Raw genomic sequence first — 485991 nt, 5'->3', positions numbered from 1 at the left:
AGCAGCATGCAGACGTCTCCAGCAGAGTCATCCAGCTGGAAGAAGCTCTCACTGCTGAGAAGTCAAGAGCATCACGAGCTGAGACCTGCTTGGCCCAGGAGATGGAGGAGAGCTCTAGAATAAAGTCTGCTCTGGTGAAAACCCAGGAAGAACTTGATGAGCAGAAACACCAATGGGAGCAGCATAGGAACCTTCGCCTGGTTAAGAGGGAACAAACTAAAACCTCCACAGAAAGATCCGTGATGGAGTCTGAGAGAGAACTAGAAGACCAGAAGCAGCAGCAAGATGAAAAGTCAGAGGTTCTAGAAGCAATATCCTCTCTGAAGAAGTATCAAGAAGAGAAAAAACGAGAAAGAAAAAGCTTCAGTGAGAGCATACTGAGAAGAGTTCAGAACCTAGAAGCTCTGATGTTAATCGAAGAACAAGACTAAAAGACGTCTGTGAGCCAAAAATCCCTCGGTGCTGGACGCTGAATTTCTGGCATAAAAACCTACCCTTATTATTTTATATTAGCCTTAAATATGCTTACTTTCTCCCTCTATCCCTGTCCTTTCACCCCCACTGAACATGATTTGACTGAAAAGAAGTCACCAAGACATCTAAATTGATTTTAAGATCTCTGTCATTGTTTATACTTTCAGAAAATAAATACCTAATTATACCTTCAGGGGTAAAATGGGTTGTTACTGGTGTGGTGCCTGTTCCCTTAACAGTGCAGTTTTTACCTTATTAAGACCAGACGGCCCCCAGAGGAACAGTATTGGTCTTTATGAGGTATAAACTGTGCTGGGTTTTTTAAGGGTTTTACCCTAGTGATAATCCTTTGTACCCTTAATGGTATAATTAAGTATTCATTCCCTGAAAGTTTAGCTGTATAGTTCAACAGAAATTTTACAGCCACACAATGACAGAGATGATTGTAGCTGAGAAACAGCCAGAGTCATAAAAAAAAAAAAAAAATTCAACCAAACATCAGTGGGTCTTACTCCTTTACCCTAACTCCTTAACCACACCTCTTTTTTCACTTTCCTCCTTTCCTATCCCCTCTAAAAAAAAAATAAATAAAAACAAAACAAAACAAACAAAAAAAACAGACATTAAATAAAAAAACAACCTAAAACAAAAAACTATGGTTTATGTTCAGTCCTGCTTATTTAAACAGTTTAAACAATGAAACAAAACAAACAAACAAAAAACCCAAAGAACAAAAAACAAATAAAAGACAAATAAAAACAAACAAAAAAACAAAAAACAAACAAAAGACCAAACAAAACCATCATCTGAGGTCTGTTCCAGAAAGCAGGTTCAACAAAATCTAATCAAAAACTCTGAGCTTTAAGTCAGATCAGCTGATTTTAGCTACTTTATGGATCACAATAAAAAAATCACCATCAGTCGGGCTCCGATCCTTGGGGTCTGTTCCAGAAAGCAGCTTGTGTAAAAACTCTGATTGTGTCAACCTCAAATTTAAGGAAACTGAGTTTTACTCCTGAGTCTGTTACCATGGTAACTGACTTTATGAAGTAAACCTGCTCAAAACTCTCTAGTCATGCATATCCAACGTCACACACGGTGGACGTTTAGTGGCATCACAGTAGGTTTTGTGCTTTGCATTGCAACACTGTTTTTATTTATTTAGTTTTTATGTAAATGGGACCTTTCTTTATAACGTTGGCAACACAGAACAATCTGGAAAGACAAAGGTGTGTGAAGTCATGAGAAAAGTCAACACATGTCTCAAATCGCAATTCCATAAAATAATCTAGTGTAGAGCTCCTCTGTTGGCCTCTCTGGATCCCAGCAGTACAGCTCAGGTAATGGTAACGGTATTGGTGGGTAACAAAGACAGTATGAAGTCACTTGGGGTCTCATCCTAAACACAAAGACAAGCCCACTGATTACCTCTGAATGCCAAAAATAAGTTTTTTTTGTTTGTTTGTTTGTTTTTTTTTTAACTAAAGCTGCATCTTTCTTGTCAGATACTCAACTCACCCCATATGAAGTAGTGAGCAGAGTTTTCTGGTTTAAAAAGTTTCAAACTATAGTTCAGATATTGATAAAAACAAAAATAAAAAGTTTGGGAAACACTGCCATGAAGTGATGCAATAGGTCTCAGAAACAATATGAATCTAATATGAAACATTAGGTGTTAAAGGTTTAAATCCTGCTTTCTGGTGTTGGTACATACCTGTACGTATGTGAGACCCAGTTCCAGGGGCGCTGCCAGGGATTTTGGGCCCCATGAAAAGAAACTGAAAGGCCCCAAACCCCCTCTGGAAAATTTTGATACAGTAATACATATAATTACCAATTTTAATTATATTTGGATCATCATATATACATTTGTGGAAAACATGACAGGCTACTAGGTGAAGCACTAAAAATACAATGAAGTTCATTACGATTCAGTTATTTACTACAAGACATATACTTTATATTCCAAAACCCATCTCGCAACATGGCTCAGTAGTTAGAGTGGTCGTCCCCTTGCAACCAAGGGTTGCCAGTTCAATCCCGGCCCATAGAGCTCATGTTGAGGTGTCTCTGAGCAAGACACTGAACCTGTCATTGCTCCTGCTGGATCATGGTTGAAAGCCTTGCATGGCAGCTTCTGCCATCAGTATTGTGAGCATTATCATTTAACATTATTACTGAACAAGAGGCAACAAAAAATTAATTAATAAAAAATAAATAAATAAAATCAGAAGCAAATGGTAAAATAAATTAGGTAGGCTCAGAAACAAAAAATAGCAGGACCTCAAATGGTTTATTGTATTATATAAACTGAATATAATAAGGTCACAAGCAAACCCCTGTGGAGATTTACAGCCAAACAATGGCTGGGAGCCGTCTTTAAAATTAAATAATCACATTTTAAAAGGTAGAATTTTGTGTAATAAGATATCAAGGAGTGGTAAAGGTACACTAATGCTGAGTCAAGCTCTTCCCATTCACAATCACTGTCCTTGGGGCGGCAGTGGCTCAGGCGGTAGAGCAGGTCATCCAATGATCGGAAGGTTGGCGGTTCGATTCAAGCAGTCATCTGTCGTTGTGTCCTTGGGAAGACACTTAACCCTCCTTGCCTCCAGTGTTGGCATAGCTGGTGTATGAATGTGTGGATGAATGTTTGGTGATGGTTGGAGAGGCCGTAGGCGCAGACTGGCAGCCACGTTTCCGTCAGCTTGCCCCAGGGCAGCTGTGGCTACACACGTAGCTTACCATCACCAGGTATGAGTGAGGAGTGGATGAATAATGGATTCACAATGTAAAGCGCTTTGGGTGCCTTGAAAAGCGCTATATAAATCTAATCCATTATTATTGCTCAGCCTTTTTCACCAAGAGCCCAACGTGAAGCTTTCTCTTTGGCAAGATCACTTATCAAGTCCTTGAAGTCCAGCTTTCTATTCAATCCAGCTATCTCCAATGATGTAATGTCATTTGTAATAGCATCACAACCATTATTTCTGGTGGCCTCCCACTATTTTGCTTTCAGGGATTTCACCAACAATGTCAAGGGAAATTGATTTGACTACCAATCTTCCACGTCACTGTCTGTCTAATGTAGCAACACATGCAAGTTTCATATCTGTAGATTTACAGGCGAAGCATTAGATTAGTGGGGGAAACATATGTTATGTGTTTGCTGCTAGTTAATCTTCTGATATGATTTTTTTTTTGCAGAGCAGCTTGCTAATCATTTTCTTGCATTGATAATTTGACTAAAACAACAGTAAAATCTAGTTTTCTTCAGAAATATGAGCTAACATAGGGAGCAAAGTGAGCTAGCTTATATGGACAAAGTTTAGAAGCGACTGCTGATGTTCCACAACTTTCCATCAGACAAACTAACTGACCCACCTTGCCTCTGACAGAACTGGGTCATGTACTGTCGACCCCTATGTTATCTCTCCAGTCTCAGCTTTTTTTCTTTTCTTTTTAAACTTACCGATTTTTGAGACATCCTGCCATCTTACCATCCACTCGCTGTCTGTCTGTATCACTGCTACGATGGAGTGGGTGGACTGAACCATTTAAGGGAAATGTAGAAGGTGGGTGGGTGTTCAGAAATGTTTCCAAAACAAAGAAACTTAGTGATACCAATGCATTGTAACTAAACGTTTGCGTGATTGTAAGTTCTCTTCCTGCTCTCGACGAAGGATGACGCTTTTTTGTGTGTCGAGCTGTGAACAATCAGACTATGGCGTTGCAGGAGCTAAATCGTAAACTGGATGCTAATGTAGCTCAGAATGGCAAGCTGTTTGCTGTTCCGGAGCTCATACGCGGGGTGGACACCAAGTTGGAGAAGTTGTCGGCTCAGCTGGGTGTAAACTGACCCAGTTTCGGACGAGTGACGTCGCCAGTGGGACCACTGAGAGACTCAAGGCAGACGAAACAAGTTCTGGTCTGAAATGAAAACAAATGCTGTTATCTTAATCTGGCTCCCTGTACTGGCCTTGGATGGCTGGTTATCAAGTTCTCCTGGATTGTTATGTAGATGGATGCTCTGCCCCCCCTATCTTCACCCCCTCCCATCTTCTTGGGCTGTGGACCTTTTCTGGATCAGCTCCCAAGGTCGCCTCGCTATCATCTGGTGCTAGAGACTGGAGAAAGGAACTGGGAGAAAGTTTACAGGCTCACTTACTTATACACTTAGTTACGCACACATGCACGCACACAATCAAGCACACTCACATACACTACTACAGACACACCTCCCCCATGACTTCACTGTTTTGGTTGGTACCTTCCTCCCCTCCCTTCACTCCCGGGTGGCAGGTTGATTGGGTGTGCTCATGTTCAGCGGCGCCCACACTTGGCTGCGATGGGAGACCCCTCTCTTTGCTACCATGTGTTTTTCTTATGTTGAGAATGTCTGAATTATGTGCTTTTATGTACTGAGGTGTGTGTGTGTGTGTGTGTTTTTTTTTATATCTCAACATTGGGCCTCTCCAGGCCATGGGTAGAGATGCCTTTTTCCCCCCCTACCCATTCCCTCCCTTATGTTATCTTTTCCATCTGAGAAAATGGCGCGCTGCTCGGCAGCTGCTGCCTCAGTCTGCCTGATCCTGTTTATGTTTATATGTTGTTGTTGTCTACTCTTGGAAGGGTTTGTACTGGAACTAAATTGCCGTTCAGGGATAAATAAAGTTGTTTGAATTGAATTGAATTGAATTGAATTGAATTGAATTTAACTGAATTGAATTGAATTGAAGTTTATAATTGAGTATTAGATCATTTTGTTTGTATTACAACTGCATTGAGGGCCCTTCTGGGCCCCTGTCAATCATGGGCACCTAGAATCCTTCTCCTTTATCCCCCCCTTTTCAGCACCCCAGTGAATGGGTGAATGTGATGTATAATGTAAAGCGCTTTGGGTAAAAATATATATTTATATTTTAGTCTGAGCTCTGTATTTGATGGTTCTCTGAAAGTTTTTTTTTCCTGCCAGTTGCAGAAAAGGCCATTTCACCTGTAGTGCACCATAAAATTCAACTAGTTGCGGTAATTTTTAAATGTCTCTGTGGGCCTGGCAGCCTTCATTGAGCAGCAACAGAAAATGCAACTTAAAGCCAAAAATTGAACAAGGACAAACTGCACTGAGGAGATGTAGCCTCCTCTGTGTCTATACCACCTGCTCTACCAGGTCAACTAAATGTAGGCCTGCAGCTGTGATACTTGCATGGCAAGACCTGACTGAATCCCAAAGTTCGGGATTCAGTACGACAATCTATGCAGTGCAGCCTAAAGGGTGGAGTTTGACACACCGCAATCTGTTGATCGGATGTTGATACTCTGCCTCTTAGGTAAAGTTGCGGATGGATGTGGGAACACAATGAGATGACAGTTTACAAACCATATCTGCGCCCTAAGCTTCCCTTTCCGACATGTGTCTGTTAGTGGAAATGAGGCCTACTAAGCAGGACACCGTTAGAGCTCATTCTGCTGAACTTCCAACAGTGTGTAACTGACTGGCCTGCCTGGAGTTCTCATCTGAAAATGCACGTTGCATCAAGAGTAGAAGAATCAAACAATGATGCTCTGCTGAGCAGCTGAAATCTTGGAATCCGCAGGAATGAACACAGATTCCTCTGGAAAAAAACAGCACCATTCAGGTCATTAAAAGGAAGACTAGTTCATATTTTTTTATTTTCGTGTGCTGCTGATATCAAATTTAAAATTTGAATGTGCTTTCTATGTTAAATAACTAAAGTTCGGCTAGTTGCTCTGTGAGTGATCGGGTTTGGGAGTAGATTTACTTCAGTTATTGGAGAGGTGGTCAGAGCTGTAAGAAAGAGGGATTACTACTTTTGCTTGATATGTGCATGCATTGAAAGTGGATGAATAGGTTCCAGAACTGAGAAACAGTCACTCATCATGGAACAGGTGGTTTTGATCCTGCATAAGCAGGAAGCTTTATGTTAGATTACAGAATGAAAGTTTCATTTATTTGAGAGCAGTTCACAGTTTCTCTCTGCAGCAAACTCTTTGACTCACCTCCATTTCTCTAAATGGAAAAATTCAAATCTGCTGAAGTCTGAATGGAATTCACACCTCTGGAGTGAGTAAATGACACAAATCTAAGGTGTCATTACTGACTGGAAATCAGCAGAAGAAGTCCACACAGACCTTGGTATGGAACAAGGTTCTTCTTTTCTTCTTCTGCATTTTTATGCCTAACTGGCAAGTTGGATAACAATAAAGGACCGCTATGACAGACTATTCTGGGTCAACTTCAGCCCCGTTCCCCAGGTGTGATTCAGGGTCTTCATCTGTTTGAAATGTAGACAGCTTGATAAGATCCCTTTCTGTAATCTGCCAGCATTCAAATCTGTATAGTAAGGTCGTCTTAGGGCTGTAGTGTCTTGGTCTCCAAACATTTATTTACATTTTTAAAGCATTTCAAGCCATATTCAGTCTTTTCTTGACCATGTCTGACTGCACTGCAGAGATTGGTGAATTCCTCTGTTGTTGGTAGGCTTTCACCATTGACTTGTATAGGAGTCATGCAAAAAACAGAAGATCAGCACAGAGGCATCAGATGGACCCTCTTTTACACCCGAGAAGATCTTGACTTTGCAGATAATTAAGCATGTGCAGGTGAAAATATCACCCCTCAGCAACTTTGCAGACCATGTGGGCCTGAGGATCAGCCAGAACAAAACAAAAGTTAACGTGAACAAAGACGACAACATGGTTTGAACATAGGAAAGTAGAAAATTAAAATGACATATTTACTGCCCCCCCCCTTGATCCTGAACTCTGTTAAGCAGGTATTGAAAATGAAAGGATGGAAAGATGGATAAATGTATTTTAATATGTAAGAAAAACAGAAGTTCAGTTTGGATTTATAGTATTAAGGTTTTAACCATTTTACTTTAGTTGGCAGCCTTGGTCTGCTCCAACTGTCCCTGAGTTCCCAACACACCCCCCTGTCTCCTACTCAATCTTACCCTAACATACAAACAGGTAAAACAAACAAACTAACAAACAAACAAACAAACAAAAAACAAACAAAAACAAAAGTTCTCAACAAGCTTCTTGCTGATGCAGAATAAAAAAAAGATGAGACTGTGGAGGTGCAGGGAGAAGCAAAGTGAAGTTTAGTAGTAAGGAGAAGGAACTGTTACTGTCTGAATCTGTGATAGCAGTGGAAGATCTGCCCATTACCCCCCCGCCTGTCACCCCCACCAAGAAAAAGCTTTCAGTTTGATTCTGTATAAACAATCTACTTCCAAACCCGATCACTCACAGAGCACCTAGCCTTACTTTAGTTATTTTACATAGAAAGCACATTCAAATTTTAAATTTGAATCAGCAGCACACGAAAATAAAAACAAAATATGAACTAGTCTTCCTTTTAATGACCTGAATGGTGCTGTTGTTTCAGAGGAATCTGTGTTCATTCCTGTGGAATCCAAGATTTCAGCTGCTCAACAGAGCATAGTTGTTTGATTCTTCTACTCTTGATGCAACGTACATTTTCAGATGAGAACTCCTGGCAGGCCAGTCAGTTACACACTGCTTAGTAGGCCTCATTTCCACTAACAGACGCAGGTCGGGAAGGGAAGATTAGGGCACAGATATGGTGGGTTTGGGGTTTTTTTTGAGTTCTGTCTTTTATTTTGTAGTATTCCTCTTGTGTGTTTTGTTTTTGCTTCTTCAGAAGTAACACCTTGTTTGAATTGGCTGGCTCCCGTCACCTGTTTCTTGTGTCCTCAGTGTATTTGTACTCCTGGTTTTCAGTTTTCTACCTGTCAGATCATCCATTGTGTGTTTCCAGTGTTTAATTTTTGTTAAACTTTGTTCCTACACCCATCTGCTTGCTGCCTCTTCGCCCTGCTATTGGGTCCTCACATCTGCTGTTGTAACCTCTGAAGTTTGCTAGTGCCACCTCATCATAGACGACAATAACACATCCTACAGAGAGGAGGTGGAGCAGCTGGTTGGCTGCTGCGGTCAGAACAATCTGATCCTGAATGTCAACAAGATTGTCATTGTCGAATTCAAGCGAAGCCACCCCAACCATGCCCCACTTCTGATCAACAACATGGCCTTGGAGGTGGTCAGTAGTACCAAAGTGTCAGTTTTGATGTTGGCTGACATTAGCCACTGTCGAGGCAACTGCTACAGTAACACATGGACTGGGAATACTGCTAGCCAGTTTGATATATTTCCATCAAAGTCAGCTAGCTCCCATTTAACATCTGATGTACTATTCTGTAATAGACACAAAGGACGTATTTATGAGACACACTGTACAATATAGAGATACATGAGATGAAGCATAAGAGATGTTTTGTCTGGCTGCTTGTAAAACCCAGGTTAAAGCCTTTTGTGGGTGGTGCAGATTCGTTGGAAGTACTCCCACCCTCAGTATACAGACAGGGAGTGGAGGATTTGTGCACTGGGATTTGAGCAGGTGATAAGGAAATACAGTAAAGGTGGAAATTTCCAAAAAAAGGAGGTATTAGGAGGATAGTTTCAAGATTTTTGTCTGTGCACGACAAACATTAAAGTTATAGTCCACCCTCAAATGTGTTTTTGAGCTGTAAGCAACACAGTATTATTAATTGTGATGAAAACCACATATACTATTGATAAAATTAGTAATTTTTTCATTTCCTTAAAAAATTAGATTTTGTGGGTCAAAAATGGCTCGGGGCCACCTTGTTCATGTGTAACTGAGGAGATTCTGAAGGGGAAAAGTCTTCCACCTCAAAGACCGCTCTGTGGCGTAGGTGCTTTGTGAATCTCGCTTTCCATCTTGCTAGTGGCTGGTGAGCTACTGTCTGTCAATCATTTCTGCCTGTGTATCCCGACCTGTCCACTCTCCACCTCCTGAGCAACACAAATGTCGCACCCCAACCGTTGCAGTTTCTGGCATTTTTCAAAATTTGGCAGTGGGTGCAGTTACGCAAAAAGTAGGGGGTGTAGTTACATTTCAACTCAGCACTTTCTTCAACTCCTGAGCTCATTTTAAAAATCTCCCTACAGCAAACTGTACAGATTCCTGCTGTAACATCTGCAGAGCTCCAACAGCAAGATCATATCTCATGTCCCGTACTTTGGTTAATGTCTATGCCCTTCTCTTCTAAGAACTGATCATTAGACATTAAAAGCAGCTTATGAGTTCATTACAGGCAAAATTATCATGATGTAATAATCTTCTGGGCAATTTGCGCATTGTCAAAAAGCTCGAGGCTGTGAAGACCTTGTGAAGCGACTGTGTGGGAAACACCATCACAGCAAAGTCATTTCAGATCCATAATGTATTATGCGTTGAAATATTGTATGTAGCTCTCAAATGCAATAATAATAAAGCACAACACTGCACTCAATGAAAAGCAAGGACTCCAGGTCACAGAGAAATACCCAGAGAACCATAAACCACTAGTATACTTGGTCAAAAACATTCTAGGTATAATTATTCACACAGCAAGCAAACTATGTGGTTTAATTGCATTCATGCTGGTGTGCATAATGTCCATTAAATGACTTAAAAGAGAGAAATCACTATCAGCTCCACAAGCATGCTACATAATCACTAACAGCATATTAAAGAGCCCCAGATGGACATATTTTATACAGAGTAACATCCTGTGTATCAGGACAGTATGAAAAATACATAAATTGTGTCTAATGAAAAATGTATAGCAGATATGTTTGCAATGGTTCTGTCAGTGTGTTAGACTTCAAACTCTAAAAAGGAGGTAAAAGAACTCATAAACCAACGCTACTGACACTTGTTTATAAGAGTACTATCACAATATTTAATCTTTTATTTGCACTGGGTGTGACATTCCTAATTAAAACTGCTGTAGCTTTTCTACAGCAGAGAATGAACCGTTGTATTTATTCAGGCATACTGCTAAAGTTTAAAAAGTAATATACTTATTGAAAAATGGAAAAATGTCCTGCACAAAACCAAAAGCACAAAGAAAAAGAACAGATAGATAAGACCTTTATTTGTCCCGAGTGGGGAAATTCAAGTTTAACAGCAGCAAGATAGAAAAGATCCAAAATAAAGCCACAAAAATATGAAATACAGCAAAAATGATAAAGCTATATACATGAAAGAGAAAAATGATAAATAAATAAAAATACAAATTTGTCTGAGAAGAAAAGAAATCCTCAAAAATGAATATGTATGGGTTATAAATAAGAGAGGACGCTATTAATATTGTCTACAATAACTTATTAATGACGAACAAACTGGGCTTTATAAATTGATGAAAGTTGTTTATTGTTTTACTGCAAGCCATTGCTACAAATATTTAGTCTTAACTGACCTTCCCTTGGGTAAACATCAGATGTCCAAGGGTCAGTAAATGCAGCATGTAATGTACTTCTATATGTTGTTCTGCGTCATCTCTATCATGTTCTATATCATAGTGCCAAATTCATACATCACCATCCCATCAACCATCTACAAATTATCACATGGCGATAATATCAGTCAAAAAACCACCAGATGTTAACAAATTAAGTTAAACAGCTCATATTGATGAAGAACACAGGTGTCATTTGTGCCCCCATTTTCCTGGTCGGTGTTCCTGCCTGGCCTCCCTTAGAAACCAGCTTAGACATTGTCCAGTCAAACCAGTTCTGCATCAGGTACAGAGGAACGAGGATACCATGGCAAAAAATGGGTTACTTGAACATAAAATAGATGCCACTGGACACGACATGCGAACATTGCACTGTTGGAAAGCTACTACCCTAGCAACCTTGTTGAGCAGAGCTACCTGAAGAGAATGTGGGATATATGGATACTTGGATACCTGCATTCTAGTCGGAAACTACATGTGGCCTAGGGCCAAATTTTTTTCTGACCAGCTGATTGGTGGGCCAAAATGATATACTGTATATGTAAATGTATATTTACAAATGTAAAAAATTGATTTAGTGTTTATTAGGAATAAAATGATCCTCTGTCTGTACCATACTGAATCTATTTTTTTAAGCTGGTTTATTATTTGGCTTTATATAAAACCTCCTTCACAGGGAGAGAGAGAATACAAAATAACTGTGATGTTATTGGGATGTTGTGGAAATTCTTTATATTGTGTTGAGCCATTTTGAACCACATCATTAATCGTATCAAACTGAATCACATTCCTTATATGCATGAAAAGCACTTTATAAATAAAATTTTATTTGCTATTTAATTTGATTTTATAAAATCAAATCATTGTCAAATCATTAATGAATCGCATCGGGAACAGGGCTGAATCGGATGGTATCGTATCAGCAGTTAATGTATCGTATTGCTGACAGCGTATTGAGATACGTATCGAATCGGCTTCATTGGTGGAGATTCACATCCCTACAGGTTAGTTTATTCACTTCTAAGCATTTAATGGAAGATTTTTTTTGCAGCTTTACAAAATATCACGCCAGATTTACCTATGAACAAAAATTTAACTGTTGATGCTCGGGCAACAGATTAAACATGTTCTGGAAACATGAAAGATGTTTATTCCTCCACATGGAGCACAAAAGCTTTGATTTATGTTTGCTCTTTGCTCTCAGAAGTAAAATATTTCCAGGGTTGATTATTTTCCCCTCCCAGTTAAGCTTCACCTGAGAGCTCTTTGCAAGCATTGAACATTCTGCTTGGAGACATAACTCAAAGATTTATATTTCCAAACAGAAAGAACTAAACAGAGACCTTGATCCAGCAGCAAGGATAAACACATGGGGGGGCGGATGAGAATCAAGTGTGGATTTTTTCTAGGAGGGAAAACATGTTGAAGCGTTCACTTTTCCCTTCATCCGTTCTCTCCAGCTCTCCCAGTCCTGCTTCTATCGGAATGTTGCTTATTTGCCTTCCTTTTTCCTCCCTCTCCTTCTTCCTGCATTCAGATGCTCTCCTAACTTCTATCTCATACCAATATCCACATCTCCCCTCCTTTCTTCTTTCTATGGATAATTCATCAGTTTTCCTCGTAGCTGCTGTCTGCTTGCCTGCCTATTGTGATTTCCACTGGGACTCTTTCAGGGACCATTCCCACCTCAAGCGGGAATTAGAGCCATAGCTACAGAGGGAAATTAATCACAGCCATCTTATTCCAACCAGCATACACAAACACACATACTGAGGAGACACTTAACTACACTTTTTCCATATGCACTCACTTTTTAACCTTTTTTTACTTTAAATTTTCCAGACATCCATACATGCAGATGTTTTAATGTGTGTGTGTGTGTTTTTTTAACAGACTTGATGTTAGAAAGCAAACACACATGTACACGCTACAACAGCTTCTCTTTGATCGGTTTTTGTCCCTCGTGGCTCGGCAGTATACCTGTACTGCAGTAACCACAACGGTTTTGCAGCATATGAATAAACAGAAAGTACTGCAATATATAAAAGAGTATGAATAAAAACACAGATTAAACACATGCATACATACATCCAGACCAAAGAAAAGATGCCACCCATAACATACTGCCTTCAGAGATTTTATAGCAGAACATTTCTGCCCCAAGAAGAAGATTAGATTGTTGGACAGTCAATAATGCGTTTGTCGTCAGTGTGATGATGTGAAGAAGAGGAGACTGAATACAGAAAGGAAAGATGGCGCAGAAAACGATGAGGAGGATTTCAGACTTTCCTCACAGCTGCACAAAGCAGAGGCAAAGTTTAGAGTAAGTCTGTGAACAGGGAGAAAACCTGGTATTGATCAGTGATGCAGTGGCTCCCAGAGGAAGCGCCACAGGAGGGACTGAACAGTGAATATCACACCAAAAAGTGCTTGTTTTTGTGAGTTTAAATACTTAAAAGAGATCGTGGAAGAACCATCAGACCTCACAACTACTCTCCTGATTTCCTGTTAGAAATTTGGTCCCTATTCTAATTTAACACATATGAGTTTGAACACATTTATTTGTTCAAAATGGGTAAAAAAAAAAAAAAAAAAAAAAGAGTAAATGTGTTCAAATAAAATACTCAACCAATTGTTGAGTGAAGAAGTGTGTTGTCTGAGGCAGAGTGGTAAGATGAGAATAGACCCACGAAGGGATGAGACTGGACATACTGAAAGAGCTTATGGGAGACATATGCATCACATAACACCAACAGTCCATGGCTAGTGGATCTAAGAGCTGACAACCACAATCTCCCAGGATAAGAATCAGTAACCAGAAGATGTGGGAATGATGAGGGAAAGTGAAGGCAAAAGTGAAGCATTTGAGTCCATGACCTCCAATCTGGGACAATGGCTCACAAGGATCCCTGGAACCTCATCAGAGACCTCGGTCTAGCAGAACACAGCTCTAGGAACAGCTAAGATGTGTGGAACCCTCAAGCTCTCAGGCCTCTGGTAGGGGACCCAAGCCCGAAGGCCCTCTATTGCCTTTCGGCTGCCTCAAGGCATCAAAACTAAATTGGCATAAGGAAATAAACACTTTTTTTCCCATCGGATTAAGGAAAAATTAAATCCTGAAAATGGCTGTAGAGAAGAAAGTCATCACAAAAGAAACAGCAGGGTTGGTAACTGGCAACTGAAATCTCATGTTAAACCTTGTACCTGCTGCCGCCTGTTGATATGGACAGTGACATGATAACTGGACTGACAATGTAAGACAGTGGTTCACAGCTACTGATGTGGGTATCTTATCTGGTGATCTCAAGGTTTTTCTGTTTTTCATATTAGTTAGAGATCAGTATATTAATGTAAACTATGCTTCATCTAAAAGTTTATTTATGCTTCCTTTACATATGTAAATAGGTACATCTGTTTCAAAAGTTAATACCCTCACACTGTCCTTTATTTTATCATGGTTGTTGCAGATTTCAGAGTTCACCTTAAAAACACAAGTTTCAGACATTAGCAAACATGATGATGTGGGAGGAAACTGATGCTGCAACTGTCTGCAAACTGCCTGAGTTCCCACTAACTCATCTATTTGAATTCATCACATGCTTTCATCACATCAAACTTCCTGATTCCTTGCACTTCAGTCAATGTGCACGTCCTTTGGAGAAGCTAATTCACCCACTTGGATACATGCAGGTTAAAAAAGGAGTCAGTTACAGAAGAGTAAAAAAACTTATAGGAATGAAGCATCTTCATATAAAAAAGTGCACTAATTTTCACTACAGATGATTTTATTCTGAGCAGAAATACTTCATGAGTGGTGGATTCAGTGGTATCCCATTTTTCAGAGACGATAAAGGCTTGATGGGACCATGCAGAGAGTGAAGAGCAGAATCAGCCCCCCTTCAGAGCAGCTTGATGGAGCGGATAGAGCTCAATTGATTAGAGTCAATTAGAGAAAAGGTCAGGTCACAGCTGAGGCAATAAGGCTACTGTAACTGGGACTACTACACCAGAGACACACATTTACACACAAGACTGCATATAACGCGAGCAAACTTGGGTAAACCAACACACAGGAGGGTAGATCCATCGGAGACTGGTGAACCAAACTTCCATGTCCGTGCTGATCTTGTCAAGCTGAGAAAACCAACAGACACACAAACACACACTCTCACCTCCTACTGCTTATCTGATTGCTGCTCTGAATGCTGGATCAATCCTCTTCATGTATAATAAGCCTTGCAGGCAGTTTACTATTTTATTAGCTCAACTTGACACTAAATATGCTTGTCCGTGAGTTTGTGTGTTTCTGCACGTCTGGAAAACGCCTTGAATTACATGAGGTTACCGATGCTGTCGCTCAAGGACTCGCTGACACATACACACAAAGTGAAGCCTTCATCTTTTATTTTTTCAACTATTATTATACACAAACCATTTCTTAGCAAAAATCCCTTGACACCTGCTTTCTCTCCTCCCTTTCTTCTTATTTATTTTATTCCCATTCATTAGTGCAACCTTCACCCGCTTTGCTTTCCATCGCTTCTCCTTCATATTCCCTCCTCTTTTGAAAGCATTTTAAAATCTTTTCTTCAACTCCTTATCTTTATCTTCCCATTTTTGTCAATTTCCATCTGCTCAGTGCACATTTACGTCAAATCAGCCAAGAGGAATGGAAAACGGGCAGATGATAGAGGTAGTTTCTCTTTAACAGCTTCTTCTCCTGATATCTGCACCTGCTGAATTTCTTGTTCTGAATAAAAATCGTACCTGAAGAGCAGTGCTAGTAAGTAATTGATGCTATTGTACACTGTAAAAAATGTAATATTCTGTTAGTTGGGGCACCAGAAAAATCATGAAGATCCAGTAGAATACCACATTGTAAATACACATCTTATGCCTTTTCTTTTACATGAAGTGTTGTTTTATTTTGGCTTTTTAATAAAAAAAAATAAAAAAAAGACTATAGCATGTATAATAACAAATTAAAAATGAATACTTTAAAAAAAAAAAAAAAAAAAAAAAAAGAAAAAATACAAAAATACAAAAACTAAGTCTAAGAATGACAGAAATGCTATTATGTACATGCAATTTTTTTAAGATCCTTATAGTCAGTATGCAATGTATAAATTATATAACACCAATATAAGACATTTTATCTAAAACATACCTTATTATTCCGAGTTAGGAAATATTTCTGTTGTCAGGTATTCCACAATCCAGGACACAAGAGAACCATCCACCTGCATCACTGCCAGCTTCTCACCCAGGAGGGCCGGCCTGATGGTATTGATTGCACTGGAAAAGTAAAAAAAAAAAAACAACAAAACACTGGAATAGAGTTAAACTGATCACTTTGTGTAAATCCTAGTTTTCTGTATGTCTGAGTTTCCTGGTGTGGTGAGGTGGAATATTCTGGTCTCAGGAACAAAGGCAAGGATGGCCATTTTTATCCTTTGTTAACATTGTACTGACGCCAAAACATTATGAGATCATTTAACGGACAACGTAACTCTATCAGTTTATAAATGACACACAGTCTTCGGGGAGTTTTCTCCATTCAAGCACTAATGTTGGGCAATTATTAAATATGTCATGAACACTAATAGAGCTTTGTGTAATTAAATAGTTTTAATTTAACTCCAAGATATGCATCAAATCTATAAATATAACACAAAATGATGGCAGGTTTTGACTTATTAAGGTAATTAGTTTGCTTCTCAGTTTACACAATCAGCAGCCTGGAGCTTGTTGGTGAGGTTTGCTTTTCTCTGTGCCAAAAGCTTTCACAGCCATTGAACTGCTGACTCTTCATTTATTACAGATTAACGTGTGTTTTGTTCACACCATTAAAATACAAACAGATATTTTACATTGAGACCTTTAAGTCACATCCCCAGACAAATGTCAACATTCTAGATTTCTCTTTGAGTTTTTCTCTCATGCATCACCTGATTAACCAAATTATTTCAAATGACTGAGGGTGCCCAAACATTTAGCTGATACGTACTGCCCTGCTTCCCTTGTGTTCTGTGTCAGATTGATGTTTTTGTTGCAGTCAGACCAGCCACTCTCCTCTTCTTTTCTATATATGCTCTTAGATTTTCAGGCTTTATTCCATGTTTTTAATTTTTGAACTCTACTTGGAATTTGGCTCGCGCCTTCCCTTTACTTCTTCAGTTGTTCCTGTTTTCATATGTATGACCATGTGCCGGGAATTAAAGATTCAACATTTTTTGGGGATTTTCATCCAGAAGCTGGAATTTGCTCCAGCCTTCCCTTTGCCAGTTTACTCTTTTCAGAGCAGTTTCTCTCAATTTTCTTTCTTTATTTATATGTTTTTTTATACATACATAAAGGATTTTTTCATATTTTTACTGTTGCAATTTAGAAGAGTGAATATTCACTGTCTTGTTTAAATTATTTCACAACAGTCTGACTTCATAGTCCAAAAGAAAAAGATCATAACACATTTTACAGACCAGTTAGAGAAAGAGATTTTTGCAGGTCTGAGATGAAAACCACATGGATAAATAACATGCCAATCAAGCCTTCACATAAGCAAAATAGTATCACAATAAAAACACCAGAATCCACTTAAAACATTAGGCTGCATCTTATATTTGGAAAATTAGAATTAGTTTTGTTTACAGTAAAACTAATCTAACCCAAAATAAATATTTTCTAATTTTCATTTAAAAGTGTTTTTAAAGTGTTGCCTGACTGAGTGCTTGAATTAGAGAAATGTCACTGAACAACACAATCCACAAGAAGTGGATGCACAAATGCTGATTCATGAGATGCATATATTAAAAGTCTTTAAAAAATATGAATATAAGCAATAAATATGTGTGACTTAGAGGAAGACTCATTAAACAAAAAACGTTAAAAAAAGCATCAAAGCTGCTCCACAGTAAAACAGGTGCAAGCTGCTGGTAACATGATCTTAGCCAAGCAAGCTAGCAGTGACCAGCTCCGGAAGAATCCAGAAGAAGGATGAGAGACAAAATGTTTTTAAGAAACAAAAAGAAAACCAGTTTCTTTTGATTCAAAATGTCAGGATTACCATGAGCTGGGTTACTAAGACTCTACACTAACATACTTCTGGCTCAAGCTGATGACATTCTGGCTTTTAATTATGCATGTTTAAAATAGCCTTTTGTGTATCGCATTTGTTTGAAACATTGTGTATATCTTAGAAAACTGATGCGATGCATTTACTAAATGCAGTATATGAGGCAATGATGACAGCACAGAGACCAGTTTGACCAGATGTAAGGTCATGGGGTCAAAAGCAGTAAAAATGAATGTTTTAAGACGAGACGTGGTGTGTTTGGTTTAGGGGCCTTACGGTACCTGCTGCTGTCCTTTTTCTTCTACCTTGACCTCAGAATAAACCAAATGCTAACCTCCGTTATTGACAACATGACTAACGTGTTGATTACACCCGACAAATTATCCATTCATCTGAGTTTGAGTTCACTAATGCGCCCCCTAGTGGAATCATCTAGTAACACGTACATGAGCAAGTATGTGAAAAATTACACTCATGACAGCGTCAGTTGCATACGCGAATGTAAAATTAAAAAGCAGGTTTTTCAGAATTAGACTGGACTAGATTGTTATTCAGGCTTGTTCACTTTACAGAGAGAGCAAAATTCTGCAACAGAGGCTCCAGATCAGTGCATAAATAAAACAGAAAGAAAAGATAATTCAATAAAATCTAAAATGTATAAAGCTAGAATAGGTTATAAAATGTTACTAAAAATCTGACATAGCAGCAAAGGAGCACCATACAATGTGAGCAGAATCTGAAAAAATGTATGCTGTATTTCCAGTGTTAAAGAACTGACATTAAACAAAGGTATTTAAATTACAGCTCTCGAGGAGCACAGTCCTTCCCTTCTGGGATTTCCTTTTAACACATCTCCTGATGGCTTTTTTTTTTTTTTTTTTTTAAACTGTGAAGTCATAAAATAATTACAAGATTGAGCAGAACAAAGTGCACATCATTTACTTCACAGTGCATGAATGAGAGCATCTTAACTTCTTTTACACCTTCACAGATAAATGCAAAGACGATGTTCTGCAGTTCCTCGATGGCCTTTGTTGTGTGGTTCTGAGCGTATATTTGACTGCAGCTGAGTTAGAAACATTTGCACCTTAAGGTCAAAATGAATAAATAACAAATTTTGACACAAATTTCCACCCGCAGTTTTCAGAGTAGAAATCTGAGAAAAACCTTTTCTATAATTGAGGCCAGTGGAGCTGCAGATTTACCGCTCACTGGAAACACAGAAGAAACTCAGGGAAGGAAAATGACCTTTGAAGCGGACTGCTGAGCCTGAAACATTACAGTAACACCTTCACGCTGAGAGCTGAGAGAAGATGCTCTGTTTGGGTCTGCAGGATATTTCTGCTACCGTTCTGGACTATTCAAGTGTGTGTTTACACATGCTTGTGCACCTACTGTGTAAATTTGAGGAGCTGTGGGACCTCGTCTTCACTCTGTAAAAATGCTGCTTGTATTTTCTGAGGCATCCGGCAGTAATGAAATATTCATCTTGAAAAAAAGCAAACATCCAAATAACTAGAAGCAGCTCCTGCATCACATACAGGACATGCTTTCACCTGAGACTCACTCACACTATGTTGTGTTGTTGGGTGAAAAAAAACAAACATTTATCTGTATCTTCTCCCATTCTATCTGGTCAGTTCATTGCTTCAATCGGGACTAAAATATTTCTATAACTAAGCAGTTACCTTGACACTTTGTACAAGAAGGCAAGCACTGTTTTTTTGTTTGTTTTTTTCCATCTTTAAGCTGTTCCCAATGAATAGAGAACAGAAACACAAGAGTTGTTAGAAAATATATTGGCCACCACAAAGCTCCTGTCAGAGATTTCAGGGTCACTGTATGTTTTTAAATTGCTTTCCTCTGGAAAATCCAGACAATGGCTAAGGCCATGTGATGTATTGTTGTTGTAGTTTCTGAAATGCAAAAGTCCAGGAGAAAAGAAGAGTTATCACTTACTCCTCCCTATTACCATGTACAAATATGTATAATACTTATTTCCAAAGTATTACAGAATTACAGCATGCAAACGTCCAAAGTCAGATTAAAATGGTTACGCTAATTAACTGTAGATGGTGGTCTAGCATGATCGCCTTAGGAAGAATTAACATGAGCAAGCAGTTGGACTCTCTTGAGAGTATCTAAACACTTTTCTTAAATAACCTTTTTTTATTTTCTTAGAATGAGACATTTATATCTACTTGCCGTGGGTTTACATGTCATATTTGTGCCACCATTTTTACTATGATGTTACTGAACGGACAAACAGCTGTGTAAGAAGTGAGAGCCCTCTGAGCTTTAAATGGAAGTCCCAGGTTTGTTTGATAGGTGCTAGAGCCCCGTTTGGGATAATTAACACCTTAAAAGGGCCATAGAAGAATACAGTACACACGTACTGTACTAGATCCGCTCACAGATAAAAACATGTTTATGTCTGAAGAATTTTGGCCACTGATGGCCACTGTCCATTTTTGTCCGGTTTATGGCATTTAAAGCAATTTCTATGCCCATCTTTACCACTAGATGTCAGTAATTTTTACACATTGTACCTTTTTATGTCCATCTGTGGTAACGAAGGAGGTGCAAACGTTTGATCTATCCCTGAGAAATTGGTATGATTATCTCTGACATAGTCTCACTAGCTTAATGCGACAAAAAATCAACATGTCGGAGAAAGGTGAGCAGACACATAAACACATTTTACATTTGATGTACAAAAACACAGCATGCTTATTGTTTATTGTGGAGAAAGTATTATTGTGAAAACACATCTGAAACAACATTTACACACCGGCCATCCTCAAATCCATGCAAAGAAAACGTTATGCAAGAAGACAATATACTTAATAATGCAACAACTGTCAATATAACTAATGAGAGAAGTGAATGAGCCTTTAAACTCAGGTGGAAATTAACAAATGATTGGTACATTATTATAAGCAAAAGTTTATGTTATGATTTATTATTATTATTATTCATGTCACAGATAAAGAATATGTCAGATGAAAATAGTGGACAAGTGAGTGCAGTCCAAGTTAATAGATGCATCGTCTCACCTAGGTGTAAATATTGACTTTAGAAAAGTAATGCAATACCCTACAATTCATATTTTTAGTAGACTAAATTTACAAATTGTCATTCTATTTATTCTACTCTGTGATGACTGAGCTTCAATATCAAAGATTCACAACAACTTTATTGATCTCAAAAGGGCAATTCATTTTTAGTTAATCCACATCTCATCAAAAATCAGTCATCAGAACAAGCAACAAAGGACTATGTCAGCACTAGCAGTCCAAACAGACAAAAGATCAGAAGAGCAGAATTAGATTAAATCAAAATTGCCTATTTAAAAAAAATAAATATATAAAAAAAATCCAAAAATAATAATAATAAAAAAAAAATGGATAAACGTCTATTTCTGATTCTATCTCTGAGGGAGACCCTAGTCGCACTGCAGACTAAACTAATTTCAGATGAGGTATATCCTTGATCATGTTCTTTCAGTCACTACTCACAGCAATGACCAAAGGCTTTGTTATAGTAGAAACATAGATCCATCAGCAAACCTAAAGCTTTGCCTTTTGGTTAAACTTCTTCTCCACCATGACAAACTGATGCAGAGTCCTCCAGTCGATCTCCTGCTCCATTCTTCTCACATGATGATTGTCAGATTAGCTCAAATCACTTAGGGCAAGATCTCATTCCAGACCCAGGGCATTCTGCTGGGATGGAAATTCTTAATTAAACAACGAATCAGCAGGAAAACAGAGTGCCATAGAGTCTGTAGGAGTTGTTTATAATTCATTCTACCTCCAATTGCATTTTTACTCTGTTCAGGCCTCATGCTGGCATCTCATTAGTCAATCCAAAAGAGTTTTAAGTATAGGTTGTGCATTCATGAAAACAGTTAGAAATAGTCTAAACCAACACGGTGCTGCCACGGTGTGGCTCTACCACGGTGCATGTGAGACGCCCCCTTACAACACTATGTTCTTAGACTTTCAGCTGTTTCTGGCTGTGAACAGCTCCAGTGAGAGTTGAAGATCACAGCCAGTTGAAGCAAACAGGAGCACATCCTCTGCAAAAAGAGACCTAATCCTAAATCCACTGAATTGAACCCCCTTTACACCCATTCTGGACTCTGTGTCTTCTTCACCTCAGCTTGTATGCTGGAATGGAAGTTTTGAAGGAGAGATGCTTTAGGTTCACACTGATGTTCATGGTGACTAAAGTTTCTCATTAACATAACCCATTCAGCTTCTTTTTAAACGTCTTAACCCGGTTTGCTCAGTGTGGATTTAAAGTTAAAAAGCAGGATGCATCATTTAGAAGTTTTTTCTTTTGTAAGCTGAGTGTGTTTAAGCTTTTATTCAACAGAATGCAACAGAGATGTAACCTCTGGTTACCCCCGACTTTATAGGTGTACTCAGATTATTTCATGTTCTCTACTTATTCAGACCTGATGCTCTTGGCATTAATGGATTAGAATAAATTTTAATTTTTAATGGTTGCAAAATGATATCTGTACATTTAGATGTTTGAATAAGCCAGATATGCTATCTTACATATGGTTAATTCAGATTTGTGTTTTATACCCAAAGAAAACTGTCTGTGTCAAAATTGCAGTATTTTTATTATTTAAGAAATACCTTCTACTGTAACAGAATTTTAGCTTTTTTTTTTCAGTCAAAAAGAAATTGTGAAGGAATGCTCAGTAACTAACCTGTACAGGTACTATATAAATTCATTTTAGAAAAAGACTACTAGAGCTCAACCAAACTGATCCTGTTTAATTTTGTGCGACTTACGTCATCAAGGGAACATCTGCAGCAGACAAAAGCCTAATGTACTAAAATACTGTCAGTAAAAATGTAACTATACTTTGTAAAGATGAGTGGGACTGAGTTTCAACCAGCCGAAGACGATGCCTCCAGAGGCAGAGGAGGAGAGGGGACACACACCTGTGGTTGTGGCAGCGGCTGCTTTCTTGCTGGGTCTCGTCAAATTGCTGGAATCAGCCAAGCTGCTGGAAGTGGTTGATTCTTGCTGCACGACACCTGACACACGTTCCTTTCTTCATGCTTTTGTTTAACTATTTTTTTCTTTTGTCCATTGTCAAAAGATGTCAGCCTACCTCTACTTCACCAAAGCGAGCCAATGAATTTTCCCCAAATATAGCAATAACGTACAGAACATAATGGACCCTTCATGTTATCATGAGATTTGATAATTCTATGCATATATAGATTTAATATACAGAGACACATACACACACAACTTCCATAGAAAAAAAAAAAAGACTTTTCTTAAAGCCAAAAGAGTACAAACAGGAACGGATTCTAATTATGCTGATATAATCACAATCCTGAAAACCTGTATTTCCATTCTGATCCCTCTCATCACCAGCATCATCAATACCTCCCTTTTTTCTGGCTCTGTCCCTTCTCCACTTAAACTTGTCACCTCCTCTGAAAAAACCTGGCCCCAATCCCGACAATCTGGACAAATACAGACCCATCTCAAATCTTCCATTACTCTCAAAAATCTTGGAATGCTTTGTCATAACTCAACTGCAGCATCATCTTCACTCTTCTCAGCTCTTCAAAACATTTTAGTGTGTATTCCGTTCTCATCACCACTGATCTCCTCCTTGCCACTGACGCTGGATCAATTTCCATCCTTCTCCTCAAAGACCTTTCTGCTGCATTTGACACCCTTGTTTACACCATCCCTCTCCACTATTTGCAATCAATTGGCATCTCTGCCACAACACTCATCTGGTTCATCACCTACCTCTCCAATCATCATTTTGTCACAGTCAACAACTTCAAGTTCTCCGTCAACCACGGTGTTCCCTTGGGTTAGGTGCTCGGCCTCCTCTTTCTTACATGCTTCCCTTGGTCGTATAATTTGTCATCATGAACTCCATTTTCACGGTTATGCTGATAATACCCAACTTTACATTTCCATTAAATCCATTACCTCTGTCGTCTGCTTCACCATCAAGAATTGTCTCTCTGACATAAAAACCTGGATGGACAATAACTTCTTAAAACGCAACAGCAATAAGACAGAGCTCCACATTACCGGACCCAAATCTCTTCTCCCCTCTGTACAGAACTTAACTCTCCTCATTGATGATCACATTGTCACCCCCTTCCCTTCTGTACGTAACCTTGGGATTATAATGGACTCCATCCTCTCATATCAAACACACATCAATTAAAACATCCTTCTTTCACCTCCGTAACATTGCCTGCCTCCGTTCCTCCCAGTTTACAGCTGAAATACTCATCCACGCCTTCATCGCTTCCAGACTTGATTATTGCAGTAGCCTTCTTTGTGGACTTCCCTCCACTCTTATTCAAAAATTTCAATACATTCAGAACTCCCTTGCCCGCCTGCTCACAGGCACCCGCTGCAGAGAACAATCACCCCCATTCCCCAACAACTCTACTGGCTCCCTGTTCATACTGTATCGAGTACTAAATCCTCCTCCTCACCTACAAGTCCCGCCATAAGCTGGTCCTTGCTGATGTTCTACAACAACACCGTCCCATCCGGCGCTTCTGCAGTGCAACACCACACTTCTCAAATCTATCACCCTCACCAAGCATCAGACCTTGGGGGATCCAAACGCAGGACTAAGAGGCAGGAGGCACACGGGTGTAGGAATAAAGTTTTAATGACAAGAACTGATGGCCTTACAGAGATAAAAACTGGGTGATTATGACAATGATCTGGCAATGACTAAAGGAAAACCCAGAGCATATATACAGGGGCTGATTACGAGACAAAAAGCAGGTGTGACAATTAATGACTGGAAACCGGGAACAGGAAGCAAAGCAGACAGAAAAACAAAAGGGAAATTACTTTACAAAGAAAAACAGGGCATGTACCTTGTTCATTCTCTAGAAGCCTGATAGAGCTACTCATCTTTGTCAGACCCCTCTCCCCCCAAAAATGGCTAAATAAAAAGTGAACTTTGAAAACAAAGAATATGTTTGCGGATGTGAAGGACAAAGCTGTGTGTTTGTGTGGAGACTGTGTGGCTGTAATGAAAGAAAAAAACGTAAGAAGACACTTTGAAACAAAGCACTACGACAGATTCAAGCACTGGACACAGGAAACAAAGGCTCCCAAAGTAGAACAGTTAACATTTTAGGCGCCAGAGTTTTTAAAGTTTTTTGGGAAGCTAAGTTAGAAAAAATTTTGAAAATGAAGAGTTCATGATGGCAGTAAAATCACTCATCTAATTTCATAGCATCACAGGTTGGCAGCTTTATAAGGCTACGTTCAGACTGCAGGCTGAAGTGACCCGAATCAGATGATTTTTGCTCCTATGTGACCTGTGTTTGATCTTATCATAGTCCTAAATCCGATACGTGTGTGATCTTTTGCCATGCGACTTCAGTCTGAACAGCCAGGTCACATTATTCTAACCTACAAGTCATTGATACACATTGATCACACTGATAAAAAGAAGTGTTTATATAGCCACTCCTGGCTGCAACTCTGTACCCACACGTTTCTCTGTAGAAACGTTACTGGCTCTGCTCCAGAAATGCCATGGCCAAAAATCTGGCTCTCCTCCTTTGTAATCGCCTCCTTAAAATGATGCCATTGAAAATGTGCGGGCTGCGGTTGGACAATAACTTTAAAAGTGCAACATACGCTCCGTTGTTACCGTCCATGTTTACTTTCTCAAACACAAAGACGTCACATGGCACTCACAGTCACTTCATTGTGTCTTCTACGCATGCAGGACACTTTTGGTGCGCATAAGGTTCATACAGGAGATCACATAAAAGTCGTATTTAATTGGAAATGTGAATGGACTCAAAAAAATCGGATTTCACAAAAAAAAAAAATCCTAATTAAGCATTATGCCCTGCAGTCTGAACGTGTCACGGTCAGGGCTAGGACCCAAGGAAGAGAGCACACGAGAAGCTTTAGTGAGTGATTTATTATGAATCAATGATGATTGGTTGCTGATTCCAGAAAGGGTCAGGGCGAGGAGCAGGCTGGCAGGCGAGGCGAGGAGCGGGCAGACAGGATCTCACGGGTGAGGTAAATCTCCAGGACAGGGAGCTTGGAAGAGAACGATAGACAGGTTAGAACGCTAATAAGACAACTCAGATTTAGACGTGTGCACGGCTGGTTACCACAAGAAGTAGTACGATCCAGCGAAGACCAGGGATCATCCAGGAGTCTTTATACAGCTGACTGACGACTCAGATTCTCCTCAGCTGCCCTGCCTTAATCCACAAATCCACCTCTCATCCTTACAAGGAAAAGGAGGGGAGGAAGCCCCAATGTGTGTAGACTCATGACAGAACATAGCCTTAGATTCTATAACTTTCACTGTAAATGATGACTGTTTCACACACACACACTCACACACACACACATATATATATATATATATATATATATATTAGTGCTGGGCACGTTAACGCGTTAATTGCGCGTTAACGCAACGCTTAATTAACGCAAAGCTTAATTAACGCAACGCTTAATTAACGCCGTTAATTTTTTTAATCTCGCGTTTTTTTTTTTGCTGGCCGCTGGCTTTGATGACAGAAACATGGCGTCCATGTCTCCCTTCCCTGCTGCAGCGGTGCGTCTGACGTGATCGGGAGAGAGCGGGTTTATTAAAATAAAGAGATGTTTTCTGTCTGGAACAGGAAGAAGAAAAAAAGAACCGACTTTTCTCTTTGTCAAAATACATGCAGATGGACAGAACATAGTGATTTTTGGACTCGAAACTTTTTTATTATTATTTTTTTAATAAATGCGGTTTTAATTTATGCAAGACAGCAAAGGTAAGACATGCTTTCTGACTTTTACAAACGTGAAGCATAAATCGGGTCTTCTTCTGCCTCTGGTTCGGTGAATCTTGGTCATAGTGAGATGAAACTTCCAGCTGTGGAATCTGTGAGATGTAAGCTTTCAGTAGAGGAGCCGTTTCAATTCAATTCAAGTATTTATTGTCATTGTCACAGAAGAACAACGAAATTACGTTTGGAGCATCCACATGCATAGTTTATAAAGTGAAATACCTAAGTAACCCCTAAAAACCCTAGTGTAAACATTTAGCACAGTATGACATCAGTACAGTAACAGTATTGGCAGCAGCATAAGGGCATGTTGTTGATAAAGTGCATTTGAGAGCAGGGACATTCAGACAGATACATGAGAATAGTGACATTATGCAGCAATGCAAAACCAGTTCAATGCTATTGATGGTGGGTGTGGTTATTGTCCATGAGAGGGGGGCAGAAAGGGGAGGGGGGCAGTGTTCAGTAGTCTCACAGCCTGAGGATACAGGCTGTTGGCCAGTCTGGATGTTCTGGCCTTTATGGCCCTGTACCTTCTCCCTGAGGGCAGCAGGTGGAAAAGGTGATGAGCAGGGTGGTGCTGGTCCCGCAGGATGTTACGCGCTCTTCCCAAACAGCGAGTGGGATAGATGGTGCTGATCTCTGGGAGTTTATTCGTGTTCATGCTGTGGGGTGGACACGGGGATTTGTGTTTACGTATTTTTCGGACTTTGTGTAGCTGCTCTTTAAATAATTTGTTGTCTTAACTGTGTGTGTTGGTGATAGAAATGGTTTTACTGAGCTGGTAGCTGAGATTCTGGACTTTCTGTGGATACCACACATGTTTATGGTTACATCTACAGACCTGCCGCTACACCCGGAAACGAGATGTTAACCCTTAACTCCCGGTAGCGGAGGCTGAAAATGAAAGTTTAGAGAAATTATTGGCCAGAAACCTGGATAATGAAGCAGTGAAGGTGCATGGATGGAAGTTATCGTGCATATTGTGAATATTTCTCTCTCCTCACCATCTAGAAGCTGTGAGATTCTAATCCTGCTTTCTGTCTGTTCACCTGATGCTGATATTCATCACATATTGTTCCTTCTGTGTTTAGAAGGAAGCAGCCTCACAGCTTTAAATTCATCCTGCTGACTTTTTACCTTTTAGTTAGTAAATCCTGAACAATTCATCCTTCGTTGTCATAAATATTTGATTTTATAAATATATATGAAAAAATATTTTATCTGAAAATTGCTGCTAAACCTGTTTATGTGTTTAGTGCAGGGGTCTGCAGCCTTTCCAATCCAAAGAGCCATTTTTCCCTCAGCCAGCTAAATAAAACTACTTTAGAGACGCAAATGTTATGAGACTTTTCAAAAAGGCAACTTAATATATATTTTTAATGAAGAGCCACCATAGGATATTTGTTATTTTTGAAGAACCACATTTTTATTTCCATTTTTAAGGTTTTAAAATAAAGTAAAACATAAAACCTTTATAAAAAGAGGATAGACAGACTTTCTGCTAAGGAATGTAGATATTTGTGGAAAATGATGTAAAAGAAAGGAAAAAAAGCTCTGTGGTTTCCAACCTAATGACAAGAAAGATAGATTTAAAAAAAAACATTTTAGCCACTTATTTAGAGGCTGCACATGAATTAGAACGTATGCATATTTATTTTAAGGTATATGACCCTCCTATGTACGGTGGCTGAGAAGTGCAAAACACGACAAATTAAAAAACACAACAACAAATTAAAAAATACGACAAATTAAAAGACACAACGACAAATTAAAAAACACAACGATAAATTAAAAAATACGACAAATTAAAAAACACAACGACAAATTAAAAGACACGTTTCAAAAACAAATGTATATTTTAAAAAACAAATTTAAATATTAGGAAACTATTTTAATCTGTGTATCATTCGTTCTTTCTATTTTCAGTTGTCAATCAAAAATAAAAAAATGAAAACATTACGGATTATTTTGTTTTTCGTTTTTAAATCTAACACAAAAAAAAACGAAAAATTGCATGGTTTTTAATATTTAAATTTTAGACTCGGATCAAAAATATGAAATGAAAAAACTGGCCACAGGACTGAATTTGATTTTAAAATTTAATTTGTCCGTTTACGTGAACCGGAAATGGCTTTGTGCGCGGCAGTTTGGTTGGGTAAAGTAGGCTACCATGGCGACACTGGAACAACATACTGCTTTGATCAAGGATTTGTTCAACCACGGCTTGACATACGCCGAAATTTCACGCACGTTGCAGCAGATGGGTATCCTGCAATGCTCGGAAATGAGCGTCAGAAGATTCTGTGCTCGGCATGATCTGAGAAGAAAAAGACATGTCAGACGCAGAGCTGGAGAGCGCTTTAGTCCAGTCTATATATGAGGTGAGTTTTCATTCAGATTTACACATTGTATTGCAAACCTATCATATATAGCAAACACTAACAGTAAATGTGTAATCTCGTGACAGACGGGACCATCATATGGCCGGAAGTTCATGACCGGCTATCTGTCAACACTGGGGCTGCACGCGGGAGAATGTTGGGTTGGAAGAACCCTAAGAGAGCTCCACCAGCCATACCATGAATTCCGGCGTCAGGTGATGCTTTTGCTTTGAAAAGTGCTAATTAAGCAGAAATATGATAACCGCATGGATACCTCTCACATGTGGGACTAAATTAACAGCTGATAAAACGGACCAACAACATTACTCCTGAAATTGTTATTGTGATTGTGTCAATTATTTCTTTTTTCCCCCCAGGGTGCTCGTAATTTAAACTCCCTACTATGCTGAATATGTGGGTCATAAACTTCACTTAGACCAAAATGAAAAGCTTGGAATGTTTGGTGTTACTCATGTTTTGGCTGTTGATGGCTACAGCAGCAAAATTGTAGGATATTCGACCATGCCAGTGAAAAACAACCTTGTGATTTATGAGGATGTATACAGGTGAATATTTTCACAACTGCCATTATCATTGTTGTAACTTTTCTGCATTATCCTTTAAATATTTACTCTCACTGAATTAGCTACATTCAGTGCAGTCATGTAAACATTATTTTATTCCAGATCTGCAGTCGTGAACCATGGCATGTGGGACCAACTCCGGGTTGATCATGGCAAGGAGTTTTACCTGTGTCTTTACATGCAGGAGAGTGCTGTCAAGATACAGACACAATGTCAGCAGGCCACCATACCTCCAAACCACATCAACAAGGGTGAAGGCTGTGTAAAAGATAATATGAATGAGTGCTTCATTTACCGTCACCTTTAGTGTCTGGCCTGGAAAAACATCTACAAAAACTCCTTCATCCTCTGTGCAATAACCAGCCTGAATAGTATAAAATGAACAATTGCTTCTTTTAACAGAGACCCTGCTCCTCCTTTTTAGGATGGTTGTACCTAAATGTTGTTTTTAATGTTTGTTTTTAGTGTTTTTTATACAACCCTGTCAAAGATTAATTCCTTTCACTTGTGCCAGACAATAAAGTTTATCTTATCTTATACATCTTTAATATTAATTGATGCAGATTGTAGACATGAACTGTATATACTGTACATAATCACCAGTGTACATCCATTCAGTATTTATTTACACTATTTGTTTAGATTACAGCTTAGCAGCTGATTTCTACTTTTTACTTTTCATGTTTTTGCTTGGTGGTTTTGTGTTCATACTTATTTCTACATACTTTTTGTATAATCTCATCTATCTCTTGACTTGATTTGTTAGCCTTACTGTCTATGTTATTAGGTAGTTTTACATCAAAAGTAATATAAAAATGGAGGCAAATCCTTGCATGTGTGGCACATACTTAGAATATTAAGATGATTAAAATTAAAAAAAAGTCAATAATGTATTGTTACATTTTCTATTTTTAATTTCCCTTTCACCTTAAAATGTCTTTTGAACTTGTGATCAATAGAACCTTCGAGTGGAGAGGTTGTGGCCAGAGGTGAACAATCGTGTGAACTATCCACTAAAACAGGCGCTGGTGCAGCTGCTGGACCAAGAGGTTGTGAACATGGAGGATAGCCTCACTAGATTCTGCATCTCAAATCTGACATGTCACGTAAGCCAAATTGGACTTGGCAGAGTGGTGAGTTCGTGGAATGCACACAAGATCCCAGGTATGTTTAACTGATTATAACACTTAAGAAATATTGATTTTCTTTTTTTTTCCAATCCATCCAACCTAACCAGTACTGTATTGCTTTGGTTCCATGTCTTGGGTCGTGGAATACCTAATGAATTGGCAGGTGGCTGCCCAGCTAAAGTCTCAGAAGAGCTGCTGCCATTTGCTGCTCTTGTGGCAAACTTGTATGAGCAAGACTTGGGATCCTCACTGACTTGGGAGGCTACTTTTGGAACTGATCCATTTTCGTCTGAAGAGGGGAGATGCCATGCAGAACAGAGCTTTGCAGAGAACTACCCTGACCTCTCTCTTTTCTTTAATCATGTAGTAAACAACAATGATACTCCTTTCCAAGATTTAATCTGCCTAATGAATGTGACAGCAAGATATGTCTGAAAAAAACTGCTTAAGTTGTAATTTCTCACGTGTTCTTGAGTAACTGCATAAGCAGACCATGGGCTGTTACTTACATATTGAAAAACCTGGATGTAGTTATTAATATGTTACAAACATGCCATGGCCCTAAGTTGTCAGTTGAATAATTTGGCAAATAAAGTTGCATTTTTCTAACTGTTTTATTTAACCCTTCTTGGCTTACAAAGGCATAGAAAATATTACAAAAGCTTTATACGTTTTATGTTGACTTTAAATTAGTCTGAAGTTTGACACTCAGCTGGAACACAAAGCATAGCAACACAACTTACTGAGTCTTAACTGTATAAATTTCACCAATGTTTCTGGATAAACTCTAAGAAAATTAACAACGTATATATTAACATTTCCTTCATTAACATGGCGAGATGAGTTGCGCCTATAGAAGACAAAACTTTTTTTATTTATCCTTGCAGACAATACAGGTGAACGCATCTTTCACAGCAGCTGTTTCAGCCTCTGTCAAGGACACTGTTGTTCTTCTGTTGCAACTTGCCAGGTTTGTCAGCTCTTTGATTGTAGCTGACACCTCCCGAAGACCCTCTGCTGCCAGGACCACCTCTTCAATTGTATCAAACACTGTATCCAGGCCATTATCATCTCGCCAACTGAAAAAACAGACAAAATATACATGTTATAACCTACTTTGTTTCAACAAAATCCTGTAGCCAGTTGTCCTGGTGCCTGTCATATTTCAAAACTTCTACATGCAACTACTCCACCATTGCAACTTCCACTGGTCTGTCAAACTAATTCATACACAATGATTAATAAAAGTCTATCCATTAATGTAGTCATAGTGAGCCTAACTCATGTAATGGAAATTCCAGAGACTTAAATGGCCTATATTGGTAAAAATTCTCACAAAGACAGTCCTCTTCACTTGTTGATTGAAGAAAATATCCATACAAATATACCATTATGATGATTGACATAATAATTGCTAATCAAGTTTACATACCTCAGTCTCCTCTTTTTGCTTCCTTGTAACTGCTGCAAATCTCTTTCCTTCACAGCACAAACCTTCCTTGCATTTTGCTTCCAAAACACAGATCCTGAGAAGAAAATAGTTTATTTAGAAGTACACAGTATACAGTTTTTCAGAAAAAGTTGCAGTTTTGTTAAAACCAGAGGGTTATAAATATTCATTATTATTTATTAATTCACCTCTGGTTCCCTCTGTGTCCAAGATCTGGTTTCCCTGGCCATCGGTAAGGATGAACGAGTCCTCTTGTTCTAGGGCATCATTTACCTTACTTGTGATTCCCATGACGTTAGCCTCAAATTCTGAGAATCGAACTGTCAGGGTTTTGCTTGTTTCCAATCTGCCATCCACAAGATCAGCAATGAAGATGGTCCTGAAGACAAAAATAATTTTGAAATCCGTTCTTGTAATACAGCCAGAACATATCAACTTCACAGCAATTGTGACAACAGACAGACATATAAGCCTGATGTGTTAAAGTATTTGTTCACCTTTTAAATGTCTTAGCCATGGGTGCTCTTGGAGAGGGCCTTGCAGTTGAAGCTGAGGTATGACCTGAGACCGTAGCAGCACTTGCTGGTTGGCGGAAGGAGAAGTGGGCAGAGAATGGTCCCCCACATCGTCATTCTCTCCATGCACTTCATAATGTCCCCTTACTGTAAGGTCAACAGTTCTGAATTGACGCCGATTTCCAGGGAATATGGCCATATTGTTATCATCGGGGATGTAGACGCTGGAGTTTTGTACCTTTGAAAAAGTAGAGCGAGAGGTTCATGCAAAATGTATGCTAGGTTACGTTTTGTGGTTAAAACTAGAGTACAATTTCACAGAAAAGGTTCTTTGTGAAAATATATACCTGGAAAATCCTGCATATTTTTTCGGTAGTCATGTCCTCCTCCTTTAGGGTAAGTTCGCTCCCCGAAACAACACATAACTCTCCATTACCTCCATGGCTGATTGGGCTGATGGGTCCTGGCTGCTAGTCAGATCGATAGGTTGTTTTGGCTAGCAATGTTTGCTAATGTACATATCAAAGCTTCTGGGGCACGTAACCCCACAAATTAAATTTTAAAATCAAATCCAGTCCTGTGGCCCGGTTTTTCATTTCGTATTTTTGATCTGAGTCTAAATTTTGAATTTTTAACGCAATGATGACCTAAACTTGTAGTGCAAACAAAACATTTTGTAGTCCACCTGCACGCGGGAAGTCGGCGGCTTTGAAATAGAGATGGGATTTATGGCTCTTTGAAGGGAGCTGGATCCTGAGGAGCCGTTCCTTTCAAAGAGCCATTCAAAAGACTGGCTCGTTCTCACAATATCTTACAAAATTTCACAATATATAAGAATGACAATCAAGATATGTACCTATATAAAATCTACTATACAACATTAAATAATTATAGGAAAATATAGATAAAAAAGGATAAACCTGAACAGTCAGTGCAAATTCTTGTAAATGTTTTGGATAGAACTCACAGTATTTGTTTCCAAACAATACTCTCTGCCCATAAATGCTTCACATTAATGGAGCGTGTTGGACATCAGACTTCTATGGTGTCAAATGTTATTTATTTTATTTTCATTTTACTCAACTGTACTACTTCTTATTTACTTATTTATTCATTTATTTTTTCATTCAGTCATTTTTAGCTGGAAGGGGGGGTGGGGGTGGGGGGTTGGGCTTGGCATGTGTGTGTGTATACGTGTGTGCATGTGACTGTGTGAAAGATTTCATTGAGTGTTTTTATTCTTATGTTTTTAATCATGTAAAGAACTTTGTGTTGCCTATGGCATGAAAAGTGCTTTATAAAAAAAAGTTTGATTTGATTTGATGAAGGCAGTGTCAAAAATTTGTATATTAAAAAGAATGGCTCACAAATGAACGGCTCACAGCTGTGAATCGGTTCCCATCGTTCATTTAAAATAGTCGTTCAAAAATTCGATTCGTTCATGAACGTCACATCTCTACTTTGAAGACAAAAACACGGAACGTCTTTACAAAAGCTTTTGCTAACTAAACAATGTTTTGCCCGTTTTGTGGAACAAACTTAGGCCAATTTACACCTTTTTGTTCTTCCTGTGGACGGTCTCTGGAGCTTTTACGGGACACAGACCAGACGGAAGAACCAGATATCTTGCAACAATGCATTCAATATTTCAATGAAGGTCACTGATACAGTGTAATCTTGGACATGATATCAAGTTTATATGGTGTAAAAATGAGTTTGAGGACTCTTAAAAGTAAACTCAATAATGCTGGGCTGTACCGAAGAAAGCTTTATAGCTCCAGAACCACCATAATTAATGCAATCAGATTGGAACTTCGTGGACCTGGGCAGCTGTTTGGGTATGTGGCAGGCACTTAAACAAAAGCATCATCTCCGAGTGAAGAGAGATGATGTAATGAATTTACTCCGGGAGCTTAATCCTCGAGGATGCGAGAGAAGAGCAAGCAGACGATTCATTAGGAGAACCTATCATTCGCTGGGACCCAACTATATGTGGCATGTCGATGGTTATGACAAACTTAAACCATTCGGTTTGGCCATTTCAGGGTGCATAGATGGATTTTCATGTAAAGTTCTGTGGCTCAAATGTGGACCAACAAATGATGATCCAACAATTATTGCTCAAAACGTCTTGACATGTGTGCGGAACCTTAGTGTTGTTCCCATGAGGCTGAGAACTGATTGTGGCACGGAAAATGGCATAATGGCTGCCGTTCAGTGTACACTACGCCATCATCACAATGACCACTACAGTGGAGCGTTCAGCCACATCTTTGGTTCATCCACCACTAATCAGCGAATTGAGTCCTGGTGGTCCATATATAGAAAGGGAAGGTAAATATAACTAAATATATCATTTTATTTGATTGATTTGTATAAAATATTTATAATCTTCAAAGAATGTATCGATTTTATAGGGCTCAGTTTTGGATGGAGCTATTTGCAAATCTCAGAGATGTTGGACACTTTAACGGGAGTCATGAGCATCAGTATCTGTTGAGATTTTGCTTTGGCGATATTGTTCAGAATGACGTAGATGAGTGTGTGAGACTGTGGAACAGTCACCAGATCCGTCCTTCTAGAACAGTTTCATGTCCAGGAGGAGTGCCCAATGAACTGTACCATTTACCTCACAGGTAAAGGGATTTTTTTTACACACACACACACACACACACACACACACACATATATCTATATATATATATATACTGTTGTGTCTTCCATTTCCTTCAGGTATGGCTCCAGGGATTGTGGATTCCGCATTCAACAAGCTGAGCTGGATGCTTTCCCAGAGTCCAGGTTGTCACTTCCTCCATGTGGGAACCCAAACACACAAGAATACCTGAACTTTGTTATGGAACATAACAATTTACAAAAACCAGACAACTGGGAGTCTGCTGCAGAGCGTTACATAAAGCTAAAAGAAATTGCCCAGTTCTAAATCAGGGTGAATTATTTATTTCACCAACAACTAAGTGCCTGTCATTGGTTGGTTTTTATGATCTTGAAGTGCTGGAAAGCTAAATATTGTCCACAGTTTTACTACTTGTATTAGCATTTTAGTACTGTATAGTCAAATAACTCTGCTGCCTGTTTACCTACAGAAGTGGGGACACATCAACAAATGTTACATGCCCAAACATTTTGAATAATAAAACTACTAAAAATAAAAAGTATTGCACAGTATTGTGTTTATTGATATTTTTTAAGGTTAGAACACATTTCTCCTTCAGAGACTTACTTTTTAACAACGCTGTCAAAATGTTTATATCTAAAATATCAACATGGTCATGAAAGTTATTTTAACTAACTTTAGAACAGAGTGACAAAACACAGTACCTCAGATAGGTATCATTTAAATTGTGAACTATTTGACCAACTTAAATAACAATGAGGTCTCATAGAAAAACCAAAATAAAGAGCAGTCCTACTTGACTGTCAAGGTGACCTCTTAAAACTGAAATCCTTTCCCCATCTATGTCCCATTCAAAACATCTATAAAATTCAAGTCAAAAATAATTTGGCATCTGTTTTAGAACAACAAACCTAACAAGTCTACCCAGACAAGAACTCTAGAGTCATCTGGTCACATTGCTTAGAAACAACCAAACCCTGGAGAATTCTGAATTCCAAAGTCCATCTGTGATTTAAACACAGGGTATGAGTCAATCAGTGGTAATTTCAGTGTGTTGAGACATGTATTTGCCATTGGGAATAAAGGGTCATGCAGGAACTGTAGCTTTGGCAGTGGGTCCAATCCAGAAGGGGGAAGTGATGTCCGCCCAGTTGCAAACATCAAAACATCCTCCACAGACACAGCAGCCTGGCTGGATACAATTTCACAATGTCTTGTCACAAGTAGTTCTAAAAATAAGGATTGACAAACCTTCACAGTCAAGGAGATAGTCTGCCCAGAATTCCACAGTTTGACTCTCCAGAAGCCTCCTGTTACTCCCAGATGAACTGAAGTCAGGTTTGAAAAGCCTCTCTAGGTCAAGCGCTGTGAGCTTCTTTTCAATGTGACACAAGACTGGGGACAACAAAGTGGGTTGTTGCTGTGGTGCTTCTAAAAAATGAAGTGCTGAAAGACCATCTTTAAACCTAAAAATGAACACAACATTACATAATTTCCTGTTCACTAGTGTATTAATACATGCACAAACACATGGCCTTGTGGAATGTGAACTCAGATGATCAATTTTTGTTGTTCCAACTTACTAAAATCTATGCTATTATACTCTATTCTCAAATTGTTCACAAACATAGCATTATTTGGAATATAGTCTTACCTATGAAGTACCGATGAGTTGCGGTCAATGATATACCACCTGAGGTAGTCGGAAACAATGTCTTTCTTCTCTTCAACAGTGGACACATGTCTCAGACAACCTGCTCTCTGTAGCAGAGTGCTGTGTTTCATGACACATTCACGCAGGACGTCCACTGAAGTAGCATTCTCAATCTGAAAAACAAAAAAATGGACATGAATACTGTAAAAGTATGATGGATCTCCTTGCCTATTTTTCATTCCATGACAGAGAAGGTGTAAACTTATCAAGTTTAAGCTAACGTACAATCAGTAATAAAGGAAGTGTACACTCCTGAAAAATAAGTTAATGCAATAATTCTGTTCCATAACACTGGAACCCTGTGCTGACCTTACCTCTTGTAAGACTTTCCCTATGTCTTCATCAGTTACTGAAGCAACTGTTGCTTTAAATGAAGCCTGACCTGCAAGATAATGGACCAGGTCTTCTGACCGGAAATGAGGTCCTGGACCTCCATGCACAACAGATACTGCAATCATCTTTCCTGCCATGTAGTATTGATCCTCCCTAACAGCTGTAAATAAATACATAATGAAAAACAAAGCATATATTATGATAGCTTTAACACACATTTGACCCTATGTATATCATTTGCATTGTAGACCAAGAACCGAAGTCCTTCTGGTCCATCAAAAATGGGACGGTCTTTCAGACTCAAAAACTCTCGTTTTGGGCCACCTGCATCCAGTCCTTCTTCCAATAACTGTCATTTATCACTTATCTATAAGGAGTGTTGACTCGATGATACAGTGGATCAAGATCCTCTGTATCTGATATTACAATCTGGAAAAAATAAATGATTTAATGAAAATTTAATAAAATAATTATTTAATTAATTCATTAAATAAATAAATAGATAAAACTACAATGATGGCAAAAAAAGTTTAACATAGAATGCATGAATACCTGTCCTGGGTGTATTGTCGATGAATGTCCTGGGGCGTCTCTGAAATATGGTGAAATTGGTGAAATTATATCTTTGAAGATACAGGGTATAACAGGGTTAACATTTTTATTTCAGGGGGAGATAAAGAATAATAAAAATCATTATTAAAAATGGCATATAAGTTTCTTAAACTAAATGTTTATCACAGAAAATGCACTGGGTTTTGGTTCAAAAACCTGAGAAGAAAAGCAAATGGTCCTCAACATGTGAAAAGCTTTAATGCTTCTACACCTCATCAGCTGTGAAAATGTAATTTGTGTCTGAAATTAATAATATAAATGTATGATAATCAAAATAGTCACTTATGCATATTCCAAAAGAATTACCAAAACACAGATTTAATACTAAATAGGATTACAAATTAACATACCACAGTGTCAGCCTGGTTGAACTCAGCTGTGCTTCATGATGTGATGACAATTTCAGAATCCAAGTCTGAGGTATTATCCACTGTAGTAGGAGCAGAAAAAAAAATAACACAGTGTATTTTCGATATATATATATATATATATATATATATATAGATATATACATACACACACACACACACACACACACATATATATATATATATATATATATGAGAGAGAGAGAGAGAGAGACAGAGAGAGTAAAAATTTCAGATAGTGACATCCACAGACCTCCTTTATAGTCATTCTCTGGGCAAATGAAAAAAGTGATCCTGGAGTAGGTCTTTCCAATTTCCTTTTTATAGTCTGCCAGTCTGAATGGCCTTTCTGTCCCAGGCACATTCACCACCTCAGAATAATCTGGATACAAAAGGACGTATGGCCCCTCACCAAAGTCCTTGTTAAATGTTCTCATTTTCTGTACAGCCTGTTTCAGGAGATCCTGTGCTGTTATTTCTGGGTTTGTATGTAAAAGGGAGTGTTCTCCCTCTTAGAGGCTTTAAGTCAGTTCCATGTCTCAACATCAATCCTATGTTTATCTGGTAACAAATAAGAACAAAAAGAAAGTCCACGTTAAAATGTAATAATTTTAAGGGACCCTTAAGTCAGAACGCGAGTGACTGTATTTCTCTGTTAACCCTCCGTTTTATTGATACTCAGTGCCATCAAACCTGTCTTAGATTATTCTACAGAGTCTACAGAATCTGAAAAATATAATTTATGATTTGTGAAACCTTCTCTGATTTATGAAAATGCAATAAAGGCAGATTTCACTCATTTTGCTGCCGTTTTTACACACTATACCTGGTCCAGATGTTATAATATCACACTGAGTCAGGTCAAACCTGTGTTAGATTATTCTACAGAGCCTACTGAATCTGAAAAACATAGTTTGTGATTTGTGAAACCTTTTTCTGATTTGTGAAAATGCAATAAAGGCAAATTTCACTCATTTTGCTGCCGTTTTTACACACTATACCTGGTCCAGATGTTATAATATCACACTGAGTCAGGTCAAACCTGTGCTAGATTATTCTACAGAGCCTACTGAATCTGAAAAACATAGTTTGTGATTTGTGAAACCTTTTTCTGATTTGTGAAAATGCAATAAAGGCAAATTTCACACATTTTGCTGCCGTTTTTACACACTATACCTGGTCCAGATGTTATAATATCACACTGAGTCAGGTCAAACCTGTGCTAGATTATTCTACAGAGCCTACTGAATCTGAAAAACATAGTTTGTGATTTGTGAAACGTTTCTCTGATTTGTGAAAATGCAATAAAGGCAGATTTAATCTAAGACAGGTTTGACCTGACTCAGTGTGATATTATAACATCTGGACCAGGTATAGTGTGTAAAAACGGCAGAAAAATGAGTGGGAGGACACCGGAGAGCCCACGCATACACGGGGAGAACATGCAAACTCCACACAGAAAGGCCACTGCCCTCAAGGTTTGAATCCCCCCCCCCAGCCGAGATTCAAACCGGCGACCTTCTTGCTGTGAGGCTGCGGTGCTAACCACCACACCACCGTGCAGCCCCTCATTTGTGAGCCATTCTTTTTAATATACAAATTCATCAAATCAAATCAAACTTTATTTATAAAGCGCTTTTCATGCCATAGGCAACACAAAGTTCTTTACATGATTAAAAACATAAGAATAAAAACACTCAATGAAATCTTTCACACAGTCACACGCACACACGTATACACACACACACGCCAATCCCAACCCCCCACCCCCACCCCCCTTCCAGCTAAAAATGACTGAATGAATAAATAAATGAATAAATAAGTAAATAAGAAGTAGTATAGTTAAGTAAAATGAAAATAAAAAAAATAACATGTGACATCATAGAAGTCTGATGTCCAACACACTCCATTCATGTGAAGCATTTATGGGCAGAGAGTATTGTTTGGAAACAAATACTGTGAGTTCTATCCAAAACATTTACTAGAATTTGCACTGACTGTTCAGGTTTATCCTTTTTTATCTATATTTTCCTATAATTATTTAATGTTGTATAGTAGATTTTATATAGGTACATATCTTGATTGTTTGTCATTCTCATATATTATATATATATTATATGTATATTCTTTTATCCCCCGGGCAAGGGAAAACTTGGTCCTTGTTTTTTCATCATCATAAGGGTCGTCTGAGCCACGCTTCATCTGGTCCCTCCCCTAGACACCTGTTTGCCATGGGTGACCCTACCAGGGGCATGCGCCCCCGACAACATAGCTGCTATAGGATCGTCAGGACACACAAACCCCTCCACCATGATAAGGTGGCGGCTCATGGAGGAGTAAAATTGTTTCCTAATATGTAAATTTGTTTTTTAAAATATACATTTGTTTTTTAATTTTTTGTTGTGTTTTTTAATTTTTCGTTGTTTCTTAATTTATCGTTGTGTTTTTTAATTTATCGTTGTTTTTTAATTTGTTGTGTTTTTTAATTTATTGTGTTTTTTAATTTTTCGTTGTGTTTTTTAATTTTTCGTTGTGTTTTTTAATTTTTTGTTGTTTTTTAATTTATTGTGTTTTAAAATTTTTCGTTGTTTTTTAATTTATCGTTGTGTTTTTTAATTTGTTGTGTTTTTTAATTTGTCGTTGTGTTTTTTAATTTATCGTTGTGTTTTTTAATTTGTCGTTGTGTTTTTTAATTTATCGTTGTGATTTTTAATTTGTTGTGTTTTTTAATTTATTGTGTTTTTTAATTTTTCGTTGTGTTTTTTAATTTATTGTTGTGTTTTTTAATTTTTCGTTGTTTTTTAATTTATCGTTGTGTTTTTTAATTTGTTGTTGTGTTTTTTAATTTTTCGTTGTGTTTTTTAATTTATCGTTGTGTTTTTTAATTTTTCATTGTGTTTTTTTTCATTTTTCTTTGTGTTTTTTAATTTATCGTTGTGTTTTTTAATTTATTGTGTTTTTTAATTTTTTGTTTTTTAATTTATTGTGTTTTAAAATTTTTCGTTGTTTTTTAATTTATCGTTGTGTTTTTTAATTTGTTGTTGTGTTTTTTAATTTGTCGTTGTGTTTTTTAATTTATCGTTGTGTTTTTTAATTTGTCGTTGTGTTTTTTAATTTATCGTTGTGATTTTTAATTTGTTGTGTTTTTTAATTTATTGTGTTTTTTAATTTTTCGTTGTGTTTTTTAATTTGTCGTTGTGTTTTTTAATTTATCGTTGCGTTTTTTAATTTATTGTTGTGTTTTTTAATTTATTGTGTTTTTTAATTTTTCGTTGTGTTTTTTAATTTATTGTGTTTTTTAATTTTTCGTTGTTTTTTAATTTATCGTTGTGTTATTTAATTTGTTGTTGTGTTTTTTAATTTTTCGTTGTGTTTTTTAATTTATCGTTGTGATTTTAAATTTTTCATTGTGTTTTTTTCATTTTTCTTTGTGTTTTTTAATTTATCGTTGTTTTTTAATTTATTGTGTTTTTTAATTTTTTGTTGTGTTTTTTAATTTATTGTTGTGTTTTTTAATTTTTCGTTGTTTTTTAATTTATCGTTGTTTTTTAATTTGTTGTGTTTTTTAATTTTTCGTTGTGTTTTTTAATTTATCGTTGTGTTTTTTAATTTTTCATTGTGTTTTTTTCATTTTTCTTTGTGTTTTTTAATTTATCGTTGTGTTTTTTAATTTTTCGTTGTGTTTTTTAATTTGTTGTTGTGTTTTTTTAATTTTTCGTTGTGTTTTTTAATTTATCGTTGTGTTTTCTAATTTGTTGTTGTGTTTTTTAATTTGTCGTTGTGTTTTGCACTTCTCAGCTACCGTACCGATGTGCTGCCTAATAGCAGCGCCGCTAGCCATATTTTAGTAATATTTTACATTCAAGAACTTTTAAGGGGTTAATGAAGTGTGTACTGGCTGGAAAACAACAGAGCCTCAAACCGTGTTTTTTTTTTTTTTGCTTTTTTTTTTTTCAATTAATTAATTTATTTATTTTTATTAATTAATTAATTAATTTATTTACCGGAGTTCCCGGTCCGTGTTCAGCGTCCACTGAAGTAATTTTAAAGGTTTAAGTGATTCAACGTCCTGTGTTGTTGCTATGGGAAATTCTTGTTGACTAGGTAGGCTGTCCCATTTATCAAGATAAGCCAGGCTTTCTATTAATCCAGCTTCGCGCAATACCTCCCAGAACTCATCCCTTGTCTCTTGTGTGCAGCAGTAATCAACTGGATCTGGATTTATATATAAACTTATCATTGTCCACTAAGGGAAAACAAACAAATAAATAAATAAACGAATGGATTGATTGATTGATTGATTGATTGATGGATGGACTGATGGGAAAAACTGACTTGAGTGATTGAACAAATCTTTACACTGGGTAGAGTGAGAAATCTTGGCCTCTCACCTGCCAAAGCATGAGCAACAGCAGGGTTGTTTTTCTTTATACACGTGATTTTTGAAAGTCTCCATAATGATAATGTCGCATATGGGCTGGTCACAATTCAACACAATGACTGTAATTACACATGGACAGGACAAGCGTTGGAAAAGTTCCTTGCAGATAATCTTGTCAAGCTTTACAAACTTTTTTGGTGAAACTTCAAAATCTTTTGACTGTAGTTCAGCCATCATTTTATCAAACAGCCGTTTATGGAGGACTTCCAAGATTTCTGAGGTGCATTTTACTCTGGCTTTTCTGAAGATATGTGAAATAAGTTTGTCAAGAGTAATGTCCACTAACAGTCTGCAAGTTTCTTCTCTGTCTCTCCGCTGCTCTTCTTCACGGTCACCAGAATTTAAGGGAGTATTTGCGCTTTTACTCGTCTTATTGATTGTGAATTCTGACTTGGAAAACTGGTCCTGGGTCACAAAATCATCATTACATCTGCAGGCCTTTTTGGTTTTTTTAAACATCAGTGAGAGCCTTCTGAAGATGGAGGGCTTCTTCAACATGTGCTTTCTAAAAGAATATGCAATTAGTTCATCTGTGAGTGGCCTCTCTGAGCCCTTAAATACCTCCATAATGAGTTGTGAAAAGGACATACTTTTGCAAATGTCCCTGTAAATGTGCTCTTCAAGCTTCTCAAACCTCTCTTGAGGGACACTGAAATCTAGATTCTCAGCTTCAGTCCAAATTCTCTTAAACAAACGGCTTTTTAGGGTTTGAAAGTTTTGCTGAGAGCATAACGTCTTTGCTTTTCTAAATACAAGGGAAATAAGATCATCCACAAGTTTTTCCACCAACACTTTGCACTGTTTTTCTTTTTTAAGTTGGATCTCGTCGTATTTTGCATTCGACTCTGGTGTAGCCACAGACTCCCTTACCTCGGTGGTTAATTCAGATGACTTGTCACGTTTCATGGAGTCTACGGAAGCCAGCTGTGATCCTTGTACATCTCGGATCATGTCCAGAACAAAGGAAGTCCCCTCTTTCAAAATAACCTGAGTTTCCACCTGGGGAATATCTCTTTCTAGTTCAAACACTTCTCTGGAGTCCTCCGGCACTGTGTTGCATGACGACATTCCCTTATCCCTCTTTCCTGCTCTTGGTGGAGATCTTGATGGTATAATTACTAGAGGAACAGGCTCTTCCAGACCTGTAGTAACAGAAACATCTTTTGGCAGTAAGGCAGGTTCTTGTGCCATCTCTGTTGTTGATATATCTGCAGATAAAACAAATTCCTCACTTTTCTGGTAAACCATTTCTTGTTGCTCCATCTTCTGGTCATCTTCACCAACCGAAGCTGGTTCTTGGATGTTTTCATCTGTAGGGAAATCTTCTAGTTTTTCCTCCTGGTGTTCTGAGTATTCCTGCACTTTGCATCGCTGGAGAATTCCCTTGATATTTTTCTCTTCAGCTTTGTGTTCAAGGACTGTAATAACTGGAATTTCTTCTGCCTGTAGAGAGGAGGCAGGTTCTTGTGCCATCTCTGTTGTGGATATATCTGCAGATAAAACAAATTCCTCACTTTTCTGGTAAACTATTTCTTGTTGCTCCATCTTCTGGACATCTTCACCAACTGAAGCTGGTTCTTGGATGTTTTCATCTGTAGGGAAATCCTCTAGTTTTTCCTCCTGGTGTTCTGAGTATTCCTGCACTTTGCATCGCCGGAGAATTCCCTTGATCTTTTTCTCTTTAGCTTTGTGTTCAAGGACTGTAATAACTGGAATTTCTTCTGCCTGTAGAGAGGAGGCAGGTCCTTGGTCCACCTCCATTTTTAATATATCTGCAGATTCAGTTAATTCCTTACTTTTCTGGTCAGTTGTCTTTTCTTTGTCCATTTCTTGGCTGTCATCTTCAGAACAAAATTGTTGAATGTCGTCCTCCGTTATTGTGGACTCTGCATTATCCTCCATTTGTTTTCCACTTGTTTCCCTTCGAATGTAACTGTGTTTGCACATGCTGATAAAGTAACTATTCAAAATTGTGCATGTCTTATTAATTCTTGCATTGAATAATTTGGTCAAATGTTTCGAAGTACGGGCTGATTTGAACTCTAAGACCTCTGTAAAAATCTGTGGTATAGTGTTGTAGACGGGGATTAAATGTCCCACCATGGAAGCCGTACATACAATATTAAGCTTCTCCTGGATTACTATCATAATGATTGATAGCATTTCTGCAAAAAAATTTTGCACAATATTTCTGGTTTCTTCATCCAGGTTACCGGACCACAAATTTCTCCACTGGCTCTCTGTAATCCCAGAAAAATGGGATTCGACCAGTGATTGAATCATGCTCATTAAATCTATTTCTAGTGTCTCATCGGTCTCAAAACGGCTCATTTTTTCCATGGCAAATGTTTTTTCTGAAGTGTTATAATTAAAAGTGCGTGTAAAACTTACTTGGTGTGTTTCTGACACTGAAGAACTTCTCAGATATAAATCTCTGCCTTAGATGATCTCTCAGTGTTGATAAGCCCCGCCTTCAGAATAATATTGCTTTGTGATGTCATCACATCAAAGGAATCCCATGTTCTAAGAGGTCAGCCCTGCTTGGTTACTGTTTCCATGGAACCGATACATTCTTGGCTGTGTCTTAATGTGCACTCCCTACTAGAGTGCCTCTAGAGAGAGAGTGGCGCCATCTCCGTTCACTGCAATGGTTCAGTTTTTTCACAGCAATGGCGGCGTATGGAGCCCCTCAAAAGTTCCCAGAAGTTAGCAAAAGCTAAGCGACGGTCAATGTATTTCAATGGAGCAGATTGTCGGAGCTACACTTCTTCAAGGTAAGATGTTTTAATAGTCATATTTCCATATCAGTTGTGCATCGAAATCAACTTGACAGGAGTAATTAAATATGTCGACGGATTGTCCCAGTCTAGATTAATATATTTAGAGATTATAAACCGATAAAAGTTTATGCTAGCACACTCATAGCAACAGATGTCATGGTTGCTGCTCTGCTGGGCCTCCAGTCCCTCATCATGCTCATCTGCTCCACCTGTGGCAATCCTGATTGCTCACTCTCTTCACCTGCTCCCCTCCCTACTTAAGCTCACTCCAGTCCTTGCTTCCCTGCCAGATGGTCAGCATTGTTTTGCCTTGTTGATGTCCAGCGTTTACTCTTGTTTTCTGATTCCTGTGTTTGACCTAGTTACGGCCCTTGGACTTCTCTTGCCTCATCCCCTGTCGGACTGCTCCTGCCTTGTGATCTCCTGGATTTTGACCTGTTTTGGAACGACCACGGATATTCGCCTGCCCCAGCTAAGTAGTCTGCCTGCTACCCCTGTTTATGACTCTTGGCTTCTTAAATCTCTGCTCGTTTGGATTGCGGATCATACTGACTGTTTCTGGAGCCCTTTCAGGATATTATTCCCTGCTCTACCTGAGGAAGGCGCCACCGCTTCCTACTGGACCAAACCCTGCTCATCTCCTCCATTACCTGGACTGAATAAATTACTTTCTTGGAATCTATCACTGTGTGTGTGGCTGAATTTCCGGGTCCTCAGGGAGACACCATTACAGCAGATGCCACAGGCTGATTAATGTAAATTCTGTTCGTCAATATAAATTGATCCAACGCCGTTGATAGCGAGGTTAATGTGTAAGGAGAGCGATTGTAGTTACATTTTTATTTAATTTTAATGTATTTATAAGGCTGTGGAATTATGGACAAAGATATGAAGATGAATACACAGTATTAGATAGCACAATACTCTTAGTATATATGTTTACAATCTTTGCAACTATAAAACCTAACCTGTTAAATGTAACAAACATGTTAACCTTAAGAACTTAACAAAATATACAAAATAAGTGGCTGATTGTACTTGAATGCATTTGCTGCACTAGACAGCACTCAGCACTCAGTGTGCAGGATGAGAGCAGAGAAGCAGAGAGATGCTTAAGGGAAGTATATCACTCTTCCCTCGTGCAGCATTGTCCTGAAGAACTTTCAGCAGTTCTGGGGTTGCCTGACGTTAACTGGGATACTGTTCTTCTTCACCTTCCTGGTTTGGCCACTTTTAAGTGTTGTTTCCTGTCTTTTTTTTCTACATTCTGCCACCTCAACCATATAAATCTCCCTGTGATGTGTTCTCTGTGTTTAATTTAAAAATATTAAACTTCCCAATGATATGGTCTTTGAAAATGTGTAAATGCATTGTTTTAATATGATTACCTCACATATTTTTTTGTTTTCACAGTCCCTGATGGTGGTCAAATGTATCCTGCTGACTTTGGCCATCCATATTTTCCTTCTGTCCCTGTCTTTGGGGAAGCCATACATACGCACGCCTTTCTCTGAGCAATTGGAGCATCCCCATGCAGCACAGCATACCATGGTGAAGACTGGATTCAAGGATAGCAGAGAAAAGAAATGGCTAAACATGCTGATCTAGTCGAGTTTTATTGTAAAGGAATTCTTTTAGGTATTAAATGCAATTGGAAAACAAAGGGTGTTTGTCTGATTTATTATGTATATATAGGGAGTAAGTCTTGGGATAGTTAACAAATAGTGATAGAAAGCCATGTATTTTCCATGAATTGAAATCAAAATTTTATTTATTTGCCATGGATTTTCTGTAATAACACATTATATTGTGAGTCCAGACTTGTGTAGTTATCAGTCTGCCTCAGTCAAAATAAGTCTTAAGACTTAAAAGCAATTCACACAAGTAGATACTAATAAGTAAGAATAGATAACCCATTTATTTGAAATGAATTGGGATCTAAATTTTATTTATTGGATATAGATTTCCTGTAAGAACAGTTATCATTATGCTGTGAGCCTAGATTTATTGTGTAGTCACTTGGTAAATCATTGTCGTCACCTGTTGGGATGCCTCAGTCAAGTCTGAAAGATAAAGTTAAAAAAACAGAAAATATTACGATTTACATTGCTGTTGATGTCATACAGGTTTAGTTAACTTAACATGATTCATATCAATGAACACAACTATAAAAATATTGCAAAGCAAAGCCTTCATTGATCATTATTTACCGATTATCGTAGTTTTCTTATTATTTTGTATTGGCCACCAAGCACTTCCTGGAACTTTTGGAGGCTACATGGACCACGTGATCAGCAAGCGTTTTGAGCTTCCGGTGGCGCCACTCTCTCTCTAGAGGCACTCTACTCCCTACATAGTGCCCTATATAGGGGCCACGCCATTTTGTAGGAGTGTCCGAATGCCCAGAGAGAAGAAAGTAGGGCACTCAAAATTACCCACAATGCATCTTGAAAAGTAAACCCTTTATAAACAGAGGATAGACAGACTTTCTTCTAAGGGATGTAGATATTTGTGGAAAATTATGTAAAGTAAAAGAAAAAAAGTCCCTGTTTTCCAACCTAATGACAAGAAAGATAGATTTAAAAAATATTTTAGCCAAATATTTAGAGGTACTGTGGAAAGTCTAGAGAGCCACTTGCAGTTCCAGAGTTGCAAGTTGGAGAACCCTGATGTAGTGTTTGTAAACCAAATTTATATATATATATATATATATATATATATATATATATAATATATATATATATATATATATATGTATATGTTTGTGTGTGTGTGTGTCAAGCTCCCCTAATTTTTAAATTGTACATGAATTACAGAATTTGAAGGACCCTCCGAATCCACCATTCAAATCTGCACATTATTTATACTCAAACCAAAGATGCTGGTAATGCATCTTTGGTGGCCTCTTTTCTCCCAGAATTCATTGCGCACAAGACGGCAAATCAGCAACCGAGCTCAGAAGAGTATGTATTAAGTTTAAATAAAGTTTTATTTTTAAAAAAGTATGCTTTTTTTTTAATTTAACTACACTTTAATATAAACATTACAAACCAAGTACATTTAAAGCATGTTTGTTAAATGGTTACATTAAAATTTGGTAATATTTTACATTCAAGAACTTTAAAGGGGTTTAAACTGTCGGAGTTGCCGGTCCGTCTTCAGCGTCCATAATTTTAGAGGTTTAAGTGATTCAGCGTCCTGTGTTGTTGCTATGGGAAATTCTTGTTGACTAGGTAGGCTGTCCCATTTCATGAACGTTAAGACATTTGAGTCAGCTGACAGTCTTCCCAGGAGTGGACGTCCCAGCAAGTTCAGCCCAAGGTCAGACCGTGCAGTATTCAAAGAAGCCACAAAATTCCCAAGAAAAAGTCGGACCAAATAAGTCCTGTTTGGAAGGATTGCAGGAGAAAGTCTCTTCTCTCTAAAAAGCACGGCTTAGGTTTGCAAAGCTCCATCTGCGGAAACCCCTAGACTTCTGGAACATTGTCCTTTGCACAAAACAAACAAACAAACAAAAAAAAAAGTTAAGACGCTTGATCAGAATCCGCATTTTTAGAGAAAACCAAACACAGCATATCAACACAAACACCTCATACCACCTGTCAAGCACGGTGGCAGAGGGCTGATGATCTGGGCAGCCTCAGGACCTGGACAAATATTCCACCGTCAAAATAGGCCACCTGTCCGACAGCTAAAACTCAGCTGAAATTGCCTCATGCAACAGGAAAACGATCGCAAATAAAGCTGCTGTTCTACATCAGAAAGATTAAAAAAGAAAATATTTAGTTTTGCAAAGCTCCAGTTCAGACATCAGCCTAATTGAAATTCTGTGGTGGGACCTTCAGAGAGCTGCACAGAAACCCCTCCTGCAAACATCAATGAACTGAAGCACTGGAAAGACGAGTGGAGCAAAATTGTAAGATTGATAACATCATGCAAATGTTATTTATTCATCTGAGGATTTTTATTTTCTTTCTGTTTACCTAAGATTATTATTATTTTTTTAAAGATTATTATGGCCTTCTACATTTAACCTAAGAATAGGAAGAAAAAGATGTAATTGTATAAATATGTTCTTGAAATTCCTGAAAGCTTTGGAGAAATTTTTACTGCACAAAAACTTAGTGAAGCCAGAATTTAAGCATTGCTTGCTTAGAGGCACCTCATTTTTCTCCTTGGTCAATAATGTTGTATTTTTTTCTAATATTTTTGTTGTGCTTCTTCAATATTTCTGTAAAAAATAAACATCCAGGTTTGACCTTGTGGGGAAGAGCTCTGCACCCAAAAGATCAACAGAGTAAATCAGCTCGCACTCCAGCTTAGATTACCACATCTCATCATCCATTAAAAGGCAGCTTAGTACACACACATGTTCTGCTTCTACTAAAAAATCTATGAGGTAAAAATCATTGTTTGTTCTTTTGTTTCTTACACACAGAAACATTTTAACATGGAAACGTAAAATGAACACATTCAATTTGTCAGTCAGCACCAGTTTAATGATTTTCTACAAAGGTAGCAAAACTTACTACACATGGATAATTTATGGAACAGAGTACAGAAATATTCCTGTAAGGGGAGCAGACTGGTGGGATATACAGCACAAAGAATGGAAGGCGGGGAAAAAAAGGAGAAAGCTGGAAACAAGCAGACTAAAGACAACCAAGGACAAAAACAGAACTTCTTCACAAAGCTTTCTGTGGGAGCAGAAAATGCTGTGCCTGCATGATTTGAAAAGACTGTTGGCTGCAATGGTGTACTATATATATATACATATATATATATATATATATATATATATATATATATATATATAATTTGTTATTATTATTGTCCACAATAAATCATAGCTACATGATCAGCAGGTGAACTGCTTTCATCCCAGCAATAAACCTTTTATCCACAATCCCGGACATTTTTGTATCTCTGTTCTGTTTGACTAAATAAGCAAAAAACATATTGTTTTTTTTTTCTTGTTTTTTTTTATTCACACAATGATTCTCAAGCTGGGATGTATGTGTCATATACTTTTATATTACTTTTAGTTCTGCTTATCTGCAGAGCGGGTCAGCATACTATCACAAACACACACACACACACGAGGGGAGAGGATGAGACATTTTGTATGGATAGCTCTGGAGAACAGCATAATTCATAACAATTAAATTGAAACACACATTTATCAACAACAAAATGTGACCATTTGTCAAAAAAACCAAAAAACAAAAAACCAAAAAACATTTAAAGAGATGACAAATTAAAATTTCCAGTTATTTTTCATCCTTCCATTATATATATATATATATATATATATATATATATATATATATATATATACTGTCTGTTTAAAATAATACAGTATCTCTGCTTGGCCTGTTCATTAGTGCTCCCATGATGGATTTATACCACACATCTGGCCAAACGCATCCATGTTCATATAATCATGCACATACATTTTTTTTTTAATTGTTGTTTGTTTGTTTGTTTTAGCCATTGGCAACCAGAAGGGGAGGTAGGGAACTTCAGAAATTATAGAAAAACAATCAATTCAATAAAGTTTTGATTTTATTAGCTGCGATATTATGTTTATTACCAACAAGGTGTCAATATTTACTTTTCACAATAACAACAATAATATATTGTAGTAACACCCCTCTTTATCCATATTAATCCTTACCCCATCATATTGTGTGCATAGCCCAGAGTATTAATCTGAAAAAAAGACAAATGGTCACAGTTTACAATCATATTGCAGAAATGCAAATGAAAGTATGAATAATTTTTATTTAAAGTAATAACAGTTTATGTTATTTGAGTTGTTCAGTAAATAATCATTATGCAGCAGTCCTTGAGTTAATTATTGGGAAGTCTTACCTGTCAGATTGTTCTAAATTTATTCTTGCCTCTTTTTTATTTGTACACATGTTATTGTGTACAGTGTTTTGTATTTACAGGGTACCATCTGAATGTAGAGTTGATAGTTCAGTGTCCAGCCCATAAATATATTGCCTGAGCTGTCCTCAGACAAAATGCTGCACCCACAAGTTGCTACGGATGTTGTTGAGCCAGAAGCTGAACTACACCGTTGGTGTGCGAGTGTGTAAATGAGTAACATGCTGTAAAGTGGATTACTTAATCATTTTCTAGATCATAGACTCAGATTCATTTTTTGGTTTGTTAAAAAAAAAAAAAAGCAGGGATAAGTAGCTTCTACAATATTGACATCTGACCAGCAGTCAAATTATCAAAATGTTTCTTTTTTATGTAAAACACACACACACACACAAACAGCAAGTCTTTATGCTTATGTTGCCATAACTAATGTATTTGTAATTTTTGGATTAAAAGAAACTTGGTGGGCTTAAATATCAGGTAAACTTTCTTCTTCACAGCTGAAGCTCAGCAGAGAGGGACACGCTTATGAATATGCAGGCTTGTAACCATGGCAACTTCTACAGAAAAGTACAAATGGACAATTTAAATTTATAAAGCATTTAGAAAAAAAACTGCCATGAGATAAACTCTGTGAATTACACAGTATGATATCATGGGAAGAGGAATAATTGTATTTGAGAAGTAAAACAGAAAATGTTTATTTAAAAGTACCACTTGCAAGTCATATATGACATTATCTATATACATATGAAACTACTATATACATTAATATTGATAGATGTGTAGAATGTACAATATAAACATGAATGTGGATACACTCCTATTTACTAATAAATTAATCATTATAAGTTATTTTCTTCCTGAAACACAGTGTCTATGATGCACACAGGTCGCTACCAGACTTAACTTGTACTTTCCAAAGTTTTCAGCCTCTTGTGATTTCCTTTTTGTCTTATCAGCAATTTAAACCAGAGGCTTCGGGTTTGAACTGTAAGCATGAAAATAGTCCTGTGCTTGCAGACATTTGCTGAAGGAGAGCCTATAAATCTGGCGAGGCTGTTCTATATTATCCTCTGGCAAAATGTCCTGCAAAGTACCTCCCAAAGCGGGTTTGTTCACATTTACAATTACAGAATTTGGTGAACAGATTATTCTAGGTCATTTCCAAAGCACATTTGTCCAATTAATGTGAATACTAGGGGTCCATAGATCATGCAAACTTTTTTCTCTCTACCACTGATGAATTCTTTGGATAAATTAGGAGAGCTGTATTTAATATTACTCTCTAATAAGTGTTGGGTTGGAGGATGAAAGCTGTGTTTTGGAAGGTATGGAGACAGGAAGAAAAGACTGGTCCAGCTCCAAATATTCATCTTCCAAACCTCTAAAGCTCATAATTTAGTGTAAAGTACCTAATTTGATTACAGTTTACAAGTCATTCAAGTCTGAAAAGAAAAACAAGTGTTGTGGGACTCTGCTCTCATTAACTCCTGTAACCAATGTTGAGGCCCTGCAAGAGGCTTTGCAAACAACAGAGCATTGTTAAGAAGATTAGCTTAGAGAGGACTGTCAGCCTGTATGCTGTGTTTTACTAAATGACTCAAGAGGGAGCACAGGTGACTTTTTCTCTAAAGCACCAAACTTGAGGAATTTTTTTATGAAGCAAAATGAGCCAAAGAAATAAAAACTTGAATGCAATTTCATCTTTACTATTTTGAGTCCTGATAGCCAGATAAGTATCAGGACCAATTTTTTAATTGGTGAAATCCTTAGATCCAAGAAGCTCAGATGCTGACTCTTTAAAACAAGTCAAACTGGTATTTTCAGCCATTAATTAAAATAAGAAACATCTGCAGTCACAGAAAGAAGAAGAAGAAAAAAACAGCTTCTGCAGAATAATCCTAACCACTGACAGCATTTGGTTTTTGGCTAAATTCTCAGTTTTTAATGGAGAAAAGTGTGTTAATTCTCCTTAATTGATAGAATTAATTAATAATGGAGTGTGTCACATTGAGCAAACAAGGAGGACAAATATGAGCTGGAGTGAAAGAAGAAGAGAAAAATCATCCCTTCACGCTGGAGAAATGACATCAAAAGCTGTTTCTTCTGCAAATGTCTTTCAGTGTTACATTTTTGTTCTTTGCTAATTTCTTGGCACACACAAGCATGAGGGTAAACCAGCATCATTGGCGTTCATGCCCACTCAGAATCGCGCTCTATTTTCCTCTGGAGTCAGGTTGGAAGGGCTGAAGGGCTGAAGGAGCCACAGGTTGCAGACTTCTTACTTAAAGTTAAGACTTAACCCTTTAAAACCTGCATCCTCCAATTGGGGAGCAGATGGACAAACTATCAAAATGGTCATGTGGGAGACCTCACCTGAACTATCTGTACTAAAACCTCTCTAATCTGTCCAGTTTCACTTTATTAGAGTTGACTTTTGAATAGATAATGTTAACATAGTTTTCATATGGCAACATCATTCTAAAGAAATATTCATGTTTATCCTAAATTTTTTCTTTTAGATGAGGCTAAATATTTTTGTATTTGTGCTATGTGCCATCTTTATTACTTATCACCTGAAACACTTGTACTGGTGTTTCTACATTTAAACAAATCTTCAAAATATGCAGAGATATACTCAATTCATTATGGGAATCCAAGTTTTGAGCAGAGACCTTCAGGGCAATCGTTCATCCAGGGTATTTATTTAACATGTTTTCATGTAATGTTCATTAACAATCACTATCCCTTTTAAATAAACTATAAACTAAGTACTGGCCCATATGTGGACCACCTCTGGCAAACCAGGTCTGGGCCACCAACGCGTATCATTCTTGGTGGTATGTGGGCAAAGTGTAAGTGCATTGTGTGGGTCAGAACAGGGCCAGACCAGTTTTACTATGTGGGATTTAGAGAAAATCTTCAGGACATGTTTAGAAAAGCAAAAGCAGATGGATAAGCCATTGAAAAATTAGTCATTGAGTTGACGGTTTAACATTCATTTTCTACAGAGATTTTGGTAGATGTTGAGCTTGCAGTGGATTTGAAAGGCTACATTAGAAGTCAGTGTTTGTTTACAGCATGTCCGGAGTGGCTGATGAGGCTCCCTGCTTATTTATAATGTAGACTGCTTTGTGCCAACACCAGTGCGTCATGTATTTGGACACATACTATATTCTCCAGCAAGTGGAAAGCAACATTGTGAATTCTTTGGAGGAGTTAAATATATCTGGACCAGATATTGAGCTTCAGCGTGATGCCTCTAAAAGATTTTAGAGCTGCAGTGCTCGTATGAAAAATCAAAGCCTCCAATTCTTCAAAAATATCTCTTAGTAAAAGAAATACTTTGAGAAATTGAGGCTCATCAGAAACTAATTTAAACATCAATGGAGTTCATATCCTCCAGCCTTTAAATGATGTCAAACCTTTAATTCATACTGATGAGTCTAAGCAAATAACTTAGCAAATATAGTTGTAGTGCTCTTATATTGTTCCCTCAGCTGCCTGGTTTTTTATCTCAGCTAAATTCTATTAATTATAAGAGTAATAATAGTAAAGAAAACACACACACTTAGTTCAATGTCCTATCAAGAGGACAAAGTGCTTTGCAGTCAAGATGACAAACTGAGTGGCTGTGTTGTCTGCATTAAGAAGATCACAGTAGAGATGGACAAGAAGGATTTACAGTGTTTTGCTAGCGTTTTGGGCCAGATGCATCGCCCGGGTCTTTGTTGGATTTGTTCCTATTTCTGCAGGACATCACTTTTAGGTCCTGTTAATATATTCATAGTATTTAGTTCTTACACTTATTCTTTTGTCCTCCACATGTCCAGTTTCCTCAAATGTTTTATGGACATCATGTTGAGTTATGCCAAGTTATCAGCCAATAGTTCTTTAGGAATCACCTTGTTGCAGCTAAAATACTATTTTTCAGTCAGTCAAACTGTGTTTTTTTTTTTGTTTGTTTGTTTGTTTTTTTGCTGTTTTCATAGAAGAAATGGGAACAGATTATGTGTCTTTGTTATGTGTTGACACAACACTGGTTCATTCTTTAATGCAATTGTACAATATAATTATTTTTCAATGTACAACACATTTATTTCTATGGCTGGAAAGAAAGAAAGAAAGAAAGAAAGAAAGAAAGAAAGAAAGAAAGAAAGAAAGAAAGAAAGAAAGAAAGAAAGAGAAAGAAAGAAAGAAAGAAAGAAAGAAAGAAAGAAATGCTCGAATGATTCATAAGTCAATTTTAGGTGGTTTTAATGCCAAAGTCCATGAAAAGATTTTAAGTTTAAAAAGCTGTAAAGCTTTATCTCAAAACCAAATTTTTCTTTTAACTCGGAGAAAAATTGTTCTCCCTGGAAGCTGAAAAAGACTAAATGTGGCTCAAGAATTTTGCACAGCACTGCAATTTCAATCCTGACACATAAAAAGGCAAACAAAAAGTGCTGCAGAAAAAGTAATAATCTTTCTTCCTTTATACAGTTGTGGCCATTGGTTCAGAGGCAGAATATACTGTCCCACTGATGGGACAGTAAAGTATGTTATATATATTGGGACTGTGTTATTCTGTCTCTTTCTCCTGGTGTCCTTTCTGTCCAATCTAACACATTTGTTAGCAATGAGGTGTTGTAAAGTCTCAAATGCAGTGCTGGAAAATAATTCCCCACTCCACTCTGTTCAATAATGTTACATTTACACTGCAGTGTTATTGGGAAGCGCTCTGAAATCGGATTTATCCAAACCACATAACTTCTCATAACGCAGATTTCATGTTTTTTTTTTTTTCTTTTTTTTTGTTTGGATTCAGAACACCTTTGTGCAATAAAATCTCATTTGAGCTTTTATTCCCATAAAACAATGCTGGTTTATGATGATTAAGCTCACTGTACTGTACTCTCAGGTTTACACATCCAGTCTGGGCTTCTTGTTCAACCTAGCATTTGTGATTTACTCAGATTTAGCCTCCAGTTACAACATCTTATCTGAGCTCCTTGGAGATACCTCTCAGATTGCTGCTCCTTAGCGAGCCAGCCATTGAGGCTTCTAATTGCTAATTCTGTCAGTTTAATTAAAGTTCAAAACAGCAGCAGCCTCTTTAAACCATCCAAGCATATCTCTGGGTGAAGTCCCTTACGTAGAACAAAAAATTTTCTCTGCTTGGGTCTTAAATTTGCCTGAGTGTTTTCTATCAATTAGTTTCTATGGCTACTGGGTGTATCGTATGCATTTCAAACCAGGGTCAAAATGTAAAAAGTAAGAGGTTTATTTCTCTGGAGCATCGGTGTGACACAAAAAGAAAAGATTGTAAGACATCTAAAATATCTCCCTGTCAAATTAAGCTCCCATAATACTTTTAACCTGCCACTGGCTCCATCAACTCAGCTCAGCTTTTATTTATTTCCAATTCTTTTAGAGTCAGTGCTTCTACACATCTGAACATGACACTCTAAAATGAAGCTTTCTTTCATTCATCCTTTGCATAGAAGAAAAACTAAACCTATAACCTAAAGCTCTCTGTATAAATGCCACTCACTTCTAGACAAGTGGATTTAATCCCCAACTAGGCGAAACAGTGTTTGCTCTATAAGTGTGATCATCTTTCGATCTTACTCTAATCTCATAGTGTCTAGGATCCTGGGCCAGATGGAAATAACTGTTACCTGCAGCCACATAGAATAAGAAGCAGCTTCAGCAGATCTGCAGAGCCAAACTATCGCGCTTGAGGCATAAAATGCACTTGCAATGCAACTGAGTTGTGATTCTGACTGGAGAAAATATCGGTCCCATACTGCAAGACTACAATGCAAGATGCCAAGCAGGAACCTCAGAGGGGTTAGTACCTGAACAGGTACCAAATAAAAACAACTCCAATACAAAATTACATTAAAGTCATCTCAGTGCTAATGTTGCTGCAGAAAATCATTGCTTTCTTGGAAAATAAGAAATACATAGCAAGTATTTGTAAAGAAATAATAGAAAAAATAGTGGCATGGGGCCATGTGTTATGTGGAGGAATTTATGGTTACATATTGCATGTTTATGGATAAATATGATTTTATTTTATTTTATTATAATGTCAATATGAGCTTTAATAAAGAAACAGAGGTTTGCATAACTGAAATGTACCTACAAAACAAAAAACTCAGATGGCACACCATTTAACAACACCTTTACATTGTTGTTGTTCCCCCAAAACTACAAATCTCATAAAAAATAGGAAACTAGGAAGTCTGCCAACTCTATTGTAATCCCAGGGGCATACAGTACATCCTAATGAAAAACCGCAGAATATTAAAGAAGAAGAAGGTCTGTCCCAGTGATGTTTTGCAGTCTCTTGTGAATAATCACAATTAATTAATTTCTAAGAAAAAAGGGGATCTACAAGTGGTGGTTTTAGAGGAGTGTGGCTAGGCTCACCTAGAACCTTGACTGGGGCAGTACCATAAACAGCATCGCTAGCAATTATGTGGTACTAACTACAAAGAAAAACAAAAAAAATATTAACAAAGAAAAGAGAAAAAGTTAGCTAATGTAATTGGAATAAAATTGGAATAAAATTACTTGGTTACGTTTAGGACAGATCAGAGTTGCATTTATGAGCTCGGTATGTGAGATCAAGTGATCTTGTGGATTAAATGGCAAATAGCAAATAACTGAGTACTACCCAGCAGACCCTCCACTTTCAGCATTCTGTTAACGCTTAACTGAATTAAATGCATTTGTAAAGAAAATAAGTGAACTTGTTCGGATTATGTGAAGTGCTGTAACAGTCACTGCCTACATTTTCACCAGCGCGACACTGATGTCACACTACATTTACTACCATGCGTTTCTCACAACATAACACACCGACAACGAAACGGCAGTACAGTCCTGCTCTGAAATGGCAAGTAGAGGTGAAAGGAGAAATTCCTTGTGTGCTTTAACTCGTCTGCAGAAGATTCTGACAGTGAAATTTTCAATGTAAGTTATGTTCGCCTTGGGGCCAGGCAGGAGCACTGACCAGGAAAAGGGAGGGGGGGCACAAATTAGACCTTTTTTAGGTCTAGATTTTATGAGAAGTTGAACTGATTATTACAACTAAAGTGGTCATCTAATGTAAAAAAAAAAGTAAAGAAAAACTTGTAAAACAAACAACCAATGATCTATTTTATCAACAGCTGTTTACTTTGGGTGATGCTGCTGTAGGTCTTTTATCAGTGCTGCACAAACACTCACACTTCAATGTTAAAAAGAAATTGTGTGTATTGCCATATCATCAGTTTTATCTTCATCACTACTCTCTGTTTAACTTCAGTCGCCACATCTATTGATTTTATGGCCGATATTATCACAATGGAGACCGTTGGTGAGATGATTCTGTATGAATTCTGCATTATGATCTAGAACATGGTAGAGATGATGCAGAACAACAAATAGAATTACATTACATGTTGCATTTACTGACCCTTGGACATTCTGGTTGGGTTTTGTTCCATCAATGTTCTTTTTATTCTCAAATCCATCCATAGAGTCAGCAGGCTCATCTTTTCCATCTTGCCTCTAGACAATACATCCACCTCCATGACAAACATTAATTGCGTTAATAAAAATAATAACACAAGTAATTACATAAATTAGTTATCGCCGTTAATGCATTGTTTTTGACAGCCCTATATATATATATATATATATATATATATATATATATATATATATATATATATATATTGGCCTTTCGAATAGTGGCCTTTCTGTGAGGAGCTTGCATGTTCTCCCCGTGTGTGTGTGGGTTCTCTCACTGGTTCTCAGCCTGTTCAGGGTTTACCCTACCTCTGGGATAGAACTTAGAACAAGTTCAAAATTGAAACATGAACTAATATTTTTAAACTAAATGAACTGAACTTTGAACTAGCTCATGAGAAACATGAACTTGCACAACACTGTTTCCCAGTGAATAGGAAAAAATAGTTTTGGATTTTTATCTGTGCAGCTGGAGTAAAATGGTTGCACAACAGAGTAGAGAAGTGCTGAGCAGAGCCTGCTCCATATGTGAATAAAAACAGTTTGTTATACAGTGGGGGGAATTTTTTTCTTCTTATTTTAGATGCAGTTAAGGTGGCATACGATTATCCCACACAGTACACACTGGAAACCAAAATATATGCTTCATGATGTAAATGTGGCACACTTAAAATTGCAGAAGTCCTTGCTCAGGGTTGATTGTTACAGCAAAGGGTCCTGTCAAAACAGCTGAACCCTGATCATTATGAATACATCAAATGTTTGATATATATTGATAATATTGATAACCAGAGTTTAATTTCAGAAGCTTATGATCACAGGGGTTGTTTTTTTTAAAACTCGCTGCAAAGTATTAATAAGTCACAGGAAATTGCTGAGCATCAGACTCCATTTGTTAATGAATCTTAATAGGTCATGCAACTTGATTCAAAGGTCAGTTAGGATTGTAAACCTTCAGGGCCCACTGATGTTCAAATCCAGAAGTTGAAATGAGCTAACTTTTGTAATTCAACTGAAGTTTATGATCACATATTGTTACAATACCATCTCAGCTAGGGAAAAGGGGATGGCACCAATAAAGATTGAAGATGATTGTTTTCACCCCTTTTCCCTAGCTGAGCTGGGGTTGTAACAGTGATGGGGGCTCGTCCAGGATCCAGACAGCCGGCCAAACACCTGGTTGCAAACAAATGCAAAAATCTGGTGGGTTTATGACCGATATTATCACCATACATAAACACATGTCAGGTTCTGGGGCCAGAACACATAAAATTTTAGGACCTTTTTTTATAGTACAATCAGCACTGAAAAAAAAATCTAGTCTCCATTACTGCACAATACAAATGTTTGTTGGGGCTTTGGCCATAGATGGATTAAAAATGCATGCTAGAACTGTACCATCTTTGCATTTTCCATCCATTTTTATCCCCAATTATTCCAAAACAGGGTCACAGGAAACTGGAGCCTATCCCAGCAGCTGTTACAGTTTGTACATTTGGCTATCTAAACTGTCACACTGATGAAAGTAAAACCAGGTGAGATAAAGTGGAACCTAGAATTAAACTAACTTTGTTGATTTAAAAAAGTGCAACAAAACATCAGATCTGGGGGATGAGATAAATGTTTCAAAATCATACAGAAAATAAGAAAATGATCTAATTTTCTTATTCACACACTGTGTTTCATTTGAATTTTATCAAGTGTCCTTTCAGCCACGTCACCTTGCTCATTGCATCCTCTTTGGCAGAGAGGCTTTAGAATCTCTTAACTGGACCATCAGGTTCAGCAGTTGTTCATCTTTGTGAACGAATGTAAAAGATGTTGCTGACATTGTGCTTTTGTTAATATTTTCTTATGTCAATTTATTTTAAAGCTGAAAATGACTATTTCAAGATTACCAGTGTTCAAAGACTGTAAGTAAAGTAAAACAAAAAAAAAAATGAATCATCAAACTACAGATGTAACACAGCACTAAGTCAACTAGCAAAGAAGAATTTCTTGATATGAAACCTTTAAGTGGATCTTTAGGTTTTGGCTTGTCATTATTTTTTTTCCTTTGTCATACAGTCAGGAAGATGGACTCCTGATGCATTGTCGCATGCAAGCTCATAATTACAAGATTCAGGAGGATATGGGATACAGACAAAACACACAGGACTCCTGTGTCCATCTCTTAAAATATGTGTATGTTTGCAGTTTTGGTTTTCTCAAAGTTATGTGTCTTTGAATGTTGAGTGAGTTTTCAACAGAGAAACTAATTAAAAGTCAGAGAATATGTATGAAACAGCGCAGTAGATTAGAGATATGATATCAAAGCGACTTTCGGGCCTTTGAGCATGCAGATAGAAATTTTCAACCTCTGGCAGAGCAGAGGAAGAAGCAGTGGAAAGTATGGACTCATGAAAAAAAAAATACACAAAGTTTATAACTATTTACACTAGTCCCATTTCTTCAGGGTTACTATATCCAAACCAACAGTAGCAGCAGAGAAGACAGCAGAACAAGAAGGTGGAGGCAGCCTGCCAGATGATCGGTGTGCCCTCTTAGAGACTCCTGGTTGATTTCCTCCTTGTTCATGGACCCGTCGGGGGAGATGGAGCCAGCCGGATGGCTGTTGCGGTTGGAGCACATGTCATAAAGATTTCCAGAGAACTGCATCTTCTTGGATTCCTGCCGGAGAGACTCCCAGATGGCCGCCGCTTCCTCTGGACAGCCGGCCATGGCCACATTAGCACAGTCGTGGAACTCATCCCAAGACCTGCGAACACAAAGGACAGGAAGAAGCTTGACACCTGAAGATGTGACACCTAAAATCATTTTGTCATGGAGGGTTTTACTTCCAGCTTTGACCCTATTACAGTTTAATAAAGTAGGTGGAGATGATTTGAGCTTTGTGACATTGTGCATTATCCTGCTGGAAGTAGCCATCAGGAGATGCTACACTGTGGACATAAAGGGATGGACATGGTCAGCAACAATACTCAGGTAGGTTGTGGTGGTTAAACCAGGCCATGTTGGTACTAAGTGGCCCAAGGTGGGCCAAGTAAATGTCTCCCACACCATTACACCACCAGCGTCGATACAAGGCAGGATGGATCTATGTGAAAATCCCAATAAGATCAGCAGTTTCTGAAATACTGAGATGAACAACCATCCGTCATTCAAATCCACCTCAATCTTCTTTTTTCCTCCTTCTGATGCTCAGTTTGAACTTCAGCAAGTCGTCTTCACCATGTCTGCATGACCAAATGCATAAAGCAGCTGCTATGCGATTTACTGATATGATTTGTATTGGCAAACAGTTGAACTTGTGGACCTGATAAAGTGGGCAGTGAGCACAATAACATGGTTCAAATCACAGAAACAATTCAAGATATTATAATTTTTGCAGAAATATTACTAGCCTCATCATTGATGAGTTTGCTACTCATGGTGACTTTGCCCATTTTTGACACGTCCACATGGATGAGGGAGCACCACCTTTTGCTCAACCCCTCTAAGATGGACTTATTGGTCATTGCAGCCAATCAGTTCATCCAACACAACAGCAAAAAGTCAATCATGCTTTAAGTGAAAGTAACCAAAGCTACCAATGTCCATGATGAATAAGACTGGTGTGTGTGTGAATGATTTAACCGAGGCAGATCTAAAGAGTCAGTTTGAAAATAGCTGATGAAGATGCAGCGACAGTGAAGCATTAGCCCTTTCTCAGAGTAAATCAAGCTCCATCTGTTTGTTTGCTCTCTTGACTTTTGTTAGTTGCCAAGAGATTATCTGCTGATCTTTGCTGTTTCGAGAGCAAAGGTTGACCTAGAATTAAACTGAAACATGGAAAGGCCTACATTAGTTCAGAAAGTGGCCCCAACTCTTTGTTGAATCATTGCTGTATTGTATTAATGAAGAGTATAGACAATGAAATAACTTTAGATGAGGCAAATATAGAAAAAAGGGCCCAAATTGTGAGCGTGCGAGAGGATATGCAAAGTTTTTATTCCACTGAACTTAAAGCTCTACATCTACAACTGAGTCTGATTTTAATTAGCTGCTAATTCTTCCTCTCAGCCCAAATGTGTTGGATAAACTGTCTCTAAGAGGAGTTAATGAGACAGCGGGCTGAGGGAAAAAGCAGTAGCAAATATATCTGTTCACAATCTGACACTGAAATACTCAGTTATAAAGTTTTTATAATTAAAAGTAGTAACAGACCATGCAGTGTTTCAAATCTCATAGCTGCACATTCAGCTGTTATATTGCAGTGACAACAAACATATATGCTCTTCTGCATCAATTTAAATTGGAAATACGGTTTATAAATGATCATAGAAGCAGCAAATTTAAGCAGCAGAACATCCTTGAGAGCAGGTCGCCACATATTAGCTTAACTTAAAAACACTGTAATAGGATAAACACAGTAAAGACTGTTGTTTGCAACAGTTTTCTTTCTTCAAGGGACAAAAACTCAGACCATCAAAGTGATTTCACTGGACAGAACATGGACAGATTGTCCTAACAAACTGACTCTTCTGCACAAAAACATTGTAATTGTTAAAGTCAAACATATCAAATGTGCACTGATCTGAATGTATTGATAAGGTGCGTATATATATATCTTCATTGAAGACGGGCATTTTAGGGGATTTTTGAAGTCAACTAGTCAGATCAGTAAAATCAATTAGTCATGATGTCATCATGATGTCATCCATAATGAAATCAAAAATATTTTATGTTAGAAATTGTAAAATGTTTGTGAAATGCTATTTGTTTGTGCTCCACACATGAGCATTTTTTAATTTTGTTTGTTTTGTTTTAAAATATGTTGTGGGCTCTAATGTCCTACAAAAGGTGGATAAGAGAGTGGGTCAGGGAAATGCCAGGACTGCACCTGAGTTGGCTGTATCATGACGCTGCAGCCTGGAGTGGCTGCTGTGCAAGGCGAGCTAAACACCATGCCCATTCAGTAGCATTCAGCTACAACAAAACCAGATAATTTCAGCCGTCATTCTGTTTGGTCTTTTTGCTCCTGAAGCAAAACATGTATGTAATAGTTTAGTAACCTTGCTGCTCTGGTCGTTGCCTCCTCTATTAGTGAAAACTCTGACAGAAACAGCTGTTAAACTGCTTTTGCCTCCAGACTGAGGTTGGGAGGTGGAGGTGACGTGATTCTTCCTGGCATGAAGCTGCAGCTAGCTTTGGGGTACACTTCCTTCAGTTTACCCAGCAGCGGTGAAGCAGACACGGGGCACCACCTTCTTCATTTAAACTGGCCTATCAGAGCAGACCTCCAGAAAATGTGTTAACAAGATTATTGGCAAAAACATAATGATGTCAAAATTATTCTAAGTCAGTTCATAGGCTCATGGATGAACAATTTGTACATATAAACAATGTATTTGACTCCACAAGGGACACACTCATGAAGTAAATGTTTTACAAAATATATTTAACCCTTAAAACCTGAGGTCCCCCCAAAGGGGAATATTGAGAACAGATGGTATGTCTATTTTAGAGACATTGTCTGAACTGTACTCTCTGTACTGCTCATTTAGTTCTCCTTGTCTTTATCAGAGTTGCCCTTTGCAGAGATAATGTTCACATATTGTTCTATGATCTGATAGAAGTCTAGAACTACAGCTGAATCATTTCAAGCAGATATTCATATTCATCCTCAAAGTCTTTGGTTTTGTTTTGTTGTTTTTATGTGAGTCTACATTTGTGCTATTTGCCATCTTAATTTATTCTCCACAAGTAACACATATACTGATAATTAAACACCTTAACAAATTTCACAAATTTTTCATTTACTGTGACTCCAAAAGTATTCAAATAAACCCTGTGATTGCATAGATATACACATTTCATTATGTGCTGCAAATTTCTAATAGATGCCTTAAAAATAGGCACAGAGCTTAAAGGGTTGAAGTATGACTGCATTACTTTCCCACTTTAAAACTGTATGCCTCTAACTGGTTTTGGTGGCACAGTGACATTAATTATGAACATTCCTGTTGTTGACCTGCAGCGTCCCGAGGCTGAGAAACTCCACTTCACATGGCAGCAGCATTTCGCTTGTCACGTGATAGCAACTGGATATCAACACAGAAGCCATTTTAAGTGCACAATGTGACTTATTCAGCAAAGAAACCAGGAGGACATTATCGAGAAAGTGAGGAAAAGAAACAGAAACAAAGGGACAGAACGAGAGACAAGTCAACATGAGACTGACTTTTGCTGGCTGGACAGGGATCAGCTAGTCGGGTCCAGAGAAAAAGTCCAGTAATCTAGTTTTAAATTATCATAAAAACTTTTGTTTAACACAATTCAGGCTCTAAAAACCCAACATCGGATTTTAGGTAGTTTGAAATAAAATTAAGGAAAATAAAATTGAATGACTTGAGCTTAATATTCACCTTTTTAGTATGAGCATTTGTTTTTAAACATTTTCACCCCTAATGTTTGTCAGGAAACCCCACTTTCATTTTTGAGTTAAAAAACATCCAAACTACATCTGCCTTGTTCCAGGTTATTTTAACTCTACACTCGTCACACAACAGAGCAAACTATTTATTTATTTATTTATTTATTTTTGTGGCTTGGTGGGAATTTCTAAAAAACATAACCAAATCCTCACTTTTTCCATGTAAGTTTACACCCCTCTGGAACAACCCTGACATCTTGCAAAACAAAAAGCTTATCAATTTCACTCAATGGAAAAATAAAGGAATAAAACAGAACATATAATAGAAAATGGAAACTTCTTCTCATTTAATATTCTCACTTCACAATATGGAATCAGTAGCAAATTTTTTTTAGAATATCACCAGCTTAAATCTATTATTTGTAAAAAAAAAAAATACCATTAATCAATTAAACTTACAGCTACCTATTAGGGTGGTAGAATCCATGAATCTCAATGCCCCAGAGCTATTATCAAAAACATAGAGACTAAACTAGAAGACTCAATCTGTCTTCAAACTTCAAAATGGGAGGCTGACTTATCCAGTAACTTTAATAAAGATAAATGGTCACAAATATGTTTAAACACCTTTAAAATGACTAAGAATTCAAATACAATTCAAAATACTGCATAGAACTCATTATACAGGACAAAAGATGTTCAGGATGGGTCTGTCACAATCAAACATCTGCCCACACTGCAATGAAAACACACCTGACAACTAGCTCCATGCCTTGTGGTCCTGCACACCTGTCCACAGGTTCTGGCTTCAGGTATGTGTGGACATGTCAACATGGTTTAAATGTAATATTCCTGCAAACCCCGCACTGTGTCTACTAGATGACTTGGGTGACATTAATATGGCAATTAACTCTGCACACATGATAGGCACAGCATTGTGCATCGCAAAGAAAACTATCCTTGTGAACTGGAAAACCAAAAATAATCTGTATATTCAGCAGTTTAGGAATCTCTTAGTAGACCACATCAGTAGTGAGGACTGTGACCTCGTTGCTTTGGGGGTTGGAAAATGGCCAGGAGTGACTGGTGGTTGTGGGTTTTTTGTGGTTTCCTGTGGTGAGGGACCGGGCTGCTCGCCTCGTGGCGGGGGGTTAGGCCACTGGTGGCGCCTGGGTCGGTGGGCGTCGGTCCTGGGCCGGGCGGCCGGGGACTCTGGGCTCTGGTGCCTGGGGGTGGTTCCCCTCCCTCTGAGGTGGAGGGGTCCGTATGTGCCGGGGGTCTAGGCCTGCCCGGATGTGCTGCCATGGTGTGGGTTGGTGCATGCCCTGGTGTCTGGTTGCCACCCTGGGGCCCAGGGTATGACCCGGGGGCAGGAGGGGTGTAGGGGTTTGAAGGAGGGCTGAGTGGGATTCGGGGGATTATAAGGGGAGGTGCTGGGGTGTGAGACAGGGATGCTTGTATGTTGTGTGTGTGTCTATGCTTTGGATGATGTTTGTGTGGGTGCGGGGGTATGTTTGTGTGTGTGTGTATGCATGTGCTAGGATGAGTGAGAGTGTGTAAGATCATAGGTGAGTAGGTGGGGAGGGGAGGGATGACATGACCCTGTGGGGGGGCCTGGGAGTGGTGCGCTGTGGATCTGGGCTCTCCCGCTGTTCTCCTTCCGCTCCTCTCCTTCCCTCTTGGGTGTCTGGTGGGTGGGTGTCTTCTGGGGTAGGTGGCAGCTCGTTGGCTGCAGTCGCTGCGTGGCCTGGTCGTGGTGGGCGGCTACCTCTGGCCTGTCTGATGAGGGGCTGGGGGGTGGGGGGGGGAGTGAGAGTGGGAGGGATGTATGCTGTGTGGGTGTTTATATTGTGTGAGGAGGCATGTATGTGTTAGGATGAGGGGGAGTGTGCAAGGATATAAGTGTGTGCATGTGTTTGGGGCGGGGTTAAGTGCACTTGTGGGGGGGGGGGGCCTGGGGGGGGGCTGGGGGTTGTGTGCCGTGGGTCTGGTCTCTGCCGCTGTCCCCATTCTCTCATTCCCCGTGGGGGGGTGGGTACCTTCCGGGCTCGGTGGCGGCTCATTGGCTGCAGTCCCTGCATGGCCCGGTCGTGGGGGGCGGCCTCTCCTGGCCTGTCTTGCCCTGGAGGACCTCCTGGGGAGCGCGAGTGCCTAATGCCACGAGAGGCTCAACATCCAGAGGGAAGTTTGCTTCCCTCTGGACTTACATCCCCGGACCCCTCTTATTTCCCGCTCTCTCTGTCTCACACACCCACACACATGTGGGGAGTTGGGAGGCATGCACGTCATGCGGGGTGGAGCGGAGGGGGCCATTCAGTGGTCTCCTTGGATGGACTCCATGGCGACTCGCCTCTCAGTTTTAATTGCACCTAGACATCAAAACACAAGAAACACAACACACAAACAACACCTGGGGGGCATGTCATGCGGTGCATGTTGGGGGGGCTACGGCTCTCGGCTCATTGCGGTCACTGCCCCTCAATTTTAATTGCAAACAACACACTACATAAACAGTCAGGAGTGGGGAGGGAGAGGGTATTGGGGACCTCTCACACCCCTGTTCCCCCTGGGTGTGGCCGGGGGCAATTGGGGGGAGGTGGTTGCCCCAGGGGCCGGGTCCCGGGGTGTCTGCGCTGGTGTGCTCTATGGGTACTGGGTCGAGGTGCCAGGGGGTGGGGGGGGGCTTGGGGCTTGCTGCCCTCTGGTCCGCCTGGGGTGTCCCCCATGGGGCATGGTGGGTGGGTTATGTGTGACGTGACTGTGTGATGGTGAGTGCTTGTGGGTACGGCACAGGGGAGGGTGTGAGTGTTGGGTTGCAGATTGGAGTAGGTGGGGGGTGGGGGTTGATGGCGCCCTGGTTTCCGGGGTGTGTGCTGGCCTACGCAGGGTGGTTGTCTGGGGGGGGCGTGGTCCTCCTAGGCATGGTGTGGGCCCTCTGCCTTTGGGGGGTGGGGGGGCCGCCTCTGGCCTCCTGGGGCCCTGGGCCCTTCGTTTGGGCTGCCCTGGGTGGCCGGTCCCTGATGGGGCCAGCGGCTGCCGATCTTGGCCCACTGGAACCTGTGCCCCAAGACCGAGGGGGCTCTTGCTGGGGCTCTCCTCTGCCGCCCTTCGGGTGGAGCTGGAGTCGTCTTCGTGGTGGGGTGGCTTGGGTTAGTGCTCCGGGGCTGCTGCTGAGGGCCCGGGTCTCTGGGCTGCCCTGGTCTGCGTGGTCGCATTTGCACAATCTCACTCACCACTCTTCATCACTGATCACTCCTTATTCCTCATGCATGCTGACACAGTCACTGAGTTGTCCAGTGGGTTTATATACTAAGAGATTATTCTTTTTTTTATTTTTCCTGTGAGTTAGTATCTGGTCGTTGTTATGCTACTTTCATGGTATGTCTTTTTGATTTGGTTATTATTTAAAAACTCTTTATGACTAGCAGCTCTGTTTTTTTTTTTTTTGTTTGTTTGTTTTTTTTTGTGTGTGTTTTTTTTTTGTTTTTGTAAAAGTTGTAGGAAATTTTCTGGTGTGTTCATGTACAAGTGTAACAGTTTGTTGTCTGGTGATGGTGTGGATTAAAGGGTCATTTCCTTCTGTCTGTGATGTTTTTTTCTCCTTTTCCTTTTGCATCTTTTTGCTATTTTCCATCTTTTTCTGTCCCCTCCAGTCAGGTCCAGCAAGATTACATAGATTCCGTGATTCAAAGTAAATAAATAAATAAATGAATCAGATTATCAAGAGGAGCCTTACCCATAGCAAATTTGTTCGGCACCATACAGCAACCAGATTATCATTTTGCTTTCTATGATGCCGGACAGGACAGGTAAAAAAAAAAAACAGAAAAAAAAGAGTAAACTATATTTAACCTGGAGTTCAGTGAGGACAGAACCAGTGGTTTAACATGGTGAGCGGCAAAAAAGTATAAAAAAAAGAGCTGATTTTATTTCTTATTTAATTGTTCTGTCTGTACCCAAATCTGAATAACTGTCCTATAAATGTTTTATATATATCTTTTATAAGCACAAAACAGATCATACTGCTTTGCCTCTACGAGCTGCAATTTCATTTCACTGATACTTAAAAGAATCAAATTTAGACAACTCTAAAATGGTCGGCTATGACGATGCAACTTTAAGCACCCTGATGTCCCATTTATGCTCCCTTACGTACGTAAATAGGGTTGTCCTTTTTAAAATGTCGTCATATGTCGCCGTTCTCATACTTTGATGCGTCCATTGTTATTAAGTCAAGTCCTCCACTAGCGGGCAGTGCTGAGTTCAGAGTTAACGCCTGTGATCCGACATCAGTTTCAGATCCCGGTTGGCGCCGGTGATGCATGGTGTTACCCAAGATGCCCTAGACCCTCAAGCATTAACAAGCCTTAAAATAGTGGTTGAAGTTACTGTTTTTGTTTGGAAGAGAGTCATGTTTGATCGCACAGAGAACCTGTGGTGTCCTGACAGCTTGTATCATTAAATCTCATGAAGCGTGGCTGTAAATTTAAAGTGAATCTTTAAGTCTTTCCAGTATCTTTTCTTAACAGTACTGGCTGAGATTCAAACACACACACACACATAAATTCCTCTGACAAACTTGAGTGAACATCTGCCGCCTTTGCTATGACTGACAAACATTTTCTTTGAACCCATCTATGCACATACCAGTGCTCCCACATGCACATCTTTATGAAATTGACAGCAGCCAGCAGACTTTGCTTCCCTTTGTGAATGCGTGTGTTTGTGTGTGTGTTGGCTTTTGTCCAGGTCTTAAACACTCCAGTGGTTCACCTTCGACACGAGTGACTGCAGGAGGCGAGCAACTGTTTACCTGCTGCAGGAGGAGCAGATGACGGAGGAGAGGTTATGGGAGGAGGAGGGGTGGCAGCATCTGGTTATTACCTTCATGTGTGTTCGTGTATAGAACTGTGTGTCTAAGACAGTGTTTCCCAACCTGGGGTCCCTGCTTTAACTGCTCAGAGCCGGCCACAGTGCAGATTCTTCCTTTGTTTTTCTTAAAAAAAAAAAAAAAAGTAAAAAGTAATTACTTTAACTTTGGTTTTATCAAAGCAAAGGAGTCAGTCAGAATGCATCATTAATGGGAAGCAGCTTATGAAAGCATTAAACCAAGCATGGGTTCAACACAGGCTGGGGGGGGGGGGGGGGGTCCCACAGCTTTTCGGTAGTTGCATAAAAAGGGGCCTCAGGGAAAATAGGTCGGGAGCCACTTGGCTAGGAGAGGCCCAAAGGATGACGAAGTCAGAAAGAGGCAGTGAGGGCATGGCATGAAGGATAGATTTGGTGTGTGTGTTTGCAGGTCTGGGTTTGTGTGTCTCCCTGGTGTGTGGGTGGGTGGACGTAGGTGTGCACGTCTCTGCAAACAGACACAGGTGGTGCAGAGACAGCAGAAACAGTGAGGACACTGACAGACAAGCAGCTGTTTTCACAGCGATAAAACCTCCAGAGAAAACATCTGCTCTGCTGCTGACATCTCCAAATCTTCTAAATACCAACTCTGAGCATAATTTCTCTTTGTTTGGTTTTGTTTTTTTCTTTTTTTTTTCTTTTTCGGTGGCGATTTCGCAGGTTTGTGCCACAGTATAAAATTGCTAAAGTGGAAGACAATACGAAGCACATTCAGCTGCATGATGCCGTTTCAGGAATTTGCAGATAATTCAAAGTCAGAAATGAGAAAAGGTAATATTTAAGGGCGGAAACAACGACAATGTTCACTAAGTTTTGAATCACATGGAGACAGTCCCTGGAAGACTTGATTCATTTGAGAGAAATGGATTCAAGCAGAGTTTTTAAACCCTGGATATCAGGGCTCCCAGAAAACTCAGGACAAAAACAAACTGGAGAAGAACTTTTACCCACAAGATGACGGCACTGATTATTATTCATAGCCATATTTTATTTTACAACTTACTGACTACCTCGTTGGCACCTTGTTGTACCTGTGCACTCAGCATCCATCTTGCAAGTACCTGGTTGGACCATTTTTTCCTTCAGAACTACCTTAATTCTTGGTGTCATAGATTCAACAAGGTGCTGGAAACATTCCTCAGAGATTTTGCTCCATATTAACATGATAGCATCACACAGTTGCTGCAGATTTTTCGGCTGCATCCATGATGAAAATCTCCTGTTCCTCTAAGAACTAGGAATCTAGGATAGAATTTAAAATTCTTCTCCACACATATAAAGCTCTCCATGACAGACCCCTCTCTTATGGAACCAGCTCCTAGTTTGGGTTTGGGAGGCGGACACCCTCTCTACCTTTAAGATCAGGCTTAAAACCTTCCTTTTTGATAAATCATAGTAATGCTGCCATATCCTTAGACTGCAGAGGGACATCCTATGATGCACTGAGCATTTTACTTCCCTTGTCATCTCTCTGCTCTTTATTTCCTGTGTATAAAGTTATGACATTGTTGGTGTTATTAACTTGTATTTCTCTTCTCTCTCAGCAGAAGGTTATGACGCTGATTAGGCTGATTTGTGTTGACATGCAGTTGAACAGAAGTACCTTATAAAGTGGCAACTTTGCTGTTAATCTGTACATAGTTTTAGTATGTTTAAGTATTTCTTGTAACATGTGCTGAAAACACAGAGATTCTATATTTCGCAGTATTCTGCCACAATGACAATAAAGTTTTAAGTAGGTTTTAATTGATCTTTGTTCTGCTCCTTTTTCTTTTTACTACAGCTTCATCTTCAACTGGAACCTTCTAACCTGAGCTCTTTCCTAATCTTAAAATCTTGACCTTCAACTCCTCTTTGTGTATTTTTTTTCAGTGGCAGGATGTCCAACCTCTTTGTCCTACTGAACTCTTTTTCCCCACACCTACTGTTTGAGTTCAAGTATTTAAACTGATCCACCTCCTCCTCTGCTATTTGGATCCTCGTTCTTTCTCCCGTCCTTCCATTCATCCATGCAAAAGTATTATGTCCTACGCCCTCAAACTTTGACTCCTTCTCTCCAAACGCCTGTGCCACAAGATATTTAGTCCTGTTTTTACACAAATCATGACCTAACTAGACAAAAAATACCTACAGTTTCAGTATTTTTTGAAGATTGAAAACCTTTCTAAGTGGAAACAGAAAACCTGGAGGTAAAAAAAAAAAAAAAAATCTCCAGCAGTCTGTTTTTGTTCAGGTTTCCTGCACAGAGAGCTAAGAAAATGATTCCATCTAAATATTTAGAGTGTAAAAGATTAAAAATAAGACGGCTCTGTTGCAGCGTGAACTAAAAGAATCAGAGGAATACAGAGAATTCAGGTATTCTGAGAGCTTGACAAAACTTTCATATTAACCCAACGCACCTCAGCTGTTGCCTTCATCAGAATGACAGGACTGACGTACTTCAACAAGGCTCACCTTGTTGAACATTTTTAAAAATCTGTTTTTTCACTTGTAGAACACTTGATCTATATTTTGCAACAGCAGAACCAAAGCAGTAAAGATTTAAGCGTTTAAATGTCAGTTTTAAAATGTGTAATATGTCCAGGTCATGAGGCATTGGTGAGCAGAAGTCTTATAATTTATTATTGCACATTTTAAAAATTTATAGCTATTTTAGTATATGAAAATAGGGGGGAATTTGTTGCCTTAAATCACTCATTAAATCTTTGTGATAACCAGTGAGAGATGCCAAACTTGGAAATATTATCGTCTCTTTGTCTGGCAGCAGTTTCAATCCTAACTGCTGCTTCCCAAAAGAGCTGTGGATCTGAAAGGAACTTTAAACTGATGCAGAAACAGAAAAAGAGAGCGCTGCAGAAGCATGAATGGCCTTATCCAAATCTGCAGAGAATAGAGGAATAAAAGCAAATAGAGAAGCAACAGAGAGAAAAAATCTCAACCTTGTAAGGAGTTTTCTGTTAACACCAGATTTAGAAATAGGTAGACTCCTGCTTTTGTTTGTGTGACCGTAACCAAGGAAACAAAAGACACACTTTTACCTTGCTCCTGTTTTCACTTTACAAATATTTCAACTTAATAGGCTGAAAGAAGAGTTTTCTCAGTGTTAAGCCATGACTACATCCTGTCATGTCAGCATGACCTTAAGTTTCAATGAGAGTTTTCTAAAACTATTTTTTTTTTTTGTTTTATTTTCATCCTTCAAAAGCACAAAGTTGCTCTTCAATCCTCTGCAGCAATATTGTTTAGTTGGCCTGAAGCTGCTTCACTAAGTATTTACAGTCACGTGAAATAGAAAGTACACTCGCTTCCACTTCTAAGGTTTTACAAACTAGATAAAAGAAATCACATTGTCCTTAACAGGTTTTAGAGTTTACGTAACAACAGGTGACATAAAACACTTAAACAAAAACTAAACCAAACGGCAAAATTAGTGTTTATATAACTTGAGGTAATAGTTTTCTGATGGAAATTAGCAGTCTCTCCCACTGTAGTAGAGGAATTTTATGGAGGAACAAGAGATTGTCTTGTTATTTGTGTAGCCAGGTGGTAAATTATTAATATAATCTGTCACTTGGGCATAGGATGTGCCCCGTAGAGGCCTTTATAAATTGCTATAGTGTTATTTTATTGTGCGAAGTTTGTGGTTTGTGATTTGTTTTCTGCTTTTGGGCCTTCTTCCTGTTTGACATCCAACATGGCTGGAGACACGGGGGAGTGCTAATTAAGTCCATCTCAAGGTGAAATAGCGACTGATCTCTGGGAGAAGGTAAATATATACAGCTTGTTGAAATGTAAACTAGGAGTTGCATTTAAGATGTTTCTGTCTGCATTTTAATGAGATGTGTAGCCTGCATGTGGTGCAGAGTGGAGACTGCCATGTTCCTTCATAAAAAACAGCAAGAACCTCTGTGTCTTTAACTTCCAGTGTCTGATGTGTTGAAAATAACTGCTGTGACATGTGAGTGTATAAAAAGTAATACATTCAACATCTCTGCCAGCTGATGGGCTTTGGATTAATTGTGACTAATGGTTTTCTTTTATATGCTTCTTTGTGAATGACCACAGCCCACTGGCGTATTTTATTGGGTTTAATTGTTATTACTTTTATTGTTTTGTATTAAACTGCTGTAAAAGAGCCCCGGTAATTGTGTGCTGTGAGGTAACTCATTTCCCAGGCTACGTTTGTTTAGATGCAGCTTTGCAAACTGAAGCTGTGCTGCCAGCCTGTGCTGTGAAGCCTGCTTGTTCAGTGTTTTTCTAATTGTTCTGTCATAAACTTTAACATTTAAAGTAACGCTTTCTTTTCTCTTGTAAATCCTGTTTTTTTTTTTCTTTTTTTTCCTGAGCATGGACTCTTGGTAGTGTAATATCAAATGTGCGTATTCATTTTTGCAAACTGCTTTAATACATAACATGTGGTGTGAAAGGTAATAGTGGATTGTGCACAAATGTCTCACATTTCATATCATTTCCTTGATTTTATTCTGTACTGTTGGTGTTGCAGTTTCCAGTTTTTCCAGATTTTGTGCAGACAGGAGGATCAGAGCTGCTGTGGAGGTAGAAACATTTTCCCGCCAAGTTTGGTTTGTATAAATTCCAAAAGTTGACTATAACTGGCGTACACCGGTCACTGTTCCTACACCAGTTTCATAAATGAGGCTCCAGGTGAATATTTTATCACGTCCAGATAGAAAGAGGGAATAATAACAAAAACTCACATAGTGTTAAGGCGTTTATGTTTTCCTTTTATCTAAACCTTTTTTTTTTTCGGCTTCTGGAAAAGGTTACTGTTTAATTCTTTTGAGCCAAGTTCCTCAGCATGTTTAGCCTCAAATATTTCCTTTTCACCTCACCAACTCTGGATCCACAGTGAATTATGGCAGCTGCATAATGCCTATTGTGAATATGAGGAATAAAAGCAGTGCTGCACCCTTGGGACTACTCTGACAATGGTGCAGCCTTGGCCTAGATGCAAATCATAGCCTCTTATTCAGCGTGCATGTATGTGCGTGTGTGTGTGTATAAAAGCGGTTTGAGTGTGGATGTGCTTCTTCAGATGGGAGCTGGTTCCTCATTAGGTGGCTCTGATAGAAGTGCTAAAGCCATGTTCCTGAGAGGAGAGGAGGAGGGAAGAAAAACAGAGTAGAGAGATGGAGGGAGGGAGGTGAAAAAGGACAAGAAGGAATGAGGGAATGGGAAGAATAAGAGTAGAATGGTGTTGAAGACACAGTGCGTGTATGTGGACATGATACACACACCAATTTTGTGCATGTGAGCTCCTATATGCCTGCATTAGGCAACACTCACACTAAGGTGGCTGGGTTGCAGGATTAGTAGTTTAATTGGTACCTCAAGGAATAGAAAAGACTTAACAACAGTGGCATGGTATGAGGATTGGGCTGTGGGGCCATGGTGACACAGACAATCACACTTACACAAGTTGTTATTGTGAGGAAATTATCCAGAACCAGTTCCTTACCTTCCATTTACACAGACGTCACCACTCAACCAAACTCTGTTTCTAAATTTGTGACATTTTAGATACACATACACAGCAAAACAAAAAAAAACAAAAACAAAACAAAACTGACGTATTATCCAGGAACAAAAATTATCCAGAGAAGACATGAATTGAAGGTGGGAAAGAGAGGATAAAGGCAGGAAGAGAAGACACACAGGGAACAGAGCTCGCTGTAAGGTACAAAACACAGCTCTGAGTAAAGTCATGTCAGCTGCTCTGTGAGGATGTGTTCATGGTGCTGCAATACTTTAGCAGAACAGATTACCAGATGTTTGTAAAACTTCAAAAATTACACCACATTTTAATGTCAGAATTGACATCTATAAAGATCACTTTGCTGAATGTAAACAGTTTAAAAAAAAAAGGTTAAGATGAATTATTAAAATGTCAAGTACACTCACCCTCCACTTTATTATATGCATCTGTTCAATTGTTTGTTAACATAGCAGCTGAACAAATATAGCTGATCAGACAGTCACGTGGCAGCAACTCAATGCATTTAGACAATGTTCATACTGCAGGTCTTAATGCTAAAACCTGATTTTTTGCAGATTTATTTATTTATTTTATTTTATTTTATTTTATTTTATTTTTTTGCATGGTTGTTCATGTCATTTAAATATGACCTTCACCACACTGCAGTGTGAACTGTATACGGCCCAAAGGTGTACCCTGAAGTGCAGGTCCTTGCAAAAAATTGAACCATAAAAAGTTTTTTGATTAAAATGATAACATTCATCATGTAAAAACATTAACGTTGCCTATAATCTCATAATTTCTGTGCAACTAAAACAGGTAAAAAATTATCACGTTAACATTTTTTCTAAATGCATGATGAATCTGTAACAGATGTCAAGTCACAACATTTATACCAAAATTATTCATTATCTACTTTCAGTAGGCAAAAAACTTTATCAGTCTCTGACTGATTATTTTAAATATAAACTTTTGCTTCTTTAGATTTTCTGTATGCACTAAATTCATTACAGTGGAAATAAACTATTATCTATCAAAAGGGCAAAAACACTCATATTCCAGGGGCCTTTGTGGTTCACTTACTGTATATGTTGCTAACAATGTCAAAATCAAGGCTACGTCCCTGAGCTCATAACAATTCCACAAGGAGGAAATAATCAGGATCCTTTGAGCAAAATGGACATCATACTGCACTCCATAAAAGTGGACCTTGACTGGAAAAAGAAAAGCATCAGTTTGAGGCTGCTGGAGGAAACAAATTCTGTTTGCATAGAAATACTAAAATATGTGTATAACTATTTTACATTTTGATTGATGGTTCAACCTTTAATGACTAGTGTATCATATTTAATACACAGTTTTTAAAGCCCCATTTCCACCAATGGGTGTGAGTCGGGTCAGAGAGGGGTGGTTCGGGATGCATACTTTTGCATTTCCACATGAGAAAACTGGGAAGGGTACACTAATATCTGACCTGACCTCCCTGCTGTTTGAGATCCTTCCACTGAGGTACCAACGGAAGTACTACCTAATAGATCCAACCCAAAAGGGTGGAGCTTGACACACTGCAACCTGTTGATTGGTTGAAAAAAAAGTTACCTCCCATGCAACCTGGCATAAAAACAAAGCAGGAATGACTCCTTGTTCAGAGCAACAGATTTTCTTTTTGTTGATTAAATCTCCATTTAAAATGGTGTTACGAAGCACCACCAAAAAGAAAGAGCACAAACTGTTTGATGACCACCACCAATATTTAGGTAAGGTTACGGTTGGCTGTGGCAACGCAACGAGATTACAGTTTACAAGCCATATCCTTACCCTAACCGTCCTGAACCAACCCAAACCATTGGTGGAAACGAGGCTGTAAGACCAATTGCATCACTTTATGGAAAAAACTTTGCTCAAAACCAATGTGACACTTGCCTTCTGCCTCCCAGTAGTTCTATCATCACAAAGTTGGATCTCTAACTTTTTGTAAGAAGTGTATATTCAAATTAATACATTTTTTTATTACTATTATTTTTTTAGATTTAGTTAAAATAATGACATTGGAGATATATATATATATATATATATATATATATATATATATATATATATATATAGGTTTGGTTTTTAAAGGGTTAAAGTAATGTTTTGACATTATGTGTCACAATGACGTTCATTATGTACCTTCATGGAGCCGTCATTTCCCAGCAACATCCTGAAGCTGAGAAACTGCACCTTTACAGCAGCATTTCACTGTGCACATAATGTCACAGGATATCAGCACTGGTCGTTTTGAATGTAGACTGTGGCTGATTCATCCCAAGAGGACATAATCAGAGGAAGGGAACAGAAGAAAGAGAGAAAGGGACAGAGCAAGAGATCAGCATCAGAGTGAATTTTACTGACTGAAGAGAGCTCAGAGAAGAGACAGGATGCAAGATGGATGCTGAATTAGGGCTCATTTATGTGCTATTCTCTCAGTTTCAAACCTCACTGCATTCATACTTCCATGCGCCGTTTACGTTGGCATGGTTGTTTGTCAAAGTTCAAAATTCACCTCTGAGATCCAACATCAGTTTCAGACAATAACAAACATGGTGACAGTGGAGGAGATCCCTATAATGTACATTTTAACAAAGACATACAGTAGGAGGAGGCCTCACAGCAGACAGCGTTTGACCAATAAATACATTTTCCTCTTCTTTGTTCCATCAACAATACTGTTCAGCACTGCCCCTACAGCTTCCAGTGGTACTGCTCTTTTTGCTGCATTGGATGCCCTGGAAACTAAGCAAATTATGCACATAAAAGGACTCAGAAAATGGATGGAAGGTTCTGTATATGTCTTTAGTGTGGAGTATAAATGGGCCTTTAGCAATTGTTAAGGGGTACCTCACTGAGAAAATCTGCCGAAGTTCAGTTTTGTCTCTTGAAGGTGATAATATATTGCTTTAACACAGGAGGTGAGCCAGAAAACATGGAAAAACATGCCATAGGTTCTTTAAAAATCCTCCTAAAGTTCCAGAATATGAACCAGATATTGATGCTTAAAGAAACAAGGATCTCTTTTAGTTAATCATTAAGATATTCCAGTCCTAGTTTAATGTAGAGGACGGTCAAGAATGTCTATCAAACATATAGAAGAAAAGATTAGGTGAATTACAAACTGCAGTAAAGCCTGAGATGTGTTATATAACAAGAAAAGGTTTGTATATACATATGTTTTGCCACATATATACATACTCAAAATAACTAATTAGCTTTTCCTTAGGGACTATATTGCCATGCTTTGTAGATCTCAATGAACATGCATCAGGCAGAAGGGGAAGACCCTCAGTGGAGTGAATTTTTCAGAGAAACACACTGTGAGCCGAGCGACATCACCTCCCTGTGAACTATATAAGCATAAGCTGTACGAATGGAACTTGCGTGGTGTAACGAGTGCTATTTAGTTTGCAAAGCCTCATTTATAATGTAGAAAGAAAAGACCACTGCTCACATTTACTGTTATAGTTCATTAACCTGTCAGGTCTGCAGAGCTACAGCTTTATCAGAGGGTAACAGCTCTCTTTGACCTCTTTTAAGCTTCTTTTAGTAGTTTCTAAATGTCTTAATGGTCTTGGGCCTTCGTATTTATCTGACCGGGTTTTAAATCATGAGCCCCAGCAGACCCTGAGGTCCTCTTCAAACAGGCTTTTTAAATGGTCCTAAAGTGAGAACTTAGGGTGAGGCCTCCTTCCATCGCTATGGCCCTCGTTTGTGGAACAGCCAGAGAACCTCAGGCCTGCAGAGACTGTTGATGTTTTTTAGCTTAGCTTATCACTGAACTGTTATTTCATTATTCTATTTGATTTTATTTAACTTATTTTTTTATAATTTTTATTCACTTACCTATTTAATTAATTATTTATGTGCTTATTTATTGTACCTATACAGACAGACAGGCAGATAGATAGATAGATAGATAGATAGATAGATAGATAGATAGATAGATAGATAGATAGATAGATAGATAGATAGATAGATAGATAGATTTTTAGGTTTATTTGTACTTTGTTTTTATTTTATTTTAAATCTTTCTTTTACTCCAGTGTTTTCCTCATGGGGACCCTCCATACCGTGGGCTAACCTGCTCAGTCTGCAGAGTCGTTGTCATGTGGATCGCCCTTGTCTAGGTGGCTGGGGGTCCTGCAGGGCAGCCCTATGGCTGTGGTGTGGACCACTGCCTGTTTTGATCTGAGTGGCCTCTGTGGTCTTCGGTGGGGTGGCTCCCAGTGTAGACAGACGGCAGCATCATGCCAGATGTTTAATTTTCTGTAATTATTCAGTTAAGAGACGTGTGTGTGTGTGTGTGTGTGTGTGTGTGTGTGTGTGTGTGTGTGTGTGTGTGTGTGTGTGTGTGTGTGTGTGAGTGAGAGAGAGAGAGAGGGATTGGTGTGTGTTTAAATAGTTCGTTTTTATACTTTTTAATATGCAAACACATGTTTTTATTGTATAAACCACTTTGTATTGCTCTTGTATGAAAAGTGCTTTATAAAATAAAAAAATGGAATTCAGTTTTTGGTTGGTCCCTGCTGCATAGACGTACACTCACGGGTGATAATCCCAGGAGCTGACTATTATTATTTGGGTGGAAATTACCGCTGACAGAAACAGACCTTTAAATTCTGAGAATGTTCTCATTCTGCCTGGTTGAGGGGACATCTCTGAAAGATGGATGGCAAAGGTGTGTATAAATAGAGTGGTGAGTGGAGATGATCAAGCACGAGGGGCAAATGATTGATGGGTGCAGAATATAAAGAAGTGAAATGAGGAAAGCAGGAAAAGATGGAAGAGGAACGGAAAGTGCATATTTAATCAGTGTCATCAGGCCTTAAGCCAAAACTGGAAGTCGAACTGGGTGGAAGATGCAATTCTGTTAATCACTAAAATTCAACTGAACTAAAGGGGGAAAAAAATTAGACCTTGTACATACTGATTTTTTCAGATAGACTTTTTGTTAGTGAGAAAAACAAAGAAAAAAATTTGCATTTGTTTGCATGATGGATATTTGTATTAGAAGCCACTATGATCTATGAAATTTGTTTTTCCCTCATAGATGAGGGAAAACTGTCAGCCTGTCCTCTTTATATAGGTACTATTGTTGGCAACACAATTCTTCATGTTTACAAGGCTACACGTTACCAGAATTGTAAATCTGTTCAGTTATTTTTCCACTTAAATCTGCTCCATTTCTATCCATCCTGAAAGAGTGATCTCAGCTGCCAGTTGATCTGTGGACAGCTATTTATAATATCAAGTAAAAGAAATAAAGATTAACTACCTCCTCAAGACTTGATGTTAGTTTTTTATCTTGAGCCAGTCTAGCTGTTGAACAAAGAGATGTTTAGAGTTTTTCACCTTTACTCAGTTAAAACTAGTTATGCCAAAATGTAGAGTTCTCCATCACAACTGCAAGTACATTTAAAATTCAAGAGTGTAATCAGGTAAATTTTCTAGTAGCTTTAAAGATACAAAATTGTGATGGGTGGAGCTATTTTTGACTTTTCAAAACACAATTTGATCCATTGGTTTCCCAAAAAGTGGCACAAATTTTACAAATCTGAATAGTTGGAGACTTTTTCTTTTTTTAAATGAAAGCTTTACATTTTTTGGCACTGAAGCCAGAATGAAGCAAATTCACAGATTTGCAAAGAAATGTGTTTGAGAATAGTTTCTTTAAAGGTGTATAAAGACTGGGAACTACTGTATAACAGCAAAATATAGAATTTTTGTCATTGATTTTCTATTCAGGATTTGTAGGACTGGTCAGAAATCAGAGCTCTATGACAAATACAAGCAAAAGTCAGCCATGCTGAAAAAAAATAAAATAAATAATAAAAATATTAGAGTTTATTTTTCTGTTATTGCAGTTTTTTCCTGTTTTTCTTTTAAATGTGGGGAAATACTAATGAGATTACAGAAAGAGCAAATTTACATGTCTAATGTAAAATAAAACAGAAATCCTGCAACTTAAATAAAAAATTTAATTTCCATTTTTTAAAAAAAGAATTGTAATGCCATTTCACACAAGACTAGACCACATGTGCAAAATCATGTCCCCATGGGTGGTCATTTTCTGCACATTAATCAAAAATTATTTTCCATTTCAGCTTGCAAAAAAAAAAAAAATAAAAATAATAATAATAATGATAATAATAATAAATAAAGTGCCCATATATTAGAGTTTTTTTTCAAGGTGATGTGTATTACACAGCTACTCATTAGGTCATCTGTTGTCCTGGATGGAGTTATGATATGTTATGATATGATAACAACTAGCTCCTCTTGGATGGTGATCTATGCAGATACTTGCTCTGCCATTCATTGGCAAGGAGATGATGGTGTTAGCGTTGGAGAGGCTAACAACAAGCTCCTCTAGACTGGTGACCAACATAAATCCTTACTCTGCCATTCATTAGCAAGTAGACTGAGCCATAAATGCCAAAGTAATATGTATGTTTTAAACAAAATAATGAACAAGATAAATGTTAGACTGATTTGCCTCCTTCACTGTTTTCATTTTCATTATGAAAATGAAAAGATTCTGTCACATTTTGTTAGTGAGTAATTCGCTGTCCTGTGGTGCTAGACTGTCAGAAAGCAGATGGAGCACAGAAGGAATTCTCTGATGAAAGAAAGTTTAATTTGTAATGGTGAAGGAAGAAATTAAAGCCATAGTAACTGTTTTGATATTGGTTTTCTAGTCCCAGCATCTCTCAGAAGGAATTTACTGCAGAGGATATATCTGTGCATAAATCTCGTCTCACATCAGCTTTGGCATTTTTCCAGTATTTTTCTTTTTCCACAGAGAAATCCAGGTTGCACTCAATCTTTGCTCATTGTCTGACGGATACCATTTGTTTTCCATCAACGCTTTGTTTTCCTTCAGAGTATATTTTACCATTTTGTGGCTAATGTATAGATTCAGGGTTTAATATAGATGAATACTATTCAAAGCTGCAAAGTAAATATTTAGGAACGATCTAGTTTTAGACTGAAAAGTTTCAGTGTCCCTTTAACTTCTGCATAGACATTTCCTTGTAATAAACTATTTTATCATTTATGCATGGTTATGCAAGCATCAGTCAAGGTTTAATACTAGGTAGTGATTTGAGTCAGTCATTCTAAATTTAATGAATCAACCAGTTACCCAAATTTGCACAAACCAAATTTCTTGTAAACCCATGCACCAGATTACCAGATATGAAACTGTTGAATTTGCGATGCACCCTATAGTTGGAGCAAAATGTGCTTATTATAGGTCACCTCCAAGTAGACAAATGATTTAAAACTCATTCAAACTGGCTTCTGAATCTGAACAGAAAGACATATTGAAATGTCCTTTATAATTTAGATCAGCTAGCTCCAGAGGATGCAAAAATAAACACATCTTTTTTTCTTTGAAAAAAAAAGATATATGTAAAAGTTCTAATTTAATTTATTTTTCTTAAGTAAAAAACTGGAAGCAGACCATTTAAAAGAATAATTTACCATCTGTTTCAATGCAAATATAATGAATGACTATATGATAATAATAACAGATAAAACACATTTCCTCTAACAGTTGACATAAAGAAGTCAGTGCTCTGAATCTGCTCCGTCTGCAGTGTTGTCTGCTTCACTTTCATCCATGCTGCTAGTTGCTGGCTCTTCTTATGACAGATGTTACAGCCAACCTCCCTCTTGTCTGTTTAGTTAAATAACATCTGCGACATCTGTCGTGTGATACACTGAAGGATGTCAATTTCCAAATATTATCATTCCATTTATGACGGCTTTAAATTAAAGCCTTTAATTTATATTACTGTTGCACCGGGATGCAAATCAAATAACTGATTAATTATCAAATACATAAGAAATTAATAAACAATTTAAAAACTGCAAGAAGTTGTACTTAGAGATATCTGATTTTAAATTTAGCAGGTAAAAGTATGTCATCATCAAGTGCAAATAGTTAGAGCCAAAAAGTATTTGTAGACTGTTACACAAGCTTTTGTCTCTATATGACCTTGAGGGAATTATGTGACAACTGGTAAAAGTTTACACAAGTACAACTGAGACAAGAAGTCAGAGAATTCAAAAACTTAAATGATGAAAGATTTTTTAAAATTTGATTTCTGTGGGGGGAACCATAGCATGAAATTTTATCACTCTAGATCTTTCAGTTTTTGGTGCAAAAAACACCCTTAGGACTTAAAAAAAATGATGAGGATCATTCCTAAGCACCAAAGCTCCTGCAGCTACAACATGGGCACTAAATAATAGCTATGCTATCTGCAAAGTTAAATTAAACCCTGTGAGGTCGGAATATCTTGCTCTAGGTGAATTCCTCTGATTTTACAAATAAGGATAACGTAACATGACACAAGAATGACAATTTCATTACTAAGATGTGTTACATCAGTCACATCAGTTTGGTATATGCAAAAGGATAGAAATGTTGCCTCTTTCTCTCACAGCTTTAGTGAATAACAAAGATACCATAAACTGAACTGAGGGAAGGTTAGGATAAAACCTAACTTGATACACATGAAGTACTTAGGATAGCACTTAGGATATCATTGACTGTAATGTGTAAATATTTGACCTTTTTCTCTAATGTGTCCCAACTTAGGAGACTTATAACATGAAAACACAAGAGGTGCAGCAGCTTGTGTCAAACACACTGTGGAGGAAGATCACAATCAAAGTGGTCTCATTTAGTGGCTAATAACACTGAAAAGCTGAATTTAAAATTTACAGTAAATGTAATGTCTCCTAGTGTGACTACACACAGCTCGTCTACACTAGTACGTTTTATTTAAAACTACTGCAAACCTCTTTACTGTTAGTTATTACTCTTTTCTGTATATATTTTATTATAATATAAAAATATTCAAAAGGTTATTTGAGAGACATAGCTGCATATAAAGAGGCCATGAGGAATCAAAGAGCAAAGACTTCAATCTGTGGTATTGTTTCAGTGTTCATCATCAATGTCAGTTATTGATATCAGATGACAGAATGACTTTGGAAGGAGGAGGAAGGAGGAATTGTAAAATGCTCATTTAGACTTTTCTTTGTACACTTATATCCAGAGTTCTGAACCCAACGTCCCAAAGTAACTGGATATTCATAAATACTCAACTAACTGATTTTTGGGTATGAATGCTGAAAGTATTTGCTGCTGTGTACAAGTATGACCAACCTGCAGATGGAGTGTATCTCATGTGTATCCTCATCCTTGCGGGCTGTGTCTGTCAGACTGTCGCCCAGAGCCATCAGGCAGTGAGCGAAACCTTTGTAGATGGAGTGGCACCTTCTGGGTGACGCTGCAGCAACAGGACATGGGCTCAACACTGCAGAACAACACAAAAATACACAGATTAGGTTACACACGGCAGCCTGAGGAGACAGCTAGTTTTGTTTCTCTCTGTAAAACGCAAAGAGTGGATTCACCCTAGGAAAGAAGAACTGGGTGTCAGTTCGATTGGGTGGAAAATGCCAAGAAATTTTATACCTTCCTTTGGGTTTTTCACACTACACTTTACTCAAGCTGAAAATTCGCCTCAACAATGTCACAAAGTCACAACAGCTACTCATTAGGGGGCAATATTCCCCGAAATGTCCACTGACAAACAAGAAAGAAAAATAAAATGTGGCTCATCGATTGGCCAGGAGAAAAAATGGCTTATTCACCACAAGTCAGCAAAAGATCAATAATAAATTCATGCTGGCTTAGGGTCTGTTTTTACTTTGGTGTTCAAAACTAATGTGGCTAACAACAGATTCTGTCCAGTACGAGCAGAAGGAGAGGCAGCAAGATATCCAACATGTTGCTCTACATCACGTCCTTTCTTTGGTTCAATGGATGGTTCGTTTGTTTTCACACTACCAGTGAACCTCACCAGAGTTGACATGCAAGCAGACCAGAGTTTGCTTCAATGGTTCGCACCAGAGTGCGAATGAGCATCCACACTGCTTCAAACTAATAGTACTATCCGTGGAAGTGGACCAGGATTCATTTAAAGTGGTCCAAACAGTACCAGTGTGAATGTGGTTGAAAACTGTTTAACAAGTTTTTTTAAAAAGCAGAGAGTGGCCCTATGGAGCCCCTCTGGAGATATAAGAGTGAAAAAAATAATTTTTCCATTAGGAGCCCACGACTTAATTATTTCTTTCCCACATGATAGCATGGCCATGACTTGGTAATACATGACTTCAGAGTTGCAGGATACTAATGGGTTGACAACTTGCCCAATGTCTACATATTATCTTTGTTTCTGACTGTGAACCTGAAGCCTCCCAATTAATGGTCTTGTGCTAATTATGACTTGCCTAATCACACAAGGTGGCAGGATTGTAGCAGACAGTCTTGTCCTTGAATATATTTTTTGTATGAGTGGTGAGAGTGTTGCCTGTTTTTGTAGGATTTGAGGTATTTTCTTTTGGAACTAATCAAGCTGTGGATCCATTGTTTAATGGCTTACCTGCTGTCCGGTCTTAGTTTGTTGTGTTTGTAGAAAACTATCTAGTTAGGTGAAGCAGTAAGCTGTTACATCATTATGATCCATCCTCAAAATTATTCATGTTACATGAGTGCTACAGGCATAAATTCCTATGCATAACTAACATATGGCCACAATTTTTTTTTTTATCTTATTCCCATGTTTTAGTTATCCAAGGCCATGACTTGGCTACGTATTAATATATTTTCTATCACCAGCTCTTTATGAATTATTTTGTTTAATTGATCTGTAAGGTCACCTATTTGTAAGGTGCATGAAGTGGTAAAAAGTCAGAAGAGATCAGAACTAATCTGTGGACTGAAATATAACTACTAAATGCAGTTCTTATTATTGTCAAAAATGTCAGTTTTTGAAAATCATTTTTTCAGCTCTACTCCGTGTTGCTATCGGCTACTTTAACTTCAGCCACTGCAACTTCTTCCACCCTTTGCTTTTGCAAATATACATCCATAACAGAGCATCATTACATGAATTTAGCCAAAATCAGAGGTGCTACACAAACTGTTGAACCACTATATAATGGATTTATTGGTCTGGCAAAAGCCTTTGACTCCATGGACCATAATATCTTGCTGGGCAGGCTCAAAGCCTTTGAGTTACTTGGCATAGTTTAAGAGTTATTGCTCTGGCCATGTACAATCAATGAGAGTGGACTGGTCCTGTTCAAGGGTGTTCCTCATGGATCCCTACTTGGTCCAGCCTTTTTCAAAGTTTACTTTAATGATATCACTCATACTGCAGGTAATTTTAAAATTCATCTGTATGCAGATGATGCCATTTTGTACACCTCCAGTCCTTTCTTGATCACTACCCTGTTTTTTTTTTTATACAAATTGACCACAGATTGATTGCTCTCACAAAATAAACTCTGTAGATGGTTCAGAAATTGAATTCATTAACACCTAAAAACACCTGAGTATCTGGCTTAACTGTTCCCTCTCCTGTGATGTACACATCAACACCTTCTACACATTTCAAAGTTAAATCCAGATAGGTATTTTTACTGTAATTATTTATCTGTCACCCACTCTGCAAGGCAGTTGCGGGTTAAAATGTCAGTCCTTCCCACTTGTCATTATCGTGACATTATCTGTAGAACTGCTCATATGAGTTTTCTCCATAAACTAGACCTACCATACTGCCTTCCACTTGGTCACTAACACTCCTTTTATCACTCATCACTGCGATCTGTATTCTCTTGTCAACTGGCCATCAATTTATTTAATCAGTTTATTTATAAAACCTTAATTGGCAAAAGCCCTGCTTACCTCAGCCCCTTACTCATTATCCATAGCAGTGACTAAGTTATGCTTGAGTAGCTAGAATAACTTCTTCATCCCATAAGCCTGCACAGCTTTGGTCATTTCTTTTTCCAATTTGCAGCTTTAAATGACTGGAACCAGTTACACCAGAAACTAAAACACAGCTCCTTCACTCTGTTTTCCTCTGTTGTTAACTTGTTGCAATAAATTGTCTGTGATCGCTGCCCCTGCTACTAATTGCTTCCTAGACTTTTTGAAATCTTTGTTTTATTGTATTTTATGTTTCACTTTTGATGACATTGTGTACATTCTAAAAATAAATAAGACAAAGAGAATTTATCGTCATTTGTAAACTTAAAACTTCATTTTGTTGGTGACAGTCACTGTAGCAGCAACAGCAGTAATAAGATTGTAAACTTGTGTCATTGCTCTATATGGATGCCAGCATATGTTTTACTGTTGCCTCTGGCCCAGGTTGCCATTATAGATGAGCCCTGGTTCACAGTTGAGATTCTGGTCAAATAAAGTTCAAATAAAAATACATAAACATTTAATATATTTTCTTTAGACTGGGCTGATACAGCAGTTGAACTGGTAGCCAGAAATTTTCCAAGAGACCCTTTTCATAAACATGGTGACTCGTTCCAAAGCTAATATGAAAATATTGATTGATGAATGTGTAGCCTTTTAACCCCACATGCACAAACTGCAGAAAACCAGAAAAAACATACAACCAGCAGCAGCAACAACAGGTCTGTCATGTGACAAGCTACTGAAAAACCTTGTCAACCATCAGCAGGAATTTTCAGGACACTTTCTGACAGATAACAAGCTGAAGATGTTTTTAATGTCACCTGTAAGTAGACAGATGGATTGAGTTAGGATGTGACAAGCATGACAGAGGAGGAATATGACTTTTTATTGTGGAAACACTGTTAAATAACAGGTGTCAGAGAATAATATAGGTTACATTTATTTTTTTTAAATAAATAACATTTCTTAATTTTCTTTTACGTGTCAATTTAATGCATGACATTGACATGACACGCAGTCATAAGAGATGTATGATATACCAGCATTATATACATATATTAAATATACATATATTTATCATAATTATTATGAATAAGGGATAAAAAGGATTAATCCCAACTCAAACCTTTTTGTACTTGCATAAAAGGAAAAACAAAGATATGCCTTACATCTGCTCCTGACTTTAACTTATGTGGGAAGAATTGTGCAAATTTTAAAAAATATGTTGCTTCTTTACTTGTTATGCATATATATATATATATATATATATATATATATATATATATATACACCAGCAGCAGTACAACACCAACAGTAAAGCAGGACAAGCAGAAGACACAATATATACAGGTACAAAGCAAAATAGAGGCAAATAGAATGCAATAAATAACAATAAGATAAGTTAAATAAAACAATATAAACAAGCATTGCACACAGTAGAGGTGGTACAGATTCCCAGTTCACTATTGCATGTATAAGTTATATATATATATATATATATATATATATATAATTGTTTTTTATTATTGTTGTTTATTCTTTGCTTCCAAAGATTGTTCAGCACTTTGGTCAGCTTTTGGTTTTTAATAAATGTGCTACACAAATAAATTAAATTTGATATCTTTCGCTTTCTACAACTCATTGGGATTGTGGTTAAATGACACATTTTTGCATGTAAAATATTAATGTTTGGGCTTTTTTGTAATTTGTGCATGCGTACCTTTATTTGTATGTGTAATTTCTATATATTTGTGTGTGTATTTGAACATAGGTTTGCAAGTACCTGAAGTCATGCACAAAATGGTTTACAGGGTTTACAAATCATGTATTACATATACAACCACCCAAAGTTACAAACAAATTAATTTAAAAAGTTCACACACACCATGTATTACACACTCACAATGATATTTAGTCCATTTTATCTCCATAACTTCTTTATTGATGATAAAGATGTCTAAAAAAGAATGCAAATCAGCATAAACAGGGACTGCTTTCTAATTTTACCAAAGTGAAAAAGAGTAAGACAAGAGAACACTGAAACATTGTTGTTATGGTTGTTCAGTATTTTTATTAAAAAAACATCAATAAAAACAATTTAAAGAAAAATGTTTGACTAAATTCATTCAGTTGAACTTTAATCTGGATCATTTTCCCTGAAAAAAAAAGGTCTGTGTAAATCCTGATTGACTTGTCATGTTGGGACTCTACCAGCCACATCGGCTAGTAATTAAAAAAAGAAGGTCTCTAAGGAAAACTGATTCTACATAGAGACCTGGTTGTGTCACTCATAGAACAAATGTAGGTCCTGACTTCACATTTCACAAAGGAGCTGCAATTGGATGTGCCATCCAACCACTCCTCCTTCCTCCATATGTGGACTGTGTGGCTTCTTAAATGACCAATTTGACAACGTCTGGTGTGGAAGCAGTTGTCGGGGCATGTTCCCTCATATCTTTTGTAGGGCAGAAATTTAACAGGATGTAATTATGAGACTAAAAGGGGAAAATAACTATGTCTGATATAACTGTTTCAGTTGGAGGACGTGTTGAACCCAAGTGTTCTGCATGTTGTTTTCCTGCTTTATTTGAAGAATTGTGTTTGTACATCTGTGTTTTGTCTCCTGCCTTCCAGTTGTCTTCCACACCTGTGTTTAGTACCTGCTCATTGTTCAGCCTTTGTTTGCTTTATTGGATAATCTGGCCTTCCAAATAGTGTCAAAACATTTTCAATTGCTGGTTTTATTAGTTCTCAAAAATACTGTTCCTTGCCGTGTCTGTTTGGTGATAATGGTGATCCAGGGTGGAAATGTGGAGGCTTTACTAAACAGTGAAGAACTATAGGATGTTACAATCAACTTCATAAGGTCTGTGTCAGAAGGTGAGGCTTCCATTAAATTTACAAGATCACTGAAATCTTAATCTTTGGGTGCTTTTTAATACATGGACACAACATATTCTTATTATATTTAGACATCCATTGTGATTTTACACTTAAAATTAGAAGTAAACTTATTATAAACTTTACATCTAACGTTATCTTACAGTAACAGATGGAAATTAGCTAATAGCTAAAAATGTGTGTACTATTCCTATTTAAATAAATAAGATTAATAAGAAGAACAAGGATGAGCACAACTTTTTTGATGGCTTGGAAGGAAATAAGGACCCCTTTGAAACAGAAGACAGTTAATTAATCATCCCTTAACTTTCATAAAGATGCATCCCAGCTTCTGATAATATGGGATGGGGGAGATGTTGCACAGATGAAAGAGAGAGAGGTGATCAATAAATAAATCATCAGACTGTCTGACGTGTGTCTGGAAAAAACTACATCAATTGTCACTTCACACCACATCTGAGAGGTGACGGGCTGAAACGGAAACACAAATGTGTGACTGACAGGAACTCTGAATTATTTTTGTCTGTAGTGTTTTCCTACCTTCACCCTCTCTCTCCTCACTAGTGATGGAAAGACTAGAAGCTGCTGGAAAAAGTTTTGGCAACTTATTTATTTTACCATCTGTTGCTTATTTCCGTCTTTATTAGAATTAAGCTCTTTATTCTTTCATCTCGAAGCTCCTGTCTCTGGTAAACAATGAGAACCAGTGACAAGCGCTTGTTGAATTATAATTTCTGAATAGTAATCACTGGACATACTTGGGAGAGAAAGAAGGACAAAGCGTAGGACTTACTCTGATCTCTTCACGGTAATCTTTTGTTGTGCTGGTGTTCACATGTGTGATTTATATTAGTTGAAAGTAAATTATTCCACAGGGTAAATGTGTATAAACGTGTCATTTCACCACAGAAGTCAAAATTCTGCCATAAGAAGTAAAAATAAGCTTTGCACCTGTATCAATGAGGGTCATAAAAAAAAAATTGCTTAGAGGACACAGAGAACAAACCATGTACGCTAAAGTACATAGATTTACAAAAATCTTTGCAGGACATCAGAAGGACAGAGAGAAGTGAGCAACCATTAAGGGTGAGGCAAAAGACTAAAAAGCTGAGGTCATGAACGCACACACTGACCACTTATTAGGTAACATCCAATCACATGGCAGCAACTTAATACATCTACTCATGTAGACATGGTGAAGACGACCTGCTGAAGTTCAAACTGAGCATCAGAATGAGGAAGAAAGGGCATTTAAGTGATTTTGAACGTGCCATGGTTGTTGGTCTCAGTATTTCACAAACTACTGATCTCCTGGGATTTTCACACAGAACCATCTATAGGGTTTAAAGAGAATGGTCTGAAGAAGGGAAAATATCCAGTGAGCAGCAGTTGTCTGGACCAGATTGTCTGGCCGATGTCAGAATAGAATGAAAGAATGAGGGCTTCAGCAGCAGAAGACCACACTGGGTGCCTCCTGTCAGCTAAGAACAGGAATCTGGGGCTACAATAGAAGATGGAGAAACGTTGCTGGTCTGAAGAGTCTCCATTTCAGCTCCACATTCAGATGCTAGGCTCAGAATTTGGTGAAAACATCATGAAAACATGGATCCATCTGGCTTTGTGTCAATGTTTCAGGCTGCTGGTGTAATGGTGTGGGGGATACCTCAGGTGCTGGGTTGGTCTATCAGGATTTGCCTTGGATTGGTTCTCTTCGTACCTGACAGATTGTTTTTTTGTTGTTACTTCTAAGTACAGATCTGCCCCTTATTCAGTCCATTTTGGTGTACCACAAGATTCTGTCTCTGCTGTTTTTATTGTGTTTGCTTCCTCTTAGGCACATTCTATCAACCTTTGAGGCATCTCTTATCACTGCTATGCAGAAGATTTTCAGTTGTACAACTCATTCCACCCAAATGAAATGTCTAAACTCCATAGTTTAAGTGCCTAGACTCTGTTAAACCATAAATGGCAGACAGTTTTCTTCAATTAAATTGAGACCAAACTGAAATAATTATCTTTGCACCAGAAAAATGCAGGTCTGGGATAAAGGAAACACTTAGACCTCTTGGTTCTTTGGCTAAATTCTCTGTTAGGAATCTTGACATAACCCTTGATTCTGGTTTTACTTTGGATGCACATGTCAAGTTTCTAGTTCATTTGTGTTTTTATCATCTGAGAAATATTGCCAGGCTAAGCTCCATTGTGTCATATCCTGAAATGGAACTCATTATTCATGCTTTTATTTCATCACAGTTGGATTATTGCAATGGACTGTACACCTGTTTTAGCGAAACCTCTTTAGAACGGTTACAAGTTGTTCAACATGCTGCTGCTGACAAAAAAGTTTTCTCATGTGACTCCAAACTTGACGCAACTGCATTGGCTTCCGGTTTATTTCAGAGTGCAATTCAAGATTGTTTTACTGTCCTGTAGATCTCTTCACGGACAGACACCAGCCTATATTAGAGGGCTTTTGAAGCCTTATCTCCCTGAGGTCTTGTGACCAGGGCCTGCTGATGGTGCCCCACACAATGTTAAAAAACTAAAGGAGACAGAGCTTTCTGTCCAATGCCATCCAGAATCTGGAACTCTCTTTCTTTGGACTTGAGATTGGTGGACTCTGTGGCTGCTTTTAAAGGTCAGTTAAAAACACATATTTTAAATCTTCTTATTATTCATTTTAGATTGTTTTTTACATTGTTGACTCTTGTTAAGTGCTTTGTGATTTTATATCTTGACAGGTGCTTTATAAATAAAGTTTTACTTACTTACTTAGTACCAACGTGGCCTGGTTGAACCACTACAACCTACCTGAGTATTGCTGCTGACCATATCCATCCCTTTATGACCACAGTGTAGTATCTTCTGATGCTACTTCCAGCAGGATAATGCACCATGTCACAAAGGTCATCATGGATGCAGCTGACAAATCTGCAGCAACTATGTGATGCTGTCATGTCAATATGGAGCTAAATCTCTGAGGAATATTTCCAACAACTTGTTAAGTCTATGACGCCAAGAATTAAGGCAGTTCTGGGGGAAAAAGTGGTCCAACCTGGTACTAACAGGGTGGATCTAATAATGTGGCCTGTGAGTTCACTCTTTATATAACCGTGTCAAGATGGAGGGCACAGAACAGCTGTTTAATAAACTAAAGACCAATTTTGTGAACAGCTAACACGATAATAAGTGGACTTAACTAAGAGAAAACAGGCTATTTATTCATAAAACTAAAACAAACTGCCACAGTCCCTAGGATTTAAATATTTAGACCTAGCTCTTTTTTAAAAGAACAGAAAAAACAGGGTTTGTGAAAAGCATATTTTACATTTAAATACATTTTAAATAGGCCAAACAAACCAAAAGTTTTCCACATTGTGTTTGAGAAATTTCCATTTCTGTGTTTTCTAGTCCTGATGTTTGATGTTTAAATCTCTTCATATGACCTGTCTTGTTCAATTTGTTCCCCAATCACCAGTATCTGGCACTTGCCCAGTGAAACACTTTTTGGCAGTACTTGTGATGAATGGCAGGCACAACCTGATCAGGTCACTGAAGCTGACAAGTCATAGAAAACTGGGCTTTTCAGGCTTTTCATCAGGGAAAATTGACACCAATCGGCCATAAATGAATGATTGCTAACCTATAAATTGAATTACAATAGTTATCTTTCTACAGTAGAACATGGCTGCTGGTGGGATATATGAAGTATGCTGTCCTTGAAGTTGATGAATAATGGGCAAACTTAAAGATTTAAGAGACTTTGACAAGGACCACATATTGATTTCTATACACCTGCAGCCGTAGTGTGCTCCTGGTCTGCACGGATCAGGATCTGTAAAAATCCTAGGAAGGAAACTGGTGTACCAGCTTTCTTTTGGTCAGAATTTTGGTCTTTTTTAAACAAAAGGATTTTATTTTCCTTTTTTGTTAGATCAGTATTAAGTACAGCCGTTTAAAAGAAAATATAAAACGACTGACTTTAACAAAACAATTATTTCATCGTGAGCCCAGAAGTACTTAGTTGTTATTCTGGGCTTCATCAGGATCCACAAAACTCACCAACACTCTCCTCTAAGCTTCTGTTTTTCTTGCTTTTCCACTCTTATTCACCCCACTAACATTTAATAGAAGAGTATGGCATCAAACATAGATTTGTCTTCAGAGGTCTAGTTTGGACATGACATTTAAAGTTCATGTCTGGGAAGTAAATGTTTAGTAGAAGTGAACATAAAAATGAAAAACAACAGCAAAAACTCTTTACTGGTGACACAAAAAGCCGAGACAATACTACTACAGAGTTTATCCCATCCCAGAGGAACTTTATGACAGGCAGTTCTCCTGAAGAGAGAGAGCGATCGTTGTAGAACTGGTTGTAAGGGATATTTCACAGAGGTAAGATGGTCCTCTTCAAAGGTGTGACAGGCACAGATGCATCATGTCATGATTAGTGTACTCAGCGGAGGAGATAACACTCCTAAAGTGTGTGACTGTCGCGGAGGAGGCTTGTCGTGATGGATAAAAGTCAGAGTGGAGCCACGGCTGGAGCCTGGCAGGTGAACAGGAGACACTAATTGGGTCAGACACTGCATCACCACAACTCCTCCCCACATCCTCAGAGACCTGCTGTTTAATATTTAATAATACAGAACTTCTCCCACTAAAGTTCTCTCTTTGTGTGTGTGTGTGTTGTCTTCTAAGAATACTATTGATTTCAGGGTGGGCTGTTTGTGGAGCTCGAAGATTATTGGTTTCACTCATCTACATGAAGTTTTAATGAGGACCTGATGTAGAAAAGCTGCTGGAGAAGCAGAATAGTTCGAGATTCAGAGTTGGCGTAACAACAGAGCTGGTGGAGAGGGAAATGAGAAAGGAAAGCTGTAATTTCTATTTAAAAAGTATGTTTGTCCACATCTAAAGATAAAGTAGTGATGAGTCAGCAACTTATCATGTCAGCTTCCAACTGACATGAATGAATGAAATGAATGAATGAATGAAAAATACTTTATTAATCCCAAAGGGAAATTCAATATTGTAGTAGTAGTAATTTTTTAGTAAAACAATCACATTAATTAATTAAGGGCTTTGTTCTTCAGCCTGATAGCTGCTGGAAGGAAGGATCTTCTGTATCTCTCTGTCTTGCATCGGACTTGAACAAGCCTCCCATTGAACACACTCTGTTGTTTCGTCACGGCGTTGTGTAGAGGGTGTGAAGGATCTTCCATTATCTTCGTCAGCTTGTACAGAATTCTTTTTTTGATGATCAACTCCAGCGGCTCCAGAGTTACTCCAAGCACAGAACCGGCTTTCTTGATCAGTTTGTTAATTCTTTTCAAGTCTCTGGTTCTGATGCCGGTGCCCCAGCAGATTGCTGCAAAGCTGATTGCACTTTCAACAACAGACCTGTAGAACATTTGCAACATTTTGGTGCAGACGTTAAAAGATCTCAGCTTCCTTAAGAAGTAGAGTCTGCTCTGACCTTTCTTGTAAATGTACTCAGTGTTGCTTTTCCACTCAAGTCTGTTGTCCAGCTGAACTCCAAGGTACTTGTATTCCTCCACCACCTCCACCTCCTCTCCCATGATGGAAACACTTCTATGTGTGTTCTTGTTCCTCCTGAAGTCAACAATCATCTCCTTTGTTTTCTTGGTATTCAAGATGAGATGATTGTCAACGCACCATTTCACAAACTGACCGACCAGTTCTCTGTACTCTGCTTCTTGTCCATCACTGATACACCCAACAACTGCTGAGTCATCAGAGTATTTCTGCAGATGACAGAACTCAGAGTTGTACTGGAAGTCTGAGGTGTACAGCGTAAATAGAAATGGTGAAAGTACAGTCCCTTGTGGTGTTCCAGTGCAGCTGACCACCATCTCAGACACACAACCTTTCAGTCTCACAAACTGTGGTCTGTTTGTGAGGTAGTCGTAAATCCAGGTGGTTGTGGAGGGATCCACCTGGAATTTCTGCAGCTTCTCACACAGCAGAGCAGGCTGAATCGTATTAAAAGCACTTGAGAAATCAAAGAACATGACCCTCAAAGTGCTGCCTGACTGGTCCAGATGAGAGTGGGCTCTCTGAAGCAGGTATATGATGGCATCTTCAACCCCAAGCCCATTACGGTATGCAAACTGTAATGGGTCCTGAAAGGTGTTCACCTGCTTGCTGAGGTGAGCCAGTAAGAGTCTCTCCAGGACTTTCATGACGTGAGATGTCAGGGCGACTGGTCTGTAGTCTTTAGGTTCAGCTGGTTGTGGTTTTTTAGGCACTGGAACAAGGCAGGATGTTTTCCACAGCACTGGGATTCTTCTCTGGCTCAGGCTGGTGTTGAACAGGTGCTGGAGAATCGGACATAGCTGTTTTGAGCAGGTCTTGAGAACTCTGGGACTGACACCATCTGGACCTGCAGCCTTGTTCTGGTTCAGTTTCACCAGTTGTTGCATGACTTGGTTACAGGAGACAGACAGAGTGGAGGTGGAGGCAGAGGAGGTTTCAGGAAGTCCTGATGTGGAGGGAGATGAGGTTGTGTCCAGGTCCTTGACTGAGCTGCAGGGTGACAGAGTGGAGGTGTGACAGGAAAGCTGTGGGCTCATGGAGGGTGTGTGGCTAGTTGGGGTTGAAGCAGGAGGTGAGCTAAACCTATTGAAGAACATGTTCAGTTCATTCGCTCTGTCCAGACCTCCATCGGTCTGATCCTCCTTTATCCCGAAGCCAGTGATCTTCTTCATTCCTGACCACACATCCCTCACATTGTTTTTCTGAAGCTTACTTTCCAACTTCTTCCTGTAGTCCTCCTTGCACTTCTTCATTTGTGTTTTAAGTTGTTTTTGTGTGGACTTCAATAACTCCCTGTCTCCATCCCTAAAAGCTTTCTTTTTGATGTTCAGCAGCTTTTTCAGGTCACTGGTGATCCAGGGTTTGTTATTGGGGAAGCACCTCACTGTTCTTGTTGGAACTGTGCTGTCCACACAGAAGTTAATATAATCTGTCACACACTCAGTCAAGGCATTGATGTCATCTCCATGAGGTTCACATAGGACGTTCCAGTCTGTAGCCTCGAAGCATCCTCTCAGAGCATCTTCAGCTTCATTAGACCAGGTTCTAATAGCCTTTCTAATGACTGGTTGTTGCTGAACGATGGGCTTGTAGGAGGAGGAGAGAAGAACTAGGTTATGGTCTGATCTTCCTAAAGGTGGCAGGGCAAAGGAGCTGTATGCATTTTTAATATTTGCATAAAATAAGTCCAACGTTTTGTTTTCTCTGGTGGAGCAGCTGACAAACTGTTGGAAAGTTGGTAGAGTTGCAGAGAGGGAGATGTTGTTAAAATCTCCAGAGATCGCCACAAATGCGTTTGGATGTTGTGTTTGAAGCCTGGCCACTACAGAGTTAATGACATCACAGGCTGCGTCTGGAGCGGTACCAGGTAATATATATACCGCTACCAGAATAACGCATGTGAACTCTCTGGGTAAATAATACGGGCGGAGACTCACAGCTAGCAGTTCAATGTCTCTATTGCAGATCTTCTCTTTAACAGTGACATGTTCAGGATGACACCAGCGCTGGTTTACCAGCACCGCAATTCCACCTCCCTTCAGCTTCCCGCTGAGTTGTTTATTGCGGTCTGCACGGACCGTCCTGAAGCCGTGTACAGACGCATTACAGTCTGGGATGTGTTCATGCAGCCATGTCTCGGTGAAGCACATAATACTGCACTCTCTGTATTCTTTAAGAGACCTGGTTAGCACCTGGAGTTCATCAATTTTGTTAACTAGCGATCTTACGTTTCCCATAACAACCGTTGGAAGAAACGGTTTGAATCGCCACCGTTTTTCTCTCTGCCTCGCTCCTGCCCTGCATCCTCTTCTCTTTCTTTTCAACTCCGTTGGGATTTGAAGTGTTGTTTCACTGATAATCTTGAGTTTGGAGAGTTTTATCAGTTGATCCCGATGGTAAACAAGTCTCGTTGCCATGGAGACTCACAATAACAAGTCTTGCAAAAAAGAAAAAATATTCAGAAAAATCTCCCGTATAGCACAGCCTCTGACCAGCGCGAAAAAATCTACCCGAACAGACACAGATTGACAGCTGATGTCTTAAAAAAGACGGCTATATTGCAAAAAATCACAAAAAAAAAAAATCATGATAAATACTAAAACATTAACGCATTAAGCATGAACATTTTTCTGACCCTAACCATGAATTCTTAACTCTTAGCATGAAGCATTTACAAGTGAGAGGAAATCAGGAAAATGAAAGCACTGTAGAAAACAACACATGAGATTTATGATGGTTAACTCAGATGTCGTGTAATTGTTTGAAACATCAGTTCAGCACATCCTCAGAACTTCATTCAATGTTCACGCAAGATGTAATATGGAGGTGACAAATGTGACAAAAAGGCCCTAAGAGATCATCCAAACTAAGGGTCCCTGCCCCCATGGGAGTCCCAGGATGATTTCAGACAGTTGCCAGATCCCTAAAAAATAAATAAATAAATAATTATAGATATATATATATATATATATATATATATATATATATATATATACATAGCCTACATATACCAAATAAACTGGCAATTTTTATAATGCCTGTCAAATTTAACATGTTAACGAAAACCGATTAATCTGGGAAATGAACAAGTTAATTTCATCTAATGGGTTAATGCAAAAAAGAACAAAGTTATTACTCATGTCATCTTAAAAATCCAAATTTGACATTATCTTGGCTAGAGAAGCTGATTGTTGGGCATGTAGGTTCTTTGTTACAGTTGTTCTACAAGAGTTAAGTGATTTAAGGAGGAGAGTTTTAGCTAAAAAAAATGCACCATGAGCCTTAGATAGATAGGTCTACATCTTTATAAATATAGAGAACTGAGGGGCTTTAAATAAATAGGAGCTTTCTTTTAGAGTGCATTTAAGTGCTTTAGAAGAGAAGAATTTTGTTATTGGTGAGATATTTAGTAGAATAGTTAAAGAATAGAATAACTGAATGAATACATATATTTGAAAATGATGAATAAATAAGAACTTTTATTTAGGAGGATATCTATAGGACCTAGGTCTGACAAGCATGAACAGACCTGGAGGTGTGTGTGTGTGTGTGTGTGTGTGTGTATGTTAGTGCGTGTCAGAGAGTGAGAGATTGTCTGCCTGTTTGAGAGGGATTAAAGGGTGTTGGAAACTGTGGAGTCCCTGCCTCTGCTGTAAGAGACAGTGGAGTTCTACTGATTTTTTTTCATTTTCAAAGCAAGGGGGGTCTCCTTTACAGGATGCCCATAGCCTTTGTTCTACCAAAGGAGGGGAAGTTTTATGTCTTCCTTGTCAATGTTTAAGAAGAAAGTGTCACTGCTTCTCCATTTGTCTCTGTCCCTTCAGGAAAATAGATTCTTGTTTTTGGTTCATTTTAAGAGCTTTGGAGAGAAGTTGCCTGTATGCACATCCAAATTTCTTTTACAATTCACTGAAGGTGTAGAGATTTATAGCCAGAGGAAGAAGAAAAGTGTGTGAAAAGGAGATACAGTGCAGAGATTAGAAAGGACCTGCCTGTGAAGCACAGAAAAGTTCAAGGTGTTAAATTTGTTTTGGTAAGGATTTGTGATGTAGTCCAGTGATAGAAAAGAAAATGAACAGAGAGAGTAGATGGAAAGATGGAATGAGGCTTTAAAATAATTTAGGGGAGTATGTAAGTCAGGGACGAAGGAAGGTGACTGTTGCTGAAAGCTGAGTCTATCCCCATTGACCAACGTTGTCATTGTGGATTTCTTCAATTTTGGAATTCCATTTAGTAACCCAGGTTCGACTGACTTTCAAACAGCAGCAAAAATGAAAGAAAAACAAAAGGAAAAGAAGAGAGATTCTTGGATAAGGAGTTATCTGGCTGATGATGAAGACTTAGTGAATCCATCATGTATTAAACTCTTTGTTTTGTTTGTTTATTCTGATGAGTGAGAGCCGATGAAGGAGGAGACAAGAGAAAGCTGAACAAGGTTCGCTGATGGATCCTTCATCTGTCCACGCATCATGTCAGCTGAGGCTCCTCTGATGAGAAAACACAGCAGCTGGATCAAGTCTGATCAAGACTAGTAAGATTTTATCCACAATTTCTTTCAACCTGCTTTTAGAGATTAAAGAACATATAGTCAGTTACACATAGTGTGGTTGATACACATGTAGTGTTCTCACATGCAGACATCTGGTTTATTTAATAACATATAGCTGTTCATATATAGAGCATATATAAATGAGAGATGATGCATACACTTAGTAAGACAGAAACCTTGGCTAATGACCATTAAGTGCATTTTTTTTAGTCATAAGAGTGATTTTGATGTGATGAATTATTAACAGAGTTAAATGGTTTACTGAACTATTTTGCATGAAGTATATTGTGTATGAATCATAACATGGTGATTTTTGTTTTACGAGAGTTTAATTTCTTTTGAGGTGACAAAAAAAAAAAGAACAGAAAAGAGACTGATGGTAACAATACAGCATTTTATAGACAACTTTTCAATAGATTTATTTTGAATTATAAGAGAAAATTAGAGGACATAATACCAGAGAAAGACATTATAACCTCAAAGATGAGCATGTCTGTTGATCTAGTCCAGAAGAATGAGTTTCTAATTAAAGACATTGTGAAGATTTCTGTGAAAGAGCAGATGCTGGCTGGACTGGTCAGTAGAAGCGATCAGTAGAGTAAGTGACGCTAATGCTGTAGGTGACGTAGTTCCGGGGGAGACGGCAGATTCAAACTAGGCGCGCCCAAACATTTCTACTTTCATTCGATTGTATTTTGTGCCAACTTAATCAAAATATTCTTTAAAGTAGGACTATAGTGTCTTTAAAAGGTACACTCTGGAGCACAGCGGGGAGGATTTGGCCAGCCTGACAGATTTTATAGATCGTTGTTACGACAGAATCGTCATGGGGAAACCGAACAACACGTCCACCCCCTCCACCTCATCTAAGTCCAAGAGACAGCGAAATGAGGATTCACCTGGAGCTATTTCACCACCGGGGAACGACTCAACAGATGTTCTGATCTCTATAGATAAGAAACTCAGTAGTTTTGATGCGCGTTTGAGTCTGGTAGAAATTCTCCACAAGGACTTCCAGGTGCTACGTGAATCATTAGAATTCAGCCAGAAGCAGGTGGAAAGTCTGGCTGCAGAAAATGCCGGTCTCAGAGAGACGGTAAAATCCCTCACCGAGGGCTTGACCCGTCTCTCAGATGAAAATAAGAAGATTAAGGAAACGGTGATCGATCTGCAGGCGCGGAGCATGAGAGAGAACCTGGTATTTGCAGGGATTCCAGAGCAGACGGAGGAGGACCCCGAGACCACGGTGAAAAACTTCATCAAAACCCACCTGAAGCTCCCGGAGGAAACGGTGAAAAACATCTCCTTTGACAGAGTCCATCGGCTCGGCGGGAGGAAACCCGGGTCCAGCAGACCAAGACCCATAGTAGCGAAGTTCGTCAGCTTCAAACAGAAGGAGCAGGTGAAGAACCAGGGCCGCGAACTGAAGGGGACCAACTTCGGAGTAAACGACCAATATCCGAGAGAGATTCTGGACCGACGGAGAGTCCTGTTTCCCATCAGGAGAAAATCGATCGCCAATGGCGCTCGCGCTGTCATCGCGGTGGATAAACTGTTTATTAATGGACAACTGTACCGCGACCCGGACATCACTCCGTGGCTCTTCTGATCCCAGGTGCTGTAAGTCAATCTCTCCAAATGATCACTCTTAACTCGCCATTATAGATCACTGACAGTAGAACACACTGCTCGTCTCATCACAGCCTCTACACCTAGATAGATGTATTTTTTTCTGTTTTACCACTCTTCTCACTTTTCACTTTTCACTATCTTTCTATTTCACGTCTTCACTGTTAATTGTAATCCAGCTCGTAATATCAGCAGCGCACGCAACACCGTCAGGACGCACAGCCGCACCGCACCATACATGATACATATAAACACTCGCGTTTTATGTATGAGAGAACACGCATTAAGGTAGACTACATATACGGACATTTAACATACGGACAAACGCGCGCAATCAGGCTGCATGCAAACACGCGCGAACACGCAAGAGGGGCGCACAAAGACACACGCGTCAGTAACACGCATGAAGCATTAAACCGTTCACAATAACCATGTTAAAAATCGTCTGTTGGAATGTACATGGAGCCGGTTCCAGGGAGAAGAGGTTGAAGATCTTTAATAAATTACAGGAGCTGCAGGCTGACATTGTCTTACTACAAGAGACTCATTTAACAAACTCAACCATAGACCTTCTTCAAACAGCTCAGTTTCCTCATGTTTACTCAGCTTGTTATAATTCTAGGCAGAGAGGAGTAGCTACTCTTATTAATAAGAGACTAAATTTTGACATAGATAGCACAGTAGTGGATCCGGAAGGCAGATTTCTGATAACTTCATTATCTATTTGTAATATCAAATTATGTATTACCAATGTGTACGGCCCCAATGCAGATGATCCCTCCTTTTTCCACTCCCTGTTTGCTACACTCCAGAATTATTCAGATAACAGAATAGTGCTAGCTGGTGATTTTAATGTAGTCTTGACTGAACAAGATCGCTGCAGCACATCAGGCAGTCATCGAGTCTGGCAGTCGTCAGAAACTATCAAACAGTACATGAAGGATTTTGGTCTTTGCGATGCTTGGCGCTCTCACCATCCTAAACTAAGAGAATACACCTTCTTCTCTTCAGTTCACCACTCCTTCTCTAGAATAGATTATATTTTAAATAGTAACTCACTAATGGGCGACATTTCAGAGACTCAGATACATCCAATCAGCATCAGCGATCACGCACCAGTTTCATTCAGTCTGAGAAACAAAAATAATAAACCGATTGGTAAAAGCTGGAGATTTAACACCTCTTTATTGAAAGATCCTGAGTTTATTGATTATTTTAAAAAAGAATGGTCAATTTATATAGAAAAAAATGACATGCCTGAAACTTCAGCGTGTCTTCTTTGGGAAGCAGGAAAAGCAGTAATGCGAGGGAAAATAATTTCCTCCTCCTCACATAAGAAGAAGAAGGAAACAGCAAGAGTTTTAGAATTAGAACTCAGGATTAAATCATTGGAGGAGGCTTACCGCATTTCCCCCGAAGAGCACACAATGAATAATATAAGGAAAACTAAATTGCAGCTTAAAGAAATTATAGATAAAAAAACACAGTTTTTAGTGCAAAGACTTCGCTTGGAGAACTTTGAACATAGTAACAAATCTGGAAAGTTTTTAGCAAATCAACTAAAAACAAACAAGGAGAAAACAACAATCTCCTCTGTTAAAGATCAAGACGGAAACATCAGCCATGACCCAGACAAGATAAATGACACGTTTAGAAGCTTCTATAAAACATTATATGAATCACAGATTAATCCAACAGATGAACATATTGAACAATTTTTAAACAACATTAATCTACCAAAACTAAAAAATGAAAATAAAATAAATTTAGATGCACCTATTACTGTAGATGAACTCCACGAAGCTCTCCAACATATGCCCAACAATAAAGCCCCGGGTCCAGATGGTTACTCAGCAGAATCTTACAAGGAATTCTGGACAACGCTAGCTCCTACATTTTATAATATGTTGTTAGAAATACAGGAAAAACAAAAAATACCGCAAAATATGAACTTAGCTAATATAACACTATTGCTAAAACCAGGCAAAGACCCCACACTTCCATCCAGTTACCGTCCCATATCTTTAATAAATGTAGACCTGAAAATAATTAGTAAAGCTCTTGCCAGAAGGATAGAAAAAATAACCCCTCTTATAATACATCCGGACCAGACAGGTTTTATAAAAGGTCGACATTCATCTACTAACACGCGTAGACTAATTAACCTCATAGATTACTCTACTTTACATAATCTAGAATCCACAATCATTTCTCTAGATGCAGAAAAAGCCTTCGACAGGGTAAACTGGAAGTTTCTATTTGCAACACTAGACAAATTTGGGTTTGGATCTGCTTTCATAGAGTGGATTAAAATATTATATAATAACCCAAATGCATGTGTGAAAACCAACGATCAAACTTCTCCAAGCTTCCGCTTACAGAGAGGCACCAGACAGGGCTGTCCACTCTCCCCCTCACTTTTTGCCATTTTCATAGAGCCGTTAGCAGCTGCTATTAGACAAAATATAGAAATTAAAGGAATCCAGGGCAAAAATAAAGAACATAAAATAAGTCTTTATGCAGATGATGTATTACTCTTCCTTCAGAACTCACAAACATCACTCTCTGAGACAATCACAGTTATTAATAAGTTCTCATCAATATCTGATTATTCTATTAACTGGTCTAAGACTACAGCCATGTCCATCAACTGTGACCTACAAAACATCCCTAATATCAAAATACAGACAGGAAACATTAGATATTTAGGTATAAATATTTCCCCCAGATTATCAGATTTAACAAAATTAAACTATGTTCAGCTACTAAAAACAATAGAAGATGATCTCTTACGGTGGAGGCGCTTACCCATCTCACTAATGGGGAGAGTTGCCACCATTAAGATGATGATTCTACCTAAAGTTAATTATTTATTTTCAATGATACCCACTAAACCCTCCACCAGTTGGTTTAAATCTCTGGACTCTTTCATATCCAAGTTTCTTTGGAAAAACAAGCCGTCACATATTAGTCTTAAAACCTTACAGCAGACTAAAGATAGAGGAGGACTGGATCTACCAAACTTTAATCACTACTTTATAGCTAACAGGCTGCAGTACATCTCAAAGTGGCTCAAACCCAGTTATCTGGATGAGCCGTGGTTAGATGTGGAGCAGGCTTTGTGTGAGGACTTAGTCATCTCTGACCTGCCGTTCATCAGCTCAACCATTAAACCATATAAGTGCTTTAAAAGCCTTAACATCCGTTTTTCCTTAATGGCTTGGTGGGAATTCTGTAAGATAACCAGATCTTCCCTCTTTCCATGTAGACTTACACCCATCTGGAACAACCCTGACATCCTGCAGAACAAAAAGAGGATAAACTTCACTCAATGGAAGACTAAAGGAATACAACAGTTAGGTCAGATAATAGAAAATGGAAACTTTGTATCTTTCAACACAATTGTCTCACAGTATGGAATCAACAGCAATAAATTCTTAGAGTACCACCAACTAAAATCAATTATATGTAAGAAGTATACCCCTGTACAGTTAGACTTGCAGCTTCCTGTCAGAATAGCAGAATTCTTGAATCTTAATACTCCAAAATTATTATCAAAAATATATAGATTACTTGCAAAGCTAGAAGACAGGATATCTCTCCCAACTTCAAAATGGGAAGATGATTTATCTAATAACTTTGATCAGAAAAGATGGTCACAAATATGTTTAAACACGTTTAAAATGACTCAGAATTCAAATATACAACTAATACAATTCAAAATTCTCCATAGAACTCATTATACAGGACACAGGATGTTCAGGATGGGCCTTTCACCATCAGATATCTGCCCACACTGCTCTGAGAACACTTCTGATAGCTACATCCATGCGCTGTGGTCCTGCACACCTGTCCAAAGGTTCTGGATTAAGGTGTGTGAAGATCTCTCAAAATGGTTTAAAACCAGTTTTTCTGCAAACCCCACACTTTGCCTACTGGGCGACCTGGGTGACACTAACATAGGAATACACTCCATAAACTTGGTCCTCGCAGTCTTATGCATCGCAAAGAAAACTATTCTTGTGAACTGGAAAGATAAGAATAATTGTCTATCCAGCAGTTTAGAAATCTCCTGTTAGATCACATCAGCATTGAGACAATGTCTGCCTCCTCCAGGAACCAATCAGATGACTTTCATTCCCTCTGGTCCCCTGTGACTGGCTACATCACCTAATGTAGGTGGAGGATTGCGGCTTCGCTTGGATGGGGGTGGATATGGGTGGGGGGTCCCTGGTGGCTTCGGGTCTCCGGTTGTCTCCTGGGTGGGGATCTCGGCTGCTCCGCTGCTGGGTCGGCTGGGGGTTCCGGTCTGGGCGGGCGGCATTGGGTGGGCCCCGGGGTATGGCTGCCTCGTGGCGGTGGGGGGTGGCTGCCGGGGTGCCTGGGTCGGTGTCCGTCGGCCCCTGGCCGGGTGGCCGGTCGGGCCCGGGGTGGGCCGGGTGGGGGCCCCGGGCTCTGGGGTGTCGGGTCTCCCCCCTCTCCTGGGGGTGGGGGGTCTGCCGCTGCTGGGGGGGGCTGGGCCCGTCCGGATGTGCCGTGCCGGGGGTTGGTCCGTGCCCTGGTGCTTGGTCGCAGCCCCGGAACCTGGGTGGGGGTGTGTTTGTATATAGGTGGGTGTGTGTGTGTGTGTGTGTCCGTAGGTATGCTGGTGTGCGGGTGTGTGTGTGGAGGTCTATGTGGGATGTGTGTGTGGGGGTGTGTGAAGGTGTGTATATATGAGTGTGTGCACGTGGAGGTCGAGGTGTGTGTGGAGGAGTGAAGGAGTGGGTGGAGGCGTGAGTATGTATGGAGGTGCTTGTGTGTATATGCGGGTATGTATGTGAGTGCGTGTGTAGTGGTGTATGTGTATGGAGGGGTATGAGAGTGTGTGTGTATGTGGGCACCGGTGTGTGTGTTTATAGGTATGTGCGTGAAGTGTGTGTGTGGAGGTATGTGCACGTATTGAGGTGTTGGTGTATAGAGGTGTGTGAGAGGGTGTGTGAGTGGCTGGGGGAAAAAAAAAAAAAAAAAAGAGAGTGTGTGTGCGTTTGCAGGGGGTTAGGACGTGTCCTCTGGGGGGCGCCCTGGCCGGGTGTTGGGGGCGTGGGCCTGGGGTTCCCTTCCTTTGCCTCGCCCCCCTCCCACTCAGAAAGAGGAAAGTGGCCCCTTGGGCTGGTGGCTGGCCCCTGGGGGGGTTCGTGGCGTGCCTGGGTTGGGGTGCCTGCTCCGGGCCTGTGACGCCCTTCGGGGCCGGCGGGGGACGGGGGCGCCCTAAGCCACTGGCGGGTCGTCTTCCAGGGGGGAGGCTTACTCCACTCTGGACCTACATCTCCTGACCCCTCCCCTCCCCCACTCTTCACTACATACACAGGTAGGGCTGTGGGAGGTGTGCTTGTTGCGCTGGGCGGGGCAGGGGGGTCATCATAATGGCCCCGTTGCTTCGCTGAGCGGCAGCATGCCTCCCAGCTTTTAATTCCACTTAGTCACTGAGCACAAATAACATTTGCAACATACAAACACGTTTTGGGGGGTGGAACATGCGAGGTCAGGTGGGTGGGACTGCTCAGGTGGCCCCGCCCCCTCCTCAATGCAGTTACTGCCCCCCAATTTTAACCCTCTTTTTTTAATTGCAAACAGCACATAATATATTCCAGCACTAGTGGGGGAGGGAGGGGGGATGGGGTCTTCAAGCGCCCCTGTCTCCATGGATGGCCCGGGGGCGGGGCGGGCCGGGTGGCATGTCGCGTTGGCCCGGGGCGTAGGCGGGCTGTCCCGGGGGGTTTTGGCTGCTGGCCCTGGGGGGAAGATGCTGTTTTGGGGGTGGGGAGTGGGGGGCGGGGGCGGGGTGGGGGGGTGGGGGCCTGGCTCGTGTCTCCTCGCCTCCTGGCTGGGGCTGTCCCCCCGCGGCGTGGGGTGGCGGGAGGATGGTGGTGGGGGGATGGTGTTTGTGTGTGTGTGTTGGGGGGGGGTGGGGGGGGGGGGGGGAGTGGTGTGGGTGTGGGGGGATGGGTGGTGGAGGGATGGTGTGTGGGAGGGTGGGGTGTGTGGAGGTGGATGCGTGGTGTGTGGGAGGGGGGGTGGTGTGGGTGTGGGAGGATGAATGGTGGAGGGATGATGTATGTGTGGGAGGATGGGGTATGTGTGGGAGAATGTATGGTGCAGGGATGGGGGAGTGTGTGGGAGGATGGATGGTGGAAGGATGGTGTGTGTGCGGGAGGATGGATGGTGTATGGGAGGGAGGATGGTGTGTGTGTGGGGGAGTGGTGTATGTTTGGGAGAGTGGGTGATGGAGGGGTGGTGTGTGTGTGTGGGAGGATGGGGTACGTGAAGGTGGATGTTTGGTGTAGGAGAGGGAGGACGGTGTATGTGTAGGAGAATGATGTATGTGTGGGAGGATGGGTAGTGGAAGGATGGTGTGTGTGTGTGTGTGTGGGAGGTGTGAAGGTGGATGAATGGTGTATGAGAGGGAGGATGGTGTATGTGTGGGAGGATGAGTGGTGGAGGGATGATGTGTGTGTGGGAGGATGAGGTAGGTGTGGGAGAGTGTATGGTGGAAGGATGGTGAGTGTGTGGGAGGAAGGATGGTGTGTGTGTGGAAGGATGGATGGTGGAAGGATGGTGTGTGTGTGTGGGAGGACAGAGTATGTGAGGGTTGAATGGTGTATGCGTGGGAGGATGAATGGAGGAGTGGAAGGAGAGTGTGTGTGTTTGTGTGTGTGTGTGTTGGTCTGGGGGGGGGCAGGACTGGTTCTCGGGGTGTGCGGCTGGGCGCTGGGGTGTGGGGCTGGCCTCTGGTGGTGGCCGTCTGGGCGGGCCGGGTCCCCCCGGGTGGCGTGCTGGCCCTCGGCCTGTGGGGGGGGGGGTGTCCCTGCGCTCCTGGGCCCGGGCCCTCTGCCCCGTCTGTCCCGGGCGGCCGGTGCTCGGGGGGGTCGGGGACTGCTGGCCTCGGCCCGCCGGGGCCGGTGCCCTGTGTCCGCGGGGCGGCTCCTGCTGGGGTCTCCTGCTGCTGCCTTCCTGGGCGGGCGAGTGGTCGTCTCTGTGGACCGGTCGGGATCTGTTGCCTGCGGGGGGGCTGGTGGCCTGGGTCTCGGGACCGCTGGCCTGACTCTGGCCTCTGTTCAAGTGAGGTGGCATCTGCATGATCACTCTGCATGGTCACTCCTTCCTGAACGTCTCCACACAGTCTTTGCGTCGCCGTGTGGCCGAGTTCTCCAACACATCCACACAGGTTTCTCTGCGCGTGTTCTTGAATACAGCAGTTTCACTTATATCTATTATCATATTTTTTTTTATTTTTTTTATTATTTCTGTTCTTATTATTATTATTACTCTTACTCTTATTATTATTATTGTTACTATTATCAACTAGTTGTGTAATGACCTACTGGCTAGGATGATCTTAGCTATATATGTTGTAAGTAGTATGGATTACATGGTCTTCTGTATGATGTTTCAAGTCCCCACCCGCACTCCCCACACCCTTTCTGTCCCTCTCTCTCCCCTCCCTCTTCTTTCTACTTTCTTTTCTCTCTCTCTCTCTCTCTGTCCCCTCCGGTCGAGTCCAGCATTAAGAGTCTGATTTAATAAAGTTTTTCATGTCATCAAGAGGGACTTTATACATGTAGTATAAATCCCTGCTTGATAGAGTAAAATTGCCCAGCACCAGACGGCAGTCAGACAATCATTCTGTTTGCAACGATGCTGGACAAGACAGGTTTAAAAAAAAAAAAAAAAAAAAAAAGAAGCGATCAGTAGAAATGATCGATTTGATGCAGAAGCGCGAGTGGTCACCTACATCGCAAAGCAGAGACAAAGAGGAGCACGATGATGAGCGGAGAATGGACATCGTGGTTCTTCAGCTGTTGACCAGGATGGATAAGCAGAGAGACTGTGCATATACGATGACACGTGTGGAGATGAAACGGAGGAAACCTGAAGAGACTGATTGGAATGACCTGGTCGAGGCCAGAGAAGGAGATGACCACTCATCAGATGAATGCTGGCCACAGGAGAAAAGAGGAGCTAGGAGATGACAGCTCTGAGAACTCTGACAGTGAGAGAGAGTGAAAGTTCCTGCATCAGAGAACTTTTCCAACAACGTCCAGCAGAGGTGCAAAGGAAACAGCTGAGCAGCTCTGAGAGAGGAGAGAGCACATCCTAGATGCTCTTCAGAAAGCATCTGTGAATGACTGGGAGCTGTTTGCTGCAAACAAAGACAGGAAAGATCTGAGAGAGACATTTTACAGCTGATGTAAACTCTGATAATATTCTGAGGGAGTCACTAAAAGAAGAAGTGAGAGCTTATGTGTCAGGAGCACATATAGTGTGGAGAGACGTCACAGGAAATTATGCTGACTTGAAGGAGGAGTGATCTATCGTGTATGTGCAGAGATCCAGTGGGTTCAGAGGAGCAGGACCAAGAGAGAGTTTCTACAGACCACATAGCACATTCAAGTGGAGATGTTGAAGATGAAAGACTCTTAATATGATACAACTGAAGGACAATAAGTAAAAGAGGAGACAAAGGTCATCTCCAGACTTAAAGAGAGTGAAGTCTGAATAAACTAAAGAGAGACTTTGAAACTTTTTTTCGTTGTCGATCCTTCTACCTTACTTCAAGTTAAATTGGTACGACACTGCCACTAGGGGTTAGGCCAAAATTATACTATAGACAGAAGTTTTTGACAGCAAAGGCAACAAAGTTTCTACTATTGGTTTAAAAACACTGACTCACCCAATATTTTTTAACCTTTTTAAACTAGAAAAAACAAACAAAAAAAAAAAAAAACACATGCTTATCAACACTCTATGTGGTGCTCACTGCACCCATCTGTTGGTCACCAAAAAATAGTTCCTGTACACAAATATGGAAATAAATAAGTTTATACAAGTTGTGTCCAAAAATGCTCAAATCTTCTTTTGAATCACCCTCTCTCAGCAAACACCTGGACATTTATAAAGTCCTATTGTGCATATAGCAACATATATAGATTGGAATTATGTTCACTTGGGTCCATATAGTGAGTAAATGCAAATTAACAGCATGCAAGGTTTCCCATGGTGCTCTAATTAGAATTTCTTCACTTCTGTGAAAGAGGTCCTCTTCAGGAAAGTGCTGTATGATTATCTCCACAAGCCGCTATTCAAGCTGAAATGAGTCTGGCTGATGCAGCTGGGAAATCAAGGCAGGGAGGCACATCTGTTCATCTGGCAGGAATTTGCTGTTTTGAGCTTGGTTTGGTTCTATTTGCAGGGCCTGATGGAAATTTTTCCACCACACACAGAGGTCACCAGGGGTTTTAACTCAGATGGTTTAGTGTTTTAACATTGCGGCCTTACTGCAGGATGAACACCTGAGTCCACCCAATAGCCCATGTGTATGCCTGCAAACTGACAGGCTATGGTTTGTATGGGGTTTTAATACTTTTGATTACATAAAAACAAGAAAGTCGGGAGCTAAACATCCCTGCCCCAAGGTGATGCTTCAGGAAATTAAAAAGCAACTAAATTGTTCTCATGCTGAGGGTGTTAAATGCTGCTGTTTGTCCCCCAACAGGACAGGAAATGCAACAAGTATACTTTTGTAGTTCATCTAAACATGAGCAAAAAGTTTCTTTTACTTTGATTTTTCACTTAGTTTTGCTCACTGTCTGAAGTTTAGGTAACTGAATTATTTGCTTAAGTTTAGGCAGTAAAAGTACTATGTTAGGTTAGGTTGAAGAAAAGATTGTGATTAGGATTAAATGGTGCTGCTTCATGACTTTGCTACAGAGCTTTGGTTAACAATGATTACAAGTTGAAAGACAAGTCAGGTGAGTTGGAGCAGGGAAACATCAAAAACCTTAGGACTGTGGCCCTTTTGGGACTAAGTTGCTCTAGGATCAACTTTTATTTCGATCCTTTAAACAAAATCCAGCCCTTTTTAATGGATCATCACTTGCATAACCAATGGATGCAACAATTTAAAAAATGCCCCTTTAAAGATTGTTATTAACTGCAGAACATCAATAAATCCACTACGGTGCACAATATTTGTGTCAAACGGTAGGAAACAGGGTTTAGAGAAACTATTAGAGTATGTGAATGATGCTTGGGTCACGGACACCATCTAATATGATATATTTGGCTTTATAAAGTTATGTAGAAACTGACATACAATCCATTAAAATATGTACATATCCAGAATATCTCCATTCACTCATCTTTAATAAATAATCACCTTTTTCAACCATCTCTTTTAAACAAAGGATTCAGCATGAAAAGGGTATAGAAAGTATTAAGGATATTTATACTGATAACACATTTGCTAGCTTTGAGCAATGACATTTGGTCAATCTACAGTGCCTTGCAAAAGTATTCACCCCCTTGGCCTTTTATCAAATTTGTTACATTGCAACCTCTAATTTAAATATTTTTCACAAATCAGAATTTTATTTGATGGATCTGCACAAAATAGCCCAAGTTTTGAAGTGAAATGAGAAATATAAATACAAAAAACACATTTCAAAAATAAAAAACTGAAAATCGCCATGTGCATATGTATTCACCCCCTTTGTTATGAAGGCCCTAAAATGCTCTGGTCCAACCAATTACGTTCAGAAGTCACACTATGAGTGAAACAAAGTTCACCTGTGTCCAATCTAAGTGTCACATGATCTATCAGTATATATACACCTCTTCTGAAAGGTCTCAGAGGCTGCAACATCTAATGAAGGGGCGCCGCTAACCAAACACCACTATGAAGACCAAAGAACTCTCCAAACAAGTCAGAGACAAAGTTGTTGAGAAGTACAAGTCTGGGTTAGGTTATAAAAAAATATCTAAATCTTTGATGATCCCCAGGAGCACCATAAAATCATCATCAAATGGAAAGAACATGGCACCACAACAAACCTGCCAAGAGAGGGCCGCCCACCAAAACTGACAGACCGGGCAAGGAGGGCATTAATCAGAGAGGCAGCCCAGAGACCGAAGGTAACCCTGGAGAGGCTGCAGAGTTCCACAGCAGAGGCTGGAGTATCTGTCCATAGGACCACAATCAGCCCTACACTCCACAGAGCTGGGCTTTATGGAAGGGTGGTCAGAAGAAAGCCATTACTTTCTGCTAAAAATAAGAAGGCACGTTTTGACTTTGCACAAAGGCACGTGGGAGATTGTCAAAATGTATGGAGAAAGGTGCTCTGGTCAGATGAGACTAAAATTGAGCTTTTTGGCCATCAAGGAAAACGGTATGTCTGGCGCACACCCAACACATCCCATCACCCCAAGAACACCACCCCCACAGTGAAACATGGTGGTGGCAGCATCATGCTGTGGGGATGTTTTTCAGCAGCAGGCACTGGGAAACTGGTCCGAGTCGAGGGAAAGATGGATGGTGCTAAATACAGAAGTATTCTTGAGCAAAACCTCTACCAATCTGTCAGTGATCTGAGACTAGGACGGAGGTTCACCTTCCAGCAGGACAATGACCCCAAGCATACTGCTAAAGCAGTGGCTTAAGGAGAAAAATGTAAATGTGTTGGAATGGCCTAGTCAAAGTCCAGACTTCAATCCAATTGAGAATCTGTGGTCAGACTTAAAGATTGCTGTTCATAAGCGCAAACCATCAAACCTGAAGGAGCTGGAGCAGTTTTCCCTTGAAGAATGGGCAAAAATCCCGGTGGCAAGATGTGGTAAACTCGAAGAGACTTATCAAAAACGACTTGCAGCTGTGATCGCCGCAAAAGGTGGCTCTACAAAGTACTGACATTGGGGGGGTGAATACTTATGCACATGGCAATTTTCAGTTTTTTATTTTTGAAATGTGTTTTTTGTATTTATATTTCTCATTTCACTTCAAAACTTGGGACTATTTTGTGCAGATCCATCAAATAAAATTCTGATTTGTAAAAAATATTCAAATTAGAGGTTGCAATGTAACAAATTTGGTAAAAGGCCAAGGGGGTGAATACTTTTGCAAGGCACTGTAGAACTCAATTCTTTCCCTATCTGCAGATTAGAGACTTTGTTCAGAAGAAATTTTATTAACTTCCCAGCTCTTTTTCCACCAACCACTCTGGACTCTTTGCTGTATGTCAATTTGTTAAGTAAGGCAGGATGTCTATGATTTAATCTAACAGATAAGTATAATGCCTCCACACCTTACATCAGAGAACAGTGGGAGGTTGATTTAAGGTTTTCAATCTCAGATGAGGTATGGGAGGCAGCCTTCTTGAAAGTTCACTACTCTTCCATATGTGCAAGACATAGACTGTTACAGTTCAAAGTGCTACGTCACCTTCACTCCTCTAATGCTAAACTGGCTAGGTTATTCCTAAATTTGAGTCCTATTTTTGATAGGTGTAAGAAAATTCTTCTGGCTCTGTCCCGACTGTTAACCTGCTCAAACAGACTTTATCTTTCCCACTCAGTTACAGAAGGTCGTCCCCATCACTTTTCTGTGAGCCAGAAAATTAATTATGTTCAAATGTAAAGATGCAACCCCTCTATCACGTTAACATTGGATGAAGAATATGATGCAAAAGCTAAAATTGGGGAAAAAATGCAATGTACAACAAAAGGCCTGGGACCAAGTTATGTGACTAACTTACCTGGACTGGAACAGAGATTTATGATATCATTAGAGCCTGTTCTGTGTTAGTATCATACTGTGATGAGGCTCAACATTTTTTTCCTCTATAAAGCATTCATAGAAGTCATTATGCTCATTTACAACGAGTACAAAAGATTACTTTGGTATCAGTCTATATGTTCTTTCTTTCTTTTTAATTTTTAAACCAATTTTCTACATTGTATGCCTTTAAGTGCCACCTAAGGTTACAAGGTTGGAAGTATGAATCAAGAATCAAAAGTACGTCCCGATTCAGGCAGTTTAAGAGCAAATAAAGTTCAAGGACCAAATCTCAGGTCAAAAGACCAACCATTTATCTGCTTTCTGATGTCTGACCTCGAGTTCTGCATAGTCAATGCTGGGACAGCTCTATTCCCTTTTAGATGGATGAGCAGGTTAAAAAAATAAATCATTGAGTGAGTGCGAGACATCACCAAGTCTGAATTTAAATATTCCTGGCCCACTGAGAATTATTAAAGATCTTGCAGGACTTTCCCATTAAGGATCTGCCAAGGTTAGTACAGATATGACCTCACTAGCCTGAATTTGAATCAACTTCTTTAAACCTTAAACGCACAGGTTTGAAGTCTTTAATTAAAATATCAGTTTTCAAATTTCACTGTATAACATAAACTTGTGCAAAAAATACATCAGTAGTTGATGGATATTTGTGTGTGTGTGTGTGTGTGTGTGTGGAAATATTTGTCTACATTTGTATGTGGAAGTACATTACAAAAAAAGAAGCATTTTAAACTAAAAATAGTTATGCAATAAGAACTCAAATCCCAGGGGACGCTACAGTGCTGAAAAGAGATCAATAAAAAAACAGCTGATCATCTACTTCAGGGTTGTTCAATCCGGTTCTACGAGAGCCGTAACCCTCCAGGTTTTCCATGTATCCCTGCTCCAACACACCTGACTCAAATTAATGAGTCATTGTACAGAAATTGACAGGCTCAGATCCATTTAATTTGATTCAGGTGTGTTGAAGCAGAAAAACACTGAAAGCCTGATGGATTGCAGTTCTCATAGAACCAGACTGAGTAACCCTGAACTACTTCCACCTTCCGCGATTAATATTTGATGTCTGGACTAAAACTTAGGCAAGAGAGACAGAGAGCAGTCAGAAAGGAGAGTGAGGGAAATCTTGAGGCTTTACAGACTCAATTTTTATTGGAAAAAAATAAAGTGGATCAACAGAAATGAAGAAATGTAGAAAAGCATTTTTCTGAGGGGCTGATAAATTGCTCTGATTAATAGCATTTGTTTGGCAAAAGTATTTAAGAGTGTTGATGTCAGGAAACATTTACTTGTTTATTTGAAGAGGACAAAGCAGATTAAAAAAATGATACAAAAGAACACTAAATATGTCAGATTTAGCCAAAGGGCTGATCATCTGCTGTCCCTGGCCAGATCTTACGAACACACCCAATAAGGAAAAACAGAAAGAGAAATTTTTGAAAAAAAAATTATCCATCAGTCTAAAAATATTAAGCAAGGGGATAAACCTGATCATTGGGCCTCATTCACCCTCGTATAAATCTTCTTAAATTTGCTCTAAAGTTGTACTTTAGAAGTGTTAAATGAGAATTCTCCGTCATGATCATGGACATACTTGTAAACCACAAAATTGTTGGTTTCTTTCCTCATAGATAATAATAAGGTAAATGGCACTCTTCATTCATCACATTCACTCAGAATGTTTCCAGGTTATTATTATATCTGTTGATGTTTGGTTTAGTGTAATATTATCATAAAATTAAACAGAAACATTTAATGGATCATTTTGCAGCTCTGATTCATGGTTATAACATGAAACTACTGAGAGCTATGTGCCCCACTAAAGTACTAGTGTTTGTGTGGGAGTAGCCATATAAACTATCTTATTTAGAGCAGTGGTTCTTTTAAGCCCTTCCATGTTTGCCACCCATTCACACAACTAAACCAGTAGGAACACTTGGTAACGGCTACTTCAACATCTGTGACATTTTTCCTTTAGTATTTATATAAAAAAAATAATAATGATTGCTGCCTTTAGCTTTTATATCTCTGTAGTCGGGGATAATATATCAAGTTTAACACTTATGACGGCCTGAAATTTGCTCCACAGTAAGGCAAATTTCTTATATCAGTCATATTTTGTCCTGATGGATCATTTTTTGAGGATATAAACAATGAACTATATGGCCATTTGAACTGGAGAACCTGTTGATTACTGTCAATCCATTCAGCCATGTCTGTTAAAGCTGAGGAACATACAGCTGGATGCTGAGAACATGAGAACTAGTGGCATGTTTTACGTGGAAAAAAATGTGAGAGGCATTTTAAACCATTAGCTAAACGTATGTTGTTTATCTGATAAGTCAGACAAATGAAAGCTCACATTCCTGAGCGATTATGTTTTTCAGTAGATTGCAATAGTTGCAAAACATTCTATACCTTAAGTAAGTAATCAGAAATATGACAACTACATCAGGGATGCATATATCACTGGTGTCTGCTGGCAAGCATCTGAGTTACCAGAGCAGCATCTCGCTAGATCATGTTACAGGACAATCTAGTTTCTTGGAGATCTTTTCTATATTTTATTTAGCAATGAGTATCAGTGGCTCTCACAAGTGAACTATCATGTGCATACATTTCTGGATTCTGCCTGTAATGGTTCTAAACCTGACTAGACTTCACTTTCACTCCATACAGCAGACCGGAAACGCATTAAATGCAGGAAATTGTTAAGGTTATTGTATCTTGAACTCCAGCAAACTCATTTATTTTTAACTTGAACAGCTTGTACGATGAGCAATAACTACATTTTGTGTTTTTAAAGAGAAGAGAACGGGAATGGTATGGAGCATATATATATATATATATATATATATATATATATATATATATATATATATATATAAAGCTTGTTCAATAAAATATAAGAAAGGATTGCACAGTGGTACTGTGCCAATGAAAGATTAAATACATTTGGTGATGTCTGCAGTGTGTTCACGTTGTTCAGAGATTCCAGTTGTTTTTGATTTGCTCTCTCCCACCTAAAGAAAAATATAAGAAAACTTGGGCTTGACCAGTACAACAGTGTGTAATGAAAAGAGAATACATTATGCCGTATGTGTAAATATATCTGACAGAATGAAGCCACTTGGATTTTTCATCTTAAACACTAAGAAAAGCCCGTTGATTAACTCAGAAATAAACTACTCAACTGTCGTGAATAGCAGTTGTTTTACTAAAGAAGCATGTGCAGTTTTCCGGTCTAAAAATCCTCACACTACAGCAGGTGAATTACTTCATCCCTCCACCACTGATACAGTTCTGTATACCAGAACTAACTTAACTAGATACCAGACTAGATACCAGACTATTTCTCTGACAAACAATACTATTTCGCAGCACATTTCTTCAAATGTTTTATTCTAAGTATTGGGGTACGTGTGGTAGTGGGATGGGGGGGGGGGGGGCGTGACATGATTGTTGTCTGTGAAAAGGGGGTCCTGCAGAAAACGTTTGGAAACCACTGAGCTAATGTGATCCAGATTTGAGAAGCTCGGAACAAGAACATTAACCAATAACACGTATTTGAAGTGGAATATGACACCTCTGCTGCAGGCTCTAGTGGACCTGGATTTTTCTTTTTTTTTAAACCATGGAGGATCTTACAAACCAAACTGGGCTCTTACACGCTTACACACACACACACACACCCACCCACACACACCCACACACACCCACACACATATATATACACATATATATATATATATATATAAATATATATATATATGGCTTAGGACTTTTGCACAGAACTGCGTATCAGCTACTGGCTTCTTTTGTGATTATTCATGAAGACTTTGGTAGTCCTTACTTCAAGAACTGCAATGAATCACAATTTTTAACAGGATGACATTAAACATGAAGAATGTGGTGAGAAGTGGTGTCACAGCAAATCAAACACACTTCAGGGTACATGTCTGCATCACTGCAGCAAAGTGAGAAGTTAAACCACCGGAGGTCAACCAATACAAGGATTTTTGATCAAAACGTTTCTCTGTTGCTGAAAATGATGCCATTAAATAGGCTTGAAGGAGGCTGTGTCTATTTTTGTGATCTGAAAAGTGATCAAAGCGAAGCTTTCTGCCTGGACAGACCAAAAGCCTGAAAGTCCAAATTGTATTTTTGATTTTTTTTTTTTTTTTTTAATGAAACTAAGTGATCAAACAAACAGCAGCATGTTGTGTTTTACACCAGAATAAGCAGCACAATCCACCCATCAACCAGAAAATCAGAACCTAAAAAACCCAACCAAAGAAGAGTGTGCTGCTTTGCTTTAATGCTGCTATCACAGAAGCGGAAATAAGACTTGCCAAGGACACAGATATGACCCCATACCATCACAGAACTGGACTTTTGGACTTTGGATGCTCCTTTTTACTCTTTGCTTTGTTTCTTTCAACAAAGATCTGGGATACTGATTGGTCTGACCATAATCCATGTTTCCACTGTGCAAATGGTTTATCTCAGATGCCTCCATGCCCAGAGAACTTGACACCATCTCTGGACAAGCTTATCCTGTAGCATCCTAACTTGCCCAGGTGGTTTTATGAGCTGGTTTTTAATAAGGGCCATCTGAGAGATCATGGATGTCTACTTTAGGCTCTCTTGTCTTTTACACCAATCTCAAACTCCGATCCTCAAGGGCCACCGTCCTTCAGATTTTAGATATTTCCCTGTTCCAAAAAATCTGATTCAGATTCAGATGATCCAACAGCTTGTTGTCAAGTTCTGCACAATGACCCATTCATTTCATCCAGGTGTTGAAGCAGGGAAACATCTAAAACCTGCAGCACAGTGGAACTTAAGGGCCAAGGTTTTGAAATCCATGTTATGCTGAATACCTCAAGATTGTTTGAAGGGCTTGGTGATATTATGTGATGTAGATGGAGAAAATATGCAACTCCTTTCCAATATTACTTTGAAAAACTTACTCTCTTACATTTGCCATTTGACAAACCAGAAATCTACCAATCATCTTTACCTTAAAAGTTACAGCCTCTCCTGGATACTACTTTTGTAAAAAGCCATGATAACATCTATTAAATCTGTTAAATTAACAGCCACAGTGTGTGACAATTACTGACATCTAGTGGTGAAGATGGGCATAGCAAGCTGTGAATGGACGGTGGCCATTTGTGGCCAAACTTTTAAGCCGTTACTTATCCCAAAAGGTGCTCTAGTACCTATCAAACAAGATTCAAAGTAAACTTTATTGTCCCTGAGGAGCCATTTTTATATAAGCAGCAGGCCAACACAAAAACACACCAAACCACTAAATATAGGCGCATTCCGACAGAGAAGTTCTAAGAACGCAGTTCTAATAACTGTCCTAGTTCTAAGAACGGCTCTTCTCCAGGGGAACTGTTTCATGTTGCAGTCGCACATGAGTTGGGGGCGGGAGCAGGGCCGATGTGACGCATACGTCTGCGACAGTGACCTGTGACTTTAGCGCCACATAACAACAAAACAACCCGGTAAGCATAACATAATAACACGGCAAGCTAATATGGAGAACGAAGAGATCGTAGTGTTCATGCTCTGCTTGATGGAGATGTTACTGATGGACGATACAACCAGCCGTCGAGGCTGGAAGGCTCCTGAAAGTCAGAACATGAAGAATCCAGCGACAGGAGATACGCCTCAGACAAAGGAGACGACGTGTAAGTTTAACTTATTAAACATGCGCCGATTGTATACGTGTCTTATGAGTAAACATTTCAGACGGTTTTCTACAGGGTGTGCAGAATTATTAGGCAAGTTGTATTTTTGAGGATTAATTTTATTATAGAACAACAACTATGTTCGCAATGAACACAAGAGACTCATAAATATCAAAGCTGAATATGTTTGGAAGTTGGAGTGGGGCTTTTTTAGTTTTAGTATCTTAGGAGGATATCTGTGTGTGCAGGTGACTATTACTGTGCATAATTATTAGGCAACTTAACAAAAACCAAATATATACCCATTTCACTTATTTATTTTCACCAGGGAAACCAATATAACAACTCAAAATTTACAAATATACATTTCTGGCATTCAAAAACAAAACAAAAACAAATCAGTGACCAATATAACCACCTTTCTTTGCGAGGACACTCAAAAGCCTGTCATCCATAGATTCTGTCAGTGTCTTGATCTGTTCACGATCATCATTGCGTGCAGCAGCAACCACAGCCTCCCAGACACTGTTCAGAGAGGTGTACTGTTTTCCCTCCCTGTAGATCTCACATTTGATGAGGGACCACAGGTTCTCTATGGGGTTAAGATCAGGTGAACAAGGAGGCCATGTCATTATTTTTTCTTCTTTTAGACCTTTTCTGGCCAGCCATGCAGTGGAGTACTTGGATGCATGTGATGGAGCATTGTCCTGCATGAAAATCATGTTTTTCTGGAACGATGCTGACTTCTTCCTGTACCACTGCTTGAAGAAGGTGTCTTCCAGAAACTGGCAGTAGGACTGGGAGTTGAGCTTGACTCCATCCTCAACCTGAAAAGGTCCCACAAGCTCCTGTTTGATGATACCAGCCCATACCAGTATCCCACCTCCACCTTGCTGGCGTCTGAGTCGGAGTGGAGCTCTCTGCCCTGTACTGATCCAGCCACGGGCCCATCCATCTGGCCCATCAAGACTCACTCTCATTTCATCAGTCCATAAAACCTTAGAAAAATCAGTCTTATGATATTTCTTGGCCCAGTCTTGACGTTTTATCTTGTGTGTCTTGTTCAGTGGTGGTCGTTTTTCAGCCTTCCTTACCTTGGCCATGTCCCTGAGTATTGCACACCTTGTGCTTCTTGGCACTCCAGTGATGTTGCAGCTCTGAAATATGGCAAAACTGGTGGCCAATGGCATCTTGGCAGCTTCACGCTTGATTTTCCTCAGTTCATGGGCAGTTATTTTGCGCCTTGTTTTTTCAACATGCTTCTTGTGACCCTGTTGACTATTTTGAATGAAACGCTTGATTGTTCGATGATCACGCCTCAAAAGCTTGGCAATTTTAAGAGTGCTGCATCCCTCTGCAAGACATCTCACTATTTTTGACATTTCAGCGTCCTTCAAATCTCTCTTCTGACCCATTTTGCCAAAGGAATGGAAGTTGCCTAATAATTATGCACACCTGATATAGGGTGTTGATGCCATTAGACCACACCCCTTCTCATTACAGAGATGCACATCACCTGATATGCTTAATTGGTAGTAGGCTTTCAAGCCTGTACCAGTTGGAGTAGAACAACATGCATAAAGAGGATGATGTGATCAAAATACTCATTTGCCTAATAATTCTGCACAAGCTGTACTGTCTGTGTTGAGCAGATTACAATAAGTAAATATTTCAGACGGCGGGTTTATTGTAACTTGTGTTCTGCGTTTCAGACGTTGCTGCAGCTCATTGAACACTCCTCACTGTCCGGCTGGTGCGGAGCAAAGCTGATAACTAGTGGGAAAAGGTTGTTCTCAATTTTACTGATGAGCAGTGGATAGAGAATTTCTGTATGTCCAGGGAGACATTTCAATACATCTGTGGCCGCCTGAAGCTGCACTGGAGAGGATGGACACAACCACCTGCTGCAGATACTGAAGGAGCTGGAGAACAGCCTGGATGCTTTACCTCCTGCCTTCCAGCTAATCACAACACACCTCTTCATAATAAGCATCATGTTCTGGAAGTTCGACAGACAGAACATACATGTATACATGATGTACACATTTAAAGAGAAAATGTTCCATAGAAAATGCATCATTTCACTTTTTTTTTCATTTTTTTTTTTTTTTTTTGTGTTATGTGCAAAATAAAGATCTCATCATCTGCTATAAAGCTTTGTGTGTTTTATGGAATCATCAGTAGAAAGGTGAAGGAGTAATCCGTCACTGAAGGGTTGGTTGTGACTGACTTATGGTTTAGAATTATGGGGACATAGTCACACAGATTTAGCGTAGATGAAGGTAAAAATATAAAAAGGGTGGTGAAATGTTTACAGGTGTGTAATTTGTGTTCACAAGTATTTGATGCCAGATCTTATTTAATAATGATAAACTTCGTTCTGTGATGTGGAGCATATTATAAAGTTGATAAACTAATGTAATTTACACCCAGGGATAAGACTTAAAATGTAGCGACCAAAGATGGATTATTTAATATTTTATAGCTGTGGTAAGTTAATAACTACTCAATATTTTTATTAGCTAATATTTTATAGATGTGGTCAAAGCACATCTAACAGACACAAACTGAATACTTCAGACTCTTTACAAAGTCATTCATTTTTTTATAGTGAATACAGCAGAGCAAAAATAACGTACACATGCGTGTATATACTCTGCGTATCACACTGGCTTTTCCTGCCGCACGCAGGAGTCATTTGCTGCGGCTTTGCCCGAGTAGACATGTCGGTAGTACAAGCTGTCGAATTTACTGTTTTTTCGGTTCGTCCCACTTCGGTTGTCGTGGTCCTTAATTTATTTGTAGTCTTGTGTGAGTTTTCTACGTGCGCTGCTTCGCGTTATCCCGCGTTATCCCGCATTATCCCGCGTTCTCTGACTGAGAGCTGATCGTCAGGAATATTTTTATATTTCGCTGCGAACCTTCAAAACCTCTCTGAAAATCCTCTGTGGAGTAGACGCTCAGAAGAGCTTCGACCTCCTCGTCGGTCCATTTATCACTTGCTCTGTTGTTGTTGTTGTCAGTATGTGCGGGGACACAAAATGCAGAAATCTGGCAAGGGGTATAGCTACCAGTCATGAAACACCTACGTCATGAGGGTTCTTATAGAACCCCGTTTAGACCCTGCCTCGGAGCAGGAGCTAAAATGGTTATAGGAACTGAGGGCTTTGGTCCCTAGTTCCTATATGTAGGAACGTGCGAAAAAACGGCCTGGTTCCTGAAAAGGTTATAGGAACTGCAAAAGGTTCCTACAGTCGGAAAGAGCCTTATGTCCTACACACATAAAAAGAAAAACATTCTCAAATACAACAAATATTGATGAGAGATGACAACAGGTTACCAGAAAGCATTTACAATCCTTATGGAGGCTGGAACAAAAGGAACATTTTGTTCTACATCTGGGCACTAAATATCTTTGCCCAGATGGCAGCAGCGTATACACTGCATGCAGAGGGTGGCTCAGGTCAGACACAATGTCTTCTACAGTTTTTTTTTTCTGGCTCTGTCTCTTTATGACGCTTGCAAGTCGTTCAGATTTGTGCCAGCAGCCTTCGTACACCACCTCACTGTGTTCCAGCCTCCTCTTATTCTTCAAGGTGAGTGATTCAAACCAGCAGACAGAGAAGGTGAAAAGTGATTCAATGAAACGAGAATGAAACTCTTGATTAAACAATATTGCGAGTTCATACAAAAAACTTTTCTTATTTGGGACTGGAAATTAATAGAATTTAAGTTAACTGACAAAAAAATAAATAAAACTTGACATTGTTAAGCCTTTGATGCTCCTCCAACTCTGCCAGCGTTGAACAGTAAAGGTGCAGCGTGTAACAAAAGTTCTGTAACAGAAAAAAATGTATATATTAATAAAAACTGTGTTTCTATTAGTATCTCATCACTTTACTGTTGTGTTTTTATTCTCTTAGAATGAGCCATTTATATTTACTTGACGTGGGTCCACGTACATTTTTACATCAGTGTCTCTGAATGACAAGCAACTCTGAGTATGAAGTGAGAATTGTCTGAGCTTTAAAGCTGCAGTACAAGCTTTGTTTGATAAATGCTAGCAGAGCGTGTGAGATAAGTAACACCGTACAAAGTACACATGTACACAATGTTTAAGTAGTTACCTGTAGGGCAGTCATTGCCGCACCTGAGGCCAAGGGATCCATATGGGCCTAATATTAATTCATAAAGGTTTTGCAGTTGTAAATGAATGTTTGCAAATAATTTCAGAGTTTGCTTCTGTAAATCAAGCTTGTCAAAAAAAAAGTTTGTGGAATTAAAAGAAAAGTTATTTTGCAAAAATCCTGTTCACAGATGCAAAACACAAAACTGTGACTGAAATTGCAGTTGTGAATTTTGTCGATATCTTTACACTTCTATCTGACTGGATGGTGACAAATTAAACTGTCCAATCAGAGAGTAAACAGTTTCCCATCGTTCCACACGACTGCATGCTCTTAAAGGGGCAAAGATCAATTTTAAAGACTGGTGATTGGTCCGACCAGATTGGTTTATTAAATTACACTGCGTGCAACAATTTCAGATGAACAGTTCATAATATAATCTGTTCATGTGTGGATGTTGGTGACATCATCAGAGGTGCCAGCATCACAAAGGCCAGGGGTGCCCAGCTTCGGTCCTCAAGGGCTACAATCCTGCAGGTTTTTGATGTGTCCCTGCTTCTCAACCACCTGACTCAAATTGATGAGTCATTATGCAAAACTTAATAGGCTGTTGGATCCATTTAATTTGAGTCAGGTGTGTTGCAGCAGGAAACACTGGAAAATCTGCAGGGCAGCGGCCCTCGAGGACCGACTTTGGACACCCCTGGTTTAGGCAAAGAAACAATTTTTGTAAAAAAAAAAAGACTCAGGCCATTATTTTAGGAAGGTGGCGATTAGTAACTTGTGTCTTTGTCCATGTTGAAACTCTACTCTCCTTTAAGTGCCTGCAGCGGTGCCAGAGGTCAGGAAGCTGTCTGCTTTCTGATTGGATAGTTTGCATACAGTTTTGTGCTTTGCACCTGTGAACAGGGTTTTTTTCAAAAGAACTTTTTTTTCCCCACAAATACAAATCTTTTTCACAACCATGCAAACCCTTTTCTACACATTTGCAAACTTGTATTTTTCAGGCAGATTGTTTTTACAGGGTGACAAGCTTGATTTACAGATGCTAACTCTGTAATTATGTGCAAACATTCATTTACAACTGCAAAATCATTATGACTTAAAATTGAGCCCATAGATCCACTCACAGATAAAAAAACAAGTTTATGTCTGGAAGAATTTTGTCCCTTCATGGCCACCGTGCAATCACAGCGGCGCTTGGCATTTGAATTTATTTATATGCCCGTCTTCACCACTGGATGTCAGTAATTCTTACACATGGGACCTGAAAGCATTGAATTCATATTTTTGCCCCCACTTCGTTGCTTTAATTTTAAAGAAGCGTGCTATTTGGGGCAGCGTGAACCCAGTAACCCCCCACCCCACTGCCCTGCTCTCTAAAGTCGATGTCTTTAGAGAACAGAATGCAGATGGGGTCTGGAGTCCATTGTATGAAGACACATGCATACACACACACACACCTACACACTCACAAAGTACTGATCTATTCATGAGTCTGGCTGTACAGGGGCTGGCACAATCACTGCTGACTGGACTGAAATGCTGCTGATGCCTGCTGCTCACCTCACCTGACAAACACACGCACGCACACACACACACACACACCCAGACACACACACACACACACACAGCATCTCTGGGGAGCGCATTCACATTGATTAGACCTGCAGCTATTTTTCTTCAGGTGTCAATCCATCCCTGAATGATGCACATGGCTCCTCATGACCCCATCCACCACCTTTCTCTCCCTCACACAAACACCATCATACAGCAAGTGTTTTTAATGCGACACTATGGTAACTCTCACTATGGAAACTTTGGCCTCTGACGTATTTTCTCGTGACAACATGTGTGAAAAAACTAATAGTGCTCCTCAGGCTGAGAGGCCTCATCGCGTGAGGAGCAATGTCCCATTGAGACTGTGGAGTGTTTACATCTAGACCCTGTGTATGTATGCGTACAGCATATAAAACATATTCCATTCTTGTCCAAGTATGTATGCATCTGTGTTCTTGAGAAAAGAAGTGAATAACACCTTGTAATTAGAGCAGGCCAGGTCCGGTGACTCCTCGGTGAGACTGGACAACCAGCTCTACAGTAGATTTCCATTAACACCTCTGTGTGTGCTTTCCCTGTGCCTGGGATCCCAGAATGGAGTGTAAATGAAAGACAGAGCTGAAAAAACTGAAAGGAAAGGTAAAGAAAAGAAGGTGTCAAATCAGCAGGTCCTTTATTAGTGAATGGCTCCAGGTGACTGACTTAAAGGAGAGTCTAACCTGCGAGAAGAGAATAAAGTACACAGAGAGCCTTTGTGGGCAACTTCAGAGCTTGTTAACATGAAAAGATGGCAAGAAAGAGATGGAGATGGGGTGAGAGAGGTTTGGTTTTGGTAAACTTAATTTTTTTAGTCGTTTGAAGCCTCTTTCTGAAGTGTTGAAGTTTCTCCCACGCAGGACTCCTTCCCTCCTCCTCAGATGACAACTGTTTAAATTAAGGCTCATGTTTTATCCACACAGAAATGTTTCACAGAGTTAAAAGTAATGTGTTATTCATACAAACTCTGCCAACCCCAACAGATCCACGTTGATGTCAGAGAGGCAGAAAAAAACACTTTGCTGTTAAAGAAATTCAACTCCTGGAAGTTTTTCTACTATTAGTTACTTCTCTCTTTTATGCTTTAACTATATATGTTAACATTTTATCTCTACAGAGAGATTAGCACATTAACAACCTCCCAATACAGATGCACAACTCCCACAATGCATTGGGGATATTCTTTAATAAGGCTTAATAGTGTAGGAAAATATGTGTATGGGAATCAAAACATCACTAAATTATTAAGTGATTTGTGACCTCAAGAAATACTTTTTCAACAGCATTCCGATCTTATTTCCTAGTTTCATATCATAATTGAGCTTCGCTGCAGTTGTTACAACATGCACAAAGTTGTTCATCTCAAAATGCACAAAAAAACCTCAAAGGTCTTTAGAGTAGACAGTCAAACCCAAAGTGAGGCAAACTGTGCTGAAACCACACAGCTGCCCTGAATCATTGTCAGGCTGCTCCTAAATAGGGCTGATGAGCCAGGACCAGCTAGGGAGGAAGAGCAAGCAGCCAATCCTGGTTCGGGGATGTCACAGCGAGCCTAACACAGGCAAGGAACAGCCCAGCAAGGCGCAAGGGGGGTCCAGACAGCTGTCTAATCGCCTAGGCAGGATCACACTGAGTAACTTATCCAGAGGCCCATGAGACACAAACCCGTAAAAGGGTTGGTCTCAGCTTACACAGGTTACATGACATGTTAGAACAAAACATAATTAACAATATGCAAATAATGCAAGTTGCCTACAATTTCATGATCTGGACAAGCATCAGCTATCAAGTTGGCTGCATCTCTTTTGTGTCAAATCTCCAAGTTGAATTACGAGTAATACCCAATGCATGAGCTCTGATTGCGATTGTACATACAACAAAAGAACATGAGAGGGTTGTGATCAGTGTATACGATATTTGGCAGAGGGAGAGCGAGTCACAAAGCCAGTGTCTCTTTCTCGATGGTGGAATAATTGAGCTGGTGCTGGTTGAATTTACATGAGAAGTTACAAACGGGGTGAGCAGGACCACCATCACCCTCCTGTATCAAGACAGCACCAGCACCAACAGCATTAGCATCAACTTCTAGTTTGAATTGTCTCGCAAAGTTAGAAGCAGCAAGGATGAGTAGGTTGTACAACAAGAATTTCACATTCTTGAATGTGTGTTGACATTCTGGAGACCATGAAAAGACTGGCTTTAAACTGAGAAGTTGGGTTAACGGGTTCAAAATGATGGAGAAATTACAGCTAATTATGTAACACCACCTATTTTTCTTAAATATTAATGACATTCTCAGAAAATTTTTTTTTATAAAACACTGGGTGCATTTACTTGACAGTCAAAATCAGTTATCTGAGAGTAATCAGATTACTGTTATAATCTGATTTAACACATCTACATGCATTCCTGAAATTTCATAACAATCCAGTTTCCCCTGATTCACAGCCAGAAATGCTGTGATGAAAAATACCCACTCAGGACAGAAAAAGTTAAACTTTTTAAATGTCCTGATGAAACCGTTTCATTCAGCGGAGTCTCTAAAAATTCCTAAAGTTCTGATCTCAGATAACGTGTTAATGTTAATAAAACCTACAAAGAATACTGGATCCATTTTAAACTGGAATACAACTCAGAAATTCCTGCAATGACACAGATTCCTTTTCCTCTTACTTGGGTTGCTGAATGAGCCGTCTGTCAAACGCCCTCCGTCCAATACAATAATCATCACCAGGGTGCGCTTGTTTTACTTGACACAGTGACTCCAGACGAGTTAATTTTTTTTTTTTTTTTTTTTTGCACTGAAGTTTGCTTATTATAATCTATTTTTTTCCTCTTTACTTTTAAAAGTAGACACTGTCAGTAATGGTATAATAAAAGCTGTCAAAAATAGCGTGTTGATGGTGGTAACGATGTAATTAATTGTGTTAATATTTTTAACACAAGCGCGACATGACAAGCCCAATACATCCATCTTTTCTCTGTTATGACGGACAGATCCAAATCTGAGAATTAAAGAACATTGATGGAACAACACATGGGAGGATGATGATGTTTTAACACCCATACTTTTCGCATTGAGAGGGTTCCACACCTGCACTTTTACCACTTTTTTTTTTTTTTTTCACTTTTTCTGTGTTTTGTACAAACGTGGCTGGTCTAGTGGCTCTCTGGTTGTCTCTGCATCTGTGCAGCAGCTTCCTCCTTTCCTGTCCTGTTGTCCCATGAATCGTAACGGCTGTCGGAGATCAGCTGATCTGCTTCTCTGTCTCACTCTCTATTGTTGCATTTGTTTGTCGTTCAGCTGAGAAGGAGGAAACGAGCGGTTCATGGTTCACACTGACACATATTTTTACCCCAAAGTATTGATTTTGGCAGGACCTTCTCCAACAAAGTAGTTGACAGGTGGTAGAAAGGATTTAAACTTAAGCTAATCAGGGGCGGGTCTAGAAAGGTTTTGATGGGGGGTCCATGCAGGCAGGGGTACTGACCAGGAAAAGGGGACATAAATTAGACCTTTTAGGTTATGAAATATTTAACTGATTATTACAACTAAAGTTATCAGCCAATGATAAATACATTTTTTTTAATATATACATATATAAAGCTGTTTACTTTGGATGATGGTTCAGTAGGAATTTTATCATTGCTGCACAAACACTTACTTCAATGATAAAAAGAAAAACATGTTTTTAGCTGGATCATCAGTTTTAAAATTTTCTTTATCAATATTGGCCGAACAATGCAGAACAACATATAGAAGTACATTACATGCTGAATTTACTGACCCTTGGACATCTGATGTTTACCCAATTGAAGGTCAGTTAACATTAAATATTTGCTAGCATTGGTTGTCAATACAATACAATAAAATTTTGACAGCCCTAATTATAACTCACTGAACCTCTGGTGAATCCATGTGATCAGCTACTACCTCAACCAAGATGACTTTGTGAGAGCACATAAAGTGGAGATAATAAAGAGCTACATCAGAACGGCTGACTATGTATTTGATTTTGTTTAACAATCTCTACAAGATGTGACATTAAAGCAGATCCTAAAAGGAATAATAGGGTTAAAATGTTGGAAACACTAGTTAGTTTCCTGTTATATATTTTGTGAGAGAAAAACATATTTTGAAATGTTTTTAGTTGACAAAGTGTAACAAGGCTGACATCATGGTATTGCATCTCAGTTACTCAACACTGAGTAGTACTGTAGTGTGAGAATTTTCTACATATTTAACAAACCTATAGGAATGATGATCAGCTCCTTAAGCATGCTAATTTATTGTAGGTTCATCTAAAGTACCATAAAAGCAGAATATTTATGTCTAGGTTTATGATTTCCTTAGATTTATACTTGGCTTTATACAGCTGGTTTTTAAATGAGTACTTTTACTGTGAGTTAGCAAGTCACTGTTTTTCTTTCACTGAAATAAACACTCACATGCATGTATCAAAAGAAAAGCATAATAAAAACACACTTACTTCAGATTGCTGGTTTTGGGTTATCCATATGATGATCCAAGGTAAGTACAGATTTTCTAAGCACTGCATCAATTAAAACAAGCGCACCCTGAACAAGGCAGAGATGATTTACATTTATCTAGTATTTTATTGGCTCATCTGGTATCATCTGATGGCCCTGACACGTCACAGCCTCACAGCATGATGGCCAAAAGGACAGATTACAGTCATTACAAATCAGATTTTTTTTAAAGTGTGAACAGTCTGTGGCTGTGAAGCAACATGCATGTGCAGAGGAACACGGCATCATGCAGTACATCATATTTACTAAATTAAATATGGATGCTGCACGTTTGTGTATTATTTTGGAAGTATTTGCACAGCCGGAACTGACAAAACTTTCCTTCACATTGACATTGACTAGATGCATCAACATTTTTTTCCACGTTTCCCTTCCACCGGTGCAGAATTGTGACGTTTGTCTCATGTTTGGGATGCCAAAGTCGCATGACATGCGGCATGACCGCTCACACTGAGGTCGTTTAAAAACAATTATAAAAACCATCATTCTGTGCCATTCAGACCGTCATTAAGAAGTTTGATAAAGTCAAATAATCTGACGTGAGCTGCAGTGTGAAATTGAGAGCGTTCTGAGGACTGTTTACTGCTAGTTGGAACCTAGATGTTTTGTTTTTATTTATTTTTTTTATTTTAGTTACATATTTAGAAATTATTGTAAGTAAATGAGATGTTTTACTCAGAGAAGAACTGAAAGTTTACTTCTGCATCATCACTTCTCGTTCACCTTACTTTTCGTTACCACAGTTCCATTTTATTCTTTTTCCCTTCTTCAACCACAATGCAGCTGAATTCCAAAAACAAGCTGAAGAGAGCAGCAAGCTGCTGGATCAGTAGAGTGGAGCAAACCGCACAGCAGGGTGCACGTTGTCGCTGCACAACTGTGGCGCACACGTAGCAGTTCACTATATCTACGTGCAGCTTGAAACACACATCAAGAGTGCAGCAGACAGACGCTTCAGATCCACTTTGCATAAAACATCTCCGAATGCTGAATGCTAGCAAGACACAACGACATATGTTAGTAGCAATTTACACTACAAGCAAAGCTGAGAGGCGATAATTACTGTTCACTGTGGATCTGCTAAGTTGTGGAGCAGAGAGTGAGCAGCTCAGAAGAAACTTCTGCTCGTCCTCACAGGATGGTTGCTGACACAGATCAATGTTTCTATTGTCTTCATGCTCACAGGTTTATACAGTGTGCCTGGTAAAGTAAATATACCTCAATTTTCAGTATTTTATGAAGCAACCTTCCCTGCAAACAATATTAAATAAACTAAAAGAAGGGTGTGTGTTTTCAACATGGCCATTCACACTTGGTTTAAGTTATTGACTGTGGTATGTTTGCCATGATGGACCGCGTGCCTGTGCAGCTCTTTTACACCACTTCTTTTTTATTTTTCATATATTTTTTTAACTTTGTTTAGAATCTGACTGAATCTTTCTGGAACTGGATCAACTCCAAAAGCTCAGTATTCATAACAATCCTATCATTTTGTATTAATTTTATATTCAGAAATGGTTAACAGTTCTCATCATATATGTGGAAACCTTTTTGCCCACCACAATGGACATATTTAGCCTAAATTTTGAACTTTAAACTTGTTTCAGTTTCAGTGGCAACAGTAGTTGTTGGGTCCAGCAAGTAATGCTTATTTAACACAATGTGTTTCACCTTTCCTACATGCAGCAGACTTTATTATTAAAATGGAAGATGTGATTGTGAGAATTGCGGTCTATGCGCCAGCAGAGCTTCATGTGTACTGACGTCCAGGCTGAGTTGCCTCAGGCAAGGCGTTAGCTTACAGCTGCTCCAGTGAAGCTGCCCTTTGGCCAACTGTGAACCAGTGTGAATATGACCAAGGAAGCTTTGCTGTCTTCTTCTGAATCAGTAAAGGTTTCAGGAGTTTAAACTGGACTTTTATGATGAGATCAACATGCACTCACCAGCCACTTTATCAGGTCCACCTTGCTAGTACCAGGTTGGACCTTTTTTTCCTTCAGAACTGCCTTAATTCGTTGTGTCAAGTATAGCGATTTTGCTCCATGTTGACATGACAGCATCACACAGTTGCTGCACATCCATGATGAGAATCTCTCGTTCCACCACATCCCAAAGCTGCTCTGTTGGATTGAGATCTGGTGACTGTGGAGGCCGTTGGAGTCCAGTGAACTCATTGTCATGTTCAAAAAGTAGTTCGAGATGATCTGAGCTTTGTGACATGGTGCATTATCCTGCTGGAAGTACACTGTGGCCATAAAGGGATGGACATGGTCAGCAACAATACTCAGGTAGGCTGTGGTGGTTAAACCAGGCCACGTTGGTATTAAGGGACCCAAAGTTTGCCAAGAAAAAATTCCCCACACCATTACACCAGCAGCAGGCTGAAGCGTTGACAAAAGGCAGGATGGATTCATGCTCTCATGATGTTTCCACCAAATTCTGAGCCTAGCATCTGGATGTGGAGCTGAAATGGAGACTCATCAGACCAGCAACGTTTCTCCATCTTCTATTGTCCAGTGTTGGTGAGTCTGTGTGAATTGTAGCCTCAGCAGGAGGCACCGGTGTGGTCTTCTGCTGCTGTAGCCCATCTGCTTCAAGGTTGGACTGCAGACCTTGGTTGGAACCAGTGCTTACTGGACTTCATGTTGACTTTCGATCATCTCCAACCAGTCTGCCCATTCTCCTCTGACCTCTGACATCAACAAGACACTGCTGCTCACTGGATATCTTCTCTTTTTCTTCCATCCTGTCTGACACCTACAACCTTTTGTTGCATGCCCATATTCTGATGGCACATTTAAAGTCACTTAAATCCCTTCTACCTCATTCTGATGCTCAGTTTGACGTTCATCAAGTCATTGTAACCATATCTACATGACTAAACTGAGTTAATTGAGCTGCTACTGTGTGATTGGCGATTTACTATTTCTGCTAAGCAACTGAACGTGTGTACCTAATAAACTGGCTAGTGAGTGTATGTGTGTTGCTGTAGCTTTAATATCTATGGTTCTTAAACAAACAGGTCAGCAGTACATATTTTTATGAGGGAGTTTATTTAACAATTTTCTACTTAGATTTTATGTTGCATTGCTCCAAATTCAAATCTTCACGTCACCTAACAAGCTGCTGCAAGCTCAAACATACACAAACAAAAACATATTCAGAAATAGATTCCTTTTGTGTAGGTTGCAGCACATGGAGTCTGAGTTCTCGCTATAATCTAAAGTGTTTTGCATTAGTAATTTATTTAGATTGTCTCAGACATGCAGCCTGTCACTGAGAAAACCTCTGAAAAGTTGTTTGTTAAAATCAGACGAAAGTATCAAGAATACATTGTCACGCTTTTATTCCAACCAGAGTTTGACAGCAAACCGCAAATAAGCAACAAGCCCTCAGGAAGCAAACATTTGTCTCATTCGCATCTCAGCAAATCTGAATCTGTCAACAATGCGAAAGATCTTTTGTGTGGTGTAAACAAATGCTTTTTTTAGATTAATGAAAGGATTCAGGATTGTTTATGCTTCATTGAAGGAAAAATGAAAAGATTGAGAAAACAAACAGACTTAACAGATTTTAGATGAGGGAATCACTGAATAAATTAAATTTAAAAAGGAAATTATAATTGGCCGGTATATAGCAACCGGTAAAATAATTATCATAATAATCAAACTTGTCACTTTTTAAATCCAAATATGGCATCCACGTTAATCATATAGATCACCGAGTTTTTTACTTTAAAGGGGAAGGGGGTGTGTTTGCAATGACAGCTTTCATTATTAATGAAACGTGTCATAGGAGCTGCTCCTCAGGAACGGGACCGAGGTTACGTGGGAAAAAAAACGGAGGATGCATTGTCCTTTGATGGCGTCAGCATCGTCATCTGGCCAATCACAGTCACAACAATGGCATCAACTATATTTGGAGGTAATTTGAGCGCCCCAATCTGTTTCTCTAACGTCACCTTTTCTGACATGGTACACTTTATAATATAAAGTTTCTTCTGCTTGTTAGCGTGTCAGCTAACATCAGTGACTAGCATGTTAACATTTGCCTACAATGTCACTCAGTTCTAAGCGAATCATTTTCGGGAGGCTATCTCCACCGCTTCCATAGTGATATTTGATTTTAACCTCTTGACACAAATTTGTGAAAAACCACTTCTGGCCTGTGTTCATTTTATTTCTTTTTATCCAACTTTACTAATTTATTGTATTTAGTTATTTTAGTGCTGGGCAACAATTAAAAGTTTTAATCGTGATTACTTACATGAAATGTTTGTGATTAATCACATTGTTGCACACAAAATGTTCTTTTTCTTTAAAAGTACTGCTATATTAAGAAAATGCAGTAACTTTTTGTTTACAAACTCAACAAATAAACAGCTTTCAGCAGTTTACTCTGCTGTTGGATGAAAATGTTAGGATTTACTCTTAAAAGGTAACAATCCAGCAGGATGAGTGTCCGAGCTTTATGAAGCTGCCTTCCTTCTAAACAGAGATGTTGTGGTCCGTGTTCCTGCTCTGGTGTGTGGCTGTGGTGGGCGAGCCTGTTTCCCCCGACAACCAGAATCTTCACCTCCACCTCATTCGCAATCAGCTGCACTACTTAGACCGGTACGGCCTTCCAGTCATCACCAGGCTTGTTGGTTCACTCAGTGGTAACAGCACTTGGCCATTTCTGCATTTTTCCGTCACTTAGACTCAGCTCCGTGTCCGAGCTTGGATCACACAACAAGAGGGAACAATATGTGATGAAGTTCCAGCCATCAGGTGAACAAACAAAAGGATTAGAATCTCAGAGCTTCTAGACAGCGAGGAGAGAAAATCTTCACAAAATGCATAATAACTTCCATCCTACACCTTTAGTGGTTATTATCCAGATTTATTGCCTATAAATTATCTAACTTTGCATTCTCAGACTATTTAAGTTAACTGGACACAGCTTTAATTTGACAACTAAAGACGTTTTGTCGAAATTTACTGTTCTTTATTTTCAGCTTTGACACCCAGGAAGTCAACAGCAGGACAGACGGAGCTGCTCTGAGCTAAATTAGCTTCTGTATTATCTGCACTACTTACCACTGTCTTGGTCTCTGTTTTTTTGCTCTTTTTCTTCTAATTCTTTTTGTGAGAAAATCTTTCTGCATTTTTATAAACCCGCTCTCTCTCCTGTTTGTTTACATTAGACGCACTTAGGGCTGCCACTAACGATTATTTTTAAATCAATTAATCTATCAACTAATTTATCGATTAATCGACTAATCTAAACGATTAATTTTCCACACAAAAAAACAAGACATTTAATTTTGTTCATTTTATTTAACACATGTTAAATGTTAAAACTGGAACAAATGGGTTTTCACATTAAACAATTGCAACACTTTGGAGTGCATTGGAATCAAGTGCAAGTTCTCTTAGAAATGTGTAAACAGATTTAAAGAAACTTCAGCATGAGGAAAAAGTGCACAACAGTGCAACATATTTAGAGTGCAAAGGACAACAGTGTCCAACTCATGCTCCAAATCACATAATTCATCACCATACCTCTTCTCCATCATGCTGGTGAAGCATGTTCTTTTAGGGAGAATGTAGCCAGGTTGGAATGTGTTAACCATAGCACGGAAGCCCTCGTCTTCTACTATTGAAAGCGGCCTCATGTCTTTTATGATCATCTTCAGGACACTATCAGTTAGCACTGTAGCCAACTGTGGTGAGCAGTACTTTTGTTGGAGGAAGGTTGTTACATGGCTTTGCCTAAAACTGAGAGAAAGAGGAAAAAAAAATTACTTAACATGTAATTTTTAAAAATTGTTTTAATTATTATTATTCAATCAACCATTCAAAAATCGACTCTTTTCATTGTATACATAAATTTGTTAATTGTATGCAATATGAATTTCGATTATTTAAATGTTATTCCTTGTGCTATTTATGCTGTTATTAACATAATGAAATGTCTTTAGAACAGGCAGTAGTAACATAACCAGAGACACTGGGCTCGTCAATCCTATGCAGTAACACACAGCTACAACGTCAATCTAACGTGATCATAGATTCTAGCCTAAATGTTTTCTACATGTATTCACTTGAAAAGCCAGCAGACAGAGAACAGCTTCTTGCCGCCTAAAGGATAGCAGATTTAACTAGTAAAGGTGAGTCAAAACACTTACGTTGACTTTGCTTTTTCAGGCGGCTCATCATCCAGGGTAGCTCCCGTGTGTCTCCTCTTCAGGTGCTCGAGCATTGCGGTTGTACTGCTGTGGTATGCTAGCGACACCTTACAGAGAGTGCAAACCACTTTTTTATCATCACCTAACCTGAAATACTGCCACACTTTAGAACTCTTCGGTCTTTGAAAACATTTACTAGCGCACTCGTTTGATGCAGAACATGACTCATCTCCTCTAGCCGCCATGAGTTTGAAAACTGAATGAGATGAGAAGCTTTGACCGGGGCTGAGTGAAGCTGTCGTCACACGAGTTGCGCGTACTAGTGGTGCGGAGGGAAACAGCTGTTGCCTTAGTCAAAGCGTTTATTAAGAAAGCACAGTAAAATAAAATTAAATGACGCGTCGATTACAAATATTAATGTCGACAAATTTTTAGCGTCGACGTCGTCGATTACGTCGAATAATCGTGGCAGCCCTAGACGCACTGCTACAGAAGAGGTGGATGCAGGTCTCCTTCAGGGAGTTCTGTGGTCAAAGGACTTAAAGTTGATCGGCCCTCGGACAAGCCCTTCTGGCTCGGGGAACCAAGCATTTGTCTGTTGGCAAGCGGTGCCTCTGCATGAAGTTTCTCTCTGTGTTCAGAGCCAGTGAGCAAGAACTTTGAAAAATAAATAAAACCAAACTGTGTTAACATGCAATAAAATAATTAAGGACATTAATTAATGTGTTAACACGATAATGTATTACCTGGCCAGCCCTAATTTATTTGCTTTTATTTACTTATATTTATTAATCTATTATTTATTTATTAATTGTAATTAATTGGTTTAATATTACATTGCACTTTATTTTATTCCAGTATTTTTCTTTGTGTTCTTTCCCAGATTTCTTTCCTGTTTCCATTTTGTTTTTATATAATTGCAAAATCAATTCAGGCGTTAAGGTTTTAATTCGTGTTATTGTTGATAAGAAAGAGGGAAACGATAACCAACAGTGTCTGGTTTAATGAGCAATTGTAATACTGGGTGATGCAGTTGTTGTTAGCCTTAAAATTTTATATAAGAAGGATTTATTTATGTAGTGCGGCATCATTCAGGGCTGAGGTGCAAATGGACCTGGTTAAAGATTGAGGTAAAGACTGAGTTTAAGGGGGTTGAACACAGCTTCCTGCTGTCACTATATTTTAAAAGATCACCAAAGCGAAGTTTTCAGGAAGCTATTGTTAACACATATAAAATAATAAATACACAATAAATGTGCTCTTTAATCTGAAGCAATTTTTTTTTTTTTTTTTTTTGTTCTCTTAATTAACTTGCTTAATTAACATCTTAAAATCACAAAATATTTCTGAGCGGGGATGCTCAGACCCCCCAAAGGAGTTTATTTTGTAAGCTTTTTCACACTTTATGAGTTTGGCAAGGCAATTTATTTGTATAGCACATATTTGTACAGCACATTTCATGTACAAGACAATTCAAAGTGCTTCACATAAAACAAAAGCATTACAGATATTAAGAAAGGGTTTGCAGGTATGAATACAGTTATCATGTTCTTTAGCATTCCTAGAGGTTAAAAGAACAGCTCCACAACTGATCAATACAGATGCTCACAGATTTCCTTAATTTTAATGATCAGGAATGGGTTATTTTTAGTACCACAATTAAAAAAAAAGCTTGGGTATTTTAAGTAATATCATAATTTTATCATTACAATATGTTCCAATAACTTTAGTCACATTATGAACTATTATGTTTGCCATGTAATTGTGTTTGAATTCTTACCAGAAGTTTCCTTCAGACTCTGGATGCTGTAGGGTTGCCTCTGGCCTGGCAGACTGGAGTGCCAATCTAGTCCCCTCTTCAAAAACAGGGAACAGAGGGTGTGCTCCAGCTACAAGGGGATAAACTCCTCAGCCTCCCTTAAGGTCTATTCAGGGGTCCTGGAGAGGAGGGTCCATCGTATAATCAAAACCCTGGATTGAGGAGGAACACTTTGGTTTTCGTCCCGGTCAGGAAACAGTGGACCAGCTCTTGGAGGGGGCATGGGAGTTTGCACAACCAGTCTACATATGTTCTGTGGACTTGGAGAAGGTGGAGAAGACCGTGTCCCCTAGGGACTCCTGTGGGGGGTGTTCTGAGAGTATGGAGTGCCGGACCTCCTTATATGAGCTTTCCAGTCCCTGTACGACCAGTGCCAGATGTTGGTCCGCATTGCCAGCAATAAGTCGGATTTGTTTCCAGTGAGGTTTGGACTCCGCCAAGGCTGCCCTTTGTCAACAATTCTGTTCATAACTTTTATGGACATAATTACTTGGTGCAGCCGAGGTGTTGAGGGGATCCGGTTTGGTGGCCTCAGGATTGGGGCTCTGCTTTTTGCAGATGATGTGGTTCTGTGAGATGAGGCGAATTGGTGTGGCATCTGCAGTGATGCAGACTCTGCATCGGTCTGTTGCGGTGACGAAGGAGCCAAGCCAAAGGGCAAATGTCTCAATTTAACCAAGCTATCTATGTTCCTACCCTCACCTGTGGTCATGAGCTGTGGGTAGTGACCAAAAGAATGAGATCATGAATACAAGCAGCTGAAATGAGTTTCCTCCCTTAGGGATAGGGTGAGAAGCTCTGTAATCTGGGAGGGGATCAGAGTAGAGTCGTTACTCCTCCGCATCAAGAGGAGCAATATGAGGTTGCTCGGGCATCTGGTCAGGATGCCCCCAAGACACCTCCTTGGTGAGGTGTTCAGGCACGTCCCACTGGGAGGAGACCCCGGAGAAGACCCAGGACACGCTGGAGGGATTATATCTCTTAGCTGGCCTGGAAGCAACTTAGAATCCCCTGGACGAGCTGGCAAATGTGGCCAGGGAGAGGGAAGTCTGGGCTTCCCTACTTAGGCAACTGCCCCTGTAACCTGACCCTGGATAAGCAGCAAAAAAATGGATGGAAGGATCCAACAGGAAGTCCTTATCAATCATAAATTCATGTAGGGCAGTGAGGCCCATTTGACTTTCTCTCAGCTAATTCTGGTTCAAGTGCTGTTATAATCAATAAGTGAAAAATCCCTCCTTTCTGTGCTTCACTTGAAATAATATTAGTGCTGTAAACAGCAGAAAGAATGACTTCCTCACAGTTTGCCTGATGCTGTGTTTATCCAAACAAGCCATTAGCACAACTGTGTAAAAGTTATTGCACTTGCAGACAGATCCAGCTCTGACCTTAATACGTGCTGCGCATTCGTTGGCAGGAGCGAGATGTTTAATACAAACTAGGCGGAACTTTCCCTCTAAAGCAGAGATGAGATTAAATGAGTCTCAGGCTTTTGGCGCAGGGCTTTTAGCTCTGATAAGGCTTCTGATCAGTGACTAAATTGGCTTTAATAGCAGGGAGGTCTGAGCATGAGTGGATGGTGTATGTGTGTGTGTGTGTGTGTGTGTGTGCGTGCGTGTGTGTGTGTGTGTGTGTGTGTGTGTGTGTGTGTGTGTGTGTGTGTGTGTGTGTGTGCAATGGTTTGATATAAATTGGTAAAATTGTAGCTTGTAGCTGTATTTCTCATCTTTCTACCTTGTATTTTAGGGCTCATGGAGGATTAGTAACCCATCACGTTTGTAATCATGCTTTTTAAATTTAAGCACATTCCTGAATACTTTTAAACTTTCTTATGGCCGTTTTATATGGCGACGTCTGCTGTAACCGGTCAAGGACAGCTCTGGCCTGTTGCTCTGGGATACTCCCTCATCCCAGTCTGTTGTTAGTCAAGTTACCATCCCTTCCAGACATTTGTTCTCACACCATGCATGAGACCATGGCAGCACTATAGCTTCTTCATCAACAGGCTGCTGAGCCCTAAAATGTGTGAAGGAGCATCATCACAGGTCATTCCTTCCCCCCAACAGACCATATAAACTAGCAAATACAATTAAAACACACATAACGAACTTCTACTGCTCTGCATCCCATTATGCAATATCTATACATCATTATGCAATTAAGTGCAGTACTGTTTTTTTGTTGTTGTTGTTTTTTTCCTACATAATGCCATCAAACACTTCTCTATATTTAAGTAAGTTTGTTTTAGTAGTTTTCTTCCTAAGTATGTTTCTTAAGGATGCCCATGTGAATCCCTGAAGCACATGGTTTACAGAGCAGCATCTCTGGTTAGACTTCCAGAATGAAAAACAGACAGTTAAAACTTTAGTACAAAGTACATAGTTTCAGCACAGGGTGGGGCAGGGGGTCCATGATTTTTAGTATATGCATGAAGGGAGTCTCTGAGGAAAATAAGTTGGGAACCACTGGTTTATAGGATTGGATTTAAGTCTGAAGAAATATATAGGTATTTTAACTTTTTTTTTATTTAACAAACAGGGGGCATCAGTAGTATGTGGAAGAATCATACCCAGCTACAACAGTCTGGTTCCGCCTCCTCATGCTGGTCACCAGCTTGGTCACACACGGCTGTGGGATGGCAGCCCATTTGTCAGCCAGCATCTGTCACAAGTCAGCCAATGTGCTTGTGTTGGTCACTCGAACAGCACGCCCAAGCCAAACGCACAAGTGTTCATCCTCTCCTCTCCCAAATTCTGGATGTAATCTCTGATAAACCCAGCTCTGTGGTGGACAGCGTTGTCATCTTGGAGGAAGGAGTTCAGTCCCAGACTGAGGGGATAGCGGATTACAACTGGTTGCTTGATATTTGTCTGCACTCAGATTGCCTCCAGTGATGACAAGCCTTGTTTCTCCACTACGGGAGATGCCACCCCACACGATCGAACTGCCCCCACCAAAACTGTTACCCCACCGGTGCAGAAATCAGCGTAATGTTGACGGAGAAGATGCGGAAAGTTTTTTATAAGTGCAACCCACATACTCAGCTCTGCTGCTCATCCCACAAATGTAGTTTTCTTGCACCATTTAAAAGGGTTGTCTTTCCAACATTATAAAAGTTTGTTGCCATTTTTCTTTCTTTCTTTAATTTGATTTTCTCTTAACAAAGAAAAACCAAAGAAACATATGCACTTCTAAATGCTCTGCAACTGTAATGGAACAGTTAGAAAAATCTAAAATATTTTCTAGATTTTATATATTTATTTAAGATTAAACAAAAACCAAACTTTTTTTGCAGAATTTTTTTGTGTTCTTATATTAATTTTTTTTATATTTTAATGCTTTTGCCTAATTAATTCTTACTCTTCATTGATTTTCTGTATTTTTCTCTGCTGCTGCTGCACTAATTAAGGATTATTCTCTTCTATTTCTGCATGAACTTGTTTTGAAGGTAAAAATAAAAAAAACAACATCACGGAGTTAATGAAATATTAGAAACATTGCAGGTTACTGGACTGACTGCGGGTGAATAAATATTCATTGGACGACTTTACATTTGAGGACACAGCTGGAGTTAATCCTAAGAAGAGCGAGAACACAAAGGCCACAGTCATCCTACGTGGAATTACGCCCATTTCTCCTCCTTCTCATCCTGGGATAGTTAAATCTTTTACACATGATAATGAGCCAGAGCGATATCCCGCTCTACTATCAGGGCAAACATAAATTGCTGATTCAGACGGTTTTATGTTGAGCTGTATAATAAGATGATGAAATACAACAGTGACCTGCAGATTAAGTCATTTTCCATGAAATTCAAATGAAATAGCCAAGGATGTTGGGCTAAAGTTAAAGCAAGAAGATTTAAGAAAGACATATAAAATAGCATCTTTAATGGGTAATAAATGTTGCTATGGTTACAGCATTCACTGGTTACACTGGACACACCATGCCAGCAGTACATCTGTTCCCACTTGTATGCAACTGTAATTGTTTCCCTTTGCTCCACAGAAACATTTTCCTACAGAAATCAATTAAGCTCCACATCAGGTACAAACTCTGACCTGCTACATCTCCACTGCAGAGCTGATGAAGGATTTACCTTCTTCTAAAATTAGTACACACACACACACACACACACACAGGTATGTTGCAATTTATGCCAAATCTCTTCTGTTGCAAGCTGCTCAGAAAGAATCTCCTTTAAAAATCCTCCCAGTACTCAGCAGACGGACTTGACCAACCAGCACATCACCCTGCATCCCATCCTGTATTCAGACACACAGAGGGTAATCTCTTCCATCCACAGGGTCGAGGTAATGAGGCCCGCTCTGACAGGTTTAGCTCATTTAACTAATCAGCTGCCTGCCACCATCCGTCGTTTCCAGAACACAGGACTGGTTTGTCTTCATCGCTGTGGTTTGTCCCGATCCACTTCATGGAGCTTAGATTAGTTCAGTTCACCTTTATTTGTATAGCAAGAAAGTTTCCTTCATTTCATTCAAGACATTTTTACAGACACAATCCAATTCAATCTAAGTCTTTGTTTTCCAAATAATCCAATTAAAACAAATCATTATATGATCTACATTAGTCCAATTTAAAGGGAGCACAAATGAGCCTTGAGAGCTAGCTATTTCTGGAAAAAAGGAGAAGAAAGCATTTAAAGTGTGGTACACATTCAGTGTGTTACATTTTAGTTTCTTTATAACATGTTAGTTTAAACAGTTTTTTTTTTTTTTTTTTATCAGTTCTCAGTTCAGAACTTTGGCAAATCTGAAATCTAAACCATTAGGGTCTCCTGGCTGGCCAGATACTTACTGTCCGAAATGGTAGAACTTCAACCACCACTTTAAACTGGCACTAAATACTTAGAATAAAAAGTTTTCTTGTAAAGAGTGAAGGTGACATGCAACAGCGCAGATGTTGAAAAGGGCTATACAGCGGTTCAGCAATGAGGTTAAAGCTCTGTGATTACTGAGGAAAAGTTAATGATTTGGTACGGCAGTTCTCACGGTACAGCATGCAAGCTGAGACTAAACACCACAGATTAGTTTCAGGAAGAGCTGGCATTCCACTAGAGGTTAGAGGACAATGCAGTTCATGAAAAAACAAAGTTACAGGAAGATGTGGACAGTCTGTCGACTGATGTTTCTGCAGAGAACTGAATCAAAATCAAATTAAATCAAACTTTATTTATAAAGCCCTTTTCATACCAAAGGCAATACAAAGTGCTTTACCAGATTAAAAAAAAATTGAGCACAATTCAATTCATGCATATTAAAAACAAAATAGGCCTTTACACATCAAAATTGAATTACCTAAAAATTAATTAGTTTGGTTAACATAAATTCTTTTTGCCCAGTTAATGTGGCTCAGTTTTGGTGATCTGATCGGTGATCACTTTAAGATGTGGCACGAAAAAAGCTGTTAAATATATATATATATATCAGATACTATCCGACTCTATCTGCATACCCTACTGTCCAAATAGAGAAGAACAACATCAAAGCCAAAAACAATTGTATTTATCCATACAGAGAATAATTCAGTTTGACAGTTCTCAGTTCATACAACAATAACAGCCTTTAAAACTAATAATTAAGAATATAAATGTATGTATGAATTTATTATTACTGCACAACAATTACATCAGCAATCATTGGCAGTGAAATTCTTAGATCCCAGGCTCTCCTAAAAATACTAAAAAAAATATAAACCACAATAAAAATAGTCAAACACAAAAAGCAAGAATACTACAAATAAATTAAACCGAAAAAATATATAAAAAGCAATAAGAAGATGCTTTTATTTAAAGGTGGTGTTGCTGCTGACAGCATTTAGAAGTCTTATGGCCTGCGGTGTGAAGCTGTCCCTGAGCCTGGTGGTACGGCTTGAATGCTGCGACTCGGTTGGACAGAACACTGTTGAATGGTCCACGTCACTGGTCCGTGACACTTCAATTTCTGTCTATAGGAATGCAGCAGATTTCCCAAAAGGAGAGCGAGGGAGGGCCTTATACGTGTTTGCGTAAGGGGTGTAAACATGATCGAGTGTGTTCTTGCCACATAGAACAGCTGATGTGTTGGTGGTATCATGGCAGGACTTTCCTCTGGTTGGCGCTGTTAAAATCCCTGACTACAATAAACGCAGCCTCCGGCCATGAAGTCTCCATGGCCTCTTCCATGGCCTTGTTGGTATCAGACATAGACTACTGTCATGACAACCGATGTGAACTCACACGGAAAATAATAAGGCCGGCATCTGATCATGAGGTGCTCCAGGTCCGGAGTACATCCCGTAAAAATAATTCCCACATCTGAGCACCATTTGTTGTTCAGCATGAAACAGACACCACCTCCCTTACTCTTTCCTAAATGTATACTCCGAATATAAAAACATACAACAAACAAATAAAGTGTCAGTACAGAAGTGCTGTGCGACAGCTTGGTCATGTAAACCAGCAGCTGAAAATCTCAATGATAAAAATTATTTATTTCCATCTGAAGCATTTAATATTCTGACTGCAGTACTGACAAAGGAGTTTGAGTATCAGTTAGTTTTCCAACACGGGGCAAGATAAGACACAAGATAGAATTATTGTCATTATCATTTCCATAAAATATACACACATGGGAATGAGATGTTATTCCCAACCAGCTGTGCAGTGCATAAACAAACCGTTTTCAAATCAATTTGCACAGTTTACAAGTCTGTGGTTGTAGACTGCAGCTAGAGGACAATAATAATCCATCTCTGGATATGAATATCTGAGATTTCAGCTGGAGGTGAGCTTTTTAGTACACAGTTATTACATCCAAAGTGAAGTTGAGCTGTACCATGCAGAAGAAAACAGCATTAGTTTTAATGATCTATATATAATTTGATGCAAAAACACATAAACTTAAAAACATGTATGCTATATTAGATATTAAAATACACAGGTTAAAGTAATGTAGTTTTTCATTTTTGCTATATTACAAGCCAGGTAAGGTAAGCCGGTTTCAGTCAGACAGCAACACAGCAGCAGGAACGACGTCCCTGCCAACAATAAACCATCCCCAAAAATCAAAGAATGTTTGGCCCAAACTGGGCCAACTTCAGCAGTTTTGTCTGGCCTGCGTTCGGCCTTAAATAACAGCATAGACCAGAGGTGATTATGACCTAAATGCCAAAACCTATCCAGACACAGCAGATCTCCAGTTTTTCCTTTAAACACTCTCTACCCTATTCAAAGCCAGGCTATAAGATCTGGGCCACGTCTGGCTAACATCTACATGCTATAACAAAGCTGGGTCCAACTCATGACCTTTGGGCCATGTATGTAACGCTTGCCAGTGCTGTGAATAACTGAACCATGAAGGTAAAAGTTAGCTGAGATTGACCATCAGTCATTTCCAGAACACAAAAACAGGACAGTAATGTGATCTCGTGATCATGCAAATAAATTGCACAACTCTTTAGGTAAACTTTGTTATTTTACATGTATTTGAAGCCTTTACCGAGTTATTTTATGCTTTAAAATTACTCTAAATGAATAAGAGAAGGGAAGAAGTACAGCCAAACTTGCACAAAATGATGCATAGTTAAGTCACAGCATGACTCAGCATGTTACAACATGACTCCACTGCACATCGAGCACAATGACACATGAAAGAATGAATTACTCTGTCATGACACAGGACACAACATGTTATTCAGACATAATTTTATTAGATGAGGCTGTGAGGTTTACCTCACTAAGGTCAACTGGGAATTAAAGGTTTATGAAAAATTAATAATATCCAAGACGTAGTTACTGAGACAGCATTAACATTTATTTAAAAGTACATGCAAAACAAAATCTATAAATTACAATCTGAAGCTGGATCTGGGTGGGCAATGGGGGTACTATAGGCTGATGCTCAAATGTGAAACAAGCTATTACACAATTATCTGAACTGCTTACAAGTATTACACTGCCAATACTGCAGAGGCTGGGAAATATTAATGGAGCTGTAGGAAACCATTATCAGGGTACAGTGTGTGCTGAACTCATATTTAGGCTAAAACCACTAATTTATGTGATTTTAATCAGCGTGTTAAGACTGTCTGTTATGTTCATAGAAATCCCTCCGTACTGACTCCATGCATTAATTTTAAATGCTGGAGCTTCACAAAGTGTCTCCTGATGACATCACAGACAGGGTTTCTGGTCCCCTTCACACAGAGCAGTTAACGAATCTCCTGGTCTCTGAGCTGTTAGCGCTGCACCATGATGCATTAGTGCTGCAGCGTCTTCCAAAACTCTACTTTTACTCTCAGTTCAGCAGGCAGATCTGCGGGGCTGAAGTCATGTCCATCCTCTGTTCCAAGATGCTGCAGGGAGGCCGCCAATGTGAAACGACTGCAGCACAGGGCTGTGGTGTTGGGTATACTGTGTCTCCACCAGGTGATACAGTATACGTCTGTGGCATTTAGATCAATAAGTGAGTGCAAATAGCCTGAGCAAGAGCTGAAAGTAAAAACCTTTTTTTTTTTTTTTTACAGCATCTCTTCTCATGTCTTCTTCCTTTTCTTCACACAGAACTTTATGTTCAGTTATATCTTTACTAATTCATGTCCTTGGTTACAGTTTTATCTGTTCTTTAATTTATGTTATTCTAAATACAACAACAGCCTGCACTGTATACTTCACTAACCATCACCAGATGAAGTCCCAATTTGGTGAAGGATTTACAGGGAAACAGAAGTGCAATAAGGCTCACCCTTGGCTTTAAGTTGCTGGTGCATAGCCAATTACACTGACTGAACGCCAAACCTATCCTGCCTCCTGACAAACAAAGGTCCAGAGTGTGATTAAGGTGGGTTGAAGCCCAGACTGGCCGGCACCACTGCTAACAAAGCTGGACGGATCACAGGGAATTTGAAATGAACGGCGACCAATACGGCTGGATTTTGGCAAAGCGACTGTCTCAATCAGCTACTTGGATGGATAACCAGCGAACAAGGAGGTCAGATCCAAAACTGATTAAATTAGCAGTTGGTGCGTATGGACAAGTGGGATAATTTATACCCTTTCTACATGTGGTAGAAGCATTTCATTAAACAACTTACTCCTCTGTCTGTTTCTTCAGTGTTTGGTGCCATCAAATACTCAATCTAGGCACTCAATTATGTCCAAATCCGGTCCTTGAGGGCCACTATCTTGCAGTTTTAGATGATACACACAAAATCTGATTAATTAATTCTCTCAAGTTAAACACCTGTTAAATGAAACAATCCTTTTAGCCATGTGATCGTAAGCAAAGAAACAGATCAGTGGATCGGATTTGGACAACCCTGCTCGATGAATTTACTGCTACACATATTATACCTAAATAATATGGATCACAATTTACTGTTCACTGGTTCTGCCATATTTACATTGCTGTGCTGAGATTTGGGGAAATAATTATAAAAACTTCATCGCACTCACTTATTCTGCAGAAAGAGCAATTAAAAGTAATAACTAGGTCATACAGATCCACTTTTTATACAGTCAAAACTGACATTTTATCTTACCAAACAGCAATCATTATGTATAAGGGAAAAAAACAGACAATTACTGGAAAATATTCAATACTTATTCAGGAATTGGGAGGGAGGTTATCAGTTAAGAGGGGAACATAAATTCAAAATCTTAAATATGCGAACTGAAAGGTTCTTGTGTTTCTGTTACCGGTGTCAAGCTGTGGAACAACTTCAGTGAAGTACTCAGGAAAGTCCAAATGTAAAAGTTCAATTTGTTTTTAATGTTGGTCTATGGTTTTAATGTTTTTATTGTTCTATTTTATCTTACTTTATATTTTATCAGCCATGTTGTTTTTAAGGTGCTTTATGAATAACGATGGTATGGTTCAAGAAAATGTACAAAACCTGTTCTTTAGTGTTGAAGTTCTCGATAAGGATTTTGGTGATTACTTTTCTTTACTCCTTAAATGCTATGACACAGAGAGGTGGAGAAGCCTGTGTGTATGTGTACAAATGTATATGTGTGTAAGGAAGAACAGCTAACAAGCTATGCTTCTTCTCACTCCTTTTTGAATATGTCAACTATTTTCTTTTTTCTGTGTTTTTATTTTTGTATCCTTAAATTCATTCTGTATTATGATGGGCAAAGAACTTGTTAAGTAGTAATCATGAAGCCTAGTACTATCTGCATATTCAGAATAAACAATAATAAAATAAATTAAAATAATCATCATTAAATATAACTGAGCTAAAAACAACACTGATAATTTGACCTGTTCTAGTTGTTCTAGCCTTTTGTTCTACTATTAAACTATAAAATGACTGTATGCATTATTTAAGATACAGACAGATCGTACACAAATGCATTTCCATCCAGGGAAATGTGATTCTTCAATAAGGTGAAAGACTGTGTTGTTTTGCAAGGCTTTGAAATAACTGATGCTTTTATGACGTCTTCTTCAGATTTTCTTTCTTCAGTTGCCACTAAGTAGCTTGCAGAAGTGCTCAAGAACATGGCGCAGCCTTACCAGTCCAAATTTTTATAGCCTCATACTCCATCAGTGTCAGCTGTGGCTGTTTAAAAGCAGCACTACTGAATTTTGGCAGAGTTTTCCCACTGTGGTGCTCCCTGGAGAAAGTTAATTCAGCATCAGACTTGCACCCTGTCTCTTCTCTGAGCTCTCTCCAGCCAGTAAGTCAGTTAGATGCTGACTCATCTTATCACTTATTCTGTCACTTTCTCTCTCTCTCTTTTTTCCTCAGCTCCTCTGATAATGTCCTTTTCAAATCATCAAATCAAACTTTATATATAAAGCCCCTTTTGTTCAAAAATGCTTTGCATAATAAAAATATTTTATATACAATATATAAGACCTGCACAAGCTCAAATATAAAACATCAATGTTCAATAACACACACCTGATCATGCTCTCTCTGGCACACACATCATCACACTCAAACCCACATTGCACTCATATACAGCCACCAACCCTCCCCCCCACATCTATGCAGAAACATTAACTTTGAAACATCAACATAAAAACATAACAGATGAACATCTGGCTTGACACTGAGGTGAGGAAACTATATCTTGGGGATGCATCCACACCAGGAGCTTCCTCACCAAAGACCACAGAGGGCGTTACCACAGGAAACCACCCAGATCAAGGCAGACCAGGACTCCTGACTAGTTCCCTCTCCATGGAAAGCATGGCCAGCGCATTTCGTAGGAATGTCTTGATTCTTTTTAAGGTTGAGAAACACCTCTCTCCTTCAGCTGTTATCATGGTGTTCGGTTATCAGGGTGTTGAACCGAGCCACAGTCTCAGAAAACATGTCCTGGAGGTTGTATCTCAGCAGACCCTGATACAATGCTAGAGCACCACAGCAGCCTCTAAACTCAGGATTCTCATAAATAAGAGACAGTTCTGTCTTGAGCTTTTGCTCGATCAACACAGTGTCGTCACAGTGGCATTCAGGGCCTCAGTGGCAAATGTGCAGCAATGCTGCTCAAACATTTGGGCTTCTAGCAGTGTGGCACTCACAAGGTGGTCGGTGAAAGAGGAGCTCTCTGGTGTGAGTCAGGATTGTGTCACAGACTTCTTTACAGTGTCTCTGCTTCTCCTCTTCTCACAAGGCTCTCCTTGGTTTTGTGGCTCCTGTAGGGTCTTTTTGCTTCTGTTGCGAGGAATCTCTCTGGGCAGACAAACAATTTCTATTAGTACAGGTACATCTAAATATCAAAGTATATGGTATCAGAAATAAAAAAAAATGTAGCTGTATTTTCTTTACAATAAAGTTATTTTTCAACGATACATTAAATTGTATTATTTTATATTGTAATATATTTATCGTTATGACAAAGTTTTCTGTTGAGAAGAATTATGATCTAGTCTTACCTTATTGCCTGCACACTGCTTGTGGAGCTCTGGAGGATGTTTGATGAAGACTGCATCAATGTCCTTCTGCAGTTTCTGGTACAACATGTCAACTTGAGGCATGATTTTGTGGAAGAGCTGCAGAAAAACTGGAAATCCTCATTCTGCAGCATCCTCAGGAAGCCAGATGCCTCCCTCAGTGTGTTGCTGTCCAAAGAACCAGAGGCCCTGATGGTCTCAAAACACTGCATGAGTTCATCTAGGTTCTCATACACAGTATAGACAGTTCTACTGTTGAAGTTCCATCTTGTGGCCGAAGCTCTTAGTAACCATTTTTGCAACAATCTGGTCAAGGACACTTATGCATTTGGGTGAGCGGTTAAAAAATTACTTCCCAGAACAGAAAAAAAAAAAAGTCAGCCTGCTTTCCTCTCATCACAGGAGCCACTGCTATGAGTTTCTCCTTGTCACCACCAAAAAACATTTTGTTCAGACAGTACACCGGTAATGATATTTAAAGTGGCATCTGCAACAGGAATAAACTCAAAAAAAGCGTTCTTGCACCATTTGCTGCACATCGACGTACCTCTCCATGAGCACCAGCTGTGTCTGTGTTGAAAAGTCGGTGGATTCATCAGCTTGGAGGCTACAAACTTAGCAGACTTGACCTCTTCTGTAACGCAGCTCCTAGTGACAGCTTGCATGCACTCCAGAAGCTTGTTTTATTCATTTCATTTAGATGTAAATATCGACTTCAGACATTCAAGATAAAGTTTAATATAATAATAATGCATTACCTTTATACTTTTTAAATTCATACTGAAAAAAGCAGAAACAAATTACCTGTAATGTTTGACAGCAGTTCTTTGGATGTTTTTATTTTTGTCCTCAATGACTTAGGAGGGTAATGAATTAAACTAATAATGAGAATTTACTTTGGAAATAAAGACAATGGCATTGGCAAAAGTCAAAAATTGTTTTTAGGGTGGCTGAGACCGTGTGTGTTTAGGTGGACTACAAAGAATTTGTGCTTAGGGCACCCAAATGGCTAGCAGCGGCCCTGACTAAATCTAATGTAAATTTAGCCGACTATATACTTGTTTTTAGCTAAATAAAACTCCCATGATTCAGATGACTAAATTATGACTAAAATAAATTTATTATCACAATTAAATGCTGGTATCTTGTGCAGTTTCTACAGCCACAGCTAAGAAAGTATTTTACTACCAGCCATTTTAGATTTGATGCCTGTGACAGAAAAATCCCACCTGCCTGAACAGGAATAAAAACTGGCTAACAATTTATCATCACTGGGGTTTTCAAGTCTTTCTCCATGCGTTTTAATACCACAGACAGAGCTGCATGAACCAGCTAAATAAAGTTGTGCAAAACACACCAGGCATTTCTGGAAATGCCGGGTAACATCGATGAATATGTATCAGGCTGAGCCTGAACCGTGGCAGCACATGTGTAAAGTGAAGCCCTCCAGAGACCGACTGTGAAGGGTACAACCTCACTCTAACACAAGACGATCTAACGGAGGCAATCCTCTGAGTTGGAGCGACTGATGCACTTATCTGAGAAACGGAAAGAAGAGGCAGAAAAAAATTCTGAGATGGGGCAGACAAATGGGACGAAAGTTAAAGGAGGCTCTAGGGAAAGCTGGGGCAGTGGAATGAGGAAAAAAAGAAAATAAAGGAAGCTGGTTGGAAGAGAGGTGGTGAAGAAGAGGGCACCTTGAGGAGGAGAAAGAAAGGGAATTAATGATAGTGGTGGGTGGGAAAATGCAGCCACGTGAGTCAGATGTAAAATTCCTGCCTGAAATATGGCAAATGGAGTTTCAGCTCTGACGAAAAGGAAAGAGAGAATAAGGAGGAAAAAGATGGACAGAAAGCAACAAGTATGAGACTGAGACAAAGAAGTTCTGCTGCGCTAAATATCTGTCAGTTCGCCAGTAAAACAAAGAAGGCAACGATGTGTGGATATGATTGTTCTTGGTGATTTCCCAAATGGTTTCACACACTATTGTAAGTGTTGACAGCAGCATACACACAAACACACATCCACACACACACACACACTCCTGCCTCAGAGTAACAGTGATTAAAAAGACTTCAGATGAAATGCCGTTCATTCAGGAATGTGTGTGTGCAAAGTGGTGGGAGATCCCCCAGGCATTAAAAAGCTAAATGCATCTCAAACACACACATTTCCCATGTCCTTAGAAGGTACAGGATCTAATCATTTTGGCAAAAAGCTTTTAACGTCTCCACCAGTGTTTTATTCAACAGACCGGCTCCCATCGCTCCCCGTGCTCGTCAGGACACAGCCCAACAATATGACAAATGTTATCGGCGTGGAGACGAAGAGAGTCAGAGGGTAATCGTAGACTATAAATTATGTGTTAATTCATGTTCTCACCCTCTTCAGTTTTAGATGAAACTGCCAGGGCATTGTTTTAATGTGCAGAGTTAGCTTAGCAACTAATTTGCATCTGTTGTGCCTTTTCATAATCAAAGGAACTTTAAAATCTTCAGCAAAATATTCCAGCGATTTAGGTTGGCTTTCCTGATGACAACAATAATTCTCCTGGATAACATGAGAAATAAAACACAATATGGTTATAAAAAGAAGCTAAACACCTATTCTAAGCTAATGTCAATGCTAAAAATAATAATTTGGCTGTTAGTAGATTGTTTCTGTATGAGAGGTACATTGTTTAAAAAAATGAAATAAAATCTTTCTTTAATGATCCACATTGGAGGGGGAGAGAAAGGACCTAAATGCAGAAACACAAGAAATAGGTGGTCGTAGTAACTCGGATTTTATTGAAACGCCAAAGTTTGCAAAAACAAAGACAAACAAAACTCAAGATAACAGATGGACTGACCGAAACTAAACAGAAGCCCCAAACAAAGAGCTGGAAGCGAACAAAGGAAACCAGACAGATTATATACAGAGGGACTGAAGACAAACGAGAAGCAGGTGTGGTAATCAGCATCTAAGAATCAGGTGTAACTGAGGAGCAGAAAGTAAATACACATTACACCAGGGGAAACTAAAGGAAACTTATTTACAATATAAGACAGAAAGCATGAGTGACAAGTCACTTCAGCTCAGCTTTAATTGTGTAGCGTCAAATCACACCAAAGTCCTCTCAAAGTACTTTTAAAGATAGAGTTAAATTCAACCCAAGTCATTGTAGTACATTATATCAGTGGTTCCCAACTCATTCAACCCATCCTGTGCTGAAACCATGCTTTGTTTTATGCTGTTGTAAAATTCCTATAGTAATTCATGCATTTGAGTAAATTTTTTAAGGTGCTAAATATTAGTTGCAGCGTTGACTATTTACATATTTGTGCTAAAAAGTAACCTACGGGTTTAGCTCTTCCTGTTTGCATTCTAAAACAAGTGACAGTTTGCTGAATCTGACTCTGTAGGTGTGTCCCAATTCAGGGTCTGCACACTTCGAAGTGCAGATTCGTCGGCTACATTATATTTTCCAGACTATCCTGATGGCGTCTCCGTGTGAACTATAAGATGACCGGATGGCTTCTTCTCCCCCACATGGTGGGGAGAAAGGAAGAGTCGATCATGTCGATCATGTCTTTAATTTGGTTTGCCCATTGCGGTTAGATCTTTGAGATAAGATTTTCCACCTTTTCTCTAAGATTTTATCCTTCTTGTTCTTTGAGGCCCCACAGCCTCAGGTTCCATCTACGTATATCTCTCTTGATCCCAAGTCTTTCTTTTAGGTCGGTGTTTTCTTTTTTGACAGTGATGAACTCCTGCTCGAGGCTTTCCATTTCAGACTTGCATTCAGCAAAGTGATCCAGATTTTTGATCACAGTTAAAACAGCAGGTAAGAGACCTCAGTTTCAGTCACCTGTTTTTAGCTTCGTTAGGGTTGTATTCATCCGCCCTTGCAGCACCTGCCCTGCTAATCTCCTCCTCATCCTCATCATAATTTAATTATATACTGTGTTATGGTCGACTTTCATTTGTTTAAGGAGGCTTGTGGTGTTGATACAACACCTCTATGTCTTCTCACACGCATCATACATCACACCATTGCTGTTCAGCTCCACACGTGCTGCTGCGCCCCTACACTGGGCCATTTTACATATGACTTCAGCAGGCAGAAGAAAAAATAGTTCTTGCCAACTGGGTATATTTTAGAGAAGATCCTGATATTATAGTTACTTTCCACTGTATTCCAGTTTGTGATAGACTGCATTTTTACCCCAACTCAGTAAAATATTGATATTCTAACATGAAAATTTATTGTAAAAACATAAAAAGCTGGTATCGGTGATATCAATATTTTGGTATCAATCTGCACATCACTAGAATAAAGTGCTGCTCAACAAGTAATCCATCTGCATCTTGTTGTTTATCCCGCTAGAGAGTGAACTACCCACCACATATTGAACTTCACATTTTGCTTTCTATAGTGAGATTCTCACAATAAATACTGTATTCTGGCCGAGTCCTGTCCTTCCATGACAACAAAGTAAAACATGAAGCCTTACTTTAAAAAATAAATAAATAAATAATATATATATATATATATATGGACAAAACATCTGTTCTGTGGTGTTTCTCAGACATGTTTCATTAATTAAATGTTGCAGGGAAAAATCAAGGTTACCAGGATGGAGATGACGCGCTCCACTGCTGTAGCTCCACCTGGTCAGTGACCTCACTAAACCCCAGTACATGGACGAAAATTGATTGGATGCACAAATTATAGCCTTATAAGTGTTAATTTTTTTTTAATATATATATATATATATATTTTGTTTTTATTTTTATTTTTGACTAAGGATACGTGTGTTAAAATATTGTATAGCAGATTTTGATGTCCCAAAATGCCAGTTTTATGTGAACAAAATGTCCACATGACTAAAAAAAACTTGACTGGACACATTTCATCTTGTCTCTGTGTGGACATTTTTAATCACAATGGTTCTGAATGGTCAAAACCTCAGGGAACCCCTGTTCTCTTTGGGGGACCTCCTGGGTGGGGGGGTCACCGGGCCCCGGGTTGGGAACCACTGCATTATATGATGCACATTACTCCTGTTTATAATAATAGTGTTCATATAATGAAACCAACAGTCTGCATCAAATCTTCTCTTAGATTCAGTTCCCCATCCTGGGCTTTCACAGGGTGACAGTACATGTCCACACCGTGCATGCACAGAAAACTCAACCCGTACTTAAAGACGTCTTAAACTGAAAACCAAAGAACAGAACAGAGGTAATAACACAGAAATCTGCAGGGCAACGACAGCTCCAGGAACGTGCAGAATGGATGTCAGTGCTCACTCTCAAACGGAGTCAGAAGTAGTTATAAGGTCGGAGACATATATAGTGTTGCTTTAAAACTTTTAAAACTCAGCCTTTTCCCATTTCAATCATTTTCTAAACCTACTTTTGTTAAGGTTATGGGAGGTGCTGGAGCTTATCCCACACCTCAGAGGTGTGGGATAAGCTGGGATGTCCATCACAAAGACAGGCAACTCACTACTAGAATCAGGTGAGAATCAACAGTCAACCAAATACACACGCTTTTGGACAGTAAAAGAAAGCCGGAGAACCCGGAAAGAACCCAGACATGCATGCATAGGGGAGAATGTGCAAACCCAACAAAGACAAGCACCAAACGGTTTGTAGTTGTGCATCTACAATCCAGGGACTGTCACTTTTCCGCTGGGATTTTCTACCTTTGTTGTCTCAGTGCTAATCGTTTACATCCTGTAAATATGTTGTGTATGTTCAGAGTTTACAGGTGCACTCCCGACTGGAAATCTCCTTTTTGAACAATCATACTTGTATCTGGTGATTGTCTAGACAAGTGTAGACAATCTAACATGGATCTGAGTGGAATCACCACTTGTTTTCTCTTCATACTTATACACACCAGGATAAATTACCTTGTTTATAATCTACTGTCTGGGGCCTTTTCAGATTCTTCTCAAAGCTTATGCAGATTCAGCCTCGCTCTAAAAATAATTATCACAGTTTCTCTCAAAATTATGCACAGTCACAAGTGTGTACATGTGTACTTCATAAGTGCCCATGCAGCATTACGGAGGTGCTACACGCGGGAATACACCTCATTATGTAACAGTCTATCAGAGAGCACTGAAACGGCACAAATGCTACGACTACACTGCACAGAGGGAAACTTCATGTGTCACAACAGAGAGCAGATTTAGTTTGAGAGGAAGTTTTGCAAACCTGCTTTTCACACTGAAAGAGAACACAGGGATTCTTTGCAGAAACAAATACTGAAACACAAATCTGTAACATAACTGAAAACATGAGTGAACATGCTGTCGTGTTGTGCCTGTGAAGTCGCTTCACTTTGATGGCTTTGTGAATTCAAACCGAACAGACGCAGTTCTTTTATCAACTCATCTGTTAGAACAAATGTCGGGTTTTCTGATGAGATTCGAGCATGCTCAGGCCATAGGTACAACATCCTGAGGGGATGATTTGGAGTTGGTGAGGATTTTATCACGTAGCTCAGAATTAGGGCAAATTGTGGTGTAATTTTCCTCCACAAACTAACTGCAGGAACATTATGACCGTGTTCTCTATCAGCAGTCTCTATTTGTAGCAGAAATTCAGCCAACTTAACTCCAGCGTTAGACAGATAATTATTGCTCTGTATGATTTTTTACATGACATTTTATTAAATATGAGGTACTTTATCAGCATGTCCTGCTACTCAAACAATTACATACACTCAGAAATGACTTCTTAGAGTGAGTTTAAGAACCACAGGATGCAGCAATGCAGTGTAACTGATGAATCTACAGCCTTCATTTCAAATAAGTTGGAGTCCAAATCTAATCAGCTCATATTTTATTCCCTATAGGATAAGATGTTGAAACTGAGACATTTTACCATTTCAAGGAAAGTATGAGCTCATTTTGAATCTGATGGCAGCAACACATCTGTAAAAAGTTAGAACAGCAGCAACAAAAGGCTAGAAATGTAGACTGCAAAGACTTTGAAGATCTCACCATCTACAGCATCATCAAAGGATTAATAGAATAAGAAGGAATCTCTTGTGGATACCATAGGCGTGCAACCTCTTTATTCCTCCTAGAAAACTGCACTAATCGAGTGACGCTTTCTTCTCCCCTTCCCACAGCGGCGTGTTGAGGATATCCAGCCGACAGGGTGATGACCACAGACCCAGCTGGTCGAACTGGATTGTCTCCACTGAGGAACATTAGGAGCACACTGGGACACTTTCTGGATGCTTGCTAGTTTCAGATCAAGAACAGGGTTTTTTTTAGTATTTTAGTTCCCTGCCTCCACTTCTTTGGAATTGGTTTTCTTTTTAAAGAGAAACAATTTTATTATTAAAATTGTAAACCCCGCTCTGGGTACTCTCCTCCTTCGACAGTGGAAATCCTTTTTTGCTGGTAATTAGAAGAACCCTCACACTATTGTGTGACACTTGCTGCTTTGGACCCGCCCTCCTCCTTGGGGATTGGTCGCCAGCTGTTCTGGACCTGTGGTGACTGGCCAGTCAGGACAACTCGTCACCTTCATATATGGACTGTCATCACTGGAGGCAGCTGTGTAGTTTGAGACACCGCTCGCCACTTGGGACTGAACTCTTAGCTGTATTGCTGTGTGCTACACTGTGTGGGTCTTTGTTGGTTGTTGTAGATCACATATGTCAAACTGGTCCAGCAAAGGGCCGTGTGGCTGCAGGTTTTTGTTCCAACCAAGCAGCAGCACACCAGATTTGACTGATTCAATCAACTGATCTCAGTCTTCAGACAGCTGATTGGTCAAACTGTGTGCTCTTGGCTGGCTGGAACAAAAACCTGCAGCCACACGGCCCTTTGCTGGACCAGTTTGACATGCCTGTTCTAGATCATAATTCAGAATTCATATATCAACCGTCTCCATGGTGATAATTTCTATCCTATAACCAGCAGATGTGACGACTGAAGTTAAAGTGAGTTTTAGTGCAGCAGTGGTAAAATTCCTACAGCAGCATCACCCAAAGTAAACACCTGCTGATAAAATAGATCATTGACTGTTTGTTTTACTAGTTTTTCTTCACTTGTTTCACTTCTTTCCTGGTGAGTGCTCCTGCCTAGCCCCCCATCAGAACTTTTCTAGACCCGCCCCTGCGTAGCTGACACATTAACCCTGTCTACCACCACCCAGCTACTGTTTTAGAGAAGGTCCTGCCAAAAACAATACTTTGGGGTAAATATGTGACTGTATGAACCATGATCCGCTAGTTTCCTCCTCCTCAGCTGAACAAATGCAACGAGAGAAAAGCAGTTAGGATTCACGGAACAGGGAGGAAGCAGCTGCTGCACAAACAGATGACCAGAGACCCTCTAGAGCAGACACATTGGTGCAAAACGCAGGATAAGTATAAAAAAGGATGCAGGAAAAGCGCGGGTGTGTAATCCTCTCACCAGGAAGAGAGGGTGTTAAAACACTCTCATTCTCCACAGAGACGATGTCCATGGGTTGCTCCATTAACGCTGAGTTTATTCTCAATTCCATCCATAGATCCACCTGGCTGATCTTCTCCATCGTTCTTTTCCACGTCCCGCCGTCATAACAGAGAAATGACGGATGTATAGGGCTTGTCATGCCGTGCATGGGTTCATTGCGTTTTTAACATAATTAATTACATAAATTAAATAAATAAAATTCAGAGTTTTCTTCAGAAATATGAACTAATATGGGGAGCAAAGTGAGCTAGCTTATATGAACAAAGTTTAGAAGAGACAACAAGCTGATGTTCCACAACTTTCCATCAGACGAACTAACTGACCCTGGTGATGTTAGTCTGACACAAAAGCCCCAAAGCCTGCATCGAGTAAAGGGGGCGTGTCCAAATGAAGCCTGAAGCAAAGTCCGTATTACTTTCCTTAACATCATGTGACCAAAGACAAATGAGGCCCCGTTTTCCCTGATTCATGCGAGTGTCTCGTGTGATTCGGGCTGCTGAAAATGCAAGAAATGCTCTGCGTAATTCCAGGTGACAGTGAGGTGATAAAACACATGCAGCACTGATGAAAGCAAAAGACATCAGCAGTTTGGGAATAATTTCATATGATACATTTCAATAAGATAAGATTTAACTTTAAACTGCTGAAATGAAAGAAAGAAAGAAAGAAAGAGATAGATAGATAGATAGATAGATAGATAGATAGATAGATAGATAGATAGATAGATAGATAGATAGATAGATAGATAGATAGATAGACAGATATTACTTTATTAATATATTTTAATATATGTATAGATTTACAGTACAGTTGCATCATTGTGTTTACATTCCCACCAATATGTAGTTTACATATTGACAGGTGGACCAGCAGATGTCAGCACTACTAAATCAGCTGTTAAATTGGGCCTCCAGTAATGACACTTTTGGTGATGCAATTGGCCATAAAGACTCAACACATTCACGGGGCTTCATTAAACCATCACTAACTGACCCACCACACCTCTGAAAGAACTGGGTGAGGTACTGTCGACCCCTCTGTTCTCTCTCCAGTCTCAGCTTTTTTTCCTTTCTTTGTAAACTTCCCGATTTTTGACCCATCCTACCATCTTAGCATCCACTCGCTGTCTGTCTGTCTGTAGCGCTGAGCTCCGCAGCTGATGGTGCAGAACCATTTAAGGGAAATATAGAGGAGGGGTGGGCGTTCAGAAATATTTCCTAAACAAAGAAACTTAATGATACCAATGCAGTGTAACTAAAATGTTTGCATGAATGTAAGTTTATCATTTGAGTATCAGATAATTTTGTCAGTATTACAACGTGTCAGTCATGAGACGCTAGAATCCTTCTGCTTTACGCACTGTCAGTAACATTTTATCCTCAGTAACGGTAACGGCGTTGTAACAATGAAAAGAGTAATTAGTTAGATTACCTGTTACTGAAGAAAGTAATGTTGTTAGTAATGCGGTTTATTTTAACGCTGTTACTCTCATGACCATGTCCACTACTTTAAGTTGTGATCCACTCACAATTTCTTTGTTCCCTTCACAAGCAGCAGTTTATTTGAAAATGGTTTTCAACAGTTTTTCAGCTTTCTGAAGGTCTTTTGAAAGTTTTTTCTACTTTCTCTAATTTTCAGTCCAGTCCATGTGCCTGACCATTTTCAGAGGGATGTGTTTGTATTTGTTAAGCCACTTAACACTGACCTTTGAATCATTCAAGCACAAAAAGGCCCCTGACTCTAAAGGTTGAACCAGTGTCATGTTGACACATAACAGACAATTTAGCAGAGAACTCATTAAACTGGATCTTTAAACCCTTTGTTACCAGCAGCCTGTTAGAAAGAATTCTTTCCTAATTATTTAGTTGTAAAAATGTCAGCTATCACAGTTGCTAAAATTGTATTTTAGCAACAACATGGTGATTCTGAAAAGGCTGTTAGCTGAAAACTTGGCATATCTCAGCATTGTGTGCAGAAACTGGATAAGTAAAGGGCAAAAGAGAGTCAGGACTAAAGAACAATTCACACCAGAAGTACAAGATCTGAACGTGATGTCACAAAATAGGAACAAATCCAGCAGACCTGACACAGGGTCTCATCTCATCAGAAATGGTCTCCATGGAAGGATGGTGGGAAGCCGTTCTTGAGGAAGGGAAACAGGGAGACAAGGCTGAGGTATGCCACAGGACACAAGAACTGGACTGAAGATCAGTGGCAACAGGTCTGACGGAGGGATGGCTCCTCCCTAGGGCCTGGACCTCAACATTACTGATGCAGTGTGGGATCATCTGGACAGAGAAGCATCCTCAAGAGCACAAAAGGAGTTTTGGGATCTATATATCATGATTCTTTTAAAAACTACCAGATGTTCCAGATAAACCTCTGAGCTGTCCAAGATTTTTGACAATAATCTGACATTTTCTCAGCCAAGCGTGATCATTCCTGGACAACATTTTCCTAAACGGACGTGTTGCTCTGTCACTCGTCTGCTCCGTGTCGGGATGTTTTGTGTTCTTACATGTTGGTGTTGCCTTGTTCTCGAGGGACAACTTAATCTAGGATCGCTCTCCCATCTTCTTTTTAAGTAATTACTTTACCTCAACTCCATTCATCCTGTCATTTTCTCAGTTTTTGTTTCTCCTTGCCACTCTGTCCCTCATCTCTTGTTCTCCTCACTGGTATTTTTAAAAAGATGTCTTCACTGTAATTCCCTCTCAGCTGCCCTCTTTCCCTCCTCCTGCCTTTACATGCCATTTTCCCACCGCTGCTTTATTGCTTTACATAACACAGGCTAACTAAACTGTTTTTTACTCATAAATCTTTCATACGACTCAGTTGTGAGCTCTGCTTAACAAGCTTTTAGGCTGAATAATGCACCAACCGGTGGCCGATGTCCTAACTTGCAGCTTGGTGAACACTGGTTGTGCATGGATATCAGATTCCCTTTTGGTTGGATCAGTTTATTCAAGGATGTTTGTAGTTGCTCTTTTCATCCACCTGCTGCAGGCACTGCAGCGGACCACTCTGTTCCCCTGGAGGGAGGTGGCAGGGTCAGGTGCTTTTCACAAGGCTAAATGATTTGGAAAACTCAACAGGAAGCATAGCGAGCCACTGTGTCCCCGTGCTGTGGCTTCTATTCAGTTTAATAGGGAACCAGCATTTATCCAGCATGTCAGTTTATTGTAAATTAACAGTCATTAGATGTAGGTGGTGGCTGTAATGACTCCAAGCTTGCATCAATAAGCAGAGGAGGTTAGAAAGTTACAGATTTTTTTTTTTATGTCACATCATACATTAACTGTAATAACAGAATTGCTAAAATATCAGTTGTATTATCGCCTGCTTGGATTTTACAGAAGGGTCCAGAGGATTTGAGACTGAATTAAAAATTAAGGCAGTCTCAAAAATTATCCTCCTTTTTTTTGTTTTACACATCTATTTGACACACAGATATAGTTCCTCATCAGGTCGTGCATTTGGCCACCTGAAGTCCAGTAGTGCTGTTTTAGTTTCTATCAACTTCTCCTGAAGTTTATGAAATCATCATGAAATGATCATCACTGATTTGTGTCCTGAGACAAAGTGAGGGTGCAGCAGGGCTGACTCACTTAGCAATTAACACTCATACATCACTAGGCAAAAGTGTTGAGACCAAAGTCATCCGGTGACTCCAGTGACTTCTGATCTACTTTGCTGGTGATTATTTAATCATTTGAGTCTAACAACCAACCAAAACACTTGTTTCATGGTTTTGAGCCACCCATCATTTCTTGGCTTGAAGCACATATAGGCTTTATATGCTCAGAAGACGGATATGCAGACAGATGTACAGTTTCTTCCTGCGTCAGTTAAGCACGCAATTTGTTCTGTTTTCAGGGCGCTTAGCCATACATCACTTGAAGCAGAAAAAGGGGCAATACCACCGGAAATCACAGGGGCAGTGCTGAGCAGAATAGCTGACATGTGACTGGCGAAAGAAACAAACCAGAGAAGAAGATCAGGAAGGGAACAAAAAAGCAGAAGAAGAATAAGGACAAGGAGAACTGTTGAAACAGTGCCAGCATGTCAGGGTTCCTACAGCTTAAAGCAAGTTAAATTTAAGACTTTTTAAGACTTTTTTAATGCCATTTGAAAATAAATTTAAGACAAACTTCCCAATTAACAAAAGTGGGGGAAAAAAACATCACATCAATTACAAGTGGTTAGGGACAATTTCACCAAAGTGTTTATTTTAACATAAAACATAAAACCGTCTTGTCGGAACCGCATGCAAACGAGTAGGTAATGTCGGAGTCTGGGAACATTGCACAAAATAAGTCTCCAACTCCCTCATTAGACTTAAATGATTGGTGTTTTGTCTCTGTGTTTAGAGACCACAGTACCTCTGCTTTCAGTGTAGGCGTACACCCGAACATTGTCCTGAGATGTGGTGCTGCTGTCCCGGTTGTTGATATCGGTAGTGCGAGTGGAGGCATGGTGGAGACGAGAGGAGAACAGAACTGGGAAATACCTGGCGTATGCAGTTGGCAGCGCGATTTTGACGCTTTGTGTTTCGCGCTGTGCATGTGAGACTCCACTGCCTTGACTCCCATCGTGCCGAGTTTGAAACATTTTTTTGCACAAAATACACCGTGCCTTGTACACATTGCCTGGTACCGCTTTCAGCCATGAAGAAAAATCTTGGTCGGACAGCCAATTTTCGTTGAATTTACACTTTCCCATGATGTAGTTCAAAGTTGCTACATGAACAACGTGCGTCTGCTCTTAGAGTTAGAGACGGCTGCAACCACGTCACTGTTTTGTTGGTTCCGCTATCATGTTCGCATCATCAGAGACATTCGGTAAATTTAAAATAAAATTAATGTTACGATTTATTTTTAGATTTGAGACTAATTTCAATTATAAAATCCTACTAATTATGTGTAAACTTTTTTAAGACTTTTGAAAGACATTTTAATGCTAATTAAGACCTTATTTTTAGATTGATGAATTCAATGCCTTTTAAGACTTTTTAAGGATCCGCGGGAACCCTGCATGTGTAGGGTGTGTGTTGGGTGGTTGAAAACAACTTTCCAGCGGTGCATTACCACCGCTAACCAGGATCTGAACTGACATCACCTCACAGGAGGGACCTCTGAACTCAGCACTGCCCACTACTGGAGGAATTGACTTAACAACCATGGCAATGCAAAAGACACATGGAAGTATGATGACGGTGACAAAAGACGTTTGAAACGGACGTCGCTATTTACGTACATAAGGGAGCATAAATGGGCCTTTATAGGTGCAGTGATCTACTGAAACCTGTACTCATATATGAAAATACAGCATTTATAAAGATAAAAATGGTGCTGAGAATACTACTTTATGTTAAATTGTCTTACCATTTTCATATATGCAAATAAAGGCCTCTAGTTGAATGTTATGTGTTGACACAGCACTGGTTCACCCCTTTGAGTTAGGAGCCTTTTAAATGCTTGAATAGTTCATAGGTCAGAGTGCAGTGGTTTAAAAAACAAAAACTTTAATCTAAAAATGAAAAATGTACACGAAGTGGACTAAAAATGAGCGAAAAAGCCGCCAATATCCAAAGAAAGACTGAACGACCTGGCTCATATCCTCCTCATTTGCAACCTACTTGTCTTCTGCAACGACACAACAAAGCAGCACAAACAACATCACACAGCTTTTTATGCCACTGTGTTTTCGTTTGATTTGTCGATATGATTCAGACAATATTTCCTAGGAACTGACAATATTCAGGGATCTTTTTGATAAATTTGGAGCATTTAATACCACGATTAACTGTGAAATCAAGTTATCGTAAGATCCTTAAAAAGGATGGTTTCTAATCATTCATGTGAAACATTACAATACTAATATACAATACTAATATAATATAACTAGTCTTTTCATGACATAACATTGGACGGTTCTTCTTGTCTAGCATGGTCATATCTCCTTTGAAAGAAAACAGACCCCTCCACCACTTTTCTTGAGTTTGATTAAACTGAAATGAAACAGAAATCAAAAGGCTGAAAGGTGAGAAATGACTCTGTAAAACTATCTGTCAGCATTATGACTAATTCTTTTATAAAACTGTTATACTGGTTGTGTTATTTCTATTCCTCCCTCCCTGTGTTTGTAAAGTTAGAGGAAATGAACCATGCAGCCGCATTGATCCAGCGGCTTGCACATACACGCATGTGCAGAGAAAACGCAATCACCCGCATACACACACACACATACACACACACCTCTGCCTTGTGAAGAAGACAAAGTGGGAGCAATATTGTGGTGGACGGAACCACTGACCCTCTTGTTGAGTTAATGAGCTTTTATTGACTCCAGCACCTGAAGCTGCTGCTGTAACTTATCACTGTTAGCACCTCACTCCCTGGACACACAACACACAGGGGGGTGGACACACATGCACACAAATACACACATATAATATGTTTGCGTGCACAAAGATCTGTGACGATGCAGGAAAATGCACAAACCTTCAGCTTACAAAGTCTCCAGGGATTTAGAAACACGAAAACGCAAACAAAAATCTCAGAGTTCAACAAACTGACTGAGTAGTTGTTTGTTTTTTTGCTTTATTTTTCCTGTTGATTGGGTTTATGATAGTTTTGCACAATGAAAAAAGGAGAAATATCTTATTAATAATAATAAAATGACTGTTTTACAAAACATATTTTAACTATCATTACTATTCCGTTTACAAACAGGGAGAAGTGACCAAACTAAGAAAAAGAAGGACAATTTAAATAAAATAAGCTCTAATATGCACATCCGGAAATCTAATCTTCCACTTTCTTTTCTAGGGGCTGCACAGACTGCAATGATGTTGGTAAAGAACATTATCTTCGGCACACGTGTGTGTAAATTACAGCACAAGAATCTAAACATTATTATAAACCACATTCATCAACTCGAAGTAGAAAATGAGCTCCGTTTGTGTGTGAGATCATGTTTCGTGTTAACCTGAGGCTGCGTTTAAGTGTGTGCATTTCCATCTACATTTACATTTCAGAGCACTCGGTGATTAGGAGAGAACCTTTGGCTGTGCCCACTTATTAATGCACTTATATATCGCTGTGTTTATGGGAGTGTGTATGAATATGAACATTAGGGGAATAAAAGTGTGCTGCATTCACAGATTAGTGCATAACAGTTTGAGGAACCAATTCTCATTTGAACGTCTCTTATAGATTTGTTACCACGCCGCATCCAAAATATTGACTCTCCCCATCTTCAAATCCAGACTCAAGACTAATCTGTTTAAGTTTGCCTTCTGACCCTAAGTCCATCTACACTGTCCTCCATATATTTTATGCTGATTTTATTCATTGTTGTTTTATCTTCTTATTGTACAGTATCCCTGAGTTTTTTTTAAATGTGCATTTAAATAAAATGTATTATTATTATTGTTATTATTATTATTATTATTATTATTATTACTTGAGATTATGCACGGTGTCCTTTGGCATTATTTTTGTGTGATGTGTGGTTTTATGGACACCCAACAAAGACGTAATATAGCTGAAACAGATGTTTTGAGTTTGGAGCTAAATGTTCTCTGTTAGTGATGTGTTACCATAGTAACCAGGAAAATGGTTGCTATGGTAACATGCCAACACTAATGCTTTAGTCACTGCGTTGCTTTATGTTGTTGTTTTGTTTTCCTTTTTGCAGTAAAGGCAAAAGTTTTCTCAGACTATACTTGTCTGCATTTCTGTGGTGTTTTAAATCTCAAAAATTAGAACAAAGATTGGAGGAGGAGAATCTATCATAAAACGGAGAATTTTAATCCAAGCTGTGATGTTTTACTAAATCTAACCAAGTGTTGTTTTTTTAAACCCTTTTTATGCATGAATTAAAAAACATAAACAATGCCATATTTTTTCACCACATATTTCACTTCTAAAGACATATGCAGTGATGCTTTTTTATTATCAATCTTAATTTACTTTTTATTCTTTTTAGTTGTTTTTATTCTATAAAAATATAGCCATAACATTTTTCCTGTTTATCAGTGAGACAAACTCACTCCTCACTATATTACGTTACCTTTTTGTCCAGGGGTCAAAAGGACAGTAACACAGAAACGGCCGGACCAAGGGTAAATAAAATACAATAATGTTTATTAACAGAAACGGGTTCCAAAACACGAACAACCCTTAACCGGCAAATATAACAATGAAACAAACAAATCAAACTAAAAGTGTCCCTTTCGGGTTTTTAACAATTACCTTTAACACTACTAATTACCAAAAGAAACCAACCAAACCAAAAATGTCCCCAAAACGGGCTACACGCTCACAGGCGGACTATTTAACAAACAAAATAAACACACACTCTCAGGCGGACTTCTATCAAAACAAAACCAAACCCCTAATAAACTAAACACAAAACCTCCTTCTTTCAGGCAGGGACGGTATTTAATCTCTCCTAAATGACAGTGTGTTAAATGACTCACTAATATTCACTGAAAGTGCTTATTTAAAAATATATCATCCTCACCCTTCCATAATACTAGAAAAAAGCTTTTAATTAGGTGTCTACTGTAGTGGCTGCTATGTATGAAAGTTAAAATATCCTCTCCTATTGCAAGCTTTTACTGTATAAGCAGTTTTCAGTGTTGTGTCAACTCTCAGCCTTACACCTCAATGAAAAAAAAACACAACTTTTTAATTAACTGGAACAAAGTTAATAAGCAGATGTGATTTTCAGAGATAAAACTAGAGAGCCCATCAAGACTCCCTCCCTGACCAGCAGCAGGTTTTTAGTCGATTTATTTTAATGGAAAAAATCAAAAAGAAGCACAGAATGGCTTTGTTCCCCCTTACATTAGTCTCTAAAAAAAGAATTAAAGACCGAATTTACAAAAAAGTTTAACACAGTATTTTTTATTTTTATTTTATCCAGACACTTACAGGTGCATTCACACCCGAACAGTCCGGGGGACTCCGTTCGATTGGTCAGGGGAAATCCGAATAAAATTGAACCTTCATTTTAATTGGTTTGCTTTCACACTGCATTTTACTCAAGGCAAGGCAAGTTTATTGGCGTAGCACAATTCAATGACGCAGGGATTCAAAGTGCTTACAGAAAATAGGAAGCATAATTTAACATTAATAACAAAAGAGGAAGGAAAAGGAAAGAACATTGAATAAAAATAGTATTAAAACATGATTTAAAAATTATGTTTAAAAGCAAATTTAAAAATGCAAGCTTAAAAGAAACTGATGAAGTTTTGGACCAATGCGAAACTAGTGAAATGCAGCAGAGAACAGGTGGGTCTTTAACCTGGATTTAAATAAACTGAGTGTTTCAGCTGATCTGAGGCTTTTTGGGAGTTTGTTCCAGACATGTGGAGCATAGAAGCTGAAGGCAGCTTCTCCATGTCTGGTTCAGACTCTGGGAACTGATAAGAAACTGGATCCAGATGACCTGAGGGTTCTGGTAGGTTCATACTGGGAGGTCACTGATGTATTTTGGTCCTAAACCATTCAAAGCTTTATAGACCAGCAGCAGAACTTTAAAGTCTATCCTCAGACAGGCAGCTAGTGTAAAGACCTCAGAGCTGGACTGATCTGGTCCACTTTCTTGGTCTTAGTGAGGACTCGAGCAGCAGAGTTCTGAATCAGCTGCAGGTGCCTAATTGATTTTTTAGGTAGAACCTGTAGAAACACTTAAAATAATCAAGCCGACTGAAGATGAAAGCATAGACTAGTTTTTCCAAGCTGACCAAACTGCCTGGATAACATCACCCAGTAACTATCCTGGTGTGAATGTGCTCTATGAGTTCACTTTTCTGGTCCACACCAGGGAGCGAATGAGTGTTCACACTACTTCAAACTGTGCTGTCCATGGAAGTGGACTATGGTTGGTTTCAAGTGGAACAAACTGTGTCAGTGTGAATACACCCTGAACTCAACTTCTCCATATCACCACACCGGGAAAACAAAACAGTTTGCTCAAAGCCTCTTGCTGTTTCAGTGGCATGTTCTTTGGAGTTCACAACATTTTTTGTTTGTTTGTTAGTAGTAGTAGCAGCCACTCCATGTAGAGAGGCAACAGCTCCACAGTGCAGCCAGGCACAGATTCGAGTCCTGGCCTGTGGCTCTTTGCTGCAGGTCATTCGCCGCTCTCTCTAACCCCCTTTCCTCTCCTGCTACTGTCAAATAAAAGGCCACTAGAACCCAAAAAACCTGAAAAAAAAAACAAAAAACAAAAGTACTACTATAACCTTGAAAATATGCATTTCTGACTTGTTTTGATGGCACAGTGACATTTATTATGTACATTCCTGGAGCCTTCCCCAGCAGCATCCCACGGCTTAACAACCACAGTTCACATCATTTTCTTCCATATGGCATCACACACCAGCAACTGGATATCAAGTCACTGGCTATTTTGAACTCACACCGTAGCTGATTCATCAAAAAAAGGCAAGGGGACATTATCAGAGAAAAAGAGGAAAAGAAAGACAGAAAGTGAAAGAGACTGACTTTTACTGGCTGGAGAGAGCTTAGCGAAGAGACGGGATACAAGATGGATTAGTCGTCGTTAGAGGGTGACTCCCTGAGAAAATCTGCCAAGTTCAGTAGTGCTTCCTTTAAAAGTTTTCCCTTTAGTCCTGGACCATTTGTGCTTATAAACATAAAAATGAACTGTTAAATGCTTTTGGGCTGAATTTTGATAAGTATTTCCTCTTCCATGCCAACAGAGTTGCTTTGCTTGAACATTTTTAATTGGTTTTAATAAATGTACAGTTTGTTTGCGCTTCAGCCAACTGTGTTGTTAAGTGCCATATAAATAAAGTGGAGTTGGAGCGACTCTGTGCAGTAAAACCAGAACAAGGACATTTAATATGCAAGCTGTTATTTTCCAAACTCTAAATGTAGTTTTTTCATTTTTTTTTTATTTATTCTCTTCTTACTACTTTAACTATGAATTATTTGAACTATATAAATCAGCATCTGTCCCAAAAATGACAAGTTATTTTAAAGTGCTGATGACTCATCCTGTAGTCAGGGGTGTGTAGTGTGTCCAATTAAAAAACAGTCAAATTTAACATGGAACAGGGTTAATATGGACTGGTGGCCAGAGCCAGTCAGAGGACTTTTTAAGGGAGGCGGGGGGGCAACATTTCAGACAAAATATGGTGAAAAAAGTAATGAGCTAAACTCTGGTCTCCTGGCTGACAGTCATCACTCCAAAAATAAGTAAATAAATAAATAAATGCATGCAAGACATGAATGAATAAATTATGTTTTGTTAGTTTCAGGAACTGGGCGTGACACTGGTTGGGCTCAAAGAACTCTTCTTTCAGCAGCATTAGTCACCATTAACTGAAAACCCACATTTCATGTGCTGCTTTACATTAAAAATGCTCTGGCAGCTGAAACTCTGCCAATGTTTGCTGTTCATTTCCAGTCAGGAACCTGCACTGCACGCTGCCCCACTATCCACACCCAGCTCAGACACTCGGGACAATCAGCACTAACGCTAATCAAACAAATGTCTTGTCGACAACGCAATGAGCGTTCACGGGAAACGTACTGTTCTGCTTCAAAGAAGTGAGGATGTCTACAAGTCACACAGAAGATGAAGGACAGCTACATAAATTGAACTGAGGGGTTTTTCTGTAGCATTTTTCATCTATGAAATATGAAAGAAAGGTGAAGAAGCAAAGCTTTTTAACTTTATGTTATGGAAAGGTCACAAGTTATTAAACTAGAAGAACCAAGGAACAATATACTATATTTCTAAATGCCTGCATGGTTTGATTCGCTTGTAAACAACTCAAGCAGACAGTTGCATCTTCCTCAACCTTCACCCTTTAGTTTGATTTTCTCATTGGCTTTCTGCTGGCTTCCCTCCGTCTGTGTCGGGTTCATCAGGAATGTATGGTTTCCTGAAAAAGTCTGGTCTGCAGTCGATTCTTTGCTTTCTCCATCACAAAGCCTCAAAGCCCTCGGCTATGCAGACATACCCGGTCACCCCACAAACACACAAGCATCCATGCATACAAGCACACACACACAAGTACACCTACGTGGGCTGCTGCATCCCTGCATATATGTTCATCCAAGGAGGCATGGACATCTTTTATTAATGTTTGAGTCACTTCAGATACTTAGCTTTTGTACATTTTTCTAACCAGGTTCCCCCCTCATCTGTAGCAGTACACAGACAAAGAAGATGCACAAAGAAAAAGACTTTTTTGAAGAGTTGGGATGCGTTGACTTTCTTTGCACCCAAGCTGAAGTGCAGGAAAGAGATATGTTCCATTAAGGTGTTTTTATTATTATTAGTGTGTGTGTGTGTGTGTGTGTGTGTGTGTGTGTGTGTGTGTGTGTGTGTGTGTGTGTGTGTGTGTGTGTGTGTGTGTAAAACATAAAAGTGTGAACAGATCTTCGATGCTGTTTTGTTTTCATTCAAGGTTAGGCTGCATGTGTCGTGATTCCGACTCGGATGAGCCACGACAGGAGATCCAGCTTCGGTACAAGACGTGAATTTGCAACTTTCAAAGCCTATAAAAGGAAGTTCAGATGCTTGCACTCAATGAAGAGATATTACATACATTTCTGTATATTTGGACCAAACACAAGTAATAAAAAATAACCCGATGTATATCGGAGGGTTATTACTAAGGAAACAAAGACAAAATTTAATCTCAGATTTAAAGAAAGATTTCTTAAAATAATAAAGAAAAAGAACTTAAATGACAGTACAGGACGTATATCAGTAGTCTCTTTTAGAAGAGCCGAAGTAGACAATTATTTAGCAAAACATCTCAAACATTTCCAAATCTGGTGCTTTTGCAACACTGAGGACAGGAAGATTACTCCGATGTTCGTCTTTGCTCTTAGATTTATCTAAAAAAAAAATCAAATACAATTCCAGTATCTTTATTACAGGATTTGAATCATATTTAGTTTTATCATAATTACTGATTAAATCAATTGGGTACATTTGTAAAGGTTCAAATATCTTACACTTACATGTTAGCTTTACAAAAAAAAGAATAAAAAGGAAATTCATAACCTCAAAAATGTGGTTTATTTGAGCGACTGAGTGGATTAACTGGAACTTAAATGAACTTGATAAATGTGAGTTGGCTGTAAGTAAATGATGTTGTGAAAGAAACTTGCTGCAATAAACTAAATTCAAGGAGATGTTTCACAAAATCTTAGTTTTTTTTTACTTTCAATGCATATGATTTCATCAAATGCTCTTCCACTTGTTTTTGATTTGTACCATTACTTTTGCAGCCTTTTGTTGCTCTTGTTCCAACTTTTTACACGTGTTGCTGCTATCAAATTGAAAATGAGCTCATATTTTTCATGAAATGGTAAAATGTCTCAGTTTCAACATCAATTTCTTGTTTATGTTCTATTGGGAATAAAATGTGGGTTAATGAGATCTGTAAATCACTGCATTCTGTTTGTACTAACATTTTACACAGCATCCCAACTTTTTGGGATGTGGCTGTAAATAAAACTTAGCCAAGAGTTATCAATAGGTCCTCAAGACTGAAAGATATTTTTGCAATTAATTACCTACCGTCATCATAACAGACCATCATTCAGAGTTTTTTTTATGTATATTTAATCAAAAATCTATTTTAAGTCCACGTTTTTAAAGAACAAGGTGTCCAACATGATGGGGGACTCTAAAGGAGCTCAACATCCTGCTCAATGTGCACTACAAGCTGCAGTCGCCTCAACGGGAGCTTGTCTGTCCAGCAGGGATCAGATGAACGTTTTCAGCCTAAAGATGCTACATAATTAGCCCATTTATTTCACTAACAGGCTTTATCACATTTATTCCCATTCAGAGGGATGCCTGATTACATTTTGACCAAAGACGACGTCACTGGCAGCTACGTGTCTGTTTACTCTCCGAACTTCATATGAAAGTCTTCCTCAGAACCTGTGTGGAAAATACATTTCCAGCCTATTTGTTCTGCAGGTTTGCTGCATTAACTGTGTCTCCTTTTCCATTTCTGTCTCTTTGCTTCTCCTTCTGTTGGCTTTTAGTCAAAGTTTCCAGAGTTTGAAAGCTTTTGCAGGACCTCTTTTGTTGGCTACAGATCATATTAAATTGAATTGTCTGGAGGCTGCGGTCAGTGATCCATGATGGTCGGCCGTCTTTCTGGCAGCTTTGATAAATACAGGTCCTGATCTCTCTGACTCTCTCCTCCTCCATTTTTCCACCATTCTGCTTCCTTCAAAGTGAAAGCCAACTCTGCTCTTCATCCCTGCAGACCTGCATCTCTGAGTGCAGTTCTGTTGCCATCCCTGTGGGGCCTAGTTTCATTCTAACTCACTCAACCTCGTTCAAAGGGCTCTTAACGGTGGTGGCACCTTACAGATAAAGACACAACTAAATTTTGTTTGGAGCCAGTACGAGAGTTATGTTTCACTATGCAGCGATGCAGAACTAATGTTTACAGAGCTATGTTGTAAGAATGGCATGTTCCCATTAAGAGTGAGCGCTTACTGACAGACACACACAGTCAGACAGAGACACACAGAGATTCTTATTACTGTCTCAACATTAAATGAGTCTCATTCACCAGAGAAAAATTTGGGTTTTTGAGTCTTTTGAGTCACTAAGTCAGTCATCCAGAGTGCACATAATTACACACACACACACCTGCTCCTAGTCAAACCACTGATTTGAAACTGGAAAAAAATCATTTTCATAATGGAAAAAGAGTGATAGAGCAACTCTCAAATGGGGAAATATTTATTTTTTCCTACTAACTCAGACATAATGAAATTAAATATTAATGCAACCAAACAAAATTATGATTAATGACGCTTCAATAGTCCAACCTTGTTCAAAACAAAGCCTATTGACAGAAAAATTGCAAATAACCTATATATATATATATACATATCCCTCATAATATCCCTATAATATCACTATATGGTAAAAATCTATTTCATAATCAATAACAATGTAATTAACGTTAATTGCAGCAGCAAGAAGTAGCGAGTCAGACACCAGAGTTATAGTTAAACTTCAGAATAGACAAACAAGACGTAAAGAATGGATTTCTTTGTTCAGAGACTATCGGAGCAGAGAAGCAGACTTTTGGCTCAGGTGAGGGAGAGGCTCTCCTGGCGGCTGCCGCTGAAAGCTGGAAGTGAATGAGAGATCCCTCATGGTGTGAGTCAAGCCAGGCTACTTTCAGGAGCTAAAAGACCAGATGGAAGGACGAGGAAAAATGACTGGTTCGGTTGTTGCTAAATGCACGTGTGGGGGCAGTGTTTCACCCACCTGGTATGGCAGCCATCCAACAGACAGAGGCTACAGCTCTTCGACACAACAAGGCCATGTTTGAATCCCGGCCTGGAGCTTTTGCTGCATGTCACCCTTTCTCTCTCTCTGACCCCCTCTACTGTCAACCTACTGTACAATAAAGGCCGCAAGAGCCCCCCCCATCTCTAGTCAGGAACCTGTTTAAGCGCTTTCAGGTATCACTCATACACAGGATTAGTATTCTCTTACATAACGTGAACTATTCGTTACTCTCAGGCTTAATGGTTCATTCTTCTAGAAAATAACTTGTAAAAAAATGAGGGTTCTGAGTGTGGTCCTTAAAAACGTACAGTGTGTAAGAATTACTGACATCTAGTGGTAAAATTATTTTAGACAAACATCGTTTCATCTGTGAGTGGATCCAGTGGCCTCAGGTGCAGCGACGACTGGTAACTACAATCACATTGTGTACATGTGTGCTGTCTTCTTCTATGGTCCTTTTAAGATGTTACTTGTCCCAAACGGGGCTCTAGCACCTATCAAACAAAGCCGGTGCTGCAGTTTTAAAGATCACAGCACACACAGAGCTGTTTTTCCATTCAGACACAACTCTTCATAGTAAAAATATTGGCGGAAATATGGCAGCTTCATGTATGTGGACTCATGGCAAATCTAAGAGAATAAAAACAAATTATTTTAGTAAAGTGATTAGATACCAGTAGAAACACCATTTTTAATGATCATCACAAATGCCACGTCAGACAACGCTGTAGCATAAAATTCAAGTATTTTCCTTTAGAAACGTTGAAGGAAAAAGACGACAATGAAATATAAAGAAAGGTGCAGCACCGCCAGAGTTAAATAACATGACTTTGTAAAGCAAAAAGTGATTCCTGCTAAAATTGCTGCAGGTTCTGGATTGAGCCATTTCTGTCCCTCTGTGTTGTTGCACTGTAAAGTTTTTCTCCGTGTGATTGTCGGGTTAGACGTGCAGCGGTTATGTTCACGCCCTCCTCGTGACCTCTGATTAAAACTACAGCAGCTACATGCCCATACAGACATGACCGCACAGTGAATTCAATTAGAGAGATTACAAGTTACTTCTTCGTGCAGTGAATATGTGGATAAAGCTTTTAAACTGTTCTCATGTTTGTGGCAATGAATATTCATGATCTGGCTGGTTTGGGGCAAAAAAGGACGAGAGAGAGTCCTTGCTTGACTACTGCTGTGTTAGTCCGTATTTTCTGGAGGAACTCACTCAGAAAAAGCTGGTTTTAAAGGTCCAAACCAAAGTCTGGCAGCCCTCAATCAAACCTCCACTCTTTCGTTACACTTACAAACCAATAATCGACCTTAAAGAGATCATGAAGAAGATAAATGTTTGCCTGTGTGGGATTTAAGTGGTTGTGAAACATTTCAATGTGTGCGGCCACTAACATTAAAGTAGGTTGAAGTGTAAAGGAAAATGAGAGACAGAGATGAGGAGAAGATGAAAAGGAGGATGAAGATGCTGCGTAACAGAGTCTGAGAGCTGACTGTGGGGTGATGCCAGCCACCATGTAATTAGAAAATATGGCACCAATGAAACATATTAAACTCTGCTTATATGTACCACCTGAACGTGACCCAATAACTTGGCTGGAAGATTTGTTCCTTTCCAAAGCAGATTTACAATTTTATTTACGAGTACAAAACATTAAGCATCAGTGAGGAATCTGCATACTGATGGTGAGAGGCCCATATGCTCCCTTACGTATGTAAATAGGGATGTCCAAAAATCTAGTGTGAAATGATTGACACTACACGCACTAAATGGACTAAACAGAAGGGGAAGGACTTTCGACCAGTTTTCCAGAGCTGAATAATGGCAGCCAGTGATATGGGTATGGGTATGGGTGCAGGCAGAGGCTGTTTTGTACAGATGTAAGTATGAAGTTATTCGATCATAATGCTAATGTAAACGGCAGCATGCTACCTATCTCTTCTATCCCTGATGACAGTTATGGATCTGATCATTTGTTGGAGGCTGCGATTATACTGATTCAGCCTCCAAGCACACATAAATATTAGCAGTTTTTTAGCCGGTTTCGCAGACGTAGATAGGCTACAAGTGCTAGAAATGATTAATGCTTTAGGTTCTGTATGTTTATTCATCGTTGTTGAACCTCCAGATTAAGCACTGCGGTGTCTGTGGCCTAAACAAAATGGTCCTTGATCTGAAAACTGATTTGGAAACAACGCCAGTTAGAGAACCGGCCCGTTTCGTTGGTACTGCTGAGTAAGCCGTAGTTGCAAAGGTTTACAAGATAATACGCTTAGAAAACCTCAAGAAAACTGTTTTATCATTCAGGTGAAAAGTCACACATGTCCTAGTCCTGATGAGGCCATACAGTATCCCACCATAAAGTTACACAAATAGCCACATTTCAGAGAAACCCCTTTACACACATATGATAACATATATCTGCTGGCATGTTTCCTTTAATGGAAGTAGCATGGAAGCAAAATATGAAAAATCCTAAAAAGAAATGTATTAACTTGATATGAAGGCCAATACAAGACATGTGTTTACTTTATGACATTATGACAAAATCACAAAATAGTCTAATTTACTCTAAATGGCCTTTTTTTCAGTTCTTCAGACCAATGTTATATTTAGATTGCAGACTCTTTATCTAATGTGATGTACAAAGTACCCATAAAGTACATATAAACATAAATAATGTTTGTTTTCATATGAACTGCCAATGTGCGTTGACCGTAGGTCGCTGTGGCCATCAAACCACCGAACCAGAAGTGGCACTGAGGCATTTATGTGGCCTGAGGCTAGGACGCTGCTGTGGAGAAGAGAAGGAGGCAAGAGAGAAATGTTTTTAATAAAAGGTTTCAATAAAAGGTTTTCTGCATCCCTGTGTTAAAGCCTTTTTCTTACTCCATTTCATATTTTGTACCATGATTTCTAGTATAACCGGTTTCCTGTTGCCAGATGTGAACTGTATCAGTGTAAACACCAATGAGAACAGATGTATAAAATGTAAAGTACTTTAATTCAGTGAAGATATCTTTGCATATTTAAAAGCTGTTTTACAAGTGTTTTAAATTGCACTTTATACTAATAGGTATGGGGTAGACATGCAAAGACACATGAACGTTTGTGCTGATGGTGCTTCGGGGCGGCGTGGCTCAGCAAGGTAGAGCGGTCGTCTTGTAGCCCAAGGATTGCTGGTTCGATCCTCGGCCAAGTCGAGTTCATGTCGAGGTGTCCTTGGGCAAGACACCGAACCCCTAATTGCTCCTGATGGGTCGTGGTTGAGCGCCTTGCATGGCAGCTTCCGCCATCAGTGTGTGAATGGTGTGTGTGAATGTGATGTATAATGTAAAGCGCTTGGGTATCATCCCAGGTACAGTAAAGCGCTATATAAATACAGACCATTTACCATTTAAATTGTTATCAACTGATGTAGACTAATACAGTGTAAGCCACAGCACTTTGTTGCACAAATGAGGCTTTTTAAAGGCATTTAATAGCAAACAGTATGATGACATGGAAAAATGGAATGGAATTATTTTGGATTTGGATTTTGGAAAAACTTAGTCGGATGGATTTTCCCTGAAAAGGTATTAACGGAGCAGTGCTGCCATTAGGCAGCATGTAGGAGGGTCATATACCTTAAAATAAGTTAAAAAGTATACGTTCTAACTCATGTCCAGCCAATAAGAGGATGATCCTGTGTCAGCGTTGGATGCAACATAGTTCACAGGTGGGGTTAAGTAACGAGTAAACAAAAGTAAAATCAAGAGTTGGAAATTCATTCTGTAAATTAAAATGGGCAGAAGAATAGCCGTCAAATGCTGCACAGATAAGCGTCACTACCAGTAAGTGCAAAACGTCAGTGTTCCATTTGGTCAGCACAGAACCACGATAGTGTGCACCACAGAGGAAAGTGCTTAGTGCTTAGTACACACTACGCACTGCATTCTGGTGCACTCATGTAAGTGCGCTGATTGAGACACATCCCTTGTCTAGGGCAGTCGTTTATAAAGTGTAACTCCACCCCCTACTTTTTGCATAACTCCACCCACTACCAAATTTTGAAAAATGCCAGAAACTGCAAGGGCTGGGATGCAAGATGTGGGGTGATCAGGGAGTGGAGAGTGGGCGGGTCGCGAATACACAGGCAGAAATGATTGACAGACAGCAGCTCAGCTCACTGGCAAGATGGAAAGCAAGATTCATAAAGCACCTACACCACAGAGCAGTTTTTGAGGTGGAAGACTTTTTCCCCTCCTGAACCTCCTGAGGTAAACAAGAACAAGGTGACCCTGAACCAAACCAGGCTGAGCCGTTAGCGCTGTCAGCAGCTCTAGCAGCTCTGCAAAGCTGTGGAGATACACACAGGTTGTGGCAGCTGCAGGAAGTGATGCTGGAAGTTGCTGCTGCTACGATTTGAGCTGCTGTCTGTCGCCAGATGAGGATCAATAGATAAAGAATAAAGTCCGGTGTCACTTTTACACCCCTCAAAAGCACAAATCCGTCCCATTGCAGAAATATTTCATCAAAAACTCTGTGAAAGAATAGAAGTCTGAAACTAGCAAATCTGCACCATATAAGTTCACATCTGTTCATATGCATTGGTGGGCGCGGTTTTATATGCCTGCAAGGCGAGGACCCGCCTATTTGCATCTGGAGGGAGGAGCTGTGAGGTATTTAAAAATTTCTTGTGACGCAGAGAAGCACCAGGTACGGCTCTACGTCATGAAAAACTAAACCTGGTTTTACCCTGTTGGGGGCGTTATGAACCACTTTTTACCCACAAATTCCCAACTTTTAAGAAATGAAAAAAAGTATAAATTTTATCAACAGTATAGGTGGTTTTTCATCACAATTAAGTAATACTGTGTTGTTTACAGCTCAAAAAACACATTCAGGGTGCACTACTACCCCTTTAACCGTTTTTACGCTGGGAACCAGCTTTTCCAGTACAAAATAGTCTGGGGCTCATTCACATGTAAGGCTGTTTTGGTTTAATTTATCTCAAGCTTAGTTTAATTTGTATTCAATAACTAAACCAAATTCACTTACAGTTTGACAGCTAGAACCTTGTGAAATATGACATGATAAAAACAGAACAAAACGAAAAAAAAAAAAAACACACATACATACAATGAGATAATCGCAAAAACATTTATATATCACATGTATGTGAAACTGCACATACAACAAGACACCCGACAGGATAATGATTCGTGGAACAAAATCAGGTGCCTACAAAAACAAATTTAACGCTCAAGTCAGACTTATAAACAAAAAACTTTTACCAAATATGAGATCTCAACAGCAATTAAATAAAAAATAATGCGGGGACTTCAAAAAGATGGAAATTTGATCAATAAAATTATGTGATGATGAAAAGAAATGCATTCAAAATAAAAGGTTCAAATAAAATAAACTGTAAATTTATAATTTATTCATGTATATGAATGAATGATTTATAGATTCTGTATTGTGTGTATGAGTAAGTTTTATATATTTAGTTTTGTATCATTGTATTTTGATGTAGTGTAGAAAGGCCCAACCAATGACAGGAGTCAGGAATTAGCTATAAACTGTTTGCAAAAATAAAAATTGTATATATATATATACATATATATATATATATATGTATATATATATGTATACAAAATACAAAAATTAAAAAAAATATTTCATAGAATTTAAAAGTTACCAGGTTTGCTAGACATGTCAGACATTTTCTGCATCTGTAGCTCATTTTCTTTTTGTTTGTTAAAAATTCCACCAGCTTTATCACGAACCGTAACAGCATTTATGTTTTTCACAACATATTTTCTGCGTTTGTCCAATTTTTCATCGGTTGTGAGAGGATGAGGAAGTCAGAAGCTTCTTTTTGATTTAAGCCACAGGATTCTAATCAAAAGCTTAATCAATATTTGTGAACCCCCAAAGAAAAGGACCAAACAAGAGGAAAAAAGGAGATGATTAAAAAAAAAAAAAAAGAAGAGTAACAGGGCAGAGATGAGCAAGTTTGAAAATAACGACAGAGAAATTCAAGACAAGGAAGGAAAAAGAGGGAAATGAAGTAAGGGTGAGACGTTTAAAACCTGTTTAAAGGAGGGATCTGTAGCTTTATGGGATTGCTGTAGTAAAATACTAAACGTCGACTTACTGGGGGGGCTTTCCTGGGAACAGCAAACGTAATCGTCCCCTCATCCATGACTGCTTTTAATGGAATTATTGGGGTTCTGATGACGCACAGTCGACCTGCATTCCGGGGAAACTCGTCCCTCCATCACTATGACATTTATATTTCTAACATTGACAGATAAAAAAAAATGAACCTCTAACAATTCTGGCTTTATAATATTCAAAATGAACAAAATTATTCATCTTCTAATTGAGATGTGTAAAATCCAGTGCATCAAAATCCAAAATGTAAGTCTAACAAAACTTACAGGTGTTTAGGTTGGAAAAATATGAAACCATGCTTACGGGAAAGATGACATTTAAGCTGCAATATTAAATTATGTTGATGGTACGTTGAAACGAGTGAGTTCAGCCCAGAGTTACACAGCCACAAAGCCAGGAACCTTCACAGCCATCAGGTAGGCAGGGTGGGATGTTCAGGCAACCAACTCCAGGAAATAATGTTGCGCAATAACAAATTTTTACTTGAGACCCAGACACAGAACAGCAGAGTATAGAATATATGTGCTCAAACCAATGGGTTATACCGTATGGAGGAACACAACTGCTATTATTTTTTGTATAAATTATACAAAAAAGATTTTTAACTTTTTAAAATTTCTTTCAAATTATTATAATACTTTTAAACTACTTTTTTCTAAGTCATGTATTACCTGTGGCCTGCCCAGTGTTGACTGACCAATAGGTGAGGAGCTGCCCCAGAACCCCCCACCTTATTTACATAATTAGGCAGAAATGTAAAAAGGAAACACAAATAATGCAAGATTAGAAATAACAGGGAGGTAAATATGATTATGAATACAAAAGTGTCTATATGTTCACATGAAATAAATGTTGGACATAATAACAAAAACAGAAAATAAATTTGGTGACAGAAAAATGTGAAAGGAAAAAACAGACAATACAGAATAAAATACAAAATAAAATAAATAAGAAACTAAATTTAAAAAGCACAAGTTAAATATATAAATAAAGACATAAAAATTAAAATGGCAAAAGTAAAATAATTGGTGTATTCATACAAAGTCAAATTTAAAAAAAATTAAATATAATTTAAAGGCAAATGTATTAGTTTGGTTTATTGAACTATTTTTATATTGCTATATTTTTTATGACTGCTTCGGCCTCATACAAAACTTAAGCTGTTGGAGATTAAGCTCAAATAAGTCAGGTGTTTTGCAGCAGGGAAACCACTAAAACCTGTGGGATAGCGGCCCCTCAAGATCAGGAGTTAGTGATTCCTGGTATAAAACGGACTGGATTGGATCATCATTATAGTCACACACTGGTTTGTGAACAGCTGTACCATATCACCCTTTCTTCTGCCAAAATAAATCAACATATGAGCTTTTCTGCAGCAACAAAGGCAAGTGAGAAGGTAATACAACTACCTGAGGAAACACTGGAGAGTTTTGTCCTGGTTGATGCAAAGATGCTTTTTTGGCTTTTTCTCCCAACTAAAACCAAAAACCGGCCTTTTAGACCCAATTCTCAGATCATTTTTAAACACATTTTATGGTTTCTTTGAGTGTGAGCTTTTAGACATAGTAAATAACTCTCTTCAGACGGGTGTCTTCCCATCTGCCTGTAAAACGGCGGTGATGAAGCCCCTTCTGAAGAAGAGTAATTTAGACCCAAACATTCTTGATAACTACCAACCTGTATCCAACTTACTGTTTTTAAGTAAAATCATAGAAAATCAAGTTGTTTTTATGCACTTACACAAGTTTTTGAATAAACACAATATTTTATAAAAATATAATCTTGTTTTAGGACAAACCCCAATACCAAGACGGCCTTTTTAAAAATTGATAACGACCTCAGGTGTAGTTTGGACTCACAGAAACTTTCAGTTCTGGTTCTACTGGATCTTAGTGCTGTCTTTGATACAGTAGATCAGCAGATTTTATTAGACAGACTCAGATGTCTGGTGGGCCTCTTGGGTACTGTACTTAACTGGTTTTACTCTTATCTCACAGATTGAAAATCCTTGTGTATGGATACATGCTCCTCAGGAATTCATGAAATAAAATGTGGAGTTCCCCAAGGATCAATTTTAAGCCCAATTCTTTTTAATCTGTATGTTGCCTCTTGGGGAAGTCATCAGGAGACACGGCATTGATTTTCACAGCTATGCTGATGACACACAGCTTTATATCGCTGATGACCTGGAGCCAGTTAACGTCCTTTTAAACTGTCTTTTAGATATTAAGACATGGATGGCAGAGAACGTCTTACAGCTTAACCAGGACAAAATTGAAGTTTTAATTATCTGTCCTGATGACAAGAGAGAGATCATTTACTAAAACTACATAATTTCAATCCCTTTAAGTGTATGAAAAACCTATGTGTCCTTTTCGACTCTGAGCTGGATTTTATAGTTGTTTATTAATGTCCTAATGGTCTTGGGCCTTCTTTTTTATCTGCCCTACCTTTAAATTATGAGCCCTGAGGTCCTCTGGTACTGGCCTTTTGCTTGTTCCTAAGCCAGGACTAGGCCTCTTTCCACCACTACAGCCCTTGTCTATGAAACAGCCCATCAGGAAACCTCAGTGCTGCAGACTGTTGATGTTTTCTAAAAAGAGTCTCAAGACCTACCTTTTCAATTTATTTTAAATTAAATTGATATTTTACCTTGTTTAGGCTACTTTATTTTATTATTTTAGTATTTTTATTTTATTTTACTTACATGTACTTATTTTTTTAAAAATCCCTGTTTGTAATTATCTGGGCTGTCCCTGTAGAGGCAGCCTCTGTGGTCATGGTGGCTCCTGGTGTGGATGGGTCCCCAAGATATCGTCACATTAGTGTCAACCGAGATTATATTCTTATTATGCTAAGAGATATGTGTGTGTGTGCGTGTGTGTGTGTGTGTGTGTGTGTGTGTGTGTGTGTGTGTGTGTGTGTGTGTGTGTGTGTGTGTGTGAGAGAAGAGAGAGAGAAAGAGAGAGAAAGAGAGAGAGGGAAAGAGAGAGAAAAAGTAGGTGTGGATTTTTTTTATTCTTTTTATTATTTTTTATATTCTTTTTATTTGTAAACATTGTTTTGTATTAATTTTATTATGTAAAGCACTTTGTGCTACTTATGTATAAAAAGTGCTTTATAAATAAAATTTGATTTGATTGGATAATTTGCCAGTGTGTTCTCTTAAGACTGGAAATTTGGAGGCAATCTATCTATTCTTTTTCTGTGCACCAAACCTGCACCAAAGCATCTTCATAACTCTCACCTGCAGTGGGTGGAGGGAATCACAGAGCACCCATGATCGTCATAAACTTTGCAGCCCTTTTTGAGCACTGCATGCTCAGGTTGGCTCCTCTCCCTTGTCCCTGGATGTTTTTAAAAGTGAAATATTAGATTTAAAAGTGTGATTCTTGCTGCTTTCAGCAGTATTGCAGCTGTGCCTCTCTCATGAAGCGGATAGTATCAGAAATACATTTTAAAATTCTTTCCTTTAAATGTTTCCCTAATTCATAGGACCTAATGCCTTAGAGTAGATGGGGATGAATGAAACAGTGATATGATGATCTGAAGCTAAGCTATTGTGGGTCAGGAGCATAAAACATGGGGCTGAGGAACATTAGTTGTAACTTATAGCTGTAGTCCATCTTCAGGGTCCTGTGAAGATGCATCTTTAGTGCAATTAACAGATAAAACATTTGCTGTTATTTATTTTTGATCCCATCCTCCCTTCTTCTTTGTCCATACTTGTATAAACGCATCAACCTCTTGATGCAGCCCAAGGAGGAGCATCAGAGCTTGAAATACGCAGCAATCCAGCGAAGCTGCTACTCAAAACCTCTTTTTCTGTGTCTGCATTTGTGCATCAAAGCTCACCTTTTTTTCTGAGGAATATTTTAGTATATATGTTGTGAAATCCTCCCTAAAGATACCAAGCATGGAGACTCTTAGAAGATTTTCTACACTGGTGTGTCACAAACTGGAAGGATTTTTTGTTATTGATATTAACCTGTTTTATATTTAATGCTGTGAGCTGCAGAAGCTTTCAGTGCACAGATGATGAAGTTTATAATAGCCGGTTATTTGAAATATTTTAAATTAGCTGAAGGACACAACAACTTTATTTTTAAAAAAGAAAACAGATAAATAAATTAATCTGCTGCATTCAGGTCATCTTTTTAAAAAGATGTTACACCCTTTTAACAGCTCCACAGCTGCCAGGAGAAACCGAGCCTTGGTTTCTGAGGGAGAGAGGCACATCCTTTTGTGTCCATCAACAACGCGTCTCCTAAATCTGCAGCAGATACAGACTGTTAACAGTTCAGGGTTAAAAATGTTCTGTTTGACTTATTTTTTAACATTATTTGATGGAAACAAAAGAAAAGTTTCATATAAAAGTGTTGAACAGGCAGCAGAAGTGTTTTGTGGTCTGGTTCGTATGCAGGGTACAGACGAGTCTCCGGAGACTCCGCCGAGCAAAGGAGGGGGACAGATGTGATTCATTCATCATTTATTTCCATCGGCAGGACTTTTTTTTCTCCTTCCCTTTTTATCCCACTGTGTCTTTCTCCCATGGGACCCCCACCTCCTCATTTCTCTGACATCACAAGCAGGAGATCACAATGATCAATGAGGATGATGATGATGATAAGAGTTTAAAAAACAAAAGCAGGTGGACCGATGGACGCTGAATTATAGATGCTAAAAAATGTTTTGTGAAGTGAAAAGAAGTGGCGTTTCAACTCATCAAACGAACGGCCAAAAAAGCAAAAAGAAAGAAACGCTTAGTGCTGACATCACCACATAAGATTGCCCTTACATAACTGAGATGACATTAGGGCTGGGCGATTAATCGATAAAATCAATAAAACGAGTTTTCCATTACTGGAGATTTATTTTTATGAAAATCAGGATTTTTTTCCATAGTTAGTTAGCAGCAGACTTAGCCCTCCCTCCACACCAGAACGGTGTTTGTCTGACAGATTTTTAGTGAAGCGACCCTTCACTCATGCCTGGGATTTAGCTGTGCGTATAACTGCAGTGACTAATATACCAGTGCAACATACCGTTAAACTTAAGAATAGATAGAAGATCTAAAGTATACATCATAAATTACCAAAACGAAAAACATCTTTAACTTTTAATTCTTCTCAGAGCCCATAAAGGCTGGGGCCGGCCCTCGGTTGGTCCAACCACAGCTTGGTTAGACCTGTCTTCCTCCCAGCTTTGACCTTCACCAGTATGTGAACAGGTCTACAGAAGGTACCATAGTCCCAAAGTCACACACTGTCTTTACCCACCTGCAGCACAAATGGAACTATGCAAGACTTCATAGATGGTAGTTCAGCCTTTAACACCATCATTCCTGACTTGCTGGTCGTCAAACTGCTGGACTTTGTCTTTCACTCAATGGCCCTGTTCCTGGATGAAGGACTTCCTGACAAATGACTTTGACTTCAGAGAAAAGGTCCTGAAGCTGACTGGACACCCAAGATCGACCTCAGATGACTGACAGATCACCAGAGGAGGAGGACAGAAAAGTTGCTCCAGACTAGCCTGAAACACCAGTATTACTACCCCAGTTTGAAATAAATTTTAAAGTAGTTTCCTAACTAGTCATCCTTTAGAAATATTTACATGTGCACATTTCTAAAAGAGATTCTGTCCCAGAGCAAGTACAATTCCTAATGTTATGTAAGACTGTTAACCTCTTAAGCCCGACGGACCCACCGGTGGGTCCAACAGGTGTAAACACAAGTTCATGTGTGTAAAAAAGTTACTTTAGTGATGTAAGGATATTTTATTTATAATGTGTCTCAAAGAAGAATACCTAATGCCACTAAATCAACTCTCCAAGTGCATTTAGTCAACAAAGTATTTGTTTAATAACAACTTTAAAATACATATGCCACAAACAACAGCGCCACCATAACAAGTAACACCCCAAACAAAATGCAACACAACGCGTGATCCGTTCACTCCACCCCAACATATTGGGTATCAAATGAAACTAGAAAAGCTGCACTTTCATATGATACCAAGCTTAAAAAGATATTCGCCAAGCACCTCACGTCAGTCTCAAAACAAACACAAAGCTAACCTTTGAATATCACAGCTAGCTTTATCAGATAGCATGTTTATCACCAAATACACCAAATCCCAAAGCTATTCTCACAAACAGCCACATTTTTTGTTTCCTTACCTTTTGTGGTCATTTTGTGGCATTAAAGTAGCTACAGCATAAAATTGAGAGTAAAAAATAGTCTAGAATCAGATTTATTTTGTACAGGAAGATGGAAAAATGAAGAGAAAAGGAAAAGAGTCACATTATTGGGCTTCTTAGTCCCCAAAGGAAAAACTAAACGTGACATAAACAGCTTTGTTTCTGCTGCCATTATTGAATTAAACTAACTGAAGCATTAGTTTCTACATATATTTATATTTGACTAATTACAGGTTTTATCAATTTATCAATTTCCTTTTTATGTATTTATTTAAGTTTTAGATATTTTTTATTATTTTATACAGAGGTTGTTTTATGTATTTTAATTGGAGAAGTTGTGAGTACTTTTCTGTTTCTCATTATTTCCTTTTTTTAGGTTCATTGTTGTTTTTTTGCTGCATCTATTTTTTAATGTTTGTATGTATGAATGAATGAATATCATGTCAAAGCAAAACAAATTTACCAAATGGTAGAAATAAACAAACCTGAACCTGATTTCCAACTTTTGTAAATTTGTAATTTCCACATCATTGCATCCCAGTCCCACTAAAGGAATTAAAACTCATTTACTAAAGCAATTCTCAGGAATTAATTCAACCCATCGTCTTTCTTTTAGTTTCAATGATGTAACACAATGCAAAATACTTTTAAATGGAACTGATGGAATGGACAGTAAATGTGATAATAAGCATATTTATCAGATCTTTCCATTCAGATAAATAATTGCACCTATGGGGGAAATTCTGTTGGGAATTTTTTATTTGGAACATTGTTTGACAAAAAGCCTCATAAATATTATTTTACAGATAAAATAAAGGAGTTTCCCTTCAAAATTGTTCATGAAATATATCTTGTAAATGTCATTGTAGCCAAATATAAAATACTCTGTGTGTCTTGGGCAGGACTTTCTGGTACTGCAATTAATTGAGTCCCATTTAAAAGTCAGGGACTACTTTGAGTCTGTAAGTAATTATAAATCTGAGCTAAGTTAAATATCCTGTGGAGTTCCCCAAGGCTCCATCCTGGGGCCACGGATGTTCAACATCGACATGCTCCCACTCGCTCATATTATGAAAAACAACTAAATATGTTACCACAGTTATGCTGATGACACACAAATCTACATAACCATCTCACAAGGAGACTATAGTCTAATCCTAATGCAGCAATTAGAAGGTGAGAGGCAGGGTACATCCTGGACAGGTTGCCAGTCCATCACATGGCCAACGCACAGAGACAAACATTTACTTCTAGGAAGAATTTAGAGTGAACAATTAACCTAAGAGTCATGTCTTTGGACAGTGGGTGGAGGCCAGAGTACCTGTAGAGAACACATGGGGAGAACATGCAAACTCCACACAGAAAGGCCACTGTTTGAACCTCGCCCCCAGCCAAGGCTTGAACCAGTGACCTTCTTGCTCTAAGGTTGCATTACTAACTACCACACCACTGTGCAGCCTCACGGTAATTAACTGCATCAGTCAAATTAAAGACTGGATGTGTCAGAACTTCATTCAGTTAAATGAAGACAAAACTGAAATAATAGCTTTTGGAGCCAAGGAAACAGCAGAAAAAAAGATTAAAAGTCAGTACTCAAACATCTGAGTTCAAAACTAACAAGAAAGCCAGAAATTTGGGTCTAGTCATGGACTCAGATCTGAACTTAGCAGTTACATTAAGAGATTTGTGAAGTCAGGCTTTAATTACTTAAAGAAGATAGTAAGGATTAAAGGACTGATGACTCAGCAGGATTTAGAAAAACTGGTCAATGCATTTATCTTTAGTAGACTGGACTACTGTAATGTTGTCCTCACAGGTCTCCCTAAAAAAGCCATCAGACAGCTGCAGTTAGTCCAGAACGCTGCTGCTCGAGTCCTCACTAAGACCAAGAAGTGGATCATATAACTCCAGTTCTCAGATCTTTACACTGGCTTCCTGTCTGTCAAAGAACTGATGTCAAAATCCTGCTTTTAGTTTACAAAGCACTAAATGGTTTAGGACCAAAATACATTCATGATCTTCAGGTTCGTTATGAACCAACCAGATCCCTCAGGTCATCAGGGTCAGGTCTACTTTCTGTTCCCAGAGTCAGAACTAAACATAGAGGCAGCTTTCAGTTTTTATGCTCCTCACATGTGGAACAAACTCCCAGAAAACTGCAGGTCTGCTGAAATTCAGCTCTAGGTAAATTTAACAAAGTTGAGGCTCAATTTGTTTTTGTAATACTCATTTTGCCCACAAGACGGCAATGTGAGTCAGCGACTGAAGTAGTAAGTCCAAGTTTTGGAATCTCTCACTTCAACACATTCTGGGTATGATTCAAAGTACTTACACTTAAAATTCCTCCATGTTCTTTGAAGGAAAGTTGTATAAAATGTGTGTCAGTCATTTATGCGACTGTGCTGTCTTTTCTTTTTCTATGGACTGGAAATATGTAGATACAGAAGGCGTGTCAGAAAAAAAAAAACTGTTTTACCAACTGCAGGTGTAATCTGTGGCATATTCACGTATCTATCTTATTTGTAACACAATCGGAGCTTAATTAAATATAATTTCAAGTTGCACTGTGGGGAATTTACGATTTGCTGCTCATTTCTAGCGATTTTGGTTTTGACAGTTATCTTTCTGAACAGCATAGATGCATCTAAAATTAGCTTAAAGATCTCACTGTCTTAAAACTACAACATGAAAATAAATAGTTGGACAGAATAACCGCCAGTTTATAATCTAACGCTGCAGATGTTATTAGACAAGCACAAAAATCTGTGAATAACTGGTGCTTTAGTGTCTATCAGATCTGGAGACACTTTCTGGAAAACTGCATCCTGCGTTACGGACCAGTATCCACCTCTGAGAACAAAAACTCACAAAGCAACACCCATCCACATCCACAACCTCTGAGCTGTTTTATCTTTTTTAAACCGTATCAGACGGAATCGCTCCCGCAGCTGCAGCGCGCGATCCGCTGGATGAAGCACAAGCACAAAGACCCCTCCACCCACCCCCACCTCAACTTGCTGGGCGCAGAGACGCGGGACAGACAGTCCGAACGTCCCGGCACAACTGAACCGGATCAGCACCAAGAAGTCCAGATCGGACTCGTCCGGTTGCGCGCTACAACTCGCCGCTCAGAACTCCTCCACACATCCTCCTCTGCTGCAGCGGGAAGTTACGCACTCTCCAGGCACACAAGCTCAAACAGATACGCATAATTATTTTTCGGTACTCACTGAGAAGCAGAGCAACAGGCAAGAAGAGGAGGCACGCGCAGTTCATCAGAGACGCCATGCTGACCCGACACTTCGCCCTTGGAGCTCACAAGTTTCAGGTTTGATGCAGAACTCCAAAGTTTGTTGTTGAAAAGATGTAAAAATGCAGTCCGACGTGGCGCTCCCTGCTGCTGGTCAAAGTCTTCTGCAGTCCTCTTTACAGCGCTGCGCGCACTATGAGAGCATCCACCGCGCGCTCATCCGCTCCGCTGAAGGGGAGGGCGCGTCCGTGCAGAGGAGGAAGAGGAAGAGGAGGAAGATCTACAGCAGAGTCCCCCTGATGAGCTGCATCTGAATGGACCGATGCTCTGCATTCAAAATTCGTCTCAAGTCAAAGCACAGAATTAGTATCGTCACTCTGATTTGTGCGGTATATTTTATGTCATTAACTCGAGAGGTTTCTAACATGAGATTCATTCAACTCCAGAGACCCAAAACAAATGACGAGGAGGGAAGATAAGTTGTTTATTTCACAGATACAGTCTTGTGAAAAAAAAGGCAAGTGTTAAAGTTATTGCACACTGCATTTTAAAAATCCGAATTTGGCATTATCTAGGCGAGAGAAGCTGATTTTGGGCAAGTAGGTGCTTGAATCTTACTTGGATCATAAAGAAAATCATTGGTATCACACATCACTACAGACCAGACCAAAGTAAAGATATTTGATCAGAATCCACAGCAGCATGTTTGAAAAAAACCAAACACCTCATACCAACTGTCCAGCATGGTGGTGGAGGGATGATGATTTGGGCTTGTTCTGTAGGTACGAGACCTGGACACTTTGTAGTCCATAAAGTCCACTACATAGCAAAGTATTCTAGAGTCAAGTGTTAGTCCACGTGTCTGATAGCTGAAGCTTGGCTGAAACTGTCTCATGCAATAGGACGATGATCCCAAACAATGAGGAAAATGTCTCCGGTAAAAACAAGACTGCCAAACACTGAAGAACATAATTATCATCAACAACAAAAATGTTTTAATCAGGTGAGAAAGTTCTTATACAGACAACTGATGGCTCAGACATGCAGCTTCTCAATATTTAAGTCAGAGAATTTATGGCAAATGTTGGTCTATGTTAAAGGTCACAAGTTATGATTTATCCAGGTTCCTGCAAGGATTCATCCCTCCATCAGGATTTTTGGTCCAGTTTTGTGCCGTGGCATAGCTCAACCTTTTCTCATTTCCCTTCCTTATGAATGGCTTCTTGACAGCCATCCTTCTATAGTGACCATTTCAGATGAGGCTTCGGCCAACAGTAGGTGGAGCAACTGAAGGTCCAGGTGCATCTCGCTGGTCCAGTGTCAGGTGTTTGCTGGATTTGTTCATATTTCTTCAGGACATCGGTTTCATATTCTGCTGTAGGTAGTTTTTTAGACCGTATCCTTCTCTTTTGTCCTCCGCTTGTCCAGTTTCCTCAAATGTTTTAAGGAGAAACTTAATACCATGCTAAGACATGCCAAGTTTTTAGCTAATAGCCATGTAGGAATCAGCTTTATTCTCCAAAAACTGGATTCTGTCTGCCAAATGGAGTTATCAAAGGCCCTAACAGCTAAATCTTCCATCAAGCAAAAGCACTTAGAAACTATGTGACACACCGTTGCCCAAACCTTTGAGACTTCCTACTTAAAAAATGTCACAAATCCTCTTCATAGTAAACCATTTTCAAGTCATTCAAGACTTTTTTTTAGATAACATTGAGCAAACAATGCTGACTTTTTAAATTATTGCTCAGAGGTCATTGACTCCAAAGGGTAAGAACTGATTCGTGTCCACCAATCAGAAGGTCCTGATTTGATCTGCAGACGCTTCACGTGTTAAAAAGGTCCTTGAGCGCGACACCAAAGATCATATTACTCCTGATGTGCTCGTCAATAAGTGAAATAAATAATTTAGCCATTCTGAGCCTCTGAAAATGAATAAAGGAAATACAGCAAAGAGAAACATGGATCATGACTGAATCTGTGAGAGATCAACGAAATCTTTATTCTTGCCTTCTTGTATTAAAAGCACACAAATCCTCACATAATGGGTTTAATCTTTTATTCCAAAATGTTGAAGATAAAATAAACTGTAAAAGGTACAACATAATCTTCCAAGCAGAGGGAATGAACACAATGGAAAGAGAGAAAAAACATAACGTCAACACAAGCCTCATTAAGCATCAAAGCGGCCTGCGGCCGAGAGGCCGAACTGCTAGTAGTCAAAACAGTTTCTCTCTTTCTCAAACACCCAAGTAAAACCGTTCAAACCGACCAGTCAAATGTTTGTCAACAAAACATACAGGTTCTCCTCTGCCGCTCCGTTTCATGGTTTCAATGACGTAAAACTAAATGGAGCTGCTGTGGATTCACGCGTGAGCCTTACAAGTTGTCAAAAAAAAAAACCAACAAAAACAAAACAGATAAAACACAGTAAGGCACTTACTAGACAAAATCCAACAGATTTTTAAACACAGCTCAGATGAACTGAATTTTTATTTTACAATGAGCGAACGAGTGCGGCCACCCTGTGATTAAACAAACGTGTGTGAACGGGCTTTACACAAACTATCGTACACTTTGAAAAGCAAACGAAACCGCGTTTATCACCTAAAAGGCGGCAGGTTTCTCATTGTTTGGTAAAACATACAGCAACAAGCAGGAATGATTTGTGAAGCCAAAAACCTAAATGCAAAGCAGAGCGAGTATGTTTGACTAAGTGCTGCCTCCTAGAGCCTAAGAGAAGTAACTGCACGTCAAAGTTCACAAACATTTACTGTATCCTGGAAAATCCTGCTAAAATAACCTCAGTAACAATCATGTAGGAAGTGTTCTTATTAAGCTACTTAAACAAGTATACATGGCCTACGAATACTAAATGTTTATATAAAAAAAAGAAGAAGAAAATACTGGAGTCTGATCGATTAAAGGTCAAAGCTGTACACATGGACGGCTGAGATGTTGGCCTCCAAATATTTCAGATTTTAAAGGTTGAATTCTGATTAGCTTAATCAATAATGCTCTGATCTAGTCTTTCATCACATCAACAAGTTTTTTAATCCTTCTGAAACCTTCACTAGAATCCTGAAACAAGGCCAGAAAAAGAAATTATGTTTATGATTATTAACAAATTCTCTCATCTTTGATTCTTTTGAAAAAGTTGCTGTGGCAAGAATGTTGCCTCCAGCCCATTAAGAAATAACAGAGGAAAATATGCCGCCATCATATTGGAGCTTACATACTTTTGGTTGCCAGGATAAGATTTTTAAGAAAACTTCAATAAGCAAAAAAATGAGTAAAGAATGCTGGTCTGCCTTGAAGAACTAAAGAAAAAGTCTGAAACCTGCTGTTTAATGTAAAGGCCTGAAAAACAAGGTGACATTTCCACCTGGGACGTGTTTTCTTCAGAGTCCCCGCCTGCATCACGTGAGCACAGCAGAACCAGTGAAGGAGCAGCTACGTTCGGCTGGACATTCTTTCAGTCTAGTCCTGCAAATGAAGATGACATCAACAGGAGTGTCGGCTTTTCTGTAGAAACAAACAGAACGTCTCCTGGAGCCCAATAACAGCCGAAATGAAGGTCTCAGTCTCTACAGCAAACTTAAATTGACAATCGTTCTGTCCAGACCATCACCGTCCAAGCAGGAAAAAATTGAGTAACAAAAAGAAAAAGTCCATTTATTAACCTCAGTGGTGCAAGAAGGAAAGATGGGAGGAAAAACGGCTGGATGTTGGGTTTAAAAGTCTGGTTGAAGCAGATGGAGGCGGTCCCTGATGCTTCATCCTCTGAAACATTTGTAGAGAAACATGATTGGCATCCAGGTGGCAAACAAATGACTAGTGGTTGACGAGTCCCTGCAGCATCATGACCAGGCGCCGAGCCCTCTTGCTGAGCGAGCTGTGGGGGTCCTGCTGAAGGAAGGTGATGAGCCTCGGCCGGACCTGAGTCAACACGGAGGCCATGTGGTCTCTGGTCAGGGGGTCGCTGTGGTCCAGGTTCATCACTGCATCCTCCAGATAGCTAGAGAGAGAGAGAGAGAGAGAGAGAGAGAGAGAGAGAGAGAGAGAAAGAGAGAGAGAGAGACATCACTGTAGGTTTTTTACCAGAGTTCACAGATCCTAGCTAGTTAGCTGCAAAACATCCCTTTCTGACATGGATCATCCATACCCGTAAAATAAGTACTTATGTCATCATATTTACAACACATCGGGAAGTAAATCTGCAGCTTTTGTCCATGTCTGAGTGGCTGACTGCTCATATATTATTATTCCTCTAAAATTGATTGCATAGGAATAATAGACAACAAACATAAATAAACACATTCTTTGGTAATATATGTAAACAAAATGACATTTGATCTTTTAAATGATTAAATTATATAAATATTATGTATATTAAAATTAGTTTTAATAATGAAATAAATTGTCATTAATGAACATTAATCACAATGTTTTTTCATAGAAATAAAAATTATTTAAAATTAAACAGAAACAATTGTGAATAATATTTATGTATTATTCAATAAGAATGATAATAATAATAATAATAATAATAATAATAATAGTAAGAACTAGGGGAGTAAAATGCTTAAAATTTTTAATCAGAATTATCACAGCTTACAAATTAATCATGATTAATCACCCCTCGCCACTTTGCCTGAAATTTGCTTGTTTTTATTTCAAGCCAGTACAGTAAAATGACCTTCCGTTGGGTGAACATCAGATGTCCAAGGGTCAGTAAATGCAGCATGTAATGTATTTCTCATGTTGTGCTGCATCATCTCTACCATGTTCTAGATCATAATGCAGAATTCATACAGCATCATCCCACCAACTGTCTACACATGATCACATGATCATATCCGTCATAAAACCACCACATGTTGACAAAGTTAAACAGCTGATATTGATTATCTGGCTAAAAACACAAAGGTCTCATTTATGCCCCTTTTCCTGGTCAGAGCTCCTGCCTGGCCCCCCTTCAAAACTTTTCTAGACCCGCCCCTGCACAGCTGAAGTTTAAATCCTTTCTACCACCTGTCAGCTACGGTGTTCGAGAAGGGTCCTGATAAAAACAATACAAGTCTGGTCTGAACCATGAACTGCCAGATTCCTCCTTCTCACCTGAGCTATAATCAAACGCTAAAAGAGAGACGGTACAAGCGACAGGAAAGCTGATCAGCTGATCACCATCAGTCGTCATGATTCACGGAACAACAGAAGACGGAGTGGAAGAGCAGTCGTCAACCTCCATGGGGCGACACCCATGAGTTGTTCCATCAATGTTGTTTTTATTCTCAAATTCATCCATAGAGCTTTCTGGCTCTATGGATGAATTTTGAGGGAGTTTACAAAAAGAAAAAAAAAGAGTAGATGGGATACAAAGAAAAAAGAGAAAGGAACATAAGGAGAAGACTTCTGACGAGACACATCCGCACTTCTACCGAATAAATTATCAAACAAGAGCAAGGACACGGGAAGAACAAAGATGGAGATAATCTAAAAACTGGGAGACTATTCATGGGTTCATGTTAACTCTCTGGACAGACCAGCAGCAGGCTTGGCAGGGTCAGTACTGTTTAGCTGTTTAGATGGTGAATAATGGACGTTTCTCTGGCTTTTTTGAAGTAGGAAGGACACTTTCTATGACACAAGAGTTTATAACACATGTAGTTCTCTAAAGATGTTGATTCGGAGCTCTATGAACTTGTGAGGGTAAAAATCTGCATGTAAACATTTATTTTGTGCTAAATGAATGATGTGCATGCATAAAGTTATTTTACATTAATTGAATGTGATATTTGTGCCAAACACACGGTTGTAAGTATCCACACAAACTCACACATTGTTGCATTTGCTTGTAAATCATGTAACACAGAGCAGCAGGAGGATCAGACACAGGTGTCAGCTCAGGTCGCTCTGCATCGCTGTGATGACGACAGCCTTACGTCAGTTTTGCACTCTGTCCCTCACATATCAAAGATGTGCACATGCACACACACCCCTTTGCCTTTTTTATCCTCCTCTTTCAGAGGATACAACAAGAATATAAAAAAAAGAGTGCTCACAGACAAAAACAAACAGGGATGTATTTCCAAGTTTCAGTGGTGGTAAAAGATAACATCAACTTCTCGTGTCAAGAAGAAAAAGGTGGAGTGTTCTCTCTAGGTCAGGAAGGAGGTCCTGACCCAAGTGGAGGAGTTCAAGTGTCTCTGGGTCTTGTTCATGAGTGAGGGAAGGATGAAGCGGGAGGTCAGGCTAGACAGGCTCAGGCATCTGGTAAGAATGACTCCTGGACACCTCCTCAGGAAGGTTTTCTGGGCATGTATCACTGGGAGGTAAGACCCAGGATGCACTGGAGAGACCATGTCTCTCAGCTGGCCTGAAACACCTCAGGATTTCCTTGAAGAAGTGGCCGGAAAGAGGGAAGTCTGGATCTCTCTGCTTTGCATTCCTGCAAACTGACCCCAAATAAGCAGTGGGTGGGTGGGTGGAACATCCCAATGTTGTACTTTTTCATCTCATGAGAGTAAATATTAACTTTAGTTGGTCAAATCTAACAGAACAATTCAGACTACACTAACAGAACATACTGTAAGATACACAGTGGTGCATTTAACCGCTGGACCTTTATTTACTCCTCATTTAAAGAGAGGAAGGTATTTGAGAGCAAATCTGAGAATGTTTTAGTACTAAAGGACATGCTTTGGTCACCAGGTTAAATTGGTTTGCAGACTTGACTACAAACTTTAAACATGAGACTCATGAACACAGTGGCGTAAGGCTGGGAGACATGTCGAAAAAATCAAGTCTGATTATTTTGCACCAAATCTGATTTTCTCCCATAACACGAACAATTGAAATGATTCAAAACAAGTTTTGCTGTCATTCAGATTTTGAAACTTGAAGTGAAACTAAACATAAACATTAATAAATGCTTGTAAAGCAAAAAGCCAGCGCTGCCATTGCAAACAACAACGTAAATATTAACTCTTCCACAAAAAGTCTGGTTGCACTGTCCCAACTATCTGGGAGCTGAGAATAAATCTTACAATACGCTTCACTGACACGGCGTAACTTCAGACCAATTTAAAACATAAAAGTAATACAAAAAAAAAAAAAAGTCTTATTTGGAGCATTTTTACAAAATACTTTTAAAACATAACTGACAAATTTATGCATTAAAAAATAATAATTTTCACCTTTTGAACTGGTATGATGAAAATAAAAAAGTTTCATTATATTTAAGGTGTTTTATATAAAAAAAAGAACTTGTAAGGTGAACAAAACTGGGCTTTTCCATCATATAAAAGGCACAGTATCTTTAGTTTTAAGCAACATGACAGCATCCACCAGGCCTCTTCCTCCTCAGTGAAAATGACTCCTCTATTGTTGGTTCCATGCTAGCTGGTGTTGGTGGGCTGCTGCTGTCTTCTTGGAGGGAGCAGCTTTTCTCACTGTGGTCATGTGCACTGTGAAATTTGGTTATGTTTTGTGTGCTTCTGTGTTATAAAGGCACGGGGAGGGCTATATATGATGGGCATTTGTGGTGCACGTTAAACGGAGAGAAAAAAAAAATCCAAATTTTCATAAAAACAAATCAAATGACAAATTCTAACATATTGATAAATTTGTCCATCCCTACAATCGTGTTACAGAACAGAAACTGATGTGCAGGGCATCTCCATACAGGATCTATCACTAATAAATGTGCCAGTGGGTCTGCAGAAGGCACGGAAACAAATTTAATGCATCCCACCACAACGTGAAGGACTATCTGTCATTAACCAACTTCATGGGTCACATTTAGTCCAGGTTGTTCACAGAAACACGTCTCAAGAGAACTTTACACAGACATCATCTTCAGAGTGCTTATTTATAAACTGGAAACAACGGAAACGTTTTTCTCTGATTACTCAGACAATAACTGCAGCCACTTACAAAAAGCAACGACTATCTCAGTCTCCTTACCTGATTTTGAGCTCAGACCGGGTAGTGAGGTTGGAGGAAAGCTGCTGGATGAGCGAAAGCAGCACGGGCTGGCTGAGAGGACACGGGTGCTGACCGAACACCTGCTGCGAGTCGATGGTCTCGCACACATACAAGACCAGGTTGAGATCTGTTGCTGACAGCGCCTGTGGAGGAAGCAGAGGAGGTTTTATTCTGATCACACCTCTGAATCCTAAAGTTCATGGAAAGATCTTCCATAAGAATGTGGTATACCACGAAAAAAACTGGTTTAAGGTTAAACATTTATTCAGACCACAATACTAATAATCCACAAACGTGGCAGAGAGACGGATTTTAATAAAGTCCATCAGGCTGTTCAAGTTGTCAGTATGGATACCAAACATGGAGGACTATTGAGGAAAATGGATGAAAAAGTGGTGGAAATGTGTGGTTGATTACAACTCTGAGCAGGTTAGGAAACAAAACAACATGGGAGAAAACATAATGTATATCTACAGCACAAACACTTCACTGGTGGGACTGAAACATTTGCACTGTAATGGTTTTCTGGACCTTTTAGCCTCGGTGGACCTGCAGTATACAAAGGAATCCGAGTGTGACTGCAGCCGGTGAGTTGTGTGTCAGTGCCTGCATTCATTAGCAGTTAGAAAACAGAGGAAGCTGCAGCGAGGCGTTTGCACCTGCTTGCAAACCTGTGTGTTACCTGCTGGAAAGCCTGGTTGAGTTGGCCCTGCTGGAGGAGCTGCAGGATGCTAGCCTGCTGCGTCTGGTAGTCGAGGTGTGCTGTGGGGACGGGTGTTCCTGCCGCCGACCGCATCGCCTGCATGATGCTGGAGGTGACCACGGCCTGCTGCTCCTTCATCGCCAGACTCACTTCCCCTTTGACGATCCGCTGCACATGACTAAGAATGGACTCCTGCAGACTGAAGCCGAGCAGGGCAGGAAGTTATCCTTCAGATTTTATTCATTTCCTTCAGTGTGTCGAGTCTAATAAAAGGTGGTTCATGTTAAATTTCTTTATTTGATTATAATCTGATTTCTGTGTTCACAAAGTTTATTTGATGTACTGAAACACGGCAGCTCTGTAAAGACTGACACGGACATTTTCAAGATTTGAAACTTTTAGTTGGTCGGCCATTTCCTCTCTGCTCCGCCCCAACGATCCATAAACTCTGGAGGCCATGAAATTAATTGCACGGGGAACAAGAGACCTGATCCAGTTCATATTCTTACATTAGCCTCACGATTAAGCTTTAGTTGTTTTTACTCTCCAATCCATTACGCACCTGCTCAAAGGGCAGTGAATGAAGTCTGTGCAGGTGGCACAGACTTCTGCTGATATGCACAGCTGATACTCAAACTGTCCATGAGAGAAAAGAATGATGATCGATGCTTCAAGATAAATCCGTCAAGAACAGGACTGCTTACAAAAACAGCATAAAAAATCTGGCACCCATGAGCCCTATCACATTTATAACCAACAATTTCTGAGTAAAATTGTAAAATAGTACAAGACTGCTTGGAGTTTTAAGAGCTAAAGTGTGCACAAATTTAATTTACTTGGGCTGCACTAAACAAATCCCTCAGGTAAGATTAAATACGTTCAACTACAGTAGGATCATATGTCTAAAGTCTGTGAAAGAAGTTGACTGATAAACACAGAGGAAAAGAAAAGGACACATTAACATTTCAGTTTCACAAACCAGAACAATCAATGAGGGACGGCTCGGATACATACTTTCCCACCATCATCTGCATCTGGTGCTGGACCTCAGCCCGGACGGTAGCTGTGATGTTGTTGGCCAGCTGATCGGTGGAGCTTTGGAAGCTGTCGATCATCTGCTGGAGCTGCCCTATCATCGGGTCCCGTGTCTCCTGTTCTCTCTGCTTCCTGCTCTTCATGTGAGTCTCGAGCTGCTGGATGTCTGCGGAGATGAAAGTCAAAGGGAAAAATCTCACCGTCTTCTCACACAAACTCAGTCAAAGCTCCTCTGAGTATTGTTTTTCCACAGTAACATGGAGCGAAATGACTCAGCATGATGTTGAAGTGAGCTACACTTGTCGTTTTGGTCAATAAAAAGCATTTTATACAACAGCCTGGTAAATAACCAAATAGTAGAAGCACTGCAAGGTTGACACATAGTAAACTTGTGTTCCAACATAATACATCAATAGGAGAAAATTATGGTTTTACTAGCTTTGTTGATGGCTTAAAAAAGCAGCTACTTCCAGGATATATATTTTTAATTGTATACAACTTGGAAAGAATAAGCCATTTGCCAGTAATAAATGCAGAAATAGTAAGAAGCTAATGGTTCTTCGTGCCTTTTAGGCTTGTAAACAAAATATTGCACAAGCAGATGTTAATAAATGAGAGCATGAAGGGGTAATATACAATCCCTATATAATTTCCCTACTGTATGCTGTGCTTAAGCAGTAGCAGCTCAGACCAAAGCAAACAGCCAAAACCCAAAGTGGAACCTAAGGTGCAGCCTTTATAACAGCTCATGAATCTCTCTACAACTACAACATGACATCTCATAAAACCCCTCTGGTAGTTTAACGGAAAAATGTAGTTTATTTAGTGAAAGAGAAAACAGACTTGCACACCAACACTTATTGCCTGACTGTATGTGACATACGATAAGAAAGAAAAACTGGAAGTTCTGGTAGGATCACTAAAATGCTAACATGCACTCACTGGTGACTTCATCAGCCCACCCCTTCAATTGCTTGTTAACACAAACATCGAATCTGCCAATCAACTCATTCAGTCATGTAGACATGGTGAAGACAACTTCATGAAGCTTAAACTGAGCATCAGAATGAGGAAGAAAGGAGATATAAGCAACTTTGAATGTAACATGGTTGTTGGTCTAAGTGTTTCACAAACTGCTGATCTACTGGGATTTTACATACGACCATCTCTAGGGTTCATAGAGAATGGTCTGAAAAAGAGAAAATATCCAGTGAGCAGCAGTTGTCTGGAGCAAAATGTCTTGTTGATGTCAGAGGTCAGAGCAGAATGGGCAGACTGGTTGGAGATGATAGAAAGACAACAGGAAGTCAAATAAGCACTGGTTCCAACCAAGGTCTGCAGAACAGCATCTCTGAACACACACCACCTCCAACCTTTTAGTAGATGGGCTACAGCAGCAGAAGACCACATCGGATGCCTCCTGTCAGCGAAGAACAGGAAACTGAGGCTACAATTCACACAGACCTCACAAAAACTGGACAATAGAAGATGGAGAAATGTTGCTGGTCTGATGAGTCTCCATTTCAGCTCCACATTCAGATGGTAGCTCAGAATTTAGTGGAAACATCATGAAAACATGGATCCATCCTGCCTTGGATCAATGCTTCAGGCTGCTGCTGGTGTAATGGTGGGGGGGGGTATCTTAGTACCAATGTGACCCAGTTTAACCACCAGCCTACCTGAGTATTGTTGACCATGTCCATCCCTTTATGGCCACAGTGTAGCATCTTCTGATAATGCACCATGTCACAAAGCTCAGATCATCTCCACCTGCATTACACGACAATAACTGTGTCCAAATTCGGGGTCAACACACTTCAGAGTGCACAGACTACGTAGGTTACGGAGTGTCCTACATAGTCTGCGCACTCTGAAACCATTACATTTGTAAACTGAGACAGCCAACCTAGCCGACGAGGATTTCCTAGTGCAGCATTGTAGAACACTGACAGAAAACTAAATGCTAATGTTAATCATGTTATTATTAACAATGGTAAATTAATCATTAAATTAATTAATAAGAATTGTGATATAAAAATAAATTATATGAAATTAAATACTATAGAATGTTGTAATTATAATAATTTCTAACAATTTTACTATATTAAATTTAATTTCAGTATAATTATAGTATAATATTATTATATTAATTTACTATTAATTGACATGAGTTCACTGTCCTCCAAGTCCCAGCTCTCAGTCCAATAGAGCACCACTGGAGGTGTTCTGAGAGAAAAAAATAAGGTCCAACACGGTACTAGGAAGGTGGATGTAAGTGTAGCTAATGAGTGAATGTCTGCAGTGAAATAAGCTCAAAAGATTTTCTATTTCATCTTTAAATAACCACCTTTTTATTGTATTTCACAGTAAAAGCACAGCATCTAATATTACCGTGTTTGTATCATACGTCAAAGTGGTATCAGTGCTGGTACAAGAGCGAGTTCTAAGCTGGGTCTATAAATAACCAGCAGGGAACTGGTCTGATTTTCCAGAGCGTCACAACAGAGACATGATCTGGCATCACTTTAAATGCATCTTTCTATACTTGTTGGAACCTCTTACTAGTAAATGCAGATCTTCTGTAAAAGACCACAGTACAGTTTCTCATTTTCCCTTCGGAGTGATGCTTTAATAGGGTTATAAATGCTGCGTTTGTGAACACTTCCTGCAACCATTTCCATATACTAGATGGTGATAAATGCTGCTGATAAAGGGATCTTAAAATTCAAGCTGGGCCTACAAAAACAAGCATGTGATGTCAAAACACGTGACAGTATTATAAACATGGTGGTGTTAACATGAGGGTCAACTACCCTTTTCAGAAAGCCTAACAAATCACCTTTTGGACTCTTTCTTTTATTATAAAGCTTAGGACAAAAACAAACCCAGATCAGTGCCTTGCAGTTACATCCATGATTTAAATGTTAATAGACGCTCACAGAAATCCAGTTGGGCAAATACAAGAAGTGACATCTCTGTGCGTTTAACCAATAAATATGCAAATGATCATGAAAACTGATCATGATCATCATCAATACCCGCCATCAACGGATTTTGAAGTAATCATGATGGGTATAGTAGCTACATGACTGTGCAAATGCTAATGCAGCAGTTTCAGTCATTAAACTCTGATCATGAATTAAGTTTAAACAGAAACCTGAGACCACTGAGGCTTCTTCATTTACTGCAGGCTTGCTGCAGCTTAGCAGCTTTAGAGAATGAGTTGCCAGCAAATCAACACAGTCTGAAAAGGCATCGACACAGAAGCTGCACAATCTTTAAACTATTTTACAGGTAACGAATAAGAAGAAGAGAACATGATCAGAAGGACATCTTGTGAGCCACTTGAACTTGAAACTAAATATTTGATCTGAGCAGGCTTGGGTACGTTCACATGGCAGGTCAGATGTTTTGCTGAGAGCTGTTATTTTTTTGTGTGTGTGGTTGTTCACGTCATAACTTAACAAGACCCGACTCCCGTGTGAACATCTACAACCAGCATGTGCAGGAGACGTGAGGGCACACGCAGAACACTTTGTTTACAGAGGTAAAAATCGATGCTACACGTTAGCAGGCGTGTATAAACTTTAAAGTTGGTGTGCAATCGGAGTCGATAAAATTCTAATTTGTCGGTTTGTCCATTGTTTACATTGGATATTGCTGCGTCCCTCCTCCAATGAAGAATTGTGACATCTACCTTCATTTCAATACAAGCCAGATGAAATGGTACATGAAGGTTCAGACTGAGGTTGCTTGGGAAAAACATGGATGTTTATCTAATTTAAGACCACATACAGAAGTGGTCTGGGTCAGATTAAAATAAATAAATAAAAAAACAGATATGGATCACATATGGGCATAAAAGTCATATGTGCCTGCAGTGTGAGCGAAGCCAAAGCATCTTTGAAGCCTCATTTATAGCTCTTAGTCGTATAGACGTAGTGCTTGTTGATGCGAAGCAACATGAAGCAATACCAACAGAAACCACAGGGGCAGTGTTGTGCAGAATAGCTCACGTACGACCTACAAAATAAACAAAGAATAAGAAGAAGCTGCTTTACATTCTATAGCACGCCATCTACAGCACTACAACAGACCTGCTAGCTAACGTATTTCCAAACAATAACGCCAACTTAAAGCACGTATGGGAGAATGAGGGCAGTGACACGGATCTAACTATTTACACACTTAAAGGGAGCATAGAAAAGGTTTTGTTGTAGTCTTCAGGATCAGTTCTCCAGACTTCTAGACTTTCCAAAGCTCTTCTTTGGATGCTTCTGGCTTTTGTTCCATTCTCTGTCCAGATGATCCCACACTGCTTCAATCATGTTGAGGTCTGGGCTTGTTTTGTCACTCAGGTTTCAGCAGACAGTAGATTAATCAACTAAAGGTCCAGATCCATCTCTCTTCTTTACTGGATTTGTTCCTATTTATTAAGGACATCACTTTCAGATCCTGATTATCTCCTGTGGATAGATTTTTAGGCCTGACACTTCGTTTGTCCTCCACTTGTCCTCAAATGCTTTAAGGACACACTGCACATCATGCTGAGACAGACCAAGTTTTCAGCTAACAGGTCTTCGGGAATCACCTTGTTGCTGCTTTTTTCTTTTATTTGGCTATTCAACAGGCTGGTAGTAACCACGTGTCTAAAACTGTTTCTTTGCTAAGCTGTTTGTTATGTGTAAACCTAAGATTGGTTCACTAAGTACATCCTAAATGGTTGAATGACTCAGAGCTGAGCGTTAAGGGGCTTAAGTACAACAAAAATGGTCAGGATGATCATGGACAAGGACTGGACTGAAAATGAGTGAAAAAGCAGCCAATGCAGAAGAAAAAAATCCTAAAGAGCTATTGCTCAAGACCACTTTAAAAGATTAAAATAAACTAAACCCATTTAAAGAAAGAAGTGGGGGCACAGGACTTTTGCACAGTACAATACATATGTGGGCTTTTATTAACAAGACTTACATTCTAGCGTGCCTTGTTTGAAGCTGTCGTTGATTTGCTGAAACATGGATTGGCAGCCTCTTTCAAAGATAGGCAGCACGATGCTCTGGAAAGTGTCTTTATAGGCTGCATGGATGGGTCCCTGAATGGCTTCAGCCGCTGCTCGACCGATGGCATCTGTTGTGTTCTGAGGGACAGGAAGCAGAGACAAATTCATGTGAGATACGTATAGAAAAGCTTAACGGCTGTACTTCTTTCATTAGTTAAAGAAAAACAGATAAATAAATAAAAACCTTGGATTTGACCACTTTTATCATGTTGTCTTTCAGGGTGACCTCCACAGCAGTCAGTTTAGCAGCGATTGTGTTATTCAGCTGACCCGTCACCGGCTCCAGACTCTTGGAAATGGCTAGAGAAGGAGAAGAATTAGCAAGAGAGATTAGCTAGAAGTCTTCAATGATTAGGGGAGTGAGGCTGGAGGGTGAAAAAGAAACTCAACATCTTCAAGTTAGGGGGCAGGAGGGGCGAGGCACAGAAACATCTCTCCAGAGGCTGCCCGGCTTTAGCGTCTCAGTCCCAACTCACCTCAGTGGTCGGTGCTATATTTAACTTTTCTCACACCTGGATGATCTTTAGCATTAAATAATAATTTATTGATGCACAGTCTGCTGGACGCTCACTCACTGCATGTTTAAAAGCAGCAAAACAAAAGTATAAGATGCCAAACAGATGTCAAATTATGTAATAAGAAAAATATTAAACTTTTCTGTTATAAATTATTTTTATGCTTTATTTGCTCAGAATAACAACCTAAACTACAGAATAAACTGAAACAAAGACAGCACTGAGTGATGAGACTAAATAATGAAATTAAATTTTTTGTTCTTCCTGAGTATGGACACAAACTTCACGTTTTCAATCCGAAGACGTGCACGACTAATCACACTAAGAGACTTAAAAATGGAGATGTCCAACATTTGACAGATGCTGTGAGAGGATGCATTTAAAGCCGTTTCCTCCTTTATTTTGATGTGGACAGCAGCGGAGCAGATATACACACGAGAGAAAAACAACTTTCCCCAGAGTGACTTTACATTTAAATAAAAAGAAACAGAAGTGTTTCTTTTTATGCATAATTGTGAGGCTTGGGAACAAAACAAAACCAAAAGAATAATAAACTTAGATTTATTAAGAGTTCAGCTGTATTAAAATAAGAGAATTTAAAAGATATTAGGTGCTGTCACTGGTCGACAGCATTCAGTGTGCAAATACTTCACACATAACAGTGCTATCAGCAATACTATATATTAAATAATCCTTAAAAAAATACTAAAGATATTTTTTTCTGAAAATACATAATTTAATAAATAAAATATAATTTAAAATAAGTTAGAAAAAAATTAAAGTACCTAAAACAAAAGCTGTAACCCAGCACTCCAGAGAGGGAGAAGTGTTTACACAACCATGTATAAAATATCTAAAGGGTGAAATGACTCAATACCACCATCATCTGGAGGGAAGAGAGGACACCAGAAAAAAATGCCTGGTGTGTTCATCTGGTCCAGGAGTGCCCAAGTCCGGTCCTCGAGATCTACCATCCTGCAACTTTTAGATGCAACCCTTCTTCAACACACTTGAATCAAATGACTGGCTCGTTACCAGGCCTCTGCAGAGCTGAATGACATGCAGATGACATTTGATTCAAGCGTGTTGGAGAAGGGTTACATCTAAAAGTTGCAGGATGGTAGATCTCGAGGACCGAACTTGGGCACCCCTGATCTGGTCAATAAAATGGTTTTTACTGAAAAGTCTTTAATATTTGGGAAATTAGACTGGAAATCAGCCACACATCCAACACCAAGAGTGGGAAATCCTTACGAGGTTACGCTGACCGGAATACGGGGAAAGGGGTTTGTGGAAGTGGGAATCTGGGACCATTTCACCTCTAATTAATACCGTGACTGTGAGACTATAGATGGACGATAATGTTGAGGTACTTCTTTCATAACTTTATAGTTCTTATTCAGTTTTGCTGCTTACTAAACTTACATCTCTGAATGTATTGTTTCTGTTTCCTCTTCAGCCTCTCCAACCAGGACTACTTACACTTTTAATGATCTGACCTTCTCTTATATCTCATGTATGCTCTACCACATGAACTGTTTTTACTAAATAAAAAATGAAATGGTGGGCACATCAGAGCTGTGAAACCCAGAACCTGTAAGCGTAACAGACTGATAATCACATCACACCATATAAATAATACAAGTTTTTTTCCAGTTCGATACGTGAGGCCAAAACTGATCAGCAGATTTACTGCACATATAAATCAGAAACCAGTTGTGAATTTCACACATCACTTTCTTTGCTCTGTGTGTGTGTTTGTTCTTACTTTGTGGGACCGTTTTCTTCATCTCCTCTCGCAGCACTTTGTCCATCCTGTTGGTGAGCGCTGCGCTGAGAGCGTGGCTGAGCTGCTGGCTGAGCTGCTCCTGAAGCTGCTGGTGGCAGTTCTGGCTTTCGGCCAGGACTCGTTCTAGTCTGCGGTCTGAGGTCGTAACAAGTCAAGGCTCCAAAGAACACAGTGAGGAAGCTCACCATTATTATGGCTAAAATTTATTTATCTTGGTTTCATGTGAGGTAATACAACGGAAGGATACGCTCTTGTTCCTGATGTTTAATCAGGACGTGCTCAACCTGAGCCATAATGGCGCTGGGCATGGTCTCAGTCAGCCCCCACAGTTCAGTTAACTCCCTCTGCTGGGCGCGCAGCAGCATCAGCAGCTCGTCCTGTGAATCTGCGCTGAACTGCTGAACAGATGGAAAGAAAACTTACAGCAACAGAGACAATGAGAACAAAACAGAAAAATACTCCTGAAATAATATGACAGTTAAATATCTACAGGAAAATAAATGAAGTTGCACTCCTGCTGTACAAACATTAAAGCCCGACCGATATTGATTTTTTGAGGTTGATGCCGATATGTTAACAGATTAATCAGCTGATTAATGAAAAATACATGTATGAATAAAATAACTTACATTTTTTTATTTTAAATTTGCATTGTGAGGTCTTTCTATGAAGCATGCATTAATATAGCTACCAGTGGTACTGATGAATTTATATATATATATATATATATATATATATATTTTAACACTATGTTTAAACCTGCATTGCAGCAAGACGAATGATGGTCTGTGTTGTGCCAAAAAAATTTGAGGCTTTATTGGTATAAGGTTCCAGTTGACAATGTGATATATATAATTCATTTTTTTTTAATCCTATTTATTTTGAATTACAGAATTTTCATAATATTGCTGGAGCTGACTGAAGAGGACAGAAAAAAGGAGAATAGTGATCAGAAGTAAAAAAAAAAAAAAAGAGAGAGAGAAATAAAATAAAGGAGACAGATACAACAGATCCAACCTAACTGCACACAACCAACTACTACACCTGTACAGAAACACAACAGATAACTTCCTACAGCTTTTACAAGACAGCAAAGCTGACAATCATCAGGACTTCCTAAGATAAAAAACAAAAAACAAAACAACAGCCAAAGTACCATAAACACAAAAACATTTATACACTAAAAGTGTATAAACCCACTAGACAACTCCATGACTGTGTCAGCATGCAGAGGATGAGGAATGAGGAGTGAGCAGAGATGAGTGCTACTGTGCAAATGTGACCACGCCTCCACGGAGGCTAGAGGCAGGCCCAGAGACCCGGGGTGTCAGCAGCAATCCTGCAGCACAAACCCAAGCCACCCCACCATGAAGACCACCCCAGACCCACCCAGAGGTTAGAAGAAGACCCTGGCCAGAGCCCCCCGCGGTCAGGGGCAAGATCAGCAACCGCCAACACTGCCATGCACCGGCCATCCAGGGCCCTGAGCCCCAAGAGCCCAGAAGCGCTCTAAAAACCAGAGATGGTTTTCTCAGATGTCAAAACATGTCATCTTTAACAGAGTTGCATTTTAAATATATTATGGTCACAAATAGTCTGGCACTTATGTTCCTCCACAACAACACACACAGTAAGTTGTTACAGCCCGAGTCACCATCTGGTATTTTCTGTGAAACTAAGAGTGACAGGACGTCATGATTTTTTTGGCTGTTGTACGTTGTAAGCCATAATCAAAATTATAACTAATAAATGCTTGAAATAGCTCACTTTGCATATGATGAGTCTATATAATTTATTACTTTCCCCTTGTAAGTTGAATTACTGAAATAAATTAAGTTTTGCACGATAATCTATTTTTTTTAGTCTCACCTGTATACCAGGACATAGAAACTGGAGCAGATGAAGGAATTCAGCCATCATCATTTTTAACATTTATACCAATGTGCTTTTCTTTCCGTGACATTTCAAAATATTCTTGGTGCTGAAACACAATTTTACATAGTCCTAAGGAGAGGACATGCTGGGAGAAGAAAGACCTTCCAGCGGCATTAAGGGTGCCCCAACTGATTGGCTGATTTTCATCCTTTATAACTTGACCAGTGGTCACTAAAAAGTCTGATCAGAGGGACTTTTTGTTTATTTTATTTAGCTTGTCTTTTAGGAAACTGCACCACCAACAAGTCTGTGTGCAACCATAAATTTGATAAATATTTCTAAACAAGTTCTGGCTCGTCTAAAAAGAACAATGGACAATGTAATGGAGTCTAATTTCTCGACAGTTGTAGCTGTATACGTAAGACACCGATAATATAGACACAGCTCTCACTTTTCTCTCACAAATTAAAAACACAACTCATCAAAATCCCTGAATCAGTCAAACGTGGTGCAATCAAAGGATAACAGGAGACAGCACACAGCAGCAGTACTCGAGTGAAACAGTGAAACCGTTTTAGGACTAATTTAAGTTACATTAAATGATGTTGTTAGCTGAGTAAACTGTTCTGTAAGCTGTTTTCAGTTAAGACCAACCTTTATTTAGGAGTGATATGATGGACATTTTGCCTAGTGACACATCAGCAGCTCTCAAATCACGGCTTATTCGTCTTTGTAAGTAGAATAATAATATTATACTCATTTAAAAAGGTTATATTAAAAATCAAATACACCATGTGATCAGAATCAGCTGATCCAGCTTCAGGTATTGGTGACCGTCCCAAAAAAATCCGATCTCAGCACCCTGAGCTGATATTCAGTTTGAGTTCAAAACAAATCTTTCAAAGATAAAAAAAACAAAACAACAAAAAAAAAAAAAAACAAACCAAACACTTGAGTGTTTATTAAAATATTTGGGCAGTAAATTCACACAAAGACAAAGTAAAAAAGACGGACTGATACTTTTTAGAAATCCTACCTGACCAGGATCCATCTGTCTGGACTGAGACGACTCGCTGCAGACAGAAGAAGTTACAAGTTATTAAAGCTAATAATAAAGTGGTGCATTCAACTGTAATACTCAGATCAAGCAAATAATTTGTACTTATTGTGTATAATAGAATTTCATGGTATTTTGTACTATTTTATATAGACTAGCTTGATTATTACAGGAACTTATATCAACTCCAAGAGGCTACAATATCTAATGTTTGGCCTAAACTGCGGTTTTATAATTACATTACGATGAAATGGGTTGGGATGACCGAGGAGATGTTCAATACTTTGTCAGATTTGCTCTCCTGCTTCTTTGTGGGAGAATAAAATGCATGAATAGTTTCTTTTTTTTTTTTTTTTTTTTTTTTAAATCAAGCGTGGTAAAAAAAAAATCTTAAAATACACCAAGCCGCTTCACTTATCACTCCATAAATGATCAACTGGAAAAATACAAGTTTTCTCAGACTAGTTAGCCACCTAACTCCATCGCTAGTTGTAGAGACATCAACACTGCAGATATTTAACACTATGCATAAACATGAAAAACTGGAAAACAGAAACATTTTCATTGAGCTAGATTTCACGTCATGTCTCTGAATTACGATTTTTCTCTGAAATCTCATTAAAACGCACCCGTCGTCCTTCCTGATCTTCCTCTTTACTTTAGGCGAGCCTCGTGGGGACATCTTCCAGTCCTTAACTGGTATTCTGTGAGAAGAGCGAGAGCCACAGTTTCCAGAAGATGACGCCAGACTGGCCACCTCGTCATCAGGATCACTAAATTAAACACAAAGACATCAACTTTAAACTGCTGTAGCCTCGGCACAGTGGATGCTCAGAAGTTCACCAAACTGACTGATCTCAGCAGCCTGGAATGAGAAAATTCAGAGGAAGAGATGGTTTGTGTTACCTCTGCTCAGCGCCGCCGTCCTGACTGTCGTTCTGCGTGAGATGATAGGAGCGCCGGTGATAAGATGAGCTCAAGTGCCTTTCCTTCGACTCTTCTCTTGAACTGCAGCACAAACACGTCAAGTCAATCACAACAGCAATTAAACGCACAGGACAACACTTCAGATAATGAAGCTTAAAAAAAACATTTAATATTTTTCTGTGCTGATTTATTGATATGACAACTAAATCAAAATAACTAAATATGTACTAAACCTTGTGCAACAATTTTCCCACTGCATGCTCTTTACTGTGTTTATCACAGAATAAAAGCTAATTCAAGGTTTCCACAAACACATGCTCATGCGGTCACGTTGACTCCATGTGACCACATGTCGCCCACAAGGAAATTGCTGTAATCCAAGTCCAGGGTGGCCTCTTACATTTGGACCATTTCTGGCCCATGTAACACTTGCAGGTGCCATAACTGAGCTGTAAGTGCCAAAGTATCCTAGCTTAGACCTAAATGTGTCTGATATCTGGGAAACAACTCACAGCTGCAGCCCAAAAAAAAAGGACAATACTTCATCAGATTCCTTTGAACAACAGATCATATGTCAGTTTAACCTGACCTGGTCAGATTGCTGTCTCAAAAGTAGTTTTCTCACATGAAAACTGAATATTTTCAAGAGAAAGTTCGGGAATTTTGGTGCAGTCGTCCTCCAGCTGCTCTTTACACAATCATACCACAGCTGGAGGTTTTCTGCTTGAGATGGGAACTTTTTCTTTTAATTACTACTTTTGTAACTCATCTTTATTTCCTTCTAAAGGCATAACTTTCCTTCTTAATATATTTTAAGCAGGATAATTACATAACAGATTAATCTCTAATAAAACTATAGTATAATGTATTGGCCTTAAAAATCGATTCACTTGCAAAAGAAGCTTTCAAAAAATCTTTCACAGGGAGATGTTTTTAATTATATGTGAGATTACTGACCACTCTCCAAGCCCATTGTCTCTGAGACTGTTCCTGGTTTCCCTGGTGATGTCTGGTGCAGCCGGCCAAGCTGTGTGGCTAACGTTGCCATCCGAGGAGCTTCCTCCTACCCCGGGGTTTTCCTGGGATAATGCGTTCTCAAGTAGAGATGGGGTGCTGCTTAGTCTGGACTCAGAGTCTGCTGAACCTACTGGCACGTCTGCTCCTCCAAGTTCAAGAGGCAACAAGCTGTGAGAGGAAATGGGATTGTGTGGGTCATCTTAAAGTCTGAAACGTGGAAAATGTGCCAGGAAATAACCACAAAAATAAAATAGAAAAATTAATAAAATAGAAAAAAAAAAGATGAAAGTGTGGCGTTAATTACGAGTGATTAAAAAAATAAGTTTAGTCTATGACATGAAACAATTGACACTGATGCTTTGTCTTTATTTTCTTGTACCTGTTGCTGTTGGCTGTGCGTGGTGAGGTCAGCAGGTGCAGAGCAGAGGCAGCAGAAGCCATACTGTCCGTCTGCAGGGCAGACAGAGGTAAGGACTCCAGGTTTGACACAAGTCCACGCTGCAGCTGCAGCGTCTGCGATGCAATCTCTGGCATGTCCTGAGACATGGCCGTGGAGGCTGAGGAGATGACATCAGGGGAACGGGCCCTAGTTGGAGAGGCCAGAGGTGGCAGCAGGGGAGAATCCAGGACCTGAGGGTTGTCGAGTGCCAGAGGACCACCAGGGGATGCCAAAGCCTGGAGAAGGAGACAAGGAGCGTACTGAAAGAGGTCACTATAAAGATGAGACGGGAAGTTGGAAGTGTCTCGGCTCTTACCGGTAGGTTTTCTAGTCCAGACAGCAGCACAGCAGAAGCAGTCCTTGGACTGCTGGTGGAGGTAGAAAGACCCAGACTGCTGCCACTGTTGTCTCCTCTGCTGGGACTCTGGCTGACATCATCCATCGCTCTGTATAGACGAAGAAAGACATGCATGTCTACATGTACATCCACAAACAAAAAACAACAGTCTGATTCACAGCTCAGATTCACAGTTTAAAGTAGATGTTTACTTTTTATTGCAAATAAAAACAAATCACTTCTATCCAAGTGGCGTTGCTACTTTTAGAAATATATGGTCTTTATGAAATGCATCTATTTCATAAACGAGAGGAACCACAGGTATTTTTGGTACATCACTGCACATAAAACACTGCATTTATAAGTTCTTGTCCAACTCTATTGTTGGGCAAGTTCAGTTACAGCCTAGTTCAAGGATCACCAACTCCGGACCTCTTGGGCCAGGGTCCTGCAGGTTTTAGATGTTTCCCTGCTGAGACATACCTGACTTAAATGACATGGTTCTCCAACAGCTTGTTGTCAAGCACCTGCACAAGCCTCTTTATGACCCATTGATTTAGAAATCATCTGGATAATAGATTTATTCTTTTTGTATAACTGGGTAAAGACTGTGTACAGCTTGAGGATCACCATCTTGTGATCTGCTGGTACTTTCTAATTAATGGGTCACAACTGTAATGGTCTGCAGGAAACTTTTGATTTAAAACAAATCTAGATTATCATAAAAATGTTTTTTGTTTTTAGTGTTTCTACATCTGTCCCTCAGTCCTGGGCTACGACAGGAGTGTCCAAAGTCGGTCCTCGAGGGCCGCTGTCCTGCAGATTTTCAGTGTTTCCTGCTTCAACACACCTGACTCAAATTAAAGAGATCCAACAGCCTATTAAGTTTTGCACAATGACTCAGTAATTTGAGTCAGGTGGTTTTGGGGTAGGGACACATAGAAAACCTGCAGGATTGTGGCCCTCGAGGATCGGAGCTGGACACCCCTGGGCTACGTCGAAGAAAATATACAAGTTTAGCAAAATACGTTAAGTCGCTTTTAAGAAGCAAAAGTATCGCTTACTCCATAAGGCTCAGGGACATCTATAAACTTACTTTCTGAATATAACACTGGCTGGATATTTCAGGCAAACTTTCCAGGAATGGGAATGCACTTTAGTTTTTTTGTCCACCTACTTCCTACAAAATCCAAATAATTTCAGGCATCAGATTTGAAAGGTACATCCTAAAGTGTTACCGTTATTTGATGGACATGTTATATTTATTATTGGGCTTAAATGTCATTTCCCTGCTCTGTGGCCCTGCTAATATGCTGTTTAAACCACATGGAGACTTCACTTTCTCAGTACACCACCGACAAAGCAACGGTGAAGGCACACACTGATGTTTTAAACCAGTGTGGATATTCTAACATCAAATTTGAATAGAATCTGGAGTAAAATCTTATTTGAACTATTAAATATAAACAATTTATTAAACAAGCGGAAATAAGTTATTGACCCAGAAGTCAGATATATTTACATCTTTAATGTTGAAAATTGATATATGAAAAGAGATTTAAGTAATTTAACTGTGAAATGGAATAAAAATCAAGATAGCAGAGAATTTCCACTTACTTTTGTTTAAACTTGTCCTGTCCAGCACTGTAGGAGAATAATGGTCTGGTTTTATGGGTTTAAGGCTCCTTTTGATAATCTCGTTTTATATATATAATTTTATTTCTTTTCAGAATCTTGCTGGACCTAACTGGAGGGGATAATAATAACACTGATAATCTCATTTTTTATTTCTATATTTATTCAAATATGCTATTTTATCTTATTTATTTGGATTTATGGAATTTATGGAATCTTCCTGGACCGGACAGCACAAAAAAAGTAAAAAGGAAAGTAGAAAAAAAAGCAAGAGGAGATAAAGATACTGTGGATAGAAGCAAGAAGCCTTCAATCCCACCTACCACCAGACAACCAACAACTTACACAACACTTACTTTTTCCAGCTGCAGTTTTATGTATCAAAAATGCAAATTAACTGGAAATTTTAAAACCTATAAATACTAGGCACATTACTATCTTATCCCTGTAATCCACTCAGAAAAGCTCACCTGTTAGTCGAGTCAGAGTTGCTGCTGATGCCCGTCACGACGGTCAGACTGCTGGCGCTGCTGCCAGGAGATGCCGGTACCTAAACGGAGACAAAAACACGACACACAGGGAGTAAACCAAAGATCTGGAAAATCATCTATAAGCTCTCAAACTGAACAAAAAGGGACACACAACATCCAGTTACTGATGAATTACACTTACAAAAAAGTTAGAGAAACCTTGGAATTTTTTTAAAAGGACAGACATCATCATGAAATACATATAAAAATAAAGCTGCAGACTAAAAATAACTTCACTTTGTATAGGCTGCCCATTAACGGTGTAATGGGCTCCTGTCTGTTTTGTGTTGCTACTGGCACTCAATAAATATGTGGGAGGAAGTGTTATTCATTGGCAAGATGTTGCTAGGAGACAAACAATAACATGCATGGTGCACAGTGTTCGTTTCCTGAAGCTTGAAAAAATAAAAATAATAAAATCTGTACCGAAGTGCTTGGTGTCATGAAGGCATCTGGAGTCATCAGTTTGGGCATCGACCCACCATCGTTGCCCGAGTTTGCCAGGAAGTCGGAAGGAGCAGGAAGTGATGGGATCTTTCTCAGGTCAGTCTGGGAGCCACTTCCAGATTCCTTATCAGAGCTCTGGTCGGTGAGATGGTCTGAAAAACCTGCTGAAAAAAAAAATATAAAAAGCACATTTTATACAGCATACACTCTTCAATGACACCAGCCAGATTACAGCAGCGACTTGCCTGCATTCGTTGACTAGTGTGGCTCCCCTTATCTTAACCAAAACCAAAGAACTGATTACTAATTTTAGAGGTTTAGATTGAACATTAAGTCGGCAGGAATCATGGTGAAAAGATTCAAATTGTCCAGAACTGCAGGTACTTGGGAACAGTCTTTTAAGAATTTAAGAAGAACACAAACCGTATTATCAAGCGAGTTCACCAGAGTGCATCTGTTAATGAGGCTCAACATGTCTGAGATCTATATAACCTCTACCAGTACAAATTACTGGTGCGCAGTGGGAAGACCTGAGCTCTCTATAATAGTCCAGAAGGCTAATATCATTATTAGCCTACCAGACCAGGTACTGGTGAGGGAATTCTCCTTTGTGCCCTCTGGCCGACATTATTATGCTCCTGCTTGAAGAAGATAAAGATTTTAATTCCTCCAGCTATCAAGCTACTGAACACTTTCTGCTTTTAAGTCCCTACTTCTATTAAGCTCGTTGTTTTTATTGTTTCATTGTGCAGCACTTTGGGAAATCTCAGGTTGTAGTAAATGTGCTATGTAAATAAAATTGACATTGTGGAAACGTTCTCAATGAACCATCTGATCAGTTCGTCAACATGCTCGCTCGACTTGCTGCAGCGTTAAAAATGTGCCACAATTCCAACCATGACAGGCTTGGACAAAATTTATTTTCTACATAGAAAGCACTCTAAAATTATTTTCACCATGTTAACTGACATATGCGGAAACTGGCTAGGCTAGCTGCAGCAGGACATACATTGAAAAAGAGAGATCCCCAACTGCTAGCCCTGCAAAATTAAACAAAGATTAACAATTTTACCGATAGAGAACGCGCACAGACCTCCTCAACACACAGAATTATGGAAGTATTCACCATTTTGGATGTATCCGTGGTCTGTTTACATCGGTTCAGCAGTGGCTCTCGTCTTTTAAATCTCTGTATTATTTAGAATTCCTGACGAGTATTTAATCTTATAATTTTTTTCCTGATCATGTACTTGGCTGCAGCAGCAGCTTCATGATCAGCGGGCAAAAAGGAAATTAACCAGTTGATATTCATCATTTGTTTCTGTGCAGTGAATACATTGGATAAACGCATCCCAATGGACTTCTGCAGAAACTTTTCCAGGTGATGAGCTTCAGGCTGACCGAGGTTTGGATATAAAGGGCAGTTTGGGCTTCATGTTAGGAGAAGTATAGATGGCTGCATTAACAAAGTGTCAGCTATGAACAGGATGATGAGAGAACAGGTGAGGTGGTACACCTGAGAATTCATGTAGAAAGAGTTAGTGGCTGCAGATGCAATGAGTATGTGATTCTAAATGAAACGATACAGATCTGGATGAAACTCCCATGTGCAGATGAGAAGATCTCTTTCCTCCACCAGGCTGTGATGGTTTGTTCTATAATTATGAGTCCCAGTGTTGTTCTGCTGGACATTCAGTCACAACATTCAGGACTGTTCACTCTTTCGGATGGTTCAGAGTGATCTGCCATCAGTTCCACTTTTTTTGTTTATTTTATTGTTCTTGTAATAAATAACTTCCTCATTTTTTATTGCTTTATATTTTTACACCTTTATCTTAAATAGGATGTCTTAAATGAAAACTGAATATTTATATGTCTTTCCCTTTTATAAAACCCAGAATATATTTATTTATCAGAAATGAATCTACAAAGATAAACAGTTTATTTGATTTTAGAATCAAAACATCACAATCGCTGTTTATTAACATACAAGTGATCAGTGTGATGCTTTGTAAACTAAAAGGTTTTAATCCATCTGTTTGTAAAATGGACATTTAATGATCGGTAGTCTCACTGTCTCAATCTCACCGATGTTTGAGACTGAAAAAGGTAACAAAGCGTCTGAACCTGAACTTCCTTCATTGCTCAGCAGATTGTACTGATCCAAGTTATTACAAGTTGATACGAGTTACGTGGCATCACGTGCACGTTCTCTCTGTCAGTCAACATGGTGAAAATAATGTGACAGCCCTTCCTATACAATAAATAAAGGGTTCATGGGGAACGCTGGGTTAGTTTCGGTTAATTTTTGTGTCTTACCCCTTTGTGTTTTTCTGTGGGCTGATCAGTTAATAATCAAGTTCCCCTTTGTCTCATTTTGTTAGGTCAGTATGTTTAAGTTAGTCTTGTTTTTGTTACCAGTAATTTGGAGCAGAGTTTTGTTACTCTGACCTCTTATAGGCCCATTTTGTGTTGTTTTTATAAATTGAATTATGATTATTTTTGGGTTAAACCTGTGCCTTTCACTGCTGTCATAAATCAATATCCATGATTTACGTTTAAAACTTTCTGCCAGGCTTTAAAATGACTGGACAGACCACTGAAGTGAGACGATGAAATTATGAAATGTGATGAAGTAACATCAGTGCTCTGCAGTGATTTAAGTCATTGTTTCGCCCAGGGTATGTGGTACCACTTACAATGGGGGCCAAATGAGTTTCTGAACTTTGCACAAAAAAGCTTAAAAAACACACAGAAGATAAACAAAAACCTAAAAGAAACCAAACGAAAGAAAGAAGCCTTAGTTGATTAACCTTTGGATTAAACTTCTTACATCCCTTGCTACACGCTACCAACTTACTAAAACCATCTTGAGAATCGGAGTGGGGGAGAAAGTCGGCTGAGTTGGAATACACACTGGGCTGAAACCAGATCTGGACATCCTGTAAACTCCTGAAAATGCAGACATAAAGAAAAACTGAATAAATATACCTCTAATCAACTTTGTACATCACGCAAAGTACAAACATGAGCAGTTTTCACGCATGAAGAACCGAGGATTAGACCCAGGCATTCTGGGTGCTCTAACTCATTTACTTTTGTCCAACTCTCTGTTCCTCGGGTTCGGATAGAAGTGGGAGAAAAGCGTTCCGTCTTGCTGCCTGGAAAACCCTCCATGCTGAACTGAAACTCTTGAATTCTGTTTCGCTCGCTGTGTTTGTTTCTGTCTTTAATGATGGACAACAAGAATCAACTGGACAGTGACATGTTTTTAAATTAAATTAAATAAATTGTTACTGTGACTTTTAACTAATGAACTTTAATTACCAATCTGTTTGCACTTTTGGGATTATTATTTGCCTAACCACTATAAGTGGCTTTGGAGAAACGCGTCTGTTAAATGACTAATGTAATAATGTCATGTAAACTTTATAGCAGAAATGTTGAAATGAGCTTTTTAAATGTGAGAAATGAACAAAAAAAAACACTTAAATAGCTTTCCATAACTTACATCAGCATGTTTACTTTTTAAAGCTACAGTTACTGTAGGTTTATGGGTAATCCGCAAAGCAAGACACTGCATTGTCTCACACACACACACACACACACACACACACACACACAAAACAAAACACACATTGGCACCTCAACCCTTTAAGTCAAATTATTAGGAAAATAAATAAATAAAAAAACATTAAGTTTACTTCAGTCCACTCAAAGCAAAATAAGCTTTAAATATTTACTGGGAGAAAACTTACTTTGTGTGAACACAGTAGAGTTTAATTTGGATCCCAGATTTGGATTCTGTGGGTCCTTGAGTGCTTTCTAGAGGGGAAAAAAAACACACACACACAAAAAAGTTCCATTATGAACAATGAGTCTCTACAATCAGTGTCTACTTTTGAAATGAAGGCTGAGAACAAAAGACATCCCAGTGTTGGTGCACATGAGCACCTGTTGTCATGCTCTCACTCTCCTCCTCTGCAGGGAGGACCTCGGTGTGTCGCAGTCGGCTGTGGGTGACGTCCCGGACCCCAAAGCTGAGCACAGGGTGGGTGAGCAGGAACTCTGACACAGCTGTGAAAGTCGCCTTCCCCTTCACCAGGTCCTGATGCAGCTCCATCACGTAGAGAACCTGGAACAGGGTGACATGTGAAAGGTATGAAGCCAGGTGAAGTTAAAGAAATCTGGTTGGTCCAGAAAGAAAAGAATTAATAATGATACACAACTTTCAATTTCAATGAATTTCAACAAGGGATACAAATAAATCTAAACAGGCTTTCTAATGCAAAAATAAGCACTGATTTAAAGACTCATTCTGTGATAAGTCCAACTTTACTTTAATTGGTATATCAGCCTTTTTACCTTCAGATTATAAATGTAAAATTACTGAATTTACACCTAAAAACTGATTAGTGAACATCTTAAATCCATACTGACTGCCCAAACATTTCCTGTGAATATATTTTTTAAAAAGCATACAGCTGAAAACATTGTGCTAACCTTCCTCTGAACGTCGGTCAGGATCAAATACTCAGCAGAAAGATCCAGGCTGGCCTTTAGACTTGGCAGAGCTGATGAATTGAACGGATCTGGCGAGAATCTGTGAGAAGAAAAAGCTCCATAATTAGCATTTTGTAACATGTTCTTGCAAAGCAATCTAGATTAAAGGTATGACTGTTACACATCATCCATAATCATCCCCGAATCTCCTCACTTGAGAGCTAAATATAACACATATACTGATCTGAACACTTGTTTAAAGAAGGCTTTCCAAAAAGGAGCTATTTGTTATTAGACTATATCACATAACATCAGTAACTAGGACTGGGAATATTTAAAAGTCAAAATAAAGACACAAAAGAATCACCTGATCGTCTGTAAACAGGTCCAGGAAACGGTGCACCACAGCTTCAACTCCTGGTTCTGATTCGCTCCCGTTATCAGAAATCGCCAGAAAGGAACCCTACAAGCAGCAGCAACAAGGTAGAAGGAAGGATAAGACTGATGACAAGGACCAAGCAGCATCCTTCAGATGGAAGTAAATACTGTATGAACACGAGTACTGACTCTGGGTCCTGTCTCTTGTGGTTATCACAGAAAAGGAGGCAGGACAGGGGACGTCCTCCATGAGGCTGCAATTCATGCAGGCATCTAAAGAAGAGCGTAAAGGGGAATAAAAAAAAAAAAAACACAATAAAAATAATTTAAGACAGGACAATGAATAAATATTAAAGTATATTAGTAATCAAACAACTTTCTACTCGCTTACCTGGGCTTATCTTGTCCACCTTCTATGTATATCTGCCAGAACTTGATGTATCCATCATGACTGGCGGTGGCCAACACCGTCCCATCGGGAGACAACGCACCTTCACTCACTCGCTGGAAAAGGCCATAAATAATCAATAGTCATTAATGTGATGGATCTACATAAATGAAGCTGAAGGGAGGATCTCTGTGACACCTCAAGGATTTGTGACCAATCCTGCTTTAGAATTAGGTTATAAACACCCACTTTATTACCATAAACAAATAAATTTACAAATACACAAATAAATGTAAAGAAACAAAGATTGAATGTAAAATTTATAAATGTAGAAATATTTCAGTTTAAAAAATATCCAAATTTACTAAAAAGGCAAAAGCTAGAAATTATTCATTAATTTTTTTATTTCATTATATATTTATTTTGGGTCCTCCATTCTCAACTGCCAACCTAAAGTTCAGGTAAATAACGTGGCGTGTAAATCTAATCGAGAAATATCAAATCTAATTTATCTGCACAGAGTATAGTGTTCCAAATTATTCTACATGTTGGATTTGAGTTAATTAAATGTTTGGGTTTAGCTTTTTCCTTTAAATATTTAACTTGGGCTGCATCTCCTGTCTGTTTAGATCACTGGTAATCTCATACAGGCTTGATAATTAGTTTTCCTGGTCAGTGTAATTAAAGGGAAACTACTTAAGGAGGTTGTTCCACATTTTTAAGGACTTAAGTGTTTCCATGCAGTCTGGGGAAGAGAAGGATGTTTCTGCAAATGCCTTGTGAAAGGAACGAAAACACTGGATATCATATGGTTAAAAATTAATGTGTGATTCAGTAACCAATCAGTTCCTTCAGATAAAGGCAGATTAAGGGAAATCTACATCAGGAAAATGCATCGTATTTAAAGAGCAGCTGTTAAAAAGCCACTGATGAGCAGGTACTTCTGGCTGCTGGTGAATATCCGTGAAGGATATTCCAGAGGCTGCAGCTGTACATAAAGCTGTATTTGGACCATTAGCACACACACACAAAAAAAAACGTTTGAAAATGAGTCTTTATGTATTTCTGAGCTCACTACAAACTGATGAATGCTGTGCTACGGTTTGGTGAATGGCCGCCATGTCCCAACAAGGCTGCGGCATCACTAAGGTGGTGGCGGAGTCGTGGTGTTTGGGTGGAGTAATGGGAACTGAGATGGCAGGCCCCTTTAGGGACCCAAAGTGCAACAACTTCTGCCATGTATCTGTACTTAACTGACCATTTCCTGCCATGGTATGAAAGAAAGAATCCTACAAGTAAACATTTTCAGTTCTTTACAACCTATTTAATATTTTAAATCTGTTGTACAGAATAACTGGGAAGCCTGTATTCTAAGTGATTCAACGTTTTCATCATTGGTAGTTTTGTTCAGTAAAGCCCTGATTATATAATCTAATAGCTTTTGATGACTAAAACATTACTTTCAGTGTCAGTGGCATTGATTATCCAGGCCCTAGATAATCCCTAGAGCGAAAATGACAAACAACCAGCATATGCAGAATAATCTGGAACACTGTATACAATGCTGAGGTGGGCCACTGGGACTCAAGTGATGCAGTTTTTTTCCAAGGTCCAAGTCATTTTTAGTTATATAGCACATTTAAAAAACAACCAAAGTGCTTCATATAAAATCAAACTATACTGGGCAACAGCATTCTCAAATAACTATAAGAAAAATAATTAAAATTTCAAAACATTGAGTACAAAGAGCCACATGTTAACTCGAACTGAAAGCCAATTAAAGACTTGTCTATTTTTTTAAAAGCTCTAAAACAAAGTTGAGACTAATCTGACTGCTTCTATTTAAATAGTCATTTAAATGAACTGTTAACAAGTGAATCATAATTAGACTCGTAAATTAATGAAATAAAAACAACTCAGCTAGCTCCTCTAAATCATGATATGCATTCATATCTGATATGGATCACACCTGCACTATCACAAGTCAACATGTCTGCCAGTGAAGAAGCACAGCAGCTTTACCTGAGTATGGCCCTTGACTGCGATGAGTCCATCTTTGAGTTCTGTGGCATCAACGGGCCAGCTGCTGTTGGACGCTCGCAAAATTTCAAGGTCCCAAACCTCAGCCTAGAAGAGAGGAGGACAATGAAAGCTTACAGGTCAAAGTTCACCTCTGTTGGTACACCAGGGACTCAAACCTGGGTTCTCCAGACCCAAGCCCACCACTGTAACCACTAGGCAAGCAGTATACTCTATGTTTTCTATACTCTATAGAGTTTTCATTATTCATAGGCTATCATGTTGTTATGTTGTTACTGGTCCAGCCCACTTGAGATCATCTTGTGCAGTATGTGGCCCCTGACTTAAAACGTAGGTTGACAATCCTGGTTTAGGGGGTACTTGGTTGAAAAATCATTCTGCAGGGGGTACAATGTTTAAAAAAAAAAAAAAAAAAAGACATTTGAAACCTGCCACTTCCTGCTTTTTCTTCTGTTGCAAAAATGTGTCCTAGAACACAGTTTTAGTGTTAGTTGAGTGGATTTTCCACATTTTCTGGGACAGTGTAAAACATAGATACCCTGTCTTCATGTAGAAGAGCCAAAGTCTGGCTGACGTCATCCTGGTTCTCCTCACTGTCATCCAGGATGAACGGGCACCAGATAAGCCGGCGATGGGAGTTCAGCGGAGTGTCTTCCGGTCGTTGGATGTGAACCACAATCTGATCTCTGCAAGATATCAGGTTGAGGAAAACCCGGAGAAGAAAAAACTCTTCCTGAAGGATCTGCGTCTGTTTCTCCCATAATAATCGTGGGAGTGAGGAACAAAGGTTTATGTAAAAATCTGAGTGATTATCTACATCAGGAAGCATACAGAGATACTAAGGGTAAAAACTGTTATATCCATTCTCCACACACACAGACCTGAACATCCTCCCACACACTCGCTTTCTGCTTCCGCTACATATCAGGATACAGTATCTTGCCGCCGGTGAAGGTGAGCTGCCAGACCATCAGGTTTCCTGCTTCATCTACACAACCCAAGAGCGAGGAGTTGAGATGGGCAAAAGCCAGATCTGTGACGGCCCCGGTGAATCCCTTCAGGAGGGAGCGCTCGTTAAAATCCAAACTCAGGACCCGAATCATTGCATGGTTGTTGGTTCCTGAAGGAAAAATGTTTATAATAAAGATAAGTATTCAACAACCAGTAAACTGATAGAAAAGTTCTTCATGTAAATATCACATCAACAAAATAAAGTCTTAACAATTTAAGTGTTTCTCAGAATATAGAAAAAAATGAATACAAGAGGCAAAGGACACATTTCTGTGATTTGTTTAATCCTTATGCAATTACATCTTCTCATCTCTTCTGTTCTCCTCTTTTACTCCGTTACCTTCCAGGCAGATCTGAGGCTAACTTCTGAAATATTGCTTCATATAAAAAGCACCACCAGGTTTGGAACAAATGAACTCGGTTTCTCCATTTTTTTAATTCACATTTAGGAAATAAATAAATAAATAAATAAATAATAAAAACTTTAGAAATCTAAGAACAAAAAATGCAAAAAGACTTACACTAATGTTTATACACTTGACGTTTTTTGCATGTCCTGAAGAAGACCTAATGCAGATTTGTGGGAATGAAACTCCTTAACGTTTTTTTTTGGGTTAAGGCTACATTCACTTACCATGAACAGTCTCACACCTTACAGTAACACTACCCAGACAATTTTACTTTTAGTTAATTTTACTATTAACTAAAATAGTTAATGAAAAGTATTTAATTGACTTTAAAGGTGCTACTGCAGCTGTGTTACTTTAAATTCTAAAAATGAAGTCACTATGGGCCCTGTGGTGGACCTGACAGCAGCTGGGATAGGTCTACCCAGCAACCCTTCATTGGATTAGGCAGTTATAGAGAAATGGATAGATTAGATTAGATTAGATTAGATTAGATTAGATTAGATTAGACTTTATTATCTCACAGTGGAGAAATTCACTTGTTACAGCAGCTCTTGTTATAGAATAAAGTACAGAGAGGCAAAATAAGGTGAACATGCATCACAGCAAGAAAGTGCAATAGAAATTATTTACAAGTCTAAGAAAAGCAAAAATATGTACCGTTATAATATAAAGATATATATATATATATATACATATATACATACATATATATATATACATACATATATATATATACATACATATATATACATACATACACACATACATACATACATACATACATACACACATACATTATATATATATATATATATATATATACATATATATATATATACATACACACACACACACTACATCCATACATAAAATAAAATAAAATATAACAACAACCTCACAGACTATATACATATTTACATGGTGATGGTGGGATATGAAGAATATCATGACATTGATAATGGGGGGTATTGCACAGTAAAATATAAATAAATACTACACAGTATTATGACTATACAGACAAGTTGTACAGTCTGACAGCAGTGGGAATGAAGGACCTGCGGTAGCGCTCCTTCCTACACTGAGGGTGTCTCAGTCTGCTGCTGAAGGAGCTGCTCAGCCCCCCCACAGTCTGGTGCAGCGGGTGAGAGGTGTTGTCCATGATGGATGTGAGCTTGGCCAACATCCTCCTCTCACCCACCTCCTCCACAGAGTCCAGCGGGCAGCCCAGGACAGAGCTGGCCCTCCTGACCAGCTTGTTCAGTCTCTTCCTGTCCCGGTCGGTGCTGCTCGCTCCCCAGCAGACAACGGCGTAGAGGACAGCAGAGGCTACCACAGAGTCATAAAATGTCCTTAGCAGAGGCCTGCATACTCCAAAGGACCTCAGTCTCCTCAGGAGGTGGAGGCGACTCTGGCCCTTCTTGTACAAGGCGTCTGTGTGGTGTGACCAGTCCAGTTTATTGTTGAGGTGAACACCCAGGTACTTGAAACTGTCCACCCGGTCAATCTCCTTCCCCTGGATGTTCACCGGTGTGTGGGGTAGTGTCCTTCTCCGGAAGTCAATCACCATCTCCATGGTCTTACTGGTGTTTAAGCACAGGTGGTTGCGCTCACACCAGTCCACAAAGTCCCTGATGACTGACCGGTACTCCAGCTCGTTCCCCTCAGACACACAGCCCACAATGGCTGAGTCGTCAGAGAACTTCTGGAGATGACAGCTGCTGGTGTTATAGGTGAAGTCCGAGGTGTAAAGGGTGAAGAGGAACGGTGAGAGCACTGTTCCCTGAGGGGCCCCCGTGCTGCAGACTACCACCTCAGACACACAGTTCTGCAGACGCACGTACTGTGGCCGGTTGGTGAGGTAGTCGATGGTCCACGCGGCTAGCTTTCCATCCACACCAGCTCCTTCCAGCTTCCCCCGCAGCAGCACCGGCTGGATGGTGTTAAACGCACTGGAGAAGTCAAAAAACATGACTCTCACGACGCTCCCAGCGGTCTCCAGGTGAGCCAGCGCCCTGTGCAGTAGGTAGATGACAGCATCATCCACCCCGATGTTTGGCCTGTAGGCAAACTGCAGCGGGTCCATCGCGGTGCACACCACGGAGCGGAGGTGACCGAGGATGAGCCTCTCCATGGTCTTCATCAGGTGGGAGGTCAAGGCGACGGGTCTGTAATGGTTCGGTTCCTTCGCGTGTGATATCTTAGGAACCGGAACCACACAGGAGGTCTTCCACAGGACAGGGACCTTCTCCAGGCTGAGGCTCAGGTTAAAGATGTACCTGAGCACCTCACAGAGCTGGTCTGAACAGGTCCTGAGCAGCCTGGGGCTGATGCCGTCGGGTCCTGCAGCTTTCCTGTTCTTCAGCCGCCTCAGTTCTCTCCTCACCTGGGCCGATGTAAAGGAGAGGGGGGAGGTGGAGGGCAGTGGGGGGCTGGTGGTCGAGTCCATTGGTGTGGAGTGGAGATGGGGGGTAGGTGAAAGTGGAGGTGAAGATGAAGGTGGTCGGGGGAAGGTGATGGTAGACGCTGGACTGGGGATGTGTGAAGAGGGGGGAGGGGGGGCAGGGAGAGTGGGGTTTGAATCAAATCTGTTAAAAAACAGATTTAAATCATTGGCCCAGCGCTGGTCTCCATCAGCTGTCCCTCTGGCACCACTCTGTCCAAATCCAGAGATCTCCTTCAGCCCTCTCCACACGTCCCGTGTGTTCTTCTGCTCCAGCTGCTCCTCCAGCTTCTTCCTGTAGCTGTCCTTGGCTCGCCTGATCTTGTACTGGAGTTCATGCTGAACTCTCCTCTGCTCCTCTCTGTCCCCTGAAATGAAAGCCCTCTTTTTCTGGTTCAGCAGGACTTTAAGCTCAGGGGTCACCCAGGGTTTGTTGTTGGAGAAACACCGCACCCTCCGGGTTGGCACAGTGTTCTCCACACAGAAGCTGATGTAGTCCGTGATGCAGTGGGTCAGGCCATCAATATCCTCTCCATGAGAGCTGCAGAGTGTCTCCCAGTCTGTGGATTGGAAACAGTCTCTCAGTCTCTCATTGGCCTCATCGGTCCACACTTTCACAGACTTCTTCTGTGCCAGCTGTCTTCTCACCCTGGGTGTGTATTCAGGGAGCAGATGTACGAGGTTGTGATCAGAGCGTCCAAGCGGGGGGAGGGGGGCGGAGGTGTATGCGTCCTTCACATTAGCATACAGTAAGTCCAGCGTCTTGTTCTCCCTGGTGTGGCACTTCACGTACTGGACGAAAGTAGGGAGAGTGGCAGAGAGCGAGGTGTGATTGAAATCCCCGCTGATCAGCAGGAGGGACTGCGGGTGGCGAGTCTGCATCCGAGTCACTGCGCTGTGGAGCAGCTCACAAGCAGCTGCTGCATCAGCCGAGGGAGGGATGTACACATTAAACAGTATAACGTGTGAAAACTCCCTCGGGAGGTAATACGGCCGCATACCCACAGTGAGTAACTCAATGTCCCTGGTGCAGAGCTGTTCCTTTACACAGACGTGCGCCGGGTTGCACCATCTCTCGTTGACATACACCGCGAGTCCCCCGCCTTTCCTCTTACCACTCTCCGCCGCACTCCTGTCCGCGCGCGAAAGTTTAAATCCATCCAGGGAAACCACAGAGTCCGGAATAAGTCCATTCAGCCACGTCTCCGTTAGACACATGAGGCTACATTCCCTGAACTCCCGCTGTAGCCGGGTCAGCGCCGTGAGCTCCTCGGTCTTGTTAGAGAGGGAACGAACGTTTCCCATAATCACGGAGGGTAAATATGGCCTGTACCTCCGTTTCCTCTCCTGGAGCTTTCTTCCTGCTCTGCAGCCTCTTCTTTTTCTCCGTATCTCCGCGGGAATCTCCGGCTTCTCCGCGTAGAGAAGAGCAGTGCCGCTCAGAGCTAACAGCTGGTCCCTGGTGTAAACAATGGAGCCGTGGCTGAAACCAAAGGTGTCCCCCGCCGAAGTTTGGAAAAGTGCCAAAAGAAGCAGAAATCCAAATAGAAAAACAATAAAAGTAGGTTTCCCATGTGCAGAATTGCACCTGGTACTGACTACTGTAAAGGAAAAAAGAAAACCACGTCTAAGAACCATATAAAACACTAAAAAAAGGAATAGAGAAGGCAGAGCCGCCGTAGCACGCAGCTGCTCGCACAGCGCCATGTTTTCTATTTCTATAGGTGGATAGGATTCAGTATATATTAAAAACATACAGATATCCTGTCTGTGTTAATGATAGTTGTTGATTTATGATATCCGCTGTTGGTTATTTACTGGCTGGTAATTCTCAGAGTCTCACCTCTGATGGCGTAGGCCAGGAAGGAGTTGGACACAGCTATCAGCCTCCCATAATAATACTTGTGCTCCCAGTCGTACTTGGCAACGGGCTGAATCTTAACCTGAATGAAAAATTAATTCAGTATTAGAAAAAAATGCATGAATATTCTCTCAAAAAGTGTGTACTGATTGTTTCTTATTGTGAAGCTTTGAACTTCAGAGCCAAAATAATGGCATAGAACAGTTTTTTTCTACACATAAACTTCCATTACTCTCTTTTAGAATGTTGTTTACCTAATTGATCAAATCTCTGAAATACACAGCAGTTTTTTGTCAGAAACTAAACTAATCGCACGCTGCTGAGACAGCATAATTAAGGTTTTGACCTACCCAAAAATAACAGCAACTTTTTCATCTTTACAAGATTCTGATTAACGCTTCTCACCACTGGCTCTTTTTACCATCTGATTATTTGATTTCCTACCTTGTTGCTGCCTCGTGCCTTGCTGTTGATGCTAGAGTCTTGACTTGCCACAATCTCCACATTGTTTGAGGTGATGGGGATGCAGGTGGACCCATCGTCACCAGACAGGCAGCTGAAAATGCGACATCAATTTCAGGGGTGCTCCAAGTCGGTCCTCGAGGGCCGCTGTCCTGCAGATTTTCCAATGTTTCCTGCTTCAACACACCTGACTCAAATTAAATGGATCCAACAGCCTATTAAGTTTTGCATAATAACTCATTAATTTGAGTCAGGTGGTTTTGGAGCAGGGTCACATCAAAAACCTACAGGATTGTGGCCCTTGAGGACCGGAGCTGGGCACCCCTGATTTAGATACAAAGCAAAGATTGTTAAATGACTTTCAGCACACACTCACATCATCTGACTCTCCTGAGCACTGCTAATGTCTGTGGAGATGGGTCTGGTTGATTCAGACATGGTTGACCGATCAGTGCTTCCTAGCAGACCTACTCCCAGTAAACCATTCAGCTCTCCATTGAAAGATGGCTTCCTCTGATCATCCCTTGACTGTGCATCTGGGGGAAAAAAACAAGCAAAAAAAAAACATTGAAAGCAAAGAATCTGAGCAACAGAAACAACTGGAAAGCCTGCAAAAAGAACTCTGTAGAACTGGGAGTGAAACACTGCCCTCTATACCAAGTTAATCACTGTGAGTCAATCATAATGATTCAGTAACTCACATTTCAGTGTTTTCTAACATCACAATACGAATCAAGAGCCAGTCAAATATGAGCCAATATCACAGCTGACATAATCTCTATTCCATTCATATCAAATTACAAAATGCAACTAAAATATAAAAATAGAACTTTATTGCTGAGCTCAGACATTTAAATGAAAAACAACCTGTTCTTGAACTGAAATAGACTAACACACTGTGTATAATGAGCTTTAAAATGTTCACACCATGTAGAAGAAAACTGAAAGAATACATTTCTATTTATAGACATTAAAGCAGGATATAGTGTAAACCAGGGGTAGCCAACGTCGGTCCTCGAGGGCACCAATCCGGCAGGTTTTCCAGATTTCTGTGCTCCAACACACCTGACTTAAACTAACGAGTCATTGTGGAGATCCTTATAGGCTGTTGGATCCATTTAATTTGAGTCAGGTGTGCTGGAGCAGGGAAATCTGGAAAACCTGCCAGATTGGTGCTCTCGAGGACCGACGTTGGCTACCCCTGGCGTAAACCTTACTCCTATTTGGAGCCCGATCCCAAATGTTTTAGAAGCTAGTTAAAACAACCAAGTTAGTTCCATCTGACTTTATTGTAGCTACACACCACCTTTGGATATTGATGCAGATCGATGTACTATTATATTGTACAGACCTTTACTGCATGCCAGTTCCCTGCACCCTTTCCCCTTATTTGCCCATCTGTACCGTAACAGCAAAAGGCTAGTTTTCTCTAAAAGTAAAATGTTCAGTGTATTTTTCTTGATAACTGAGGCTTACAACTGGAATTATTATTAACTAAATTTTATCTATACTCCTGTGAACGGTGTATAAAATTCAGTTGCCTTCTCCTTCACTACTAAACAGAACTTCCAGGGATTTACATTACAAGTAAATCCAAGGCAAATTAATTCTGATCATTTAGTTGCATTTTTGTTCAAACTATCCAATGATTTTCAGATATGTATTACTACACAAAATGTTCCTTTTGAATACCCTCCAACATGCATTTAAGGAGAGAAAATGGAATCTAAAAATGTGTTTATTACACATTGTCTCTAGCAAAGAGCAGTCAATAAACCACTCACTTCGCTTTTAATTAAAAACACTTTGTCTAATAATAATAATAATAATACCTGTGGTCATTTTTTGCTTATCAATTCCACTGCCTCACTTTGTACCAGCTAGTTAACAGTCCATCATTTCTAGACCTCTGTAATCCGAACAAAGTTATATTTATCCATAAAGACGGGGGGTTTAACGTCTGCTGTGTGACAGGACAACATCAGTAGTGTATTCAAATGACAGTAAGTAATCAAAATAATAATAATAATTCTGAAAGTCAGGTCACATAAAATGTTTCAAAGCAAGCAGTAAAGAGGGTCATCTAGTTCAGACCAACTTCTTGTACAACACATGTGAACAACTTCCAAAAGAGACAGTTCAGCAGGGAAGCTATTTTAGTATTGAACCGGGAGATAAATCCTCATCAAAGGGCTTAAAAATCAAAGGGCTCATAAACTTAACAAAAATATCATTTACAAAACAAGACGAAAAACAATGTAACAGCTCCTAAGTTACGTGAGCTATTATTCATATACTAATGAAAAAAAGACCATATATTTGTGCAACAGTAACAAGCCTAGGAGGTAAGAGTGGAATATTTCCCAGTTTTGTTTTACTGGAAATAATGCGAGAACTTATCCACATCGGATGTTATTCCTGTTTGTGAGAGAACTGCCACTTTCACTAACATTCAGTTAGGGACTTTTTCACCTTTGGAAATGAAATAATCCTGCCTTTTCTTTCGTTCCTTGTGCATTTTTTTTTTCCAAACCTCAATAAACCACATAAGGGACCACAAATGAGTATCACTGAAAAGTTGACCCACACAAAGCAGCTTGAAAACCTGCCTGATGTGTCGGATCCAATCCAACAACTTAGAAAGCATTACACAAAGCGTTCTTCATAACATTTGGAAGTATGTAGTTTACCATTTTTATTATTATTATTATTTTGATCTTACTGGGCTGAAATGATCTTTGAGCAATGTTTTCAATAGTTACAGCCAGAAAGAATGCTTTACTTTCAGCTTTATTAACATTGTTCTTATAGACACAGACTTGAGATTTAAGATATTTTGTATATATTGGAAGTTTTGCACCTGAGGGCGATAGTTTATCTACAGGATGATATATATTTGGAAAAGGTCCAGAAATCCTGACAGCTTGGGGGTATTTTTTTTTTCTATTACATTTTGAATTTCCACTAGGTGTCTGATCCTTTTATGAAAACTATCAATCGTAAGCTAACGCAATTTTTTTAAAAAAAGGCATGAATTGATTAGTGAAAGTTTATCATAATATGGAGGACATGGCATTAATGTCTCAAATCAATTTCTTGCTCATAAAAATTCTCTCATTTTCAAATAGAACATACGCCACTGCTTCCAACAAAAAGGATACTAAACCTTAGCATAGCACACGAGTTTTCCAATACACTTTCCCCAAACTGGTCAAAGTAACTGCTACATGACTTGAATCTGCAAGTATTGACACCTGAAAGAGCCAATAACAGGTATGAAGAGAGATATTCAGAGTAGCCAAAAGCACCGTCCTTCTGCGCAGTTTGTGTGGAAACAAACTAATTACTGAACAGGTGGAACGATTTCAACAAACGTGGGGATTTAATAATACCAAAAGCTACCATTATGAGCTCTAGAAGACATACGTTTAATAAATAATTTAAAATAAACTCAATTTCATCCTACTTTTCAACCGTTTAGCAGCAGGCGACACAGCTTTTCTAAACCAGAAAATAGACTGAGACATTAGCTAGCTCGTAACCCTGCTAACATCGAGGACAACGCAGTCAGACCGAAAGTAAATTCATTCGTTCATTTAAGTAAGTGTGGATACAAGCAGAATGTTTTACTGACATTTAAACTGTTCCTCAACGCGAGGTCTTTCATAAACAGTTTGTACAACTGCTATTGGGCTAGCTTTGTGGCGTTACACTCGGCATACCGCAGCATTGGGTTATCAATGTAGCCAGCTAACTCCCATTAGCATTCGCAGGCCTAAACCAGCGCACCCGCTTTTTATTCCCGATCCCACTTACCGGTGCTGTTCCCAGGACGGTCGAGTTTGAGGATGTCCCGAAGGTGCTGAGTCGCCCCCTCAATATCAATATTAGAACTGGATGCCATGGGTGAGGGAAAGGGGAGACTGGGTTAGTTTAGAGGAAGAAAACAAGTTTTGTTTGATTAGATGCTGTCAGTTTTCACCCAGAGCAACCGTCTAAACTTCCGTTTAGTCCGCGCCGCAAGATCCGGCTTGTGACTGTGTCAGGTCATTGGTTCCTACCTCAAACTATACTGATGTTCAGTCACCATAATTTCATATCTGTAACAACTTAATGTTAAATTTGTTTGTTTTTAATCTTTTTAAGATATTTAGATTGTATTCTTCGCTGCCGCCATGATGGTCCCCCTAACCCTGCCTGTAACTAGCTCCGACAAAAATAAACAGTACAGCATGTGTACTACATTTGTATTAGCATGTGTCCCTTTGGTGGAACATTTTATTACTGCTGTTTTTAAGTACAAATATACCGAAGACCTCCCCTTTGTAACATGAATGGGACATTTCATGTGAATTATTATAATTTAAATAAAGATTTTTCCCCCAAAATCACCAATGATTACAACCAGAAAGGAAACAACCTTTAGATAAGAGTATGACATGTTGTATGATTATGCAATCCTTGAGAAAATTAAGTTTGATTTGAACACAATGCCTTGTGTAAAAAGAAAAAGTTTAAACCCTATCAAACCTAAAAGGCACCAGCGTTCTCTCATATTGTGTCAAGACCAGCAAATATCATGACCACATAAAATTTCTCAAACCATACTGCAAATGTATTCGTGTTGCAACTGGAAGCAAATCCTTTTAAGTCTCACAAATAGATTCTCTATGAGGCCCCCTGGTGACACTGAATCAAAGCCTTCAACTCTTTGCATTTGAACTTCTTCTCTGACATCTCTGATGTATTTCTGCGCTGAAGATCTCTTATGTGAAAGTATTTCTCAAGCAAATAAAGGTTATCTTAAATAATAACATTTACTGTAATTAAATTCTTTAATGGTCACTTTAGTTTAACCAAACTAATGAAAATGTAAAACATGTAACTTTTTCATATTTTAGGATATGTTACAGTTTTGGTTTAATACATGTATTTAAGAGCCCCATCTAAAAAAAATATTTAAAAAAAGCTTAATCAAAACACCTATAAAGCCCATTTTCTACGCATAAAAACAACTTAATGAGGGTGTCCACTGAAAAAGTTTAATCAAAGTCTTGAACGTTAACCCTCCTGACTGGTTTCTGCCTCATGCCTTCCAGTGGTTGAATTTGTGAATCACAAACCAAATTTAATAAGCATGAAGTCTGCGAGCAAAACTCAACAAAGTGATGCAAGATCTCTGGAGACGAAGGAGTGGTAATGAACACAAATCCTACTGCTGCTTCTAAAATATTTACTGGAAAGGCCCTCTGGTTTATAGTTTTAAGACAGCTTTCAAAGACAGCCTATGTTGCCTTTTAACCCCCCCGACTTGTTAGCTCTCGAGTCGTGAAACCTGCTAATTAAACTTTATCCCAAACATTAAATATGTACATCTGACTGTGCCAAACTCACTTGGACATGGACTTCTACAACCTACAAAACAAAATCACCTCATTTTATAATTATAATAAAGAAACTAACTGAAACTGCTTATTTTCCACATTTGGCTGAAGAATGGCCTGAAGCCAAGCCAAAGACCAAAGCCAGAATGTTTGTAACAAGCAAAAACCTCACATCAGCCAGAAAATGATATGGAGAGACAACACCGTTAAGAAAAAAGTCCAGGTTTTATTGTGTATCGTGGCTGTAGTCCATGTTAACTGCCAGACATGAGTGAAAGGAAAAAAAAAAAAAAGAAAAGCAGGATCAGAGAACATACATTAAGGGCAACCTTGTCTTGAATAAACTTTTGGTTTGCAAGAGCAAAACCTGGGAAAATTAATGAATGATGGCCAAGTTAACTGTGTAGAGGAGGATAAAACTCAATTCAACAAACTAAGCTAAGTAAACACGAGCGGCATCTAAAAAAAATTATAACAGAGTAAAGTCTGAACTGAAGAAGCCAACTCTGAACTTGAACATGGATGTACAAACCAGTCAACGACAGTGCTAACAGAACTGGGTTGACAGCAGTGGAGTCAATAATAGAGCAGAATGGGTTAGAATAAAGAGCGGAGAGCAAAACATGAGTTAATGGCATCAATCAGCTGTTTGTCCTTCTGGTGGCTTGAGTGTAGATATTGTAATGAGGGTCTCCCAGCGTCATGCAGGTCAGCAGAGTGGCAGACAGGGGCGTCCGATTGGTCAGCCGGCTCTCAGCAAAGAAAACGCATCGCAGTTCTACTAGCTGGGCTGGTTGGAAACCCCACCTGGACGAGGTTCAGTGATTGACATCTAGAATCCGGCATTTGCTTGTTTGTCAAACAGGCATAAATGAAATGGCAGGAGGGGGGGATGAGTGTTCCCCTCTTCTCTCTATCAACTCCTCCCTCCCCACCCTCCAGACTTCATCTCACAGTGCCCTTCATTGTGGCCGCCCCTGCCCGCCTGCATGGAGAGTCAGGTTAACCAAAGTTGTGAATGGCCAGCCTGAACATGTCATTGGTGCACACCCATGCATCGTTAATGTTCTTCAGGATGAAACTCTGATGGAAACCCATGATCGGGTCTTCATCTGCCTGCAGAGACACAAACAAGACACAGAAAAGCATCAGAGAAAAAGTATTCTGCATATCCATCCTCATCTGGTTTAACAGAGGTGGGATTACTGGGGGGTGGGAGGTCAGGCTTGGAGTTTTGCATTTAAGTGGACGTTCAGGAGGAAATACAAGGCCACCAACCACACTAGGTATTACAGATGTTGGAGAAAGGGATGCGGTAGGATGAATGTGACCCTGATTTTTATTAAAGAAGCAATGATTAAGGAACCTACCTTTAGCTGTCCTACGACCATACTCAAGATGCAGCTGTCTGGAGTTGGCTGGTGGTCCTGCGCTGTTATACTATGCGCTATTTTTGTGAAGGGGAGACTCTGGGACACACAGATACACAAGATAGAAAAGGAGGATTAACTCGGGTATGAGACATTGACCTCAGATTCATCTAAATCATCCCAAACAAAGCTCACTAAAATTTGAGAAATCATGTTTTAAAGATTAAGTCTTCGTTCATCTCTTGAAGTTTCTTCCAACCAGACTTTCTTGTAATCTTTTAACATGGTCTTGAGCAGTAGCTCTCCAGGCTTTCTGAGTTGGCTCCCCCCCTCTTTTTACAAGGCACAAGCCTTCAAATAAAAAAAATAAAATAAAAACACCCATCTTCCTGAAGGTCCTCCTGATGATGTTCTGCTTTGTTTTCTTAAAGAGGCAGTAACACGTTTTATGTTAAATTTCTTTACAAGTGAAGCAGATGGTTGTCTGGTTTGTTTCAGTTGCTTTCTGTCTGGTGTATCTTTGCTTCCTTTATCTTCTCATCACGCTCTCCCTTCTGTTGTTTCTCCTTGGGAGGTCCAGCATCAACATGTAACTTTGTAATGACCAAAATGAATAACAATGCTGCCATGTTGTGTTAGGCATAACAGCATTTCATACCATGGAACATAGCCACCAAAAAGTGGAGAAAATTTGACAATAGTCATGTCACTTGTTTCATAAAAAAAACTGACATTTTGACCAGGTGTATGCACTTTTTTTCTACTATACAAGCATAAAAAGACTCACTAGAAATCAGTGTTGTATCGACACATAATGGACATTTTAGCCTATTTAAAAGAGACAATTTTAAATTTTATTTCCAGCCACTTTGTCACCAGCAGTCTGTCACAAAGATTCAGCGTTTGGTTCCATTTCTTTAGCTGCATAGACAAAAACAGCCAAACAGTTTGGCAGACATAAAACTAGCAATTCTTCATAATATCTAAACAAATTTGGGGTTGCTTAAGACTTTAGAAATGTACAGTACAAAAAAATAGTCAAAAAGCAGCATCTATAAAGATCCCAAAAAGACACTGGTCTCATGCTGAAATGCTCTGTAGAAGTAAATGTAATGTGTCCAAAAGGTTTGAGGAGCTATAGGATTGTAAAACTTTGGATACTTCAGTGCATCCTATGGAGTCACAGCATAACTACTAGAGTATCCTGGCTTCTTGTCTTCAAGTGTACAGAAACTACACGTCGCCGATGTTAAACAATAAATTACCATGAAAACTCACAGTGAGTTTCTCGACAATTGCTATTTTTCCTTGGTACGGCTGTCCTTCCCAAGTAAGGCATGATGTATCGATCTGTGTTGGGTGACAGACAAAAAAGAAAAGCGAGTTTCAATGAATGATCTTCAGATGACAACCGCATCACATGGCTTAACTAAGTCTAGCCTGTGTAGTGTTCATTTGAGATGGATGTGAAAATTAAATAAACAAATTTACAATCCACGTGAGACGGTTTAAAGCAAAGTGTTGTTATGGTACAAACTGCAGATAAAACACTCTGTGGCTGAACAATCTGATGAAACCTTTTAAACAAAGATTGCAAACATAGCAGGAAATAAACTCATGTCATTCCTTTGCTCAATAACAATTCCTGAGCTGAATTCTATATCAACTGCCCATGAAAAAAGCCCATTAAATATGAAAAAAGGCTGAAAGTTTTTGCTTGATAAAGTACTATAAAATCATGTGATTATATTTCTGTCACTTATCTTAGAGGTCTCCACCCCTGGTCCTAAAGGCCCACTATCCTGCACGTCTTAGATGTCTCCCTGCTGCAACACACCTGATTCAAATTAATGGCTCATTAGCAGACTGGTGCAGAAATTGTCAGAGAGCTGTTTAATTTGAATCAGGTGTGTTGCAGCAGGGAGACATCTAAGACCTGCAGGATAGTGGGCCTTGAGGCCCAGGGGTGATAACCTCTGACTGAAGTGACAAACTGCGTCACTTTGAACATCTTTGCCAGCTCAACAATAGCATTTTCTACTCAGCTTTTTTTTCTTTTTTTTAAGCTAGGAAATTAACCATAACACATAAAAAATGAAGATCAACATTTTTAACATCTGTACCAACATTCCTACAGAAACTCTGACATTTATGTGGTAAGCAAATTCTGTATAGAAAGTCATGAGCATGAGAAACTGTCATGAGCACTACACTAATGATTAAAAAGACTCATTTTATACCAGGAAAATGTTTGTTCAAGTCTTGCTGTTGAGACAGTAATATGGGGAGGAAAAAAAGGAGCAGAGTTACACCCACATATATAGATCCCAGTTGTGATCTATCAGAGTCAAACATCTGGTAATAGTGCTGCACGAAGCTGGATCCTATCTGCTCCCACAGAGGCTGGTCCACCATCCTGAATCACCCTGCAACACACACTGGAAGGGAGGGACATGTGTGGGTCAGACAAATGATGGGAGCCAGAAAACAAAATAACATATTGGAAAACAAAAATCAATAACACAGCAGCCTCTTTTTTGTCATCTATCGAAGATTTCACGTCCCTATTACACCTAAAATATGAATGCTGGTTATAGGGGCGGATAGAAGTCCAAACTGAAACTGAATGCCAAGGAAAGCGAAGTCACATCCTCCACACACCAGGGTTTATTTTATTTAATTTTTTATTTAATTTTAACTAGTCAGAAAATGTCACCATGTCATCAGAAAATAAAATGAAGCTGGCCTCTTTTCTTTTTCACAATTTCAAGATTAGATTATTTTTATTATTATTATTGTCTGATTATTTGTTTTGTTTACTGTGCTATAATTTGTTTGTTTTTTGTGTGATATGGATCCCCCTAGGTCTGAAATAAAGAATAAGTCTTAACTGAGTTCTGATTTTTTTTTTTTTTTTTAAGTTTTAGTATTTTAGATTTAACTTGTGAGCTGGTAAGAATTCACAATGTATCATCTGTATAATAACGGCTGAAAACCCGAGAAAAATTGCAAGGTTTTTAATTCAATACAAAAAACAATCTTTAACTAAATGCCACTTTACCCCTCTTTACTTCCCATCTGTGTAACCAGGAAATTCTTTATACAACAGCTGGTTTAGGATTAACCAGGAATGTCAAACTTTTCCTGAAACTGTTTACATTTAAAAAGAAGTATTATGGTGCATTTAATTCAACAAAGAAACAAGTTTGTGCATCATGAACCAATACTCCCACTTGCAAATAGCTAAATTTGTCTGACTGATGACATCCACTCTTTAATCAGGTAGGCAGTCACACATATGCTCAGACTGTAGAACCAGACTCATCCCTTCCCTGCTGGGAACCAGTGTTTTAAGTTTTGAGCTAATCTGCTTATTAAAACACTTGAAACTTGGCTTGCAAATAATCAAACAAGTTCTCCCATTGGCCATATACCCTACTGAAATATGTATTATGGAAGCCAGCTTGACATAAATCCCTTAGTTTGAGATGCACTTGATTTCTTAGACTCCAACAACTGTGCACACTCAGTGCATAAACATTAAGAAAATCTGCTGAGAATAAAAGATCTAAAGATAGTTTCTACTTTCAAATAAAGATTTATGTCATTAGTATTTAACCTAGTATAGATAAAATCGCTTTTGTTATAATCAGAGGAGGGCAGAGTAGTCGATAAATGTACTTCAGTAATAATAGCATTACTAATTTATTATAACGAATGCTTAACACATATTTGAAAGAAGAAAAAAAACACAAAAAAGAATTATTGTTTATAATAACGTCCTCTCTACAGAAAGAAAAACAGACACGAAAGCCTGGACTAAAATGAATGTGGCCTGTTGGGATTCTGCTGAGCACCCTGTCACCCTCGCTGGGGCGACATTGACAGCACAGGTCACGTGCTCCTTCATAACGTTTACACGGATGTTACTGAAACAATCTGAGCGCGCTAAATATTAGCAGTTAACCTAGGATGACAAACTGCGATTACAAACGGATCATGAGTACATTACATCGGAACAAACGGAATAAAGGGCAGAGGAGAGAGAGCAAAACAAACTACTAAGGTCTATAGATGGTAATGCTCTTCTTGTTTAGCTAGTTGGCTAAGTAGCCGCTGCTAGCTTCAGAGCTGGTTTGTTTGCTAACCCTAGCTTGTCTTCCCGCCAGCTAATGTTAATAGTCAGAGAAATAGTTTTCGCAGGCGTTGGCAGGCCAACTGTCTGGTATCAGCCTTGTCACCGGTTGCTAAAAATACACTGTCTCCTGTTAGAGCTTATGCCTCCTTTGGGCCCGCGCGCACAGCCCTGGAACCCCTGAGCAGCTACCCCACCTAGGCGTGCCCGACATTAGCCCAAAAACAGGAGGAGAGCAGTCAATTTAAGTACTAATACGTTGTGAAGTTTCTTTAAATGTCAAACTAAACAAGTGTTTTTTTGTTTTCGTACATCTTTCCATTCACTACTTCTTTCGACAGCTCTCTTTAGACAAGTAATGTAAACTTACCTCTTGCTAACGCCGAGGCCGGCTGCACGATTGCACGGTGCAATGTCTTCTCCGCTACGTGGGCACGCACGCAAAAGACGTAACTGGCCCAATGGATTGTGGGAGTTGTAGTCTTCAAATATATATTTATTATATTTTAAGTCATTCTAAAAAAATGAATTAACCTTTTTACTTATGCATATATTAAAATTTCTTTAATGCATTTGAAACATGCGTAGCATCTGTTATTTATGACGGGAAGACATGGATCTGGCTGGATGTATGGATCGATTTGAGGGTGTGACACCCATGATGAGGATGTTTTAACACCCACACTTATCCTGATGAGAGTTCAACACCAACACTTTAACTGCATTAAAAAAAAACTTTTTACATAGATTTGCACAAACATCACTGTTTTGTTCCTCTCTGTGTCTGCCCAGCGTGGCAGCTTTCCCTCCCTCATCATCTGATCGGCTTTTCTGTCGCCAGTACTGTCGCTCTTGTTGTGTTTGTTTATGGTTCAGCTGAAAAAGAGGGAATTAGCAGTTCATGGTTCATACCAGCACATATTTACCCCAAAGTATTGTTTTTGGATGTGCTAGCTAAAGTAGGCAACATTAGCAGTCTTGTGTCAATCAGATCCATCTCACAGAAGCTGAAGAATGAAAAGTGTTGATAACTGTGGCCAGTTACTGTTTGCCTTTATTTCACATAACTTTTCAGTTTTGATGGTTTGCAAGTGACACAGCTGTAAAATCTGGTAGTCATTAGACAGCCATGCACACATTTATGAAGATAGATCAGGTTCAGATTTCTAGTGAGAGTGAAACAGCAATCGGAAGCAAGGGGATGTCTTCACTAAAACATTGTTGCTGTGCAGATGTGCAAGACACAGGGCGATTATAGAGGCCATGAATGTGGTGAAAGAAATTATGAACAGGTTATGATATATTTCATTGCAGGACCGTTCTCTAACAAAGTAGCTGACAAGTGGTAGAAAGGACTGATTCGTCAGCTATGCAGTGGCGGGTCTAGAAAAGTTTTAACTGGGACCAGGCAGGGGCACTGATCAGGCAAAGCGTGGCTCAAATTACTTTTTTTTTTTAAGGTCTTGATTTTATGTAATACTAAACTTGTTATTACAACTAAAGTGATCTTCTAAAGTGAAGGTCAGTTAACACTACATATTTTTAAGTGCTGGCTCTTTCTGTTTATTTCATACAGTAAAACTGGCATATTTCAGGCATATGCATGCGAATGGTGACTAACCATGATTAACTCATTTGTAAGCTGTGATTACTTTAGAAATCCTTACAGGCTACGTATTATCCAGGCTGTGTAGAAGCAAGCTGATTTACTGTAGGACAATATTTCAGAGATGATCTACCTGTTCAGTTCGTGTTTTACTTTGATCCTGAACCAGTAGAGACTTGGATTAAGGAAGTGTCCAAAGTGTGTGTGAACTGTAGCTTACACTTAATAAAAATGTGTATCAACAGTTTGTGGATTAAATAATTTTAACAAAAATTGATGAAAACTGATGGTACAGTAGGCACTGGATGTTAGCACTGTATTTAAGTTTAGTACAGACTTATACAACCACAAATAAAATGAATAATATCTGAATTACAAGTATAAATTGTGATTTATTTGTATTTTGATAAGCTGCATCAGATATGATGGTTTTAACTGGTTTGTCAACATGGTTTATGTTAATTTGCATCAGGATCTAAAAATAGTTTTGACTTACTTGGCAAGATATTCAGTTTCCTTTGCTACTGAGAAATCTGCTGTGACCCTAAAACCATTGAGCTGGACGAACATTTTCCTGCACATTCATATGAATCTGCTTAAAAAAAGGTCTAATTAGAGTTACATTAAACAACATGAGTTATAATAAAAATGAGTTCCCATTTCATATTTCTGAACCTTCTAAAAATTTAACTAGCAATACAGGCTGTTATCACCACTTAAAAAGATGGTTTTGTGCTTCACTAAGTGGCTGCCATCTTAGTATGGAATCTAAAACCTTTGGGGTTATTTAAGATAGACTTTTTTCTGTACAGACATTATAAATACCACATGTGGCATTTTCACCAACTGAAGAGGAAAGGTTTTAGAGTGACTACAGATGTAAAGACATCCCTCAAATTTTCTATGCAAGACTGACTCTTCTCTTTGCCTCATGGTGGAATCTGAGAGAGGATATCATCATCACTGCGTTCTGCTTCAGTATCAGCCTCAGTCACATGTACGTCTGTTTCTTCATCTGACTTTGCAGCCTCAGGGTCATCCCTCTGCCTACACACACAAATGTGAAACAAGACACAGAAAAACAGATCACATACAAAGTGTGAAACGTTTATCTGAAGTGAAGGTCTCATAAAAAGATGCTTGAGTGTATATTTATATCACCTAAACTCCTGGACAGGTAGGGCGGTGCTCTCTTTAGCTTTAACGTGGACCTGCTCTTCTGGCTGGTCGGACTGGATCTGGTGTTGCCCTTCAGGTCCACCCTCCCCTGTCTGAAAACAGCAAACTACTTTTTAAAGCTCCAACATTTGTTTTTTAATAAAAGTTGGCACCTTCACATCTGTGTGAAGTTGTTTTAAACATAATGAATGAGCAATTTGTCTATAAACAACCAAACGGAAGCTAAAATGCTACAAAAATTTCTCCAGATCATGGCAGATATCATACATGAACGCTAGTGGAGACATATGTCTTGGTCTCCATGCTGCCTTTTTTGTAGATCTCCAGCAGGGTGTGATATTCACTCTTCATCAGATCAAAGTCACCCTGCAGCATCTTCAACTGGACAACAAATAAAAACATAATCATGATAAAAGATTCAGGATTTCAGTCATCACCTGCACATGTCCAATATTGTATGATGTGTCTGTCTGAGATACCTGCAGCAGGGTCTGTTTGTGGTTTTGTTCCAGGATGTCCCAGTTGCGTCGGGGAACGACATCCCAGTACTCCGCCTTTAACTTGTTGAGTTGCTCCTGGGTTTTAGTCAGGTCTTCTCGACACACTTTGAGAGCAAGCTGCAGTTCTACAGAGTCCTTAGAATATTCTGTGAAACAAACAAACAAGCAGAACACGTGTACTTCTTAACATTTCCACACACACATCCGTTATATTTGCTCTGTTCTGTGTCCTGTGATGTTACAGAGTGAGAGGCTAAGTACATCCTTAACAAGTTGTGAGTCCATCACAGGTATATGTAAGGACAGTTGAGAACTACCAGGCTCAGAGGCATCTTTTAGGAATTTGGTAAAGCCTGTGTGCTGACGTTTTATGCTGCAGGCCTGCTGGCTGCTTCTTATTTTATAGAATTAGGTTTTACAAATCTTATTAAAATGTGTTTATTGAAGCACACATTGCAAAGTTATAAGGTATACTTTTGAAAACGGATCAACTTTTTGCCAATATTACGAATGACTTTAGCTAATTTGACTATTCTCCAAGTAAAATTATGAGTCTGTAAGGAGGGCAACAAATAGTTAATTGTTTTATTTTCTTATCTGCATGTTGTTATTCATCAGTCTTTAAATGTAAGATACTGTTTAAGAAAACCTCATAATTCATTTTAAAGCCCAAGGTGATTCCTTTAAATGGCTTGTTTTGCACGACCAACTAAACTTTTTAAACACGTGAACATGAAAATCCTAGAATGAGCAAACTCAGTCATCAATGTGATGGTGGAGGAATTATTCCCTTTAAACTGCAGAACAGGACCTATAGAACAGGTCTGGCAGCCCATATGTTCAGTGTTAAATACTGGAGGAATGCATGATAAGGAAATTGTGCAAGCTAGACAAGAAGTACAAGGTATGCGGCGTGCACAGTAAAAGCCAAGCCAAGCAATGAACCTTGAGAAAAAGGGAAAGCCGGGAGAGCTGCGAGGGCTGCCTGCAGGTAGAGCCGCAGGCCACAAGAGCTGCTGGCTGCTTGAACCCAGAGAGCCAGCCAACTAGCAAGTGGGGCATTTCTAATATTGTAGAGAGTGACAGAGGGTGAATAAATTACCATTCTGATATTTCCATTTGCATGCAACCTTTTATAATTTAGCTTCCTCTTCTGGAGAATCTCTCTCTGGTTGAAACATGTATAGCTGAATTAGCCTAATATTATACATGCTAAGAGTATACCATAAACAACGTAAACATAGTGAGTGCCATCTGCTAGCTGGTGGAAATGTTAGCAGGATCACATTGAGAAATACAGATGGGCTTTCTGAGGATCTAATCAAATATAATGAAATCAAGTAGTATTCCAATTTGAAATTGTTAAAGTTTTTTATTATTTTCTGTCAATCAGCTGATTGTATAATGACCTCACAGTGGCAGCTCTACCTGTGTTTTCATCTGCAGGGTGCTCCCTCGTCTCAGAGTCTTTCAGCAGGTCATTGAGCTGCCAAATCAGCAACTTACGGGCATCACACTCCTTCCGGTACTGCAGATACTGGTTGGCCAGCTCTGACTGCAGATGGTCCACCTTCACAGGAATGACAGACATGTTTTGGATGAAGCAATTTTTGACACGAAATAACCTTTTTTTTGTGTACCTGCACAGTAACATTTATAAATAAACACTAGTCACCACACCATGTCATAAGTACACATGTAGTACCACTGTCTGCATGGCCTTTTCTTTCTCCTTCATGGCTTCAATGTCTTTTTGCAGCTGCTGCTTCTCTCTTGTCAAGTTGTCAATCTCAGCCTGCACCTCTTTTCTCTGCATTTGAAACTTCCTGTCACATTCCTCGCTCATAAGCCTCAGGTGGGACCGCAATGGCTCCAGCTCTCGGATTTGATCCTGCTGATGCGCTGATCAGAAGAACAGTGAATGACAAAAAAAGTGTTGAAATAATTTATCAGTCAATTGCTTGATGGATAGAAACACGAAAAGTCATGATGTTAACCATTAAGGATGCTAATGACTAACAGATGCACTGAAAAAATATGACTAATCAGGAAACATGCTGATAAAAAGCATCAAGATAATTTCATATTTCTTAGAACAGGGGTGTCAAACATATGGCCCAGAAGCCAAAACTTTTGGCCTACATGATGAATTTGAATTCCTAATTTGTCCATGTGAGATTACTTTTTTGTTTAAATATTAAACATTTACAAGGCAAGGGTAGAACTTTTTTATATTTCTTCAAAGAGCTCAGTTCAGTTTGTATTATGTGGTGAGTCCATTCAAATGTGCACATATGTACAGCATGGTCTGTGGGTTTCGATTGAGTTCTTGTGGATTTCTGTTGTCCTTGTTGTGTATGGTCTTGTCTAATGTTTTATAAGATTCCACCCCTTGTATGTTGTGTCTTCATTACTTCCTGTTACTACACACCTGTCTTTATTCATGATTGCTACACCTGCTCCTCATTTAGTTAATTTTCTCCAGTGTCATCCTTGTGTACCTTAGTCTTCTTTTGGTTTTTCGTTTTACAGTCGTGGGTTACTTTTTAGTTATTCTGTCTTTATTAAGCCTTTTTTTGTTTGTTTGTTTGTTTTTTTTATTAAACAATCTTTATTCACCTGCCTCTCCACCCTGTGTTTGAGTCCTGCTTCCACACCCCCATTCTGACAGTAGGATCTGGCCAACAATGGACCCAGTGGATGAACAAATAACTGCTGGAGTTCATTTTCTGAGAGGCAGCCAAAACCTTCCAGAAAAAGACTGACCATGAACAGCATCGAAGAGTCTGCAGGAGTCTGCAGGAAAACAACCTCGTACATCTGCTCCCTGAATACACACCCAGGGTGAGAAGACAGCTGGCACAGGAGAAGTCTGTGAAAGTGTGGACAGATGAGGCCAATGAGAGACTGAGAGACTGTTTCCCAACCACAGACTGGGAGACACTCTGCAGCTCTCATGGACAGGATATTGATGGCCTGACCCACTGCATCACGGCCTACATCAACTTCTGTGTGGAGAACACTGTGCCAACCCGGAGGGTGCGGTGTTTCTCCAACAACAAACCCTGGGTGACCCCTGAGCTTAAAGTCCTGCTGAATCAGAAGAAGAGGACTTTCATTTCAGGGGACAGAGAGGAGCAGAGGAGAGTTCAGCATGAACTCTATCGTATAAGATAGCTGTCAAAAAGACGTATGCATGATTCTAAGATTTGTAGTCGTATTTTTGTGTTAATAAAAGTTTTGTACACAAATCAAGGCTGTCATATATGTGCGTCTGGTCAATTTTGTGGATTAGGAGTTGTTTTATGTGAGTATGAATCTTAAAGCTGTGAGTGCAAAATCTTGTGAATACAACTCCAATTTCTACGAAGACAAAGTCTCCTATTCTGTGTGGACACGAATTCACGTTTTTGGGTACGAGTAGAAAAGTATTCAGATGACGTCACAAGGGAGGAGTAATCGATCTGCCGATTGTACAAAACACAACAAGCTCCAATTTCAAAGATGGCTGAAGAAATTGCAGCGGGAGGAGCTACCGGCTCAAGTGAAGCATCACAGGTAAGATGTTCAAGCGGTCTTTATTTATATATTAAAGAAAAACATACTATTTTCAATAATATTCTTTGATTTAAAGACGTACTGCTATAGTTTGCCATGTCGGGTAGTGCTAGCATTAGAAGCTGGCTTGTGCTATTAGCATTGATGTAGCGTGGAAACTATAAAATGTTTATTCTTAGACAATGTCGATTGAAATGCGACTTTTATGGATTTATTAATTACGCTATTTAGTCGATCAGTCTGTCCTCGCCAATCCTCTTTTCCATTTACCCCACTCCCTTCGCCCGCCGAAGCTGAGGATAAATCAATCCATGTACCGGTGAATAACCGTATTTATTATATATGTCATGATATGCATATTTATGTAATCTTCTCTGCCATAAACACGATATTGCGGGGGTTGCGGGGGCGTTTGAGTGACGTGACCTGGGACGCCGATGGAGTGAAGAGACTTAATTCCTCCCAGTAGAAAGTTGCAATGGATTTCTTTAACCATCACTATTACTCTGAAGTTGGTTAAGTACCGCGTAAAACCTCATAGGGCAAATATCTGGCATATTTCCTCCCTGAGCATCATCTTTGTCATCTGATCAATCAGCGGAGCACCGTTGCTAGGGACGCCAATGCCCCTAGCAACGGTGCTCCGCTGGTTGAGGAATTAAGTCTTTTCACTCCATCGGCGTCCCAGGTCACGTCACTCAAACGCCCCCGCAACCCCCGCAATATCGTGTTTATGGCAGAGAAGATTACATAAATATGCATATCATGACATATATAATAAATACGGTTATTCACCGGTACATGGATTGATTTATCCTCAGCTTCGGCGGGCGAAGGGAGTGGGGTAAATGGAAAAGAGGATTGGCGAGGACAGACTGATCGACTAAATAGCGTAATTAATAAATCCATAAAAGTCGCATTTCAATCGACATTGTCTAAGAATAAACATTTTATAGTTTCCACGCTACATCAATGCTAATAGCACAAGCCAGCTTCTAATGCTAGCACTACCCGACATGGCAAACTATAGCAGTACGTCTTTAAATCAAAGAATATTATTGAAAATAGTATGTTTTTCTTTAATATATAAATAAAGACCGCTTGAACATCTTACCTGTGATGCTTCACTTGAGCCGGTAGCTCCTCCCGCTGCAATTTCTTCAGCCATCTTTGAAATTGGAGATTGTTGTGTTTTGTACAATCGGCAGATCGATTACTCCTCCCTTGTGACTTCATCTGAATACTTTTCTACTCGTACCCAAAAACGTGAATTCGTGTCCACACAGAATAGGAGACTTTGTCTTCGTAGAAATTGGAGTTGTATTCACAAGATTTTGCACTCACAGCTTTAAGATTCATACTCACATAAAACAACTCCTAATCCACAAAATTGACCAGACGCACATATATGACAGCCTTGATTTGTGCACAAAACTTTTATTAACACAAAAATACGACTACAAATCTTAGAATCATGCATACGTCTTTTTGACAGCTATCTTATACGATAGAACTCCAGTACAAGATCAGGCGGGCCAAGGACAGCTACAGGAAGAAGCTGGAGGAGCGGCTGGAGCAGAATAACACGCAGGACGTGTGGAGAGGGCTGAAGGAGATCTCTGGATTTGGACAGAGTGGTGCCAGAGGGACAGCTGATGGAGACCAGCACAAGGCCAATGATTTAAATCTGTTTTGTAACAGATTTGATTCTAACCCCACTCCCTCCTCTTCACACATCCTCAGTCTACATCCCCTTCCCCCGACCACCTTCATCTTCACCTTCACTTTCACCAACCCCCGATCTCCACTCCACACCAATGGACTCCACCACCAGCCCCCCACTGCCCTCCACCTCCCCCTCTCCCTTACATCGGCCCAGGTGAGGAAAGAACTGGGGCGGCTGAAGAACAGGAAAGCTGCAGGACCAGATGGCATCAGCCCCAGGCTGCTCAGGACCTGTGCAGACCAGCTCTGTGAGGTGCTCAGGTACATCTTTAACCTGAGCCTCAGCTCAGGTTCCGGTTTCTAAGGTATCACACGCGAAGGAGCCGAACCATTACAGACCCGTCGCCTTGACCTCCCACCTGATGAAGGACACTACCCCACACACCGGTGAACATCCAGGGGAAGGACATTGACCTGGTGGACAGTTTCAAGTACCTGGGTGTTCACCTCAACAGTAAACTGGACTGGTCACACCACACAGACGCCTTGTACAAGAAGGGCCAGAGTCTCCTCCACCTCCTGAGGAGACTGAGATCCTTTGGAGTATGCAGGCCTCTGCTAAGGACATTTTATGACTCTGTGGTAGCCTCTGCTGTCCTCTACGCTGTTGTCTGCTGGGGAGCGAGCAGCACTGACCAGGACAGGAAGAGACTGAACAAGCTGGTCAGGAGGGACAGCTCTGTCCTGGGCTGCCCGCTGGACTCTGTGGAGGAGGTGGGTGAGAGGAGGATGTTGGCCAAGCTCACATTCATCATGGACAACACCTCTCACCCGCTGCACCAGACTGTGGAGGGGCTGAGCAGCTCCTTCAGCAGCAGACTGAGACACCCTCAGTGTATGAAGGAGCGACTGCAGGTCCTTCATTCCCACTGCTGTCAGACTGTACAACTTATCTGTATAGTCATAATATTGTGTAATATTTATTTATATTTTACTGTGCAATACCCCCCATCATCAATATCATCATATTCTTCATATCCCACCATCACCATGTAAATATGTATATAGTCTGTCAATTATATATATGTATATATTATATATATATATATATATATATATATATATTATATTTATAATGCTACATAGTTTGTTTTTCTTAGACTTCTTTTCTTGTAAATAATTTATATTGCACCATCTTGTTGTGATGCATGTTCACCTTATTCTGTCTACTTTCTGCACTTTATTCTGTAATAAGAGCTGCTGTAACGAGTGAATTTCTCCACTGTGAGATTAATGAAGTCCAACCTAATCTAATCTAAAACACATGGAGCCCAGAGACACTGCTCTGCTGTCCTTGGCCATAGAGAGCCAGATCTGGTGGAGGAGAGGAGAGGCAGCCAGTCTGGGCAACCTGGGCTATTTGGACACCTCCACCTGAAAAGCTGACTCTTCAGTCCCCACACGGACAGCTGTGGTTTTCAGAAATAGGCAAGGCTCTAGAAAACCTTGTCTTGCTCCTCCAGCGGCCCCAGCCTCTGCCTCTTCTCATCTGTTTCCTGAACTTTTATCAAAACCCACAGACCATGACACTTGGAGTTTCCCAAAGTATGACAGAAGTAGGGCCTTCAGCTTTCAGACTTCTCTATTGTGAAATCAGCTACCAGTTTTCGTTCAGGAGGCAAACACCTTCTTTATGTGCAAGAGAATAAAATAAACACTTCTTTTATGTTGTTGTGCACATTTACTTCATGATTGCATGTCATTAATTTGTCTCTTTTCTGCAGTTTTTTTCTTTTTAATCTGTTAATGGTCCTTTTTTCTCTCTCTCTCTCTCTTCTGGTCACTCCATCTTAACCATTTGAGGCAGAAAGCCGTTCTGGTTCTGGTGATGCCCCCACTTTTACAAAGTTCTGCTCAAAGTAAACAATTAGTGCTCTTCTCTATGCAAAATGCCCTGAGATTATTTGAATTCACACTGCGTGAATAACACATTTTTCTCCCTCAAAACAGTCTGACTTAACTTTTTTGAGGTATTCACACAAATCTGAGCTAACCACCAGTAAAAAGTTCAGCTAAGGTGAGTCTCTTCCAGAACCAGATATATGAGTGGCATTTATCTCCTTTTAAACATTTAAGAAATATCAGAATCTGAGGTTGAGAACTGCATTCATTGTCTGGTTGGATGTGAAGCTGTAACGTTATTGGTCAGATAGTTATAGTTATATAACTATAACTATAGTTATAGTTGAACTATGACATTTTTTTCCTCTAAATGCCCTTTATGTCCTCTCCAGGCCCTTTTATTATAAACAAAGCATTTTATTTATTTAAGTTAAAGCTGCAAGGAAAAAATGTCTCGTCCTTTTGAATCAAGGGCACCATTCCAGTTAAGTCTTTACATAATCTCATAATCGTTAGTTTTCCTAATGAATATATTTCATGTTTACTCATGAGGAAGCCTTCCTTGTATAATGTCGTTCCACAAGTTAAGAGGTGTCATAAAATCCGCAAAGTCTTTTTTCTTTCTATGCTGGTTGAAGTGGATAACTGGCTGGAATGGGGAATATTCTTACTGTGCTTGTCTTGTTTGTTTTTAATAGACAAATATTTTTTTTTAATTAAAAAAGGAAGAAAATAAGCATATTTCAGTATATAATGCAATATTCCTAAAAAATAACTGTGCAAAATGTACTTTCTACATTGATGTTCACAAATCAATGCACAATTTGTTTAGGGTAAAATACATTCATGACTGGGACTTTTTAAGGAACAGTTGTAGGTTCGTGATGGCCTCAAATGCCTGAATGCAAAGACAGAAAGTGGAAGTTCTATTTACTTGTATAAATGCAGTACAGTCCAAACACTTGTTTTATGCTGCGATGACGTGACTCTTTGTTTAAACTATTTTTCCTTATCACTGTATTCATACTTGTGTGTGTTTGTGTGTGTGTGTGTATATATAGATATTTGAAGTAGTGGAATTCCTAAAGTATGACTATGATCAGTCCTGATAGTTTACTTGTAAATTTACTAACCTAAAGTGTTTTCATATTCTTTTTTGATGGCAGAAAGAAGGGGTTGGTAGGTTCTGCATGCACTCATGAAACAGCTGAAAACGTTGCCGTAGACCTGTGGGCAAAGGCGATGAAGATTTGTAAGAATACAGACTTTGACAAGACAATGTGTGTACATTTCCTCTGATTTTATCATCAACACAAACACTGCACCTGTAGTTTCAGTTCCTGAAACTTTGGTTCATGTGGGCTGATATCATGAAGCTCCTTCTTAACGTAGCTTTCTAGCTCCATCAGGAATTGAGGTTTTCTCCCTGAGCCTGTGTACATGTAACTGCTTCCAGTCCAGCACAACTACAGGTTTAAAACACACGGACATGTACCAACACAATGCGGTGATACTGACTTAGCTGTGACAGTGGGGGAGGGGAGATAATGGCAGTGATGGATGAAGTACTTGTATCTCTAACAATGATAAAAGTACCAAATATACTGGAAAAATATTTGTGCTGTCCTGTAAAAATGGCAAACTGCCATGTAATTTCTTTAAGTAGTCTTTAGGAATAGTTCTCTAGGCTTCTTGAAGGACTTTCCAAAGCTGTCCTTTAGTTTTTGTTCTGGTCTGCCAAGATGAACCCACACTCTGTGTCAGGTCTTTGCTGTAGTTGTTCCTATTTTTTAAAGTATTGACACGTCTTCTTTTGTCCTCCATTTGTCCAGTTTCAAAATGTTTTAAGGACACACTGCACATTCCCTGAGATATGCCAAGTTTTCAGCTTATTTCTCTATAGGAATCATCTTGTTGGTGCAAAAATACTATTTCATGTCTGTCAGACTACAGCATTTCATATTATGGCATCAATTTTTAAATGCAATTAAAGAAATGGAAATAAATTATACTTTTCCTGAGGCTGCTACTAACAAAATTCCTTAATGTGATTTAAAATGCATTCTTTATTAAGTTGCTTGTTATTTGTAGGCACAACACTGGCTCATCATTTGAGTTCTGAACTATTTTAATGTTTTTAATGATTAATATGTCAGTATAAAGTAATATAACAAACATAAATACCTTCCTCTGAAACTTGTAAGGTACAAGGACTGTAAAAGAATGATCAATGACCAATGTTCAAGGAAAAACAAATATTTTTAGAAAACCTGAAGAACTATTACTCAAGACCACTTTAAACACTACAAAGAAAGTATGGTTCATTGAAAACAGAACAAAAAATAATGAGGGTAGTTCATTATTTTTACAGGACAATGTAAAATTATAGTTATGGACTTAAAGTCAGCTTTGTGTAAATTATTCTCTTACTGGCTGAACCAACCTGCATGTAGTTTACTTACCTTTCTGGTTAAACAGGTCTGGGCAGAAGTGGCTCTTTTATGTCCTTCCTTGGTAATCTGGACAGAGTATTTTTGCAGACTGTGGTTATGTGTATGTCTGGACAAAATAAAAAAGAAAAAACATTATGCGTGTAGGCACTTACAAGACAAGATTCGTCGTCAGAATGTTTTTGTTTTTGTGACTCTGTTAAAGGTGGAAATTTTACATCTCTGTGTGGAAACATCTCTTGAGATTGTATGGAAACAAAGTAATAGCACAGTAAACTTTTACTCTTTTAATATTGTTGCGTTTGCTCTGCCAAGCTCAAGGTTGTATCACAGAGAACAGTGTTGTAGAATGGTTGCCATAGTGACGAGTCCGGGCCCAAGCAAGACCCTACAAAGTAGTCCACGGCGCGCCTTACCGATTGTAACCTTTAAAATATAATAATAATAATAATAATAATAATTATTATTATTATTATTGTTATTATTATTATTATTATTATTATTATTATTATTGTTGTTGTTGTTATTATTATTATTGTTAATTAATTATTAATAATTAATTAATAATATTATTATTATTGTCCCTTAAACACCAGCCCACCAAATGACATCCATAAAAATGAAATCTTTGTGTCTGGTCTTTTATTTTCTGACTAGGTAAAACATTATATTTTTTATTTCGCCCAAAACGTACTTGGTTGTAAATACTTGAGATTATTTTCCATCCATAAAATATCCTGGTTCATATAGTTCAGTTCCTAGCTTCCTTTCAGAGCAGAAAGCGCCGAACTAGAGTGGCAGAAGTGGAGCTATGTAGTCGTTTCCAGATATTTTAGCATAAAAGCGAACGCACAGCTGAACTACAGTACCCACACGGCACTGTTTCAGCCTACAGTACATTCTGCTGCTTATCCGGGGATGTCACAACGCTGCTATTTTCTCCCCTCAGTCCCTCTCACTCTCAGCCTACAGCTTCATCGGACTAACACCGGGCTTTGGACTGAAAGAAACCGACAATAAGACAAAACAGAGGCCGAAAATGGCAGAGCTTGTTGCGGGAAGCCTGCCGTTAGGGGATCCTGCTTTTAATTACCAGGAACACGAGCTGAGCGAACGGCTGAAACGGCTCTACCCGGCTGTAAACGAGGAAGAGACCCCGTTACCCCGTTCTTGGAGCCCCAAGGATAAATACAGCTACATCGGGCTGTCACAGAACAACCTGCGGGTCCATTACAAAGGTTAGAGAGCTGCTTCATCCCTGATGGGTCACAGTGACAGAGAGGTCTCAGCTCAAATCTGTCAGTGTTGTTGCCGGGGGGGTCACACACGTACATACACACTCACATATTTATACACACGCATACACACTGTATGCGATTATGTTGACTGTGTATGTGTGTGTACAGCCTGGTAAATCTAGTCTGAGCTGCCTCTCCTGTCCTTGCTTTGTTCATGAATAAGCAGAGGAATGCCCAAATGGGTGACAGTGAACTCGCTAACCCTGACAGTTGGTCTTATAACCAGCAAACTGAAATTCCCCTTTAACAACATGGTATTCTTTGTTTATTTTTGTTTGTATGCTTGCCTTTTTCAGTAAGGTGACTGTATTTGACGTTCTCCATAGTTAGTATTGGAAAGGGCAGAAGCAGAAACGCATAGACAAGGGACTGACGATAAGCTAACTAATGGTATTTAACAAACAGTACTCTGCTAACGCAACGCAGACTCTCAGGCAAATATAGCAGTAGTTTACTAGCCTTTTGGCTAGCTAGCTAACGTAGCTAACCGCTCTTCCTCTTGGCTAATGTTATATTGAGAACAGTAGGCTACAAGATGGACATAAGCCAAACTTGTTGTTAACCTTTAACAATGCAGGGCCGAATGTCAATGCTGTTTAGTATTTCACCACACCAAGCGACAAAATTAGACAAAAAATGGCTTTGTTGTGTTTTCTCGCGTGATTTCATTTGCTGTGTTCTAGACGTCTTTTCCAGAAATAATTTTTTTACTCAGCCTAGAACCAACCGGCCCAACTCCATTTAGATCTGGGTGTGCGTAACAACAGCCGCAGATCCAGTCTCCAGCTGTTACACAGGAGGCCTCTGAGCATTACATCAGGCCACATTTTTTTAAAATAAATCTGGGGTATCGACACAGCCTGGCATTTTAACAATAACATCAACTACACGGTACAGTTAGTCCCTCATTCATGGCTTGAAGCTGTCAACAGGGCTTTTAGCCATCACAATATGTCCACCTTCTAAATCAAAACAAGGTGACATCTGTGTGTTCAGTTATGTCTCGGCTTGAAAATTGTCCATTGGACAGCCCCTCCAGTTGCTGGAAAGCCAGAATCTTAGGCTGTAAATAAAATAAACATAAAGGACACTTTGGGCTTGTTAGCTGTTTGCATTTGTGCAAAGGTTGAGAAGATATGTACAGACTGTGTACCCCATTTTAAAAGGGTTATCTGCTAAATATCAGCTCAGCTGTAGTCAGCCAGGCAAGGCCAAGTATTTGTTTAAATCAAGAGCTTGAACCCACTGATCATTTAATGAATAATTAATCACCTCACTGCTGATGATCTGGATCGAGGCCCACATTCAGTTTAATTGTGGTCACTTTTTATGAATGTGGATTTCTTTATATAAAGAGACAAAATGCAGTAAGCAATTGTTTAATTTCACCGTTTATTGTAATGAATGTTTTTTGTCATTGTATTCTATCCAGAATTGTCCGTGCACATGCCACAGCTGTGGTGCTGGCACACAGGGGTCTTTTAGCTAAAGATAAATCATGCCATTTCATGTTGAGGTTATTTAGGACATTGAGTCTTTATGTCTGTAAAGACTGCAGAGATTAAGTGACACTGCACAATTGTTGAAGGGTGACACATAAATAGGTCTATTCCGGAGTGCGCAGGATATTTTTTCTCCTCCTGGTTGTTCCAGCTCCTGCTCTGTTACCTCACCCTTGTGGTTTGGATGCTATTTTGACCAGTGTGCCAATTTTCTCTGTTCAAGGCCACACAGTCTCCACCTAGACCTAATGTGCACCAGCAGACACAGATTTATCTGGCCTGTCTTAGCAGCAACATGGATACATAGACAAGCATGACTTTACTCCAAATAACACTGCAAGTGGCTGATGTTGTATTTATTTATTTAAAACAATATGCCTCTGAGGTTCGTAAAAAATGTAGTATCTGGATTTAACACTGATTTAAAATAAAATTGCTGGACACATTAGAGTTTTTGTACATATCCAAGTTGTGGCACAATCTAATATGTTATTTTTGGTCTTTGAAGTTCTGAAAATTATCCTAATATGATTAATATGACTTCACCCTCAGTAGCAGCCAAACTATTAAATAACTTAATTTGGAAAAATGCAGAATATAATTAGGTTGTTCATATATTTCTGCCTTGTTGTTCTGAACTGTGCATTTTGTATCATTCAACTATTTTAGCCTGATTTAGAAATATTGAATGGCTTGTATATTAGTAAGCAATATTTTTTTATTTTAATTTTTAATAAAACCTTTTTTATTCATACTTTCATTACATTTTTACTATTTAATATTTTAACAACTTAGCACCTGAATTAATTTACATTTATATGAAAACAAATAAATACAGTAAAAAAATGAAACATTAAATAAAACAATAGCAACAAATAATAAATAAATACATTAATTAATAATGTAAAATAAACATTGAAATAATATATTAAATCAATAAAAATAAATTTTAAAAGTGCCAGAAAGCACAAAGGTTCTGAGACGCGAGAACAAAGTTGGTGTCAGAACCAGAGCCAGAGCTGTGTCTGTGTGAAGGCCTTGTTGGAGTCGGCTCATTCGTGAACGACACCTCTCTACTTTTTACCCTTATCAGACTCACGGGCAGTCATCGCTTCTGATGTCTTTCCTCCTTGGCATTGTGTTAAAACTTTTATCTTGCTTCTAATAGGGCTCCACAAACTTTTAAAATGCATAATGTAATTAGCTTTTCACACACTGTTTCTGCATTTAACTTAGTTTTTGTAAGTTCAGAAATGATGTAGTAGAGTATGTTCAGTTGTTTATCTTAGCTCATATTTGCTCAATTCTGAGAGCTGCTAAGTAAGGTATGACATATTTATTATGTCCTGATATGTCTTAGATGTATCTACACTTTTATATCTTATTTAATGTTTTAGGATATGTATATCAGTGATGTTGCTAGACACGCGTCCTGTGTTCCTGACACATTAAAATCTGAAAGGATGCAGTAAACTCACCATCAATCGTCTCGGGGACGCACTTCATTTTTCTCATTAAAAGAAAAAAAAAAATCTACATTGTGAACAAAAACTAGTGTTTAAAATTACAGTAATTAGCAAAAGTAACGTAAGTGTTTCCTCTACGTTGACTCAGCCGCCACAGCTATATTGTTAATGCCATGCCTTCAAAATGCTGATAATTAAATAGGTTCACGTGAACATTGCGCGTGTGTGTGAAATGAGCGAGTAAATTAGTACCTGCGAGTGAAAATGCTCATTGCTGGAGGCATTTCTGGACTGCGAGGAAATAATACAGTATTTATAAGCAGAGAATCACCCTCATGACGGCCTTTCAGTCCATTTTGTCCACTTATGTAGATCCATATCCTCACGGCAGTGACCAGCACACTCTGTTCTGTCACTGTCTTTATGCTCACTTATGTATGTAAATAGCTATGTCAGTTTCAAACGTTGTCATACGTCGCAGTCCTCATACTTTCATGCATGTTTTGGGTTGCCATGGTTGTTAAGTCAGTTCCTCCTCTAGTGGGCAGTGCTAAGTTCAGAGGTCACTCCCGCGAGCCGATGTTAGTTTCAGGCACCGTTTGGCAGCAGGAAATCATCGCTAGAAACTGCCCAGCAGATCCTAAACATTTGCATATAGTCTTTCTACAACAGCTCGTGCAATGTCTACATTTGTTGTGCTCAACTTCATTCTTCTTCCATCCCACCCCCCTTCCTGTTCATGTTCTTCTTCTCTGGTTTGGTTCTTTTCCTGGTTGCATGTTAGCTATTCTGCTCAGCACTGCCCCCATGATTTCTGGTGGCGTTGCTCCGTCTTCTGCGTCAAGCGACGGGTAGCTAAGCTCCCTGAAAATGGACCAAATTATGCAGAAGACGAACAGTTTTGTATTATATAATTTGGTATGTCTTCTGACGTGTCTTATACTTATTAGTTGGTTTCTGGTGGACAACAGAGCTAATGTTAGAAAGAACTTCTCTAAAGTGTTGTCAACACATGTAAATAAATGAACAACGCTGAGATTTTCCATCTCTGTAAAGGGCGATTCAGCTGAATCTTTGGGAACGTAGACCACATTAGACCAGCTCCTGGTAAAAAATAAAACCACTACAGCCCAAGGGTTAGGTGCAGAACAACCTGACACAGGTGAGGTAGAGAAAGCAGGAGAGTCGAGTGGAGGAGCAGGGCAGGCAGTGGCATAGGAGACAATGATATAAAATATCCATTTAGTTGGATTTATCCTCGTTGGGACTGCAGAAATCACTTTTTGGGAAATGACATTCATTGCAGTAAGTGACAAGATGCTGTCTCATCATCTTTTAGTAACTTTTGTCTTTATCACAGACATTAAATACATCCGAAGCTTCGTCCCTTTGTAGTAAGACTGAGAAAAAAGTAAGTTTGCTTTCTGGAGCTTGTCCTTATTGTTTATAAAAATATCTGCTTGTTCCATAGAGCTGACGGATTCCTAAACCAATAGTATGATGACGATGCTGTTTGGTTCATGGTTTGGTTGTCTGCAGATGTGTTAAATAAAAATATTTAACATCCATTTGAACCTTTTTAAACCCATCAGTTTATCTTTCTGGCTATCAAACTTATAAACAGTCAGAGCTCCGATAAGACTTGAGTTTTCTAGTTGCTCGACACCATAGTGCAGTCGGACATTGTTTCTCTGGAGTCACGCCAAAACATTGAAAACAAATTGATGAATAAATCATGCAGAAGGGTAAATATTGGACTTAGAATCATCATGTGGCTGAAGACACAACTTTAAAAGTAGGTTAGTGTCTGCTATAAGAAATGCTAGCATATGTGTCATAAGAACTTTATAACACACGGTGGTTAATTTCATATTAGTCTGATAGTCATTTTCATGTTAGTCTGACATGAAAATGTAATATTGATCTTATTCAAACCACATTACAGTCACCAGTCAAAAGCTTCAGGGTGACATAGATCACTGCCTGGATAAGTAAACGAAAATGCATAATTTGCAAAAGTGTAACATGCTAATTTAACCAAATTTTGACAAAAGACTTGACATGAGTGTAAATTCTGAATTTATCATCTGTAGAGGAAATCTGGTGCCAAGGATGAAGACAAAGGTTTTGGTCCTGTTATACAAGCATTTAATTCCTCACAGTATCAGGCCCATTGGTCCCCAAATCTGCCCATTCAGCGCACCTTGGACAGGTTCAACTCTATTCATCACAGCAGTGCTCTAATAGTCAATCAGTAGCTACATCAAGATACAGTAATTTAGGTGCTGCTTGGCATTAGAAACCTTTCCTTTGTGTTTATTAGAATTGCAGTCACCAGATTTTTAGCACTTTCTTTTGAAATAGATCAACTAAATTCATGTGAGTTGAATTGTTGTATGTTATAATTGGTGTTTTGATCCAGGCCACCCACTGGACAACTCAGTGATTGTGTCAGCATGCAGAGTATGAGGAATGAGGACTGATCAGAGATGAAAGTGATCGTGTAAATGTGACCACGCCTCCACGGAGGCTAGAGGCAGACCAGGGCAGCCCAGAGACCCAGGGATCAGCGGCAATCCCGAAGCACGGACCCAAGCCACCACACCACAAAGACTAGCCGACCCACCCCGAGGGTGGCAGAGGAAGGCCCCGGCCAGAAGCCCCCTTGGTCAAGGGGCACAGACCCCGGCAGGCCAAGATCGGCAGCTGTCGACCCCACCAGGCACTGGGTGGCCAGAGCGAAGGGCCCCAAACCTCAAGCAACATCTGTCCACAGGGCAGAGTTTCTCCGTTTTTTGCAGAGTTTCTTTGACGGTTTGCTTCAGTTCCAGTAAATTTTTCTTAATTTAGAACAACAATGGCGCTCGACATGGTAGAGTGTCTACAAGAGACTGTGGAAGTAGACAAAGAAATTATCCATCTGTTGAACATTTTATAGCACAAACAAATGAGAAGAAGAAGAAGGAGACATCGTTCCGCAGTCGTTCAACAAGAAGATCCAAAAAACACATAATCACAAACTGACCAATCACAATGGATTACTTCCACGTCGCCACATTAGCGTAAATGGACTGCACGTCTGGTTGGGAAGGGGGCGTGTCAAGCCCCTGCAGACCAACCTATGGCAGTGTCGGCGTACTCGACCTGAAGCAGACGCCGTCCCTTTAAAGCGCAACGTGATGTGTCACATCGATGTCTTTTGTGATGGATAGTTTTGCTGTTCAAACATAATCGACCCAGCATGACGTCCATGGCTTTCAGTTGTCCATGTGCAATAGTCACAGTCTGTAGAAGAAACAGCATTTAATTCCAGATATATCTTATTTATTTTCACTATTGTAGCTTTTATTTATGACCCAAACAAACAGGAGCTATTCTGCTGAAGGACAACTGGAAGTCAGTGGTAGCTGGATGTTTTAAATTCTCTACTCAGGTTGAAAAGAAATTTTCAAAACAATTTTTATAACAGCCTCCCACGTCCAGGTAGAAGTCCTGTAGCCTTTTCCATCTGAGAAATCCAAAGTTAATATGGAGCATTTATTTATTTTTTACACAGGCGAGGAGATTTAGTTGGAATGAGACTTTTTAGTTACTTTACTTTGTTGTTATACAAGTAAATCTTTTTGGTATGAAAATATAGAAAAAAATAAAACTAATAGACATATAAGGAAGGTTTAGGTGATTTTACACATAATAGTGCTGGGAAATTGAGTTATGCATAATAATCATAAAACCGTGATTATTTCTTTGACAATAATCGTGTCAAGAAAATCTGTAATCGTGACATCCCTAGTCTGAATTTAAGTGCAAATGTTTTGTTCAATTTCCAAATGTTTAGTCCAATTTCAGCTTAGTGACTGAGAAAAATGTCAGCTGTTATGTAATAAATGGGCAACTATCAGGAGAGACAAAAAGCGATAATCATTCAGTCTGAACATGATCGTCTCTGTAAGAAGGACTTGAGATTAAAGTGAAAGCACTTGTGGGCCTTTGGGAAATTTTTATGTCTGCTGTATCTTCAGAGTTTGTTTTGTTTTTTATATTGATGATGTATTTCCTGTTGATCTATATTATATGTAACTCACTGTATGTTTTCTTTTGAAGATGTACAACCTTATGAATTAAATGTGCCATATAAATAAATGTGCAGGGGTTTCTGTCCTGGAAAGCAACTTCTCTGTCAGTGATGGAGCAAAAGTAGCTTTAAGCCTAATTTATGCTCCAAGCTAAGTATGCATACATATATAGGCAGAGCTACCAGTGCATATTTGGGTCTGTTTTCACAGAACTTGTGGATCCATAACCCAGACTTGGCAAACAGAGCAGTACCAACAGAAACTGTGGGGGGAGTGTTGCACAGTATAGCTGACAGGCAACCAGTGAAAAGAACGAAGAAGAAGAAGAAGCTGTGATTAATATAATGGCGGCACAGACCATCTTCATCTATTGTGCTACTATTATGTCTCTTTCTCAGAATGTACATTGTCACGATCATTTACACCTTACTCTTGTTTGCAATTGTCTGAAACTGATATAGGAACTCAGAAGTGAGCTCTGAGCTCTGCACTCGAGTGGAGTGGTTCCCAACCTGGGGTCCCTGACCTCACTAAGAGGGTCCCCAAAGAGCGCAGGGGGTCCATGAGGCTTAGACTGTACAGAGCCTGTGTGATTGTTGAAATTACTGTAAGGACATGTCCACACAGAGATGAGTTGAAGTGTATCTGCTTCAGTTTTTTATCTTTTGGACATTTTTCTTTCACATGAAATAGTCATTTTTGGAGCCTGAATTTTTTTTTTTTTTTTTTTGGACACCACTTTGGTAGTTGCATGAAGGGGTTCCTGTTTTTACTACTATTTATGAACATAAATGGAGCAGAAATTAGATTTAATTTAAAAGTTGAAATTTTAGTGTCACCAAACTTTTGCCTCGTTTGGCTCTAGGTTTGTTCCTCACAATATTTAAATCGGTTTCTTTCCTGGCAACAGAGGGCACTTTGGCAAAGTGGCTCCACCTACCAATATCTTGTATTTATCTTGCATCTTGGAATCTGCAGTTTAAACTAAGCTTATTTAAGAGACATTCCTCATTCCTATAGCTTGATTGTTGTCATTCAGTGATCAGGGGCCTCATTTATCAAACTGTGCGTAGCAAAGCAAACTAAGCAAACTACAGATGGCGTCTGCAGCGCAAAAAGGAAATGCTGCACACTTCAACTTTCAGATTTATAAAAGCGTGCGCACGCACGTCCTACACCTGTTTCTGTTTATAAATCAGAATCAACTCTAAAGCAGGTGCACGTGAGGGAACGCCTTCCCACGGCCACATGGTGGCTATAAATGGTCAGGTGGACGCCTGTGATACTTATAAATCACATTATTTGCGTGATGGCTCAGGAGGGAAAAGAAGGAAAACAGTGGAATTTTTCGGGGTGTGAGACTGAGCTCCTGATGGACCATGTTGACAAACGTAAAAATGTTTAATTGGTGGGCACGACGTGGGCATTTCTTGTGTCAGAAAGGCAGAATAGTGGCAGCAGGTGGCAGATGCTGTCATCGCAGTATTAGAACCCAAGACATGAGGAACATGAGGCCGGATATCTCAGCCGGTCGAGCATCCGTCTGCCATGCGGGACCCGTAGTACAAATCCCACAGTGGTGGGATTTTGGAGACTTTGGAGAAAAGCGTCTGTTAAATGACAGCAAGGGTACTGCTAATTTAGTAATTTGTTTTAATTTATTAAATAAATATGTACAGATACATCTGAGACTAGTAGCAGTTTAGTATTAAATAATATTTCTTTCTAGTTGCTGGGTGTTCCAGCTGGGTGGGCGGTGCAGAGGGACACAATACCGCTATTAACCAGGTGGACAAGGAGTTGTGGGGAAAAAAAGACTGTCTAAACAGACAATAAAAATAAAAATTAAAAGAAAATGAAAAAGCATCAGTAAGAATAAATATATAAATAAAAGGAAATCCACCTCTTGTGTGTTTCATTAGCGTTGCATCACTTCTAGACCTCCAGCCTCCGGTCTGGGTCCCGTTCTGCTGGAATGAAGGACCAAAGCTTTTCACACGGACTGCTACATGCTGGCAGCAGACTGTCCACCTTATTTAGCTGAATGCATTTTAAAACAAGTACGTTTTGTTTCACAATGACAGAACATATTTTAGTGGTTGAGGTTCTTATTGATATCATGTATCCATGTATTGTGGATAGATTCTGGTCAGACCTGGTTTTAGATATCATTTGTGTCTTTATGGGCTCAGTTTTTAAGATGTGGTGACATTTTAACTGTATAAACTGCAAACTGCAACTAACTGAATAGTCACCAGCTCACCCTTCCCTTCTAAGCATGTAGGAGGAATTATGGTGGCCCAGGAAAAGACAGAAATATTGCTGGAGCATCAGAATGCTGACTGTCCATTTTTAGGCTATTTATAGTAACATAAAGGTGGAGGAAGACGGGGCAAAGAGGGGGACTTATAAACATATAAACGTCCATATGCATGGGTTTTAATACACTTCAGGGACAATCATGTTTTATTGGGGGAATAATCAAGTGCATCAAAATGCAGACGTGGAAGATCTGAATCAGTTAACAGATGTCAGAATACAATAATCTACAAGTTAACTGGTTTGGAAATGTTGATGGAACACAAAAGGAAGAACTTGAAAAAGCAGAACCGAAGTGATTGGACAGCCTATAAGTGTCTCACAAGCATTTTGGCTTCCATAAAACTAGAATAAAACATTTTGTTAATGTATCAAATGTATTGAGAAAAGATGAAAAACACTGTTGTCGCTGCCGCCAACCAGAGGACCATCAAGCAAGCGACGTCAAAGTTTGATCCCAACCAGCCAATTATAAACCAGTACAACTTCTATTTAAATGGTTTTCCATCTATATTTAGTCCTAGTAGCAGGGCTTTTCTGCTATGTTGCACACTTTGGAATGGAGATGAAAGCTCTCTAAAGCCTGGTACACACATAGCGATTTTTGGGCTGATTTTGCCTCTTCCCGACCTCGAATGGCAAACACCCGATCATAGTGAGATTTCCCTGTCCAGTTATCACTTGGTCTGAGGTTTGTTATGAGCTGATTGTCCCAATAATCCGCTCCAAAACGGGTCGTAGCCGACAATTGGGAATATTGAACATGTTCAACATGCTTCTTCTTCTTCGTTTTTGCCCGTTGTTGCTATGGTTCTTCTTTTGAGTTTCGATGTTTGTCCGGCTCGGAGGACTAGATTGTAGATAAGTTGCAGCATCGTTATGTGTGTGTTGTTCTGTGATTAGATTATCGGCACACACCACACACATGTTTAAAACTGTTTAATGCCTGATTTTTTATCTTCATGTGTGAGGTCTCGAACCGATAAAAAATCTCATAAGATTAAAAAAAATCGTTATGTGTGTACCAGGCTTAAGATATTTTATTGAATCACAATGTTATATCACCATCACTGTACGTTTCATTAAATGATTGGCAGCTAGCATCTCATGTACTCTGAGCAATTTTATTGTTAATTGCACAAACCGTAAAATTAAGATTTTTATTAATGATTCAGAATTTGCTGACACCTGTATTAGTTAGTGTAAGTATTGTGCTACACTGCTCTTCTCCATTTTAGTGGCAAATGTAACCTTCAAGCTAAGTGGCCACTCCTTTTCTATTTGTCATTTTAATGAAGTATACTGTTCTAAATACTTTACCTTTTTAAATGGTAAGTAGTCGACACAGTAGCCGTATTTACATGAAGCACTTTTGATAAGATCAAAGATCCAAATCAGAATAAATTCAGCATGTAAACACCTCAGCTTATCTGATCAACCTCAGTCAGAATTTACAGTCAGATCAGGAGGGGTGGTTTAAACCTTTTCACGATTAGGTCGGCAATAAAAAAATAACCATGTATCCACACACTGATCTTTTCTGTGGTGTTTGTTGTCTCTGCACATGGTTGAGCCACGTGGGGGTTAGGTGAAGTCATGAGTTTCAGGGTACACTTGAAAAATGGCATCAGCAAAACAGAAGTGGACCGTGGCGGATACATTTCTGTTGGAAACTGAAAGAGTTAATTAAGGATCGACAGTCAAAAGCCCCAAAATGAAAAATAAATCTTCTTTATCTCCCTCTGAATTGGTATGCATAGTGCATGTCAAAAGTGGTACAGTTGTATTGAATCACCTAAACATACACAGATGTAAGAAAATGGAATAAATCAGATATACAGGTCTACAAAAACAAAGACATTGCACACATCTCGGTGTGTTAATCCAATTTCTTATAATTGGATGACTGCCATCTGATAAAATATATCAGATTATGCGGTCTACATGCATTCTCTGGTAACTGCAAAAATCAGATAATTCGATTTTTGGTGTGCATGTAAACGAGTTCAGTGTTTTCTTTACCCACAGCTCCTTAGTCTATACATTTTCATGTTATTGACATGGTTACTCCACCTGCTAGCTTTGGAGTCTTTTCATTTAGGTTTGTAAATATGTTGCCCTGCAACATATGTGTTTATATATTTTTTAACAAATGTAAACATATGTAATCTAAAGCCTCTTCAGATATTTGCTGAATCTGAGTTTGTTGGAGATGATATTGAGGCTTTTTTTGCTAAACACAAATTGTTTTGGATTTTCTCCCATATATATCCCAAATGGGAGATGTAAATATATTTTTACACCTTGTAATAATGGTCAGAAAGCTGTGACCTGAATGCACCATTGACATTAAGGTGTTGTAGTTTAGCCTAATTTCATTTAGGTAGGACAAACAAGAAGCTGAAAAACATACAATGTGGCTGCCAACAAGGCCGGCTTTACGCAGGGGCAAGAGGGGGCAGTGCCCCCTCAAACAAACATTCTGCCCCCTCAATCAAATGCGCCGAAATGGGCAAATCTCTCCAAACGCTCTCTCCCCTCTGTACTGAACTCTGTGTGTCGGAGCTTCACAGGATCCATTGTACTGTCTTCAACAAGTCCTTCCCACCACCACAGAAAACAACCAATCAGTGTTTAGTATGCAAATGAGTTGACATACAGCCTGATCTTGCGGTGTCATATTTCTCCCCCTCGTAGAGAGAGCGGCTGCTGAGCTCCAGCGGTAAAACTTATAGAGTAAAGCTCTGTTAAATGTGTTGTAGCGATACTGAATAAATACTTATAATAACAGACGTATTTATTGCATCTATTCTGTCAACTGGGGTTTGTTTCTGTTCTATTTAAACGTGTCTACGCCTGTTAGTAGGAGCAGTGATCAATCACGCACGGGCCATAGATGTGACTGCCTCCTCGGTACAATACAGACTGAGGGAAAACGAGCTGCGCATATGAGACCCCTCAAGCTCCGCCCAGCCTTTAGTTCAGCATGCTAGTTTGAAGAAAAAAATAACAGAAAGTTTCACTCTACATTCCCGCTGCTTTCAGCAGTTCAGCTCAGAGCTTCATGTATGCCTCAGCTTAAACAGACGACAATGTGCATTTCCGATCTTGGAGAGTTGTAGTTAGAAAAAAAAAAAACTCCGGCCACAAAACCCACTTTGGAAAGTTTCATTCAGTCCTCCTGCATGATGCATCCATTTTTTAGAGCTTTTAAAAAAGGTAGTGCTGATTCTTTAATCATTATGGTCTATATACAGACAGAAACAAACACACAGATAGTTGAGTTTATTGTTATTAGTTTCAAATTTATTCAAAATGCTTAGACATCTAATGGCTGTCCAATAGGGCAATTGTTATTTTGTTGGTTGTTAAAGCTTTGATAATGGATCATTCTTTTCTTTTTTCTTACTTCATTTTGTTATTGATATTTTCTGTTCCCCCCCTGAGGGATTGCCACCTTATTGTGGTCAGGGGGTTTGCGTGCCTCAGTGACTCTAAGAGCTATACCAGCAGGAGCTTTGGTTTCAGGTGGGACACCCAAGCTGGACAGGTCTTAGAGTAGAGGCCTGACAAAGTGCAATCCATTTCTTTGAAGTTGGACTCCACTAACAGCACAGTTCCGTTAAAGAAACACTTAAAAAACAACAACAAGAAAATGCTGAAGTATGTACTCATAGTGCCCCCTTCAAATTTATGCCTGCCCCCTCATGTATGCATTCCTAGAACCGGCCCTGGCTGCCAAATGTATGTGTGGACACAAACAGCTGCATATACTCTTGTTTTTCAGCAGTGGCTTGGAGGCTAGGGAAGCAGTTTTTGACCTGAAGGTCATTGGTTTGCTTCCCTGACCAACAATGAATGATCAGCTGGCTCACTATGTCCCCATCACCATGAAAAGCCTCCCAGCAAGCCTTAACACCTCCCCAACAGCTACCCAGTTACTCCAGTAGCTATAGTTTCTCCAGTTGTATGCTATTTTTTTCCAGTGTGTATTCTTAAATTGCTCATTGATTGTAGTGTGTGTTTAGAAGTGTGTATTAAATGTATATATCGAAATGTTGTATGATTCACTCCTCTGCTGCCGAGGCTGTTGACTGAACAAAACAGAGGGCAACATGTTGCTGTGAGCTTTGTTGTCATTGCTGTTATTGAACTGATAGATTTTGCTCTTTCGCCCTGGTAATGGTCAAAGATAGAGCCTGGGGTGGGATCACTGATATGGTTGTAGGCATTTAAGGTCTTACAGTTATGATGGTTAAGAAGAGCAGGAGTTTAACCTTTTGATCTTTGACATGTGGGGGAGAAGCCGGCTGTCATGTGGCAGGTTGTGACACTTCCAGCGCTCTTTCTTAAAGGGCTGGTTTGTCTTAATCAATCTACACAACAACATGGTGAGATTTTTACTTAACATGAAGGGTTAATAGCTCTGTGACTGTTACAGCTGTGGTTACTCACGTGTTATTACACAAATTCTTAATGAGACCTTTGAAATTGTAATTAGACATACTTTAATTTATGCTGCTGCAAAGAGATGTGTTGGCTTTGTGAGGATTAGAAATAGAAATTCTGGATCAGAATATCACAACAAATGCACAACTTGAACATGCCCAGGCATGTTGGCCACATGCACACACATGTAATGACACAGTTCTGTACCACAGTAGATTAATGGGGTCACAGAACATGCAGAAGTAAGAGTTAACATATGTCATGATCAAAAGTTTGATTTCCTGATCCAGTTACATTTTTCTCCATATATATGTATATATTGATGGACTAACATAGGTGCATATTTGATGTAGTGCTAGTGCACTGCAAATCCAGATTTTTCAACATCACATTCAGAAGCTAAGAAATCACTGCCAGCATGAATGATAGATTTTCTGAATTGCAGAATCTCAAGGTTAATTATAGAGGAGAACACTGCTTGGTTTCAGTCAGCAGTATATTTGATTGTAGCTGCGTGTCCCGTGTGACAGCGACTGAGGCTGCCATGTTCATGTGTCTCTCGTGAGCACAAAATACAGCAACAGCCTCAAGGTGTCTGCTGACAACCAGCTGCTACGTTTAAAGTTACAGCCTGTCTGTGTTTGGTACATGCACAGGATTAACAGCGGCTTGCTATGTGTCACAACAGGTGAGCGCAGTCACTGGAGTAATGGCATGTTACAGAAAGGGATGCACATGCTTAATGTGGAGGCTAGATTGCCATTATACAACACTCTACTGAACACAGTTTCCCTCATAACCCAGGGGATTGCATAAGCAGCCATCTGAATATAGAGTGACACACAGTAATGTCTGTTGTGCTTGAATCTTATTGGTCTAGACACAATACATGAGCTTTGTGACCCTGCTGTTGACATCTTTACAGTAGAGAGTGTAGGAGTCTCTTACTGTTTGATTTTGTTTTCAACCTGCTGAAAGATAAAGTTCAGCAGGTTGAAAACATGGTTCCTCAAATGAGCTTTTACTGCCAATATGTTTAAGAAGAGCAGATTTTTACACACCACGTGCATCTTTTCTAGTTTTTGAAAATGATTTGAGATGACGAGTATATATGCTCAACGCGTCTGCATGTGGGTCGTGGCAGGATAAATCAGTAGCAACGATGTGTCGTTTGTGAACGAGCCGGCTGTAAGAGCCGATTCTTTGTAGTGAACAAGTAGACTTCTATCGGGCAACCGAATCTTCCAAAGGGGCGGGACTTTATTTTACCTTTTTTCTTTCCCTCTGGGGTTAATTATTTTTCATTAAGATTTTGATTTTTCTTCATTTTCTTTGTTTCTTGTGGTTCTTTGTTCACTTGTTTTAAAGGTTTAGTTAAAATATGAAATAGTAACTAAAAAAAAAAAAATTACGATAAACAAAACAAAATAAAAAAAGGTTTTATTAAAACACAAAATTAAGTCATTTACCAACTTACAAACTTTTCATTTTTGCTAAAATGGGCAAGAACAGAAGCTTTGAGCCAGAAGAGGCGAATCTTTGAGAAGAGCTGGACTTCCCATCACCACTCATTAGACGTACACAATTGCACAGATGTTGCGTTTAATCTGAATTAAACATGAAAAGTTTGAAAATTTGGTCATTGATTGGGTTTATTATATGTTAAAATTTATAATAAAAATGTTTCAAACTGTAGTTTAATGTAATTGTTAAGCAGTAATCACTGACAACTGGAGTAACTGGGAGTTTTTATTGCTGCTGGTTTCTGGGTAAGTTAAATACAAAACGGATGGAAGAAATTAGTCAAAGGGAAAGGTAAAACCAGATGCTAGCCCAGAGTAGATGTGGTTGATTTTCCCTGGTTAACACTAAAAATTATGATTATCTTAATTCTGTGGTTTTAAAAAGCATCCCTATATAAATTAGTAAAGCCTCGTTTGCCATTCACCTATGTACCCATGAGTAAATTTATTTAATAATTTGTAAGAAAAATTAAACATCATTAGAAGATATTAATCAAATGGCAAAACTATTGCAATTTACAACCATTACTACACTGGTAAAATAATCCAAAACAAAAATTTACAAAAATAATAAACTTACAGTGTGTATGTCTTTATAGATCTCCAATATGACAATTTAAGTTTCACAACAATAAATATATTTACATGAAAAAATTATGACAAAATAAAAAATAGAACAAAGTAGATTTTTCACAGTACTTATAGTAAAAAGAGAGAAGTAATGGTAAAACAATGTATAATATGGTAGACGATGCAAATAAAAGTAATTATGTGTGACTGTGTTAAAAAGATAATGTTTTTTTGCATTGTAAAAACATTACAGCCTCGCCATTTAATTTTTTCTTCTTCACTGATTTCGAACAGTTTATTATTATTAAAAAAAACAAAAACAGAGCTGTGCAGATTTATTACAAAGGATGAAAAATGATGATGAATGAAATGATCAGTTACTTGTTGTAAATTTAAGTTTCGTGCAGGCTTCACTACTGTTATTGCATAAAGGTTTATATCAAACTGAACGGTTCGTTTCAGGGTCAACCTCAACTTTCAGTCAGAAGACCTGACATCAGCGTTGACATCTGAAAGCACTCTTTCCATCAGAAAGTTTACTTACTTATAATTTCTGTTTTCTTTGTTTGATTATAAGTTAACCTTTGTGGTTTGCTGCAGTTTACTACCCTTTCAGGGCATTAGAGGACAAAAAGGTCCTCCTCAGAACACTGCTTTTAAAACATTACAGACTAATATTCTTTCCACTTTTTATTCCTCAAATCACTCAAAATGAATTCCCAAAATCTGTAATTATTTAGATTATTTTAACCCTTTAAATGTCAGTTTGATCACATGTTAAATTTTTTTAGGGAAAAAAAAAGCCAAAAGAAAAAAAAAAACCCATTATTTTCCATATAAGCTTTTAGGTTGTTGGGTTTTTATTTAAAAATCACTCTTGAATGTTCTAAAGAATGTTAACCAAATTTTATTTGATGCAATGGTTTTGTTTTATTTTTTTTTCAGTCAGATTCATAATTTTATTCCCATTCTGGTCATCAGAGGCTCATTCACCTTCAGTCCTAATGAAAATGCCAAATATGTAATTATTCAAATTATTTTTAGCCTTTAAATAACAATTTAATTACATGATGTCACAGTTTATATTTAAAAAGAAAAAAGACCATGTTGTTTTTTATTCTGTTCCCATTCCTGACATGATAGTAAATTTTCTTGTGTCCTGTTTACTTTTTAAGAAAAATTTCAGTTAGAATTTTTAAGTTTTTTAAGGGAAACACTTTCTTCCAAAAAAAAAAAAAAAAAAAAAAAACACAACAACAAAAATAAAAAAACATGTAATATGGGGTAACACAACCAAAATGATGGCCAAAAAAAAAAGGAAAAAATGACCTGAAAGGACAACTTAGGCTGCTGGTCTGACATAAACTGCTGCTTCTTTGCTCTTCATGATCCTTGTAAATGATTTTCTTGACAGTAGTCTTGGGGCCGTGGTACACTAAGCCAGGGTTGGCCAACGTCAGTCCTCAAGATCCACAATCCTGCAGGTTTTCCATGCATCCCTGTACCAACACACCTGACTCACCTGACAGCCTATAAGGATCTGCACAATGACTTATTAGTTTAAGTCACGTGTGTCGGTGCAGGGATGCATGGAAAACCTGCAGGATTGTGGCTCTCGAGGACCGACGTTGGCCACCCCTGCACTAAGCGAACAATCAGCTATAAGGCGTGTCTGGAGCATCGGTGAACGTCTGTCTTTGTGTAACACCGTCAGCGCTGTCGAACTCTCTCAGCATTTTTTTTCTTTATCTCCGTCAGTGAGAAGACTCAGTCTAATTGGCTGTTCAATACAGCGAATCAGTTTATAACAACAGAAGCGGCCATGATAACAGAAAGCAAGCAGCTAGCCTAACACACCACAACCTCTTCTTATTTGTCTTCTTCAACTTTCCAAAATAAGTTAGACTTTTTACACCATCAGGGTCATGTAGAACGAAGAAACTGATAATCAGAATTTTTTAACAGGCTTTGTTTAGCATTACAAAAAATAAACAAAACACAGACACAAACTAGAAATCTGCAGTAGGAAGTCTTTCTGGTTCTTGTTTTGGTTCATAAGAGCCATTAGAGACTGTTAGGATTTTATCCAGAAAACTTAACCCTTTAATGCCTTACGTTTCATATTTGATACAGTTTCTAAGACCTGTAGAGAATGTGCATGCGACGTCACCGTGGGTATTGCTGCCATTTTGGGAGCGCTCGGGTACTGTTTCCATCAACACTCTGGTTTCTTACTAGTAACCTTGTTAAAAACATATGTAAAACACTCCGATAAGAAACGTCCTCAGCGCCAGTTACTAATAACTTAGATCATTTCAATCTACTGAACAATGAGTGAAGGTTTAGATGCGTACCCACCAGATTCAGTCTCAGACGTTGGTGTTCACCTGGTGTTTGGTGAAAGTTCCTGCACCCGCCATGAATCTGAAGACTACCAATCATTAATGTTCATGCAGACATTTTACAAACGAATGGATTTAAACGTGCGTGTCTACAAACTTTCAGCTGAACCTACACAATCATACCGAAAATATATGTATGTTTGATTTTCTAATATTTTGATTTGAAATCAAATGAATCATCCGTTCATCGGTGTGGATTCATATCTGATAAATGAATATATTCAGGAAAAGACAGATGTCTAAATAAACAGAATTAATTAATTTAATTCATCTTGTTGAAGCAAAAGAAGCAGTGAAAATAGGAAAGCAAAGGGTGGGTGAAATGCTGGTCAGAAATTCTGAATAAGACAGAGATTAAAAAGACGAGAGCCACTGCTGAACCGATGTAAACAGACCGTGGGTACAACCAAAATGGCAAATTATTCCCACAAACATCGAAGGGAATTCTCTATTAAAGCTTTTTATAGCAAAGGTTTTGTTCAAAACTACAATAAATAATAAGACATTACAGATGGTAATTCATCTGTGCATTTTTTTCTTTTACACTGTCAAAGAGCCTAATAACAATTTTAAAAACACATTATTTTATTATTGATTATACTTATTTCTTGGGTGAAGCTTTAAAGGGTTGATATGCCACTTACAAAGAAGATCTTCCTACATTTCATCCTAATCTAGAAACCATGTTTTTAATCTTGTGGATTTAGAGATGTGATGAATGCAGGGGTGTTATTTTGTCTTTTTTGTGACTCGTCTATTCACAAAGCTCACGTCTGGAAAATACTCAGCACTGACTTGGTGTTGTTATAAACATGTGTTATATGACTAGACAGCTCAGGGAGTTTCAGTAAAGCTTAGTTAGTCTAAAAATTCTTAATTTTATGGCTAAATGATATGGAGTTATACAGTAAACATGTTTGCTTATTGCACATACATTTATGTTTTTCCAGGCCATGGAAAGAACCACAAGGACGCAGCATCAGTGCGAGCCACACACCCAATCCCTGCTGCCTGTGGGATCTACTACTTTGAAGTGAAGATCGTCAGTAAAGGTCGAGATGGGTAAGCAGAGACAACTCTGTTAAGCTTCAGAGCCTCTGTCCAAAGCGACCATAGCTGCTCCTTTACCTCTCGCTCCAAACCAAGTTGTCTTTCCCACTTACGTGACAACAGTTTGGAAACTAAAAGTAGACTGGTTAGTGGAGGTATACAAACGGTGAGGCTCTCATTGTAGCTGTTGATAACCAGGTCACATGGTTCATTAACTGTAGTGTGTACATCTCAGATTCATGATCAGGTCAATGAATCACTGCATTGCATTGCCTGGTTTCTGATAAAAGTTATCGAAGTACAATGTTTGCGTCACACTTGGCTTTATGTTTTCACACACTGATTTCTAGGTAGCTACATTTTGCATGTGCAGACTAACAGGTCTGCTAACAACAACCGTCCTGGTTTAGTTTCTGAACATTAACTATCAGATTTTACAGTCTGAAGTGAACGCAGCTGTTTCTGTAGCGGTTTGAGCATTTTTTAACCTAATTCAGGAATATTCTCCTCACTTTGAGTCAGCATAAAAAATACGAACATTACAACCCCAAAATGGCAACTTTAGTAATAATCCCCTCCTTATCGAATCTGATTCTGAAGACAGTTTTAAATGATGCTACACAGAAGTACCGCTCTCATGTGTTGGATTAGTTCTGATATATTGCTTTCCCCTCTGTTCAGTTTTCTTGCTTTTTGATCAAACTGTTCATCATCCTCCCAAATAAAAGTTTCCACTTACATAACATACTTTTATCACCCCCCAGTTCCAGCTGAGCAGCTCCACAATCAAACTGTGGTGTTAAAGACGTTTAGTAGAGGAAGCATCTTCATGTTTAACTGCTTCCTTCCAAACCAACTGAACTTTATTATTTCTGTATAGAACCAGTGAAACATAAGAAGTCAGCAACGCCATCTCAAATGTATGTTTTTGTTGCAGCTTAAGCATTTAACAAAGGGTGTAAGATGTAAAATTCTTTCCTGTCATTCTAACAGGGAGGATAGAAGCCATATGTCAGGAAGTACTGCATGAGTCATGCCTTCACATTCCACTGTATTAACATATAGTCTGTGTGTACTCTGTGTACAAATTATACTGCTGGAGTTACAGTGAAAACAAACCAAAGATTACAGTGACTGTAAGAAGTAAAGCAAAAATAAATCTCCAAATTTATCTAGGCTTCAGCTCAGACCAGAGGGATTGGTTTGAACTTAAACACTTGATTGGTTCACTTTGATTTAACCAATGTTTTTAAAACTCTAAACTGGAGCTTGAGCATTAATTTTGGCACTTTTCCTAACAAATGTTACAAATTACTCAACATAGCAGGAGCTGAAACTGAAATCAAACAAAACAACTTATATAATATAGTAAAATTTTAGGTCAGCTTTCTAGTCCATAAAAAACATAAAATAAAAAAAAGTAGAAAAAAATCTGTAAGTAACAGTAATACTGAAAAGTAATAATAATTGTGAATAAACTTTGTCCAAAAATATTAGTTCATTTTATAATAACTGTTTGAATATGACAATTCATAAAAAATAACTGCCTAGAGAAGGAAAACCATCCTGAGCATGCATGGGCGATGGGCAACAGTGGAAAGGAAATTAACAGAATTAAATGCACCCTAATAAAATGAATAAATAGATGATAACAATGAATGAATGTCCTCGGGCTGTCCAGGAGACATTGGACACATGTTCATTCACAGTGTCCACTTTAAAATGATTAGTCCCAGTGATGAAGTGGTTTGTTTTTAGATGCAGCAGTCCTTAGAGTGAGTTATGTTTTTTTCTTGGCTGAACACCAGACACTCATCATGACCAGATGTCTTCTTTTCCTTTGTCTCACCTTCTCTTTAATCAACATTCTCCCCTACTTCCTTTCTTTTCTTATAACTAGCCTCATTCTTCACACTGTCTAAACACAGCCATATTTTAGTTTTTTCCTTCTACACATCACTTCATTCAAATTTCCCTCCTCCTTTAGCTGCACTTTGTTCAGGCAGCAGCTCATAAACACTCAGCCAATAGATGGATGAAATAGTGTTTAGGGAAAAGTACTTTTAGCACTTTCAGGATAAATAGCTGAAAAGATTAGTTTCATTCATCATTTGCCAAACTGGGCCAAAAGTTTTTTTTTAATTCAACAAAAAATTTACTTCAACTTGCATTTGGTGGATTGGCAGGCGTTAATTTAGAGCTCTGACCAAAATAGTTTGTTTTGGATGAATTGTTAGGTCTTTGTACAGATGTTCATGCTCTTAAAAATGATCAAACCTGTTGATTTCACTACATTTAATTTGTGAATTTTCTGCTTTTCCATTTTAGGATATTCTAGTGACATGATTACTTTAGAAATGATGCCTAAATCAATAATAGGAATAACAATAAGAAAACTTTTATCAGTCCTTCAGTGGGGAAATTGCATTGTTGCAACAGTATAGGTACAGTAAGCAGTAGCACACAGGAGATATCAAACATGAACACAAGAGTACAAAAGAATGTATCAGAGACAGCAGAAGTATACTATAATAAATATGTACAGTATATGGTCAGACAGAGTATGCATGGTACATAAATATGAACATAAATAGCAGAAGAGAATTGAAATGGCTGCATTGAAAAAATTATTGGACATATTAATACAAATATTGCACAGGTTTCGAGAAGATGACTATAGAGAGATTGCACAGGTGTAATAGGATCCGTTCCAGGAAAGACCTGCAGTATCGCTCCTTCTCACAGCGAGCATGGATCAGTCTGTCACTGAAGCTGCTCTCCAGACAGGTGTGGCTCATGGTCCAGCATGAATTGCAGTTTTTCCAGGACCCCTTTTGTCAACTACCTCCCGCACTGAGTCCAGAGAACAGCCCAGGACTAAGCTGGACTTCCTGATGACTTTGTCCAGCTTCTTCCTCTCCCTCTTTGTGATGCTGCTGCTTCAGCAGACCACACCGTACAGAAAGGCTGATGCCGCCACAGACTTATAGAAGATCTTCACTTTAAAAGACTGCAGTCCCCTCAGAAGATAGACCTGATCTGACCCTTCCTGTACTGTGTGTCTGTGTTGTGAGTCCAGTCCAGTTTATAGCTAAGATAAACACCCAGGTACTTATAAGAGTCCTCTCTCTCAATGTCCATTCCCTGGATGTTTGCCCGTGAGGGGAAGGCAGACCGGCGTCTGCAAAAATCCACCACCATCTCCTTTGATTTTTCCTGTGTTGATCAGGAGGTGGTTTTGCTGACACCAGTCCACAGAGGTCTGCGTCAGTCCTCTGTACTCGACATCATCGTCCTCAGTGATCCGACGGACAATCGCAGTCATCGCTGCCCGTGTTGTGTCTGAAGTCTGTAATGCAGACATTCATGTCTGATCTGCCCCTTGAAATTAAATTGAATCCCAAAATTAAGTCCTGTTTGGGCTGTCAGTGTTTAGCTCAAAGATCTGCCGTGCTCATCAGCTGCTGACCTGTTTACACACTCTAATCTTGTTTTTCAAAGGCAGGCTGAATAATGAAATTATCAAAGAAATGTTCGACTGTTCTGTTTTTTCAACATCAGTGTTCTAGTACTAACTTATTTGGCAATAACAAGAAATCCTATTTAATTCTCAGCCTTACCTGCTGTGACTGTCTATCCTTTCCTGACCTTACACTGCAGATTCTTTGAGTTAGAGAGCTATAACTTGTGAATAAACCTATTCACGTGGCTTAGATCTGATATTTATAACTGTATGTAAGTGATGACCAGATGCACTCAACTGCAATATTCATGACTCCTACTGAGCAAAAAAGGTTTTGTGGTGCTTTTTTTTTGCTGTGAAAGTGCCAACAGTTTATCCTTTAAGAACAATTTTCAGATGCCACGGCTGAACGCTGAGCTTCCATACTCGCTGCCACGTTTGATGTTTGAAAGCAGCTCACTCAACAGTGACTAGATGTGATATGAGAGGAGTTCAAAGACGTTATGTTTAAAGTTATTTCTCCCAGACGCTCATCAAAACACAAGCTTTATCTGAATTTTTTAAGAGCTGTAATGATAAAATGCAGTCAGAAGTTGGTCTGAATGTCGAATTTCTTCTCTTGCTGCTTGCAGGTACATGGGCATCGGTCTGTCTGCCCAGGGAGTCAACATGAACAGACTGCCTGGTGAGTATCCAGAATAAAATCACTGTAACATGACCAAAAGGAGGATGAACTTGAAATTTCAGGATGCAACGGTGGGGTGTTTGAAGAAGAGCACTCAGTAAAATAAGGGGGTAAATAAGGATTCTGAAGGTTACTAATCATGAATGCTATATTTCACAATGCCAGTGTCTAACAATAACATTGGCTTCCTGGACTGGAGCCAGAATTTCAACCACTTAGCCGGCGGTTCGGACCGGTGCTTTGGCAGGCTGGCAAGGAAAACATCCTGTTACCTAATTCTTTTGTTCCATTTTGGGTTCAAACAGTACAGTTAAGTAGCTCTAAACCGGCAATTCAGAACTTCCACCTGAAATCTTCTAACTACGGTTTCAGTTCTGTGAATTCATCAGCTCAGGTTACATTCAAGTATTGATGGAGTTGTGTGTACTTTAGCCTGGGCTTCACAGAGAACAGGGAGGTTTCTTATCAAGACTGTAAACACTAGAAAACATGTTTCTTAATAGCTTTTAGTCATTGTTTTCACTTGCAGTAGATATTTTTAGAGCTGAAGTGGCAGAGGAAATGGTGTGAATCCAATATTCTGCATAAAGGTAAATAAAGGGAATGAAGAAGAAACTTGTTATGTGGATAAATGAAGCTAATGAGATGTGCTGACGTTTATGAAGTTTGGAGATGAAAGCAGGAGGGGAAGGGAACGTGTGGCGTTTCTGTAATAATTGGATGTTGTTAGTGGATTTGACAATCTGACAGCAGCAGAGAGAACATGTTGGGACATGTCGCATGGATCACTGACAGATGATGTGGACTTGAGCTTATGGTGTGGCCTCATACTAATCGGATTTAAGACAAACACGGCTTCTCATTTTAGTCTGAGCAATTGCTCAGTTTGTATTTTAAAGAGAAATTATTTTATGGCCTGAGTCTTAGTCCTTTTATACTTCTTAGTTTTAGTGTATTTCCTGCTTCTCAACTCCAGCAATTTCATTTCTCAGCTTATGAAAGAAATGAGCATCAGTGTAAAGTTTTATTTTGTTTGAATTATAAAAGACTAATTTATTTTCAAGAAATAAAAATACAAATTTCCTGACCTAAAGGCTGAGGGAAATAACATTTTATACAATGTAAAGCAGGAACTTTCTCAAAAATCCATCAAACTGCAGTTTTAAAATATAACTTTATTTATACAAATGGTAGGCACATGAACCAATCCTTGAAAATTTATGAAATATCTACATATTAAGGCAAATAACATAAACTGCATAACTGTATGCATCATAGTCACTGAAGGTCACAAACTTTTAACATTTCATAGATCTATTTTCTGTTAGTTTAGATTTTCTGTCTGCAGATGTGTCCGTGCACTTACAAATTTCAAGCGGATGAAAGGTTTTTAAATTCCTCTCAGCTCAAAATTGATGCTGTGTAATTTCCAAAAGTTATTTTTTTAAAAATAAAAAAAAGAAAAAGAAAAAAAAGTGATAAACCAGGTTTTTAATTTCTACAAATGTCGAGGAACTAAGATCGTAATAATTTCACCTGTTGTTTGCGACTTGTGTTTCAAAGTCCTGGCAAGATTTAGAAAAATGAACTTGTTAAGTACAGACTGTTTAGCTTGTCAGTTCCTCCCCAGAAAGTTCCTGAGAACTTCTGAAGAGGGACCTGTTCAGGGGTGGGGGTTTTTCTGCCAGGAACTTAAAGTTGGCACCTAGTTCCACATCAGCCAACTTCAGAAGTATTTTTATTTCTGACATTATCTTTTGAACGGATGATGTTAAAATCTGCAGTTTTTTTAGAAAGCAGACCTCCTTGACTTTAGGTCTGGCCTCAGGTCCTTCAACCGTTTACAGGATTATTTGGAACTTTTAGCACATCATAATAATCTAAGTTGGTCACATGTAAGGGGAAAAAAAACAAAAGAAAAAAACAACATCATATTATAACAATATGATGTGATACACACACACGCACACACACACACACACACACACATATATATATCCATCCATCCATCCATCCATCCATTATCTTGACCGCTTATTCCATTACGGGTCGCGGGTGAGCTGGAGCCTATCCCAGCATTTTAACAGGTGAGAGGCAGGGTACACCCTGGACAGGTCACCAGTCTGTCGCAGGGCCAACACAGATAGACAAACCACCATTCACACACACACTCTCTCCTAGGGAGAATTTAGAATAACCAATTAACCTATCATGCATGTCTTTGGACGGTGGGAGGAAGCCGGAGAACCCAGAGGGAACCCATGCATACACGGGGAGAACATGCAAACTCCACACAGAAAGGCCACCGCCCTCAAGGTTCGAACCTCCCCCAGCCAAGATTCGAACCAGTGACCTTCTTGCTGTGAGGCTATGGTTCTAACCACCACTGTGCAGCCATATATATATATATATATATATATATATATATATATATATATATATATATATATATATATATATATATATATATATATATATATGAACAACAACAACTAAACCAAACTAAAACCAAAAAGGAGACCAGAGACCACGGCAGAAATTAAAACATATTTTTTTAATAAACTGAATGGCAGAAATTTTAACTCAATCTTTTTAGTTTGGAAACAATATAAAATAACAATAATAACAATAATAATATTAATAATGTTATTTGTAATAATAATATTGGTAATAAAAATATTAATAATATTCATATTTAATATTAAAATAACTCTGTTATTCCCTCTTATTACAGCTAATTCTCTGGGAAAAACAAAGTCAACAGCGAAAATTAGCTAACCAGGTCTGAAAATGAGGTAAATACCACTTCTGATAAACAACAGCACATTACTTTTTACACCATGTGATTATGTAACCCAAACTTAGCTAAAATACCAGTCTCCTACACCCTTTTGAAGGAGTATTGATATGCTCTTTCTTCAGCTCATTAAGGTTTGCAGCTTTGATTCTTGCACAGCTCTCTGATGGTCTCACCACGACTGGCTCATGTAAACACTTTGATTCTTTTCTATTTTAGTGATTTTCCTGTAAATCTGCTGCTGTGTTTGTTTAGGATAATTATCCTGTTGCAAAGGCAGTTTCAGACAGTTTAGCTGTCAGACAGAGGGACTCACATTTGACTCAGAAAACACTGATATCCACAGGAGTTCATGGTTCACTCAGTAGCTGTGTTTCCATTATGTTTTTTTTTTTTATAATAAAGGTGATGTTTCTAAAACTTCAACAAGTACAATTGTGATTTGCAGGTGTTTCCATTGAATGGTGTTTAGCGTATAAGGCATAATTCTTGTAAAATCCACTTGGAAGAGGAAGGAGATTTCTAATTCCTTGTAAAACTCTGCATTTCATTGTTTGTTGCTATCAAGGATGGCTGTTATGTTTTTCTCTTTAATTATTTATAAAAAGATTTCTGTCTCCCCCTCTGTCCATACTATGTCAAGTCTGTGACATGTAAATGTGAAAAACGTGTTTCCATTACACTTTTACGATATACTTCTATATTGTCATGTCTGAAAAATCACCTCATGAGAGCATAAAAACTTTTTAGCAATATCTGCGTTTTTCTTTTATAATTGTAGGTATTTCCATTACCAGTTTTTTATTGTGATATTTAGGTTATGTGCAATCCTAGGGGTAATGGAAACGCAGCTACTGAGTGCAAGCTGTCCAGGTCCAAATCATCAGCCCTCCACCACCGTGCTTGACAGTTGTAATGAGGTGTTTGTGCTGCTGTGCATTCTGTCCAAACATCTCCACTTTGGTCTGGTCTGTCCAAAGGATATTGATCTTGTAGTTGTAGGTGAAGCTTTGCAAACCTAAGCCGTGCTGCCATGATCTTTGTAGAGAGAAAAGACTTTCTCCTGAAACCCTTCAACACAAGCCATACTTGTTTAGTCTTTTCTATTTGAACTGTGATGAACTTTAACATTTACCATGATATTTACCAACAACTGCTTCTCTACGATCAATGTCAGTGTGTTTCCTCCTTGGTGTTGTGTTAACACACACACGAATCCTGCAGAGCAGCAGACTGACAGAACTTCTGCTTTTATGGAGGTCACACTGACGATACTCAATCAATCGAGGATGTTTGATCAGCAGCACCTGAGGATTCATGTTCGCAGTCTGCACAAGAAAAAAGAACAACAAAGAAAGATTAAAGATGCATCATTGCCACGACATCACTGTGGATGTTTTTATGTAAACCTTTGGCGGGAACTGTTACCTGAATTATTTTTAGACTTAAGCTTTAAAGTGCTGGAGTTGCTAAAGTCTCACACGAGCAGATTTTTGTAAGGGGGAGGCGACATTTTGCAAATAAAATCAAAGCAAAAACATCCAAATAAAAATAAAACCAGACCATTTTTCCCAGAACAAAATGTAAATTTAACTGTTGGAATCACATTTACAGAGATGTTTCTTTTTTCTTTCATTTTCACACCAATGGTGTTTATATCAATTATGTGGCTACTGTAAAGGTTTTATTAGAAAACTATCCTTTGTCTGCTGATACACAAACATTTATTGTGCACTTGACTTTTTTCTGTAAAAGTGCAGATGCAGACTGTCACACAAAAATGTTTGACTCACTTTCTTAAATGAAAAAAGAAAGTTTTTATTCTTACTTTCTGTCTTTGCTTCATATTTGTACTCTTCTGCTTCCATCCTCACACACACAATGGCATGTGTGAATGGCTCAGTGATCTTTGATGACATAGGAGGAAAAGTAGAAGCCATTTAGCTGTCGATAGTCTGACTGAAGCCCCCCCTTGTCTGTCCAGCTAATCAGACCACTCCTCTGCTTTGACCAATCGCGTCCCGGTGCTTCGAGGTCTGTCCGGGGCCATTTGACCTGCATATCAACTGGTCAAGATCTGCGCGGTGGCAGAGGTTTGTGGAATGCTGTGGATGCCAGGGACGGGCAGTTCACTGTGGTCTAGATCAACACGCACACACTGATCATCCCTTCTCTTTTCTTCTTCATTGATAAACACCAAAAGTCACACAAAGGCTGGAACAGCGGCGCAGCAGCCCGTGTGTTTCCAAACCTGGTCGCACTTCGGTTATGAAAATATGTTGAGTTGCTAGGATTCCACCACAGATGGTCTGCTGTCCTGGCTGACAGATTGCTGTTGATTGCCTTAACTCTGACTAACTCTGTGTGTTTGTGTGCCAGTGTGTGTTTGTCCCAAACTCTGCAGATTTTTGCGCGTGTCCCAGGCTGACTGATTGCATTTCTGAGTGTGTCCATCCCAGCTCATCTGGGCATCTGTGTTTGTGCACACTTTTATAGCAGGGTGTGCATATACTGTATGTGCTGGTGAATGTTATAATGTTCTGGAGCTGCCGTTTATGGTGCATTATATAAAGATGGACAAAATATTTTAAACTTCCTTCAGTGTAATGCAGCACGGTTAAATGTCACCACCATCTACAGCCTCTGTTTGATTCAACTCTTCTTCAACATAAAACCGACCTTCATGAAGAGATGATTTATTGCAGGTCTGATGTGCTAAACTGTCCTAGTTTTAAACTGCTGACTGTGTTCAGACTATGTTGTATTTCTCCAAACTGTGTTCATTTAGCTTGGAGAAATACCAACAAAGCCATCTAAAAATGTTTTATCACAAGCAAAAGTCCTGAGTAACAAATCCTACTTGAGCTCAAACCAACATACCATTAAAAAGAAAAAAAAAACAAAACAAAAGAAGCATTTAGTGTTGATTTTTACAGTGCAGTCTTTTTATTTCAAACTTTTTTTTTTTTGGTAGGGGGTGACCTGATGGCTGAGTTGTTAGGATATGTACGGCATGCTTGAAAACACTCTGAGTGACTCTTGACCAACCAGATCTTTGTTTTTTTTTCCTTGTTCTCTCAACTATAAGTTTTCCTCATCTCTACATAATTTATCCACTTGAAGGCAAAGTGAAGCAATAACCAATATTAACCTTAAATGATTGCAACACTTGTCAAATTTCAGATGTGCAAGTTCTTAAAAGCATATTGAGACTCTTAAAGAGCACACTGAAACCTTGCTGAACCAGTCTTTAAACCTAGTGGAGGTACCTTCATAACAGCACAAGGGATGTAAATACTGGATAAACAAGATATTTTTTAATGCTTTATGTTGGGGATACAACATTGAGGAATATGCACGAGATTATTTACCAGAACAGGATTGTTTTAATGTTGCTAGGTATCCGTCCCTGACGCATTCAAATCTGAAAGGATGCAGTAAGCTCAGTATCAGTTTTCCCATGAAAAAGGATGCATTTGAACAACAACTCGTGTTTAAGATCACAGTAACTAGCAAAAGACGCTTTGTTGTCAGCAGACCAGTCAAGCGCAATGTCAACCCTCTGCACATCTAAAGGACACAGATGTGACAGATGCTAGTTTAGCCGTTACCACAGCAACTAGCAAGTCACCGCAGATTTTATTTCAACAAGATACGAACTTCATAGTGAGTACACTCGTGTTTCTACTCCTTGATGATGAGCATGTTGATGTTTGAACCTTTAGGGGATGTGCTGTAATGAAATAAATTAAGCATTCTCTGGTGGCATAGATGAGAAATACTTTGAATGGCAGTCGCCATTTTGTTATGCTAATAACAGCTTTTATTTCTTGACCCTGTCATGGGGATATTTTTATGTTTATGTTTTAAAATCAGCACTTTTATTGATAATTTATTTTGTTACTACATGTTTTCATTTGAGTTTTAGTAATTTATGTTGTGACAAAAATACTATTCTATTTGATTTTTGTATGTCATGCCACTCTGACAGTTGTTTTGTAATAAAGTTTTCAGATTTGGAATTTTATTTGTTTAATTTCATATATACATGAATATATACGTTAATTATAACCATGTCATGTGATACCACCATTACAGGAGTTTAACACTACAATTTAAGATATAGAGAATATAAGAAATAGAAATGAGTAAATTAGGGACCCACTGAATTTCCCAGGGACCCACTCAGATTGCCACCTGGGGGTCTCGGTGACTCACATTGAAAACCTATCAACATCACTGACATATGCAAGGGCATTGATAGACACTCGTTGGCCACTTCATCATGTAAACTTTGCTAGTAAGCTGCTGGGGGGCTACAACTTAAAAAAACTGGTCATCATAGACCTCCAGACCTCCGGATGGCTCCAGAGCCGCACCATAACAGCTCAGATACACTTGGCACAAGAGGAAGAAAAGATTCTGCAACTTTGGAGATAAACCACGATGTATTTTGGAAGCCATTGCATCTTAATCTTCCTCCACTACACCTTCAAGGTAATGGAGCAACAGCAGGGCTATCATTAATAATGATCCAGCTGAAACAAAAATGTTCCTCAACCAAAACTATTAATGATGTGCTTCATTTTCACCACGTCAGAAGAAGAGAGTAATCGTATAAGATTGCTATGCAGGTGGTTTCTGTTGAAACCTCTTCCTTCACTATTTGTGCCAGTGGTGGGCTGTTAACAGGAGGTGTTCCAGATGAAGATGAGGGCAACCCTGCTTCGTCTGGGGAAGCATCGAGTGGGGTTCTTTCTGTGAATGTTTTCTATACATGTTACAGCTTGCACCGCATTGCATGTCAGAAGCATGTCAGAAGCATCCCAGAAGCGCCTTGTCATGGCTCTCCGCTAAATATATGCACTGAGTCTATTTTTGACACGTGTCCAGAATGCATCAAACTCAGTCGTTCAGACAGGAAATCAGACACGGGAGCAGTGTAAAAGGGTCCTTTAATTTTCAAAATAAAAGCCCCCATGCAGATTTCCTCTTGCTGAACCATGTAAACATTGTCATTAATTGGTCAGGAGGTATCAGTGTTCTTTTTTTTTTGTTTGTTTGTTTTTTCTTTTTTGTCATGGATGATGAGACGTTTATCCTGGAAGTGGAGAATCACAGATCTCCAATTGTCCTGTGATTTTGTGATCTCACAATCACGGATCCAGCTAAGTGAACTGCACTCATGGGCGCTCCGCACCTGATATGCTCCCGGTGTGGATTGACCCACCACAGAGGTTGGAACGAAACCACGGCGCAGCCAGAAAGGGGCACACACGCACCCAGTGTAAATTAGGCGTAAGAGGCCCAAAGTGTACCAAAATGAGACCAGCCAACGTTTATTCATCTTCTATTGTCCAGTGTTGGTGAGTCTGTGTGAATTGTAGCCTCAGTTTCCTGTTCTTAGCTGTCAGGAGGCACCTGGTGTGGTCTTCTGCTGCTGTAGCCCACCTGCTTCAAGGTTGGACGTGTTGTGTTTTCAGAGATGCTATTATGCATACCTTGGTTGGAACCAGTGCCTACTGGACTTCCTGTTGTCTTTTTATCATCTCCAACCAGTCTGCCCATTCTCCTCTGACATCAACAAGACATTCTGGTCTAGACAAACGCTGCTCACTGGATATTTTCTCTCTTTCAGACCGTTCTCTGGAAACCCTAGAGATGGTTGTGTGTGAAAATCCCAGTAAATAGATGCCACGTTCAAAGTCACTTAAACCCCCTTTCTTCCTCATTCTGATGCTCAGTTTGATCTTCAGCAAGCTGTGTTGACCATGTCTAAATGACTAAATGTATTGAGTTGCTGCCACCTGATTGGCTGATTAGCTGTTTGCGTCAACAAGCAATTGAACTGGTGGAGCTGATAAAGTGGTTGGTGAGTTTCTAATAATAAAAAAAAAGTTTTACTTCAAGTTTAATGCTGTAGTTTGTTAATTCCTCTGGAATTAAGCTGTGAATATGCTTCACACATTAGTTGTGGAAAAATTAGTTCATCAACAGCATCAAAACCATTTATACCAGTGCTCAGAATGGACTGGGTTTGCTGCAGTTTTCTTCCTAGACAGTATGTGTCACCACTGAGCACATGAAACAAAAACCCTGCAGGAATAGAACCAGGACTTGGACCTAAAATAGCTTTAATTTTTAATCATTTTTTAACTTAATTTGATTCATTTGACACATTCACGATCATTTTGCTTTCTCTGCTTTTAGTGGATTGTACCTTCGCCTGTAGAGAAGGACCTGCTCCCACACCTTTAGCTTTTCCAGATTGTTCCGAACACGTCATTTGCACCGCATCTGACAGGTTGATGCACAACCACAAACAGGGAGGTTCACACAAACTCCTCAATTACTCAATACTGAGACTGCATGCCACTCCCCAGCAACAAACTATGTTCTGTAAATAAATATTGAAAAATTCCACTTATGCTTCCTCATACTTAATTTGACATGAGAGAAATTAGAACTTCTGAGTTTCTTTCATCTGTTTCAATGAAATAACAGTTAAAAAATGGCTTGTTTTTTTGTTGAACATCACACCTCCTGCGTTGTTACTGTTGTTGAAAGGAAATATCAGAGCATGATGGATTTTAATTTAAATCATACCAGTATGTGCTGTTTAAAAGAGACTTTAATGGATTAGTCTCTCTTGGACATGTGAGATAAATTAATTTAAAAGTGGTATAACATGGAGTTACTTGATTAAAGCATATGAAAAACACTTTGCAATACTTGTGGGTCCTGTTCGGTACACTGTTCTCCACTGCTGACCTCTGTGTCTGATCCTGCTGTGGAGGCTTGCCCATTTCATTAGCATGTTGGAGCAGTGAGCCTGGCTTTAGAGGCAATATCCCTGTCAGCAGATTAATCTAATACCTTTCCACACACATACTCACAAACACACACAACCATATACACATATGCACAGAAGAACACATGGAGAAATGGAGGACAATATGTGCTCAAGCTGAAAGAAATACACCATTGCACACAGGATATAAACACACAAACACATACTTTCAGCTTAGGTTAATACTTTTTCTGTCATGCTCACAGATCCACATATGCACATGTACAAGCACACATCTAATATCTCTGCTGTCCCACGACCTACTTTCCCTTAACCCTGCTTTGCTTTTTGGCAACAACACACATGCTGCACATGAGGAGGAACGCTGTCAGGGTGACCCGAAGCCTAACGCTGCCGCTTTGGGTTCTGTCCAGCTTGTGCCGCGTAGAAAAAGGAATTCCTGCAAAACTCGGTTGGAGCAGAAAGTCTCATCCGGATGAGTTACAGGGAAGGTCTGATGACGGAAAATTTAATGGCTGGCCTCACGGTGCAGATGAATCCTATTTCAAACAAAGTCCTGATGTGAATGTTTTTAAATGACAGATTTGATTCATTCGACATGTTTTGCTTTACATCAAGCAACTGGTTTGGGTTGAAAAGAGTCAAATCTATATTGTTGTCTCATAGAAGGTCTGAGGTTGTATTTTAGGTGTGTGTATGTGTTAAGCTGCAGGCATCTGTATCAACTCAATATTAGTGTCAGTGCGTTTGTCATGAACAGGCAGATTACTGTAAGGACTGAACTACACCCTCTTGAAGAGTGGCATATAAATATATGAAGGTTATTTTAGGTCAGACTGGGCTGTATGTCGCCTTCATTGTTCATCTTCATATTGCTCTGCTCTATGTCTGAAGCTATTTTCTCTCTTTTTTTTCCTCCTTGACATTTGAAATAAATATTTGTGTTTTAATGGCAATATCACTTTTTTGTTTAGCAATATTAAAAAATTGTTCTTGTGCCTAAAGTGTTCTGTAAATTTAGTGATAATGAGCATAAATACATAAAACTAGATGCTAAAACAAACAATGTAAGTGTAGCATATTGGTTTTCCTTTCTTGTTAAACACTTATTTTATATCCCTCAGAGATCTCAGATTGACAGTGAAGACAAGAAAAACGGTGCAAACCCAAACAGAAAAAAACAGACAAGCAGCTGCCACATCTGTTAAAAAAATCTTACATCTTAGGATGGTCTCTGTAATCAAACATGTCAAACAGCTGCATAAGTGTCCATGTTCTTAAGGACATCATCTGCTGTAGGTAATAAGTCCTGACTATTTTGTCCTGTTCTTGTCCAGTTTTAAGGGCACACTGCACACCATGCTGAGAGACTCCAGGTTCGTTGTCTTCAAAGTTGTCTTTGTTTAGACCAGATCATTGGGTGGTTCCCACTGTCGCCATCTTGGCAGCATGACACATTTGTCGTGATTCCCGGAAATTTCAAAAATGGGCAAAGAGGTGGAGCTGAGAGGGGGACTGTGAAGGTGGGGGTGGATGATTGACACCCATCAAACTCCAAGCTGCCTGTAGCTAAGTGCTAACCGAGCTAATGATAGCTAACTAGCTAACGGAGGTAGGCAGGCTAAAGCTAAGGCACGCTGCTAGCCGGTTTAAAACTGCGGTTGTGCTGCACTCTCCCTTCTTGCTGTGGATATTGGATACCTGTCAATCAAAAGGACACACCGCTAATTATGCCGAAATTCAAGATTAAATAACGGGGGAGTTAATAAAAAAATTTACCCCCCTCACAGTTGTCATGAAGGTAAACTTGACCTATTAATCCTAAAATGGATTTTTGTACCAGGCTTTAAACAAGTTTATTTCTGCTGTGAAGTTGTTCTTTTTAACATGGGAGTCTTTGGGGATTGACTCTGTTTTGGAGCCAACACCTAGCTGATGAGGGGTGAACTGCAATTTGTTGCACTTCACAGAGGCTTCACACTTCACCGCCGGAGGTTGCCGCTTGGTTTAGACTCAACACTAGCTACATTTACATGGACAAGTATTTCTTCTTTCCCCCTGAAATATATTTGATCAGAGATCCCAGCTGACATGATTTCATGGATGCTGGATAAAGTAATGCCATCATGTGTGTTCATATGATATAAAGATTTGACAAGATTGTCAAACTGTGGACATGTACAATGTGTACTAATTTAGAAGAAGATTTTCTTTTTTTTTTATTCTGAACCCTTTGACCATCGAGATGCTCCATTGTCTGTAACTCCTTTAGAGTTTCCAACAAAAGCGTTGCATCTGCCACAGTCCAATTCTCTTCTGCTGCCATTTTTCAAGTCCATGTGGTTCAAGCATGTGCAGAAAGAGTATATCAGAATCAGTGTATACTGGTACTAGCGTTGTTTTTCCTGCTGATCAAACTACCCCGTTCAATCAGATAGAAAATTCTTTCCTACTGAGGCCGATCGGATTAGCTGAGGCCTTTACATGATGCATTTTTTCTTTGATTGGACATTCGATTACATCAGAAGTGTTTCATGTAAACACAGCTAATGTCATGTTCAAGAAAGCAATTGAAGATGATTTGAGCTTTGTGACATGGCGCATTATCCTGCTATTATTGGGTCAAAAGTGCTCTGCGTAAACACAGCTACTGGTTCATCCTCTGAATGTTAACTCAGGCCATTTTAATGTTTGAATGATTCATAGTTTGGTCAGTCGTAAGTGACTCAGCAGACAAAATAGATGCAAGGACGGGGCAAAGAATGGGTGAAAAAGCAGAAAATGTCCAAACAAAATGTTTTAAATACCTGGAGAACTAATGCTCAAGATCACCTTTAAAGGAAGTTTGGCTACTTGGAAGCAACATATAGAGACATGAGGAGTGTACTTTACTGTGTATGTGCAGATTTACCCAGAGACGGTAAGAAATGAACAGTGTTACTGTACAAATAACTCACATGCATCACGCGCAGCAGAAGGAAGAAGAATTGAGTTAATGTAATAAGTGCATCATGACATCCTCCTCTCTGCCTCTGGAGCTTTTTTCTCTCCTGGTTCTTCCTCCTGAGCTGCTGCTCCTGTCAGCAGTGACTCACCGGTTTCTTTACTCAGACAAAGTCCCCCTGCTGGACGTGCAGGACACTGCAGCACCCTGACAGATAAAGACACAACTGTGTGTGTGTGTGTGAATCATGAGTCGCTCTGCAGGCAGCGTATATGACAAAGTCTGAGTCGTATGAGTCAATGAACAACTGTCTCCCACTTTGTCACAGAGGGAATAATTCACATGGGGGTCAATTGTGAAAATACAAAAAAATAAAAAAAAATAAAAAAAAATTAATCCCACCTTCTTTCTATTTAGGATGGGACAAGCACTCATATGGTTACCATGGAGATGATGGCCACTCCTTCTGCTCCTCTGGGACTGGCCAACCTTATGGTCCGACCTTCACCACTGGCGATGTGATTGGCTGCTGCGTCAACCTCATCAACAATACTTGCTTTTACACCAAAAATGGCATAAGTTTAGGTGGGTCATTGTCGGCTTAGATGGTGTTTTTCATCAGGTGTGAATGCAATTCTAACTCTGTGGTCTTTATTTCCTCAGGTGTTGCCTTCACAGACCTCCCTGTAAGTATTAATAACACATTCAAATTATACTGGTGACATTGTTTTTAAAATGATCAGCCATGATTTCCTTCAACAAATGCAAGATATTTTCCTACACCTCAGGCTGATGATGCTGTGTAAAGTCACATGGTTGCCCATTTAATTGTCATTTATGTAGGCAGCTGAGTTGGAAACCTTTTTCTTCTTTTGTGGGGGTGTCCAGTGGCAGCTGTAACTGGAAAAGTGTCCAGAGAAATCAGTTTAAGAATAGACCAGAAACTCTGAGGGTCCTTATTTGGCTGCTAAACCGTCAAAGCTGTTTTAGCTGCGTGTTCATTTTATTCCTTATTGAAGGTGTCAAACACAAAGTCCTGCCAGATATTTTAATGTAAAGACAAGTTGGCCCGGTTAAGGTGTCTGAGTTGTAGGTATTTTGTTCCTATTAAATAAAAGAAAGAAAGTAAGGTTATATGTTGTTAATTTAACTTTGGCTTCATTGAAAGACAGAACTCAGCCAGTATACAGGATTTATGGTAAGAATCTCGCCGATGAAAGCATAAAACCAAGTATGGTTTCAGCCTGGGGTGGGGCAGGGGGTCCACAGCTTTTTTAGTATTGCATGAAGGGGGTCCTCACAGAAAACAGGATGGGAACCACTGATGTAAACCACCAGTGCTACATACATCACCACTCCAGCATCATAGCTGTGGGTTTTCATCTTTCCAGTGTGTTGAAACGCTACAGAGCAGACACAGCAGGGGCTTCGGCTTGTTGTGTCAGACCCTGAAGTTCTGTTGTTTTTACAAGAAACATCAAACAGAAATCCATGTTTTTTTTCTGGAATGTAAACAACTTGCAGTTCTTGTGTCTTTTCATAACAAAAGTTGAAGAAGTTTTCCTCAAGATGCCATCTTATTTTAATCACAGAGATGTCTCTGATAGGTCTTCTAACAGCTCCCTGTATTGTTTTCATGTGTCAGCTTTGTAAGCTGCAGGTAGTTGACAAACCTTGTGCCATCGTGAACAACCACGATGAAACCTGATCTGATAAAGACATGTAAATGTTCATGATGTTTTTCAATCCGACAGCCTAACTTGTATCCCACCGTGGGGCTTCAGACGCCCGGTGAGATTGTAGACGCAAACTTTGGCCAGCAGCCGTTTGTCTTTGACATCGAAGATTACATGAGCGAATGGCGGGCCAAGATACACGGCATGATCGCACGTTTCCCCATCGGAGAGCGGCTGGGCGAGTGGCAGGCCGTCCTGCAGAAGTAAGACCACATGCTCACTCACACTTTTACAAAGCAAAATAAAGAGACATAACAGCTATGTCTTTTTTCATTATTATTGTTATAATTATGATGAAAAGGATGATAATGATGGGGACAATAACTTATTATCATTATTATTATTATTATTATTATTATATAGGTATATGAAGCACCTCTACACAAACACACGTTTCTTTCATTCAGCAGTTTCATTATTTTGTAATCAGAATTTAATCATTCGGTTTAACTTTTTTTTTTTGATAACTGGACACTGCACAACTGCACTGTGTATCCATACATAGTATAAACTGTACATAATACACTCTGTAATATCTTCTTTTTATTTTTTTTTCCCCCTCGCCTTTTCTTTTTTTAATCCCACATTCACCATCCTGCCACTTTAAATTATGTTAAGCCACCGCTTGATTCCTGTTAAATAATGTTGGGAAAAACCTTCAGTTGAAAAGTTATTAGAAATTAGACTTGAAATCTTCCTAAATTTTTACTTTTTTTTTCAGAAAGGTTCCTTTTAAAAGTTTCATAAAGATGCCAAACAGGCTGAATGTTTTTGAACTTTTACATGTATTTCTGTGTATATACTTCAAACTGCAGCTGCACTGATTTCATGTTTTCCTCTAAATATCCGTCCTGTTTAAAAATCTGAAGTGAAGTTTGCTGTGATCCAGTATGTAATCTTATATACTAACAGAATGTGTATTTTTTGTTTTTCTAATATCCATATAATGGAAAACAAGTGTGTGTAAAGTGGCAAACAAGCTATTGTTTTGTATCTAGTATGGTGTCCAGCTACCTGGTGCACCATGGCTACTGTGCCACTGCGACAGCCTTTGCCAGAGCCACAGAAACCATGATCCAAGAGGACCAGATGTCTATAAAGAACAGACAAAGTGAGCAGACAATCTAAAGATGTTCATACTAGATAACTGTGGCTGCTTGTTGGTTTCTCTCCGCTGATAAGCCGTAAACGGCCTCCTGTTTTTGTTTAACAGGAATACAGAAGCTGGTGTTGGCAGGACGAGTGGGTGAAGCCATAGAAGCCACTCAGCAGCTTTATCCAGGGCTGTTAGAGCGCAACCCAAACCTACTATTCATGCTGAAGTACGTCAGTATGTTGGGATTTATCTGTGAAAGTTGACAGGAGCTTCTTAAGTGGAATCTTCCCAGTAACACCAGTGCTCTTTGGCCTTCAGATGTCGTCAGTTTGTGGAGATGGTGAATGGTACAGACAGCGAGGTTCGCTGTTTGACCGTCCGTTCCCCAAAGTCCCAGGACAGTTACCCTGGCTCACCCAGCCTCAGCCCCCGCCACGCCACCAGCAACACACGCCTGCACAGTGGAGGTACACCACACACACACACAAACGCAGAAACACACTGACAAAAATGACACTTAAAGAAATGAGATCTATTTCCTTCTGTGTTCATCAGGAGCAGACAGCCCCACCTGCAGTAATGGTGTGACCCCCCCTAGTAAGTCAAAGAGCCACAGCGGCAGTATCAAATACCCCAGCGCATCCTCCTCCGCCTCCGCCTCCTCCTCCACCTCCTCCTCCCCTTCTTCTATCAACTACTCAGAGTCCAACTCCTCCGACTCCACCAAGAGTCAGCCGCACAGCGCCAACAGCACCCAGGAAACCAGGTAGGAATCCCACCAGCCGCCATCGCCACTGCTGAGCGCAGACTTAATGAGGCCTGTGCTTTCTGTGCAGTAAACCCAGAGCTGCTGCTGCTGCTGCTGGCAGATGCATGGAGATAAATGAGGCCAGACGTCATATTAAACATGCATTAAGGAGTCATCTTTGTTAGCAAACAAAACAATTACTGTTCCAAGAGCAGCAACAGGATATTTGCTCAGGTGCTGCAGCTGAAGCACACGTGGAAAAGTAGCTGTGTGGTGGCCAAAAAAAAGCTGTGCACAGGCTAATACAAAGACTCCACCGCGATTTAAGAAAACCCTTCATCAGTTTGTGAACACCTGGGTGGTAATGCATCCTGAAACACAAAGCAAAGGCTACGTCAGACGTAGAGATGAAGCTAAGCAGCGTTGTTACACAGGCCATTAGAACCAATTATTTGAATTAGTGGGATAGCAAACCGTATTGATAATAAAAAGGCTGTATTTAATTAATAAAGCCTGTTTAAATAAAAGAAAATAAAACATTTGGGTTCATTTTCCTGCTACACTAATGAGAAGTTTGAAAAACAAACACCTACACTGTGTTCCAAGTGATTCTGAATGGTTGACAAGAAGGTTGCGTTTTTTTTCAATTAGTTAGTTTTGTTCATTAAAATCCAGTCTAATATAATTTTTGACAATTAAAGATTCATATTCATTCACATTGGACCAGACAGTGTGAGTTAATGAACAAATGCCAAATTATATTTTGAGGCTAGTGTCCATCCGATGTTAAAACAGAAAACACAGAAGTACAGTAGGTAAAATAATAATAGCAATCGATAAAATCAACAATGAAATATAAAAAGAAATATTAATACATTAATTGTTTAGGAGAAATAAGAAAAACAGCATATTCAGCATCATTTGGAGCACTGTTTGTGTCCTTGTTGTGTTTCTGTATTTTTAGGTATTCTGAATGTTGGCTGCAGGAATGCTTTTATGTTGATGTGTCTGTGTGCTACAGTAAAGCAAAACTCATCATGATTCAGTTCTTTAGGAAAGATGTGAGCGAAATGAGACACTAAGCCGTCAATGAGGTTGTGTTCCTCTCATAAAGTCAATTTTTAGTTATCTGATGTAGCTTCAAGTGGAAGGTTGGTTTCACCAGCTGAAAAAAAACAGTGGATCTATCCTGGTTGTTTCCAGTGGTGCTCCATGATGCTAGTGATCCGGTTTGATACCCTGCTGGTTATACTGGAGCCACACATTCAAAAGAAGAAAAACCATTGTTTTTCACAATGCAGTTAAAGTGTGTGCTGGAAAAACAGAGACTCTTTTATTAGTGTGTACAAAAGCTTTGAGCGATCAAACAACTGTAGAACAAAGAGGATCTGACTGATGTGACTTTTCTATAATATTTATTTTAACATGATATAAACCTTAAGTCTTTGGGTTTCTACGTGTTCATGCTGAGTGTTTGTGTGACAGTGACAGTGAGATGGAGATCGAAGCTGAGCACTACACCAACGGTGTTGTTGAAGGCTCCTCCGCGCGGATCATGAACGGCACGTACAAACACGAAGAGATCCTTCAGCCCGATGATAACAGCATCGGTAACGGGGTCACAGGTGCACAAAACACACTTAGCTTTCAGTGTTTTTAGTTGCTTCTTGGTTTTTTTATATTTCACATTTACTCATTATGTTTGTTGGTGTACCTCGTTTCCTTCTTTTTGTGCGTCATCTACAGAGGAGAGATGCAGTAACAGTCGGCAGCTTTGCGGTGGGAACCAGGCAGCCACGGAGAGGATGATACAGTTTGGACGGGAGCTGCAGGCGCTCAACGAACAGCTGTGCCGCGAGTATGGCAAGAACGCCACGCACAAGAAGATGCTGCAGGTACGCACACGCCTTCAGGTCTCAGTTTTCTGTGTACACCAAAGCAAAGCACCAAAGCTCTGCTATAGGATGCAGAGCTTTCTGTGCTTGCACCATAAATGGTTGGGAACAACTGCAGTTTCAGTTAAGTTTGTTAAAATGAAAGCCATGTCCACACAGAGATGAGTGGAGGTGTATCCACTTCAGATTTTTATCTGTTGGACATTTCGTCCACATGGTGACGTCATGTGTGGGAGCCATAGACTGTATGTAAAAGATGGACGGAGCCTCCGTGACGTCACCTGTAGGTGAAGCTTGTTGGGTGTTCCCACCGTCGCCATCTTGGTAGCCTCACGCGTGTCGTCATTCCCGGAAAATCCAAAAATGGGCAAAGAGGTGGAGCTGAGAGGGGGACTGTAAAGGTGGGGGTAGATGATTGACAACCATCAAACTCCGAGCTGCCTGTAGCTAAGAGCTAACCCCGAGCAACGGTAGCTAACCAGCTAACGGTGGTAGGCAGGCTAAAGCCAAGGTTGTGCTGCACTCTCTCTTCTTGCCCCGGATATTGGATACCTGTCAATCAAAAGAATGCGCCCCTAATGCCGAATTTCAAGATTAAATAACTTCCAAATGGATAAGTTAGAAAACAATTCACGCCCCTCACAGTTGTCATGAAGATAAACATGACCTATAAATCCTAAAATGGATTTTTGTACCAGGCTTTAAACATATTTATTTCTGCTGTGAAGTTGCTCTTTTTAACATGGGAGTTTTTGGGGATTTGCTCTGTTTTGGAGGCAGCCCCTAACGGATGAGGGGTGAACTGTAATTTGTTGCACTTCACAGAGGCTTCATGTTTTACAAGCGGAGGTTGCTGCTTGGTGGGAGCCAAAAAAATGCTAATTGTTTCAAATCAAAGTGGATAAATTGGACACAATTTCCCATTAAATCTAATGGGAAAGTGTGTCCTGGTAGTGACACACTTTTGATTGGTAGTGTATGTTTATAGTTCCCTAAACTTTTATTAAAGGACAGTAAAAGACTCGGCCAGAATGCATCAGTTGTGGCGAGAAGCTAGCCAATGAAAGCATGACGCCAAGCATGGCTTCAGTTCAGAGCAACTGGGGGGTCCACACCTTTTTGGTAGTTGTATGAAGGGGGTCCTCAAGGAAAATAGTTTGAGAACCACTGCTTTAGAGCCACTGTTCTGCAGGATTTAGATGTTTTTCCTGCTTCAAGCCACCTCAAATTAGATTCAAGATTCAAAGTGTTTATTGTCATTTGCCCAGTTAGGAAACAAGTTTCCCTGAACAATGAAATTCTTACTTTGCGGTCCACACTGAATGCCATAAAAGATTAGAAAAGAGAAGAAAACAACTTTAAAAACTAGATAGAAGATAAATATAAAGATAAAAAAAACTGAGTAAATGATCTATCTGCAATGTACTACATAAACTGTTGTGTCACATTCAGCAATCAATGATTAACTGTGCAAAAAACTCATGAGGTAGACGGTAAGATGCATGTGCAATATCTTAAGACACATAAAACAATATTGCAGTTACTGTGGATGATAATATAAAAGTCAGTGTGCAGGGTACAGACCGTTTTTACAGACTCCTAATTAATGGGTCATTGTACAGAAATTGACAAAAAGCTGTTCGATCCATTTAATTTGAATCAGGTGTGTTGAAGCAGGGGCACATATAAAACCTGCAGGACTACGGCCCTTGTAGGACCAAACTAAGACCAAACTGAAAATCTCTTCTGAAATGACGTGCTGCATCACTTTGTTGTACTTCTCATTTTTGACCACCAGAGGGCAGATGTGCATCCTTTTCATAGTGAATAAGTTGTTTCCCTCTGACTCTTCACTGAGGCAGAACAAGATGTTTTACATTATCAGAGTTGCCTTCTGCCACACTTCCTCCAGCATACTGTAGAAAACTTTACATTTCACCTTAATATAATATATGTGGGATGGGATCATATTATGATTATCTAACTGGTGGAGGTAAATCTAACCAGTTTGTAACTCATTCTCTTTTTGTTTGACTGAAATAAAAGTTAAACTGCAGCTTCTGGCTCTACAATAAGACTGAAAAGTTGTTAGAGCATTTTGAAGACTTCTGTCCCCAGGATGGCCTGTAGGAAAACTAATAACATAATCCAAATAAAGAATAAATAAAGACATAAGAGATCTGTTGATTTATAAAACCCCCCGACTGGCAAAACGCTGTTTCATCTCATTACTCAACTTCATCAACCTCTTGCACCAAAACAGACATACCCAGAATAAATTAAGTAAATCTGCACAACCATAAGGGCTGTATGTATAATCTTGTTCTAAAAAGAAGGCCAAGATGTATGAGATTAAAGTGTCAGAATCAGCATATGTGTTACTGTGTCAGAATAAATTGACCAGGACCACATTAGAAAATGTAAATATTTTCTCCTCCTAAAAGAAAACCAATTACATTCTGTGAAAACATTCTGCTAGCTCCCACAGCGATGCTAGTTTTTAGTTATACTGTTATATGTGTCATTTTATTCTTGTTTGTTAATAGCAGGTAGTCGTTATAAATGGTAATTAGTTCTCAATTGCTTCATCTGGTTAAATAAAGGTTTGTTTTTTGTTTTTTTTTGGGGGGGGGGGTCTTTTTTTTTTTTTGTTTGTTTTTTAAACAAAAGATAATATATGCAGCATGGAGAGAAATCTTTGTAGTGAGTGGAAAACCAGTTTGTCAGCTTGTAAAACCTCATTTCTGTTGATGCAACGGAATCTGTGCCTGCAGCAGTTCAGCAGATAATGTCATCATATGGTCTGCACACATCAAACATGATGTAAAAGTCCACCAGATACCTGCCACACAGGCAAATCTGCAGAACACCTCAAAGATGGCTGAAACTGAAGTTTAAGTTTTATACAGCCAACTGGCTACAGGGCTCCAGCCATCAGAAAGTGATGAAGGTGATGAAGGTGAAGTAGCAGCAGCCAAATGTTACAAGCAGAGCCTGAAGAGCTGCACTGATTGATCTGAGCATCAGGTAGCTGGGAAATTTAACCAATAATTTACATTCAGCTACAATATAACCAAGAGTTATGCAAGTAAAGGAAATACCAGCCCAGAAATTCTGGAGAATGCGGAGTACTGTATGTTTCTGTTGTGTGTACTTACAAAAACCTTTGTGTGTGTGTGTGTGTGTGTAGGATGCATTCAGCCTGTTAGCATATTCAGACCCGTGGAACTGCCCTGTGGGCCAGCAGTTAGACCCTACGCAGAGAGAATCACTCTGCTCCGCACTCAACAGCGCCATACTGGGTAAGGTTCAACGCACAAACACACTCCAATTTGTATCAGACTGAATCTGAACGTTCAGCTTTCTGACAAAGGTTGTAAGAAAAATAAGAGAAAACAGCTTTAAAAAATGCTTAAAACTAAGAGAAACTGGATAATTCATATTTTTTGTCATCAGCCTTTGTCTCTGAAACCTGCGCAGTACGATGAAGCATGAAAACATGACGGGTCCTGTGCAGAGCTGCAACCATGTCAGTTTACCAATTCCAATGAAAATAAACAAATCTTTACATTTTGTTCATGCAAGAGGCAAAGAAAATGGTGATAACATAAAAACTGCCCAAATCTTTTCTGCTAATGCTAAAATGTTGGCAAGTTGTTCTTAAACCACAAATGTGGCTTAATTTAAAATGGGAGCACTGTTACAACAAAGAAATGATCTACCAAACATAAATTTCCTTCTTTTTTGTGCAAAGTTTGCGCAGGTGGTTAGCACATCCTGCCATGATTCTACCTATGTATTAAGTCAGTTCAGCTTTGATTAAAATTTAAGCAACTTTTCTTCAGTTGTTCTTGTTTTTCTTGTTTTAAAAAATGAAGAAAACAACTATGAAAATAGGAAATGTGATCTAATATCTGCAACAGTGCTTCAAAACACTAGCATGATGTATAATTCAAACACTCCCCTTCCCGCTGCTCTCTGTCCCATGTTCTGTGGTGTTTCTGTTCTCCAGAGTCCCAAAACCTGCCTAAACAGCCTCCGCTGATGCTAGCGCTCGGCCAGGCCACGGAGTGCGTCCAGCTCATGGCTCGGGTCCAGTCTGGTTCCTGCTCTTTCGCCAGAGTAGACAACTTTTTGCACTAGCCCAAGTTCAGGTGAGCGACTTCAACTTCCTGAAGAAATTCAAACACGCAGCAGTTCCTGAACAAAGAGGGAAAAACCTGCTTCTCTTCATCACTCGTCTTCTCCACAGGTTAACTTTAAGTAGCACTGAGAGAAGGCGTGTCCAGCTGGTAGTTGTCATGGCGATGGAGGAGCAAGCATGCGTGCGATGGGTGTGTTTGGCCATTGGCACAGGAGGAGAATTGGAGAGGAGGAATGAGAGAAGAAGGCTTCCTTTTTTAATTTAGTATTATCAAATAAAGATGTGTGACACTATTTAAAGATAATTAATTATTCTGTTTATCTAGCCTTTTTTTTTTCTTTTGTTTTTGTTGTCAGTTTGTTGTGCTCATCCCACTCAAAACAAATTGTAATCCTCCTTTTGAGTCTTTCTTCTGTTTCATCAGATGAACTTTGATTCCCCTCAGTCAGTATTTTAGCCACACTGTTGCTCTTGTTCACCATATCACACAACACAGTACCCATAAGCTGGTTTCCATGGTGACCCTCACACCTGTAGGCCTGCTCCATGAAAACCTGAGGTGAATTACATTATTTTTAACAAGGCCGAGGACGCAGAATATGCACTTGGAAGTGCTTTTAGGTTTTGAGGTGCAGGTGGGGTTGAGGAAAAAAAACAAAACACCTCTTATTGTCTCAGTCAGTCCGGATACACAAGTCAGATTATTCTAGTAAGTTTGAAATAAAATATCATGACTTTATGGTAATTTTTGCAGAAAGGATAGTGTGAGCTAACAGCTTATTTGCCAAAGAGCAGAAGTAAAATAAAACATAATTGAAAGTGGTGGAGAGAGGTGTTAGAGCCTTAATTTTACTGTAACAACCACTGTGTCAGCCAATCAGCGATGTGGTTGCAGGTGGCAGAGCTCAGCCCCGGCTGCACCTCCGACACCCGCCTTCAGGGCCGAGTCTAACACCATTATCATCTTGATGCCAGCGTCGAGGAAATCAGTATGAAAGGCAGACTAACAAGCACAGTGTGCGTACGTCTAAAAGTCAAGTCTCCTCTGGGGATTTCATTACTGCAGGCTTTATTTTCTTCTTCCCTCCTCAGCCTGACCTGCTGTGTGCATGTGCAGCTACAACCACCATTTCAAATAAAAAAGGTGAAATCAGCTGGCAAACAGGGGAGGTTTGTAATTTGGGGGTGCACTTTGTGTTGATTAAATCGCAGTCTTTCATTTTGATTTCAAACCAGGCTTTGAAGGTTGTAAAAACCAGCTCGGATTGTTGGAAAAAGGCTTTCTTGTTTTTTTTTTTTGTTTGTTTTGTTTTTTTTGTTTTTTTGTTTTTTTGGCCCTACAACTTTGAAAAATGTCAAAGATGTTGGAGCATGAAGGTTGTCTCATAGTTGTGGGTAGCTGCTGGTCACTGTGAGGTTTACACGCGTTAAGAATCTGCTTTTGTTCATTACTTCTTGATTTTAGAGTCAATTCCCAAGAAAACCAACAAATATCGGTTAGGACCATCATTAATCTCGTCTTCTTTCTTCCAGAAATAAATCAGGCATAACATTTTTATTTCATGATAGTTTAACATTATTTTTTTATATGATTTAACAGCTAGCTAGATGGCTAGGCTGGTTTATGGGCTTGAATTTAGCACTACTTCCTCTGCAAATTTGGTTTCTTTTGATGTTTATAACAATAGAATAGCAAAAGTTTCTTGTCGTGAAGCTGTCTTCATTCTCCAGTTGTATTAGCAAATATAAAATTAGCAATAAATTAAAAAGGTCTTTAGATTTCTTGAAAATTGCTACAGAAAATATGGATTTGATCCAAATCAGATTGATCGTTTCTCTGACAAGTTGACTTTATATAAAAGATGGAAGTAGCCACAGTCAGAGAAGTGTGTAAAGTTGAATTCATACTTGCGCGGCGTCTGAGTACGGTAGGCCGGTGCAGCTGGGGCTGGTGAAATGTGCTCTCACACTTGAGCGTAAGGTTATGACGTTGTGTTGCAGTTTCTCTTCCGCGGTAACCACACAAATTCAGCAAGAAGCTCCAGAAATCAGGAAGCACATAATTACAAACCGACCAATCACAAGGGAATACTTTGACGTAACCGCGCTGCAAGCAGGGGTTCACGACAGGTGTGGAAGAGGTGTGCATCAAGCCTCTGTGGACCTACACGGAGCATACGGCAGTGACGCTGTAACCAACTATACGCAGACGCCACGTGGCTATAAATCCAGCTTTAGAATCCATCTAACCTGACACATCAGAAACCATTTAAAGAAGGTCTATAGGTGATTGAATGAACCATCAACTGGATCAACAAATTAGAGTTGATGCTTCGTCAACATACCTGGATCAATAGAACGTAGTATTTAGCATCAGTTTTTGACGTTTTGGGTAAAAAATAGTGGGTATCCAATAGCAATCCTTTCTCACTCTTAAGACCCATTTATGCTCTACACAAAAGACTGATAAAGAGCATTTAGTCCGTCTTCTGTGTCATTTATGTGCGGAATTTGGACAGTTTCCGGGGCGTTTACGGATGTGTAGCCTGACGGAGCAAATGGAGTAGTACCACCGGATACCGTGGGGGAAGTGTTGAGCAGTACCTCTAATATGCGACCAGTGAAAGGAACAAAGAAGAAGAAGCTACAGCATATTTAATGGCTGGACAGACAACCTCCATCTTCTGCACCACCTTTTTTCATGTCTCTAAGAATGTACTTTATTATATCCTCAATCGTCTTATTGTTTGTCATTGTCAGAGACTGACGTCAGAACTAGGAGGTGAACTCTGCACTGCCCTCTGGTGGATCTATTGACTAACAACCATGGCGACATAAGGGACGCAATAAAGTATAAGAGCACTAATGTTTGAAACACGTTGCTATTTACGTAAAGGTAGCATGAATGGGCCATTAGGGCGCATTCATGATGTTTCGGTTTGGTCTGCTTTAAACAAACCTTGGTCCGCTTATACGGATAGTACGGTTCATTTGCAATAGCATGAATGCTCATTCACACTTTGGTGTCAACCAACGAAGCGAACTGTGGTCTGCCTAAAAGCTGGGGCTCTCAGCTCACTTGCACCTGGTGTGGTTTGCTTGCAGTGTGAAAGCAAATGGACATGTCGTAATGCAACATGTGGGATATCTCACTGCCTCTTCTGATGCTCATACAAGACAGATTCTGTCTATCTATTAGGTTTAAATACAAAAGTAAAAACAGAAATCCCAAGATAGCATAGATCCATTGTTTTCATGGGGTGAACAAGTTTTTTTCAGTCCTGGCCAATCGATTAGTTAAATCGATTAGTACAGTTAGGCGCGTAGTTTAATCCATTTTCAGGGAGCTTAGCTCTCCATCGCTTGACACAGAAGACGAAGCAATACCACTGAAAATCATGGGGGCAGTGCTGAGCAGAATAGCTGACATGCAACCAGGGTAATAAACCAGAGAAGAAGAAGAGAATCAGGAAGGGAACAAAAAAGCAGAAGAAGAATGAAGACGAGGAAAACTGTAGAAATTGTGCGAGCTTTTGAAGAAAGACTAAATGCGAATGTTTAAGGCATATCGGACAGTTGGAAACAACTTAATAGTGAAGCATTACCGCTGCTTAACAGTGTCTGAAACTGACGTTGGCTCACAAGAGTGAACTCTGAACTTAGAACTGCCCACTAGTGGAGGAATTGACTTAACCATGGCAACGCAAAAGATGCATGGAAGAATGAGGATGGTGATGTATGCCGTTTGAAACAGACGTTGCTATTTACATACGTAAGGGAGCATAAATGGGTCTTAAGCGGGGCCGACGCTCACTAAATGTTCATTGTTCTTAAAAGGATTTAAAATGCATTTTTAATGAAACTAATGAACTGATTTCAAAATCATTTAAAGTGGGAGCAAAGTCATTTTCTGATTGAATTTACAAGCTTACTTCTCTTTGCAGCTTCAAAAGTTGCCCCTGGTGGTTATTAGAGATAAGTTTAGGATATTTAACCATTGGCTTCATTTGTTAGACCTGGAGGTTACATCCATCTTTTTTTTCTGTTTTCTTTTTATTTATTATTTAAAATACAATCTGTGGAGATTGATTTACTTTTAAAAACATTCATGAGTGTTGCAGTTTTTGACTTTCTTTGGGATACTTCGGAATAACTTAAATCATCTTTTAATTAAAAAAAACAAAAGCAAAACATGTTTAACTCTGAAGGGGATTCAGTTCAGTTCTTTTCATATAATGTATTGTTTTATTTATTTAAGACTTGCAGAACATCAACTCTTGTTTCCGTTATATTTCAGCATTATTTTAACCGTGTGGTCCTCATTGCAGTGATGAAACTCAAACTCCAGCTCTGATTCCACTGCTCCCTCTTCCATCTGTGTGTCAATGATTGGGTTTTGATGACAAACTTGTTTTTGCTCATTTAAAATTGTTATTTTCTACCAAATGGCTTGATGTTGTACAACGTGTCAAACTGTAGCTCTGTCTGAAAAATGGCTTGTGGATCCACCCTGAAGTGTATATTCCTGTTGAAAAATCACTTTCAGACCATGGACTTGGTGCAGTGCTGCAGGTTTGTGCTTGCGGTGAGGAGTTTACTGCAGGAGATGTGGTCAAACTTTCTACCAGGCTGGTTTTTAGCAACCCTTCCCTGATATAACGGGAAGAGTTCGAACACACAGAACTTGCAGCATCTGTAAAGGACCTCTGTTACACTCCTGAAACAACCTGTTACATGCCTGTAGGGGGAAAGTCTCCCAGCTGTCCTCTGTGTTTGGGCCTCAGCTGCATCTCAGCGTTGTTTCCTCACACCTTTCCTCTCATCCCCACGCACACACACAAGGCCGTCGACGGGATCAGCCTCCGTTTAACAGACTGGAGGGATTGGAGGTGTCGAATTAAGGCCGAGGCTTCAGAAATTGGTGTAAACATCGCAGATGAGCTGTGCACAAATTACTTCTATCATAATTTTAATTTACATATTTTGACTTTTGAGTTTTAGCAAAATATAAAAATGTAAAAAAAAAAAAAAAATTGTGAAATGAGTTACCCTCTACTTAGCATGACTTTTAAACCTTTAAAACTATTAAAAAAAAAGGAAAAATGATAATAGAAAAAAAAATGTGCTGGAAACATGTTTAAAAAGAAATATTGTATTCTGTTTAATTTTGACAGAATTATTTTTATTAAAATATATCCAGAAGAATTTGTGTCTTGTTTTTATTTCCTCTTTTTAGCATTTTTTTTCTTCAGTTTTTTATTCCTGTAAGACAAAATGTAAAGAAAACTGGAATTCTGCCTTTTTTTTAAACAACGAAGAAAGGAAATTTGTAGAATTTACAATAAATGTTTCGTCTATTGTTTTTAAAGTTTGTTGCACCTGTGAGGAAACAACTTGCCTCAAAAACTAAAACTTGACCAGAAGTTGGAGGTTAAATTGCTTACGTGCATCAAAGCAACAATCAGAAATCGAGACTAAATATCTGCTTTTCTTTACATATCGGCTCAATCTGCACCATTGAACCCTGTCAGCGACTTAACTGGTTCAACATGTTAAAACCGTATCAGATTTGAACATAATGTACTAGATCAAGTCAATGAATGAACTCTGGACTTTGTTATTCTGTTGATGCATGAATCTTAAAATGCTTAAAATCGCCTCTTGACCCCGGCATGCACAGCCGGCTGCAGGATTTTACTGGTTTGTTTTACTGTTGCTGGACAGCAGAGGGCAGAAAGAGGCTGCTGATACATAAACACCAGCTGTGAGAGTTGTTCATCCTCACAAGGACACATGTACACCCAGCTCATGTTGCACATTTATATAAAGAACACAGACATTAGTAGATCCCTAATGAAGTAATTTACATTCAAATAATGTTTAGTTTTTTTAGCTGTGAAAACCAGCTAAAAAAACTAAACATGTTTTTTGATTTGATTAGGATGCAATATAATGCTGCAAAATAAATCCAACCACACCTGGATTTAATTGTAATATCTGTATAGGGTCTTAACTCTCAAGATAACTGGCCACCTATTCATTTAAATTAAATTCTGCTTTATTTGTACAGCACCACCTCAAGACAAAGTCACCTCAAAGCACTTTTAAAGACAGTCCAATTCACTGTAGTCCAAGTATAATCCAATTGAAACAGGGGTAGGTTTATGGGGCAGGATTGGGATTGCTTCACTGATTAAACTGTGATATGAGTCACCAGTGGCGGAGATAAACTTTTATACATGGGGAGCTAGAGGGTGCGCAAGACTTTATCAGGGTTGTCATACACTAAGAAAGAAAATGATTGTGTTCCTCCCTTTAACACTCGCATACACTGCTGTGATAACTGGTCACCTTAAAGACATGAGAAATAAAACTTCTTTACATTAATAATCTGGATTACCAGGTGAAAATATTTGCAACAAGTTCAAAATAGTCCATAGAAAGGTAAATTGGTTATTTTGAAGTGTAGTATTTGGTACTACATTTGGTAGTAGGGAGATCAATGGCTTCTCCCCAAGTTAATTCTGGTTAATTGTCTGGTGGTGGTAGACTGACCTCAATGACTTCACCAACCAACTCCACGTTGCTGCTCACAGTTCTCGTTTATTTTTAGCTGAACTAAATTGATGGGTTGTCGTTTATTGAACCGTATAGCATTCACTTGGGGAAAAATAAAGTTCTGTTTTTCTAAACTAAAAAAAAAAAAATAAAAAAATGCTACTGTGTTTGTACGAGACACAATGTGCTCTGCTCGTCTGCATTACTAATACATTATTATTAAACTTAGGATCTTAATAAATTCAACTTGTCTCAGTATGAACACTGTAAACTAGAAGGTATGTTTGAAAAGATCTGAGCCATACCAGTAGTAACATTTTCAATGTCTTAGCCGCATAGCGAAAATTTGCGGCATTGATTGAGTGTAGCTGCCAAAACTCAGCCACATGACCGCTACATGTGGTCCACAAGGAAATTCACATAAGAAAGGCTTCCCTTATTAGGACTTACAAAGCCATCAAATGAAGTAACTTCTGGCCCACAAAATAGTTGCCATCATCCACGTCAAGGCTAACAGCTAACATCTGGACCACATGTGGCCCACAGAAGACTTGCCATACACCAAGCCAAGCAAGCAACTGACATCTGGTTTACAACTAGCCCGCAGAACACTTTCCAGTGCCGCAACTGAGCCATAAGTACCAAAAGTAGCCCCGATTCGGCCCAAATATGTCTGCTATCTGTGTACTTTATTGTTATCTGTAAGATTAGATTAATTTGGTTATTACAGGGGTATGAAAGGTGTAACAAAAAAATGAGAACTGTGGACAGATGTAAAACTGGGAGTTAACAGATTTTATTTTGGCAAGTGGAAATGAGGAACCATACAAAAAAAGCAAAGGTGGTGAATCGCTGCTTTAACCAAAACACAATATTACAACTATTTTCTAAATTCAACTCAAAACAAGCCAGTAAAAAGCAAAACCAAGAATAACCAAAGGGTGAACGAAACACTGACCTACGAAATCTACAATAAAATGTGAAGCAGCTACAATATTTAAAATTTAATCAAAAATACTAGATACACAACTACAAACCTAAACTAGCCCAACACTTAACAATCTAACAAAATATAACTAAAGCCGAAGCCAAAAGGGCTTTAAGTCTTACCAAAAAAAGAAAACAAGACTATTAGTCAGTAAACCAAAACATAAACACAAAGCCAAACAGTTTTAACACTGTTGGAGGAAAAACACTAATCGTACTAGACAAACTACCAAATCCAAAGTCCATGATCACAACCACCATCACTCAGCAAGCCAAGGGCAGACTGTCTGGGGGAAGCCCACAGCTGCAGCTGGCTTTTATTTCCTCAAAGTGTGGCTGCAATGTTGATGATTGGCCAGGCAATTAACCAATCAGCTGGTAGAAGGCAAAGGTGTGGTGAATAAAGCCAATCCTCAGCAGGCAGGAAGCGAGGTGTATTGAGCATTGCTAATCTCCAGTGGGTGATGGCACACAGGCATTTACATGCAAAACGAGAGTAATTAGGCACAATGACAGGCAGCCGTAACAGTTAATAAATTTGACAAACTAATTACAATCCCATCTACATATCTTAGAGCAGTGGTATTCAAACTGGGGGTTGGGATCCCCATGGGGGTCACGAGATTATTTCAATGGGTTGCCAGATAAATGGAAAAAATATACAGTCTACATTTATCAAATAAATTTGGATTTATTTTTTTATTTTTACCAGGACTGTCAAAATTAAACCATTAATGAAGAGGTAAATTCTGGAAATTAGCACCTTAATTTTTTAAACACATTAATGAATAACAGCAAAGTTAGTTGACATCACTGTGATAGATGCTGATTTGGGGCATGTAGGTGCCTTGTCACAGCAGTGAACCACCAAGAAACACTTTATCCTCCTTATTAATGACGACTCTGACAATTTTCCAGTCTTAAATTTAGAGGATATCTGCAAGCTGGTCCATCTGATACATCACACAATTAATTACTAAGTTGTCGCGTGAGGGTAGGACGTCATGAACACCAACGAATGTTATCTTGGGGGTTGTGGCTCAAAAAGAACCACAGGGTTAGAGACAAAGTACCTGGCCAGCACCACCCCTCTAGCTTCACCTCGGTTTCTGATTTGTTTTGACGGCACATTGACATTTATTATTTACACTCCAGGACCTGTTGTTGCCCAGCAACATCCCGAGGCTGAGAAACTGCATGTAACCGCTATTTTCCTGTGACTCTGCATCACTTTACAGCCACATTTCGCTTTACACACCGCGTCCCATACCAGCAACTGGATATCAACAATGGCCATTGTGAACGCACACCATGGCCGATTAATCAAAGAATTTCAAGGGGACATTACTGGAGGAAAAGAGCAAGAGAAAGTAACAGAGCAGAAGAAAAGACAAGAGTCAACATCAGACCTTTACTTGCTGGACAGATCTCAGAGAAGAGACAGGATGCAAGATGGATGCTGAATTAGCCATTGTTAAGAGGTGCAACAGAGTGAAAATCTGTCAATGTTGTCCTTGGTTGTTGGTTGTCCTTGTGGCAGAATACTTCAGAAACATGTGTAGCCAGGTGGTAAATTATTAATATAATATTTCACCTGGGCACAGGATGTGCCCCATAGAGGTCTTTATAAATGGCTATAGTGTTGTTTATTTTATTGTGCAATGTTTGTGGTTTGTGATTTGTTTTCTGCTTTAGTTTTTTATTTTTTTGTTTATCTTTGCATAGAGATATATATAGATAAACATATAGATATAGAGATATTCTAAAAATGTTCTAAATAGTGTAAATAGATGTCCTGCGATGCAGCCATTAGATGGCAGTGTCACAGGAACTTATATCTTTCTGCCAACACTTGGCCAGGGGCATTTTGGGTCTTCTTCCTGTTTGACATCTGACTTGGCTAGAGACACGGGGAGTGCTATTTAAGAGTCCATCCTATGGTAAAATAGAGACTAATCTCTGGGAGAAGAGAGCCTGCATGTGTTGCAGGGCAGAGACTGCCATCTTCCTTTATAAAAAATGAACAAGAACCTCGGTGCCTGTAACTTCCAGTGTCTGATTGGTGTGTTGAAAAGAACTGCTGTGACATAGCCCACTGCCACATTTTCTTGAGTTTAATTTTTATTGCTTTTAATTGTTTTGCCATCTTTGTACAGTGTTGACTTTGTCATTGGTATTAAACTGCTGTAAAAGAACCCCAGTAATTGTGTCCTGTGAGGTAACTCATTTCTCAGGCTACATATGTAAACAAACATGAATTCTCCCATGGTGCAGCTTTAATTTTACTCGTCCGGGACTGATAAAAGTCCCATGAACTCCCAAGGAACATTCTTATCCACACACAACTCCTGGGAGACAGAGAAAAGAAAAGGCCAGAGGTAGCTATATGCATGAGACAACAAGCTTTCCTATACTTGTGACCTAATCATGCGAAAGTGATGGGCAAAACGCACCCTCACACACACACATACACATACGTGCTACACACAATCCACAAATCAATAAACGAATTAACTCCAGACCCTGTGTGCTTATTTACCATTTAAAATAGAATAAAATATGCTTACCAATTAAATTTTATCATAGCAGTCATCTCTGCAAATCAGTATACAAATAATGAGGTAACGACGGTTCATTGTTCCACCAGGTAAAAACAAATAAGGGAATTTAAACTGGACTCAGATGTTGTATTGCTCTCTGACTTAATTCATGTTTAGTTTTACTCAATCCTGCCTTTCGCTTTTGAAACAGAAGCCCCAACAAGGATGACACATTTCTGGGTTGTAAAATTTACGTTTATATATATTTCAGTAAAACTCTGATTCATTTTACTCTGTATTTAAGTGAATCTCCCACATTAACACATCTGCTACTCAGATATGTAACCAAGGCTTGTTTCCCTGCAAGATGTGTTTTTCTATTAATTTTTAAAGAGTTTAACAGTCATAAAATGGATGTTAAGTCGCTTTTAGTTTAGGCGTGGGTGTCAAGGGTTGGTTGTCCTTGTGGCAGAATACAACAGAAACATGTAAACAAACATGAATTCTGCCACGGTGCACTTCACCTTTCAGAGCCCTCTGACCACAGTTAAATGGTATAAATGATGTTAAGCTGCAAGAAAAAAAAAGGAAGGAAGGAAAAAAACCAATAAATACCAAATGAGTTCAGGAAAAGGAAAGGCTGCCATTTCCATGTAGGCTGGTCAGGAGGAGGCATGTCAACTAGTCACAAACACAGTGAGTGTTTGTCAAGTTGTTCAAGTTTTCAGTTGCAGCATGGTTTTCCAACTTGCATTTCAGTAGGATGTCCGGTTTCTGAGGAAGCTGAAGAATACTCTGCTGCAATTCGTAATTACAGGGCTGTGTTTTCCTTAATCGGTTTGTAATATTTAAACATTGCTGAAAGGTCAGCCATGTTTGTAGGGTCACCACTTAGCCTCTCTGTCAGCCAAATACTGACTTTATGGCATCGCAGTGAAGATGCAACAGTTGTTTTGTAACTATTTTCAGAAAATGCTGTGACTTGTTCTTCTTCTTGGAAGTCTTTTTTAATATCCAGCCCTCTTATTTATTATCAGTTCCTGAATCACCAGTGAAAAATTAGTAGAAAATAGAGGGGAGAGGTTAAAGATGTCACACAAACAGCAAATAGAGTTTTCTTTTTATAGAAATAAAAGAAAGTTCAGGAAAAGAGTCACCATATGATTTTTTTTTTTTTAATTTAATCAATTTAAAATTAATTTTAACTGTGAAACTATCTTTTTCAGCTGTGGATCAGTGTAGCCATCACAGGTAGCTACAAACTAGCTGGAAAGGTAAAAGGCATAAAGGAAATTATTGGAAAGGATTAAAGAAGATGAATCAAAAGGAAAAACAAGAAACGGTAAAGGAAAATAAAAACATTGGAGAGAAATCTGAGATGTAGAATTCATATATTCAACTCTGCACAAAGCATCCTCTTTACACATAATAAACAGTATTAAAATGAGATTTTTCTAGCCTTGAAGCTGCCTGAGGGGAGACAGGAAAGGTCTGAAGTGGATGCTGCCGGGTTAAAAACAAACAGTCAACAATGAGCGCCTCATTACTTCACTCCCACATGTGATGCGCTCAGTTTGACTATACAGAGACTCATGCTGGTCATCCCGAGGTCAAAGGTCCGTGCACATGCTGGAGTCAGACAGCAGAGCCTGTGTTTATCCTCCAGGTAAGAGCGGCTTCTTTCCACACTACTGCAGGTGAATCTCGTATCTTTTGCCCTGGAGGCCCCCCACAGACGTCCTCAAAAATGCTGCAAGACCTTTGGCCTTCAGAACTGGGGCAGAACATGCAGCATAGTTGCTATGGTGCACACTAGTCACCATGGCAACCTGCTATAACATTCTCAAGTGGGGGGGGGGGGGGGGGGGGGGGGATTGTAAATATCACAACACCCACTCTTATTGCCCAGACGCTGTAATGCATATTCATAGTCACATGCAAGTCATTAGGGATGTGTTTTATTAGTCTGCCCATCCATCTATCAATCCATCCATCCATCCATCCATCCCTTTTGACTAAATAGTAATTACTCTGAGGCCAGTGGAAGGATGCAGCCCCCGCCTGCTCTCAGCTAGATTGTAATGGCTTCATAAGCACTGCTGATTGAATTGATTGCCACAGTTGGAGTCTGGCAGAGACATACAATGGGTTGGAATATGCACATTAATCAGCTCACACGAATGGGCTGCAGGTTCTCAGTTTATTTCAGCCACAGGTGTAAATGTATACAATACAAATCATAAACAAGTCACAGCAGAAGACAGACATAATATAACTTTCACCCCCCTTGTGCAGGTCAGGCATTACAGAGGCTACAATATGTCTTGTATCTGGAGCAAATTTAACCACGGATTTATGTTTTAAATGTGCACTTTCTTTTAACAAACGTCAACAAAAATAACAAAAACACAAGGTACCAAGCATAGAAGAAAACATGCTGGTAACCGTTCTTACCTTTACAAGAAATGAGACTCAACTGAATGAAACTCTGAAAGCTATGCAACCTTAGAAATTAAAACTAAATTGCAGAAGGAATTATTTTTTTCAAGATAACGAAATTGCAAATGGAGTATGCAGAGCAGAAGCGTTAATTAAACCCTCAAGCAATGGGCTTTTTTTTTTTTTTTTTTACATTTCTACTTGACAAATTATCTGTAATTTCAGCAGTTGTGCAGAAAAAAGCAACACTGGGTTTTACAGATAACAGACACTGAAGTTTCTATGTTCACATATGACCCAGTCACATAGTAATCACCTTTTTTTTCATGGCACCCTGCATGATTTTCAATAGGATATATTTAAATGAGAGGTTTCTTTTATGTTGGCGTCTTGATGAAACAAACAAACAAAAAAGTTTAGTAAAATTTGGCTGTGTCAAAGTCCCTGAACAGGTTTTTGCTTTTTAAATTCCAAAACCTAAACTAAAAGTGGATGACGGCGAAAGTAAGCCATCTACCAAATACTGATTTGTTTTGCCTTTATAACTGATAATCTGTTCTTTTTGACAGTTCTACAAAAGGCAGTGAGACTATACTTATCCAGAAAAAAAACTCCAAAGCTAAATCTGAATTTTTTTTCTGAAACTAAACCAAAAGTACAACCTTTGATTTGTAAATAGCAGATTTATTAACATTTTAAACCCAAATTAAAAACCAAATTGGCAACATCCAAACCAAAACCAGTAAGCAGAATTTTTTTTAAAAAATATGCATTTATTGAAAATGTACAATTCATAAACAGAATCCAAAGTAGAGTCGTGTTCAGTTTACATTTATAGTCTGTTACCTCTGAGGTGACTTTCGGGGCAGAAAAAGATCCTTTTGACAATCTGCAAAAACAAAAACAGCATGTTTTTCATTGTTATTCTGTAGTCTTTGGACCAGTCTTTTAGACCACAACCAGTCCACCTAAGATTCACCAGTTAAGCTAACATTCATGTGGTTGACCACTGGGACATTTGCATGCAGTTAAATGTAATTGTCATGTATACAAACACAGGAGGGAAAGAGATTTATTGAACAAAGTATGACCAACCCTGCTCTGATAAGACTCCCTACAGCTTTAAAGTTTTGTGCATTTCGTACATGTGATTAGTTCTACTTTATTAATCTACTTATTCTTTTTCTATTTCTTTAAAGGTGAAATGCATACTATTCTTTATGGTTGTTCTCTGTTATCTGCTTCTTCTTTCAAAGACCAGTATGGTACCTACATGGCATGTGCAGATTGAGTGTTTTGGCTTCATGCACATACAGGATATGTGTGTCAGTCTGATCCAGCCTATGTCCGAACAAATACAAGAGTTTTTCCCTCCTACATTGCCCAACAAACATTCACATCCATGTTGGCCATCAGAAAATCAACACTTCTGGCAAATACACCTGGTTCTGTGTTGTTTTATGTAGCACTATCCTCTTCCATCTTCCATATAGTCGCCGACTAACTTTATATTTACACGTAAAACGTCTTCTTAACAAGATTAGTGCTAGCATAATCTTTGCTATGTCTGTCATTACCGTGCAGGTAAAAGAGTAAATGCTGCATATTGTGACGCAACCACAGAAACAGAAACCCAAATAGCGCCGGTTAGCCTGTTCACACACAACAGCATCTTTATGCTGGGAAGTGTTTTAATAAAAGTTTATTTTCAGTGCCCCAATGCAACTGTATGTCTGTGTGTTGATGAAAGCTGTAGTAAAGGAATAGCAACAAACTAAAGGCGGATTTTCTTGCTGTGAGGTGACTGTACTAACTTCTGCACCATAATGCAACCTACGAATTAAATGTAATTTTACAATTAAAATCTACAGTCTTATTTCATACCATCAGCTTGTTTTTCCATCGTCACAATTACAGACTTTAAAAGCTAATTTTAGTCAAGTTTAATACAGATAACGTCCACAGAATCCAATGCTTGAATGACCATTACCAAAGTGTTTTTGCTGCCTGAAAATTAAGACAGATGTTGGAGTGAGAGAGTGGCGGTTTTTTCACGGCCAACATCCACCTCAACCACCTCCTGCTATTTCAGATGTGGTAGTGATGTGTTGTTTGTAAAGGAGTCGACTCTAAGAGCTGGTTCTTTGTAGTGAATGAGAAGAGTCGACTCAACTGGAAACCAAATCTTCAGAAGGGGCGGGACTATATTTTGATGGGCACAGCATGCGGCCAGTTATAAGTGATGAACAACTAAGGTTATAGCATTATGTGAAGGAAAGAAAGGGGATGACTGAGAAGACAAGCACAGGCCTGGTACACAATGACAGAGAGAGATGGGGAACTAGATTTAAATTTAAGTGTGTCTGGAAAAAGTGGAGAAATTAGTAAATCTGAAGTGAGATCATGTTTAAAAAACCGACTGCAACTCATTAAGACTTTGGCCATTATTTTATTTGTTTGCTGTGGTTCTGTTATCAGTTGCTCATTTAAAAGTTTGATTAAAATATCACAAACTATCAATTTTAAACAGTCTTTTATGAAAACACTAAATAAAAAAAATGCTAAATATCATACAAACCATTCATCATTACAAAAGTAGGCTTGAATAGAAGCTCTGAGTGAAACTAAATGAAGAGCCATTAATATTGATAAGGCTGGAAGACATTTTTCTAAAAAAGTCAGTTTGACATTAAGCTTTAAGTTAGAAGTGAAATGAAGAAGGCAAATAATGGCATTAAAGAAGGGGGAGGAAGAGGAGGAAAGGTTGTTTTCAGACTCCCACTGATTAGAAAAAGCATTAAGATCCAGTAAACACAAGCTAGATGTAAAAACAGAGTGATTTGAGGTAGATCTAAAAATCCAGGGGGCTGATTATAATTGTACAGCTAGGGTATAGGTGCCGTTGGATATAAAGGCAGGTCGTACACAAAGAGGAAACTGCAGGAGAAGAAAGACGTTCAGGTGTGAAACACTGAGGTAGACTGTGACTTGTTGTCAAAAGTGTGAATTTACAACAACAAAATCACTAGTCTTCCACAGCATATCACACTGATGCGAGGTTTTCTCTGAGGAAAGGATGGATTATTATACAAAGAGAACACACGAGACACAATTACATAAAAAATAAAGAAACTGAACATCCGAGGAGTGGAAGTTGTTCATTCTTACATTCATAAACACATCACAGGCAAACCACAGGCACCGTACGATAACTAACATTAATCTATTTGCACTTTATTTCATTGCATCCATTACATGAATCACAGTTACTTTATTCAGTCATCACACATGGTGTAAACATCCAGGGACATGAAGGCAGATGGGATTTGCATGTGTTGATGCAAACAGGGGCCGACATACTGTACCATGGAAGAGATGAAGCAACCTTAATGAATTCATTTAAGTGAGCATCCCTGTTGCCTGCGAGCTGCTGTGATAAGATTGTACCGATTAGTACAGTGCACGTGCAATCATACACACAAACACACACACACAGGGTCACTGGTGGATATTTCAGCGTGGATCCTGTACGAATATAAGCTGCAGCATGGATGGAGAATTCACACAGATGTGACGGAGCGGCTGCTTTAATAACAGAAGAGGAAAAGGACACCCATTTAATCTCCTTGTATTGGTTCCATAAAGCTCTGCCAATAAAACTGGATCCCTGCAGGATGAGGAGGAACAGAGGAGAGCAGAGGAAGGAAGAAAGATAAGGTCAAGACAGAGGGAAGACAGGGGAACGAAATGATGGCAAAACAAAATGGAAGAAATGGAGGGGAAAAATAAAGGAAAATCAAGTGGATTGTGGAAAAGAGGATGAAAGTAAAGACAAGCGAAAAGGTCAAGATGTAAAGGTAAATTAAAAGAAGTAAAGAAGCTGAAACGAAATGAGAGGTGAGTAGCAAAAAAAAGAGCAGCATGCATAAAAAAGGAAGGTTGGGGAAAAATAAAGAAAGACAGATGAAGAGGGAAAAGACAGAAAATTAAATCAAAAGTAAAGTGGAAAAAAGGAAGCAAGGAATAAAGAGGGGTAAAGGGAGAAAAGGAAGGAGGGGAAGAAAACAATAAACAGCATTAAACGAAAAGAAAGGGCCCTGAATTAAAGGAAAAGGAGTAAAATGTAACAAGAAAAGGTACTTAAAGGATCAGAAAGAAGGAAATTATAAACAGAAAAGAAGGAGTGATGAGCAGAAATGGGAAAAATGAAAAAGAATGGGAGAGAAAAAAGAAAAGAAAGAAAAAGAGGAAAACTAAAGAATGCAAAGTAAAGAAAAGGCAATAATAAGAGAAAAGGAAAAGAAGAAAGGAATAAAAAGGGGAGAAGTGAGGAAAGGGAGGAGAGGAAGATGGAGAAAAGCACACAAACAGCACTAAATGAAAAGAAAGGGTATTGAATTAAAGGGAAAAGAGATAAATGTAAAAAAGGTATTTAAAAGATGAGATGAAAGGAAATTAAAAACAGGAAAGAAGAAATGAGGAGAAGAAGTGGAAAAATGACTGAGGAAGACACAAGAAATGAAAATGACTGCAGAGAAGAAAGAAAAAAAAAGAAGATGAAATGAAATATGGGAATGAAAAGTGAAAAATCAAAGAAAGAAAAGAGGACAAGAAGGAAAGGAAATACATCAAGGAGAGGAAGGAAATTAGAGAAGAAGCCATAGGAGGAAAACAAGAAAAACGCGTGTGAATACAGCTAACTATTTACAGCAGTGGTCTGTTATTTGGACCCTGAACGCACCACGGTCTGTGTGTGCAGGTTGTGTTGTGAATGACAAATCTCCTGTAAATGAATGATAATGGCTGTTTAACTGCAGCCCACCTACAACGTTCTCTGCTTCATCTTATTTCCTGCTAATATCGCCAGCCTCAGCCTCGCTGACCTCTCCACCTCTCCCCAATTCCTCTTCCTGTTTAACGGCCGCCCAATACCACGAGCCCATCGACGTCCCGGTGGAGGAAAAGAACGTCACAGCAAGGTGGACAGCGCTTCAGCTCCATTAGTTGTGTTTGCCTCAAGCTCTTTCATGCCTCATGAACTTCTGCTCTTTAATTACAGTCATGATGGTCATGATGACTTCCTGTCTAATGACGGCCATCTTGCTCAGGCTGATGGTTTTAATGTGTAAGAGGGAGAGAGAGCCGAGATGATGATTAATATGTTTTTATACTACTTTTCTTCCCTTTTTTTCTGTCAGGTCAATCATGTAGCTAAAAACACACACACGCACACACACACACACATTGTTGCCCTGCTTGCTGATCTCAACAAAGGTCTGTGACACTCTGACATTTGGAAGTAGATGAAATGACCGGCAGGGTCGGGGAGTGCTGCGCTCCATGTTTTACTGCTCGAGGATAAGAGCTCTTAAGACCTGAAAAGAACACACACACACACACACACACACACACACACACACACACACACACACACACACACACACACACACACACACACAAATACACCTCTTTAGGGACCTCAATACTTGCTTCAATACCTCTCTATTCACATCCCCGCTCTATGGGTGCTCTGCTTCGCGGAGCCTTTCAGGTCTTCATCAGGGTTGAGGCACTACAGGATCCAATCAAACCTTCGTCTAAAGCCCATTAAGGTGCAAGACCCTGGGGCGGTGGAGCTGTTAGATGTATAATTTAAAATTTGTATATTACTACAGCAGCAGAAAAACTTCATATTTTACAGAGGGAACCTTTTTCTCAAGGAATAAGATGACAAATTCTTATTTTATTCCTGACATGCATGACTGATGTCTAAAATCACAGCACAGGATAAATGGATTTCTCCAGTTCGCATGATAAAAATTGTTTCACAAGCTTTAAAGCAAGTAATGACTGACAAATTACAGCTCTCCCCAGCAAAGAAATGTTTTCTCAACATAAAAAATGCTGTTAATCTATAAGTGTCCTCTGTCAAAATTCATTTTGCATGGTGATTGTTAATTGTTTGACTTTCTGAAAAGTACAGCGAATGCCTCAGACTCCAAAGGTTCCCAGAAATAATGAAAAAAAGAATTAATTTTTAAAACCGAAGATTATTAATCAGAAGGAGAAAAATTGACTCCCATTTAAGTAAAATTAGGTAAATGCAAATACTATTTTAAGATCAATGAGACTCAGAGAAGGAGGTTAGAAAATGAGAAATAGGGTGTGAAAGTTATAGTTTTGAACAGTGATAATAGTAAAAATAAAGGTGACTGGATCAGCCTGCTGCCTCTTTTTAAGTTCTTTTTAAGCTGCAGCTCATGTAAATGTCCGTAAATTGTTTCATACCTTTTGTCCCTATACAAACGATTAATAATAATATATTGTATAAGAGTATTGCAATATATTGATATTAATAACAATCGTGATACTGATTTAAAAATAATCACATGATAAAATCATGTGATTAAAATATCACCAATCACAATTGTTCTAGTTTGTCGAAGCAGACAAATGCCCTTTATGGAGTGATTTGCTGGTAACAACATTGAAAAATAAGCAACGAACAAGAGAAAATCACAGAAAACGAAGTCTTAGCGCCAAAAAGAAAAGCAAAATCAGTTATCTGGAATTTTTTCAGCTACAAGAAGGATGATATTGACCAAACCCGTGTTCTGTAGATAGTGCCTTGCACCTTTTAACACAACTTATTTGTTTGGTCATTTATGTTGGCACCACACAGCTCACAATGACGAATGCAAGGCCAGATCAGAGTGTCATCCAAATAAAAAACATTTAGGAGGCCTTTGCAAGTGCTACACCATATAAGAAAGGCAGAAAGACTTTGTCTATAGAGATGATACCCATTATGTTGTTTCCAAAGGTGGTTTAAAAAATTATCACCTCATTTGAAAAACGGTTTGTTATACTGTTGCACAACTTTTTTTTCTCAAGTTGCCATCCTGGAGCTGTATGAGAAATGCAAGGCAGAAGTTCAAACAGAGCTGTCAGATGTGGAGTATTACGCAGCTACAACTGACGCTCAAATACAGACAAAAGCCAGACATTCACAAAAGAGGTAAGATCAGGTTGTCAATAAGATGGCAGGAGTGCAGCTATTCAAGCCATCTGCTGGAAATCCCTGTATGTTTTCACATAGCAATATATATCACAGGGTTAGAAAAAAATTACATTGTTAGTATTTTCCAACAGCAGCCCTTCAACACCACTGTGCTAATACATAACATGTTATTTATTTTCACTTCTGAGAGGTTTTGGTAGCCAATCAGATGTCAGATCAGGTGCTAGTCCACATCCAGTGTTAGTCATGATGTTGCTCTTTAATATTTTACTGGTCTGATGCACTGTGTTCTTTCAGTTTAAGAATTTTTATCATTTAATATACATTTTCAGTCAAATGATCTTATTATGTTTTTATAAATATTTCTTTTCATCTTACTCTTATTTAATTTACTTATCGATATATTTTAATATCATGTTATAAGCATGTCCTTCAAGTATTTATGTTTTTTATTCATATTTCATATGAAAAAGTATGAGAAACTAATGAGATCAAATAGAAAAATGTTGGTATCACCCATATATACACATATATACATTAAAGCAGACATATCAAAAGATTTTTATCATGAAAAAGCTTTAAATTGGGATTTGAAAGTAGCTGAAAACTTAATGAGGCTGATTTCAGCAAAGTGATCCATAAAGTTTCTGCATTCATGCCAAAAAAAAACAACAAAAAAAAACAGATTTCCTCTTTTTATCGCAAGCCTGGGACCTAAAAATGGCTCCATCGTGCTACATAAGTTCGAGTAAGTTTAAGGATTTAAATATGGGCAGTGAGAAAATAACCCTCCCTGTTTTCTATCAAGACGTTATAAAGGGATTATAGAAAAAAAAAAAAAACAGTGTGTATGGTAAAGTTTGGTCTCTAATGTCATCATGTAAATGTGTTCAGGACATCTTTGCAACATGTTGTGTCTCAAACCGTGAGCCTACTCCTAACCAAGATAGCCAAGATAACCTCAAAACCATACTTATTTTACCGACATGTAGTCATGTTATCATGGCTTTTTGCTTTCTTTAATCATGTAATCCTCTACAGTTATGTTAATGTTAATTTTGCTTTGTTAAAAAAGAAATCAATATATACCCTTATATCAAAAATTTTTTTTTTCTTTGTATATGTAAAAATTGTCATTTGGCTGTTAAATCCCAGTAAACACAATAGTTCTGTGACACTTAACTATATTCATGTATTTTGAGACCAAAGACCAAAGACTAAAACAATTTTTCTGGTCTCCCTAACTGAGCTGTTCCCTTTTCTGCTTGAGGTTAAGATAAAAATCTTGATTGTTTCATGGTGAACTTGCACAGCCACCACTTTGCACTGCGTCGTGTCTAGGTTTCTGTCTCTTCTCTCTTTACAATGCCCTCATCAGCGGCTGCTGTCGAGGCTGACAATGCTCAGAATGACAGCTGCCTTTGCTGGCCCGAAACCACCACCAAGTTTAAGTTACAGGCGCCATTGATTCTCGGCGGGGCGCTAGCTGCCTGGGTTAGCATGCACAATATGGCTGCATTGTCCAGGTCACAGGGCTGAGCAGAAGAGTGACAGCACACGGCGAGCTATGAGTTCATTAGACCAGCACTGCTCTCCTTTCCCCTCCCTGCCCTTCTCGGTACTCATTAACATTCAGTGTGAGCCACTGAGTTACAGGTATTAGCCAAGGAACATTGAAGATCGCCACACATCCACATGCTGCCTGGTTAAACCCACCAACACACACACTCACAGAATGACACATTAGGAATTAACTTCACGTAGAGCCAGCTTCTAATTTTCACATTAAAAAAAGCATATTAAGAAATAATGGGCTCCCCATAGTTCACATAACTTACTGGCTCTAGTTATCCCCATCTTTCTGGAGGACTTAGGTCACTGCATGTACTCAGGCTTGTGCAGAAGAAAAGCTTGGAGGGTGAGAGTTTGGGACTATTATTCTCCCAGCTCTGGTCCAACAATTATGGGCAGCCTGCTGAATAGTTCTATGTCATTAGAGCAGGCGAAATTATGCTCTCCACTTTGGGATGAAGGCCCTTTCACTCAGAGCCAAAGAGAGAAAAAACTGGGAGAAGACAGTAGTATTCACAATGAAGCTGTGAGTGCTCAAGGACAGCAGGCTTTCATTTCTCTTCTGGTAATGTTCTATATTAGACTAATGTTCAATTAGGTTGTCAAGGCCTGTTAGTGAAATTTAATTCTTATACAGTGGAGGGGGAAAAAAGCCTTTTATCGTTTTCCATCATATTCGACATGAATAATTTCCTTTGCATGTATGGAAAGCTAATTTAATCATTAACTATTTCCTCATGATGATGAATTCAAATAGGTTAAGATTTAATGTTAATGACATGCAAAGAGAGATCTTCTCCAGCACCAAACAGTTTATTTTAATTGGTGCTGCCACTTCATATGGACGAGGCTGGTAATGAGAGGACAGTGTGGTGGGATTTTGCATCGCGTTTTAAAACGAAGTCGCCGTGTGCAGATGCAGTGGACTGACTGGCAAATTAAATTCTCAAACACAGCGAGCAGAGTGGACACAGTCTCGGCTGGAATTTACAGCAGGATCTTCTGCCAGATCGCTTCATCCTCCACAGGTGTCGCTGATATTGCACGCACATCCTGTGTCGTACGTATCAAAGCAGATTTATTGCTTACCAGCTCACTTTGCTGCCTCAACAAACAAAATCAATTCCTCTTTGCAATCCTTTTATTTTTCTTTTGGTTTGAATTCATGCTCAGCAGCAAGAATATTATTTTGTTTGCCTAAAGCATCAATTTTCTCTTTTGTTTCTTGCTTTTTACCTTTTATTTGTTTTATCATTTTTTTACACTGATGCATGCGCAAGCTGTCATTCATCCGTATTTGAGGGGGGTTCATCGCATGGAATACTAATAAACATAAAGTTAGCATGTTTTCTACTGTCTTGAGGCTCAGGGTGGTGATGCAGAACATTTAATCTGAGAAGCAAGGCTTTGATGCTCGTTATGTCCAAACAATGATGCTGGACTCATAAACCCAAATGCCACGAGGGCAGACATGGCAGAAATAAGCTCTGGATGACCGGCTGTGAGAACACAGGGGGGTTAATGTTGTGTTGCAGCTGTAAAATGACAACCTGCACAGATAGGATAAAATATTTTAGTTTAAAAAAAACAATTTGTAGAGCAAATAATTTGCTCTACAAATTGGAGCATCTCCTGTTTTAAGATCATTCTATATCTTCAGCTTTTTTCAGATCTAAAGACTCTTGTGAATGTTGTAGATTTAATTATGGAAATTGTGATGAGCCACAATAGAAATCCTTTTTTATTGTCCTAGCTCCTATTTGTCTTTGCGTCCTAGGCTGACATTTATTTCTTTTAACTCTATCTTTGATTCTCTTTTTTTTTTTTTCCAATTTGTCTTTCCTGCTTTTTTTTGTCCTTCTCTGCTTTAAAAAAAAAATTAAAAAGCGGTCCTTTCCCACATTTTTTTCTCTTCTTTGTTTTCAACCAAATTTCATTAAGTTTCCCTTCACTTTCCACTCCCTTTCATCTCATCCTCTTAATTTCCATCACATTCATCTTTCCATCCTGTTCTTTGTTCTTCTCTCCTTCTCTTCGCTCTCTATTTTGCCTCCTCTCCTTGTTTCCTCCACCCCAGCCTCCTATCACCTCAGCCACAGTTCCTGTCCTCCCTCCTCCTGCTTGTATTGATTCTGTGTTAGTGAATTTGGAGCCTCGAAGAGGGGGGTCGAGATAATGGCCACTGAGCGGAAGTGAGCAGAGCTGGACGTGGCGACTTCCTGCACAGCATGGTAGTCATTTCATTACCTGGGTCAATTGTCCACACCAACAACAACTCTACTTTTTCTCTCTCTGTCTCTGTCGCTTTTTATCTACCTGGCTCTTTACCTCTTTCTCTCATTTCCTTTCATCCCTCAGGATGTCTCTAAATACCACACAGTGCTGCAGACAGAGAGATGACAGGCCATCAGGGGTCGCAGTAGGCTGATCATTAGCAGTGCCCTGTGGTTGACTTCAATTAGCCTGCAGAGACACCACGCTGCAGCCCAGCGCGGTGAGAACATGCAGTCAGGTGGGCTTCACAGCTTTCAGGTTTACTCTTAGATTTAAATTCAGATTTTGCAGACAGAAACATACAGAACTCTTAAAAACTGGACCAAAAAATGAAATTGGAAAATTATTGTTGCTGCAATCAATTCCAGCATTTGCACAGGCTTTCCAGTCAGATCTCAAAATTCATGTATTCTGTAAACCTTAACTGGGATAATAATCATGTTGAAAACACAACTGAAACGAGTCTGATGCTTACAACAAGCCTGTCAGTGAATACGGATGCTTGTGAAGTTGCAAATAGCCTCGCCCGGCCCAACAGACTGTCTCTACAAACAGTATTTTGACTGCTATTATTGCAAGAACTAAGTCAGGGAAAATGTCAGTGAGCATGGTGACAGTTGATGAGGAGGAGGAGGAGGGAAAATCTGTGCAGTGGGTAAAATGGTATGATGGAGCAATGCAGACAAGAAATGGAGACAGAAAAAAAAAAAAAAGCAAAAAACAAGGAGAGTGAGTGTGAGCAGGGAGAGCCAATCTGCTGAACGACTGAACAGACAACTGTGAAATTATCAACAAGGCAGGCAACAGATGATGACTATTGATAATGTATGTGTGGATCTGTGTGTGTATGGAGGAGGAAGGGGAGGGGGGCAATTATGTATAACTCTCCCCTTCTCTCTCTACCCCCTACGGTGGCCCTGATGGGACACAGCCTTTCATTTGCTCATTGCGGTAATTGGTGTATGTGAGGGGGAGGTACATGTGTTCAGCTCCCCCTCTGCGTCTGTCAGAGAATTAGAAAATGGAATTCTCTGAAGAGCGCCGTGCGTCTCCCGTCCTCATCCAATATGACACATTTTCATTATTTGCTCTGTGACAGAACAGATTTCGCTGTCCTCTGGCCACCAGCATACATTATGATGTGCAATTCTGGAAATCATTTATATTGTGATTATTTTTTACTAAAGTACGTTTAAACAAATGAAAATGAATAAGTTCAGCAATTATGTCTTTTTTCCATGGTACTGATTATTCTCATCTCTCCACAAGTGAAAACTATGTTTAAATTGATTTACATTTAATTAACCTTACAAATGAGCGGAGGCACAAACACAGTGGTTCATGTTATGTTTCCCTGTTACAAAAATAGCAAAAGTCATGTTTATTCTTTATAAACCAGAACACTTTTTCTCCTAAAATGTACCTAGTTAATGACAGGCTATGTAAATGTGTAAATATGAAGTAATAAGTATGTATTCTCAGCCTAGTTTCATATCAAATTGTATAACGGTCATGCTGAGTAATAGAGCAAAACATGGTCAGACTTAGTCACTCTAGCAATGGCTTCAACACATGGTTAATATTGTGAGTGTTTGTTTGACCCAAAACATATTTTGCTGGACTGTAAGCATAAAAGACCTCTACAATTACTCTAAAACAAAGCATAAAATTGTACAAAAAATCTTGATACCACATTGTGTACAGAAATAAAACTAAACAGTATAATAATAATTAAAAATAACCTCAAAGGCACCAGACAGGACACAAACCCTGGTCTCCTGAGTGAAAGTCCTGTGCTTGTGTCGGACTATGCCCTACCTCAGTTATGAGTAAATGTATTTCTAGAGAGAGAAATAATCTTGAGGTTAATTGGAAATTATGCATAACAAAACAAACAAAACAAAACAAAACAAAAACAAAAACAAAAAACAAACAAAAAAAGAATTAAATTGCCCTATTATACTTTGATAGTGAATGTAGCCGTAAATCAGACAGCGTTATGTATGAGGAAAGGTGTTAAAGCTCTCTGAAAACAATAACGAAATGGTAGCGGTCAGGTGTAGTTTTCTAAATCTTTTGGACAGTGACTTGATAAATCTGCTTTTAAATCAGTTTCTGTTTCTGGTTTTTACATCTATATTTGATTTAAACATTTAAAAAATTCTCAATAAAAACACAACTTATTTAAAGAAACTTACAGCACTGCTACTCTGCTAAGCTAGGCTAGTTAGCTTTATACTTAGGTAGTTCAAATAGGCGAATGTTATTTTATAGTAGTATTTTTGCCATTTATAGATTTTGTTGCTGCCTTATTTATGTGGTGTAACATATTCAGTATGTTGGAGTGTAGAAATTCATCCAGATCAACAAGAAATAGGAAAAAGGCGGGAAAACAGCAGGTAGCTCTTGTTCTCTAGTGTTGTGTTTCTAGCTCTTTCTAGTTTTTATTATTTTTTTATTATTTCCCATTTTTACATTCTTTTTCTCTTTTACTTTTTTCCTAAAATGAATTCATGTTTAACCCTTTGGCAGCCTATTCATGAGTGAACAAAAGCCTGTGTGATCTTTGGTCATGGCTGGAGAGTCACAGAAGGAGAGAACAGAGGAAAACAGCCAGACCACTGACCTCTCACCAACGGAGCATCCTGCACATGGCGGCCTTAGACGAGGGCTTGCCGCAGGGGAAGAAGCAGCAAGAGATGAGGGGGCGGTGGGCAGGCAGGGGGGAGGTTGTTGCAGGAAGAGCAGCGGGTGAGATGGAGAAGTGAGGGGGAGCTCTGAAGAGTCGAGGTTATTGGGTTCGGGGAAGGACCGCAAGTGGTAAGAACCGAGGAGATGCAGGGAAGAGGAGGGGTGAGGTGAAAGTGGAGGAGGGGTTGCCTCAATGAGAGAGGAAAGGTGAGGGAAATGTTGTAACAGAGGTGCAAGGGAAAGGAGAGAAAGGAAGGAGTGAAAGTGAGAGAGAGGAAAGGTGTTATGTTGGGATTAAGGCTGAAATCAGCGACATATGGGAAAGGTGAGGAGCACATATAGGAAAAAGGCAGAAAGACTAAGAAAAAACCTTCTTCTGTGTCTGGCTCCTCGTCATGTTTAAGACTCCCTTGTGCACCTGGTTCCCAAACCAAACAAGCATAATATCATAATTAGATTAAGCAAAATCAGATCAACTGCAGGTGTAAATGCACTCGAGGCAGGTTTAAATCCTGTCAGCGTGGAGTAATTGTGTACACAGAAATAAACTCACAAACAGATGGAGGGCAACTCAGACAGCAACGCACTTGTCAATATGGATTTGTGAGGATACTTGTAGTGTCCACAGTTGACTGAACAAGACCAAGTGCTTCCTGTCAATATTAATTATCTCCTAAATATTATCAGAGGAAGTGATGTGCAAAGGTAACTGCGAGAGACTGTGATAAGGAAGTTCAAGGCGATCTATTTTAATATCAGACCAAGCTGTATTTATATGAGCTGTATGTTAGTGCCAGGGGGAGAGAGAGGATTTAAGACGTCATTTTTTTGGAGGGAGGCTTATGTTTGTCCTTTCAGGTTTATTAGATAGTGGAGGAAAATTGCAAGGGTGAGGGTGTGGGGCTATCAGCATCAGGGTTCCTCCTGAGGATGCATGGTTAAAGTGGGTGCTAGATGATGGAGAGATGGGTAGGAAGATAAATAGGAGAGCAGGTGCTGCCTTTGGAGGTTGAGGGAGGGAGGCGGAGAGCTGTGGAGAACAGCAGGGTGTGAGGTGAAAGGGTGAGAGTGGCAGCGCTGATGACATGGTGGCGGGGGGAAGGTGAGGTGAGCAAAAGAAGGGAGGGCTGGTGGGGGGTGGAGGTGCATTGGCAAGGTCTCCAAGTCAAAGGACTCTTGCTGGGTTTGAAAGTCCATTCTTTGGTTTTTCTCTGACCAGGATGCACTTTTCTACAAATCTTCCCCATCCTGTAATTTCGTTTCACTTCACTGCTTCCTGTTGTTCTTTTACTTCACTCTCTTCCCTAACATTAAACCCAAATCTTAAAATTTGGATTTGTCAAGCTGCATTTCATTCTTTTGATTTTTGCTTTATTTGTGTGATGTCTTTTGGTTCTTGGAGTGGGCGGGCTGTAGATGAATAATGGTGATGTTACTGCATTTACAACCACCAATCAGGTTAACACAGTATTTGATTTTTATGATGCATAGGTTTTACTTTGGTAAATATTACAATCAAGATGTAATTCAGGTACTCTTGAGTTGAGATGGGAACTCAACCACGGGAGTACTATTTTCTTTCAGTTTGAGTCCTGAAAAACAGAAGCTGGGAAGGTAGCCTCTATCTCTGTCCTGACTCAATTTTCTCCACATTCACACATCAGCTCTTTAGAAATAATCTGAAAGTTTTCTGTTGGTATGCATCCCTGAATACAAGTTGAATAATCCATATAGTTCTCCAGGAGAGGCTGTTACAAAATGACTTTTTGTTTTCATTGTTGGGGCAGATACGGGCAGATAGGTGCCATCCCTCTATTGCAGCGTGTTGCCCTTAGGCAAAACACCAATTTCTAGCCTGGTACATTTTCAAAATGCATCCTTTTGAATGGTGCAATACTTTACAAAGAAAGAAACACCATAGGAAACTAGTAACAATGCTTTAAATTGTCACATGACTGATTTTGCTCCGCAAAAAATGGTTAAAAACAAAATTTTCTGACCTTTTTCTGTCAGGAAAAAATATATTCATACTAAAATGTAAGCAAACATTTATTTTTTAATAGTTTAGTGTAATAGAATTCAAATTAAACAATGAAAACCTGTCAAAATACAACTGTTGTCCTGAGGCAATGACATGCCATTATGGAAAACCACATATGTTGCTTTAAGGCAACATTGAGCCATTATGCTATCAACATGGATCCATAACATTTGATTTTGTGTTTTTAGGAATAGTGTTCAAAGAAGATAATTCATCATAATTTTGTTCTGATCTTTATCATTTCACAAAGATAAATTTGATGTTGGTGCAGCAACATCAAGTTCAGGCTATGACTATATTCTGTAGGCCATAATCTATTTTTCCAGTAAGCCAGTAAGTTTTATTACAATTTTTACACATTTTTCTCTATGTACAGAATGGATTCAGCCACGAGAAAATGGCAGAAAAACTACTTTATGGAGAGCCACAAGCATTGCGCAGCAACATCACAAATGATGGCAACGCATGTCAGGAAAGACAGAAACCTGACAGGAAACAGACGCAGCGATGCGCAAACAGTGGAATTTGACCCTAGATTCTTCTTTAGCAAATGGTTGTGATCTTTGTTTTGATATGTAGTTTGTGTAAAAGTTTGAAAAATTTTACTTAGATTCTTCTAGATGTTCATTTTAATTAGTTCCACAACAGTCCAATGCTGCCTCTAAGACTTCCTTTTATAATACATTTACATTTAAAATTGAATGAATTGTGCCTTGTTGAAGCTACTGAATATTTACCCTTTGTTTCAGAAGTAAATGTTGATCTTTTTTGTTTTTTTTCCCCTCTTTTCACTTATGCACCGTTATAGTACAAGGTTGCCTACAAGCATCAACCCCCCCCCTTTTGATCATGTTCATTTGGCCTATTTTAAGACAAATACTCTTTCCCCCCTAACTGGCATCATAATGTAAAAAACACCTGGATATTGCATTAGAATTTAGAGTAGACCTGCATAAATAGCTATAACTGTGTTCTTTAAAATTTAATTGGTACTAATGAAAGTGAGGAACTCTATCAACTTAATGGGAGCACAAATGACTGGAATGTCCCTTTCAAAGGAACGGGGAAGAGGCTTAAGATAAACTTTTACTCCGACCATATTCCAGTTTGAACCAAACCTACATGTTGGACTTGATGAAGCCACGACCCACAAAATGACTTTTTATTTTTAACACTCTCTCTGAAGAACTAAATCGCACACTGTTTCTCAGAAGAACTTCTAGTACAAACACACACACACACACACACACACACACACACACACACACACACACACACACACACACACACACACACACACACACACACACACACACACACACACACACACCAGTTCAGACTGGGACATCAAGACAGTGTTTTTGCGCTCCTGCTGGTTTTCACCGGTGGTGACAAGCACCTGTGCGCAACAAAGGTTCCTAGCAACAGTTGTCGAGGAGAGAAATAGTCAGGAGGCACACCTGTTTGATCTGACTAGACCCTCTGTGATAAGTGGCTTCTGTAGCTATGACAACCAGGATATGGGATGGATCCATGTGGCGCTACTGAATGCCCTTGGATTATAAACACACATATATAGCCACACACGTTTACACAAAGTTGGTGGAAACAAACATCATGCTTCAAGAAGTTGACAAACTACACACACACACACACCAAATAAACAGCAATGCATGCACTGAGACAAACAGCGTAAAGGATCACATGAAGCAACTCATGTCACGCAGCTAATGAAGATGTCGGGTTTCACACCTGCATGCAGACTCGTAACAGACTTTACGCACGAGTGCAAAAGAAGGTCTCATATTCAGAAAAGGAAAACATAAAAAAAAAGAAAAAAAAAAACATACACGTAGGCCAACTCCAAGCACTCCACAGTGCAATGAGGAGAGAAGACTGAGGTGGCAGATGGCCGACATGCTGACAGTTACTCACAGTGTGCAGGTGGACGAGGAAGCGTTTTGCCTCTCGCTAAGAAACTCTGCGTCGACCTTGGAATGAAACATGTGAATAGTTAACAGCAGTAGTCATTTACACAAAAATAGATGAACAAGTCTGCTCACAGAAATAAGTCATTGTAAGAGCTGTTACATCTTCTACAGACTGAAAATGCTCAGAAATCTGAGCATTGAAATGCAATCAAACATTAACAATGATGCATGGTGCTCTGTGAGACTTCTAAATTCCTCTCTGATACGGCGACGTGAATGGTTGCCAATTAAGACGTATAAAATCGTGAGTGCTGTTCTGCTCTGTAGTTTTGCAAATGTGCTTCACAAGCAGGGTGCATGTCGGAAGCATTGAAATGGAAATGAAGCAACGATCTGTGTTGTTTGTATTAGGATAATTTCACATATAGAGAAGCAGCGTACAGCCCTCCCTGCACACTTTAACTTGCACTGTTCTACACAAACATTGTATGGCAGAGGCATATGAACCAGATTAAAAAAAAACAAAAAAAAAAAAAAAAAAACAACTTGCAGTGATTGTAGTTGTCTTGTATTTGCTTGATTATTTGCACATATATCTTTTTTGGTCTGTCCATGACTAAAGAAATTAATTATATTTTGCCTCATCCTGTTATCCTTGATTACCTTGCAAGCAACTATTTTAGATTAAATGCAATTTTAGTGCAAATGAATGCGTCACTTTTATTTTGTTTCACTGCAATCAAATGGGGCTACAAATATATCCAGATTTTACAATAAGATTTATGACTTTTAGAGAAAATACCTTCTCTTTACATACTGCACATGCAAAAAACCTGATGTTCATGTGGCTGTGTGTTGAGTGCAGATCTTGACTTCAACCTCTGAACTGTAAAACAAAATCATTTATTTGTGTTGCTCTTTTTTCCTTAAACTGGACAGTCCTTTCAAAGTTTTTTTAAATAAATCCATTTTCATCGCTGTGCAGAGCAGCAAACCTGACAGTGCAGTTGTTGTACTTTGTCTAAGAACAGACACACAGCCCATCATGACTCATAACCTGCATTTAAATATGAAGATAAGCAGAAATGCCTTCTCTGCTTCTTTTTAAAGAACTTGTAATGTACATCCCCCCCCTACAATAACAAATGCACAAATCATAACCACTGCTCAGAAAACCCACCAAATAAACAGAAGCTAAACAACAGCGATGCCACAGCTGGGGATCAGATGTCAGAGCAGACAAGAACGGGTCATCCCAAGTCTAATTTACACAGTCTGTCAAATCAACTAAAATCAGTCTGGCACAGTCTGAGTTCATCATACACTGACTCATATGAGATAATGTTCAGTCAGTCTACTACTTGTTAGTCTATTTTTTATTATTATTATTATTATTTTGTCATTTCTCAAAGTCTTTTTTTTTTTTGACAAACAGTGTAGTTTTCACTACTTCTTCTTCAACCAACAATTAGGATGTTGGAACATCTGTCACACCAGGATTTGGTTAATTTAGCTACTTGGCACCTGAGTTTGACAAATCTTTACTTACACAGAAAATAGAGCAGAAAGGTTTTTTCATTTGGAATTTTATATCTCTACATCATGTTGCCCCTTTTCCTTATCCTTATAGGTTGATGAAATCTGCTCTATATTTTTGTTTTCTGTAAATTAAAGGGTAGTAATACCACATTAATGTCACGTAGGAAGAAACAGTTCCATATTTAGAACTTGAGTCATTAAACACCATTTGTCACACACTGTTAATATAGCAGAGTTCTTAATCACAAAATCAGTCAGAACAAATTGTGAAGAAACGTCTGTAAATTCTGCAGTAAGATCATTAAATGTCATCAGAAAAGTACCTTTATCAACTGAGTTTGCCTCAAGTGAAACAGCCCAAGAATCTACTCAGCAAGCATCTCTATATTTCAATTTAGAATATAAGTTAACTTAAAAAAAAAAACCCGAATATCAAAGTCATAGATTTAATGTTTGCATGAACACAATTTACCACAGAGTAAACAACTGACTATGCTAACTTTATCATTAGCATTAGCAATGGCTACAAAATGTAGCTACAAATACACAAAAAAAGCTCAAATGAAAATATCTCCACAACCCTAAAGGGATTAAGTTGTTAGAATAAATGACTGAATTCATTAAATAAACTAAAAATAAAATCTTTCTTTTTTGTTGTCAAATGTTATGTTAAGCTAATTTTAAATTAGCTGCCGATAGCTTTATCAAATTGGTCAACGTCATCAAGCTGACCACAGTAATTAAGAGCAAAGACCAAAGGTACATCTTTGTGCACAAAACTGATATACACAATAAAGTTTTTAACTGGTTGACGTTCAGTTAACTGGTTAAAGTTCTTTATCTTTAGCTTAATTGGCTGTTAATGCTAGCAAACTGGTTTAATTTTGTGGATGTTTGTCTGTTAAGCTAATCTAAGTCTAGAACAAATGTGGATTGGCTTTCTTACAAGAAGCTGCCTGAAAATCACTCAGTTTCTCCCAGACGGTGAACAGCCTCTGTATTTATCCACGGCTACTTTATTTAAGTATCTTAGCTCAGATAGATAAATAAGAAAATTGCTGTTGTGACGTTTGTCTTCTTTCAAAAAACGGTGAAAAATGACAGTCAGTTTACACTGTTATTACTTTGATATTTATATTCTAAAATGCTTTACACTGTTAAAATTAGGACAGTTTTTGCATGCTAACAATGTATAATTTGTGTAATTATAATCACTTGCAGGAAATTTTTGTAGGAATTTGAGAAGAATGGATATAATGGTGAAAAAATGCTTATTGCTGATTTTAAACATGCTTATTGTTGAGCTGAAACCTTTATGTGAACAAATAAATGAACAAACTAGTCAGAGCTGGCTCTCCTTGGAGAAAATAATAAAAAATTAAATATAATGATAAAAACAAACTGTGTCCTTGTTTTCTTCCTGTCAATAAATCATTGTAAAGCAGCTTTACAAACCCAAACAAGCCTGTTGCTGCAGGACTCTCCCTCTTCTCTCCACCCTAATAATTTTCCTTCTATTCTCTCCCATCCTCAACCACCTCCCTGCCTCCACCACCTCCACCTCCCTCACTTCTCTTCCACTTCCCTCAAGCAAATGAAAAGGCCACATCAAACAATGGATTTTGCTTGCTCCCTAAGTAGATGGGGGGAAAGGGAAACAAGGGTGCTGGATGAATAAAAAAAAGCTTGGTGGGGCTATGAGAGGAGGTGTAGCATGGAGGTGACTGTGGACCAGGTGCAGAAAAAGAAAGAAAAAGCATAAATTTGACATAAGATTTTAAATCTTTATAATGAAACTTTTTCACAGTTTTTTTTTTTTTTTTTTTAAACGGAAGATGCTGCATTTATGCAGAAACATCTCAAATTGATCAGTTTTATCTCTTTTTATTCATCATTTTGCTCACATTTACTGTAGTTCATCATTTTTGTTGGTATTAGCTGTTAAATAATTAGAAAAACAGCTGAATTTCTAACACATACAACCTATGAGACAAGCGATGAAGAATTGTCCATTTCTACTTCAACACAAATTTTCTCTTTCTATCTTTTAAATGATTTTTCCCCTCAAACTACCCAATTTCCTCACAGAGAATCAATGAAATGCAATCAAATAATTTGCACATCGTGTTGCTCTTCGTCGCAGTTAGTCTGGCAGTTTGCATAGATATGTTTTTTTTTTCCAAGGCGGAGTTGAAGAAAAGCTCTTCAAGGCCACTCTGGAGGAACACAGACACCTTGTTTTCATGGCTTTACAAGGAAGCTTTTTCTAAAAAGGCAGACTGAAAGAGATCTGAAGCTGTAATAAGTTTTGCTGGAGACAGTGCCAAATCAATCCAGATTCGGCCTCAACTCTAGTGGAACTGATGCAGTGTCAGTCACTTTAACTGGAGGAGAATAAATGAGGAAGCAGGGACAAGGGAGAAGAAAAAGAAGAGGCGGAGGAGGAACAGGGCAGAGAGCGGGGAGAGAGTCTTCCACCAGCGCTGTCACAGCCACACGCTCGGCTGCTGTTGCTGCTGATTGTGATTGCTGTTCAAACAAGGCCGACAGCTGCTACAAACATCTCCTGCTTAATATGACACACATCCACTATTACCTATGAACACACATATTCGGTGCCGCCCTGTGCCGTCCGGTTTTATGGCACCTTGTTATCTTTCTTTCTCGTTCTTGCCCTGATAAGACCCGCCGGCTGCTGTGATTGCCCCCCCGCTCACTATAAAATATGACAGCTCAATCACTTATCAAATCAAGATGTCCCTCGTCGGTCGTGATGAAATACTGCAAATGTCAGACACTTCTTGCTTCTTGTCATTCTTGTATTTAGCCCTCAAATATGAAACTGTTTCTGACACTCAAAGAAAATCAAAAAATCCAAACTATTTCCCACAGCTCCATTCTGATTCTTGATTGAGTCTTTTTTAAAGCAAAAAACTGAAACAAGTGATCATTTAAACTGCTGAATTATGCATATTTCGTGAGTTTTGAAGCCCTCACCACTGGTTACAAGATATATTCTTGATTATAGACCAAATACATTTTTTTTGTATATGTGTTGCTGGGGCCTGTTTCCAATCAATATGCAGGGCAGCTGCAGACAAAACAAAACTAGTAATAACCACAGTTTATCTAAAACACACTGACATGGAAGGAGCCTGTTGTTGTTTTTAATCTATTTATTTAAAATCAGACACTGTTGCCTCCAGTTTCTAGACAATCTGCTAAAGCTGATAATGACTCAGGGCAAAAGGGGATTAGTTATGCATGCAGGGTGCGCTCACTCAATAGTATATTATTTGGACTGCTTGCTTCTTTCTGCTCCATCCTCCACAGAGAGCAACAATCGCGACATCAGATGCACCCCCTCTTTTCATGCTTGTTCCTGCTGTTTTCCTCTCTTTCTGACCGTCTGTGTCCCCCCACCCCTCTCTCTCTCTCTCTCTTTCTGTTTCACACACACATGCACACACTCTCCTCCACAGCAGCAGTTGTACATTATGGAGTGGTAACCAGGCAGCATCTAATTGCAATAATTGGAAGAATGTACCGAGCGGCCTGTTAGAACACCTGTTACCACTGAATTTCTCTCATGGCTACAGATTGTATGTGCTGTGTCACACCATTTGGTTAGCAGACATGTGTGTGTGTTTATGTGGGTGTATGTATGGAGATTGTCAGAAGAAGAGTGAAAAAGGGGGGAGGTTTGTAAATAGGGAATCTGGATGTGTTCCAGCTCCCCATTTTGACACCTGAATACCCTGCCAAGAGACTGCCTGCCACTGACACATCCAAAGCGAATCACCCCGAATAATTTGGGACTCTGACATAAGAATGAATAACATGCATGACACATCTTGGCCTTCACACATCTCATTCCCTATTTTGGAGCCTGCTTTATAGACTATATCATTCAGGGAATGATCCAAATACGGAGGAGATGTGACAAGGTTTCAGCTGTGTGAGGTGGAGGCAGGGCCGGATTCAGCCGGTGTCAGTGACGCCGCCTCTCCCCGTCCTTGCCGCGGGGCTTCTGGGCAGATGTGGGGAGCTGTCCGCCTCTGCGGTGCTGAAATCTATAATCCGACTGGCTCACCTCACGCGCATGCAAAACGCTCATAATTTCACCACAGACAGATTAATCGGAGCGCGCACAGATGTAATAATCTTCTAAACTGACATTCATATTTACTTCCCCGGTTTAAGCTTCTCTGCCGGTCTTTCATGCGTCCGACCTGCAGGAAACGAGTCGGTTATTTATTCAGTCGGAAGGTAAAAACATTGAGCTGTTGTCATTTGACCCCAGGAAGCCCAAACAGACTGCGAGGTGGGAGACACTCATAATCCATCGGTGGGTAAAGACGCGGGGACCACATTGCTTTGCCTGCAGGAGACCCGACAGAAAGAACTTTTTTTCTGTCTTACTCCTGTCATTCTTACTAACTGAGGCATCGTCGTCTTAAGATCAATACAGGCGCTCAAAGCTGCACCAGGATCAGACACGAGTCTGTGACATACTTTTAAAAGAGGTGTTTACATTGATCTGAGGGGCAGATTATGACTCTTGGTGACTAGGTTATGCAAAATTATTCGGATTCACCTACCTGTTGATATGAAGCGTCCTCGCCTTTATCAGATCTAACAAAGAGAAAGAAAAGACATCTTAATGCCATGCGTAAAAATGTGATCCTCTGTTTAATATCTAAAAATTCTTTTAGACAGATTAGTTAACCTTCAGCGTCTCTTCAAATGTTTCTTGAGTCTATTTCTAATTCCCCATGCTCACCTGGCGGCTGACTGTCTGGCTCCGCTGCTCCGCTGCCCGGTGGATTGCTGGAGAGCCGCGGCGCGTCTGTGGTGGAGCCCGATCCTCCTGTGCGCTTCTCCCTGCACCTTTTAAAAGCCTCCACTGGTCCAATAGGAGGTCTGTCAGCCTGATGGGACCTGACGTCACCCCTCCCCTTACTTACCCTCACCTCACCTCCCCCCTTTTGCCTACTTTATTTGAACTATGGAAGAAATCACATCCATATTATACTTCCTCAATACAGAAGGAAGAAAAACTTACATATTCAGTGCAGTAAAAAAAAAAAAAAAAAAATCTTTTTCCTGCTGTTTTTTTACATGAACTTTCATTACGGGAACATATAGAGTCAATATTCTTTTTTTAGATCATAAGGGCAGGAAGCAGGGAAGTTTTAAAAATCAATGTCTCCTGTTTATCTGCTGACTGATCCAAACATGCAGAGGTTACCTGAGGAGGCGACTCCAGGTGAAAAAATACATCTCAATTAGGCCTACCTCTGTTATCAGCTGGTCACTAAAGACCAGATGGAGTGAAGAGAAAGAAGCAGGTGAGTTCCTAATTCATTCAGATATCTTTTTGTGCAGCTCAAATGATGCATTTTTTCATATTTGCTGCAACAATGAGGTTCTACTGATTTATTATGATCACGTTTTCTACCATTCAGCTGAAAATCATTTAATTACTATTTCTGAACATATCAAGGGGATTATTTTTATTAAACATAGTCACACAGATGGTTATATTTAGATCTTACATGCAAGGCATGTTGTTTCTGAGAATAAAATTAAAAATTTGTTTTTGTAATGATCTCTCCAGAACACCACTAAGTAGCTGTTAATACAAAAATTGTAGCTTTTACTGGGCATTTCCATTCATTGCTTAGTACTTTTGTTTGCTTTTGTTGTTTTTATTTTATTAATAATATCACATATTTTGTCACGAATGTCTTCTGCTGTTTTAAATTGGCCATGCACGTCTGTTGAAACCTTCCCACTGTTATTTTCTGTGTGCTGTTGTCCTAGAAAGATCACAAATTAACATATTGTATTAGACGACATCTAAGATATACATCTATACTTATTTCAGTAGAATTGCAGTTTGAAAATAATACAATAAATGTAACTATGTATGTATTTTTGAAATTTTTTATTTATTTATTTATTTTTTGCATTTATGTAAAAAATATTTCTTCAAGCATGACAACAAACACAACCTGTAGATGAGCCTGAAGATACAGCATCAATTTTCTTCTCAGTGGATAAAGACCTGCCATATTTTGATGTCGCTTCCCAAAAAGATATGAGTATGGTGAGCCATAACAGGAATGATCACACCTGCTCACTCTACTGAACATATAAATGCAGTCATCAGCTGGATTTAAATCATCATATTTCATATAATTTACAGATATTGATTATTATCATAAAGTCAAAGTGGGATGCATCTAATAACACCAGCACTTTAAATAACATGGTTTTATTGTTTGGCACCTATTTCAACAAAAATAAATGCAGTATTTAGATGCTAAAACACACACACACACACACATACACACACACACACACACACGTTAAAACAAATACAAAAAGGGAGGCTGCATGCGTGATACAGAAACCACGTTCATTCCAGCTCTCCAGTTGAAAGCAGCAGCACTTACATCTGTATCTGAAGCTGCTGAATTGAATTAATTGGAAAATGATGTTGCATTTGGTTTGAACTCTACGTGCACGACAGATGACGGGTGCATGTAATCTGTCACCGTGTGTCTTCCTGACAGAGTGAAGGCAGAAACACTGGCAAAAGAGGAGTATTTTCAGATACAAATGAGCAATTTGTTAGGCCTTTGTGTGCTGTGTGCATCATTGTACTTTCTAATTTCCCCGACTCAGAAACCATTGTGGAAAATTCTATTGTGTTGTTGAGTGCTTTTTTTCTTTCTTTCTTTATTGGGGGGTTGTTTTCTGCCTTTTTTGTGTGCACAGCTTTTGAAATGGGTGTTCATATGTATACACACACATACATAGACACACAGCAGCACAGACATTTGTGCAGGGTCTTTTTGGGGAACTTGAACATAACCTGTGTTCCCTTTTACATGTATATATCTGGGTCAAGTTTGTGCCTTTCATATGAGGCTGTAGCAGTTTAACAAAAGGACAGCGAACAGTGGGGATGATGAGGGCTATTCTGACAGCTCACCATGAACACAACACACTGTACTCCTCTCTTACTACTGCCTCTGTCGGGAGAAAAGATTGCTCTTTTGACATATCATGGGCCAAACATTATTACTAAAGATGACATTAGAAAAAACATTTTGACAATAACGTTGCAAATTATGGATGTTGGAGTGATGAATGTGCAGCCAAATCTAATTAAGTGACAAATGCAGATTTTAGTTCTTAATAGAGTCCACGTTTCTACAACTGTGATGTCACTTTTGTATAAATATAACAGCAGTTGCTTTATTTTCTCATCGATCATTAGTTTTATTTCATTTTTGCTGATTACAACAATTATTAATACTTCTACAGATGAAGACAATTGGGACAAAATAATTATCTAGGTCCACCATGCAAATATTTCTTCTTTTTCTTTTTTCTGCTCTGTTAAAACTCCAAAATAAAACTTTCAAACTTGTTTTTTCTTTGAGAAAGCATCTTAATAATATGTTGTATGTTTATTTACAAACATATTGTAATTAGTGTTTTTATGTAATTAAAAGGCACCCTGTCTTTTACTTTTATCCAATAATTAACCACATGGCATGGCATCTTAAGGGTGTAAAATTATACATAAAAGGCTTAAAATGTGTGTAAACAGACAGAAAAATTGCATGCTGTTACATTCGGTGATACGTAAACATTGCAATGTTGTTTTAAACCAAATATAGATGAATGAATGAATGAATGAATGAATGAATGAATGAATGAATGAATGAATGAATGAATGAATGAATGAATGAATAAAACGATTAAACCATTGTTAACATAATAAAGTCTAAAATAAAATACAATATAATAAAATATAAGGGACACAAACTCAAGTCTCCTAGGTGAAAGTTCTAGACGTACAATATGATGGGAACTGAATTTATTATCCTTTTTTTGTTCTTTCATTATTTAGTTTTATCCCTGAATACCAAAGAACTGGTCATAGACTTTGGAAAGTCTAGACTACACCCCCAACCATTTCAAACTGAGAGTATCAGACATCATCTGCACTCTGTTATCGGCAACCAAAAAAGCCAAAGAGCAACACAAACAGACAAAACCTTTCTTTGCCCCCCATCTCATTAAAAGGTACAACTCGGCACTCAAAAGAACAGTCATGAGATGGGGAGGTGGGACTTATATACACACTGCTCAATCAGGGCCTTGGACTTATTTGAATTAGCCATTGAACAATAACATGCAAGTAACATAACCTGTACACATTTTTTTTTTCATCATTTACATTTAACATTCATCATCATCATTCATTCATGACAGTCATCGTTCAGCATATCATTTATTTATATAACAAAAAACTCAACTCCATATAATCTTTGTCACTGGTACCACTGTACCATTTATTTATGTATTTATTTTGTTTTTAACTCTCCTTCATGAGGCTTATTTTTTCTGCCTTCTGTCCAAAATGAAATACCCAGAAGAAATGGGAATATAAGTTCATAACTGCCAGGGCTGTATGTTTAATCTCCAAGGAAAAGCTGAGACATGTGAGATTACTACAGAAGTGTCAGAATCAAGATATGTGTAACTGTGTCAGAGTAAATTCACCTAGAACATAGTAGAAAATGTAAATTTTCTAAAAGAAAACCACATTACTTTCAGTGAAAACCAGAGGGTAGCAGCCCAGTTCATCTAGGAATGAGTAAAGTAATGTCTGACGAGGAACTGTGTAAAAGTAGAAGCTAAAAAAGTGGTGCTGAGCAGTTTTACAGAAGTTTTTTATGGAGGCGTTCTGTAGGTAAATATCTCAGGAAGCCATCAATCAAGACCTGTATCAATTGTCAGGATAATCAATCTACCTGTCTGTCTGAAAACGACTCCATACAGCTATTCATTGACAGTGCATTTAATCAAAACTCCTTTCAGGTGTGATGAAGTCACCATTTGGAGCTGGAAGCAGTTCTGAATGAAGCCAAACACACAATTGTTAACAAATATCCCAAACTGAAACTGTCGCATTTGTTTATGTTCATGTAAAGCAGAAAATATGATGTAATAGAAGGACACAAACCCAAATCTCCTGGGTGAAAGTCCTACATGTACAACAGTCTCACGGGAGAACACAATTCAAAATTACATCCTGCAAAGTACCTCATGAGGTTGTGCCCCTCCCATACTCTGATTGGTCTGAGTAGGCCCCACCCATCATTCAGAATGAGCTCTGTTTACATGTAAAATGTGAAAAAGCATTCAACTGAATGAATCCATGTCCTCTAGGACAGCAGCGTCATCAACATTTTTGTACTGTAGTGATCACCTCATGCATGGTGTTCGTTACAGTGGACAGTTATTTAAAGCTGCTCTAGTACATGCATGGGTGAGGGTGGTTTGCATGCACATTAGTGACTCATCCAATACACTGCTAAATGAATAAATAAGTATCAGGTTACATTTCCTTAGTAAAACATTTTATGTGAAAAAAGAACTTTTAAAAATCATTCAGGCATGACAGTGTTATCCATTTTCTTGAAATAAAACATTTCAAAGGAGCATTTATAATACAGATTTTATTTGTGATTCTTCTGGACAGACACAGTTGCATAGGTGATATAAACTCAAGATGCACCTTATCAGTTACACTTTGCAAGTATCAAGCTGGACCCCCTTTTGCTTCATAATTGCCTAAATTCCTGGTGTGATAGTTTGAACAAGGTGATGGAAACATTTCTCAGAGATTTTGCTCCATATTGACATGACAGCATCACACAGTTGCTGCAGATTTGTTAGATATGATATAATACAATTAGCTTATGATATTATATCAATACAGATACTTTTTGCTGCTTAAAGGAAAATCCCACAATTGTACAATGTGCATTAATGTCTTTATTGCAGGGGAAATATAAAAATGAATAAAACCCACCATCACATCCACTTGACCCCACACACACTCAGGTCTAATAACCAAAACCTGTTGTCTGTCCCACACATCTGCCTGAGGACCTGTGGACACAGAGACTTTACTTCTATATTAAATTTTTATAATTTAACAATTTAAGTATATTTAAGCCTGAATTATTTCCTCCAAAAATCTGTTTTCATAATGATTTAACAATATTTTATGTAGCTATGTCCGTCATGACGTCGACTACACAGATGCTGTAAAGAAATTAGGCCCAATGACTCACTGTGACAAGTTAAGAAACAAGCTAAAAGCTGTAATGACTGTCAAACTTCCTTTGGCACAGAGACTGATATGAAATATACAGGAATGCAGAACTACTTTTGATTGCAATATCTTATACAAAACGCAACTTCCTTAAGAAAAATTTATACTTAATACCAGAAAGCAGTAAGTTCTACCACCTGTTTCTATGGCTTAAAAACATAACTACCTCATATTTACTGCAGTGATTATCTTTGATAAAAGGTATTTATAGATCAAAACACATGATGGTAGGATATAATATAAGCTACAAAGGCAGGGGACACGGATTCTAGCCAGAATGTGCGTCCCCTGTATAACTTTTGTATATGAAGACCAAACTTCCTGATATTTATGGTCATAAGTATAAATCATCATCGTCTATAAATAAAACAACTGATGTTAGGATGTAATGTAAGCTGTAGATACAGGGGACAGATTCTGAGTCCAGACTGAAAAGACTGCCTCCATTTTCAGTGAAAAAAATGTAAACATCTTCTTTTTTTTTTTTTAAGTACTAAAAAATATTAAGTCTGTGTAAAAATCCCTGTGTTGGAACACTGACTGAGGCAGAAAGAGAGAGGGCGTGCTATATGTATGCATAGTATGATGGCAGAACTTACTGGTACCTTAAAAATACTATAAAAGCAAAGGCTTTCTGGTACTAAGTAGGGCCTATTAATTTTTGATTCTGGCTCTAGACGAGAGAAACGACTCACAGTCAGACAGCTCCATATTTACCTGTCATGTACTAGAATCCGAAGTTGTTCCGCATTAGTGATGTGCCATGCGCGAAAGAGCCAGTTCTGAGAGTTGATTCTTTGTAGTGAATCAGAAGAGCTGGCTCCCAATTTTTTTTTTTCTTTTTTTACTTTTACTGCATACTTAGCTCTCAGTGCTCAGCCCCAGCTTTGCCCACGGCACTGCTTTGTTTGGATTGGCCTGCATGGACAGGCAGCCAACCACATGTGAGGATATACGATCATAACATAGACGGCGCTAAACTGTGAGTGAGACAGCAGACAGCCAAGAGGAGAGGACGTGAGTGAGTGTGTCATCAAACCCTACTCACACTGGGGGGAAACCGGGTCAGCCCATCCAAGATGAGGCATCTTATTTTTCTGAATGCCAACCTGCATTGTGGACATTAACGCCGCTTTCTTGAGTTTGGTTCTTGTTCTGTTTTGTGGACTTGTTTGCTGTTTTTTTGTTCATTTGTGCAATAGAAGATTTTAGTTGAAATGGTAAACAAAAGTAAGTGGTTTTGTATCAGAATAAATGCACAAGAGGAGGCAAATATAAGGCGTCTCTTAAAAATGCTGAACACAAAAGGCTTTCCAAAGCACAATTCATTAATTTTTTAGAAGTTAGGGCAAATTATTGGGCTAAAACAGAGCCGTTCAGGAGCCAAAAGAGCCAGCTGTTCTTTGGGGGCCGAGCCAAAAGAGCCAGCTGTTCTTTGGGGGCCGAGCCAAAAGAGCCGGCTCTCTGTAAAGAGCCGGCTCTCTGTAAAGAGCCGAACATGCCATCACTATTCCGCAGTTTTCTTCTTCTTTGTGTTTCATCATCTCTTTCAGTAATTCTTGATGCAGCTTCTTAATGCAGCGCTATCTCTGGCAGAGAGTGGAACACATTATTAAAACATTATTTTAAAGGTGGAGTGTGAACACAATTGGTCCAGAAGAATATTGCACCCCCCCCCCCAACTGAACTGAGTCCCCAATCGGACCGAGTCTAGTGGACTATAGTTTCTAGTGGAATTCATCCTTAGACTGGCCTGTCAGGCACCTGTTGCACCGGTTTATTTGTAACATTCAGAATGGTGGCTGAAATCTAATTTGTTAATCCACTGTTTATTAGTACAAAACCATATTTTCATACTTTTGTTCTGTTCAAATTAAACACAAATTATTTTAAAGGTTCTTTTCTAATTTCAAGCTGAATGTGTCATGGCATCAGCTGCACCAAAACATATAGCTAAGAGATGTTTTTAGCTAGTGTGACATTATGGCTCTTAGAGATGCTTCACTCAAACAAATGCTGCACCGCTTTCTCTCATTGTGTACCAGACAGATTTTAACAAACACAGGAACAAATGCCAACTCTACAAGTAAACAATAATTTATAAGAATATCTTTGTACATCCACAAACACACACAACAAAAAACAGTTACATGTGATTACTACACCAAACAGCTAACACAGATACAGATAAGGAACTTAAAAATGATGTGTGTGACATTTGTTGGATAAAATAACAGATTAGTGGTCTCCCATTGGGAAATCTGAATAATGTGATTTTATTTTTGTCAGATGTTTTGCACACTCTGTAGTTATATTCAGCTCCGACAAGCAAGTGAGGAGGTAAAATGAAATATAATCAGAGCTCTTATTTTTAGTGTTTTCGGAGGTGGAAACAGGCTCTCTGCAGCGCTGGACGAGACGGCCAGAAGCATTCTCGTGATCTCCGTGTGAAAAATCTTTTAAATCTTGCTGACATGTTTTGCATGTCTGTGCTCAAAAAGAAGACAGGTTGGGAAGCACTGTCGCTGTGTGAGGAACTGGATCCTGATAATCTATGTTATATCTGGACAGGGTGACAGTCTGCTTTATTTAATTTGTTTTAAAAAGTTTTAAAAGGGTTTACAAAATTTGGGAAAATGTTTATACCTTTCAAACATATTTCAGTGCGCACTTTAACATAATAACTGCAGGTTGTTGTGTTTTGGTCATGAATACACTCAGGAAAATGAATTTTGAAGCTGAATCCTCAACATCTATTCTCAGATATAATGTAACACATATTGTTAAGTTTGTATTTTCATTACCCCATATATAATTTTATTTATGTAAAGGTAATCTTTTGTTAATCATTAGCGTAAAAGAGTTGGGTTTAGACTACATAAAAATGCATATAATAATAAATGTGAAGCAGCAGCATATAAAATATCTGGACAAAAACTGCATGCATCCCAAAACAGATACAGAACGAACTCTGCAATAAAAACATCTGTATATGATAAAGTGGGCTCAGAGTGCAGTTTGACGTGCAGGACAAAGGATATTTTTAAAAGACACCCTCAAAATCTGTAATATTGTCTCTGCAGTCCCATCAGCATGGCAACCAGACTAATTATCACAAAACGACACATATGAATGCGTGCACACCCTCAGGTACTTATTGCACACCTACACTCTCAACTCACAATTTGGAAACACTCAACACCCTGGAAATCGCCATGAAAAATGTAAACTAAAAAAGAAAACTGTGAGTTAAATTAGGTCCTAGTCTAACTGGAATTTTACATGTAAATTCTGCCTCTACATAACAATCACTAAAAACCCTCTGATATAACCAATTAATTAAAAAAAATGAATACTTAAAAAAAACGTCCTTTATGATTTAAGGCTTGTGGTTAGAGCACAAAGCAGCTAAATCAAAAACAAGAAACAAAAAGCAGACACAATGAAAGTCCCTTATACAAAAACAGCTTTGAAGAACAAGAAAAAAATAAGTATAAAATAAGAGAAATACTGACAATAAGCAATATAATAAACCATTAAAACAAGAAAATTTGACTTGCCAAAATTATTTTGAAGAACGAAAGAAAGAAATTCTAGCCTGAGACTAAAAACTGTTAGGGTTCCTGTCTGTCTCCCCTGTGTGTGTGTTTCCCTGGATTACCCTAGTGTGTGCGTCTGGCTCCCTCTGTCTGTCTTGTGTGTCATGTCTGTTCCTGGCTAGGAGAGCTACCGAGGCAGCAATCACCTCACGTGGGCTGATCTCCATACCAGGACCTCATCCACCAATCAAACCACCACAGTACTTAAACACCGGACCTTTTTACATTCCTCGCTGGATTGTCCAGTTACCCATCTGGTATATCGTGGCCTCTCTAGTTCTCAGCTTGATTCAGTTCATGTTTTATAACTTCTGTCTTGTGTCTAGACTCCTGGTGCCTTGGATCCTGTCAGTCCTGTCTGCCTTGCCAACCTCCTGGATTGTTTTCCCCTGCTCCAATCCACTCCCTCGTCTCCGGCTCCTACCAACTTCACGCCCCGCTCTGCCTGCCTGTCCGCCCGTTCAGTCAGCAGCGAACCACCGTGGTCAATGGATCTTGAACGTGGATTTAACTGTTCAGCTCAAGTCCTTATTAAATCCCTTTCTATTTGATCATCCTCTGTCTTTTGGTTGCTCTGTGTCTGCACCGTGGGGTTCAGAAACCATTGCCCGTCTGACCCATCGTAACATTACGATCCTGCCAACATGAACCTCGCAGACCTGGACTCTAGACCAGCCCCAGTCCAGCAAACAGTCACTCAGCAGGGGATCCTGCTGGGTCAACATGAAGTAAACATCCGAGCGCTGATCTCTGCTAATCAGACTCTCACCCAGCAGGTTTTATCATTAACTGCTCAGCTGGCCTTGCTGCAGGGAACAACAGCTCAGACTATCCAGCCGAACCCGCCCAGTCCCGGAACTGATCAACTGCAGGACCTCCAAGCAGTCGCCCCTGAACCATTTTCAGGTGTGTCATCCCAGTGCAGGGGATTCATTTTTCAATGTGAACTATTTTTTCAACTCAAACCTGTATTTTACTCCAGTGACATTTCCAAGATTCATTTTATGTTGGGGCTTCTTAGGGAAAAGGCTCTTACCTGGGCGGAGGCGAGGTTCGCTGGGGGAACATTTTCGGATCTCACCTCATTGACTCCGGTGTGGAGGGGAACTTTATTGATGAACAAGTGGCAGGATGAGCTGGTATCCCCTTAGAGGCCCTGGAAAAGCCCTGCAATGCCCTCGCTGTGGATGGTCTTATGCTAGCCCAAGTCACCCATCGCATCGCACTGTTCCAGTGAACCTCGTCCTCTCAGGTAACCACGTGGAGACAATTCAATTCCTAGTCATATCAACTCCCAATACACCCCTTATCATGGGCTACCTCTGGCTAGCCAGACATAATCCCCATATAGACTGGTCACCGGGCAAAGTTCTAAATTGGAGCTTATTTTGCCATGAACACTGTCTGCGCTCTGCACTGTCACCCACAGAGGGAGCTTCCCTACCCACGAAGCCTCCTTCTGAGCCATTAGACCTGTCTGACATTCTTTCCGTCTACCATGATTTAAAAGAGGTTTTTAATAAGGACAAGGCACTCTCCTTAACTCCCCATCGTCCCTACGATTGTGCTATCGATTTGCTTCCTGACGCCCCTCTTCCCTCTGGCCGACTGTACAATCTATCCAAACCCGAGCAGGAGACTATGGAGAGATATATTAAGGACTCTTTGGCCACTAACATCATTCGCCCCTCCAAGTCTCCTGCAGGAGCAGGGTTCTTTTTGTTAAGAAGAAGGATTCTTCTCTCAGGCCCTGTATCGACTACTGAGGTCTCAACAAAATTACCATCAGGAACAAGTATCCATTGCTGTTGTTAGACTCTGCCTTTACTCCCCTTCAAGGTGCTACCATCTTCACCAACCTGGACCTCCGTAACACTTACCACCTGGTATGGATCCGAGAAAGTGATGAATGGAAGATGGCATTTAACACCCATTTGGGCCATTTCGAGTATTTGGTGATGCCCTTTGGACTGACAAACGCTCCCGTCGTTTTTCAGGCCTTGATTAATGATGTTTTACGTGACTTCCTTAACCGGTTTGTCCTTGTTTACCTAGACAACATCTTAATCTACTCTAAGAACCTGGCCGTTTATCAGGTCCATGTCCGCCAGGTGCTGCAGAGACTGTTGGAGAACCGATTGTTCATCAAGAAGGAGAAATGTGAATTCCACTCCTCTCAGGTCAGCTTCCTCGGCTTCTTCTTGAGGGAAGGGGAGTTTCAAGCCGACCCACAGAAAGTAACAGCAGTGGCGGACTTGCTGACCCCCACTAACAGGAAGCAACTCCAGTGTTTCCTTGGTTTTGCCAATTTCTACCGCTGTTTTATCCGCAACTACAGCCAGGTGGCGGCACCATTGACTGCACTCATGTCCCCATCTCATCCTTTCCTCTGGACCGAGGAGGCCGAAGGAGCTTTAGTCGACTCAAGACGCTGTTCACTTCGGCCCCGGTCCTAGTCCAACCTGACCCCGAACTGCAGTTTGTGGTGGAGGTGGATGCCTCTGATGTAGGAGTGGGGGCTGTTCTCTCTCAGAGGTAGGGTTCGGACGCTCAAATGCATCCTTGTGCCTTCTTCTCCCGACGACTCTCGCCGGCCGAGGCCAATTATGATATTGGCAATCGAGAGCTGTTGGCGGTCAAGATGGCTTTGGAGGAGTGGTGGCACTAGCTAGAGGGCGCATCTCAGCCCTTTGTGGTCTGGACCGACCACTAGAACCTGGCCTATATCCAGACGGCAAAACGTCTTAACTCCAGGCAGGCCAGGTGGGCCCTTTTCTTCGACTGATTTGACTTCACCTTCACCTACCGTCCTGGCTCCCGGAACATCAAGGCCGACGCCCTCTCCAGAGAGTTCTGCGTCAAGGAGAGGCCACAAGGGAACGAGAGCATACTTCCAGCTTCCAGGATCGTTGTTGCTCTCACTTGGGAGATTGAGACCACTGTTCGCCAGGCTCAACATCAACAACCTGACCCTGGAGGGGGACCCCCAGGCCGCATGTTCGTTCCTGACTCAGTCCGATCCCAGGTGCTGCAGTGGGTCCACGCATCTAAATCCTCTTTGGCCTCCCACAAAAATCCCTTCAGAAACTCCAAATGGTTCAGAACTCTGCTGCCCGCATCATCACCCGAACTCCTTCCTTTCATCACATCACTCCCATCCTGCAAGAACTCCACTGGCTTCCCATCAAGTACAGGATAGAATACAAGATCCTCCTCCATACATACAAATCCATACATAAACTCTCACCCCCTTACCTCTCAGATCTTCTCCACATAGTCACCCCTTCCAGATGTCTTCGCTCCTCCTCTTCTATCCATCTCTCTGTCCCTCCTGCCAGTCTCAGCACCATGGGGAGCAGAGCGACTGAAAGCTCTGCTCCCCAGCTCTGGAACGCACTTCCTCCTGACCTCCGCAATACCGACTCTCTCCTCACCTTCATCTCCAAACTCAAAACTCATCTTTTCAGAACAACATACTCTCTGTAACATTATTTTCAATCACATCCTCACCACTCTGCCCTTTATGTTTAGGTTTTTAGATTGTGTTGTATATGTGTGCCTTTCCTGTACTTTTAATGTTTTATTATTTGTTTGTACAGCGTCCTTGGGTGCCCTGAAAGGCGCTTTAAATAAAAAATGTATTATTATTAAATTCGCCTGTAATTCTGGAATAAACCGCACACTCAGCCTAACTAAGCGTCACTTCTGGTGGCCCTCCCTAGACGCTGACGTCAGGGACTTTGTGCGAGCCTGCACCATTTGTGCCCGAGGGAAGAGCTCCCACAAACTTCCGGCCGGCCTTCTTCAGCCCCTTCCCATGCCTAGGAGGCCCTAGTCCCACATTGCCTTGGACTTTGTCACTGGTCTGCCTTTGTCCAATGGCAACATCGTCATCCTCACCATAGTAGACGGCTTCTCCAAAGCCGCACATTTCGTGGCGCTCGCTAAGTTACCCTCAGCCAGAGAGACAGCGGAACTGGCCACGTCCTATGTCGTGCGCCTCCATGGGATTCCTGTCGACTTCGTTTCGGACCGGGGTCCACAATTCGTCTCTCAGGTATGGAGGGCCTTCTGTAATGGATTGGGGGCGTCTGTGAGTCTTTCCTCTGGTTTCCATCCACAGACCAATGGGCAGACTGAGAGGACTAATCAGGACCTGGAATCGGCAGCTGCGATGCATCACTGCTGCCAATCCCACCTCGTGGAGCTCATTCCTGCCGTGGATGGAATTCACATAATTCACTGGTCAGTTCTGTTACCGGACTCTCTCCCTTTGAGGCCTCCCTGGGCTATCAGCCCCCGTTGTTTCCCAGCCAGGAGCCGGAGTTGGCGGTTGCCTCAGTCTAGCATCACATCCAGTGCTGTAAGGCCGTGTGGCTGCGAACCCGGGCGGCACTGGAGGACACTACTCAGAGGAGCCGACGGTCGGCAGATAAGCACCGGTCTCCAGCCCCCCAGTACTCGCAAGGTCAGTTGGTCTGGTTATCATCACAAAATATTCCTCTAAAATGTGAGTCCTGCAAATTGTCCCCCCGTTTTCTGGGGCCAGTTCAGTCAGCAGCGAACCACTGTGGTCAATGGATCTTGAACAGGGATTTAACTGTTCAGCTCGAGTCCTTATTAAATCCCTTTCTATTTGATCATCCTCTGTCTTTTGGTTGCTCTGTGTCTGCACCGTGGGGTTCAGAAACCATTGCCTGTCTGACCCCTCGTAATAACAACAAAGCATTTATTTCACTTAAAGAACATATTTAAATTTTTTTTCTCTTTTTCACTTGTCAGTGTTCATTAAAAGTATAATTATAATCCTGGAAAACAGATTTAGTCAAATGCACCAGGTAAGCCAGAAAAAGGCGATTTAACCCTTTAGGTGCCAGAGTTTTTAATGTTAAGGCAAAGTGTAAATGAGAAAAAAAAAAGTTGAATACGAAACAGAGTTTATGATTGCAGTAAAAATTCATATTTTCAGGCTGGCCGACATCAGTGTGTGTATATATATATATCTATATATATATAAATATATATATATGAATATATATATAATATATGAATATATTTGTATATATTTGTGAATATATTGTATATTTGTAATAATTGGTATTTAAAGTGACTGTTGAAGTTGGCTAGTCAGGTCAATTAATAAAGATTAGTTGATTAGTTCTAACGTCATTGTGATGTAATCAGTGTTGGCAGTTACAAAGTAACGCATTACAGTAAAAATATCACTTTTCTGGGTAACAAAGTAATGCATTACACTAAAAATATCAGTAACTAAATTACTTTACTGGACTACAGTAACGGGTTTTTCTGCATTACTCAAGCCATGTTTGCCTATGTATAAAGTTCTGATGCTGCGGCCTGTGTGTGTGCTTGCCTGGGCACGTTGCCATAGAGATCAATTTGCACGACGTAGCTGTTCGCCAGTTAAACAGAAAGATGATGCTGGAGAGACGGAGAAACGGGCTTTTGGTCAGTGGCGATATTTGCATTATCTTCAGATCAGTCCAGTTTCAGTCCAAACTTGTGGCAAAAGATCCTGCTAGCTGGTTAGTGGAAGAAGTCCTTCAGCAGCCGACCTAAACAAGCTAAGCTTTTTTTTTCAACATTTCCTGGAGCGCAGCAGCCGGTAAGGCAGAAATTAGGATTAGTAGGAGACATGCTCCCCTGTCGATTGTTAGATTGCCCAGGTTTATAAAATACTAGATAAAATGATAATTAGACAAGTTTGGCCATTTCTTCCCACAGACAGGGATGTTGTTCTTATGGTTTTAAAGTCATTTTGTTTACAATATACAGTAAATACTATGCAGACAGGTAGTAATGATTGTCCATGTCTACACAGGGAATTAAGAAATGGTAAAGTAATAAGTAGTGATGTTACTTTTCAAATGGAGTAACTAGTAAAGTAATTTCATTACAATTTACAGAAGTAACGAGTAACTAATAACTAATTACTTTTTTAGAGTAACTACCCCAACACTGGATGTAATCAATAAAATTAACAATACTTATCCCCATATGGGAATTGTGAAATGCATATCAAGTGAAACTACATCCCTCGACTTGTCTAGGAACTCCTTGGAAGCCCCTTGGACGTGCTGGAAATGTGGCCGGGGAGAGAAATGGGTTTCCCTGCTTAGGCCTGGTACACACATAAAGATTATCAGGCAGTTTGTGTCCCGATTTTGCCCCTTCCCGACCGAGGACGTCAAACACCTGATTATCTTGAGTCTTATAAGATTTTCCAATAAATGATCATTTGGTCTGAGGTGTGTTAAGAGCGAATTTGTCTCCATAATGCGCAATCGAAAATATTAAACATGTTCAATATTTATGACAAAATATCTTCACATGTGTGTGGAAAGCCGATGATTCCTGAGTTGTGACTGTGTGGATTGTGACGTGGAACAGAATGTAACCAATCAGAATGCGAGCTGGCTGGCGAACAAGGAAGTAAATAAAGTCCATGTTCACACTGTCTCCAGTCTGTTATTTTTTTCAGTTCTGGATTTGTGAGATGTCTGGCTCGGAGGACTAGATTGTAGATCAGTTGCAGGACAGCATCGTTATGTGTGTGTTGTACTGTGATGAGATTATCAGAGCACATCACACATAGTACATTCAGAACTGTTACATGCCTGATTTTTTTCTCCTCACATGTGATGTCTGAACCAAATAAAAAAATCTCATCGGATTAAAAAAACTTTGTGTGGCAGCTCCTCGACCCTGGATAAGCGGCAAGAATATAGATAGATGGGTATAATGTGTGTGCTCCACACACATGTTTTTATTTTGTTTTTTGGAATTTAGTGTCCTTGTACAGGAGGTAGATGGGAAAGTGGGTCAGGGAGATGCCATGATTGTTTAGTTCACTTTGCTAAGTGAATTAAACACTGTGCCGACAGGAGCGTTAGCTCAGTGGTGGAACTAGACTTTCATGCGTGGGGGGGCCAGAGGGTGGGAAAGACTTTACCATGAGAACCATATAGTAGGGCTGCTGATACTCTCCACAAAGTCAGAAATATCTACCTTGCTCTTCATTCCTATGTTTTCCTATACAAAATCAGACTGGTTAAAGGATATATTTGTCCACATTTTCATGTCGTAACTACTTTAAAATTGACTATCAGCCTTGCTAGCCTCCTGTTTAAATTGAACTAGATCATGTAGCTCTAGTTTAGTCAACGCTGTTACTTGGACACTGAGGTATACTTTAAGCATCTTTATAGTTAATTTTCAGCTCCAATGGAAAAATCTTGATTAATTGAATTGATGTGTAGTCCCTGAATACACTAACTGAAAACTAAATATGACATGGTTTCCCCACATTATCCTAAAAACTAATCTAATGCTATTATTAACCTTCATCAGCACTGCAATGTAACTTCATGCTAACATCAAGCTAACATGACAAATCTGTCCACCTCTAGTGAGCAATGAGTCACCAAAGTGGAACCTGAGGCGTCCACAAAGATTTCAGAGGTGGTCAGTGCCACCCTGGCCACCCCCTAGCTCTGCCCCTGCCTATTGTCGGCACCTGTCGGTACCAGAAGCTCAAAACAAGAATCAATAGCAGAAGATTTGGTTAATTTTAATGGGCACAACCTACATCCACTACTCTGCTGCTCAGCCCAGATATGTAGCTTTCTCACAAATATGGGGCCATTTAAAAGGGAAATAAACAGGTTTCCCAATGGTAAAAAATGTATTGCAAAGACAGACTGATGCATCAAAGAAACAATCCACGAAACACAAATTTTCTTAGTTTTTGTGCTACGTTTAGATGCACCGTTTGGATGTGGCTTTTAGTTTTCTTTTTCTTTTCTACACAAAAAAGGATAATCGGAAAAACATAAAACTTGTGAAGATACATAATGCAAGTGAGATTGTGTTATTGATCCCCTCATTTACCTTAACTGGCCTCAGACTGATTCCTGCCTGAGCCCACACACTCTCCACCCATCTCATTACTTCCTCACAATAATCGAGGCAAACACCTGCACATGCACACACATGTACAAATCCACACAGACAATTGCAGAAGTCCTGTTGTTTTTAGTAAGCAGTGGGACCCCACCCTGGCAGATAAGAGTCCAGTAACGTGTCTGCAAAGAGCAGTGGGGAAGACAAAGTCACCGCGGCAGATGGTCCTATCAGTGTTGAGTAAACCAGCGGCCGGTGCGGCTGTGTTTGGCTTAACGGCCTATAAGTAATTCATTGTGTTCACTGAGAAGGAGCATCTGTCGACCCCTGGCCCCTGGAGACGCACATGTACACACACAGTTATGCATAGATAAACATACTTACATGAGCATTTGGCCACATGCACAAATGCAGGTATATACACACACATGCACACACACACACACACAAGGCTTTTAAACTCATTTGTAGTGGGCAGTGCAGGTGGCTAGAGAAAGAGGAGAGGTCTTTGTTCCATGTGACCCGCTCTGATCAGATAACCACCACTGATCTTAGTTAATACTCACTAAAAACTCATTTACCTGCTAACGTGGAGGCAGGTCTGAAAAGGGAGGTAAGGAAAAGAGAGATGATGTAGAAAAGAAAATGGGGGGAAGGGAGAAAAGCCCTGCAGCTGAACAGATTCAGATCGAAAAAAAGAAAAAATTCCAAATGCTGCTATTTTTCTTTGATGCTAATGGTTCAGTTGATTTATGTTCCTTGTTTCTTACCATCTTTATTGAATATACTCTTGTATGATCACACCTTCTTTTTAATGTCAGCTGTCTCAGCTTGTAAACAATTTAACATCCCAAAACACACCACCATTATAATAATGACATGCAACAGAAATTACTTTTGACACAAACACCAAGTTGTATTGCATTTCTTTATTCATAAGCATGGCTGATAATACTTGCAGGATGGTGAATCTTTAAAAGGGGGCAGGATAGTGGTATTGCAAATAGATTTTAATTGGAGGGCAAAGACTTTCACACTTTTTTTTTTATTATTATTTTCTGTTGAAAATTTACGATATCTCTAACTGTTGTTCAATTTAACTGCAATGAGCAGCTTCATGTTTAAATATAAGAATGTACTGTGGAAAAGTCTTGAGCCACCCCTTATTTCTTCATGTATTGCCATTAAAATAGCAAACATTATATTAAGATAATAATATTTGTTTGCTTATTAAAACATGGAAAAATATTTGGAAAATGTAGTATAAGAGGAGTTCGTACAGTTCTAACAATCTTCAAAATCCATATTTGGTCTGAGCAGCTTTAAGTCACATTTATGGTATCCACTTAAGATGAATATCTCCTACATCCTGCATAATTTGGTCTGTTTCCAGGACTCTTACGGATGTGTTTCCTGATACCACAAACAGAGCAGTACCACTGGCAACCATAGAGGCAGTGTTGAGCTGCAAGGCTGATGTGCAACTAGTGAAGGGAGTAAAGAGGAAGAAGCTGTCGCTTAATTAAAGGCTGCACAGACCACTTCCGTCTACTGTGCTAACCAAGCGGCAACCTCTGCCAGTGAAATGTCAAGCCTATGATGAAGTGCAAAAAATTGCAATTCACCCCTCATCCACTAGGGGCTTGCTCCAAAACAGAGTCACTCCCCACTGACTCCCATGTTAAAAAGACCAACTTCACAGCAGAATTAAACATGTTTAAAGCCTGGTAACATAAAACATTTTAGGTTTAAAATCCAACTGGTTAGTGTTGTAAAAAATCCTGGATAAAAAAACGGACCTCCTTACAACATTTATTACACATCATAAACCCCTCTCAGCTCCACCTCCTCGCTCATTTTTGGATTTTCTGGGAATGACGACATGCATTACACTGCCAAGATGGCGACGTTGGTAACCGCCCAATGAGCTTCACATCAACTCTTCAGAGACCTACGGGTGACGTCATGGAGGCTCCGTCCATCTTTTATATACAGTCTATGGTGCTAACTCTTTATATGTCTGTCTGACAATGAACATTATTATAATCTACTCTATTGTTAACATGTTTGTTATTGTCTGGAGTTGAACTCTGAACTCTGCACTGCCCTCTGGTGGATGTATTGGGTAACAACCTCATGAGTCAGTGACTTTTGAAATGTACCTATTTATGTATGTACCGAATTGTAAATATAAATTTCAAGGGAGCATAAATGAGCCTTAATTCTTTAGCCAAGCATTGGACCACCCCTAAAATCTGACTGGCCCAGGTGCTAGCCCAGAAATATACAATCAAATTCTAACAAATATTTAGTGTAAACCTCAGATGCCAAAGTGCAAGACGATTAATGTTCTACATAAACATTTCCATCTTCATGGTCATCATGCAGCATTCGTACAGCATCATCCCTTTGTGGGTGACAATATCTGTCTGACCAGACTGAAATGTTAAAGTCAAATAAACCACCAGATATGACAACCAGTGCAAAGTTACCAGTCAAAAGTCTAGATCTAATGGGAAACTGTTGAAACTTTTGATAGGAACTGCATACTTTATTCTTAAAAAGTAAAGCTTCTTACTGAGTCATTCTCAGTAAACAATTGTTTTAAAAAAAATTCAATTTGTTCACCAGTTGTTCATTTTAGTTGTAATAATAAGTTTACTATTTCTTCAAATCTAACCCTCTTTAAAAAATATATTAAAAAATTAAATAAAAAAAAAGGTTTTTACTTACATGGCCCACCCATGTCCCAGTCTGTGCCCCTGCCTGGCCACCCCAACAAAAAATTCTAGACCTGCCCCTGTCGCCAACACTGTTTGAACCCCTTTAGACAAACTTCAGAGACAAGGAATTCTTCTCCAGACTTTTTTAAGGACTTGCCAAAGCGCTTCTTTGCTCTATTCTCAATAATGTTGAGGTCCAGGCTCTGGGGAGGATTTGTCTCTCCATCATACCTGTTGCCACTGACTTTCAGTCCAGTTCTTGTGTCTTGTGGCACACCTCAGCCTTTTCCACCTGCTCCCCTTCACTCAGAATGGCTTTGTGACAGACACACTTCCACAAGGACCATTTCTGATTGGCTTCTGCCAACAGTAGATGGATAAACTGAAGGTCCAGATGCATGTCTCAGATCCTGTCTCAGGTGTTTCGATTTGTTCCTATTTTTTAAGGACATCAGAATCAGAATGAGATTTATTTGTCATTACATATACATACATGAAAATTTAAAACTCTGTCTGGTGCAGAAAGGATAACAGATTAAAACTAATCAACATTCAAATTAAAAACAGCAATATGACAAATCTGTAGTTAGGGTGTGTATTTACAGTATAATAATTTACTTAAATAGGTGCATCACTTTCAGATCCAGAATTTTTTTTTCCTTTGTTTATTTGTTTTTTATTTTTTTTATTTACTTTACCTCACACTTCTTTTGTCCTCCATGTGTCTAGTTTTCTCAAATATTTTAAGGACACATGCACACCAATTTCCAGCTCATAGCTCTTTGGGAATCACCTTGTTGCTGCAAAAAATCCCTTTTTATGTCTCTCGAACTGTGTTGTCCTTGATGTTTTTGTAGAATCAACTCAAACAAATCATGTCTTTATGACTGAAGATGGATCAGCTGAAGGTCCAGATGCGTCTCTCAGGTCGTGTGTCAGGACTTTGGATTTCTTCCTATTTGTTCAGGAAATTACTTTCAGATCTTGTTCATCTGTTTTAAATATCTTTTAGTCCTTCTCTTCTGTTTTGTTGTCTGTTTTCCTCAAATGTTTTAAAGATAGACTGCACACCATGAGATATGCCAAGTTTTCAGTGAATAATCTTTTTATTGCAGGAATACTATTTTATGTCTGTCAAATTGTGTTGTCTTTGTTACTTTTTCCTCTGAGAAGGTCAGGTACAAGGATGGGACTGAGAATGAGAGAGAAAGCAGCCTGTGTCCAAAGGAAAACTCTGACAGACCTTTAGCAAACCTACAGAACTATTCCTCAAGACTAATTTAAAAGATTAAAAGAAGGTCTGGCTGCTTTGAAGCACATATAAGAAACACATGAGAGTTAGTATCTTTGCACAGGACTCTAGATATTTCTATCAAATCAAGCTGGTTAATTACATACAAACTTTTATTGCTCTGAGCATTGCTGCTTTGATCCTCCATTTCTCAACAACAAGAAAACTCTCAGCAGCTTGCTGTTTTCCAATCAGAGATTTGAGCAATAAAACACTGAGTTCTGCTGTGGAGAATTTTAAATAGCAGCTGCTGCCATATAATGCATGAGGCGAGGACAGATGCAGGGTGGGCTGTTATATACTGTAACATGTGCAATGCTACTTGCTTTTCAAAGTTAACGATACAACATGTCAGAGTTACTTTTACAAATACCATCTCCAAACACTGCCAGCGACTGATGGACATGTTCTTAAAGCACGGTTGTTTCCTTCAGTCAGCACTCTGGCAAAGGAATAATAACAGAAAAGTGGCCATCACTCTGCTTTTGAGCTCACACTGTCAAATGGCAGAAATTACAGGCCTGCTTTGGCTCTGGCTGTTGAGACTCGGCTGTAATGTGTACAGCCGCTCAGTCCCCCACCAAGGCCATTCGCCCCCGACTGAATTGGGAAAGTGAGAGGGTAGCAAGGCAAGTTCAGGTGACCTCTTTTAAAGCCCTTCCTTTGAGAATGGTCTCTTTTACTTTGGGGGGAAAATGGCAAAATAATTGTGTCCCTGACTTTTCATCTCATGCAGCTCACCTGAGTGAGGGGAAAGTTTAACCCTGCGGAGAGAAGCTGTCGGGTCGTGTTCATGATCAGTTTTCTCCTTAATGTCTGATGCTTGTTCTGCACACAAACACAGAAATACACTCGTAAACACTGCAGCTTTTACTTTTGTTCTAGTTATGTTAAAACCCAGAAAGACATCAGGGGGAGTCAAGGGCTGAAAAAACAAGCTGCAAGAGCTAGAACGAGTATCTGTTAGAGGAAATTATAAGTGTAATCGTGAAACTGTAATTTTCTGCTGCTTGCAAGGATCAAGATGAGGGAATATGTAATTGAAAAAGCTCAAGTATGCACATGTAATACCCCCCGCAAAGAAATACTGGCTACATTTTATGCTGTCCTTCCATTCCCGCTTGGTAACTCACATCTAAAATTATGCCTCACTTGAAGAAAATTGAAATTGAAAATGTGGATCCCTTATAACTAATCACACACAAAGAAAAAAAGCGTCACATCTTGAGGCTGAGGAGTTATTTTCAGCTAAACTAAATAACAGAAGGTTGTAGAGAATCTGAATAGTTAATTGAGAGATATGTGAAAATTAATTATGTTTCACTCAAAAAATGCACAGATGTTTTTTATTTATTTTTTTAATGAATCAGCAGCAGAACATGCAACACCTGATGTTGACTGACGAGGGTGGAAACGAACAGCAGCACAGACAACCTTTCCTGAGTGTATCAAATGAAGCTCTGCGTTTGCGTGGAAAATATTTAATTTCTATAAAGCATCCCACTAACAGGAGCTGTTCTTTACTTAAAACTCCCGTCACATTTGGCCTCTGCCTCCTCGCTTCACACAGTGGGTGTAACCTGAGTTTTGTTGGATGAAAGAGGGGCAAGAAACACAGAAACTGCTGCTGAATCAGATTTTACTGTAAATGTGTTTTTTTTTATCACACTCTGAAACATCACTTATAAACACACCCACACACTCAGGTGAGACACAAAGGGTAAATTACGAGGCTGTAATTTATTTGATTGCATCTTATTCATAAGGTGTGTTGGAATCAGTGTGTATTTGTTCTGAGTATTACTGAAAGTCAACTTCTTATTGTATCATTGTTTCATGTGTATTTTGCAATATCATGTCACATATTTTTCAGATAGATGATTTTAATGCACCATTACCTTGATCACGTCCACAATTGCACTGAGTGTGATGTGAGAACAGAAAGGACACATTTAGATTTAAATCACTTTAGTCCAGAACAACAAAACCTATGGCTCTATTTATTTTTGTGAGGGTTGGCCAAAATCATAGCATTTAGCTTCCATATGAATGATTTTATATTTAGTCTTGATGCAGAAATTAGAAGCATTTTCCTTTTTATTATACGTTTGACTTATTTTCTATTACATTTCACTCATCTGTGTTTGATAGCATTAATGGTAAGTAATATTACAAATACACAATTTACAGAATAGTTATTATTTGAACTAGAAATATGGTGATTTTTTGTCAATTTTAAGGACTCAAAAGCCTGTAACATTATACATTAGCTTCCAAAATGCTGGTTTTATGGTCATGTACCAGTTACAAGATATGTAACAATATGACACTCATTTTGAATAATGAATACTTGTCCGTTTTTTAAATATATATATAAGTCTTGCAGTTACATTCTCTGTACAGCATTTACCTGGCAGAACTTCCATGTCAGATCAGTTCTGACCTTTTTATGGCGGCATTATCATGCCAAAATCCCGCGAGAGTAAACGAGATCCCGCGCGAGTTCCACGGGGCGTTGTGGAGATACGCGCGCGAATGAAGCAGTCCGAGCGCGCGTGCGCGCGCGATTTCTCAGCGCGCGCGGGCAGTATCTCCCCTCGCCTGAGTTTGCTTGCTTGCAGGGAATATCGGAGCCCTCGCGCGGACAATGTCTGCTCGCTGGCTCGTGCTGCTCACTCGCGGTAAAGTTTATTGGCAGTAGGTGGGCGGGGCCAGCAGGTTTTCTGTCATTACACACGGCTACAGTCCCCGTCCTCTGTGATTGGCTGACTCACTTGGAAAAGAGGAAGACGAGGAAGCGGGAGTCGTCTCGGTGTCTCGGCCACATGGCAGATCATCGGGAGGTAAGTTATGCTGCATATTTTGCAACACTAATATTATTTTTGAAAAAGCTTATCATTTCTATAGCTCTTTATTTCGTTAAAATATACGAGGAACTTAATTTACATGGCGGCTGCTTTCTGCTTTAAAGTTGATGTAAGCTAATGCTAGCTGCCTTACCAGTCCTTGATTTGGTTTCTCTGTTTGGTAGGAACAGTTGCAAGTCGCTGCCAAGCGGATTGTAGAATTACTTAAAACTGCCCTGGCTAACGAAGCAGACCCATCGTCACAAAATCGTAAGTGTATTGTCAATATTGTGTAAGATTATTTAGTAATGTCAGTCCATAAAGATTCCGTTTCATTGTTTTTAATGGTTTCACATTAAGCAGTCACTAATGCCTACTATCAGCCTGAAGAGCATCTCAAAAATAAAAGATCTGATGTCTCAGCAAAATCAGGAAAAAGTAGCCAATGCATTCATTTCCATGCTTCATTATTACAACAGTTTCTTTACTGGCTTCCCTAAAAAAAAAAAGAAAAAACAGACAGCTGCAACTCATTCAGAATTCTGCTGCCTGACTTCTCACAAGGCCCAGAAGCCAGTTCTGAGGTCTGTCGCAGTCTGTCAGAGGATAGACTTTAAAGTTCTGTTGCTGGCCTATAAAGCACTGAAGGATTTAAGCTCTAAATACATCAATGACCTCCTGATCCAGTAGGAACCCACTAGACTCCATAGGTCATCTGGATCTGGTCTTTTCTTTTATCAGTTCCTGGAGTCAGAAACAGACATGAAATTGCGTTCAGCTTCTATGCCCCAAAGATCTGGAACTTTAGGGCTGGGTTTAAAAAATCAATCAATCAATTTAAGAATAAAAAAAAAAAATCAACCGATTCTGAAAATACCAAAATTGATTTTATTTTTTTTTAAAAGAAAGAGCATTCTTTTATTTGGCCATTCTTTTACTGTAGTGTTTCTGTTAACACTGTATTCTGTTTAACATGTGACGTTGATTATTTTCACAAATAAATGTTATGTATGTGACATGCCAGTGCTTCTGTACATGTTTTAATGGAAACCTGACTTACACACTGTTGAAAGGTTGCTTCAGCGTTTCATAAAAATTGCTATCTTCAAATGTCTAATATTCCAAGAAATATTGATGTGAAATGATTATCTGAAGATGAATTGATATTGAATCGAATCGAAATTAATCTAAGTCAAATAAATTTTTGCTCTTGTGAATCAAATTGATTCAGGAAATTTGGAGTGATCCCAGAAAGCCTCAGATCAGCTAAAACACTATTTAAATCCAGGTTATAGACCGCCTGTTCTAAGCTGCATTTACATAGATTTCATGTACTTGTTAAGATTTTAAATCATGCATTTTATTCTTTTACTTTTCATCATCCACTCCGCACAGAAGGAAACCGGAGTCCAGAGCAGATGTGGCAGATTGGACTGATGAACACAAATGTTGTTCAGCCTGACATACCAGAGGTATTGCTTAAACCTTTCACTACATGATAAGTTTGCTTGTGATTGTCTTTTAAGGTAGTTTAAAAAAAACAAACATATACTGTTATTTGACTGAAATGTATTTATAAAGCACTTTTCATGCATACATAGCAAAAAGTGCTTTACATATTAAATTCAACAATGTTTTAATTAATTAAAAAATCTCTCACACAGTTATAAAAAAATAGTTGTGTATGTGTGAGTATCTTTTGGATGTACAGGGGCAATTAAAGTACTGTTACCTTTACACTATAGAGGCTTTGCACTGAGAATGGAAAAAGAAAATAAAATTTTCTTTTATACAGTGGTAGGATATTAAAATTATTTAAACATTATAAAAAAAACACTTCACTTTTTTGGCTTTCTAATTTCCAGTATTAAAACATGAATGTATTGTACTTCATATGTGCATGTTGCAGTCTATTTGCGCCTACACTGAGAGAGAATGGAAATTAAAAATAAACAACTCCTTGTTTAGGAGCCCGATGTTGACTGGGAAATGGCGGCAGACTACAATGGAGAAGATGAGGATGCAGGAATAGTTGTCCCTGAATTTGAGTGCCCTTTGACTCCAGAAGACCTGTCTGAAATTCAATCCTTACTTGAGGAAACTGATCCAGAAACTCCAGTCAGGGAACTTTACCTTCTTTGTCGTGAGTATGTAGCTGCAAGATGTAGCTCTTAACAAGTCGACATGGAGGCAGTCAGCCTGTGACCTTGTTAAGGCATTATGGAAGTCTGTTTCTTTCTCTTAAAACTGCACAGAGGAACTGGTTTGCTAATTTGAAAGACATTCACACAACTGTATGTGAAAGGTAAATATGGCATTCAAGACTGATATTCTTGTTTGTTTTAAATCAGTTTGATTGTAATTCTTTCATGCTTTTTATGCTTGATGTTTTTTGTAAAGCACTTTCAATTGCTTAAACTGTGTGATTTGTAAGTAAATACTGGATTAAAATGAAACAGCTTAATACATCTTTGTTCAACTGCAATATTTAAATTTACATTTTTTTAAAGTGGCATCAAAATCAGGTTTTAAAAGAATTAAGAACTTGGACATCTGTGGTCCTCCTTCATCTCTACTGCTGGTAACTGACTGCAGGTAATGTTGGAGTGGCTGATTTGTCTCAGCCATCAGTTTTTTCTTCCCAGTACAATGGCCAAACGCAGTATATGGGCTGTAGCTAATCAAAAGTAGACATGGAGGAAGCCAGTTTGTGGCAATGGAGCATTGTGGAGGTTCCTGTTGCTGCAAAAGCAGTAAAGTAAAAATATTCCATCACACTGATCATCAAATTAAAAATATTTATTACAAAGGGAAATTTAACAGTAATGAGTGTAACACCACTTTTTTGTATACAAAAGATCTAAATTGGGCCATATTATGAATTAACTGCATTAGAAGCAAGGCCAAAGAGAAGACAGTTGAGTAAGAAATTGTTCAAAAACATAAAAACAAATGTACACACAATTCTTGTAACTTTCATTAACCTGCTACTGTATTGGACTTGTTAAACAATGATCAAACTGGGTGGTTTTTAAACTTTTAAACTTTAATGACGTTTTCCTTGTGGCATCTCCAACAAGTTATGAAAATGTCATCAAGACCTATCCATAACTCTTTGAGTCATGTTGCTTATTAACAAACGAAAACAAAGGTTGGGTAAAACTTCCTTCATGGAGAAAATAAATAACAAGGGGCGCATTGGAAGCCGCTGGTTTCTGGGCAGCAGCTTCTCTTTTTAAGTGAGAGCCAATCACAGAGGACGGGGACTGTAGCCAATCGTGTGTAATGGCCAAATAAAAGAATGCTCTTTCTTTAAAAAAAAAATAAAATCAATTTTGGTATTTTCAGAATCGGTTGATTTTTTTTTTTTATTCTTAAATTGATTGATTGATTTTTTAAACCCAGCCCTAAAGTTCCAGATCTTTGGGGCATAGAAGCTGAACGCAATTTCATGTCTGTTTCTGACTCCAGGAACTGATAAAAGAAAAGACCAGATCCAGATGACCTATGGAGTCTAGTGGGTTCCTACTGGATCAGGAGGTCATTGATGTATTTAGAGCTTAAATCCTTCAGTGCTTTATAGGCCAGCAACAGAACTTTAAAGTCTATCCTCTGACAGACTGCGACAGACCTCAGAACTGGCTTCTGGGCCTTGTGAGAAGTCAGGCAGCAGAATTCTGAATGAGTTGCAGCTGTCTGTTTTTTCTTTTTTTTTTAGGGAAGCCAGTAAAGAAACTGTTGTAATAATGAAGCATGGAAATGAATGCATTGGCTACTTTTTCCTGATTTTGCTGAGACATCAGATCTTTTATTTTTGAGATGCTCTTCAGGCTGATAGTAGGCATTAGTGACTGCTTAATGTGAAACCATTAAAAACAATGAAACGGAATCTTTATGGACTGACATTACTAAATAATCTTACACAATATTGACAATACACTTACGATTTTGTGACGATGGGTCTGCTTCGTTAGCCAGGGCAGTTTTAAGTAATTCTACAATCCGCTTGGCAGCGACTTGCAACTGTTCCTACCAAACAGACGAAACCAAATCAAGGACTGGTAAGGCAGCTAGCATTAGCTTACATCAACTTTAAAGCAGAAAGCAGCCGCCATGTAAATTAAGTTCCTCGTATATTTTAACGAAATAAAGAGCTATAGAAATGATAAGCTTTTTCAAAAATAATATTAGTGTTGCAAAATATGCAGCATAACTTACCTCCCGATGATCTGCCATGTGGCCGAGACACCGAGACGACTCCCGCTTCCTCGTCTTCCTCTTTTCCAAGTGAGTCAGCCAATCACAGAGGACGGGGACTGTAGCCGTGTGTAATGACAGAAAACCTGCTGGCCCCGCCCACCTACTGCCAATAAACTTTACCGCGAGTGAGCAGCACGAGCCAGCGAGCAGACATTTTCCGCGCGAGGGCTCCGATATTCCCTGCAAGCAAGCAAACTCAGGCGAGGGGAGATACTGCCCGCGCGCGCTGAGAAATCGCACGCGCGCTCGGACTGCTTCATTCGCGCGCGTATCTCCACAACGCCCCGTGGAACTCGCGCGCGGATCTCAATTCCTCTCGCGCGGGATCTCGTTTACTCTCGCGGGATTTTGGCATGATAATGCCGCCATACCTTTTGGTATGATCCCCTGCACACAGAGATTCCTCCAGATTCTTTGAATAATTTTAACGTTATTATACACTTTTGATGGTGGGATCTTCAAAATTTTACTTTGATGAACATTTTTCTAAAATTGTTCCACAATATTTAGACGTTGTTTGTCGCAGATTGGTGAACATCTCCCATCTTCCCATCTGAGAGGCTCTACCTCTTTGAAATGCTGCTTTTATACCCATTCATGTTCTTGACCTGTGGCCAGTTCACCTAATTAGTTTTTGAATTGAGCTAATTAATTTTACAGCCTCTTGTTGCTTCTCTTCCAATGTTTTAGAGGTGTGTTAATGCCATCAATTTCAAACTGAGCTAATATTTTTCACGAAATGGTAAAATGTTTCAACATTTGATGTGTTGCTGATGCTCTACTGGGAATGAAATATGGCTTGAAAAGATTTACATTTTACACAGCATCCCAGCATGTTTTTAAAGTGAGGTTGTAGAATTTAGTATGTATTAGGCTTTACTTTAATCTGGCTTTCCTCTAGTTTCTAAGACAAAAAGTTAGTAATCTAATGAAGAAGCTCATTTTAACTTATCTATTGTGATTGATCATACATTGCATCCTGTTCTCATACACCTTGAACCAAGCAGGAAACAAAAGTTATTTGATGGAGAAAAATTCAGCTTTTTCTTTGATGGACACTGCAGGACTTTTAAGTAAGATATTTTGGATGACGGTTGCTTTTGTCTTAGCTAGAAATAAAAATAAAAAAAATGGTTTATGATGTGTAGTAAATGTTTATGGAGGTCAATTTTTTATCCAGGACATTTTACAACACTAACCAGCTGGATTTTGATATCTTACTCTGACTTTACATGTGACTATGGTTAAACAGTAACATGTTGTGACAGTTTTCAACCTGTGGATTTGAGGCGGATATTCTTCACTGTGTGTCTTTATGTTTTATTTCACACACAAAGTTATTGATAAGCTTAGAGTGGAAAATACAGTATCAGAGGAGTGGTGCTGCATTGGATTACAACTTATTTACAGAACAGATGACAGTAAAAATGATCTAAAATCTGATACATGTAGCATAACAGGTGGAGTACCTCGAAGGTCAGTCCTCGGTCCTGAACTGTTTATCCTTTCTATTAATGACATTGTTAATGTATCTAAACTACTATTTTCCGATGACACAACTTTCTATTACACAGGTAACAAGCAGATGAAAGAGGTGGCACAAAAAGAATTGAAAAAAGAATTAAACACTGGTTTAATGTAAATAAATTATCCCTAAATCTAGATAAAACACATTTCATGGTATTTAGCAATAGAGATACAAATTTAGAAATTACATTGGATGTAGAAGATAGTAGTATTGGCAAAGTAGGAGAAGTTAAGTTTTTAGGTGTTATTATTGATGAAAGTATTTCATAGAAGCCACATATTAATGTTATAAAAACAAAAATAGCAAAAACAATTGCTATGTTACATAAAGTAAAGGACTCGTTGAACAATAATGCTCTACATCTATTATATAATTCTTATATAATCTATTATCTGACTTATTACCTTGAAATTTGGGGAACTACATGTAAACATACATTTATCCAGTTTTTATTTTACAGAAAAAAAAAACCCCCAATAAGAATCATTAATCGAAGTAGATACAGAAATCCATCCAGTCCATTATTTAGTCAATTACCACTATTGAAATTAGGTTATCTAGTTGAGTGCAGCATTTTGAAGCTAATGTATAAAGCTCACAGTAAATGATTTTTCCAGACTATACAAAAAAGATTTGAAATAAGAGAAAGTCATTATAATTTCAAAGGATACGAAATATTTTAAAACCAAGATTTAGAAATAAAGTGTGTTCAGGTGTTTTAAAATTTTGTTACATTGTTCTTTTGTTTGTTTGTTTGTTTTTCAGTTTTTGTTAAGAATTAAATAAATATTTAAAATAAAAAGTCTGCTTTCTCAAGGTTTTTACAAGTTAAGATTAGAGACTTTGTAGAGAATTTATGAAGAATTAAAGATTAAGATGAAGGATTTGAAGACTAAAGAAAAACACAAAGAAACCATTGAACAGGAGAAGGCAGAGTTATAATGAAGACCAATCCCTGGCATGCTCTATCTACCATCTTTACCCCGCCCTTTTCCAACATGCATTTAAATTGCAGTTGGTACTACATGACTACAGAATTACATTTCCTTCCTGATGAAAAGGAGTTATTGCAGTAGAAAATGATATAGAGTTGCACCTGAGTAGAGGGCACAGGAGGCAGGACATAGAGAATATAGAGGTCTAGAGTAGTGCTTATCAATCCAGGTCCTCTGGACCACTGACCTGCATGATTTAGAAGTGTTCCTTCTCCAACACACCTGATTCAGATTAAAAAACTCCCTTTTTAAGTTCTTTGCAAACCTGTTAATGAGTCATTCATTTAATTCAGGTGTGTTAAAGTAGGGTTACCTCTAAAACATGCAGGGCAGTGGGCCCTGAGGATTGAAAACCACTGGTCTAGAGCATCAAACCGTAGATGAATTTTGTAAGGAAAGTGTTTCGATCAACCAGGAAGGACGACACAAAGGAATGACCCCACATTGTACTGGAGCACATGGATAATGAGTATTATGTCATTTGGCCCAATTTAAAGGATAGAATGGGACAACAGCACTGACAAAGGAAGATACCCTTTACAGAGCACAGAAAAATCACACATTATGTAAAATGTACACCATAGAAGTCAATGTTTTATCAATTTACTTGCTATGAATAATAAATGGAGCCAAATATGACTAGTTTTGTGTTCATTGTTTGTTCATTGAACTTTATTCACAGACTGAAGATCAAAGATAAAAACAAGACACCAGATGAAATTAATAATATAAAGTCATTGCTTAAAAACCCCTCCAATAAAAGTTTAGATTCAAACTTATATGTCCGTGTGTTAGTTTATTCCCCCTTCTTTATTATATTATGTTAAGGAAACTGAAATGAGACGCTAGCAAGAACAAGCTAACAGAAAATGAGAACAAGAGCTAGCGGGGGCTAAAGGCTATTACCCATGTAGTTGTACCATTCTGTATAGTTTAAAATTCATTTTCTACATCACAAGAATTAAAATCAATTTAAACATAAAAAATGAAAAACTGAAGCAGAAATTTGCAGCAGTGACTTTTTAGCGTACTCTTGCCTGCGGTGTTGTTGCATTGCTGCTGCTTTCATGCTAACTTTTTGGATTAAAAGAACACTCAGACTGTTATATTTGGAAATTCTAATAATTCTATTAATACTAATTTAACAGGCTTGACGTTTAAAACCTAGATCAGCCTCTGTAGTTAAAAGTGTTTTTTGTTTTGTTTTATATTTTAGGCTGCTTGGTAAAGTCAAGCCTTACCCTCCAAGTAAAAATCTGGATAAAGTAATTTATTTGCTTGTTATGTCCTGGTTGCAACTTCTTTAATTATGTTTCCATCATTTCTTCATCGCTTGCAGGTTGCTCAGAGCACAGGTGTTCGTTATGTTAACTGGGAAGACAAGATGGATTCATGTAAATTTCTGCTAAATTTAGGGGTGACATTTTCTGGTTTTAAGTCCTATTTCTTTGCATCGGCTTTTAAACACAGTTGAGCTTGACATTTATTTTAACCTTTTATTTTTCATTCTGCTTTTAAAATATTATTTAGTTTAATATTTTTTATTGTTTCAGTGTACAACACTTTGAACAGCTAGGGTTGTGTAAATGTTTAAATAGACTTGATCTTGACCTTCAGATTGAAATCTGCAAACGATTTAAAGCTAGTGATTGAACATCTGCATTTTCCCATGCACCCTCTGTGGAACATTTCTGACATTTTCAGGGCTGCAGCGCATGTGTGAAAACAGCATTTGGGGGTTGGGTATCGCTAGCTACCTGCAGACAAAAGCACTAAATTTTTATAAATAAGATAACGCCCAACCTACTTTGCTTTCCTTGATAGCTTGCAAAAATATTTTAACCTACACCAATCAGTATTATTTTGTAATTTCCTTCTAGGATAAATAAAGTATTTTTCTTTTCATTTCATAAGAACTGAAGGGAATAAAAAATATTGGGGGCAGATGCTTGTTTTTAAGAAAGGCCACCATGTTTAATTGGTTCTCTTGTGTTTTAAAGAGATTTTATTCTAAATATCACATTGTTAAGTAGATTAAAAATACATGTTTTTTTCCTCTGAATGACATACCTTTAGAAAGTCACATAAAAATGTGTGCCCTTTGACTGAAGGTAAAAGCTAAAATCTGTGAGATTGGCATTCCTGGGTCTGTTCTGGCTTTTGTCCATTCATTAAATCCCTGCATGAAGGAGTCAGAAAAAATACATCCTCTCCTCACACGTGTCTTTTCCTCCACCTCTCTCAGAGTCCGGAAGCTCACACTTTGAGGTACTGAGGGGACTGCAGGTGTCCAGCCGGCCATAATGCATTTGTGATCACTGTAATTTCTCAAAAAAAAGCTGAAATCATCCACTGTCACAAAAGACATGAAAAGTTCAGGTGCATAAGGATTGGAAAGTTACAGTCTTAAAATGTCCTATTGGGCTCTGAAATTATGCTGGATCTAAAAGTTAAAAGCTTTTGTTAAATGCCAAACACAACTGTCTGAGATGAAAAGATGGAGAAAATGGTAAAACAATGTATTTCTATTGCTCCCCAAGCTTTGACTAACCTTTTCTAAGTGCCTTTTGTATAGGAGCTTTAGCAAGCCAGCGAATGTGCTCTATACTCTCCATCCACATGTCCTTTAATGCAAATGCTCTTTTAAAAAATTCTTTGTTATAATGATGATAATAACAGCAATTGCTCTCTGTTCAACAGTGTTATTTACTGTTCCAAAACATGATGCCCTTTTTCTTCAAACTTTCACATAAAACTATATTGCATTTCTCTGTGAACCTTCATCTCCTTGATGATTGGAAAAGGCTAATTTAAAGTTTTTGAGAAACTCCATTTTGGGAAAAAGTGGCAGTGCCGAAAGCATGAAGTCAAGAACGAAATGTGTTTCACCCTCAAAAGAAATGTGAAGAGGGCAGGAAGAATAGACGGCATGCAGTTTGGGCTGTAAAAAGCCAGAAGGATGAAAAAAATGATCTTAGATAAGCACTATGTCTTTTGGCGGGTGGACTAAAAAGTGTATAAAAACACTCAGATGAAACTCTCTCCTCTACTTCGTGGGCTGATGCTAAAAGCTGAGGCGAGCGTCCTGTGTGGGGAGCAGTTTATTAGAGGGAAAATAACAGAAGAACAACCTGGAGATAGTGCATAGTTTCTAATCTGAATTACTCCTGTGTGGGTTACAGATGTAGCACACAAGCACGTGCACATCTGCAATTTGGAGGCACAGGCTTAAAACATGAATGGCAGCACCGCTCCAACATGCACTCTCATGCACACAAGCATTACACAAAGACACACACATCCACATCTTAAAGCAGAGGTTTAATCAGCCATATCTGAAAAGGAAAATGCCATTAGATTTTAAAGTGGATAATTTCACATTTTTCTCTCCATTCATTTCTTCATTTTTCTTTTCAAGCTAGCCTTTTATGCCCAGAACATGTGCTTTTATGGAAAATTACAACATTTAATCGAGGCTCTTTGGTCAAAGATAATTGCACAAAGAACCATTAGTAGCCCTCCAAGACCAACATACTCTGCGCATTTTTCTTTTTATTATTCTATTTTTCAGTCTGTGAGAACATATTTCATAGAAAGAGGATAATCACAATTTAATTATCTGTCATTAATGGGTGCAAAATGCAGGTCACATTGGGTTCATGTGTGCTGTGTGCTGTTATAAACAAATCAATTAAACAAAATAGGCTAAACAAACAAGATATTCAATATACTGTACGTTCAGTAGCCAAAGGTCGTTTTTTTTTTTTTTTTTTTTTTTTTTCTTGCCATTTTAGACAAAGTAATTATAATCATTTTCAAAGTTTTCTGGGGCACTTATGCTCCTCACCTGCTAACCCACCTACTGATCAGTAAATTGACTCTTCAGAGAGATCGGCAGGTGTACCTTTGGTCTGTGTTTGAGCAAGGCTTGCTTGAAAATGCAGACCACTACAAATTCCCCCCACTTGAAGTCTCTGAAATGTTACAGAGATCTTTAAATTATATTTACAATAGGTTCATTTTATTTTAGGATTTCAGCATAATTTGCATTGTTTTTTCCATGTATTGCAGCTCTGGTGATCTATGTCTTATGGGTATTGGTTGTAATATATACCTGTATATTTTTGTACTTTAACTAACATTTAAATGAATTATTATATAAAGGAGCCCTGTATTATATTTTCTTTCCCCTTCTGTCAGTGTGGAATGCGATTTAGGCAGTCTTCATTTCCTAGCGGCTTTGTCACAGACTGTAGTACCATTTTCCACCAGCGTCGGAGGTTGTGGCGCTGTTTAAAGCTACAGCGCTCTGAGCGGGGCCCTCTTCTTCTTCTACGCTTCCTCCTCGTCTCAGTAACAACAAACACGGCAGCTCCTACACCAGCACCAGACACGCTCCAAGCTTTTGAATCATTCGGGACCAGAGAATGCTCATGGTTAACTTTGCCGTTAATTTTAGACGTTACAAAATAAATTAAGCGGGATATTTATGTCTTAATGGAGACAAAAGCTGTGAAGTGGTAGCAAACTCGCTGTGTCCGCGAGCCCATCAGCCAAAACTTCACTCCCCTTTGCAACACAAGCAGATGAACTTGGAGGAGTCACAAAGATTTCTCATAAAGGAAGCCAGTGAGTACCACATTGCTTTTTTAAATGTCACACGATTTAAATCACGTCAGTCTGTTTTTATAGTCGAGATAGCTTAGTTAGCCATCAGGAGTAGACTTGGTAGTGGCCTTTGACGTTAGATGAGATGAGAAAGAGGAGCTGATGTGAGCATTGTTCTAATTTATTTCGAGCAGTTTAAACTTCTACTGTTCTCTGCCTCTGTTATCACGAGAACAATCCCCTTCATCCTCTCTTTCATATAGACTGGATAGATATATCCAGTGTTGCAGAAACATCCAGACACTTTAGCATATACAGTGCTGTGCAGAAGTCCATAATCACCCCTCATTTCTGCATAAACTGCCATAAAAACAGGAAAATGTTGCAGTTATTTAATTAGATATTTACAAATGCAGTAGTTTTTACGATTGAAAGTGAATATTTGGTTTTACTTATACAACATGAACCCTCTTAGACAAATATTTTGTAATTACTTTAGTTAGGCTTCAGGAATAGTTCTCCAGACTTCTTAAGGGGCATTTCCATGAACTTCTTCGGTGATGATTGCCTGCTGTTTTGTTTTTTATGTAAATGATCCCACACTACATCAGCAATGTTGAGCTCCAGGCTCTGGGGAGGTTTCATCCCTCCATCGAACCTGTTACCACTGATTTTCAGTCCAGCTCTTGTCATGTGGCATAACTCAGCCTTTTCTCCCCATCTCACGTCCTTAAAAATGGTTTACTGATAGCCACCCTTCCACGAAAACCATGAGGCTGTGGCCGACAGTAGATGAATAAATTGAAGGTCCACATGCATTTCTTAGGTCTTGTGTCAGGTCTTTGCTGGATTTGCTATTTGTTTCAAAATAGGTGTTTTAAGGACTCACAGCACACCATGATGAGATATGCAAAGTTTCCAGCTAATAGCTCTTTGGGAATCACCTTGTTGATGCAAAAATCACATTTTATGTCTTTCTAACTGTGTTGTCCTTAGTGTTTTTGTAGAATCAACTGAAACAAATAATGTCTTTGTGACCGACGATACAATTCAAAACTTTTTCTTTGATAAGTTTTCTGTTGTGTGTCAACACCACACACATTTCTTCAGTGAGGTGTCTGTATTATCTTTAAATGATTCATATGTACATCTTAAGTAGGTAAAAAAAAAAACTAAACACATTCCTCTGAAGATTGTCAGGTACATGGAGCAGACTGAAAATGTGTGAAAAAGCAACACAATGTCCGAATAAAATTTAGAAGATTTCCAGAAAGCCCGGAGAACTACTGATCCCTATTGTGTTCCCTTTTTTGTTAAAAAATAATTAAATATGACTGCATAGAAGCAACATATAAAAGAATATGGGTGGCTTAACAGTGTCACACAGTACTCTAGACATTTATATTGAGGTGATTAATTCTATAGAAATTCTTTAATTTTTCACTTCTAATAGCAGCAGAACTAAACCTGAAGAGAAATAGGAGATTAATAGAATACGTAATAGTTTTAGTTTTACAACTACAAGGATGAGCCATCAGCTGTTCTGTCTCCATTGCAGGTAACAGGATTGTGATGAGTCTGTATTCATCACCCGTCTAACTACCTACTAAGGAGGGGTTTTAGACTTCAAGTCTCTACGATGGATGAGGATACCCCAACTCTGAAGCCCAGGCGCATCCAGAATCAGAATGTGATCCATCGTCTTGAGAAACGAAGGATCTGCTCTGGTCGACCTGGAGCTCACTGGTACAGAGTGCGCTGCTTCCACCAGAACGTATTCCCTAACTTCACTGTGGTCAACGTGGAGAAACCACCATGCTTCCTCAGGAAGTTCTCACCAGATGGACGCTGCTTCATTGCCTTCTCTTCTGACCAGACATCTCTGGAGGTAAGAGGAGAGAGCTCAGAATAGTTCCTTCAGCTACTTATTGTCAGAGTTTATCTCCCAAATGGCTTCACTTTAATAGGCTCAGTTGGTTTCATCTACCAAAATTACCTGAGGAAAGGAAAGAAATCTTTTGCTCACACAGATTTATGAATACCAAGGCTGTCAGGCGGCTCAGGACCTGCTGAGAGGTCAGGAAGGAGAAACTCTTCTAACAGCAAATGACCAGCGCTCCCTCAACATCCGAGGCCACTTGTTTGAGCGCTTCTTCTCTTTGCTTCATGTCACTAACGTGGCATCAAATGGAGAGCACCTTAACCGGGAGTGCAGCCTCTTCACAGACGACTGCCGCTATGTCATCGTCGGGTCGGCTGTTTACGTTCCAGAGGAGCCACCGCCATACTTCTTTGAGGTAAAATTTCCACTTAAGACAAGTTTAAATGGGAAGAGCCGAGTTTCCTGCCAATTTCTTGCTCAAACTGCTCCTTTAATTCGCATTTGATGCTCCACCAGGTGTATCGCAACAATGAATCTGTGACTCCCAACCCTCGGTCTCCTTTAGAAGACTACTCTCTCCACATCATCGACCTCCACACCGGCCGGCTGTGCGACACCAGGTCTTTTAAATGTGACAAGATCATCCTGTCACACAACCAAGGTCTCTACCTCTATAGGAACATCCTGGCTGTGCTGTCGGTCCAGCAGCAGACCATCCACGTGTTTCAGGTGAGAAAATTCCAAGTTTAAAATGCATCCAGGATTCCGGATTTTGTGGTTAGATATTCTGGTGATGTTCCACCAGAATAGTTTGGTTTAAACATTTATCATACACCTGATGAAAATGTTACTTCATGTCTCTGTCAGGTGACTCCTGAAGGAACATTTCTGGATGTAAGGACTATTGGTCGCTTCTGTTACGAGGATGACCTCTTGACTCTTTCAGCTGTGTATACAGAAGCTCAGGCAGAGAGCCAGCCTGGCTTCCCTCGCTTGTACACCGATAAAACCATCAACTCCCTCAAACACAGGCTGCTGGTCTACCTGTGGAGGAGGGCAGAGCAGGATGGCAGCGCTACTGCCAAGAGGAGGTAATAAATCAGATGCCACCATCTTTTTTTATCTTTTGCTGGTTAGATGGTTGGCAGCTTGTTCACTTTTGTTTTCTTTAAACACTGCGGATTGGGGGGGGGCGGTCCACAGACTGACGTACCTGCCTTTAAAGGGGTGTCAGAAAAGTCTGAAGAGAAGCATTAAACCTTCATTTCAAAAAGACTGAAGTTTTGATATTTATGTTCAAAAACGTATCTTCTGAAGAGCAAATTGTAGAAATTCTTTTAAATGAATTAAAGGGCAGCTCGTCAGACATGATAATAAATAATCTGAAGGTGGATGAAAGTATACGTTCACTGATTAGCCGCATCATCAAAACTCTAGGCCTGGTTTTGTGTGTGTGTCAGCTTCATGCTGCAATAAACAGCTTGTACCAGTCAAGATATGGAGCTCCTCTGGTGTCAGGTACTAAAATGTTGGAAATGTTTAACTTGGTTCTGGTTTTGGACCACGTCAGAACATCATTCAGCTACTTTTTTTCTCCAGGTCACAAAACCACCCTGCAAATACGCCTGAAAATCACAAGCATGTCTGCGCTAATAACAGTGGTCGGCTGATAAGAGAATTCACACACATAAAATATTGATATGTGAATTCCTCTGACTTGCATTTTCATCATGAAAATACTCACCTGCTACTTTATAAGATCTATCTGTTAAATATCTTTTTAACACAAATATCTAATCAGCCAATCACATGGCAGCAACTCAGTAAATCTTCTTATTTAGACATGGTCAACATGACACGCTGAAGTTCAAACTGAGCATCAGAAAGAGGAAGAAAAGGGTTTTAAGTGACTTTGAATGTGACATGGTTGTTGGTCCCAGACCCGGTGCTAGTACCGGGTTGGAGCCCCTTTTTTCTGCAGAACTGTCTAAATAGTTAGTATCATAGATTCAACAAGGTGTTGGAAACATTCCTCAGAGGTTTTGCTCCATGTTGACATGATAACATCATGATCTCATGATGAGAATTTCCTGTTCCACCACATCCCAAAGCTGCTCCACTGGACTGAGATCTGGTGACTGTGGAGGCTGTTGGAGTCCAGTGAACTCATTGTCATGTTCTAGAAAGCAGGTGGAGATGATCTGAGCTTTGTGACATGGTGCATTATCCTGCTGGAAGTAGCATCAGAAGATGCTACACTGTGGTCATAAAGGGATGGACATGGTCAGCAACAATACTCAGGTAGGCTGTGGTGGTTAAACTGGGTCACGTTGGTACTAAGGGGCCCAAAGTGGGCCAAGAAAATTTCCCCCACACCATTACACCAGCAGCAGCCTGAAGCAGGATGGATCCATGTTTTCATGTTTCTGTCATCTCCAACCAGTCTGCCCATTCTCCTCTGACCTCTGACATCAACAAGACATTTTGGTCCAGACAACTGCTGCTCACTGGATATTTCCTGTTCTTCAGACTGTTCCCTGTAAACACTAGTGATGGCTGTGTGTGAAAATCCCAGTAAATCAGCAGTTTGTGAAACACTCAGACCGACAACCATGCCACAATCAAAGTTACTTAAATCACATTTCTTCCTCATTCTGAAACTTCAGAAAGTCATTTTGACCATGTCTACATGACTGGATGCATCTAGCTGTTGCCATGTGAACATGTTGCACTCTGGGTAATATAGGTAAAGAAAGGAGAAACTTGTGGTTCAGATTTTAACTATTGTTTTAATCCTCAGGTTTTTTCAGTTTTTTGATCAGCTGAGAAGGTTGAGGATGTGGAAGATGCAGCTGCTGGACGAGCATCACCTCTTCATTAAATACACTAGCGAAGATGTGGTCACACTCAGAGTCACAGACCCCTCGCAGGTGTGAGCGCGCACACCCACACACACACATATGATATGTCGTTGTGAATTCCTCTCTCTGCGTTCTTTGTGGCGCTCCCATGGTTTCCTCTTGTCCGTCTTTTGCTTTCTGTCCTGCATAAAAGAAATTCCTCTTTTATGTCTCCAAGGACACGTTTGTCCTGCAGATTCTGTTCAGTCCTTCGAGTCATTTATGGAGACAAAGCAAAGATCTAATTAGTTATTTTGAATAGATTTTATGTCTGACATGTATGCTGATTATCCATTTAGATTTTTTCCAAATACAAAATGAAAATTTATTTATTTTTACTATTAACATTCTTACAATAAATAAACTAAATGCAGCCTCCCCCTTTTGTCTCTCAGCCTTCGTTCTTCGTCGTGTACAACATGGTGTCCACTGAGGTGCTAGCCGTCTTTGAGAACACCTCCGACCAGCTGCTGGAGCTGTTTGAGAATTTCTGTGACCTGTTCAGAAATGCCACGCTGCACAGCCAGGCTGTCCAGTTTCCCTGCTCTGCCTCATCCAATAACTACGCACGGCAGGTCCAGCGAAGGTACCGACTACAGGAATATCCCGTTACTATCAGATTATAATATCTGAAATATTTTTCTGACAAACTGGCATATATTAACGTTTGAGCGTAATTGTTCTGGCAGTCTGCTGTCTGCTTGGTTTCTGAATGAAAGAAAGGAGTGCACCTGATGTCATGCAGCTAAATGTCAGGGCAAATTTAAAGACGGTGGTGAGCAGCGGGGATTGCCTAGAGGAAGAGGAGAGGGGAGGGAGGAGTTTTAGGATGTAATGTGGATGTAGAAGAGGGACATAAAGGCTGTTAGCGTGGCTAGAGGAGCTGTGATTGAATTTGGCGGTCCAACTCGCCTGCGTTAGGTGACACAATCCAGTGTGGAGCATGACGCAAAGAGAGGAGGTGGTGAGCTGAGGAGAAACAGGAGTAGAAAAAGGATAGTTTGATCCAGGAAAAGAGCTTAGAATTGGATTTTAGAGTGGTGAAAATTGATGTCAAAGAGAGGGAGAGGAGATATTAAAAGCCAGAGAGGACATTCAGAAAACCTGGTTTGTGGCAGCAGTGCAGCTTTAGCTCAGAGGATCTTGGTTCACCTTGAAAGCAGGACAGTAAGACTGGAGATATTAGAGCAGAAAACTATGTGAAAGCACCATTTAAAAAGAGTGAAAAAAGGTAAGAGAGACCACAGCAGAGGAAGAGAAAACACTGAGTTACCACTGAGTGCTGGAAATGAGTAGCAAGAGTATGAAGACGAATAAACAAGCGCGTTCCGCATCTATTTTTTAAACTTTATTGGCGAATTTTTGAGTTGATACTTTTATAGAAAATAAATTTTCAGGGTCACAGTGGAAGTTGTCGTGGATAACGAATGTCTCCAGTGATGATGTCCACTCTGTGTGTGTGTGTGTGTGTGTGTGCGCCTCAGATTTAAAGACACCATAGTGAACGCCAAATATGGCGGCCACACTGAGGCGGTACGCCGGCTGCTTGGTCAGCTGCCCATCAGCGCCCAGTCGTACAGCAGCAGCCCTTACCTCGACCTCTCCCTCTTCAGCTATGATGACAAGTGGGTGTCGGTGATGGAGAGGCCCAAGACCTGCGGAGACCACCCCATCAGGTACACGCTCCAGGTTTTAAAAAAATATATTAAAACTATGCTACGTGAGTTGATGTATGTAGGACTTCTCGCCATGGATAATTTGCAGTCCTTGTCTCTGGTTAGAAAAATGCATAAAATAAATATCCAAATAAAAAGAAGAAATTAAAAACCTAATTTAAAGATATGAATTCAAGGTATATTTTATTCTTTTAATACTTGTTGCAAAATTCTCTCTCTTTAGTTTTATCTAACAGCAAAAAGCCATCAAGTTGAAATGTCTTCTCAGTCTTGACACGAGTACAACTTTGGGATTATACAGTGTATGCGTTTTCTATTTAGGGGTATAATTAAAAAATAAAGAAATCTCAAGTAATTTTATGTGGTTTAGATGTATGGCGTTATTGTGCCTCATTCTTGAGCAAGCAGAGAGATTTTTTGCAAGCACATCGGTTACATTTGGAGCAGAAAAACTTAATCTGAGCAAACAAAAATTCGCCCTGTGCACAGGTTCTCCCTCATTGTTCTCACAGCTGTTCACAAGCGACCAGTGCTGTCAACCCGCTCGCTGGACTCGCTACAGCGCCACAAACGTGCCATTTCCAGCCAATCACAGGCTCAGACTTAGTCATCCTGATTGGCTGTTTCGCTACGTCATTATGCTGGAAAAGACGGTTTTCCTGATGAGATGTAAACTGCTATGGATTTAGCTTCCTGGGTTTTATAAAACATATTAGTTCAGTTTTATCTACATTGTGCAATTAAAAAAAAGACAATTGTCTGTTGGATCAGATCAGCATCATGCAGCTCTAGAGACAGATGTATGAAGATTTGTGCCAAATAGTAAAGAAACATAAAAAGAGGAGGGTGTTTTAAAGAGGGGTGTGCGGATATGTTGAGTGAGATGAGTTTGAATGATTATCTCAACGGATATTTGGATAAAAAGTATAGCTCTTATGTATACCTATCTGGAGCCTAAGTATAAAGAGATTTGGACCAGTTTACATGCCCATCGAATTATATCTCAAAATACTGTAGAATTGGGGAATTGTATGAATGCAATACATTATAGTTTTCCACTTTTCCCTCATCAGCTCAGTTAGATGAGATGCAGCCTTTCCATGGAAATCATTTCTTAAAACATCTGCAGCCTCGATTTCTTTCAGTTTCAGTTCCTTACCATCCATCTTTTAGCCTCACACAACCAGTTATTACAATTTTTTTGTATTAACTTTAGACAAAGCTCCTTAAACATTACAGTTCAAACTATGAGACTGTACTCACTTTTTAACCTTGTAGCAGCTAATAATCTGATTACGACCAATTACATAATAATGTTGGCCCTTTTTAATATAATAAAGCCAGTAACAACATAATAAGTTGCCAATAACGTAATAAGTTATAAAGCTTTTGGTTAATTATTGGTCTAGCATGAAAAAAAATCCTTTGAAAATGTAATAACAGCAGATGATATTGTAATAATACATGAATAAGGATCCATTTCTCAGAAATAAGATTTTAGAGCAGTTTTTGAGCAGGTTGCTCATTAAATGGGTAGAATTAGATTATTGTCAGCTTACTACATTATTGGCTTTATTACATTTAAACTGATTTTTTTTTTATTCTTAGGCTTATTTACCCTCCGAATGGTCTGAACACTCAAAGTGCTCCATATAATCTGTTTGTAAAAATAGTTCAATGGAGTAAAGTGCCAGAAGCCTGAACTTTGTAACTCTCATCATCGAGGTCTTCCACACTTTATTCTCATATTATTAGAGTAATGCATAGTAGATTGTTAGGAGTACTGAAGGTATGCAACAAATCAGAGTGAAATCATAAAAAAGTGGCTTTATGTTAATTTTTTTTTTACCTCACCATAGAGCATTGAATTACTCAGAGAATGAGAAGAAGCTCCACACATTCTCCCTTCATTAATACCTGTTTGTGTGGAGGAAATGTCATACACACAGTATTTGTGGTCCCTGGTGAATCCTGGTAAATCTCCATATGCTTACACAGCTAGTACAAACAAGGAAAACGACACGCAACACAAAGAAGAATCCAAAGACACTGGAGACTTCTTTTCAACCAAAACGTAGACACACTACGGTGAAGTCAAACGTAATCTCAGCAACTGGTATGATGGTTTATAGGTAACAATTTCTGATGGCTTATGTTTTTTGTTTTATTTTTGTTTTGCTGTTAATGGAATCAGTTTATTCTGAAGAGGAGAGTGGGGGCTCTGTAGCTTCTTTACAGTATTTTTCACATCACACTTTCATGACTTGCTAGGACAAAGTAGGGACACTTGTATTTTCCCTGTGAAAAAAGCCTGTTATTTTGTCACCATTTTCTCTACGTTATGGATTAATTTGAAAATTACTTGAGAGATTAATCAGTTGTGAATAATCTGCAGATGTAGAAATGTTCTCAGGCAAAATGAAAGACTCAGTAGGGATCAAACTCCTGAAGGATCCAAGACGATGTATTTTTCTAAACGTCACTTGGTGGTAACCTGCTCCAACATATTCCTAAACAGAGTGGACCTTAATGTCACTACTGATTTTATTCATTGCCTGGCCAAAAAAAAGGTCACAGTATAATATTTTGGTGGACCGCCTTTAGCTTTGATTACAGCAGCATTCACTGTGGCTTCTGTAATGTCACAAGATTTTTTTATTTTGTTTGTAAATTTTTCACCAAGATTTTGTATTGATGATGAGAGTCTGACCACTGCACAAAGCCTTCTTAATCACATCCCAAAGACTCAATAAGGTTCAGGTCTGGACTCTGTGGTGGCCAATCCATACGTGAAAATGTCTTGTGTTCCCTGAACCACTCCTTTACAATTTTAGCCCCATGAATCGTGGCATTGTCATCTTGAAATATGACCATGCCATCAGGGAAGATGGAATAACCTGCACATTTAGTATATTCAGGCAGTCAGCTGAACTCCTTCTTTGAACACTTAGTGTTGCTGAACTGCAGCAGCCCCAGATGATGGCTGCATTACTTCATATGCCTCTCGTCTTACCCTGATGCTCCCATCACTCTAAAACTGGGTAAATTTTAGGTCCAACACTATCAGTCAAATCTCTTGTGCAAAAGAGTGGCAAGAATTCTTCATTTTAACCTTCAAAACTTCAAACATATCAGAAATAACTGAGAGCTGAGTTGTTCCTTCACTCTGTCGGGTCATGTCTGACAAGCTGGTCACTTTCCTTTAATGCAACACTCAAACTCATAAAAGGACTCTACAAAAAGCACTCAAAGTATTTGATCCGTGGTGGTAACCTATGGTTTGCTTACCACTAACAGGGAGCAACCCCCCACATACAACTGTTTCAAAACTTGTCTAAAAAACTAAAGGCTAAGGTTGAAACAAGAACAAAGCTTATAAAATACCATAGGAAGGATATTCGGATGCAGTACTCTGTAGATATGTGGAATAGAGATGGGCATTTCAAGGGATTTTTGAAGTCAGCAAGTCAGGCCACCTTAAAATCGATTAGCTGATTAGTCGAGACGTCATCATGACATCGTCAATAATAACATTAAAAAAAAAATTATTTTCAAAGGTAAATACTTAAATGTGTGTAAAATATTTGTATGATTTGTGTGCTCCACATACAAGGGTTTTTTTTTTGTTTGTTTTATTGTTAACATCGTGTGGGCTCTAGTGTTCTTGTAGAGTGGGTAGATGAGAAAGTGGATTGAGGAGATGCCAGGATTGAACCTGGGCTGACTGCATAGAGCAGCTGCCCTACCGGGTGAGCTAAACACCATCCCCACAGCAGCGTTCAGCTACAACAAAACCAGTTATTTTTCACCTTCTCATCTGGTCTTTTTGCTCCTAAAGCAACATTTACGTGACAGCGTAGAAGCTGTGGTGTTCTGGTCTGTTGCTTCCATTATAGGTGAAAACTCCAGTAGAAACAGCCGTTAAATTTTCCTTCGTCTGCCTCCAAACTCAACCCCCACCACACCTAGAACATCAAGTTTATTTATTTTTATCCATCCATCCATCCATTGTCCGTACCACTTCGTCCAGTGAGGGGTCGCAAGGCAGCTGGAGCCTATCCCAGCATTAACAGGTGAGAGGCAGGTACATCCTGGACAGGTCACTAGTCCATCGCAAGGCCAACACAGATATGGATAAACAACCACTTACACTCTCTCCTAGGGAGAATTTAGTGACCAGTTTACTTAACATGCATGTCTTTGGACGGTGGGAGGAAGCAGGAGGGCCCGGAGAGAACCCACGCATAAAAGACCAACGTTCGAACCTCCCCCCAGCCGAGGCTTGAACCTGTGAGGCTGCGGTGCTAAAATTCTTGTTTTAAAAAAAAAAGAAAAAAACATTTATTTTTATTACACAATTATTTTAAATTGACAATCTTTTTCACATTTTTTGGTGAACCTGGTTCCTTGTTATTTTTACCTTTTTTTTTTTTTTTTTTTTTAACTCTGATGTAGTATTTAAAACGTTTTAAGTTTTCCTTTTAACCTCCTTCGAAGACAACGGGTGGAAGTTAGCCTCTGTTGAACATCTGGATTGTTTACATTGCATGTTTTATGTAATGTTCATTAATCTTCACTGCCCTTTCAAAATAAACTATATTTCATATTTGAAAAACACATCAACTTAAACGTTTTTTTTTTTTTTTCTCTTTCCTTTCTTCACCCTCCCCCTCCTTCTTTCCTTCATCTACCAGGTTTTACGCGCGAGACTCTGGCCTGTTAAAGTTTAAGATCCAGGCGGGCCTGCTTGGACGGCCGGTTAATCACACCGTTCGTCGCCTGGTTGCCTTCACCTTTCACCCTTTTGAACCTTTTGCCATCTCGGTCCAGCGCACCAACGCAGAGTACGTGGTCAACTTCCACATGCGACACGTCTGCGCATGACGAGCAAGCGTACGGAGGACAAACCGCAGGCTTCTGTTAGCAGCTGCTGGTAACAACACAACAAACATGTTCTCCATCAGGAGCCACAAAACACTTCCTCCTCACCTCCTGAGAAACCACTGCTCCTCTCCTCTTTCGTTCACCATCACTCCGGTCACTCCACCTCTGCCCCTCGTCCTCCTCAGCGAGAAGGCAGCAATTCTGCTTTTTCTTTTTTACCTCCTCTTCCCCCCCTTCCTCTGCAAAACAAAGAGGGGCTTGTAGGGAGGAGAGGCTGGAATAAGTGGAGATGGAGATGTGAAGAGAGTGATTGATGTGTCACGGAGGAGGGAGCCGCAGGTAGCCGTACCTCTTAGAAGGAGCCAGAGGTATTTTCTTTATCCTGCCGTGCACATTCATGTCAGAAAAGCATATCCAGCTGCTCCTCAACCAGCTCTCTGACAAACTTTCTTTTTCTCACATGGATGGAGGGAGAGGTAATTTAATTTTATATTGTTTTTATTATTATTTTTTATGCTTGTACATATTCTGTGCCAATAAAACTGCCACATTTTGGTCACTGTTTCTTTTGTTTCTTTTTTTCCTTTATAAACTCCACTGTTGGAGGATTATCATCCAACTTTTTTTATCTTTGGTAGAAAAAAACTTTTACAAAAGATCCTTTTGTGTAATACTCCCAATTTATAAGACAAGACATTAGTTGCTATTTATTTTTAAGATCAAGTATAGTAAAAAAAAGGAAATACAGAATTGTGAGTCTAAAACAAAACAAATTATTAATAAATAAAATTGAGGTAAACAAAGTAATGTCTCTTTATCAAGTAATGTTTTAACACTATGGGCTGTCTGGTAAAAGATATTAGTGTTCAAAGACAACTTCATCATGACAAAATCTACTTTTTAGTAGGAAAAAGTCCAAAAATGTCCTTTACTACACATCAGCCCCATATTAGCAATAACTGGAAAATTGTTTTAAACCCTTCATTAAACCTGCAGCTTCAGCATCTTCAGGTTTGTGATTTATCACAAACCTCACTTTCATCCAACCATTCACCCTCCATCCCTTCATCTCCCATTGACAAATTATTCCTCCACAGAATTCCTGTGTTTGTGTCTTAGTCCTTCCCACCAGGGATCTGAGCAGAGGAGGAGAGATGGGATAAGGTGAGAGGCATTTAACAAGACAGACTTTGCTTACAGCTTCTCTGGGCTCATATAAGGACATGAGATATTCTTAGCCAACTAAGAAATGTCTGGGTTTTTTTTTTCTTTGTTTTTTAAACTATCCCAAGTGCTTTTATTTAATATGGCAAATAATTGTCAACATCTAATTTTTATATATATAAGCTGTCTTTAAAAAACAAAAATATTTCTATTTTCAAACAACAGAACTAATTCAGGAAACACAAAACCAGGGTCCAGGGTCTATGGTGACCAGAGTCAGTATTATTAGCCCTCCTTAGAACCGACCTTTTCACTGAAGCATAGAACAAACCACTGATATCAAGATAAAAAAAATAAGGTTTTCCCCTAATTTACACACAGTATAAAAGCTTCAATGAGGGTTTGAGCTGTCACCTGAGAGTATCTTGCCAAAACCAAAAGAATTCCGTTTAAACTTAAGGAATTGCTGATGCTCACAAAGCAAGAGAAGGATATACAAAGTTTTTACCTCGTTTCCAAGTATCAAGAACTGGTGTGAGAAGCATCATCAAGAAATTCAGAGAGCCACGCAGTACAGAACAAGACTGGGAGAGGTTGGAAGCGAAAGATTTCAAAGAGCCTGGAAAGAAAACTAGTGAGAGATGTGTCTGAAGACCCCAGAACAACGGTCAAGACACTACTGAATGACTTGGCCAAGTCCTGCACTAGCTCTCTGCACAGGAGTAGACTGTGAGGTTACAGACAGAGAAAAACGCTTCAGAAGAGACACCTTCAAGTCAGACTTGCGGTAGGTATGCTAGGGAAAACCTGGAGAAAGATGATGCATACTGGAAGCATGTCCTTTGGTCCGATGAGACAAAACTAGAACTCTGGCTACACAATGAAACATGGTGGTGGGAGGATCATACTGTGGGGATGCTTCAGTGGATCTGGAACTGGGAATCTCGTTACAGTGGTTTAAATCACCCAGCTCTCCTGGTGAAGAACTACCTCCAGGAGACCAAAGTGAACGTTATTGACTGGCCTGCACTTGAATCCCACTGAAAAACCTGTGGGCCGAACTTAAGACGAAGACCCAGGCAGGACGACCATCAAATCTGGAGGAACTTGAGAGATTTGCCAAAGAAGAATTGGCTAGGATAACTCTAAAGAGGTGTCAGAGATTTGTTAAAAACTACTACAAACAACTGCTGGCGTTAATCGTGAAAAAAAGATCGAGATGAGCCCTATTACGGTTTCTTTTTGGCTCACTGTGACCCTGTTCAGCTTTTCTGGATTGGAAACAGCTCAGCTCAGTCTTAGCGTTTCATATGTGATTTCTCTGCAAACACGTTCTCTTAACGGCAGACTCGAGCGGGTATTTGTTTTAGAAATTGAAATTACAAAGTGATTATATGTTTTAATTTACCAGTACATGATCAAAAATATGCCATAAATACAATAATTATTAGATTTTTCTCCTATAAAGTAGAAGAGCTGAATGAACATCATCACAGTGGCGATCCCAACCAGCTCTCTGACAAACTTTTTTGTCAGGGGTTGCATGCTAGAACATTTCAGCACTATATCAGGACAACCTTGTTATGACAAATAACTAATTGAATTGGCTGTGTCCTTATTTGTTTTCTCCCACTTGCAGCAAAAAAAAAGCTTACATTTTGAGAGTAGAGTGGGGATGCTGCAGAGGAGAAAAACATTGTTTTTCATGGTCTGATAGAGTTTTGTCATTCAGGACTTTCAGTATTTTTCCATCATAGCTTACTTGTATCTTCATTCTCTCAAGTCTGATAATGAACTGCATGTAGTGAAGAGAAAAGACACAGTGCAAGTGTCATCATATTAAATTTGAACGCTGATCCCAGCCGGCTGTTCTCCTGCAGCATATAAGATCATACTGCTGCTGCTCTGCATCCATCTGCTCTCCACACAAAAGCACAGGACATCTGTTTAGCTCAAATGTATTATTAATAACAAACAGATACAAAAAACTACAAATATGCAAATTTACACACACACACCACTCCTGCTGACTGCACTGACATGTATAATAAACACACGAGGGCAAAAAGGTACACGCATCCAGGCAGCTGCAGGGAGGTCATGGCGGTATGGAGAGCAGGTGCCGAGGGATTAAGTGTTCTCTCTGCCTCTGGTTACGCACCACAGTGGTCAAGAGGGGGGTTTATTTGTCTGACAGACCAACAGGGTTAAAGCAAAGGGAGGAAGGTGTTTAGAAAGATGAAGGCAGAATGGAGCTGCTCAGGAAAGTAAATGCAATCTTGTAGATCAAGGCTTAAGGAGGCCATGTTATGTCATTAAAGTGTGTTTGTGTAAGCTGGCATGTGACAGCAAGCTGTGATAATCAACTAATTATGGGAAGAGCACACAGCAGGCGCAGACAGACCTACATGTAAGAGGACATCATGTCTGTTGGCCTGAGCTCTGCAAACAAGCCGCTGACAGACGATGTGTAGGACTGTGTGTCAGCTCTGCTTGGAAGGATGCTTTTCATTTTTCTGCAAGGAGGTGTAAACCTTTACTCAGATTATGTTTAAAGTTATTCAACATCATGTAAGGTTGTGGGACCCTGTTGGGGTCGGAGTTATTGCTGGAGTCTGAAATAAAAGCAAAGAAAACCGGCAACCCCCACCTCATGATCCTGGTGCCTCGCAGCACTTAGTGCAATGACAAATATGTTTCTGTATCTGTCTCGTTTAGAAGAATCAGGTAAACTCAAAGCCTTCTCCCTGACCTTGGTTGCTATGGAAACATAACCGATCTCTGCTTGGTAACCTAGTCTTTTCTAATTGCGGTTGTCTTGGCAACAGTGCAACCAAAAAGGCCACAATCCTGAGTGTTTCCTGTTGCAGCTCTTGTCCTCACAGGACCGTCTCTAACTGCACGCGCACACACAAACACACATGCTGAACGTCCACAAGCTGTTGTTATTATTTGCAGTAGGATTTGTGATGAACTGCAGTGTGATAACTGTAGGTATGGTTCTTGTCTGTTTTTTTGTGAGATTAACCATGATTTCACACAAAAAGAGTTTCCATTTTCAGGTGATGACATTTTGTTAATTCAAAGTCTGTTGAGAATAGTTCAAACTGAGTCTTTTTAGGGATGCTACAAGAGCATTTAAAATGTAACATAAATGAGTTTCCATTATTACAAGGACATTACAGAGACTACATTTTCTGGAGCTGCACCTAAACTCTGTAATCTAAATCTAAGTTCTACCTTCCTAACCCTAAAATGAAATCTTAACCCTAAACAGCTCTTTGAAGGTCAAGATGGGAAGGGACTTAAAGGCATTCACTGGGTCACAAAATATGAGATAAGAAAGGCTTTTACAAAATATCACATCCAATATTATTTTTCATAAAAAATTGCAGCCAGGTGAGGGATGTGAAAAGATGCTGAATAACGGGTGTAAATAAAAAGTTTGATCACAATACGATATGTCTGGTCAGTAGAGAACGATTTGATGTTTTGCTGCTATCAAAAATTCTGCCATGATGCGATTTTGATTTAATTTGATTTAGGAGTCAGCAATAGATGTGAGACATTCATATCATAAAGAACAAAAAAATTGAAAAAATTCATGTAGACATTAAAGCAGCGCTATTGAACTTTGGTTGATTTTTGCACCTTGGTGCCCCTAAAGGTCTTTTCATGCTCTGCAAGAACAGAAAATTTTGATCTCGCAGTCCTGGTTTAGGAGTTCTCAGTTTTTTCTCCACACATCTGAGCAGAACTTTTATAGAAGTGGGTTAATGTGGAAAAGCATAAAAAAGCTGATATTGTAGTGGACTCTAGGAACATAATTCTCCGTACAGTGATATTGGCTTGTGTTTCTGTACTCATGTATTGTTTATTGTTCATGATAAATATGTTCAATGTTACTCAGCAACCTCTATGTCACTGCACCCTCAGTTTAAAGGCGTTGGTTGCTTCTAGTTTTGTCTACTCTTTGGGCTGCTGCATGTTTCTCATGTTGTGTCTTTTTTTGGGAGCTCAAATAAATGACATGCCATTGCATTGCAACGGGAGAAAATTGCCTCTTCACTTGTTTATCCCAATTTCCACAACATTTCCACTTTTCTTATGATGTGAAAATTTCAACAAGGTTGACCAGATAGTTTTAAATAACAGCTGGTCAAGGCAGTGAGAAATAATAAAGATCTAAACAAAACATATGAGGCATACAACAACATGGACACCATCCTGCACAAAACCTGCTTGGCCACAGATGAAGTATCATGAAGTGTAACTGGATCAAAACTAACTTTGTCCTTGTTCTTGCCACCTTGAGAACAAAACAAAGTTCTCTGCTCTCGTGGAGTATGTATCAAGCTTACAAAAATGTATCAAGCTTACAGAAACAACAACTGTCTTCATCCTGTCTCTTCTCTCAGAGCTATCTGGCCAGAAAAAGTCAGTTCGATGTTGACTCTTTTCTTTAAAAAAACATTAATAAAATAGTGGTGCAGTGCAGTTTCTTAGTCTCCGGGGACTGCAGAACAAGGGTGGCTCCAGGAATGTACAAAATGAATGTCATTGTATCATATAAATAAGTAACAAGCACAGACTTTATAGGTGGGAAACTTGTGTGGTGTAGCTTCAAGAACCTCAAACCAAATATTTCTAGTGGGCAATAATACCGTCTGACTTTATTATAGTTGCACACCACATCTTTGAGACGTTTTGGTTGTTAGAATAAAGCGAATAAATCCAGATGACTGTTCTTCAGCACATTTTACAAATGATTACTGTATTGATGTATTATTCTATGTTTTATCTATATTTTCTATTTGGATCAATTGCATTGGCTCATCTATGAAAATCTATGTATTGGTGCATTCACTCCTGAGTACCTCAGCTCATTTAAAGGTGCAGTGTAGAATAAAATCAAAGGTCAATAACAGAGAATATCATTAAAAACTGTGTTTTCAGTGGTATCTAATCACTTTGTTAAAATAACTATTATATTTTTATTCTCTTAGAATAAGCCATTAATATCTACTTGCCGTGGGTCCACATACATGCCAGCTGCCATATTTCTTGCTGCGGTGTCTCTGAATGGACAAACAACTCAGTGTGTGAAGTGAGAACCATCTGAGCTTTAAAACTGCAGTTCTAGCTTTGTTGATAGGTGCTAGAGCACCGTTTGGGATAAAGAACCCCTTAAGCGGACCATAGAAGAAGACAGAACACACACACACACACACACACAAATGTACATTGTTAAAGTAGTTACCTTTAGTGCAGTCATCGTGGCATCTGAGGCCAATGGATCCACTGACAGTTGTCCACTGTTTGTCTGGAAGAAGTTTGACCACCGACAGCCACCGTACATTTACAACTCCTCTTATCATTTAAATTTATTACTATGCTCATCTTAACCACTAGATATAAGCAATTCCCACAATTCCTACATCAAACGGTACTAGCTACATGTGACTCCGTACCAACAATCTACCAACAGACTGGCCCACGGTAGAAGCGGGCCAGGCCAAGCCAGAATTCCCAGTGGCCTGGTCCCGAAAGTGGCCTGACTGGCCTGCCTGTCAGTAAAAAATAAATAAATAATCATGGTGCATTACACTGGTGTGGCTGATTGGTCTGCCTGGCACTGACACCTGTGCACAAAAAAAGTAAGTTGTGCTTGTCAGTTGTCATTAATAATTGTGATTGGTCAAAATGATGGTAATATTTATTTAAATTATCATTATAAGAGTAGCACGCGGAACAGCTGAGATGCTGAAAAATGTGGCAAAATGTTCAGATAAGGAGACAGGCAAGTGTCAGAAAATTTTGGAAATTTTCAACTAAGCAGCTGCAGCAACGTCACGTAAGTTCATTGTTTAATAAAAGAGAAGAGACGGGTGGTGTGCTGCGAGCTACAAACTTTTACATACTACATACATACTACATAACATAATTTGCACTAGTTGAGATTCTCCATGGCCCTTTTTATGTAGCTGTAGTAATGACGCTGGTACTACGGCTGTTATAATGATCCTGGTCTGTCAAAATGTCATATTGTTGTTAATATTGCTGTGGTTGCTGTAGTGTTACATCTCTCATCAGGCCAAACATAAAAGCTACTGGTTATTCCAATCTTGAACATACAGGGATACAGTCCTATATGGGATTTCCTAGTATCATAGTAAAAGTTTTTGTTAATTTAATGTGCTGTGTTGAAGTGACAGGTTTCAATATTAAGGCTGCTCAGCTAGGCTTGTCTGCACACATAGACTACTGTCCACATCTGTCTAACTCAGAAACATCTGTAAACTGGGCCAGTGAGGAACATTATATTAGTCCAGGTTAAAGGCTGATAAGGAAACTTTGTGATGTCATCAGTTTGTCAGCGTGTTTATCTGGATGTAAATGATGTGATTGCAGAGTTTTATGCTTGTTGGCTTATTTTACTGCATGAGATGTTTGGTGGGTCCTGCTGGACCAAACACCCCTCCTCAGGAGAGCTGCTGGATGGAAAAGTTTGGGAACTCCTCTGAAGGCTGGACAGTCTTGTATCTGTCTAAGTTGAGTCGACTTTTTCATTTTTTTCTAATATAAAGTTGAATCACATCAGGTAAAGCTGCTTCACTTCTTGTTTTTACTGTCACAGCGAATATTGATGTTAACATATATTTACAGAAAACTGGCATCTCAATTATTTGCTGACAAAATGACACAATCATGTTTTTTCAGGTTAACATAATATCATGAAATGAATAATGGAGTTCTGTTGGGACTGTTGTATTGAGTCTTGATGAGAGTAGGAGAGAGAAAAGTTCTGGACTGCTGGCTTATTGCATGTGAATCTATACAGATCTATGAGTTTTGGTGATTACTTAGCCTAGGCATGTGTGTGTGTGTGTGTGTGTACGTGCGTGTGCACTTGCATGTGTGTGGTATATGAATAGGGGCGGCCTGGGTGAGTGTATGTCATGTAATCTGTGTCTGCTCAAACAAGTCAACATTTCAGCCTACAAAAACTCAACTTTGAATTTGAGAAAATGCGTTGTGGTATGTGGCAAACAGGAGTAGCCGAGACAGAATGTTATTTAGCAGGTCGTTAGTCAAACACTGCTCATGTGTCCTTTACTCTTGTCTCAGATGTTTTGTTATGAAAACAATATTCTGAAAAAAAGAGTATTTTATTTAAAGTAGTGGATGCCTTCATTTATGTTTTCCTTTTTTTTTTAAGTGACATTTAATTTATTAATATTTATTTGGACGAACAATTAGTCTGATGTTACTCAGGATCTACTCAGTACTTGAGTAGTTTTTTCAAGTACTGTTTTACTTTTACTTTAGGGATTATTTGGATGACTACTTTTTACTTGTTCTTGAGTCATTTTTTTCTAAAGCAACAGTATAATTTTTGGCTACTCTACCACCTCTGGCTACATGTTTACTACTTTTTACTAGTTTTGTTCATACAGAGAATCAGACATATGTGGCATACAATGACTTAAGATGACAAAAAAGTTGTGAAATTATAGTTTTCTGAAGGCAGCAACTACATGACCCTGTCATAGTTTAACAAATGTTTTTTAGTCATTACTATGAGATTTTTAACTAATGACCATGAACTCTGGATTTCTAACTCTAACCATGTGATGATGATGCTTTAACCCATCCAGAAGTGACATAATAATTTAGCAAAAATGTTTTTATATTATTGATTGAATTAATACAATACCTGAAGCAGTCAGCTCTCAGAAGGGCTGAAAATGGTTGAAATACATCCTGTCTTGTTCTCATGGCAATTTAAGTTGTTGTAAATTTATTCCTGAGTGCCAACCTTTTCAACCAGGTATTGATTTTGCTTTTCTTCAGGTCTCCAGTCAAAGTTACAGTCACTGGAGACAGAAAACAGCTGCAGTTCACCATGGTCAGGATTATTGCTGGTTTCAAACTCTTTCAGCGGCACCGTGTTGAGGAGATAAGAGATTACTGCAACATAATGAAAGGAGTCTGGTGTTGGGGTGTATTTGCTTTGAGCTTTCAGCTGAGGAGGCTGCTGGTCAGAGAGGACATGCAGTATTAAACATTTCAGCTGCTTCTATTACAGTTTAATATTACCTGATAAAGACGGAGCCGTCTGTAAAAATTAGGCTCTTTTACTTATTGGTATTGAAATTTTCCTTCACTCCTAGTGACCTAACCAAAGTCACTATGATGCAGTTCGATTAAACAGTAACTAGGAATGAGAATATCCTTGAATTACACTCATTCACTTTCTTAGGTCCACCTGTTCAGTTGTTGAATGCAAATATCTAATTAGCCAATCACATGGCAGCATCTCAATACATTTAGTCATGTAGACATGGACCAGATGACTCACTGGCGTTCAAACTGAGCATCAGAATGAGGAAGAAAGAGGATTTAAATGACTTTGAACGTGGCATGGTTTCCATTTCAGCTCCACATTCAGATGATGGGGTCAGAATTAGGTGGAAACAACATGAAAGCATGGATCCATCCTGGTTTGTATCAATGCTTCAGGCTGCTGGTGGTGTAATGGTGTGGGGGATATTTTCCATATTCTCATCATGAATGTGCAGCCGACCAATCTGCAGCAACTGTGTGTTGCCAACATGTCAATATGGAGCAAAATCTCAGGAATGTTTCCAACACTTTCTTGAATCTATGACATGAAGAATTAAGGCAGATCTGAAGGAAAAAGGAGTCCAGCACGGTACTAGCAAGGTCTTATGAAGTGGCTGTGAGTGGAAGACACTCAAAAATTGATAATTAAATCTGTTAAATATAACTCTATAGGTGTTTTATGTTTGGGACTGACATGTCCTTCCCCTCATTTACATGTAATAAAATCTGATATTTGTTCTAACAGTTGCCAACAGTTGCTTAAAAGCAAGTTTGTCAAATCAATTTAATCTCCTTATTTATTTATTTATTTATTTATTTTTTAAATAGTCTTATATTCATAAATTTTCAACATCTTTAAAAATCTGAACATTACAAAAGATGACAAAAGTGAAAAATATGGGCTTGTGGAAAAAAAAAATCATGTGAAAATTTTGTAAATCCTACTTATGACAATATGGTTGAATCTCAGGCACTTTACTGACATAGAGATGACTGATGATCTGAATGAAAATTACATATTTACACATGAAGATTGTTGATACAAAACCACAGAGCAAACTAACTTACTATTCTGCCCAAAGATTCTCAATGGGGTTTGGGTCTGGACACTGGTGGTCAATCCATGTGTGATGAAAATGATGTCTCCTGTTCCCTGAACCACTCTTTCATAATCTGAGCCCATGGCATTGTCGTCCTGGAATATGGCCATGCCATCAAGGGAGATGGAATAACCTGCCCATTCAGTATATTTGGGTAGTCAGCTAACTTTATTCTATGGACTCATAATGTTGCAGAACCTAGACTTGATCCTAGACCTGACCACCTGCAGCAACCCCAGATCACAGACTGCCCCCACAGACTAGTACAGTAGGCACTAGGAATGATGGCTGCATTACTTCATCTGCCTCTTGTATTATCCTGATGCTCCCAGCACCCTGGAACAGGGGAAATTCGGACTCATCAGACCACATGACCTTCTTCCAAGACTTTTTTCCTTGTTTTCTTAAGGCTGCACAGCTGTTTAGTCCCAATCCTTTGAGTTCCCTTAACATTGTTCATGTGAAATTGTTCTTCCTTTCACTATTAAGCATTGCCCTGAGTTTTACTAGTATTTTTTATGATTTGATGTAACCAAACATTTAAGAGATCGATGATCACCATCATTCAGGATTTTTTCTTGGCAAAATTTCTTCCTTGAAGACGATGGTTCCCCATTATTCTTCAAGTTTTTAATAAGGCATTGGACAGTTTTTAGCCAACATGGAGATGAACAAGGCCAAGAAACATGCACACAAAAACCATCCAGCCTCCAGCACCTCTGTGAACTTCAAAGGAAGTTTTAATATGGTACTGAGAGGGCATCTTATGCTGGTGATGCTGATGATGATAATTAAAATCGAGTGAAACATTCTTAATTTTGGGTCTAACTTGGAAATTGCTTCAGGAGTTCTTCTGCCACTTGTTTTGCATCTATAGCTGACTTAGACAAGAGGTAGGATGAACCTTGTGTAGAACTCCAGGTCTCCACTTGAACCCATTTTACGCTCACATCTAATGAATAGAAAGGAGTGTCTTTATTGTCATTGTACTGGTACAATAAAATTGAAGTGTTGTAATCACCTTATAAAAAAGGAATAAAAGTGTCATGGGGTGGTTGGGATGGTAAGTGTTTTGGAACTGCACCTATTCAAATTAACTGCTTTCAGCTGCAGGAGGTGCATGGGCCTGTTTGGATCTTCCTACCACATCTGCCTTATATCTCCTAATCAAGAGGCTGGGCTTATCAAGCTGCAAGCTGCAGCAGTTCGCCAGATTGTCTGCTCTACTCGGCCTGAGAACTGCTCCAGGAAATCTTCTGCCTGCCCTTCCTCTACATTGCCAGCCTGATCTCAGCGTTCTCCACCAGCTCTCTCTGCCTTTGTCTTCCTGGCCTGCCTGCACTGCTGCAGTATCCACCGGATTCCATCTGCCTGTCTGCTGCCCTGCCTGCCCTCCTGCCCAGTGGAAGAGTATTGGATTTTACCTGCCCTCCTTCTCAGTCTGGATCCTGTAAAACTAAGCAAATACTCAGCGCAGTGAAGATCTCCCCACCTTTGTTCCACCGTACCTGTCAGCTGGGTTAATAAACTTTCCTTTTTTGCAGTGGTTTGTCTGCTCTTTGGGCCCATCATCTTGTCAGCATTATGACAAAAATAAGTATACATGTATGCCCAACATTTGTACATATACATACTTCCTATAAGGCACAACACACACAGCACACAGGGGAGATTAAAAAAAAAAGATACAATAACTTAAGTCCACAGTTTCTAAGTTATGTTTTCCTAGAATCAAGTCCCTGCATAGGTCTGGGATAAAACCTGTTCTTGAGGTGGTTTGTTCTGGTCTTAAGTGTCCTGAAGTGTCTACAAGAGGGAAATGTAGAGTTCCTCCAGGGAGGGAAGGGGACAGCCAGTGATTCTCTGGGCAGCTGCGACAACGCTCTGGAGCGCCTTCCTTTCTGCAGCTGGATAACCACACACACACCAACGCAGTACATCAGGATGCTGTCAATGAAACATCAGTAAAATGACACCAGCAGTTTCTCAGCAAGATGGTTAAGAGTTCTCAGAAAATAAAGTTTCTGCTGCACCTTTTTTTTATGATGGCTTTGGTGTTGCTGCTCCAGGTCAAGTCATCCTTGATTTGCTCGCCCAAAAACCAGCAGTTGATGAACCTCTCCACACCCCCTTCCAATGAACACAGGCTAAAGATCAGCTCTACTACTTCTGAAATCCACCATGGAATCTTTTGTTTTGGTGGTGTGAAGGATCAGGCTGTTCTAAAATAAACAAAAAAAAAACATGCATGTTTTAGGACTGTAGAAAATGTTTATGATATTCCCTTAAATGACCAACTATGGACTGAAAGACAGAAATGAGCACAGTAGCTACTGGTTAAAAAATATCCTTTTTTTATGGAGATGGAAGCCAAACTCCTCATCGGTCATGCCCTCATATTCCCAAAAAATCATTCTCTCCAACAGGTCACTCTGCAGAAAAACGGATGCATCACCATCAGTTGGCTCTGCTCTGATGGATTAATGAGCATTACAGAGAGCAGCGAACTGGTGAAAGATACGAGCAGGCTGGCAAGAGAAGAACAGCAGATAATCGTATGGAGACAAGGTGAGAGAAAAAAGGTCAGGGAAGATTTACCAGGAGGGTTTCATTATCCTCTGACATATTAAAAAACAGACAGAATGCCCACTGATGACTGAAGCGCCACACTTTTATTACTCCAAGGCTGCTGTTTTTTTTTATTCCTCGCTGTGTGTTTATTGTTGTTGTTTTTTTGGTAAATAAAACTATCCTTTGCCAAGTGGGAAAATATATTATTGCAAACAAAGACGTTCCAGTTTCTCTGGATAATCAGACAAATATTAAAAGAGAACAAACTCTTATATAATTAATCTAAACCACTGCATTTATCTGTCTGTCCTCACAGGAAACCTACCCTCCACTTCTGCCTTCATATCCTTCTTCTTATTGTTATAATCCACCCTGGTATTGTTTCCTGCAACGTATATAACAGTGTCAACATTTCATATCACACAAATGAGTCCTTTATCCATCTGTACATTAGACCGAGACCAGCTCTGCTCTCCGGGAGCCTCCCAGTGAGAACCATGAAATCACAACACCACCACCTAATGAGCAGCAGGAGAAGAGGGAGATCCAAATATTGACAGCTAATATTTGATTGAAAGGTAAGGGTGTCCCACAACTCATAGGTGTGTGCACAAACACACACAGAGTTACACCCCCCAACTCCCAACTTTGTGTGTTATCAGCTGTGTTTGACATGAAGGGAGAATGTGGATGCTTCGTCTACACACAGTCCTTAGGCCCTGCACCACGCTGAGACAAATACACAACTTGACTGTGGGAGATCATTTCTAACTGACTTCATTTCTAGTCCAGACACACCCAGTTGGGGGCCAACACCTGCACACATACAAACACCTGACTGAGCACCAGTCGGGGGTTTCAGGTGGAAGTCCGCAAGGAGGGATTCGCAGCACGCCTGACCTAAAAATACTAAGTGATAGGAGGTCCTTTGTGTACAAACAAACATGCTGTAACCTTGCTGCAGGAAGAGACCAGCTTATGGTCTCTTCAGTTTATGGGTGGAGGATATAAAAGATGTTCCTGACCCCACAGCTGCTCCCTTTGACTCTGAGCAAAATCAGCAACAGGTGGTCAAAGTTCTCCACCTGCTGGACAAAATAAAACCTGCATCTTTTAAGCTTCTGTCTGGAGCAGAGATTTAAATCTACTCAGTGATGCTTCTGTTACAAATTTCTTTTACTGTTTATAAATATCATGGTTCCAGATGGCGATGTTTTATTGCATCACTTTGCTCTTCATTTCCAACGTTATCAGGGCTCCTGATCGAGACAGGAATAATAAAAAAAATAGTCATGTTTTTAAAGACTATCAGGAGGAACTTCTACAACAAATTCTGCCTATGCTAATAAGTCAGTGGTTTAATTTTAGCTTTTCAAATGAGTTGGTTGCTTTTAACTTGGATGTGTTGCACCACAGCATGGACAAGCTTAAAACAAACAAAGCCAGAACAAAATGGAAAATGTACATGAAAAAGCCACTCATTTTCACATTTTCTATTACTTTTATTTAACCTCTTAACACCTAAATGTATTTACAATTCTTTAAGACAAAATTACAAAATTTATATATATTAATAAAACAACTGGAATAGAATTAAATACAATTAAATATTACATAAATTCATTATAATAAAAATGCATTATATAAATAATAAATAGATAAATAATAGTAAATAATAAATTAATTGAATACAAATGAAAAACAGTTATAATGAAAAGGCCAGAAGCAGTTTGTAACAAATTTGTGACATTAGAGGTTAATTGCAGACAGCAGGAAACCATGATTATTTTATTACTCATCAGCTTGATTTAATTTATTTATATACATTTATTCATTAATTCTGGCCAACTAAACCAAAACAAACTTTATTTCAAAATGCAATCACAGCTGAAACAAAGTGCTGTACATTTGTAATAAATAAAGTGTAAAAATACAATACAGAAAACAAAAAATAAATAAATAAATAATAATAAAAATACAATTAAAACAGAATTTAAAGCCTGGCAATAAAAATCATAAAATAAAAATATAATCCATGTCTCACACTAGGTCAAAAGCCAATGAGTAAAAATGGGTTTTAAAAAAAGGATACTGTAAAGCTTTTAACAATTTTTAATTTTGCTATTCCTTCTTTAAACGCTTCTGCCACTGAGGATGTCGAGTGATGAAGAGTTTCAGGAGTTATTTTATTCTGTTCTTCCTGCAAACACGTCTTAAAGTAATTTACAGTATTCAGATGATGCTGTTTGCAAATTATTCATCAAAGTTTATTTTTACAGCACATGTAAAAACAACAGTTGACCAAATTACTGTACAAAGTGTAACAGCACTGAATAATCACTAAGACAGCAATAACAGTGAGTTAAAATAAACAATACAAACATCAAATAAATAAATAAATAAATAGGGAAAATTTAAGAATGTGCGTGCCGATAAAAACCAAGACATGCTTCTCAATCTGCTGCGATGATGTGAAGAAGCAGGTCGTTCCACAGATTAGGAGCCACAGCTGAAAAGGCTCCATGGCTGCTAACCTAACGCACTGCAGAACTTTTACAATTTTCTCTGTGATGCGCCCCCTGTCGACGGCTAATTCAGCCTCCATCTTGCATCTTACCTGTACGTTAGATCTCTCCAGCCAGTAAAAAACAGTTTTATCTAGACTCTTGTTCTTTCTCTCTTTCTTTTCCACTCATCCTACAATAATGTCTTCTTGTGTTTCTTTGGTGAATCACTTCAAAACAGCCCATGTGTTAAGTTGATGGTGTGTGGCATGGTGCGTAAAGTGAAACTCAGCTGCAACGTCTAGTGGCGTCCCGGATGAAAAAGTTGTGTAGAGCGGTGTCTCAGCCTCGGGTTGCTGCTGGTCAGCAACAGCTTCAGAGATGTGAATATCTGTGCCATCCAGAAGGCAGCGTTTTAAAGTCAGAAAGTTACATAGTGCTTCTGTAACCCATAAGAGCCCGACATAACATATTTGTCACATACAGTTTCTGAGACTTTGCCTCAATTTGTGGTATAAACTTAGCTCAAAATCCTGTTGAACACAATCTGATACTCGTCTTTTGTCCCCTAATAGATAACAAGAAGCAGAAAACCATATTATAATATTTTTAAAATATCACATGGTAATAAATGGTAGATATCCCCCCAAAAACTGTTAATTTATTGTTACATTTTGTTAAAGGGCCAAATAAATTGGACTTTTCTTACCATTTTTTCGGTCGGGCCTTCAGTTGATCCATCTACTGTTGATTGAAGCCTCATCAGAAATGGTCTCCATGGAAGGGTGGCTGTAAAGAAGCCATTTTTAAAGATGTATAACAAAATCAAAATTCAGTAACAGAAAAATTAACATATCATTAAAAACTGTATTTCCGTTGGTAGAACTTTACTAAAATAATTGTGTTTTTATTTCAATTGCCATTTATATCTACCTGCCATGGGTCCACATTCATGACAGTTGCCATATTTTTGTCACCACTTTTTACTATGGTGTCTCTGAATGGACAAACAACTCCGTGTGTAAGTGAGGATCCTCTGAGCTTTAATACTGCAGTACTGGCTTTGTTTGGTAGGTGGTAGAGCACTGTTTGGAATAAGTAACGCCTTAAAAGGCACACAGAAGGCACATGTACAAAATGTTAAAGTGCAGGGCAGTCATTGCTGTACCTGAGGCCACTGAATCTACTCACAGATAAAAACATGTTCATGTCTGGAAGAATGACGTCCATCGTCCACTTACTACGTAAGCGTGGAGCTGTCATGCAAATAAAAAAAACTGGGACCTTATCAAGTTATAATTTTTATTGTAAAAACATGTAAAAACGTATGTATGTATATAACTCCATCTTCCCTGGGTAGGCTGGGTAACTGTTCATCTCAAGCTCAGGTCCTCTTAGCTGTTCCTATGACTGTGTTCTTTTGGATGGAGATGTCTGATGTTTCTCCAGGTATCTGTTGGAGCTACTTCCTCAGTGTGGGGGACACAGCCCCCCAGTGCTCCGATGACCACTGGTACTACTGGTGCCTTCACCTGCTTATCCATGATCACAATGTCCAATTGGTTGGCCACCACCATTTTGTCGGTCTGGAAGTCCCACAGGATCTTAGCCCTATCATTCTCCATCACCTTGGGAGGTGTTTCCCATTGTGACTTAGAGGTCTCCGGTCCATGTTCTGCACTAGGACTGCAACTAATGACTATTCTGATGGTCGATTAGTCACCTACTAAAAAACGACTAGTCGACCAATCGGATTATGTATCTCATGATTATTATAAATGGCACTTATTTCACTTTCAGCTTTGAAATCTTGCATGAGGTTGTTATGTAAGTCAGAAGTTCCTTCTCTTTAAATGTTCGAGCATTGCACACGTACTTCCGTGGTACACAAGGTTCGCCACCATATTTTCCCCTGGTGGACTTTATTGCGCATGTGCAACTCTCAGCAGAGATAGGGAAGAAGACAATATCTCACTCTGTAGGTTTATTTGTTCATTTATTTATTGTTCTTTTTTTTGCTGACAATAGGTGACAGGTAAATTCATTGTCAACAATTTTTTTGTCGACTATTGTCGACTAATCGTTGCTGCCCTATTCTGCACAGATCTTCTGTACACTATATATGTATATATATATGTATATATATCCCTCACAGGCTTATTTATAGAACATTTCATCCCAAAATCATGGCAATAATTGAGGTTTTTCCAGTTGTTGACAGTATTCTCAAAATGGTGTAGTGATAAATAAAGATATTTGAAATACCCCCTGTAAAACCATTTGATTCTAACATGTTAACAAAATGCAAAGGTAGGTTTTAAACTGACTTAATCTGGGGTTCAGATTTTTCTTAGAGATGTATGAAAATGAACAAATTTTTGGCTACATGATACCTAATTTACATTTTTAAACATAAAAATTCTACAAAACTTGCCATACAAAACATAACAATCTCAATGTAATGAATAAACAGGAAAAGTTTCATGATACCTGTCAGTTATAAATTTTACCCCTCTCACCTGTGGTGTCTCACTTTAGACACATTTCTCTCTACTTTCTTGGCTGGTTATAAAGACATTAAGGGTGGTTCAGGACTTGTCCTGTATTTAAAATGAAAATGTGCGCGTTCAATTTAAGCCCTCAACTTCGATTTTGTTGATGAACATTGCATATGGCAGATGAGAGGCCGGCGCGTGACGTCAGAGGTCAGCTGACTGGTTTGTTTTGCCTGCTCGAGCTCGTCCTGATAAAAACACAGGCAGAGGAAGGAAGCGACGACACCAAGCCAGCTCGAAGCTCTTGCTCAGCCGCATTTTACCAGGCAGACACTGACACTTTGTAAATAAATAAATATATAAACCGTTTTTAGTTATTCTGTTATTATTATTTCGTCGCTGTCCCAGTTCCTCCCGCTGCCAACTGGCTGACTTTGATGCAATATGCCTTCAGAGAAAACCTTCAAACAAAGAAGGACATTCGGTAGGTCTGAGCTTTGCTTGTTTCGGTTTTTCATCTCTTTCGTTTTCTGTCTCTTGTGTAAGTGGTGGCCTTTTTTTATTTTAAATTTTCTATCCGAGCCTCGCGTTAACGTGAGGTCATGTAGAAGTTGGTAATCACCTTTTGAGAGTGTTAGCGTTATTTTTCTTTTCTCGAGCCACACGAATCTGGCTCTGAGCAGTTAGTTAGAAGACCAAACTATAAACGAAGACCTTCCCCAGTTTCACGATAGTCAAAAGACATGCCATGAATAATTCCTGCAGGTTTATTCGTGGAATGGTGTAAAAGACCAGATTGGGTTCAGGCAATTTGCTGCAGGCCTTGTCTCTGTAGTGTTTACAGGGATCAGATCAGTGGGAGAAAAACAAAGTGGTGTCGAAATGCGGCGCAGAGAGAAGGAGAGCTGCAGGATTGGGGGATGGGACCGTTTGTAGAGGAAAGCTCAGCAGTTTTAAGGACAAATGGAAAATAAAAATTATGTTAAATATGTGCAGTTTCCCTTAGTTTCAATTGGTTTGATGCTTATGACAGCTTCGATGCAGATGAGCCAGTTATGCGTTCTGAGCCCTCATTGCTGAATTCAAGGCCTGCAATCTTCTGCAAACTTATTATTTATTTTTCTTCCATATTATAACACTATAAGCGGTGTTTATCATTAAAGAAGCTGATTAAACTTCTTTAAGAAAGGCCAGAGACCTACATAAACATCTGTGAGTCTTTTGGATGCTAAAATTCAATAATTTAATTAAATGTGAGTTTTCAACTGGAAAAAGAACAAACATGTGTGAATAGCCAGTATGTGTCACTGTAGAGATAAGGTTTGTTATTTTTATGTTGACATGCATAACTGTGTGTTTCTTGTTTGTCCGGGTGCATACGAAGAGGTGAGTGTTATTTTGTGTCTAGGTTGGAAAAAAAATCAGCTGCATTTGCTGAAATGTGAACTTATTTCCTGCAACGCTTGAAATGTATTTTCCAGTATGACTAAGAGTAACTGACTTCTGGTCTGACTGCGAATTATTGGTCCAAATTTATGCAACATCACTATGAGGTCAGTGGATAAAGAGAAGTGCCGTGTCACATGCGTTGTTTGCTATACAGGTTGATCTTTTTTGTTGCTTTACACAGTCATGTGAATAGAGAATAACATTTGTCTGCCTTAGTGGTTGTTTTATATCTTTGCCACTGCCTTGTGTGCACATTATGTCAGTTTACAGTAACCTACCTACCTACCTTCACTTTACCAGTAAAGCAAATCTTAAGAAAAGCTTGTCAAGCCCGGCTCGCAAGGGTTTGACAAGAAGGAAGCGGGACAACAAGGGATGCCATTTAAAGTATAATTTATTAAGAAAAGTGACCAGAGTAAATAAACGGAGATTAACAGTGTATCCTATATGTGTATAATCTGTAGCATCAGCTGCATACACACCAGTCACAATTAACAATTAAATCATACAGTCAGAATTATCTCAGATAATTGGGATCAAAATAGCATATTTGTCACAATTGTCTTCTTTCACTTGTGAGAAAACAGCTGAAGGAAACAGAAAAACTTAAAATTTTCACTTTTTCCACCATTAAGTGGAAATAAATGAGTGACAGCTGGAGTTAATTTCACTGCATGTCTGGCCTCTACTGTGGGTATGTCATATCTGCCATGTGAGATTTATGTTGCTGTATGTGTTTATAATAAATGTCTCTTATTCTTTAAGAGTTAGGTGAATAAAAATAAATCTGTTTATTCTTCATATATACAAGTAATCTCAGTGAGAGAGTCAACAAGCATGCTTTTAAAAAAACATGTATTAGGCAAATTGTTATTATTTTTACAAGACCAATATATATTTATAATGAAAAGTCTAACTTAAAATCTCAGTGTATAAACCCCTTCTCACCTGTTGTCACAAATAGGGATGCTATGATTATTTAATCATAAAAATTCACCCTTACAATAATGATTGTGTCTGAACCATAACGGTGGTTCGTCTCAACTTGGACTTGGAATGAAAACAAAGTTATTTGACAGATCAAGTGGGTCATCCTGTGGCCGTCCTCTAATTGTAAAGTTTGAAAACTGTCAGGATCTTCAGAAATAAGAAGGATACAGTGGTTTTTGCTTAATTTGGTTTACTGCTGTGACGAGGCATTAACATCAGCTTCTCTTTGTCAAGATAATACCAAATGTGGATTTATTTATTTATTTTTAATTCCACCAGTAACAACTTTGTTTCTGGAGACTTCATAAAATTCCAGTTTCATTAACCGAGTCATTAATTGCATGGATTAATCTCTTTGCATGAAGGCATAAGTTTTGACAGCCCTAATTCAAACTTCAAGACCTATAAGGAGGGTTCTTGTGATTTTATTTATTTATATTGTTAGGAAATTAATTAATACATAGTAATCACGATAATCGTAAAATCATGATTATTTATTTGACAGTTATCGTACCAAGAAAATCTGTAATTGTGACATTTACAGTCACGAACAAACCGCCTACTGTGGAAAATCTGTTTACATTGTTTTTATTTAGTTTAATGTATATATTTTATTTAGTTTTTTTTAACTATTATTTATTTATTTTTTATTATTAATTTGATATTTTATTCTAGTTATTTGTCCCTAATCTTTTGTGTATCTATTTTCTTTTTGTGTAATTGAAAATAAATTTAGGTATTATGGGCTTAAAAGAAAACCTCACAATGATTTTTAGCAGTTTACTTCATTGACTATGTTTTCAGACAGGCACGTCCTGGATGAGAAGAATTTTTTTTTTTTTTTTTTTTTTTAAACTTTATGCTTATTTTTTAATTAACTTTTTTATGTACTCAGTACTGGGTATTTCTTTACTGTATTTGGAATTAAGTTAGTTCCTGTTCTCAACCCTACCAGAGGGTGGTAGTGCATACAACATTGCTCGTAGTTGTTTTTAAGCAGAGGGTAATTATCCTGATTAAGGAGCTAAACAACTGTGGTGGACATGCACAACAGGATTCTTCAAGAGTTACATCTGGGAAGACTCTGGTTAGTCACATGAAACTGAAAACCACCTCAAGCCAGTATGTTAGTTTTTTCCTTATTAGTTGAAGAAAATAAACAAAAATCTTCATTTTCATGTAGCTCCTCCCATTTCTTATCTTATTAATAATGAGGATTAGAAACAACAGTGGAAACCTGACTGGTGTCACTAAACCGACTCATGGGGTCAAAGTTCAGAGTAAGAATTAAAATTCACGTCTGTTTGTCATATAATAACAGTAATAAATTATCACGGAATCTTCCGCTTCCCTTTTGGTGGTACTGACAAATTCCCAGATGATGTCACAACAGAAAAATGTGTAAAATAAACACACAGGCATTTAGAGCAACTGCTTCCTAATTTCTGTGTTTCATTTTGCTCTTTTGTTTGAACGCTGATGATTCAGAGGCTGTTTGTGTATTGTTTAGGTCATGAGAGACTGACACTGGCACATTCAGAGCTTCCAGGTTCCTGACTGAAATGCAATCATGGAGCCGTGTCATACATTTCCTCTAGTTCAGCATGAAAACAGCCCCCTTAGGAAGACAAAAATTTGGCAGCAGCGTGTAATCAGCTGATTTAATTAGACATTCTTAAACTGGGTTCTCAGTTTGTCTTCTAAGTAAACATTTTTGTGGCAGGTCACAAGACTGAATACCGATAACTCAAAGCCAACACAAATGAACAACATCTAATTTCCTATCTTTGTCAAAGGATTTTTGGGATTCCAGGTGAAAAATCTGAGTGTTTTCCTGCACGGTTGTGTTTGTCGACTGAACCCGGTCTGACAATTGGACATCAGTGCTGTTAGTGTTGTCTAAACTTCTCTAAAGTTTTGTTTGATATCAGAGTTTAAAGAGCACCAGTGAGTTATCTTTCTGTGTGTTTTGGCCTACATTTTTACCTGGGTCACAGATAAGCATGTGATCTGTCCTATCAGAAGCCACGTTATTCACTGGATCCATGAAGTCATCGTTGTTTGAAGACAGATTTTTATTATTTTTTTCTTTCAAAGGAATGAAGGATTCCTCCAGACTGAATGTCTGTATTTCCACTGTGGTTTGAAACCCTGGAAAAACTCAAGTGGCTGTGGATCAGTGCACAAGCCATAGTGGAAAAAATCATCAATGTGGGATTTCCCAACAGGGCTGTGCTGACATGGGTTTATTTATTTATTTGTACTTTTAGTTGTGAAAGTACTTACATGTTCTTAACCTTAAAAACTCTTTACCCTGCCTTGTTTGATTACATTTTTTCAGCACAACCTGACATGCAACTTTACTGTATTGACATCTTTGATATAAAATTGCACACAAAACATAAAATGGTGAAAACATTTGTAAAAATCAAATCAGAGAACTCAAGGTAATGTTTAGTAGTTAAAGGAAGAAGATTTCCACGTGCACAGTGTAAAGAGTACTCAAGGGATTGGGACTGAACAGCTGTTCAGCCTTAAGACCGAAAAAAAAAACGGTAGAAATAAGATTTAATTTGCTAGAGAGCATAAAGATTGGACTCTGGAGCAATGGAAGAAGGTCATGTGGTCTGATGAGTCCAGATTTCCCCTGTTCCAGAGTGGTGGGAGCATCAAGGTAAGAAGAGAGGCAGATGAAATGATGCAGCCATCATGCCTAGTGTCTACTGTACAAGCCTGTGGGGGCAGTCTATAATCTGGACTTGCCACAGGTGGTCAGGTCTAGGTTCAGCAACATTATATTACCAAAGAATAAGGCCAGCTGACTACCTGAATATACTGAATGACCAGGTTATTCCATCTTCCCTGATGCAATAGCCATATTCCAAGATGACAAAGCCAGGATTCATCGGGCTCAGATTGTGACAGAGTGGTTCAGGGAACAGGAGACATCATTTTTATCCGCAACCAAAGCTAAAGGCAGTCCAACAAAATATTAGTGTTCTGTTGGAACGGTAGTGTATGTCCCTAGTGCTGTTTAATCCCTGCGGTGGAAGTTCAGGGCATCAGGGTAGCTGACTTTTCAGAAGTTCCTATGGTTGAAATGCAACTTAGGATTTCAACTGATTGGGATGCACAAAAAACTCCCTACACTCCTGCTGACTTTCTGCTTGTATAGAGTTTGAGAAACACCCTTAAAATAGACGAAACCTAAATGATGTGATAATGCTGCTGCGGTGCAAGCTCATCATGTACTTGTAGCAAACCGTACACACTTTGATTAGAAAATGAGTGGGTCATAATTTTCACCCAGTAATCTGCTAATCACTGTGGAACAATGCTGTTACAGCCTGAGTGGATTTTAGGAAAGACCATTATGTTTGACAAGGCAGGTTGTTAAATACCAGATGTTTCTGTTCTTCTTCATTCTAAGCTGCACAAATGTAATCATGTTTATTTACATGTATATTTTACAACAGACCTGAGTAAAAACAGGAGAGGACCAAATTTTTGTGCTGTGATACCAACTGAGCCACAGGTTATAATAACAAGCAATGTCCTCATGCGACATCCAAACACATGAATGTGTGGAAATGAAAGAGAACCGACGGGTTAGATTGTTTCCAGCTCATTCATGTCGGCTAACCTGACTGTTTTGTTTCCCCAACAGAACAGCGAGTAGAAGATGTCAGGCTGATCCGAGAGCAGCACCCTAACAAGATTCCTGTGAGTTGAACTACGCTTTCACCAGCTTAAAAATGAAAGTAATTTCTTGAGTGGAAAGTATGATGTGCACAGCAGCATGCAGGAAGACGAGACACTCTTCCTGCAGCAGAAAGCTTTACCGCATGCTTCCTGATTGAACACCGTCATCTTTGTTGTCTTTGTTTTATCATTTATTTTGAACAGTTTGGGTCAGCAGCTGTTGCTAGCTCTTTAGCTGCCTGGTGGTCCTTAGCAACCCCTAATAAACAAAAGCACACCTCAGGTTTCACCTGCTCTTTTTATCATTCAGAGATAGAATATCAGCACAGCTCTCCCATCTGCTGCCACATGTCAGGCCTCCTGACATCTCTGTATGTCAAAAATAACAAATATCCTATGGTGGCTCTTCATTAAAAAATATCTATTAAGTTGCCTTTTTGAAAAGTCTCATAACATTTGCAGCTCTAAACGAGTTTTATTTAGCTGACTGAGAGAAAAAAATGGCTCTTTGGATTGGAAAGGTTGCAGACCTCTGCACTAAACACAAACAGGTTTAGCAGCAGTTTTCTCTTTAAACACCAACAGTTAAAATATTTCTTCATATATATTTATAAAATTAAATATTTATGAGAAAGAAGGATGAAATATTCAGGATTTACTAACTAAAAGGTAAAAAGTCAGCAGGATGAATTTAAAGCTGTGAAGCTGCTTCCTTCTAAACACAGAGGGAACAACATGTGATGAATATCAGCATCAGGTGAACAGACAGAAAGCAGGATTAGAATCTCACAGCTTCTAGATGGTGAGGAGAGAGAAATATTCACAATACGCACAATAACTTCCATCCATGTACTTTAAGTGCTTCATGATCCAGATTTCTGGCCTATAAATTCTCTAAATCTGCATTTCTAGCTTGACTGTATTGGCTTCACCTGCAGCCTCCGCTACCGGGAGTTAAGGGGTTAACGTCTCATTTCCGGTGTAGCGTCAGGTCTGTAAATGTAACTATAAACATGTGTGGTATCCACAGCAAGTCCAGAATCTCAGCTATACGGTTCAATACTGGAGGTCCCCGCTAGGGGCAGCACACAGCACTTGGACTCTGAAATAGTCAAAAGTCCAGTCTACATGTCACATTGTATTTCCGGGGCATCAACCCGGAAAACACTTCTGTGGCAGCCATGATACGTACACGGACGCATCGCTAACAGAAAGTATATCCTAGCCCTTAGTGGACTTAACATCCAAATTGACCAGTCAGTGAAGAAGGAGACTTGTTCTCTTTTTAATCACACTGTCTGATAATGTGAGACAGTAAGTGTCCTGATTAAATTTTACTATTGATCACAGACGCTGGTTTCAGGTTCAAAAACAGTTTTTCACGTGACCCGAGCAGCTGGATTATGTTGGAGGAAATGAATGATCAATGTGTCTGTCTCCTGTAGGTGATCATTGAGAGATATAAAGGAGAAAAACAGCTCCCCATCCTGGACAAGACCAAGTTCCTGGTGCCAGACCACGTCAACATGAGCGAACTCATTAAGATCATCAGGTTTGTCTGAATACCTCATCACCTGCTTCCCTTTAATTTCCTTCCACCTCTGTCTCTTCTTCCTTTTCAAATCTCTGTTTTTCTTTCCTCTGCTCATCTTTTATTAATTCTCATTCCAACAATGTCATTCAGTCTGCTTTCCTCCTCCAATTCTTAAATCTTTTGTCTTCCTTTCCGTCCTCTGCTTTCATTTCTTGTCTCCCTTTCGCTTTATCGTGTTCATTTCTTGCATTTTTTCCCCTATTTTTTTCTATTTACCCTTTTTGTCTTTCATTTAATTTCCTTCCATTAGTCTTCCTATTGCTGTTATTCTTTAAGTTACATACAAACATCACTATTCTTCTAAAGCAAAATAAATAAATAAATAAATAAAAAAACAAATTCTAGTTGTGATGGATCGAGCTGGTACAAGGCAAGGACACAGTTGGTTTCAAAACAAGAGTGGGTTTTATTTACCCAAAAGAATACTCACAAAAAGTTTGGGCCCTTAAAAGAGGTCAAATGAACAAAACTAAACAAAAGTATAACAATAACTCAGGAAACTTTAAACTAACTGTTTAGCATGTAACTCAAAAGAAACCACACACACAAGAACCAAACTGACCTAACAAAACAATTAACCTGACCTAACAAACAGGAAACAAAGGGGTACCTAAATACTGGCTGATCAGACCAGTTCTAAAACTCAAGAGGGGTTGACAAATACTAACAACTACATTAAACAATTAGACAAAACCTAAACAGTTAGCTCATTATTACTTAACACAAGAATTACTCAAAAATAATACAAGAAACCAAACTAATCAAAATCCTAACAACAAACTAAATGTTTAACGATATGAAGGCCATTAATCTCCCCTCCGGAAGGAGCTGACGTGGTCTGGGCCCATGGCACTTCCTGCTCCCTGGCTTCTGCCTGTTGAGCTCACTGCTGCCCCCCAGCGTTCATCATGCTCCCCCCAGCACCATTAAAAGAGAAAAACACATGTTGAATACACAAACTTAAACAGAATTGAAAATACAATAGTGCTCCAATGTGCGCGCTAACAAAAGGGAACTAAAGCATTTCAACCCAATTTAAACCAAATATAAACAGTGTTAACTCAAACTAACATAACTGAAATGTGTTGGTGTAGTGGGGGTTATCGCCTTTAAATGTGGGGCTGTAGGTACAGCCATCACACTAGTCTTCCTTCTTCATTCAGTCATTTTGTCCTCTGCAGCTCAGTTTTATTGTACATCCAGACCAGCTCATTCCATTTATAATCTAATTGAGTCCAACAGACTGCAGTCCAGTGATAAATCAATTAAGTTAAATGCATACATCAGGACAGTTAAGTATAATTGTTTTTATATTTAAGGGCTAAAAGAAAAGTCATAAAAAGTTAACTACATAAAGAATGAAGCAGATCACATAAAATCAGTCCACTTCACTGAGCATGTGCAGGCTAGTGGGTGAAACTCTGCGCTGATGATAACTTACTGTACAGAGAGCAAAGAGAGGAGCTCAGTGCATCATGGGTCACCGACACCAGTCCAACTGTAGATGGCACGATTCTAAATGTTCTTGATATGATTGTTGTCAAAGAAATAATCATGATATAACAATCATCAAGATTATTATAAACTGATTTTCACTATAAATGTGTAAAATCACATTAACACTCCTTAAAAATCTAAGTTTTATTTATTTCTTTATCTTTGGTGCAAACATCACAAATAATATAGAAACATAGTAAAGTGAACTAAAAAGTTTCATATCAACTAAATCCACTCTGCATAAAAATAAGGAATTGAAGTCGTCCTGTACTGAAGTTTATGGACCAGTTTTTCCTACATTTCTTGCTTCCAACCCTTTTCTTTGCCTCCTTCTGGTTTCTTGTCTCCCCCTGTAATCCTAACTGTAATGTCTGCCTTCCCCCACCAGGAGGCGCCTCCAGCTAAACTCCAATCAGGCTTTCTTCCTGTTGGTCAACGGCCACAGCATGGTGTCTGTGTCTGCCGCCATCTCTGAGGTGTACGAGCGGGAGCGAGACCAAGATGGCTTCCTGTACATGGTGTACGCCTCCCAGGAGACCTTTGGCACTGCAGCGGCCGCCCAGTGAACAGCCTTCCTTCCTTCCTTCCTACCTACCTACTTCCAGCTGCCCGGCAATTGGACATCTGTAGTTTTTAGTCTCCTTCCTCCATGTTTCTCACCACACACCTCGTAGTCTTGTCCGTATTAAGTAGACCACAGACACAAACTGCTAGATCTAAACACGGCATTTAATCATGTCTCAGGCCCATTTGGTTCAGGGTGTGATCACACTGAGCACAAACCCTGTTTAAGGTATAGAAATTCCTCTAAATCTGACAGTGGCTCAGGCCCGTCGTCTTTTAGTGTGTCACCCTGTTGGCCGCCTTGTGTCGATGGCAGTTGCTGTCAGTGTTGTGGTTCCACATCTCCTTCCTCAGCTGCATTAATGTTAATGTTCAGGTTGTCATGTTATAATAAGGTGATGGGGCTTTATATATGTGTGTGTATATGTACACACACACATATATATATATATATATATATATATATATATATATATATATGTATATGTGTGTGTGTGTGTGTATATTAGTGAAAATCAGCTTCTGTACTGACGTTTTCAGAGACAAAGGAGATTTAAAGGGTGTCTGGGTTTACATGTTTTTAATGGAGGTTTTAATTGGCTTTGGGATTTTTTTCCTTTGCCAGAAAAACCAAAAAGATCCCCAATCAACTCGTCTCTGCTTCATCTCTCATCACATTCCCCTTAAAGGTCCTTGTTTGGTGTTTTTAATCCCTCCCTGCCTTGTAGCCAGAAGCATCTTTACTGTAATGGAGATGTTAGGAAACTGCTTTGCTCTTGAAACATGATTGTAGTTTGCAAAAAAAGAAAAGAAAATATAAAAATGCCTTGGCACAGAAGAGTTTGACTTTGAATATTAAAGAGGTTCCGATGGGAGTGTAACCAAGCCAATTTTGGACACACTACATGGAGCATGGTCTGATTGCATATGGAGGATGAAGGTGTTTTTGTAAATGCTGATGATGATGAGGAGGGGGGAGGTGTTCCATGTCCTGGTTTTCTCCCTTGTAATTCCCCCCGTGTGCAGGTTGACAGGTCTCGACTGTCTGACCTGTTGAGGTTTTATTTCCCTGAGCTGTCTCTGTAACTGTAACACCTGCCCGGTGGGGTTTTAAGGGCTGCAGCCTTGAATATCTTGCTTGTCTCTTAACACCTCCTGTGCTGCAGTGCTCCTCCTCTCCCTCCTCCTCATATTCTTCTTAACAGATTAAGAATTAGCTGCTTTATATTGCAGTATTATCATGGTTTGGGTTGTTTTTATTTAATGTGATTTTTATGTCATCGTACGAGGTGTCTCAACTCTGTCGTCTGCAGTTACGTAAAGGTGAACTTTTCTTTACCGACTTTCTTTACCGACTGAAAGCCACCGTGTGTTTGTTACCGAGGGGTGGAGCATTTGTTTAGTTGGTTTTCTGCCTGCTCCTCTGTTTCACACACACATTCACACACAGCAATATCACTCGGCCTCCTTTATGTATTTATGTTGGTATTTTGTAAACAATAAAAGGAGAAAAAAAATCAGGCTTCCTTGTTATCTCTAAACATTCAGTTAAGGTTTTTTTGTTTCCTTTAGGTCATTAGGGACTATTTTTGTCTTGTCAGGTAATTTTTCCCTCAATGTTTGGCCACCATGTTGGTTGTGTTTCCACAAAATGTGATGACTTTTTGGAAAGAAGTGTTTCTCTTGAAAAATATCAAATTCAACAAGACACATGGAGATAAATTTACTACCCTTTCAGGTCATTGGAGGACAGAAAAGTCCTCGACTAAAACCTGGTATCTAAAAACATCACAGGTTAAGATTTTTTTAACTTTAGCTTTTTTTTTATTTCATTTTACATTGCTCTGCTTCACTCCTAATCAAAAATACCAAATATGTAATTACTTAAATTATTTTAACCTTTTACCTTCAATGGTTTCATTGATCAGGAAAACGTACAACCTTAAGAGCAACATAAAACTAATTACACTCATTTATTTAACAAAAATTAAACCAAAATGAAAAAACTGTAATGGAAAATTATACACATAACCCTTATATTCTGCAATCTCCAATTAGTATTATTAAAACCATGATTTATGTTTCACTTGTTTCACTGAGCTGAACAACCTGTACCCAGAAAATATTTAGTAATGAGCTTTTCTTTCTTATCACCAGGTTGAGCAGGGTCTGAAGAGAGTGTACTGAGGATTTGCTTCAATGACCTTGATGATATCATGTCATGCGAGTCTATATTAACCCAGCCCATGTGTTCCTCTGCGGACTCGCTCAGCCAAAGCTGTTTGACTGTGTGACTCCCATTGCCTGATCAGCTCTTAATAAAAATACTTTGTTTGATTCTCACTTAGTGTGTGATCTTTGATAATAAAAATTCCACAACAAAACTTAACACACATAAGCCTTCAGCAGAAATGCATTCAGCAGCCATATTTGATGACTAATTTGCCCTCATTTATCAAACGAACATATGATGGTGATTATCTGTGCACACGATAATTTCCATGCAAGGCATTTATCAGGTCAGAGATCGTGTAGGCAAGTTTGAGTCAGTGTGGATTAGCAGTGCAGCTCAGCAGATGCTGAAAATATTTATTAAACAAACCTCAAACTGCCATCTAAGCATAAACAGCCACATATTCAGGATTCAGAATTAACCCATTTCCAGAAAAGCATATTAAAATGGATTCCCAAATCAAAATAAATAGTGTACTGATACCACTTTGAATGCACAAGCAACAAATATAAACAGCCTAAGCCTACATGTGACAATTATAATAGCACAAAGTACATCAGAGCTGAAAGGAAAAAGATGCTTTGCTCTGCCCTGTTATCTGTCTGCCTCTCTGTGCTAACTCCCTTCTACCTGTTGCCACAGTTTTACATAAAGGCTGCTCTTTAATAATTGTTTTGAGTTACTGGGAAATTCCGTTTCTGCAAGGAGTGAATAGATAAGTAAGGAGATACAACGATATTTACAACCACTCCCTACTGGACATCCAGAACATATTCGAGGTCCCTTGTTATTTTTCTCAGTATTGAACTCAGTAACCCTGTATGAGTTTGTATCCTGTTTGTGAATGCATTATCTGTAAGCTGTGAAGGAATAATAACCACTATATAATAATGTAGCTCTATTAATTAAAAGCGGAGCCTAATGAATGTTACTAAAATCTAAGGATAAAATGTAAATGAGTAAATGAATAATAATGTTTAAAAAATATTTGCAACAACACCTGCAGCTCATTCAGAACTCTGCTGCTCCAGTCCTCACTAAAACCAAGAAAGTGGACATCAGTTCAGTTCTGAGGTCTTTACACTGGCTGCCTGCTCGTCAGAGAATAGACTTTAAAGGTTTGCTGCTGGTCTATAAAGCTCTGAATGATTTAGGACTAAAATACATCAGTGACCTCTTGACCCAGTATGAACCTACCAGAACCCTCAGGTCATCTGGATCCAGTTTCTTATCAGTTCCCAGAGTCTGAACCAGACATGGAGAAGCTGCATTCAGCTTCTATGCTCCACATGTCTGGAACAAACTCCCAGAATGCCTCAGATCAGCTGAAACACTCAGTTTATTTAAACCCAGGTTAAAGACCCACTTAGTGAAACGCATCTCTGCTGCATTTCACTAGTTTTTATTTAGAAGTCCAAATCTACATCTGGTTCTTTTAAGCTGGAATCATGTTTTAATATTGTCCTTCCCCACAACGGATCTTTATTTCTTGCATTTTATCTATTTTATTTTAGCATCTTCCTTTTGTTTTTATTTCATTGATTGTATTTCTTTTAATCTTTTTTTAATGCACTTGTATTGCTTTCTGCACCCTGCTGTAATGTTTTATGTAAAGCACTTTGATTTGTCTTGTACCTGAAATGTGCTATACAAATAAATTTGCCTTGCCTTACTTGGAGGCTATAAAAAGTGGTTTCATATAACAGAACCGTAAAGACAATAATGCTTAACTAATGCAAGTAAGCACAGACTGTTCACGTGTGTCTTGTATTTGTGCGCAAGTAAAGAACTGTATTTCAGTTACCAGGCGTGGGCTATTATTAGATAGAAATGTTTATTCAGACAGGTCAAATTCATTTCACAAAAACATACATGTAGGAATCTAAGAATATCAGTGTACCCAACCGACATGTCCAAAAAGTGGTAGGTAACTTATTTATTCCTACCCCTTCACCCATAATTAATAATTACACTTTACAATCACCCTTTTCCCCAAATCTTATGGATTTAAGAAAGGAGAAAGTATATGTATGTATATGTATTCTGACATTGTATCTGCATTGATTAAAGCCAGTAAACCATACTATAAGGGGAAGAGAAAAAGAAAAATAAGGCCTGGATGAAGTATCTATGTATCTGACATCCAGTCAGAAGCTTGTGATGCCACTAGGTCCTGGGCAATAGCAGGAAAACCCAGACAGGGGCCTTTATTTGATCACAAAAAATATGCAAATGCAAAATATAAGTATGCAATAAGATCTATTAGTAAAAATGAGCAAACTATTAGAGCTGATTCTATGGCTAAAAATCTTTTAGGTAAGGACACAAAGGCGTTCTGGAAAGAGGTGAAACATATTAATAATTGTAAACCCTCTCTACCGCATACAGTAGATGGAGTTTCTGGATCTCATATGATTGTAGAGCTGTGGAGGAAGCATGATTCTAAACTCTTTAATTGTGTCCCTGTTACACCTTACACTGTACATAATGTTGACTTTGTTGAACCCATCACAACACATGAGGTACATAAAGCAATTCAAAGTCTGTCACTAAACAAATCCACAGGAATGGATCAAATTTCTGCAGAGCATCTCAAATATTCTAGTGTAAGATTGTTTCCTCTTCTTGCATTATGTCTTTCTGCCTCTGGTGCATGGTTTCATTTCAGACTCAATGATAAGAGTGCAGTTAGTACCTGTGCAAAAGGACAAAGCAGGGAAAGTGGGCAGCTCTGAAAACTATAGACCCATCGCTCTTGCCAGTGTCCTATCAAAGGTGTTCGAACATATCTTATTAAGGAGGTTTAATCATCATATTGAATCTACAGATAATCAATTTGGCTTTAAACCCAAATCATGGCTCTGACATGTGTATTTATGCTTTAAAAGAGCCACTAAGCAATTACAAAAATAAGCACTCTACTGTATTCATGTGTTTTCTAGACGCCTCTAAGGCTTTTGATTGTGTAAACCACAAAAAGCTATTTCACAAAGTGAGTCGAGCCAATGTACCGAAATATCTTATTTGCTGTTTGTACTTCATTTGCAGCTTTTGAGAACACCCTGGGCTTAACCCGGAACAGATGTAAATTTAAAAATTAGGGGAGCCTGACACACACACACACACACATAATAATAATAATAATAATATATAAATAAATAAATAAATATATATATATATATATATATATATATATATAAAGGGTTTGCTTTTCAAATGCATTGTGGGTAATTTTGAGTGCCCTACTTTTTTTCTCTCTGGGCATTCGGACACTCCTACAAAATGGCGTGGCCCCTATATAGGGCACTATGTAGGGAGTGCACATTAAGACACAGCCAAGAATGTATCGGTTCCATGGAAACAGTGACCAAGCAGGGCTGACCTGATAGAACATGGGATTCCTTTGATGTGATGACATCACTAAGCAATATTATTCTGAAGGCGGGGCTTATCAGCACTGAGAGATCATCTAAGGCAGAGATTTATATCAGAATTTCTTCAGTGTCAGATACACACGAAGTAAGTTTTTACAAGCACTTTTAATTATAACACTTAAGAAAAAACATTTGCCATGGAAAAAATGAGCAATGAGAGCAGTGAGACCCCAGAAATAGATTTAATGAGCATGATTCAATCAATGGTCGAATCCCATTTTTCTGGGATTACAGAGAGCCAGTGGAGAAATTTGTGGTCCGGTAACCTGGATGAAGAAACCAGAAATATTGTACAAAATTTTTTTGCAGAAATGCTATCAATCATTATGATGGTAATCCAGGAGAAGCTTAATATTGTATGTACGGCTTCCATGGTGGGACATTTAATCCCCGTCTACAACACTATACCACAGATTTTTACAGAGGTCTTAGAGTTCAAATCAGCCCGTACTTCGAAACATTTGACCAAATTATTAAATGCAAGAATTAATAAGACATGCACAATTTTGAATAGTTACTTTATCAGCATGTGCAAACACAGTTACATTCGAAGGGAAACGAGTGGAAAACAAATGGAGGATAACGCAGAGTCCACAATAACGGAGGACTACATTCAGCAATCTTGTTCTGAAGAAGACAGCCAAGAAATGGACAAAGAAAAGACAGCTGACCAGAAAAGTAAGGAATTAACTGAATCTGCAGATATATCAAAAATGGAGGTGGACCAAGGACCTGCCTCCTCTCTACAGGCAGAAGAAATTCCAGTTATTACAGTCCTTGAACACAAAGCTAAAGAGAAAAAGATCAAGGGAATTCTCCGGCGATGCAAAGTGCAGGAATACTCAGAACACCAGGAGGAAAAACTAGAAGATTTCCCTACAGATGAAAACATCCAAGAACCAGCTTCAGTTGGTGAAGATGTCCAGAAGATGGAGCAACAAGAAATAGTTTACCAGAAAAGTGAGGAATTTGTTTTATCTGCAGATATATCCACAACAGAGATGGCACAAGAACCTGCTTCCTCTCTACAGGCAGAAGAAATTCCAGTTATTACAGTCCTTGAACACAAAGCTGAAGAGAAAAATATCAAGGGAATTCTCCAGCGATGCAAAGTGCAGGAATACTCAGAACACCAGGAGGAAAAACTAGAAGATTTCCCTACAGATGAAAACATCCAAGAACCAGCTTCTGTTGGTGAAGATGACCAGAAGATGGAGCAACAAGAAATGGTTTACCAGAAAAGTGAGGAATTTGTTTTATCTGCAGATATATCAACAACAGAGATGGCACAAGAACCTGCCTTACTGCCAAAAGATGTTTCTGTTACTACAGGTCTGGAAGAGCCTGTTCCTCTAGTAATTATACCATCAAGATCTCCACCAAGAGCAGGAAAGAGGGATAAGGGAATGTTGTCATGCAACACAGTGCCGGAGGACTCCAGAGAAGTGTTTGAACTAGAAAGAGATATTCCCCATGCGGAAACTCAGGTTATTTTGAAAGAGGGGACTTCCTTTGATCTGGACATGATCCGAGATGTACAAGGATCACAGCTGGCTTCCATAGACTCCATGAAATGTGACAAGTCATCTGAATTAACCACCGAGGTAAGGGAGTCTGTGGCTACACCAGAGTCGAATGCAAAATACGAAGAGATCCAACTTAAAAAAGAAAAACAGTGCAAAGTGTTGGTGGAAAAACTTGTGGATGATCTTATTTCCCTTGTATTTAGAAAAGCAAAGACGTTATGCTCTCAGCAAAACTTTCAAACCCTAAAAAGCCGTTTGTTTAAGAGAATTTGGACTGAAGCTGAGAATCTAGACTTCAGTGTCCCTCAAGAGAGGTTTGAGAAGCTTGAAGAGCACATTTACAGGGACATTTGCAAAAGTATGTCCTGTTCACAACTCATTATGGAGGTATTTAAGGGCTCAGAGAAGCCACTCACAGATGAACTAATTGCATATTCTTTTAGAAAGCACATGTTGAAGAAGCCCTCCATCTTCAGAAGGCTCTCACTGATGTTTAAAAAAACCAAAAAGGCCTGCAGATGTAATGATGATTTTGTGACCCAGGACCAGTTTTCCAAGTCAGAATTCACAACCAATAAGACGACAAAAGGCGCAAAGTCTCCCTTAAATTCTGGTGACCGTGAAGAAGAGCAGCGGAGAGACAGAGAAGAAACTTGCAGACTGTTAGTGGACATTACTCTTGACAAACTTATTTCACATATCTTCACAAAAGCCAGAGTAAAATGCACCTCAGAAGTCTCGGAAGTTCTCCATAAACGGCTGTTTGATAAAATGATGGCTGAACTCCAGTCAAAAGATTTTAAAGTTTCACCAAAAAAGTTTGTAAAGCTTGACAAGATCATCTGCAAGGAACTTTTCCAACGCTTGTCCTGTCCATGTGTAATTACAGTCATTGTGTTGAATTGCGACCAGCCCATATGCGACATTATCATCATGGAGACTTTCAAAAATCACGTGTATAAAGAAAAACAACCCTGCTCATGCTTTGGCTGGTGAGAGGTAAGAGGCCAAGATTTCTCACTCTACCCAGTGTCAAGATTTGTTCAATCATTCAAGTCAGTTTTTCCCATCAATCCATCCATCAATCCATCAATCATTTGTTTATATATTTATTTGTTTGTTTTCCCTTAGTGGACAATGACAAGTTTATACATAAATCCAGATCCAGTTGATTACTGCTGCACACAAGAGACGAGGGATGAGTTCTGACAGGTATTGCGCGAAGCTGGATTAATAGAAAGCCTGGCTTATCTTGATAAATCTGGCCCATTTAAGCCAGAGTTACGTTCCATCAACGTGGCTTATTTGAATGCCCACTGAGTAACCATGGTAACTTATGCACCATAACTAGCCTGCTCGGGGACAGGCTAACATTCAAGCTTAGCTTAGCTGTGTCTCAAAAATCTGATATTGTGTCCCAATTCAGGGTCTGCACACTTCGAAGTGCACGGACTACGTAGGCTACAGGAGTGTCCTCCGTAGTCTACACACTTCGAAGTCTGCTTAACGTTCGTGAAATGGGACAGTCTACCTAGCCTAGAAGAATTTCCCATCCCAACAACACAGGATGTTGAATCACTTAAACCTCTGAAATTACTCGTAGGAAACGTCAGTAGACGCAGCAACACAGACAGTTAAAAAAAAAAAAAAGAAGAAGAAAAAAACGGTTTGAGGCTCTGTTGTTTTCCAGCCGGTACACACTTCATTAACCCCTTAAAAATCATTAAGTATCAAATATAACCGAATTTTAATGTCACCATTTAACAAACATGCTTTAAATGTACTTGATTTTGTAACGAATATACTAAAGTTTAGTTAAAAAAAACATACTTTTTTTTTTAAATAAAACTTTATTTAAACTTAATACTACTCTTCTGAGGTTGCTGATTCGCCACCGTCCTGTGCGCAGTGAATTGTGGGAGAAAAGAGGCCGTGAAGGATGCATCACCAGCAGCCTTCGTTTGAGGCCAAACGAAGTGCGGATTCGAAAGGTGGATTCGGAGGATCCTTAAAATTCTGTGAATTGGGACAGTACCTCCCGCACCGCGATGACGTATGTGGCCGACGAATCCACACTTCGAAGTGTGCAGACCCTGAATTGGGACACTCCCAAAAGAAAGTTCCACCTGGTAGAATGCTTCGCTCCCGCCCTCATTCTGGTATAAAAGTTATACATGGTATAAATGGAAAAAATAAAAAAAAGAATAAATAAAAACCCACTTATCATATCACTACTTTGGCTGTCTTGAATAATCAGTAAATCTGTCAGTGCCAATGTAACTAAAGAAACACAACTATATAAGTACTGAACATGAAATTAAATTAAAAAGAACATGGTATTCAATAAAAATAATTAATACCTTAAGCCCCCTCCCCAATTTCACAAACACCCGACCTACACTTTGGCTAACAGTAAAACTGGGATCAGCTAAGCCCCGTCCATACAGGCCAAGAGTGTTTAAAGAACGATCTAGAGAAAGCTAATCTAAAGAGATGGACGGAGAAAGATATAGATCGATAGAGACAGGGTTCCTTTTTGGTGACCATGGCTTGGCCTTTTATTAACAAGTGTGTCCTAATTCAGGGTCTGCACATTTCGAAGTGCGCAGACTATGTAGGCTACAGAGTGTCCTCTGTAGTCTACACACTTTGAACTCCGCTTAACGTTCGTGAAATGGGACAGCCTACCTAGCCTAGAAGAATTTCCCATAGCAACAACACAGGATGTTGAATCACTTAAACCTCTGAAATTATTAGTAGAAAAAGTCAGTAGACGCTGAATACGGAGCAGCAACACAGACAGTAAAAAAAAAGAAAAACACGGTTTGAGGCTCTGTTGTTTTCCAGCCGGTACACACTTAAAAGTCATTGAATATCAAATATTACCGAATTTTAATGTCACCATTCAACAAACATGCTTTAAATGTACTTGATTTTGTAACGAATATACTAAAGTTTAGTTAAAAAAAACATACTTTTTTTTTTAAATAAAACTTTATTTAAACTTAATACTACTCTTCTGAGGTTGCTGATTCGCCACCGTCCTGTGCGCAGTGAATTGTGGGAGAAAAGAGGCCGTGAAGGATGCATCACCAGCAGCCTTCGTTTGAGGCCAAACGAAGTGCGGATTCGAAAGGTGGATTCGGAGGATCCTTAAAATTCTGTGAATTGGGACAGTACCTCCCGCACCGCGATGACGTATGTGGCCGACGAATCCACACTTCGAAGTGTGCAGACCCTGAATTGGGACACTCCCAAAAGAAAGTTCCACCTGGTAGAATGCTTCGCTCCCGCCCTCATTCTGGTATAAAAGTTATACATGGTATAAATGGAAAAAATAAAAAAAAGAATAAATAAAAACCCACTTATCATATCACTACTTTGGCTGTCTTGAATAATCAGTAAATCTGTCAGTGCCAATGTAACTAAAGAAACACAACTATATAAGTACTGAACATGAAATTAAATTAAAAAGAACATGGTATTCAATAAAAATAATTAATACCTTAAGCCCCCTCCCCAATTTCACAAACACCCGACCTACACTTTGGCTAACAGTAAAACTGGGATCAGCTAAGCCCCGTCCATACAGGCCAAGAGTGTTTAAAGAACGATCTAGAGAAAGCTAATCTAAAGAGATGGACGGAGAAAGATATAGATCGATAGAGACAGGGTTCCTTTTTGGTGACCATGGCTTGGCCTTTTATTAACAAGTGTGTCCTAATTCAGGGTCTGCACATTTCGAAGTGCGCAGACTATGTAGGCTACAGAGTGTCCTCTGTAGTCTACACACTTTGAACTCCGCTTAACGTTCGTGAAATGGGACAGCCTACCTAGCCTAGAAGAATTTCCCATAGCAACAACACAGGATGTTGAATCACTTAAACCTCTGAAATTATTAGTAGAAAAAGTCAGTAGACGCTGAATACGGAGCAGCAACACAGACAGTAAAAAAAAAGAAAAACACGGTTTGAGGCTCTGTTGTTTTCCAGCCGGTACACACTTAAAAGTCATTGAATATCAAATATTACCGAATTTTAATGTCACCATTCAACAAACATGCTTTAAATGTACTTGATTTTGTAACGAATATACTAAAGTTTAGTTAAAAAAAACATACTTTTTTTTTAAAATAAAACTTTATTTAAACTTAATACTACTCTTCTGAGGTTGCTGATTCGCCACCGTCCTGTGCGCAGTGAATTGTGGGAGAAAAGAGGCCGTGAAGGATGCATCACCAGCAGCCTTCGTTTGAGGCCAAACGAAGTGCGGATTCGAAAGGTGGATTCGGAGGATCCTTAAAATTCTGTGAATTGGGACAGTACCTCCCGCACCGCGATGACGTATGTGGCCGACGAATCCACACTTCGAAGTGTGCAGACCCTGAATTGGGACACTCCCAAAAGAAAGTTCCACCTGGTAGAATGCTGCGCTCCCGCCCTCATTCTGGTATAAAAGTTATACATGGTATAAATGGAAAAAATAAAAAAAAGAATAAATAAAAACCCACTTATCATATCACTACTTTGGCTGTCTTGAATAATCAGTAAATCTGTCAGTGCCAATGTAACTAAAGAAACACAACTATATAAGTACTGAACATGAAATTAAATTAAAAAGAACATGGTATTCAATAAAAATAATTAATACCTTAAGCCCCCTCCCCAATTTCACAAACACCCGACCTACACTTTGGCTAACAGTAAAACTGGGATCAGCTAAGCCCCGTCCATACAGGCCAAGAGTGTTTAAAGAACGATCTAGAGAAAGCTAATCTAAAGAGATGGACGGAGAAAGATATAGATCGATAGAGACAGGGTTCCTTTTTGGTGACCATGGCTTGGCCTTTTATTAACAAGTGTGTCCTAATTCAGGGTCTGCACATTTCGAAGTGCGCAGACTATGTAGGCTACAGAGTGTCCTCTGTAGTCTACACACTTTGAACTCCGCTTAACGTTCGTGAAATGGGACAGCCTACCTAGCCTAGAAGAATTTCCCATAGCAACAACACAGGATGTTGAATCACTTAAACGTCTGAAATTATTAGTAGAAAAAGTCAGTAGACGCTGAATATGGAGCAGCAACACAGACAGTAAAAAAAAAGAAAAAAAGAAAAACACGGTTTGAGGCTCTGTTGTTTTCCAGCCGGTACACACTTAAAAGTCATTGAATATCAAATATTACCGAATTTTAATGTCACCATTCAACAAACATGCTTTAAATGTACTTGATTTTGTAACGAATATACTAAAGTTTAGTTAAAAAAAACATACTTTTTTTTTTAAATAAAACTTTATTTAAACTTAATACTACTCTTCTGAGGTTGCTGATTCGCCACCGTCCTGTGCGCAGTGAATTGTGGGAGAAAAGAGGCCGTGAAGGATGCATCACCAGCAGCCTTCGTTTGAGGCCAAACGAAGTGCGGATTCGAAAGGTGGATTCGGAGGATCCTTAAAATTCTGTGAAATGGGACAGTACCTCCCGCACCGCGATGACGTATGTGGCCGACGAATCCACACTTCGAAGTGTGCAGACCCTGAATTGGGACACTCCCAAAAGAAAGTTCCACCTGGTAGAATGCTTCGCTCCCGCCCTCATTCTGGTATAAAAGTTATACATGGTATAAATGGAAAAAATAAAAAAAAGAATAAATAAAAAACCCACTTATCATATCACTACTTTGGCTGTCTTGAATAATCAGTAAATCTGTCAGTGCCAATGTAACTAAAGAAACACAACTATATAAGTACTGAACATGAAATTAAATTAAAAAGAACATGGTATTCAATAAAAATAATTAATACCTTAAGCCCCCTCCCCAATTTCACAAACACCCGACCTACACTTTGGCTAACAGTAAAACTGGGATCAGCTAAGCCCCGTCCATACAGGCCAAGAGTGTTTAAAGAACGATCTAGAGAAAGCTAATCTAAAGAGATGGACGGAGAAAGATATAGATCGATAGAGACAGGGTTCCTTTTTGGTGACCATGGCTTGGCCTTTTATTAACAAGTGTGTCCTAATTCAGGGTCTGCACATTTCGAAGTGCGCAGACTATGTAGGCTACAGAGTGTCCTCTGTAGTCTACACACTTTGAACTCCGCTTAACGTTCGTGAAATGGGACAGCCTACCTAGCCTAGAAGAATTTCCCATAGCAACAACACAGGATGTTGAATCACTTAAACCTCTGAAATTATTAGTAGAAAAAGTCAGTAGACGCTGAATACGGAGCAGCAACACAGACAGTAAAAAAAAAGAAAAACACGGTTTGAGGCTCTGTTGTTTTCCAGCCGGTACACACTTAAAAGTCATTGAATATCAAATATTACCGAATTTTAATGTCACCATTCAACAAACATGCTTTAAATGTACTTGATTTTGTAACGAATATACTAAAGTTTAGTTAAAAAAAACATACTTTTTTTTTTAAATAAAACTTTATTTAAACTTAATACTACTCTTCTGAGGTTGCTGATTCGCCACCGTCCTGTGCGCAGTGAATTGTGGGAGAAAAGAGGCCGTGAAGGATGCATCACCAGCAGCCTTCGTTTGAGGCCAAACGAAGTGCGGATTCGAAAGGTGGATTCGGAGGATCCTTAAAATTCTGTGAATTGGGACAGTACCTCCCGCACCGCGATGACGTATGTGGCCGACGAATCCACACTTCGAAGTGTGCAGACCCTGAATTGGGACACTCCCAAAAGAAAGTTCCACCTGGTAGAATGCTGCGCTCCCGCCCTCATTCTGGTATAAAAGTTATACATGGTATAAATGGAAAAAAATAAAAAAAAGAATAAATAAAAACCCACTTATCATATCACTACTTTGGCTGTCTTGAATAATCAGTAAATCTGTCAGTGCCAATGTAACTAAAGAAACACAACTATATAAGTACTGAACATGAAATTAAATTAAAAAGAACATGGTATTCAATAAAAATAATTAATACCTTAAGCCCCCTCCCCAATTTCACAAACACCCGACCTACACTTTGGCTAACAGTAAAACTGGGATCAGCTAAGCCCCGTCCATACAGGCCAAGAGTGTTTAAAGAACGATCTAGAGAAAGCTAATCTAAAGAGATGGACGGAGAAAGATATAGATCGATAGAGACAGGGTTCCTTTTTGGTGACCATGGCTTGGCCTTTTATTAACAAGTGTGTCCTAATTCAGGGTCTGCACATTTCGAAGTGCGCAGACTATGTAGGCTACAGAGTGTCCTCTGTAGTCTACACACTTTGAACTCCGCTTAACGTTCGTGAAATGGGACAGCCTACCTAGCCTAGAAGAATTTCCCATAGCAACAACACAGGATGTTGAATCACTTAAACCTCTGAAATTATTAGTAGAAAAAGTCAGTAGACGCTGAATACGGAGCAGCAACACAGACAGTAAAAAAAAAAGAAAAACACGGTTTGAGGCTCTGTTGTTTTCCAGCCGGTACACACTTAAAAGTCATTGAATATCAAATATTACCGAATTTTAATGTCACCATTCAACAAACATGCTTTAAATGTACTTGATTTTGTAACGAATATACTAAAGTTTAGTTAAAAAAAACATACTTTTTTTTTAAAATAAAACTTTATTTAAACTTAATACTACTCTTCTGAGGTTGCTGATTCGCCACCGTCCTGTGCGCAGTGAATTGTGGGAGAAAAGAGGCCGTGAAGGATGCATCACCAGCAGCCTTCGTTTGAGGCCAAACGAAGTGCGGATTCGAAAGGTGGATTCGGAGGATCCTTAAAATTCTGTGAATTGGGACAGTACCTCCCGCACCGCGATGACGTATGTGGCCGACGAATCCACACTTCGAAGTGTGCAGACCCTGAATTGGGACACTCCCAAAAGAAAGTTCCACCTGGTAGAATGCTGCGCTCCCGCCCTCATTCTGGTATAAAAGTTATACATGGTATAAATGGAAAAAATAAAAAAAAGAATAAATAAAAACCCACTTATCATATCACTACTTTGGCTGTCTTGAATAATCAGTAAATCTGTCAGTGCCAATGTAACTAAAGAAACACAACTATATAAGTACTGAACATGAAATTAAATTAAAAAGAACATGGTATTCAATAAAAATAATTAATACCTTAAGCCCCCTCCCCAATTTCACAAACACCCGACCTACACTTTGGCTAACAGTAAAACTGGGATCAGCTAAGCCCCGTCCATACAGGCCAAGAGTGTTTAAAGAACGATCTAGAGAAAGCTAATCTAAAGAGATGGACGGAGAAAGATATAGATCGATAGAGACAGGGTTCCTTTTTGGTGACCATGGCTTGGCCTTTTATTAACAAGTGTGTCCTAATTCAGGGTCTGCACATTTCGAAGTGCGCAGACTATGTAGGCTACAGAGTGTCCTCTGTAGTCTACACACTTTGAACTCCGCTTAACGTTCGTGAAATGGGACAGCCTACCTAGCCTAGAAGAATTTCCCATAGCAACAACACAGGATGTTGAATCACTTAAACGTCTGAAATTATTAGTAGAAAAAGTCAGTAGACGCTGAATATGGAGCAGCAACACAGACAGTAAAAAAAAAGAAAAAAAGAAAAACACGGTTTGAGGCTCTGTTGTTTTCCAGCCGGTACACACTTAAAAGTCATTGAATATCAAATATTACCGAATTTTAATGTCACCATTCAACAAACATGCTTTAAATGTACTTGATTTTGTAACGAATATACTAAAGTTTAGTTAAAAAAAACATACTTTTTTTTTAAAATAAAACTTTATTTAAACTTAATACTACTCTTCTGAGGTTGCTGATTCGCCACCGTCCTGTGCGCAGTGAATTGTGGGAGAAAAGAGGCCGTGAAGGATGCATCACCAGCAGCCTTCGTTTGAGGCCAAACGAAGTGCGGATTCGAAAGGTGGATTCGGAGGATCCTTAAAATTCTGTGAATTGGGACAGTACCTCCCGCACCGCGATGACGTATGTGGCCGACGAATCCACACTTCGAAGTGTGCAGACCCTGAATTGGGACACTCCCAAAAGAAAGTTCCACCTGGTAGAATGCTGCGCTCCCGCCCTCATTCTGGTATAAAAGTTATACATGGTATAAATGGAAAAAATAAAAAAAAGAATAAATAAAAACCCACTTATCATATCACTACTTTGGCTGTCTTGAATAATCAGTAAATCTGTCAGTGCCAATGTAACTAAAGAAACACAACTATATAAGTACTGAACATGAAATTAAATTAAAAAGAACATGGTATTCAATAAAAATAATTAATACCTTAAGCCCCCTCCCCAATTTCACAAACACCCGACCTACACTTTGGCTAACAGTAAAACTGGGATCAGCTAAGCCCCGTCCATACAGGCCAAGAGTGTTTAAAGAACGATCTAGAGAAAGCTAATCTAAAGAGATGGACGGAGAAAGATATAGATCGATAGAGACAGGGTTCCTTTTTGGTGACCATGGCTTGGCCTTTTATTAACAAGTGTGTCCTAATTCAGGGTCTGCACATTTCGAAGTGCGCAGACTATGTAGGCTACAGAGTGTCCTCTGTAGTCTACACACTTTGAACTCCGCTTAACGTTCGTGAAATGGGACAGCCTACCTAGCCTAGAAGAATTTCCCATAGCAACAACACAGGATGTTGAATCACTTAAACCTCTGAAATTATTAGTAGAAAAAGTCAGTAGACGCTGAATACGGAGCAGCAACACAGACAGTAAAAAAAAAGAAAAACACGGTTTGAGGCTCTGTTGTTTTCCAGCCGGTACACACTTAAAAGTCATTGAATATCAAATATTACCGAATTTTAATGTCACCATTCAACAAACATGCTTTAAATGTACTTGATTTTGTAACGAATATACTAAAGTTTAGTTAAAAAAAACATACTTTTTTTTTTAAATAAAACTTTATTTAAACTTAATACTACTCTTCTGAGGTTGCTGATTCGCCACCGTCCTGTGCGCAGTGAATTGTGGGAGAAAAGAGGCCGTGAAGGATGCATCACCAGCAGCTTTCGTTTGAGGCCAAACGAAGTGCGGATTCGAAAGGTGGATTCGGAGGATCCTTAAAATTCTGTGAATTGGGACAGTACCTCCCGCACCGCGATGACGTATGTGGCCGACGAATCCACACTTCGAAGTGTGCAGACCCTGAATTGGGACACTCCCAAAAGAAAGTTCCACCTGGTAGAATGCTTCGCTCCCGCCCTCATTCTGGTATAAAAGTTATACATGGTATAAATGGAAAAAATAAAAAAAAGAATAAATAAAAACCCACTTATCATATCACTACTTTGGCTGTCTTGAATAATCAGTAAATCTGTCAGTGCCAATGTAACTAAAGAAACACAACTATATAAGTACTGAACATGAAATTAAATTAAAAAGAACATGGTATTCAATAAAAATAATTAATACCTTAAGCCCCCTCCCCAATTTCACAAACACCCGACCTACACTTTGGCTAACAGTAAAACTGGGATCAGCTAAGCCCCGTCCATACAGGCCAAGAGTGTTTAAAGAACGATCTAGAGAAAGCTAATCTAAAGAGATGGACGGAGAAAGATATAGATCGATAGAGACAGGGTTCCTTTTTGGTGACCATGGCTTGGCCTTTTATTAACAAGTGTGTCCTAATTCAGGGTCTGCACATTTCGAAGTGCGCAGACTATGTAGGCTACAGAGTGTCCTCTGTAGTCTACACACTTTGAACTCCGCTTAACGTTCGTGAAATGGGACAGCCTACCTAGCCTAGAAGAATTTCCCATAGCAACAACACAGGATGTTGAATCACTTAAACCTCTGAAATTATTGGTAGAAAAAGTCAGTAGACGCTGAATACGGAGCAGCAACACAGACAGTAAAAAAAAAGAAAAACACGGTTTGAGGCTCTGTTGTTTTCCAGCCGGTACACACTTAAAAGTCATTGAATATCAAATATTACCGAATTTTAATGTCACCATTCAACAAACATGCTTTAAATGTACTTGATTTTGTAACGAATATACTAAAGTTTAGTTAAAAAAAACATACTTTTTTTTTTTAAATAAAACTTTATTTAAACTTAATACTACTCTTCTGAGGTTGCTGATTCGCCACCGTCCTGTGCGCAGTGAATTGTGGGAGAAAAGAGGCCGTGAAGGATGCATCACCAGCAGCCTTCGTTTGAGGCCAAACGAAGTGCGGATTCGAAAGGTGGATTCGGAGGATCCTTAAAATTCTGTGAATTGGGACAGTACCTCCCGCACCGCGATGACGTATGTGGCCGACGAATCCACACTTCGAAGTGTGCAGACCCTGAATTGGGACACTCCCAAAAGAAAGTTCCACCTGGTAGAATGCTGCGCTCCCGCCCTCATTCTGGTATAAAAGTTATACATGGTATAAATGGAAAAAATAAAAAAAAGAATAAATAAAAACCCACTTATCATATCACTACTTTGGCTGTCTTGAATAATCAGTAAATCTGTCAGTGCCAATGTAACTAAAGAAACACAACTATATAAGTACTGAACATGAAATTAAATTAAAAAGAACATGGTATTCAATAAAAATAATTAATACCTTAAGCCCCCTCCCCAATTTCACAAACACCCGACCTACACTTTGGCTAACAGTAAAACTGGGATCAGCTAAGCCCCGTCCATACAGGCCAAGAGTGTTTAAAGAACGATCTAGAGAAAGCTAATCTAAAGAGATGGACGGAGAAAGATATAGATCGATAGAGACAGGGTTCCTTTTTGGTGACCATGGCTTGGCCTTTTATTAACAAGTGTGTCCTAATTCAGGGTCTGCACATTTCGAAGTGCGCAGACTATGTAGGCTACAGAGTGTCCTCTGTAGTCTACACACTTTGAACTCCGCTTAACGTTCGTGAAATGGGACAGCCTACCTAGCCTAGAAGAATTTCCCATAGCAACAACACAGGATGTTGAATCACTTAAACCTCTGAAATTACTCGTAGAAAAAGTCAGTAGACGCTGAACACGGAGCAGCAACACAGACATTAAAAAAAAAGAAAAAGAAAAACACGGTTTGAGGCTCTGTTGTTTTCCAGCCGGTACACACTTCATTAACCCCTTAAAAGTAATTGAATATCAAATATTACCGAATTTTAATGTCACCATTCAACAAACATGCTTTAAGTGTACTTGATTTTGTAACAAATATACTAAAACTCTTCTGAGGTTGCTGATTCGCCACCGTCCTGTGCGCAATGAATTGTGGGAGAAAAGAGGCCGTGAAGGATGCATCACCAGCAGCCTTTGTTTGAGGCCAAACGAAGTGCGGATTCGAAGGGTGGATTCGGAGGATCCTTCAAATTCTGTGAATTGTGTTGCAAATATTTTATAAGCATTCTCATTCATTTACTCATTTAAGCATTTTTATTCATTTATTCATTTACATTTTATCCTTAGATTTTAGTAACATTCATTAGGCTCTGCTTTTAATTAATAGAGCTACATTATATAGTGGTGCTGAGGTGAAAACAGCTTAATTATTATTATTCCTTCGCAGCTTACAGATAATGCATTCACAAACAGGACACAAACTCATACAGGGTTACTGAGTTCAATACTGAGAAAATAGCAAGGGACCTTGAAACAGGTCTGGGTGTCCAAGCAAGGGAGTTGTTGTGAATATCCTTATCTATTCCCTCCAAGCAGAGCAGAATTATTAAAGAATAGCCTTTGTGTGAATATTGTGGGAATGGAGGAAGGGAGTCAGTAGAAAGGCAGAAAAAGATAGCGAAGCAGAGCATAGTATCTTCTTTCCTTTCAGCTATGACGCACCTCAGACGAAGGACCTGGAGGAATCAAATTCCCGGAAGAAGGAGGGACCACCTTGCAAAATACACATTCACATGAATGCGCACTACATGCACGCACATAGCCACAATGCATTGTATCAGTATAAATGAGGAGGGTAATTTAGGTAGGCGGGTCTTTTGGCTGAACCGAAGGGTCCCGACACTTCATGTATTAGTGGACCAGAAGCTAAGCTAACAGGCCTCCTCTTAAGAGATATGTATTGCTTTTTATTACTGGCTTAACAAAGAATAGTCAATTCTACTCAATCTCTGGAGTTTTTGCCTTCTTTTAAAAATGTGGATTTTGATGATTTATTTACAGGTGGTGAACAAGTAATATTTTAAAACTTCAATTGTGACAGCTCTCGGCTTGCTCTCTTTTTCTGCCAGCTCCTCTTTTCCACCATCCACTCGTCAGGTCTTCCTACGTTCCTCAGAACCTCCCACATAGCCAGGCTATGTAAGCCTTGCTTGGATTAGCCTCAACTAGATGCAGCTGAAATGTGTTAGTTAAACATCTTGAGCCTTAATTCAGGGATAGTATTAGTTCAAGGTAGGGATGGTGAAAGCGAGGCCTCATGAATCATCGAGCCAACTTTGAACCAAATGCTTGAAAATGGCTTAGTGTTCTGAATCATTTGACCAAACCAAAGAGCTCCATCTGCTGGCTGTGGGTGTCTGATGTATCAGAAGGACAGCGTTGACACCTCACATCTGTCATTCCTATCTGAACTTTGAATACGTGTTCAATAAACGATACGTAATCTACCATCCAAGTGAATATTTATTTTCTGTTGTTCATAACAAGGAGGGGTATTAGGTAACATTTGTTTAGGTAACAGAATTGTGGTGTAACTTAAGTAAACCAATCTGTAATGATAGTAGTTACTCAGTGGGAAGGCATGAGGGAAGGAGTGTTTGTGTAACGGGTATAGTGACTGTGTTATTTTATACAGTTGTAATAAAATTGTTTACTGTTTTATGTGTCTTATTATTTATAATAGATATTGCAAATGCGTGTTTTTATCTACCTCCTGAGTTGTTTTCTTTTGCATAGCTGATCGTTGTTAAATGTGGAACAACAATTTATAGCACACTGCACATTTATGTACATAGATTATTTACTCAGTTTTTTTTATCGTCTATCTAGTTTTTTTTTTCAAATTGTTTATTTTTATTTTATAATGTTTTATGGCATTCAGGTTGGACGGCAAAGTAAGATTTTCATTGTTCAGGGAAACTTGTTTCCTTACTGTGCAAATGACAAAGACACTTTGAATCTTGAAATGTATTATGAGAAAAAAAAAAACTTTGGCAACATTGTGATGTCATAGATTTTTATTTAAAAACGTATTTTCTGTTAGGCTTCAATCTGCTCCTCTTCTGGCACACTACCTTTCCAGCTTTGGAGAGGTTGCACCTGAAAGAAACACAAGAACAAAATTGTAATTAACCAAGTTTAAAATCATTAAATTCTCTGCTTATGGTGATCAGAAACCAGCTTGGTATCTAAGGTCCTGCAGGTTGAGGTTTTTCTCTGCAGCTGCAGACTGAGACATTTCCTCTGATGCTTCTGGTTGAAGTTTATGATTAACTTTAAAGTCTGCTCTTTGCAAGGCTATTTAAAAAACATCTATATAAAGAAAGGGGAATAAAGCTTACCTGTGATGTTGAAGGCACCGCCTGCTCCGTTCTTCTCTCATACTCCGAGCTCCTTCAGCAGGTTCTCTGGCAACGGCGTCTCGCGCAGACGTTTGTTTCCCCAAATCTCTAAAAGCTAAATGTGATTCAATATAAGCTCATGCTGATGTGATGCTTTTCCTAAATTTGTTTTTAAAATGCAATGTCGCACAATCGCTACAGAATCTCCTCTCAAAAACCCGCGATCTCCTCAGCGTTTGGAATCTGAGAGATTGACAAGCCCGGTCCCTTCAAAGATCCCGCTTGCTGCTCGATACGCGCTGATGACGTAACGAGGCCTCGTTTGGTCTATCACGTGACATTTGGCATGCTGAATCAATCATGGATGTATTATAGAACTGGATAACGGACTGAAAATGGCGGCCCATTCATTTCTATGGAAGTTGCTCACCCAGCGCATACGCCGAAAAAGTTCTCAGGCTTCCGGGTTACTTCCGCATATTGGGCCCATAGAGCATGCGCAGTAGTGTCACCTCCCATCATGCTTCACGTCACTGTGAACGAGCAATGCGCAGCCCAGTGACCTGATCCAGCGACGCGCGGTCACGACATTAATCTGCAGTATGAGAGCTGTACAAACTCAGATGATGATTTTCTACGGCACACGATCGGACCTCGATGTAAAGTAATGATATAATATACGTGGAAAAAGTTGTGTAGTAATTGTTAAAATGATGGTTTGTTTTAATCTGATGAATTTCTATATGGGATTCGTAATAGCCCAATATAAGTCAGTCTATATTGTATATTTGTATAATCCCGTGTCAAATTTTCACGATGACTTACAATTCCTACCTTTATTCATGAATAATTTCAGGCACGTCTTTTGTAATAAATGTTAGAAGTCCTTGTTAATGCATTATTTCATTGTGCTACCCATGCATATTCTCTTTATTTTTCTGCTATTCCCTGGATGACACCAAGATTATCAATTGCGTCTCTTAAAATGTTCCTTTCTTGTGTTTTGCCGGATTCCACTTTGTTAAATGCTGCAGTTTTTTAATTGCCAAAGAAAAAAAAACTTTGTTTAAACTGAGGACTATGTTAAGGAAAACTAGGCCACTTGGGTTATCACCATTCTATATTTATTTTGTAGTTATGTATTTTATGTATCGTGATTTCCGTTAGGGATTGAAAATGGTTTTGTAGGCTATTTTACCTAACTTGGCGACATTGTGTCGCTGTCATGAAATGGCTCAACACTCCCAAAATATTTAACTGTATATGTATAACAAAATATCACTGACAGCGATGCGTCAAGACTGTTATTCATATTTTATTTGAACTAACGAAAATAGAATAGCAGCTCATAAGACAAAATATTTTAATTAAAAAAAATTCTATTGCCCTCTGGGTGAACAGTGTGATTAAACTACTTAACAAAAAGTGAACTAATGTGAACCAAAATATAAGAAATTAACAAATAAAAAAAAAAGCCACCCTCACTTTCCCCGATCTATTCATGGGCTGAATCTCTCTTTACATAAAATAAACCAGTAAAACGCACTATCAGGTGGTTTAAACAACAACAACAAATAGCATAAAAAGAAAAAATAAGAACGAAAATAAATTCTAAATAAAAATAATTTACCGCACCTGATAGTGGGCTTTAACGACCTCCGAAATATTTTTTAAAAAAATATCATTTCCCAAAGTGGAAAAATGAACTCCGTCACGCAGGAATAGACCAGGGCTGTCAAATCTGATGTGAGGGTGACTTACCACCAGACAACCCATTTCTTGAACAAACGTTTTAATCACACTGTTCACCCATTTCCTCGCTTTGTTTAAGCGTCCTGGCCTGCCAGACTGCCACCGCCGCCGCTGACAGATCTCTGACCAGACCACCACCAGCGCAGGGAATTTCCCTTTGAGCAACTGGATGTCCCTCTTCATCTCTCCAACCAGCTCAACAGACTTGCTCTTCCCAAGGTCGTTGCTGCCACAAGCAACGACCAGGACATCCGGGACCGTCCGTCCTTGCAAGGCTTGATGGAAAAAGGGGATAAGCCGATGCCACCTCAGGCCACCCCAGCCAAACCAGTGGACTGAAGCGTCCAGCCCGAGATTGCAGCCGATGGTGTCCCTGGCTCTCTCCTCTCCCCTTCGGACATAACTGTCTCCTATGATCCATATGCTTTTTTCTGTGAAAGTATGATTTGCACCCATTTAGAGGATATTAAACCAATTCAAAAAGGTTTTAAGCTTCTCAGATTTTTTTGCTCACTTACTGGAATGCGCTGTCGTGGGTGCCATTGAGCTCGTTTCTGCCATAGTTTCTGAAAGGCCACGATAAGTTTAAGTTTCAAGATTTTGCTTATGTTTTTTTTTAGGTTTGAAACAAAATTTAAATATGACTAACATTAATGATCCGTAATTAAATAAAAGCATACCTCTCAAGATTCCCTCCAACTTATGATCAGCATCAGTAGCAGTATGGACAGTGGGGGAGGGGATCGGAGCATGATTGACAGCAAGATCAAAATTTAAACAATGCACAAATTTGATACAGTCCTCTTTTGCCATACGTCTGGACCATGGATGTATTATAGAAAATATATATGGTCTGGACGGGTGAACTTGCGGCTAACTTTAACTGCGACAAAATGCCGTCCTGTGCAGCCATCAACTGCATCAACCGATCAGATGGGGAAGGCCAACAGTTGTTTCGGTAAGATGGTATCAAACAAACATATTTTAAAGACATTTATGAATCCATTCGATCTCTTTGTTTGCCCTCATAAGACATCCTTGTCTGTAGCTGGTAGTATACTGCATGCTGTCTTGCTTTTGCTTCTGTAAAACAGTGTGTGTGTGCATATATATATATATGCATATATATATATATATATATATATATATATATATATATATGTGTGTGTGTGTGTGTGTATGTATGTATATATGGCATGACTAATGCTCTAAACATACGTGCATTTGATCATTTGTTGGAATTGGACCAAAATGATGGAGACAAGGAAGGAGTGTGGTGAAATTAAATGCTTTATTTAACTTTAAGAGAAACAAAAACTTTACTGGCTTGAAAATGAAAAGGAACACCAGGAGTGATGAACAAGTGGGGATGAACACAGACAAACCTACAAAGGCAAAATACTAATAATAAAGCAAATACACGTGAGACACATGAAGGTAAGTGCTTGACCACTCAGAAAAATGTATGTGTTTCACACAGTTTCACACTCACAGAAACACATATACATGATCATTCATACTCAACAAAACATACACAAAGTGTGGCAGAGGTCTTGGATAAAGACAGTGTTGTTGTGATACAGGATCAATATGAAAACCACGTTGTTTCTGATGTTCTGGATCACAATTACACTGTCAAATCATCAGAAAATGAAAGTAAAGAACACACTGCTGCCAGTGACACTGCTTTCGCTGAGACACTGACAGCAAATGTGTCAGTGGCAGCAATAAAAACCACAGAGCACAACTATATTTTGAGGGAATCCCCCAAATCGTTGAAACGACAATTAGAGACTAAATTATATTCAATGGAAGAAAAATTAGAGAGCTGTCGTAAAAAATTGAAATTGGAAAAGGAAAAGTCAAAACGACTGATGCAAAAAGTAGATTCCCTGGCAGAGGTTATCAGTGTCCTGAAGGAGAAGAGCCTGATTTCTTCTGGATGTGCTGAGATGTTGGAGAATTCCTTCAGTGACATTCCTAAGGAAATCCTCACCAGGATGGAGCATGGAAAGAGGTCCAAAGTGTCAGAGGAATTGCGATCATTTGCAATGACTCTGCACTTCTATTCTGCCAAAGCTTATGCTTATGTGCGTGAATCTTTTGATCTTGCTTTGCCCCATCCAGACACCATCCGGACCTGGTACAGCAACATCTCTGCAGACCCAGGATTCACACATGCATCATTCTGTGCAATACAGGCGCATGCACAGGACAGGAAAAAAGAGGGCAAAGAAACAATTTGTGCCTTGATGATGGATGAAATGGCCATCAGAAAGCATGTGGAATATTCTGCAGGGAAATACCATGGATATGTAGATTTTGGCTGTGGTACTGTTGATGACAGCTTGCCACCAGCAAGAGATGCGTTAGTTCTCATGGCTGTTGCTGTGCATGAGTCCTGGAAGATCCCTGTCGCATATTTCTTTATCGATGCACTGACTGGGGAGGAGCGCGCAAACATCATCAGCGAATGCCTCCAACGACTTCACCATACTGGAGTCCGTACAGTGTCATTGACATGTGATGGACCATCTTGCCATTTCGCCATGCTGAAAGCACTTGGCACTGATTTAGATCCCAAATCAATGAGACCCTCCTTTCCAAATCCAGCTGATGCCTCACAAGTTGTCCATGTGGTTTTGGATGTGTGCCACATGATGAAGCTGCTCAGGAACACATTGGCTGAAGCAGTTTCACTACAAACAGCAAAAGGACTAATTAAATGGCAATATATAGTGGAGCTAAATAAACTTCAGGAGGCAGAAGGACTGAGGCTAGGAAACAAGCTGAAGATGGCACACATTCGGTGGGAGAGACAGAAGATGAAGGTAAAACTTGCAACTCAAGTTTTCAGCAGCAGTGTGGCTGATGCTCTGGAGTTCTGCAACAAACACCTGCATTTGCCACAGTTCAGAGGATGTGAGGAGACTGTGGACTTCTTGAGAACCATTGATGCTGCTTTTGATGTTCTCAACAGCAGGAACCCTCTGGGAAAGGGATACAAAGCCCCAATGAGGACATCAAACAAAGAACGCGCAGAAAAAATCCTGCTAAAAGCAGAAAGGCTGCTTCTGGATCTCAAGGACAACAAAGGAGCTCCTGTTCACTGTGGAAAGCGACGGACATGCATCATTGGCTTTATCGCCAGTTCAAGAAGTGTGCTCAACATCTTCCATGACCTGGTGGAAAAGCCAGATGCCCCCTGTCGCTATCTCCTGACATATAAGCTCAGTCAAGATCACCTGGAGCTTTTCTTTTCCTCTGTCAGAGCACGTGGTGGATTCAACAACAATCCCACGTCCAAGCAGTTCACAGCTGCCTACAAACGTCTTCTGGTGAAGCATCAGGTCAAGACTGGAACAGGAAATTGTCTGCTTATGGATGATACTCACATCTTGGGGGCAACACCTGCGTCAGTTAACACCATGCGTAGGTTTGACCTGAAACCTGTTGAGCAACTCCAGTCTGATCATGATTACTCACACTGCCCCAATGTTGAAGTGGTCTCTGAATACAAGGAGGCTGCAATCAGTTACATTGCGGGCTTTGTGGTGAAAAAGATCAAGGAAAAACACCACTGCATTCCTTGCAATGATGCACTAACAACAGACTCTGCCATCCATCCTTTCCTTCTCCTGAAGAATCGAGGAGGTTTGCAGAAGCCATCACCTGGCATCATCGCTGTCTGCACGGAGTCAGAGCGTTGTTTTCAAAGAATTTTGAAAACAACTTCTGGCAGGCTTCCCCAGGGACATGGCTTAGCATCAGCTGTTACCAAAGAAGTGCTAAGCTACAGTGCCGACAAAACTCTGTTCCCAGGGCTGCACAACCACATGTTTGAAACCACTGTGGATGACAATCATGTGCACTTCTTGGTGAAAATGGCATCTTCCATTTACTGCACCATTAGATTGCACCATCTAGCCAAACGAGAGTCTGAAAAAATAAAAAAAGATTTTGTCAGACATAAATACACCAAGCTGGTCCATTTTCACCATCAGTAGTGTCCATGAATTAGGATTAAAGCTTACTGTATGTGACTGTCGATGTATATGTACTCTATCTGTGTGCTTGTATGTTTGTGTGTACATATATGTGTGTGTGTATTTATATTTGTTATTTGTATGTATATATATATATATATATATATATATATATATATATATGTGTGTTTGTGTGTTTTGTTTGAGCAATCCTTTGTCCACAGTGATGTAAAACAATGTCAACATGACTCCACTCCCAAATTACGAATTTCCAATTTAGGTGTGATTCAACCTACTGCTCTATAGAAAAAAAACTAAAACAAATGCTATGTTCATAGTAAAACTTGGAGCTTGCATGACGGAGCACAAGTCTTTACATGGACTAAGTAGTTTTATAAGTTCTATAGAGTAATAAAAAAAGACACGTTCATTGTAAAACTTGGAGCTTGCATGACGGAGCACAAGTCTTTACATGGACGATGTAATTTTATAAGTTCTATAGAACAATTAAAGTCTTAATGTGGACATAATTATCATTAATAAATTTCCCGAGACCTCTAAACCACACATACACATACAGACACACACGCACACAAAAAAATGGTTAGTTCTGTTTTATTTTTAAGTTTATAAAACTAAGTTCAGTTTAGACGTTCACCGATGACTGTGTTAAATACTTACAAATAAAAATCTGTTTCATGTTCAAAATGTTAGATCTTTGAAAAATATATTTCTTTCTATATTCATGGAAACAATATAAAAAGTAAGAAAATAACATGATAAAATGTAAAAAAAAAAAAGATGTGACTTTTGATTTGGCTCTTATTCTCATTAGCCATTTTTTAGATTATTTTCAGCAATAAATCTGCCAAAAGGTTCAGGCAGGTCAAAAAGTTGTTTATATTTTATACATTCAGTTGTTGTCCTCTATAAATAGCATCTAAACAAATTGAGGTTCTGTGTCTCTTTTCTAAAAAAGTCTCTTATTCTTGTTCTTCTTTTAATTATTCTCAACAATAAAACTGCCACTGGTTTAGGCAGACCAAAAAAAGTTGTTTATATTTCATACAGAAGTTAAAGTTGTTATCAATGATGAATAAAGTCTAATGAAATTGAGGCTCTGTGTCTTTATTAAAAATTATTGTTATTTGTTGATCTCGTCAGGGTTTGTCCAGTTTGTCTTTGGTCTTGTGTTCCCACTCTTGGCCTGCACCTTGCCGTGGTGAGTGGGCTTTTAACTAAGACAGGCTATTTTTATGTTTTGTTTGTCTGTGGGCTGCAAAGGCATTGGTAGTACATGAAACATGACTATCTGGTACTGCCATTCATTAAAGTTTTTTTTTCACCATACTCCACAGCTGGATGCAACATCATGGATGATTGGACCAGTTCATTCTTTCTCCTGGAGTGATGTCCCCTCTCCCTCCAATCTCTGTTGAGAGAAACAACTTACTTATTCAAAATGGAACATGACAAATGTGTTGGTATTGATAACTTTTTATACTTTGATTTGTTCATGTAAAGCTTCTCGTATTAACTCATATTTAAAGTTTTATCAAGGAACTCCAGTAAAAAACATTTTTAGTCTAATTATGTTATCTGTACATATAATTGACAAAACCCCACCTAATAAATACACACACAATTATTCCACATAAAGATTCGATATCCAACGATCTACCAACTAGAGCTCTTATCTATGTGATGTGATACACCATGTGGATTCAAGGACACCAATATAATCTAGGTTCATATTTTTTTTGTTTTCATTTACTTTCAGCAACACTACGCAAGTAAACTAGTCATCATTCGATTTTATATTATTAAATACAGAGTAGTTCACCGTAAATGCAGTCATGATGACATTTGAAGGTTGAATATGGGACATTTTTATTAAAAGCTATATATTTGTAAAAGATAATACCTCCAGAAGGTATTTAGACGGATGCAGAGTGAAAGTATAGCATTTCCTTAAAAACATATATTTAGCCTTAAAAATAAATCTTATTTTGGCGGGTTTGACAAAAAGATTTCCACAGCATTCAACATACAAACAGACGTGGAGATAGCCACGTTTCTCCTGGACCAGTTAGCTAACTCGTTTGCTAAAGTAGCCGGCTACCTACCAGCTGTTATTTTTCTGCCGTCGTAACTACAACCTAGAGCTAATTAGGATTTAGGTCACAATACGTTTAAAAACAGGAACTATCATGCATGTAATATCAAACATTAAGAATACAAATGTATTAAGTTACTCGATATCAGAAAAAAGAAACTTAACTTTAACTTAACTTTTACGAACAGCTTTCCCATCATATTGAAGTCAACAGCCGTCCTCCTCGCTCCCGACACAGCATGACCGCGCTTCGGCAGTGCATGTGCACAGCCGTGACGTCACCGGAGAAATAGAGACTTTTCTGTGGCTTTTATGACCTTTTGAAAAATAATTGACGGATTAAATGTCCATGAATTAAAAATATTGAATAGAAAGATTAGTAATTAGCTGTGTTTAAAGCTGAAGATGTCCTGTCAACAGTTTTACAGCCGTGTCTTTTACCATTGTGGCCTATGGGAAAAATGCTTTTTGGGCCCCATGGGATTTTTTGTTGCAGTACCACGAGTGGCCACTGGGAAAAATCGGCGTGCCGCCATTTTCAGTCCGTTATCCAGTTCTATAATACATCCATGATCAATGCTCAGAAACAATGCTCACAACACTTCCGTGTCACATGCTCGACACGTGATCGAGCAGACCGCTCGAGCATAACATCCCTAGTTCAAGGGAGGCTTTCCCGATTCAGCCTGGCTTTCTTTAGCTACGTTCATGGAATACCCCTCTGGTCTCAGAACTGGTTCTGCTTGTTGAAAAAGTTGGCAGTAATACTAACAGGATACAGTAGCAGAAAACACAATACAAGGCAGCAAATGCTGCCTTTCTTTTTGCTTTGAAAAGCTAAATAAATAATTGCATGACTTGCAAAGTCGTGGTTACCCTTAAAAAATTGATTTAAATTAGTTTTAAGTTTTCACAAGTTGTGAAAACATGTTTGTTCATGGTGTTTGTTCATGGAAGGTCATGGACTTATGGCTGCTTGTGGCAGCTAGAAGTCCATTTACAACTTGCTATACCCATCTTTACCATTAGATGGAAGTCGATGCAAGTATACATGGCAACATTCTGCTACGTTTGTGTGTGTATCCTTGCTGCAAATGATGGAAGTACGGCACGGTTCGATACTGGAGGTCCCCTCTAGGGGCAGCACACAGCAATTGGACTCTGAAATTGTCAAAAGTCCAGTCTACATGTCACATTGTATTTTAGGGGCATCAACCCCGAAAACGCTTCCAATTTTTTGCCAACTGTTAGGGCACAAGTGTTTATCTCTGTGCAACAGATAGAAAAAAATCATACAGATGCAGGTAGTTGCGGACAAGGTCCAAGACTCGGTTTTCAAAACTATCTGCCATTGTGTTTACCTCTGATCTGTCGTGTCCATGCTCTTGTTCACATAAGCGCCTCTAGCATTCAATTCAATATTGCAACTCGCACACTCGGCACATTACCTCGCATCAATATATGGCAAGCCAAAGGGGCCATAATTCACCACTATATTGGCGCGTTTGTAATACAACCGCGTTAAATACACCGTTTTGTGGTAAAAAAAAACCCACGTTAAAACCACCGTTTTATGTCGCAAAAACGCCGTTTCTTAAAGCTTCATTAAACGCTGAAAAATACGGTGGCCATTAAACGCTGTTTTGTCGCACTTTAACGCGCATTTAATACAGCGTTTTGTGCAACTAAAACTCGCATAAAAAGCACCGTTTTGTTGTATTATAATTATCCCAGCCCCTTTTCTGTACAGCTGTTCTGAACAGCCTTCCTTCCTTAATAAATATATATACATAATTTGAAATAATGATAAATACAAACAGAAATCTGTGTTTGCAAACAAACTCCTACCTCGGAGCATCTCATCACCCTGCTGGCAAAACCCTGCCACAGAGCAGAAGCACAGGAGCACTCCTTCGGGTTGCTGAAGAGCAGGTGGATGTGTCTCGGACCAGCTGGGGGCAATGCTGCTGTACTCTCCGGAGAAGGTCTGCAACACAATTCTGACCTGTGCAGTCCTGCACACCATGCTGTGGCTAATGGAGGCTTTTGATGCCTTGACGCAGCCAGAGGAGTGGGTGTCCAAAGAACTGTTCCCTGCACAGCCTCCACACTGGGGGAGGCGACAGGAGCTGATTCGTTGTTTCTGTACCTCTTTCTAAAATGTTGTGTAAGTGCCCTATTTAATCAGTGAGCTAATTGTGGCCGGAGGTGGTCTCACTCCTGGCCACTATATGGCACTGTGCCAGTTGTGCCAACCACCTTGTAATTAGTGGGTGGTGCCTTGGCTGCTTTAAAAGCGGATGTATTGGGCTTCCTGGATCTTTCTCTTTCGATCTCCTGTGGTGGCTGTGGCCCGGCGTGGCCGCATGTTGTTTGCATGTGTCATTATCAGCGGGGCTGAAGTTGTCAGCGCAGCGTGGTGGGTTGCTGGGCGGCGAGGACAGTGACGCCGGATCCTGGACGCACCGCTGAGCGTCTGCCCTGGTATGTGTTGTCGCATGTGTTGTCTGCCTTCCGCATGGTCCCCCTCTTAATTCCTTCATGCACCTTTTCCTCGCAGAGAACTGTATATCGAGGCATAAGGTAAAGCCTGTGTCTGCTTCATTTCCGGGACAGTATATTGACTCCCAACAAGTGGTATGTATAATGGATGGCTCATTTGGATCCTTGATGATTAATTTCATTAAGATTAATTTGTTTGCCTTTTCAGAGGCGCCAGATCTGGGCCGGTACAGTCGCCACACCTTGGAGGCCTGCTGCTGCTGTTTGGGCTCTTGCTTTCTGTTATTATTAATGGACATTTTGTTCCTGCTGTTTCTGGCTCGGCGGTGCACTGATGCGCCGTTGGTCAGCTGACCGGATCACCGCGTGAGCGGTGTTGATTCATGAAGGACTCTTAGCCAAGGAGATATTCACCTAACCTTGTTTCTTTCCAGATTTCCGCGGCTGCTTTATTGTATTTTCTTCTATTCTTATTGCATGTTTATTGATTTTCATGTTTATTTGGTCTGCGTTATTTAAGGTTCTGTGCCTGAGGTTATAAAATTGTTTTTCTTGTCCCATCAGGCGCCGGGTGCTCTCAGGGTAGTGAAGTTCCCGGTGGTGGTGTTCCTTCACGATCCTCCCTTTTTTTTTTTGCAGTGTTGTGGATGTGTGCGTGTGTGATAACACGGGTGAGTAGTGAAAGTTTTGTCCCACTTCTGGCTGTTCACAACCCGTCTAGCGAGCCCCGGCCCTGGTGCAGTCTTTTCCTTGTGCCTCAGCCTGTTTTATTAGCGGACCCAGTGCATGTGTGTTTATTTTAATTTGATTGTATAAGAATAAAGTGTATATTTTTATAGTAAGACGTGTCTGGCCTGTGGCATTTTAAAAAGATCCTCTCATTACATTCTGGCGTTGTCGGCAGGATGCCACTCTAAATTGGTCAGAAACGTTTAATTCATTTTTTTGTGTGTATGGTGTTTTAGGTTTTCTTTTTGTTTTTTTCTTTTTTTTTTCCTTTGTGTTCTTTTCAAGTGTTTAGGATCTGATTTTTAGAGAGAGCCCGAGCAGCAGCAGTAGTTAGTCCAGGGATCCAAATTCAAAATTGCTTTTGTGCATGCAGTTTTCCCTTGGCCAGCATGGAGGATGAAATGCAGCAGCTGAGAGAGCTGGTGCAGCAGCTTAAGGCAGACAATGAGCGACTTCGCCAGGGGGGGACTGGTTTACGGGATGGTTCAGGTGGGGCTGCTTCCACTTCTTCCGCCTCAGCTGGTAAAGCCCCGTCTGTTGCTGCTACTGCTACGGAGCGATTGGTTATTATACCAAGAGACCGTAAGTGCCCCATGTTTAATGGCAAGACTGGTGTGGGGTTAGCTGACTGGATGGAGGAGTTGCAGGCATGTGTTCGTGCCCGCCATCTTTCTCCTGCTGATGAAGCACTTTTCATTTTTGATCATTTGGAGGGAGAAGCGAGGGAGGAGATTAAGTTTCGCTCCAGTGCAGAGCGAGGGGACCCTGTTCGGGTTCTCGCCATCCTACGGGAGTTATACGGCTGTGTTGAGTCCTATGTGTCATTACAACAAGCTTTCTTTTCCCGGCACCAACTTGAAGGAGAGACTTTGCAGGAATTCTCCTTAGCTCTCATGGCTCTGATGGCGCAGGTAAAGTGTGCTGCACCAGATGGGATGCCCAATGGCGACGTTCTTCTGAGGGACCAGTTTACTGAGCATGTCCTTGACCCTTCTCTTCGACGGGAGCTCAAACAATTTGTCCGCCGCAACTCAACTGTCACCCTATTAGAGCTTCGTGGTGAGGCAATCAGGTGGGAAAGGGAGGGTCTCCCTGGAGGCACTAGGGGGCGTAGTTTTTCCTTACCATCAGCGTATGGTCTTCAATTTGGGGTGCAGGGTCGCTTTCAAACTACCCCTAGTGTCGCTAAAGAGGAGCCTGGGTTTAGCGAGTTACTGGATCTGTTGAAACTTCAGCAGGAGCAGCTGCAGACGCTTACCCAAACTGTAACCTCTTTGCAAAATCCCCGCTTCCAACCTCGGACTTCTCAAAATGGCCCTTTAATTTGTAGGAGGTGCTTGAAGCCTGGCCACTTTGCACGGGAGTGTGACGGTGAGCGGGTTCTTTCTTCCCGTCGTAGGGCTGGGTCATACTCTAATGTTGTGGGCCCTCCCCCTTCTGGGCACCTGTCGGAAAACTGATACCCACTGAGCTGTCGAGCCACCGCTCAGTTGGGGACTTCGTGGGCTCACAAGGGGGTGTAGAAGCGGAATTAATCGCGCCATGCCCAACCATGGATGTGTTGATTGGTGGAGTGACTGTCTCCTGCTTAATGGATACAGGTTCTATGGTGTCTACTATTACGGAAAGTTTCTTCCTGGAGCGGTTTGCACCCTGGGGCCATGAACAACTTAATTCGTGTCACTGGCTACAGCTGCGAGCGGCTAATGGCCTAGCTATTCCTTATATGGGTTATCTGGAGCTGGATGTTGAGCTATGTGGTAAGGTGATGCCTCGGTGTGGGATCCTGGTGGTTAAGGATCCCCCGGGTGCAGTTTCATCTGTTCCAGGAGTCCTGGGAATGAACGTGATTCGCCGGTGCTACCAAGAACTCTTTAGCACATTTGGCTCCTCCCTCTTTGACTTACCCTGTGTTTCTCAGGCACCTGGTCAGGTTTTTGAAGCCTTACAGAAGTGTCATCAGGCTGCCTGTCAGGTGCCGGGGGTCCCAATGGGTACGGTGAGGGTTCGGGGAAAGAAAGCGGTGCGCATACCTGGTGGGGTAATGAAGCTAGTGGCTAGTACCTGCGATGAATGGTTTTCTGGGCAAACTGCACTGTTGGAGCCGCCGGAAACAGGCTTACCGGCAGGACTGTTGGCGTCCCCTTGTCTTGTGCAGGTTGTCCGGGGCACAGTGTATATTCCTGTGGTCAACGTTGGAACCACCGAGACCCTTCTCTACCCACGGACGTTTCTTGGCACCCTAGGGGTGGCTGAAGTTGTCAGTCTACCAGCAGGTGTGACTGAAGTGGGGCCCACAGTTGCTACAGTTTCCTCACAAACTGCGGCTCCGTCAGTACAAAATAGGATAGAGTCACTTAACCTATCAGCATTAACTGAGCTGGAGCAGGCTAACGCCAAAGCTTTGTTACATCGGTACCGTGATGTCTTTTCAGCCCGTGATGGTGATCTGGGCTGCACTAAGCTTCTTTCCCATGACATTCCTTTGCTGGATGATGTCCCAGTCCGGCAGAGATACCGGCGTATCCCTCCCTCGGATTATGAAGCCGTAAAGGCCCACATTAACCAGCTTCTTGAATCTCAGGTCATTGCAGAGAGCAGTAGTCCCTATGCATCCCCAATTGTTCTGGTCCGCAAGAAAGACGGGAGCCTGCGCTTGTGTGTTGATTATCGTCTCCTTAACAGCAAGACCAGGAAGGATTCTTTCCCTCTGCCCCGCATTGAGGAGAGCTTGGATGCACTTTTTGGGGCCTGTTGGTTCTCTACACTGGATTTGGCCAGTGGCTATAACCAGGTACCAGTTTCAGTGGGGGACCGACCCAAAACCGCTTTCTGCACTCCTTTTGGGCTTTTTGAGTTCAATCGCATGCCCTTTGGCTTGTGCAATGCCCCGAGCACTTTCCAGCGGCTGATGCAGAGGATGTTTGGAGACCAGCAGAATGAGTCTGTGCTGTTGTATCTCGATGACATTGTCGTCTATTCATCTTCTGTTGAACAACATCTGCAGCGACTGGAAATGATGCTTGGTCGGCTCCATGCAGAAGGGCTGAAGGCAAAGCTGGAAAAGTGTGCATTTTTCCAAAGGGAAGTGAGCTACTTGGGGCATGTCATTTCCAGCCAGGGGGTGTCCACCGACCCCAAGAAAATTGAGGCCGTGGCTAATTGGCGACGCCCTGCTCATATCTCAGAGCTACGCTCCTTTTTGGGCTTCGCCAGCTACTATCGGCGTTTTGTTGAGGGATTTGCTCAGTGGGCAGGGCCGTTACATCAGTTGGTGGCGCAACTGGGGGGTACCAGAGCCAGGGCCAAATCAGGGCAGGCTTTTGGTGCTGCCTGGACCCCTCAGTGTGAGGAGAGTTTTGAGGCTTTGAAGTCGAAGTTGGTTTCAGCACCGGTACTAACATATGCAGACTTCTCACGCCCTTTCATTTTAGAGATTGACGCTAGCCATAATGGTCTCGGGGCCGTTCTTTCACAGGAGACAGACCAGGGTGTGAGGCCGGTGGCTTACGCCAGCAGGAGGCTGCGGCCCACGGAGCGTAATATGTCGAATTACAGCTCCATGAAGTTGGAGTTTTTGGCGCTGAAATGGGCCATGACAGAAAAGTTTCGGGAATATCTGCTGGGGCATAAGTGTACAGTGTACACCGATAACAACCCGTTAAGCCACCTTCAGTCCGCCAAACTTGGGGCTACTGAGCAGCGTTGGGCGGCCCAACTGGCTGCCTTCGATTTTGATATCAAGTATCGCTCAGGCCATGTCAATCGTAACGCGGATGCTCTTTCAAGGCAATACATTCCTGGTTCTCAGGTTGTATTGGAATCCTTGCCTGGGACAGTGGTCCCCATTGGCCTTTTGCAGGCTCCGTCTGTACACCCTGTGACAAATGCTACTCAAGCAGTAGTTTCTGCTCTCCCGTCCCACTCTACTGTTGATCTGTGCTCCTTACAAGAGGCAGATCCTGTTCTGAAGGAGGTCCTACCCTTTTGGCGGCGGAGAGTTCCACCTACCTGGGCTGAGAGGCAGAAACTCTCGAAGTCTTCGATTGCGCTTTTGCGCCAATGGGACCGTCTTGTGGAGGAAGATGGTGTTCTCTTCCGCCGAGTCTTTCGTCCAGATGGGGGAGAAGAAATTCTCCAGTTGATCTTACCTGCAGTCCTCAAGCAGGAGACATTGCATTCGCTCCACCAACAGCATGGTCACCAGGGCATTGAGCGTACTGCTGATTTGGTTCGGCAGCGTTGCTATTGGCCAGGAATGTCTTCAGACATAAAGCAGTGGGTCCTGGGATGTGAGCGTTGCCAGGTTGCTAAGGACGCTGGGCAGGGATCCCATAGCTTTATGGGCCATTTGCTCGCTTCCCAGCCAAACGAGATCCTAGCTATGGATTTTACTTTACTGGAGCCCTCTCGGACTGGGTATGAGAATGTCTTGGTCATGACTGATGTGTTCACTAAGTTTACAGTGGCTGTCCCTACACGAGATCAACGAGCCTCTACTGTGGCCCAGGTCTTGATAAATGAGTGGTTTTACAGGTTCGGGATCCCATCCCGTCTTCATTCCGACCAAGGAAGGTGTTTTGAGAGTTCATTGATCCACCAGCTTTGCCTCCTGTACGGGGTTTCAAGGTCCCGTACAACCCCATACCATCCTTCAGGTAATGGGCAGTGTGAGCGCTTCAACCGAACTCTGCATAATCTTCTACGCACACTTCCATCATCACGGAAACGTGATTGGGCTTCTTGTTTACCTCAGGTGTTGTTTTGTTATAACACCACTCCTCATCAGAGTACTGGTGAGTCTCCATTCTATCTTATGTTTGGACAGGAACCTCGGCTTCCTGTTGATTTCCTGATGGGTCGTGTTGCGGATCCGGTGCCGGGTGGGGTACAGGACTGGGTGGCTGAGCATCAAGCCAGACTGCGTGTCGCTTTTGAGGGGGCCCGTGGACGCTTGGTAGCAGCTGCGGAGCAACGAAAGGAGCGACATGATCGTCGGGTGCGAAATGCACCTTTGACAGTCGGCCAACAAGTGTATATAAGGGACCATAGTGGGAGGGGGCGCCAGAAAATCCAGGACCTCTGGAGTTCTGTTATTCATGAGGTTGTTAAAGCCCCAGCTGGTGATGGAGCTGTGTATGCAGTCGCTCCTGCGAAGGAGCTGCACAAGGTCAGAAATGTGCACCGCGACATGTTAAAGGCAGTTGTTTTGCCGGAAATGGCTGCTCCATTGGTGCGGTTGCCTGTCCCGCTTTCTCCAACAGCGGAGGGCGATGAGCCCTGCAGTGAGGATGACTTGTGCCTTTTGGTTTCTGGAACACCTGCTTTACCACCGCCATCTGGTCCAGGGGTCTCTAGGAACATCCTTTCCCCAGTACCTTCAGTTGGCCAGTCCGGACCCGATCCATACGTGAGACAGGTCCCGGATACATCTGTTCAGGACTGTCCTCTTCCTCCATCGCCATCTCAAGCTGGCCAGTCAAGGGAACTACCTCTTCGGCGGACGGCTCGTTCCACAGCAGGTCGCCATACAAATGTCCATCATCTTCCTCGGGCTATTGACCAGAGTGGACAGGCGACTGGGGAGACCTAGACTGGCCACCTAACACTTGATTGTAGTCCTATTTTGTTTGAGGGTAGGCTAATTTTATTCGTCGGGTCGACGATACAAAAGTGGGGGGTAAATGTGGCCGGAGGTGGTCTCACTCCTGGCCACTATATGGCACTGTGCCAGTTGTGCCAACCACCTTGTAATTAGTGGGTGGTGCCTTGGCTGCTTTAAAAGCGGATGTATTGGGCTTCCTGGATCTTTCTCTTTCGATCTCCTGTGGTGGCTGTGGCCCGGCGTGGCCGCATGTTGTTTGCATGTGTCATTATCAGCGGGGCTGAAGTTGTCAGCGCAGCGTGGTGGGTTGCTGGGCGGCGAGGACAGTGACGCCGGATCCTGGACGCACCGCTGAGCGTCTGCCCTGGTATGTGTTGTCGCATGTGTTGTCTGCCTTCCGCATGGTCCCCCTCTTAATTCCTTCATGCACCTTTTCCTCGCAGAGAACTGTATATCGAGGCATAAGGTAAAGCCTGTGTCTGCTTCATTTCCGGGACAGTATATTGACTCCCAACAAGTGGTATGTATAATGGATGGCTCATTTGGATCCTTGATGATTAATTTCATTAAGATTAATTTGTTTGCCTTTTCAGAGGCGCCAGATCTGAGCCGGTACAGTCGCCACACCTTGGAGGCCTGCTGCTGCTGTTTGGGCTCTTGCTTTCTGTTATTATTAATGGACATTTTGTTCCTGCTGTTTCTGGCTCGGCGGTGCACTGATGCGCCGTTGGTCAGCTGACCGGATCACCGCGTGAGCGGTGTTGATTCATGAAGGACTCTTAGCCAAGGAGATATTCACCTAACCTTGTTTCTTTCCAGATTTCCGCGGCTGCTTTATTGTATTTTCTTCTATTCTTATTGCATGTTTATTGATTTTCATGTTTATTTGGTCTGCGTTATTTAAGGTTCTGTGCCTGAGGTTATAAAATTGTTTTTCTTGTCCCATCAGGCGCCGGGTGCTCTCAGGGTAGTGAAGTTCCCGGTGGTGGTGTTCCTTCACGATCCTCCCTTTTTTTTTTGCAGTGTTGTGGATGTGTGCGTGTGTGATAACACGGGTGAGTAGTGAAAGTTTTGTCCCACTTCTGGCTGTTCACAACCCGTCTAGCGAGCCCCGGCCCTGGTGCAGTCTTTTCCTTGTGCCTCAGCCTGTTTTATTAGCGGACCCAGTGCATGTGTGTTTATTTTAATTTGATTGTATAAGAATAAAGTGTATATTTTTATAGTAAGACGTGTCTGGCCTGTGGCATTTTAAAAAGATCCTCTCATTACATTCTGGCGTTGTCGGCAGGATGCCACTCTAAATTGGTCAGAAACGTTTAATTCATTTTTTTGTGTGTATGGTGTTTTAGGTTTTCTTTTTGTTTTTTTCTTTTTTTTTTCCTTTGTGTTCTTTTCAAGTGTTTAGGATCTGATTTTTAGAGAGAGCCCGAGCAGCAGCAGTAGTTAGTCCAGGGATCCAAATTCAAAATTGCTTTTGTGCATGCAGTTTTCCCTTGGCCAGCATGGAGGATGAAATGCAGCAGCTGAGAGAGCTGGTGCAGCAGCTTAAGGCAGACAATGAGCGACTTCGCCAGGGGGGGACTGGTTTACGGGATGGTTCAGGTGGGGCTGCTTCCACTTCTTCCGCCTCAGCTGGTAAAGCCCCGTCTGTTGCTGCTACTGCTACGGAGCGATTGGTTATTATACCAAGAGACCGTAAGTGCCCCATGTTTAATGGCAAGACTGGTGTGGGGTTAGCTGACTGGATGGAGGAGTTGCAGGCATGTGTTCGTGCCCGCCATCTTTCTCCTGCTGATGAAGCACTTTTCATTTTTGATCATTTGGAGGGAGAAGCGAGGGAGGAGATTAAGTTTCGCTCCAGTGCAGAGCGAGGGGACCCTGTTCGGGTTCTCGCCATCCTACGGGAGTTATACGGCTGTGTTGAGTCCTATGTGTCATTACAACAAGCTTTCTTTTCCCGGCACCAACTTGAAGGAGAGACTTTGCAGGAATTCTCCTTAGCTCTCATGGCTCTGATGGCGCAGGTAAAGTGTGCTGCACCAGATGGGATGCCCAATGGCGACGTTCTTCTGAGGGACCAGTTTACTGAGCATGTCCTTGACCCTTCTCTTCGACGGGAGCTCAAACAATTTGTCCGCCGCAACTCAACTGTCACCCTATTAGAGCTTCGTGGTGAGGCAATCAGGTGGGAAAGGGAGGGTCTCCCTGGAGGCACTAGGGGGCGTAGTTTTTCCTTACCATCAGCGTATGGTCTTCAATTTGGGGTGCAGGGTCGCTTTCAAACTACCCCTAGTGTCGCTAAAGAGGAGCCTGGGTTTAGCGAGTTACTGGATCTGTTGAAACTTCAGCAGGAGCAGCTGCAGACGCTTACCCAAACTGTAACCTCTTTGCAAAATCCCCGCTTCCAACCTCGGACTTCTCAAAATGGCCCTTTAATTTGTAGGAGGTGCTTGAAGCCTGGCCACTTTGCACGGGAGTGTGACGGTGAGCGGGTTCTTTCTTCCCGTCGTAGGGCTGGGTCATACTCTAATGTTGTGGGCCCTCCCCCTTCTGGGCACCTGTCGGAAAACTGATACCCACTGAGCTGTCGAGCCACCGCTCAGTTGGGGACTTCGTGGGCTCACAAGGGGGTGTAGAAGCGGAATTAATCGCGCCATGCCCAACCATGGATGTGTTGATTGGTGGAGTGACTGTCTCCTGCTTAATGGATACAGGTTCTATGGTGTCTACTATTATGGAAAGTTTCTTCCTGGAGCGGTTTGCACCCTGGGGCCATGAACAACTTAATTCGTGTCACTGGCTACAGCTGCGAGCGGCTAATGGCCTAGCTATTCCTTATATGGGTTATCTGGAGCTGGATGTTGAGCTATGTGGTAAGGTGATGCCTCGGTGTGGGATCCTGGTGGTTAAGGATCCCCCGGGTGCAGTTTCATCTGTTCCAGGAGTCCTGGGAATGAACGTGATTCGCCGGTGCTACCAAGAACTCTTTAGCACATTTGGCTCCTCCCTCTTTGACTTACCCTGTGTTTCTCAGGCACCTGGTCAGGTTTTTGAAGCCTTACAGAAGTGTCATCAGGCTGCCTGTCAGGTGCCGGGGGTCCCAATGGGTACGGTGAGGGTTCGGGGAAAGAAAGCGGTGCGCATACCTGGTGGGGTAATGAAGCTAGTGGCTAGTACCTGCGATGAATGGTTTTCTGGGCAAACTGCACTGTTGGAGCCGCCGGAAACAGGCTTACCGGCAGGACTGTTGGCGTCCCCTTGTCTTGTGCAGGTTGTCCGGGGCACAGTGTATATTCCTGTGGTCAACGTTGGAACCACCGAGACCCTTCTCTACCCACGGACGTTTCTTGGCACCCTAGGGGTGGCTGAAGTTGTCAGTCTACCAGCAGGTGTGACTGAAGTGGGGCCCACAGTTGCTACAGTTTCCTCACAAACTGCGGCTCCGTCAGTACAAAATAGGATAGAGTCACTTAACCTATCAGCATTAACTGAGCTGGAGCAGGCTAACGCCAAAGCTTTGTTACATCGGTACCGTGATGTCTTTTCAGCCCGTGATGGTGATCTGGGCTGCACTAAGCTTCTTTCCCATGACATTCCTTTGCTGGATGATGTCCCAGTCCGGCAGAGATACCGGCGTATCCCTCCCTCGGATTATGAAGCCGTAAAGGCCCACATTAACCAGCTTCTTGAATCTCAGGTCATTGCAGAGAGCAGTAGTCCCTATGCATCCCCAATTGTTCTGGTCCGCAAGAAAGACGGGAGCCTGCGCTTGTGTGTTGATTATCGTCTCCTTAACAGCAAGACCAGGAAGGATTCTTTCCCTCTGCCCCGCATTGAGGAGAGCTTGGATGCACTTTTTGGGGCCTGTTGGTTCTCTACACTGGATTTGGCCAGTGGCTATAACCAGGTACCAGTTTCAGTGGGGGACCGACCCAAAACCGCTTTCTGCACTCCTTTTGGGCTTTTTGAGTTCAATCGCATGCCCTTTGGCTTGTGCAATGCCCCGAGCACTTTCCAGCGGCTGATGCAGAGGATGTTTGGAGACCAGCAGAATGAGTCTGTGCTGTTGTATCTCGATGACATTGTCGTCTATTCATCTTCTGTTGAACAACATCTGCAGCGACTGGAAATGATGCTTGGTCGGCTCCATGCAGAAGGGCTGAAGGCAAAGCTGGAAAAGTGTGCATTTTTCCAAAGGGAAGTGAGCTACTTGGGGCATGTCATTTCCAGCCAGGGGGTGTCCACCGACCCCAAGAAAATTGAGGCCGTGGCTAATTGGCGACGCCCTGCTCATATCTCAGAGCTACGCTCCTTTTTGGGCTTCGCCAGCTACTATCGGCGTTTTGTTGAGGGATTTGCTCAGTGGGCAGGGCCGTTACATCAGTTGGTGGCGCAACTGGGGGGTACCAGAGCCAGGGCCAAATCAGGGCAGGCTTTTGGTGCTGCCTGGACCCCTCAGTGTGAGGAGAGTTTTGAGGCTTTGAAGTCGAAGTTGGTTTCAGCACCGGTACTAACATATGCAGACTTCTCACGCCCTTTCATTTTAGAGATTGACGCTAGCCATAATGGTCTCGGGGCCGTTCTTTCACAGGAGACAGACCAGGGTGTGAGGCCGGTGGCTTACGCCAGCAGGAGGCTGCGGCCCACGGAGCGTAATATGTCGAATTACAGCTCCATGAAGTTGGAGTTTTTGGCGCTGAAATGGGCCATGACAGAAAAGTTTCGGGAATATCTGCTGGGGCATAAGTGTACAGTGTACACCGATAACAACCCGTTAAGCCACCTTCAGTCCGCCAAACTTGGGGCTACTGAGCAGCGTTGGGCGGCCCAACTGGCTGCCTTCGATTTTGATATCAAGTATCGCTCAGGCCATGTCAATCGTAACGCGGATGCTCTTTCAAGGCAATACATTCCTGGTTCTCAGGTTGTATTGGAATCCTTGCCTGGGACAGTGGTCCCCATTGGCCTTTTGCAGGCTCCGTCTGTACACCCTGTGACAAATGCTACTCAAGCAGTAGTTTCTGCTCTCCCGTCCCACTCTACTGTTGATCTGTGCTCCTTACAAGAGGCAGATCCTGTTCTGAAGGAGGTCCTACCCTTTTGGCGGCGGAGAGTTCCACCTACCTGGGCTGAGAGGCAGAAACTCTCGAAGTCTTCGATTGCGCTTTTGCGCCAATGGGACCGTCTTGTGGAGGAAGATGGTGTTCTCTTCCGCCGAGTCTTTCGTCCAGATGGGGGAGAAGAAATTCTCCAGTTGATCTTACCTGCAGTCCTCAAGCAGGAGACATTGCATTCGCTCCACCAACAGCATGGTCACCAGGGCATTGAGCGTACTGCTGATTTGGTTCGGCAGCGTTGCTATTGGCCAGGAATGTCTTCAGACATAAAGCAGTGGGTCCTGGGATGTGAGCGTTGCCAGGTTGCTAAGGACGCTGGGCAGGGATCCCATAGCTTTATGGGCCATTTGCTCGCTTCCCAGCCAAACGAGATCCTAGCTATGGATTTTACTTTACTGGAGCCCTCTCGGACTGGGTATGAGAATGTCTTGGTCATGACTGATGTGTTCACTAAGTTTACAGTGGCTGTCCCTACACGAGATCAACGAGCCTCTACTGTGGCCCAGGTCTTGATAAATGAGTGGTTTTACAGGTTCGGGATCCCATCCCGTCTTCATTCCGACCAAGGAAGGTGTTTTGAGAGTTCATTGATCCACCAGCTTTGCCTCCTGTACGGGGTTTCAAGGTCCCGTACAACCCCATACCATCCTTCAGGTAATGGGCAGTGTGAGCGCTTCAACCGAACTCTGCATAATCTTCTACGCACACTTCCATCATCACGGAAACGTGATTGGGCTTCTTGTTTACCTCAGGTGTTGTTTTGTTATAACACCACTCCTCATCAGAGTACTGGTGAGTCTCCATTCTATCTTATGTTTGGACAGGAACCTCGGCTTCCTGTTGATTTCCTGATGGGTCGTGTTGCGGATCCGGTGCCGGGTGGGGTACAGGACTGGGTGGCTGAGCATCAAGCCAGACTGCGTGTCGCTTTTGAGGGGGCCCGTGGACGCTTGGTAGCAGCTGCGGAGCAACGAAAGGAGCGACATGATCGTCGGGTGCGAAATGCACCTTTGACAGTCGGCCAACAAGTGTATATAAGGGACCATAGTGGGAGGGGGCGCCAGAAAATCCAGGACCTCTGGAGTTCTGTTATTCATGAGGTTGTTAAAGCCCCAGCTGGTGATGGAGCTGTGTATGCAGTCGCTCCTGCGAAGGAGCTGCACAAGGTCAGAAATGTGCACCGCGACATGTTAAAGGCAGTTGTTTTGCCGGAAATGGCTGCTCCATTGGTGCGGTTGCCTGTCCCGCTTTCTCCAACAGCGGAGGGCGATGAGCCCTGCAGTGAGGATGACTTGTGCCTTTTGGTTTCTGGAACACCTGCTTTACCACCGCCATCTGGTCCAGGGGTCTCTAGGAACATCCTTTCCCCAGTACCTTCAGTTGGCCAGTCCGGACCCGATCCATACGTGAGACAGGTCCCGAATACATCTGTTCAGGACTGTCCTCTTCCTCCATCGCCATCTCAAGCTGGCCAGTCAAGGGAACTACCTCTTCGGCGGACGGCTCGTTCCACAGCAGGTCGCCATACAAATGTCCATCATCTTCCTCGGGCTATTGACCAGAGTGGACAGGCGACTGGGGAGACCTAGACTGGCCACCTAACACTTGATTGTAGTCCTATTTTGTTTGAGGGTAGGCTAATTTTATTCGTCGGGTCGACGATACAAAAGTGGGGGGTAAATGTGGCCGGAGGTGGTCTCACTCCTGGCCACTATATGGCACTGTGCCAGTTGTGCCAACCACCTTGTAATTAGTGGGTGGTGCCTTGGCTGCTTTAAAAGCGGATGTATTGGGCTTCCTGGATCTTTCTCTTTCGATCTCCTGTGGTGACTGTGGCCCGGCGTGGCCGCATGTTGTTTGCATGTGTCATTATCAGCGGGGCTGAAGTTGTCAGCGCAGCGTGGTGGGTTGCTGGGCGGCGAGGACAGTGACGCCGGATCCTGGACGCACCGCTGAGCGTCTGCCCTGGTATGTGTTGTCGCATGTGTTGTCTGCCTTCCGCATGGTCCCCCTCTTAATTCCTTCATGCACCTTTTCCTCGCAGAGAACTGTATATCGAGGCATAAGGTAAAGCCTGTGTCTGCTTCATTTCCGGGACAGTATATTGACTCCCAACAAGTGGTATGTATAATGGATGGCTCATTTGGATCCTTGATGATTAATTTCATTAAGATTAATTTGTTTGCCTTTTCAGAGGCGCCAGATCTGAGCCGGTACAGTCGCCACACCTTGGAGGCCTGCTGCTGCTGTTTGGGCTCTTGCTTTCTGTTATTATTAATGGACATTTTGTTCCTGCTGTTTCTGGCTCGGCGGTGCACTGATGCGCCGTTGGTCAGCTGACCGGATCACCGCGTGAGCGGTGTTGATTCATGAAGGACTCTTAGCCAAGGAGATATTCACCTAACCTTGTTTCTTTCCAGATTTCCGCGGCTGCTTTATTGTATTTTCTTCTATTCTTATTGCATGTTTATTGATTTTCATGTTTATTTGGTCTGCGTTATTTAAGGTTCTGTGCCTGAGGTTATAAAATTGTTTTTCTTGTCCCATCAGGCGCCGGGTGCTCTCAGGGTAGTGAAGTTCCCGGTGGTGGTGTTCCTTCACGATCCTCCCTTTTTTTTTTGCAGTGTTGTGGATGTGTGCGTGTGTGATAACACGGGTGAGTAGTGAAAGTTTTGTCCCACTTCTGGCTGTTCACAACCCGTCTAGCGAGCCCCGGCCCTGGTGCAGTCTTTTCCTTGTGCCTCAGCCTGTTTTATTAGCGGACCCAGTGCATGTGTGTTTATTTTAATTTGATTGTATAAGAATAAAGTGTATATTTTTATAGTAAGACGTGTCTGGCCTGTGGCATTTTAAAAAGATCCTCTCATTACATAATGTTTCCCATTCTGTGCACTAAAATGTGCAATTCTTTACTGGACAGGTTACTAATTTTTTTCTTTTGGAGCCCTGTACAGGCTCTTGGTAAATGCATTGAGGAGATTAATGACTGGATGTGTCTCAACTTTCTTCGGTTAAATAAAACTGAGGTGATTGTCTTTGGAGCCAAAGAGAAACGACCAAAGGTAGCCACAGAGCTTCAGTTTATACACCTAAAAACCACCAACCAGGCTAGAAATCTGGGTATTTTGATGGACTCAGACCTTAACTTTGAGAAACACATTAAGGGAATTACAAAGTCAGCCTACTATCACCTTAAGAATATATCAAGGGTAAAAGATCTGATGTGTCAGCAGGACCTGAGGGGTATTGCACAAAACCAAGATAAGGGATTAAGCTGGGATATGTTGGTTATCCTGGCTGAATTTAGCCCTAAGTCGGTTGCATGAAAGCAGCTCAAACTAAACCCGGCCAAGTTACTGTGGTGATTTATCCGCTGCAGCTAGCCTGCTCCAGACCAGGCTAACTGCCGGAAGATTAATCCTAGCGAGTCACCTGCATGTCCAACGTCAATTCTGTGAGGAATTAATGTGTTTTACAGCATGTCCATGGTCTTCCTAAGTATGGCGCGTCATTTTAATCATCCAGTATTAAAATATTACATATACAGTCACTGTACATTTAATCGAAATCTGTTCGTAATCACAACAGCCTTTTTATATGGATTCGAGTTGCAGTATTATTACTCAGGCCAAGTGTTATATTGCTATGCTAATGAAGACTGCTCGTCAAATTGCTGTCAGAGGTTTTATAAATATGTGTTTTATTGCATTAATTGAGATTACAAAACACAGCGGATGAGGTTACAAAGGTGTATTTAAAGAAATCCGTGACGAGGGCAATGTAGAATATTCAGGTCCAACTCCCCTTCACCTGTTCCCTCTTCATAATGGCTTGCCCTTTTTCAGAGGATGTGCTGGACGAGGAAGCCCGCATCCTCAGAAGAGCATTCAGACGTGAATGAGTCTTCAGGGACAGGTCACATCCCCTGGCCTTTGGAGATGACTATGTCATTGAGAGATACAGATTTTCGGTTACTGGATTTCCAGGTCCAGTTTTCTGAGTGTCCGGCGTTTAATCTCAAGATCCAGCTCCAGTCCTTGGAGCTTGCTCTTTTTGAGTCAGCTTTTAACATCTGCCAGCTCTATCTCTCTCTCCAGGTGCCCTGAATAAAGCGTTCTGACAGTTTGCGAAGTCTGTAAAGGAAAGGTCAATTAGCACAGCAGGATTTGTGCATAACGTAGATGTACTTTAGCCAATACTCACAATGTTACCAGACCGCTTAGGAGACTGTGCAGCATCCGGGTCCTGCTACACATTTTCTATTGGCACCACATCACTGACTTCATATCCTTCATGGAATAAATAAGCAGGCCAATCCCATAAAATTGACATGCCTCAAACCTTCTGGACTCCACTGACACAGTCTCCTCATCTGCAGACGTGCATTCTGCAGCTGCAGATGTGCCTTCCCCCTGCCGTATACATGCAGCGAGAGAATTTGGATTAAGATTTCACAGAACATACCAAGCCTGTGATTTCGAGACACTGTACTAACCGGATCATCTTCTGGTGGCTCCAAAAGTGTAATTGTGTTTCCAGACACTGCAAGGTTATCCAAAGTCAGACACTATATTATATTTGATTGTGTTCCATGTGCAGTAGAATTGCAGTACGTGATGTACCTTGTATGAAGCGGACAGTTTCTGTGGCTGGGACAGAGTCAGTTATTGTCCCTCCCTGGATCCCCTCCATCACTGGCCTCCCTTTATTTAAATGGAGTGCCAGTTCCTCTGCTGGAGTCACATCCTGGCTTGGTGGGCCGCCCCCTGTGCCAGTTCTATAGGCCTTTTTTTTAACTGCTACAATCATACAGACATTGAACATGTCAGCAGACACCTCATCTATTCACCTCATTTGTTCACGGTTATCTACTTTGGAGTCACTTACCAACCTGCAAAATGTTCTTATATTTAATTTTTTCTTGCTGCCAGGTACTTTTATGGCCAGACAGGTTTGTCCTTTATGAAGGACAGAAAGATAAAATAGATAAAAACGTAACATGAGGAAAATAGATTAAATGACACATTGTGGATAATTGTTTGAACCTAATCATGCTCTACATTTCCTGAGTAACATGCACCTGCTTGTCAGTCTTAAAGTATACAACAGTTAGTGGATTTGAAAAGTAACTCCTTTAATTGTAGCCTAATTATGACAGTTCCAGTGGAGCACTGTTTATTAATTGTACAGTTTTGACTACTTACGCATTGAGCCGGTCGACTATTGTCTGCCAGACTCTCTCGCGTTCTTTACTAATGGCATTGGTATTGCCTTTTTTCCTTATAATATCCTTTACTTTGTCCATTTCCCCATCGGTGATTCTGTGAGCGATCGCGAGGTCTGCTTCAGTATGCCGTGCACACGCACTTATCCCAACTATCTTCACCTGGCTTAACCTAGCCGCACCTTCTCATCCTGGCTCAGCAAACGTGCAACCAATTAAGCCAGGATAGGCCGCGCAAGCTAGGTCAAGCTGGGCTTGCTTAATTATCCTGGATTTCTTTATTCTGGTTTCGTGCAATACCCCCCAGGAAAAACTAGTCCATGCTTTCATCTTTAGTGAGCTAGATTATTGTAACAGTGTTTTTAGAGGTTCTACCTAAAACATCAATTAAACACCTGCAGTTCATTCAGAACTCTGCTGCTCCAGTCCTCACTAAGACCAAGAAAGTGGACATCAGTCCAGCTCTGAGGTCTTTACACTGGCTGCCTGCTCGTCAGAGAATAGACTTTAAAGTTCTGTTGCTGGTCTATAAAGCTCTGAATGATTTAGGACTAAAATACATCAGTGACCTCTTGACCCAGTATGAACCTACCAGAACCCTCAGGTCATCTGGATCCAGTTTCTTATCAGTTCCCAGAGTCTGAACCAGACATGGAGAAGCTGCATTCAGCTTCTATGCTCCACATGTCTGGAACAAACTCTCAGAAAGCCTCAGATCAGCTGAAACACTCAGTTTATTAAAGACCCACCTAGTGAAACGCATCTCTGCTGCATTTCACTAGTTTTTATTTAGAAATCCAAATCTACATCTGGTTCTTTTAAGCTGGAATCATGTTTTAATATTGTCTTTCCCCACAACGGAACTTTATTTCTTGCATTTTATCTATTTTATTTTAGCATCTTCCTTTTGTTTTTATTTCATTGATTGTTGTTGCAAATATTTTATAAGCATTCTCATGCATTTACTCATTTATTATTCATTTACTCCTTTAAGCATTCTTATTCATTTACATTTTAACATGCATTAGGCTCTGCTTTTAATTAATAGAACTACAGCTTAATTGTTATCATTGCTTTGCAGGTTACAGATAGTGTATTCACATAAACTCATACAGGGTTACAGAGTCCGGCATTTACAATGCTGGGAAAGTGGCAAGGGACCTTGAAAATTGTTCTGGTGCCCAGCAAGAGAAAGCTACTGAGAAGATAACAAATAAGCAGAAATAGGCAGGATAAAACTTGTTTTGCAGATCTCACCCAACTGACTGTGGGAAAGAAGAAAACAGCCTGGGAAGAAAAGTGACGGAAGAAGGAGGGACCACCTTGCAAAATACACATTCACATGAATGCGCACCACATGCACGCACATAGCCACAATGCATTGTATCAGTATAAATGAGGAGGATAATTTAGGTAAGCGGGTCTTTTGGCTGAACCGAAGGGTCCCGACACTTCATGTATTAGTGGACCAGAAGCTAAGCTAACAGGCCTCCTCTTAAGAGACATGTATTGCTTCTTATTACTGGCTCAACAAAGAATTGTCAATTCTACTCAATCTCTGGTGTTTTTGCCTTCTTTTAAAAATGTGGATTTTTGAACACTCTTCCTTCTGATGATTTATTTACAGGTGGTGAACAAATATTTTAAAGCCAACAATTACAAAACTTCATTGTATTTCTTTTAATCTTTTTTTAATGCACTTGTATTGCTTTCTGCACCCTGCTGTAATGTTTTATGTAAAGCACTTTGATTTGTCTTGTACATGAAATGTGCTATACAAATAAATTTGCCTTGCCTTACTTGGAGGCTATAAAAAGTGGTTTCATATAACAGAACTGTAAACACAATAATGCTTAACTAATGCAAGTAAGCACAGACTGTTCACGTGTGGCTTGTATTTGTGCGCAAAGTAAAGAACTGTATTTCAGTTACCAGGCGTGGGCTATTATTAGATAGAAATGTTTATTCAGACAGGTCAAATTCATTTCACAAAAACATACATGTAGGCATCTAAGAATATCAGTGTACCCAACCGACATGTCCAAAAAGTGGTAGGGAGAAGTTAAACTTATTTATTCCTACCCCTTCACCCATAATTAATAATTACACTTTACAATCACCCTTTTCCCCAAATCTTATGGATTTAAGAAAGGAGAAAGTATATGTATGTATATGTATTCTGACATTGTATCTGCATTGATTAAAGCCAGTAAACCATACTATAAGGGGAAGAGAAAAAGAAAAATAAGGCCTGGATGAAGTATCTATGTATCTGACATCCAGTCAGAAGCTTGTGATGCCACTAGGTCCTGGGCAATAGCAGGAAAACCCAGACAGGGGCCTTTATTTGATCACAAAAAATATGCAAATGCAAAATATAAGTATGCAATAAGATCTATTAGTAAAAATGAGCAAACTATTAGAGCTGATTCTATGGCTAAAAATCTTTTAGGTAAGGACACAAAGGCGTTCTGGAAAGAGGTGAAACATATTAATAATTGTAAACCCTCTCTACCGCATACAGTAGATGGAGTTTCTGGATCTCATATGATTGTAGAGCTGTGGAGGAAGCATGATTCTAAACTCTTTAATTGTGTCCCTGTTACACCTTACACTGTACATAATGTTGACTTTGTTGAACCCATCACAACACATGAGGTACATAAAGCAATTCAAAGTCTGTCACTAAACAAATCCACAGGAATGGATCAAATTTCTGCAGAGCATCTCAAATATTCTAGTGTAAGATTGTTTCCTCTTCTTGCATTATGTCTTTCTGCCTCTGATGCATGGTTTCATTCCAGACTCAATGATAAGAGTGCAGTTAGTACCTGTGCAAAAGGACAAAGCAGGGAAAGTGGGCAGCTCTGAAAACTATAGACCCATCGCTCTTGCCAGTGTCCTATCAAAGGTGTTCGAACATATCTTATTAAGGAGGTTTAATCATCATATTGAATCTACAGATAATCAATTTGGCTTTAAACCCAAATCATGGCTCTGACATGTGTATTTATGCTTTAAAAGAGCCACTAAGCAATTACAAAAATAAGCACTCTACTGTATTCATGTGTTTTCTAGACGCCTCTAAGGCTTTTGATCGTGTAAACCATAAAAAGCTATTTCACAAACTGAGTTGAGCCAATGTACCAAAATATCTTATTTGCTGTTTGTCCTATTGGTATACACATCAGACCTTGCATGTCAAATGTCTCATTAGTAATGGAGTGAGACAAGGACGTTTGCTGTCCCCAATTCTGTTCAATTTTTATATGAAGGACTTGTCTAAAGATCTGAACAAGTGCAGAACTGGGTGCATGGCTGGAGAGACTGTGGTCAATCACCTTATGTATGCAGATGACCTGGTGTTCTTTAGCCCTAGCTCAGCTGGTCTTCAGGAACTGCTTAATGTGTGTTCTGCATATGGTGAACAAAATGATGTAAAATATAACACTGCTAAAAGTGTCATCATGATATGTCACACAAAGGAGGACAGAGCTCTTGTGTTTCCTCATTTTAAATTGTCTGGAAATACTCTCACTGTTGTTATTACAGTAAAATATCTTGGACATATTCTGACTGACTCTCTATCAGATGATGACGACATGTATCGGCAGTGCAGAATGTCATTTGCACAGGCCAATGTTTTGTCTCGTAGGTTTGGCTCTTGTTCTATTGGAGTGAAAGTAACTTTGTTTAGAGCTTACTGTACCCCACTATACACAGCTCATCTGTGGGTGAACTTTAAAAAATCGAGCCTACAAAGACTGAAAGTTGCCCATAATGATGCCCTGAGGCTTCTGTTAAAAAAGCACAGATGGACTAGTGCTAGTGAACTGTTTGTGACTCACAGAGTTAACACACTACAAGCCTTTCTAAGGAATCTAATGTTTAAATTTATGTGTCGTCTGAATGCATCATAAAATATGATGATTCTATTGTTAACAAATATTAAATACAGTGCCATCCGCTATTTCTCAGATTTGTGGAGACACTGGTGTAATTGCCTTTTAAAAGACTGAGGAACCTTTTATTGGTATTTTTATGCCCATGTTGTACATTGTTATTTGTCTGTCTGTTTGTTGTTTCTTTTTACTATGGACCACGAGTCCGTAATAAAAAATATACTACTACTACTATAATTATTAATAATTATACATACATACACAAACATATATATATATATATATATATATATATATATATATGTACACACACATACATACATATAGCCATCCATACATATACATAAATATATACACATACACACAGATATCCCTACACACGTGTCCATACATACACATAGACATACATGTATGTACATACATACCTGCATACATGCACACACATATATATATGCACACACATGCATGCACACACATGCCGACACACATACACACACATATGCATATATACACATACACACTGCATCATACCGAGAAAAGGTCATCTAATAATAGTATAATCGTTTCCAACCCAAACAACAATTTATCTAAATTAAAAATTACAAAAACCAAAAAACATTAATTATTAGCATATATATCCGACTTATTGAGAATTTTATACCTCAGCCAGAGTCAGATCACCAATGGCTAGGCCTCTTTGATCTTCCATGTACCGTTTTTGTGCACGCATTTGACTCCAGTTTTTAGGCCACCAAACAGCACCTCTTTGTTCTTTTCCACCTTGCAAATGTTTCTCTCTTTTTTAGGCAGAAAGTCTCATCTCCATGGTATGACCTTAGGCCTCTACCGCGAATAATTAAGGGCATAACATCAAAAATGACGAATTACAGCCACTGCATTTATCAAGGCCCGATCAGTACTACGCTGGGATTGGTCAGATACGAAGGTTTCATGAATCACATGTGGATCCATCGTAAGATCATTCCTGCAATCAGATGTGTGCGCATTTCCACCTTCGTTTGATAAATGAGGGCCATTGAGTCCTCTTTCATTCCAGTTGTAGATCGGCTGCTGTGTTTGGGATTAGTGGAGGAGATGTACTGCCTGATCACTGGGCAGATGAACGCTAATCCAGAGGCAGCTGTGATCGTGGCTAGAGACTTTAACCACGTGAAATCAAAATCATAAACCACAAATTCATAAACTTTCCGACAAGAGAGTTTAATATATTGGACCAGGTGTACTGTAACATTCCAGGAGCAGACAAGGCTGCAAAAGCTCCTCATCACAGGATGTCAGATCATATTTCTGTGGAGTTGATCCCTGCCTGGAGACCTCTGATCTGCAGGACCAAACCCACCACCAGAACCATTCAGGTTTGGACTGAGGAGGCGTCTTCAGTCTTACAGGACTGCTTTGAGCACACAAATTGGGGAGTGTTCAAAGAGGACACTGATCTGGAGGAATACACGTCTGTGCTGTCCTATGTTCACTTATGCACTGATGCTGTCCTACTGACAAAGACAACCACGGTTTTCCCCGATCAGAAGCAGTGGGTGGACAGCACAGTTCGGTCCCTGCTAAAAGCCCGGGATGTAGCCTACAGAGCAGGAGACAAACTGGCTAACAGCAGGGCCTGGAAAAAACTAAAAAGGGCACCCAGCTGGCAAAACTCAGGTACAAGCACCACATTAAGGAGCACTTCAGTGACAACAACACATTTAACACGTGGAAAGAGCAGAGACCAGCAGGTCAGCCACGACCCCACTCTGTCTGACACCTTGAACAGCTTCTTTGAAGGTTTTGACACTCCAAGCAGCAGAAGTACTGTTCACCCTCCGTAGCCAAGGGTGCAGCATCAGCCTCTTACCCTGCAGCTGCACCAAGTGACCTCCACCCTGAGGAGGATCAGCATTAACAAGGCTCCGGGTCCAGATAAGGTGTCAGGTCGGACACTAAAACCAACTTGTAGAAGTTTTTCTAGACATATTTAACCTGTCCCTGCAGCTTTTTATGATTCGTGTCTGCCTGAAGTAATCCATCACTGTTCCTGTGCCCAAAAAAAACGATCATCATCAGCCTCAAGGATTACTGCCCTGTCGCGCTCACCCCAGTGATCATGAAGTGTTTCAAGTGCATCCTCCTAAAGCACATCAAGGACACCGTCTCTGCCATACTGGACAGCCTGCAGTTCGTCTGCAGGGAGAACCGTTCTACGGGGGATGGCTTCTTGTTAGCACTTTAGACGACCCTGACACCTGCAGCATCCCAACAACTATCTTAGGATGCTGTTTTTAGACTTCAGCTCAGCGTTTAAAACCGTTCACCCGGACGTTCTGGCCATTAACCTCCACAACCTGAGTCTGTCAGCATCCACATTTCCTCTGACCTCTCCTAAACTGTGAACAGTTTACACCTAGTGGCCCAACAACAGCTCTTCTTTCTCAGGACGGGACTCTCTTCTCAACTGCTCGTGAACCATCATTGAGAACATCCTGTGTATAAACTGTGGTATGGCAGCTGCACTGCACAGGACAAGTTAGCCAGGGTGGTGAGGACAGCTTGGGTGATTGTGGGCCGACATCTACCAGATCTGAACTCCATCTACACCACCCAAGTCCAAAAGAAAGCCAGACACATTGCAACCAACCCCACCCACCTGGGCAATGCATTGTTTGTACCGCTACCATCGGGAAAGCAGTACAGGAACATTAAAACCAACGAAGCCGGTTCAGGAGTGAAAACGGTGTGAAACGGTGGCAGAAAACAAAAGAGAGAAAGGCTTTGACATCCCCATGACACCACTGTAGTACATACTACAAGGCTGTGGGGGGTGCTAAAGAGTAACACTCCAAAGCTAGAGCAAAACAACGCATGCGCAGATAAAGTTTACTGAATCGGCACATGTTCGTCACATTGACGTCATATCCTCGAGTTGTTAATTATTGTAATTATTGTTCTGTAAGCTTACCATGCAGGTTAGGGTTAGGTGCAGTCGTCAGTTTGCACTATGCGTATGCTGATCTGACAATGTATGCTAAACTGACAGGACAGTGCGGCTTCGCTGTACGCACAGTACCGCAGATGGTAGAGGACTCAAACCTATCCACTTTGGTACCTGGCTTCAGACATCGTTGGTTTCATGGAGGCTAATCCCTGGCGTCGTGGGGATGAAAGGGTGGTTTGCTGAAATACTTTAGCAGTTTTACTGCAATCTGGCGTCGTGGTGACGGCCCCCTTCCCCAGAGCTGTGAAAGCTCCCCAGCAGTTCAGCCCCCCACACACATGCACCCAAACCTGCACAGCCACACACACTGAAGATTCACACCTTCTCAGACACACACACAGCCAAGAGACTCCTCAAATTTTCATTATGATATATGCATGATGACAAGATCTTGAATCCTGTTGCATGATAATAAGTATTTTAATCTTTATTATCCCTCCACAAATGTGATTGACAGTTGATAAGAGGCGTTTGAGCTGCTGTACAATTTGACCAAAAATTTCTAGTTTGCTATAATCTGTCCATAGGACATTGTTCTAGAAGTTTTCTGGTGTTATCTTTTCGAGAGAAGAGACTTTTAGAGACACGTAGCTCTTAGTTATGTTGCAGGTTCTCTGAGCATGGCATGGTCCTGAATTTGGACTGTGAATAATTTTGTAAATAAACTTCTTCTCATGTAGAATGATGGACTCCAAATAATTGGGCCTTCTAACCCTTCCCAGAGGATGGGTGGGCAGCAACTGTTGCTTCTTTAGGATCATTGCAGATGTCTTTCCTCCTTGGCATTGTTTTAATTCACACAGCATGATGCAGAGCAGCAAGCTGATAAAGTGGCTGCTGACCCTATTTATCCCTATGAAAGCACTGAGGATGAACTTTAACATTTAGCATGCTAACTGAGGCCTGGTGTAGCTTTTGGGTGTTTTACAATTTCTCTGAGCACTGTACGGTCTGATCTTGGGCTGAACTTGCTGGGATGTCCACTGCGGAAAGACTACTTCAATCAAGAAGGCTGCCAAAATGCTAAATGTTTTGTTTTTAAAACAGTGCTCACGCTGCTGATGATCAGCTAAACAAGTTCTTTTGATTGGCAGCACCAGTTAGTTACCCCTTAATGCCTGTAAATGTAGTAATAATGCATTTAAGCTGGACTTTGCATTAAAAAAGGACTTTCTTTTTGTAGATTAGGTCAGTTTAAAATGACTGATAGTCCTCTGTGAACATACAAATGAACAGACACTGTAATGAAAGGAAGAACCAAAACAATGTTTTTAATGCAAACTTTTTTTCCTCAAACTTTACTTGAAGTAAGTTTTAAAACACAATAAGCAGATATAAAATGTGACATACAAACTGGATAATTATAAACTAAGTTTTAAGTTCTGCAAATACTTAGAAACAAAAGAAAATCAAGCCCCTCTTTTATGGAACTAGCTCCCAGTTTGGGTGAGGGAGGCAGACACCCTTCTCTACCTTTAAGATCTGGATTTAAACCTTCCTTTTGATAAATCTTATAGTTAGGGGTTGTCTAGCCATCCCTTAGTTATGCTGCTATAGGTTAGACTGCTGAAGGACATCCCATGATGCACTGAGCACTTCCTTTTCCTCTCTCTGCTGCTTATCTTCCATGTATAAACATAAGACAGTATTGGCATCATTTACATATTTCTCATCTCTCAGCAGGCTAAACGTTGCAGTGTCTGTTGGTCTCTCTTTGCAGTCCTCTCCACCCCAACCGGCCGAGGCAGATGGCCGCTCTCCCTGAGCCGGGTTCTGCCAAAGGTTTTTCCTTCCTGTTAAAAGGGAGTTTTTCCTCTCCACTGTTGCCTCTCATGCTTAGGATGGGGGATTGGATCAAAGTCAAGATTCAATGCAATCTATTGGTTTTCCTACTAGTCATAGTAATCAAATTATAGCCTTAACTAGGCTATTAGTTATTATGAATTGGCTCGAATTAATTTGTCTGTAAAGTGCCCTGAGCTGACAATGCTGTGAAATGGCGCTACAAGCTGAATTGAATTAAAAAGCATGCTTAACCATAAATGCAGTGCGCATGCTGGAGCAAGAGCCCCCCCCCCCCCCCCCCCCCCCCCCCAAAATACAAGCAAAACTTCAAAAAGCCAAACTAAAATAATTTCCAAAGAAGCAGTTTATAGTGAAATCTACAAAAAGATTAAAGTCAATGTTTTTCTTCTATGCAGCTTTTGACATTTTTTCTTTCCCCAACCACAACCATGTTGGACAGTTAAATTAACATTCAGCTGAAAAAAAGAAAACAAAAACAAAACAAACAAAAAACAAAAACAACCTTCTTACAAAAAGCAAACAAGCACAAGTTCTTAAACTTAATGTTCATTGTTTTAAATAAAACATCTCTCATCCTAGTGCTGCGCCCTCCAGGGGTGCAGATCGAGTTTTATCTGAAGGACCGGTGGTCCTCGTGTCTGTGCTGATCTGGGTCCTGCCCAGAAAACCCACCCACAGTCTCAAAAAGACCTCAACAATGCTCATAAAAGCTCTGCATAAAACCTGTGGCCATAAAAACAAAAAACAAGGCAGCTCCGCGTCTGCTGGAGAACAAACAGCTTTACACCAAACATAAAAATGAACTCGGAGAACATCGGCTCTGTAATGTTCAGCAAACCCGATGTAAACTTTAGTCACAGATGCTTCACTCTTGTGGTACTGATGAATGCTATTTGATAGAAAAAAATAAAAAACAAAAAACATTTTGCTCTCATGTTAGCTCAGAGGTAGAAAAGGTGGAGGTGTGACAGCCACACTGTCTTAAAAAAACACCTCCCACTTTACAAAAATGAAGTAAAATGTATTTAAATATGGGCACATCCTGCTCATATATTGCATATTATGTCCCAAAAGCAACATGGCAGTGCTTATTTGGACATGTACCACCTCTGGTTTAAGCTCCATAGACTAGAAGATGGCTGGTGCTTCTTTCCTATATCACTCTCAGTCACTGAGGAGGGTTTCTAGTTTATCCAGTCTGTCCCAACCAGCTAAATTCTGGAGGCATGGCAACCTTGTTTATCAAACTTTAATCTGGACTGACAGGCCTGCATGTGAAAGACTCTGGCTGTAAAGGAGATGCTTGATGAGTTCAATGACAACGCTGGCACTGTGTGGAGGGAAAAAGCACTGATCAGAGAAGGTGAAGTTTATGGGTTTAAATGACCACTTCGCATCACTGAGGAGTTTTATTGCAGCTTAGAGGTCATCTGACTTAAAAAAAAAAAAAAAGAATAAAAAAGCACAATAACAGTTAGCAGTTTTTTTAAAGGGGGCTGGAAAAACTGACTATGGAAAGTAGTGAGCCAGAACCTGATTGTGCCACGTTTGCAGAAAAGGAGACATGATTCAGAACTTGCAGTTTCACATAGCAGAACAGCTGAATGAAATGCATGATTTAATTCAGACAAGTGAAAATTCACCAGATTCAGAGTTCAGAAAGGTGAATTTTTGGTTTTATGAAACATCCAGGAGGCTTTAAATACTCCTTTTATTTGGTTTGGAAGCGGCTTTCGAGGCTCTCTGGTTAACATGTCAGACTGATCTCAGCTGCCAGCGAGGCCTGGTTTTAGTATCTGAGGAGAATTCCTCTTGTGTCGTCCTCTCTGTGTTGAAACAATTCGAGACGATACAAGGCGTCTGAGCTTTCAAATACTGCTGGCTTCTGCAGGAAGACGAGGTACAGATGTGTCAGGAGGAAAACGCTGCTGCTGGTCAATCCCCTGAGTCCTTGCTGTCAGAGTGAGGAGTGTATTTCAGTCGAAACGTCCCTGAAAAGGCAGCAGAGAAACTAAACATTAGTAAAAGTATGAAGCTCTGAAGTATTTAACATTAAATTTATGAAATGAACTATAAATACGATTGCGTAAATAAATATAATATAATATATAATATTCAAATCAGAGAAACAGCCTGGAACTTTGTGTGACTTTTTACTGAAAAATAAGTCAAACAAAACCACAAACTGGAAAACAGTTTCTGGTTTTACTTCCAGTTTAAACTAAATGAGCTTCAAAGACATTTCTCTACACAAGAATGTGAATATTTGTGTGAAATAGAAAACAGCTGATGCTGCTGTTCATTAGACTCAATTTTAAGTTAAGTTTAAAATGTAATTTAGGTTTTGTCCTGTATAATTTCCAGTTACTGAGAAAAGTAAAAAATATTATTAAACACAGAAACAGGGTTATATTGTACAACAGAGAGTGCTTCATAAACAGTTAAAAAAGGAGCTCAAACTCGCCAAGTACAGGTACAAGGACAAAGTGAAGAGTATGATAAGTGCAGGCAGCTCTCGCCATGCATGGGAGGGGATGAAATCCATGATGGAGATGCCACCAAAGAAATGTCATGTCTCCCTAAATGGAAGGTCTGACCTGGTGCTTCCCAATGAACTGAATAGTTTTTTTTCTTTTAACCGTTTTAATGTCAGTGTTTTTAGTGAAGAATTGTCCGTTTTTAGAAATACTGTCTCTTCGCAGAGCAGTGTTGTTGTCAAAAGGAGCAACATTGTTAAACTCTTCCGTGGAGTTAAGGAGAGGAAAAGTCCTGGTCCTGATAGCAAGGAGGTCGGGTCCTCAAAAACTGTGCTGTTCAGCTGGCAGATATATTTAGTTTTATTTTTAAACATCCCTCCAACTGCATAAGGTCCCTTTACTCTGGAAAGATTCCATCATTGTTCAAGTTCCCAAATCTGCATCTCCCCAAACTCCTAACGACTTCAGACCTGTTGCACTAACTTCCTGGGTCATGAAGTCTTTTAAAAAAATTGTTAAGGAATCATTTCTGACCAGAATAATCTGGACCTACTGCAGTTTGCTTATAGGTCAGGCAGAGATGTTGCTGTAGGCACCCTGCTGAATTTAGTTTTAACCCATCTTGAGGGAGCCAGGTCCTTTGCTTGTCTTTTATTTGTTGACTTTTACATCTGCTTTTAACTGCATTCAGCCGCACGTTTTAGCAGAAAGATTAACAGACTCCCACAACATTGATTCTGGTCTTGTAGCCTGGCTGTCCGACTTTTTAACAGAGCGACCACAACGGATGAGAGTTAAAGGTGTTTTGTCAGACACCCTCACCTCTTCCACTGGATCCCCACAGGGCTGCTTCCTCTCACCTTTATTATTTGTTTTATACACAAATCAGTGTCGCAGCCAATACGTAGGTCGTAACATTATTAAATACTCGGATGACTCAGTTATCGTGTCCTTGCTGAGCAGTGATGACCGTGATCACAGACCTGTAGTGAAGGAATTCACCGACTGGTGTAGGTCATGCTTCTTAAATATCAGCATCAGCAAAACAAAAGAAATGTGCATCGACTTTAAGAAGAATCCTCCGAACATCTCTCCTGTCAGGATTGAGAACCAGGCAGTAGAGCTGGTTAACACTTATAAATATCTGGGCACCCACTTGTAAGTTATTGAAAGTTGCAATGGAAAAAACATAAAGAAAAGACAACTTTTTGAGGAATATTTTAAACATTTTTCTTTTAAAAATTGAAAACATTTTTTAAATTTCTTTAGAACTATTTTAAGTATTTAAAAATATATATATGTAACATTTATTTATTTGTTTAAAAATTTTCAAAAGTATTAAGAAGACTTTTTAAATATATTTAAAAATGCAATTCTTTTCTAAAAAATATTCCAAATAATTTCTTAATAAAAATATTTTTAGGTTTTTAATTCCTTGCTTTTTTCCACACAAAACTTTGTTTTATATATATTTTTAAATATACTTTGAAAAAAAGTATATTTTGGGGGATATTTTGCAAAGCAAATTTTTTTTTTTAATTTTACTTAAAAATTTGTAATTAATCATTTATAGAAAAAAACCTTGAGCTTGTGTTTGTGTGTGTGAGCATCTCTTACATGGAAATGTTAGTAACTGATGTGTAACTGATTTTAAAAGTCGCCACACTCACCCTGCTGCCCTGAGTCCATCGGTGGTTGTTTGCAGTCCTCTGCTCTGTGTCCGCTGGCGCCACAGTTATAACAGGACAGGTTTCCCGCTGCCTGTTTCTGACCTACATTTCCCATGATGCTGTGAGGCTGGTAAAAACCAAAGCCCTGCTGCTGGTCATGAGTCCGGTAGAGAGGCGGTGGGACCATCATCGGGTAGGAGAAGGGTGCACCTCCGGCCTCCGCAGTGCTGGAAGAGGCTATGAGGGGGCTGAGATGGAGCAGAGGACCCAGGGTGAAGAGGGAAGGCCCAGCTGAGAATGGCTGCAGGTAGCCGGTTGGGTATCCAGGCAATGCCGCATAGGTGCTGCAGTTGCCCCGGCAACCACAAGAGCTGCAAACACAAACGGAAGAGCTGTGACCCGAACTTTGATCCAATGGGGAAGCAGAGGAGGGGGATGGGGAGGGGCTAGAGGAAGGCTGGACTGGGTAGTAAGAGTTGCCAGGAATCGCGGTCATTGGAACTGAGCTTGCCGTTGCCATAGAAACATAACCACTCGGACCACTGGAGCTGCCTGACAAAGAGGCGGACTTTGAAGAGGTGCAAGAGGAGGAGAAAGTGGACAAGGATGAGGAGGTGGGAGCGTAGGAGTAGTATCCAGATGGGGAGGGAGATGAAGACGAGAGGTGGAAGAGAAGAGGGGGTTGGGAGACGTGGTGGAGGCTGTTGGAGGTCGAGGTCAGGGCAGAACTGGTCTCCACCATCAGACCCAATGCACCTCCAGCCCGGCCGCGACAAACCACTGAGTCCTGAAGCCCAGAGGTGCTATCCATGTTGAGCCCGGAGAACAGGTTCTCCATCCTCACCCCCATCCCGACCCCTGAACTGAAGCCTGCTCCCCCTACAGGAAACCCTGCACCCTGTGGCTTAGTCCTGTCCTCTGTGCACAGCGGTGGGGGTCTGGGTTTGCGTGGGGTGGTGAGGATACGTACTGGATTTGAGAGCGGAGAGAGAACAGACTGAGGGTAACTGGCCTGGGGATAGTAGGGAGTCTGTGGGAGGCCAAAGAGGTGGGAGGAGCAGGAAGGTGGGAGAGGAGGAGCTGGATCGGTCTGGACGGGGAGAACCTGAGCTGTGGGGCGACTGGAACCTGCAGGGCAGCTGGAGTTCAGGATGAAGACGCAGGACCGCTCATTCTCTGAAACACCTGCTGCATCTGGACCCGACACACCTGAAACACATTCAGAGAGAGGGGGTGGGACGCTGAATCCAATGTGTGTTTGTGCAATTCATTTGATGTTTGTGTAAAAAAACGTACGCCGGTGGAGGTCTCTGGTCCTGTCGAAGGTGGAGTCACAGCAGTGATGTATCCGAGGGGAGCAGGAAGAGCTGGAGTAGCCGGAGGACGAGCTGCTGTCTGTGCACACGGGGTGATGATGCGGCACGCCGTCTATCTCCACTCGCAGGTCTCCTGCAAAACGTTCGAGTACCGCAGGACCATTTGTAAACATTGGGTCACATTTTACCATGATGTTTCTCGCATCTAAGCAGCAGTCAGCTTTGTTACCTGCAGCAGAGGTGGAGTGAGCCGAGGGTCCTATGTGACTGGAAGGTGTCACTCTGGCGATGCCGCTGCAGGGACGCTTCTCCATCTTCATCTCCCTGCTAGAGGCACAGCAGTACACAACCAAGAAATACAATATTTATGGACCTTCACTGTTTAATTGTCCCATCTTTTACTTGATGATGTGACACTTTTTTTTCAGTCTTGATCCATCTTTCAATTCTTTATATTTCCTTCTAAGCAGCCAGATTAACTTACTTTGAAACTTTACAAATTTAATATGACTTAGACAATTATACTTTGGGGCTAATGGTAAATGAATCATTCAAATACTCAAAGGATGAACCAGTGTTCACTGTTCTTTTCAAGCTTTGAAAAGAATGTGTTTTAAATTTAATCTTTATCCTCCTTATCACTAACCTGTCACGAATACATCATTTGTTCCCCGTGTTTAGTTCCATCTATGAAAAGTATTGGAAAATAGTATTTTTACAGTAACAAGGTGATTTCCAAAGAGCTGGAAACTTGGTATATCTCAGCATGGTGTGAAGCGTGTCTTAAATATTTGAGGAAACTGGACAAGTGGAGGACAAAAGAAAATTAAAAGCATCTGAAAATGATGTCCTAAAGAAACAGGAACAAGTACAGTAAACCAGGAGCTGAGAGGTGCATCTGGACCTTCAGCTGATCCATATACTGTTGGCCAGAAATAGTCGAAAAAAGCTTTGGAAAGAGCTTTGAGAAGTCTGGGTAACTACTATAAAGCTTGTGTTAAAGGGGTTTAGGATGTTAAAGAATAAAGTTTATCAGACCAAAATTATCTTTTGAGCTCATTAAAATGATACAAACTCTGCTTTGTTCCTTATAAGATATATTTACATTCATATTTGCATGTTTTAACAAATCACTGCATTTCTTTCTTAGTGATTTATAAAAAAGCTGCAGATGGTTCTGCACAGTACAAAAGAAAAATGTTAAGACCAGGGGAAAAAATATAAGTATTCATATTTTGTGCTGGAGAAAGAAGAAAGAAGAGCAAAACAATTTATTGAAAATTTTATTTAAACTCAAATTGGCTGCTCATCAGTTGATTAAACGTTTAAGACCCCAAAACAGAACTAAAAGTGTAAAAAAATGTACTTAGTAGTGAGCAGCCTGCCAAGAAACCAGGCAAATTCGTGGCGTGGGAAGTGACGTAGCGCTTTTTTCCCACATGCCATCTTATTGTGATTGGACTGCAGTCTGCATCAGTAAGGACTTTAAACTGGATTGGATGGCCGGCCTGTGCATTCATGGACAGTCTCAGCTGAATCCCTCTGCTCAGCACAGGTGTAATTTTTTTTGGGTCTGCTAGTTTATCTTATTGTCCCATAACCCTCAGGATTTTTTTAAAAAATGTAAAATGACTGTGCAACAAGGCCGGCTTTACGCAGGGGCAAGAGGGGGCAGTGCCCCCTCAAACAAACATTCTGCCCCCTCAATCAAATGCGCCGAAATGGGCAAATCTCTCCAAACGCTCTCTCCCCTCTGTACTGAACTCTGTGTGTCGGAGCTTCACAGGATCCATTGTACTGTCTTCAACAAGTCCTTCCCACCACCACAGAAAACAACCAATCAGTGTTTAGTATGCAAATGAGTTGACATACAGCCTGATCTTGCGGTGTCATATTTCTCCCCCTCGTAGAGAGAGCGGCTGCTGAGCTCCAGCGGTAAAACTTATAGAGTAAAGCTCTGTTAAATGTGTTGTAGCGATACTGAATAAATACTTATAATAACAGACGTATTTATTGCATCTATTCTGTCAACTGGGGTTTGTTTCTGTTCTATTTAAACGTGTCTACGCCTGTTAGTAGGAGCAGTGATCAATCACGCACGGGCCATAGATGTGACTGCCTCCTCGGTACTAGACTGAGGGAAAACGAGCTGCGCATATGAGACCCCTCAAGCTCCGCCCAGCCTTTAGTTCAGCATGCTAGTTTGAAGAAAAAAATAACAGAAAGTTTCACTCTACATTCCCGTTGCTTTCAGCAGTTCAGCTCAGAGCTTCATGTATGCCTTGTTGGTTCTTAAAATTTTGATGATGGATCATTTAGTTTTTACTCATTTTCATTTATTATTATCATTATTTCCCCCTGAAGGTTCACTGCCTTATTTTGGTAGGGGGTTTAATTTTTTGCTCTGTTATTGTTGTGCTTGATAGTTATGATTCTTTAATCATTATGGTCTATATACAGACAGAAACAAACACACAGATAGTTGAGTTTATTGTTATTAGTTTCAAATTTATTCAAAATGCTTAGACATCTAATGGCTGTCCAATAGGGCAATTGTTATTTTGTTGGTTGTTAAAGCTTTGATAATGGATCATTCTTTTCTTTTTTCTTACTTCATTTTGTTATTGATATTTTCTGTTCCCCCCCTGAGGGATTGCCACCTTATTGTGGTCAGGGGGTTTGCGTGCCTCAGTGACTCTAAGAGCTATACCAGCAGGAGCTTTGGTTTCAGGTGGGACACCCAAGCTGGACAGGTCTTAGAGTAGAGGCCTGACAAAGTGCAATCCATTTCTTTGAAGTTGGACTCCACTAACAGCACAGTTCCGTTAAAGAAACACTTAAAAAGCAACAACAAGAAAATGCTGAAGTATGTACTCATAATGCCCCCTTCAAATTTATGCCTGCCCCCTCATGTATGCATTCCTAGAACCGGCCCTGCTGTGCAACCTGGGTTTTTTGCAAGAGGCCCTTGCAACACGCCACGAATATGCATGAATTTGCACAGTAATTTTTTAACTCATCTTGTTTTTAGTCATTTTAATGTAATTTATTATTTTATGGTGATTCTTGCTATGTGTTTCTGCCTTTTACTATTTCTTAATATCTGTAATGCTTTTGTTTTATGTAAAGCATTTTGAATTGTCCTGTACATAAAATGTGCTGTACAAATAAACTGCCTTGCCTTGTTTATGCATCTCACCAATTCTTCCATGTTCGATGACAGAGAGCCTTTTTGCCACAAGGAGGTCATGAAAGAAAATGTCACGAAAGCCAGATTTTTGTGCAGATTTGGACTTTTAAGGCTTTATTTTCAAACTTTTGATTGGTTGATGAGCAGCCTGTTTGACTTAGCTACAATCCACCAGCACAAAATGGGAATACTTTTGCTTCCCCCAAATCATAACATTTTGTTCAGAGGTGTAAATGAACAAGGAGCAGATGGTTGATGTTTAAAAAAAAAACAAAAAAAACGCTCCTTTTGTCCACCTGAGGGAGACGTTGTCCACTCAACACAACCACACGTCACTTAGAAAAACTGCTGCAAGAACTTTCCGTTTTCTGTGTCCTCTTTAAACACACGCACATGTTCTCACCTGCCTGATGGAAAACTGTTGATACTGGCAGCAGAAACACACCCAAGAGCTCATAGTAGCACGTTAACTGGTGTGTGTCTGTATGTTTAGAAAGGCTGCATGTGGATGCATTTTACTGCACGCTACTTTTTTGTTTTTTGTACGAGTTTCTGTTTGATAAGCACATCTTATCTCTGTGACCCACCATCAGCTGGTTAACCATTGACCATTTATGGACTGTTGGTGCAGTTACATACTGTGACAAATCAGGAGCTCATCAGTCTTCCTGTTACTTGTTAATGAAGTTAAGCCAAATGCACCTCATTTGAAAGTCAATCGCTTGATATTTTTACAGATGAATTAAATTATTTCCTGGGACAGAAAAAAAAGGCAGCCCTGGATTCTCACTGAACTGCATCACAAAAACCAAAGTTTTTTACTGATGATAAACATGTGTTAAGATGTTAAAAGAGGACGGAATTGTTTGAGTGGCGCCGTCTGTTAAAAACCTGCTCTCATGATTTCCTCCAGATGTTCTGGCTGCTGCAAAATGCTGCTTTTCAGCAGGTTTGAGGATCACAAAAAGGCCAAACATACAGACAAATTCAGTTAGTGTTATCTGCAGCTTACTCTGCTGATTTCTGTAGCTCCAGTTGGGTCTTGAGTTTCTTCTTTGCTCCTTGTGTCAGGTCGTACTTGTTGAGATCGTCCTCTGTTAGAGCTAAAAACTGGAAGTTATCAAGAGAAACAGATTATGGGAAATATACTGGCTGCTTTATGTATGAATACAGCTGGCTGGTGGCGTGTTTTATAAGAACAGAAAGTAAAGCTGCACACACCTCCTCCATGGTGAGCTGTTTGAAGACAGGGTAGTACTTATGGAGCCGAAGCTTGCGGAGCCAGTCCAGGATGCCGTTCTGCTCTGGAGCATTGGGCTGAGACTGCGGTGGTGACTGTGGATGAGACTGGGAACGGGGCTGGGAATGTGGGTGGGACATCTGCTGTGAATGGGACAGGTGCAGCGACTGAGGCTGCAGGCTGGGCTGGCTGCTGGTTTGGGGATGAAGGTGGTGCTGGGAGTGCTGCAGGGCCTGAGTGTACGAGTGATGCTGAGAGGGATGGGGATACAGCTGGGAGGAGGTGTCGCTGCCGCTACCTGCGGAGCTCCTTGTGGGCAAGGCTTGCATGTTAGGGGGGAGGGAGGACAGCTGAGGGGAGTGTTGTGGAGGATGAATGGAGGGAGGCAGAGGAGGCTGGGAGGTCAGGTGAGGAGTGGAGCGAGTGATAACAGAGCTGTGGGTGCTAACAACAGGCTGTACGCTGGCCACTCTGTACACCGCCCTGAGAGGAGAGACAGTCAGAGAGGGAGAGGGGGAGATCTTCATCATTACTGTAATTCTTCCAGATCATCAACCCTCGACTAATAGTTGGCATGAGGTGTTTTCTCCAAACATGCTGCTGTACATTCTGACCAAACATCTCTACTTTAGTCTATTCTTTTTAGACAGAATAGACTTTCTCCTGCAACCCTTACAAATAAGTTGTATTTGTTCAGTCTTTTTCTTATTGTACTGTCATAAACTTTAACATTTAACATTCTAACTGAGGTCTGAACAGCCTACATTTACTCAATTAACCTCTTCTTGAGGAGAGACACATGTACAGAGGGCAGCATGAGAACAGAACAGAATATTTAGCAGCAATTCTAACATGTGGCATACAAAAATGATGGGTAGAAACTCAACTAAAAGACTCTACCAAGCACTAGCATCCAAACAAAACACAAGCTAAACCCCAAGCAACTATATGGGAATTTAACAACAACATGAGAACAGCACTGTCCACTTTAGAGCTTCTGCTAATTTCTCCACCTCAAGCAAACCACACAAATAAGGTGTCAATGCTGGTGAGAACTAGCAGGATGAATCAAATTTCTCCTGTTTTAGCCTGTTTTCATTGGCTCTCTGTTAAATCAAGGATAGTGTTACGGCCCCAGGCTGTGGCCCTTGTGAATGTATGTAATTTACGGTGTTTGGTTGCAATAACGTGATTGGCCGGCTGTCTGCTTATCTTAAGCATGTACTTGGCTGTCCCATCACCTGTCCATGATTGGCTGGCTGTGTCATCACCTGCCTGTGATTGGCCCAATCGTCTTATGTCCACCTGGAGCTCCACTGTTTAAGCAAGCTGCTGATTTTTTCCCGTGTTGTCCATGACATTGAGTTGGACTGTGATCTGTTGTTTATGTCCTACTTTTTCCTTTTACAGAATGTCATCTACTTATTGTTTCCATAACGTTGGTCGGCAGTGCTCAGTAACAAATGTCGTGGCTTTTTTCTCTAGCTGCACATAATGGCTGACAAGGGGTCTCCCATGGCGAAACCTCCTTTTTGTTGGTAAATGGTGTTACAGAATTGGAAATAAGAGGATGTGACAAAAATTGTTGAAAAAAGGCGACAAAATGAAGAAGGTTAGTAATGTCATGTGCAGTGAATTATGTGCATTTTTAAGAGGTTTATCTGCTCACAACTGTTCATAGACTATTTGTAATATGGGTTGAACTGGGGTCCGGGTGAATAAAGATGCTACATCATGTGAAATGAATATTTTATTAGCTGCAAATCTAGTAGTTTTGGGTTCCTTTGGTAATTGTTTAGAATTACTGCAATGTTGATGTGTCTTGCCCAGGAGGGGTTTCAAAATGTTGGCTAAGGCTATGCAGAGGTTGTATGTTACTGCCCCAACACGGTCCACGATGGGTCGAAACAGAGCAGGTTTGTGTATTTTTGGAATACCGTAGATCTGGGGGGAGATGCTGGTGGTTGGCATGAGGTGGTTGTATGTCTGTTTGTCTACTTTATTGTCATTTAATAGCGGTTTCAATACCATCTTGAGTTTGTCCTTTTTGGTTTGTGTTGGATCTTTTTTCAGGACTTCGTACGTGTTTTCGTCTTGCAATATGTCTTTAAATTTGCTTTTCATGTTGTTTTGTGTCTAGCATCACTGTAGTTCAGCCCTTGTCTGCTGGGAGGATTATAATGTTGGTGTTATTTGTTCATGCATTAATGGCTTCTGATTATTTTTTTTTCATGTTTCTTGGTGCCAATTTGGCAGTTTTGAGGATGCCTGCTGTTTTATTTCGTAGTTCTGCCTTTTCGCCTTGGTCCTGCTTTTTTCTCACTCTAACTCCGTGGCTAAATGAATTCCTCATGGTTGATCTTGTTTGGTGTTATGGTCTAATTTAGGCTTCGTAGTAAAATGTTATGTTCGGCTTCAGTTCAACTATGTTTGGAAAGATTTCAAATCCATTTGCCATTTATTGCGCTGCTGTGTGTTTTGTTTTCTTCTTTGACAATAAATAATTTACATTTTTTCAGCTGTCTATTTTTAGTTTTTATGCACTCACGGTCATGGATGATGTTAGTGTTCTTTCAATGTCTCTATTTCTTTGATTAGGAGGAACTCATTTTAGAAAACCTCCAGTTCTTGTTGTAGTTGTGCTTCCAGGTTATGGATTTTTTTTGCTGTGGAACGGATGCGTTCTTTGACCAAAGCATCCACACTCTTCCAATCATCTGCGTTGTTGGTTCGAATCGGGTTCTTAACATTGAGACTGTTTGGTAAAATTACCTCATCATGGCAGCAGAGACTGAAACATAGATGATTCCTGTATCATGCCCGTTTTAGCTTATTTCTTCCAAATGGCGAAGCATTTTGACACAAGGTTGCCTGAAACTTTCTCGTGATAATCTAATAAAGTTACTTCTTATGTTATCATTCTGACTGACAAGTTGACACCGCTTCAATAAATATTAGCTGATTTGTACACGTCACACATAATCCAGTGAAACTTATGAAGACGGAAGACTACCATCAAAATATGTCAGGTAGGCTTATGATAAAACTAAGTGTTTGATAACGTAAGAACTAAATCAGCTAAAGAAATTTATAGACACTATGTACTTTAATGGATTAAAAACAAGAATAGGTTGAGTTATAATGATCTAACCTGACAAACCAGATGGTTTGTTACATTTGGGAAATTATTTGTTTTGGAAAGGAAAAGACACAGGTCTGTCACCATTTACCATTTACCTCAGGCTAGCTGTGACCAATATATCAGCAGACCAAAATCAGCTGATAAATCAAACTCCACTAAAGCCAGTCAGGAGAAGAGTGGATAAAACTTTTCCAAGAGAAAACCATGTTTTTACTGTTCTCTCTGCTGTGCTCTTCTTTCTATTAAGAAATAATCTGGCTCTGATAAAACTGTGGCATATACTCAGGCACATGAGTTGCTGCTGTTGACTGCACCTAAAACCTGCCCTAAGGCTGCCAGTATCAGCCTCTGATTGGTCCAAAACAGCTGAGCCTAAGCCACAAACACATAGTTTGGAACCCCAGAAACCTCAAGAGAATGCAGCTGAATCATTAGAAATGCAATCTGGGATGTAGTGAAGCTTGAACAATGGTGTGTCAAAAGCTATTGTAATGCAAAGCTATGTGAAACTAGACTTAAACTTTGCCTGGTTGTAAACTTAACCAACACCTGGATTCACACACTGGATTTAATGTAGAAATGTAAAAAAACATACCTGTTGGCTCCTCTGTAGTGCACCATACAGCCCAGATCTGTGTGAAAGAGTCAAACAGAAACGACACTGTCATCACCAATTCTTTTCTTACAAAGGATTAATAAACTAATTTATCTATTTAACCGGTCAGATTCAACACCCAAAAGTCTTCAGGGAGTCAAATGTTGATGCCATTTGATCCATTTATGATATGAATACTTTGATTTGATTGTCATTGATCTGAATATGTTTAAACCTGGACCAAAAATTAAACCTGCAGGACGGAGGACTTCAAGGACTGGGGTTGGTGACCACTGCTCTAATTGGTAACTCCATAATGAGTGACTCATGATAACACCATTATTTCTCCCATATATATATATATATATATATATATGGAGAGAGAGAGAGAGAGAGAGAGAGAGAGAGAGAGAGAGAGAGAGATCGAATTGTACGTATAATTACTTGGTATTTATATTTATAAAGAGAGTAAGATTGTACATAAGAAGGATGGGGGAATTTGGGGGGCAAGAAAAATGCCCTCAGATGATATTGTATGAATAAATGTTGTCATGAATGAAAAATAACAAAAAATATTGAGGGAAAAAAGGGTTAATCCAGTTAATTTTGGCAGAGAGGAGAATAGAAACGCTCTTACTTACATTAACAGTTACTGATATGTATGATAAATGTGAAATATTTGAGATAGGCTACGTTAATGAACCTGTTTGTGTGACATATTTAGATGAACTCAGGAATACTAAACCAATGTTAAACAGATCTGATCCTACACAAAGCTGTGGACATCAGGCATAACATGTGTTTTTATTTCTAATTATTGTGAAGCACTTTGTGACATCTGCTTTTGAAAAGTGCCTTACAAATAAAGTTAACTCACTTTACTTACTTACATAAAAAGAAAACACATTCTAGAGCTAAAAATATTCTACATTTGTCCCCAGGTATTATTAAATGAGTGCAAACGTGAAGCGAACAAAGCCAGAATTTCTCCACCATAGCATCCTGTACATACAGTTCTAAAAAAATCTAATTTATGTGAAATGCTGAAATGGTCATAAAAGATGCAGAAATGTGCACACTTTGTAAAATCAACCCTTCAACCAGAAGCTTGCATGCAGTGACACACGTGTCCAGCGCAGAAATCTATGCTGTTACTGCTTCATATTCCAGCTCAGTGTTGTGTTGGGTGGACTGGCCCACATTGTGGTGAAGGGTGTGTTTGTGGAGACACTTTCACACTGCTGTTCCCGTGAGTTTTCAACACTCTCATAGAGGCATAAACACACACAAAAAGTAAGAGCACACAGAAACACACTGCCCTGGTGGCTATAAATACTCTTAGAGATGAAGTCACACATACACGCGCACACACACTAACATGAGATCACCACACTCTAGGTTCCCAACACAAACATGCCACACTGAATTCCCACTCCGGACTAAAATAGATCTTGTCCGCTCCCTGCAACACCTCAAAATCACTGACTGAAAATCCGGCCTGCAGTCTCACCTCTTCTCTACAACCAACCAGAAGCCAGAGTCGCAGCCTTGGCCTTTCCATTACCTCTTCCCTCTCTCATCCCAAACACCACAATGCAAGCATGAAATCCTTGCATGCCCCTCCCTCGCACCTTCTTTCTCTGCATCCAAGAATAGATATCTCCTTCTTTATATCCCTGTTGTCCTCAGTAAAAACTTAATAGTTTTATAGACTCTGCTGCTTCACATTGTTAAACCCATCTGAGGATTTCTGACACACAAAAAAAAAAGAAAGAAGAAGAAGAAAAAACTTACTGGAACTGGAGGTGAACTGGCAGGTCGAGACTACAGATGAGCCGGGAAGGGAGGATGGTAGTGGTGGTATGGAGGAGGGGGGAGAGGAGGGACAGCTGGGTGACAGAGGCCTAGTGGAGGTGAAGAACAGCTGTAGGCTGTGGTGCTGCAGGATGTGGCTGGGTAGGGCTGTCAGACACCTGGGTGAGGGCAGAGAGATGGGTCAGCAGAGTGAGGAAAATGTTCTGAAGCTGGATAAAACATTAACTTGAACATTAACTTTCGAGTCTGACATGACATAATGCATGAACATTAAGATACATTAACTAAACTCAGCAAAAAACAGTAAGGGAATTTATGTTTGGTCCGATATCTCGCCCCTTTACTAACACCAGTTGGTGTTGTATTATACATCGTTGGAAAGCCCAATTAGTAACCTTCACAACGAGGTATAGCTTGTAAGGATCGTGCTTCGGTGGACTGAGCAACACAGAAAAATGGTGCCCCCAAAAATATGCTTAAATCCCTTGCAATTTTCTCTGTTGTTATTTACTCTTGTTCTGAGTTTCTTGGTGGATTTAATGATTGCACTCGCCCCAAGACGCATATTGTTAGTTTTCATAGTTTATTTATTTTACACTGTCAGTATCATGTGGAAAACCTATACGCAGCTACAACAGTTTGAGACCTCCTCCTTGTGCTGGTCACATTTGCTTAAAGGGGGGAAAATAACAAAAAAATAAATCTCTTACTTTGAGTGCTCAGTTTATTATTGATTAAAAAGAAAGTATTAATAAATATAAGTACTAATCAATTCTACTGCATGCTGTAGTTAAAAGCTGAGGAAAGCACCGCAGTGCAAAAATCTTGGGCCATCCTTTATTTCTTCACTTTTTACTTCTAAGCAGCACTGTGGACCAGCTCTACACTCTCAGCAGGGTCCTGGAAGGGGCATGGAAGTCCAGTCTAACCAGTCTACATGTGCTCTGTGGACTTGGAGAGGTGTCCCTCAGGGAGTTCTGTAGGGAGTGCTTCAGGAGCATGGGGTACTTAGGTACTCCATGAGCCTTAGGTCTTTTGGGGTGAGTAAGCCAGTTCTTCTGGTTTTTTATACATCTGTCATGTACAACAGCGCTGTAATAAAACTGCAAGTTTACTTTTAGCAGAAAAATCAAAACTACAACAACAAATAAAAATAGCTCCAAGATCATAGGACAACCTTTACACTCACTCTTTGAAACATCTTATCAGAAAAATATGTTGAGACTAGCCAAGAATATAAAATCTGATCCACATCATGTATGATCTCCTAAGATCTAGAAAAAGATACCAGGTTCCAAAGTTCAATAAAGTACGACCGAAAAACTCTTTTATACATAATTCAATTTTAAAAGTAAACTTAGAACTTTGAGGAATCCAGTGTGTGTGTGTGTGTAGTCCACGATATATTGTGTATGAGTGAGCAAATTTCATGTGTGCACTTTTTAAGTATTGTTCTGTGCACACATCTTGCTGACACGATGCAAAACAGATTTCAGATGTGTCTGACAATAAACATGTATTGTATTGTATTTTATTGTATTGTTTTGAATTGTACCAGGCCTCCTGATAGAAAAACGAGACTGTGGATACAAGAGGCTAAAATGAGTTTCCTCCACAGGGTGTCTGAGCTCTTCCTTAGAGATAGGGTGAGAAGCTAAGTCATTAGAGAGGGGTCCGGAATAGCTGCTCTTCTTAGGCGAGAGGAGACAGATGAGGTGGCTCGGGCATCTGGTTAGGATGCCTCCTGGACACCTCCCTTTTGAGATGGTCCAGGCACATCCCCCCAGAATGAGGCAACAGAAAAGAGCTAGGACACACCGGAGGTTATATGTTCATCAGCTGGCCTGGGAATGCCCCCAGTTGATCTGGAAGAAGTGGCAAATGAAAGAAAGGCAAATCTGGGCTTCTCTTCATAAGTTGCCCCCCAGATAAGTAGCAGAAGATTGATAGATTGTCTTCAGCAATAGTTTTTCAGGCTTGTGGGGCCTTTCAAAGTTTTTCTTGGGACTTTGACTGTCCAGCTTTTGAACTCAGTGGTTTATGCTTGTACCTGACCATTCTCAGAGATGTCTAATGAGTCTAAATACATGAAAAAATGCCTCTTTGTAGTCTTTAACTGGAATCTGATCTAGTTCTTTCTGCAGTCTAATCTAATTTCATATAACACCAAAAACAATACTCGGACAAGCAGGTTTATAGGCCTTACCTGGGGTCCACCTCTAATGACTGTGGAATGAACTTCTCCAGGGCTTCATCAGGAAATGCCTGTGACAGCTAACAGTAAAACATTCAGCAATATTAGACTAAAAAATTATGCACACTGCCATTACACTTCTACTGTATGCCGATGATACTGAGCTTTGCAAACAAATACAGTGTGACTGTTCAAACAGCCTTAACAAACAGTGTGCTATCTATAGTATCATTAAAACAGAGGGAAAGTAACTTAAGGTGCATTCATTTATACATTACACTTGGAAACCGGGGCAAGATAATATCATCTAGGTGGCAATAAAACAAAGTGTTCACACAGAGGGTGGTCTAATTTATTAATGATCTTTCGTTGCTTTATGGACCACACCTTCCTTAAAAAGGGAGGTCAGATCTGCTTACAGGCCTCCGCTGATTCTGAAGTATGTCTT

At 39.7% G+C, this 485991-nt stretch overlaps 9 protein-coding genes and 3 long non-coding RNA genes across 20 annotated transcripts in view; 3 read left to right on the top strand and 9 right to left on the bottom strand.

Annotated features, from left to right (window-relative positions):
- Positions 1 to 31842: 31842 nt before the first annotated feature.
- LOC121648018 lies at positions 31843 to 32712 on the bottom strand. The gene is made up of 3 exons (XR_006011909.1): positions 32481 to 32712; positions 32275 to 32368; positions 31843 to 31913 (listed from the first exon to the last, which is right to left on the bottom strand). It is a non-coding gene; the product is annotated as an uncharacterized LOC121648018 (long non-coding RNA).
- Positions 32713 to 36646: 3934 nt separating this feature from the next.
- On the bottom strand, positions 36647 to 37668 carry LOC121647499 (G2/M phase-specific E3 ubiquitin-protein ligase-like). Its single transcript, XM_041997010.1, has 3 exons — positions 37471 to 37668; positions 37097 to 37269; positions 36647 to 36908 (listed from the first exon to the last, which is right to left on the bottom strand). Exons 1-3 carry the CDS (start codon positions 37663 to 37665, stop codon positions 36647 to 36649), a joined length of 630 nt encoding a protein of 209 aa, XP_041852944.1. The 5' UTR covers positions 37666 to 37668.
- Positions 37669 to 60432: 22764 nt separating this feature from the next.
- nrn1la (neuritin 1-like a) lies at positions 60433 to 190469 on the bottom strand. The gene is made up of 3 exons (XM_041996706.1): positions 190256 to 190469; positions 85126 to 85276; positions 60433 to 61846 (listed from the first exon to the last, which is right to left on the bottom strand). The coding sequence occupies exons 1-3, from the start codon at positions 190311 to 190313 to the stop codon at positions 61549 to 61551; spliced, it is 507 nt and encodes a 168-aa protein (XP_041852640.1). The 5' UTR covers positions 190314 to 190469; the 3' UTR covers positions 60433 to 61548.
- Positions 190470 to 192320: 1851 nt separating this feature from the next.
- On the bottom strand, positions 192321 to 233140 carry edc4 (enhancer of mRNA decapping 4). Of its 4 annotated transcripts, none has more exons than XM_041996701.1 (30): positions 232939 to 233140; positions 229499 to 229658; positions 229105 to 229216; positions 228643 to 228742; positions 223872 to 224058; positions 223477 to 223624; positions 222921 to 223025; positions 220902 to 221014; positions 220700 to 220783; positions 220500 to 220595; positions 220133 to 220232; positions 219584 to 219764; positions 219388 to 219454; positions 218490 to 218581; positions 215609 to 215793; positions 215123 to 215202; positions 212997 to 213126; positions 212621 to 212916; positions 212182 to 212409; positions 211204 to 211305; positions 210927 to 211070; positions 210277 to 210313; positions 207613 to 207763; positions 207345 to 207500; positions 205246 to 205361; positions 204974 to 205139; positions 199982 to 200168; positions 198947 to 199166; positions 198244 to 198407; positions 192321 to 194293 (listed from the first exon to the last, which is right to left on the bottom strand). In XM_041996701.1, the coding sequence occupies exons 1-30, from the start codon at positions 233024 to 233026 to the stop codon at positions 194110 to 194112; spliced, it is 4179 nt and encodes a 1392-aa protein (XP_041852635.1). In that variant the 5' UTR covers positions 233027 to 233140; the 3' UTR covers positions 192321 to 194109. The 4 variants fall into 4 exon arrangements, with proteins under 4 accessions (XP_041852635.1, XP_041852637.1, XP_041852638.1 ...); XM_041996703.1 differs by having other exon boundaries at positions 207613 to 207760; XM_041996704.1 differs by having other exon boundaries at positions 215609 to 215790.
- A 1572-nt stretch (positions 233141 to 234712) lies between these two features.
- On the bottom strand, positions 234713 to 240478 carry nutf2 (nuclear transport factor 2). The gene is made up of 5 exons (XM_041997976.1): positions 240382 to 240478; positions 238193 to 238314; positions 237155 to 237226; positions 235877 to 235975; positions 234713 to 235622 (listed from the first exon to the last, which is right to left on the bottom strand). Exons 2-5 carry the CDS (start codon positions 238289 to 238291, stop codon positions 235509 to 235511), a joined length of 384 nt encoding a protein of 127 aa, XP_041853910.1. The 5' UTR covers positions 238292 to 238314; positions 240382 to 240478; the 3' UTR covers positions 234713 to 235508.
- A 1042-nt stretch (positions 240479 to 241520) lies between these two features.
- Positions 241521 to 253602, bottom strand: tsnaxip1 (translin-associated factor X interacting protein 1). 3 transcript variants are annotated; one of them, XM_041997106.1, is made up of 10 exons: positions 253566 to 253602; positions 252884 to 252980; positions 251747 to 251887; positions 251555 to 251648; positions 245002 to 245198; positions 244725 to 244866; positions 243276 to 243442; positions 243064 to 243177; positions 242779 to 242888; positions 241521 to 242664 (listed from the first exon to the last, which is right to left on the bottom strand). In XM_041997106.1, exons 3-10 carry the CDS (start codon positions 251861 to 251863, stop codon positions 242547 to 242549), a joined length of 1059 nt encoding a protein of 352 aa, XP_041853040.1. In that variant the 5' UTR covers positions 251864 to 251887; positions 252884 to 252980; positions 253566 to 253602; the 3' UTR covers positions 241521 to 242546. The 3 variants fall into 3 exon arrangements, with proteins under 3 accessions (XP_041853040.1, XP_041853037.1, XP_041853039.1); XM_041997103.1 differs by lacking the exon at positions 253566 to 253602 and adding an exon at positions 253027 to 253225 and having other exon boundaries at positions 252884 to 252940; XM_041997105.1 differs by lacking the exon at positions 253566 to 253602 and adding an exon at positions 253090 to 253225.
- A 206-nt stretch (positions 253603 to 253808) lies between these two features.
- On the top strand, positions 253809 to 300138 carry ranbp10 (RAN binding protein 10). The gene is made up of 15 exons (XM_041997102.1): positions 253809 to 254109; positions 273427 to 273538; positions 277622 to 277674; positions 290644 to 290811; positions 290890 to 290912; positions 291981 to 292165; positions 292961 to 293073; positions 293176 to 293284; positions 293377 to 293525; positions 293614 to 293824; positions 295292 to 295431; positions 295553 to 295701; positions 298892 to 299003; positions 299714 to 299855; positions 299954 to 300138. Exons 1-14 carry the CDS (start codon positions 253911 to 253913, stop codon positions 299842 to 299844), a joined length of 1854 nt encoding a protein of 617 aa, XP_041853036.1. The 5' UTR covers positions 253809 to 253910; the 3' UTR covers positions 299845 to 299855; positions 299954 to 300138.
- A 12157-nt stretch (positions 300139 to 312295) lies between these two features.
- LOC121647103 lies at positions 312296 to 336305 on the bottom strand. Its single transcript, XR_006011782.1, has 4 exons — positions 336222 to 336305; positions 336040 to 336073; positions 329904 to 329959; positions 312296 to 313258 (listed from the first exon to the last, which is right to left on the bottom strand). It is a non-coding gene; the product is annotated as an uncharacterized LOC121647103 (long non-coding RNA).
- Positions 336306 to 371156: 34851 nt separating this feature from the next.
- On the top strand, positions 371157 to 383315 carry det1 (DET1 partner of COP1 E3 ubiquitin ligase). 2 transcript variants are annotated; one of them, XM_041997996.1, is made up of 9 exons: positions 371157 to 371439; positions 373030 to 373306; positions 373449 to 373715; positions 373817 to 374029; positions 374168 to 374391; positions 376101 to 376230; positions 376596 to 376786; positions 377685 to 377876; positions 382571 to 383315. In XM_041997996.1, the coding sequence occupies exons 2-9, from the start codon at positions 373058 to 373060 to the stop codon at positions 382758 to 382760; spliced, it is 1656 nt and encodes a 551-aa protein (XP_041853930.1). In that variant the 5' UTR covers positions 371157 to 371439; positions 373030 to 373057; the 3' UTR covers positions 382761 to 383315. The 2 variants fall into 2 exon arrangements, with proteins under 2 accessions (XP_041853930.1, XP_041853929.1); XM_041997995.1 differs by having other exon boundaries at positions 372977 to 373306.
- Positions 383316 to 400973: 17658 nt separating this feature from the next.
- On the top strand, positions 400974 to 412846 carry map1lc3b (microtubule-associated protein 1 light chain 3 beta). Its single transcript, XM_041997068.1, has 4 exons — positions 400974 to 401205; positions 406828 to 406883; positions 408308 to 408414; positions 410342 to 412846. The coding sequence occupies exons 1-4, from the start codon at positions 401166 to 401168 to the stop codon at positions 410517 to 410519; spliced, it is 381 nt and encodes a 126-aa protein (XP_041853002.1). The 5' UTR covers positions 400974 to 401165; the 3' UTR covers positions 410520 to 412846.
- A 21474-nt stretch (positions 412847 to 434320) lies between these two features.
- Positions 434321 to 434626, bottom strand: LOC121646887. The gene is made up of 3 exons (XR_006011726.1): positions 434591 to 434626; positions 434429 to 434476; positions 434321 to 434341 (listed from the first exon to the last, which is right to left on the bottom strand). It is a non-coding gene; the product is annotated as an uncharacterized LOC121646887 (long non-coding RNA).
- A 32765-nt stretch (positions 434627 to 467391) lies between these two features.
- zcchc14 (zinc finger, CCHC domain containing 14) overlaps positions 467392 to 485991 on the bottom strand; it is a 40755-nt gene continuing 22155 nt past the window's right edge. For all 3 annotated transcript variants that reach the window (XM_041997130.1, XM_041997128.1, XM_041997129.1), the window contains 9 exons: positions 485556 to 485623; positions 483329 to 483507; positions 481535 to 481571; positions 477779 to 478280; positions 477570 to 477667; positions 473597 to 473694; positions 473348 to 473500; positions 472052 to 473260; positions 467392 to 469895 (listed from right to left, as the gene is read on the bottom strand). In XM_041997130.1, coding sequence (XP_041853064.1) covers positions 469840 to 469895; positions 472052 to 473260; positions 473348 to 473500; positions 473597 to 473694; positions 477570 to 477667; positions 477779 to 478280; positions 481535 to 481571; positions 483329 to 483507; positions 485556 to 485623 — 2400 coding nt within the window. In that variant the 3' untranslated portion in view covers positions 467392 to 469839. The remainder of the gene's footprint in view (positions 469896 to 472051; positions 473261 to 473347; positions 473501 to 473596; positions 473695 to 477569; positions 477668 to 477778; positions 478281 to 481534; positions 481572 to 483328; positions 483508 to 485555; positions 485624 to 485991) is intronic.

The sequence above is a fragment of the Melanotaenia boesemani genome, chromosome 10 (genome assembly GCF_017639745.1).
Source record: "Melanotaenia boesemani isolate fMelBoe1 chromosome 10, fMelBoe1.pri, whole genome shotgun sequence".
Classification (NCBI taxonomy): domain Eukaryota; kingdom Metazoa; phylum Chordata; class Actinopteri; order Atheriniformes; family Melanotaeniidae; genus Melanotaenia; species Melanotaenia boesemani.
The sequence above is the reverse complement of the archived record's forward strand: the minus strand, read 5'-3'. Positions and strand labels throughout refer to the sequence as shown.

Bases quoted from the DNA above. Each gene is read 5' to 3' on its own strand.
- LOC121647499 (XM_041997010.1), bottom strand. From the start codon at position 37,665: ATGTATTTATTTACAGCTGTTAGGGAGGATCAATACTACATGGCAGGA. The intron at 37,270-37,470 runs GTAAGGTCAGCA...TTTGTTTTTCAG, and splicing joins TAGGGAAAGTCTTACAAGAG to ATTGAGAATGCTACTTCAGT. The intron at 36,909-37,096 runs GTAAGACTATAT...GTTCATTTTTAG, and splicing joins AACTCATCGGTACTTCATAG to GTTTAAAGATGGTCTTTCAG.
- nrn1la (XM_041996706.1), bottom strand. From the start codon at position 190,313: ATGGCGTCTCTGATGAACTGCGCGTGCCTCCTCTTCTTGCCTGTTGCT. The intron at 85,277-190,255 runs GTGAGTACCGAA...GTTGTTCTGCAG, and splicing joins GCCTGTTGCTCTGCTTCTCA to TGTTGAGCCCATGTCCTGTT. The intron at 61,847-85,125 runs GTTGGTCATACT...TTGTGTTCGCAG, and splicing joins GAGATACACTCCATCTGCAG to GTCTTGGGATGAGTTCCACG.
- edc4 (XM_041996701.1), bottom strand. From the start codon at position 233,026: ATGGCATCCAGTTCTAATATTGATATTGAGGGGGCGACTCAGCACCTT. The intron at 229,659-232,938 runs GTAAGTGGGATC...TTTTTCCCCCAG, and splicing joins CCGTCCTGGGAACAGCACCG to ATGCACAGTCAAGGGATGAT. The intron at 220,233-220,499 runs GTGATTCTTTTG...TTCTTCTCACAG, and splicing joins ACCTGTTTACAGACGATCAG to ATTCTCGCCAGATCCGTTCA.
- nutf2 (XM_041997976.1), bottom strand. From the start codon at position 238,291: ATGGTGGACCAGCCTCTGTGGGAGCAGATAGGATCCAGCTTCGTGCAG. The intron at 235,976-237,154 runs GTGAGTTTTCAT...TGTGTGTCCCAG, and splicing joins CAATTGTCGAGAAACTCACT to AGTCTCCCCTTCACAAAAAT. The intron at 235,623-235,876 runs GTAGGTTCCTTA...GTGTCTCTGCAG, and splicing joins TGGTCGTAGGACAGCTAAAG to GCAGATGAAGACCCGATCAT.
- tsnaxip1 (XM_041997103.1), bottom strand. From the start codon at position 253,107: ATGTTTCCACACAGAGATGTAAAATTTCCACCTTTAACAGAGTCACAA. The intron at 245,199-251,554 runs GTTAGTAAATTT...TCTTCTGATCAG, and splicing joins AGAATATGAAAACACTTTAG to CGCATCAGCAGGATCAAATC. The intron at 242,665-242,778 runs GTGATATAAATA...TTGTGTGTGTAG, and splicing joins CTACCTGTCCAGGAGTTTAG to GCAGAGGGATGACCCTGAGG.
- ranbp10 (XM_041997102.1), top strand. From the start codon at position 253,911: ATGGCAGAGCTTGTTGCGGGAAGCCTGCCGTTAGGGGATCCTGCTTTT. The intron at 273,539-277,621 runs GTAAGCAGAGAC...TGCTGCTTGCAG, and splicing joins GTCAGTAAAGGTCGAGATGG to GTACATGGGCATCGGTCTGT. The intron at 295,432-295,552 runs GTGCACAAAACA...CGTCATCTACAG, and splicing joins CATCGGTAACGGGGTCACAG to AGGAGAGATGCAGTAACAGT.
- det1 (XM_041997996.1), top strand. From the start codon at position 373,058: ATGGATGAGGATACCCCAACTCTGAAGCCCAGGCGCATCCAGAATCAG. The intron at 373,307-373,448 runs GTAAGAGGAGAG...TTGCTCACACAG, and splicing joins CTGACCAGACATCTCTGGAG to ATTTATGAATACCAAGGCTG. The intron at 376,231-376,595 runs GTGTGAGCGCGC...TTTGTCTCTCAG, and splicing joins GAGTCACAGACCCCTCGCAG to CCTTCGTTCTTCGTCGTGTA.
- map1lc3b (XM_041997068.1), top strand. From the start codon at position 401,166: ATGCCTTCAGAGAAAACCTTCAAACAAAGAAGGACATTCG. The intron at 401,206-406,827 runs GTAGGTCTGAGC...TTTCCCCAACAG, and splicing joins CAAACAAAGAAGGACATTCG to AACAGCGAGTAGAAGATGTC. The intron at 406,884-408,307 runs GTGAGTTGAACT...TGTCTCCTGTAG, and splicing joins AGCACCCTAACAAGATTCCT to GTGATCATTGAGAGATATAA.